At 41.1% G+C, this 576,716-nt stretch overlaps 5 protein-coding genes, 4 long non-coding RNA genes, 1 other non-coding gene and 1 pseudogene across 40 annotated transcripts in view; 8 read left to right on the top strand and 3 right to left on the bottom strand.

The window, feature by feature from the left end:
• Positions 1–13,969: 13,969 nt before the first annotated feature.
• LOC109266568 (uncharacterized) lies at positions 13,970–16,293 on the bottom strand. Of its 2 annotated transcripts, XR_008422477.1 has the most exons (3): positions 16,247–16,293; positions 14,554–14,625; positions 13,970–14,249 (listed from the first exon to the last, which is right to left on the bottom strand). It is a non-coding gene; the product is annotated as an uncharacterized LOC109266568 (long non-coding RNA). The 2 variants fall into 2 exon arrangements; XR_008422476.1 differs by lacking the exon at positions 16,247–16,293 and having other exon boundaries at positions 14,554–16,233.
• A 9,568-nt stretch (positions 16,294–25,861) lies between these two features.
• BDH1 (3-hydroxybutyrate dehydrogenase 1) lies at positions 25,862–61,679 on the top strand. Its single transcript, XM_019448771.2, has 6 exons — positions 25,862–25,989; positions 33,029–33,101; positions 33,722–33,832; positions 47,594–47,735; positions 54,514–54,666; positions 55,908–61,679. The coding sequence occupies exons 1-6, from the start codon at positions 25,907–25,909 to the stop codon at positions 56,375–56,377; spliced, it is 1,032 nt and encodes a 343-aa protein (XP_019304316.1). The 5' UTR covers positions 25,862–25,906; the 3' UTR covers positions 56,378–61,679.
• Positions 61,680–67,765: 6,086 nt separating this feature from the next.
• Positions 67,766–190,637, top strand: LOC109266565 (uncharacterized). 2 transcript variants are annotated; one of them, XR_002079766.2, is made up of 4 exons: positions 67,766–67,961; positions 98,231–98,318; positions 103,659–103,790; positions 189,506–190,637. It is a non-coding gene; the product is annotated as an uncharacterized LOC109266565 (long non-coding RNA). The 2 variants fall into 2 exon arrangements; XR_002079765.2 differs by having other exon boundaries at positions 189,503–190,637.
• On the bottom strand, positions 148,899–150,163 carry LOC128777268 (uncharacterized). The gene is made up of 3 exons (XR_008422475.1): positions 150,057–150,163; positions 149,277–149,402; positions 148,899–149,035 (listed from the first exon to the last, which is right to left on the bottom strand). It is a non-coding gene; the product is annotated as an uncharacterized LOC128777268 (long non-coding RNA).
• Positions 152,913–157,450, bottom strand: LOC109266566 (uncharacterized). The gene is made up of 3 exons (XR_002079767.2): positions 156,832–157,450; positions 153,992–154,104; positions 152,913–153,383 (listed from the first exon to the last, which is right to left on the bottom strand). It is a non-coding gene; the product is annotated as an uncharacterized LOC109266566 (long non-coding RNA).
• A 30,876-nt stretch (positions 190,638–221,513) lies between the features above and the next one.
• On the top strand, positions 221,514–495,221 carry DLG1 (discs large MAGUK scaffold protein 1). 29 transcript variants are annotated; one of them, XM_019448747.2, is made up of 27 exons: positions 221,514–221,585; positions 222,903–222,952; positions 223,653–223,784; positions 241,520–241,686; positions 337,483–337,647; positions 371,601–371,699; positions 383,900–383,953; positions 392,131–392,181; positions 395,179–395,303; positions 397,548–397,717; positions 398,680–398,816; positions 404,348–404,492; positions 407,021–407,141; positions 413,132–413,288; positions 427,103–427,205; positions 443,686–443,800; positions 448,675–448,851; positions 451,588–451,657; positions 455,858–455,957; positions 464,012–464,053; positions 464,761–464,796; positions 466,805–466,855; positions 467,998–468,099; positions 468,340–468,512; positions 480,382–480,491; positions 492,403–492,494; positions 493,379–495,221. In XM_019448747.2, exons 2-27 carry the CDS (start codon positions 222,934–222,936, stop codon positions 493,483–493,485), a joined length of 2,820 nt encoding a protein of 939 aa, XP_019304292.2. In that variant the 5' UTR covers positions 221,514–221,585; positions 222,903–222,933; the 3' UTR covers positions 493,486–495,221. The 29 variants fall into 29 exon arrangements, with proteins under 29 accessions (XP_019304292.2, XP_019304293.2, XP_019304304.2 ...); XM_019448748.2 differs by lacking the exon at positions 221,514–221,585 and adding an exon at positions 221,621–221,680; XM_019448750.2 differs by lacking the exon at positions 221,514–221,585 and adding an exon at positions 222,223–222,567 and having other exon boundaries at positions 455,861–455,957.
• On the top strand, positions 358,880–358,982 carry LOC128777462 (U6 spliceosomal RNA). The gene has a single exon (XR_008422722.1). It is a non-coding gene; the product is annotated as a U6 spliceosomal RNA (small nuclear RNA).
• LOC128777463 (U6 spliceosomal RNA) lies at positions 477,574–477,674 on the top strand (annotated as a pseudogene).
• A 15,065-nt stretch (positions 495,222–510,286) lies between the features above and the next one.
• On the top strand, positions 510,287–535,033 carry MELTF (melanotransferrin). Its single transcript, XM_053903512.1, has 16 exons — positions 510,287–510,525; positions 512,366–512,520; positions 513,864–513,963; positions 514,739–514,921; positions 517,152–517,308; positions 518,529–518,596; positions 521,235–521,422; positions 522,180–522,360; positions 523,109–523,260; positions 525,432–525,528; positions 526,703–526,897; positions 528,107–528,263; positions 528,352–528,419; positions 530,489–530,676; positions 532,296–532,494; positions 532,967–535,033. The coding sequence occupies exons 1-16, from the start codon at positions 510,477–510,479 to the stop codon at positions 533,047–533,049; spliced, it is 2,220 nt and encodes a 739-aa protein (XP_053759487.1). The 5' UTR covers positions 510,287–510,476; the 3' UTR covers positions 533,050–535,033.
• A 32,601-nt stretch (positions 535,034–567,634) lies between these two features.
• PIGZ (phosphatidylinositol glycan anchor biosynthesis class Z) overlaps positions 567,635–576,716 on the top strand; it is a 16,531-nt gene continuing 7,449 nt past the window's right edge. Inside the window, exons 1-2 of the mRNA XM_053903508.1 lie at positions 567,635–567,756; positions 570,503–570,607. The gene's annotated coding sequence lies outside the window, so the exon portion shown is untranslated. The remainder of the gene's footprint in view (positions 567,757–570,502; positions 570,608–576,716) is intronic.
• LOC109266240 (mitochondrial import receptor subunit TOM22 homolog) lies at positions 572,174–572,548 on the top strand. Its single transcript, XM_053904162.1, has one exon. The coding sequence runs from the start codon at positions 572,174–572,176 to the stop codon at positions 572,546–572,548; it is 375 nt and encodes a 124-aa protein (XP_053760137.1).

The raw sequence follows: 576,716 nt of genomic DNA, 5'->3' as shown, positions 1-576,716 counted from the left end.
CCCAATAGTTTACTTTTACTTTTATTTCCCTTGCCTCAGGAGACTCATCTAGAAAAATGTTGCTATGAAGAATGTCAGAGAGATTACTGCCTGTGCTCTTTTCTAGGATTTTTACGGTTTCAGGTCTCACATTAGGTCTTTAATCCATTTTGAGTTTATTTTTGTGTATGGTGTAAGGAAGTGGTCCAATTTCATTCCTTTGCATGTAGTTGTCCAATTTTCCCAACAGCATTTGTTGAAGAGACTGTCTCTTTCCCACTGCATCTTCTTGCCTCTTTTGTCAAAGATTAATCAACCATATAATTGTGGGTGTGTTTCTGTGCTTCCTCTCCCGTTTCATTGATCTATTTTTGTGCCAGTACCACACTGTTTTGATTATGACAGCTTTGTAATATAACTTGAAATCTGGAATTGTGATACTACCAAGTTTGTTTTTCTTTTTCAAGATTGCTTTGGCTATTTGGGGTCTTTTGTGGTCCCATACAAATCTTCGAATTATTTGATCTAGTTCTGTGAAAAATGCTGGTGGTATTTTGATAGGCATTGCATTAAATCTGTAGATTGCTTTAGATAGTATAGACATCTTAACAATATTTGTTCTTCTAATCCATGATAATGGAATGTCTTTCCACTTGTTTGTGCCATCTTTAATTTCTTTCATCAATGTTTTATAGTTTTCAGAGTTCAGCTGTTTTACCTCCTTGATTAAGTTTATTCCTAGGTATTTTATTATTTTTGGTGCAATTGTAAATGGGTTCACTCTATTATTTCTTTCTTTTGCTTCATTATTAGTATATAGAAATGCAATGGATTTCTGTACGTTGATTTTATATCCTACAATCTTACTGAATTCATTTATTAGTTTTAGTAGGCTTTTTGTTTGTGTATGTGTGGAGTCTTTAGGATTTTCTATATTTAGTACCATTTCATCTGCAAATAGTGGAAGTTTTACTTCTTTCTTACCAATTTGGATGCGTTTTATTCCTTTTTCATATTTGATTGCTGTGGCTAGGACTTCCAGGACTACATTAAATAAAAGTGGTGAGAATGGACATCCTTGTCTTGTTCCTAGGTGGGAGAGGTTTTAAGGTACATGACAAAATAGTAGAAGAAACTGGATGCTGGTTTTTTGACCATTGAGAAGTGACTTGCTGAATTGCTAATTTCTAATTAGACTGCAGAGGAAGGGTTCTTCCCAGCTTTGTCATTTTGACACAGGCTGCCTTTGAAAATCCTATCTCTAAGAGCACTTTAAAAATGGAGAAAACCAGAACAAAAGTGGGCGTCTGTTTTTCAGGGCTCTCCTTTGGCTCTCTGCTCTCAGGACAAAGGTAAAATGGCAAATAAAAGCAGAAAACCCTGCTTTTTGTTCCACCAAAACTCAGGAAGGAGAAACACTAGAGAGAACTCAGAAGATGAAGTAAATATGGACACAGATGTGAGTGGCTGTCCCCAGGGACCTCTCATATTAGCTGTCATCATAGCGTCACTTGGGTGATTCCACTTCTATCACCTCAGGAATCAGGCTGCCTGACATCTCATGGGGGAAGTTCCCTTCAGTTTACTCTCTGCCTCTGGCTAAGACTGAGCAAACATTTCAACCTGGTTTCAGAACAACTCTGCCCTCTTGGCCCCCATTGGAATTAGGGAAAAAGCCTGTGCTCATGCCCAGGTGGTAGGGTAAAGGGGAGTAGCTTTGAGGATACCCAAGAAAGGAAGCCTGGAGGCAGGAGACGGGGCTGTGAGGAGCAGCTGCCCTCCAGAATGTTGAGATTCTCCCTTCTCTGATTACCTTGGAACGTCTTATTGGAATTTTTAGTGTGGAAGCAAGTAAGGGTAAACAGGCCTACTCAATGTAGTTATTCCTTCACTCATTTATGTAACAAATTTCTATGAAGTACCTATTATGTGTCCAGAACTGCATATAATATCCCCTCCTATTCCCTCCAGTTGGCTTAGCCCTTCAACTAAACCTAGTACGTGATAGGCACCACATACTGCAGTGTGCCGCCATGTGCATTGGCCACATCTCTAGGGTTGCTCTTCTCTCTCCCTTTCCCCTACCTCCACTTATCTGCTTTTGGGACTGTGTCTTGCCCACCTCCACTTTTGGTTCCATATCTTAGTTCCTTGGATCCTGTAAGCTTTGTCTGTTTTTTAAAATATTTATTTAAGTAATCTCTACATCCAACATGTGACTCAAACTCACAACCCTGAAATCAAGAGACGCATGCTTTTCTGACTGAGCCAGTCAGGCAGCCCTCTGTTGTTTTTCAATCTACTGTACATTCATTATTAGTCTACAACGTATGTTCAATAAGAGTGAGAATTTGCTGTATCCAATGTCTGCATCAGGGGCTAGCAACCCACATAGCAGGGGCTCAATGCATATTTACACAATAAATAAGTTAATATTGGAGCAATTTAAAAAAAAATGTATAGGGCAGAACCTCTATTCTCAGAAGTCTCTTTAATTTCAAAAGTAGTACACCAGGACTAGGAGATTAATTTCCTCCCCTTGAGCATAAGCTAACATAGTGACTTGCCTGCAACGAATGAATCTGGAAAAGAAAAGGCAGAAACTTTACAGGGTAGAAGAAATCTGGCAGACATTTCCTTAACCAGGTAATCAAGGTTAATGTCATCAGTGTTAAGTTATGTTGATAATATATATCCTTGAGATGATATGATGAGGAAGGCACTTCACCTCTGGAATTCTCCCCCCAAAACCAAATCCCAGTCTAACCATGAGGAAAACATTAAACATTGAGGAGTAATCCACAGAACACCTGACTGGTACTCCTTATTTTTTTATTTTATTAAAAATATTTTTTAACATTTATGTATTTTTGAGAGAGAGAGAAAGAGAGAGAGAATGAAGAGGGAAGGGGCAGAGAGAGAGGGAGACACAGACTTCAAAGCAGGGTCCAGGCTCTGAGCTGTCAGCACAGAGCCCAACGCAAGGCTTGAAGCCATAAACCACGAGTTTACGACCTGAGCCGAAGTCAGACACTTAAGTAACAGAGCCACCCAGGCATCCCATGACTGGTACTATTTAAAATGATCAAGGTCCAGAAAGTCAAAGCAAGACTGAGAAGCTATCAAAAATTAGAGGAAGCTAGGAGACATGACATGTAAATGTGATGTGGTATTTTAGATTAGATCCTGGGACAGAAAAAGGACATTAATGAAAAAGACGGGTGAAATCCAAATAAAGAAAGCCTGGAGTTTAGTTAATTGTGATGTGCCAATGTTAGTTTCTTGGTTTTGACAAATATACTATGGTCATGTAAAATATTCAAATTAGGGGAAGTTGGGTGAAGAGTACATGGGAACTCTCTATGCTATCTTTGAAACTTTTCTGTACCTCTAAAATTATTCAAAATAAAAGCTTATTAAAACACAAAAGAAGCAATATATTCTCAGTAGAAAAAATTCAAGCAATTTGGAAGTGAAGCAAAAATAAAAGTTCTTCATCCCTCTGCCATCCTAATCCTTTAGAAATAATAACTATTGGGCGTTCGGTATCTAATATTCCACACCTTTCTCCATGCCTAAAAGTTTGTAATTTTGTATATTGCACAAAGAGTTCCCTTAAAATTAAAACAAACAAACAAACAAAACAAAAACCTATAGAGAACAAATTGATGGTTACCAGAGAGGAGGTGGGCAGAGGGGATGGGTGAGATATGTGATGGGGATTAAGGAGTGCACTTGTTGTGATGAGCACTGGGTGATGTATGGGATTGTTGAATCACTGGATTTTACGCCTGGAACTAATATAACAATATATGTTAACTAACTGGAATTTTTAAAAAAGGATATATCGTAAAAACACTTTCTATCTATCTATTTATTTTATTTTTAATTCAATTTAGTTTTTAAAATTTACATCCAAGTTAGAATATAGTGCAACAATGATTTCAGGAGTAGATTCCTTAATGCCCCTTACCCTTTAAGCCCATCCCCCATCCCACAACCCCTCCAGTAATCCTCTGTTCTCCATATTGAAGGGTCTCTTATGTTTTGTCCCCCTCCCAGTTTTTATATTATTTTTGCTTCCCTTCCCTTGTGTTCATCTGTTCTGTGTCTTAAAGTCCTCATATGAGTGAAGTCATATGATATTTGTCTTTCTCTGACTAATCTCGCTTAGCATAATACCCTCTAGTTCCATCCATGTAGTTGCAAATATAAAAACACTTTCAATGGAATCATGGTATCATGTTGTTTTGTACCTTGATTTTTTTTTCACATTATATGTCCTGGATATCTTTCCTTATCTTAACATATGTTGGACTCCAATCGTTTTATTGGCCACACAGTGTTCCGTGGTGGGAAATCACGGTAGTTAGTACTACTTTGGTTGTATGTACATATGACTGAATGCAGGTGCGAACTAGCTTCGGCGAGAAGGATGTCTCGTGGAACTCATGAGAAAGAGGGACACCAGCAGCCAGGGCAGGCCTCTCTCAGCTTATCAACGTCCAGGTCTTCTCTGCATCTCAGCTTCACTACTGTGTTCACACTCCCCATGCCCAGGCCAGCTGTATTTGTCAGGTTCGAGGTGTCAGAAATGTGGCTTGAGAAAACTCCCCAGCTACCCCCTGAAGTTAATATTTTACATCTTTAGACTGTCTCTCTTTCTTACTTTCAGTTCCAAAATTTCAGGGAATGTGTCTGATTGGCCTGTGGATCGAGTGAACGCCATAAATCAATCAGCTGTGGCCAGGAAGGTTGATTTGTTTTAAAATTTTTTTTAATGTTTATTTATTTTTGAGAGAAAGAGAGAGGAAGGCAGAGTAGGGGAGTGGCGGAGAGTTGGGGAGACCCAGAATCCGAAACAGGCTGCAGGTCACGAACTGCAGCACAGAGCCCAAAACGGGGCTTGAACCCACGGACCATGAGATCCTGACATGAGCTGAAGTGTAGGCTTAACTGACTGAGCCACCCAGGTGCCCCAAGGCTGACTTGTTCTAACAAGAATTGTGTTTCAGGGAATAGAGAGGGCAGGTCACGAGGAAGAGGGATTCAGAAAAGTAGCCAATCTGGGCAGACAATGTTTTTGGTATAGGTGGACCATGATTTATTTAAACATTCCATTATTAGATTATCTTTTATTTTTTTCTGTTACAAATAATGTCGCATCAAATATCCACATACACACATCTTTGTGAAGTGTGCAAGTATTTTTGTAGGCTGGAGTCCTAGAATGGAATTGCTGAGTCAATGGGTATCATGCATGCTGCCACATTATTTTTTAAAAGATTGCAATTTTCACTCCTGTCAGTAGTGTATGAGGGTGCTGCTTCCTCATTTCTCTCCCATATTTTAATTTTCACCAATGTGATTGACAAAAATATATTTCTGACTTGCATTTAAATGTTGATACATCATCATAATTGAGCACAACTTTTTATGTATAATGGCCATTCAGTTTTCTTTTTTGTGATTTATCTACCTTTGTCCATTTTTTCGATTAGATTGTTTATCTTTTTCTTGTTCATATGTAGGAGCTCTTTACATGCTGCAGATTTTTAGCCCTTATCTGTTATATATGTTGTAAATGTTTTCTCTCAGCCAGTCACATGAATGGTGGCTCTCCTTGTAGAAACGTTTAAGTTTTTAAGTAGTCTAAGCTTTCAGTTTTTTTTCCTTTTTGTCTCCTGGGCATTGCGATAGGGTTAGGAAATCCTTTTCCAACCTCATGATTATTGAATTGGTCTCATATTTTCTTCTAATATTTTTATAGTTTTAGTTTTCATATTTGGATCTTTAATCTACTTAGAATTTATTTTTGTGTATGGTATATACATAGGTAATTGTCCCCATGTCATTAGATAATTCATCTGTTTTGATTGGAAATGCCACTCTTATGGTATATTAAATTTTCATTAACTTGTGGTTTTGTTTCTGGACTGCCCATCTGTTCCATTGATCTGCCTTTTCTACTCATGCACCAGCATCATACTTTGTAATTAGCTTAGCTTTGTAGTATGTGTTCATCTCATGCAGCATTTTTCAAAATGATCCTGCTTAATTTTACATATTTACCCATTTAGAATCAATTTAGAATCAAGTCCCTCTCTCCCCCTAAACTGCAATGAATTCTAGATAAATGTGGGGAAACCCCATCTTTTATAATGTCACCTTCCTATCTGGAAACATGATATGGCCCCTCAATTTTCAGCTCATCTTTCATATCTTTTAATACAGACACACAGCTTTTTTCTTTTTCTTTTTAACAAAGACTTTGCAATTTCTTGTTATCTCCAGGTACTTTACTTTTTATTGCAATGTGATTATCATGAGTTTTTACCGTTACATTTTCTAAGTGGGAAAGCTTTTAATTTTCTCTATTTGTCTTATATTCAACCAATTTACTGAACTCCATTATTATTCTAATAGCTTTTATGTTAACTATCCAAAATAGTCTAGATTAATAATTATAGTGCTTGTAGTAATGGTAGCTTTGATTCCTTTTACTTATACTCCATTTCCTTTTTTTGCCTTTTGGCCTTGCCATTGGGAGTCTGGGCACGGTGTCTCTCTTTGGCACTCCTTCGGGCCATGACACTGGGACTCTGCCTTCCTACTGCAAGTCCTTCAACCATGGGTGAAACTCTATTACCATTTTGTATGTGTGTGTGGTGGGGGGGGGGCACACCCTGAACCAGCCTCTACTTATCAGAACACACCCTCCCTGCAAGCATGGCTCTCACCCTTCTCATCTGTGGCTGCTGCAGCCTCACATTGTACAAGAAAATGAGCAGCCATTTGAGGAAACACCTCTAAAGACGACCTGCTACACCCTGAATGCCAGCAAACGTCTGGGCCCCATCACAGCTCACTTCCCTTCATGCTGCCGGCTCTGCCTTTGCTTCTAGCTCGCTCAGTACTGGAAGACTGGGTTGGTCAGTCTGGTATCCTTTGTTTCCAGCTTTCCCTCTTCCCCTTTGGGCATCTCCTCATGTCTATGCTCTCTTTACTCAACTCTCATTGACCCACGAGGACACCCATTTATGTGTCCATCCTCTGCTACCGCGGACCTGAGCCGGGCATCGGACAGAGAATGCTGGCACAGATGCACTGGAGGCTGGCTGCAGAGCCTGGGCAAATGGGAGGGATGGAGAAGCAAGGAGAGGTTCCATAACTCTTGGTCTGCCTGAAGTAGTCTCCAGCTATGAGGAAACATTGTGCTAGGGTAACCAAGAGATACCCCATGTGACCATGATCCCCTAAAAAAAAGACATGTTGTCGGGGTAGTTGTATAACCTTAAAAAACACACCCATTATCAGGGGTGCTTGGGTGGCTCAGTGGGTTGAGCATCCAACCCATGATTTTGGCTCAGGTCATGTTCCCAGGGCCGTGGAACTGAGCCCCGTTGTCAGGCTCTGTGCTGAGCATGGAGCCTGCTTAAGTTTCTCTCTCCCTTTGCCCCCTCCCCTATTCATGCTCTCTCTCTCTCTCTCTCTCTCTCTCTCTCTCTCTCAAATAAAATTAAAAAATTAAAAAAGACCACACCTATCATCACCTAGTGAATCTGCCAGGAGTCGGAGGGACACTGCAAACATCAGGAAATCCAGGCTTCCTAGCTCTCCACATCACCCCATCTCTTTAGACTCTCTTCATTTCTACAAGCTCTTCCTTCCAGTTTGGCCACTGGCTTGGCCCATAGCTTCCCATTTATGGTTGGCCTCTCCCTCCTAAGTCAGGGCCTTTGGGCATAGCTCAAGGCCCTCAAGTGGAGCTGCCCTAGAGGGCAGTCCTGACAGCCAGTACCAGGTGACCTGGTCCTCACCTACCTTCCCTCATCCTCCCCTGCAGAACCAGGCACAGAGACTTGGGCCAAGCAGGCTGGAAGTGAGGGACAAGGGGAAGGCACTGGGGGAATCCCAGGTTTTCAGCTTGGGTGACTAGGAAGGAGAGAGAAGGGAAGGGAAAGGATGGGGCTGAAGGAAACATCTCTGAGGAAAATGGCATACGACAGAGCTGGGAGATAATTGTGAAAGAAAGAGGAATGACACTAAAGGTAATTATGCTCCCTTCCATTTGAGATTTGCTCTTTTTTCCAATTAATAATATGTTGTGTACTGGTGAATGGTTGGTAAGGTCCCATTATTCAAAATATCTCTTCTAGGGGCTGGGACTCCACCCTTTGAGACTCATTTCTTTGGGTCTTGAGGGCTTTTTGGTCCTTGAGGCTCTTTTATGAAAAGCTAATATGCCTCTAGAGGCTATGATTCCCCACTGCCCTCTGAACAAATGCCAGTGAACAAAGACCAAACTTCCCTGGCCATCTTTGTCTCCCATCACTTACCCTTCTCCTGTCCTCTGCCCACATGCCCCAGGCCATCCCAGTGCGACTCCTTGGGACCAAGGGTATTCCCAGACATGCTGGGCTTTCCCACACCTAAGGGACATAAGTCTTGCTTTTCCCTATGTCTGGTGTACCCCTCCCGAATGCAACTTGTCCAAATTCTACCTAAACATCACCTATTTAGTATTCCTACTGAAAGTGTTTAGCCTGGATCCAATCACGAGGAAATGATCAGACAAATTTAGATTTGGGGACATTTTACAAAACAACTAGTCTGGACTCATCAAACTGTCAATATCATGAAAGACCCTGTCCCCTCAGAAGAAAAGGCAGGGTCCTGTTCTAGATTAAGAGAAACTAAAGAGACATGATAACTAAATAGAAATCATTTTCCTCAGTTGGAATCTTAACTGAGAGAAAAAAAAAAAACAAACCTAAAACTACAGAAGGACATAATTGGGACAACTGAAATAATCTGAGTCTGGGTTAACAGGATCATACTATTATCATTCATGTTAAATTTTTTTTTTTTAAGTTTATTTATTTTGAAAGAGACAGTGTAAGCAGGGGAGGGGCAGAGAGAGAGGGAGACAGAGGATCCGAAGTGGGCTCTGTGCTGACAGCAGAGAGCCTGACGTGGGACTTGAACTCACAAACCATGAGATCACGGCCAGAGTTGAAGTCAGCCACTTAACCGACGGAGCCACCCAGGCACCCCAGACGTTAAATTTCTTGAATGTGACAATAGTGCCATGATTATGTAGAAGAATTGCCTTATTTCCTTCTTCTTTTGTAAAAGATTCTGAAATATTTGGGAGTGGTCTGTGATGATGTCTGCAACATACTCTCCAATGACTCAGCAAAATTATAAATGTAACTGCATGTGTACATAGGGAGAGCAAATGTGACCAGCTGTTACCAATTGTGACTCTAGATTATGGCCGTATGGGTGTTCGTTATACTCTTCATCTTTTCTGTAATTTTAAACTTTTTCAAGATAAAAATTTGGAGGAAAAATCTCCTGCCTTTGAATCTGCGATCCAAGGCGGTCACCTCCTTTAGGAAGCCTGCTTCTCGGCCCCGATCTTTAGGAACAGCTCTCTCTACCATGGTCCCAGAGCCCAGGGTTTTGCCTGTTATATCATGGAGCCCAAGCTGCCCTGGAATGGGTAAGCTGCAGTTATGCCTGTGTCCTTCTTGGGGTGTGAGCACCTGGAGGGCAGGGGCTGAAGGGGCCTCAGGGGATGGAGAGGGTGAAAAGCAAGGCTTGCCACGTCCCGGCTTGTCCTGCGAGCACCCCCCTAAGTAATGGCCCTTCCTGTTCCTTTGGGGTCCTGCCCTCCCAGACACAGACCAATTCCAGAGTAGAGGGATCTATTTCAATGTTGTATCAGGGTCCAATTAGGGAAGAGACCACTCTGAGTGGGTGTATTAGGGTTAAGGTTCTCCTGAGGAACAGAAGGAACAGGATGTATATGAAAGGAGGGGTGGGAAGAGCAAGGGTGGGGGGTGGGGAGAGAGAGAAGGGGAGAGAATGAGAGAGAGAGATTTTAAGGAATTGGCTCATATGTTTATAGAGGCTTGGCAAGTTCAAAATCAGCAGCATAGTCCAGCAGCATAGGCTCTTCCCAGGGAAGAGCTGCAGAGAAGGGTCCAAAGGTGGTCTACTGGCAGAATTTTCTCTCCTGAGGAGGTCAGTCTTTTTCTAGTAAGGCCTTCAGTTAGTTGGACGAGTCCCATCTGCATTATGAAGGGTAGTGTGCTTTACTCAAAGTCCACTGATTTAAATAGTAATTTCTTTTTTTTTTTTTTTTAACATTTATTTATTTTTGAGACACAGAGAGACAGAGCATGAACAGGGGAGGGTCAGAGAGAGGGAGACACAGAATCTGAAACAGGCTCCAGGCTCTGAGCTGTCAGCACAGAGCCCGACGCGGGGCTCGAACTCACAGCCCTCACGGACCGCGAGATCATGACCTGAGCTGAAGTCGGCCGCTCAACCGACTGAGCCACCCAGGCGCCCCGATTTAAATAGTAATTTCATCCAAATCACCTTCACAAAAACATTCAGAATAATGTTTGACCAAATACGTGGGCACTATGGCCTAGCCAGGTTGACATATAAAATTAAACATCAACACCCATTCCTTGTCAACTTGGCACCTGTATACATCTGCTTAAACCATACTTAATCTGCAAATAAAGACAATAATAAGGTCATAATTCTACCTAACATGATATGACTATCCTGTATACAACTGAAAATGCATGAACTTTTTCCCTGGAAGAGGATGCAAAGTCCTTGGGTGATATTTACTCTTCTCCTTGATACCCCATAACTTAAATACTATGATGTAAAGTTAACAATACTGGGGTGGCTGGGTGGCTTCAGTTGGTTAAGCGACCAACTCTTGATTCTGACTCAGGTTATGATCTCACAGTTTTGTGGGTTCGAGCCCTGCCTTGGGCTCTGCACGCTGAGCCGTGTGCAAAACCTGCTTGGGAATTCTCTGTCTCCCTTTCCCTCTGCCCCTCCCCTGCTGGCGCTCTCTTTGTCTCTCTGAAAATAAATAAAAATAAAACTTAAAAAAATAATAAACTTAATACTATGTATGATATATATGATATAAAGTCAAAGCATCTTATATTACTTAAAGGGAGTAACAGAGGAAAGAAAACAAAAATATGAAACACACACACATAACAAAATAAGGAAGAAATACTCATGACAATCACAGTCCTTGTTTTCTGAAACTGGTCACACAGTTGTAGCTGGTATTTGTAATTACCTTTTCCCACTGCCCATTCCATATTCCCTTTGTCCTTGGCTGGTTGTTCTTCTTTACCCGGTAGGGTGCCCCAAACCTTCACTCATGAAGGATCAAGGTCATTAGCAGTCCTGCCTGAATTTGATTGTTGTAATTTTCCACTGACTTTAATCACAGGGTATGGTAGTACTAAGAAACACCCTTAAGGGATCTCCTATATTGCAGACATACTCTTCCTTACCCCCATTGTGATGTTCAAGGGGTATGTTTTAGCCCCATCTTCTTGTAGCTAATCTGCCCAAAGCTACTTGTTCATCTTGAAATCTTTCTCAAGTCCTGATTTGGGGTCATGTTCAGGACATTCTCCGCATCTTTCTTTCTGTTCAAGCCAGTTCCTGTGTTCATTTACGTCCACATATACCTGGCAGCGAGAGCTCAAGATGGAGGCAGTTGGAGTTGCCCTTTTGCCTCTTTTTTTTTCTTACGTGTCCCTAAGCAATGGCATTTACTCCTGATCCTCTGCTTGTCAGAGGGCCAAACTCGCAGACATTTTAAGCCTAAAACAAACATTTACAAAGCTGAACTTTGCCTATTTAATGACAAACACACAAACATCCAGAACTCTAAATACTGTATTTTGTCATTAGCTGGCTTTATCATACGGGTGTGAGAATTTCCCTTCCCAGCTAAAGGCAGGCATTGAAATAATACACATACATTTTGGGAGACGTTTCCAGGGGTGTGTATTATACCCTATTAACTGAGCATGAAGAGGATTCCAGGTGTATCTGCCTTGTAACTTACCTGGAGAGTACCCTGCATGTGGACAGTGCTGAGGGGGCATTGTTACCCCACCACCAGCTAAGGTGAGTGAACACTGAATGTGAGAACTATCTAGGGGGGTAAAAACTTCAGGTCTTGGGAAAAGACTGGTTGAGGGGAGCGAGTTGCAGAGGAGCTGATACGCCTTGGGAAAGAGGTGCTGGCAACCCAAAACAGAGAGGCAGCAACTTGGCAATTTGATTTTCCTTTTGAAATAGTAGGCTCTGTCTTTGGTAGCAAGAAGCAGAAAATATATATATATATATATATATATATATATATATATATATATATATATATATACACACACACACACACACACACATTCATTGGAAAAAAGTTGAAAAGATATCAATAAAAAGAAGCATATGGTTTTGTATCCTGATTTTTAAGAGTTTACTGTAACAAATATTCTTTAAAAAAAAATAGAATTTGAAGGTCAGAAAATCAGATTTAAGGGTTTAGAATCTTGTCCCATACTCTTGTATTTCAAAGTTCAGTCAATTAGAACCTATAATTACTTTTCAGGGGCACCTGGGTGACTCAGTTGGTTAAGTGTCCCACTTCGGCTCTGGTCATGATCTCACAGTTGGTGAGTTTGAGCCCTGCATTGGGCTTTGTGCTGACAGCTCAGAACCTGGAGCCTGCTTCAGATTCTGTGTCTCCCTCTCTCTCTCTGCCCATCCCTGCTCACACTCTGTCTCTCTCTCAAAAATAATAAATAACCATTAAATTTTTTTTTTTTTTAAAAAGAACCTATAATAACTTTTCCTAGTTGAGGGCATCAGATCTTGGCATCTGTATTGTATTTGTTGACAGAAATTTCCATGTAATAAGGCAATTTGAGCTTCTATTAGATCACAGAAGCAATGCCCAACAGGTTACAAAAAATTCTGTACTCCACATAGCCTTATAAACTGGGATTTTCATTCTTTTTTTTTTTTTTAGTTTATTTATTTTGACAGAGAGGGAGAGAGAGAATCCAAAGCAGGCTCTGCACTATCAGCATGGAGCCTGACGAGGGTCTCGATCCCACAAACCAAGCCCGATGAGGGTCTTGATCCCACAAACTGTGAAATCATGACCTAAGTGGAAATCAAGAGTTGGACACTTAGCCGACTGAACCACCAGGGCACCCCTCATCCTTTTTTTCCTTTTTTCTCTTTCTTTCTTTCTTTCTTTCTTTCTTTCTTTCTTTCTTCTTTCTTTTATGAAGCAAGAATATTAGAACAATTGGTGGTATGCTTAAAGAAAGTCTTTGGAACAGGGCAGACTTGTGTGGGACCTGACTCTGCCTCTTGCTAGTTGTGCTGCTGGGACTAATTATTTGACCTCTCTAGGCCTCAACTTCCTTAGATGAGAAATGGGAATAATCTTAGGTCACTTTTAAGATTGTTGCAGAGATTAAGTGAAATAACACACAAAGCACTTGACATAGTATCTGGTACATAGTGATTAGCTGCTAAATTGTGTTGCTGAAGGCAGGGACCCAGCATTTGGTTATCGTTGCATTCCCAGAACAAAGCACAATGCCTGAGATATAAGGGCTAGATGTAAACTGAAAGAAGGAAGGAAGGAGTTTTATAGCGTGAGGTGAATGGGCAGAGGTAGGGACAGGGTTTTTATCTTCTCATACTTTCCCTCTTTGAAGATCCCAATTACCTGAAAGAAACTTTGCTTAAATTTCCAAACTACTGGAGAAACTGGCTGAATCAGTTGGCACAGCATGTGACTCTTGATCTCAGGGTCCTGAGTTCAGGCCCCATGTTGCGTGTGGAGCCTACATTAAAAACAACAACAACAGGGCGCCTGGGTGGCTCAGACAATTAAGCAACTGACTTCGGCTCAGGTCATGATCTCACGGTTCGTGGGTTCCAGCCCCACATCGGGCTCTGCGCTGATAGCTCAGAGCCTGGAGCCTGCTTCTGATTCTGTGTCTCCCTCTCTTTCTGCCCCTCCCCCACTTGTGTTCTGTCTCTCTCTCTCTCAAAAATAAAATAAAAAAATTTAAAAAAAAATTTAAAAACAACAACAACAACCAAACTACTCCCCACACCAAACTGTGTTTAAAAAACCAAAGATTTAATTAAATACATAGGAGTCAAGAGACAGAAAGAAGGTGCAGATATGGGTGCCTGATACCACCCTTCTTTTTCCAGAAAGGTCCAAGCTCTTGTTTTACTTGCTCATTCATGGCAGGGAAAAAGGCTGGACCTCCAGTTCTCATTCATGGGCAGAAATCAGTATTACAGTCACGTCAGGATCAAGGGTTCTTTGCAGCCCATTAGATTCTGAGCACCACAGCTTTTAGAATAACCCATTGGGCTTTTTCTTGGTTTCACTATCAATTATAGAAAAAAGCTGCTTGATACTTTTAAAATTCGGAATTAAGGGCATATCTAGCACCACCACCGCCCAGCCCCCCCCCACCCCCCCCCCGCCAATATTTTTTTTTATTTAAGAAAATTCAATTGTATCAAAATAAATAGAAGACCTTCAGGGTTTGGAATAGTAAACGATGTTATTCTTCTCTCTTCCCCAGCGGAATTCAGCATAGAGGGCTGCACATGTGGGCTTCCGGAGGAGTTCAAGGTGGCTGGCCAAGGGCAGGATTAAACCTGCACCATTTGGCATTCAACACTTACTACTGAGGGCAGAGAAGACCAAGGGCATTCAGAGATGGGACGCGGCCAGATCTACAAAGGGAGGGCTGGGGTCTAGGAAAATGAGGGAATGATTAGCATGATTCTGGAAGGGTGTGACCCAGGAGGCAATTAGGAACTGATATGGACAGGAGAAAACACTGTGGCTTTCTGGGCAGTGGGATCTCTTAGGGGACTTCGTTCCAACCCGAGAGTCTTTCAGGATGCTCTTCTACAAAGCCCACCCTGAAGCCCTACCAGTACTCCCACTATACTTCCATGTCCCTCTTTTAGAAGATCTCCAGGACTTCCAATGATTCATTTAGCTTAGGTACATGTCTCATTTCCCTCCTTGAAGGCAGAGACGAAGGGCTGTTTCCCTCCCAAGGCTAGCTTCGCAATTTGCAACAGCACCGTTGGTGTTGAAATGAGATGATATGTACTAGGTGCCAAACACCCTGGCCTGAGACCTTGTATCTGGGTAGAGGAACTGCTTTCACAAGGGAGTAAGGGGAAGAGGAGGGCAGAAAAGAGACAGAATCTCAGCACACGCTGTGTGGAGAGTGAACTGGGTCTCACATGGTCTCTGCCTCCACGTTCAACTGAGAGTTTCAACAGTTTCAAAGTCCACAGCAAGGACCTTGGAAACAGGGGAAAGGTTTAAGTGGTCTGAGAATGGCTTTGTCAGACTCTCACTTAGCCTCAGCCCTTCAACTGGCCCTACCTCTTAGGAATCCCTGATACTTGCCTGTCTCTGAGAGCTTACTAGTGATGCCTTAGAGGACAGGGCAACTGGGAAATAAAAGGAGCAAAAGCTCAGGCCGAACAAATTGATTCCTTGTTAGCAGACTTGGGAAAGGTCTGTTGAGAATGGCCGTGAAAGGTGGGCAGAGATGCCTCTTTTGGGTTCACGACTGGCTTAGTCTGGGTTCTCCTGCAAAATAGACTCTGAGCAAGAATTTTGGTACAGGTAGCTTTTTTGGGAACAAATCCCAAGGAACAGGAAAGGAGGACTGGAAAATCAGGCAATCAAGAAAGAACAGAGAAAAGCAATCCAAGAGTGCAGTACTGAACTGCAAGTTGGGCACCACCATGGGCCACCAGAGCCCTATCATTTTAGGAGTTACCAAGAATGCACCTCAGAACTGCCCACCCGGAGGACGGAAGAGTGGAGTATTTCTCTACCAGCTCATTTCTGCCTCAAAGGTTGTCCCACGAGGTGTTAGTTCTTTTGCACTTGCAGGTATACGCATATGTCAGAGTGGGCAGTGGTTTCTGCAGGGGTCCCTAGCTGCTGTGATAGAGATCTGAGGCAGGAAAACACCAGGTGCAGCTGTTTGCCATAGCAAAGCTGGATTAAAAAGACAGCCTGGGAAGATGTGAGGTCAGTCACAGGTGCAGTCCGATATAACTTCTGGTCAAATATCCTTTCCCTGTTTTCCATAAATAGAACTACATTTCCATTTAATTCTGAGTCCAAAATCAGGGCCTAGGTGGAAATATTAATTCATCCTTTAGTTAACTGCTTATCTAGCAAGGCATAACTCCCAAAGTGTAACCAGTGACCCAATATAATGATTTATGTTTTGGCTGTGGCAAGATGTACAGACTGACTATTCTGAAACACAATACTGAAGAAAGTATGCTTGCTTGAGTTTGTCTGAAAATTGGGTGCAGAGAATCAAGTGCATCCTACCTTTGTGATCCAAAGGTAGGATCTTCAAAACTCTATGTGTCAGGAGCTGGGGATAAAGAGGGAAGAAACAGCAACTCTCAAGAAGCTCATGGAACTGAGCTGACAAGTTTTTTTTTTTTTTTTTTTTTTTAAGCCCCACCAGGCCAGTACTTCCCCCAGTTTTCATCTGCCTCATCCATTTCCATCCGTGCTTCTCTGTAATTTGACCTAAACATAATTCTGCCACGGATTTGTCCTGATCGCTTCCTTCTCTCCTCAGCCGGTTTTTCATCCTGGAAACTTGGCGAGGGCATCCTGATCTGTGGCCAATTGGCCCCTCATGTTCGATTGTTGAAACTCGGGGGGCTGTGCTATTCTTAAATTACTTTTAAAGATCCGTAGGAGTAATTCTTTAAATGCATGACATCTGATCGAAAGGCAAACTGACAAATCATCCAACCAACCCGGATGAGTTCTAAAGACAGAAAACATACACAGAACCTGGAAGGAGCCTCATTCCTCACCAGAGTTCCTCAGTTCCAGGTGCGGCACCTTCTCCTCTCAGCCCAAGCCCCACCCCCCCAGCCCCCCAGCCGCTCCAGAAGGGGGCTGGCGGTGGAGATCAGCGCCCGGCAGAGGGTTAATCTCTGGCTGGGAGCTCGGTAGGGGGTACGCAACGCAGGAGGACGGCCAGGCGGGACAAGGGAAGACTAGGGAGGACGAAGGAGGACGAAGGAGGACGAAGGAGGACGAAGGAGGAAACGCAGGAGCACTCCCCGCCCCGGCTACGCCCGCCATCCGCCCCGCCCCGCGCAGCCCTAAGGCGCGCACCCAGTGTCTAGACTTGTCTGCATCCGGTAGCCCTAGTAGGAAGCCGCGGTAGCAGGAGTAGGTAGAGGGGCTTCGAGAAGGAGACGGCGACAGCGCCCCCACTCGGCGGTTCAAGCCAGGAGCGCGGGTACCGGTGAAGCGCAGGTCTCTGGGGAACGCGCCAGCTTGGCCCTTCGCAGCCAGAGCCCCTCCGCAGCCAGAGCCCCTCCGCCCATTTGGTTTCGGGTAAGAGGAGGGGTCCGCAACTCTGCAGCTCTGGCGGGATGCGCCTGCGCCCTTGCTCACTTTGGTTTGGCCTTGCGCGGCCAAGTAGCCGAGTCGCCAGGATGCGGGTGCGGAAGGCGCCACAGGTTCCTGTAGGTCTGGCCCTGCAGCTGCGGCCAGAGTCTAGGTGGGAAGGTGGACTTGCCGTGCCCAGACCCGTCTCAATGCCAGTCGCCCTACCGGGCTTTCTGTCCGCGCTCTGGGAGCCTGCCTGGCATTTATTATTTGGAATAATGTGCTCAGCAGGAAGAGGCCCGGGTTGAACATGCCACCCCGAGGCTCCCAGGGGAAACCCTTGGCGCTCATCCTTCCCCGCCGCTGAATTTTACAGAAGACCACCTTGGCTCCCAAAAGGGAAGGAAGCGGCCCAAGGTCATATAGTAGTCAGAGGTCGAGCTAGGACCAAAAGCCAGTAGTTCGGTCTTCTAGGCTCGGCCGTGTCCCCTTCTTCACCGCATCTCCCTCATCTTGCCCCGCATCGCGTCCTCCATGAGGCCCTGTTCTCAGGACTTGGGGAGTACTCCTCCCCCTCTCCCCCCGCTTCGCCCTCGGGAAGGATGGTGGACAGTGGTTAGGCTGCCGGTCCTGCTGCCTTGAGCACGAGCTGAGACTGTGGTTGCTGGAGGACCTGACAGGCAGCAGGACTGGAGGAGGAGAAGGGAGCACGGTGGAGGCGCCATGGGGGGCAGTTTGGGGATGTTGAGGTGGTGGCGGGCCCCGGAGCACGCTGAGCCGCTGGCGTGGACCTCCGGGCTCTGTCTGGGCGGTGCCGTCTTAGCCAATGGGAGCGTGGCTCGAGCCGAGCCCCCGTGGCTGCAGCCTCCGGCCGGCGGGTAAGAAGTGTGGCGCTGCCATTGGCTGCGCTGACTCCGCGGTGTGTCGAGCGAGGGGAGGCTGCGCCTGCGCGTCTCAGGCGTCCCGCGCTCTGCTTAAATGCTGGAGCGAGCGGGAGAAGGCGTGAGGCTGGCTGTTCGCCCTAGGCCGTTTCGGGGAGGGTTCGGTGCTGCCCGCGTCGTTGAGCTCCGCGCGTTTTTTTCCAGCCAGTCGGCCAAAATTGGCTTAGAGTCAGCTGATGCGGAGTCATCAGCTAACCTTGCGAGGAGTTAGTTGCAGGGGCACGTATATAATTACGGAGGGCCGCCTGCAGGCCTCCTGCTGCCGGGATCCTTTATGATGCAGCATTTGTCCTATTTTCTCCCTGAGCGTTGGGAGCCTGGCCCTGCACGGGTTTATATACACCCCCAGGCCGGCGAGGAAGCTGACCTTTGGAGTTTGTGCAACTCTCATACTCTCTCCATACACATTTGTATAGTGTCTGTTTCCTACCGGACACCAGCGTAGGTATTGTGAACGCAGAAGTGAATGATAGAACACGTGGATCCTATCTGAGGGGCGCTCACAGTCCAGGTGGGAATTAGTAGTTAAGACAGGGGCTTGAATGCTTCAATACCTCTATTCCTACTCGTTTAGGTAAGTGCTATTCTAAGTGCTATTACAGAGGCACAGAAGGAAGCGACGAAATGCGAATGTAGGCGAGAGATTGATTTTTTTAGTTAAGGCACCAGAAAGGCATCCTGGTGGAGTGTTATTTGAATCAGGACTTGGTCATATGAAGAAGGCACACGTGGTATAGGATGAGCAAGATGCAGAAATTGGAGAGTTCAGGGCTTGCCGAATGATGGTATCGCAAATGGTAATGAGTAGATGGAAAAGGATGACTAGAAACATGATTTGGAGCGGCCAGGTGAGGCCCAGATTGTATACCCTGATTTGAAATGTCTTAAGCGCTTATGAATAGAATGGCTCTTTAATCTGTCAGTTGTGGTACTATTATTTTTTTAATATCTGCACCAAAACCTTGGGAATATTTTTATTTTTCATTCTTGCACATCCTCCATTAAATTTGTCTGTTAAATCATATTGGGCTTTTCAAGATGTAGCCAGACTCTGACCACTTCTAATCACCTTCGTGGTTTCCCTTTTATGTATCTCCAGAGAATACCTTTCCACATTTCACTGGAGCTGTGCAGTGCACGACCTTTGTGGCTATAAATTGTGGCCCTTGATTACTGCCATAGCATCTACATGGTCTCCCTGCTTCTGCTTTGGTTCATCCTCAGTTTATTGTTAACCCAGTGAGACTTACTGTATTATTGTATTAAGTCTGATCAGAGTATTCCTCTGCTGAAAACCCTTTTAAGTAATTTGCATATTATGTGCCTACTGTATACAGGGCACTGTTAGGTGTTAGAGATATGACAGTGACAAAAGCAGACCAAAACTCCTGCCCTCAGAGTTTACATTCTAATGGGACTGAGAGCCAACAAGATAAATAAGTGCAATGTGTATAACGTTCTAATGTGGTAAGCCAAGGGGGGGGGGGGAATAGAAGCAGGGAAAGGGATAGAAAATGTCAGGATGGGGTGGGATTGGTGGGGTGGCCAGGGAATGTTTTACTGAGTAAACATTTGAGTAAAAGACTGAAGTGAGAGAATGAGCTTGTGGACGGTGAGGGGGAAGAATGTTCTAGGTAGAGGGAAAAGGAAGGGCAGAGTTTCCAAAGCAGGAGCTTGCTTGTCATGTTCTAAGTATAGCCAGAAAGCCACTGTGACTAAGGGCAGTGAACGAGAGGGATGAGGCCAGAGAGGTCATGAGAACCCAGATCACGGACGGTCGTGGGGGCAATTTGTAGTGATTTTGGCTTTTAGTCCGAGCAAGAGTTTGGTGCAGGAGTGACATGATCAAGTTTGTATTTCACAAGGTCATGTAGACCTGTGTTGAGCCGTGTCTGAAGAGGGGAAAGGGTGAAAGCAGGAAGCCTGGTTGGGAAGCAGTTGCAATAATCCAGGCAAAAAGTGATGAAGGCTTAGACAAAGATGTTATCCGAGGGTCCTAGATATATTGTGAAGGTGGAGTCAGGATGTGCTGACAGCTTAGCCGTGGAGTGTGCAAAAAAGAGAGGGATCAAGAATGAGGAAGATGTAGAGAGGCAGATATTCAATGCCATAGCACAAGCTCAATTTTGGACAGGCTCAAGTATAAAATATACCTATTATAATTTATAATAATAAATTAAGTTCATAATATATAATATATACTAATATAAATTAAGTTCGAGTATAGTATATGCCTATTAAAATTTATAATAATAAATTAGATACATGTTAAACATTCCAGTGGGGATGTCGGTTGGGCAGGTAGATACATAAGTCTGGAGTTTGGAGGAGAAGGCTGGGTGGAGATAAACATTTAGGAGTTGATAGCATGTATTTCTTATTTATTTATTTTAAATTAATTAAGTGAGAGAACGGGGGAGGGGCAGAGAGAGAGGGAGAGAGAGAACCCCTAGCAGGTTCTGCGCTGACAGTGCAGAGCCCGATGTGGGGCTTGATCTCCCAAATCGTGAGGTCATGACCTGAGCCGCAGTCTAGAGTTGGATGCTTAATCGACTGAGTCACCCAGGCACCCCTGTAAATCAAATTTAAAGCTACGAGAGCTCATCATGGTGGTGCAAAGAGCCCACAAATGGAGCCCTGAGCCTCCTGTCGTTTAGCGGTCTGACTTGAACTTGATAGGCAAGTCCTATTCTCCTAGGGATGGAACACCTGCTTAATCTGGCATTTGCGATTATGGCAATTTTGACAGCCCTGGTAACACTTTCTCTCAGGGAAGGACAGATGAGAACTAGAGAGGAGGAGACACGTGTTGCTGTTGTCATTGCAAGATCTACAGGGTGGCAGTCTCAGAATATGGGGCAGGCTTAAGAATTAATAATGCTCAGGGGCGTCTGGGTGGTTCAGTTGGTTGGATGTCTGACTTTGGCTCAGGTCTTGATCTCATGGTCCATGGGTTCAAGCCCCGCATCGGGCTCTGTGCTGACAGGTCAGAACCTGGAGGCTGCATCAGATTCTGTGTCACCCCTGTCTCTTTGCCCCTTCCCGGCTCATGCTCCATCTTGCTCTGTCTCTCAAAAATGAATATATGTTAAAAAAAATTTTTTTAAAGAATTAGTAATAACGCTGTACAGAAAGAACCTGCTTTCAGTGTATTTTAGCTAGTATTGTTTCGGCTCCAAGGAACAGGGACTATAACCATATTTAAATAACATGGAGAATAAGCATCTTGTATGCCTTACAGAGCTGGAGGACTGGAGGGCAAATGAGTCTCAGAAATAGGCCTGTCCTGAGGTGGTTCTGTTGTGTTTCTCTTTTTTCTCCACGTCCATTTCTCCTCCTTCCTGCATGTGGGCCTGGCTCTTCTCTCTGCAGACTGGCTTTCTCCCTGTGCCTCTCTGGCTTCAGGCCCCGTGTAGCTTGGCTGTCCCCCTCCCCACTGCTGCAGCTAGCTCACTTGTCCCTGCCCCACAGAGGCTGATTTGCATTCTTTCCCAGTGCCTGGGGACAGAAGGATGGGTTTTCTCCTGGACCCAGTCCTCTGCGGCCAGAGGTGAGGTCTCACTGTTGGGCTGCAGCTGCAGAGGCCAAATCCTGTGTGGGTCTGAGAGGACAGGGATCAGGTGAGCAGGACAGATACCCCAAAAGATGACGACTTCAGAGAGTGGTGGTGCTTTATTATCAGAGGAGAGTTGGCATCACCTCAGTTTAATCAGGTGCCTGGAATGTCTCTCAGACTAACTAAAGTGCCTGTATTAGGTTTGCCTTCGCTGTACTGGGCTATGAAGTTAAATCCTTGGCTTGTACCGAAGGGCTCTGTCACACATAGCCATATGAGTCACCCCTGCATTTATGATAAAATGGTGAGACCATTGTCTACCATATCATTTAATGTTCCATATAATGCTTTTAGACTTTGGTTCCAGAATAGTCCTATCTCTAAGGAATAACAGGCATCTTTTTCAAATTAGGGCTTTAAACCTTGTCAGGTTTCCCAATTGTATGGCCTTAAGGAAGTCCCTGTTAACTATGTAGTTAGCATGTGTAGCTGAGCTGGGCTGGAACTTTAGGCAAGGCCATATATACTAAGTAATCAGAAGGGAAATAGCCAAAGGATAATACATCTCTATCTGCATAGGGATTTCAAACTCCAACGCCCATGGAGTCCAGGAAGTTAACAAAGGTGACTGTAGGTAGGCTTAAGATAGTAAGTGTAAATTTTGTATTGAGTTCAAGCATAACTTAGCGGCCTAGTTGCATTGCCCTAGTTGCATTGCTTTTTAAAACACAAGGCTGGCCAAACAAAACAGCCAGGTAGGACACATTGGAGGCAACCTGCCAATTGTCACAACTGGAATCTCACACAGAAGCTCACTGGTCTTAAAGCTGCTCAGTGTGGGGTCCCCTCCTAGGAAGATTCCTGCCTAAACCCAGTTTGCCCTCCTCAGTAGGACAGGGCCTTCCTTTCCCACTTGGTATTGCCACGGCCCATCCAGACTTCATATCTCGAATCACATATGTTCTTTTTCCTGCCTAAGCCCTGCCTCCTGTGTTCCTGTTTCCTGCTGATTCCTCACCTTTTTCAAGGATGTCAGTATAGGGAATGTCTGTCCCTTACAAGGGAGACCTTGATCCTGACCCACAGGAATGCAACCAGCTGTGTCCTCTGCAAGATAATCCTGTCAGAATGTGACAAGGGAGCCCAGCATGGGGCAAGGATTCACACACTGTTTTTTTTTTGGAGAGGAGGTACATTCCGCGGGTTATACATTGAAAATGGAAAGGAGGTGTCCTTGAGAGTAGACTCAGGTGTTTTCAGCATGAGGAAAGATTCTCCCAGATTACAGATTGACACGTGAGCATCTTGATTTTGTGACAGTATCTTAGAAATTTGGTCACTGGCGGTCAAGCTGCCTGTGCCAAGTTGCCCTGGGGCAGCTGACTGAGCTCAAGGTTCAGGAGACTGTCCCCACCGCCACTGGTACTCTGCCTTCTTGTAGCACCCACCTGTCACAGCCACCTCTGCTTCCAAACCAAAAGACAAGTGAGGGCTCTTCAAGGTTGAGAACTCCATATTTACAGAGAGGAAAGACCAGCACAAAGCATTAAGATGGCAAACGTCCCCAAAGACTACGTGGGAATGCCACTGCCTATAGCACTGTGTTTGGGTGAAAAAAGCAACTTGTTTAAGAAACTTAAAAAAGAGGGGCACCTGGATGACTTAGTCGGTGAAGTGTCCGACTTCGGCTCAGGTTACGATCTCACAGCTCGTGAGTTCGAGCCCTGTCTTGGGCTCTGTGCTGACAGCTCGGAGCCTGGAGCCTGCTTCGGATTCTGTGTCTCCCTCTCCCTCAACCCCTCCCCCGCTCACACTTCATCTCTCTTCTTTTGAAAATAAAGATTAAAAAAAAAAAACTTAAAAAAGAAGAGATCTAAAATTCTACCATTCTGTGTGTAAGAGACTACATTGTGACTAGTGCCTTATTCAAGGGGCTGAGTTTTCACGTTCTTTAAGCTATTTTTGACTCCAATCCTTTTCCATATTGCTGACTCGAGGGAAAATAAAATTGAAAGCAGCCCTCTGTTTGGAGATAATATTGAAGTCGTCTCTACCACAGGCACTGAGCAGAAGGCATGGAAGTGTTTTAATTATAGACAACTGGATTTGGAGTCACCCAGTGGTGGTGACCTCAGACTCTAGTCCTGACGGGAGAGGTGGAGATGTGTGTGCTCAGCCAGCTCAGCCACTTGGGTGGGGGAGGGAGGCACCCAGGTAAAGAATATGAGCCACATGGGCTTGTGCCTTCTATGAAGGGCTAGTTTGGGCTCCATTTTGCTGTTGCCTGCCAAGTACTTGCCATGGAATCTGCTTTTGGGCTACAGGCTGACCTTCTACACACAGCTCATCCCCACTCAGCAGAGACTCACCGAGTGCCTCCTTTGTGCCAGGCTTCTTTGAGGCATGAGGGAGTCAGTGGTGAACAAAACGGACAAGGCCCCTCGTCCCACTGAAGAGGATAAAGTAAAGAAACAGGTGATTTTGGATTAAAGAGTGATCTTACAGAGAGCAACCTCTGTGTACTGCATAGGGGATCACAAACAGCCTCTCTGATGTCCCAAGGGTCAGAAGGACTCAGCCATCTAGAGTGAGGGAGGAGCAAAGGCCAGGGTCCTGAGGCAGGAAGGAGCTTGGCACACATGAGAAACTTTCAGAAGGCCAGTGTGGCTACAGAGCAGTGAGCAGAGGGGAGGGTGGTACCAGACAAGGTTGGGAAGGGAGGCAGAGGCCTACTCCAACAGGCATGGAGAAGCTTTTAGGCAAAGGAGTCACATAACTTGACTGTGTTACAAAGATCTTTCTGGCTGCAGTGCTGAGAATAGAGTGCAGTGAGCAGGGGCCAGAGTGAGAGCAAGAGTCTGCTGCAGTGTCCGGGAAAGATCACACAAGCCAAGGGATCCCTACGTGTTTTCTATTCTCGAGGGTTAAGCAGATTAGATACCTCTACCTGCTGTGGCAGTGAACAGCGCAGTGGCTGGCCAGGTAGTGAATTTATTACAGACCTAGTGACCCAGGTGGCTGGTACTCAGGTTTGGGTGGCAGCAAAAGGGCAGGGAGGAGCTGCCTCCTAGGCAGAACCTCATTCCTGATAAGAATGGTCTAACCCCAGGCAGGTGTGCAAAGGAGGGGCTAGAGAGGTTCACCAGGAAAAGACCCACAGCTCCTCCAGCTGTCGTTGCTTTGCTCAGCTCCCTCCTAGCCTCCCTTCCTTCCTTTGGGCCAGGAGGGCTCACTGTTAGCCAGAACGGGAGGGCAACTAATGCACACACCAGTCAACTGTTAATAATGCACAACTGGTCATGATGTGCATGACGTGCGTATGATGTTTTGTCGACGAGTAGTCTTAAGGTGACACCACGTGGTACATGGCCTTGTTGCAATAAGGTTGATTTGACTTCAGAAGAAGGTGGTGGGAGAGACTGGGTGTGCATGTGTTTTAATTTAGGTCGATGGAAGTGTGTCTCATTTTCTAGCTCCAGTCTCCATGCGCTGAGAGCTACTGACGAATTGAGGCTCAGAGCCAGACCCTGTTTTTGGTGGGGTGGGGGAGAGAGGTGGAGAGTTGAGTCCGGTGATACGTGCCATGGGCTGGAAGAGCTGCCTGTGGAAGCACGGGACCAAACAGAGTGCAGGCTGGTGTCCTGAGTCACCACAGATTGGTGATCTGCAGGTTGTGGGGAACACAGACATGAGAATGGGACTCATGGAGTTGGAATCCCCAAGGGGGTAGGTCCCCAGGTCCTTCCTACGGTTGCTACTTAGCTTGGTTTTAGGATCACTGGCCTGGTCCATCTTTCTCATGTTACAAATGGGTGATGGCTTGCCCAGGGTTGCCCAAGGAGTTGGTGGCACAGCCGGAACCAGAACCAGAACCCAGCCTCCTGACTCTTTCTATCCTATGAAGCTGCAGCTTGATGTAGGCAGTGCAGGAGGACACTGTCTAGTGCCATGAGCAGACCTGGGCCAGACAGACAGGTCCAGTTGGGACTCTCACAACCTGGAGTGAAAATGGCCCCTCCCGTCTAAGCCCCTGAAAGGTAAACGCGGGAAGGCAACAAGGCAATGCTGAGTATACATTTTGCGTTTCAGAACCCCCCCGGGAGGAGGCTGACCATTCTACCTCTTGTGGCCATAATGCTGACTGCCCGCCTCTTCAGACCCCTGTCACAGCTCCCAGGGAAAACCCTGAGTTTGTGTGATAGAGAAAAGGGAACAAGGTAAGAAACTAAAAGATGGAGGTGCCCTCGAGGGTCACACCTTCTAGGCGAAACAGAGCTCTTCACACACGGATGATGCAGGAGGTGTTAAGGCCTGACCCTCAAAGATGTCTGCCAGCCCCTGCTCTCTACCAGCAAAGGAAACCCAAAGGTGCCTGCAACAGACAAAGACTTTCACAGGGCACAGAAGAATATCTTTCAACACTGCTTTATTCTCTTCAACTTTTTATTTTGAAATAACTACCCTTATACAAAGGTTGCAAAATTAGTACAAAGGGTTCCTGTGTCTTTCACCTAACTTCCCTTGCATTGTGCAATCAGCAAAACCAGGAAATTACCACTGATGTGATATGATGGACTGATCTAGAGACCTGATTCAAATTTTACCAAATAGCCTACAAACGGACCTTTTCCTGGTTCCAGGTACAAACCAGGGTCCCACAGTGCATTTAGTTGTCATGTCTCCTCAGTCTCTTCCTACTGGGGATAGTTCCTCAGTTTTTGTTGTTCATGACCTTGACACTTTGGAAGAATGCCTGTCAGTTTGCGTTTGTGTGATGTTTTGTCATATTTACACTCAGATCTGTATGTCTGGAAGAGTCCTACCTGAGTGAGGTGATGCCCCTCTTGGAACATAGAATGTTCTATGTCTATGGAGACATAGAACGTTGATGTGTCCCAATACTTTGATCTCCTGGATAATTGCTGTTTTTAAAACTTACACATGGAACCAGTTAACTAAAATGTCCTGAGGCTTCACTGAACTGTTTGTGTGATTTAGAGAAAGCATTAAGTACAAATTAAACAAGCAGCTCTTCTTTGAGAACTTCTGGAATTGCCTTTTCCAAGGGGGTTCAGAGTGCTCTGTTACCTCATTTTTGTCTTTTGCAGCACAGAGGCAAGGAAAAAATAATACGTTCTGTTCCTTTATATTTGAAAGGAGAGAAATTAGGTGTCAGGTTAAATTCAAAGTCTCAGCAGCTAGAAAATTGATGGATATTTTCTATACTGATTAATATGTCTGTCTAGAAGAACATGCATTTAGGCTTTTAGCACCATTTTCTTAAAGGCATTTCCTTGGGCTACAGAAGCTTGGTTGGAGATGGGCTTCAACTAGCAGAAGACCTCATATAAGAAGAGTATAGGGGCATCTGGGTGGCACAGTTGGCTGAGCATCTGCCTCTTGATTTCGGCCCAGGTCATGATCCCAGGGTCGTAGGATTGAGCCCCACGTTGCACTTCATGCCGAGTCTCTCTTGCTCCCTCTGCCCCTTCCCCTGCTCATGCACACGTGCTGTCTCTGAAAGGAGGAGGAGGAGGAGGAGGAGGAGGAGGAGGAGGAGGAGGAGGAGGAGGGGGGGGGAGGAGGAGGAGGAAGAGGAAGAAGAAGGGGGGGAGGATGGGGGGGAGGAGAAGGAGGAGGAGGAGTATAAAATGGCCCTTCCCACAAAGGCAGCATCCCATTGAAGAGAGAATGGAGCCTGGCTCTTTTGAAGGACAATGACCTGATGACCTGCCCTCCCCCAGGAGAGGTGACTTACTGGTGCGTTCCCCACCTCCTGGACACCACCTCCTGGATCCTGGTTATACATACCGGTTGGCTTAACTCCAGTGCTCAGCACTGCCTGCCCGGGCATGATGTGTAATACTCCAGGATAGCCTGACCCAGGCAGAGTGGAGAAGGGCTTCTTTATCCTTTCCAGCCTTGGCTCACGTTAGATTCTTTTGGCAGTCACATCACTTGTGATTCATGGTTGAGCGGACTACTATGTTTTCACATATGCTGCTGTGTGAGGCCATATTTCTCCCAAGCTGCATTGTGTCCCTGACATTTGTCCCTCCTAGACTCCATCTTGTTATGATCAGCCTGTCAAATCACTTAGTCATGACTCCTCTCAGCAGAAAGCTGGGTTACCGGTCATTGTGGCTGATTCATGATGGAGGAACAAAAGGGATAGAGACACAGACTGGTAAGATGGAAAAGAAGCCAGGATTAATGCCCTGGCCAGCATGGGGTGGCATCTCAAATGTGGCCTGGCAAGTTCCCAGATGACAGTACTCTGGGGACCAGGGGCTTCTCCCACAGGCCCTCAGGGAAGTTCCTGCCCCATCTAATGGCGCTGGTAGGTTAGGACAGCAGCCAGCCAGCTCTTCTTCTCTGAATCTGGCTGCTACCTCTTTGGGATTCTACCCCTCAGAAAGTTTACTGACTGTCCCAAGTTGAACTAGAACCGCCTGTGAGACTGGCATAGCTGATGGAGTAAGGGGTTTGGGTGACCCTCAGTTTGCTGCCGCCCCTTCCTGCTGAATCAGAAGGTCAATGGGAGGGGCCTGGGAGTCTGCATTGTAACAAGCTCCCCAGGTGCTTGTCAACTAAAGTTAGAGAATTGAGGTGTTAAGGCCTTTCCAGGCCCAAGAACCCTCAAATTGAGCAGTAGCCCCAAGCTAGGGACCCACAGCAGCTACAGGAGCCTCCCAGTGAGAATAGGAGCAGGACGAGGCGATCCCAGCAATGGCCAAGGGGGAAAGGTGAGAAGCCACGCAGTCCCCAGGAGGGTACCCTCATGTTGCTGGAGCTTCCGCATGCTAATCTTGGCCCCACTCCCCCACCTTGTCAAGGTTGTGCCTCTTGGGAGGTGAGTGTGGAGGGATGGAGCCTTGTGCTGGGTAGAGAAGAAGAAATAACACCACTGACAGCTGGGTCTGGGCAGTACAGCCTGCTACAGTACACCCAGAGAGAGTCAAGTCTGGGTCCGAATATATTTGAGAATGGGGAAGTAGATGAGAAAAAATCTGGCGGCAAGTCCGTTTGAAATAAGTTCTTTCTCCTGCTGTGACCTTTCTGTTACTTCTCAAAGTATCAAGTAGTACAAAGGAACTTGCAGGGGGAGGAACACATATAATCTGGTCCAGACGGACACCTTGTTCTTTTTTTGCAGATTAACCTCTGGGGTCTTGGAAAAACAGCGATTCTCTTTGGATAAAATCATTTAACTACCTTTGAACATTCTAACTGTACCATTCTGCTCATGAGACCAGCATGTACTAGGATTTAAAGTCCAAAGAGACTCTTCTATGACAGTTCAAACGGACAGGAGTTTACTCTGGCAGATTTTCTACTGGACCCTCGTTTCTGGCTAGTGAACCCATTGTTCTTGAAGAATGTTGGATAACACATTTTTATGAATATCTAAAAAAACTTTGTTTTGAGTAGATAATATATTAGCAGAGTACAAAATTCAAATGGTAGAAAACAGTACAAGTCTATCTCCTACCTTCTCTCCCCTGTTACCAGCTGCTCACTTGCCTCCACCACCTCCATTTATCATTTCTGGTTTAATATTCGTTTAAAAACTAACTGCACTTCTCCTTCTGGAAAGATGGAGTAGATGTACTTTTCTCTATTGGCTTCCAAAAGGTACGACTAAACCCCCCGGGTATTATGTAAAGCAAGCATAGCAAGATTCTAGAAGATGGAGAGAAGAAGGCAGATCAGCTAGGGACCTCGGGGACTAAGAAACAACACAGTGATGAGCTCTCTAGGTTTTCTTTCCCCTTCATCTATCCCACACTTGGAGCTGAACCCAAAAATGCCAGTGAGCCTAGGCACAAAAAGCCCCAGCAAAAGCTTGCTCTCTTTAGCCAAAAGACCAGCCTAGCAAGACAGAAAACTGTGGACAATAATCACTGCGCTCTAGGCAGCCACCACAGAAAAAAGCTGTGGCCTCCCCCAGATGGTGAGGTGTTGAGCCTGCACCTCCACCTTCACCAGGCTGTAGTGAGGTACTGCACTCCCTCCATCAGGGGTAGTGTCAGAGAAAGCCAACGAGGGGCCAGGACTTTTGTTCTCACCCAGCAGTAATCAGGCACCCTGCCTGTGTGGGTGGGAGTCAGGGAGAATCAGGACTTTGCCAACCTCTCAGCAGTAGTGAGACCACACTCCCGTGCATGTGGGGAGCAGTAGTGAGACATCCCGACCCCTCCCAGGCAGGGAGTATGAGTGGAGACCTCATAGGGAGCCGGAACTCAATCCCTACCCAGGGCGAACACTTTGCACTTTATGAAGGTAGTATTACCCTGGTTCCAAACTCTACGAATACTGTACAGAAAAAGAGGGGGTGCCTGGGTAGCTCAGTTGGTTGAGCATCTGACTCTTGATTTTGGCCGAGGTCATGATCTCAGAGTGTGTGAGATCGAGCCCTGCGTCGGGCTCCACACTGACAGTGCGGAGCCTGCTTGGGATTCTCTCTCCGCTCTCTCTGCCCCTCCCCCGTCCCTGTGTCTCTCAAAATAAATAAACATTAAAAAAAAAAAAAAAAAAGAACCACAGACCAATATCCCTCATGCATACAGATGCAAAAATTCTTAAAATATTAGCAAATAGAATTCAGTAATACACAAAAATATAAACCATGAAAAAATAGGTTTCTTTCAGGAATCATGATAGCACACAAAATAAAAGAATATAAATAAAGTGTATTTTTATATCCTAGCAATGAACTGTGGATATCAAAATTTAAAACAATACCATTTAAAAAACTCAAAAAAATGAGCTACTGAAGCATAAATACAGTAACCATGTACAGGATTTTGTATGCAGGAAACTATACAGTGCTGATGAAAGAAATCAACGATCTAAATAAATCCCATACTATGTTCAGGGATCGAAGAACTCAAAAAAAGTAAAAATGTCAATTTCCCTCAAATTGATATACAAGCTTAGCACAATTTGTATAAAAATCCCAGCCAGATTTTTGTAGATAAGGATAAGATTGTTCTAGAAGTTGTACGAACAGGCAAGGAAAATAGGATAGCAAAAACAGTTTTGAAAAAGAAAAGATGGGAGCACATAGCTCAATGAAACAGAAGAGAGAATCCAGAAATAGACCCACCCAAATATGCCAAACTGATATTTGACAAAGGTGCAAAAGCAATGAAATGCAGAAAAGACAACATTTTCAAAAAATGGTTCTGGAGCAATTGGACATGCTTAGGCCATAAAAAAAAAAAAAAAAAAAAAAAAATGCACTTTGACCTAAGTCTCACATTGTATATAAAAGTTAACTCAAAATGGATCATGGACTTAAAATGTAAAACACAAAACTATCACACTCTTAGGAAAAAAACAGGAGAAAATCTTTGGGTTCTGGGGTAGACAGAGTTCCAAAACTTGACACCAAAAGCATTACCCATAAAAGGAAAAATTGATGTCAGACTTCATCAAAATGAAACACGTTCCCTCTGCGAAAGAGCCTGTGAAGAGGATGAAGAGACAACTTCCAGGATAGGAGAAAATATTTGCATACTATATATGTGACAGAGAACTAGCATCTAAAACATGTAACAAACTCTCAAAACTCAATAGTGAGGGGCAGTTGGCTGGCTGAATCAGAGGAGCGTGTGACTCTTGATCTCGGGGTTGTGAGTTCAAGCCCCATGTTGGGTGTGGAGGTAACTTAAAAATAAAATCTTGGGGTGCCTGGGTGGCTCAGTCAGTCAAGCACTGACTTCAGCTCAGGTCATGATCTCACGGTTGGTGAGTTCAAGCCCTGCATCGGGCTCTGTGCTGACAGCCCAGAGCCTGGAGCCTGCTTCAGATTCTGTGTCTCCCTCTCTCTCTCTGCTCCCCCAACCCCAGCTTGTATTCTCTCTCTGTCTCTCAAAAATAAACGTTAAAAATTTTTTAATAAAAAAATAAATAAAATAAAATCTTAAAAAAAAGAATATAGACAAAAGACATGAAGAGACATCTTACCAAAGAACATATACAGATGGCAAATAAGTACATGAAAAGATGTTCAACATCATTAGCCATTTGAGAAATGCAAATTAGAAACGGTGAGATTATCTTTTTTAGTCATCACTATGGCTAAAATAAAAGTGGTGAGACCACCAAATGCTGGCAAGGATATGGAGAAACTGGATCACTCATCCGTTGCTGCTGTAACGTAGAAGGCTTCAGCCACTTTGCAAAACAGTGTGAAGGTTTCTTAAAAACTAAACATGCAACTACCATATGACCCAGCAATTGCTCTCCTGGGCATTTACCCAAGAGAAAAATAGATTTGTACAAAAACTTGTACAGGAATGTTCATAGCAGCTTTATTTGTAATAACTCCAAACTGGAAACATTCTGGATGCCCTTTAATAGTTGAATGGTCAGGGGCACTTGGCTGGGTCAGTCAGTAGAGCATGCAACTCTTGATCTCAGGGTGGTGATTTCCAGCCCCATGTTGGAGGTGGAGCCTACTTAAAAACAAACAAAAGTAGTTGAATGGTTAAACTGTGGTATACCCATGCCATGAAATACAATGTAGCAATAAAAAAAGAATATTGATACATGCAACAATCTGGATGAATCTCCAGAGAATTATGTTCAGTGAAAAAAGCAATCCTAAAAGGTTATATATACTGTGTGACTCCATTTATATAACATTCTTGAAATGACAAAATTGTAGGGATGGAGAGCAGATTAGTGGTTAAAGAGGCTATGAGGTGGGAGAGAAGTGGGTGTGGCTATAAAAGGGTAACATGAGGGATCCTTGCGGTGATGGAAATCTTCTGTATTTTCACTGTATGTCAATATCCTGATTGTGATATTGTGCTATATAGTTTTGCAAAATGTTGCCATTGGGGGAAATTGGGTAAAGGGTTACAGGACATCTCTCTGTGTTATTTTTTAACTACATATGAATCTACGATTATTTCAAAAACAAAAGTTTAATTGAAAAATAGCTATCAGGAAGCAGCGTAAAACCTAAGGGTTAAGACATTGAATTTGCAAAAGGCTTTGTTAACAAAGCTGTATTACTGGAGGACGATTCCATTCCTTACACAGTGGCAAAAATGGCCACTGCAAACTGCTGGCTTACTTTGTCCCAGCCTAGCAACCCCAGAAGAAAAAGGTCCTCTTCCTCACTAGTACCAGCAGATTGTCCTCAGGGGCTTGGGGTGGGGAGCAGTGGGGTGCTCACTGGTACCCAGGAACAGGGCCAGGTGTGACCACAGACTTTACTCATGGTTTCCTTCTCTCTTGCAGACGCATGCAGCTGCTTTACTCCGCCTCCCCTGTCCCTGTCAGCCTGCGCACTTACTCTGATGAGGTGAACCCGGTGAGTGGCAGCCCAGCTGAAAACCAGCCAGGTGGTCAGAGCCCTTCCCTTCCGACCCCCGGCCCCGGGCCACCCTCAGAGCAGGGCCTCAGTGCTTCTGAGACATCTGGAACCACTTTCCACTCTCTTAACTGCCCCCTTTACCCCCATCAAATGAAGTTAGGGGTTGAGTTTAGACTCTGGAATCTCTCATTCCTGGTTTCAGTTCCAGCTCTACCACTAACTAACTACCTTGGGTATTTAGAAAATATCTATTTCCTCACTTGCAACGTAGTATAATAATCATACAGTATGGAGTTACTATGGGGATTAAATAAGAAAAATGCATGCACAGTGCCTTGTGTATGGTAAGAAACGATCAATATACCATAATGATGGGGATGGTGGTGTTGGGGATTATAGATTAGGGAACTGATGCCAGAAAGGTTAGAACCTGGTCTGATTCTGAGTCTAAGCATTTCCCACTATACTATGGTGCTTCTCTAGAAAGCTAGAGGCGGGTGGGCAGGGCCAGGACTGGCTCACTCAGGAAGCACTAATTGTTACTGCCCAGAGGAGGCTTGATCACTATGCTCATAGGATCTTGGGTTCCTAATGTGGGGTATGACCTTCTAAAACAGGTTGGCAGCAAAGCTGTCCTGGTCACAGGCTGTGACTCGGGATTTGGGTTCTCGTTGGCCAAACATCTGCATTCAAGAGGCTTCCTTGTGTTTGCTGGCTGCTTGATGAAGGTAAGAGATGGGTCATCTTTGTCACCATTGTCCTTTACACATACTTATTGTTTTGTAGTGTTTTTAAAATTGTAGTAAAATATGCATAAAATTTACTGTCTTAACCACTTTTAAGTGTACTCTTCTTCAGTGGTATTAAATATATTCACATTGTTGTACAGAAATTACCCCCATCCATCCCCATAACACTTTTCATCTTGTAAAACTGAAACTCTATACCCAATAACAATAACTGTCCATCCCCGTTTCCCCACTCCGCCCCCTGGCAATCATCATTACAACTTCTGTCTTTATGAATTTGGCTACTGTAAGTACCTCATATAAGTGGACTTTTACAGTATTTGTCTTTTGGCGACTGGCTTATTTCACCTGGCATAATGCCCTCAAAGTTTGTCTGTATTGTAGCATGTTACAGAATATCTTTCCTTTTTAAGGCTGAATAATATGCCATTGTATGTATGTGTCACATTTCGCTTATCCATTCGTCTGCTGTTGAACACTTACTTGTGTTGCTTCCAAGTTTTAGCTATTGTGAACATGGGTGTACACATGTCTCTTTGAGACCCTGCTTTCAATTCTTGTCCGTGTATACCAGAAGTAGAATTGCTAGACCATATGGTAGTTCTATTTATTTTTAAGTGTTTATTTACGTATGAGGGAGAGAAAAAGAGAGAGAGCAGGGGAGGGGCAGAGAGAGAGGGAGACAGAGGATCCGAACTAGGCTCTGTGCTGAAAGCAGCCTGGTGTGGGGCTCAACCTCAGGAACCGTGAGATCATGACCTGAGCCCCAGCTGGATGCTTAACTGACGGAGCTACCCGGGCGGCCCATATGGTAGTTCTATTGTTAAGTGAGGTAGTTCCATTTTAAATGAACTACTTTCCACAGTGGCTACACTATTTTATGTTCTCACCGATGGTGTACAACAGTTCCAATTTTTCCACAGCCTCACCGATATTTGTTTTCTGTTGCTGATGTTTTATAATGGCCACCTTAATGCCTGTGAGGTGATATCTCATTGTAGTTTCGATTTGCATTTCCCTGATGAGCCTCTTTTCATGTGTTTATTGGCCATTCATTATCTTCTGTGGAGAAATGTCTATTCCAGTCCTTCACCCGGTTTTAAACTGGGTCATTTATTTTTTGTTACTGTTGAATTTTAGGACTTACATATTCTAGATATTGAATCCTTATCATATAAATGATTTACAAATATTGTCTCCTATTCTGTGAGTTGTTTTTTTACTCCATGGGTAGTGTCTCTTAATATACATGATTAAAAAATTTTTATGCCAATTTTTTCTTCTGTTACCTGTGCCTTTGATGTCATATCCAAGAAATCATAGCCAAACCCAAAGTTAGGGTGGTTTTGTCTTGTTTTTCTCTAAGCCTTTTACTTTGGTGGGGGGGTGTTACATTTAGATCTTTGGTCTATTTTGAATTAATTTTTGTATATGGTATTAGATAAGGATCCAACTTATTTCTTTTGCATGTGCATTTCCAGTTTTCTAGCACCATTTGTTGAAAATACCATCTTTTTTTTCATTGATGGTCTTGGCACCCTTGCAAAAGTCATTTGACCGTACACATGAAGATTTCTTTCTGGGCTCTTTCTTCTATTCTGTTGTTTCATATGTCTGTCTTTATGCCAGTACTAGACTGTTTTGACTAATGTAGCTTTGTAGTAAGTTTTGACATCAGTAAGTCTGTATCATCCAGTTTTGTTCTTCTTTTTCAAGATTGTTTTAGCTTTTTGGGGTCCCTTGAGACTTCATGTGAATTTTAAGTTGTGTTTTTCTGCAAAAAACATCACTAAGATTTTTACAGGTATTGGATTAAATCTGGAGATTGCTTTCGGTAGTATCTACAGTTTAACAATATTAAGTCTTCTGATCCATGAATGTGGGATGTGTTTCCATTTATTTATACCTTCTTTAGTTTCTTTCAGAAATGTTTCACAGTTTTCGTTGTCCAAATCTCTCACCTCCTTGGTTAAGTTAATTCCTAAATATGTTATTCTTTTTGATGCTGTTGTAAATGGAATTGTTTTTGTGATTTCCTTTTCAGATCGTTCATTGTGTACAGAAATGCAACTGATTTTTGTGTGTTGACTTTGTATCCTGCTACTTTGCTAAATTCGTTTTTTAGGGGCGCCTGGGTGGCTCAGTCGGTTAAGCGGCCGACTTCGGCTCAGGTCACGATCTCACAGCCCGTGAGTTCGAGCCCTGCGTCGGGCTCTGGGCTGACAGCTCAGAGCCTGGAGCCTGTTTCAGATTCTGTGTCTCCCTCTCTCTGACCCTCCCCCGTTCATGCTCTATCTCTCTCTGTCTCAAAAATAAATAAACGTTAAAAAAAAAAATTCGTTTTTTAGTTCCAGTAAGTTCTTCAGAGAATCTATAGGGTTTTCTATGTATAAGACCATGTTATCTGAAAACAATTTTACTTCTTCCTTTCCAACTTGGATGCCTTTCATTTCTTTGACAGACTCCAGAGTTCCAAAATAGTTACTTCAGACAGATTCTGCCAGTACACTTGTCTGGGGCAGGGGGCGGGGAGAGATTCCTGGTGCTTCCTACTCTACCATCTTCCCAGAATCCTCCTTCAAGCTGAGTATTTCATACCAGTACTATGGGCCAAGATTTGTAGTTGTTTTTTAATTGCTTTCCTAACAACTGGTTCATCTGTTGCTTAAAACAGACCATACCTTTTCTATTCACTTCATTCTCACTTGTTCTTCATGGCTTTGTTCATTCATTCATTTATTCATTCATTTGCCAAATGCCAATGATGTGCCTGACGTCTTGATAGGTTCTCTAGAGGAATAAGACCTGGTCCCTGCATCTGAGGAGCTCACTGTCCAGTGGTAAGGGGACAGCCATGCACAGACACAGCTGGAAGAGTTAGAGCAAAGAGGGCTCTCAGGGTTGTGCAAAGAGTGTTTCATGAGATTGCATGGAAGGAAGGGATTGATTCTGGCATCACGGCAGAGGTGACATTTGTTCTGGGCTATGGAGAATGAATAATGCTGTCCCAGGTGGAGACTGGGAGTTCTGGATAGAAACTGAGGATCCTTTGAAATTCCTCAAGTGGAATTTGGGGGCGTATGAAGGGAAGCATTGGGACAGGAGGCTGCAAAAGTAATCAGGGACAGTTCTCCTGATTTGTAAAGTTGTACAACCTCATCACAATCCACTTTTAGAACATTTCCATCACTTAGACATTTCCCTCCTGTCCATTTTCACTTAATTCCCACACCTTTCTCTAGTCCTAGACAGCACTGATTTCTGTCTCTTTAGATTTGCCCTTTCTGGACTGCTCATGTATGGAATCATACAGTGCATGGGCTTTTATGCTAGGCTTCTTTCACTCAGCATAATGTTTTTGAGGTTCTCCTTGTTGTAGAATGTATCAGCAGTTTACTTCTTCTTATTGCTGGATAGTATTCTATTGTATGGATGTACCACATTAAAAAAAATTAATTCACTAGTTGATGGATATTTGGGTGGTATGTTTGGATTTTTTGGCCATTATGAATTATGCAGCTATAAACATTCATATACATCTCTCTGTGTAGAAATGTTTTTACCAGATTCCTTTTAACAGAATTTAGAAACCAACAGCTGTGCTCTTTGTCTCTCTCAGTGGACAGACCTAGAAGATGTATAAATAATCACACACACATATACATACATATGCACACACTGTATATATTTATAACTATCCCCTATCTACATTTCCTATAAATATCACACACACACACACGCACGCACACACGCACACACACACATTCATGCACGTATAATTCATGAGGTTATACTGACCTTCTATTCCAGTTCAACACTACAGCATTCTTCTTTGCTTCCCTCATTCCATATTTCTTTTTTTTTAATTTTTAAAAATGTTTATCTATTTTTGAGAGAGAGAGAGCACGAGCAGGGAAGGGGCAGAGAGAGAGGGAGACACAGAATCTGAAGCAAGCTCCAGGCTCTGGGCTGTCAGCACAGAGCCCAGCTCAGGGCTCAAACCCATGAACCGTGAGATCATGACCTGAAGCAAAGTCGGATGCTTAACTGACTGAGCCACCCAGGTGCCCCCCATATTTCTGTCTTCCTTTTCCTGCAGTTTGAACCTTGATCCCCAACTATATCAATATATTTACTCATTTGGTTAATACTATAATACACACACAATTGCTTCAGAATACTACATTCATACCATTACAAACAAAAACCTACTAAGTTGTGTCAGCTCAGTTCCTCCAAGAAGCAGATGCCACCATAGGATAAGATGTGCAAGAGATTGATTTGGGAAGTGCCTGTAATGGCTAAAGGGGAATAGGGCAGGAAAAGGCAGGAAAATCCTTTAGATTGTGGTGCCATTCTGTGAAAAACAGTGGGAAGGAAGGAGGGTTAGGTAGGCAGAATTTCTGACTGCGGTCCAGTCCGAGAGTCTCATTTGGGACGATTAGGCATCTCCAAGTAAAGTATACCAGGAATGGCCCAGTATTCCTGCCATGCTGGGCCACTGGCTGAGAGCAGCTCAGGCCAGCATGGCCGTGGCCATGGCATTCATGCTACAGTGGATCTGAAGATGAGGCAGCCAGAGACCTTCAGTCAACTGCTCCTGCAGCAGATTGTCTTGAAGGGAGGTCTACTGCAGTAGAGCTTAAGATTTCTTTGAAGTGTTTTTATGTATTAACTGTGTTTAGAAGTTAACGTGGACCAGGAAAAAAAAAAGTTACTTGGACAGCATCCAAGAAAACAGTCATAAAGAAACGATAAGAAATATAGCCAAAGATTTATCTATGAAGACCATAATCGAAGTACTATTTGTAATAATAAAAACTTGGGAATAACCTAAATGACCAACAACAGAGAAATCGGAAACTAAATGACAGTAGAGCCCTAATGGGAACTATTAGGATCTTCATTATAAATGAGTGAATGAGGGGCTCCTGGGTGGCTCAGCCGGTTAAGCATCTGACTTGGGCTCAGGTCATGATCTCGTGGTTCATGGGTTCAAGCCCCATGCCAGGCTCTGTGCTGACAGCTCAGAGCCTGGAACCTGCTTCGGATTCTGTGTCTCCCTCTCTCTGCCCCTCCCCTGGTCATTCTCTCTCTCTCTCTCTCTCTCAAAGAAGGAATAAACATTAAAAAAAAATAAATGAATGAATGTTACTTGGATTAATTTTTTATTTTCTTTGTCATTATTTTATTTTAAATGCAGTTTGATTCATTTGTTTGTATTTTGTTCCTTTCATTCTTGTTAATTTAATGTTGGAATATGTAAAACATTAAGGTTCTAACATCAAATTATATTAAAAATACATTCAAAGTAGTGTTAGTCTTCTACCTCCTATCTTTCCCACCCCATTCTTTCATTTTCCCCTTCCCACACAAATGTTTGTATCCTGCATGGACCTTTTTGAGTTTTTTTTTTAGAAAAAAAAACTTTATAATATACCAGAAATCACTCCATGTGAGTTCACAGAGATCTTCCTAACTTTTTTTTTTTTAACAACATTGTAGTACTCCATTTTGTGGTTGGACCATAGTTTACCCCACCAATCTCCTATATATGAACATTTAGAATATTTTTCAATATCTTGCAATTGTAAATAATGCCACAATGAATAACTTCGTGCATGTGTATTTTTGTATTTGTTGGGGGTTTATCTTAGGGTAAATTCTTAGGAATGAGATTACCCGTATGTCAAGAGTTAATAAAATATGTCATCATTTTTTAAAGATATCTCCACATTTGTCATCATAGGGGCCGTGTAACTTTACATTCCCACCAGTAATGTATGAGAGGGTCTGTTTCCACACAATTTCACCAACAGTGTACTTGAAGTTTCTTTTATTTATTTTGAGAGAGAGAGAGAGAGAGAGAGAGAGAGTGCAAGCAAGGGAGGGGCAGAGAGAGAGGGATCCCGAACAGGCTCCTCACTGTCGGTGCAGAGCCCGACACGGGGCTCAAATCAGATCATGACCCCAGCCGAAATCAAGAATTGGACTCTCAACCAACTGAGCCACCCAGGCACCCCATGTACTTTAAGCTGTTGACTTTTGCCAATCTGATAGGTGAGAAATATATCCCAGTACAGTTTTAATTTGCATTTCTTCTGTTGTGAGTTCTGCCCTGGTATTTAAAGGCATGAGTGACCCAGAAGTTGCCATTTAGCAACCTTCACGCTCACTGTTGACCAGAACTTAGTCACATGACCTTACCTAGCTGCTAGGGAGGCTGGGAAATGTAGTCCATATTCTGAGATAGTATGTACCCTGCTTAAAGTTAGGGGTTCTACTGCTATAGAAGAAGGGAAGAATGGGTATTTAGAATAATTTGCTGCCTCTTCTCAGTAGATGAGATATTTTTCTTTATTTTGAAGGCAGTAAGAATCCAGAGAAGGCATTTTTTTTATAGTAGGTTTAATATCTGTGAAAACAATACCTGTCCAATGTAAATGTTCAATAAGATAAACAAACACAAATGATACAGTAATTTGCATGGCCATGGTTTGAACATATTTCGAAATCAGAGAGGGTTTCCGGACTTAAAGCTGTATTACAAAGCTGTAATCGTCAAAGACAGTATGGTGTCTTGACTATGGCACAAATCAGAGAGGGTTTATTTGTCTTTTTAATTTTTCCTTCTTTTGAATTATGAAAGTAATACATATTTATAATAGATTCAAACCAGACAGAAGTGGATGATATAAAAAAGGCAAGTGTTTTTACTGCAGTCTCTTGCCCCAGAATAACTAAAACGTATGTGTGCACATTATTTGTGACTTTTGCTATTAAAATCAAAGCCACAGTGAATCGTCTTACACATATCTTTGCATGCTTTTCATTAGTCATTCTTAGGAAAAATTTCTAGATATGAAAATATTGGGTAGAAAAAGGTGTACAGATTTTAGGTTTCATTCAAATCTGCCAAACTGCTGCCTCCAAAAGCCATACCAATGCCTACTCCCTGTGATAGTGCATGCAAAAACCTGTTTCAGAATGGATTTGGGGATGATGGGTGGGGCATATTTGGAGCTGGGTTCTCTGCATAACGTGGACCTGCTTCAACAGGTCCTGGCAGGAGCTGTGATGCCACAGAATGTTTTGTGCCTTTGAAGTTCCTTCTCCATGTCTTAAACACCTGTGCCATTATGGTGGCTTACCCAGTGACCCAGGGGCTGCACCCTGACTCCACATTGCAAGACAGAAGCTGCTGAGTGCTGAAGAGGAGCTTTTGAGAGAGAGTCATGACCTTGGATTCTAGTGCCGTATCAGCCACTAGCCCGGGACTAGGCACTTCCCCTCCCCGAGCCCCTTACTTGTAATAAGGGGGTTGGACTGGGTGCTCTTATTCCGTCCACCCCCACGGCAGTGATTCTGATATAGTGACTGGTATTTTCTTCAAAATACCGGACAAGGTCATTGCCAGATTATGTCTGTTGGAGCTACTTCTTGACTATTTTGATGTCATGGTCTGTCTTTTCTGGTCAAAAGCTAGAGGAGACAGAAGTCACTAGAGGTTTGAATTAATTATGCACAGCAGAAAGCAGTCAGGGCCACCAGAGACCAGGGATGAAGTGCTATAGGAATTGAAAACAGGAGGTCGGTCTTCCAGCCTGCTTCTGCGATGTTAAGCCACATGGTGGATTCTGACTACATCTGTGCCCAAACACTCCACATGCTCTTATCTCAGTCCCTGGGCCAACTCAAGGACTTGGCTCCAGAGATGTTTCTCCTCTCCTACATCATTAACTCCTCGCTCTCTACTGAATCATTTGGTTGCATGTGCACGCACACACATACACACACACACCCACTCTCTCTCTCTGACACAACCCCATATCCTGTGTCTGCTACTACCTTATTTCTCTGCATCCCCAGAGGGTTGTTTGTAATAGATATTTTCGCCTGTTTACTTCCCATTTTATTTCCAACCCATCTAGATTAGACTTTGGGCCCCACCACTCTGTTTATTTGTTCTTTCACCCAACAAATATTTATTGAGTACCTACTATGAGCTAACAATGTTCTCCTTTTGAGATACAGCATATACCAATTCAGGGAGGGTAAGCTCCCTTGTGGAGCTTATGTGGAGGAGGGGAGATGCACAGGGAGATAGAGAAGACAAAAATGTAAATTGCTTTTCTATGGGATATTGAAGCTGTGGAGAAAAATAAAACAGGAAAGAAGATGGATGGTGAATTTGGTAGAGTGGGTGTTGAGTTTAAAGAGGGAAGAAAGTCCTTACCGAGAAAGTGACATTGGAAGGAGGTAAGGGGTAAGGGAGCAAGGCTTGCAGGTTTGAGGGGGAAGAAGGGATGGCCAAGCCAAAGCCCAAGCAGGGTGTGTGCCTGTGTGTATTAGACAACAGCAGGAGGCCTCTGTGGCTGCAGTGAGGGAAGGAGGGGGAGTGGTGTGAGGTGAAAATGGAATTGGGGGTGGATCTTGTATCAGAGAAGGGACAGATTGCCTCTCTCTGGGAGTGGGAGAAGGCTTGATAGGCCAAGGTGGCATCTCATTGCCATCTGGAAGGACAAACAGGAGTTCCTGTGATGGAGTTTGCATACTTAGACACTGTCAGTAGTTTGAGGTAGGTGAAGCCCAGAACCCTCCTGGAGGGAGAGGAGACCAGCTGGGAAAAGAAGGCAGGGAACCAGGAAGTCCCCTGGATGCCTCTGAACAGCTTTTATCGAGGATGCCGGCAGCCCTCATTTTGCTGGATCCATTGGCCACTTCTCGGATCGTATCATACTCAACCCGTCAGCAGCTTTGACCTAACAAACCACTCTTGTTTGTTACACATTGTTTCTTGCCTTTTGGACACCTGCTCTCTTGGTTTTTCTTCCATTTCCCTTGCGAGCTGCTCTTGCTACCCATCCTGTGATTATTACAATGCCCCAGGCTTGCTCCTCTTCAGTGTTTCTAATATGTGCGCTAACTGCTCCCATTTAACATGCTGAGTGTCCTCACTCCTGCCTTGAGGTGCTAGAGCACCTACCGGGACATGCTGAGAGTCTGTAAAACCTTCCTGCCACGATTAGTCCATCACCTGCCTCAAGATGGTAATAAGTGGAGGTGGAAGAGGTGGAGAGGTTGGACAGAGTTGTTAATGTGCTGTGATATTTTCCTTCTGGTCTCCAGTAAAATGAGGTGGACTTCAAGAAAAGTACTAGGAAAAACAGACTCTTAACCATGGAGAACAAACTGATGGTTACCAGGGTGGGGGGTAGGGGGTGGGGCGGGGCTGGGGGTGGGGGGACAAGTGATGGGGATTCAGGAGTGCCCTTGTGATGACCAGCAGGTGATGTATGGAAGTGTTGAATCACTGTAATATACACCTGAAACTAGTAGAACATTGTATGTTAACTAATTGGAATTAAAATTAAAAAAAACGGGGAGCCTGGGTGGCTCAGTCAGTTGAGTGTCCAACTTTGGCTCAGGTCATGATCTTATAGTTTGTGAGTTCAAGACCCACACTGGGCACAGAGCCCGCTTTGGATCCTCTGTCCCCCCTCTCTCTGCTCCTCCCCGCTCACGGTCTCTCAAAAATAAACATTAAAAAAACAAAAACAAAAACAAACTTAAAAGCTACCTGGAGAGCTTACCATTTATGCTCTGGAGTCTGAGGCCACAGAATGGTACCTTATTATTTACCAACCGAAGTCTAGAGCCCCAATAATGAGGCCAGAGTAGCTCATCTGGAGGCAGAGCAAAGAACGCTGTACCAGGAAAGGGCCGTCCTTCTGCCCAGAAGGACACGCTTGCCTGGACCTGATGTGGACAAGGGGGAGGGCTCCCCCGAGTCATCATAAGGGTGCCCATCCAGTGAGACTCCTAGGAGCACCCATGTGGCCCCAGCCAAAGGGCTGCCTCACTGAAGCCGAGGCTGAGGGAGAAGAGGCACAGGAGATGTCCAGGGGAGGGATCCCTGCAGAACCCACAAAAGCAGCCCAAGAAGGGAAGGCCAGCTCTTGTGCACCTGCTGTCCCAGGGCATGGACAGCAAGACAGCAGGAGTACCAGCCTCTGAAGACTACAGTCTTGCCCCCTAATTTGCCAGCCCCTGGATCCCACCTCAGAAAGGGTCAGAGATTAAGGCACAGGTGAGGAGGAGCTAGAAAACAGGGAGAAAGACAATCTTCACCCCTACCTGCATCCTGTGGGTTTTCTGCACTCCCTCAGGCCTGGGTCAGGGCAGGCTTTAAATTGGATACAAGTTTGAGGGTTTGGGTCTTCAAACCAGGCTGGTCACCCTAAGTCAAACAAAGAGGCTCTATTATCTGAGAGTGTGTGGAATCGCTACAAGAATTGCCTGAGATTTCATCCAGGGGTAGAAAGAGAGCTGACAGATGAAATTTAAAGGGATAGTGAAAGGGGCACCTGGGTGGTTCAGTCGGTTAAGTGTCCGACTGTGGCTCAGGTCATGATCCCACGGTTGGTGAGTTCAAGCCCTGCGTTGGGCTCTATGCTGACAGTTCAGAGCCGGGAGCCTGCTTCAGATTCTGTGTGTCTCTGTCTCTGCTCCTGCCCTGCTCGTGCTCTGTCTCTCTCCGTCTCTCAAAAATAAATACATGTTAAAAAAATAATAAAGGGATAGTGAAAGAAGTGGGTTTATTAGTAAACCAGTTACATAGGCACCAGCACAGCAGGACTGAAAGCTTGTCCCTGAGCAGCAGGATAGATGAAGACGAAGACACAAAAACCCTGGAGCCAGGGAGTGTGGCCTTGGACTAAGGACAGGTGGATCTGGAAGGGGACCAGCTGCCCTGGTCTGCAGCCCTTGGGCTGAAACAGCTCCAAACAGCTGGAGGTAAACTGACGGTCGTGGTGTCCCTGCTGACGTGGCTTTCAGGAGCAGGATATGAAGGCTGCTCAGAGTAATGAGAACTCTTGGGGACATCTGTCAGGTGAAGGTAGGAGGTGGGTTTCTCTCCTGGGGTCCTGAATGCTGAGCCCAAAGCTGTGAGCAGTGAGGTTAACCCCCAGTTTCTCTGGGGGAAGGCTCTTAGCTGCTCTGTTACCAAACTAAGTTCATGTGGGCCCCCTGACATGGATGAGGAGTCTCCCCTGGGGATTTCAGGGACATTGGCTCAATGCTGGCTAGAGGCTCAAGGAGAGGTCTGGTGTGGGGTCTGAGAGTTGCTGAAAGGTGGTAGCAGGGTTAACAAAGCCCAGGAAGAAGACAGGACCCATGGGTGCCTCTCCCGGTGGAAGTAGGCGTCAGCACCCCTTGGACACTCAGACCACTTGGGCTCTGCTCTGAGGGGCATTCGAGGAAGCATGACATGAAGACTGCATGAACACAAGATACGTGTTTTTGTGGTGCCTGCGTGCTGTCTGGGGAAGAGAGAGGTGTCTGTGGGCACCAGCCCCGCCCACCTCCAGGCCTGAAGATGGCGTCGTCCCAGGGAGTTCTTTGCTGGTGGAGCCGTCTGTGGGAACGGCAGCAGAAGCTCTACCTGTAGATGGAACACCTGTCGTGTTGTCTAGGAAGGGCTACGCATGTTGCTTCTTTCAGGGGAGGCTCCCTGTAGAGGGTGACTGTTTCGGGGTGTAGGAGATCTTAGTGGGGGGTGGGGGGGGGATCAGCCTGGCCTTCTGTCTCCTGCCTGGGTTTTCTCTGCACCACGTTCCGCCCCATGACCTCCACCCTCACTGTCTGAGCTCCTGGGCAGTCTACACCATCCGTGGACTGTGAAAGTCACTTCTTGTTTTGGGCTGAGTTTCTTCCTGGCCCTGCTTCTGTTTTGTGGGCTGCGTGGGACAAGTCTGCTCCCTCACTGTCCTGTTCTCCCCAAGTCTTTCTCCAGAGTGATTATCTCCAGCACCTTTGGCCCCATTTGACGTAGTCCCTTCGCCATTCTCTCCTTTGTCCCTCTGACATGCATGTGCAGAGTGTCCAGCCTTGGGGTTAAGATCCTCGTGGTTCAGACCACTTAATGAGGCTCAGCCTAATTTGTAGAGAAGTTTTCACCGCTGACATATGCTGACATCCTTGTGCTTCCTACTCTTGCCCTTGCTGAGGATGTTTGCTTCAGTACTGCTTGTAGCTCAGGCAAGCCCTTGGCTGGGAGTAAGGATAGCTCCCTCACGTCAGCATCTGGCAGCTATAAGATGCGTTACCGTTTCATGCACCACTAAGAAAGTCACTGTCAATCAAACTGTAATGGACAGTGTTTGACTTTCACATCCATTGTAGCTGATCCCTATGGTGGAAAAAATGTGGATTATAGAATAGATGAAATATGGTAATACAACCGGCCTCATGATGTGAGGGCTAATGAGAAATGCACGGCAAGTGCTTAGCACAGTGGGAAGCACGGTAAACACTCAGTAAATGATGCCTGCTTTTATCCACACCCTCCAGCAGCTCACCACTGCCCCCAAGAAGACCGCCGCCCACCTCCCCAGCCGCATGTGCAACCATTTCCTTATCTGCTCTGCCTGAAAAGGACTTTCCTATGCCTGAGATGTCCCATCCCCAGGGCCCCTCTGGTTCATGGCCTCAGCTGTCACTGTTCTTGAAAGGCCTTCCCTGTCTGTCCCACCTTCTGTGCAGTCTCTCACCTCTTGCAAGGTTTCAATGCAGCAAATACTGCCTGTGTTGTTTGCTGACACATCTGCTCCCTTCCTTACAAGGTGCCTCTTTGACAACAGGGGCTGAGTTATTTATTTTTGTGTCTCCAGTTCTTAGCACAGGGCTAAGAACATGATGGAGGCCCAAGAAATGTTTGCTTTCTCATGTTTAAGAATACCTGGATTTGCATAGCGCTTTATAGTTTAGCAGGCTTTAAATAAAGATGATTTCCTCATTCCGTTAACCTGAGCAAATCAGGACAGGTGGCAGTGTCCTTATTTCTAAGCTGGAAAAACTGGGCACCTGTTAAAGGATGCACCAGAGTACCTGAGCCTGAGTAGTGACTGAGCTGGAATTAGAGCCTGCTTTGGCCTCTGACCATCTTGATGGTGACAGGCCCTTGTCTTAGAACAGAGGTGACAAACTGGCAGCCCACTGGTCACATATGGCCTGTGGATGTGCTTTGGCCTATGTTGTTTTTTTTTTTTTTTTAATGTAAGTTGCCGACACTTAAAAAATTAGGAAATCCTGGGCACCTGGGTGGCTCAGTCAGTTAAGCATCTGACTCTTGGTGTCAGCTTAGGTCATGATCTCATGGTTCATGGGATCGTGGGATTGAGCCCTGTGTCAGGCTGTGCACTGACAGTGAGGAGCCTGCTTGGGATTCTCTCATCCCTCTCTCTCTGCCCCTCCCTCATGTGCACACATGCCCTCTCTTGCACACTCTCTCTCTCAAAATAAACTTTAAAAATTAGGAAATCCTAATCTGAGCATCTGGCAACTCTATGTTACATACATACCCACATGGGCAGCAGCTGGCAGGGGTTGAGAGGAAGGCACATTCTTCATTCCCAAGTCCCCACCCTCCCCATTATCTGATACCCACATGCCTGGCCGGGGCAGGTACTGAGTCTGCAACCTTTGCTTAGAGAAAGACTCCTGCCGGTGAGTCTTTCTCCTGGGGGCTTGAGCTAGGGCATTTGGTTTGGCCTGATTTGTCATCAGTACTAGGGTTGAATAGAACCGCCTGCTGGTTGAACAGCCCCAGTGGGTCCCCAGAGACCGTTTCCTGCAGTTGTTAGTAAGCCCAGGCTTTGGCAGGGCCTTGGCCCTGGTCCTCATCCTGGAGGCAGGGTAGGAAGGAAGTTGTTGAAGCAGCTCCTCTCTCCTCCTCAGGACAAAGGAAATGATGGGGTCAAGGAGCTGGACAGCTTGAAGAGCGATCGACTAAGAACTGTTCAGCTCAATGTCTGCAAAAGTGAGGAAGTAGACAAAGTGGTGGAGATTGTCCGCTCGAGCCTGGAGGACCCTGAGAAAGGTAAGGGGCACCTTGGGGCAGCAGGGGTAGTGCACTAGCCGTCCCAAGGGCACCTTTCCTAAAAACTACGCCCCATTTACTTGTGTCCTGCCAAAAGCCTACTTTCCCTGTTGTTTAAGCTCTTCCTCTTGCCCAGTGGGAGGCAGTGGGTTAAATTAAACACACACATGCAATAGGCAATGCGAAATAAAGCCAGAGGTGGTTTAAAAATCTCTAGAAATGGGGCTCCTGGGTGGCTCAGTTGGTTAAGTGTCCGACTTCGCCTCAGGTCATGATCTCGTGGTTCGTGGGTTCGAGCCCTGTGTCGGGCTCTGTGCTGGCAGCTCGGAGCCTGGAGCCTGCTTCAGATCCTATGTCTCCCTCTATCTCTGCTCCTCCCCTGCTTGCGTTCTGTCTCTCTCTCTCTCTCTCTCTTCCTCAAAGATAAATAGACGTTAAAAAAAAAATTTTTTTTTTAAATCTCTAGAAGAGATGAATGGATGAGTGCTGGTTCAGGTCCGTTCAGACAGTGCTCATTGGATGCCCACTCTGAGCCTGGTGCCAGACCAAGTGCTGGGGACACAGAGATGACCAAGGCACAGTTCCTGTCCCCAAGGACCTCACAGTTTATTGGGGGCTAGCCCAGATGATTTCCAAATCCCCTCTCAGGGAGCAACACACAACAGAAGGACACAGCCCAGTCTTCAGAGGGGTGGGGAGCTGGTTGTTGAAAGCAAATTGTGGCAGAGCGCAGGAGGGCATTCCAGGAGGAGGGGAGAGCGTGAACGATGGTGAGAAGCACACGGCATGTGCCAGGGGACGAGCCAGAGGACAAGTCTGGTGGAGGCGGGAGCAGGAAATGGGGCTGAGGAGGGAGGTCGTCCAGGGCCTGGGGTCCAGGCAAGGGAGCATGGTCACTCTCTTGAGGCCTGTGGGAGCCACTGAAGGGGATTTTCTGAGGGGAATGACCTGGTCACTCTGGGGACTGTGACGGCAGTGTGGAGGGTGGATTTAAAGGGAGTGCAGGAGAGCTGAATGAGGGCAGTGGGTGTTACGGATGAGGAGGGATCAGATTCGGGAAGGCACACCTGGCTGGACTTGGTGACGGATGCATGTGGGGATGAGGGAGAGGCATGAGTCCTCTCCTGTCACCTGGTGCCCCCCACTGGAGGAGCAGGTTGAGGGATGGGGAGTGCCCATGGGACACCCTGGGGGAATGTCCGGGTGGAGATCAGATGTCCAGGCCGGGAGGTGAGGCTGGGCTGGGGGGGGTGCGGATACAGAGGGACTCCTGGGAACATAAGCAGTCAGGGGACGAGAGGGGGAGAGGCAGCTGGCAGAGAAGGTGGGTACTGGGCACGGGAAGCTGAAGGGACAAAAAGTTTGAGGGCCAGTAGCTAATAAGGTCACATGGTACAGAAAGTTCCTGTAACATAAGGACTTAGCTGTCCTCCCAGTTCGGCTCATGGAGGACCTAAGTGGGAGGAGACACCATTCATGAAGTACACAGCCATGATGGTGCTGCATTCTGGGCTACTTGCTTCATCTAAGACATTTACCGTTTTGTTTTTTTTTTATGTTTATTTATTTTTGAGAGAGAGAGAGACAGAGCATGAGTGGGGGAGGAGCAGAGAGAGAGGGAGGCACAGAATCGGAAGCAGGCTCCAGGCTCTGAGCTGTCAACACAGAGCCTGATGCGGGGCTCGAACTCACGAACTATGAGATCATGACCTGAGCTGAAGCCGGACGCTCAGCCAACTGAGCCACCCAGGCGCCCCTAAGACATTTACCTTTGAGTTTCCTGGTAGACCATGCAGAAAGAGAACCTCATTCAGTTCTCTGCTTTTCCACAGAATGGGGTGGGGGCAGCTCTCCTGAATGGTGACTTCAAGCACTAATAGGGAGGAGGGGAGGGCACCAGGGCCTTTGCTGGGCCCTGTTGAGCATTTATCAGGCAGGCGGAGATGCTGTCACCGGCCAGCAGCTGCCTCAGAAACTCCTGTGCTGTGTGGCTGTCGGAGAAGCTGTTGCTTGGCCTGCCAGCCTGTCGCTGATGTGTCACCTTGTCAGCTCAGTGCTGCCCCCACCCCAAGGCTGACCATGGCCAGGTCTCTCTGCTTTCTGAGGAGAGGCCTGTGAGTTCCCTAACTCACTGAACATCTGTTTAATAATTAGCAGGCAAAGCCAGGGCTCCTGTCCCATTGAGAAAAGGCAGGATATGGGTCCCACTGGGATGATTATCAGCTTGAGAGGAACAGCCTGCCTCACCCCTCCCCAGTGGTAAATCCTCCTCATGCCCACCTTCCCCGACTGCCAGGATGTTGCCTTCATAAGCGATTAGGCAGGAAAACAGCTGCATTCAGCACCATAAAGCCACTTCATTGCAGCCTGAGGGTTTGTGGTGATTTAAAATGCCCACAGAAAGAAATCATCACTGTAGACCTGAGCACAGAGCGGGGCTGCACCAGAGCTGGGGGCTGCCCAGGATCCTGATCTTTGTCCCCTGCCACCAGGGCAGGACTGTTTCGGTTCCCTGTATTAGTCTGGCCGTTTAGCTTAACAGGCAAGGCAGGGTAGACCCAGAGCCACATTGAGCTCAAAGCCTAGTACCGCCTCGATGCGTAAACTTTTCCCTACTGCATTTTCCCTCATGACGCATTTCAGTGAGGGCTGATAAACCACACCATGACCTTACTTAACCAATACTGCCTTTTCTGGAAAAAGATTTGAAGATTTTTCGGTCTGAAAAAGGTAATAAATCTGTCAGACATGTGGTTGTCCAGTCTCTCACTCTCTTCCTACTTCTCCCTCCACCTCTCTTCCTTCCCTGTGGCCCCCACCCCCCACCCCAAGGGCCGTTTTTTTTCCTGGTAAAGCCGCTGCAGTTCTCCCCTTCTCGGGCAATGCTGTCCTTGAGCTCCAGGTGGCGCCCTCTGGGGCTTTCAGATCAGCCTGCGGTTCCTAAGTGGGTGGCTGCTTCCAACTCACCACCCAGACAGGATCCTAACCGGGACAAGTGGAGCGTACATTTTGATGAGGAGTTTGGTGCCCTTCACGTTGGCTCCGTGGAACAGTATCTGTCAAAGCCACGGGAGCCAGGCTCAGGGGGGTGAGATGAAGGGGATTGTGTGATCAGGGCAGGTGAGCCATCTGTGCTCACCAGCAGAACTATTGAGTGACTGGATGGACACCTGGAGCCTGTAACCAGCACTGCCCACCTGCACCCCAGGGAAAGGCTAAGTCAGTGAGCCAACCGGCAGGCCCGATCTTGCAACCATCACTTAACCTCACAGTCCATAGATACTTATTGAGTACCTGCTGTATGCTTGGTAGTGTGCTGAGCACCAGTAAGGGTTTGACCTGGCAGGAGGAGTTTGTGGTGCGACACCAGCCAAGCGTAAGTTGGTGGCTTCATGGCAGGACCTATTTGGAACAGTTACAGCACCGGGGACATTATGCCGCAGATAGGGAAGACCCTGTCCTCCATCTGGGACTCCCTCAGTTTGGGAGTGAGAAGACTGGAGTTATTGTGGGCTTCATCTCTTACTAGAAGTGTGACCTTAGACTTGTATGTTCCTCTGTGTGGGCCTCAGCTTGCCCATCTGTGAAGTGGGAGAAGTGCCTGTGAGTGATCCGGTGCTCACACCTAGATCTGACTGCCGCAGCACCATGGGCAGAAAGTCAGCAAAAGCTGCTCTCATCTCCGGCTGAGGGACGGGGCACTGAGCAGAGCCAGGGAGCAGCAGGGCGGGGTGGAGCATGAGGCAGGAGCGTAGGTGGCTCAGGCTTCCAGAGGGCAAAACAAGAAGCCTGGCAGAGGAGGCCTCACATACCCCCTGTGGAAGGGAATTATCAGAGGGGGAAGTGACTGATAGAGGACAGTCTGGCTGACCGGCCTATCAGGATGGAGGTGGAGGACAGAGGCTGTGACAAGGAGACCTGGGAGAGTCTTCTCCAATGATACTGGAGGGAGGCCACCAGGACCCAGAGTAACGCTGTGGAAAGAGGAAAGAAGACACCGATTCTGTGACAGCAGAGGAAGCCAACAGCAGCACAGAGTTGAGCATGAGGGCTGTGTTTTCTATCCTGTCCACCTGTTAGCTGGGTGACATTGAGCAGGGTGCTTAACCTCCCTGAGCCTCAGTTGCCTCATCCAGACCTGGGACAACTTAGTATCTGAATGAATGCATGCAAAGTGCTTATTCAGGGGCTGGCAGCTGTCCTTTTGATCTTGATCAATAGTATCAACTGATCAGTAATATCAACTGATACTCTTGATCAGTACTCATAGATGGGGGGAGAAGCGAGGAACCAGATGAAAGTGAGGCTGTTAGCAAAGAGGAGGTGCAGGCTGGAGCAGCTGGAGAGTGACGTGTTGCTGTGGGCCGGGGGTGCTGGGGCCCTGGGGGGCATTGAGGTGAAAGTGCCCATCAGGAGGAGGAGACCGGGGTTAGGAGAGAGCCATGAGTGCAAGGGGTACATGGGAACCCTTGACGCAGAGGCGGTGATGTGACGGGGCTGTCACAGGAAAACAGCAGGAATGTTCATTGTGAGTGGGTTTGGAATGTTGGCTGAGGACTCCAGAGAGCTCCTAGGTCCGCAAACTGTTATTGCTTATCAAGTCAGCAGAGCTGTAATCCAGGAGCAATGTGCTTCCACAGGCCAAGTTCAATTACACTTTTTTGGATATCAGTGTCAGATGTAATTAGTTTTTAGTTGGAAAAAAAAAAAAAACCTGTATGCATTTTAAGTGTGATACTGTCCTGTGTGAATCAAACACAAAGCAGCTGGAAATGTCCATGAACGTAAAGAAGACGAGGCTGCCTGAGCACCAAGTGTAATTTGAGAGAAGGTGGTGTAGGACAGGACATTGGTGGACACCTGTATTTAGGGGGCAGGTAGAAGAAGGGTGTCAGGGAGGATGGAGGAGATGCTTGGGTATCATTAATGCCAAGGGAGGAGTGAATGTCAGGCACCATGAGTCATGCTCATACTGTGGGAGGTTGAGGGGAGTGAAGATGGGAGGGAGGGATGAGGGGGGACGGTGACATCCTCAGCAGGTAGCACCGCAGACACCATGGAGCAGCAGCAGGGCTGGAGCCCAGGGGAGCAGAGAAATGGGCCGTGGAGGGAAGGAGAGCAGACAGCGGTGTGAGGAGGTAGTGTGGTTAAGAGAAGGTTCTTTAGAGTGTTGAGACATGGTATTTGTAGACATGCATTCATCTGGCAAACATTTATTGAGCATCTAATGGGTATAAGGCTGAAGGGAGGGAGTCAGGGGCAAGGGAAGGGTTGAGGTTGCATAAAAAAGGGACAAGGAGTGATGGCTTATGGTTTGGAAGGTGGAGGGTGAAGTGTCAGCCTTGTCAGGTGGCGGGAGGCCTCCTGCCCTTCCTGGGAAGAAGAGAGGGGTGAAGACTTCCCGGGGAGGTCTGCAGGGTGGGGGTTGTAGTGGCTGCGTCACTGCGAGGTCACTGGTGAGACCTGAGAGCCTGAGGCATCCGCTCAGCCGCTGTGGGGAGTGGGAGTGACAGCTTCATGAGCACTTTGTTAACCAGCAATTTCCTCTCTTAATAAATGTCCTTAATTCTCTGTAATTGAAGGAGAAGGCACCAGAGGTCAGCTGAAGCTTTAATTTGGGTAACACGGAAGAAAAGCAGCGAGAGACCAATCACTCTGTCATTTACACAAACTCATTTCCATGATTAACTTGGAAAGTGAAGCAGGGCCAGGGTTCCCACAGGCAGCAGGAGGACAGGCCCTGGAGGACAGCTCTGCCCTGAGGCTCCAGCCCATCCAGCCCTGGCCCCCCAAAAACAGAACTCAGAGGGCCCTGCAAGTCAAGGCCGCCTCCTCGGTGCCACTTTCCCCAGTTCAGCTCTGCCTCTGACTTCTGGGGCACCCTGAAGCCAGTCCCTTCTCCTCAGGGCCTCTGCTTCCCTGGCTGTAAAAGTAGTTGTCAGAGCTCCAAGTATCCTTCCAGCACCAGTGTTCACTGAGTCTACAGAAACCAGCTCTCCCCTAGCTGGTCTTGCTGGAAACAGTCAACCCAAGTATACTCAGAGTGTACGTTTGCTCCGATTCCGTACTCCACCTGGGACCACACAAGGCTGAGGGGGGTTCTCTACCTGCAAAGATCAGGTGTATGTATACACTGGGGCTTACCAGTGGTAACCAGCAAATAGTGCGTGGTTCCCAGCAGGGAGATCAGAGAATGCAGTAATGATCAGAAGGGTCTCAGGGTGGAGTAGGACTGGGGCTCGGCCTGAGGTCAAGCCTTAGCTGAGCCTCTCACTGCTATGTGACCTTGGAGGCTGGGTCCCTCCCTTGACCTCCAGAGAAGGCTTGACCTGAAGACTCCTGTGGTTCTCCTGGCTTCCGGCAGGAGGGTGAATTCAGGTGAAGTTGCAGAGGCAGGGATGAATACTCGGTGCGGGGTGCAGGGTGCGAGGACGTGACTGCATGGACCAGAGTGGAAACGAGTTAGCCGATGTAGGACTCAGGACTGAGGGCACCTGGCAGGGCTGGGTCATGGTGGGGCCCAGAGAGTCAATGCAGGTAGAAGCAAGATGATGATTGGACCTTTTAGACTTAAGGGAGCATCACAGCCAGCACTTTCGTCCTCTTGGTCTCCTGTTATTCTTGGTGAGTCTAGAAAGTGTCCCAAGAGCCTTGGATAGGAAGTGGCAAGTTTGGGGGGAAAGGGACAAGAGCAGGGAGGGGGATGGGCTGCAGGCTGATGGGTGAGGTCTGAGGCCAAGGCTAGGTGGTGACTGCAGTTCTGTCCCATCCTGTCCAGGCATGTGGGGCCTGGTCAACAACGCGGGCATCTCGACTTTCGGAGAGGTGGAGTTCACCAGCATGGAGACCTACAAGGAGGTGGCAGAAGTGAACCTCTGGGGCACGGTGCGGATGACAAAATCCTTTCTGCCCCTCATCCGAAGGGCCAAAGGTGAGTTGGAAAGGGATCTTCCTCTTGCCCCACCTTTTCTTCTTTGCTTAGTATGGAACTTGGTCTCAGCAGATCCAGCATCCGTTCCCCGGTGAGGCTGAGCACCTGACTCTCAGGGGCTGTGCAGGTCTTGTGGATGGTGGTAAGTGGAGGTGCCATGGCCAGGCAGATGGAAAGGGATGTGTGATTCTCAGGAAGAAGGGCCGCTAAGAGGTCAGCAGTCTCAAAGGCTGAAAAATTAACAGCAATAATCCCACTCTCGGGACCTAATCTAGAGAAATAACCACCCTTGTTCACAGAGCTGTGTGTGCACATCAACTATCAACAGAGGTGTGGTTAAGTAAATTTTGGTATATCCGTTCTATGAGTTACTGTGCCACAGTTAAAAAATTAAGATGATTGTGGTTGTAAGTAAAATACAGTGATAGTAACAGGATTAGAAATCTGGAACCAGACAAAACACTCAAACCGTGTCAGTTGGTTAGGAAGTGACTGATTCAGATTTTCTCCCTAGATAGCAAACAATAATGGAAAAAAGGGCACAATCCATACGGTCTATCCCAAAGTTTCGGCAGTGATAGGATGAACCCAGAGAGCAGCTGTAGGATTTTAGAAGAAAACCCCAACCCTCCAGTGACTTCCAGCTTAGAAGTTTCTGAAAGTTGCCCTCCCCACAGTGTCTAGGATGAGGCTGTGCCTTAACTTGCTGAGTGCACACCCAGGGCAAGCAGGTCCCAGGTCTGCTTGGGCTTACTTGGATCAGCTCCACCTGTATCCCACTACCCAAGGCTGGGTCTGTGGGAAAGCCTCTTGAGGTCACCACTCTCTTCCGGTGCCGGAGACCCTGTCCACATGGCCTAGCCCTGAAATCAGGTGCAGAACCCTGGCCCTGCCTGCTTGCAGCTGGAGCCCTGGCAGGTGATAGAACTTTGCCCATTCTGTGTGCCTTCCTCGTATGCAGCCTGCTCTTTGCTCTTCCCGTGTCCTGCCTGGCACAGTCAGCTGCCTGGGAAATATCAGGGAGGTTCATCCTGACATGTGGGCCTGAGCTGACTATAAATGAGAAGACCCCTTGACCCTGGGTGGTTCAGAAGTCCAGGCCCCAGCCTGACAGGCAGCAAAACAGGTGTCAGGGCCAGGAAGCCAGTTGCAGCCAGGCCTCTGGAAACATGCTGGGCCCTCGGCCCTCTGCCCCACCAGGCAGTGCCTCCTGAGCAGGTGTTTGCCGTCTCCCTCTGTAGGTCGCATTGTCAACATCAGCAGCATGCTGGGCCGCATGGCCAACCCAGCCCGCTCCCCATATTGCATCACCAAGTTCGGGGTGGAGGCTTTCTCTGACTGCCTGCGCTACGAGATGTACCCGCTGGGCGTGAAGGTCAGTGTGGTGGAGCCTGGCAACTTCATTGCTGCCACCAGCCTCTATAGCCCTGAGCGGATCCAGGCCATTGCCAATAAGATGTGGGAAGAACTGCCTGAGGTGGTGCGCAAGGACTATGGCAGGAAGTACTTTGATGAGAAGATCGCCAAGATGGAAACCTACTGTAACAGTGGCTCCACAGACACATCCCCTGTCATCAAGGCCGTCACCCATGCTCTGACCTCTGCCACGCCCTACACTCGCTACCACCCCATGGACTACTACTGGTGGCTTCGAATGCAGATCATGACCCACTTGCCCGGAGCGGTCTCCGACAGGATCTACATACACTGAAGAGTTTCCCACTGGCCTCTGTTGGGGACCCCTGGTGGGAGGGAAGGAGGGAGGCGGGGGAGGGAGGGAGGCTCTTGACTACCTACCTGTGCATTATCCACACACAGTCTCAGGAGGACCTACTACCCATTTTAGCATTAGCCAGAGGGGACAGCCCAGCCCTACTTGTGTGCACAACGAGTGGTCTGGGCCTTCGCAGTCATGGTATGGAGTGGTGTGCAGGGCCCCAAAACCTCAGGGCAAACACGGTACATCCAACTCTCTGGAGCTGATTTCATACAAAGCGTTTGGGAAGACATGTTTACATTAAAAACAGATTTATTATCAATTCTTCACATTTTAAAGCCAAAACATCAGTTCAAAAATGTATCTCATTTGATTCTTAAACCAGCCTGATGGGTAGAAAGGACAGATACTCTTTCCTTTGGTACCTGAATTTGTGGCCCAAAGAGGACACACAAGCAACCCATTTATTGCCTGTAAATGATCCGGGTTGTGTGCTCCTGCCACTGCTGTAGAATCGCCTCATGTTTTGTGTTCCAGGGCTGCTCTGAATCCAGCTACCTGAGAATCCTGTGATGAGCTCTGTATCCTCACCTGAGCACCCCTTTGCATGTCCATGGTGCCTCTGTGTGTGACCCAGAGCCAGCAATTCGAAGGGGTGGGGACATTCTGGAAATATCCATTTGTGATTTCTCCAACCTCTCTTAGGACTTGTGTAGAGGTGCTTGTTGGCTAAGAGGTTGGTTTGTTTCTGGTTTGAGTCTGCTTAGTTTTGCCTGGGGTGCGACCATGGTGACGGGGCATCCTTGGCAGGAACTGTGCGTGGTACATAAGCTTGCACCAGGGGTAGGTCCAGGCTCCCTGCCTGTCTCATGTAGTACGTGTATACACACATACACACAGAGTAGCCTTCACACACACAGACACACACAAACTCAGGGTGGCCTTTACTGATGGTTTGCTTTCCCGCTATGGCCTTATTTTTAATCAAAAGCCAGGTCACTGATAGGCAGAGTCTGTATTATCACTTCTTGGGTTTGGGTTTGCAAGTCGCTATCCCTGCAATTGTCCAGAGCCTGGATGTTTGGATCAAAACCAGGCCCCACTCTCTCCTCCAGGTGGCTGCCCGCCCCCCTCCCCCCATGGTAGAGTCCTGAGCGCCAGCCCTTCAAATCAAACCGGCACTTCCGCCTCTCCCTGGAATGGCTAGGACGGCCGCTAGAGGGCATTCTGCCTCTTCTGCAGCCCCTGTGGCCTCTTCTCTGGACTTGGGTGCTTCCACCCATGCCTGAGGTCTCAGAGGGTTCCAGATCCCCACCTCCCAGACAATCTGGGCACAAAAACGCAAGACCCTTTTAGAAACAGCACTCCTGCTCAATAGCTGTCTGGCTTAAAGGCGGAGCCTGGCACCAGGAGAAGGCAGAAGAACAGCTGTGCAGCTGGGCCTGGCCTCTGGCGGGGCTCAGGCAGTGCCAAGGAATAGGGGGTTGGACAAGGAGGAAATTCAGCCTGCCTTTTGGGCCTTGGTCCCCTCTGTCTTTAATCAGAGATGCCCTACCCAGCCACCTGTCAGCAGGGTGAGGCCTGAAAGGGCCTGTGGGGATGATGGGGTGGGCAGGCAGGGCTGAAGCCTTTTAGAGACCAGAGGTGGACTTTTGATGGCCATCGTGTTCACATAACAATCACATCCTTTTAAATCACAGAGTTTACCTTCCAGGATCGCATTTCTACATCTTGGAAGATTTTGTTTTCGTGCTCAAATTTATGAAAGAGAGATGGACACGACACTTGGAGTTACATGTGTACGTGGACACCCAGGAACCAGAGGGAAGGGGAAGCAGTCAGGATCAGCAGTCACCTGAGCACTGGACAAGCCATATCTTCATCGGCTGGGGTCTCCAGGAGTAATACAGGACTGCTAGACTGGCCTCCGGGCTTCCCGGAGTTTTTACTTTTACCCCAGTGATTGAAAAGCACAGACACCTTCTTTCCAGATAATCTCAATGGTAATGAAAACCTCACAGTTACCTTTCACCCTGGCAGCCTTAAGCCTCCTTGGGTGCACGTCTCGTCCTCATCCTTACAAGAGACAGCTGAGTGGGCAGAACAGAGGTGGTTGTTCCCATTTTACAGATGCTATAACTCAGACCCAAGAGGGAAAGTGACTCACCCAGTGTCACAGTGGATCTGAAAGTCTCCTGAGTGGTGCTGTTCACCATCACCTCGCCCCAACAGCCCTGGGAACTAAGCAGATCAGGGTCCCCTGGCACCTAGACCCTCACTGCTTGTCTGTCAGCAGAGAGGTGCCCCTTCTTGGGAGTGGTGACGGGAGGGAGGAGGCTCCAGTTCTGCTGGGTACAAATGGCATCCACTCTCTAGGGTACTCTCCTTGATGGCCGGAGACTGGGTGAGAGCTTTTTGCAAGATGCTTCTGACAAGGTGCACTTAACATTCTACTTGGGACCAAGAAGCTTATGAGCAGGTGATGGGCCAGCCTGGCCCTGCCTGCTGCCAGCTGCTGGGATGGTGTCCCTGTTGTCCTTGGTGGGGGGGGGCGGGGGGGCGTTCTGCCAGACTCCCCACCTGTGAGGCCTGTTCACTTCCTGCATTTGCCTGGCTCTGCAAAGCTATGTGAAGCCCGTCTGGTGCAGGTGCAGACATGAGCAAGCAGAGGCTCCCTTGCTTGGGTGGCACCAGGCTCAGGCTGCCAGATAACCACCGGGCAGAGCTGTGCAGTGCTGGGTGCTTTCCACAGCCAGTTCACTGCCGCTCCCCTGAGTCTCAGTGGCCCTGGGAGGTGGCAGGGTGGGGTTACTATCTCATTTTACACATAAGGAAGCAGATTACCCCAAGTCTTTTGCCAAGTGAGGGATAGAACTAGGTGGCCAAGCCAGATCTAACCTCCAGCCCAGAGCTAGTGATGCATGAAAAGCAGGGCAGATGGCACCAGGATCTAAAATAAGGAGGGGAAAAAAATACCTCAATTACGTAACAGTGAGAAAAATCTGTAAGCATATACACAGTAACAGCCACAGAGCACTGCCACATGAGCCATCCCCTCCTTCCCTTCCCCCTTTGGGCTCCGGGTGCCACTCCCTAGGACAGCATATGCCAGAGGAGCCCATTAGTGTCCCTCCAGTAGGAAATGTGCCCTGACTGGGCCAACACTGCCCCCATCAGTGGCATTTCTGAGGGCATGCTCTAGGAATGCCGAAACCCAACCTTGGGCAGAGACAGATTCTGTAGCTGCTCCCAGTGTGCTCGAGGGTTATATGAGCACAGGGCTTGAGAATCCACAGATAAGGATGTAGAACAAGGAGAGCTATGGGGCCCTGGTGCTCTGCTGGAGACCAAACAGACAAGGCCTTCCTGATGTGTGCAGGCACCACGGAAGGTGGTTTGTGAGTAGCAGCTTCAGAAGTGTAGGGTGAGACTTGCTGCCCCAGGGACCAGGGCCTTGGACTAGGGCTGGGACAGGCTGCTAGGAGCCCCCATAACCTCAGAGGGGAAAAGGGGATTCAACCACCATCATGCCTGACTCTCAGCCTCCAGAGAGCTGGCCAAGCCTTGAAGTCCTCCAGTGACAAGAGGCTCATTACTTCCTGAGACAACGTTTCCTTGGTTGGGGAGAATTTATCCAAAGGCTGAGCCAAAACCCACCACCCCTAACATAACTCCTTTGGCAAGTGGCTATGACCCAGAACTGCACAGGACACCGGGTATTTGGAAATGGCCGGGTCACGTTCAAGAGCCCAGGTCCCTCGTTTGGCAAGGTTTCCATACTCCTCACGCTGAGTGGCCACCTGCGTCTCCTCAAGCAGCTAGAACTTGGAGACAGGTTTCAGTACCTTTGGTGAGATGCTGACAACTTCTTACACTCGTGTGTCCGCTTGTGAGTCATCTTTTATCCGATCCTCACCAACCGCTTATGACTTAGGCGGGACCACTATTGCCATTTTACAGATAAGGAAACTGAGCCTCAGGGAGGTGACGTGATTTGCCCGAGATCACAGGGCCAGGAAGTGGGAGAGCCAAGACAAACCAGGCTTGGATTCCATCCTTGGGGCCCCTTCCTTTACTCCCAGGTTGCCTCAGTCTCCCCATCAGGGCCCTTGAGTTAGGCTGGACCCCACTCAGTCAGAGGCTGGCCATGTAGCCCGTGAGGGAGTGATGGGGGGAGCACTGAATTCAGCTCTCTCCTAGCCCACAGTTTTGCAGAGAGCAGTGTGGAAGGGAGGCTAAGGCTTGTGTCTCACTGTGGGTGTGGCCTGTGGGATCCGCCAGTGGCCTGGGCACAGGTGAGGGCCTGAGGGTTGGAGAGAGCAGGCCAGGGCCGTGCCTGAGGACCATTCTGGCTCAGCATCGACGGGCACATGTTAGAGGAGAGAGAGAGAGTGAATGGGGACCAACCTCAGGGGATGTTGGGGCCCAGAAACACCTTGTGCTGCTCTCAGTGAGACTTAATTACTCTGTAAAATTGGAGGCTGCTCCCACTTATCAAATTATAGATGAGTTTAATTACAGCGCATTGAGTAACCACACAGGGTTCCTTCAGAAATAGCAGTGGGGCTGGCTGTTCTCCTCAGCTTCAGCCGCAGCCACCTTGGTTTCTGGAGGAGCTGCCCGTTGTTCTCAGGGTCAGGGTCTCAGTGTTGCTAAACGCTGCTCTCCGACAATGAGAGTGGGCTTGGCAGACTGTTCTGGGCACCCTTCTCTGTGGGCCATCCAGCCACGTGTTCCATTACTGGGCTGTTTACTCGTTGGGGGCCTCTCTCTCTCCCCTACTTAACACTGTGTTCTGGCCAAAGGTTTTGATTCATCATGTCTCACCGAAGGTCTACAAAGTAGTGCAGGCCTCACTGTGAGAAGCGAAGAAAGAGCACTGCTCTGGATGAGAAAGCATGTGCTCTGTGAGACTCTGGGGGCACCTTCAAGGAAACAGGGTAAAGAGTGGCAGGCCACGGGGGGCTAGTGATGTAATGAAGGGCATCATAAACTTCCCTGCAGGCTGGCAGGATCAACAGACTGGTTCCAGTGGAAGTGTTGGGAAAATAAGTAAAGTTCTGCACCATAAGATGGCCAAAAGAACTGCAACAAACTCGAGTTTCTAGCTCAGAGACCCCTCTTCCGGGTTCTTCTTCCTGCCCTGCTTGCGGCGTGCGCCAAATTACTACTAATGCGGAATGTGGAAGTAACAGACTATAAATTGCCTCCCATGCTTGTGCTCAGGGCTCAGATCTTTGGAGAAATGGTCTCCTCTGAGCCCGCCGGTGTTAAATAAATCTCCGATCCACCAAGATCTCTGAGTGCCGCTTGGTTTTTCTGCCAGCATTCCGGCCTGGTTCTATAACAGAAGAAACTGGTGGAAGGCACGCTGTGATTTCACGGGGCTTTCGTGGGAATGGAGGAGCCATTGCAAATGCCCCTTGTGTTCCCATATTCAGAGGATCGGCCCCATGCTCAGTAGCGTCTGCTCCCTCTCCCTCTGGCTCCTGTATCATTTGAGTGTCTTCTTTGTGCCAAGCCCTGTACTAGGCACACAGTGTCCGAAGGCAGGCAGCCCATGGCCCTCCCGGAGCTCACAGGCTAGCCCAGGGAGCCAGAAACCTTAACCCAGGGTGACAGGTGCCATGATTTGGAGGAGGAAGTGAAATGCTTTATTCCACCAGAGATGAATAAAAGTATGGCCATTTTTAATCCCCACGCAACCTAATTTGGCTTCTTCCTAGCAGAGCCTCAGGGCCCCAGGCAATAGCAGATGAGGGTGGGGCATGAAGGACCAGGGGTCCTTCCCTGCTTGGGGAGTTCCTCAACTTTCTCAAAGGAAGCATAAAAGTGAATGTCCCTGAAAAAGCACTGCTGGGCCTTGTCTAGACACCAAAAACATAAGGTAGCCGAGCCAACAGTGCTGGAACCATGTGAAGAATGACCAGGCAGGGGGCTCTGACACACAGTCTGGGCACATGATCTGGAGGCTGAAGGTGGAACCAGACCAGATGCTCAGGCTGAGCACAGATACAGAAAGGTGGATACCACCTGGAGGAATGTGACAAATTGGAGTTTTCAGCATTGGGTGTTTATTTTCTGAGAGGTTTAAGTGTACAAGAGAATACGATAGAACACTAAAGAGATGCTCTTGGGGAAGCAGAGAAATAAGGAGCAAATCTGGGGGTCCCTGAGTGGCAACCCCTGGGGAAGGGAGCCTACTGGTGATGTCCTGTTGGAGATGGAAGGACCTCAGAGACCGTGCAGTTAGAGGATGGGAAAGAAAAGGCCTTTCCAGAAATTTCATTCTGGGCAAGGTTGGGTAGAAAGAACACAAGTTTTAGGACCAGCTAGACCTGACATTGAATCCTGTTCGGTCACCTTCCATTTGTATAATGCAGTCAAGTAATCTAGCCTCTCCCAGCCTCAGTCTCTTTATGTCTAAAATGGGGATAACAGTGGGTATCTTGCAGGGCTACATAGATTAGGTGACTGTGTAAGCTCCCCAGCACAGTGCCCGGCACAGGGGGAGAGACTCCAGAGGCACACCAGCCAGCATAGCCAGGGCCTAAAACACCCTCTCCCATCCCTACCCACCCCACCGTGGCCTTTCTGAGAAAGGCACACAGGCTTTAGTCCTAGGGTGTGTCAGTGCCAGAGACAGAAGTTGGGAAACACTCAAGGCTGAGCCACAGCAGCCTGAGCCCTCCTTCCTGCTCACCTGCTCCTTCTGGGGGCCTGGGGCAGAGGAGGTAATTTCCTCCTCCCAATCCCCCTCTCCTATGGCTAAACAGAATGAACTCTGCAGCCCTGCATCACCTCCTTGCCAGAAATCCCTGAAGGGGATGTTGGTGGATAAAGGAATTAGGGGCCACAGAGGCTTCAGTCTGGAAGTACAGGCCACAAGTGCATCCCCGGCAGAAAAGGAGGTGTTTTCTGAGGCACAAACCCTTGCAGCTGTCCAGGGGGTGTCACCTAAATAGTTCAGCTCAGGGGAGAACGGACCAGTTCCTCCTGCCCACAGCTGTCTGTGTTTGGGCTCTTCCTGTTGCCTCTCCATTATGTCTTAGCCAGGCCTGTCTTCCTCTCTGTCTTGTCTTTTTCGGCATTCAAGTTCTGAGGGTGAAGTGCCATCCAGAATCAGGCTGCAGGGGGTTGGTGGTAAGATTGCATTCCTAGCCTTGAGGCGCTCCAGTTTTGTGGGGCAGGTGAGCTGTGCACCAGCCTAGGGGAGCTATCATCACCCAGGACAGCCTGTGCTACACCGGAGGTACAACCACGTGTGGGAACCCAGGAAAGGGAGAGGGGGATTCTGACTGAGCCGGTTACAGATGCTTCCTAAAAGAGGTTGTGTTTCTGCAGAGCCTTGACAAGGGAAGAGGATTTTGACAGGTAACACCAGGAGGCAGGGCGCTTGGCAGAGCATTTCCACTGAAGGGAGCAACATGGGACAGGCCCACCTGCTTGCTGTGCCTCTCTGCCCCCTCAGAACCTCTGCTTTGCTCAGTGTCCTCTGTTTAGCCAGGAGGGAGCAGTCAGCTGCCTTTCCCGGAGCCTTCCTGCCTTTAGAGTTGAAGCCCGGGACGGCCTGGGAGGTGATTAAATAGAATACAACTTTCTTTGACCTCTGGCTGGAGGCATGAGTTCCGGTTCCAGTTCCAGGTTCTCAGCTGTAGATTGAGCCACTTAGAGTGGCTGAGAAAGCAGCATGCTCCCAACCCTGTGTTTTAGTGCTTAGGTACCTGGCTTCCAGCCGCCTAGCTGGCCAAGACAAACCAAGACCCTCGGAGCAGAGACTGCTAGGTCTCTGATATCCATTCTGTCCTTCTATAGGAATATATCCACCAATGTTTAGCTGGGCACATGGCTACCCATAATAAAGACCTCATTTCCCAGCTTCCCTTGCAGCCAGAGGTGGTCATATGACTATGTTCTGGCCAATGGTAGTTCAATAGCTTTCAGGAACCTTCCTTAAGAGATAGACTATAAGCATCCTTTGGCTCCTTCACCCCTTCATTCTGCTGCCTGGCTGGAACTTGGATGCTGCCATCTTGAATCATGAGGTCAAGGCCATCTATGGCATTACAAGATAGTGTGGTGATCCCAGACACTGGCAAACTACTTTCCTTCTTCAACCACCCATTTAGATTTTATGTGGGATGAAATAAACTTCTATCTTTTCTGCATTACCACTTTGCAGGCAAATCAGATCTTAACTAATGTAGGCCCTTGATGGACAGAAGATAGGGAAGGTATTGCACACACATGGGGGCAGGAAGCCACATTTGATAGTAATAGTTATGGGCATTTATTGAGCACTTCCTACTTGCCAGGCCCGGGGTTAAGCATTATTCCATTTGATCCTCCCAGTGATACTATGAGGTAAGACTTATAATCCCAATTTTATAGATGATTAAACTGAAGCTTAGGTTTAAATACCTTGCCCAGTCAGTCAGAAAGTGACAGGATTCAGAACCAGACTCTCTTTAACTGCTGGGCGCAAGCGTTGACTGTTCCTCTGGTAATAATGAGGGTCCCTGCCAAGTTGACTTTGGCCTCCCTGACCTCACCTGGGCCACTGGGGCCTGTGGCTCAACTTAGATTAAGAGGAGAGATTCATGAAGTTGTGGCTGCGCTGAAATTGACCATAAATCAGGCTGAGACCCTGGGCAGCCCAAAGCACAGTCCTTACTCTCAAACAAAATTCTTAGATTTGAAATATTTTTGAGGTCTAGTTTCTCTGCCTAATGAAGGTGTCCCCTCAAGAGCAACCCCAGTGAGATCATCTGCTATGGTCTGAATGAGTCCCCCACGCCAAATTCATATGTTGAAATCCCAACCCCCAAACATAATGGTATTGGGAGGTGGGGCCTTTGGGAGGTGCTTAAGTCATGAGGGTGGAAGCCTCAGGAATGAGATATATATCTTATAAAAGAAGCTCCAGAGAGATCCCTAACCCTCTTCCAGCATGTGAGGACATAGGGAAAAGTGCCAGGAAGAGAGCCCTCATTGGACCATGCTGGTGCCTTGATCTTGGACTTCCAGGCTCTACAACTGTGAGAAATACATTTCTGTTGTTTATCAGCCACCCAGTCTGTGGTATCTTGTTATAACAGCCTAAGATGATTAAGACACCGTTTCTTATTGAGTGACTAAGAGGGATCAAGACCTCTCTTCTTCCCCCTTTTCCTCCTCTCCTTGCCTTCCTTTCCTTCTTCCTCCTCCTCTCTTCTTCCTCCTTCTCCCCAAACTGCCCCCCTCCTCTATTTCCTGAGGTTCATGGAGTTCATGCCAGAGGCCCCTCATACAGAATGGCCTCTCCCAAATGGGCTTTTGTTTATCTGCAAAGATTTCCATGGAGTATCAACCTCAAAAACCATAAAGGACTCATCTAGACAGGGATATTACTGATACTACTCCCAACTCTAATACCAAGTTCCCTTGTCACCTGGGCAAGTCCCTTTCCTCTCTGGGCCTCACTCTCCTCATCTTAAAATATTAGTAATGATCAGAAAAACAACAATCCTTACCACTTTTTTTTTTTTTTTTTTTTTTTTTTTTTACTGTGACTCAGGCACAACATGCTCTAAGTGCATTTATATGCATTAATTCACTTACTCCTTATGACAACCCCATGAAGGAGGTCCTATTACTATTCTCATTCTACAGGTGAAGAACCTGGGAGGTTTTTAAGTTGCCCAGGGGCATACACAACAAAGTAAAAATGTGAACTACCTCTTAAAAGAGGAACTCAGGCGTGTATTTATTAACAGTCTCTTGTTTCAGTGACATCGCATGCAGTCTCAATGCAGTAAAGAAGAAAGTGGGGTCTTGGGTAGAACGGGGGCGGGGGTCTAAACCCTGAAGGCTTGGCCTCCCCTGAGCTCTAGAACAGTGTGGAAGCCACAAAACTCTAAGGGCCCTCCAGTTGGAGTATCCTGAAGAGTCTGTCATGGCCAGGGATTCTCTGGGATTTGGAAAGCCTGGAACAGAGGACGTGGTGCCCTGCCATCTGCCAGTTGAGACTGGGATTAAAGGCTTGATCAGAACTTGTCTGGGAGTCCCCTTGCTTGATGAACTCTCCAAAGTGGCCTATTTTCTAGGTGAGCAGAATATTCACATAAGGAGAGCTGGGGCCCCGGGGCTTCTTGTTCGACCTCAGTTCCTTTCAGAACGCAACTCTGCTTCAAACTACTGGCAGCACCTACTCCCTGGAGCAGCGGAACGGAGGCGGCCAAGTCTTTTGTGCAGACCCGCAGCAGCAGCAATCGCTCTCCTGGGCAGGCGCTGCTGTCCCCACCACCTCCCGGGATCACGCCCGCCCCAGAGTGCATTCCTGCCACCTGGGGCGCCGCTCCCCCCGCCACGTCCTCAGCGCCACGAGCCGAGCAGCACTTGGGACATGGCTGCGCGCCCGAGGCCAAATGGCCCGCGGGTCCCGCCGCCCCGGCCGGCTCCACGCGTCCCATTCTGACGCTTCGCAATCGCGAGCCTCCCTGCCTCAGAGCTGAGCAGCTGGGCGGCTGGGAGTCTGACAAATCACAGGCCGCCCCGGGCCCAGCTCTGTACAGAGACGGTGGGACTTGGGTCAAGGCTCACCAATCTCAGCGACAGAGCCGTGGTCTTGGCCTTCAGTCCCTGTCGGTCCTCGCCTCCCCTGTGTGGAATGTAGCTCCATCGAGTCCCTATGCCATATTCACACGGTGGGGTTGTTTGCATGTCTGACTCTGCCCACTCCCCGCCCCCAGGCTGTCAGCTCCCCTTGGCAGGAAGCCAACCCCAAAGGTCCACAAAAGTCACTCTCTGGCCCATGGCTCATGCAAATGCCCTCTGGACCATTGGTGGGAGACACCAGGGGCCCTTCTGCAGGTGGGTCTGTCTCATGCTGGCCACTGGCAAAGCCTGGCTGCCAGTGATCCAGGGAACCATGGAGAAGGCAGAGCTAAGGCAGCTGGAAGGAATTTCCATTTGTCTGTTCTTGCCAGGCCTGCTTCTGCTTTATTTCAGCAAGGGGCTCAGTGCCTCAGAAACGTCCTGCCAAACATTCTTGTTTTCAAAGGAGATGGTGAGTCCCTTACTTCCCAGCCAGATTTGTTTATTATAACTATGTCAGCACATCCCCCTCCTCCATTCACTAGTCACCCCCTTTATGAGCCTCCTTTCTTTTAGGCTGTGTAAATGGCCTAGGAATGAAGGAAAATTCGTTTCTCTCTGATGTCACACTGAGCTGGAGACATCTGTGCTGAGAGTTAGAGACCTGCACTGAAAGGTGGTTTTGAGACAGTTAGGGACCATGGGACCAAACGCCAAGTGAAAAACATTGTGCATCTAGAGCACTTTCTGTTGGCTGTTCTTATTAAACCGCGAGCCTTACAGAACAGAACCAGAGGACCCCAGCTCCAAAAAGCACCAATGAGCTGCCTGAGTTGTCTGCCAATATTGACCAATAAGGACGAGACCTTCCAACCAATCAGGATGCGGCCCTTTGAGCCAATCAGAATAAGGTTCCTCCAACCAATCAGGACGAGGCTTCCCCCCCCCCCCCTTTTCATATTGGACCTGAGTGAGAACCTGAGCGGGAACTTTCTGTATGAAGGTAGGCTTTCCCTCGGTTTCCGGAGGCTAGCCTAACTCAAGTGCTTTGGTGTTGTGCCTGCCCTTAAGTTGAGCTGTAAGCTCTACAAACCCTTGCTTGTGCCTTTGGTTTTTGGGTCCCGCCTTGTACCTGTCGTTGTGGGCTCAAGAACAGTTTTTTTATTTGGTTTCCCCACTAGTTTGTTGTGTGGCATTGGTCACATTCCTCACCCTCTTTAAGCTTCATTTTCCACATCTGCGCCATAAATCAGTGGTGCTTCGAGTTTCAGCGATTCCTCAGAATTAGCTGATAAGGGGTTTGCTTTAAGATCTTATGAAGAAAGTGTACTGCTTTAAAAAAACAGATGAACATAAGGGAAGGGAAGCAAAAATAATATGAAAACGGAGGGGGACAAAACATAGGAGACTCTTAAATACAGAGAACAAACTGAGGGTTGCTGGAGGGGTTGTGGGTGTGGGAATGGGCTAAATGGGTAAGGGGCATTGAGGAAGATACTTGTAGGGGTGAGCACTGGGTTTTATACATAGGGGATGAGTCACTGGAATCTACTTCTGAAATCATTATTGCACTATATGCTAACTAACTTGGATGTAAATTATAAATAAATAAATAAATAAATAAGAAAAAAAAGTTTGAAAACTCCCGGACTAGATGACCTTACACCTGCATCAAGCAGTTGTCTGCTTCGGTTTCTGACTAAAGGCTTTTCTTAGGCTTGATCACAGCGAGGCCCCTGAGTCTGGCATGTGCTAGTGAATGCCTTACATTTGATAGTCATGCAATAGAAATTTCTTACTGGGGAATGAGGGACAAAAAAGCCTAGTGAACTGCCGGCTGGCCAGCCGTGTGTGTGTGTGTGTGTGTGTGTGTGTGTGTGTGTGTACTAAGTTGGACTCACTTGTAAAATGGAGCTGTGCCAGTTTTCATGAGCTGGGGCTGTTGGATGGGGGCTTCTTAGGATGTAAAGTATTACCAATGTGAAAATGCACTCTGAGGGTCAAGTAATTGTGGTATTTTGGGTAAATGCACTATAAATATTGACATGAGAGAAAGGGATGGGGAGCATCTTACAGCAAAGGACTTGCTGTCCCAGGGCGGCCCCAAGTAGAGGCAAGAATTCAGTCCTTGTGTAGAGCTCACCTGCCTCCTGGATTTGCAGTTCATCTCTGTGCCTGCCTCTCCTCCTTCCCTTTCCAGGCCTCTGTCTTGTCCTACCAGGTAATGACGACAAAGCTCTCCCACACCCTGCTGTCACTTGACACAGCAAACCTGTAATGGGGGGAGGGACAGGAATTGTTTCCCCCATTTTACAGATGAGAAAATGGCCATAGAGATGAGGGGATTGAGCAAGGTGACAAAGCAAATTTTTGGCAGAATGGTGGAAGAATCCTGGCATCCTGATAACTTCAGGTAAGCCAGGACTCCTGCCAGCTGGGGAAATGGTTCTGAGAGGTGTGATGTGGCAATATGGAAAGATACCGTCTGAGCAAATCCACCCCCTTGAACCTGCTGTAACAGGCCATGGCATGGAAGGGTGGGGTGTGACTTCTCTTGGTCCCCTGGGGTTCTCTGAACACTTCCTAGGGGTCCTGAGCCAGGGCACTTTGAAAGAAGGACAGAGGTTCCCAGCAGAGCCAGACCAGAGGCAGGGAAGACCCCGAAGCAGTGATTTCACCACCCATTTGTCCCCCCCACACACATGCACCTGGCAGTGAGCGAGGTTCTCGTCCATGCAGGTTGCCTGACATGGGAGCACTGTGTGAGAGGAAGGGATCTCTTTGCCAGCCAGCCCACAGGCTCTGAGAATCTCCCTTGAGCATCGCTGGCAGGTTCTTAGCTTCCTCTGCTATTTCTAAGACGAGCCCGGCACGTCCTCAAGGGACCCTGAGTAGGAATCAGGATTCTAGTCACATCTCCAGTGTCTGTAATCCCTCCTGCTTGAGCAGCACGTGGGAGTTTACAAAGCACATTCACACCAGAGGCCAGGGAGGCAGGCAGGGTAGACAGCAGATAGCACATTTATCCCCATTTTATGAACTGGATAAAACAGAGACTCAGGGAGGGACTTGTCTAAGCTCATGCATGACATTGGAGGACCCAGAACTAGAACTTGGGCTGCTGCTGTGTCAAGCTGAGGGCCTTGTGGTGGCAATTCCTGGCTTTGCCTCCAGGGCTTCCTACTCGGTTAAGACCACAACAGCCTCTCTGGCAGAGGCTAGAACAGATCCATCTTTATTTCTGGCATTTCCCATGACACACTGCACCTTTTACAATCAGAAAAGGAGGAGCCTTGTTAGGGGACAAAAATCACATAACTGACTTTGGAAAGAAGCACTTTCCATGCCCTGTCCTAGTCCATACCAGCCCAGGGTAGTGGGAGTTAGGAGGCCTGGGCTTGGTGTCCAGTCAACAGCTGACCCTTTGGGGGAGTTTTCTTTTTCAGTCCGTTTTTTCCCCTGTAAGATGGGATGAAGGACTAGAATCACTATTCTCAAACTTATATGAGGATTACCTGGGAAAGTTTGTACAAACCCAAATCTTGGGGTTTCACCCTAGACCTAGTGTACCAGCTATGAGAATGGAGAAATCTGCGAGAACCCACACTGCTAACTAGTTCCCTGGGTAATTGTGAAGCCCACTGACGTCTGAGACCACAAGACTGGATGGTCCCAAGGGCCTTTCCTGCTCTGACATCCTATTATTTGAGGCATCAGGAAGTGTGCTAAGTGCACTCTGACTCTCCATTTATTTCCTCCCATATTTTATTCTTTATAGTGGATTCAGGATCCGAGAAGTGGAAAATATCTTGAACAGATTACCAGAGTACAAACTCTTCAGGAAAAGTACAACAAATACGAGAAGGCCCAGGAGGGCCAGGACTTTCCCACGGGGCCATGAGCCAACTGTGGGTTCTCTGGGCCTCCACCTGTCAGAGTTTCCCAGGCCGCCAGTCTGGGGTGTATTAGGTGACCAACCCCGTGGGCATATCCCAACAATAGGATGATTTCTGTGATGTGGCCTTCACCCACAGATCTGTAGGAATTCTGATTCCATCCAAAGGCCCTGCTGGCTCAAAATGGCCACCTTCCCTCCCCAATTCTGAGGAGCCCATAACTTCCAGGCTGCCAAAGCAGTCCTGTCCACTTGTCTGCGTGCTTGGCATCCACACGCGTGGTTACATGGAGAAGCCAGATGTCACTGCCCTGCTGGCCCCCGACTGTACCAGTTGTGGTTATTGGCTGAAAACAACAGAAACTAATTCCGACTGACTTAAGCTGAAAGGGAGTTTATTCAGGGATAGTGGGAAGCACGAGACTCACCAGGAAGGCTAGAGAGCCAGACTTGAAAAACAGGTAGAAACAAAGCTGGCTACCTCCCATAAAGACTTATCCCATGGGGAATTCTCCAAAACTAAAGAGGGGTTTTAGATACTGTGTACCCACAAAATGACAAATTCTCTACTCATGCGTAGATGTAGCACCCTGAAAGATTGTGCACCCAGAGAAATGTTGGTGATGTCTCCTGTGGCTGCTACCAGTAATTGCATTTCCTCTTCTTCTGGCCAAGTTTCAAATCCTATGTGCATCCCTTCTGAGAAGGGATCGTCTCCTTTGCTCTACCCTATTTATTCTTCACAGTGCTATAATCATGTTTTTTATGCTCAACCAGTGGAGCTGCTAGCTTCTGACCTCTGATTCCAGATCAACCCTTGTCTCTCGACCCAAACACTCATGCATGAACACCCTATGCCATGTCTCTTTGGTCTGCCCCACTTTCCCGGAAGAAGGGCATTAGATCTCCAAAACCATCTTCTAGGATCATACCTTTTTCTCCAATCACTTTTCTCCTTCATCCAGTCCATCATTAGTGTTGACTAGGTAACTACTATTGTCAGCAACTGTGCTGGGTGCTGAAGGATAGGATCATCTCTTTGCATGGAGCTTATAGGACAGGACACTACATATACATATATACATATATACTGTATGTATACATACATACAGTCAAAGAATCATACAATATCTTGTTACCGACTGTGGTAAATACTAGGGAGGGAAAGCTCACCAAAACCTTGAATGTGTTAGTAGGGAGAGCTGATCTGGTCTGGGATGCTTCCCTGGAAAGGTGACATTTGAGTTAAATTGTAAAGGATGAACAAGAGTTAGCCAGGGGAAGGGAAAGGAAGGAAGGGAGGAAAGGAGGAAGGAAGGGCATTCTAGGTTGAGGGAACAGTATGGGCAAGGATGCTGAGGCAGAATGAAGTGTTATCTCCTCCCAGAAGTCAAAGGAAGCAGGGTGGTTGGAGCGCCTGGTGCAAGAGGGAGAGTCATGCTGCCTGAGGCTGGGGAGGTAGGCATGGACCAGACCAACAAAACATTGGACCCATGTTATGGATTTTAGTTTTTACCAAAGGGCAACAAGGAACAGTTTTTAAAAAATGTAAGGAGGAGTTGGGGCCTACAGAGTGGAGAACAGATTGGAGACAATAAAAGTGGATGAGGGGGCCTGTGAGGATTCCGGTGGGAAATAATCGTGTCTTGGTCTACCGAGTGGTGGCTGTAGAATGGAGCAGAGAACAGATTCAGGACATACTTAGGAAGTGAATTGACAGTCCTTGGTGATAAGCAGGATATGGATTAGGGGTGTGTGTGAGAGGGAGATCATATGCCTAAGATGACTCCAAGGTTCGTGACTAATGCAACCAGGTAGATGGTGTCGGGGGAACACTTGTTCCCCACTCCTCACGTTTCCAAAAGGAGGGATGCTTATTAGAGTAACACTCCTGGGCTCTATCCCAGTCGCTGGGCTAGTATGACTCAGCACCTTCTGGGTTTTCTAGTCCCCTCTGCTTGCCACAGACAGGTATAATCCAGTTTGTTCTCCAAGCCATGCAGTGAGCTTAGTGGGGCGGGCTCTGCCCTGGTGGTAGAAGCCTGAAGGCTGGGAAGCATGTTCAGTTTAGGGTGGCATAACCAGTTCAACCAGCCCCAAACCATGGTTCTGACCGGGAAATGGAGTCACTCTACCCCAAAGCCCCAACAATTAGAGGTGTATTTACTGAGGTAGGGAATACCGCAGGAGGAGTAGGTTTTGAGGGAGAGATCATAAATTCAACTTTGAGTCCCTTTCCTAGCCATTTTGGTTTCTTAACTTTGGCTGACATGTTCCACTAAATCTGTGCGCTTACCCGTGTGCCTCTTTTATCATCATCATCATCACCATCATCATCATCTTGGGACATTAACTATATGAAAACAAGAGTTTCTAAAATTTTCCTTTGCTGTGGTAGATCAGCCCGGACTTAAAATCTGAGCTAAGTCTGCTCAGAGAGGCGGTAAGCCTTCACCCCATCCTGGAGAATGATAGTAACAACTACTATGACTGAGCATTTAACACATGTCCTATAGTGTGCTAAGAAGATCTCATTTAATCTTCACGGTACCCTCTGGGAGAAGCACTTTTTTTTTATTCCCACCCTGCAGATGGAGAAACTGAGGTCCATCAAGGTTAAATGGCCAGAGTCGAGGCCATCTGGCTAATGAGAGATGAATCTGAGATTTCAAAGCTCTTGCTCTTCAACTGCTGACTAGAGGATGTACTGGAAGACTTTTAACCACCGTGTGAAAAGCACAACTGTTGTGCTCTCAGCTGAGGGATTCCTAGGACCCATTAGCGGCTGCTTTTCTCTCCCCATCCCCGCTGCTTCTGCAAACCTTTGAACTCAGAGCTGTCTTTTCCTCTCTCCAGGCGTTTTGCAGATGTCCCTCCCCTCCTCTAACGCAGAGACAACCTGTCTGGTAAAGCCTTGCAAATCCAACCAGAATCATCTGGAAGAGTTTAACAGGCAGGCAGGAAGGCCAACCTGCAATTGAGTTAGCAGGGATTTTGCCTGAGGCCCTCACATCAACTGTGCAACATAATCACTGCCCGATGCAAAAAACAGGCAGCTCTGGAGCTGGCAATGAAATCACCTCACTGTGGATTGTCACTGGCTTGTCCTCATTTGCATCAGGATGTAAGGCTGCTGTGAAATTCAATCTCATATAGTTCTGCATCAGAAGCTGGGAGGACACATGGAGGCCCTCCCCACCCCAGCAAGCTGTCCCAAACCCCTTGTCCCGGGCCCCAGCCAGGCGCTTTGTGCTGACCAGCGCCCCTGTGGTCTGAGCACCTGGAGGCAGTCCTATACCCTGTGCCTTTTAGGGTCTCTCCCAGGCCCCTGTGTAAAACCGTGAAAACTGGGGGCACCTGAGCGGCTCAGTTGGTTAAGCGACTGACTTTGGCTCAGGTCACGATCTCATGGTTCCTCAGTTTGAGCCCCACGTCGGGTTCTCTGCTGTCAGCACAGAGCCTGCTTCAGATCCTCTGTCCCCACTCCCCCATCCCCTTTTGCGTGCACATGCGCCCATGCTCTCTCTCTCTCTCTCTCTCTCAAAATAAATAAATAAACTTAAAAAGAAAACCATAACTGCCAACCCCATGGAGCCTTCATGAGAATAAGTGACTTACTGTATCTATAGGCTTTTGGCACACAGTGAGTGTTATAAAATGGGTGGCTGTCCTTGTCACCATCATCCTCATCATCAGGGCTTGGTTTCCCACCTTCGCTTTTTAAAAAAAAAAATCAAAACCGAGTACCCTATGTAATATTATTTATTTGCTACTTCATTTAAATGAACTTTAAATAACCTCACTTTTGAAACATAGCATCCTCCTAAGCAACAGTATCCTTGAAACCAAAGGTTTGGTGGTTTCAGTTTTATTTTTAAAGGCACATTACAGCAAATGTGTGCCCTTTGAGGTAAGTATGCTCCCCCCATGGCCCTCAGTCACCTCGTGTGCGGCCAGTGGTCTTCTGGCCTTGTGTGGAGGAGCAGTGCTGTATGCAACCGCTGGCGCCTAGCTTGGTTTTCTGATACACGGAACAGGTGGGATGTGACGCTGATACTGCTTGCCAGCCTGTCGTCCTTCTGGGACATGTTGGTTGTGACCACACTTTGTAGAGTGCAATTCACTAGCTAAGTAGATGTCACCTAGAGGCCCTATCCCCGCTCCTTTTCACATTTGTAGAAGGCCTGTTGTCCTAAGCTTGCCCCACCCCCATCCCTCCTCTTGGAATTTGTTGGGCTGTCCTCCAGGGTATATGTGTCTTTTCACCTGTGTTTCCTTTTCTTAGGCTAGAACAGCTCCCCACCCCCGACCAAACCTATTTTCATCTTGTGCCTCCATTCTTATCCCTTCTTCTTATCTTGCCTCCTCTGAGGGTGGCAGGTCTGGCCCCAGGGTTCTGGAAGCAGAACTTCCAGGAATTTTCTCTTCGTTGACATGGGCCCTCCTCTTGCTTGCTTGGCCACCTAACTCATAGGTCTGGAAACACCTTTTCTTTGGACCTTTCCAGCAGAGGCAGGTGTTTGAATTCTGCCTTTTCCTTCTGCATGATGACTCATTAGGCATTCCCTCAGACCTGGGCCTCTTCCCCTCTTTCCACATGGGCCAACAGGGTAAATCTCCATGAGAGGTCTCAGGGTGCCTTTAGCTCCGTGTAGAGAAGGCTGAGTCCCATGGGTGCTGTTCTGTGGACAGAGGAGAGGGTAGGAGTAACTTCTGGGCTGATGCCTGGGATGCTTTGCATTTCTCTGACCTGCCCTGCCCGACCAATACCCAGGGCTTCATAAATGTCCATTTAGAAAGTTCCACCCTGCTTGTACGGTGAGGTCCCTGTGACTGGCTGGTCCCCTTCAGACACAGGAAAAGTAGTGGAAGTTGGGTACTAGCTTTAGAAAACTGATGACAGTATGATTCCTTTTATTTTGTGACAGTTGGGGGAAAAATGCATATAAAACAAATCCAGAGCTTTTCCCTGAAGAGTGGAAGGGAAGAGCAGTTTTCACTTTTATAGTTTTATTCTTAGGCTATCTATATCATAGAGTCCAAAGAATGTACAAAACAGCCCTTTAAGTGTGAGTTGTATATTCTAAACTAGTCAAAGACAGTGAGGTTGAGGGTCAGAAGTAGCTCTTTCATTCCGGTGGGGTAATCCGTGGGCCCCCTCAGCCCTTGGTGCTTTGAGCGAGGCTGAGGTAGGCTGGGGAGTCCCTTCTATCTGGCCCCCTCTCCTTTCAGCACCCTTCCTCAAATCCTGCTCCTTCTTTCTTACCCCACTGCTGTCCCAGGTGCTGCCTGCATCCTCAGCATCTAACACGGGGCAGGCATTCGGCCGCCTTGGGTTCTGCTCTGCTTGGGCTGGGACCAGGGCGGAGGCTGGCAGCAGAAACAGGCGATGGGTTCTGTAAGGTGAGCTAAGCTTGCTCTTGGCCAAGCTGGCCGTATTGGTGTATCCTCTGTGTAGTGATGTGCTTCTGGAATCTCTGCTCTTTCTCCCTCTGTAGTTGGCCTAGCTTTGCTTTGTCAGGCCCCAGGACAAGGCAAGAGGGCGGGTGAGGTTTTGTCATGGTCTGAATGTTTGTGTCCCCCCCACCCCAAATTCAGATGTTGAAATCCTTTAAAAAAATTTTTTTTTAATATTTATTTTTGAGAGAGAGAGTGAGAGAGAGAGAGAGAGAGAGAGAGTGGAGGAGGGGCAGAGGGAGAGGGAGACACAGAATCTGAAGCAGGTTCCAGGCTCTGAGCTGTCAGCACAGAGCCCGTTGTGGAGCTCGAACCCAGGAACCGTGAGATCATGACCTGAGCCAAAGTTGGACATTTAACTGACTGAGTCACCCAGGCACCCCTTTTTTCTTTTTCTTTTTAAATTCACATGTTGAAATCCTAACCCCCAAAGGGTATGCATTGGTAGGTGGAGCTTTGGCACCTGATTAGATCCTGAGGGTGGAGCCTTCATGAATGGGAGTAGCACTCTTATAGGAGAGATCCCTCACCCCTTCTACCATGTATGGATTACCAGACCATGCTAGCACCCTGCTCTTGGATTTTGAGCCTCTGGAATGTGAGTAATAAATTTCTACAGCTTATAAGCCGTCCGCTCTGTGGTATTTTGTTATAGCAGCTTGAATGGACTAAGGGTTAGAGGGACATAAAACCCATTCTGCCCTGCACACATATTTAATTACTTGACCAGAACACTAAATTTTATTTTCCCATGGCATCTATTTAATTGCACTGGCAATTGTTATCTCTTAATAAGTGGGTTCATAAATAGTGGATCCACCTTATGGAATTCTGGAGAAAAGAGCTTCCAGAACAGTGCTATGGCCTACTTCCCACAAAATTAAACACGTTGAAGATGTCTGTGAGCATCAACCCTCATTATGACAGCTGCATCTGGTGGGATAGTTAGTAGGTGATGCAAGGACATTCATAACAGACATGATAACCACAATAAAATAATAGCTCTTATAATCAAAGTACAGCCAAAGTGCTGGGCCCCATGTTGGATAGTGAGGACTCATCCATAAACAAGATGTGAACTCTGTCCTCAGGGGCTCCGAGCCATTTTGACTCAGAAGTTTGAAATGACCCTTCATCTCTACTCTTCTCTGTCCACCAGCCCAAACTGACAGCCGTTGACATGCCGTCAGGTAGATTCTGGTATGACTGAGGGTCGGGCAGCCTCACCTTTTATTCCTTCACGATGTTCTGTTCTCAGATCTTGTGCACATGGTGTACGTCTGCGTGTCTTTTTACATTTTCATCCACACCAGTTTTGGTGGGTTTTTTTTTTGGCTTCTTAGCTAAATTCCCAAAGATGAGAAGGAAGCGTGTTTATTCATGGAAATCACATTGTGCGAGGATTTGCTCAGCCAAACACCTGGCTCAGATTTTGACAATGATGATGTTGATGTTGACAAAAGCCTGATAATTCAATAAGTATGTAATGCATCCTATTTTTAAAAGAAAGCTTGGCTAGAGCCTCACTAAAACCGCAGACAATTCAGAAGAGGGTTCTTTAAGAAAATGGCAGAAGCAAAGAATTCGCAAGCCCACCAGGTGAGGAAACAGCACTCCTCAGGAAACTCACTCCAAAGGCAGTTTTGTCTGCCTTTGGCACTGTCCAGGTTCCCCCCCCTCCCCCCCCCCCCCCCCCCCCACAGAATGGCACAATGTCCCTGTGGACCTCAGTCCATCTGCTTCTGTCTGCCAGGGCCCAGGGCCCATCAGTCCCTAAATGCTACCCTTCCTGCCTCCTGGGCAGGCTTGGGCCTCCTCTGTGAGTCATACTCACAGCAGTGGTGACCCACGCAGCTCCTCAGTGTGTGTCAGCACAACCTTCGTTATCAGCCTCGGTGTTCATCCAGTAGTTTCAGGATGAAACTGTAAGATACGATCCTACGCCTAATCGGAAGCTGTCCTGCAAAACCATAGTGTGGTTGAGGACGAGAGTTACTTCCAAAGCTAAAAGTAAAGCCAGACAAATACAATCCTGAGATATTCTGTTGTTCAAGCTGGATGCTTTGACATCAGCCTGCCAGAGGCCATAGTGACACCCTGGAAGTGCCAGGTGGAGGCTTCCTTGACTCCTTGTGTCCAGGGCTGATATCCAGCTGGTGTGCAGGGTACACAAGTCTTTCCCACGGGCTTCCATGTGCCCTCTCATCTCTGGAGGCTCCCAGGGAAGAAGCTAGAATGGCTCCCCCTTGGACAGAACGGGCAGCAGCCACACCGCATATTTAGAGATGGAAGTCTCTAGATCCATTTTTCATCACGAGACTTTCAGTGGCTCCACAACAACCTCTTAAGTTCGCCTGGTCACATCTCTGTCTCTGGCCTGACACTCCAGTTGAACAGTGTAAGGAAAAGTGCTCTGTCAGCCCCTGTGTTTCTGTGCACCTGAAAGGTGTGCCCTCCTTGGCCGGGGAATTGGCTCATGGGAGCTGGGACTGGCTAGTGCAATATCTGGCACTTTCTCTGCAGATGTTGCAAATATAAGGCAAGGACCTTGAAACCAAAATTCTAGAAGGTATCAAGAAGAGACAAGTGTAGGAAAAAGAGAAAAGACAAGTGACCAAGACTGATGCATAAATACAGAATTGGCAAGAAGATGCTGGTTTCCCAGAGGAGATGGTTATTGCACTGATTCTTACCCCAAGCTGAAGGCCCACTACTGGATTGGGAGGACATCTGGGGTGTGTCCAATAACCTGGGTATCTTCTTTTCTCTTTGCTGGGTTTCAGCTTGAGAAACAGAGAAGAGGAAGGATGGTTGGTGCATAGGGCATGTGTGTGAGAGAGAAAGATGTGGATGTGAAAGGAAGGATCTCTCCAACTAACATCTGAGATTTGCCACCCACTGGAAAAACATTAGTGAGGCACTACCCTAGGCCACCTAATGCGGGGTCCTACACATCTGTGGGACAATTTCCATCTCACAGCTTCTCACCCACACATGTATTTTGTATTCTGAGCCAAGGAAGGGAAGGAGGTGGATGGACCTGGTGGGCCTGCAGGTGATCTGGACCAACAATCAGAAAGAGCTTGAGTTTGGTACTGTGGCTCAGACACCAGCAGTCTAGTCTGTCTTTCATCTGCTCCCTCTTGGATCCCCTGGACACGCTGGAAATAATCTCTGACAGTTTCCGGGTGGTTTTGCTGGCTGAAGTAGCTGAGAGAACAGAAGTTGGGAGAGCAAGAACCAGGCCACAGCAGACTGTCGGCCACAACGAGCCACAGTGTAGATTCTGCTCTCAGTGCAATTCAAGTTATCAGTTATCACTAACTCTTCCCTGTGGATTACCTGCTGACTGGCCTGCAACTTCACCAAACTGGTAGGAGCAGATGTTCTCATGTGATGAGAGCCTCACAGAGCAGTGTTTGAACTGAGAGGATCACTGGGTATTGGGGCCAGAACTCCTTCATTTACAGATAAGGATACTGAGCCCCCAGGAGTAAAATATTAGTTAATTGGTTTACATTTCTGTTTCCACAGATTATGAGGTTCTCTAGGGTCAAGACTATGTTTTTGAAACCTCAAAGCCTAGCAGAGGGCTTGGTCGTTAGAGAATGCTCAGTAAATGTTTGTGAAAACGAGAAAGGGAGGGAAGAAGGGAGGAAGGAAAGAGGACTTGTTCGAGGTCACACAGGTAGAAGGGGCAGAGCTCAGCCTCCCTATAGGCGTCTCCCTTGAGGCATGCTAGCCACTGGGAGAGCCGCTCATCCCCCTCTCAGCACTGCCCACTCAAATTGGTGCCCTCAGCAGGTCAGGCTGGCTCTCAATTGCCCACATAGTGTCTCTGATACCAGACCCCACGGCATCCACTCTTCCACAGCAGGGCCCAGGCAGAGTCCCCCGGTGTGTGATGTGAACAACATCAGAAGACCAAGCCTGCTTCCTGCCAACTCCCTTGCTAGGACTATGCCTGGGGCATCAACTTAGGCTAATGTCTGTGGCAGTGCAGGACTCGGGGCTGGAGCCTGAGAGCCAAGAGTGAGGTGCCCGGGGCGCCCCCAGGACACAGGCAGGATGAGCCTAGCAAGGCATCTATGCAAAGATATTCTGGAATTCCAGAATTCTGGAAAAATCTAATGAGGCAGGATCTCAGTTTCTGAGGTCCCAAGAGCAGAAGGGACCTTGCTCAAGCTCACCCACTCTCAGGGGCAGAGACAAATTAGAGGCAGGGTTGGTCTCTTCAGAGGAGGAAGAGGTAGGCTCAGAATGGAGAGGAAGAGAGGGAGCCGGAGCAACGGAGCAAGTCCCTGAGGAAATGTAGTACAGCGGCAGATTCTGTTAATAGGGCAGCAGCAGCCTCACCTAAGGCTGGGGAAGGGGAGTGGGCGTAAGGAGTGGGAAGATACCAAGGGAGGGAGCTGAGCCAGTCTGGATTGTCTGTGTGGTCTCAGTCTTGCTCCACTTTCTGCCTGCCCTGGAATCTACCTCGTCTCTGTCTTTGCACTGCCCCCACTTTGGGGGTGGAGAGGGCCCAGAGTTGGGAGTGACTCTCTTCTAAGCCACCCTCAACCTCAGGACCATGTTAGTGGTGTCACCTTCTGCACTGTCCAGTGAGCCCAAGCATTGCACGTTGGGATGGGGGTCTTGGGTAAAATCACTGAAGCCGGGAGGGCAGGTGGGCAGGAAAGTTGTTGGGCAGCTTCGAGATCACATGGAGGCCAGTGTTTTCCAAGCATTTTTTTAAGCAGTAGAATCCTTCACCAAAAGAAATGTTACCAAGAATGTACCAACCTGCTCAAAGCAGAGCTGCTGTGTCCTCTCAGCTTTCCTCTTATCCCAGGGTTAGTCCCCAGAAAATGAGTGGAGCTTCACAGCTGGACTAGTTCAACCTCCTTAACAGATGAGTAGGGAAACTGAGGCACAGAGAGCAAAAGGGACACACTCATTTGCTATGAGGAGCAGAGGCAGATAAGAATTGAGGTCTGTCTCCTCTCCCCAGCATGGGCTTCTGCTAGTAGAACTGACATCCGCCAGAATGTCCACCAGACTGGAGAGATCTTCAGCCAGGCTAAGGAATGTGGGTTCCACAAGATGGGGAGCCATCGAATGCACTTAGGCAATGGCTTTCTTTGTGGCATTCTAGTTTGACAGCCCAGCTAGGATTGTGATCTCCCGATGTCTCCATCCCTTGATCGAGAAGGCCAGCATATCTGAGAAATATCTGAGAAATAGCTCCAACAACGCAGGGTCAAAGAAACTTGGGGATGGTGGTTTTGGCTAAAGAAAGATAGATGGCATTTTGGTTAAGTTTTGGTAAATAGATGAATTGTCAATGAATAGGTTCAATGGAAGAATCAGTGCTTCCTTAAACTGCAGGAGAAATTGTGCCCATTCATTCATTGGCCTAGTAATATGGCTTTAATTAACTCAACAATAATTTTATTTTTTTTAATTTTTTAATGCTTATTTTTGAGAGAGAGCGCACGCGTGCATGAGCGGGGGAGGGGCACAGAGAGAGAAGACAGAGACAGTGACAGAATCTGAAGCAGGCTCCAGGCTCTGAGCTGTCAGCACAGAGCCCCTTGCAGGGCTCGAACTCATGAAACACAAGATCATGACCTGAGCTGAACTCGGACGCTTAACCAACTGAGCCACCCAGGTGCCCCTCAACAATAATTTTAAAAGCCCCATCTTGAGCTCACAAGTAATGCAGAGAACTAATAAGTATCTTCCGAAGCCAGAAAAGATCTTTTGCTTCTGTCTTCCCTGCGGGCTTGTCTTGGCCATGCCTCCTTGTGGTAGGCCTCCACCAGATTTTAGGACAAGTCTTAGTTTCCGTTACCTCGTGGCCAAGGGACCTGGAGTGAGGTGAAGCATCTAAACTGGGCAGCACATGCATTTCTTCTGATCCTTTTTATCTTCTTCTTCTTCTTCTTCTTCTTCTTCTTCTTCTTCTTCTTCTTCTTCTTCTTCCTCCTCCTCCTCCTCCTCCTCCTCTTCCTCTTCCTCCTCCTCTTCTTCTTCTTCTTCTTCTTCTTCTTCTTCTTCTTCTTCTTCTTCTCCTTCTTCTCCTTCTCCCCCTTCTCCTCCTCCTCCTCCTTCTCTGCCCCCTCCTCCTCCTCCTCCTTCTTCTTCTTCTTCTTTTTTATATGACCAAGCTGAGAAATGCTTGTCAGAGAAAATCACTCACTTCCTGAGGTCTTAGAGACAAACTACCCCTCCACAGTCACCCAGGAGAACTGCTCTCTCAAGTCCTGAACTCTGTCCCCACCCCATACGTTATATGCTACATGCACGGAGTACTTTACAGTTTATAAAGAGCTTTTAAGTGTGTTCTCTCATTTGAGACTCACAAAAGTGCCTGAGGCAGACCAGGCAGGTTATTATCTTGATTTTAGAGATGGTGAAAGCAAAGGTCAGAGAAGCAAGGACACTTGCTCAGGATGGTGTCACTAGTGAGCATTTATTCAACAAATATTCATTGTTTTATTTATACTTGTTTATGAATGATATTTGTTATTACAGCATGGGGCCAGATCTGCTGACTTGCTTCTCAGGACTCTTTCAGCTGCACCAGGCTCTTTCTCCTAAGGATATAAATAAAAATGGATTTTCCACTGGAAACAGGTCAAATGACTTAATACAGCCATAGACAATTCAGAGGGACCTGGTAAATCCTAAATGAGTCATGCTTCATTTGATTAACAAACAACCGAAAGAAATAGAATTCTACAGTTGGAGGGAACTGATTATTGAGACCAGTGGCTTTGAAACAGTTTTAAAGCACAAAACCCATTCTTAAAATCTTACCTTGCAGCTCAATGTGGAAGCCTATCAACACAACATCTTTATAGAGCTTGAGGCCTCACTTAATATCTTTGGAAACCCTTTTAATTTATATAGATGAGAAAGCAGGCCCAGGGAGAGGCCCCTCGGGGAATCAGTGCTGGCTAGGGCTGGAACCCCAAGCCAGTGGTATTCCCACTGAAGGTTCCCCATGAGGAATGAGCTGATCATCTCAACTCACTTTTTGATCATGTCCCCCAGTGTTCCCCATATTACTAACATATCCAGTCCTTTCTAGTCTCCTTTTCCTCCAGCTGTACCTTCTTTTCAGAATGCATTTCCACTGTTTAACTTGCATTTTTTCACCTCCAGACAAAGGTCAAAGGGACCTCCCCTCCCCTATGAAGTTTCCTCAAGGATCACAGCAAGAGAGATTCAGTCTTCCTTCTGACTCCCTCTAGAACCTTTGGTGACAATCTTAGGATGTTCTGCTTTGTCTTAGAGCCATTTGGGACTTAATCCCACTTCTGAGGTATCATCCTTCTTGAGGACGAGGGCCTCTTTCCACAACCTAACAGTGTCTTCCAGCTCTAAAATACCACGAAGCTGTGATCTCAAAAGATACTACTCCAAAATAGAAACTTTTTTTTTTTTTAATAGAATTGATGGGCAGAATCAGTCTTATTTCTGAATACCCAAGTCCTGGCTAGTTAGATTCTGTTAAAGCTAAACAAGGTTCCTCACATCTTGGCTTCTTCCTCATTCTCGAGCCCTTATCACACAGCTTCACATGAACAAACACTATCTGACCAACCTTGATCAGGGCCTGAACACACTGGCTGCCTTCAGGGAGACTGGCCAAGGAGTCTGACTGGCCGTGGCCCTGCCTTTTCCGGGCATGCCGTGTCCTCCCTCAGAGCTTCTGCCCCTTCAGCTATTACGCATGCCCCTCCTCTGTGAGGAGCTGAAGACAAGTTATATGTAGAGGCATTATAAACTGCAGGCTGCCTTGGTGGCTAGCTTGTTGAAATCAGTGAGAAAAAATTTAAACTCAGTTTCTAAGATTTTCAAAAATGGTGTAATACCAAATAACTGGTTTATGTGAACGTTTTTCTAGTGAGTCATTTGGCATTATATAGGCACAGACTCCCTCTCACTTGCAGGTGTAGGCCCCGGCTCTTGCATTTGCTGCTCTGGAAAGCATATCACTGTACTCTCCTGATTCCAGCTGAAAATATTCATTCATTTGCAAAAATGGTTTTTGAGCATCTACTGCGCCAGGCTGTTACGGGTTGAATTGTTCCCCCTGTGCTGACGTCTTAGCCCCTGTTATCTGGGAGTGTGAACTTATTTGCAAATTGAGTCTTTGCAAACATAGTCAAGTTAAGATGAGGTCATACTGGAGTCAGGCAAGCCCTACTCCAATATGACTGGTGTCCTTATAAGAAGAAAAGAAGATGGGGCGCCTGGGTGGCGCAGTCGGTTAAGCGTCCGACTTCAGCCAGGTCACGATCTCGCGGTCCGTGAGTTCGAGCCCCGCGTCAGGCTCTGGGCTGATGGCTCGGAGCCTGGAGCCTGTTTCCGATTCTGTGTCTCCCTCTCTCTCTGCCCCTCCCCCGTTCATACTCTGTCTCTCTCTGTCCCAAAAATAAAAAATAAAAAAAAAAAAAAAAAAGAAGAAAAGAAGAGATTCAGACCCAGACACAGAGAGAAGGGTACTTGCTGTGTGACAGTGGAGGTGGAACTTGGAGTGCTGGTGCCATAGCCAAGGAAGGCCCAGGGCCACTGGAAGCTGGCAGAGGCAAGGAGGGATCATCTCCTAGAGGCTTTGGATGGGCATGACCCTGTAAGACCTTGATACTGGATTTTGGATGTCCAGCCTCCAGAACTGGGAGAATACATTTCTGGGGTTTTGTTTGTTTGTTTTTTCTCCCTTCTTCTCTTCCTCCTCCTCCTCCTCCTCCTCCTTCTTCTTCTTCTTCTTCTTCTTCTTCTTCTTCTTCTTCTTCTTCTTTTGAGAGAGAAGTGGGGTGGGGAGAAGCTGACGGGGAAAGTGGGGGGGAGAGAATCTTAAGCAGGCTCCACGCCCAGCAGAGAACCTGATACAGGGCTCAATCTCACAACCCTGGGATCATGACCTGAGCTTAAATCAAGAATTGGTTGCTTAACCGATTGAGCCACCCAGGTGCCCCCAAATTTCTGTTGTTTTAAGCCACTTACTTTGTGGTACTTTGTTATGGCAGCCCTAAGAAACTGATGCATTGGCATACTGGGGATCTGGCGGAGAATAAGACAGATAGCCTGCTCTCATAGAACTTACATTCTAATGAAGGGAGGCATGACCATAAACATGGATGAATAAATATGAAAATGGCAGGTTCAGGTACTGAAGGGATTAAACAGGGTCACGAGATATTTCAGTTCTTTCTTTTTAAAAAAATTTTTTTAACGTTTATTCATTTTTGAGAGACAGAGCATGAGCAGGGAAGAGAGAGGGAGACACAGAATTTGAAGCAGGCTCCAGGCTCCGAGCCGTCAGCACAGAGCCTGACTCGGGGCTTGAACTCACGAACCGTGAGATCATGACCTGAGCCGAAGTCGGACGCTCAACCGACTGAGCCACCCAGGCACCCCATGAGATATTTCAGTTCTTTCTTGAAAGAAGGGAAGCCCATGGAGGGGGAGGTGGTTGGACCCAGATCATATAGGGACTTGGGATGGGAAAAGTGATTGACATGGAGCTGGGGTGGCTGTAGACAGACTTAACTGGGGTGTTTGAATGGATGGGTGGCTTGGAAAAGAATGGTGGTGATGGAGATAAGCAAAATGAGCAGATTCAACATATCTTGTGATGGTAGAACCAAAGGATCGTGCTGGTGGATTGGCTATGGAGTTGTGAGAGAGAGAGGAATCAAGGATGAACCTAGGTTTTTGGTTTAAGCCAAAACATTTATTTTTGGGTGGATGGTGAGGTCATTTATTGAAATGGAGAAGATTAGGGAAGGCACACGTCGGACGTGAGAGGGAGCGAATCCAGGGTTCTGTCGACTTTGAGATGCTTGTTAAACATCTTTGTGGAGATTCAGTCATGTGTGTTCAGTGGCAAAAGGACCCCCAATCTACGGTCTTTCTCCTCATCTGGTGAAAAGAGATCGTTCCAAATCCCAAGGTCTCTAGAGACACTGGAGAGGGTTTCTTCCTATTGGAAGCATTTTCTTTCTCCAGCGTTACAGCTGGGCATATGTACCCTGGAGGCTCTGAATAACCACGTCTGCTAGGAAACTTGCTAAGTAGCACAGAAGTTTTCAAACTACTTCACAAAGTATATTGTACTTCAAAAGCTTCCTGCAGCGTCTTCAGAGCTGTGTCTAGCTTCATCAGCAGAGTTAGGTCTCTTGGGACTTCTAGGATAAACTGGATGGAGGGGTGGGGAGAAGCTGCAGGTGACTCTGGACAGAATTCCCGGGACTCCAGGCTCCAAGCTGCTTGGCTAATTAAGAAAGCAGAAGAAACCCTTTTCTTTGCACAGACCCACTTCCTGCACAAAGAGCTTGTGGGGGCGGGGGGGGGGGGGTGGTTGGTGGGGAGAAAAGCCCAAAATGCCTGCACTCTGGGCAGGCCAAGCCTCACGGAAGGGTGCTGACTCAGAAATAGCAGCTGCTTGCCCTGGGAGCCGGCAGTTGTTGGCACAATCAAAGATCAATTAAAACACGCCATTCTGGTTTGCACCCCCACACCAATCCCTCCAGGGCACTTGCTCTCTCTTTCAGCTTCCTCCAAAGACTTCTCTGCTGCCTAATTAACTTGGAGCCCAGTGGCCTGAGAAGGAGGCAGGCTGCACAGGAGGGAGGAGCACTGCGCCAGGAGCCTAAGACCCAGGGCTCGTCCTGGCTCCCCCAGGATTCTTCCTGGGGCTGTCAGTGAGTCACTGAACTCCCCGGGCCTGCGGGCCCCCAACTCTGAAACAGATAACTCTGGTCCACCTTGTGTCCTGTGCATCCAGGACTCATCCTGAGAGTGAAGAGGGAAAGCACGGCCAGACTCTGTAAAACTGTAAGCTCCTTTCCAAGTTTAATGGTTTCTCGGATATAGAGCGTAAATAGTGGGACAATGCGTATATTTTTACCCCATCTTAGAAGTAATCCTAGAAGAAAATAAATCCTCCTTCTCCTGTTGCAAAGTAGTTTAGGGGGGCAGAAATTAGCAGTCCCGAAACCCCTAAGGTTTCTTGCAGCTGATATGACCTTTCCCTGGCCCCAGGGACCCACAGAGGGGGCCAGAGAATGGCTGCAAGAGAGGGTTCCTGGATCTTCTAAGGGAGGGTTGCCAGATGGAGCAAATAAAAATATGCGGCGTCCAGTTAAATTTGAATTTCAGATGAACAGCAAATAATTTCTGGTATAAGTATGTTCCAAATATTGCATGGGATATACTTAAACACTAAAATATTTTTCATTGCTTATCTGAAATTGAAATTTTACTAGGTGTTCTATCTTTTATTGGGCAAGTCTACAGGATGCCTGGGCATCAAACAGAGGATTCAGCAGGCCTAGGAAGCCACTTGGATCACGAACATGCCTCGCTCATGCCTCCAGGAGAGAGCCTGCCTTCAGGGTCAGGGCTCCTTACCCTTAAGCAATTTGGATTAAGGAAATGGTCTGTCTTTACTAACTCAATCCATCTGTTTGAGGGCTCCCTGTGTGCAAAAGGACATTGTCTAAATATGCAAGGCTTGTAGATCTAGTCACCAGGAACTCAAACCTCAGAGATGTTAAAGGGAGAATGGGAGACCAGGCTCAACAGAGAAACCAAGTAAAAGGTTAGGAGGCTGTTAGCTGGGAAGGAGGACCAAGGAGAAGGCAAGGTGGGAGCCCCTCCCCATCCCCCAGGACAGCCACTTTCCCCACTGACTGGACACTTGGGGCCCATGTTTGTCATATCCTTAGGCAACTTATCCTTGCAAGGTCCACGCACTGGAGTCGGTAATGGGCTTTGGACACAAGCTCTTCTGTGAGGTGAGGGGAAGGAGAGAGAGAGAGCATTACGTCAGGCAAATGTCTCACCTGAGAACAGCAAATTTGAGATTCTCAGCTGTGGCTTGTCATTAGCAACACTAGAAGTGCACACAAAGGAAAAAACAAAGAAAACTGGCCATTGACCTTGCCATATCCCAGATTCAGAGGACACTTGTCTGGGCCCAGAATCTCCTTCCTTCCCTTTCTTCCTGCTTTTCCTCATCATTTCTTGACCAACCACCACACGAAGGTCCCTTAGCTGACTCACAGGAGAATCAGCCAGAGTCCCACAAGTAGGATGCTTACAATCAGAGGTAAGAAACTTAAGAAGGGAAAAAAATTGAGGACTGAGAAATCATGCCCCAGTGAGGAATCCAGGAAGGCTCCCTGGAGGAACTAGCATTTTGTTCCGAGTCCTGAAGTACACATGGGATTTAGCATGTAAAAATAGGGGAGAAAAAGGGCACGCCTGGACGGAGGAAAGAGGGTGAGGCAAAGTACAGAAGGGGAGAAGCCCAGAGCACACGAAGAAAGTGATGGTCAGGATGATTTCAGACCATTCTGAGGTTGGTCTCAGGATTCAAACCAGGGACTCAAGGGAATGCGAAGTTTGCATCATCCTGGGATGCTCAGAGAAACATTCTGACCCACTTGTTTACCTGTTTCTCTTTCCCCTCTCTTGAACACATCTTTTTCTGTTGGAGGCTCATTTATAACTTCGGCAACCTCCTTCAGAGGGAGCAGGTGTTTCTCTGGGATAAAACACCTTGGGAAGCAGAATGTACAAGAGGGGAAAAAAAGCATGTCACAGCACAGCCAGGCAGAGAGAAGCCTGGGTCAAGACAAGGGCAGAGGGAGGAGGACGCCAATTGGTGTGAGGTGACAAGGCAGCAAAAGAGAGTAATTCCCTTCTCATCCCCAGCTTCTGAAAATACGGATTGACATTACCCTCCTTCAGCCCCACTATGCAAGATTCTATCATTAGAATGCCTTTCTTTGAGTCTTGACACCTCCTCCTTTGAGATGTCCCTTTTAAAATGCTCACATCCTTAGAAAGGACTATGTACCTTAGCTTCCTCAGAATGCACAGCCTGGGGTAATTGCATAAGTATATCGGCTTTGTTAGGGGGTGCATCCCAAAGAGCAAAGTAAGGAAAAGGGGTGTGAGGATGAGGGAGAGCCAATATAAAGGCATGTTCCAAGTGGCCCCAACTTGTTGCATATTACAACTGCTCATTTTGTGAGACCATCTTCTGAGAGGTCACATGACAACCACATACAACATTCCTTCTCAGTCTGGAGGAAAAACTTTCTCCTAATGGAGACATTTGGCCCACGGGGCATGTATTCCTCCACTCCTCTCCTCCCTATTGTACATGCATGAACATCAGGCATCGTATGTGTCAGGATCAACAGGGAAGCCCCGTGAGTAGTGGCAAATGGAATGGCCTTGAGCGGAGGCACTGCGGGGTCAGGCCCAGGTGAACGTTGTTGGGGCCCACACAGAACTGGTCACTGCAGTGAAGACTGGGGCTGAAACGCATGGCCTTCGGAAAGGCTGAAGCATTTCTGGGGATGCCTAAGAAGTATCTGGTTCAGGGACAGTCCTGCACCTTATTATTGAGCAGCTCCCACCTAGGTTTCCAGTTACCTTTTTAGCAGATGCCTGCTGGCTGGGGCAGACTGCTGAGAGCAGGAGCCAGACACAGACTGGACCTGGCTGCTGGGGGGAGGTGCTGGGGGCAGGATGGGCAGCAGGCAAGCTCTGACCCAGGTTGGGGTGTGGCTGGGATGCGAATTACCCTGAGAACCCAGTTTGGGCTGCTGGCCTATGACTGGGAGGCCCCCAGAGGGCCTCTGCAAACAAATACAACTTCTGAAACAAAGACGAAACATTAAAGAGACTCCTGAGGCCCAGACATTATTAATGGCCTATTCTAGGGAGGGAAATCAATAGCTGTTTAGAAAGGCTTTGGGGGAAGAAACTAGTTCTGATGAAGAAAAAGGCAAAGCGAATACCTGCTTTCCATGAGGATGACAGGGTGCGTCAGGATTTCCCCCAGATTGACAACGTTTCTATAAACTTTTGACTGACACCTGCCAGGAAGGAGGGTCTGTGTGTGTGAGTAGCAATTAATGACTAGATTGATTTCTTAATCTGATTTTCCTTTACCTATTCAGAGATTCCAATTCCAAAAGAGAAAATACATAGTTTCTAAAATACATTAGGACCTTCTTTCCCAAAGCACGCAGGAAATGAAAAAGGCTTTTAAAACTCTGGAGGACACATTTGAAATGCTGTGTGCTTTCCGTTTGGCAGTGAAAGTGAAAACAAGCCCAGATTCCATTTGAACGGTACGGTGTTTATCTAATACTTTTCCCTAGGAGCTCCAAGGGAAATAGGTGGTCAGCATTATTAGCACAGTTTGGCAGCTAGAGAAGCAAAGCATGTGATGAGGGAACGGTTTGTGCAAGAGAAAAGTGACGGCATTAGGCATGCCTGTTCTCCACTTTCTGTCTTCTCCATTAGTTGCTGTTTCAGACTAGAAGTTATGGTAAAGACCCTTGATTAAGCACCTCATAAAGTGTGGGAAAGATCACGGGGCAGGGGGTGCAATGCATTTCTTCGTGGTCTGAAACTTTGTTCGCCTCCCGTGTGCCTCTCTGCTGCTCTCTGGCAGACAGGCCGGTTCTCCACTAACCCGGTGAGGGCTCTCCTGGGCCTCCCCATGCCTTCATCCAGAATCAGGATGCTGGCATTCACCCCCGTGACCTAGTGTGGCTTGTGTCATGACCTCATGATACTTGAGTTCAATTCCCCTGGTAAGGGCCTGCAATGTGCTATCCTGAGCAGGGCACCGAGTGGCCACATGAGGGCTGCACTTGGCAGAGGCAGAAAAGAGAACCATTTGGTGCTGACTCCAGTGACCGTGGCCCCTGAGGTATGGTAGGGCTGCGAGGGAAGCAGGCATTCTCTACCAGAGGCCTGGGCACAGGGAAAGGCAGTACGGTGGACTGTTGTCCCAGCTTTGGTTCAAACCGCAGCCCTGTCGTAGTTGTTGGTCTTGGGGAGGTGAGTCATTTAACCTCGCTTGGGCTTCCTCATCTGTAAAATAAAGCTAGTGATCTCTACCTCAGAGCGAGAGGGTTACATTGTATAGTAACATTCCCACATATTCCCACCACGGGGGAGACATTCAATAATTCTGGTCATTGTTATGCCTGGTTTAGTTCTGAGCATTTCCAGGTGATCCTGTTTCATTAGACTGGAAGCTGTGCTTCCCTGGTTCCCTTTGTCACTCCTGTTTAGGCTTGTATATCTTAGGGAGGTCCGCAGGTGGAAAATTACAGGCATTCTGGAGCACGCCTCACATCACACGCACTGTTCCCACAGGAAAATCAGGAAGCTTCCAGACGGTAGGGCCCAGGCCCCCCATCTGCAGGGTGGGGTGGGGTGGTGTTTGAACACACTTGTTTTTCTCTGCAGGTTTCTTTGGAAATCTGAAAGGGCAGAGCCTGTTGCTAATGAGACAGTGTTTTCCATCTCTGTCTACTCCATCAGATGTGGTCTGTTAGGTTGGGGTGGGGGAAGGGGATCAGATCTCCAGGGACTCAGGATCTGCTCCCAGATTTACTAAGTGGCCAGGAGCAATTCCTTAAGGGCAAAAAAAAAAAAAAAAAAAAGTCAGGGGGAAAAAACCCAACATGGTTCACAGAAACCCTCCCTCCTTCTGCCATTCCTCCCCTCTGCTCCAGCAGCTGCTGTTCAGATGCCAGCACGACTGACCTTGACGCTGACAGAGAAGCCCCACCTCCTCTCCCTCAACCCCTTTCTATGGGACTGCCTTCATTACGCTATCTGTGCCCTTGCACGGGCCACACACAGCCCTGTGAGTGGGCAAAACACATATCACAGACGTGTGCAATTTGTGCAGGAGGAGGTTGTGAGTATCTTGGTCTTGCGCTGGTGTTGTGGAGGTTATCTATGGGCTTTTTAATTTTGGCAGAGGTTACATGAGGCTGAACCATGTCCTGTCCCCCCGCCCCCCCTCACATTCATATGTTGAAGTCCTAACTCCAGTACCTCAGAATGTCACTGTATTTGGAAATAAGACCTTTAAAGAGGTCATTAAGGGAAAATGAGGTCATATGAATGCGCCCTAATCCCATATGACTGGTGTCCGCATAAGAAGAGGAAATTTAGACACAACGGGTACAGAGGAAGGACACAGGGAGAAGGTGGCTTATCCACAAGCGAAGGAAATAGGACTCAGTAGTAACCAGCCGTGCCGACACCTCAATTGTAGACTTGTAGCCTCCAGGACGTGAGAAGATTAATTTCTGTTTTTTAAGCCACCCAGTCCATGGTTCTTGGTTAGGGTCGTCCTAGCAAGCTGCTACACTTGCCATTCATGCGCACAGTTATTTTTGCGGTCTGTTGTCTTCAATTTTTTTTTCAACGTTCATTTAATTTTCAGAGATAGAGAATGAGTGGGGGAGGGGCAGAGAGAGAGGGAGACACAGAATCCAAAGCAGGCTCCAGGCTCGGGGCTGTCAGCACAGAGCCAGACGCGGGGCTCGAACCCACGAACCATGAGATCGTGACCTGAGCCGAAATCAGTCGCTGAACTAACTGAGCCACCCAGGCGTCCCTGGTCCGTTGTTTTTAATAGGCAATCTCTCTTTTCCTTGAGTTTGAGGGATATGTTTAAAGGGAGCTTGTTTTATTGATGAGAAAGGTGTATTAGAAACCACCTCATGAAGCTCTTAGCAGATTCAGAGGACAGAATGCAAGCCTGTGCTTGCCAGTGTTGGTCCAGTCGTGCTGCAGACCCTAGGCTATAGAGATAATCAGAGAAGATGGATCTCTTTGTACTGGCACGAAAGGTTGTGAGTTTATGAGATTTGTCCTGCCAGGAAGAATGAACAATTATGAGAGCAAGTTCTTCATCTTAAAAATTGATTTATAAGCATCATTAGAGAACTCGATATTTGTTTCACTTAAAACGCTTTTTTTTAAAATTTATTTAACAAGAAATATGTTTCTGCCAGTTGTAATTCTAGTTAACCTAATACAGTGTGTTCTGGGATTCAGTTTTTCCTTCAATTGTTGATAATTTGATAAACCTTTATTACATCTGTAGTTTTTTCTGGGGCCAGAAGATTCCAGAATTTTTTATAATAATAACTTTCTTTTGAACAGCACTTTCAAAGAAGTCTTATAATACTGTGAGGCAGTACATGTATCATTGCTAATAACTAGGATTTGTGTAGTATTTTATCTTTTACAAAGCACATTCATATACACCGTCTTGTTTAATTGCCATGGATAAACCAAGTGCTCGGCCGACAGTGCTCATTGACTGTTCCGGGTGTGAAGCAGAAGGGAATTTACATGCCCTAAATGTCAGGTTTAGAGGCACTCCTTGGCCAAACAGGAGTCCATTGCTTCTCAGAGTGAATGGGAATGTAGACTCCTCACCCATGAGAATTGGATACATTTTTCCCAGTGGGAGGGTGCCTAATTCAAACCACCCTGCACCTAAGCCGGTTTCCTGCTACTCCCCAGCTGCAATGGTTTCTTAGTTCTGATTTTTCCTTGGGTAGGTTTCAGAGGTTCTGACCACCCATCCTGCATCCTTCAGCCTCCCTCTCCCCCAGGCCTGGTCTGCAAACCTGGAGTGGCCTTCAAAATGCCAACCCATTAACTGTCAAATTCCAACCTGGGGTCATTGAGGAGCGAGGGACAGGAAAAACTTGGCTGGGCTGGGCCTGTTAGTGAAGTTTACCATTCTGTTGATATCTCAGAAGTGGGATAAGTATCGATAATAACTATCGATAGGATGTGCTTTAGAAAATTTTCGGTCCCCAATTTTTCAGGATGGTGGAATATAACAGTTACTCATGTCAGCTCCTAAATATTCTTTATCCATGTAAATCTTTCCTGTCACTGTTTTTTCTATAGTCTCTAGGTTCTCTAAAGGTGTTAATTGGATAGTGATAATGGAACATGCTCTAAAATCCAGAAAGCTGCCACTCCCAGGACCTGGCCCCCAACCCAGGTCTGACATCCCAAGTCCCTCCCTCTCCTCATCCGCGCTCCAGACTCTCAACAGCTTCTTTTTTTGGCGGAAGGCTTTCTTAAAACTGCAGGTTGAGCTGCTAGTTCCTGACACAGACAAACAGCAGGCTGTGCACAATTCTTCCCAGGCAATTCACTCACAGTGAAGAGTGATCTTTTTTGAGGCTCGAGAATATCAATATGCGGCTGCTTTGCTAAAATGCTTTCTGTCTCTCACAGTCAGAGAAATCTGCTTGCCTTGAGCTAGCCTCCAGTTTCTTGTTAAGAGCTAATTTTAGAGCTAATTTAGGTTCCATTAGTATATGGTTCTGTTGCAAATCTGACATTAACATCGGCGGCTCGATGAGTAACAAAGGGAGGGAAAGCCTTTTACCCTAACTGCAGCAAGGCAGGCACATATGGTGCCATTTTTCAAGGAACAGATTTTTGTCTTTCATGCCATTTCAGAGCTGTTTCCCTCTGAAATTACCAGCTCTAATTTAATGCAGAACATGTCTGGATGTCACTGCGGAGATCTAGTTAAACAGAGAGGGCTGGCAGGTCCCACAAATTTGCAAAAGCGGTGTTCATTTGTGCAGTATAATGCTTCGCAAGCCCATGCTCACGGACTGGGGATTGGTCACCAGCAAGCGTGGGGCTCCGCTCATAGCAGGAGAGCCAGTTAGTGATTCTGTTTCTGAGACTGGGGCTCTGTTTTCACAGACCTTAGTGAGGGGAGGTTAGGGCATTTCCCATTTCACCCTCAGGGCCATCTGATGCTCCTCTGTGCCCACGTGCTTGGGCCCACATGGCTGTAACTTAGATCCTTGAGTCCATCTGTGGTCGTGGTGGGGGAGACATGAGACATGCTTGCTAATTTGAACTCTGCTGGTAGCCAGCTGGATGTGTTTCCTGAGCCTCACTTGTAAAAGGTGGGAATCTGAGATTCTCTGATAGCTAAGCTCAATGCCCTGTAATAGTAATTTGCATTTATCTTACTTAATACATTTTTCTGAGAACTTTCATGTTTGTTATGTCCTGTGATTATCACAACATTCTGTGAGGCAGGCATTCTTATCTTACAATTGGGGAATTCTGACTCAGAGAGGCAAGGAAACTTGCCCAAGATCACACAGCTGCTAAGAGGGAGAGTTGAAACTTGAACCCAGTTGGCTTCACTCCCAGTTCAAAGCTCTCTGAAGTCAACAGACTGAAATCAGAAAGTAAGTTTGAACACCATATCTTATCATCAGGGGCCACCTTAACAGATACCAGTGCCCAACAGACCTGCAATATTCAGACTTAAGATGACACAATGACTTGGGAAATTATAGTCTTGCGTTGGGACATGCAGACTCATGAATGAGCACCCCCGAAGGGGCTGAAGTATCAGAGGAAAAGCATTGGAGCTGGTTCTAGTCTTAGCTCTGTCTCAAGTTGCTGTGTGACCTTAAAGAAGTCACTTGGCCTCTCTGAGCCTTAGTTCCTAAATAAGACAGGTGGATAAGCTGCTTCTACTCCTTTGGATAGGTCTGCGGTTCTGTGACAACAGGTTCAATGCCAAAACCGAAGAACACAGCAGCAGGTATAAGACTTTTGGTCAGGGTACCGCCTCTGTGTCCAAGACATTCAGATTGAAAAAACTGCTCTAGGCAGTTAAGAAGTGAAGCTGATATAAAGAGTGACCAGAGCAGATTGCTTCCGTGAGTGACGAAGCAAATGCTAAAAACAGTGGTTGCACTCAAATCCTCCACGAGCCAGACAAGTTAACAGGGAGAGGCAGGCACAGTATAGGGCAATAGGGAGTGATGGGGACTATACTCAATTGGCAAGCACTGCCTGACTGTACAGGACAGTGACCACGCTGTTCCAGGCAAATATTGCCAGGCAGGAATGTAGATGTAGTGCAAACAGTATTCCAACCTTTCAAGAGAACTGGAGATCTGAATATTCATGTGAGATACCCTAATTTTTAAACATTGGAAACAAATCCAAAGACTTAAAAACCTTTTCATGCCAAACAAAATGTGTCTGCTAGCCATATGCTGCCCAAGAGCTCCAGCTTGCTAATTCTGTGCTAACATCTTCTGAGTTAGTTTGTGTCTATCTTTGCCTTAAACAATTCCAGAGGGCCTGTTTCCTGGCCTTCCTTGGGAGCATGCTGCAGAAGTGACCTGCTGGTGCCATTTCAAGTCAACAATACATTGCATCACACAGATCTCATTTTCCTGGCCACAGCCTTTGAGGCCGGACCCCTGACCGGGGCCAGCATGCACGACTGGTTCCCATTTTGCTGGCCTGAAAATCACCTTCTCCAGAGAGATAAACAACAGTGAAAAGAGGAAAAGAGTGATTTGGCCTTGCTAGTAGAATAAAACGGATGAAGTTAGTTTTTTCTTGCCATCCTTTCTCCTCTATTGGATCACATAACCACTTTTATTGTTAATTTAGGTACAAATTAATTGCTGTACAAATGAACGAAACACAGATGAATGACCTCACCATTACTTGAAGCTTAACTGGCAATTACTCGGCTTTGTAATCTAATATAGCATGTATTAGTGCGGCTGTGGGGTGTCCTGTGGCCCAATGCACTGCTAATGCGAAGAGTGGATGTCCCTGGAGATTCCCTGAGACCCTAAGCAAACCTGCCAGGAAGGTGTTGCGGACCCCAGAGCCTCCATGATTGCCTGTCTCCTCTCTCCAAGTGCAATTGAATAAAGATTAGTAGAGGATTCGACACTATTTTCATGTACTGTTTTTCCCTCCGAAGGATTTCTTATTATACTTTGTTATCTGTACTTATTTTTCCTTTTCTTAGCCGCATGTAAAATGTCAGTCGTAGAGGGTCCTTTAGAGAGGCTCTTGTCCGGGCCACACCCACAGACCCCCAGCCTGGGTGTGAGAGCCCTCCTACGTGCTTGTGCTCGCACAATCCCGATCCTGGCCCCATGAGGTTCTGATCACACTGGGCTGGAACTCTCCAGTTATTTGGCCAAGCCTCCCCTGAAAGGACAGTAAACATCTTAGAAGTAGGGACAGCATCTACCCCCTCTTAAAACCCCGGTCTCAGGGCACCTGGTACTGGTATCCCATAGTGATGTTCAGAAATGAAACAAAGTAACCACTGGGCCCCCCATTTTATCTGTCTGGGCACCTCCTCGGTGTATCCTCTTTATGGGTAAACCACACAAGTAATTTCCTCCATTGTATCAGAGGCTTTTGTGATTTCCTGCCTAATTTTGTCATCTTCCATGTAATGCTGGAAGTGAAAATATCCTTCTAGAAATACTGCCTTGGTTTCCATTTGCCAAATCAATCTCATCCCCCCCCAATAAGTAAAATGTATCTACTCTTTGATAAAATGAAAAGATATCGTGTGAATAATGGGATTGTACTGTACATATTTTTTTCAACACAGGAAGAAAGTCCCTTAGTGGACAGCAGTCAATACCAGACTCTAGATTAAATCTAATAAATATTTTTTCCTTGCCCTTGAGATTGTTGCATTGGAAGCCGTTTTCAAGTTTTTATGTTGAAGATGTTAGATTCTCATTGTAAAGAATTTAAGGTAAAGTGTTCCATTACTAGTTTTCTCTAAACACTATAGCCATTTGAGAGCTTGTTTAGAATTCAGAGAATTTCTGAGTCATTTGCAGGAAATTTTCTTAGTCTGCATACTTTACATTCCAATAAAAGAGCCCTTACTTTTAATCAAGAGTGGTTTAAAGCATCAATTGTAAGCCAATCATAATGACTTTCTTGTAGTTGTTCTTGGTTTCCTTACAGAGGTTAGCTGCATGAGTGTTCAGTGGACTTTTCTGGTTTTGAAATCTTGTACTCTACACAGAGCCTAGTGCAGTGCCTTACATTTGATCAGTGTTTGTTGAATGACTGAGTGGCTGAATAAATAGATGAATGTCTTTCATTTATTCTGGAGAGTTCTTCCTTTGATGATGCTGACAGAATTCATAGATTTAGGCTAATAGAATATCAAAGATGAAATAATGCAGAAATATATGATTTGGTTTAGCTTTATTTATTTTGTTTTTTTTAATTTTCAGATTTAGAAAGTGAGGTTCAGAGAATTCCAAGATCACCTGGAGCCTAAAGGGGGAATTTCAGAAAATTGTACCAAATATGAATCTTAAGGTAAATGTGAGTTTCCATGGCAGCTTAACATGGGCTTTTCTATTACTTTCTGTGGGTTTTGTGTGTGTGTGTGTGTGTGTGTGTGTGTGTGTGTGTGTGTTTTGTTTCTGTTTGTTTTTGTTTTTTACACTTGTGCAATTCTCATAAACTAACTGGGATCAGATGTATATGAAATGATTGGTTCATCAAAGCTCTTAAATACTTCTTGGGTGCCTGGGTGGCTCAGTAGGCTAAGTGTCTGACTTCGGCTCAGGTCATGATCTCAGAGTTTGTGGGTTCGGGCCTTGTGTCAGGCTCTGTGCTGACAGCTCAGAGCCTGGAGCCTGCTTCGGATTCTGTGTCTCCCTCTCTCTCTGCCCCTCCTCTGCTCACACTCTGTCTCTGTCTCTCTCTCAAAAATAAATAAACATTAAAAAAAATTAAAAAAAATTTTTTTTTAATGTTTATTTCTGAGACAGAGAGAGACAGAGCATGAGTAGGGGAGGGGCAGAGAGAGAGAGACAGAGACAGAGACAGAATCTGAAGCAGGCTCCAGGCTCTGAGCTGTCAGCACAGAGCCTGACACGGGGCTCGAACCCACAAGCCACGAGATCATGACCTGAGCCGAAGTTGGTCGCTCAACCAAGTGAGCCACCCAGGCGCCCCAACATAAAAAAAATGTTTTTAAATACTTCTTGTATTTCTTCGTCCACCAATTACTGTGGATCGGAGTTTTGTATTTGGTGGGTCAGATCCCTCTAGAGGTTCTATTATTAATGCAGGAGGAGTAGAGAAAGCTCTGGATCCTGAATTAGAAGATGGGGACCAGAACCCAGCTCTGCAGGCTGTATATACAAGCCCTGCCCTCATTCATAAAGTAGAAGTGATAGCCCCTGTTCTACCTTTCTCACTGGTTATTGGAAGAGCCAATAAGATAATGGATGTGAAAATGTTTTAGAAATTGCAAAGCATGCAAATGCAAGAGGTTAGGACTGATTCCCACAGTGTGTCCCTAGGAAGAGACTAAGCAGATTCCATAAGGGGTATAAGGCAACCTTGGGATGCTGTGCCTCCCTGCTCGAGAACTAAAAATTTTGGGAAATTAACTTTCTGAAAGTCAAACCAGTGGTTCACAACTTTGTCTAGTATAGGCCATCCTTTTTATCACCAGTATATTTCCCATACCCAGTCCTACACGATTATATTTTTATTATTTGTTGGTTGAAAAATACATATTGGCAAAAAGCTATTATGAATTGTGACCACGTTTTATTTGTTCAAATCATTTATATATATTTTTTTTTAATTAAAAAAAATTTTTTTAACATTTATTTATTTTTGAGACAGAGAGAGAGCATGAACAGGGGAGGGTCAGAGAAAGAGGGAGACACAGAATCCGAAACAGGTTCCAGGCTCCGAGCTGTCAGCACAGAGCCCGATGCGGGGCTCGAACCCACGGACCGCGAGATCATGACCCGAGCCGAAGACGGACGCTTAACCGACTGAGCCACCCAGGTGCCCCAAATCATTTATATTTTATTTGTTGCTACATCATAGTAATAGTTTTGCCAAATACTTGTACGAGGGTAGAGCAAACTACGTTAGTTATTGAACCTCTAGGCACTCAGGGATTAGCTGGCTCCTCAAAATAATTACCTCTGCTCTCAGATCAGGGAATTCCCACATTAAACTGCACAATGTAAACATAACGAATGGATCAGAGCCAAGTAATGCATCATCTTAAGTAGACTCTGGCCTCAGGTTGAAGTCAGACTTTACTGATGACGTTAACACATCCAGAGAAACAAGGTGTTGGTCACAAGAAGACATGGTTGCCAGTGGAAGCAGTAGCCACACCCGCTGGAAGGGTGCTACCAGAGCTCTTTAAAGCACCCTTCCAGTCCTGCCCAGGGAAAATATGTACTGACCTAGAGCCTCAGTCTCAAGTCCTGGTGGAACGACTTCTGTTTCACTCCAAGCTCAGCTGAGTATCCTTAGTGCCAGCAGAGAGCAGCCAGACATACCAGTTGTTAGATTTTATTGCAGATGAATGTCCTAGCTTTAGATCATATAACCATCTTAAGAGCTTGGGTGAGGTGAGACCAGCCCCAAGCAATGGCTGATAGCCTCTGAGCCTGGCCCGGAAGCCTGTGAGTAGTCTCGGGAAAGTTACCCTGCTGGCTCTCACATCTTTCTGCATCGTCACGAGCCATGATTCCTCAACCTCAGCACGACTGACGTTTGGGGTCCAATAATTCTTTGTTGTGGAGGGCTGTTCTGTGCATTGTAGGATGTTGACCAACATTCCTGGTAACCACCTACTAGATGCCAGTGGCATCCCACCCCCTCTCCCATCCCTCAACTGGAACAACCAAAGTTGTCTCCAGATATTGCCAAATACTCCTAGGGGGCGCTCCCCTAACCCCCAAACTGAGGACCCCTAGTGCATACCATTCAAATGAAAGGTCTACGAGATGCAACCACATGAGGTTCTTCTTCAAAGAGGAATCATTCCTGAATGTGCAATACATTCAATTTATATACAGTGTTGCCTTTATCCAAAGGATGTTAGAATTCTTGAAAAATCGATTTCAAGGAGCTTGTGGTTAATTTAGAAATATAGTCATGCTCTACTTCCCTATAATGTAAAGGAAATAGGGATTCTGGCAGTTGAGTGAACTGAAACTTTCTTTTGATGACTTGGCGATTCAAGGGTCATCCTTCTGAACATCAGTTGTTCCTACTGTAAAAGTGTAAATAGGGATTGTGCTGGCCAGGGGAGTCCCTAGAAGCTGGTCTGTTGTTTTAAAAAATAAATCCTTGGGGCGCCCGGGTGGCTCAGTTAGTTAAGCATCCAACTTCGGCTCAGGTCATGATCTCACCGTCTGTGAGTTTGGGTCCTGCGTTGGGCTCTGTGCTGACAGCTCAGAGCCTGGAGCCTGCTTCGGATTGTGTGTCTCCCCATCTCTCTCTGTTCCGCCCCCACTCATACTCTGTCTCTCTCTGTCTTTCAAAAATAAATAAACATGAAAGAAAGAAAGAAAGAAAGAAAGAAAGAAAGAAAGAAAGAAAGAAAGAAAGAAAAAGAAAGAAAGGAAGGAAGAGAGAAATCCTTGATTTATTTTCAATTCTTTATTATATACCTCTTCCTGCTAAAAATAGTCCAAAAAGTTATTCCAGTTACTGGAAAAATTCAGTTAGTTCTGTGCTGGTAAATTGAGGATTTTTGCTCAAATGGCTCCAACTTTTTCTAAACAGTTCTTCCATCAAAAATTCCTTCATTTGAGGAGAGCATTCCCACCATAGTCAAACCCCTTAGCAGTATACAGTGCATCACTGCTCCTACTTACAAATTTCCACCTGGTTCTGTTCAGGGGCAAAGTTTTCCATGTTGGCCTCCTCCCTACTGCTGGCCCCTAAGGTCACCATTTGCAGTTCCAGGCCAGCCCAGTTCCTGGCCCCTAAGGTCACCATTTGCTGTTCCAGGCCAGCCCAGTTCCTGGGCTGTTCCAACCCCAGCACTGATGGTTGGGGAGGGCGATCCATGCTGAGCCCCACATTGTGTGCCCTCCCATCTGCTCCCTTCTTCCTCCACCCTCTTCCCCACTTCAAGGACTCAGGTGTCCTCACTCCTCTTGTCTGGGCCCAGCTGTCTCTTCCTGCTTCCCCAACCCAGTTTTGTCTGGTGTTTGGGAGAGGAAAATCTGGTTCTGCAAGCACACTCTCAGCCTTTGTGTCTGAGCCCTGGCTCTGCGGTTTCTGCGAGTGTGTATTTCTGGTTCGTGTGGACTGGGGATGCCCTTGGGTACCAGTGAGAGAGAAGAGTGAAAGGGAAACACACAGGTTAACTCGGGGAGACAAGACTATGAATTAAAACCTTTTTATCTTGTCTCGTGTCTTACAAACTATGTGAGACAAAAATGAAGACAGAAAGGGGTAATGATCAAGGCAGCCCTGCACAGAAAGCCTCTTCCCTTGAGAGCTGTGTGCTGAGGCTGTGGTGTTTCAGGGTGGCTGGGGCCTTGAACTCCATCCTTTAGTCCTTTAGGACTAGGGAAAAGACGAAAAAAATCCCTGCTTGGCCCTTTAACGATACTATTAAAAAAGAGCTTCTTTCGTGGCCCTGGGATATAAAGGTAGAGTTCGAGACCCTGCAAATCACCCCAATGAGAGGCTTGGTGGGAGGAGGAGTGGTTGCCAAGGCCTAGGCGTAGGCAGGGTAGCCCACACTCCAGGAGACCCCTCTGATGAGAAAAGAGGAACATATCCAAGGGCAGCTGCTCTCTACCTTGCCAAGGCCCCCAATGACAAGCAGGAGAGGGGGAGAACCTGGCCTTGCTGGTTATTATAAATGCTTGCCTTAGAAGTGTCATTCTCTCTTTCCCCAGCAGGGTGGGCTGGGTGCTGGCACAGGCACCCAGCAGCTGTGGCTTGCCGTTATGGTGCCCTTATGGTGCCTTTTTGCAGAAGAGCTCCACCCAGGGCACCTGAACTGTGAGCGAAGCACCTCTGGTATTTCAGCCTCCACCCGGCTGAGCAGCCTTTCCTGCTGCAGCCCTGCTCTCAGGGTCACTGCTCTCCCCCAGGGAGAAGTCAGGGCACCAAATATACTAAGCCTATGGGGTGCCAGATACTTCATATATATGTAGAAATATGGATATATACGGATATAGATATATACATATATATGTAATCTCAGGTAATCACTCAACAATTATGTGAAGGAGGCATTTTTGTCCCCATTTTACAAATAAGGTAACTGAGACTTGGGGAGGTTAAGTAACTTGCCCAAAGTCATCCAGGTGGGAAGACTTTGTGAGTCTTCACGGAAAAGGACTGATCTGGAGGCTCTGGGTGGCCGAGTGGTTCACAGTGCTGAGGACATGAGAGATTTCACGTGCCTCCTGAGGCAGAAATACAGGCAAGGGCTTTGCCTGGGAAGGTTAATTACGGCAGTTCTCAAAGTGAGACAGGAGCAGTCACATAGCATCTCCTGAGAAAAATCAGCACTCTCTTCAGAAATACAAATTTTCCCGAGATTAAAGAAATCCCCAATTTGTTTCTCATCTGTAATTTTATTATGATATTCGCAGCAATAAAGTGACTTGAGGCCCAGTCAGAGGCATGAAGAGTTGGGGGCTGGAGAATTCTGGGTCTTCATCTGAATCCAGTCACCTGGGCCGCCTGAGTGACTCAGTTGGTTGGGCATCTGACTTCGACTCAGGTCATGATCTCGAAGTTCACGAGTTTGAGCCCCCACTTGAGCTCTGTGCTGACAGCTGAGAGCCTGGAGCCTGCTTCGGATTCTGTCCCCTTCTCTCTCTGCCCCTCCCCAACTCACTCTCTGTCTCTCTTTCTCAGAAATGAACATTTGAATCCAGTGTGTGGTTGAAAGGAACCCTGGAGGAGAGGTGGTGGCAGCTGGAAAGAAAAGACCATGCCCCCTGGGTCTGTAGGAAGAAAGCTGCAGGGACTCCCCAGAGAGAGCTAAAGGTAGTCCATGGTGGGGGGGAAGGGGGGGGGAAGGGAGGTGTTCTCTGCAGGAGGCCTCAGGCCTGCAGGGCTGAGTGTGAAGAGCTGTGCTGAGCCCTGCATCCGGTCGGAAGTACGAGTCTGGAGCTCCTGGCTCGGGATGCTGCAGCTGTTCTGGGGATCTGCACAATTAGAATTCTCCTAGCGCTCAGTGCCCACAGGAATCCAGTCACGTGGTAGACGTGGTGCCTGGAGCTGGGGTCAATGAGAGCTCAGTCTGAGAGAAAAAGCGTTCCTTCCCTCTGAGACATATCCTGCTTTGGTTGTGCACTGCTGGGCTTTTGCTCACATTAAACCTAACCCCTTGCAGGGAGAGGAGCTTGCACGTGACCTCTGCTGGGTGTCTGGGTCTAGCCTGGGAGCTCTCAGGGGCATGGGTGGTGAGTGTGGGACAAAGGAAATCACTTTTCCTTCTGAGCAGGATTTTGTGAGCCTATTGTTTCTAGCAGAGGCTCTGTGTCGGTACTTCCTTCTCTTTTAATTCATTTTCCTCTCTACCACAAGGCTGGCTTCTCGCTAAGCATGATGGGATCTGGTTCTTGGATAACTTTAGGGCTACAGCTTTACAGAGACCACTTCTCTCCTATCCTGCCCAACCCTCCTACACCCCCCACCCCCACCCTGCCAAGAACATGTAGCTAATTAAGAGGGCAAAAGTTTCCATTAGCATCTCCTGAATCAAAACCAAGGCTTTGTTATTTCTGGGTTTGGGGGACTGAAGGAGGACCAGATCCCCTTCTCTTCTACTTCCTCCAAGTGTCTGGGTGGGAATGCACTTCCTAGTCATTTATACTCCCTGTATGATCTGAATCTCCCAGATCATTTCCCTTCAACCCAATCTCCCTCTGTTAAATGAGATATTGAACCTAAGGTCTCGCCCACCTTGAGCCTTCCCTGACCCAGCTTGTTCTTTTTACTGCTGAAACCTCCCTCCAGACACAGGACGAACAGCTCTTTGCTGAGGGAATTCGATGCTTGCCTGTTGTTTTCCACTTTGTTCTGTGCTGCTGCTTTTTGTCCTTCCTAACTAACACCTTCATTGCTGTCAAAAACCTCCTGTCAGAAATCACTACTCTCCCATGTAATGGGCACTAAGGTTCTGTCAGAAATCATGCTCTGCTATTAGCAATCACTGTTTTTTCTGTCAGAAATGTCCACTCTCCTTTAAAAAATCACTGTCTGAAGAAAAATCACCACTCTCTTCAGAAATCCTTGTTCTCTTGTCAAAAGTCCACTAACATCCTGTCAGAAATCAACATTTTCTGCCAGAAAATCCCTGTTTTCCTGTCATAAACCATTGCTCTCCTGTCAAAAATCCCTGGTCTCCTGTCAGAAGTTTCTGCTCTCCTGATCCCTGTTTCTTGTCAGAAGTCATTACTTTCCCATAGGAAACCATTGCTCGTTGCCTGATCCTTCTCTCCACAGGATATTCAGAGTTGTTTGTCATGCTTTGACATTGGTAGCTTTCCAGTGACTTCCTTACTGCTGGCTGTTCTCACCTGTTTTGCTGTATCTCTTTAAGCTCAGTGCTGGGGCAGTGGACACAGCACTGGGGAGTCCATAGTCTCTGTGTCCCTGAGTGATTACAGACAAATCCTTTTTGCTTCCCGGACCTTTTTCTCCTCTCTTTGTTAGGGATGATAATATCACCGACTCTGCCTGCTTCACAATTTAGATCAGTGACGATTCTGACTTTCAGAAAGCTGCTACCTTGATCTCTCTTCCTATAATTTTCACTCACTGTTGTCTCACAGAGCTAGCCTTCCACCCCTACTCCTAAATCCTCGCTTACCCAGTGGAAATGCCCCAGTTCTCTAACATCCAGATTAACCTGTTCAGTTCTTTGTATGGCATGGTTTCCATACCTGTTACCAGCCTAGCCACATACAACAACCCCCCCCTTGCCACCCCCAACATGTTCTAGTTTGTCTGGATTTCCCTCAGGGTGTGATCTGAGCAGCTCAGAGGAGAACGGGATTGTCATCGTCCTCTTTCTAAAGCAGAGTATTAATGTGGCCCAAGATTGCTTGAGCTTTTGTACCATTTACCATGTAGAATCTTCCCAGCCAAAAGCTCCATTTATTTAAATACCTTTTTTTTTTTTTTGCTGGTACAGACTTGTAATTTTCTTTGAATAGATTTTGCATGTCCTCTTAGGTTAATTTCAAAATACTTAATGTTTTGGATTCTTTAGGGAATGAGATGACTTTTTTTTTATTGTATTTTCTTTTCCAGTCTTCATTACTGGAATCTAGAAATGATATTGATTGAATTTTAATCTTATAATATGCAATGTTGCTGAGCAGATTTGTCATTTCTATTAATGTTCCTAGAATGCTCTGTATCTTTCTTAGAGTCCTACTCATTCTGTCTTACAATGGGGAAAGCTTTGTTTATGGCAAGCTGTAGCAGTGCTCCAAGCTGTGGCATTTTTCTCCTAGGAAACACTCAACATGAGTGACAACACTCTCTTAAGCAGGAGTTTTGCTGACTACATCTGAAAGAGTATATCAAGAAAAGAAAATGAGGATGACGTTATTAGAGGGATAGTCTTTCTTTTTTTTAAGCTCTATGCCCAATGTGGGGCTTGAACTCACCAATCCAAGATCAGGAGTCACATGCTCTATCGAATGAGCCAGCCAGGCACCCCTAGAGGGATAATCTTTAATTAATTCCGATTTCTATTTTTAAAAGTAAATCATTCGATACCTCTGGTAACTCAACCATTAATAGCAACAAATTGCTTACCACATACTTCACAACTGAGCACTGATCACACCAAAGTGGAGAACACCTGGCCTGACAATTAAAGCAGGATTTTTACTAAATTGTACACTTCTAAAATGGTGAATTCTGAGGTATGTGAATTATACCCTCCCCCCGCCTCCAAAAAAGCCCCACAAAACCTCAGGAGAAATAAAAAAAACATAGGTTTTGGAGGCAATATATTGAGTTTGTAACCAGTTCTGCCTCTAACAGGCTCTGTGGCCCTGGACAATTACTTGATTTCTCTGAGTCTCAGTTTCATCCTATGTAGAATGGGATTATGAATTGCCTCTCCTTCATTCCACTGATAAAAGAAACTCTCCTCCCGCACCGTATGGAGATGTGGGGTGGCCAATCAAAATATCTCTTTTTCCTAGACGTAATGATTGGTGCAGATGTGCTCATGTGATTAAAAGAGGATTAGTCAAGGTCTTGCAGATGGCTGATGTGGAAGTTGACTCAGGGGGCTCTCTCTGAAATTATAAACTGTAAGGCTCATGGGAGCCAGGGCTAGTGGGGGGTCATCTTTTTCATCACAAAAGAAGAACATGCTAGAAAGTAAAGCTAACACAGAGAAGATGGAAGGAGGGAGAGATCCTGGTAACATTGTTTGAGCTACAGTCTAACCAGAGCTAGACAACTCCTGGTATTTTCATTTTGGTGTGCAAATAATTTCCTTTTTTTCTTAAGCTTGTTTGAGTTGGGTTTCTGTCATAAGCTGCCCAAAGAGGCCTGACATAGAAATCTGTTCTATAAAGCTGTTGTGAGAATTATTTGTGGCAATACACGTAAAGCAGCCAATGCTTGTATGTAACACGTATTTAAAAATCAAAACTTACTGTTGTCATCATCAACACCATGCAATAGATAGGGACAATTCTGTGTTTGCTTTATACCCTACAGTAGTTAAGACAGTGCTGAGTGTAAAGTTAAATCTCAGTAAACATCCTTATAGACAAGTTGATACCTCTCTCTTAATACAGAATTTAAACATGAATTAAACAGCATTTTTCTCTCCTTTCTACTTTCAAGAGATAGAGACAAAGCTACAAAATGGAAAGAATGTTGAACTCGGGTCAAAGGAACAAGGTTCTATTTCTGACAATGCTCTTTGCATGCTGTGTGCCCTCAGGGAGCCAGTTCCCTTCTCTGGGCCTTCGTTTCTCCATTGGCGCTAGATGATCTTAGCCCCTTGTAAGCTCTAACCCAGAGATTCAGGGGAAAAGATAGCAGGGAATTCTTTCAATGCCCCATGGTTTTTGGGGGTTAAAAAATTCAATCTCATGCCCCTTTTGCATCCCTCCCCACAGTTTCCCACAAGGACACATGGTCAAGGATAGTCAGGGTACTTGGGGATGACTACTTGTAAGATTCTGTATCCTCACAGGAAGATGCAAGAAAGTTCAGTACTCCACTTGCTAATGTGGAAGTGTTGCTGAATACATGTCAGAATGATTTTCAGCCACTAGGCCTGAAATACAATGTAATGTCCAGAAACATCAATGGAAAGAATATTTTTCAGTCATCAAGCATTCATTGAGGGCCTTTTAGACACACACTGTGCCAAGTACTAGGGAAACAAAGGGACTGAGTCCCTGTTCTTGAGTCTTACAAGGACTGTTCCTTGAATGTCTTGTTCATCAAGATTTCTCTGGAGTTCAGATGCAAATAGAGATTTTGCTAACCTTTTTGGGTGCCCACTGTGTGCCAGGCACTGGACAGAGTTAGTGTATTTTGTCTTCTCACTCGGTTATAATTTCCTGTACTTGTACCTCTCAGAACCACTAATCTGGCTGAGTCATGGAGACATAATAAGTCTTTGTAAACAATTTCTCCCTTCACATCGACGGCCTGACCCTCACAGCCTCATCCTCTCTCATCCTTGCTGTCTGATCATATATGAAGCTTCCCTCTGTGGTGGAACCTAGAGCCACAGCACATACAGGCATCTGAAGCCTCCGCTTTGTAGAAGACATAAGGCACTGATTTTTACTCAAGTATTTGAGTAATCATTTTTATATTAAAAATAAATATCGTGGGGCACCTGGGTGGCTCAGTTGGTTAAGCATCTGACTCTTGATTTCTACTCAGGTCAGATCTCAGTTTGTGAGATCGAGCGCCACATTGGGCTCTGTGCTGACAGGGTGGAGTCTACTTGGGATTCTCTCTCTCCTTCTTTCTCTACCTCTCTCCCGCTCATGTGCATGCACTCTCTTTTTCTCTCTCTCTGTATCTCAAAATTTAAAAAAAACACTTAAAAAATAAATAATGATAGATCACAGAATACACTTTAAGATTTGAACAATATTTTATTTTATTTATTTATTTATTTTAGAGAGAGAGAGCATGAGCAGGGAAGAGGGACAGAGGGAGAGAAGGAGAGAATCCTAAGTAGGCTCCACACTCAGCCCAGAGCCCAAGATGGGGCTTGATCCCACGATCCCGGGATCATGACCTGAGCTGAAATAAAGAGTCAGATGCCTAGCCAGGCATCTGAACCACCCAGGCATCCCTGAGATTTGAACAAATCTAAGATTCATTCATTTTTTTCCGACAAGTATTTTTTTAATGTTTATTATTTATTATTGAGAGAGAGAGAGAGAGAGAGAGAGAGAGAGAGAGAGAGAGATGGAGCACAAGCAGGGGAGGGTTAGAGAGAGAAAGAGACACAGAATATGAAGCAGGCTTCAGGCTCCGAGCTGTCAGCACAGAGCCTGATGCGTGGCTGGAACCCACAGACTGTGAGATCATGACCTGAGCCGAAGTGGGATGCTTAACTGAGCCACCCAGCTGCCCCTTTTCCAACAAATATTTATTGAATGATGACTGTGTGCCAGGCATTGTCCTAGGCCCTAGGGATTGAGCAGTAAATAATTCAGTAAAAAAAAAAAAAAATTTTTTTTTGGTCATGGGGCTCTCATTTTAGTGAAGTAAACAGACAAAAAACATAGTATTTCAGATGCTGACATGTGCTATAGAGAAAAATAGGGCAAAGAAGGGGACTTCATACACATGTCCAGCTTGCAAAGGATTGCTTTGGACTTCTCCATCTGGTTCCTTGGGGATCCTTCTCCTTGCTTCTGCCACAAGGGTCGCTAGGGTGGGGAGTGGGGTTGAGGGTGGGAGTTGGGGATGGGGTGGGAGGTGACCAAGAGACCAGCTAGCCTTAGAGATGCAGCTTGAGCATATTGACCCAAAGAGAGGAGATGCTGAAGGAAGGGAGAAGGTAGCTTGCCAACCCAGAGGTGCTTCATGGCCCAGAACCCACACACTCTGGGGCCACATTCTGGGCTTGAGCCCTCTTTAGCAGGTTTCTGACCATATTTCTACCTCCTCACTCAACGCAGTCCCTGCTTGTGTTTCTTGGATGCCCAGACGGCTGCCTTGGGGAACCTCCTTCAGCTGATGACCCACCTTCACCCAGGTCTACCCAAGCTCTTTGTCCTTCTAGCCGAAGGCAGCCCTGCTGTCTGTCACCATCCCACCTCCTATGGCTACCAAGCTTTACAGTGTGCTGGGTATTCTCCTAGTCACACACAGTGGTGGTTCCTCATGGCCCACTGCAGGGCAGAGGAGATGGCAAACCAGAGAAGGGAGCCCGACAAGCAGCGGGATACAGGGCAGTCTTGCCACATAGGACAGACATGCAAGCCAGTGGTTCTCAAACTTGATGAGAGTCACCTGTGTGCTTGTTAAAATAGAGACTCTGGGCCCCACCGCCAGAGTTTCTGATGCATACGTCTGGGACGGGGGCCCCCGGACATGTAGAATCGACACATCTAACAGGATCCAAGTGCCCCCTGGGCTGCTGGTGCTGGGCCCACACTGAGATTCTTTGCTCTGTGCCACCTGGTGAGGCAGGCTGTCTGCCTTCTGTGCCCCAGGCTCCTGCTGGGCCCTTCCCTTCCCTCTAATTTGTGAACCCTTCTCTACCTTCATTGTCTTCCCTTCCTAGGCCATCTGGTTTTCTCTCTCACTCTAAAAAATGCTTTTGGAATGTGATCTGAAAAAGATTATACTAAGTGCAAATAGCTGATCATAGCTATTGTCCGCCTTCCAGGAATATTTGAATTTTGACTGATAAACCCAAAGCTAAAGAAATAAAACTCTGATGGTGGACTTCAGAGGTCAGCTAGTGAATGGTGTTGTGTTTGGGGGACCCAGAGCCTGGGGACACTGTGTAGGTGGCCACTTACCATACTTCCCGCTGTGTGCCTATGGGGGAATGTCCCCACCCAGCCTGGATAAGAATTGAAATTCTGTGTCCCTCTTCTCCAGAAGCAGTGAGGCAAATATGCCGCTACTGAAGAGAAAAGCAACTAATGGCAATAATTAAATCCCCCAAGGAGACAGGATCCTCAGTGTCCTTTGTGTTCTGGGAGTGTCTTTTGCTTTGGTGGAAAGAAAGAAAATCTGTTGTGACAGGCTCTGATTCCCCCGCTGAGGGAGGCCCTGCTGTGGTTGCATCAGGGCCTGGGTCTGACTCTGAAAAATAAACAGAACAGGATTTGAAGAATTAAGGTCATGCTCCCCTACCCCAGGTTTTATAAAGAAAGAGTGGATAGGCTCCGGGGGAGTGGGGAGGGCCGCATAAAGAAGAGGCTGGAAAAGAAGGTGCATGGAGGCAAGTCAGCCTGGCCAAACAGCTCATCTGTCCAGAATTTCACCCCTGAGCTCTTGCCCTCCAATCCCGAGAGGCGTGTCTTGGCCTTACAGCCTCTTAGTCATCTCCTGAGAAGCAGTTGTCTCCCGGAAAGAAGGAAAATGCTGGCAGGAGAAGTCGCAGAGAGAAAGGAGCAGGGTCTATGGGTGGGCCAGAGGGAGGTGTCCTTCCAAGCTGACTTGAGGCCAGTGATGCGGCACAGGTGGCAAGCACTGGCCTGGAGTCAGAGGCCTGGGTTCTTGTTCTGGTGTGGCCTGGGTCAAGTCACTGTCCTCTCCACCACCCACCAAGGAGTTAGCTGAGATGACTTCTCAATATCCCTTCAAGGATGCCCGGGTGGCTCAGTGGGTTGACTTCGGCTCAGGTCATGATCTTACAGTTCATGAGTTGGGCTCTGTGCTGACAGCTCGGAGCCTGGAGCCTGCTTCCGATTCTGTGTCTCCCTCTCTCTCTGCCCCTCTCCCGCTCACACTCTGTCTCTCTGTCTCTCAAAAATAAACTTAAAAATGTTAAAAATAAATAAACAAATATCCCTTCAGACCCTGAAGTTCTCCAACTTATTCTGCCATGAGAGGTGCTTCAGTTAAGAGTTCATGCAGGAGGACTACTTGGATGACATTGTGTGTGTGTGTGGGGGGGGGGGGGGGCCGGACATGTAGATTTTGTTCTGTTTTGTTTTGTTTTTTGTTTTAATCTCTTCTCTTGGCCTCAGATGGAATTTCACACAAGGACATGTCTTGTGCAAAGCATTTCCCTAATCTGTCTTCACTGGTTACTTCTGAAGCCATGTTACACACTGGGAAACCCTCCTGATTTTCTCCCCTCTGCTGCACCTCCCACCCCTGTCTACTACTTGCCATTCTTGTTGGTTTTGCCGAAGGAACTCTGTGATCATCCCATCTGCCCTTGTCTGCCCCTGAGAAATACCTTTCTCCGGTGCCCTTGACAACCCAGGTTAGAAGCAACCAGAGTATGAATTTGTTTCACATGTAACTTTGGTAACATGCCTATTTGTGTGTGTGTGTGTGTGTTGCACAAAGACTTACACTGAAGGCACTGTAACATGGAGGTTAAGATCTCAGGTTTTGGCATCACGCACACCTAGATTCAAATCCTGCCTCTGCTACTTATTAGCTGTGTGATCTTGGGCAAACTGCCTAACCTTTCTTAGGCTCAGATTACTCTTCTGCAAATTGACAATTATATTTACCCTAAGAATTTGCTGGGGACGACTTCCTTCTCAGAGCACAACACTTGTTTCAGAGATAATCAGAACATTCCATCAGTGTCTTGGGCATGTCTCCTTTCTTGTGGATAGTAGTACTTCTTTCTACTGCTGCTCTCTCATTGTGGGTCACCCTCCTGTACACCCAGACTCCCGGAATTCTTAGCCAAAGTTCCCTAGGTAGGACATGGAAACCAAGTAGAAGAGACCCCTCTTCCTGACCCATTGGCCCATCAGCCTTCGTAAGACCACATGCCAGGCACATGCAGCTTTCTTTCCTGAAGGTTTAGGGTGATTTCAGAGAGTTGGAACAGAACCTAGAGCACTAGTGTTTTTGAACTTTTTCTTGAATCCACAAGGGAAGACTTGGATCTTCCTATGGAGGGCCCACTTGGATGCCATCCCACTCCTATGACTTTATAGTTGTGTTTGTTTAAGTTTATTTATTTATTTCGAAAGAGAGAGAGAGAAAGAACACAAGCGGTGGAGGGGCAGAGAGAGAGGGAGAGAGAGAATCCCAAACAGGCTCCATGCAGTTAGTGTAGAGCCCAATGAGGGGCTCGAACCCATGAACCGTGAAATCATGACCTGAGCTTAAGCCGAGAGTCGGGCATTTAACCAACTGAGCCACCCAGGTGCCCCACCCATTCCTATGACTTTGGACCTCATGTGCAGAAGCACACTGTCCTCTTTGGTCTGTGCAAGGCCCTGCTCTTGTGTTAGCTATTCATTCCCTTGCCCACTCCCCCCAGCCCCCTGCCATTCTCCTTTCCCTGTAGGCAATCATGGATTTACGCTGCATCTTTTATGTTAATTTCCTGTGATGTGTGTTGATGTAAATGGTTTTATGTCATATAGTGCATTCTTTTTCTCCCTTCTTCCCCTTGGCCCTAAGCCTGTAAGGTCCATCTGTGTTGCTATGCACGCTTCTAGCTGGGTTTCTTCCTCTGCTTTCCCCACAGTGGTCTTTGGGTGACCTTCAACTTCCCTACCACAGATAGCAATGCCACAATGAGCCTCCTCTGTCTCCTAACCTGACTCACCTGCTTTCAGACTGGTCAGCACAATCTCTAATCTTAGAGTCCAACAACTCACAGAGAGTGCTGTCTCCCCGCATCCTTCTTGAATCGTGAAGACTCTGGGCAGAGAATTGAGCACTGATGTTTGTGCACCTTGTCTCATAAGGGAGGGTGGGGGCTCTAGACCTGTGGTCCTTGACAACAGAAGCTCTTCTGTAGGTTCATAGCAGACCTTGTGCTTCCTTCTGTTGGTTGACCATTTCAAGGAAGCCCATCTCCCAAAGGTAACCAGTTTTTCCCACTCAGAAACGTAATAGATGTATCCTTTACTAGCAACACATTTACTGTGCCTTTGGGGTCATCTTGAGGAGATTTTGGTTTCTTCTGGGGGGAGGGGAGGTTTGAGTAAGCACAGGTAGTGTTGCTGGCATTGCAGAAGAGCTATATTTGGTTTTCATGGCTGCTCTGGGCTCTTATGGGGAAGGGCATTGGCCTCAATTAAATTCTTCATCAGTAATTCCCTTCTAATAAGAAGGGCTCAGTGGTATGCCAGTTCCTCCCAAAGCTTTATCAGGATTAAATACTGTTCACTGAATTGTATCTATTCTTATTCAGCAAATTTTCATGGATTTCCTGACTTTTTTTTATCCTTCTTGTCCTTCTTTACTCTGGCTACTTCCTCCCTCAAACTGTCTCTTCTCAGGGGTCCAGAGGTGCTGCCTAGGACTCAAGAAGTGCCACACAGGAAACCTTGACCCAGGCCATGCCTCTATATCCCTGGGTTATTGGCTTGTGTGGCCCTGATCCACTGGCTTGACCTTTCAAGGGCTTAGTTTTCTTGTTAAAATAAAGGGGAGTGTTGGAGAGTTGAGGCCTTCTGGCTCTTGATGTCTAGGATTTTGCAAAGTTCAATATTCCTTGGCTTTCCAAAATGTAGCACTTTTTCTTTCCTTACATCAGCTGTAATTCCCAGCCTAAAATGACTATGACCATAACCCTGTGATCCCAACTGTCCATCATGTCCTCCTGCCTCTCTAGCCCCCAGCCCTTTCTGAGGGCTTTCCATTTCTCACCTCTTTCTCCTCATTTTCACATACCTTTCCTCAAGGAATTTCCATCCCTTTCTAGTCTCCCTCATTGAAATGACTGTCCAGGCATGTGGGGTCTGTCCCTCCTTTCTCAACCCTCCCTGAAGCCCCACATTCCCCCCAGAGGTTCTTGTCAGGTAAGTGGAAGCTGAGTGTGTTTGAAGGCACTTACCTTGCCCTAGAATTACCCCAGATTCTTTTTTTTTTTTTAATGTTTATTTTTGAGACACACACACACACACACACACACACACACACACAGAGTGAGCAGGGAAGGGGCAGAGAGAGAGGGAGACACAGAATCCGAAGCAGACTCCAGGCTCTGAGCTGTCAGTACAGAACCTGATGCAGGGCTCGAACCCATGAACCGTGAGAGCATGACCTGAGCCAAAGCCAGATGCTCAACTGACTGAGCCACCCAGGTGCCCCTAGAACTACTCCAGATTCATGATGCTCCTCTTCATCAGGAGTAATCTGGGCTATGCAGGAGCCCTCACTGACATGCCAGAGTCTCAGGCTACCCCCAGATCCTCTATAGCTTCCCCAAATCTGTTTCTCAGGCCAACAAATCTCCTCTATGGCAGACTGACAGGCCTCTTGACATTTCCTCAGTCAAAGCAAGCCCACAAGGATTCCCACCCTCCTGGATTTCAAACTTGGGTGTGAGATCAACTCTAAACTTCCAACCTGATTCTTTCCTTCCTCAACTTTAATCTCTTTTTCTTCTCCCAGTGCCCACTGGAGTGGGAAGGAAAGGATCTCCACCCCTTTTTCTTGTATTATAGCCTCCATCTTCTACAGGGCGGTGGCCCTCACAGCCAGACCGGCATGCACAAAATTGGGCTGTGCTCTACGTTATGGAAGGAATCATGAGCTAAGGCCCCCAGGCTTGACTTTTGTTGTGGGAGCTGCCAGACAACCAGGAACTAAAGACAAAAACGCAGTGCTTTACCATCCCCAAAATATTTCTGTTCCATTTTGTGTATATGTGTGATCTCTGGTCCTTCTCTAGATTAGCATTATTGCTTAGGCAGATAATATATATATGTTTAATTTCTACTGCATGAAAGTCACTGTGCTGAGGGAGGAGGAGACAAATAACCAGACATGGTCTCTGGCCACGTGGAACTCATGTTCTGTGAATGGTGATTAAGGTAAATAAGCAACTAACCTGCAACAGGAAGTTCTAAGTGCATGAGAGACACGGTGCAATGGCTAAAGCAAGGGGGTTTTGCAGAGGACTTGGTGTGTTTTAAAGTTTTTTTTTAATGTTTATTTATTTTTGAGAGTGAGAGAGAGAGAGACAGAGTGTGAGCGGGGAAAGGGCAGCGAGAGAGGGAGACACAGAATGTGAAGCAGGCTCCAGGCTCTGAGCTGTTCAGCACAGAGCCCGACGCGGGGCTCGAACTCATGAACTGTGAGATCATGACCTGAGCTGAAGTCTGACGCTCAAGTGACTGACCCACCCAGGCGCCCCTGACTCGGTGTGTTTTAGATGAGATGTTGGTGGAAAGAGTGTTGAAACCACACGTGACTAGGATTTCAAGACTGGCTTCAGGAAATACAGAGGTTTTTGAGGAGGATCTGGTTCCCTCCGGTACCCTCTGCCGCTGGAATTGCTGTTCTGATTGCTCACCACACACTGGGCCTGGTTCCAGGTAGTTCGTGGACTTCGGCACACCTCACGGGAGCTGCGCGGATTCACACCGTATGTGCCTGACTGGTTCCTAATGAGCTAAGGAAAGTCCAGAGCAAAATTCGACTCTTTCAGAGTTCCCCCAGAAGGGAAAAAATGGCTTTTAAAGGTGGAGGTAGCCTATGGAATCACTCCTTGCCCCCAGCAAACCTATCACCTGGCCACCCTCATCTCTGCGAGCAGCAGCAAGAGCTACCTCTACAAGCACAGCTATAGCACCCAAGGCGTGGATGATGAAGAGCCAGCAGGGTTCCCCGCCAAAGAGGATCTAGGGAGGTGGCTGCAACACTCTTTGGGTGCCGGTGGTGAGGCTGGGAGGCCCCCGCAGGTGGGGGTGCATTAATCCAACAGATACTTGCTGATAATATCAGAGAGTGGTAAGTGCTACACAAAAAAATAGAGTGATGGGCTAAAGCTGGTCAGGGAAGTTTAGCAAAAAATACAATACTTCTCGTGGACTTCTGAATTGGGCATAAATGACCCTATAATTATTATTGGAGTAAATTATGTTATTCGTCTCCACATGCCCCAGAGCAGTTATATGTATTATTCTTGACATCTACAGTTTATTAACTATTTAGCACTAATTTAATAACAGGCCAAACTTACCTTGTTTTCTTCTGAGCTTCTGTTAGATTGAATTAAGATAGTTCTGTCTACTTGTTGAAGCACATGGAGTTAAAGAGGTTGCTTCTTTGGCTCAAACTGCAATTAAGTCTGATAACCTCGCACAGAGAGCAGCTGCCATGAAGAAAAAAAAATGGGGGAAGCAATCAATTCATTGAAGAATGATCAGAGGAGAGGAAATGGAGGTGTTGGATATAGGGAATATGGACCATAAGTTGTGAGCAATCTTCTCATTTATAGTTGATGGGAACATTACACCTCCTTTCAAAGTGGTCATTTAACGGAGCTAATAATCAGCCATGGGTCATTTCCACCTAAAATCACCTCTTGTTTTCTCTGAAAGGATCCTCTTAAGAAAGCACAAAGCTCAGACACCAAGAAAGTCTAACGGTAACACCCCCGAAAACAACATCAGCTGTTGCAACCTAAGGTTTCTAAGATTTACAGAAAGAGAACAAGCGAGTGCAGGGAAAAGGTCAGCTCGTGTCAGTTTGGAGTCTGGCCTGGCACTGGTTGGGTAGACTCGGCCATCTCCTCTCCCAGGGAGGGCGGCTAATTCGCTTTGCTCCATGATTTAAAGTGCTATCGATTTGTCTGTGACATTCAAGTATTTTTGAAGATTGGGCTTTCAAATATTCAGAGCATTTTACCCCAAATGACCAAATCTAATGGAGATTAGAATGATATATAGAAATGAGAAGAGACTTGAGCAGTATTCCTTAAATCTCATTATCCTTTTGATAAACCACTTAGCTTTCTGTTCAACATTCTGTTTAATTTTCTTTTCCTCTATAGTGAGATCGATAATTTTAAGTATTATTTCTCAAAGTTTCCATTACCAGTGGGAGCCTCAATAAGCAAATAGCCACCACATGCTTAATAGCTTAAACTCACAATACCAGATGGAAGGGATCTGACTCTTCCTTTTTGTTCTGTGAGAAGGAAAATTTGCTATGATTTCAGAGTGGGAAATCTAGGTCAGGATTTATAAAATCCATCTTCCAGTATGAAGAGACATTCGTATTTTGGTTTCTCAGAGGACTGGAGCCCTCAATGCCAAGCAGAAGGAGGAGAGCTAGTTATGGGGGAAAGAGAGGAGTGCCATGTTGGATGAAGGAAGCTACCTTCTTCATGCCATTCGGGTCAGTCACTAATAGAAACCACCCCTGCTGAGCAGGGAGCTAGAGCTGAGGCTCAAAGTGCCGGAGCTGACATATTGGAAATGGTGGGTTACACACAGGCATACCTTGGAGATATGGCAGGTTCCATTCCAGACCACAGCAATGAAGCAAATATCACAATAAAGCGAGTCAAATGGATTTTTTTGGTTTCCCAGTGCGTGTAAAAGTTATGTCTATTAAGTGTGCAATAACATTATGTCTAAAAAGCCAAAGTAAGTACCTTAATTAAAAATACTTTATTGCTACAAATAAAGAAACTGATCCCATTCACAATTGCACCAAGAAGCATAAAATACCTAGGGATAAATCTAACCAAAGATGTAAAAGATCTGTATGCTGAAAACTATAGAAAGCTTATGAAGGAAATTGAAGAAGATATAAAGAAATGGAAAAACATTCCATGCTCATGGATTGGAAGAATAAATATTGTCAAAATGTCAATACTACCCAAAGCTATCTACACATTCAATTCAATCCCAATCAAAATTGCACCAGCATTCTTCTCAAAACTAGAACAAGCAATCCTAAAATTCATATGGAACCACAAAAGGCCCCGAATAGCCAAAGTAATTTTGAAGAAGACCAAAGCAGGAGGCATCACAATCCCAGACTTTAGCCTCTACTACAAAGCTGTAATCAGCAAGACAGCATGGTATTGGCACAAAAACAGACACAGAGACCAATGGAATAGAATAGAAACCCCAGAACTAGACCCACAAATGTATGGCCAACTAATCTTTGACAAAGCAGGAAAGAACATCCAATGGATAAAAGACAGTCTCTTTAACAAATGGTGCTGGGAGAACTGGACAGCAACATGCAGAAGGTTGAAACTAGACCACTTTCTCACACCATTCACAAAAACAAACTCAAAAGGATAAAGGACCTGAATGTGAGACAGGAGACCATCAAAACCCTAGAGGAGAAAGCAGGAAAAGACCTCTCTGACCTCAGCTGTAGCAGTTTCTTACTTGACACATCCCCAAAGGCAAGGGAATTAAAAGCAAAAATGAACTACTGGGACCTTATGAAGATAAAAAGCTTCTGCACAGCAAAGGAAACAACCAACAAAACTAAAAGGCAACCAACGGAATGGGAAAAGATATTTGCAAATGACATATCGGACAAAGGGCTAATATCCAAAATCTATAAAGAGCTCACCAAACTCCACACCCGAAAAACAAATAACCCAGTGAAGAAATGGGCAGAAAACATGAATAGACATTTCTCTAAAGAAGACATCCGGATGGCCAACAGGCACATGAAAAGATGCTCAACGTCACTCCTCATTAGGGAAATACAAATCAAAACCACTCTCAGATATCACCTCGCGCCAGTCAGAGTGGCCAAAATGAACAAATCAGGAGACTATAGATGCTGGAGAGGATGTGGAGAAATGGGAACCTTCTTGCACTGTTGGTGGGAATGCAAATTGGTGTAGCCACTCTGGAAAACAGTGTGGAGGTTCCTCAAAAAATTAAAAATAGACCTACCCTATGACCCAGCAATAGCACTGCTAGGAATTTACCCAAGGGATACAGGAGTACTGATGCATAGGGGCACTTGTACCCCAATGTTTATAGCAGCACTCTCAACAATAGCCAAATTATGGAAAGAGCCTAAATGTCCATCAACTGATGCATGGATAAAGAAATTGTGGTTTATATACACAATGGAGTACTACGTGGCAATGAGAAAGAATGAAATATGGCCCTTTGTAGCAACCTAGATGGAACTAGAGAGTGTGATGCTAAGTGAAATAAGCCATACAGAGAAAGACAGATACCATATGTTTTCACTCTTATGTGGATCCTGAGAAACTTAACAGAAACCCATGGTGAAGGGGAAGGAAAAAAAAAAGAGAGAGAGGTTAGAGTGGGAGAGAGCCAAAGCATAAGAGACTCTTAAAAACTGAGAACAAACTGAGGGTTGATGGGGGGTGGGAGGGAGGGGAGAGTGGGTGATGGGTATTGAGGAGGGCACCTTTTGGGATGAGCACTGGGTGTTGTATGGAAACCAATTTGACAATAAATTTCATATATTGAAAAAAATACTTTATTGCTAAAAAATGCTAGCCGTCATCTGAGCTTTTAGCGAGTCACAGTCACTGATCACAGATCACCATAATAAAAATAATAATAATGAAAAAGTTTGAAATACTGCAAGAATTACCAAAATGTGACGTAGAGACACAAAGTGGGCAAATGCTGCTGGAAAAATGGTGCCAACAGGTTTGTCCCATGCAAGGTTGTCACAAACCTCCAATTTGTAAAAAAACAAAAAACAAATAAACAAAAATCCCCGCAGTAGCTGTGAAGTGCAGTAAAGCTAAGTGCAATAAAACAAGGTATGCCTGTATATGGGGGTACTGGCATGCCAGCCCTCTCCTGAGAACCAACCCATATCCGCTTCTCGGAGACTCTACTCCCTGCTAAGACTTCTCATCACCCACTCCCGTACCTTCTGCCACAGCTAATTTGACCATGAATGGGTATGTGACTCCAGCAGGACCAATCAGATGCTCTCTCCTGGGAATGTGGAAATGGGGCTCAGGAACTTTGTAGGCTTTTTTTCTGCCTGGCACTTGAACTGCCTAGGATATGAAGCTGGGATTAGGGCACCCATGTTTGGATGTGGTTCAGTGAGCAGAGAAAGATAATTACAAAAGCAAACACTTGCAAAGTGCCAGACACTGTTCAAAGAACTTTACATTCATTCATTTAATCTCACCACAGTCCTATGAGGTAAGTGCTGTAATTACCTTCAACCACACTTTATAAGTGAGGAAACTGAAGAAGCTTAAGGAACTTGCCCAAGGTTATGAGCAACTAAATGGTGGAGTTAATTTTCATAATCTAGGCATTTTGATTCCAGAGATTGTCCTTAACCATATGCTGAAATGCTGTCTGGAGGAATGGAGGGAATAGGAGAGAAGGAGAGAGAGAGGAATGAGTCAGATATAAGAGACAATATAGCTCTAGAGAGAGAGATTTGGAGAGACAAGCCAGCCTAACTCTCATCAGTTTGGCAGTTTCTGTCATCAGTCCTTATGAGGCCTGGCCACACTTCCTGTCTCTGGTTCCACCAGATCCCTCTATTTCTAGTCAATTTTCTTTTTTGCTTAAACCAGCTTGAATGGGTTCTGTTCATTGCAAACAAATGATCTCTGACTCAATAAAATGGAATAGGAGGGAACATTTTCCAGCAGGGGGTCTGAGATTAGATAAAACTGTGTTATGTTAATCAGCTAGACAAGCACGTGAGAGATGTTTTAATTTTGCTCTTTCTTAAATTCACGCAGTATACTAAGCATGGATGATATAATTGCTTTAATATCCAAGATTAAATATCATACAAAGGTGTAGTTTAGAAAAAGGAATGTAATCTCTGCCCAATGACTAGGGCTTAATACAATCATAACCTCACTTCCACCTGATGGAATTGGATGTAAATTATAGGGGTAGCTTTTTAGAATGACAATAAACCAAGGACTGATAAGTATAGGGTGTAAATGAAGGGTATAGATAATGCATTCTTAATTAGTCTTAATTTTTGTCTCTTAGTTAATATGTTTTTAATTATTGCATGAGTTCTCCATTGCTGCATTACAGATCATCCCCCAAGACTCAGTGGCTTAAAAAAAACATCATTTTATTCTCTTTCATGGTTTCTGTGGGTCAGGAATTCAGACAGGACAAAGCAGAGATGGCTTATCTTGGCTCTGCAAGTCTAGGACATTAGTTGGGAAGACATGAAATTTGGGTGTGACTGAGGGCTCTAATCATCTGATTTGTGAGGCGTGTCTGCTTTTGTTGCTGGTTATTGGCTGAGACCTCACCCAGGCTGTCATCCAAAGCACCTGCATGTGACTTTTCCAAGTGATTTTTCCATATGACCTAGTTGGTTTTCTCACAGTGCAGCTGCTGGGTACCAAGAATGAACATCCTCAGAGAGAACCAGGTAGAAGCTGTATCACATCTTATGATCTGTTCTTAGGAGTCATACAGCATCCTTGCTTTTATAGAACAAGTCTGCCCGGTTCAAGAGGTGGGAACACAGGTCCCACTCTTGAGGGGAGAAATGTCAAAAGTCACACAATAAGAATAAATTTGGGTGGGAGATATTGTTGCAGACATTTTTGGAAAGCTAGCACAGAAACAAAATACAATGACAAATGTTGATTTTTAAAAAAGAAAATCTGTGGAAGCCTGTAAGTCTCATACTTTTTCTTTTTTTTTTTTTTTAAAGCAGAGCATTGGGACATCTGGTTGGCTCAGTTGGTTAAGTGTCCAACTCTTGGTTTTGGCTCAGGTCATGATCTCACAGTTCATGAGTTTGAGCCCTGAATCGGGCTCCACACTGACAGTGCAGAGCCTGCTTAGGATTCTCTCTCTCTCTCTCTCTCTCTCTCTCTCTCTCCTGCTTGTGCTCTCTCTTTCAAAATAAATAAACTTTAAAAATAAATAAATAAATAAATAAGCAGAGCATTTAGTAAATTCTTCTGTGGCCTGATTGAAACTGTCATCAATTGAATGGAACAGTTTACAGCAAGGAGAACTGATACTCCAGACTTGATTCTGCCAGCACAGGACTACTATTGATGAGACACTCATGAGAGTTTGGGAGACAGTGTCCATTCCACTAAAGCACGACAAGTCCAATGTGTATCTTCAGACTTTCAACAGAGATGATCTCATGGTGAGAACCTTGGAAAGGGAGTAAAGCTAAAAAAGGATGGCTCTAAAAATAAAATTCAGAACCCAAAATTGTGAATGATCCTAATGAGGAAGAAAAAGAAAAGATATGTAAAGAAAACAGCGTTTCTACTGATGAGCTCCTATTTGAAGAGGACACACAGAGAGAGGGGAAGGAGGGGCAGAAAATTAAGGATGTGTATTGAAGAATGTCACAAATTTTTCGGATTGTCAGAGGAAAGCAAAAACACAGGGGAGGTCGAGGTTTTGAGGATTGGGAGAAACTAAAGATCAACAGCCAGGGAGATTCTTCTGACCATGTGCGGGAGAGAACAACCTGTTTCCAAACTCATCAGGTAGTCTGTTAAACAACTAGAGTTAAGAAGGAAAACCTTCACAAAACAATTTCTTACAATTGACAGAAAGGAAACACAATGTCTTCACTTATTTTTTCTTCTTGACTACCAGGGACTTGCAAATTTAGGAAGACTGTATGTCTAGGCTGCTTAGGTTAAACCCAATTTATACCTGTGGCCCAGGTGTAATTGTTAATAGGGTTCCATGTCATTCTCAGGAGTCCCATTAAGAACTCTGGACAAGATAGGATAGAGACAGCTACATAATTTGCTGGACCCAGTGAAAAGTTAAAATGCGGAGACCTTTGTTCAAAAAGTAGGGGGAAAAATGCTGTCAAAGGTACTAGAACATAAAGCTTTTTCCTTTCTTCTGCAGTCTTTCTTGACTTGTCATGGTGTTTTTTATTTTATGTTCTTTTTTGTAGAGAGAGAGAAAGAGTGCAAGCAAGGGAGAGGGGTAGAAGGAGAAAGAGAGAGAGAGACTCTTAAGCAGGCTCCACACCCATTGTGGGGAGAGAGAGAGAGAGAGAGAGAGAGAGAGGGAGAGGGAGAGAGAGAGAGAGAAAGAGAGAGAGCCTGCCTCTTAAGCAGGCTCCACACCCATTGTGGAGCCCAAAATAGGGATCCCATGACCCTAGGCTCATGACCTGAGCTGAAATCAGAGTCAGGTGCTCAACTGACTGAGCCACCCAGGTGCTCCTTATTTTATGTTGTTCTAAGTAGAGAAGAAATAAAATTTTAACTGAACTATTTTTATTTAACCTTTTGACATGTGCTTTTGATACTCTACCTTTGGCTTATTGAGGAGAAAGAAAGGACCACAAAGAAAAGGATTTATGAGCCGGCCTGTTTTTCCCTTTCCTTCTGTGTCATAATTTGCAGTGTAATTGGCTAATATGGAGACGTAACATGTGTAAGAAAGGATACGATAGAGTTCCTTGGTCATTTGTGTTTTTCAAAATACCATTGCCTTCTTCTGTGCCTAGAGTAAGTCTGGTTCAAAGATCAGAATGTAGCTTCTTAGATCTGTCATCACCCCCACACTCAGTCTTGGGTGTAACCCACCTTGTACTCACTTAAGGCTGGCTGAACTCCATGCTGCTGTACTCCATGATGGTGATGCTTCGAGGCCCGGGACCATACTTTGAGCACCACGAGTGAAGAGCAGTGTGACTCACACTTGCTTGTACATACACGTCACCAGGGTATTTGTTAAAATGGAGACTCCGATGAAGCAGCTCTGGGGTGGGGCTGGCATTGCTGTCTGCCACCACACTTTGAGTAGCAAGGGTCTAGAGTAGATAATGAGCACCATAGGAGGAAGAGAGAGTGGGACTTGAAATGGGCTTTAAATCAGGGGTAGGAATGACTAAAAGGACAGAATGCATCCCAGGCTGGGCAAAGGGGGAATGTGTAAAGACAAGAAGCAGCAGAACAGGGGGTAGATGGATTTGGCTGATGCCAAGGCTCTTACTGGGGGGTAGGAAACAGAGTGGAGAGACTGGCAGGGCCAGAATGCAGAGGGTCCTCAGGCAGGTGCAAGGTCTCCCTAGAAGTGGCAATTTTGGGGAATATGCCTGGGACACAGATCTCCTAAAACAATTCTCCATACCTATTGTCATTAAATCCTGATCTGATAAGGAGTAAAACTAGCAGTCCCTGAGGGACCAAATGCTCCAGGAGTTTAATTTCGTCTGCTGGACATGCCATGTTGAGCTCTAAGGCAGCATGGCGGGGTAGCAGAGGCCTGAGTCAGGAGACATGGCTTCAGGATCTGGCTTGGGTAAGTGACTCTAGGTGTGGCCTGCTTCTCTGTGGATTTCTCTATACCGCTGGGGGTCTTAGATGACCTTTCAAGTGTCTTTCAACAATCCATGACATTGCGAGCCTGTTTGATCCACCCCTGTCAATACCCTTGTCACGGAGGGTCTCCCTCCCCAACCCTGGTGTGCCGGGTCAGGGCTGAATAGGAGTGTGGGAAGTGGGTTCAGTAGTTCCCAGAACAAGAGGAGCTTCATGGTGCTCCTGCTCCCCACTCCTTGGTGTCTCTACAGGATTAGATGTTGAGTCCCCAGGGACTGAGGCTGGTCCAGCTCTCAAAGCAACATTCCCAGGAAATTTACCTTGACCGCTAAGACCTAAAGCAGATCCAGGTGTGCCCAGGAAAGGGTAGAGGGTGGCATTGAGAACACATTACCAAATGGATGAGGCAGTGGCCTAAACTGGTGGAACACATCCTCCAGTGTCTCCCCAAAACCCTCTCTGCTCCCTGATGTCCCAGACTCAGAGGTGAGGGGGAGCTTCCAGTGCCCTTGGTGGGGACTGTTGCTTGGGTTTATCATGGGTGGGAGTGAAGTGAAGGTCATTGACCAATAAATAAACATGACTCCAGCAACTTGTAGCTATTAACTTAAACGGCACAAAAGATCAGAAAATTTCTCTTTGAAGGCTGGAAGGCAGAGAAAGTTTATCTCCTCTGCTGCAAGAACAGAGAGAGAGCACCTTAAATTATCCTGGCTCCTGTTTGGCTCTGCTCTTGTCATCCAGAAAAGGCTCCAAGCCTCGCCCTCACCCCCCAGGGGGGTGGGTAAACCCACTTCACTGAGGTTTTTAATTCCTGGGGTAATCCCTTCCTTCCGAGCCAGGTGGGGGGTAGGGAGACCCCTTGCATCCAAATCTTTGATCTGGGTGGAAGCAAAAGAGAAAGACTTCTATAAAACTGTCAGGGAGATGGGAAGGGACCTTGAAAAAGGGCTTGTAAATGGGCAGTTCACCTTTGATCAGTCGCCTTAGACCCTTTTTACAGCCTAGGATTATGGCTTTAAGTGCCCTTCCCGTGTCCCCACGGGAATCATGTGACTTAAGAACAATTAGATTATTCTAAAAGTTCAGAGAGATTGTTCACAAAGGACTTTCATTTTCATTAGAGGAGAAAGAAAAAAAATAAAAGGAAAAGAAAACATCAATCCAAACCATGAAGTTGATTCCTGAGTTAGTAATAAACTGGAAACCCAGTCTGTTACTTTCCATGTAACAGGATACTCTCTGGCCTGGCAATTCCACTAAAATCTATTAATGACAGGGATATGAGATATAATTTTATTCCCCACTCCCTCCACCCCCCCAGACAAAAGAAACAAAGCAGTTGCTATCTCTCATTGTTGGAGTTTTACTTCATGTTATTAAAAATGTCAGGAAAACAGAAACTTAACAGTCTGACTTTCTCCACTTGGATATAAACAGATAATAGGGCTGACTGCTGACTTCCAGTTAATGTAATGTGTGTGGTCAAATACCTCATAAAAGACTAATTCATCATGGCTGCATCTGTCTGTGTATGTTTCTATGAATTGCCTCCCACCCCAATACCACATGAAGAGGAAGAAGGTTTATAATCTGATGTTCATCTCGAAATCTGGCCAGCAAAAGATGAGATATAAACAGCTTCTTGTCAGTGTTTAGGGAAAGTCTGTGATTTGGAAGAAGGAAGAGACTTTTCTTTTCTTTTTTAATATGAAATTTATTGTCAAATTGGTTTCCATACAACACCCGGTGCTCATCCCAACAGGTTCCTCCTCAATACCCATCACCCACCCACCCTTCCCTCCCACCCCCCATAAACCCTCAATTTATTCTCAGTTTTTAAGAGTCTCTTATGGTTTGGCTCCCTCCCTCTCTAACTTTTTTTTTTTTTTCTCCTTCCCCTCCCCCATGGTCTTCTGTTAAGTTTCTCAGGATCCACATGAGAGTGAAAACATATGGTAGCCAAACTATGGAAAGAGCCTAAATGTCCATCAACTGACGAATGGATAAAGAAATTGTGGTTTATACACACAATGGAATACTATGTGGCAATGAGAAAGAATGAAATATGGCCTTTTGTAGCAACGTGGGTGGAACTGGAGACTGTTTGCTAAGTGAAATAAGTCATACAGAGGAAGAGACTTTTCAAATGTGGCTGGTTCTAAGCCCATCAGTCACGGCCTTCCGGCTTGCTCACTGAGCCCTCCTGTCACAGGCTGCATGACTACCAGCCCCTCACCCCCACCAGCCATACCGGTAGCTGCAATCCCAATGGGACTGGAAAGTCCCATTTTCTTGTGGCAGCCCTGGCTTCCTCTGCCTGGGCATCAGCTGGGAGGCAAAAGTCCCATCTCTGTGAAGCTGGCAGATTTGCCTGGCATCCACCCCACCTAAGTTGCTATGCAGGCCCATTTGGAGCCCACCAGAGTCACATGGAACAGTCTCTCCCCCTTCTAAATAGACACCTTTGTTATTTGGCTCTGGTGCCTACCTCCTTCACCAGCACTACTCCATTGGCCAATGCTGAGCCATGGGGCTCGGATGGGGGTTCCACCTTTTCTGCAGTGGGTATAGCCCTCATTACAGAATTACCTGACATGTCATCATCCCTGAAATGGGACAGCAAGCTTCTGGGGGACAGTTAGGACACTCTTGTGGTGTGAGAGCCAGGGAATTAAGCACTCTCATCATTCCTGCACAAGGCCCTGACATCTGTATGGGAGGGCCAGAGCTGGGCAAGTAGACACCAACCTCTCGAGAACAGGTGTATCCCTGCAAACTCAGAGCAGACCCTAAAGATGATTGATGGGTGATGTGAACCACAAGGGAAGGGATGGGGTTCCCTTTAAGGGACCCAATTAGGGGAGTCCTCATAAAGAAGAAAAATTAAAACTTGAGATTTTCCATTTTTAAAATAGTTTTGTTTTCGGGGCGCCTGGGTGGCTCAGTCGGTTAGGTGGCCGACTTTGGCTCAGGTCATGATCTCGCGGTCCGTGAGTTTGAGCCCCGCGTCGGGCTCTGTGCTGACAGCTCAGAGCCTGGAGCCTGTTTCGGATTCTGTGTCTCCCTCTCTCTGACCCTCCCCCGTTCATGCTCTGTCTCTCTCTCTCTCTCTCAAAAATGAATAAACGTTAAAAAAAAAAATTTAAAAAAAATTTTGTTTTCTTCCCTGTCTTTAGCTATACACCTCCCTTCCCCACATATTCACTTTATGATTATCAGCAAGCACCAGAGACGTTTTTCTTGCCTCTGACCAGTAGAGCATAGTTTCCTATAGGGAAAGTGACAAGGAAATTTGTGATTGCTAGATACTTACATACGTATTTATATATTCAATGCCTGGGTCTTTATGATCTCAAAATATCTAGTCAAGTAGTCAAAAACCTCAGGCAGTTGGAGACCAATGAGTCTAAGTATTCACATATTTACATGTTCATCCAGCAAATAAATGCTGAGGTCTTACACGTGCCAAGGGGATCCCATCCTTATTCATGGAGAATCAACCATGCCAATCCCACCTTTCTAGGTAAATGCAAAAGTAAAACTCAATCTGTGACAGGATTCACAACACAGATTAGTACATCTTTATGATTTATGCCTTCCATTTTGGTTGCAATAGGGTAAAAAATAAAATGTTGAGCACCTGCCTAATAAACTCTTCCTCATTCTCCCCCTCCTTCTCCCAGTCCCTGATCCTTGTCCTGAGCCATCCGCTTCCAAGTGAAGACTTCCTCAACTCCCCTCACATCCTTATACCATCAGAACTTGCTCTTTCCTCTCATGGTCCCCTGTGGCACCAGGGGACTTGGAAATGTGCTCATTGGCTTGTCCTCCATCACGTTTTTTGGTCCCCGGTGGTGAATACCCTGACTTGTTTCTCTTTCATCTCTCTCAGTACCTAGCACTACACGCAGCACAGAGCGAGGGGCTCCGTTAAGCATTTGCTGGACGAGTGAATGATGTGTTGCTCTGGATGTCACGTGACCGTGGCAGACACCAACAGCCAGTTTGGCATAAGTGGGCCCAGTGCCCACTTCCTGCCAGGCACGGTGCTAAAAGGACATTGCTGCAGCTCGATCACCTTGCTCCCAGCCAGAAAAGCTTCCTTGCCTCTGGGGCTTGCCCCTGCTGGGGTACGGGTCCCCCTGCATCCCCAGGGCCTTGATGAACATGGAATGAATGCTCCTTCAGATGGCATACTCATCAGTTTCCATTCAAATTGTCCTCTCCTGCAAATTAAATTGTCTTTTCCTCCCCTGGGGGTATAATAATCCCTGCAACAGATTGTTTCCTGTTCTAAAAAACGACTCGCTTCTGCTTGCCACCTCCCTGCCGTGGTATTACCTTCTCGCAGTGTCTTTTGCAGTCCTTTCTTGGGCTCCTCCTTCCTCCTCAAATAAGCCTCCTTGTCCCTGAGCCTGAGCACAGCTCCCCCAGCTGACCCTGGAACTCCTTGCCAGGCTCAGGTCAGCCCCCTTCTCTGTTTACAGATGATAAAAGAGGATGGTCGCCTCTGTCTCCTTGCATGCAGTCCTCTCCCTGCCACATTCCCAAGCCCTCAGCTCCAGGATCCTTTAGCCTGGGCAGTTTCTTCACCTAATGTCCAGCAAACTTAGACTAGACAATTGAAGATTGGATCAAAGAGTGGGGAGCTCCACATGCTGTACCAGGGGGAGTCACTTAGGTCTGAACATCTCAGCCTAGGAAGAGCCCCCTGCCCTGCCAAGAACCTCCTCTCAGTATTCTGCTGGTAGCTAAAAGGGCACCAGGCACTAGAAGTTGGCCAGCAAAGAAACAGTACTGGAGTGGGGTGGGGTGGGCAGGAGGTATGGAACGAGGTAAAGAAAGAAGAGGCTAGGGCAGGTGGGAACCAGGACAGGATTCAAAGGAACCAGGCCACCAGCTGCACCGTGGGTCACCTCTGCAAGGCTAGAGGCATGAGGTGCAGGGAGCTCCTATTCAGGGCTAATACTGAAGGAAGTGTGTTCTGGGAGGGACTGAGAGTGTAACACATGCACGTTTGTGCACACGCACTCGTACAAACACATAGCAACAAACCCTCTGAATTTACCCCAGGCTAGAAACCCAAATGGGATTGAGGTATTGGTGTTGGGTGCCCTGTAATTATTGTACCCCACTCAGTCACTGTAGGGGGCAATTACTGGACACTAGTTACATTAGGAATAAGGTTACCAGGCTGACTTAGGATGAAGTTACGTGAGAAAAGTACCCGATAGCTATTTGCCGCTCTGGATTCACTCTCCCCCTTCACTCTACTATCTGCACTGAGAGAGACTCAGTCAGAGGGGTCTGCCCTCCTCTGGCTTCCAATCGGTTTCAGCCAATGAGAAGCCTCAGCCTTTGGAGGGAGGGAGGAGGGAGATGTCGGGTATTTTTTCTCTCGGCTTCATCCCTGTGACATGGCCTCTGTCTGTCTGTTCCCTTCATTTCCATGCATCCCAGCTCTGCACGCTGTCTTTCCTGGTTCTGGGAACCTATCCCTCCCCTGTTCCCAGGGACAGTAATGGCCTGCTGCTGCTACCCCTGGGTTTGTGAATTTCCTTTGTCGTTCTCCCACACTCCAACCTTTCATTTGCTATTAGTTAGCCCCTTTATAAATAAAACCTCCTTGATTTTTCCTAAGTTGACAGTGCTGTTTGTCTCCTGTTGGGACCCCGACTGATACAGCTAGAAATTGTAAGATCCCGATTTTGTTTTCAAAAATACTGTCAGGAGCTCAGCTGAGCTGAGAGAGAGAGGTGAGCTGTCAGGTGTGGGCATAGCTGGTTAAAGCAACAATGAGCCAAAATGAAAGTAACAGTGAAGTCTTTAGTCACTGTGATAGTAGAAGCAAGAGGCAAAAACCAGAGAAGACGCTGGCTCCCTCGTGTTCCCTTCTCCCTGTGGAGGAGCACACAGGTGGAGGGTTCAGGTGGATCAGCGCAGATGGGTGTCCTCTCATGGCTGAGGGAGCCCCAAATAAAAGGCTCAGTCAGTTTTATGGACCCTGGAGTGAAAGGAGGGCTAGGAGTGGAAAAGTGCTGAGTACTAAGTCACAGTGGGGGAAGTGTCCTCAAGGCTCTCCCTCCTCCCTCTGTAAGGAAGTCCCTGCAGAGGTCCATGAAAAAGTTCTTTGCTCAAGGCCTCAGACAAAGAGACCTAGGAATATAAATATGGGAAGGCCATGACTGGCCAGGGGGCCGGAGCCCTAGACCACACCTCCCTCCAGAGACAGTGGTGCATGGGCAGCATGCCAAGGCTGGTGTGGGCAGGGCTGCCTTCCTGGTGAGGCCTGGGTGAGGCCTGCCTGCCGGGGAAAGCCTTCCTAACTGCCTAGGGTCAGGCTGTAAAAATCACACAGAGGTTTTTAACCAGGAGCCGGGCTCCTCAAAGACAGGAGCACACAAAATGGAAGAAATACAGCAAAATATTGAGAAACTGGTTTCTCTCTATCAGGGCTATCCAACAGAAACATAATGAGTCACATGTATGTTTTTAAGGTTTTTAGTAGCTATATGAACAGAGAAACAGGTGAAATTCATTTTAATAATAAATTTTATTTCATCCAAATAGATCCCAAATATAATTTCAGGCATATGAGTATTTTTAAAGTTATTAACGATCTGTTTTATATTGGTCCGCTTGGACCAGGCTTGGAACCTCATGGAGAGGAGGCATGGCTGCAGCAGACAGGCCTATGCTGGGGCAGACACCCGAGCTGGCTGATAGCCTTTTCTCTGCTTGACCATGGGCTGAGCACCACCCAGACCGAAGCCCCCCTGCCCCAAACTGTGATCTGACCCACTCGAAAACGGGCAACTCTAACTCTAGATGCTTTTCAAGGAGTAAGTGGAGCACTAAGTTTCAGTTCCAGAGATAGATGGAAAACTCAAAAGATGCAGGCGAACTCTGCTCTGTGCCAAAAAGGTGTTTGCTGTTGTATGGGACGGTAAAAAACATAATAATTATTGTTTGCAGCAGAGTGCATTGTCCTAAGTTCATGGAAAGCACTTGCAGGTGGGTTAGCTGGTTGGAAGTCTGACTGGTTTGGAAACACGTGCCATGAGAAGGTAGCAGAGAATTGGCCCTGGGGCTAGAGGCACTGCAGAAATAGAACCCTAAAGTGGGCATCAGGACCCCTTTCCCCTGAACTCCCCATGTGACCTTCAGCAAGGCCTTTCTTCCTGGGGCATGTCTGTTTCTCCACAGATGGGGGATTCAGTTAGGATCACAAGATGATTTCTAAGACCCATTCTAATGAAAGCATTTTGTGATTTTGCCTCTGGAGGAAGCATTTAGACCTCAGACAGCCCAAAGATGAATTTGAAAATGACTTCCAAGTGTGAATCCTGGGGCCAGAAGAGGAGAGAGCCTGCAGTTGTCATTAGGACCAGCATCGGGTGGAAAAGCACTGCCCCAGAGCCGAGGACTTGAGTAGGCAGGGTTCAGTGAGAAGTGCCTGGGCAGACAGCCTTAGCAGACACAATACTCATGATTTTTTCTTTCCACTGGAAAAGTCCTTTCTGTCTGAGGCAATGTTTTCCACAGCTCCAGGGGGCTGTGGTCATTTCCTAACAAGATTTTTCCTATTTTGTGCAGCTGTGGTCTGGCATTTGCAACACTGTTTTTAAGCTGAATCTCGCTTGGGTCCTCCAGGGCCGAGGGCTGGTGGGTAAATGCAGGCCTGGTGCATTCTGGGCCCTCCAGCTGCAGGTGGTTCCCTTTCTCCAGTACCTTGGTATTGTGGCAATAGATGTATAAAATTACAAGGTGACAGGGATATAAGGACCTTGAAAGGTCATTTAGTGTAATCTTCTTCTTTCATGGGAAGGGGAAACTGAGGCCCGGAAGAGGAGAGGGACTTGCCCCAGGCCACATGGTTGGTTAGACAGAAGACAGCTCTTGTGATTCTTGATCTCAGCCCCGTGGGCTCAGCCAAGGCTGCACTTCCTCCTTTGCGGATGTGGGGAGTGAGAGAATTTAACTTGCTGTGAATAGTTTAATACGTTTCAAGACTATGCTTTTACCCCACTTATCACCTAATACCTCTTTCTCTGTCTCTCGATTGCTCCATTCCTATCCTTTGGCTTTCAGTGTTTACTAGAGATGATAGATGGAATACACGGACACACAGGTTCATTTAATAGTTTGCCAAGAGCCTCGCGCTGCTGAGGATGAAGGGGAAGGGAGACACTGGTCTATTGTAGCCTGGGACGTTTGCTTTTCCTGCCAACCACAGTCCAAGGCAGCAAGCTCACTGACATCCCGGGAAGGCCCTGCTTAGGGAGCACAGGGAAGAGGTGGTTTGCACTGTCTGGAGCAGGTCAGAGATTGCAGAAGGAGATCGACCTCAGATTGGCAGATAGGGATCTACTTGTATATAATAGCAACTGACATCTTGCTTCTTCGGTAAAGGAGTTGAGTTCAGCCTCCAGTGTGGGTAGGGGTTTGTGTTTAATCCACGGCCGTCAGGCAAAGGCCATGTGAAACAGGACCTCCCCGGGCTTCAGTCTCATAAAGTTCTGCCTCAGTCTGCAATTACTCAGCCCCTTTCTCACCTTATCTTTTTGGTATTCAGTTTACACTGCTGATTAGATCCTCTTGGCTTATTCACAGTCTAAAAGCCTCAGCCAAAGCCTTTCTGAGAATCCCACCAAAGACACAGACCTTGGGGAGGAAGACCAGGCTAAGCCAAGGCCATGACTAAATATCATTCAGGAACCACAGTGGGTCTAGGGGATTCCCTTTCTACTGAGGCTGGGTCAGAGCTTGATGGGAGTGAAAGTTAATCTTCTGGATCTCTTTGAATAGAGTCAGTTTGAAAATGTCAGGCACCCAGCATAGTTAGTCCTTTCTCCAGGTTGTCATTTACTTGTAAAAGGAGCACTATTCAAGCCCTAAATGTCAGCTTCTAGCCTCTGCACAAGTGGAATCAGGTAGCCCCTGAGTACTTCAGCCTGTACTCTTAACACCTAGGCCCGGGCCCTGTGGGGGGCTGTCCTGGAATCAGCCCCAGAGAAATGACCCTAGGTACTGAAGGTTTCTGGATTTTGGTCCTCTGTGACTTGAATGCTTCTACTTCCTGAGAGCAGTTCCTAACACTTTATTTACCCTTATACATGCAAAAGATGACAACTCTTTAAACACACAATTAGACTGGGGCTTTGATTCCCAAGCTTGGGTCTCTACCTGGCAGCTGTTCCAGTATCTGGCTCACTGCTCTCAACTGCCTTTTATTCTATGAGCTAATCTCTCTCTTGGCTCTTTGTTAATGGCCTTCCCCATCCCCCCGCGAGGCACCATATGCTTAATGACATCCTATAAAGAGGACCGATCTCCCTTAGCTGTCCTCTATCTTTTGGAATGCACCGTCCCCTCCCTTGTGTTAGAAAAAACAAATTAAGCACCAAGAGGCAGCCAGAGAGCTAATGGACCTGACTCTGCCGGGGAAGGGAAAACAAAGTCTCCAACCCTTTGCAGCTCTCAAAGATCCTACGGAGAGGTGATCTGTCTCAGGTCCCTAACGAGCTTAAATCTGCCTACTCAGTCATTGTCCTTTGTTCACTTCTCCTCTGCTACCTGAATTGCCTTCCCCACTCCACCTCCAGACACACGGAACCAGAAGTTTATCTCAGGGGCAAGACCTGATGATTTGAGTCTCGAGTCATTGTAAATCACTGGAGTAATGTCTTGAAATTCAAGGCATAAATATAAATATAAATATAAATATAAATATAAATATAATATATAATAAATATAATATAATATAATATAATATAATATAATATAATATATACATATATAATCTAAATCTGTGCCTTTCAGCTTATTATGAGGGGTATTACCAGAAACATTTCCAGTGCAGATTGTTTTAAATGTGAGAATTCTTTTTTGTGTGTGTCCCATCCACTTAGATCATAGATGGATTATTATTGACTATTAATGGATGCTAACTATATTCACAAAACATGAGGTTCCCACTCGAATATTTCCAAACTACTGCTTTAGGTGAAATATACATACAGTAATGAGTCAGTTTTGGGAGAAATGGCTAACCCTCCAAACCTTACGTAACTGCACTATAATCTTGGCTTTGTTCCTATCCAGATACTGGGCTGAACACAGATAAAACAAGCCAGCCAAATTCAAACTAAGATCTCATTTGACTGTCTCCCCCCCACCCCCCACCCTCCCCCCCCCCCCCCCCCCCCACACACACTAAATTAGCACATTTCTCAGGCATCATTCAGAACAATGGTTCCGAATCCTGGCTGCAATTAGAATCATCTGGGGAGCTTTAAAAAAAAAATCAATGCCCAGGCCCCACTCCAAATCAATTAAAATAGATTTTCTGGGGGTGGGCCTAAGGCATGGGAATTTTTATAAAGCTTCCCTGGTTATACCAACGTTGAGCCATGGATGTGAATCATTGGTTTAAACATGACCAAAATTAATGATTATAGGTTTTGTTTGCATAACAAACTGTTAGCTTAATATTTGTAATAAACCTAACATAGTTATGTTTTAAGTCAAATAAAGCCAACAGGAAGGCATATCCATGTAGTGAAAGGTCGAGCTGCTTTGTTCCAGTGCTACCTGGATTAGCCAGATCTTTGGAGGTCATAACACAATAACACAAACAAGTTTGGCCAAATAAGTTTTAGCAACCAGTTTCCTATTTGGCATGTTTCTAGTACAGCCAGGGCTGTATGAATGTGGGAGGTAGTCATGATTCACTCTTTATTCTCTCCATTGATGGAGACTGGACAAACGCCAGTGGTCTGTCTGCAGTACCGGGGGCTGAGGACTACTGAGATTAGGCTCAGGACACAACTTCCTCACGCTGATGCTGGGACCACAAGATGGCCATGGCGTCTTCTTGAGAATTGGATAACAATCTAAAGCACCCCTCTCAAGGACGTTTTCCTAACCACCGCATCTTCCCACCAAACACACGTCCTGGGCCAATCCTGAAGGCGACTGTTTACCGGGCACCACCACGCTTCCAGAAGAGACATCCTGGCTGCTGCAGGTCTGCCGCTTCCCTGCCGAGGCAGAGCCTGCCTTCCTGAGTTTCTTTGCCAAATCCACGTGTCCCCAAATGGTCCTTCTCACAGAGAAGTCCGATCGGCAAGCCTTACAACATCTTCATTGCTTTAAAAGAATGGAAGAAACGTGTGCTTCTAATTACCACATTTACAGCTCCTTTCTCTCTCTCTCTCTCTCTCTCTCAATCCTATAGAAAACAGACCCAGCTCCTTTTGAAAACTTGCAAATATTTCACATTTGTTTGGAGAGCAGATTTTTTTTTCCAGGTTTTTGGAAAGCTGAAGTCACCGACACATGGCTGCTGGGTGATATTGTTGCTGAGTGCAAACATCACTTGTTCCTAGCACAGCCAAACCTGCCTTTTCAGCCATGCCAGTGCCTGGGAGGTGTAAGCCTAATGTGGAACAGTCCCAGGGCCTGTGGGAGTGGTATTCTTCTGTCTGCAGTGACCTCAAAGAGAACTGAGCAAGGTATATAGTGCTTTGTCTTGAGTCTTGCCCCCACCCCAGTTTTGTCTCAGGCATCAGTTGATTCTAGTTCAGAGCTCTATGTAGCATGGGACTAAAAAAACACCTGTGACCCTTTGGGAATAAAAGTGGAATGGCATAGATCCTGGGATATTAGGCCTCTGGTCTGATTCTGTGTCCATTCTGAGTCTGGTCCCAATTGCCATTTGGCTCCCATTCATTAGATTCTTTTCTATGGAGAGCACAGACAGAGCAAGATCTAGTCTGGGGTAACTGGCTACTGAGGACAGGTGCTTTGGTACCCTGTTCATTATTGTGATCACCTTGGTCTCCAGGTCCAGTCTTCATCTGTGCATGTTCATGATGATCAAGTGTCATGGGGATTGCATGACTAGTTAATGTGGACACTAGAATGTTAGCACTAGAAGGAACCTCTTACATCACAGAGGGGAGTGTAAGGCTCAGCCAAGAGAAGTGACTTTCTCAAGGTCACACACTAGTTAGTGCCAAGAGATAGGATGAGAATCCAGAAATCCTAACTCCCAAATCAGTGTTCTTTCTATCACCTTTTGCTGTCAAAACTCATCACGTATGAGTTGATCAGCATATTTATTTCCCAGAAGAGAAGGCTACTTGGGGACCTAACATTATTAATAGAGTGTTATTTGGTATATACAGAAGACTAGTCCAGGGTTCGTGCTGGAAATAAATGGATGAAGCCAGGAGTCAGGGATACAAAAAGCCATGCTGAGAAAGCCACCCACGGAGATGCTTGTTCCCTATGTTGGGCCCAGGGAAGACCGAGGCAGCCAGGAAACTTTTTGGAACTGTAATGGATAGTCAAGGAAGAGGCAGGGCCCTGAGATGAACCTAAGTCCCTGAGTTAGAAGTGGAATTATTCTGAGAAAGAAGAGAGAAACCAACAGAGGGAAAAGTTAATCCCTTCTTAACTGCTCTTTGTTCCTGTACACACGCTGAAGCAAGTAGGAGGAATTTCCAGCCCAGCACCCCCAGTGAGAAAAGTCTGATCACTTGATTCATTTAACCTACAGCTAGTCCAAGAGGGGAGAGCTGCAGGGACTTAAAGGGACACAGCCATTTTATGGGGAGAAACCTGCTGTGGAATGAAGTTTCAGTCGTGTTTGTTCCCAGGTCAGTCTGGTGGCCACAGCTGGGAGGGAAAAGATTTCCTTGATACCAGGCTCGGCGGGAGGGGGGCAGGGGCGGTTGGGGGGGGAGCAGCGTTTGCAGGGGCTGCTGGCAGGATACGGCTGCTCCCTCCCCGACTCTCTGGAAAAATACAAGCAGGCAAATTTGAACTTGGCTCTTGAATAGGCTCATTTTGTAGATCCATGTAATTTGAGCACCCAGCAACCCCTGGGGCCTGGTCTCAGGTGACTTGCCCCTTCAGCAGCTCTGGAGACTGCCAGAAAGGACTGGCCTCTCAGAGCCCAAGCTTAGTGTCTTCTAGCTCCAATCCAAGGAAACTGTGGAGGGTGACTAGAATGTGTCTGATGGCCTGGTGGTCAATCCTAGGGCACAGCCCTCCACTCCACACAGGAACCAGAGTCATATTTGATGGGATTCCCTCAAAGGCACCCTCGTGACAAAGAAGATGAGCTCGGTGGAAAATTTCTGAGAAAATGGTGAGGTGTGTGACAAAACCAGGGTGAGCTGGAGGTAACTAAAGTGGAGCCCCAAGCAGCTCCACAGGGACCAGACAGTGTGTTCATACAGGCCCACACTCACGGCAGACATTTGTCCCCACAGCAGATGCAGGCCAACTGCCCAGGGACCCCCTCCACGGCAGTTCCTTCCCTCTTGCCCGAAGGCAGGATCAGGCTTGGCAGTTGCATTCCAGAGGCTGAGAGTAGAAAACCCAGTCTCTCCTTGTGTCATCAGTTCTGGCCACAGTGCTGTGGAGAGCTCTTTTCCCAACCTTCTCTGTTCATTCCCAGATCCTGAGTAACAGCACTGCAGAGCAAGGGTTTATTAGGAAAGGTACAGTTGCTTGCTCAGGGACTCTGATGGAATACAAACACAAAGAGAAGACTAAGGGGTAAAATGAAGTTCCCATGTGATGTCCTCTCAGTGGGCAGCCACCCCCCATTGCCTGGGAAGTAGCAGGAGGTATCCGTTCTTTCCCAAGCAAATCCTGGGTTGGAGACCACTGGTTGGTGGCCTCAGAGCTATGGAGTTCCACCCTGAGGAACTCTCAGGCCCTCAGGGGAGAGCACCAAGTTAGTTGGTCAGCATGGACATATGGCCCATCCACTCTGTGTCTAACTCTGGGTTGGTAATAGGGAGGCTGCAGACGGGAAGCCAGACATAGCCCCACACTTGTGGAATTTACATTCTAGTCAGGACAACAGCAAACCAAAACCACAGGTGCAACAAGTATCATGGAGGAGACGGGAGAAAACGAAGGGGCCTGGAGGGCCCGGGAAGGCCTCCCGAGGAAGTGACCTAAATCTCAGATCTGGGTATTAAAAACTCATTAGATGAACAAAGGAGGGTTGGCAGGGACTGTATAATTATAGCCTTCCCCTCTTATTGCATAATCACAGAATTTTCAGTTGAGTATGTGGCTTCTCAGAAAGTGACTACATTTCCCAGCCTGTTCTACGGCTGGATGTGACTGTGTGACCGCATTCTGGCCAATGGGAGACGAGAGGAAGTAGGGTATCAAATTCTGAATCACGGGGAAGGGGCTTACCCTCCCATTGCCCCTTTGTCCCTTCTACTGGCTGCAATGTGGCAGTGGTGGGGAGCCTTCTTAGAACATGCGAAGGAGGGTAGGGCCTCTGGCGACCTCTCAGACCAGAGCTGCCATGCCAGCTTGGGGTTTTATATGAGACAGAAATAAACCTCTATGTTGTTTAAGCCATTGTCACTTGGGTCTCTGCTATAGTAACCAAATATCCTAACCTACCCATGGTTTGAGGGAATAGCGAAGGGCTTTTTTATATCTTAATTTCGTCCGATCTTCCCAAGAACCCCAGAAGTTGGAGATTATGATCAGCACTTTAGTGTTACAGAAACTGAAGCTGAGAAAATAATTGTCTTCTCCAAGGTCACACAGTGGTGGAGCCAAGGACCCCCAACTCAGTTTTTCACCCAAGTTCCAGGAATACGCACTGTGCCAGGCTGCCTCCCTCTCTCTAGAACGGATTTTAGTGCATCCTCCGTTCATGAGATGAGTTCCCACCAAACCATCCACACTTCACCTTCACCTTCTCCCCTGTGCCAGTCTAGTCATTGGCTCATGGTCTTGATAGCACACGCCCTGACCAGCCCCATCAGCAGGTTTAAGAACCTACATGATGTGGTGTTTTCGGGTCAGGGATGTCAGACTACTGTCACTTTTCTCAGGGAAGCTCTTACATTTTACTCTAAAAGGGAATGCTTGGAATAATCCCCCCTCCCCAGCTTAACCTGCCCTCCCTTGTGCAAAGGACCCACGAATTCTCGACACCAGCACTTAGCCCAGGGAACCCTCTGCTCCCTCATTAGGGCAAGTTGCTTCTTATTATGACAGTCTAGACTTCTCCTCCGGACTCTCCTCAGGACAACGTGTAGGAACAATTCTGTTATCTTTTGTTGGCCCTTGACTGATTGCAGGAGGAATTGTAGGCTAAGCCATGTTCACACAAATCCTCAGTTGCTGTTCTCCAACTGAGGCGCTCCTCGGGTTATGAATCACCTCTGGGGATACAGCATCTGAATAATTCAGATTTTAAAATATTGATTTTTATTCCTCACAGCCAGGAGACAGCTTTACACGTGCATTTGGCTTGATCAGGCCTTGGTGCGCCTCATGCCTGTAACTCGCAAAGATTTAATGGGGCCTCCAGTGTGCAGAAGACTGGAGCAGCCAGGGAGGAAGGGTTGTGGCAGGCTCAAGTGGACACCCCCGGGAAGCCTGTGGCTTCACGTGGGACCCAAGGGCGGGGTCAGGGTACAGGCCGTGTCCTGAGAGCTGTCTCAAAGAAACAAAAAGCTATGTCAAGCAGACCTCCTCTGGAAGCCTTCCTCTTTTCTTTCATGGGGTGCCCTTCAGACTCCTTTGATGTCACTGCCCACAAAGGGACACCTAAAAATCCGGGTCCTCTCTCTGCACTGCTTTTTTTCTCTAATTGCTCTTCTCTTGACTTGTCATATTGCTTTGGGACAAGAGGACAGAGTCTGCATCATGGCCAGTTCCCTTCCTTGAACTCCTGACCCACATATTCATCTTCCTTGAAGATCAGCCTGGATAGTCACCCTCCCCGTGCCCCAGATGGAACTCATTGTCTTCACCCCCAATCCCGCTCCTTATCCTGTTCTCTCTTTCGGATGAGGATGCCCCACCCACCCAGTCACCCAAGTCTCAGTGTAGCCATCTGGTCACTGAGTTCTGGCAGCTCCTTTTTAATGTCTTTTATGGCTAGTCTTCTCTATATTTGCTTTTCAAGTATGTTCCAAATAGTCTCCTAGCTGATCTGTCTTACAGCATTCTTATTCCTCCAAGCCACTTTCTGCACCACTGTAAGAATAATTGTCTACAAGGCAAATCTAATCAGCGTGGGATTTTAGAATTCTTTCAATGGCTCCCTCATGCCCTCAAAGTAAAATCTAAATACCTCAACAGGGCCATTTGAGGCCTTTCCTGTTCTGGCCCTGCCTACATCTCTCTCTCCCTCCCACTTGCAGACACTGATCTCCCAAACTGCTGTGTTCTCACACCTCTGCGCTTCCGCCCATGTTGTTGCTCTGCCTTGAGTGGCGCTCCTCCATCTCAGTTTCACCCAGAGCTCAGTTCAGGCATCTCCTCTTTCAGGAAGCCTTCCTGACCCTCCAGCCCCTCATAGCACACCGTCAGACACACACATCACCAGCTAGCCGGGGAGTTCGTTGAGGTCAGGAACTGTGTCTCGTTTGTCTTGTCCTAGAGTCTGGCAGATGCATTGCATGGGAGCCGGTTTGCAAAAAATAGAATTTTCTGCTAGTAAAAGCTGTTTTTGGTATGGTATGGTGATAGTAAATAAGTGATAATACAGAAGCTTGTAGAAGAGATTCCTGCAGTGGGTTCGAGGAAGTTAAGCCAAAGGACCTTCGGTCCTTTCCAAATCTGAAATTTCATCATTTGAAAACACTGACATTTGTCCAAAATGTTCAGGGGCGCCTGGGTGGCTCAGTCGTTTAAGTGTCTGACTTCGGCTCAGGTTATGATCTCGCGGTCCGTGAGTTCGAGCCCCACGTCGGGCTCTGTGCTGATAGCTCAGAGCCTGGAGCCTGTTTCAGATTCTGTGTCTCCCTCTCTCTCTGGCCCTCCCCTGTTCATGCTCTGTCTCTCTCTGTCTCAAAAATAAAATAAACGTTAAAAAAATCAAAATGTTCAGCCATCAACATATGTGGCAAATTGGCCATTTTCTCCAGAAGGGGAAGCAAACGCTGTCACTCATGGCAGTTTCACAGCACCTTTGCCCTAAACATTTGGGTGTGTGGGGACTTCTCCATCTCCTTTGGACCCTGAATCTCAGCTCCTGACCTACTCTGACTCTTGGGAGGAAATCAAAGGGCAAGAGGAGGAACCGGTGTTCTCAGAAGAAGAGAAATTCACGATCCCCCTGGAATGAATTAGGAGTCCATTTGGTAAAATATTATTGAGCTGTTATAAAGAATAAAGTAGGTTTGTATATACATGAAAGATATAGGTTGAAAAAGAGCAAATTAGGGAATACCATAGATAGTTTGATCACTTCCACATATTTAAAAAAAAGAGGGGTGCCTGGGTGACTCAGTCAGTTGGACGTCTGACTGCGGCCTGGAGCCTGCTTCCGATTCTGTCTCTGTCTCTGTCCGTCCCTTGCTCATGCTCTGTCTCTATCTCTCAAATATAAGTAAACATTTAAAAATTATCAATCAATCAATAAAAGAATATATGTAAGTATTATGCATAATTTTTCTGGATGAAATTACTTTGGGAAAGTAGTTATCTGCTGTGGACAGTGGGAATGGGAGAAAGTGACTTTCAGTTGTCACTTTGTATGTTTTTATGTCGCTTCTGTTTTCTAACATCTTATCTTTTTAACACCAACAGATTTGACCTAGAATGTAGGATTAGGCTAACCTTATACTTCTTTACAGTTTTCTGTTAAAAAAATTAAAATCTAATATTTTGATTCTCTCGAGGCTGGAGAAAAGGGGATGGGGACTAACCTGGCCGCAACCAAGATAGATTTTACTAGCTCCAATTCTAAACATGAAAAGCCAGAGTCAGGAAAGCAGAAGGCTAAGGGAAGGGAGAGCTTCTTGCCTGAGATCATTCTGTGAAAAGATGTCAGAGCCAAGAACAACGACCAGATCTTCTGGGTTCCAGTGTGACTCCTCAACTATACCTACAAGGAAGAAGGAAAACGGTGGTGGGGAAGGGCGATAACATTTGCAGAAGGCCTACTGTGAAGGCATTTTATACATTTGCCAGCCAACTTCTGTCCTTAGAAAGACTTTAAAACAGCAAGATCCAGCATTACCATGAGATTTCCAGAGTTAAAAGTCTTAAAGCAGGCACAGAAGTTTACTTTCTAGACCCAGAAGGAAACACAATAAAAATGGTAGCCATGCAAACTCCTTTACCGTGTATCGTGGGCATCTTATTTTCCTGGGGATCCTATTTGCTGCAGACACTTGTTTGTGGAACATATGCTGGTGCCTCAAAGAGACCTTTCATGTAGTGATAACTGAAGAAGGTGTAGTCTGGGCAATTAAGGGTTAACCTTAAAGTCAGGGCCTCCTGCCAATCAGAAGATTGAGAGCAGTATTTTTGGCCATCTTGAGATTCTGGTTCCGCCTTACAACGCAGTTCTCTCAGCCTGCCCAGATCAGCTCTTCTCTGCATCCCTGGATCTTAATCTCTGTGTTCCTCACTTTGGATGGGTAACCTGACCTTGGTCCTCAGTTGCTTATGGGATAGAGTTGGGGACTTCAGGGACAGCAGTCAAGGTTTGGAATAGCCACCATGGGGAATGGAACTCAAGACTGACTGATAAGCCTCATTATTCTTCTCAGGATCTCCAGTTTTTTAGGGACGGATGGGTCATGCAGGATAGATTTCATACTTTCCCCATTCCCCATTAGCAGAGAGGACTTGCCAGACCAGTGGATCAAAGTGAGCCCATTTCCCAGTGGGATGAATGTCACCTCCCCATTCTGGGCACTCTCCCAAGTGGGTGAGATCTAAGACATCGCTCTGACTTAGCTGTGTTTCCTCTGTCTTTCATACCAGTTCTGATCAAAGAGGGGCATCGGCAGTTATGTCTGTGGCATCTCAGTTAAGGTGATGACTTTGATTGCAATCAGAGGTGGGAGAGTTCATGGGATGGAAAATGAAAAGGCATCCTGTGAACAAATCCGTTCTGCCTGAGAGAGGCATAAACCTTGATCCAGGTGCCAGCCTTTTCATCCCACGGAAGATTGGAGGTGGATGTCATTTCATTCACAGGTAAAAGCAGGGAGTTGTGTGTGGTAGGGCCCTGCAATTTTCCACTGACTCAGCCTGTGACCTTTCGGGAGAGATCTCAGAGAAAGAGAGGGTGAAGAATACAGGTTTGCCTTCCCAAGGCTCAAGTGGGGTTTGTCACTGGGGCTTGTTTTAGGAGGCGGGTGTCGGGAGTTGAGTTAATCTGACTACTTGGGTCCCGGATATTTGCATCACTGATCCTTGTGAGACCCCTCTCTTGGATTTATTTACTTCCTTATTCCTTTTACTCCTCATCTTGAAATTCCACCCCCCTCTCTCACACATAATGATTTTTGTGTTTGTCTCTTCATCCTTCTGCTTGCATGCTTTTATACAAATACTATTTGTTTGCAGTATTTTTAATTTATGTAAATATTCTATCTCATTGTTTCTTATCTTTTTTCACTGTTTTTCCCCCTGTTCTTTTTTTTTTTTTTTAGTTTATTTATTTATTTTTGGTGGGGGGGAGAGGTACAGAGAGAGAGGGAGATAGATGATCCCAAGCAGGTTCCATGCTGTCAGCACAGAGCCCGATGCAGGGCTCAATCCCAAGAACCGTGAGATCATGACCTGAGCAGAAGTCAAGAGCCAGACAAACACTTAACAGGCTAAGCCACCCAGGCACGCATCCCCCTGTTCATTTCACTGCCTTAAGCATCCACGTTGCTATGTGTACAACTGATCATTTGCTTCAGTCCTGCGGCATAGTACTCCATGGTGTGTGTTCATTACATTTTATTTCTCGATCTCAGCGCCAGAAACTCAGGTAGCCCCCAACTTCCACTACAAGTGAGTGTACACGAAGGATTTGCACGTCTCCTAACACAGAGCTGTATGAGGATTTCTTGGGATATATACCTAGCAGAGGAATTGCTAGTATGCTACACTGAAAATAGTGTAAAATTTTCAGTGAAAAAATACACTGACTCATAACACCAGATCGTTCCCCTAGAATGTTCACCAGTGCCCCTTTTTGCTGTCTTCCCATGGGCGGTGTGCAAGCACCGTCATGTCCCACGTCTCTGCCACCACTGGGTGTGACCCTTCTTTCTATATGTTGCTAATATAAAAGGCAAACAGTGATATCTCTTTGTCGTTTTAATTTGCATTTTTCAAATGTAATGCAGTAAGCCTGGTGTTCATAGCTCTTCATCTCAGGATCTGTTTCCCAGGAAAATTGACTTGTTTGTGGAGTTCTGTGTTCTGTATGATGCGTGTTTATATCCTTCCTCTGCTTTTTTAAAAAAAATTTTTAATGCTTATTTATTTTTGAGAGAGACAGACAGACAGAGTGTGAGCGGGGGAGGGGCAGAGAGAGAGGGAGACACAGAATCCAAAGCAGGCTCCAGTCTCTGAGCCGTCAGCACAGAGCCTGACACAGGGCTCAAACCCACAAACCGCGAGATCATGACCTGAGCTAAAGTTGGACGCTTAACCAACTGAGCCACCCAGGCACCCCCCTTCCCCTGCTTTTCTATTGCTGTCATAAATGTTTAAGATCCTTGCATATTCTTCCTATCAGCCTCTATTCCTATTTTGTCATCAGTCTGTTAATGTTATCTTTTGTTGATTAGAGCTCTTTTGTTGATTAGAAATCCTTAATTTCGATGTGATCAAGTTAATAAAATTTTGTGTTATGGTTTATGTTTTTGAAATTTGGTTGTAAAAGAGCTTTCCCAGATTACAAAGATATTTCCCTTCACTTAATTCTACGAACTTTATTTCTACTATTTTTCTTTAACCTTTTATACTGCGGTCTTTAAACTGCCCAGAACCCTCTCTGTGTGTGGCATTAAGGAGGGATCCAATTTTCTTTTTCTCCATGTAGCGAGCCCATTTCCCAAATGCCATTTACTAAATGCTCTTCCCTTCCCCCACCATTTGTGGTACCACCTTCATTCGATATTAATTCCTGACATACACATGAGTGTATCTGAGCTCTCTCTTCTGTTGGCCTATTTGTATGTTTTTTCAACTACTGTTTTTTTTTATCATGTTGGCTTCATAATATGTCTGATTATCAGAAAGGGTAAGACCTCCTCTTCTCTCCTTTTTAGAAGTTGACTTAGCTGTGCTCCCATGTCTTTCTCTGTCCTGTGCCACCATAGTTTGGGTATAAGTTGAGTTCAAGTGTTTTGGTTGAGCTGGGAGCAGTGGGCCTGCCAGGCAGCATGCTGGAACGTAACCTGCATCATCAGACAAGAGGCACAGGGGAGAAACTTCAGGAAGAAGTCAAGCCAAGAGATGATATCTGGCCAACACTGGACACCAGAAAGTCCTGACAATTCTCTGCAAAGTGGAATCCAATCTGATCCAAGAGAAACAGTCAAAGGCACACAGGTCTTAATGAGCCTGGGAACCTAATCAGAGGCATTAGTAATGCACGATATTAACAGTGCAGTCCTGCCAAGGAGAAAACCCTATCTGTGTCCTTGCTTGCTTGGCCTGTGCCTCCGAGGATTGCAAGGGTCTGTCAAAAGGTTAGCTCATTGCCACCTTGTCTCTCTGCTGCTTCTGCAGCTCTTCAAATGCGCTGTTCTCAAAACCTCAGCTTTCAGGCATGTAGCATTTTTGTTTTGTGATAATTAGGAGGCTGTGAGCAGGCCATGGTTAGTCATCCGTGGTGTGAAGATGACGGCTGCTCCAGCTCTGGAGGTGCTTTCGGGTTCAGACACGTCAGGCTATAGTTAAAGACAGAAGCTGATGCGGGAGAATGAGGTGACTCATCGTCACAACCTTGAAAACCAAGTTCAAGGAGAGGGCCAAGGCTTTCCAAATGTAGAATCTGCTCGTTGGTGGTGCTGAAGCTTCACCTGGGCATAGGTTATGCTGTTAACTTCCATTTCCTCCTCACCAAGGACTGGAAGGCCAGGAGAATCAGCTCTGTTTGGTTCAGTCTGAACAGCTGACTTAGCATTGACCCAATTCTGCAAAACCTGTTCTGGGTGTTTGTGTCTCCCTTTGGCCTCGTGATGTGTTTTTCACCCTTCATCCTCCACTGCTGTATGATGCTCGTGTCCCTTCCCTTGTGGGAAGGGGAGGCCTACATCATCTCTTCCCTCTGGAGAAGGGTCACATCCTGACTGGGGATTGACCTGGGCAGGGCTCTCATTTGACCCGTGGAGTTCTGCTGAACCCCAGAAGGTCAGAATTCAGTGGCCTTATTGCTTTGCCTCTCTGTATCTGGAGAAAAGGGGGGGAAGGCCTTAATCTCTCCTCTTCATTTACCCCTATTTCTTTTGCTCTGAGTACATGTTGAAAGCTCAAGAGAGTCCATTAACTATCCTTCTCTTTCCTTTGAGTCTTCTTTCAATGCAATGGTCAGTGTTCAGAACCTCTTCAGCCTGTGTCAGAGACTAGCACAGTGTCTTAAACAAATTCAGACTCAGCTGAAGGACTTTCAGAGGACTTTTGGGGTCCTTACTCTGAGGGCTATAGGAGGGCTTTATCTGATGTTGGCCTGCCTGGAGTCATAGAGGGTAGGAAAGGGATTGGGTATGGCTTCGTTTCTCAGAATCGGTGAGTGAAGGAAGCAGGCTAGGCTGTGTTTTAAGACACTTAGTGGGATTGTCTAGGAAGAATCCACTCAAAAGCCCTGGGACCTAACACATAGATGAGCAAAATATTCACAAAAAGAGGTATCTCGATGGTGGGGATCAAGATGTTGACTAACTCTGTGGAAAATTAGATCACCATTCTCCTTCTGCACTCTCTATCCCAGCCTTTCAGGAGGAAAGGACGGCTGTAGTCCAGCCCTCGGTCAGGCCACTGGACAGGATGCTGGGCGGAATGAGACTTGTTCACACAGTCTGCTCTGGTGCCAGTCAGAGGCTGATCAGATGTGGCAGTAGGACAATGACCTTGTTTAGGGCTTTGAGGATCCTGAAGTGTTCCTCTACCTCTAAAGCCTCTGCTTGTCCACATATCTAATTAAAGCCAGAGAATCTGCAGCCCAACTCTAGAGGGCTATGAGTTCATCAAACACTTAGGCAGAGATGCTTCTTACAAAAAGAGCAATTGCATCCCACAAATCGGCTTTCCCATATTTGGTCTTCTCCCAGGGATATTAAATATAACTTTTCATATGTTGCAGGCTTCACGTAGCCAACCATGTGGCTAACAGACTTCTTGGTACGGGCTCTAAATTTGGCCTAGCAGTCCCTGAGGGGATCTCTGAAAGTTAGGCTGTACTAAACCACTCTGAAAAAAGTTGCATGTGGGTGAGAACAGGTGGGCAAAGGCAGAGGTGGGTCCAAGTAAGTGTGTATCAGGGCTCTCCCTCCGGCCCACTGTTTCTGCTCCTTGGGCCACCACTCTCTCCCTGCAGCTTCTGAGAAGCTCAGTTCATTTCTTGTCAACTTGGCCAGACCAGATGCAACCAGGAAGAGCTGTTTTTCCAGGAATGGCAGTTGGAAGCCACTCTGCTATGCTTTCCTGTGGGCTATGGGTGCTGTAGGTGAAGAGAAGCTGGGGAAGAAAGCTCCTTTATGATCCAGGGGCTTTGATTTTTGCTTGAGAAAGCAGGGGGAAGAGACCTCAGGACAAGGAATCAAAGATAGTGCACAGAAGGATTGCAGATAGTAAACTATCCACAGAAAGATGCATAGGCTTGCTAAAAAGGAGAAGAAATACGAAGACAGAAACAAGCCTCAGGCTCCACCACACAATTTGCCAAAGCGGGACCCACCCTGACTCTAAAGTTTCAACTCAGGTCAGTCCATCACATACCCCCAGGACAAGTGGCCACAAAAAATGAATGTCATTCACTTTCTCTCATGGGGAGCATTTGTCTTAGCTTCTGCGCAATTCTGCTTCTTGGTTTTATCTTGCAAATCCTCTCCCTTGACTCCTATCGTATATTCCTAACTGTTTTGGCTTCCCCAATTTGACATGGCAACAGTGACTACAAATGACAAAACTCAGTGATAGCACAGTTCTGTGCTGGGGAAAATGGCATATTTAATGGCGTTGGAGACCCTATAAATCAGTTGCGTCTTTCTGGAGAGTCATCTGGCAATAGCGAGAGCTGAGTCCTAGCCATGGCCCGTTCATTCCATGTAAGGAAGCACATCTGGAACAAATAAACACGAAAGGATGAAAGAACTATTGGTATGAAAATAACCATGTTGATGTTATTAATACTAATGAACTAGAAATGATACAAACGTTCACCCTGAGGCAAATTACGATGTGCCTGCATAATGGACACAGTATTACAATTAAAAGTGACAAACACGAGGACCTTTGACACAAAAAAAATCTGAATATGAAATAATATTAGAGAAAAAACACACCGAGAAGTGTATACTCACTTTTATTGTACAACGTGAAAACTTGACAAGCATCAGAAGGGAATGAACAGAAACAGAAGCCCTCAATAACATGTGATGGGTGTTTTCCTCCAGAAAAGTTGTGTAAGTTCATAAGAAAAGGATCGCCTAAATAAAATGGAAAGGACAAGACCACTTTCTGGTAGGTGTTCCCATGCTGGCTTGGGTGAGGGGCTTGACTCCTTTTAAAGTTTTGTTTCTTCCTGGATGTGCTCAGCTCAAGGAGAGGACAGGAGCCTTTCTAAGATCTCTCACCTCAGTAGCTCAAGGAGAGGACAGGAGCCTAAGATCTCTCACCTCAGTAGCTCAAGGAGAGGACAGGAGCCTTTCTAAGATCTCTCACCTCAGTACTCAAGGAGAGGACAGGAGCCTAAGATCTCTCACCTCAGTAGCTCAAGGAGAGGACAGGAGCCTTTCTAAGATCTCTTACCTCAGTAGCTCAAGGAGAGGACAGGAGCCTTTCTAAGATCTCTCACCTCAGTGGCACTGCACTCCACACTCTGCTCCTGCCACCCAACAGTCTGGTCTGCAGAAACTCCTCGGCTTCCTTTTCCCTCTCCTAACTCATTTTTTAAAAGTTAACCTGAGCCAAGAGCCTACTGGAAAACACCTGGAGAATGTTTGCAGCAGTGGGTAATTGAGATGGCACCAGACTGGGGGGCCCGAGGGCCATGGTTCTAGTTCCAGCTTTGCCACCACCTTGCTGGGTAGTCATGGGCAAGTCATTCTAGACTTGCGCAAGTCAGGGTCATGGTTTCTCACCTGTGAAATGGAAATGTTGGATCAGGTTTTTTCTTTGTTTGTTTCTTTCTTTCCTTCCTTCCTTCCTTCCTTCCATCCATACTTCCTCCCTCCTTTCCTCCTTCCTTCTTCTTTCTTTCTTTCTTTCTTTCTGCAGGGGAGAGGGGCAGAGGGAGAGAGAGAAATAATCTTAAACAGGTTGCACTCCATGAAGAGCTCAAAGTCCGACGATGGCTCGATCTCACAACTGTGAGATCATGACCTGAGTCGAAATCAAGAGTCGAATGCTTAACCAACTGAGCTGTCCAGGTGCCCCATGGACCAGGTAATTCCTAAAGTCCTTGAATTTCTTTTTTTTTTAAATTTTTTGTTTAACGTTTATTTATTATTGAGAGACAGAGAGACACGGAGCGTGAGCAGGGGAGGGGCAGTGAGAGGGGGAGACAGAATCTGAAGTAGGCTCCAGGCTCTGAGCTGTCTGCACAGAGCCTGACACAGGGCCCGAACTCACAAAGTGCGAGATCATGACCTGAGCAGAAGTCGGTCGCTCAACCAACTGAGCCACCCAGGTGCCCCAAGTCCTTGAATTTCTGACATGTCTATGGTTCTATCTTTATTGACTCAGAACTAGGAAGAGTCCTGAAATGGGATTCACGTCACTCTGAGGCAGGGAATCAATTCTGCCATCCAAGGCCACTGCCTAGAAACCCTGGAGGCCAGGGTACCTCTCTCTGTAGGCGCAAAGGCTCATCAAGGAGATTAAAAGAAAAAAAAAGTGCATGTTTTGGGCCTTTGTCAATTAATAACAATGAATAACAGTTCAATGTTTCTTAAAAGGGTTAAGGGCCTGAAGTTTCCAGAAAGAAGTAGGTCTCCTGTAAAAGAAGACCAGAAGAGTCCCTTTGACCTCGAGTTCCCAGATCGAGACACTCTGACCAGCTCTGAAACAGCTCATTGGGATGGCAATGATCAGAGTTTGGTATCAAACTATTCCTCTCATTGTGCCTGTCCAGAGAACCAAGCAAGCTAAACAGGAGTGGAGTCACAGAAGCTTCAGCCAACTGGAGAAAGGGCATTTGAAACAAGTCAGAACTCTTCTAGGTACACTGTGATCAAGAAGAAAAAGATTGGTGAGAGAAAGGTAGAAACTAAGAAAATGTGGCTGGCTGTGGTGTGCAGGGAAGGCCCATATGTCCACTTCGTATAAATCTAATGAGCATATCTGTCCTTTTGCAATGAAAAGTGGATGATGAGGGGTGGACAAAGGGATGGAAAAAGGGAAAGCTTTTGTCTGCACTTGACAGAGAGGATGAATGGCCTCTTGGCTACTTTGGAGGCTGGGCTGCAATAAAAGAGTAGGTAAAGCTCTTCTCACTGAGAAGAGGGGCACTTGAGCCCAGGAATGTCCTGCCGGCAGCAAAGATCTTATGGGAACAATGAACAGAGCATATTTTACGACATGGAGCTGTATGAATTAGTTTTCACAAAGTAACAAATCATCTCCAAAAGTAGCTTAAAACAACGATCAACAAAGTAACAAATCATCTCCAAAAGTGGCTTAAAACAACGACCATTTATTTAGGTCATAGTTCTGAGGGCTGGCTGGGCAGTTCTGGGCCGGGCCAGCTTGGCTGAGCTCTGCTAGGCTCTTGTGCATCTGTGGTCAGCTGGTGAGTCGGCTGGCAGTTGAATGATTCAGGATGGCTTCACTCACATGTCTGGAGGCTAACAGGCTGTTAGTAAGAATTATGGAGTAACTGGGCCACATGCCTCTCATCAGCCAGCAGACTAACATGGGTTTGTTTATGTGGCAGCAGATTTCCAAGAGCAGCAAGAGAAGAAGCTGCAATGCCCCTTGAGGCCTAGGCTTGAAACCTGTACATTGTCATTTCTAAAGCATTCTATTGATCAAAGCAAGACACAAGGCCGGCTAGAGTGACTGCCTGTCCCAGTAAGCCTGGGACTGAGGGATTTCCCAGGACACGGGACTTTCAGTACAACAACTTGGAAAGTTCTGGATAAACTGGGACAGACAGTCGCCCTAATGGTCAGCCCAGATTCAAAGAATGGGGAACTTGACTAGACATTTCTCCAAAGGAGATATACAAATGGCTGGTGAACACACAAAAAGATTTGCAACCTCACTAATCATTAGAGAAATGTAAATCAAGCCACAACAAGATACCACTTCATACTCATTAGGATAGCTATTATCCCAAAACCAGAGAATCAGAAGTGTTGCAGAAGATGTGGGAAAAATGCAACTCTGGTGCATTGCTGCTGGGAATGTCAAATGGGGTAGCCCATAAAATTACGCTATGGATCCAGCAATTCCAGTTCTGGGTATATGCCCCCAAGAATTGAAAGCAGGGGTTCAAACAGATATTTGTACACCTATGTATGTTCACAGCAGCATTATTCACCATAGCCAACAGGTCAAAGTAACCCAAGAGTCTAATGGAGAACCCAGGTATGAATGAATAAACAAAATGTGGTCTGTGCATACACTTGAATATTATTCAGCCTTAAAAAGGAATTTTTTTTTAATTTTTAATGTTTATTTTTGAGAGAGAAAGAGACAGAGTGTGAGCGGAGGAGGGGCAGAGAGAGAGAGGGAGACACAGAATCTGAAGCAAGCCCCAGGCTCTGAGCTGTCAGCACAGAGCCCGACGCGGGGCTCGAACCCATGAGCCGTGAGATCATGACCTGAGCCGAAGTCAGACCCTCAACCAACTGAGCCACCCAGGTGCCCCACAAAGAAAGGGAATTCTGATACATGCTACAACTTGGTTGAACCTTGAAGATGCTACACTGAGCGAAATAAGCCAGGCACAGCATGAAAATACTGTATGATTCCACTTACGTGTGGTACCTAGAGGAGTCAAATGCAGGGCGATAGAAAGAAGAATGGTGGTTGTCAGGGGCGAAGGGAGGAGAGAAGGAGTCAGTGTTTCATGAGTCTAGTATTTCAGCTGGGGAAGATGAAGAGTTCTGGAGATGGATGGTGGTGATGGCTATCTAACAATGTGAAGGTGCTTAATGCCACAGTGCTGTGCATTTAAAAATAGTTAAAATAGAAAATTTTATGTTATGTATATGTTACCACAATAAAAAAAGGGAACAAGGAAATGAGCTATCCTAGAAATGAGAGGAGCTACAAACTCTTGTGGCCATTTTTGTCCTCTGCCACAGGGGTGAGCAGGAATATAATTCAATAAGGCTGAGCTTTTGCAGGAGATCATAGTTTTTGAGGAAGTGTTCTGGGAGACAGCAACCAACATCCAAATATCGGCTATTTTGATACTTACTCTTTCCTTTGGGAGCCAGTTGTGACTTGTGGTTTTTCATCTGGGTAGGAAAACAAGAGGGAATGAGAGAAGATACATGCTCATGAGTGAATGGGATGGGGAGGACATGTGGTAAGACTTTGGAACTGACCAGAAAAGTAAGATAAAATCAAAATAAGTCAGAGCCCTAAAGAAATCACTCACCTATTTAGAGGGGTCCCAGTTGCCCTGTCCGGCTTCCTGGATGCCGCTGGTAAATTGCAGCAGACAGAGCAGGCGGTCAATAAGGACACACCTGAGGCACCCGAGGAGCTGAGCCCACGGCAGCCTGGCTCGTGTGCTGCCTCCCCTCCTAGTCTCTCTCTGTTTGGTGTTCATAAGAGTCTGTGTTTATGGGAAACTCTGAGTATGCCTGTTCCTCTAGTCCAGTGGTGAGAGAAGCAGACGACGGGGAGGAGTGAGGAAAGGCATCAGTGCATGTGGGTGGCCAGACGGGGTAGAGGCAGAGGAGGCAAAGGAAGCCGTGAAGCAGATGACCATGAGAAAAAACCAATCTCCCAAGAATGCCGTGGCTGGAAGGGACTTGGAGAGCATCTTGTCTACTCTACCCATCAGAGGATAAGAAAAATGAGTCCAGAAAGCTTCACAGACTTGTCTAAGGCTACCCACCCAGGTGAGCAGGAAGTGTCACAGCTGGTAGTTGGGACCCATTTCTAAGCTGGAGCTCCATCTCTGCCTTCAGTGGCTTCCAATGTCTCACTGAATCTTCTCCACACTAGTCACTGGAAGAGAGAGTGGCAAAACCTGACCATGATGTGCCTTTACTGCCCCAGATTTGATCTACTGCAGGGGAACCATGCCCTCAGGTACACACACACACACACACACACACACACACACACACACACAAGTCTTCTAGTTCCCTCGGCCCTGCAAAGTCTGGTACAGCAGTGTACCTGTCCTCTTATCAGCTTTTTAATTAAAGTCTTCTATATTTCCCAATTTCCCCACTCAAGTCCATGGGGAGAAGTTATTTTTAGGTGTTACAGAAAGTACAGTGCAGACCAAATCTTTCTTCTGAGCTCTGTGACTAAGATTTAGCTTGCTCTGGGTTTGTTGCTTAACACTTAAAGGTCATCAGTGGGTGGGCATAACTTGTCTCAGGAGGCTGAAGTGCTAGGGGATTAAGTAGCACTGAATGCCATAACCTCCTCCCCTTTTTTTGTCCAGGGAGGAAAACTTCTTGGACAAACCCCAATGAAGAATCATCTGGTGAATTAATTTACTGATCCAGTTGCCTTTTCCAGCTGGGAAGATTTCAACATTGGTAAAAGGTAGTAACAGGCCCCCCGAACTCTGCAATGTCCAGGGCTCATTGTGGTGCCCTGGGAATCCCAAGATGTGAATCTACACACATTCATTAGGAACCTACTATGGACAAGTGACTGTAGGCTTTTCAAGAGGGGACAGATACAGTGACTGCCCTTGGGGAGCTTACAGTCTGGTTGCAAGGAAATAAGGCAAGGACCCAACTCAAGATAAATGGACAAGATGAGGGTTCAGAAGGCACCAAGCACTTGTATCTGAAACACAAGTGGTATAGGCTGGAACCAGAGAGCAAACGATCTGGAAATGCCAGCTTGGCCACCACCACCGTCCTTTCCCTAATGCTTGCCTGTCAGGGCAGTGCCAGAGAAAGGATCCAAGGCTACCTTGAGAGATCAGGTCAGGCCAAGTGGGGAGGGACATGCCAAGAAGCTTGAAAATGAAGCTGTGGGCTAAAAGGAAGGCAGGGAAAGGGCAGAAGCAGAACAGGAAGCCAAGAATTAAGTGGGGTGGAACACTATATTAGTTAGGGTGCAGATTTAGCTACATGGGACAGAGACCCAGAGTAACTGTGGTCTGTTTTAATAAAATAGAAGTGTATTTATCAAGTAAACTCTGAGCTGATAAAATGGTTCTGCTCGGTGAATCATCAGAGGCACAGGCTTCTTTTCTGCTCCATCATCTCTGGGTTGTTGTCCTAATTTGCATGGTTCGATATGGCTCACCACCACCACACATGGTTCAATATGGCTCACCATCCACACTTCAACCAATAGATAGGGGGAAAGGAACCATGGCCAGGCAGCCCCCTTCCCTATAAAGGCAAAGAAATTGCTCTTGCCATTTCCACTCACATCCCAATAGCCAGAATCTGGTCACATGGCAATGCCTAGTTACAAAGGAAGAATGGGGATTGTCACCTTTATTGTGCATGAGAAAGTGCTCTGCTAAATTTTTTTTTAATTTTTAATGTTTATTCATCTTTTTGAGAGAGATAGAGACAGAGCATGAGCTGAGGAGGAGCAGAGAGAGAGGGAGACACAGAATCTGAAGCAGGCTCCAGGCTCTGAGCTGTCAGCAAAGAGCCCTACATGGGGCTCAAACTCAGGAACCGTGAGATCATGACCTGAGCCGAAGTTGGACGCTTAGCCGACTGAACTACCCAGGCATCCCTCTGCTAAAATTTCTAAGAAGGGAAGAATAGGTATTGGAGGACACCAAGCACTCTCTGCTACAGAGACTTGGGCTCGAGACTGAATTTAACCCTCCCCAAGAAGAGCTGGACCTCACTGATTTTACATAAGCAGATACTCTGTCCCACTCTACTCTAAAGAACCTGAAAGGCTTGCCTTCTCATCTAGTAGGCGAGACGGCTCTGCCCTCTAATGTCCCATGGAGGCATCCTCCCTGTCTCCCTGAGTCCTGGGTACAGAGGCTTGACACTGAGCCTTAACCTGATGCGTCTCTATGGGGATAGGGAATGAGAACAGGAGCCAGGCTGGCATCATTCTGCGTACGTAATAGAGCCGGAAGAGTTGTGAAACCCAGGAGGTTCTGCAAGGCTGTTCTGCAGTAAATACTTGTTATAAAAATAAACCTATCTTGCTATTCAACAACAATGAGCAATACCCTAGGGTTGCCAGCGCTAGAAGTACTCGTACGTCTCTGGGCACAGTGCTACAGGATGCGGGCCAACCACGGCAGCACGCACAAGCACACACCCTCTCCCTCAGTCTTCTGCACCTCACTACAGACTCAGCCCTCCTTCAGGGTTTCAACCGGCCAGAGGTTAGGACCACAGCAGGTAGAGAGAAATGTAAAGTCCCACCTTCGAGTGAAAATCAAAACAAAACAAAATAATTGGCAAGGCAGGGGATGGGGAGCTTGGCTGCAGCTGGTGTACCAAAAAGATCCAAGGGTTTTCATGGATTCTGCCATTAATATGAGCCAATGGTTGGGAGTTAGCATAAAAATGCTAATGTGGTCTTTAACTGCGTTGGAAACAGTGGAGTGTCCAGGACAAAGGGGGTTGTTAATCCTGTTTCAGATCAGAGTAACACACGAGGTACATTCAGAAAAAAAGGCTCTAGAATGGCAGGAGAATTCAACACTATGGAAGTGAGAGAACTGGACCCCTGCAGCCTGGTGAAGGCCCAGATGGACACATGACCATCTTCACTTACCTGAAAGGTTGTGGGATAAGGGAGCAACTTGTTCTGTGTGGACTCCAAGGGGAAAGTTACAGCCCGGCCAGTTTTGTTTCAGAATAGAATTAGAATTGTCTAGAAATGGAATGCTCTTTCTGATGAGAGAATGAGTTCTCCATTGCTGGGGTTTGAAAAAAGCTAGGTAAATCTCCATGTGGGATGCTTGGCAGAAATTCACACATTGGGTAAAGACAGCACTAGCTGATCTCTTGAGTTTTTTCCACCTCTGAGGCCTTATGGTTCCGTGCGTTTTGCTTTTTAATTAAGCTTTTTTTATTTGGAGGTAATTATAGGTGTATATGCAGTTATAAGATATAATACAGGGAGATCCTATGTACCCTTTACCCAGTTTCCCTCAAAGACTGGCAAGACTGTAATATAATCTCACAACCAGATTATTGGCCATTCCGATAAAGTCTGTCCTACGTACCTGCCCTTAAGGAGGTACCAGTCTAAAGGAGAATAAGACATATACATAATCAAAAATAGTTCAAGTTTGGGTATAAGATACCCAACTGAGCAGAGCCAACCAAATGCCATGGATGACCAGAAGACAAAAAAGATCCCATCTGCCAAGGGATGTCCGGGATGGGGGGTGGGGATGGGATGGAATTGAGGAGCCTTGAAGGAAGAATAGGAACCTGACAGAGGTGGGCATCCTTAGTTAAGGACCTCTGGGCACCAGGCTCATTAAAAGCTAGAAGATAAGCCGACTTGTGAATGACTTCCTCTTGTTACAGATCTACTACAGAACCCAAAAGTGCCAAAGAAGTGAACATAGAAGCCTGAGGAGTCTTTGGCAGACTCCGGGCTGTGCTTCATCCTGTTCCTACTTCCTCCCTAGGGCCCACGCGTTTTGGGTGTTAGCGTCTGCTGAATGAATGCTGGGTGAAGAAATGAATGAATAGATGTCTGGCCCTGTTGCCCCAATTGTGCTCTCCTTCCTGCTCTTCCTTGCTTTTGTTCTCCCACAAAGCGTGCAAGAGCATGAAATCAATGGCATTGGTTTAATCTGGGTGATTGCCTAAAACCCATGTGGTTTTCTGGTGTTCTAGGAGAGCATGTGATGCTGATTAAGTCTGAGGTCACAGGTGCCCCACAAAACCCCCAGAGGCCAGTTAATTTTTTTCTCCTCTGTGGCTACAGGTTCTACACTGCTTTCAAGGCATACCCCTGTTCAAAGGAACCTCATATTCCACAATAATCATCTTTTCCTTAAACATTTTAACAATCAAGCCTGCAGAGCAAGTCTCTGTACTTGGTTACCTTTGCCCCTGCCTAATCTGCCTCACCTCTGGGTTTGTGGTGTGAGAAAGGAATGTGTTTCCTAGAATGGCAGAGCTTGGGGTGTTGAGGAGGAAGTCTTTGAAATTTAGAAATCATCTGGCCCTACCCCCTTATTTTAAGACTGGAAAATGGAGGTCAGGCGGGGGCATGTCCTGCCCAGTGTCGTCTTGTGAGCCACTGTGCAGTGGGGAGCAGAGTGCCAGCCTCTTCCAACGTTCAGTCCAAGGCATCCAGCTGTCTCCTCCTCCGACAAAGCCAGCCCCTCTCAAGCCTCCTACCCATGGCCATGTGCCAAGAGTTTCTAATGCTTATGACAACACGGCATAGGAATTAGGTGTACTTGGTTTTCCTTATGTACAGAAGCATAAAAAAGATCAAAGCATTTACAGTTTGATGACGTTCCCAAATGCAAGTTCAAATTGCTGAGTTAAACAGCCAGCAATTTTTTTTAGAGGGCTTTCCGGAGTAATTACTCAAGATGGAATTAAACCATATTTGCATTTGGCTCCTTCCCATTCCCTCCCACTGCCTGGAAAGGGGAGGAGGGGCGAACCAACAAAGAAAATCTTGAGAGGCTATTGCTAATTACAGATTTTTACCTGCCTGATGTTCTTTTGCTTTGCACATTAATTAAATCAAGACCAGGTGTCTTGCAGATGGGTTAGCTGCTGGCTATCGGAAGAGATTAATAGATCCCTGCAAATGGGTAGGGGAAAAAACTCTCGAGTTTTATGGGTCATTGAGGCTGCTTCTCTCAGCAGAAATCAAGAGTGAGAGAGACAGAACTTGAGCTGAAGTGGCCTAGTTCATTAGAGACGTCAGTAGCTGCTCACGTGTTCACCATCTCTAGAGCCCCTGACAGCAGGCAGAGCCCCTCTGCCCCCAGATCTGGCCAAACCATCAGATTGGAAGGAAGTCAGACCTCAGATTCTTATTCTGAAGGAAATTGGTTCAGGACAATTGGAGGTTTGTGTCTGGGATCAGAGGCTGCAACAGGGCCCTGAGCGGGTCAGTGATGTGATCAGGAGCCAAGTCTCCTGCCTCCCTACTTTCACTACTGACTCTGACAAGGTTCCCCACTGCGGTCAAAGCTGAGAAGGAAGAGGGGTGCTTGGGTGGCTCAACTGGTTAAGTGTCTGACTTCAGCTCAGGTCATGATTTTGCAGTTTGTGAGTTCGAGCCCTGTGTCGGGCTCTGTGCTGACATCTTAGATCCTGGAGCCTGCTTCGGATTCTGTGTCTCCCTCTCTCTCTCTGCCCCTCCTCCACTCGCTCAAAAATAAATAAACATTAAAAACAAAAAAAGCTGAGAAGGAAGAGATGCCGGAAACAGACTAGACTTTAAAAGGTCCTCCAACATGGTTGAGAACACAGCTGTACTCCTAAAGGCCAGGGCCCTTGTCCCTACCCCTGTAAAAAGGACTTTGGGTTAAAACACAGAATGACACCCGGTCCCAGTTGTGTCGTGGCTCAGAGTTCTTGATTCCATTGGTTGAGGCCAGGTCAGGTTTCCTTCTGGAGGACCCCGGATCCGTGCTGAGGCCAAGATGAAGCAGGGTGGGGGAGGAGGCCGGGCAGAGGGAAACAAAGGTCACTTATTATTTACAAAGAACGCATTTGTCCTAGCGTGTGAAGCCCTGAGTTTTTGCACAGTACTGGGCCATTCACTGGAGCCCTGAGCTCACACTAACAAACTAATTGGTTCCAAATGCTCCTAAAAATCTGCCTTCCGTGGTGCCGATCTCTGATTCACTGCCACTGAGACTGATTTCTGGGTGAGGCAAAGGATGAGCAACCAAGGGCTGTGCAGGGGCCCCCTGAGTTTCGCCCACACACTATTTGGAGGCAGGCATACACTCTGTCTTTGTGACTGTAACAGAACATGAACACACATTGGGTTTTGTGTAACTTGAATCCCTCTCTGAAGAACTCTGGATCCAGTCCACCCTCCCCCACAGTGAGTTAACCACACTGTCCTGGCTTCAGGGGGGCTGGCAGAAATGACTAAGCTGTATTTTGCAGCCAAAAGTCATGTCATGTCATTCTTGTCCCGGAAACCAACAAAGCACTTAAGGTAATGTTTTGGTCTGTTCATTCTTTGGTTTTTTGCCCACTCTGTTCTCAAGCCCATTCCCCAACAGGTCCCTCGGCCCCAGGACACTTGTATCTGCAACCTTCTGGTACCTTCCAGAAGAAAGGGGCTCATGGCCTGAGATGCCTCTTCAAATCAGACCAGGGAAAGAACCTACCTGGGAAGGAGGTGGAGCAGAGCTAGGGTGAGGCATGAGTATTCAGCACCTGGGGCCACATGGAAGAAGGGGCACGCCACCCCACCCTGCACTTGCATGACCTTGACAGTAAGCACCTGCCTAGGTTTTGCATCCTGTGGGGCTCACTTGCCTCACCTTCATCCGGCATTGGTGTGAAGGATATTACTAACCCTGAAGGAAGGTGTTCACTTCCCTGGTTCCCAAGTCCAGAATCCTTTTTTTAAAGATACCAGTGCCACAGTTTCACCCAGTCCAATGAAATTAGAACCTTTGGGTGTAGAGCCTGAGTTCACACATCCCAGGTGACTCTCTTATGCAAGCATGGTTGAGAGTTGCTAGTCTGAGGGCTCACCTTAGGCCACAGGTACTGGATGCGTGCTCTGCCGATGTCTGCTGCAATTTGGCCAGGGCTCAGTTACCTCTGTGCTGACTTGGCCCCTCCAGGATTTTCTCTGGGCCCACAAGACCTGAGGTCTGGCTGGACTTCCAGGCAGACTTACCCAGGCAGTCCGATCTTGGCTACAGTACCAAGCACCCCCACTCCCAACTCCCCAGCCAGACTTTTGGCCAAGTTCCTCACCAGCCTCTGGAAACCACAGAGATTCCCATGCTACGCCACACTTCCTATGATGTGGCCAACCCCGTGGTGGCTCAGGGAATGTGTGAGGTGATCCTTGCAGATCCCAGAAAGAGGACTTTAACAAAGTGTTTTCCTCAACTTTCCAAACACGTATCCCCCAGACTGAAAGCTAGGGTGGGGAGACGGAGACCCATGCCTGTCTGACTGCCTGATCGCCTTCTCTGTCTCCCCTTTTCTCATGATCTGTCAGAAATAAAGGGATGGGCTTCTCCTCCTCCTTTTCCTGCCTTGTGAGGACCGTTCATTGATAAAGTTCCATAATTGGATCATCCAGGCCTTGAAAAATCTGAAAAAAAGTCTTCTCTACTTAGCATCTGACTCTCAAGCCTACTGTCATTTTGGGGACTCACAAATATCTGACGTGACAAGTGAAACCTGAGAAATGGCAGAGATGTGTGCTGCCCCACCCTCTGAAGCATTGACATTCCCTGCTATAACCAGCAGGAAGCCCAGAGCAACAAGATTTATAGGGTATAGAAACACTTCGGAAAATATTTCAGACAACATTATCACTACTTTATACGTTTTGTGCCAAGATTCAACACTTTATACAGAGCCTTGGAAAGCCTCTTCCCAGGTCTTGGCTCCTTCTCCCAGCATTGGAGAGGCAGGTAGAAGGGGCACATTTTTATTCCCACTTCCTATTTGTACAAAGAGACAGAGGAGAGAATCACATGAATACTGGGGCCCCGAGGGCAGGGGGTAGAGTTGTCAGGCCAAAAGGACACAAACAGGAGCTCTAAAGTGGGTCTTGAGTTTCTGTTAATGTACTTATTAGCCTCCTTAAGCCTCTGAGCAGATGTGGTATATTTTAAGAAAGTTGAAGTCTTTGTCTCAGCTATGAAAACTGACAAATGCATAAGCCATCTCTTCCTAAACCTGGGTGAGCCGTCTCGACTGACTTCATGGGTGTAGGCTTGCGTGACTCTTCCCCCACCCCCACCCCCACCCCCACACTCTGTCTCTCTGTCAGGCCCTTCTGCAAACCCTCCTGTCACAGGCTGGTCTAGGCTCACCCCTTTCTCTCTAAAAGGGCTCATCCTGCCTCTCACTGTTCTCTCCCACTCTGCCTGGCTCTCCCGCCTTCCCGTTCATGGCCAGGCAGGGTTTCCTGCCAGCCCACAGGCCCTGTGTCTATAGCTGCACAAACACCACTAAGCCCTCTAGGCTTCTAGGAGCTGGGCCTGCACTCCACGGGAGATTAAGGGTCCACCGTGAGTCAGCAGCTCAGCTGGGCTCAAAGCCCAAGACTCTTGGCTGGGCCTCTATCAGCCGAGACATTCCGCGTCCCCCACTCCTACCCTCTCTCCCGTGGACCCCTTCTCCTCATTCCCCCAGACTTTAGGTGGGCATCTGCCCCCACATGGGGCTGTCAGAGTCCCAGTGTGCCCCCTTCCCACCCCATCCCAGCTCTGGAGCTATCCTGCCCAAAGCCCTTGGCCTCGATGGTTGGCCACGTCTATAAGGCAGAGAAGCCTGAGTTTGGTGGCAAGAGTGGCCTTCCGGAAGAGTGGGCTGTACGTACCTCCTCTCCTTGGCTGTGACTCTCTGGGTTCTAGGAGGGCGAGCAGAGCAGCTGCCAAGACTCACCCACGGGCCTTTGGCGCCCACACTGTGAATCACAGCTACTGTACGGTGCGCTGAGTCACCACCAGGAATCTGGGGAGGCAACTTGGGCCTATTTTTAAAAGATTTGCTTGTGTACCCAGGCTCTTACAAGATGCTTGATAATTAGCGCCAAAAATAGGTATTGGCCCGGGGTCTCCAGTGCTGTAGCAGGCAGGTCCTCTGATGAGGGGCCTGGATACCACGTGTGCAGCCCAGCCCTTGCCACGGGGGCGGGGGGGGGGTGCCCTGGGTTTCAGGGAGTAGGGTGCCCCTGGCCTTCAGCGGGAGTATCGTCGACCTGGCCTTTGCTTCTTGAGGGGAGGTAGGCGAACTGCAGGGGAAGCCCTTAGCACCACCTTCGAAGAACAGAGATAGCATCTCTATGCCAACTGTTCTCTGAGTCACCTGTTGCCATTCCCATTCATGGGAAGGCAGAGATCTGATGTGTGAGAGTAACCGGTTCACATTTCCAATTTCTTGGCAATCGGAGAATGTTTAGGTTTTGATAAACAAGAAGTCCCCAAAGCACTCTCTCTTCTGGTGGGGGAATGACCTCTTCCTGATCTTCTAGCCAGTCAGTGAGCCTTTAGCAGGCTATAGACCGTGGTCCTCAGAGCCGCCGTGCTCCCAAACATCACCTCGTCCAACCCCTCACATAGTGATGAGCAAAACTGAGCCTCAGAGCGGGGATGGGACTTGTCCACGTTGCAGAGTGAAATCCCAGGTGCTCAGCCCTGGAATGAACACTGTGGAGAGGAACTTGGACAAGACACAGCCTCTGCCCTCAAGGAGTCCCAGATTAGCAGGGGAAGTAGTCATTTGCTAATACAGTAATGATATAGTTAGAATGTAATCAGATGCATAAAAAATTGAGATGAATTTGCATGGGCAAGCAAAGATCATTCCTGCTCAAGGAATCAGAACAGGTATCATGGGGAAGAGTATTAGAGTTGAAGTTCCAGAGATGGGTTAGATCTGGATACTCAGGGACAGGAGGAGGAGAGGGTATGCAGATGAAAGAAACAGCTTTAGATCAGGTGCCCAAGGAACGTAGGCCGTCTTGGCTCTTGCACAGAATGCTGAAGCTGAATAATGGCAGGTGGGGAGGGGAGGAGGTTGGGGAGGTCAGAAGATGGAAGATCTGGAAAGCCCGGGGCGAGGAATTCAAACTTCATCATCGTTATTATTGTCTAAAAGCACCAGGTGGCAATGTGCCAGGCATTTTACTGAGCAATATTAATCCTGTAATGCAGAGTCTGCATTTTCTAGGACCTTAGAATTTAAGACAAAGAATGAAACTATAGACAGATATTAAAGGCACATATTAAATATATGCATAAATCAAAAACTACTTAACACATAAGTATTTAAGTGCAAGTAAAGGAGTAAGTGCATTTAATGGGCGAGTGAGGGAAGAAGCCATCTGGGGATTTGTTCCTGGAAGGTCTCTCACTGTCCTCAGACTTCCCTGTGCTCTGTGGCTCTGAGAGAGTCCCAGAGGGGCCAAGCCATCAGTCTTAGTATGAGACCCTGGCTTAGTGTGGCTTTGTCTTCCAGATGGCTGACTTCTGATACAGAACTATCTCTGGAGCCTCCCACTCATTCTCATTAATTGATCCAGTTTTCTTCTATGTCCTGTCCTGAGCTCATAGCACACAGGAGACACAGCTTGGAGGGGGCAGGCAATAAACACCATGTACAGTGGTGCATATTATCCACTGCACAAGAGGAAGAAAGTGGGAGCTAAAATCCAGACCTCCTCCTTGCTTCAAATCAAAAGACTGTGGGCACCGTGTCCACCTGAGCAGGGGGCGCCTGTTTCTAATCCACACAAATGTGCTACATGGGCTTGTGGCTCTGATGGGTATGTGGCCAAATAGCTTCTCTAGATAATGCTTTTCTGCCTTACCCTCCCCTCCATCTCCCACCGTGGAACATGGGAAATATTTCCAGCCTGATGCTCTGGGCCGGGTGCCAGCATGGAGATGACTCTCAGCCACCCAGCTCTCCACACTGGACCCCGAGCTCATTGTATGCTTCCTTAGGCTGGAGATCGGAGAAAAGGCAGAAGAAAATCTTTACTCAAATAGATCAAAGAACAAGAAGAATGCACACGCATGCTCCAAGCACCTATTGGGTCAGGCCCTGTCCTTGAGCTGTTAAACAGACCTCTGACCGTCCTGGTGCACTGTGGCAAACACAGTGCTCAACAGTTCAATACACTTACGAGTGGGAAGCGCCTCAGAGCCCCCAGTCAACAGAAGTCACCCTCATCACTGCCTCCCCCCAACACCATCCCTGACTGGAGCCACTCAGCCTCTCTCTGGGTATTTTAGATGACTTTGAGCTCCCCTGAGCCCAGACAGCCCCTTTTATTACAAGTGAGCCCTGGCAGTGTTGTGTTAGCATCTCCGCCTTTTGTTTAGCTGCAGTTTGACCCCGGTAACTTCCAGTGTTAGCTCTGGCTCTCACCCCTGTGGCTATACAGATTTCTGGGTAAGAGGAAAAGAAAAAGGAAGACACTGTCCCCCAAACAATTTCCTTTTACTTCTCATGCATCTGTCCCTGTACCAGGAAGTCAAACCTGATAAGAAGAAGCCCTCAATCCTCCCAGCCAAACCTTTGCCCATTGCCCATGTAACGTGCCATTCTTTGCCCTGTTCCTATTCTCAGCTCCTGACTCTTGGGCTGGTTTCTTGATTATAGGCTGGCAAGACTCATTTGGACCTCACCTCCTTTTTTTTTTTTTCTGGACGTGACCTCCTTAAACATTGGTCCCTGACTTACTTCCTCAAAGCCTCCCACCCCCCTGTTTCTGCTCCTCCAAGCAGCTCATGATAAATACCTTGCTTGGATCAGCACCAGGGTTCTCGTGAACAGTTGCACAGGTTGTGCATTGCTCTGCTGCGCATCAGCCTCTAGACCCTATTTTTATTCCCTGAAGTTCCTGCTGTGGCATTCAGCGTCCCTGCTGAGTTCACTGGATCCCTTTTGAGGGGTCAAGACACAGACCTCAAAATGAGGTCTCCTTTTCTGGGGCCTCTTGGTCCTCCAACTACACACCTACTTTTGTCAAATGGACTGTGAAGTCTCAGAGGGCAGAGTACGCCTCTTACCTATCTCTGGGTCATGAATAGTAAATTCCAACACGAGGCCCTAGCTTCAACATTCAAGAAGTGTTACTTGAATGGATGGATAAATGAATAAATGAATAAGTGAGTAAGATTTGACTGGTAGGGTGACCGAGGAGCTATGGAACAGCAAGAAGAGAGGAACATGTGCGTTGCCTAACCTCTCTATGCTTTAGAGACTCTAAAGGGCCAATGCGCTTTCTGTATCAGTATTAATCAGATATCGACAAAGGGCTAGACCTAAGACACATACCTCAAAGAAGTAGCTTTCTTGTAGGTCAGCAATAACCAGTTACAAAACCCAACAAGTTCTCCTTGTCCCCCAGGTGCGTCCTTGTGCCACCCTGGAGCCCAGCATTTGTGCCTTTTTCTGGCCCAGGTGCAGGGCTGGGTGGCCTGTGTGTACCAGGGGGAAAGACTGGGAGGTCTTGCAAAGGAAACCAGCCCCCAGGCTGGAAGTTTTCTTTGGGATTCTAGGACCGTCTAATGCCCTGAGGAATAACAGGCAAGACCTCCTCTGCCAGTTTGGCTTTTCTTTTTCAGGAGGAAATAAAAGACAGAAGAATAGGATGCTGGCAGGGGCTGGACAGTGTCTTACCATAAAAGCAGCCAAACAGAGTGGAAATGCCCTGTGAAATTTGAACCCCGAAGATCTAAGGCGGGCTAAGGCTCTGGCACTATTCACTTGAGGAAATTATACACCTTTCCAGTCTCCACTTTCTATACCAAAGAGGAAGACTCCCTTCCTTGTAAGGATTGTGGGGAGAACGCAATATGATAATGAGCAGGAAAGTGCTTTGGAAACTAAAGAACAATGGAAATAGAAAGTAAGACCGCTGGTATTGATGAGGGCTCACAGCCAGCCTACTGACAAAGTCACATGCTGTGCCAGCTCCCTGACTGTCCCCAGGGTGCATTTGACCCTGTGTAACACTATACCGAGGCCCCACACAGGCCTCAGGCTTTGGTGAACTGACCATACTGAGCTGCTTCAAATCCCTGTTGAGTCATGTGGTTTGTGAGGGCAGGCACAGGAACGCAATGATCTTGCAGGTTTACCGAGCTCAGTTTTCTAATCCATAGGTGGGCTTTGATGTCTCTGATGGGTTTGTTTAAATTCCATCTTCGGCTTTGAGTTCCTAGGGACCTAGGGGCAGCATGTTTTTTAGGTATCACCTTCCTTTCCAACAGAGAGATGGTCGCACATCCCCCGGAACCTTGAGGCAATCCCTGATGCCCTTGTCGGGTATGGGTCTGCCCAGCATCAGAGCTGGCCACCTGCAATAGGGTCCCAGGGACGAAGACGGGCCCCTGAAGTCTGAGGTGGTAGCGGTGGGCAAACACTGGGAGGGAAGGAGAGCAAGCGTGGAGGAAGAGAAGCGAAGCCTCGGTAGTCCTCGGGAGCATGAAGGGGAGTAGGAGAGAGGGGAACACAGGACAGGTCAGGGAGTGAGGATGAGGCAGAAGAGAGCCAGAGGCTCTGGGAACGGGGCCTCCCAATAATCTCTTAGTATCTCAGGTGCTTGGGGGTGATTCCCCCGCCCAGAGTCCCTATCTCTGGGGGCCTCTGGGAGGTTCCATGCTGAAACCAACCAGATTTCCTAGGTGAAGCATTTTCCCTGACTTTGCCCCACTATGCAATGGCTGACTTGAATTATTAAATCCTCTCTGTGTAACAGGAGCCATTCCCCCAGCAGACTGGAAAGAGTATGCTTATGTGGACCTGTTCTTGCCTGGCGGGAAGGAGTTTGCATAGGAAATGGGCTGGCGGCTCCCTGCATTCCCGAAATGACAACGAGGGCCTGCACCCACAGCCAGGGCCAGCCCAGAAGCTGCGGGTGCAGGCCACACGTCTCTTGCAGGCTCCTGGCTAGCAGATGCATGCAGACACGCTCCTGTCTGTCAGCCGCACCATCCCTGGCACGCGGGGCCCAGGGTCCTGGTCGAGGTCCCATGGGGAGCTGTGGGGAGAGCACACTGAGCTCCCAGGCCTCGCCCGCAGCCTCAGCCCATCGGCTGAAGTGTTGGCCGCTGCAAACCACAGCCGAAGCCCAGCTGTCCCCGCTGGTCGGCCCAGCCTGCCGTCTGAAGCATGTCATCTGCACATGACTCTCAGCGGGCTGCTCAGAGCTGAGAAACCACTTCGGTGTGAAGGCTGCTGGGTGCCAGCCGCTCACATTTCCAGCAAAGCAGCTGCTCGTCCTGTCCTGCCTTCCTGCCTCCCTGGCTCCCCTGAGTCTGGCTTCTTTCTCTAGCCTCATTTCCCTCTACGCTGTTTTCTCTCCCTCTCCTGTCTGTCTATAGCTCTTTCTTCTTGCTACAGTTCTGTCTTTCCATCTCCCGGTGACCTCTCTGTGGCTTCCCCCACATTTCTGTCATTCCCTCTCCCTCTGTCTCTGTATCTCTGTCTCACTGTGTGCCTCTCTGTCTCTGTGTCTCTCTCTACCTCTCATTGTCTGTCTGAGTGTCTCAGTCTCTGCTTGCTCGCTCTCTCTCCCTGCCTCTCATACCTCTTTGTCCCTCTGTCTCTCTGTGTGTCTGTTTTAGACTGTGTCTCCTCGACTCTCCGTCTCTGTCTCTGTCTCTCTCTCAGCCTCCCTCCAACCAGCCTTCACCGTTTCTGTCTCTCATTCTGGAGTTAAGGTGTTCCGACAAAATGGCCAACAGGAAGGACCGAAGCCCTCGCAGGGGCCCCCCGGGACAGGGCAAGTGGGGGGTACTGGGCTAGGTCCATGTCACACCGGTGCAACAGTGTTGCTAAAATGTGCCGCTGGCCACATGAAGCCAGCATCAGGGCGAGAAGGCCGTGTGGCGCGGCGTGGGGCAGTGGGCGTGGGGCCTGCAGAGCGGCAGCACACGTGCTGTCCCCGCAGGCAGGAGCAAGGAGGCCTGCTGCTGTGTCCGCTCAGCCCGTGAAGCCCCATGTCTCCCTCCAAGGACTCCTCGTGCTCCTTCCTTGTGTTCTTTGGTCCTTCCAAGTGGCAGGAAAGACCTAGGGACCAGTGTCCGAACAAAACGCCAGCGGGAAAACCACAGGGTTCTGCTTCCTCTGAGTGAGAGGGAGCAAAGCTGGGGCTGAAAAATGGAGAAAGAATTAATGAGACCTTAAAGAGGTAAAACAATGCAGGGCCCCATAACCTGAAAGCTTTTGAAAAGACAGCTGGCAGGGCGCCCGGGGTGGCTCAGTCGGTTAAGCGTCCAACTTCGGATCAGGTCATGATCTTGTGGTTTGTGGGTTTGAGCCCCACGTCGGGCTCTGTGTTGACAGCTGGGAGCCTGGAGCCTGGTTCGGAGTCTGTGTCTCACTCTCTCTCTGCCCCTCCCCTGCTCACGCTCTGTCTCTCAAAGATAAATATTAAAAAAAAATTTTTTTTAAAAAAAGAAAAGATAGCTGGAGCCAGGGCTTCTAACTATGCACACCTGTGGCTAAGTTACACACACACACACACACACACACACACACACGTCAAATAGTCACCCAGCAACCAGTATATAAATCATAGTCGTAATAATGCCCATTTGCCTTGGATTAGGGGTACTATCAGGCACTCTTCATACAATATCTTAGTCAATCCTACCAAAGATTCTAGGTAAGTAATCATCTCTCCACTTTATAGAAGAAACTGAGGCTCAGAGAGATTAAGAAACTTGCCCAAAGTTATAACAAGTGGGTAGAACCATTAAGATTAGAACTGTCAGACTCCAAAGAAAATTTTTAGTCAAGCGGAGATGTTTTTTTTCATATCTGAGTGTCCTTTCTGTGGGTGGATCAGAACAGAGAAACATTTGGACACAATTAAGCATCAGGTCAAGCTGACCTCCCTTCCCTTCCTTCCAGGCAGCAGGTGGCTTCTGAGCATGTCCAGGAGCAATGCTGTTTCCAATTAGTCCAGGTAGCAAAGGCCCACAGCGATGTCTGTGGAGCTCTGAAAAATATTCCCACTTGCTGTGCCTTCATCTTACCAGTGGTAGAAAACAAAAACTAAAAACCAGACACTAAAAGCTTAAGAAAAAGTGCATGGAAGAAAAATTCCAATCGATAAAATTCTATTATTTTTTCTTTCCTTTGAATCGGGATAAAACTGATATTATTCTCATTATTGTGGCAGAACAATTTTTCTACTAGACTTGACCTCGGAGTCTAAGAGAAGGTAGAAGGTAGAAGCCTGGAGACTTCCTCCCAAATGTAGCTCCTCCTCGTCAGCAGCGATTCAGTGGCCTGTGTGCGCCTTAGAGTTCTCTGGTCAGAGAGAACTTCAGACACAGAAGGTTAAAAAAAAAACCACATTTGATCCATCTATCTGTAGACTCCCCATTACTTCTTCCGGTGGGGAGGCAACCTCCATTCACTGTGATTGCCTCTGCAAACGAGAAGGCCGAGTGGGCAGCTTGAGAGGAAGCCAGCTGGCATAAGATGCCATACACCCTCAGGGATATTTAAGCCCCCCCAGGCCCTTGGAGTTAATCTCTCCCCTCAGTGACCTCATGGGGACAAAAGTGTACCAGGATGAGGCTGTGGCTTCACACAAAAAAAGTTTATGGGCTTTGAAAGAACTTATGTCTCTAATCAGACAGCAGTGACCCCGAGAGTATTATACCCAACGTGGATCCGGGTCCAGTTACCAATGTGGCAGTCTTTATCGATGGCATAAAGTTGATTCCGTTCCATTCCGCAAATGTCTCCTGACATCCTACTGTGTGCCAGTGCAGCCCTAGACACTGAGGATGCAGATAGAAGCCAGCCAAGCCCTCTGACCCAAAGGAGCTTAATAATAACTCTGGGAAAAGAGGGCAGATAGGTGCTCGAAGAGGGAGTGCCACTGGACAGTCAACAAGCGTTTTTTGAGGGCCCACTAGGTGCTGAGTATTCAGAACTAAGGGTTCCTAAAAGGGATTCTGGGAGGAAGTCTGATGGTAAGTTGACTCACTTTTTTGATCGTATAAACCATATTTGGTTCAATTTTAGGGACAAGTTCTTATTCAGGGTCTTTAAAACATGATTTTAATGCCTTTTAATTTCGATTTTTAATGTCTTTCTTGCTAGACTGTAAGCTGTATGGGGGCTGGGCTACAAATATGCCTTGTGCACAGTATTTCTCCAATGCGGAGACAGTGTCTGGTCTAGCGACCAGTCTAGAAAATCATGAACCTGGGGAAGCTCCTAGGCTGTGAGGGTGGACATGAGATGGAGAAGAGGTGAGGAGCAAAAGTCCTGCTCACCAATTATCCTATGAAACAAGAATGAGATAATAGCTAAGTCCCCTCCCCTTGTCTCTCTCTCTCTCCGTCTCTCTCCCAATCTCACACACACGCACACACGCACACACACACACACGCACACACACACACCAGTCAATTAAGGGCATGTAGGATGAATTGTGGGCTTCAAACTCCCATGGCTCACTGAACGTGCCATTCTTTTCAAGCTTTTAATCATCAAATGGCAGCTACCTTGGTTGGATGCCTCAACTTCTTTTTCTTTTGTTTCTTAAATTTTGTTTAATGTTTACTTTTGAGAAAGAGGAACAGAGCACGAGCAGGGGAGGGGCAGAAAGAGACAGAGACAGAATCCAAATCAGGCTCCAGGCTTTGAGCTATCAGCACAGAGCCTGACGCAGGGCTGGAACCCATGAACCGCAAGATTATGACCTGAGCCAGTCGGTTGCCCAACGGACTGAGCCACCAGGTGCCCCAACCTCCTTTTTCTCGCCATCTGCAGAATAGAGTCTAGAAATCTAAAATTTTGCCTAACCTCCCAGCCTTTGTGGCAGCTAGGGATGGTCACGTGAGATGGCACGAAGACTGGAGGTACAGCAGGCGTCCTGTAACCAGGAGGACAAAGCCACATCCCCCAGGCAAGTCAGGCACCCAGGGAGTAGAAACCCTGGGTCCCAAGAGGCCCTGGACTAGTCAGCTCTGGGCTTCTTGTTACAGTAGGGAAAAGATCCCTCCATTGCTCAAACCACTCTAGTTGGTTTCTCTTACTTGTATCTGAGCATAAGCTCCCTACACATAAACTAGCACTGTGGAGCACGTTTCATGTGCCAAGAGGCTTTACACTCATCAGCAATCACACTGAGAGGCACAAACAGCTAACATTTATGGAGTGTTTACTTTGTGCCAGAAACTATGCCACGTGATTTGCATGGATCAACCCTTTCCTCCTCATGTATCATCAGTCCCATTTTACAGACGAAGAAACAGGCTTGGACAGGCAATGTGGCTTGCACACATCTGGTAAAGGACAGAACTGCTAGCTGAGCTCTTCACCATCCCCAGCTCCCCATGACATCTCCTCCCAATCTCTTCACTGAAGTCATTCTCAAAGGGTGCCCCCTAGACCCGCAGCATCAGCACCCTGGAAAATTGTTAGAAGTGCAAATTATCAATCCCCACCCAGGACCAACTGAATCACAAACTCTAGCGGGATGACCGGCACTCTTGAGTTTGGACAAGCCCTAAAGGAATTCCTGCTATGTGTTAAAGCTTGAGGAACCACTGCTTTAGAATATGTGGAGAGCCTTCATTGTTTGCTTCTGGACATTCCTTCTTGCAGCTGCTGTCAGGCTCTTCCTCGGGTTCTGAATCCTGCAGTCCTCTCTTGACCCTGGGTGCTCGTTGACATCCGCACCTGTCTTTTTGCGCGACGTAAAAGGATACTTTGCTGTTATGGCCCAAGTCCACCTCGGGCCTCGAGTCTGCAGCCACCTAAACTTGGTGATGTCCTGACTCCATCAATGCAATGTCAGGGACAAATCTGTCTGACCGAGGTAGCCCAGCCCAGCACCACCCCGGGCTGGATCAGCTCATTTGCTATTCCAGGCATTCCAGTCTCCTGTTCATACGTGTCCAAACACCTTCCAGAGTGGTGGCATCTTAGGAAGTCCCGCCAGGAGCTTCCACTTCCCTCTCAGCTCTATCTTTAGCCCTGGTGGTCTTTAAGAGTCTCCGAGTTAGGGCCTGGAGCCACATGGGTGCTTCTCATTCCCAGGTTTTGTGACTTTTTTCACAGACTTGGAGCCAGAAGGGGCCTTTGTTACCATCCAGTTCAGTCCCCTGATTTTACTGGAAAACTGAGGTCAAAGGAGGAGAAGCAATAGGACCACATTTATCAGAAAGTTGGTGGAAGAATGAGACAGAACCCAAGTCTATAGGGCAGGATGCTGTGACGCTGACACCCAAGAGCAACTTCATGTCACCAGCTCAAGACACATACTTGCTAATCGTTTGGGGGGCAAATAGGCTTTGGCTTCTGTTAGGCAATGTTCAAGATCAAACCCTGGACTAACCCTCACTTACTGATGCTCCACACGAGGGCAGAGAGAAATCTCAGTCCAGTGGAGTGGGAAAGAAGTCAGGGCAACTGGCCTGGCTGGGAAGAGACCCAATGATTTTCTGTAGCAACAATTATTTCCTTTGGATGTAAACTAGCCCAAGTTTGAACTGTCCATGGGAGAATAAAGGGATATTTATGATGTTGATGGGGTTTAGAAGAGAAAACTTATGATTCCTCGTAAGTAAAGGGCCTTTAAGGGACGGCAAGAATTATTGTGTTTGTTTTCTCCAAGGCTATTGGGAAGATAAACGCAAGCCCTTATTGAATGGTTACTGCCATGTTCCCTTAGCACAAGGTCCCACTTCTGAAGGTAACAAGGACAAAGGGATACCACACCCCTAAGGTAAGTCCCAGCAGAGAGGGTCTGCCCTGGAGGAAGACTCAACAGAGTCCAAGTCTAGTTTACTTAAATTGCCATACCCCAGCATTCAGTACAATTTTAAAGTGATATGACCATCAGAACCCTTCTTTCTGGGTAGGTTATCTAGTTGTGACGCCTCCTGGCATTCACAGGCAGCCAATTTCTTCCTGAGGAATTTCTACTAATCTCTTCTCCAGGAATAGACCTTGGCTCCCAAGGCAGTTTCAGAGAGTTCAAGGCATAGCTTGACTGCAGCCCTAGCACTGCCAAAGCAAAACACCCCGGCCATAGGCAAGTGGATGGAGATTTGCAGAGCCTTCTCTGAGGCCCCCCAAACCAGGAAGGTTGCAGTGGTCTGTGAGCTCTGGAATCCTCCCTGCTTCAGGGGCCTGGGGACTTGAAGGTTTAAAGAAGAGGGTAAGGAAGAGCAGCAGTTTGTGTCCATGTGATAAGCCTTAGCCACTCTGACCTACTTCTTCCTCATCCACCCTTTCTGTGGCAGCTTTCCCACATCGTCTATACTTCATCTTTATGCCAAACAGATTTAAGCTATTTGGGGTGAAATAGTACCAGTTTCCAGGCTCTGATTTTCCCTGGGAAGAATCTTCAACCAAATCGAAAATATAGTTTGTAAAATACTCCATTCAGATTTGCTTCAAAATAATACAGAAGGAGAACGTGGTGGGATTATAGATGAAACAGGACTGTCTCTGAGTGGATAATTGTTTTTTTTAAATTTTTTTTTTCAACGTTTTTTATTTATTTTTGGGACAGAGAGAGACAGAGCATGAACGGGGGGGGGGGGGGGGCAGAGAGAGAGGGAGACACAGAATCGGAAACAGGCTCCAGGCTCCGAGCCATCAGCCCAGAGCCTGACGCGGGGCTCGAACTCACGGACCGCGAGATCGTGACCTGGCTGAAGTCGGACGCCCAACCGACTGCGCCACCCAGGCGCCCCCTGAGTGGATAATTGTTAACGCTGGTTGAAAACATCATTCCCAAAAGTCAAAAGGAGGAAGCAACCCACGTGTCTACTGACAAGTGAATGGAATAATGAAATGTGGGATATTCACAATGGAATCATATCCGTCCTTGGAAGAGAAGGAGATCCTGGCACATGCTACAGCGTGGATGAAGTTTGAGGACATTACGCTAAGTGAAATAAGCCAGACACGAAAAGACAAATACCACCTGATTTTACTTACAAGAGGCACCTATAGTAGTCACATTCACAGAGACAGAAGGTAGGGTGGTGGCTCCCAGGAGCTGGGGGGAAAGGGAGATGGGGAGTTGTCTCGTGGGTCAAGAGTTTCACTTTTGCAAGATTGAAAGAGCTCTTGAGATTGGCTGTAGAACACTGTGAATGTACAACTGAACTGTGCACTTAAAATTGTTAAGAGGGTGGGGACACCTGGGTGGCTCAGTCAGTTAAGCTGCTAACTTTGACTCGGGTCATGACCTTGCAGTTTGTGGGTTCGAGCCCCGCGTCAGGCTCTGGGATGACCGCTCAGAGCTTGGAGTCTGCTTCAGGTTCCGTGTCTCCCTCTCTCTCTGCCCTTCCCCTATTCTCTCTCTCTCTCTCAAAAATAAATAAACATTAAAAAAAATTGTTAAGAGGATAAACTTTATGTTGTACATTTTACCACAATTAAAAATTGTCAAGTTATATAGTTACAGAAAATTCCAAGCACAGGGCTGCCTCGGTGGCTCAATCAGTTAAGCATCTGACTTTGGCTCAGGTCATGATCTCACCTTTCATGGGTTCCAGCCCCATGTCAGGCTCTGCAACCCTAGCAAACTGCTACACTTCCCATTCATATGTACTGTCATTTTTGTGGTCTGTTGCTTTTTTTTTTCAATGTTTATTTATTTTTGAGACACAGAGTGAAAGTGGGGGAGGGGCAGAGAGAGAGGGAGACACAGAATCCGAAGCAGGCTCCAGGCTCTGAGCTGTCAGCACAGAGCCCAACGTGGGGCTCGAACCCACAAAAGGTGAGATCATGAGCTGAGCCAAAGTCAGATGCTTAACTGACTGAGCCACCCAAGCGCCCCCGTGCTTGGAATTTTCTATAACAAAAGGCTAAACATGTTTCATATTCAATAGCAACAGAGAACTTATTTTAAAATCTAGTAATAAACTTAAGAAATGTGCAAAGTCTACATTAAAAATATGATAAAGCTTTACTAAAGGATATAAAAGAGGTCTTTAAGTAATGGTTGCCTTGTTCCTGGATGGGAAGATGTAATCTTGGAGTCGTGTCCATCTTTTCTTTATTTAGTTCCATCTTTCCAAAAAGCCAAAAAGGAGCTTTTCTGAGGAACAACAGGCTGATTCTAATATTCATCAGGAAGAGGATATGCAAAGGAAGAGCCCTGGTAAATGTGACAAAGAGAAGCAGCAGGACATGGGAAAGATGGCCTTGCCAGGGAACAGATTGGAATATGATGCTAGTGAAGAAATGGATTCTGGGAGCAGCTGAATGTGTCTCCTTTCCCTCCATACAACTCCTGAGAGAGTGAGAGAGTAAGCAGGGAAGGGGCCGAGAGAAAGAGAGAGAGAATCCCAAGCAGGCTCTGCACTGTCAGCCTAGAGCCCAATGTGGGGCCCAAACTCATGAAGTGCACAATCACGACCTGAGCCAAAAGCAGGATTCGGACACTCAACCGACTGAGCCACACAGGGACCCCAATAGATTCTGTTTTTTTAAACACAGAATTCAGTTCACTTGCACTTAGCCTAACAACTATTGTACCTGATTTGATTCCTTATGCTTGTGATAGTTCCTTTTCTTTTTCTTTTCCTTTAATTTTGCTAGTTTGCTCAAATTGCTATTACATTCCACCCTTGCTAATGTGGGAGTTCTCTGTACTCTTTCCATCTCATTAATGGTTATATCCCCCTTCCCTTTCCGGTGCTCTTCTGCCTTACTAGTATAGAAATACTATTATTGGAAAATGAGGTATTTTTTCTCCCACTTAGATACTCTATTCCCTTATTATCTCTCCCACTTAGATGCTTCTTTCCGCCACCAATGAGATATTTAGAATACTCTTCCTTTCCCAGTTTTCTTCTCCTTACCCCAAGAGACTTTAGGACGCTATTACTCTGCATGCCCTGCCCCAACTCCTAGGTTTTGCTGAGATTGCACAGTACTTTTCTTTCTAGATCTTATTAGCATTTCCTTTGCACCTCTATTTTAAGAATCCTTATTCAGCATTCACATTTTCAGACAGTCTATTATTGTCTATTTATATTTGAGATATGTATATATCAGATATATATATATGTATATATATATCTGTATGTATCTATGCACACATATACATATATATGGGTATATACATAGGTAAGCATGTATATACATGTGTGTATTTGTATATATAAACATGGTTTACTGATCATCCTGTTTCCTTTATTCTCTATTATAATTCATTTGATTTTGATTGGAGTACTTTAAAAATGATTTTCTTGGGGCGCCTGGGTGGCGCAGTCGGTTAAGCGTCCGACTTCACCCAGGTCACGATCTCGCGGTCCGTGAGTTCGAGCCCCGCGTCAGGCTCTGGGCAGATGGCTCGGAGCCTGGAGCCTGTTTCCGATTCTGTGTCTCCCTCTCTCTCTGCCCCTCCCCCGTTCATGCTCTGTCTCTCTCTGTCCCAAAAATAAATAAAAAACGTTGAAAAAAAAATTTTTTTTAATAAAAAAAAAATTATTTTCTTCAGAGAGTCTTATAATTTTTTAATCGCTGCATATTTGTAAATATGTATGTATGTATATTTCAATATACATACATACATACTGCCTTGTTTCTAGAAGACTAAGTAAGTAGAAAATTCTCTATAAGATTTACTTTATGGAAACCGCCAATTGCTAAAATGTAGTCTATATGACTTCTGTCTATGTTGTTCTCTCTTTATCTTGGCAACCAGCCATATGTATATATGTAAATATGTATTGAAATATATATACATATCCATTGAAAAATATATACATATATTCTGCTCTTGTGGGTGAATGACAACTTGGCTAGGTATAGGGCTGTTGGGCTGCTGTTCTTGACCCCAAGAATCTGTAGATGTCATTCCACCTTCTTCTCTTGTTCTGCAGGACTCAGTCCCGTGATACGTCTCCTAGATCTGCCCTTAAAATCTCATACTTTCCATCGTGATTCCAATTTCTTTGTATTTTTCTCTGAGATCAGTGATATTTCTCCCTCTTTATCTTCTAGGCCATTAATTCAATCTCATCTCTACCTTTTTTTTCCCCTTAAGTTATTCATCTCTTTTTTTTTTCTTTTTTGGCCTAGAAAAAAGCATGCTTTTCAGTTTCAGGATGTCTTCGTTGGGCTTTTTATGTTATTTTTGTTGTGAAAGTTATCATCTGTCTCCTCTGGTGGTTTTTTAGAAAGCTGTCCTGGATATTTGGTATGTTCCTCTCCTTGTGGCTATAGGTCGCTTGGGTATGTTGTTTCCTTTCTTTGCCTGATCCCGTGGCTCAGTGGCTGGAAAGCCGGTGGTTGTGGAGGAGGCTCCTGTAAAAGCAGACAGACAGGTGGAAAGTCCCCTGTTGAGGCAACAGAAGGAACTCTCTGCTCCTGGGTCTCAAGGTACCAAAGATGTCACATCCTCAGCTCACCGGTTGGGTTCCTCCTTTGCTTCTTGGGGGCAGGGGGAGGCTAGAGGGTGTGTGGACTTGACTGAGTACATGTGGCCAGAGTCAGGCTTCCTTCAGAATCTCCTCCCAGGCTCTCTTAGGGAGAGAACAACCCTGCTTCAACGACCCATCTTGTTTCCTCCAGCTGCTTGGCCCAGAAAAGGTGATGGGTGGGAGCAGGAGTTGTATGGAGGGAAAGGAGACACATTCAGCTGCTCCCAGAATCCATTTCTTCACCCTCAAAATAAATAAACTTAACAAAATTAAATCTTAAAAAATAAATAACTAAAAATAAAAAACAGAATCTATAGGGGAGCCTGGGTGGCTCAGATGGTTGAGCATCCGACTTCGGTTCAGGTCATGATCTCACGGTTCGTGGATTCGAGCCCCGCATCGGGCTCTGTGCTGACAGCTCGGAGCTTGCAGCCTGTTTCATTTTCTGTGTATCCCTCTCTCTCTCTGCCCCTCCCCCACTCGTGCTCTGTCTCCCTCTGTCTCAAAAATAAATAAACATTAAAAAAAATTTTTTTAAAAACCCAGAATCTGTAGATTGTGCTAGAAAAAAAAAACAACCCTCAAATCTATCTTAATGTCATTTAGAAAAAATATACCTTAAAGTGACAAAGAAAAATTTTAAGTCTAGGCACAGATCCATACAGATAGGAAAATTTACTATCTGGTAGAAGAGGTACTTCACATCATTAGAGAATGGATAAATATTTCATAGTGTTGGAGCTCATATGTATTCAGAAAAAATCAAAGTTGGATAAAGAAATATCTGTAGCAAATGAGGTGCCCTCAAGAAAATTAAAAGGCAAACAACAGATCCAGAGAAAACATTTACAACATGTTTTTTTCATAATAAACAAAGAACTAATATCCAGAATTTGTAAAGGTATCCTATAAAACAGCAAGAAAAAGAAAGCTGCCCAGTGCAACAATGGGCAAAAGATATGTACATTTCACAGAAGGGGAAAGCCAAATGGTCAATACACCCATAAAATGATGCTACCACTTAGAGTAAATGGGGGCAAAATACCTTATTATAACACAATGCATTTTTCTCTCACCAGATTGGCCAAAGAGGAGAGGGAGAGAGGTTTGGGGGAGTATAAATTAGAAGTCAAATTGACAATATCTAATACAGTATTTTTGGCTTGAATCTAATACAATTGTAAAAGTGCATTTCTTTTGACTCAGACATTCTTTTCTTCATCCTTATTCTAGAAGAAAGCGCATGTGTGCAAGGAGGCATGCCCACAGAAAACATTGGCAATAATGTAAATACCCATTAATAGGGGAATGGTTGAATAAGCTGTCACACACCCAAACTATGGCATCTTGCAGCCATTAAAAAGAATGAGTTACCATATACCTAATGTAAAGAGAGATGAAAAGATATTTTTGACATATTGTAGAGTGAGAGAAGCAAGCTGCAGAATCATTTATATAGTATGTCACTGTTGCAGAAAAATCCTACAAAACTGTATTTTACCTTTATTGTGTAAGTATGTAAATGGGAAGGGGATTGGGGTTAGAGACAAGCAAAGGGAATTTTAGTTTCATCTGTATTGTTTGAGTTTTTACAATAAAAGAGTACTCGTGAATTGTATATGTGCAATTAAAAAATAAGTTTACTCATAACACGAAGAAGTACCTTCATGGTTTGAAGGGCAGATGTGTCCCTTAATCCGTTCATAAATGCCTACTGTAGGCCAGTTGCTGTTGGGGAGAAAAAAATGAATCATATACAGCTAAGTCCCACAGGCATTTTCTGTCTGGTAGAGGCGATAAGGCTTATAAACCAGTATGTGAAATATGTCAGCAAAATATGATCCAAGCCATAGGAGGCATTCAAACCAGTGCTGAAGGAGTTCTGAGAGGAGATTAGTTCCTGGGGAGGGAAGAGGGGAGGAGAAAGAAGGTCTCATGGTGAAAGCAGTGTGTGTGTGTGTGTGTGTGTGTGTGTGGGCGTGCACACACACATACACAAGAGCCCAAATACACTTGACAGAGGCTGGGAAGGAGTAGCCACTGGGCTAGAAAAGACCCCTAATGGGGGACCTATATGTACAAGTACAGGTGAGGTCATACTTGGTCAGGAGAGGCAGGAGAACAGCGAGCACTTGAGTTGAGTAGCCTAAGGGTAGTGGGGGAGTAGGGGCAAGTAGTGGGTGATAAAGTGAGAAAGGGAAACCTTAGCAAGTTTAGCTAGGTTTAGCTAGCGCTTTCTGAATGCCGATGAATTTCACTGTCTAATTGGGGGAGGGAAAGAGGTTGTCTGGAGCAAGAAATACAGACATAATTATGTATTTAAATTTTTTTTAATGTTTATTTCTGAGACAGAGAGGGGGACAGAGTGTGAGCAGGGGAGGGGCAGCGAGAGAGGGAGACACAGAATCTAAAGCAGGCTCCAGTCTCTGAGCTGTCAGCACAGAGCCCAACGCGGGGCTCGAACTCCCAAACTGCGAGATCATGACCTGAGCCGAAGTCGGATGCTCAACCAACTGAGCCACCCAGGCACCCCTACATGATTATTTAAAAATAACTGTAATGTCACATACATGCTCGATTATAAAATAAAGATAACCAGGCCAAGAGATTTGGGTTCAATTTACGAAGGGTGGGGAGCCACAGAAGATTTTTGAGGACAGGAGTGACGTGATCAGTTATAGGGATCTCACTATGGCCCTGTGTGCGGGTGGATTACAACAGGTGGTTACAATGGTCTGGACCAGAGGCGATCAGAGCCTACTAAGGGAGTGACAGGGAGAAAGAAGAGGAAAGAACAGACCTGAGCAATAGTATGAAGGAAGAATTGCCAGGATTTAATGCTTTTAAATGCATTGCCTGGGAAGTATTTGGGGATATTCAAGCAGAAGTGTGTCGGATAAAAGAGTAAGTTGGACAAGAAGATCTCAGGAAGGCCAGCTGGCTGGGGATAGCAGATTTTGGAGTCCTCATTTCTGGCTGGAGGACAAAATGTTGGAGAGATTGGTACAGGAGAGCACTTGGAATGAGACAAGAAAAGGGAGAGTCATTCTGGAATCTCTTGGGATCTCAGCAGAGCAGAAAAGATCCAGGAAATGATGCCAAGATTTCAATTACCCAGGAAGGTCACGGAGGAGCTAACAGAGGAATTTGGTTCTGACATCTCCACCTCAAACTCGGGCTCATACTCTCCGAGGCGAGACACCCAGCTGATTATGTGTGTGGGGCTGACTGGATGAGGCAGATACCAGAAGGCCTCAGCCACATTGCAGAGGAAGGGTGGGCATAAACAGGACAGGACTCAGGATGGAAGGGCTGCTGAAAGAAGGAAAGGCGTAACCGCAGCCTCTGGTTAAGGATCACGTCCCTGGTGGTGGCGCTCTGCCCCTGGCCTTCCTACTGCTCTTCACTGGCCTCCCCTATGGCTTGCTTGGGGGCACAGACCATCCCAGGACCCAGAAGAGAAGAAAAGGTGCAGACAGCTCTTCCTGGCTGTACGTGGGTGCAGGACCTTGCCTCTGGTGGGCTGCTGGTAAGTGGTGAATGACAGATGCATTTTACAACCCCAGCTTAAAGGTTCCTTCAATATATACTTTTGTCTTTATGTCATTCACATTTTATTTCTCTATGTATAAAATGCAAGCTGAGTTTGGCATTCAAGGCTTCCATAATTTGGTTCCATACTACTTAGCTGTGGCTGCTGTCTTCAGTTTGGGCCACCCTCCTCCATCCCACTCCCTGCTGCAGAGGCTGTCCTACAGAGGCCTCAGTATTCTGCTGGGTTCAGCTATTAGGAAGCTCCCGAAGGGTACCTAAAGGAGGGAAGAGTGTGAAGTCAGGGTACTATTCCCTTTGGGTCTCAGTGTGATTCTGGCTTTATGAGACTAAAGCTTGCAATTGTATTGGTCCAAAATAATGAATAAAATGTTAGCTACAAAAGTGAATATCTATTGAGAATGAGAAAAGAATTCACAACAAATTCTAAACAGCTAAAAAATACCAAAGATATCACTAAATGCAGAAAAATGGCAATATTTTTCTTTTTTTAAATTTCTTTTAAGTTTATTCTTTTTGAGAGACAGAGAGAGACAGAGTGCAAGCAGGAGATGGGGCAGAGAGAGAGGGAGACACAGAATCCGAAGCAGGCTCCAGGCTCTGAGCTGTCAGCACAGAACCTGATGCGGGACTCGAACCCACGAACCACGAGATCATGACCTGAGCCAAAGTTGGACGCTTAACCGACTGAGCCACCCAGGTGCCCTGACAATATTTTTCTTAATTAATTGCTTGGAAAGTCTCTATAATATTTTTCCCTATATTTTTTGGCCATACCCTTTGCCTCTTCGTATGACAATTTTGTAACGTAATTTTCTAGACACAGTATAGAAATATAATCCACTCTTCCCTCTAGTAGGTTTGATTGGAATTTTGTTTTTTTTAAATCATTGGTAATGTAGATTTATTTCAGTTTCACCACTTGTTGTTTGCAATATCATGTAAAATTTGAGATTGCTGCCCAATTTGGGAAGGCCTCTATCATTTTCTTCCATATATAACTAAGGTTTAGGGCATTTCAAATTTTCTTGTGCAGGAACTAATCTTAAATACTCTGAATTGCTAACACTTATAAACCAGCTTGTCTTGGATGTCCCCATGATCATGGCATTTTATGAGTTTTATGTGATTTTCTATCGAGAATGCTGTGGGGCTTTGCCCAGACCCCCTCTTGGGGCCAACACAGCCAACCCTCAGCTGTTGGGAATATCAAATCCACTGAGACCATATGCTGGTTGGCTTCTCCCAATACTGCCATCTTCATTTCTTCATGATTGTTATCTCCTGAGAGTTTTCTGCAGTAAAGCCTTCTACATGCAACTTTCCATTTCGTAGGCAGTTTCCAGGGAACCCAATCTAAGACGTCTTCATAGATGTCGGGATTTGTATCAGAGCAGCAAGAAATAGAAATCTTTTCCCAATGAGTTCGTATGCTTTACTCCTCTTCATCATAATCATAAGATTATCAGAGGGGCACCTGGCTAGATCAGTCATAAGAACATGCGACTCTTGATCTTGGGATGGTCAGCTCGAGCCCCATGTTGGTTGTAGAGATTACTTAAAAAATAATAAGAGAAGATTATCAAATAATCCAAGGTCTTTTACTTCTTTTTGCATTTCTTTCTTCCTTTTAATAAATGGCTAATTTTGGTATGATCTGAATTTTTTTTATGCTTATAAGCTACAAATACAGGAATCTAAAAACTATTGTGTAAAATTCCATTCAAAAAGAGAATAGTAGCGGGTACCTGAGTGGCTTAGTCCGTTACACTTCTGACTCTTGATTTCAGCTCAGGTCGTGGTCTCATGGTCCTGAGATTGAGCCCCCAGTCAGGCTTTGTGCTGAGCATGGAGCCTGCTTGGGATTCTCTCTCTCTCTCTCTCTCTCTCTCTCTCTCTCTCTCTCTCTCTCTCCCCCTCTGCCTCCCCCTCAAAATAAAAAAATAAACATTAAAAGAAAAGAGAATAGTAAGGTGTGTTTATAGTTGCATGTGCCTCATTATATTTCTGACAATGAGAAGTGAATTCTTCAGTTAAAATTTTATAAGGCTAATGATGGGCCGCAGATCAGCATCTGGTTCCTCACATTACAAACCACCGTTCTCTTTGCTACCCATATTAGGCACCAAAGACACACATTCAGATTACAGTGTGACATCTTACTGTCTTCACATCCTGACCTCAGATGAGTTGGAGGTAAGAGAATTCCTGGAAGCCATTCCTACATGAAGATAGCTAGCAATGCATTAAATATCTACAGAAGTGACTGTGAGCGACCACGATATATTCCACCAAGCCCAAACTCATCTCCCCCCAACCAGATCCTAAAAATTCCCATGACAACTCCAAAGCCACCCAACATACCAAGTGTGTGGTGGAGGGAAACTGGGATAGAAAATATCCTGCTTTTTGAAAAATTTAACGCCCCCTCCCCCGCCAATTTACAAAAGCATGTGACATATGAATATATTGCTAGGGCTCTTCCTCAGGCCCGAGAAGGGGCCTGTGCAAATGTGGGGTTCCTGTAGCTGAAATGTCACCTGCTTCAGTGTAAATCTGCCTCTGGATCTTCCCTTCAAGGCTGCCTCAAGCTGGATGTGTCCTTGACTGAAGACCTTGGTTCCTTCTAAGACAGTTGCTCTGCATGACTCTCTGTTCTGGTCACTGTCTCTGCGCCCAGAGGTTATAAAACCTTGGCTCCTTACTACACTGTTCTTTGAGGTTCCCCTGTCCCCTTTCCTTTGCAAATAAACCCTCCTCAAATTACCCCATTCTGGGTGTGCCCTCTGTTTTCTGTGGGGACCCTGACTAGTCATCACTCCCTCCTCCCCAGCAAGCGCCTCTGTTCCTGCCAGCTGCCCCTGACTCTCCCTTCCTTACCCCACCCACAGATCACTCATTCACTCGGGCTTTGACGTATGTCACCTCCCAGCCTGAACGTCCTGAGCAAATCCTACCCATTTCCCCAGACTCAACTCCATGCCAGCGGTCTCCCCAAGCAGAGGAAGCACGGTGGGTGAATGGATACTTGAATATTGTCTGAACAGAGTCTGCTTTGCAGACAGTCCAGGGAAGGGGGAGGGGCTCCAGGAGATATTGATTTCATAATTAACCCCCGGAAAAGGAGGCTCTTTGCAACATCTTTCCTGGAGACTAGAATCCCTATTTATGCCACCACTTAGTGAGACCCTGTCAAAGCGAGGGAGGTCCCTTCCATTCCCCAAGTGAGCAGGGCGGGACTCCCTTTGTCTGTGAGTGAGTGATTAAAAGTGAGGCTGGCCAAATGCCCTATACAAATCATTTCCAGCCACAGTGCTCAAGGGACTCTGCTGGAATGCAGGGCAGGAACACAAATGGATTCTTGCTGTGCCGGTATGAGGAAGAAAGTCATGTCAGACCTAGGAAAAGGGGATTCTTTGAGAACAGAAGGGAGAACAGCACTAATCTGAGGGGGAACAGAGTCCAGATTTCTTTCTCTCGGGCTCCATGAAATCCCTCATTGCAGGAAGTGAGGGGAAACAGTCTCAGCCTGGGTTAATGGGAGCACATCATGGCCTCCTCCTAGAAAAAGGAGGCTGAGAGAAAGGTGGGCTCCAGGCCTTTTGTTCCAGAGAGTGAAACAGTCTGGGTGGCTTGTTGGCTATTCAGGCAGGAGATGACTGCGGGGCCATCCATGCATATTGCCCTGGGTGGGAAAATTGGGGCAGGATTTTGGCCAGAGAGGAGATTCTCATCACTGAGGGTGCAGGAAATCTGCTTAGCATTTGGGAAGCTTCATGAAAAACAAGATGGAGTTTGGAAGCCAACTGTCTGCTTTGACTTTCCGAGACTTGTGCAGAAAATGTAGGGACTCTTAAACCAGCAAAGTGCCAGATGTCTGAGGAATTGCTCTCACTGGTTGATTTGAAAGTAGGACATATTTTCATCTCCTTCATAAAATTGGAAAGGTATGCCTGTCTAAATGTAAGGAAGTAACTGGGGCGCCTGGGTGGCTCAGTTAAGCTCCTGACTCTTGATTTCTGCTCAGGTCATGATCTCATGGTTCGTGAAATCAAGCCCGTTGTAGGGTTCTGCGTTGACAGTGTGGAACCTGCTTGGGATTCTTTCTCTCTCCTTCTCTCTGCCCCCCTCTCAAAATAAATTAATAAACTTAAAAAAAATAAATGTAAGCAAGTAACTGATTAGCTCTTGACTCTCTACATGTGGTATGTGGGGTGGGGTGGTGGGGGGGTGGGGGTACTGGAGTGGGAGGAGTGATAATCAGTGAAACATAGTATTAAATATTCGTGGAAAGAGTACTAACCACAGGCAGTGAATGTGTGACTTAGACCAGGTTCCACTGCCAAAATTGTTGTGACTTTAGGTAAGCCAATTTCCTATTCTGAGTTTCAGCATTGTCATTTGTAAAATAAGTTAATTGGACTAGATGATATTTACCATCTCTTCTAGTTGAAAAACTTCTATGATTCGTGTAAACCCAATCACAGAGTGTAAACTATTTTTAGTCCTCCGGTTAAGTGAGTTTATTCTTCTTTGAGCAGCATGATAACAAAGCCTGGGCTCTTATCTTGACTCTGCCTCTGTATGACCATGAGTAAGTCAAAATGCCTCTCTGAGCTTCACTCACTTCCAAGGCTCACAAGGTTGGATGTGGTTTACTCATTCTCCAGTTTTGTGGTACAAAACAAAAAATGTCTTGGGTCTCACTGTGTTGTTTCCAGCTAAAAAGATAGGCTTTTCTGAGTCTTCTCTCCTGGACATTCTATCACAAATAAAGTGGGTCTATCATATATCTTGACTTAAGATCAACCTCAAAATGTAATCCCCTAGGACTTAAATGGTACATAAATGTACAGAAGATGGAAGTATCTTGGGTTTTCCTACATTTAGGCTCCTATTAGCTTCTTAAGATGAATCTCAATCCCTGACATTATTCTCCTTGGGGGACTCAGGATTTCTAGAACATCCATGGGGCCTTTTGAAGGAGGAGAAGGTACATCTTCTTCTGGTGCTTTTCCAAGACCCTGAATCCTGGAACCAAAACATGTCCCCATTGGGTCTCAATTTCCAGACTGCTTCCAGCCTACCCTTCCTGCTAATTTATTGTTAACAGAACCACCTTCAACACAGGAGCTAGAAAGAAGTTGTGCTTTCACAAGGAAATGAGTAGAACAGTTAAGGCCTAAAGGTCTTGTCTTATCACACTAGTTTTGGATCAGGCCAACCCAAATTTGACTCTCAGTGGATTACTTTCTAGCTGTGTGGCCTCGTGTAAGTTACTTTACTTCTCTGAATTTCAGTTTCCTCCTCTGTTTGTATCTACCTTCCAGCATGGCTGTGAGGTTTAGAAATACTATTCATCAAATAATGGTCTCTATGCAGTAGCTCAAATCTATCTGGAGCTCAGTACATTTTAGTTCCTTCTTCTCCTTCCTTTCACAAAATATTATGAGAAAGCGAAGAGGTGATGATTATTAGCTAGGTAGCATAATGGGTCATATCAAGCCTATATCCAGCTTTCCATCCTATTGTTAGCCTCTGACTCTCTGGTCACACAGAACCACCTCTCTATCCTCAAGACACATCCTACGTTATATTGTACGCTTGTTTTCATAATTCTCTGTCCAGACCACCCTCCCCAGTCTCCGCATGCCTAAATATTTCTCACTCTTCAAGGTCTGGTTCAAATGCCATGTTACACAGGAAGCATTGCCTGACTTCTAACTGCATATCAACATTGCCTCTTATGAGTTAACACAGTGCTTGTTGTGTCTCACTCCTCATTTTTCCCTTCTACTAGATAGAAGTAAGAATATTGTCCTCTCCCTCACCACCAGCAGACTGTGGAGATATACACTGTACACGTATCATCTTGGGAACCCTCAGGAGATTGACCTACACAGAACAAAAACTCAAGAAAACGTTTTCAATTAACTGAATGAATAAAGATGTGTTTATTTGAGGTAGAAGACAAGATAAACTATAGGTCTTCAGAAAAGGGAACAGGGGCATGTGGATGGCTCAGTTGGTTAAGCGTTGACTCTTGATTTTGGCTCAGGTCATGATCCCAGGGTCATGGGATCAAGCCCCGAGTCGGGCTCCACTCTCAGCATGGAGCCTGCTTGAGATCCTCTCTCTCCCTCTGCCCCTCTTGCCTACTTGCTCATGCTTGCTCTCTTTCTCTCTCTCTCTCTCTCTCAAAATAAATAAATAAACATTTTTAAGAAGGGAACAGAGGGGAAACAAAAATTAACACTATTTGTATACCTATGCTGTCGGGTGGATATTGCGATCCCCAGTTTACAGAGGTAGAAAATGAAGCTTATGGAAGCTAAGTAATAATATTATGTGGCCATTAATGGGCACAACTATGTGTTGTGTTCTTTCCCCAGTGCTTTTGCACACATCATTTCATTTAATACACACAACATGGATGTTATGAAGTAGTGTTATCCCCATTTTGCAGATGAGGAAATTGAGGCTGAAAGAAGTTAAGTAGACAACCCAAGATTACAAAGTTCATCTAGCAGGTGGTTGTAAACGTATACACTGTACCTCAAATAGGTGAAATTGGTGCGATCCTTTTTTTCCCCCATAACTGATAATTTTGTCCCCTACAGACCCGTATCCCACTGAGGATTGGGGGAAAACACACACACACACACACACACACACACACACACACACACACAATAACTAGTTAAGTCACAGCTGTCAGACATTTTTGGTTTTTTGTTTTTGAGGGAGGATGGGAATAAGAGAACTGGTGGGTTTTTTTGTTTTGTTTTGTTTTGTTTTGTTTTCAGTTTTCTCAGTTTCTTTTGAATAAACATTCAAGTAATTCCAGGTTCAAAGTTTTCCTACCAGGCTATTTCTCCCTCTCTAAGTTCTGCCCCTCTCCTCTGCCTCCCAGGAAGGCAGATATCTGCTCTCTTCTCTAGGTTCTCACTGCCCTAAGTGGAAAAGTCCCTACTGTGTTCACGTGTGCAGCTAAAGTCCATGTTGCAGAAGGCTGTGGTCTGTTCTCCTGGCCTGGTTGGGTGTGATGTGATGTTCCCTTCCCCTCTCCTTCTGGCTGCTGGCTCAGCAGGTCTCAGCCTGTCCCCTGTGTCATGGGCAGTCCTCCTCATCCTGCTTTGGGTCACTTCCCCCTTGCCACAGAGGCCCTTGGCAAGTCTGCTGGCCTCAGCTCTCAGTGACCTTCTACATTCCCCATTGGGGGCCCTCAGGAGCTTTGAGTCAGGCTGGGGAGCAACAAGCTGAGGGGGTAGGCCCCACCTCAGGCCCTCTCTCTGTCCCATGAGCCTCTCAAGGTCAGTGCAGGGTCCTCTAAGGGCAGTTTCCTCCCAGAGTCTCTTCAGCAGGAAGGGGGTACAGACTACTGCTCTGGAATCTCCCCTGCTTCTGATCCTCCCCTCTAACCACTTGCCCCTCTCCTTCCCATCACTCCTCACTTCTCACTCCTCCTCCCCGTGGTGAAAGGATTTCTTGTCCCTCCCACTGTTTGACTGCGACCATCCCTGTGTGTTCTCCTTCCTGTGGCGTCATACATCTTTTTTTTTTTTCTTTCTTAGAGCCATAATGGCAGAATGGCTGCAAAGAGAATATATAAGGAAGGCATTTTAAAGAATATTATCTGTATTCCACTCATAGCTCTAGGAATTAAATCCAAATGTGTCCAGTCCTAAAGCTCCATACTATGGAGCCCAACGCTACAAAACTTGAGTAGGGTAGATCTGGGATTTGAGCCCAGGTCTAATCCAACCTCAAAATCCAAGCTTTCTCATGAAACCATTTTTCCCTCTCTTTTTTCACCAGCAGAAAGCATCCTCAAGGCCCTGTCCCCTCCAGGTGTATCCTGGGGCCTCCAGTCCGTGTCATAGCAGGTGCAGGAGCTACCAGCGTCCCTCCTCCTTCCTGGCTGTGCAGAGTCCACGGTATCTCCAGCTCGCAGAAGACCTGTCTTTGAAAGCACCTGTGCATTTGCTTGCCTGCTTTGGATCACTTAAGGCAGGCTTGAGTGGCCTTTCAATCGGTTAGTTTTGTGGCTGGTTTATTCCTCTGGCAGGGTAAGAGGATTTCACTTAGCTGTGTAAAGGAAGAAAGGCATTTCGGGGGCCAAGTGCTTGGAGCAGCAAACGTCAGGGCAGGCTGAAGGACGCTGAAGTTTCCCACCGACCTCAGAAGCCCTCTTGAGCAACTTACTCTGCAGGTTTGGTGCAAACATTGTTTTATTTTGTTTTCCACTCAGCCAGATATTCACAATCTGTTTCCCCCACCTGGAAAGTTGCATAGTCTGACAGGCACAAGGGATTTAAGAGATTCCTAGCTGGTGCTGCTACTGTGGATTAGCAGCTGGGCAGAAAGGACAGTTGGCCTCTTTGATGTGCCTTTACGAGTACATAGAAATGCAGAACTGAGACAATTTCCTGGATCATTCTAATAAATATGAACTATACTTGCCCAAAGTATTTTGGGTCATAATTTTCAGACAGAGACCAAAGTGATGCATGTCTTGATTATCTCAGTTCTTTATGACAGGCCCGGAGAAACCTAGTCTAAGGATTTAACTTAGCAGCCATTTATTGATTTTCTGATGCACAAGAGAAAGGGTCTGGGCAGGTCAGCACTTCTATTACAAAGACAAGTAAGACCTGGTCTTGAATCTCACGTGGTTTCTGGTTTTAGTGGAGGTGGGTGGAGTGAGACGTATACAGCCTGCTCACTTTAAGAAAATCCTGTCTTGGGGCCCTGGGGTGGCTCAGTCGGTTAAGCTTCCTACTCCTTGTTTCAGCTCAGGTCATGATCTCACCGTTTGTGAGTTCAAGCCCCGTGTTGAGCTCTGTGCTGCCAGCGCAGAGCCTGCCTGGGATTCTCTCTCTCCTTCTCTCTCTGCTCCTCCCCACCTTGTGCTGTCTCTGTCTCTCTCAAAATAAATAAAAATAAACTTAAAAAAAAAAAAAAAAAGAAAATCCTGTCTTAACTCTGCCCCCTACTCCGTTGCTTCACAGACTGATTTCTAGAAAGATTGGTTCATATGTATTGTCTCTCAGTCCCCTCCCACTTCTGCTCCCTGCTTTAACTACCACATTCACATGCACTTTTAGTCTTTATCTTGCTAGGGTTGCCATATTTAGCAAATAAAAATAGGGGACATACTTAGACTAAAAAAAATTCACTTCTATCTGAAATTCAAATTTAACTGGGCACTCTGTATTGTATCTGGCAACACCGTGTCTTACATGACTTGTCTGCCTGCTCTTACCCAGCAGCTGTTCCTTCCTGAAATGATCTCCTCCTTTAGCAGATGCAATGTGGACTGACATCACTCTCTCCTGGTCTTCCTCCTTCCCCCTGGACCACCCCTCAGTCTCCCTCAGAGCACCAGCTTCTGTTCTCTATCCCTCCCTCTTCCCAGCACACCTTCAATACGGCGGTGGCCTCAGGTGTGGTGGTGTTACACTGACGAGTCTGCTTCCAGCCTGGAGAGCACATTTGCTGCTCCAAATCTCCATGCCTCATGGTCTCTCGCGCGACTCTAAGATGTATCATAGGTTTCCCAAAATCAACATGTTGCAAATTTTACTCACCTCTTCTTCTCTACTCCTGCTCCTACTATCCCAGTGAACTGATACCGCCATCCAACCCACTGCCAAGTCAGAAACCTAGCAGTCACTCTCGAGTTTGCCCTCTCCCTCCCTCCACATCCAATTTGTCTCCATGGATGATAGATTCTATCTTCTGAAGATTCCCCACTGGGCCCTACTCCCTCTTTGCCATTGCCCTACTATAAGCCATCATAATCGCTCGCCTAGATCACTGCAGTAGCCTCCTAATTGATCTCTCTGCCTCCCTTTCTCCTCCCACTTGTCTATCTTCCATACCATCCCCCGAAGGACATTGCCAACACCAAAGCTGCATTATGCCCTTTGTTGCTTTACTGGTTCCACGTCAACCATTGGGTAGCTTGTCATATTTATTGGATTCTTCACCACCTGGTAAATTCCCACTTCTCCAAGCTCATCTGCTGACACAGAACAACAACCCCAGCCATACTGAGGGCACACCCTTTTCCCCAAACATGCACATGGTCTCAGAGTCTGGCTTCACAGAGGCCATAGCTTTTTCTGAAATGCACTCTTACTTACACTTGAAACTACAGAAAACTACTCATCCTCCCAGACTCAAGTCAATCTTTGCCTCTTTGCAGGAGCCTTCCTACATTCTCTAGGAAGACATGGCTAAGGGAGGGGAGTGTTGAGCCCCCCTCTGTGTTCCGCTAGCTGCTGGAGTCTAGCACTTGTACCAACCTTTGTTAGAAAGCTCTCTAGGCAGCACTCTGTTTGCAAGTCTCGAATGTCCTGTGACAGTTTGCACATTGCCACAGATCCTGAGTTCCTTGAACACAAGGACCATGTCTTTTTTGTTGTTTAGTTTTGTTAATATTTAAAACTTTGAAAATATCTGTAAGGCTACAAAAAACAATACAACCGACACCTGTGTCCCAGTTGCCCTGAGTTGACCACCATTAATATTGTGTTGCATTTACTTCCAATCTTCTCCCGTTCATCCCACTCTCACCCATCAGAGGCAAAATTGGAAGCAAAATAACCAGATGAAGGGATCCCAGAGTAGGTGTTTAAGAAGTGCCCGAGTGGGGTGGAAGGAGGAGGAGGAGCAGGAAATGGGTGAGATGTAATCAGTTAAGGCATTCTTGTAATGAGATACGGAACAGCAGAAATCCACGTTTTTCTTTAAAAATGCCCATTTTCAGGGCACCTGGGTGGCTCAGGCGGCTGAGCATCCGACTTCGGCTCAGGTCATGACCTCACTGTGTGTGAGTTCGAGCCCCGCGTCGGGCTCTGTGCTGACAGCTCAGAGCCTGGAGCCTGTTTCGGATTCTGTGTTTCCCTCTCTCTCTGACCCTCCCCCATTCATGCTCTGTCTCTCTCTGTCTCAAAAATGATAAAACATTTCTAAAAAATTTAAAAATGCCCATTTTCCCAGAGACTGATGGCCCACTTGAGCTATAGTACTAATGGCAAACTGAAAACATTAAATGAAAGAAAATCATCCTTTATGTGGTTTTATTTTGTCTTTAAAAAAAAAAAGAGAGAGATTTTGAAGAACATGGTGACACACAAAGCCTTAGTGAAGCTCACTTTGAGTTCGTTTCACTGGTTGTTCAAAAAATCTTTTCAACCAGCCAAGAAGACCATGCACCAAAATATTAGCTGTGATTATCTTTGGACTGGAGCATTGGAGGTGATTTTTTTTCCTGTTTGCCAATCTGCATTTTTTTAAAGCAATGAAGAAGGAAGGTGTTTTAAAAACTATATTCAAGGATAATTAAAGAATTTGAGAAATTTTTTTGGGAGAGGCATAGAGGATTTGAAGAGAGGGAGGTTATATATTGATAGCCTAGAATTTGAAGCTTGAACTTTAATGAGATTTCTCCTTGTCAGCATCATGGATTGACTGTACCATCCAGGGAACAAACAGCTGACCTCAAATCACATGCCAATATACTCACAATTAAACAATCACTCAAGAAGCTATAAAGCACACAAAATGCATAGTGACTAAAAATAATAAACAAATGAAGCTTCTGTGTTTTCTTGCCTGAGAACAAGGGGCCTGTTCTTTTAGTATTTATAGTGAAATAGTGAGACTCTGTGGAAAAAAATACAGTAGTGGGTAAACGGTCTAAGTGAAGCATTGCCAATGTGTCGGAGAGTCTGGGTGCTTCTGACTTCACCTGTGATGAGCTAAGAATGAAGGATTGGCTGTGAAGAGGTGACCAGTGGACCTCTGTACTATTAATTCAATACAGAAAATGACCATTTTGAAATCTCATTGTTTTTCCTTCTTAATTTTTTCCTTTCTGAATTTTTAAAACAGGAGAACTATGTCATAAAGAGAAAGTGATTTATTTAGAGTTTTTCCACATATGCTGCTAAAACACATTGTGCTTTTCCCCCTAAAGGTAACACCTCTGTTCTGGGACAGATTACAAATGATAAAACAGTTCAGAAAGCCTTGCAAAATTTTGAAGCATTTTGAAAGCAGGACACTTTCTCTATGTATTTAGTCCTGTGCGTTTGGCATAGAGAGAGCAACAAAGCAAAATGCCCAGTTTGGTTTCTTTTAATTAGATGCTCACTTGGGTTCAGTTGTTTTTAGTTCCCTTTGCTTCCTGGGGGAGGAGGAGAGTTGTGTTAATGCTTGCTATTTGCACATCCAAATGGTGGGGATAGTTTTTGGCAACCTCTGTACTCACCAGTCCTGAAATGCCTTTTGAGCATGGGGTCAGACATCCGCATTTCCCTAAGGATACTTTCCTGGTTGGCTTGCCAGGACGCCACGGGGTGCAACCAAATCCTATAGTGTGAAATGGAAGAATCGGTGGCGGCACTGATGTTTGATGGGCAGTGAACCGAAGATGGCAGGTCAGCCTGCCAGGCTTCATTCCAACTCTTGCCCTTTAGAGAGCTGACCTTTTGTTTGCTGGGCCTCTCTCTACTAGATACCACATGGAATTCTGGTAATAAGAGGAAATAATGTAAGGTGTTCATTTATGCTGTCAGTCAACAGATCTTTTACGGGGCACCTACAATGTGTAAGGCACTAATAGATGCAAATAATTTTACAAGAATAGAAACTTAGGCCCGCGAGGGCATTTTATAACTCACACTGGGCTTTCACATGCGTTATATCAAAGATGATAAAACAGACATGGCCCTCGCACTCAAAAAGTTTACAATCTAGTGGGGCAGAGGAAGTCTATAGATAAATTTCTGCATTACAGAATTGAACGTGGCACATGTCATAAGGAGAAGAGCCAGTCCCTAACCGGGGAATGAACCGCTCTCCTGGAGTCACGTGCCGGCACTTCCACGGCTCTGAGAGTTTGAAAGTGGAAGAGGCCACGTCCAGCTTTGGGTCACGGCTGCATCTGGGTAGGGGTACATGGTGGGAGTTAGACATGTGACTGTACACACAGGACTGAGTGGCTGTAGTTTTGTCACCTTCAAGATATTCAAAGGCGTGCTCTCTTGGTGTTGAGGCTCAACATCTTTTTCAAGAGGATGTCCATGCCAACTCTTTGGTTGCCTTTGCAGCACCTGAACTTTGAAATTTAGGAACGTTTTTGGAGCCTAGGAGATAATCAAATTGTGGCCAATAATTCATGTAGAATTAAACCTACTGATAACAGGTCTGAGTCTCCCACTTGGGCATTTCTAAAGCCACACAATTTAGGGGCTAACGTTTTTTTCAGATTGTGGGGGAATGATTTGCATATCTCCATGGCTTAAATCATTAACTTGGCCCTAAAATTTACAACACTTTAATACAATCTCACAAAGATTTGTCACACTGCCAAACGTCCAGTCAGACGTTTCCTGAGAGATGGTTATCCTGTAAACACTTTTGGTTTTAATGTTTTATTCTGATATTTGTTCTAATACGGTGTGGAAAGATTTCTTGCTTTGACAATAAGTATATTATTTTTTTCTTTGGTGATTCAATATCTTGTGGTGTCTCACATTTCTCATTCTGATGTCAATTGCCATTGAACAAGACTGTAAATAAGGAAGATGTAGGCATTTTAGATAAATGTGTACTGAAACCAGATGATTCCTTTGAGAAAAGCTATTCACTAAGTCCCACCTGATGTAAGAGAGAAAGAGACAGAGAGAGAGAGAGAGAGAGAGAGAGAGAGTGTGTGTGTGTGTGTAATGTTCTTCTTTCTTCTAAAAAGATAATAAGAATGAGACTTTTAAAAATAATAGCTTATTAGGGATTCTGATTAGTCTGGTATTTTGCATTTCTGACTTTACATATACTAAACAGCATTCATCTGTTTTTCACGACTCCAAAGTCCTGATTGCCTTAGAAAGTCTCCCATACTCTTTCACCAAGAAAAAATAGGTGATTTGCCAAGTTCTGAGTTTGACACAGCCTTGTTTCCCCAACTGATTGAAACAAACAAAGGTATGCTTAAGAATGCACAGAGTAATCTGAAGACTTAGTTTGATTGAATAAAAAGTATAAATTATTAGTCCTGTCCATTTCCAGATAAGTTTCTTAAGCTTAAATGCCAAAATCAACTATTACCACCTGAAGTCAAAAGCCATGTAGAATGATTTTGTTCCAATGGGTCAAAACATTTCTGTTTATGTCTAATACTCATGATGAGGCAGCAATGAAGATGAGAAGCAAACTTAAGTCTACTGACAAATATAGAAAATGTTTCGCGTACCGAATGAGTGTGTCCATGTTTTTCTGTTTCCATCTGGATCCTTTTCAGTGTGATTACTTATTTTTAGGTTGGCATTTTAGAAGGAAGATGAAATGGCTTTAGGAAATGATGTGAAAGGTTAAGAAGATGGATGAGAAATGTAAGTCAAGGGCTTTTATGAAGGAAAATGTAGCCTCATAGTTTTATGTTCAATGTATTTCTTACAAAAACCAGATATCCATATTTCTGCTAAATCTAAATTCTTGAACCCTGTAAACTTGAGTAGCTGTGCCAAGGTGTAAAGGATTTTTTTTAAAAATGTGGAACTTTAAGTCACCCAAGCATAGGGGAAGGTCATGTCATTAAATAATGAAGTGGAAACAGGCCCCAAACAGGCTGACACTGTTTAAAATACAAAGCCTTAGAATCCTAGGGAAGAAGGAGGTATGAACTAGAACAAGATCGCAATTTAATTATGTTACTCACGTTAAACCCCGTCAACCTACCAAAGCTGAATTACATAATCTTCAAAATAGTGGTGAGGAAAGAAGCCCTAAGAATCTGAATAAATATTAACTATTTTACTAACATTTTGAGAAGTCTTAGATAGTGTAGAAAGTTTCATATTCTTGTAACTCTTATGAAATAGAAAGTAGCTCTGGCTGTGTCTGTAAGTCAGACATCAGGTAGGTGGGCACATGGACAGACGAGGACAAGGAGTGCCTCTCCAACTATTTAAATGTTCCATGTTTGTCTTTTATCATGCCAGTCCTTGTCCCCTTCTGACTTCTGATTCTAGGTTCCCCTTGGGTTCCACACTGGACTTCTGAACCGGATTTGGAATCTCTTCATCTCTGGCCGAATCTGGGTTCTTTGTCAAGACCTCACAGTCTTCCCCCACAGATGGCTTCAGTGACTCTCTCAGGCCTTCCCATTTCCAGTCTGACTGTCATCTGTATAGATGCAGCCTCAGCTGGGCATGGGCAGCAAGAGGGGAATCTAGCAGGAGTTGGAATTCTCATTTTCTAATGAGAATTTTCTAATTCACACAGTGGACCTTCTCCTTCCTTGCCCTCACTCCATCCATTACATGGAATTGGTCCTGTACCCTGATCTGCCATTAACTAAACCTGACCTTTCTACACGGACACAAAAGAGAAGACAGGTTCGAAGTCAATCAGAGGTTTCTTCCCTTGCTTTACCCTTCTGTTTCCCTGCCTCCCCATCTGCTTTCCTTCCTAAGGGCTCTAATAGACTCCTCCTATGAACCAGGCTTTGTGCTAGGTGCTAGAATTGTAAAGACCGTGTCCCTGACCTCTGTAAACTCACATTCTGGTGTCTTCTGCCTTGAAGAAATAAGACCAATTGAGACTACATGTTTATAGACTTGTTCGGCATTTGTGGGGTTTTGCCTTTGTTTAATATGGGTGGGAATATGAGTTTGTTTGTTCTTTGTCTCATGCTGGCTAATAAAGGTGTTCAGGAAGAACTTTGGGGGGACATGTGTCTTAGGAAGCTTTAACTTTACCAGCCCAATCTGAAGTCTCCAGAAGAGTTTAAAAAAAAAAAACTCCATTATGTATATTTGTAAGCTTTTTGTTTTGAAATCATTATAGATCACAGAAAATTACAAAAATAGCTCTTAGGGTCCCTGGAACCCAGCTTCTCCCAGTAATGACATCCTATAGGACTCCAGTACAATATCAAACCCAGGAAATTGAGGTGGGTACAATACTGTTAAGTAGACAACAGATCTCATGCACTCATCCATGTATGTGTATGTATGTGGAGTTCTATGCAGTTTGACCCCACATGCAGATCGTGTAACCACCGCAACAGTCAGGGTACAAAACCGTGCCATCACCACCAAGGAACTCCCAAGTGTGACCAAGGGTCACACTTCCCAAACCCCCTCCTGGCCCCCGGCAACCACTAACCTGCTCTCCATCTTTGTAGTTTTGTCATTTGAGGATGATTATTAATGCACTCATACAGTACCTAACCTTTTCGGATTGCCTTTTGTCATGAAACATAACACCCTTAAGATCCTTCCAAGCTGTTGTGTATATCAGTAATTCATTCTTGTTTATTGCCGAGTAGTTTGCCATAGTATGAATGTGCCAGAGTTTGTTTACCTACTCACCCTTTCAAGACGTTCGTGTTGTTTGCAGTTTTTTGCCAGTACGAATAAAGCTGCTGTGAAGGCTCATGTAGAGGTTTTTGTATAAACATCAGTTTTTACTTTTCTGGGATAAATGCCCACGAGTGCAATTTCTGGGTATGGTAAGTGCATGCTTAGTTTTAAAAGACACTGTTTGTTAGCTTTTTAAAAACAGCATTATCAAGGTATCACTGACATATAATAAACTGCAAGATTGAAAGGGTACAATTTTGTTTTGACCAAAGTATATACCCAAAGTCATCACCACAATAAAGATGATAAAGAGAATAGACTTTACCCCCGTCCCAAAATCTCCCTCATGGCTCTTCACAATCCTGTCCTCCTGTCCCTACTTGCCTCCTTTCCCTGCCAACCCATCCCAAGGCAACCACTGATCTGCTTTCTGTCATCATTAGTTTGCATTTTTTAGAATTTTCTATAAAAGAGATCGTGTTCTTTGAGGGGATGGGGGTGGTCTGGCTTCTTTCATTTACCATAAATGATTTCGATATCCATCCATGTTGTGGCCTGTCGCAATAATCAATTCCTTCTTGTTGCCAAGTAGTAATCCACCCTATGGATATACTTCAATTTATTTATCCATTCTTCTGCTGATGACCATCTGGGTGGTTTGTAGTTTTGGGCTATTACAAGCAAGGCTGTTATGAGCACTTATGTGCAAAGTCTGTGTGTGGACACTCTTTCATTTCTTTAGGGTAAATGCCTAAAGATCTAATGGGTGGGCTATGTGGCAGACCCGTATTTAATTTTGTAAGAAACTGCCAAACCATTTCCCACAATCGTTGTATCATTTCTACTTTCCCCTAGAAGTGTATGAGAGTTCTGCTTATTCTACATCTTTACCAGCACTTGATTTAGTCAGTCTTTTTAACTGTAAACATCCTAGTAGGTGTGGTATTTCACTGAGGTTTTAATTTACAGTTTCCTAATGCTTGTTGGTGTTGAGCATCTCTTCATGTGCTTATTTGCCATCTACACAGCTTCTTTAGTGAAATGTCTAATCAAATATTTGCCCTTTTTATTTTTAAAAAATTTTTTAATTTTTTTTTTTTTAACGTTTATTCACCCTTGAGAGACAGAGAGAGACAGAGCACAAGCAGGGGAGAGGTAGAGAGAGAGGGAGACACAGAATCCGAAGCAGGCTCCAGGCTCTGAGCTGTCAGCACAGAGCCCGACGCAGGGCTTGAACTCACAGACCGTGAGATCGTGATCTGAACCGAAGTTGGACGCTTAACTGACTGAGCCACCCAGGCACCCCAATATTTGCCCTTTATAAATTGGGGTGTTTGTTTTCTTATTATTAAGTTTTAAGAATTTCCCAAGTATCCCTCCAATAAAATTTCTCCCCACAGTGTTTATTTTATATTTTTATTGGCAGCTTAAGCTTCTGTTACTTTGAAGCAAAATAACCCTAACTAATTCTGACCCCACTTTTGAGGTAAAGAGAAGTAGCATTGTGGAAACCCAAAGAACGAGGTGGCAGCAGATCTTGGCCCCAGGTGAGCTCAACAAGACTTCTTTCTTGAAGAGGAGATACCTGAGCAAGGGTTTTGTCCTGCCTCCCCCACCTGCTTTCTTGATCCCCCTTTTTGTTTTAGTCTCAGAATTCTTCTTCTTATATTCAGCCTCAGCTCCTCAGGCTTTTTTCTCCTCATTTTCTACAATATTTATCAAGCACCTACCAGGTGCCAGAAGCTCTGCTGAAGAATATGGGGAAAGTGATGAAAAGGGCAGCATCCATGCCTTCAGAGAGTTCTTAGATCAATACTAGCAACAGGGATGTCCACAAACATATTGCAAAGCAGACTGTGAGAAATTCAGCAACAGAGAAATAAACGACACCCATGACAATAGGGGAGACAGCATCAGTCTACTGGGTTGAAAGGGAAGGTCATAAGCGGTACAGAGATATTGCAGGTTTCCCAGAGGAGACGGCAGGTAAGCTGGACTTGGAAAAGTGGATAAGATTTTAACAAGTGGAGAGAAGGGAAGGGGCGGTCCGGCAGAGGGAACAATGAATGAAGGTGTGGAATGAGAACGTACAGAGACTGTTCAGGGAACATCGGCCTGTGTGCCTGGAGTGTCGAGTTTACAGGAGGAACCAGGGGTGGGGGGCAATGGAGTGGGGGGTGTTACTGTGGCTGGGAAGTCAAGTGACAGCTGATGCTGGAGATGGAGTTCCACTTTAGTCACTTTTCCTGCCTGCTAGTCCTTTCAAGCTTACCCAAACTGAAAGAGTATATGGAAAGTTTAAAATAGCAATTCACTTGCTATTTTTCCTTAACATTCAAAATAACATCATTTAAAAAAAAGATAAATCATGTCATTCAATTTGTAATGATGGTCTTTTATTTTTCTTCAGGTTTTCTCTGAATGCTAAAGTAATACATGTATAGAAAGTTGAAAAGTATTTTTTTTAATTTTTTTTAACGTTGATTTATTTTTGAGACAGAGAGAGACAGAGCATGAATGGGGGAGGGTCAGAGAGAGAGGGAGACACAGAATCGGAAGCAGGCTCCAGACTCTGAGCCATCAGCCCAGAGCCTGACGCGGGGCTCGATCTCACGGACCATGGGATCGTGACCTGAACTGAAGTCGGACGCTTAACCGACTGAGCCACCCAGGCGCCCCGAAAAGTATTTTTTAAAAAGCATGATGTACAATAGAAACTGGCCATGATATTTCCTCTCAGAGATAACTACCATGCACTGAAATTTTTCTTGTATGTTTCACCAGGACCAAGACCCCATTGGCCTTATTGTCGTGTTCTATGAAGTGTACCTAGTGCCCTCAAATCAGGAAAAGGCTTCCAAGGCCCTTGATCTGAAACTGTGTTGTGGCATTTAGCCTTTCTACCCTGTTCTATAGTCCTTTGTGGATGTGTTCCTCCTAAATTGTGAACTATTTGAAGTGTGTCCCATCTTTGTATTCCCCCCACCATCCCTTACCCCCGCCCGCCCCAAGATCTAGCACAGTATCTCACACAGAGTGGGGACTCAGTAAATATTGTTTGGATAAAAGGAAGGATAAATGGATGTTTTAATTTTATTATAGAGGCTAGTGTTTACCCCAGTTCTCTGGAGTTCTGGGGTTCAACAGAGGGGCCTCAGGTTTACCATGTGAGAGCTAAGGGGCTTGCCAGGCAGGTGGGACCCCAGCAGCTCTACCTCTCCCATCCCCACCCTGTTCAAGCAGAGCTCCACTTTTATCTTAATAAAATAAGATTTTATTATTTTTTTAAAAGTTTATTCATTTATTTTGAAAGAGAGAGAGCATGCACGCATGGGCATGCACATGAGTAGGGGAGGGGCAGAGAGAGAGAGGGAGAGAGAGAATCCCAAGCAGGCTCTGTGCTGTCAGCATGGAGCCCGACATGGGGCTCAGACTCAGAACCGTGAGATCATGACCTAAGCCACAACTGAGACTTGGATGTTTAACTGACCGAGTCACCCAGGCACCCCATGATTTTATTTTTTAAAAAGGTATTCTTCTGCTAAAAATAAAACGTTTTCAAACTACTGACCTAGATATTGTAATATATAGCAATAAATGGTATAATTCCTTGGAAAGAGAGAGTAAAGGAATGAATCCTAGTGGAATCTATACTATACTGGGTATAAATCACTCAGGCATTTTTAGACAAGATTCTCCAAAGTTGAAAATAAGGGCTGCAATGTAGTAGTGATTCAAGGCTAACGAATGACTGAAGGTGAGGTAGATGTCCCAGCATCCTCGTAAGACATCAGTGGACTCCCTGCTCATAAATGCCAACATGTTTATGAGAAAAAGCATTAGACTTCTCCTAATCTACTACACAATGTTTTTCATGCTCTGAGAGAAGCAAAGATATCGGTAGTGGTAACAAATGTCCTTAATCTCCCATAAATAATTTAACAAAGGAATGGAGGCAGGTTCAAGAACTCTGATCTGTCAAGTTTGTGCGTGCATCAGAATCTCCTGAGGCAAAGATTCTAAGCTTTTTTTCTAAATACCTGAATGGAGGAGGCCATAGGTCAATGAGAATGTTAACAATGGCTCTTAGGCTTGTGAGCGTGTGAGAGTCTGGCCAAGTCACTTAAACACATCTGAGCTCAGTTTTCTCCTTTGTAACCTGGTGATAATAGTATCCGTTCCAATTACCAGGAAAGGATTGTCATGTAAGTTACAGAGGTTAATGAAGGCGAAAGTGCTTTGTGAACCTCGAAGTGCCATACCAATGAAAGATGCTATTGCGGTTGCTTCTGCTCTGGCAGAATCTTTTTGTTCTCCACCTTTCTCAGACAGAAGCCTGTGTTGCCCCTCCTCACTTGTCCTCCTCCTTCTTTCTCTCTTTGCGTCAGATCCCAGGGGCGCCCCCCCACCTTGCTGAGCAGGCATCCACCTGACACACAACCTCCGCCAGAGGATACACCCTGTAACAAGGAGAAAAACCAGTGAATAGAGACAGGTCCGAAAATGGCAGAGGACAGAATTAGCAGATAAGGAGCTTAAAATAGCTAATATACACAGGCCCAAAGATCTGATAGAAAATTAATGTCATGAGGAGAGAAATGGAAGATATAATAAAGAATCAAATGGTACTTTGTGGAGTTGAATAATACAGAATCTGAAATGAAATGGTTATAATTCCATGTGATTGATAGCAGATTTGACATGGCAAAATAAAAGGTCAGTGAACTTAAAAACAGCAATACAAACTTTCCAAACTGAAGCACGTAGAGGATAAAAGACATAGAGAGAAAATCATACCAAGTCTTAGTGATCTGTCAGACGAGATCAAGCTGTTTAACATATTTGCAATTAGAGTCCTGAAAGGGAAGACAGAAAATCACGGAAGAAGAACGGCCTAGCGTATTTCAAATTTGATGAAAACTATAAACCCACAGATACAAGAAGCCCAACAAACCACAAGATAGAATAAACGCAACGTAAACTATACTAGGCCATTTCGTAATCAAATTTCTGAAAACCAGTGATAGTCTACTAGAGAAGACTTTTAATTATCTTTTTTTAATCAGCTGGCAGCAGAGAAGGCTATTTTCCCTCTTAACTTGTTCTGCACCAGCCCCTTCCATGATACGACAGAGGAACATACTATCTAGGTCCTCAACACCAATAGTAAGAGTCATTATGTAGCAGCAGGGAGTTAGCATGTGCTAGGCACTCACATTATCTCATCTAATCTTCCCAATAATCCAGGGAGCTGTTATTGCTCATTGTATAGGTAAAGAAACGGAAGAACAGAGAGGTTCACTTGTTCAGATCACATAACTTGTACTGTAAAGCCAAGGTTCAAATCTAAGCAGGCTAACCACAGAGCCCATCATGCTTGACACCACACTATGCCAGCCCAGCAAAGGGCATCATACAATTCAAGGGGGAAAGGGAAATTGTTTGTATTTCTGTACTATGTATCGGTCACAAAATGGCTTCCTATTAAATCACAGCTTTCAGTCACTGTCTCTAAACCATTACCGCCTCTTTCCAGCTTGAAAAAAAAGTCTTAGAAAAAATCTATACTATCCTTACTCATTATGATTAGATCTCAAGGGCTGGTAAATGAATCATCTGTAATTTGAAAAGCAATGAACTTGGAACCAGAAGATACTGGTTATCAGCTTTGTGACCTCAGGCAAGTCACTTCTCTGGGCCTTACTTTCTTCATGTGTTAACCAGGGAAAAACAATAACTAATTGTAACTAACCATAAGGAAACATTAGTGGATGTGGCTTGTAAGTGAAAAGTAATATACACACTTGAGGGGACTTTTCATGTTTACTTAAAAAGGACCATTTAAAAATGGAATTGATATCACTTAATTGAAAATGTAAGCAGCCAGATCTGGTCATTCATTTTTTTAATGTTTATTTTTGAGAGAGAGAGAAAGCGGGGAAGGAGCAGAGAGAGAGGAAGACAGAGGATCCCAAGCAGGCTCTGCATTGTCAGCATAGAGCCTGACACGGGGCTCAAACTCATGAATGGCAAGATCATGACCTGAACAGAAGTCTGATGCTCAACTGACTAAGCCACCCAGATGCCCCCATTCATTTTGTTTATGACAAAGATGCCCCCATTCATTATGTTTATTCATTTTGTCTTATGACTGATGACTTATATAACACCTTTCACTTCTGAAAAGAATTTTGATATAATAATATTTTCTTTTTTTTTTAAATTGTTTTAAGTTTATGTATTTGAGAGAGAGAGAGGGAAGGGACAGAAAGAGAGAGAGAGAGAGAGAGAGAATCCCAAGCAGTCTCACTATGCACAGAGTCAGACAGGGTGCTGGAACTCAAGAACCATGAGATCATGACCTGAGCCCAAACCAAGAGTCAGAGGATTAACTGACTGAGCTGCCCAGGCGCCCCCTAGCATTGTTTTTAATAATGGAAAATTGGAAGCAACCATTTAAGTATAGTTATTTCATAAAATATGAATAATAAAAGTCATTCTGTGAAAGAGTGGTTTATTATGAATCTGGGAAATTATTAATCTAGGGGAAAGAAATATAAGAAAACAAAGTATTAAAAGGAGGCTACAGGGGCACCTGGGTGGCTCAGTCGGTTAAGCGTCAGACTTTGGCTCAGGTCATGATCTTGTGGCTCGTGAGTTTGAGCTCCACGTTGGGCTCTGTGAGGACAGCTCAGAGCCTGGAGCCTGCTTCAGATTCTGTGTCTCCTTCTCTCTCTGCCCCTCCCCTGCTCATGCTCTGTCTCGCTCTTTCCAAAATAAACATTACATTTTTTTAAATAAAAATAAAAAAAATAAAAGGAGGCTACAAAACTAGAATTATCATATAATCCAACACTTCTACATCTGGTTGTATACCCTCCCAAAATGAAAACATGGTATTCAAGAGATATTTTTTTTTTTAATATATGAAATTTATTGTCAAATTGGTTTCCATACAACACCCAGTGCTCATCCCAAAAGGTGCCCTCCTCAATACCCATCACCCACCCTCCCCTCCCTCCCACCCCCCATCAACCCTCAGTTTGTTCTCAGTTTTTAACAGTCTCTTATGCTTTGGTTCTCTCCCACTCTAACCTCTTTTTTTTTTTTTTTCTTCCCCTCCCCCATGGGTTTCTGTTAAGTTTCTCAGGATCCACATAAGAGTGAAAACATATGGTATCTGTCTTTCTCTGTATGGCTTATTTCACTTAGCATAATACTCTCCAGTTCCATCCACGTTGCTACAAAAGGCCATATTTCATTCTTTCTCATTGCCACGTAGTATTCCATTGTGTATATAAACCACAATTTCTTTATCCATTCATCAGTTGATGGACATTTAGGCTCTTTCCATATCTTGGCTATTGCTGAGAGTGCTGCTATAAACATTGGGGTACAAGTGCCCCTATGCATCAGTACTCCTGTATCCCTTGGGTAAATTCCTAGCAGTGCTATTGCTGGGTCATAGGGTATGTCTATTTTTAATTTTCTGAGGAACCTCCACACTGCTTTCCAGAGCGGCTGCACCAATTTGCATTCCCACCAACAGTGCAAGAGGGTTCCCATTTCTCCACATCCTTCAAGAGATATTTTTATACCCATGTTGACAGCAGCAGCATTCACAATAGCCCAAAGGTGGAACCATCCCAAGTGTTCATCAGCAGATGAATAAATAAATAAAATGTGGTATATACATATGATGGAATATTGTTTGGCCTTCAAGAGGAAAGAAATCCCGACACATGCTACAATATGAATGACTCTCAGCAACATTATATTAACTGAAAAAAGCCAGTCACAAAAGGCAAATGCTGTATGATTCAACTTAAAAGAGGCATCCAGAGGAGTGAAATTCATAGAGACAGGAAGTAGAATGGTGGTTGCCAGGGGCTGGGGGGAAAAGGGAATGGAGTGTTGTTCGATGGGTAAAGAGTTGCAGTTCTGCAAGATGAAAAGGATTCTTGAGACTGGTTGTGCAACAATGTGAATGTACTTAACACTAATTAACCATATACTTAAAAATGGTGAAGATGGTACATTTTGTGTTGTATGTATTTGACTACAATGAAAAAACTTTTAAGGCAAAGAGGAGTTAATAAGGCATTTGGGAAGGAGTGTTTCAGGGGGAAAAATCATGTTTAAATAGCATGCAAGCACAGGAGACCATGGTAATCCTGGGAACTGCATGGGATTTTTAATATGGCTGGTTAGACCAGACAATTTAAGACCTCATACACCATTTTTAAGAGTTTGGACTTGGGGCACCTGGGTAGCTCAGTCGGTTAAGCGTCCGACTTCAGCTCAGGTCACGATCCCACGGTCCGTGAGTTCGAGCCCCGCGTTGGGCTCTGGGCTGATGGCTCAGAGCCTGGAACCTGCTTCCGATTCTGTGTCTCCCTCTATCTCTGACCCTCCCCCGTTCATGCTCTGTCTCTCTCTGTCTCAAAAATAAATTAAAAAAAAAAAAGAATTTGGACTTCATCTAGAAAAGCAATATTGAATTGATTTGCTGAAGGTTGCTTTTAGAGTCAAGGGCAAGATATTGACAGGATCATTCAGATCTCCCGATTCCCAGGTTACCAGGGTGTGTATTTGTGTAGATATATGATTTATGTTCAATAATCATCTTAAATGGGTAAACATCTATATGAAACACCAATACTGCAATGTTTAATGTTTAACCAATTAATTAAATTTTAGTGCCCATTTCCCAAGGAATAAATGTCATTCATACAGATCCTTAATTTCCTGTTATGGTCACTCATTAACCCCTTTGAGCCTGAAAAAACTGTAAGTTCAATTTTTTAAGAAAAAGGAGGCTACAAAATAATATGTATGATACAAATATATGTGCATGACAAATACTAGAAATATCTACTGTAAATGTTGGTAGTTATCTTTGGGTTGTGTGATTTTGTTTGATTTTTGTCTTTTTCCCAGTGCTTTTTTTTCTGTTTCTTCACGGAGAATGTAAACTATAAGAAGTGTTAGTAAAGAAAAAGTAGTGCTAGGATTCATTCTATCAGATGTCAAATTTTTCAAGAATACTTTGGCAACTGTGTCAATCTATTCTTTGGAGTCTAAAAACTAATCCCCCAGCAGGTCAGCTTGGATCTGTAGAAGTTGGAGTGTCAGGGAGCAGCTACTAATCCAGAAAGATCCCAGCCCTCAGTGCCCCCATCTTCTCTCTCTCCCCCTCTCCCTCCCTGTGCCTTCCGTCCTTTTCAGGCTCCTGTTCAATTAGGTGGTCTTTCTAGAACTAACACCTTGCCTAATGGGGTCACTCCTCAGGTAGCCTGATATCAAGGGACTTAAGTACCCCGGAAGCAAAGTATGCTGGGAACTCCAAGGTCTCTTACAAATGAGGCCATGTTAGAGACTAAATTCAGCTCAGACTTCCTTGCCTTAAAAAATGAAGTCATTTTGGGGGCGCCTGGGTGGCTCAGTCGGTTAAGCATCCGACTTCGGCTCAGGTCACGATCTCACGGTCCGTGAATTTGAGCCCCGCATCGGGCTCTGGGCTGATGGCTCAGAGCCTGGAGCCTACTTCCCATTCTGTGTCTCCCTCTCTCTCTGCCCCTCCCCCGTTCATGCTCTGTCTCTCTCTGTCTCAAAAATAAATAAACGTTAAAAAAAAAAAATGAGGTCATTTTGGAGAAGCTCAAAGAGGAAGCAAAGGAAAGGGAGGGAAATATGATTGATAGAGAAATGTCAAAAGACATGCAAAGGTTATGGGGAAGGGGGGAAGGAAGGAAGGAAGGAGGGAAGGGTGAAATCTAAATAAATCCCAGTTCTCTGCACATGAGGACATGGTACACACTTCAATGGGGACTTTAGTGAGAGGCCGAACACAGCTTCTGATTGTGAAGGTCATCATGCTATCATATGTTACTGGAGAGACTCAGATAGGTCTTTCCAGAAAACAGAGAAGTATAGAACGCTAGATCTGTAACAATAGGAAGGACCCTCACTGTGCCTAGCTTGCCTCTGATTTCCCAAGGCCTCATTGCTGCCTTTCTTCCTCCTCTTCCCAGACTGGAAACTTGTTCCACCTTGCTTCCTTTGGCTAAGTTATCCTTCAAGGCTCAGCCCAGGATTTGCTTTCTTATCCTATATCACATTATACTCAAGTTATCTGTATTGACTTTCTCCACTTAACCATAAGCTCCTTGAGGGCAAGAACTGGGTTATATTCACCTCTGTGGTCACATTGCTCAAAATACAGTAGGTGGTATTAAATATTGCCTGAACCGAATTGACCTGATTAAAGAATTACAGCTTTCTTGTTCCTATTGCTTTCACATTTTCTACTTGAAGGTGAGTGACATTTTCACTGACAACTGAGCTTGATACATTAACCAACTTCCAGAGCCTCCAGAGGCCCAGCCTCCTTCTAGAGCCACCAAGGGCACTATTCATTGACACCATCCCAAGAGCATCATGTACTGAGCCCTTTGGACAGAAGGGTTTCCTTGGAGCAGAAGGCCTCTGGCAATTATCCTGTTGCTAGTAGTAGGTCTAGACTGTCTAAAGTCTGTTATCCTTTAGTATAAATCCTTGGCCTAACCATTTCTCTGGAAAGCAATATTTTACCTTTAAGAAGACCAGAGTTAAGACCTTTTTTTTTTTTCAACGTTTTTTATTTATTTTTGGGACAGAGAGGGACAGAGCATGAACGGGGGAGGGGCAGAGAGAGAGGGAGACACAGAATCGGAAACAGGCTCCAGGCTCTGAGCCATCAGCCCAGAGCCTGACGCGGGGCTCGAACTCACGGACCGCGAGATCGTGACCTGGCTGAAGTCGGATGCTTAACCGACTGCGCCACCCAGGCGCCCCTAGAGTTAAGACTTTTAAGGCAATTTCCTCCTGGAGTATGGAGGATTCTGGGGTAAGACCTCTCTCTGAGTAGGAGTCTCCCTTGCTCACTTCTGCACAGACTTTTCACCATAACTGAATTTATAAGACACTCAGTGAGATTCTGTGCTTAGAGCCCAAATCCAACATACAGTATAATTTTGCTGACCAGCCAACTGATGAGGCTTTGGAGAACAGCTCTACTGATCCCCAGTAACCTGTGTTCCTCAAGTGATCCCAGCCTGAAAAAGGACATGTGAATAGGCTAACCTGAGTCAACCTAGCCTGAACTTGACCTCAACCCCATCTGAACTTCCTGGCACTTTTGGACCAGAACAGCACCAGTCACACCCAAGTTTCCAGTATAATGTCACAATGTGAAAAAGGGAATCCAAAGAACTGGTCTAAGGAGATCTTCCTAAATGCTATGCTATGCTTGAGTTTTTATTCTCTCTTGGTTTGTTCACACTTAACTTGCAAAGTTAACTTAACTTGCAAAGTTAAGTGTGAACAGACAACTTGAACAGAGATAATGAAGCCTAGAGACCAATTATAAGAATTGTGTACTCTTGCAGCATTTCCTTGGAAGATCCTTCAGATTAAGCCACAAGTTGCTTTTCTTTCTGACTCAATGTAGTCACTAAACTGTAGAACAAGAATGATTCACCAAACAAACTTTTGCCTTTCTTTTCCTGGTGCCTCATTTAACTTGGCTTATGCCTCAGAGTAAAGCTATTACGATGACATTATCTTTCTAATGAGCAATGGTGCAATGCTTTCCTGATGGCAGTACCCAGAATGATGCTGTGTTTAAAAGCTATGACGACTTTAGGGAATAGTCACTAATTTTTCTATTGCAAATACTGTAGGCATATTCAAAATGAATGAGTGGAATTCTTTTGGCGTTTTTTCAAACTTCTAATTCTTTTAATAAATCACAGCTCTCAAAAGGATTAAGCATAGTTCATTAGCAGCACTAATGAAAATGTCATCTTCTGTAAAACTTACTATAATATCATTCCCTGGTTGTTTTCAGATGCTTTTGTTTGCCAACTTTATTAATGAAAAACTTTGTGGTCTGCGTTAGTAAACTGAACATAATTCTTCAGTAGGGCGGGGGGGAACAATCATCCTTAGACAAGTAATTATTTATATAATTAAAAAAGCAACTCTAACAATAGTGTTACAAGCCTTCAGGAGTACTAAGAGATTTTTTAAAAATAATACTAGCCTGAAAAACATTATTGTTAGTAATTCGTTTTCCCCCATTATATTAATTGCTGAGGGCTTCTCTTCATTCATGTTTAATGAAGGCACTTTGGGAAGTTTGAAGTAAAAAGTTTGCCTGCTTCAGACCATAAACAATGACTCAAGATTTGAATTTCCAACTCTCAAGGCTTCAGCTATGTAAGGTCCTTTTCAAACAAATCTGTTCCAGTGAACTACAATTCACTTTAGTGCCTTGTTCATACTAGCATAATACATATTAGTTGAACCTGATGAATGAAGCTTCTATTCTGAGATCTATATTCTGATGTCATTTTTCCTCCTTTGGGAACTTTTTCATGTCACTGCAGAAACAAATGATGACCACCTAAATGAGAACAGTGGCTATTTATTCAGAGCTTGCTGTATAGCTTGGGAGTCAGCTACCATCACCTGTGTTTGGTAAGGACTCAAAGGTAGGCAGAGGAGTGGAAAAACTTCCTAGCAAATAAAAGGAAATCTTCAGCTATACTTTAATTGGAGGCTGTGGACAAGAGAAAACTGAAAACAGGATACCCCAAAGTAGGACATTTTATACTGACTTAGGGATCATATTTGGTTGTCTTTGAGTTAGAAGCAAGGGCAAAAAGAGGAAAGCAGGCAGTCATTGACCAAGTCCTGATCATTCTAGACCAATTGCTGCAGAGACTGTCATTTGGCTTCCCAGACTGGTTGCTGCAGAGGTTGTGGGTCAGAGATGTATGGTCATAATATATAGTCTAGCCAGTATCTGTGTGTATATTCACTTTCATCATATATAGCACTCAATTTCTTTCTTTTTTAAAAAATTTTTTTCAATGTTTATTTTCGAGAGAGAGAAAGACAGATAGAGCTTGAGTGGGGGAGGAGCAGAGAGAGAGACACACACACACACAGAATCCGAAGCAGGCTCCAGGCTCTGAGCTGTCAGCACAGAGCTGGATGTGGGGCTCAAACTCACAATGAGATCATGACCTGAGCTGAAGTCAGACGCCTAACCGACTGAGCTACCCAGGTGCCCCTATAGCACTCAATTTCTTGAACTGCTTTCTCATCTCCGTTCTTCTTGAAATCTCAAAATGCAGTGGCATGCAAAGTGATTACTCAAGCTATTGAAATCCATTCCTAGAGAGCTGAAGTTAGAGAGGCGGGACAAAAATAGGAATGAAGGACAAATTTTACATCAAGTATACATGCTTCTCAACTGAAATAAAACTGATGTTTTATTTTTTAGCCATAAACAGATATTAGTTACATAATACAAAAATTGTATATTTATTTAAAATATATAATCTTAAAGAAAGCATCAGAATATGAACTAAGGCATACTAATGTTTTAATACTGGATGCTAATAAGTGATTTTACTTGGAGCTTTTTATAATTTAGGCGGGAAGAAATGACATCTTCACTCTCTAAGGATCTTCTGTTTGTTTCTAGGAAATTTAGAGATTTACACACATATGAAGTTGGAAACGTTGTAAGAAGTGATTTTACAATTGTCAATAAGCAAAGCCATGTTTAAACCCTCCTAGAGAGAACATTAGCCCTAGAAAGGGAGATTCTGCGCTCTTGTCATTCAGGCCCTGTGATGGCCACTTCCTCTAGCAGTCTCATTCTTCAGGAAGGATGGCTGCCACAGCAGTGACAACAGCAGATGGCAGCTGCAATTGGAGTTTCTAGATTCTTCACGTTTACATTTAGCAACGGAATTCTGCTTAAGAAGTCAATGTGGCGCAGAAGTCCAATGTGCATCATTTGACTTCTCTTTATATACAGTTTAAATAATCTTGATCATTAATCCCATTACTGCATGCAAATAGTTTTTTAAAGGTCAAAGAGTGCTAAAGCCTTACAGTAATAATACAAAAATAGCTCCTTGCCTTCTCCTCCCCTCCCCACTGCTCCCATCTCACTCTGGAGAAAAACCTTTAGCTCTTTTAGCTGTTTCTTCCAGAATTTACTTCTATATTACTAAATCATATAGGAGACTGAAACTTCTGTTCATCAATTGAAATGTTCTATTATCTATGTGAAACTATCACTTTACTGATTCTCAGCCTATCACAATTTTCATTTTGTTGTTGTCGAATCATTTTACTATATTGTTTTCATTAGTAGAGCTATAAAAATAGTGCACTTTTGAGCCAAACAGTGTGTGGTGATTATATTTTCTCTCTTATACAATTATTTTCCGGAGTGAAAAGATGTTTCCATTTGTTTAATTTTCTTTCAATATCTCAACTTTTCCCACACCCTCCAACACCTCTGAAAAACTCTTCTTGATACATTTTCCATATGATCAAAACTATCACCTAGTTTACCAATTCAATTTCTATCTTGAATGCGTTGATCCTAAGGTCCTCCAACCTTCCAACCTGTACACTTCCTCAAAGTTCCGTGAAGAAACTATAGTCCTGAAATTGCCTTAAACCAACATCCTGGGTATTCCCCTTCACCTATTCCATGTTGGATTCTGTTTCTTGGATCCCATGTCTTCTTCTTTTTTGCTTTATGCCTTCGTTTTACTAAAGTACATTCATCTAGAAGCCTCCTAAAACAGCATGTATGATGCATGGAAGGTCATTTTTTTGAGACATTGAAGAAACATTTTTTTTCAAATTTTACTCAGATTGGTAATCTGGTTAGACATACTATCCTCAGGAAAAGTAATTTTTCGTTAGAATTTTAAATTCATTGTTTTACTGTCGTCTAACTTCCGACGTTTTTGAGAATTCTGATGCCATTCTTATTTCAGATTCTTTGTACATGGACTGTTTTCTCTCTCTCTGGAAGCATTTAGGATCTACATTGCATTCTGAGTGTTCCAAAATATCACAATGATGCGTTTTGGTGTGGGTATCTTTATGTTCATTATTGCTGGTGTTCAGGAGACCTTTTTTGATTTGTAGACACTTGTCTTTCAGTTCTGATAAATTTTTTTTTGTATGATTTGCTTAACTTCCTCCCCTCATTTTGTTAACTTCTTGTATTATTTACTTAATTTCCTCCCCTGCTCTCTCTTCTGGAATACCTATTATTTGATGTCCCTTGTTTATCAAACCTCTCATTTTCCTGTATTCTCTTTCTTTCTGGAAATGTCTGTTACTTTGTCCTCTAACCTTTTATTGAATTTTTGTTTTGTTTTCAAAATTTAATTTCAAAGAATTCTTTTCTTTCTTTTTATAATCTTTACTTCATGCATTTAAGGTCTTTTCTGAAGATATTAATTATAATTTCTTGTTTTTTTTCTCTCTTCCTTGCATTGACTCTGAATTCTTGTTTCCTTTAGTTTTTTTCCCTCCTGGTTTGTTTATTCTTTGGTCTCCATCTCTGATGATGGAGGCATTCCCCAACTGTTGACTCCTGCAGTTGAAAGCTGAGATGATGGAAGTTCTGTGTACATGGAAGGGTTTTGTTGACTGGTCAGCATTCTTGAAGGCAATAAGGTAGCCAACCGGACTATTTGGAAAACAGCTTTACTGAAATATAATTCGCATACCATACAATTCACCCATATACAGTATACAATTCAGTGGCTTTTTGGTATATTGACAGAGTTGTGCATCCATCACCACAATCAATTTTAAGACATTTCCATTAACCTCAAAAAATAAAAAATAAAAAAAATTAAACACTTCTCATGCCTTAGCCTTCCACTACCAACCACTCCCCTCTTATTGTCCCTCAACCCTAGACAACCACTAATCTATAGATTTGCCTATTCTGGACATTTCATATAAATAGAAACATATAACATGTGGTCCTTGTTTTAACTGGCTTCTTTCACTCAACATAATATTTTCAAATATTATTCATTTTGTAGCATATATCAATACATCATTTCTTTTTATTGCTGAATAATAATTCATTGTATGGATATATCACATTTCATTAATCCATTCAGCAGTTTGTGGGCTTTTAGGTTGTTTTCACTTTTTGGCTTTTCTGGATACTGCTGCTATGAACATTTGTATACAAGTCTTGTGTGGACATATGTTTTTAATTTTCTTTGATACATACCTAGGAGTGGAATTGTTATGTCATATGGTAACTATGTTTAACCATTTGAGAAACTGCCAGACTTTTCCAAAATGGCTACACCATTTTACATTCCCACCAGCAATGTATGAGAGTTCTAATTACTCCACATCCTTGTTATAACAATAGGTATGTGTTAACAGATATGTCTTTTTGATTATAGCTATCCTAGTGAGTGTGAAGTTAGGGCTCATTGTGTGTGTGTGTGTGTGTGTGTGTATGTGCACGCTTTTGATTTGCATTTTCCTGATGGCTCACCCTAACTTTTGTTGTGACCCTTCCAACTATAAGCATGTATTATCTTCTTTATGTTGGCAATTCAGTTTTTCTGTCTGGAGGATATCTGCCCAGCTATAGCTCCTGGGAATGGGGCTTATGAGGAAAACTGTGTTCAATATGCAGATTTCCCTTAGTCTTTTGTTTTAGTGCTATAACCACCATCTTTCTCTATGTCTGGTGTCCCCAGACCTAAAGCCTCTCATTTTCTCCAGTAAATAAAGCTCTTGTCTTTTGAAAAAGAAGAGAAAGGTGGTTGCCTACCTGAATGTGTGGGAACCTAGCATCTAACTTCTCTTTATATGGGTATTTAACTATTCTCTTGTTTTCAGCTCCTGCCCTGCCATTTCTAGAGGTACCTCATCATCAGTGGCATCTGGAGCTTATATTTCTTTAACTCCCTTGGGGTTCACCAACACAAATGTACATGATTTTTTTATTTTTTAGATTTAAATTTTTAATTAAGAAATATTTCAAATATTCATGAAGTACAGAGGATAAATAGAAGAGACAATCTTATATTCATCATGAACATGTTAACATTATACACACACACATACACACACACACACACCACATTTTTTTCTCCCTACTTGGCTGTTATGGGTTTTTTTTTTTTTTTTTGTACCTTTTGTGTGTGTGTGTGGGGGGGGTTATTTAAACTCCCAACTCAGGCACTTGAATTTGACCAATTATCCAACTACTTTCAGTCTTGTTGGGGTTACTAAGCACTCTTATTTTCATTGAAGATGGAGGAACAAGTTTCTTATTCTAATATTTTGGGAGTGATTTCCTGAGGGGAAGAAAGAAGGGAGACATAGCTTTATTCTGCTCCTTTGCATCAAAGCTTCTCTAAATTATTATGGCACAATTTCTTATTAAATATTTGTTCCTCCCTTATTCTTTAAAAAAATTTTTTTTCAACGTTTTTTATTTATTTTTGGGACAGAGAGAGACAGAGCATGAACTGGGGAGGGGCAGAGAGAGAGGGAGACACAGAATTGGAAGCAGGCTCCAGGCTATCAGCCCAGAGCCTGACGCAGGGCTCGAACTCACGGACCGTGAGATCGTGACCTGGCTGAAGTCGGATGCTTAACCGACTGCGCCACCCAGGCGCCCCTGTTCCTCCCTTATTCTTAAATTACTTTATTCATCTTCATTAGCAATTGGTAGTGCCTCCCCTTTTTATTTTTGTTCTAGTAGTTATTATTTTGTTGTCTCCCCCCGGTCTTGGGTTTTACTTTATTTATTCATATGGTAATTTATAATTTGAAATGATATCCAACTGGGGGGATTTTTGCAGGATTTTTAAAAAATGTTTATCTATTTTTGAAGGAGAGAGAGAGAGAGAGAGAGTGAGTGGGGAAGGGGCAGAGAGAGAGACACACACAGAATCTGAAGCAGGCTCCAGGCTCTGAGCTGTCAGCACAGAGCCCGACGCAGGGCTCGAACCCACAAACTGCGAGATCATGACCTGAGCCGAAATCGGACACTTAGCTGACTGAGCCAGGTGCCCCATTGCAGGATTTTTTAAATAATTTTTTAAAATTTTACAGAGAGGAGAGTTGGGGGGAAAGGGGCAGAGGAAGAGAGAGAGAATCTTAAGCAGGTTTCATGCTCAGTGCAGAGCACAACACGGGCTCGATCCCATGACCTGGGATCATGATGTGAGCTGAAATAAAGAGTAGGACACTCAACCTACTGAGCCACCCTGGCGCCACTTTGCAGGACCTTTAAAAAGCATATTTGGAAGTTTCCTCAACTGTAGCCCAATTTATCTGTAAAAGGTAGAGAATAATTTGATTACAAATAATTAGTCTCAGTTGATAAAAGTATCTTTTGGAATTTAAAGAAAATTTAAATAGAAAGTAAGATTTAAATGATTCTTTGTCTTTACTCTTCTGGTGAGCTTAAAATAAGGGAATAATAAAGAATTCAGGGTTACACAACATGAGGAACAGGAAAATTACAGCTCTAGCGAGTGTCATTTCCCAAAAATGAAAAACTGGCACAGAAAACTTTTGGAAAACTGTGGGAGTTTTCTGTGCTACAGGAGATTGGTCACTGGACTTAATTCATGTCCAAATATAAAGAATCTTTTGGCTTCTTTTGTTTATCAGAATTCTATTAGCCAAGCCACATCTCAAAAATGGAATAAAAATGACTTCCTAAAATTCTAATAGTGTTTCTTCAAATTCCAATTAAGTTTCCAAATTTGTGTTCTCTGCCTATGAAAGGATAATCTGGCCAAGGGGCCCTACCCAGAGCCTTCCTTGAATAGACACTGGTAATCCTCTTGGCAGGGAGTGGGGTGAGGTGGCTGTCTCATGTAAGGAGATTTGGGTATTAATCCTAAGGATTTCAATATGGGACCCCACTGTTCTGTCAATACCCCAAGTTCTTCAAAAGCATAGTGGCAAATTTGGTTAAACTTAGAAATGTATCTTGAGAAAAGATTACTAATTCCCATTCCCTCTCCCTGCCAAGAGGAAGACTGATTATTCCTGAAACACTGGTAGTGTGCTGCTGTCACTAAAAAGTCCTCTGATAATTGTGTGTTGATACTGTCTGGGAGCTCTTCTGGAGCTTACTTCGCACGTCTGTCAAATGAGGGGACGGCACTAGATAGTGTCTGAGGGCCCTTCCAGGTTGGATGTCCCCTGCAGTTGCAAAACCTCTCATTCATACTCAAGGGTACTTGTCAGGGTAAAGGAAGGAGAGGAGGAAGTTAAAGTGGTTTAAATAAATACCTTTGCATGTAAAAAGAGAAAAACAACCAACTCATTTAGTCATAACATATAACTAGGGTGTGGATATTTATTTCCTTGTGGTCAGAGGCAACATTCCTATTTCCATCAAAATTGTCTCGGCTGTTAAAGGCATTCAAATATATGATAAATAGATAAAAGACTAGCCTATTATGTGTGCTTTATTTTACCAGAAATTTTCTCACTGTCTCTCTTCTTTCTCTTACTGTCTTTCTGCCTTTCTGTCTCTCTCTCTCTCTCTCTCTCTCTCTCTCTCTCTCTCACACACACACACACACACACACACACACACACACACACAGTGTGTGGGGGGGTAGTTTGTTTGTTTTTTTAAGAAAGGAGTCAAGTAGAGAAAAGGAAACATAGTCTAATGAGAAAAACAATGAGCTAATGTTCAGTCCCAGCTCCATTACCAGCTAGCTGTAGTGGTCTAAACTGGATTCTTTCTTTCTTCTTGAGTGTCTTCCTCTGCAAATTGGGAAATCATAGCCATTAAGTTTATCTCATAGGTTGCTGTGAGACTGCAATGTGTTAAATCTGTCTTTGAACCTGATACAAAGGGTTACACCAGTATAAAAGTATACCAGTTTTAAATGGGAGGCAGTTATTTGTCCTACACCCACTTAGGAACCCATTACACTGTAACATAGTAATTTGAGGTGGATTATACATTTAGAAGCATGAGTTCAGTGACTGTCATGGAGATGGGTGACTGTCCACATTTTAAAGGAATTGGTTTCAACCTGTACCTTTTATTCCGATAAGAATTATCTATGCAAAAGGAGATCAGTCTCTGTGCCACTTAAACTGGATAGAATCAATTCTTGATATAGATAAAATGGCAGTAATACCACAGCAGAGACTAAAGCTTCAAATGCTTAGAATTGTGATCTCAGAGGTCCCTTAGCCCAACTTTCTGTGTTGGGTATCTACATCTCTCTGACAAGGAAGCCTTGCTGCTTTCATCAGCCTGTGATTAATGGATAACTCTCACCACCTTGGGCAGCTCTTTGGAATTTTGGACAATTCTGACAAATCATGGTTAAAAAAAAAAAAAAAAGAACTTCCTGTGTCCCTGTAACTTCACTTCTGTCCCCCAGATACCCAGAATAAGCCTGTTTGAAGATTGAAGTCAAGCTCCCCAGATATCTCTTTTCTTGAAGAAATGACCCTAGATTCTACAATTGTTCCCCCGGGGTTAAGGCTTCATATCCCTGATTATTCTGGTTACTCTCTTCTTTCCAGATGCTAGTTTAAGTAGACCCTTCCTAAAGTTGGCTGCCAGGAAATGCCCCCTGAGCAATTTGTGGAGATCTGGCTAGCATGGTTACTCTCATCATTCTTGGCACTATTCTTTTTGCAGCCTAAGCTGGCATAAGCATTTTTGACAGCATCAAATTCTTTCCTTTTAGTGATTGCCTTGGCACAGACAGTATACTGCCACTCTGCCAGAGTGGAGAAAATGATGCAGTAGGGTCTGGCAGGACCTGAGCACCTTCACAGAGATTAGGCTTCAGACCTAAACAGGGGAAAGAACAAAGACCGAGATGTGAAGCTATAAGGGTGGCTTGGGTAGAAGGATAGTAGGGGAGGGAAAGTTTAGAACTGAGAGACAATGTTCTTTGAGATCAACTCTCTGAAAACTCAATAGAAGAATTCAAGCTTTGAGCTTTTCCCTGCGATCCTTTGACTCTTAGGTCTTTTAAGTTATTTGAAAGGAAAGTTAACATGGAGCTGGAAAGTTTATATATTAAAAAAATTTTTTTTAATGAGGAAGTTGGAAAGCAATCAGATGCGATATTGAATCCTATTCAATGGTGGCTGCTACCTGCATAAAGGAAGACTTCAAGGAAATAAAAGTTGTTTGCAGAAATCCAGATGTTATTGTTTTGTATGTTGTGATGATGTGGTAGCCAGATTCCAAGATGGTGCCTACTGATTCTTAGATCCTGGTATTCATACTCTTGAGGCTGACCTAAGTAAACAATAGGATACTGTTGAAATGATGGAGTGTTACTTCTGAAATTAGGTCATGAAAGATGTTGTGGCTGATGCCTTGCCCTCTTGGATCACCTGCTCTGGAGGAAGTCTGCCACCATGTCACAAAGACACTCAAGCAGCCCTACAGAAAGATCTTCATGGTGAAAAAGGGAGGCCTTCTACCAATAGTCAGCATTGACTCATCTGAATGAGCCATGTTGGAAGAGCCTCCCTTACTCCCAGCTAAACCTTTAGATGACTGGCTCTGGTAGACATCCTGACTGTGATCTCTTGAGACCCTAAGCCAGAACCATCCTGAATTCCTTACCTGCGGAAACTGTGAGATAATGTTTATTGCTGTTTAAGTTACTAAACTACTATGTTTTAAGCTACTAACCTACTAAGCTTTGAGGGATTTGTTATGCAGCTATAGATAACCAATACAGATGAATAGAAAGGAGGAATGAGGAAGAAAGAATAAAAGCCTCTCATTCTAGGCGTGGACTTGTCTATCTAAGGATGGAATAGATGCTAGCTTCATTTCTGCTTTTAGACACTGCTGACAACCAACAGAGCTAGAGGATGATAAGAAGGAAAGCTTCATGCCCTCTTGTCACCTGCTTCTTCCTCCCCCTCCTCTTTCTTTTTAGCAGAAGTCTAGGATGACATTGAAAACTTACCCAAATTTTGCTTTTGGTTTTACAGTGGCCCTTGGGAAAAGCTTCACTGGCCTTCATCCATTTGTTATTAGGCTGTGGTTCCTTGAGAGCAGGGCTTGGATCTTAACTATTTCTATCCTCATTGCCTAGCAAGTGAACATATATGAATAATGAATGATATTAAGGGTGAGGGTGAAATCCCTCCTTCCTCCTGAATTCTGAAGAGATTCCATTCTTTGAATGCTTCCTTAAGTGGAATGATTCCATTCACAGTTGATCAAAGAAGTCTTAATAATAGCATGCATGCCATCAGCCATTTTCACTATTAAAAACCTTCCCATTTCACTATTTTAAAAATCTCTCTAAGCTCTTGCTTTTAGGAGCTTCTTTTCACTTTCTCATCCTATTTCTTCTATGAAATGTTGCTCTAAACTGTTGCTCAAGTTCCCAAGATGCTTGATCCAGGAGAGCGTAGAGGTCTGCAGCCAATATACCAACATACCACTGTCAAGTTGTCCAAAATCACAGTGGAAAGAGCCCTGTACAGGAGCTAGGAGAACTAATTCCAGGGCTGTTGTCACCGATAAGCCTATACGTCCTTAGGCAAGTTGCTTCCCTTCTCTGAACCTCAGTTTCTTAATCCTAAACTGAGAGAGTGGGTCAAGATGAGCTCTAAAGTCGTTGGGTTTTCTGAAGTTAGAATTCCAAGGTGCAATCCCAAAGTGAAACCCAGTGGTTAGCATACCTCTGAGTAACTTTTATGGTTACAGTACAAAGTTTCCAGGACTTCCCTTTTATTAATTAGCCCAAGGATTTGGTGTCCGTGAAAGTCTGTCAGGTTTGCTGGGAAGAGCAATCTTCCCTGAAAGACGATCTTCGATCTTCGTGTTTCCCGTTTTGTTACTAACTCTGGGTGACTTTGGGCAAATTCTCTCTGGACCTCGGAGGAGGGAGCTCCCCGTTATCTAGAAGAGGCTCAAAGACCCGGACGGTGACATTTCGCAGTTCTCCTTCTACAACCTGGGTAGCTCAGACCCAGAGCCGGGTCCTGGCCGGCCCGAGGTCTCGCTCAGAGTTGCAGTCAAAACTTAACCCAGCTTTGCGCGCTAAGGGCGCTAAGGGCGCTGAGGGCGGCTCGGTTTCGGAGGAGGTAGCTACAGGTGAGTTCTTAAAGGGGCCTCCAGAGCTGGAGTAATAACCTGAGACTGATGACTGGGCTGGGGAGCACAGGCAAGGAGGAGTGAATGAATGAGCAAGTGAAAGACGGAACAAATGTTTTCTTTCCACTCTTAAATACATTCACGCTTAGAATTAATCACTTAGACTTAAAAACCCTCTAGTAAAATCATCAAACTCTTAATCTATCTCCCTGTTTTATGTGCCCTTCTTTAATTCAACCCCTCACTCCCCAAAAAACTTTTACTTAAGGGCAAATAATAAAAAAGCCCCAGTACAAAGTGGAAGACAGTGCAGAGATCGCACCCCCAACCCCACACAAACCCCTCCCCTTCCCCCTTCCAGGCTCCGCCCGCCCCCGCCCCTAATGTGGGTGGTGCAGTGGACTCCTCCCCGAGACCGCTTTTCCCCTGTTGGGGATCCACCCCCGGGGGCGCCAGGCACTCTCTCCTGCCTTGGAGTTGAAACCGGCACGTGTTTAGTGAGGTTAAAGGGTGTCTCGGAATGTGTCTCTTGGATCTGGTGTAGGTGAGGTCACGTCTCTCTTCTGACACCCCCGACCCTTCCGGGCCTGGCGCGCTCCTCGCTCTGAACCGCGGGACACACCGGTGGGCTAGGGCGAGGTAAAGGCGGGCTCCCTCCAGGGCCACCAAGGACCACCTGTAGAATCTGTGTGTCAACTCCTTTGTCTTCAGAGCCACTTCAGTGGCCGCTCCTTTAAGCGAGGAGGTTCACTTGCGATGTTTCCCGGGTCCCCTTTCCCGTTCCCCAGCCCCCTCCTGGCCCTCCTCCCCCTACCAACCCAAAGGTAGCAGCGCTGAGAGCCCGGGGCTCGGCGCCAGCCGCCTCCTCACTTCCCATTGGCTGAGAGCGCCGGGAAAGCGGTCACGTGGGGGCGCGGCAGTCCAGCTCCGGGGCCGCCATCTTGGCGGAAAGTTTGGGGGGAGAGCGGTTGGGGGCGCGGAAGGAGGCGAGGTTCCGGGGGTGGGGCGGCTAGGAAGGGAGAGGGCGAGCGGGCGAGCGGGCCGCGGCGACCGAGGCGGCCGCGGCGGCGGCGGAGGAAGAGGAAGAAGGGGCGGTGGGGGTGCGGCCGCCGAGGGGAGCTCCTCCCCCGTTCCCTCACCCCCCCTCAGCTCAGCTCCTCGAGCCCCGGGCGGGGCGGGGGGGACGTGGAGCGGGGAAGGGCGGGGGAGCCGCCCCGACTCAGGCCGGAGCGCACCCCAGCTCCCAGCGCTCGCGGCTTGCAGGAACTTTGTGGTGGCGCCGCAGGTGTGGGGGCCCGCCGAGGTGTGCATGTGGGGCGTGAGGGCGTCGCGGAGAGCGGCCGCAGCCCTGTCCGGCCCCCGCTGGAGTAGCCCGGAGGAAGCGAGCCAGGAGAAAGGCAAGCGAGAGGAGGGGGCCAGAGCAGAGTGGGGTGATCAGCCCAGCTGGTCCCGTGTCGGAGCGCTCTTACTGTCGCTGCAGGCTTAGGGGCCAAGGGTCGGAGCGCCTCTGCACCCTCCAGGAGCAGGTGGGGAATATGCATACTTAAGCCGGGGGAGGGGTGGCCTCACGTTTAGGCGTTTAGTACCCTTTGGAGAGGGAGCAGCTTTCGAGGAGAATTTGGAAGCAGGCTTCTCTGTCTGCTCTTAATTTGCCGGGGTACCCACCCTTAGGTAAAAGCTTTCTAGATTCACTGACACTGCTGGGTTTTGAGGCTTTTTCTTTCACTTGGGAAAACTTCGCCAGGTGGCCTTTTCATACAGGGCTGGGAGTTTTTCGACTTGAGATTCGGGGGAAATGCTAGTTTAACTACGACTCTGTTCTTTGCTTTAGTTGTCTCCGTTCTGTTTTATGTTTTCAAAGGTGTGTGCCCTCTTCCTGATACTGGAGAAAAATGCCGGTCCGGAAGCAAGGTGAGAATTTATTTCAGAACTCTCCTGCGAGTGTCACTTGCTTTTCTGTGTGTATGTTTTGTGATTGCTGTGCTTTAAAAATGTTCAGCTCCGGTGAGACAGCATCGTCCTAGCCTCAGTTCTTAGGGAATCTAAGCCTCATATCCTTAGAAGGGAGAACCACCTAAATATTTTTCAAACTTTCTTTTTTGACATCTCTTTAGTGACTAGAGAGGCAGTTAATTTTGTTTTCTCTGAAATGTCTTTCCAAAAACTCTGCATTGGTGTTTTAGTATTTTACTTTATCATTCTTACTAAACACTGATTTGTGAATAAACGTGGGATCCTGGTTAAGAACTAGTGTTTTGAAACATTTAAGATTTGGATTATCATGACAAATTATAGATCGATAATTGCTTTTGCATATCAGATCACTTGAAGCCATGTTAACTAATATTTGATCAGTCTTTTATTGTGGTAGATTATTGTGGTAGACTGCTAGCCCACATTTATTACAAACTGCTCACCTTCCTCCTTTCTCTGTGACATATGTTTAAAATGTTTTGATTATTTCAGGGAATGTATGTGTGTGTGAACATAGTAGCATTGATTGACCTAGAGGATTTGGGGAAGTGTTTAGATGTCTCACAGATTATTTGCATAAATAGTGTGTAATGCTTGTATATGTGTAATTTTAATCAGACTCTGCTTTTCTTCTCAGACACCCAGAGAGCATTGCACCTTTTGGAAGAATATCGTTCAAAACTAAGCCAAACTGAAGACCGACAGCTCAGAAGTTCCATAGAACGGGTTATTAACATATTTCAGAGCAACCTCTTTCAGGCTTTAATAGGTGGGAATTAAAACTTTATTTGTGACCATTATGTGTCAACTAGACTTAATGCTCCTCTGAATTCATTTATTTTAAACTTAACAGAGTGATTTACTCGGTTCTCTGTAAGGAATTCAGTAACTTGAACATCCAGTGAGTTGTATGTCTGATAGGCCAATATCCTTTCAAAAAATACCTGATAACTGAAAAAACTTTCATTATGATTATTTCAGTGATCTTTGGCGACAGTGTGTAATATCCTAGCATTAACTAATAAAAGATGGAGAAGTTGCAAGAATGTTTCAGGACCCAAAAAGACAAGAGTGAATAACTTAATTGTTAGCTTGTTTCTATATTTGACTTCTGTTTCTCTGGAGTCCCTCAAAATGTTTGAGGACATCTCCTTAATATGGACCTCTGTTAAAACTTGGCATTCATGGAGTCAGAATTTTAGATCTGGAAAATTATCTTAGAGGTGATTTTGCTATTTTGTCTAATATTTTACCGACAAGAACATTAAAACAATATTATTCATAACTAACTTAAATTTAAGGTTGTGCATTGGTCTAATAAAGAACTGGACAAATAGTCAAGAGTCCTAAATTCTCTTCTTTACACTGCCATTAATTGAATGGTGTTATACAAGTTATTTAACCTTTTCTAGGTCGCTATATTAGCTGTAGAATGTGAGTTCATTAGAACAGTGGTTTTTAGCCCTCCCTCCCTCCTGATTTTTAAAGTAGCTAGATTCTTTTTTAAAACAAAGTCTTATATTTTGTACACAATTCCCAATTTATGAAACAAGATGATTTGTCTATGGCCTCGAGGTACCTGGAAAGTGTTAACCACTGAACTAGAAAATTTGTTCCTTCCAATTCTAAGAATGAAATGTTTTTAAATTAATCATTGACTATATAAATTAGATATGTACTTCATTGCATTACATTTGTTTCCTTAGTAACTTCCAAGTTGGTATGACCTAACATCTATTGATAGAGTAACTTTTGATGTGTTTGTGGATTACCTTTAAGTTAGTGTACCCTGTCAAAAAACCTTACTGCTAAATTGATACTCTGTATTAAGTTTGTTGTAAAATTAAAGATTTTCAGGAAGACCACTCAGTACACCTGAATAGTTTTAAAATATCTAACGTTATCATAGTATCTATTTATTTAAATTTTTTAATGTTTATTTTTGAGAGAGTGAGACAGAGTGTGGGAGGGGGGGAGCAGAGAGAGACACAGAGACACAGAATCCCAAGCAGGCTCCAGGTTCTGAGCTGTCAGCACAGAGCCCTACGTGGGGCTCGAATCCACCAGCTGTGAGATCATGACCTGAATTGAAGTCGGACACTTAACCGACCAAGCCACCGAGGCGCGCCATTATCATAGACTTTAAAAACCATACACAAGAATAGAACAGTATAATTAACTATTACATAATTAACAATATAATGAACCTATTTTCAAAAATTACCAACATTCTGTCTTTTTTGTTTAAACTCCTCGACATTTTTACATTTCAGTTTCTAAGCTCTGACATTTAAGGTCCAAATGGATGATCAAATTAGATTCCTCTGAAAAAACAACAAAAAAGGAAGGGAAACATTTTCAGTCATTTGGTTTTCTAAATCAACCTTAAACTTAGGAATGTTTTATTTAGTAGAGTCAATGTTTAGAAAAAAAATAGTATGACTTCTATGTCCTCATTTACCTATAGACAGATAGGTGTAGTCCCTCTCTTTGTGGAGTCTGCAACTTTAAGAAAATTAAATGGTCAGTGAAGTAAATAGAATCTATGCTTCTTAGATTTCTCTGTAGATTGGAGGTAGATTTGCTGTGTTTGGAGGGATTTTTAAAATGTATTCTGCCTTGCCTGTTTTGAGTGTTTATCTGTTCTTACACGTGATTGAATTCTAATAGAATTAGCTTTCGGACGAGTTTGTATTTGGTGATCTTCTTTGTTCTGTATAATTTCATTGGTTGTGAATTTACCTTATATTTAGATTTGCTTGTATTTTAATGTTTAATAGGATATGATACCGAATTTTGGTGTAAGAAAAGTAATCGATTTTAGGAATTTTGAAACGAGTGAATTTAGTAGAGATCTTTATGTGTTTGCATACTGTAATTGAATTAATTGTTGACACTGCCTAAATAAATGTATTCTTTTGTGTTTGCTGAAATTGGGTTAATTTATTAACCTTTGTTACTTTTTTCAGTCTGAAAATGTTTAGGTTAGTAAGACTTTCCTTTTGCTTTGCACCGGTACCATTGTTCTTGAAACAGTACATTAGCGTACTTTAAACCTGTAAGTCGCCCTGAGCTACACTAGAGTATTGTGTTCATAGTAGGTGCTGAAAAATATTGGATCAACTTTTTTCCTTTAGTAGGCAGCGCTCTTTTTTCTGAGGTAGTATCTGTGGACCGTTGGATTAAAGGAGACATGGGTCTTGACAATCTGAGTTGTTTCAAAGGTTCTTGACTGCCTGAGTTTGGAAATCATCTCCTTAGGTCATAGTGAATTATGTAGTTACTTCTTTGTACTTGTTGTCTGCATAATTATTTATTTATTGATTCTTTGAACTGGTAGTTTGCATTGACTGTTCTCATGCATTTTAAAGAAGGTTGTGTGGGGTGCTGAGGTTTTGATGCTATAGAAATGTTGATTTATTTTCTTCTTCCTTCTGTAGTTGATACCTTATATAGATTAGGTTTCTGGTACCCTGAGGTTATTCAGAGGAATAAGTATGTGTATATTGCATTACATCTGTTCTGAGATAACAATTTTTAAATATTTTAATATCTTTGAATTTGGGATACATTTTATGACTGATGTATGTTGGAAATGATTTTACATTCTTAGTGGCACATGATAGAATGGTACATCTTAGAACTGATGTCCTCATTTCAATGAAATATGGCAATCACTGTCCTAGCTCTGATGTTTGCTAGTATCTTTGAAGGTTTAAAAACTACTGAACACAGCAAAGTTTTTATTAACTTTTGAGTTTCAGGTGATAAGTTGCTTCTTTAAAGCTGAATATTTAAAGTTATATCTAAAAAAAAAAAGTTTATGAACTATACATTTCTTTAAAATTTATTCTCCAAATACCTGGTGATTATCTTTGTGTAAATGGGAGACAAAGTCTGCCTAATTTTAATCCTTAATTTAGGTGAGTACAATTTGAAAACGTAATATATTTGATTTTGTATTCTCATTTTCTGCACTTACATTTGAAAAATTTATAAATAAGTAGACTGGGTGTTGTTTGATTCCAGGTCAGAGCCCAGGTGTTCAGATCCAGCATGATATGAGGTTATTTATGATTCTTAGGTTTATCTAGGGTCTGAGATGATCTTTGTAATCCTCAAAGATTTCATATTAGTCTAGCCCCCCCCCCCCCCCCCCCCCCCCCCCGCCGGGCGTTACTTATGGGATCAAAGAATTCTGCTTTTCTTGAGCACAGGAAGAGAACCTGAGCTCAAGATCAGGCTGACTTTAGAGACTTGAGTAAGTTGAGTCATGGGATTTGTATAGTTTGTCTGCAATAAATAGCAAGCTTATTTTAATGCAGTGTTTTATTTTAGTTATGAGATTTGTCAAAATGAAGATGGATCATGTAATAAATAATATTGTCCATTTCTGAGATTTTTTGACTTCTACTTTATTTGTTGCTGTTCTTTTAACTGAGTTTCAGTAGGCCTTGTAAACATGGTAAAGAACATTTGAATTTGTAGGTACTGGCTTTCAAAAAGTATGACTCCTTTTTTTTAAATAAAAAAAAAGTGCATCATCTTAACCACTTTTTTTTTTTAAACAATTTTTTTAGTGTATATTTATTTTTGAGACAGAGACAGCATGAGCAGGGGAGGGGCAGAGAGGGAGACACAGAATCCGAAGCAGGCTCCAGGACTGAGGTGTCAGCACAGAGCCTGATGCAGGGCTCGAACCCATGAACCGTGAGATCATGACCTGAGCCAAAGTCAGATGCTTAACTGACTAAGCCACCCAGGCACCTCTTAAACACTTTTAAATGTATAGTTCAGTATTATTAAGTACATTGGTGCAAAAACAGTTCAGAACTTATTCCTCTTTCAAAACCAGAACTCTACAACACTCTCCTTTTCCTTCTGCCCTCAGTCTCTGGTAACTACCATTGGAGTTTCTGTCTCTGATTTTGACTACTGTAAATAACTTATATATATAGTACTTGTCTTTTTGTGTCTAACTTATTTCGCTTAATGTTCTCAGAGTTCCTCCATGTTATAGCATGTGACAGAATATCCTTTCTACCTAAGGCTGAATTTTTTTACTGTATGTATATACCATATTTTGTTTATCCATTGATGGGCATTTAGGGTGTTTTCATCTCTTGGCTATTGTGAATAGTGCTGCTTTGAACATGGGTGTGCAAATATCTCTTTGAAAAACTGCTTTCAATTTTTGGGATATCCAGAAGTTGGATTATAGGATCATATGGCATTTATATTTTTAATTTTTTGAGGATATCATACTGCCTTCCATAGCAGTTGCATTATTTTGCAGTCCCACTGACAGTGCACAAGGGTCCCGGTTTCTCCATATTCTTGCCAACACTTGTTATTTTCAGTTTTTTTGATAGTAGCCATCCTAATGGGTATGAGATTATGACTCTTTTTTAAGTATATGTAAAAAGTAACAATAGCTGACATTTCATCGAGTACTTTCTGTGTGTGATGCAAGTGTCTCATTTGTTATAATCCTATGAAGCGTATATTCATCTATGAGGTGATTGTGTCATTTTATATCATTTTATAGATTAGAAAAGTAGGCACTGAGAGATTACAGATCTTGTTCAAGGACCTTCAGATACTAAATTGTGGAGCCAGAATCTGAACTCCATCTGAATCCAGAGCTGCTCCTCACTTTCAGTTATTAGGATGTTATCTTGAGTTGAATATTTTAATGTGAGAAAGAACACTAACAACAAGCGTGGTAAACATAGATGATGGTCTGTAGGTTCAGTGGTTTTATTTTTAAGTTTTTTACTTTGAAGGAGAATATGATGGAATGATGTTTATAATTATGGAGTTTACACATTTTGGAAAGTGTATTTAGTAATCAAGGTTTGTGAACTTCTAGCTATGATGGTAAAATGTCAAAATTTCTTAGATTTTTTGTTTCTTACTGGTCCCAGGGATACTGTATTTTAGTTTGTTACTAACTTCATTTGTGTGACTTTGCAAGCTAGGTTTGAGAAAGGAAAACATTTATTACAGGCTGTGGATCATTTTATTGGCTAAAACTTTATAGAATTGGAGGAAATTTTTATTAATTTTTCAGTTGATGGTTTTGATTGAATTGGATTATTATTTATATGCTAATAGTTTTGCCTACTACTGCTCTGAAGCAGTGCTTTGATTATGTTGAATCTGGTTGAATTCTCTTCAGAACCTTGTAATCACAGGGCTGTAAAAGCATCTGTAAATATTTCTTCTGGTCTAAGCAGTTTCATCTATGTAGGATCAAGTTTTTCCCACGAAATTTTTTCTTTTCTAAATTATTTTTCCAGTATACTATCAAGTCTAGGACCAGGTATTTCATTTGTCATATCTCTTTGGTCTGGGCACATTTCCATAGCTTGGTCTTTTATGACATTGGCATTTTTGAAGGATACAGTTCCCCGTTTCTTTTATTTTTTTATATAAGTTTTCTAATTTTGGGTTTCTCTGGTGTTTGCTTGTGATTAGATTCAGGTTATGTATTCCCTAGGGTTCTGTACATTCAGAGGTACAAGATATCTTTCCTTCATCGGTGTTGTTAATTTTGATTACCCAATTAAGGTGTTTGATTACTCCATAGTTAACGTTTTTTCCTTGTTTATAAGCAGTATGTGGGGGTGACACTTCAACACCATGTGTATGTCTTGTTTTTTAGCAAAATTTCCACCTAGACTTAGTATCCATTGATGATGCTTGCCTGAACCTTTTACTATGTTGAAAATGACAGTTGAGAAATGGAAGTTTTATAACAGTGGCACTCTTCTACGTTTTCCAATTAACGCTTGGCATTTTACTGTAAGAACCCTCCTCTCCCATTTATCTATCTATATATCATTTAAAAAAATTTTTTTAGTGTTTATTTATTTTTGAGAGACAGTGTGAGTGGGGGAGGGGCAGAGAGAGAGGGAGACACAGAATCCAAAGCAGGCTCCAGGTTCTGGGCTTGTCAGCACAGAGCCCAATGTGGGGCTCGAACTGAACCGTGAGATCATGACCTGAGCCAAAGTCGGATGCTTAACTGACTGAGCCATCCAGGTGCCCCTGTATCATTTTTCTTTTAATCGTTGATATTTATTATCATCCTTAATGATTTTGGTGTTCAGATTGTTTCTGATTCATTTGGTGAGAACTCTCTCAAGCTTGCTTTTATGTCCTTATCACATGCCCCTATTATTTTGAGTACTTTCTCATTTTTTTTGGCCTAACAAGGTATTCCAGATTCATCTTGTAGGTATCTTGCCCAGCCTTGGAATCAGCCATTTCTCTGAGAAGTTCTGGTTCCTTTTGATACTTACCTCATTTTAAGGAATATGTGTGTGAAAATACCCTATGACTGTTAGTCAAATGGTACTTAAAATATTGAAATAACTTATTTTTGGACATTGGCTTGATATTTTCCTGTTTCTAATGTGCAAAACACAAATTGTAATACATAGTTTAAAGTTTTATAAGATAATCTTTTTGGGGATCAAAATGGTTTTAATGTACATAGGTTTAGAAGAAGCAGAGTATTCTCGAGTAGACTTGACTATTGCATATTTTAGTTTGTGAAAACGTTGTACTTGCTTTTAGTCAATTAACTGATAGAATTTTTTCCCTCTGAAATGGCTGGGTTATATTGCAATGTTTTCAGCTTTCTAGTTGCCTAACTCTCCAAAATGGAATTTATTGTAAAAAATAATGCATATTCCATGTAAAGCATTTAAGATCACCTAATTGTACTTTATATAAAATGTTGTCAAGAAAAATCTCACACCAAAGGTAACCTCTTTCCATAGGGTGAATATCCTTCTAGAATGTTATTCTTTATGTATTTATACATAATTTGATTTTGCAAAACAAACTCTCTACACAACTAAAACAGTTGTTTCCTATGATGCGAATGGAGATTTATAATCTCTGTGTAAAGTGAAAAATTGCATCAGATTAAAATACCCGTGAAAATCCTTCCGGAATTTAACACTGTCTCTCATTAACTGCAATATAGTTGTTTTTTTCTCTAGTGGAAAGAAATCATTGTTTCTTCAGTCAGGCAACAGGCATAGTAGTTGGCTTGTGTTTGAGTGATCTCTTGTACAAAAGCACATAATTCTAGAATCAGACTGAGTGCAGTGAGATATAGAGATGTTTACATTATTAGAGGCATATGAAAACGGAGACTACCTGAGGGAACAGTCTTCTCCCTTCTCACTTTTTATGTGCAACGACTTATTGGGTGGACTAATAGGTAGAATTGTCCTTTTTGGTGAAGGGAGGTGCTGAAGTTAGATTTGCTTAAGTGTATGTAGTGTGTATATACATATTAACTGTTTTCATCTCAAAATTTCTCATTGGATATCTTTCCATATCAGTAGGTTTGTATTGTCTTTAATTACTTTGTTTACATTGTATAGATTTACTATAGTTTTATTAATGATTTCCTAGAAGCACTTAAGTATATAACTTTTCTGTATTATAAACAACATTGTATTTGTATATGTCTCTTTGTTCTACATCATTTATTATATACTTTGGGTAAATTCCTAGAAATGAATTGCTTGGTAAAAGGGATTTGCATTTTGGGGCACCTGGGTGGCTCAGTCGGTTAAGCGTCCGACTTTGGTTCAGGTCATGATCTCGCGGTCCGTGAGTTCGAGCCCCGCGTCGGGCTCTATGCTGACAGCTCAGAGCCTGGAGCCTGTTTCAGATTCTGTGTCTCCCTCTCTCTCTGCCCCTCCCCTGTTCGTGCTCTCTCTCTGTCTCACAAATAAATAAACGTTAAAAAAAAAAAAAGGGATTTGCATTTTAAAAAGGCTTTTGATGTTTTAAAACGGTTATATTCAATTTAATTTTTTAGGTAGTATGTGGAATAACAACTAATTCACTATATCTTAAACAATACAGGTGTTATCCATCTTTTTAATATTTTCTACTCTGATAGGTGGAATATACTTTTAGTCATTTTGATATTTTATTATAGATTTGTTTGGTTAAAGAAATAACCAACGATATAAGAATTTTCAGTGATGTATGAATTTTTTTTAATGTCTATTTTTGAGAGAGAGCATGCGAGACCAAGCAGGGGAGGGGTAGAGAGAGGGGGACAGAGGATCTGAAGCAGGCTCTGCACTGACAGCAGGAGCCTGACGTGGGGCTAGAATTCATGAACCGTGAGATCATGGCGTGAGCTGAAGTTGAATGCTCAAACGACTGAGCCACCAGGTACCCCCAATGTAAGAATTTTCTTACATCATTCATTTTAATCTCTTTGGTGAATTATTTGTTCATGTCATCTGCCTCTCCTACCACCTTTCCCCCCCCTTTTCTCTTAGAAGTATAAAATTGTTAGGTGTAACATCCACATTAGGAGTATCAACTTTGTCTGCCATGTAAGTTTCAAATAGCTTTCCTTGTTTGTCATTTGTTTTTAAACTTTGATTTTTAAGAAAACCTGTATTTAGATTTATCAATATTCTTTGTGCTTTCTGCCCTTGGTATCATGCTTAGAAAAGCTTCCCTATTCCCAAGATTATAAAAATGTTTCCTGTATTCAGAATCTTTAATACCATCTCTATTTTTTAAACAGAATTAGTTTGGGGCACCTGGGTGGCTCAGTCAGTTAAGCGTCTGACTTCGGCTTAGGTAATGATCTCATGGCTCATAAGTTAGAGCCCCACATCAGGCTCTGTGCTGACAGCTCAGAGCCTGGAGCCTGCTTTGGATTCTGTGTCTCCCTGTCTCTCTGCCCCTCCCCCACTCATGGTCTGTATTTCTCTCCTTCAAAAATAAATAAACATTAAAAAAATTGTAAACAAATTTTTTTAAATAACTTTTTAAAGTTTATTTATTATTGAGAGAGAGAACACAGCTGGGGAGGGGCAGAAAGAGAGAGGGAGACACAGAATCCTAAGCACGCTCCAGGCTCTGAGCTGTCAGCACACAGCCTGATGTGGGGCTCAAGCTTACCAACTGTGAGGTAATGACCTGAGCTGAAGTCACATGCTTAACTGACTGAACCACCCACACGTTCCCGTAGCATCACATTTAAATCTTTAATACATTTGGAAATTATTTTGAAATAAAGTGAGATTGTTTTTTAAAATATAAATGTTATTTTTATACTCCTTTGTACATTTTTAAAAATTATTAGACTTTTTTTTTTTTTTAGCAGTTTTAGGTTTTACAGGAAAATTGAGTGAAAAGTACAGTTCCTATATCCTCATTACCACTCTTCCTTCCATTTCCTTTCATTAACACCTTGCATTAGTGTTATAGTTGGTAAGCCAGTGTTACTATAGTCCATAGTTTACATTGGGGTTCACTCTTTGTGTTATACGTTGGTAAAGTTGACATACATATTTGTTGTTCTGACACATGCATCCACTATTACAGTATCATACAGAATAGTTTCACTACCCTGAAAATCTCTTGTGCTATACATGTTCATCCCTTCTTCCTCCCTTTAAGTCCCTGGCAACTGCTGCTCTTTTTACTATCTCCATAGTTTTTTGCCTTTTCCAGAATGTCATATAGGTGGAATCATAAGTATGTAGCCTTTTCAGTTTGGCTTCTTTCCCTTAGCAATATGCATTTAAGTTTTCTCAATGTCTTTTCATGGCATGGTAGCTCATATTTTCTTTTATTTTTTAAAGACTGTTTTTTAGACCAGTTTTATTAGAGTTCACAGCAAAATTGAGAGGAACGTACAGAGATTACTTGTATACCTTCTGCGTCCACAGATATATAGCTTTCCTCATTATCAACATACCCTACCAGAATGGCACATTTATTACAATTAACAGACTTAACATGGGCACATCATTATCCCCCAATGTCCATAGTTTACCTTAGTGTTCATTCTTGGTATTGTACATTCTGTAGTTGGGACAAATGTATGAGATGTATTCACCATTATAATATCGAACAGTATAGTTTACTGCCCTAACAATTCTGTGTACTCTGCTTATTCATCTCTTTCCCACTTGCAACCCTGGCAATCACTGATCTTTTTACTGTCTCCATTAGTTCTGCCTTTTCAAGAATGTTGTATGGTTGGAATCACACAGCATATATTTAAGGTCTTCTACATCTTTTTATGGGTTGATAACTTTTTTTTTTTAAGTGCTGAATAATATTCCATTGGATGCATTCAGTTTATGTTTTCACCTATTGAATGATATCTTGGTTGCTTCTAAGTTTTGGCAATTGTGAATAAAGCTGTTATAAACATCTGTGTGCAGGTTTTTGTATGGACATAAATTTTCAGCTCATTTGGGTAAATACCAAGGACCATGATTGCTGGATTTTATAGTAGGATTATGTTTAGTTTTGTAGGAAACCACCAAACTGTTTTCCAAAGTGGCTGTATCATTTTGCATTCCCACCAGCAATGACTGAGAGTTCTTATTGTCCCATATCCTTGTTAGCATTTGGTATTGTCAGTGTTCTCTATTTTGGCCATTCTAATGGGCGTATGGTGGTATCTCATTGGTATTTTAATGTTCATTTCCCTGATGACATATGTGGACCATCTTTTCATATGCTTATTTGCCATCTGTATATTTGCTTTGCAGAGGTATCTGTTAAGGTCTTTTTAAAAATATTTTTTTCCATGAAATAAGGTATTTTCATAGATTAGAGATGTTGCCAATGCTATGTTAAATTATTACAGGTTCTTGACTACTTAGACTTCCTACTCTGATCTTTGTTTCTTTAGTTTGAGAGTTTGTAAGTATTTCTGTTTGGGATGATAAAAGTGGTAACTAAAAGCTAGAGAACATTTTCCTCACACTCCTTTGTGGGTGTTTCTGGAATTTTGTACTTTTCCTTATTCCTGTTTTGCAAACTTTGAATTCTGCAAGAAAGTAACAAAGACAAATGAAAATGTTTTACTTAAATTTAGAGAGTTCTGAAATATGTGATCTTAGAGACTTCCTGAAAATATATATTTTTTGGTGATAGAAATGATTCTTCTCTGTTCTGTTGGACTAGTTGTATGTGCCCAAGTTTAATTTAGAATTTTTAATTCTCTTGAAATTTTCGATTGTTCAGTTGTTTCTATATTTCTAATTTATATATGGTAAGTTTTTAGCTTTGTTACCTTGTAATTTAGATCTTTGTTCAGGAACTGCACTTGTGGGGACCCAGTTTAGTTCAAAACAGAAGGCACTTGATAGACTATAAATGGCAAATAGAAATAGACTGTGTTATGACTGATCCCGTAGGCTCAACAAAATTAATGTTTCTAATTGTGAAATGACTCAAGGGTAGTTTTCTCTAATGTATGTTTTAGTATTCCTGCATTTTTTTTGTGTGTTCTTGCTTGCTTTAGTGCATCATTATTTTTAAAAGGAAATAAGTTTTTTCAGGGTAGTAAATAAAAATGTAATTAGTCATTTTAATTATGTGTCTGGTGTACATCTGGGTGAGCTATATGGATTTTCAGATGAGTATGGAATTACTCTTATTTGTTAAATGACAATCATTTTGACTACTATATTCTCCCATTTTCTATATACTTTCATACGAAAGATTGAAGATTAGAGTTGACTCAAGTGAATTGTTTGCATAGGTTTATTGAAGGACTCTGTCATTTTACATGTGATAGTAAATTTGGCAATTTCTCATTAAATAGTATTGAGATGGGACTACTGAAGCATTATTTTGCTGTGATTACATGTTTTCATAGTCTGTATATTTTGATATAATTATGCATAGCCCTGATTATTGGCAGTGAATATTATTGGCATGGGAACATATAAATGATTTATACGAACCAGAATTGAAAACGAATTTTTCATTGTCAAAAAGCTGGTTAATTTAATTTTCAAAAATGTTAATACATGGGTAGTAATAGAAATTTAAAATAAATGTGTGTGTAAGATTTTGTAGCGCCTTAAAATGTAGCCATCACATTTTTATAGAAATCTACCTATTTAAAAAAATTTTTAATGTTTATTCATTTCTTTTGAGAGACAGAGAACAAGTGGGGGAGGGGCAGAGAGAGACACACACACACAGAATCGGAAGCAGGCTCCAGGCTCTGAGCTCCCAGCACGGAGCCTGATGTGGGGCTCAAACTCACGATCCGTGAGATCATGACCTGAGCCAAAGTCGGCTGCTTAACCAACTGAGCCATCCAGGCGCCCGTAGAGATTTACTTTCTTAAATCTACCTGTTTTAAGGTGGTGTTATATGATTTTTAAGTGTTACATATTTTTCCTCAGTTTTCTCCATCTCTCAAAGACATTATTATTATACCTCATCTTTCAATTCTTTTCTCTCCTAAAACATATTCACTCCATTAGTATTCATTGATTGAATGCCTTTATTTATTTTCATGAAGTTGGTTTTTTGAGAATAACTTGGAATGTCAGATTTTAGCATGTTAAACATTTTCAAGAAGTGGGAAAGATTGGGATTATACTAGAATTAGTTTTTGTTATATTTGACTTCTACTTATAGTAGTAACTTCTGCTTTACTTTAGTCTAGATATCTTGTGGAACTCAGTGTTATACTCCCCAGGTTAGAAACATCTAAAGAAAAAGTAGAAAGTAATGTTTTGAGTCTTAGAATGTTATTGTAAAAATATTTTTCTTGTCACAGTCATAATCTTTTTCTTTGCTAAATCTTTATAGTTATGATAAGTGTTATAATTATTTTCTGACATAAAATGTAGCTTATAAAGAACAGGGACTGCTGATAGCATGGGAAATAATAAGTACTTTGGACTTAATAAGAAAAGCTCAGCCTGTGTCCAGTTTTTCCAGAGTGCCCTTTTTGATCAGGCATACCTTTGAGAAATCTTTATTGATACAACTGAACAAATTGTAATAGATAAACATTTTCTGAAGAAGTGTTACTTTGTTGCTGATCTTTATAGTCTTGAGATACCTTCAAGATGAGGAAGTGTGTGGTGGACAAATGAAATAAAATGTGTGGAATGTTAGTCAAGATGGGATATGGGTCAAAATTAAAGATGTGTGTGTATATATATTTATATATTTTAAAGGAAAGTGATAATAACTGACAAACTGTCATACCAAAAATGTCACCACACTATACATGTGTTAACAGAAATATTTCAGTACTTTTGCATATGGTTTTGGTTTGCCAAGTGTGGTAACGAATCTCTTTTTAAGCTGGGGATAGATAATAATCTGGTAACAGTCTGGCAGTATCAGTTTCCCTGACCTCAGTATGAAACAAAGATATTTAAATAGTGTAAAACTTACATATGAAATTCCATGCACTTGACTCATTTAAGCTCTCCTAGAATCTCTCTCAGCTTAATTTTTTGTGATAAAATATAAAATATACAAAACAAAATTTACCATTTTTTAAGTGTACAATTGAAGGCATTAAGTACATTCACATTGTTTTGTGACCATCACCCCTCTATCTCCTGAACCTTTTCATCATCCCAAACTGAAACTCTGTACCCATTAAAACAATAACTCCCCATTCCTTCCTTACCCCAGTCCCTAGTAACAACTGTTGTTTCTGTCTCTATGAATTTGACTGTTCTAGCTACCTCATATAAGTGGAGTCATACAATATTTGTCTTCTTGTGTCTGGCTTATTTCACTTAACATAATGTCTTCAAAATCCATCCATTCATGTTGTAGGATGTATCAGAATTGTATTCCTTTTAAAAATTGAATAATATTACATTGTTTGTATATACCACGTTCTGTTTTGTAATCATTTATCTCTTGATGAACATATGGATTGTTTTCACCTTTTGGATGCTATGAATAATGCTGCTGTCATCACTGATGACGAATCAGTGATGTACGAATACCTGTTTCAATTGTTTTGCATGTGTGCCCAAGATCTAATGCTGGATCAAATGGTGATTCTATGTTTGAATATTTTGAGATACCACTGTATGGTTTTCCACAATGGCTACATCATTTTATATTTCTACCAATAATGGACAAGGGTTTAATTTCTCTACATCTTCATCAATACTTGCTATTTTCTGTTTTATTGATAATAGCCATTCTAATGGGTGTTTACTCAGCTTATTTTGTCTTAAGCCTGATGTAGTTAAAATAATATGAATATTTGATTTCCAGTCCGTAAGAGCTCAGATACAGCAAATTAGAAAGGACTTTTTAATAGATGAGGCATTTTAATTGACAGGATGTGAGTGAACTTTTGGAAAATCCACATAGGGAACATTTTATTCTATGATCTTTCTAGATAGTAAAATGCTACTCAAAGTTATAGTAGTCTAGATCTCTTTTGTCCTGTATGATAATCACTAGCTGCATGTAGTTATTTAATTAAACATAAATGAAATTATAAATTCAGTCCCTCATTTACACAAGTCACATTTTAAGTGCTCAATAGTCATATGTAGCTAGTGGCTACCATATAGTGGCAGCTGTAGAATGTTTTGAAAGTTCTTTTGGACAGCACTGATCTAGATATTTGTTAGAGATATTATTGAAGGGTAACACAACAGTATTTCTGTTAAGTGTAGAATAAAAGGTCACAGAAAGTTAAGATTTCAAACTTGACTTACAATAATGGAAAATATAATAATTTTACATAGTGATAATGGGCTACTTTTCTTTTTTTTGGGGGGGGGGCTACTTTTCTTGAGATTGGTAATCATCCAGTTACTCAACACTCATTTAGTGCTGTTGGGCATAATTGTATTAGGAGCTCTGGCATATTTTTTTTTAATAGGAGATACCTCTCCCTCTCTCCTTATAGATCTGTAGATATATATCTCCTACTTATAAAATATGTATTTCTTACATATATAGAAATATATACATAAATGTATAATACTCATATATATGTCTTCTACAAAATAAAATCTGTAATATTTTCTGAAAAATAGTCCTATTTAAATTTCCCTAATTGTCACAATGTCTTTTATACCCTCCTCCCTCCTCCCCCCCCCCCCCCAGTCAAGCCTCAGACATTGCAGTTGATAGCTGTGTCTTTTTTGTTTCCTTTCTACCAAAAAAAAAAAAAAAAAAAAAAAAAAATTCTCGCTTTCAAACAGTTTCCTTTTCATGACATTGACTTCCTAAAGAAACTGCCAGTTGTCTTATGGAATGTCCCCTTCTGGATCTGTTTTTTTCCCGTTGCTTTTCTGGTATCATTTAACTTGTTTCACCAGCCACTGTATGTCCTGTGAACTCAAGTTGGTTCTGAAGGCTTGATTTAGGTTCAGGTTAAACAATTTTTGGTAAGAACACTTTGTAGCTGATGTTCTGAATTTGAGTTCATTTTTTCATGATGGCTATATGAGCAATTTTATATAGTAACTCGTTTGTAAAATGCTTTTACATAGAATTTTCTCTAGTAATATTCTTAACACCCTGTGAAGTAGGTTGATACTACCTCACTGTGCTGAGCTTAGTTTTTATTAGCTCTTTACTTAGAAAGTTCTACAGTGCTACTCCTTATTAAAAGGGAATTACTTTGTCTCTACTGTCTTCAGAAATTGTTTTTTTTTTTTTTAATTTTTTTTTTTAACATTTATTTATTTTTGAGACAGAGAGAGACAGAGCATGAACAGGGGAGGGGCAGAGAGAGAGGGAGACACAGAATCTGAAACAGGCTCCAGGCTCTGAGCTGTCAGCACAGAGCCCAACGCGGGGCTCGAACTCACGGACCGTGAGATCATGACCTGAGCCGAAGTTGGACGCTTAACCAACCAAGCCACCCAGGCGCCCCCAGAAATTGGTTTTTAAAAAGAGATACTAATCTTTTCATCATAGAAATAAGTAAAAGTTATTCTGTTTAAATGTTATTTATAGTAATTGTACATGATTCTGTACAGGATAATGCCCCACCTTTGCTGTTAAATGATACTTTCTCCCCATTAAGAAATCAACTCAGGGCTGCCTGAGTAGCTCAGTTGGTTAAGTATCTGACTTCGGCTCAGGTCATGATCTCACTGTTTGTGAGTTCAAGCCCCACATAGGGCTCTGTGCTGATGTCTCAGAGCCTGGAGCCTGCTTCGGTTTCTATGTCTCCCTTTCTCTCTGCCCCTCCCGTGCTCGCTCTCTCTCTCTCTCTCTCTCAAAAATAAACATTTAAAAAAAGAATCAACTCAAAGTATGCCATTAGGTGAATAAAGAATATAATAGTGGTGAACTTAAACATATGACTAACACTCAGAGCTTCTGAATGGCATGAATAATCAATCACTGTTAATATACTAAGTTTATAGTAATTCCAGCTGATAGCAAAGTAGCTTGATCTTTTAAATTATCCTGTGCTACTTTAAGTAAATGTATGGGTTTTTTAAAGAGTTTTGTCATATGTCTGGGGCACCTGGGTGGCTCAGTTGGTTGGGTGTCCAACTTCATTCAGCTCAGGTCATGATCTTGCAGTTCCTGAGTTAAAGCCCCATGTTGGGCTCTGTGCTGACATTTCAGAGACTGGAGCCTGCTTCAGATTCTGTGTCTCTTTCTCTCTGCTCCTCCCCTACTCACACCCTGTCTCTCAAAAATAAATAAACATTAAAAGAAATTAAAGAGTTTGTCATATGTCTGATTGATTCGAAAATGTACAGTATTTAATTTACTATTTACTTTTTTTTGTTTACTTTGGTGTGAAAAACCATGTGAGGGGTTTATATTGAGGAGATATTGATGGTACAAAGATAAAATATGAGTAATGACTCATGTCTTCCAAAATTTACCGTAACAGGGGAACCTGAATGGCTCAGTTGGTTAAGCATCCAACTCTTGATTTCGGCTCAGGTTGTGAGCTCACAGTTGTGAGATTGAGCCCCACATCGAGCTCAGGTTGGAGTGTGGAGCCTGCTTAGTATTTTTTCTGTCCCTTCCCTACTCGTGTGCACACGCTCGTGTGCATGGACTCTTTCTTCCTCTCAAATAAACTTTTAAGAAAAAAAAGACAAAATTCACAGTAATGATATTAGCTACTGTTGGTTAGGAGCCTATTATGTGCCATTGTGCACTATATATGACACTCAGTCCTTATAACAATTCATAATTAAGTTATCAGAGGTTAAGTAACTTGCCTAAACAGGTAGCTGATTTGTGGTGGAATAGAGATTTGAACTCAGCATTGACTTTGAATTGTAAAGAGCCTGCAACTTTTACACTATGTCCTGCAAGTTCTGATGTGACCGTGACATAATAAAATGAGAAAATATGCACTTTTTTTGTTGTAAGTTTATCTATTTTGAGAGAGACAGTGCAAGCAGAGAAGGGCAGAGAGAGAGGGGGGGACAGAGGATCCAAAGTAGGCTCTGTGCCGACAGAAGAGAGCCTGATGCAGGGCTTGGTCTCAAAAGCCAAGAGATAATGATGTGAGCTGAAGTCAGATGCTTAACTGCTTAACTGACTGAGCCATCCAGGCGCTGCTCCCTGTTTAAGTGCATTGGAAGATTGGACTTATTTTACTTATCTGGAGTAAAAGTTTTGGTTTTGAGTTATATTGTTTTAGCAATGCATAGTTTAATTAGACAATCAAAATACTTCTGAATTTTTTTTTCCTTTCTTTACCCCTAGATATTCAAGAATTTTATGAAGTGACCTTACTGGATAATCCAAAATGTATAGATCGTTCAAAGCAGTCTGAACCAATACAGCCTGTGAATACTTGGGAAATTTCCAGCCTTCCAAGCACTACTGTGACTTCAGAAACACTGCCAAGCAGCCTTAGCCCTAGTGTAGAGGTAAGATAAAGAAAAATTTCTTGAAGCTGTTTTTCAGTAATCAATTTATTGGGGCTGCTAAGTTTTTCACTTTATTTATTTTGTTTTTTCATTTAATTAAAATGGATATTATGTGGAAGTATCATAGGATTACAAATATTTTTGAAGAGAAAAGCTCAGAATCTCTGGTGCCTTTTCTTAAAATGCTGTGAATGGTTTGAGGTCTGAAATACTTGCTTTAGACTATTAAAAGAATACTTTGTATGAGAGACCTCAGTAAAATCATACTTTGGAAAGATGGTTTTGCTCTGATATTTTTTTTTTTTTTTCTTTTTGAGACATAGAATATAGTTTTGTAGTCCTGGGGAGTTTAGTTGCTACATTTACTCCAAATATTCTGTTTTATTTGGCTTAAAGATTATTAAAACTTACTAAAGACTAAGTAAAGATTAAAGACTAATCAGTAGGGACACCTGGGTGGCTCAGTCAGTTGAGCAGCCAACTCTTGATTTTGGCTCAGGTCACGATCTTATAGTTCATGAGTTCAAGCCACTGTCAGGCTCTGTGTTAACTGAGTGGGAACCTGCTTCAGATCTGTCTCCCTCTTTCTAGCCCTGTCCTGCTTGTGTGTGCTCTCTCCTCTCTCTCAAAAATAAATGTTAAAAAAAAAAAAAAAGACTAATCAGTAAATCTTAAGGTCAGCATTGGTTTCTGCATTTTTCTGTAGTTAAAACTGTCTATTAAAGTTTTAAAAACTAGTTTAGTAATATTCTTTTTTTTTGTTATGATACACTATTGCTGGTGGAGTTAGAACAGAGATATGAAGCATTTTGTAATGAGCCTTCTATCTGAGAAACGGTCATTTGAAAGTGGTTGTCTGACTGAATTTGATTCTAGTCCCTTCTAGTTTGTATTAGAGAAGTATCTGGAAAATTGAATCAGCCTCTCTTTGGTTAGTAATATATCAGGGAAAAGTAGTGGTGGGCAGCAACAAGACAGCCCTTTGGTAATGAAGTAGACAGTTTCCAAGTTTTCCTTTTTATATTAAGTCACATAGAATTGTAAAATTTTAGAAGAGGGAGCACATCTGATCCCTCTTTTTTATTTTAAAGATTAGGAAACTGAGATCCAGAAGAAAATGAATGACTTGACCCAGCCTATTCAGCTAGTTTGGGCAAGTCTACCCTTGGATTTCAGACCTCTTAACATCCAATTCAGAGTTCTTTTTACTAATCCTGGCCTGAACTTAATGTGTTTCTCTCTGATTAGGGAGAGATTCTAGTGTTATCTGTGCATACTTTTTTTTTTTTTTTTTGGTCACTTTCTCTCAGATCATTTCAGTTTCCATTCCTTTTTGTTGATGTGTCATTTGTACTTATGATCCATCCCAAATAGATTTTTTGAATTTTTTTTAAGGTTCGTTTATTTTTTGAGAGAGAGACAGAGACAGAGAGAGAAACCAAGCACGAGAGGGGGAGGGGCAGATAGAGAGGGAGACAGAGAATCTGAAGGAGGCTCCAGGCTCTGAGCTGTCAGCACAGAGCCAGACTCTGGGGTTGATCTCAAGAGCTATGAGATCATGACTTGAGCCGAAGTCAGACACTTAACCGACTGAGCCATCCAGGCGCCCCGAGATTACTTAAAAATCTTAAAAAAAAAAAAAAAATAGTACTGGAAAATTTCAACTTTTATGAAATGAGGCACTGCTACCTAGAAATGCTGTGTGCGGTGCTGGTGTTTCTGCATCTCTTGACAAGTATATTATGGACATGTTAACAGGAGAATAGAAGAGAAGAATAAGAACTTTCTGACTATATATGACAGATCTTATTGATTAGGAAGATGGATGAGAAGTGAATATGATTAAAAATGTTGCTTAGGGCTTGGCACATGGAAAATGCTCTACTGTGCTTGAAATTTATATCCATTCATGAATAGACTTAGTAACGGGAATATGGAGGTGTGTTCATCACTCCTAGATTGTTTTAAAAAGGGGAAAATCTGTGTCAAATTTGAGTGAGCTAAGTTTGGTTAAAGGGAAGTACTCTTTTTGCAGAAGACAGAATACCCTGATGGATGTTAGTCTGAAAATGTAAATAGTTTTGAAACACACTGATGGATGGCAGTCATAAGGATTTTTTTTTTTAAATGCCTGGGATATTTACAAATTTAATTTCTACTTTTTTTGAGAGTGCTATAAGAGAAGGAAAGTATATTCCCCTGTTCCGCATCTATTTATGCTTAATTTGGGCAGAAAACTTGGCTAAGTGACCTTTGACGTGATCTCTTGAGACTTTTTGAGGCATGTTTAGGACTGAAAAGAGACTTAGATCATTTAATTCACCTTACTTGTTTTGTAGTTGAAGAGAATCCACTGATCCAAATTAAAACAAATGTAGAGAAAGTTTTTGACTATAACTTGAAACATAATATGAAAATTATGAAAATACTTTGTCTTGTACAAAATTTTGGTTATTATTGCACTTGTTCACTAATTCTTGGATTAAAAAGTAAGATTGTGCTTTTGTGACAAAATTGCATGCAACACAATCTTGTCTCTTTTACTTTATGTTCGCTTTTGTAGGATTATCATAAAGAGGGTTTGTTTGTTTTTTGCTTTTTTGCAAAAAGTATTTGAGATTGAGCAGTTTCCAGGGCATGCTTCTCTTACTCTCTTAAGGTGAAAATCTTTGTCTTGTAAAGACATTTTCTTTCATTTTTCTTTCTTGTCCTTTTTGTTGTTGTTACAGTTGGTAACTGCTCTAACTTGACAAATCCTCATTTGTCAGTTAATTTGTGCCCTTGTAACTTTGTTTCTTCTGATGTAGTAAAATGATAATACTGTTTATTTTTAAAGTGACATGATAGTATCCTATTGTCTTAGAACTTTTTTCTATTTGGTATGTATGTCCCCTACTTTGAACGTATACCTAGTGAGTTGTTTGGAATAATGTTTGCTTAATATTAATGATAGTTTCTGGGTGATGGGGATTTTTTTATTTTTAGTACTTTTCTCCATTACTTTTTAAAAATAGTGAGCATCATTTTTATGAAAACAAATCTGTTTTAAAATAAGAGTGAATTTTAGAGATGGTAAGGAAGAATATTTGAAAGGAAGCAGGATGCAAGAGTAGGAGCAATTGCCTGATTTAATGAGAAGTTCCAACAGAAAAGGATGCAGTATCCTGTTTTAGTCCTTTTGAGTTGCTGTAACAGAATACCACAGATTGGGTGGCTTATAAACAACACAAATTTATTTCTCACAGTTATGGAAGCTGGGAAGTTCAAGATCAAGTCACCAGTAGATTCAGTGTCTAGTGAAAGCTTACTTCCTGGTTCATAGTTTACCATCTTCTCACTGTGTCCTCACATTGAGGAAGGGGTGAGGGAGCTCACTGGAATCTCTTTTATAAGGACACTAATTCCATTCATAAAGGTTCCTTGCTCATGGCCTAATCACATCCCAAAGGCTCCACCTCCTAATACCGTCACATTGGAGTTGAGGATTTCAGTGTATGAATTTTGTGTGTGTGGGCGTGGGGGTGGTTGGGACACAAACATTCAGTCTATGGCAGTTCTGTTTTTGACAATACATTGCAAGCAGATCAAAGATTCAAAGGTTTAAAAAAAGAATGAAACCATAACATTTTAATGATTTTTGGTTATGAAGAACTTTCCTAAGCATGGCAACAAACAAAATCCAGAAAAAAGAAAAAGTTAAGAATACTGACTTTGTAGAATTTCTTTGTGGACCTCACAAAGTTTGATTGTTTGAACTTTGGTTATAGAACTTCTATATCTTGAAAGATGCATTAAACAATTGAGATGCTGAAAGGATATGCTGGGGGAAAACTTGCCACACTTATGAAAAAGGACTAATTTCCAACCTTCTCAACTGAAAAAACCTCTTAAAGATCAGTAAGAAAAACGTCAACATTCAATAGAAAAGTGACCAAAGGATGTGAATGGATTGTTTAGATAGAGAAAAAGAAATACAAGTGCCCCAATAAGCCTATAAAGAGATGCTCAACCTCACTTTGAAAACATGCATATCAAATTAATAAAGTGTTTTTTAACTAGTTTGATTGTCAAAGATTAATTAAATGTGAGGAAACAGAAACTCTTATACTGTGGGTAGGAGGTACAGTTGTGCAACCTTTCTGAAAGACAACAGTATTCATATTCTTTGGTTTAGCATATGTTATAGATGTACTCACACAAATTATTAATATATATTAATATATATTCATTAATATATATAATAAATTATTAATATATATATAATAACAATATATAATATATATGTTCATTGCAGTACTATTTGTAATATTAATAAAAATCAACAGGGAAACAATCTAAATGATTATCAGTAAGAAACTGGATAGGGGTGCCTGGCTGGCTCAGTCAGTAGAGCATCCAACTCTTAATCTCAGGGTCGTGATTTGAGCCCCACATTGGGTGTAGAGATTACTTTAAAAAGTAATTTAAAAAAAGAAAATTGAATAAACATGTAATGTTACAGCCACTTACTGCAATATAAAATAGCAGGCATGAAAATATAGCTTATATATCTATATGTTATTAAATGATTGCATATCAGGCATATAGTATGCATATCAGGAGGTATAGTATGACTGTAAAAAGAAAAAACGTAGAAGTTAGGTATATCTGGAAGAATACACACTTAGTCTGTTTTCAGTAATGTATTTGTTTTCAGTTATCCCTGCTATCTCCAAGCCCTGTTTCAGCCCTTCTGAGTTCATTTCAGAAAGAAATTAACTGAGTGGAGTAGGGAAGATAACTTTTTTTTACCTTCTCTTTGATCTTTTGATTTAATGCTTTAAAATAATCCATCTGCTTTAAGTAGAGTTTTAGGAGATTGTAGAGTTATAAAATCAGTCTGCTAGGTTTAATCTGAAGTCCTCTAAGCATTGACTTAAATTACTGAAGTAGTGGGTAGTATTTGTACATAAAAGTGCACAAATCACAAATGTGTAGCTTGATGAATTACTGCATTGTCAGTACACTAGGTCAAGAAAAAGAAAATGGAATGACTGCTAATGGGGTTCCAGAATTACATAGCGATGATGGTTGTACAACTCTGAAAATACTAAAAACCAGTAAATTGTACATTTTAAAATTTGGTGAATTTTCTGGTATGTACATTACATCTCTTGTTAAAAATATACCTGTACCCCAGAAATCTCCCTTGTACCTTTCCTAGTCCCTACCTATATCCTCTTCTTCAAAGGACCATCCTGATTTCTATCACCATAGATGAGTTTTGCATTTCTAAAACTATTTATTAACAGATTGTGTATGGTATATATTTTCTTGTGTCTAGCTTCTTTTTTCTTATATTTGATAATTTCATCCATAATTGGAAGTTTTTTCATTCTCTGTGCTGTGTAATATTCCATTGTATGATACACTACAGTATATTTATCCATTCTATTGATGGGTATTTGTATTGTTTCCAGTTTTGGGTCAGTGCTGCTTTGAACATTCTTTTACAGTCAGTTCTGTTATAGCACAACATATACATTCTTAACAATCACTACACTGTGCAAAGTTGTGCAATAAAAACCACAAGGCTTATGTAGAAAATGGAGTTGGGGACTCCAAGCTTAAAACTTGGTGGGTGACATATATAAAAAAAAAAAAGACAAGATCCTAATAAAAATGGTAGCACAGTTTCACACATGGTTAAGGAGTACATAAGTACTATAATAAAGATGGCCTTTTATCTTGAAAATAAATCTTATTTGCTGTGGGAGTGTGTGTCAGGGTTGCAACCTGTGAGTTATTGTGCAGTGCTGACCCAGGGATTTACCTGAAATTGGATGAACAGTTGTTAACACAACAGGTGTGGATGGGTATGAATCATAACATTTAGGAAAAGCTGAAGGCTGAAATGTGTGTATTTTGTGTATTTCTGTGTGGTTCATTTGATCTGGGTGCAATTTTCTGTTCTCACCTAGTGTTTCTCATGGACAAGATTGAGCACAAACAAACATGAAATTTGTGTTATGCTAATATTGTTCCCTAACACATCATTGCATTGGAACAAATTTGCATTTTCAAAATGTTATAGCAGAACTGTGTGTATATTTTTTGGTGTACCTGTGTATGCATTTCTGTTGTTTATAAACCCAGTCGTGAAAATGATGCGCATATGTTTAGTTTTGGACATGATGACAACACTTTTGCAAAGTGATTATGCCTGTGTTTTGTAATTACCGCCAGTATGTGCAAGTTTCAGTCGCTTCACATTATTTGCCAACACTTGTTATTGTCAGTCTTTTTATTAATAATTTTAACCATTTTGGTAGGTGTGTAGTCATACTTCATATGGGTATTTGCATTTTCCCTATCATTAACAAGATTAACAAACACCTTTTCATATGTTTATTGTTCATTTTGCTATCTTTTGTGAATGGTCTACTTAAGTTTCTTGTCCTTTTTTTTTTTTTTTTTGGATTGTCTTTCATCTTACTGATTTTAGGAGGTCTCTCTATCTAGATATGGTTCCTTTGTTGGATATATGAATAACATACATTTTTTCCCCACTCTGGGGCATGCTTTTCCAAATGATATCTTTTCAGTATATCTTATGGTTAATGCTCTTTGTGCCTATTAAAATGGTTTTCAGCTCCAAAGTCATAAAGTCGTCCTACTTTATTATTTGTTAAAAACTTTTAATTTTGCTTTTCACATTTACATGTGTAATCCATACTGCAGTTTGCAAAATTTCACATGAATCAGCATTTTACTGTGTCTCCATGCTTGGCACTCCAGTCTAAACCACCCTCATTTTTTGCCTAGATTATTCTAATGGTCCCCTTAATCAACCTATCTGCATTCAAACTTGTCCCTTTTGAAGATTATTTTTATAAAATGCATATCATGTCATTATCCTTCATTGGCTTTTCATTTCTTTCATAATAAAGTGGGAGATCCCTAATGAGACTCAGAAGTTGTAAATTACTTGACCACTGCCTGTTTTCCACTCATTTTTTAGAAGTCTTTCATTCTTTGGCTACTGGTTCCTTGTAGCTCAGGGCCCCCATATAATAATTCCTCTGCGTAGGAAGTTGTCTCTTGCCATCTCCAGCTCACTTTTAGCCTTTTATCTTAAATGTCAGTTTTTTAGCAAATATTGATCACCTATTATATATCATGCCTTGAACAAGGAGCTTGAATAGAAGCAAAGTTCCCTGTCCTCATGGAGCTTACTTACATTCTAGTGGCAATGCAGGTAATAAGCAATAAATTAATCAATTATCTAGTATGTTAGAAGGTGATAAGTGATATGAGAAGAAAAAAAGAGAATAGAGTGAGGGTATCAGGAATGTCCGATTCCTTTGCAGTTTCACAAAGTACATTGCAGGGTACTTTGCACTTTTTAGTAGGGTATTTTATTGAAAATGTGATATTTGTACAAGTTGGAAGTTGATGCAGCTATTTAGAGGAACAACCAGTTCCTCTAAGTAGAGTGCAAAGACTCCAAGGCATAAGGCTGGAATTTACGAGAAATAACAAGAGGACCAGTATGGCTGGAGCAGAGTGAGTACAGGAAAGAGTGGTGAGAGATGAGGTCAAAGATAAGGCAAAGGCAGATCATGTAAAGCTTTTGCTGGGTCTGGAGCGAAGGAGTGATGTTATTTAACGTAACCTTTAAAAGTATCACTTCTGCTGTTTTGTTGAAAATAGTCTTTGGTAAGAGTAGAAGCAGGAGACCTGTTAAGAGTCTGTTTTGGTGATCCAGTTAAGGATGCATGTAGGCGTTAACCAAAGTGGTGATAATGGAGGTGCTAAGTGGATGAATTACGGATATTTTAAAATGTAGAGCACAGGGATTTGGGACAGATTGGAAATGGGTTGGGAGAGTAAGATGGAGATCACAATAAAAGAATTAAGGATGACTAAGAGGTCACTTCCTGAATAGAAGGCTTTCTTTACCTCTCAATTTATCAAGCCTCTATTATAACACTTTCTGCCTCTGCTTGATTATACTCATCACTGTTATAATTAAATGCTGAAATATATATTATTTTGTGTTATTTGGAATCCTTGAGGTTAGGTACTGTCTTATTTACTAAATGTAGTACTTGCATGTGGTAGCTGTTCAGTAAATATTTTTCAAATGAAGTGAGAATTGTGGTTCTTTCCATATTGTAATTAAGTAGTAGGCTAAAGGTGATTATATATTTTTCTGACTGTTTATCATAGAAATCTTCCATGTCTAGTAAAATCAAGGGAATAGTACAACACCCATTATAATACAGCAAATATCCAAATATTCATAGGGTCAACAATTACTAACATTTTGTCATATTTGCTTTTTCTATGTATGTATATTGGGAAATTATCTGAAAATCAGTTGCAGACATCCAGCTCTTAAACTATGAAAACTTTGGCACACATCTCCTATGACCAAGAATAGCCAAACATCCTCCTGTGTAAACAACCCTAGTACTGTTATCACACCTAACAAAATTAATAATAATTATTTTATTTTCTCTCGAATTCACTTTTACAGCCGTCTCCAAATATATTAGCTCTGCCCTGCCTTTGTAAGAGGAACAAAGTTTCATTTCTAGTTGAAAGGGAAAAGTATCTTTTACAGAAGAATACCAGCTAATAAATACAAATGGAATGATAAAATGGGGGTGTGGTGAATCAATATTTTGAAACCTCTGATGAAATGAGTGATTCAGGGAAGGATCATTAATGGGTCAGTCAGGTAAAAATTCACTCAAGTTGCTGAAGTACCCACCTACAGATACTTAAGATCTGGAGGTTGATCTGGAAGATCTGGAGGTTGCCACCTTTAAGTTATCATCACAAGTGCAACAACCTGATATGATACTATGTGCTTCCTGGTGCGATGCAGTATGAAATTCAATATATCATTATGAAGTCTGTTTATCAAAAATGAGTATAATCAATGTTTACATCTAACTTCCTGTTACAGAAATACAGGACTTCGTGGGAGGACTTAAGCAACATCAGGAAACAAATTAAACAAGTATAGAATATGTGGTATTCTGTAAGGCAACTGGCATGATCGCTTCAAAAAGTTAATGTCATTTAAAGAGGAAAGAAAAAGATGGGCAGGGTAAAGCTTGTATTTTGTTTTAATGCCAGTAGTTAAAGTTTGTGCAGTATTTCCTTTCAAAATTGGGTAGTAAGTTTTTCCCTTTTTTGTTACTCTATTTTTTTAAAAAAATTATCACTAATTTAGTGACTGAGAGTTTACTTATGCAGTGTTTACAGGCCATTTCAGTTATTCTTTGGATACTCACATTGTGCCAGGGATTGGGATGATGATCCCTTGAAGAGATCTGGATCCCTCTGTGTCCTTTTGACATGCTGCATTGGTTTTTGAGCACGTCCTTGTTCTCTAGCACAGTTTTTCCAAGTTCATTTTGAACTTTCACTGCCTTAGAACTAGAATCAGCCAGCAATAATGGCTTCTCTTTCTCTGTTCCATGTGGTTGCCTTTTCTTTGAGGCATTAGCTTTGAGAGGTAAGAGAATATAGAGGCAGGTGACAGTCTACCAACTTTAGCCTTTTGTCCCAGAACTGGTAAAATAAAATTTGAGAAACATCACTGGTTTAACGACACATTATGGTATTAATATTTTAAAACTATATGATGTATTCTTTCTTCCTGTCTTAAAAAACTCACACATACTCCATAAGAATGGATAATACTTACAACATTATTTTCAAACTGCACAGTTTTAAAGGACACACTCACATACATGATAGATAATGTTTTGAGATGCCATAAGAGCATGGATTCTTGTTATAGTCTCCTGATGTATATGAGATAAGCTAGGGTTTGGTCTTTTGTATTTGGAGCTAATACTCACTTGAGAATTCAGCAAACTGTATATAGTTCAGGGATGTTTTGACTGCCCAAACTTACATTATTACCAAGTAGAAAAACCAGATTAGAACTCAGTAGTTCAGCTTCAAGGCACATGTTTCTGTATTTAATAACTTTCTTGGTACTTGGACTTGTTGCCTAGATAAGTGAAAGTATCACAGTGAAGGAAATAAAATAAGGAAAGAAGGAACTAATTAGAGATAGAAACATAACAAGGAAGTTTGTTACAAAAAATTTGCAGAACTATTTGACATAAGAAAATGAAATCCCTCCCTGCACAGGAGCTTCTGAAAATGGTTTGGTATAATCTACCATGTTTTTCTTTGCATATTTCTGGTACTGATTTGTAAAATAGTCATATTATACTAATATACTGTTTTTAGCTTGTGTTTTTACAGCTTTGTGTTTCAGCATGTCTTAATGTTTTAGCTATCTTTCCGTATTAGCCATATTTGCCGCGGTCTTATTGATTGCTGCCTGGTATTCCTGTATAGATATGTCTTTTTTGATAGGGACAGTAGATCTAAAGCAGGCCCTGCGCTGAACACAAACCCTGAGGTCATGACCTGAGCCGAAGTCAGCCGGATTAACCGACTGAGCCACCCAGGCACCCCCAAACTCAGTACATTTTTGATCTTTGGTGCCACCTAGCCTATAATTCTGTATCCCTGAAGCAGACCTCTGCTTCAATTCATACTATGGACTTTGGAAGACAGCTGACAAAATTTTATAACTTTATGAACTATTAAAATTTTGAATGCCTGCCTGTGAAGTAATAATCAGATGTATTGATGGTCAGTGTCTTTTCCTGTTTCCTTTATCATTGAACTCAAGGTTCTTATCCTTCTTGATGCTCTATTTTTCTAGCAGACAGCTCTATCTCAGAGACAATACATCACAGAGTTGCTACTCTGAACTCTAATTCACTCTTCCCATCACCAAATTTACAGTGTTGTCTCATTCCAATTTTTAAGGGGTATGTTATAAAAATAACAAATATACAACTTTTGAAATAATGCACAACCCCTATGCAAAACTCCTGTAATTAAAAAATGTCATCAAGTCCAAAATTCATAGGTATACTGAGTGAATTATACATGAGATGTCTGCAGGTGATTTTGATGACCGCTCTGCTGTTATTTTACATTCACTATTACATAATCTTTTATATTTTTATGTTTATAGCTTAGGGCAGTTCTATTCCAGCATTTAAACGATAGTTGTTAGTACTAAAACTGAAGGACGTACTCCCAAATCAGTAACTTTGTAATGGAAGTGAAATGTAAAGAAACCATGTAAGAAGTGAAACAGCTGTCATATTATGCCAAGATGTTAATCTAGAAGAAAACTTGTTAAAGCTTAGGTATGCCACAGTGGTTATAGATTTATATGCTGCAGGAAGGCCTCCCAGTATGTCTTAGATTTACGAGTTTTGATTATATAATGTTTTCAGTAGCTAATTTAGGTAATTTTGATTGTTCTGTATCTGTGTTGGCATCCATTACTATCTTCAGTATTAGAACAATGATATCCCTTCATGTGCTCTTAGCCCCCCCACGCCCTTTGGATTGTCAGAGTGATACATGCTTGTAAAAATTCCTAACTTTATAAAAGTATGTTTTCAATTATGTGAAAGTCACCTCAGAGAATTAATACTAACAGTTTCTATTATGCCCTTGATCCTTTAATGACTGCTTCTGTTGTGCTCTTGATCTTTTTTCTTTGGAATCTCATTCTCTTTCTCCTCATTTGATATCTATAACCTCTTTCTCTTCCTTGAACCTTGGTACCTTTCTTTATCCTATAAATATATTCAAAGATTCCACTAAAAGAAAAGCAGAAAAAAGTGATTCTTCGTAGGATCTGATAGTATACCTTCTCTTCATAGCTAAGCTTCTTGAAAAAGTAGTTTACCTTTTTTCTTTCTTCACTTCTCATTCTTTTTTAAAAATGTTTATTTGTGTGTGTGTGTGTGTGTGTGTGTGTGTGTGTGTGAGAGAGAGAGAGAGAGAGAGAGGGAGAGACAGGGAGAGAAAGTGGGGGAGGGGCAGAGAGAGGGAGACACAGAATCCGATGTAGGCTTCAGGCTCTGAGCTGTCATCACAGAGCTTGACACGGGCTAAGTTAGACGCTTAACTGACTGAGCCACCCAGGTGCCCCCTTCACTTCTCATTCTTAATCCACTGTAACCTGACTTCTGACACTCCTTTTTCCACAGTAACTGCTCTCTTTCATTTTCAGTTATTTACCTTAAAGAAAAATCTCTGATTACCAAAATAATTCAGGCATATCTTAAAACATACATATACAGAAAAATGCACGTTATTTAAATTCAGTCTTTTTTTTTTTTAACATTCTTTCTCTGAGATAATCTCTTTTAACCATTTGATATATATTTGTTCAGCTAATCCTATATGTTAATCTATTACTTAGCTCATACATATATATTGAAAATGAGAAATATATATATATATATTCTGTAATTTCACTTTCTGATTCTGTATGTTGAGATCTGTTACACTGCATTGTATAATGGAGAGCAAATTACTTAACCTCATATGGTACTTGTAAGTATGAAATGGGATAATGTACATAAAACTTAGATCAGAGTCTGATACACATGTTAAGTGTTTAGTAAATGGTAGGTTTTAAAAATAAAGAATTTTTATATTAAAATGTTACATGCTCATTAGTAATTTATCAATGTAGCAAAGGATAAAGAACCTTTTTTTTTTTTTTTTTTCAAGTCCTATCTGTGTGTGTTACATTTTGGACCGCAACTTTTCATCCATTAAAATTTTGTCATGAATTTTGTTACTGAATTGTAACAATTCAGTCCTATCTTCAGGCTTCAGTTGTAATTCTAGTTCTCTTGCTGTTTCCATTGCATTACTTTCTCTATTGAAGTCTTGAACCCTCAAAATCATCCATGAAGGTTGGAATAAACTTCCTCTAAACTCCTCTTAATGTTCATATTTTGAACTCTTCCCATGAAGAATGTTTTTCTTGTGCCACAGATGTTCTTAATGGCATCTAAAATGGTGAATCCTTTCCAGAAAGTTTTCAGTTTACTTTGCTCAGATCCATCAGAGGAACACTATCAATGGCAGCCATAGCCTTACAAAATACATTTCTTAATAAGACATGAAAACCGAAATTACTATTTGATTCATAGACTACAGAATGGATGTTGTGTTAGCAGGTGTGAAAACACCATTAGTATCATTGTGCATTTCCATCAGAGAGAGCTGTTGGGTGACCAGGTGCTTTGTCAGTGAGCAGTAAGGAGTCTTTTTTTCTGAGCAGTAGGTCTCAACAGTGGTCTTAAAATATGCAGTAAACCATGATGTTAAAAGATATGCTGTCATCCAGGTTTTATTATTTCACTTACAGAGCACAGAGTAGATTTAGCATAATTCTGAAAGGTCCTAGATTTTCAGGGCCTTTCAGAATTATGGCAAATAAACATTAGCTTCAACTTCAAGTTATCAGATGCGTTAGCCCTGAACAAGAGAATCACCCTGTCCTTTGAAGCTTTGAATCCACGCATTGACTTCTCCTCTCTAGCTATGAAAAGTCTTAGATGGCATCTTCTTGCACTAGAAGGCTGTGTCATTTACATTGAACATCTGTTGTTTTGTATAGCCACCTTCATGAATTATGTTACCTAGATCTGGATAACTTGCTGCAGCTTCTGCAGCATACTTGCTGCATATCCATACTTGCTGCTTCACCTTGCACTTATATTATGCAGACAGTTTTTTTCCTTAAACCTCATGAACCAACCTCTGCTAGCTTTAAACTTCTCTTCTGCAGCTTACTCACCTCTCTCAGCCTTCACAGAATTGAAGAGAGTTAGGGCTTTAATCTGGATTAGGTTTTGGATTAAGGGAATGTTGTATCTAATTTGCTTTTCTGTCCAGACCACTAAAACTTTCTCCATATCAGCAATAAGGCTGTTTTGCTCTCTTCTCATTCATGCATTCATTAGAGTAGCACTTTTCATTTCCTTCAAGAACTTTTCCTTTGCATTCACAACTTGGCTGTTTGGCACAGGAGGTCTAGCTTTCAGCCTGTCTTGCTTTCAATATGCCTTCCTCACTAAGCTTAGTCATTTCTAGCTTTGATTTAAAGGAGAGATGTATGATTCTTCCTTTCACTTGAACACTTAGAGGTCATTATTGGGTTATCAATGAGCTTAATTTCAGTATTGTTGTGTCTCAGGGAATAGGGAGGCCCAAGAGGAGGGAGAAAGGTGGAGGAGGGGAACAGCTGGTCAGTGGAACAGTCAGAACACACACAACATTGATTCACTTTGCTGTCTTATATGGGTACAGTTTGTGGTGCCCCTAAACAATTACAGTAGTACCAAAGTAGCACCAAAGATCACTGATCACAGTTCACCGTAACAAATATAATAATAAAGTTTAAAATATTGCTAGAATTACCAAAATGTGACACAGAGATATGAAGTGAGCAAATGCTAGTGGGAAAATGGCACCAATAGACTTACTTGATGCAGAGTTGCTACAAACCTTCAGTTTGGAAAAACAAAACACACACACAGTCTCTGTGGAGCACAATAAAACAAAGTGCAATAAAATGAGGTGTGCCAATACTTTTCTGACTACTTGACCCAGCCCTATATATTAGGAGTTTTTCCATTGTTCTTGGCCCTGTGAGAGTTCTGGGAATTGTTCTACTTGCTTCTTTCCAGGGTTCTTTCCCCACGTTTCCTTGTATGTATGACTGATCAGAAATAATCTGAAGAGGAGGATTATCCAGATCTGTGAAGCTCTCTCTATGGAGCTCTCTTCTCCCTGGTACTCTTACCTGTGAATTTTGGACACCCTGGATTTCCTGAGTTCTCATCTTTCTCCTTACCTTAGATTGTTGGGCTTTCTTTATTTATCCAACTCCCTCTGCTGCAGCCTGGAAACCTTTTCCAGGCAGTAGCTGGGTCATTTATGGGACTCACTTCATTTGTTTTTCTTCTCACAAGGATCACTGTTTTTGCTCAGTCTTTGTTCAATATCTAAAAATCATTTTTTTCTTGTTTGTCTAGTTCTCTAGTTTTAAGGCAGGAGAGTTCTGTCCTGGTTGGAAACCATTGCATATATATAGAAAGCTGTTGGTATTCTAAAATATTATTAATTATCTTGTGTGCCTGAATATTGAGGTGTGTCCATCCCAAAAGGCTCATATTTGAGACCTTCTAAAGTTACTCCTATTACAGGGTAATTTCTAAATTATTTTTCACACAAATGACTGTTTAAGAACACATTGGCTTGAAATGCCTTTAGTGCAAGTTTGGGTGTTTATAGAAGATGCAGCGAGTGTAGAATTAAACACAGATTAAATAATCATGGTTGAATATGACCTTAAAAATTGTCAAGTGTTGGATATTATATACAAGTTCTTTTTGAAAGATTAAAAAGTATACTTGGGACACCTGGGTGGCTCAGTTGGTTAGGCATCCAACTCTTGATTTCGGCTCAGGTCATGACCCCAGGATCGTGGGATCAAGCCCCACATCAGATTTCATGCTGAGTGTGGAGACTGCTTGAGATTCATTCTCTCCCTCTCCCTCTCCCTCTCCCTCTCCCTCTCCCTCTCCCTCTCCCTCTCCCTCTCCCTCTCCCTCTCCCTCTCCCTCTCCCTCTCCCTCTCCCTCTCCCTCTCCCTCTCCCTCTCCCTCTCCCTCTCCCTCTCCCTCTCCCTCTCCCTCTCCCTCTCCCTCTCCCTCTCCCTCTCCCTCTCCCTCTCCCTCTCCCTCTCCCTCTCCCTCTCCCTCTCCCTCTCCCTCTCCGTCTCCCTCTTTTTCTCTCTCCCTGTGCCTCTCCCCTGCTCATGCTCTCTTTCTAAAGAATGACATGAAAAAATAAAAGGTACACTGATGAGTATTAGTAAGTGGTTATATAATAAAGATTATAATGGGTACTTACAGAACAAATGGAAGAAATTGTCTATTATGTGAATTAGTACTAATAGTGATTTGAGATAAAATATCAGGTGACATTTAATACACGAACTGAAAAAATGCAGCATCTAGGGGCACCTGGGTAGCTCAGTCAATTGAGCATCTGACTCTTTTTTTTTTTTAAGTTTGTTTATTTATTTATTTTGAGAGCGAGAGAGCACGCAGAGGGGCAGAGAGAAGGAGAGAGAGAGAGAGAGAGAGAGAGAGAGAGAGAGAGAAAATCCCAAGCAGGCTCCACACCGTCAGCACAGAAACCAGTGTGGGGCTTGAACTCACTAACTGTGAGATCATGACCTGAGCCAAAACCGGGTAGGCTTAACCTGCTGAGCCACCCAGGCACCCCAAGAGTCTGAGTCTTGATTTCAGCTCTGGTCAGGGGATTCCAGGGTCAGGGGATTCAGCCCTGCATTGGGCTCCACAGTGGAGCCTGCTTAAGACTCTCTCTCTCCCTCTGCCCCTCTCCCCTCTTCTCTCTCTCTCTCTCTCTAAAATAAAACAACCAACCAAAAAAGTGCAGCATCTAAACAACTTAGAAGTGAAATTGATATTTGAGGTCAGAATAATTAGGTGATTCAACAAATATTATAATGATGACCCTAACATTTAAGGTGAATATGAAGACTTTGACTGTAATTGTTTTCTTAGTGTGTGAGTGGAATAAAATATTTTCAACATATTATTTTAATAATATGTGTTGTTAAATGTATGTATTAATTGAGTCAATTTAAAATGGGTATTTGGTTATTTATATTCTTATAAGCTTAGGGGCACCTGGGTGGCTTAGTCAGTTAAGTGCCCAACTTTGGCTTAGGTCATGATCTCACGGTTCGTGAGTTTAAGCCCCATATTAGGTTCTGTGCTCATAGCTCAGAGTGTGGAGCCTGCTTCAGATTCTGTGTCTCCCTCCCTCTCTCTCTCTGCTCCTCCCCTGCTCGTGCTCTGTCTCTCTCTGTCTCTTAATAATAAATAAAATGTTAAAAAAATTTATATTCTTGGGGCGCCCGGGTGGCTCAGTCAGTTAAGTGTCTGACTTCGGCTCAGGTCATGATAATTATGGTCTGTGAGTTCGAGCCCTGTGTTGGGCTCTGTGCTGACAGCTCAGAGCCTGAAGCCTGCTTCGGATTCTGTGTCTCCCTCTCTCTCTGGCCCTCCCCATTCATGCTCTGTCTCTCTCTGTATCAAAAATAAATAAACATTAAAAAAAATTTATATTCTTATAAGCTTATATTCGATCTGGCAAAACTGTTTTAAATAGTTTTTACTGGGAAAATGGGGTATTTTCAGGGTCATTTCAGAACTCTTTAATTTTGTAATCTATAATTTAGATATCAGAAAGGCTGTTCATTAATTCAGCAAATATGTATTGAGCCCCTTTTACATTCTGGTCACCAGGTGCTAGGGATAAAGTGGTAAATACATGAGAAATTCTTGAGTCGTGCCTCAGTGGAGCTTAGAATCCAATGAATTCAGAAATTGAAGCATAGGAATTTTATAAGTAGAAGGATTTAGAAACCACTGAAATTTTTTGTTTTATAAAAGGGGAAATTGAGACCCCCCCCCCCCACTCCCTTCAAAAAGAAAATGACTATTTAAACGTACATATCCTGTTTATGACTCTTAGTATAGTGATTTCAACGTCCACGGTTATGAATGACGTCTGCCAAACTTAGGAGTGTGTTCTCTCTGGGCTATTAGATATAATAAAAATTTCAAATAAATTTCAGAACACAGAGAGAAACCAGCTCAAGAGTTTTATACACCTCTTTATTTTCTTTCATAGAATGCAGTTCCTAGTCAGTACTTAGATATTATCTACATTGTTTGCAGTATTTTTCCTAAAAATGATAAACTTTATTTGAGGAGTCGTTAGCCTTGAGTGGGTTTTACTCTTTCATATTGAGAGCAAAGATTGTTGGGGTAGTAGGATTGGAAGAAGGGACTACTCTCAGTTTCCAACCAAACATGTAATTTCTAGACTATTTATTCTGCACAGGGGAGAGGATATGGTGGCCCATAATGAAATTTACTTCTACCCACCCCAGGCCTTACAGCTACATGTATATATGCATATAGATTTATAGCTATAAGTGACATTTATTGAGCACTTAACAAAGTTGGCAGTATTTTTTAGTGCTGTGCACGTATTATTTAATTTAATCCTTGCAATAGTCCTGTTCGACTGCTTAAGGTCAACTTTCACTAGATCTGTCTCAGGTATATCCTGTTAGACTCGAAACAAAAGGCTATCACCTGATAGCCAATCAGTAATAATAATGATGCTTATTAGGTGATAGATGTAAGTGATATACATGTATTAACTCTTTCTCATAACCCTCATAGTGAAAGCTGCTTGATGCAGCCCACAATACTTGAAACATTAGGAATAGGAGTTGGGGTATAAGAGGCAAATGGGAACAGTTTAGTAATTTGAATTTGAGGTTACTTATAATACCTGTAGACCATGAGGAAACCTTGTGGACAGAAATTACAGGTAGTTCTCTTCTTTGCTGTACATTTTTATTTTATTTTATTTATTTATTTATTTTAAAAATTTTAATTTTTTTTTTTTAAATTTATTTTTGAGACAGAGAGACAGAGCATGAACAGGGAAGGGGCAGAGAGAGAGAGAGGGAGACACAGAATCTGAAACAGGCTCCAGGCTCTGAGCTGTCAGCACAGAGTCTGACACGGGGCTCGAACTCACGGACCGTGAGATCATGACCTGAGCTGAAGTCGGACGCTCAACCAACTGAGCCACCCAGGCGCCCCTTTACTGTACATTTTTAAAGGGAGGCAGCAAGCTTATGAGACTGAAAGCAGGTTGCATCCCTCTGTCTTGTCCCCTGTCAGCCTGTCAAGCTCTGTTTTCAGTGATCTTGAGGACAAGACATGAATTCACAAAGTTAGGCTACTTCTAAATTTAAAACTAAGTCTTCTTGAGGAGTTTGAAATGCTACATAGTTATAATTATCTTTTTGTGGTGGTAATTTTTTAATTTTTATTTTTGTAAGGGATTAGTGAAGTGAATTTATTAGTAGGGCACTAAAGTTAAAATCTGGCTTCATTGGTAATTTTTTTTTTTTTTTTTAGTAAAGCGCGAAGAGGTAAGTTTTAGAAATAATATTTTAGATAGACCATTTTGTTCTTCCTTCTCCCCTTCTCAAATAAACCACATGGAATATTCCATTCATTACTGCCTGAGAAAGTCATTACTTTGCAAGCTGCAGTTGCTGAAATGGTTTAGTGGAAGAAATGTTTGCTTGCATTTTTTTTTAGTGATTTTTTTTTTTTTTTGGTAGTTGTTTTTTTGAATATCCAAACTGTATAGCAAGCAAGAAGCAGATTTAAATTTATATCAGGGAAACCTCTTTGTGGAACATTTCATCAGATGACTCCTTGTCAACCTCATATCTTGGAAAGAGGGATTAATGAAATAGCATCTGAAGCAGCAGTGAACTCTTGTGGAATAAACTCTGACATCTTCCACGGTGTTTTGTGGGATAATTTCAAGTTCTTCAGATTCAGATTACATAAAGAAGATTGTAGGACACGTGACACATTCTGGTTTCTTGTATTTCAGATATAGAAAAATTGATACCTCTAAGAATGGATCCTGGAGAGATCTTGTTACAGTTATAACTTTTTATCTATGGTTTTATCTCACAACTTTATTTTTAATTTTATTTTTATTTTTTTTATTCATAGAGGAATTTAAAATAGTTTGCAATAAACTGCTTTATGTATAAAATATTGTAATGGTAAAGTAATGGATTGCCTGTGCATTGTAACCACAAAGGTAAGATATAGTATGCTTTCTCCATTTCGTTGTTAGTGACAGAATGTGAGAGACCTTTTTGTTCATAATGTATTTTGAAAACAAAGTGTAACATTGTTCTATACTTGAAAATAGATATTTGAAACCATGTGATGCTTAAGTTATATCCTTTTAGAAAGGTAATATTCTGAAATGTGTTTTAGGTACCTAAAAATAGTATATTGAATGGATATTTTTTTTCTCTGAGATCTCTAGGAAGCTTTTTTCCCTAGCAGCACAGATTTAAAAGGCCTTGATTATATTTAAATCTTGTAAATATATTCTGAAAGTTCTCCCCCTCTACTTTATTTTCTGCCCTAACATGTCATACTGGTTTAAAGTATAACTCATTTTGAGAACATTTTCTGGACTCTTCCATCAATTGCAAATATTTTTTCCAAGAATTAGAAAATAGTCCAGTTTTAATTGTGTTGCCTTTGGAAAGATGTTGATTTGGATTTAAAGTGATTAAACTTGTACAAGTCCTCCTTAAGGAAGTATGTGTTTTAAAGTCTGTTTTGCTCATTGTCCTCAAAGTACAGCATACTCTATTTAATCTCTAAGTTTGGTTTATTTCTGAGCACCAATTTGTGGACATTGTGTGATTGTGTAAGATTCAGGATGCTTACATTTTCAATTTATACATTGGTTTTTATGGAATAATTTACTTTGTTATTTCTGTGCACTTGACAGTGATTGTTAGACAAAATTATTCAATTTTAAAATTATGTTCAGTAATAAGAGTAAGTGAATTTGTAGATTCTTAAAGTATGCTATTCCTGTATAGTGAACTATTTCTCACAAAAGGATAAGTGAGAAATTTATGAAAATTAGTTTTGTTTGCTTGTTGCTCACAGAGTTAAAGTTTGAACAGTAGGAGCTTTAATCAGATACAAACATGTCCATTATCTGGTCCTGTCCTCTTCATAAGGGGATGTCTTCTGTGTACCCCTAAGTAAAATGTCTTATTAAATATTCTTGAAGAATATGTAGAGAGCAGTAAGCCTGAAAAACAGGCTTTGGGTTTTTTTCCCTCCATGAGTTCTTTTCATGGTTGTCTGTGGTTCGTTCTCCTTGTGATTTACCTTTATCACCTCATTCATTTGGTTTTTATTTCTGTTATTTTAGCCAGGTTATTTGAAATGATCTCTCTCTTCTTTCAGTCCTATCCTTCTTAATAAAAAGTTTTTGCATTTGACCCTCTTTAAGCAAAAGAGAGCTGCTATTGTCAAAAAAAAGTTGTGTAGAATTAATATCATAAAGTTTTTATAATTTTTCATTATGTAACTGTTAAAGTAAAAATAGAAAAAGATGTAGGTTGGAAATTAGGAAGCCTAAAATATTATTTGTAGTTACTTTTGAAAGAGCTAAATTAAAATAATTTCTTCTGTTATTAGAAATAAAACCCTTTGAACTAGTGACTATAGCAGGAAGAGGAAAATTCTTAATTTTCTTTTCAACTAAATTGCTACAGTGTTTTCTCTCTTGGATCTTTTTTCTGATCTTTATACGGTTTTATATGTGGTTATAAAGTCTGACATATCGTTGATGTAATTCTATCATGTTAATACTAAAACACCTTTCCAAGTGAGATTTTTTTTCATCATCCGCCTCTCCTCTCTCCCACTTGTGTAGGCACGGTGAGCTAGGTAGGCTTGTTGCATCATTGCTACCATGGATACCCTTAAGAGCAGGCATGTGGGTTGTGCTAAAGCAATGATGATTAGCTTTCTGGGTTTTTTCCCCCCCGTAACTATATGTTCTTCACAATGAAAACTCTTATTTTAAAACGTTTGCAAATGACTAGGTTGTGAGATGTGATGACTAAATCATCACTGCTACTGAACTGCCAAATCTTGGCCTCTGTATACAGTAGTATTAATGTCGTTTACTAATTTAAGATGATCATAAATAGCTCTACATTCTTTTTCTGATTAATACATTTTAAACACAAATGTTTGTTTTGCCTCTAAGTGAAAAAAATGTACTTCGTCTTTGAATTTTTAAAAATATTGTTCTGAATTTAGATATTTTGCAGGAGACAAGATTCTAGTGAGCATTTCCATCATAGCAGTATTTATGATTATTGTTACATGTGAAAAGCACAAAATATTATATCCAAGCTGACTAAATTACATAAAAATCTATGTATGTAATGTCTTTGTAAGAGATACTATTTTTGTGTTTGTAAATTGTTGTGTTCTAGCTTTGTAAATCTATGTCATTTGGGGTGGAGTTAATATTGTCAGGGAGCCAACAGACTAGTGTGGTTTTATCAGACTTCTTATCACCTAAAGGAAAATTAATTTGGAACATACAAGGTCCAACAAAGTGATTTGTTAGTATTGTTATATATGGTATGTTTTCTTTTGTTAGCAGTAAAGCACTATGTATAAACTACAGCTAAAGGCATTCATATTCTTTAGTTTAGAGGTTTCCCAGCTGTCTATTCACTTTGGAGAGAAGGGAGTTGCATAACTTTAGTACCAGAATTTCTTGCAGTGGAGTCATGTCTTTTCCATCTTTTGTTATACTGCTTCTTTATGAAATATAAAGGGATTTTCTCTATCTCTATTCCTTTAGGACCATTTAGCAGAAGTTTAGGTGGCAGGAGAAAGGCCTGAAAAGAAAAAAAAAAATATCCTGTATGTTCTTGATTAGCCTTAGAAAGGAGACAAGGAACTTTCATATTTCATAAAATATGCTGCTATTGTCAAAAAAATTAGGAAGCCTAATTTTACTGAGTACCAGTTGTTATTTTATTATTATACTCAGTACCAGTTGTTATTTTATTATTTCACTTATGCAAAACTTGATGTCCATATTAATTGCTATTAAGGCGATATTTGAATCAATTTATGCAGTTTTAGAGATTTCTTCAATTAAGGATTGCCAATACATATGTTTTAGGAACTGCAAATCACGTTTTCATTATTTTTGTTAACAGATTTTTTTTTCAATTCTTTTGAGGCATTTCCTCCTTCTTTGAGATCTTAATGCATAATAATGTCCTCTGTTTGCAAGTTCTTACCACCAAATCTTACCGTCCCTTCAGATTCCACCTTAACACACGACTTCCTCAAGAAAGCCTTCCTTAATGCCCAAGATTAAATAAGTTTCCTCTACTTCTGTAAGTCTTTGTAACACATGCAGTATCATATATTTGTGTGATTATTAATGTATGTTTCTCTCACTGGATGATAATCTTTACAAGTTAAGATTTTTTTCCTGCAGGGTATCTTGGATGCCCAACCAATTGTCTGAATATCTGCTGACAGTGGATACTCAGTAAATAATTGTTGAATGAATGAAGCTTTGGCACAGATGTTCCAAACTTGTGGATTTAAAAAGTACATATATATTTTTTTACTTTATAATAGATTTTAAGTTCTATTTTGAATATGGTTATATGTTGACAACCTGGAAAATTGTTACTAAAATTTATCTTTCTATATTTATAATGGATTCAAAAGCATCTAGAAAGTGGCCTATCTTCCCAGTGTTTTCCACCTTCTTTTTCTTAGTTTATCATGGGGATATAATGTATCATTATGTCTTGATACTTACTTGACTACTAGTCACTTATAAATATTTGACTGATTTTATATGTAAAGTGCATTTTCTTTGTGCTTTATACCTAATTTGGGAGAGACAGATCCTTTTCCATTTTATAGGACTTAACTTCTGTCTTTAGGCTGAAAATGTTAACTAACAACTTTAGCACTGTCCAATAGAACTTTATGCAATGATAGAAATGTTGTATATTGTCCAATCCACTAGCACATGAAATGTGGCCAATTTGACAGAGGAACTTAATTTTAATTTTAAATGATTTAAACAGACTTAGATTATTGATCTGTAACAACTTTTCTCATATAATGGCCAACCCTTCACTTATTTACTCCCCCTGAATTTTTTAAACAATTTTATTGAGTGGGTAATAAACTCACATATTACTCAAAATAAACTCAGGAATCAAAACTATCACTAAAGAGTTTATTTAGCTATGTCTCACTTCTGTCCTTTCTCCCCTAGTCCCCATAAGAAACTTTTTATTTGTTTCTATTTATCTTGAATGTTTTTATTTCTCCCTTATGCAACAGGTTGTATGATTTTCATGTTTTTACAATCTTATACCCCTTGCTGGTTTTACTTATAATACCCTGAAGTTCTCCATTTTAGTACACAAAACTTATCCTCATTCATTTTTACAGAACTACGTTATTTTATTGTGCGGATATATCATGGTTTCTTTAACTGAATGTGAACTTTTAATTAAATGTCATATAACAACTGGTTCTGATTGGAGAAAGATAAAAGATGGATCCACACCTAATACTGTATATCATGAGAGATTCCAAATATTCACAAGATATAAATGTATTTTTGCTGGGCACCGAAGTTCTTTATTTTACTGTTATAAACTGTGCTTCAGTAAACACCTTTGTATGTATGTCATGTTTGTGCAGGTGCATCTGTATGACACAGGATTGCTGCTTTAGAGAGTAAATGCATTTGTAATTTTAGTAACTATTGCCAGACGTTGCTCCATTGAAATTGTGCCATTTTGCATTCCCACCAGCAATGAATCAGAGTGATTGTATCCTTGCAACTTTGTTGATGGAATGTATTTTCAAATTTTTGCATTTTTGCCCATTTGTTGGGTGAGAGATGGTATATAAGTGTGGTTTTAATTTGCATTTCTCATATATTCAAGCAAGATTTATTATATTTTATAGTTTTTCTGTTGGGCTGTTGGTCTTTCTCTTAATTTTTAGGAGCTCTTTACATAATAAGGAGATTAGTCTTAATCTGTGGGCGGTCTGTGATATGAGTTGCAGGGTTGTCTCCCCTTTCTTTCCTTTCCCTCCCTCCTCCTTACCCCCCCCCCCCGCCTTCTGTAGAATTTCACTTAAAAAGTTTTGCACCATTTGAAGATTATCCTGATGTACCATTTTTCCATTGGTTACCCATTTGTTCCAGTGTTGCTTATTAAAAAAAATCCATATTTACCCCCACTGAATTGAGATGCCATTTTTTGGCAAATAAATTTGTCTATTTGTGGGACAGTTCTGTTTCATTGGTCTGTCCATTCATGAACCAACTTGACAATGTTTTACTTATTGAAGCTTTTTAGTTTACCTTAACATCTAATATATTCCTCTCATTGATCTCTGTTTTTGTAGCTTATCTTAAAAAGGAGGTAAGGAGGATTCTTTCCTGTTTGTTTTTCTGCATAAATCTTAGAATCAACTTACCTTGCTAAGAAAAGGTGTTTACCCTCTAAATAAGTATTGCACCTTAAGAAATGTTTCCAGACCAGAAGAGGGAGGCAGGAAAGCTGGTCAAGTTTATCTCTGACATACCTTCCCAACTATTTATAAATTCCTAGTAAGAGACTAGGCAGTAGTCTTGATTACTGAGCCTGGGGAGTAGAATTTCAAATTCATCTCTTAGAATTCTAATTTTGTTTAATCAAATGCACATTTTACTTGTTTCATAAATTTTCTTAGCCCTTTGCTCCATGACTTTACCAGTTGACTAAAGTTACCTGCCTTCTGACTGAATGAAATAGATTTATTTCTAGTGCCAACTCTGGCTGGTGTTGGATGCCCAGAAATCTGTCTGTATTGAGAATTCTAACAGGCTAAAGGAAAGAGTGCTGTCTTTTCTATGGCTGAGGAATTGGAGAAGTGTGAGGCACGTGGCAGAATAAGAGTATCATTTGTATTTAAAATATTTTGAAAATCCTTACACATTATTGAATGATCACCTGATAGCATTTAAAAAACTCCATTATTTGGATGTTTTATAAGTTATTTAATCAGTAAACATTTGAATTATTTCTATTTTTTTCCGCTTAAAATGGTGTACTTGATGCTTAATCTCTGAGCATAACCATGATTCTTATGTGAGGAATTTCTAGTTTAAAAGGTGGGCATTTTCAGTGTTTTCATAAATATTGCCACAATTTCTACTTTATTACCTTCATACTTTTCCCAGTTAAAATGCCCTATTTTACATTAAATGTATTTTCACTAATTGTTTCCCCATTTAACATCTAGAAAGCCTCATTACAGCTCCCAATCTTATGATTGATCATATTCATATTCATATTGATCATATTGATTAAATTCAATCAAATTATTGAATTTCTTTGAACTATTTCACCTTTTCTTTAATTTTTAGTATCCAGTCAGTGTTCACCTGGGATTCACCTTATTTGAGACCTTCTGAATTGGAATAATAGAAATTGCTTTCAAGTAGTACCCTTTTACAATTGGACTTTCAAATGAATGAGGATAACTAAGACTTATGTTTTTCTTATTTTGTCACTCAGAATTTCTTGGAGTCTGCATTCTGTACCAGTCACTCAACTGAAATTGTGTCACTTACTCTCTGAGCAGAGAGTAAAGGATGATATTTAAGAGCTAAGGCTCTGGAGACCTTTGAGGTTCTAGGCCTAACACTTGTTTCCTGGACAAGTTACTTAATCCTTCTGTGTTTCAATATCCTCATCTCTAAAATGGGGAAAATGATGGTACCTACTTTATAGGACTGTTAAAGATTAGTTGAGCTAATACTTGTCAAATGTGTGAAATGACGACTACCACATAGTAAGACTTTACTAGTTGTTAGACCTTTTTTATTTATTTATTTATTTATTTATTTATTTATTTATTTTTTGTTAGACCTTTTTAATAAGTTTTATTAAATAGTAATAAAATATATAACCTGGTTGGACAGAATGGTCTTTTCTGAATCATTCTCTTTGTCTTTGATACTGTTGGTTTTCCCTCTTTTATAATTTCTGTTCCTTGCCTTTTTATGGGTAGTGTTCTGGTTCTTCTTATTACGTAGTAGATGGTTAGATACAGCTCTATCATTACAGCATTCTGGAAATAGGAGTAAAAGGAAAATGAAAAAGGGTGAGATTTGAAGACATTTCTACTCATGCGTGTTTCTCCTTTATCTCCCTCTTCTTTTGCTGCTTGAATATTAGAGTTATGTTAATGCTTGGTCTTTGGAGACAGCTTGCTAAATTTTGGGGTTGCCAAAAGTTCATGATTGTAATAACTGGTACTTCTTTTGGTGATTAGTGTGTAGCCAGCCATCTTATATATGGATAGAGGAAAAGGAATTGTTCATATGTGGAAATAGATACTTATTTGTGATTCCAATGTCTATTCAGCAACTATTTGTTTTAACTAGATAACTGATAGAGTGGTAGGAGATAAATCACCAGAGAAATGTTGAATTGTTGGCTTATCTTTGTTTAGGAATTACGAATAGAAAATTTAGCTTCTTTGGGTGAAACAACAGTCTTTTATTTAAATGCTCATATTTCTATGTCAGGGCACTTTTAGTTGTGCTAGGTTGTATTAAAATTGTATGTTAGCCAGCAGCTTTGAAAGGGGTGTTGTGAGACCTTTTAAAAGAAAGTCCTCGTACATAATTTCAGATTTTTTAGATTTTTAAAGCTAAATTTTAATAGTGAATAGAAATACTGCCCTCTGCTGTTTGCTAATTGTTTTACTGCCAGGTAAAAATGTTCAGTAACATTAAATATGTTCGTTGTCATTTGGCCTTTAGAAAAACTTGGATCCTGGAACAAAGTTTAGCTTAGTCTTAGCTTCTCACTTTTTGTGGTGAGCTTTAAGAAGTTGCTAGATTGATTCTTTATGGTTGTGTGATTCAAAGTTTGTGTTGATAGCTTATAAGCAAACTAAAAATAAATTCTGTAGGTAAAGGGGTGCCTGGATGGCTCAGTCGGTTGAGCGTCCGACTTTGGCTCAGGTGTTGATCTCACATTTCATAGGCTCTGTGCTGACAACTTGGAGCCTGGAACCTGCTTCAGATTCTTTGTCTTCCCCCCCTCTCTCTTTCCCTCCCTCCCTCCCTCTCCCCCCCCCCCCCCCCCCCGCCCCTTGCCCACTTGTGTGTGTGTGCACTCTCCCTCCCTCAAAAATAAATAAACATAAAAAAATTCTATAGGTAAAGATAATTTTTCTAAAATAATCATTGTTTTAATTTATCTTATGTTATTTAACGTGCTTGAAATTTTGTTTTTTTAAAGAGTTTTTTTTTTAATGTTTTATTTATTTTTGAGAGCACAAGCAGGGAAGGGGTAGATAGAGGGGGACAGAGGATCCAAAGCAGACTCTGTGCTGACAGCAGCAAATCCAATGTGGGGTTTGAACTTAAGAACTACAAGATCATGACCTGAGCCGAAGTTTGGATGCTCAACCAACTGAGCCACCCAGGTGCCCCGTATTTGAAATTTTAATCAGTATTGAATAGGGATGTAAGATCTGTGTGTGTTTACTAAAAGGCACTGCTTAAACAATGGTGATACAAATTTTAACTTGGATTTCATGGGTTTGGTTTTTTTTTTACTATAAAATTGAAGGGATTAGAAGAGATGGTTTTTTTAACTTGTTTTATTTTTTATTTTTTTAAATTTACATCCAAATTAGTTAGCACATAGTGCAACAATGATTTCAGGAGTAGATTCCTTAATGCCCCTTACCCATTTAGCCCATCCCCCCCCCAATCCCTAGTAACCCTCAGTTCTCCATATTTATGAGTCTCTTCTGTTTTGTCCCCCTCCCTGTTTTTGTATTATTTTTGTTTCCCTTCCCTCATGTTCATCTGTTTTGTCTCTTAAAGTCGTCATATGAGTGAAGTCATATGATTTGTGTCTTTCTCTGACTAATTTCACTTAGCATAATACCCTCCAGTTCCATCCGCATAGTTGCAAATGGCAAGATTTCATTCTTTTGGATTGCCGAGTATATATATATATATATATATATATATATATATATATATATATATATATATATATATATACCTCCATTGTGTATATATAGCACATCTTCTTTATCCATTCATCCATTGATGGACATTTGGGTTCTTTCCATACTTTGGCTATTGTTGATAGTGCTGCTATAAACATGGGGGTGCATGTGTCCCTTCGAAACAGCACACCTGTATCCCGTGGGTAAATGCCTAGTAGTGCAATTGCTGGGTCGTAGGGTAGTTCTATTTTTAGTTTTTGGAGGAACCTCCATACTGTTTTCCAGAGTGGCTGCACCAGCTTGCATTCCCACCAACAGTGCAAAAGAGATCCTCTTTCTCTGCATCCTCGCCAATATCTGTTGTTGCCTGAGTTGTTAATGTTAGCCATTCTGACAGGTGTGAGGTGGTATCTCACTGTGGTTTTGATTTGTATTTCCCTGATGATGAGTGAGAAGAGATGATCTTTAAGGTTCCATTTAGCTTTGTTTTGCTGAATAGTTACTATATATGTAGTACTGTACTATATATAAAATAGACATGGACATGGAAAAACAAAGATGATTAGTATTGCTCTTGCTTTAGGTCGAGGGCCAGCCAGTGGGCCAAATCATGCACATTTATTTAATTATTGTCACGGTTGCTTTTGTGCTATAGCAGCAGAGTTGAGCAGTTGCAACTGAGACCATATGACTTGCAAAGCTGAAAATATTTACTGTCTGGCCCTTTACAGAAAATATTTGCTGACTCCTGCCCCAGAGGAGCTTCTGTTCTAATGGGGAAGATAAATATCTAAAAAGATGATTTTGAGTTGGTGTTTATAAAGGACACGTAGAAAAAGTGTCAGGAGTAGTTTAAATAAAGTTAGCATGCAATAAAAAATAAATGCTTTCATCATTAGCACCATTCCCCCAGTTCAGTAGTGTATTAATACCTTCTAGTAATTCCTAGAGATTCTCGTTTATCAGCCATTATTAGGTATCCTGTTTCATAGCCTTGTTATCATCATCGCCATCACTATCACCATCATCATTATGACTTTTTTTGTAAAATACACAAATCTAAGTATGCATCTCCATGCCCTTTTAGAACTGTGATTACTTCCCACATAAAGATATAAGACATTTCCAGTATCCCAGAAGACTCCCTTTTGCTCTCTACAAAACAGTACACCCTCCCTGGAGGTAATCCTTTTTCTGGCCTGTATCACTGTAGATTAGTTTTGCACATATTATAAATGTAATCATGCATTGTATATTGTTGTTTATGGCTTATTTTCCTTAGCATCTATGTCACTGTGCTTGTCAGTAATTTGTTCCTTTTTATTGCTGTATAGTATTCCGTTGTGTGAATATACTACAATTTGTGTATCTTTTATTATGAGAATTTGGGTTGTTTCCATTTAGGAGCTGCTATGAATAAAACTGCTTTGAACACTTTTGTACAAGTCTTTTTGTGGATATATGCACTTAATTCTTTTGGGTGTGTATATATATACCTAGGAGGTAGAGGGGGAGGAATCAAAGACATTTACACCTGCATTATAAGTTTGACTAGTCCTGTGCTCCATTACAAAGTGGTAACATGACATTTCTTCATAAACCCTGTGACTAAGATAACATATCTTTTGTCTAAATCAAACAGGATTTATTTATGATGTCGACTTTGGTTGATGCTGGGTGTTTAAAGGTCTTTGCTGAGAATTCTGATAACAGGTTGAAGGAAAGAGTACTGACATCAATTTAGTAGTCTTTGTCATGGATGAGGGATTGGAGAAGGGTGGAGGATTTGATAGAACAATGAAATCATTTGTATTTAATATATTTTGAAAATTCTTTTATGTCATTGAATACAGTTCTACAGGATTTAAAATTACTTTTTGTTTAAAAAAAATTACTTCGTTGTTTTGATTATGTCATGACTTCCTTAATTTCATTTAATATACTTTTCACTTTTAGAATGTCTGTTTGCTTTTTTGGAGATTTCATTTTTCTTTTTAAATTCATTATTGCTCCCCTTTGTATATCCTTTCCTCTGTGTTGTTATTTTATATATTTAAAATTGCCGTTTTTGTCCTCTTATGCTAGTTTAATGTCTGTCTTATCTTTGGCTCTACTGTGGGTCTGCTTTTCATTGTTCTTTTCTTTATGAACAATAAAAATTTTCTGATTCTTCTCATATCTTGAAGTTTTCATTGTGTGCTTTACATAGTGTGTAAAAAAAAAGCATTAAGATTAAGACTAAACCCTTGTTCTTTACCTTTCAAGAAGCTAGAATGAAACTAATCAATTAGGAGTTGAGTTTATTTAGGGCTAGGTTGCTACATTAGTTACTTTTAGCTCACTTCTGTAAGAGTGAGAACAGTTCTGTGTCTTTAATAGGTCCTTGCCACCAGCAGGACTTTAGGATATAAAACCTTTGAGACTATAGAGATATTTCACTGCTTTTCTAGCGAGACTCCCCATTATTATTTCCATTTTTTCTTAAACTTTTTATTTTGTGATGATTATTGATTCATGTGGTTGTAAGAAATGTCCCCTTTATCCAATTTCCTACAATGGTAACCATAGTATAGTATCACTAACCAGGGTATTACATATTAATACAGTCAAAATACAGAACATTTCCATCACCACAGTGATCCCTCAATTGCTTTTTTTTCTAGCTGTACCCACTACCCTCCTGCCCGCATCCCCTTCTTAATTCACAGCAACTACTTATCTGTACTCCATTTAAAAATTTTGTCATTGCAAGAATTTTATGTAAGTGGAATTATAGGTATAGAACCTTTTGGAATTGGCTTTTTTAAGACTCAGCATAATTTTTTGGAGATTCATCCAGAAAATGGTTGTTGCATATATCAATAGTTTGTTCCTTTTTGTTGCTGAGTGCTACTCCATGATAGGGATGAAGCACTGTTTAACCATTCACCTGTTGAAGGATATTCAAGTTTTTCCAGTTTTTGGCTATTACATATAAACCTTCTGTTAAACATTCATGCATAGGTTTTTGTGTGAACATAAGTATGCATTTCTCTGGGATAGATACCCAGGAGTGCAAATTGCTTAGTCATTTTGCAGTTTGTATATTTATTTTTTTTAATAAACTACTAAACTGTTCTCCAGGGTAGCTGTACCATTTTACATTCCCATCAACAATGTGTGAATGATCCAGTTTCTCTGCATCCTTGTCAGCATTTTGTGTTGTCACTATTTTTTTATTTTAGCCATTTTCATAGGTGTGAAAATGCCTAAAATAGCATGATGAAAATAGCCATTTTCATAGTGATATGTCATTGCATTTTTGATTTACATTTTCCTAATGGCTAATGATATTGAACATTTTTTCATGTGCTTATTTGCTTCGTATATTTTTCTTGGTGAAAACTCTTTTCATGTCTTTTGCCCATATTCTAATTGGATTTTTTTTTCTCTTGCATTTGAGAGTTCTTTACATATCTAGTATGCTAGACATTTGTCAGTATGTCTTTTGCAAACATTTTCTCCCAGTCTTTGCTTGTCTTTTTCCACTTTTCGTCTTCTAATCAGGGTCTAATCAGGGTTTTTTATGGAGCAAAAGTCTTTAATTTTGATGAAGTCCAGTTTGTTAACTGATGCTTTTTTCTTCATGGGTCATACTTTTGGTAGCAAATCTAAGAAATCTTTGCCTGGCCCCAGGTTCTGAAGATTTTCTTTTTTCTTTTTTTTCTTTTTAATTTTTTTTTAACATTTATTTATTTTTGAGACAGAGAGAGACAGAGCATGAATGGGGGAGGGGCAGAGAGAGAGGGAGACACAGAATCGGAAGCAGGCTCCAGGCTCTGAGCCATCAGCCCAGAGCCTGATGCGGGGCTCGAACTCACGGACCGCGAGATCGTGACCTGAGCCGAAGTCGGACGCTCAACCGACTGAGCCACCCAGGCGCCCCTGAAGATTTTCTTTTTTAAAATAAGTCCATGATTTATTTTGAGTTAGTTTTTGTATAAGATGTGGAACGTAGGTTGAGGTTCTTTCTTTTCCTTTTTCTTTTTTCTTTTCTTTTCTTTTCTTTTCTTTTCTTTTCTTTTCTTTTCTTTTCTTTTCTTTCTTTCTTTCTTTTTCTTCTTTTTTCCCTATATATGCACACTTGTTCCACCGCTGTTTATTGGGAAGGCACTCTTTCCTGCATTGAGTTGTTTTCACAGATTTGTCATAAATTGGTTGGGCATATGTATATAGATCTGTTCAGTTCCATTGATTTATGTGTTTATCTCACCACAAATACCACACACTCTTGATTATCGTAGCTACATATACGTTTCAAAACACTCATTTTATTTTTTCCAAAATTGTTTTGGCTGTTCTAGTTTCTTTGCCTTCCAAATAAGCTTTATAATAGTTTACAAAATATCTTGAGATTTTGATAGGATTTTAATAGTGTTAAATCTGTATATCAATTTGGTGAATATTGACATCTTCACTATGTTGATGGAGTCTTCCAATCTGTGGACATGATATGGCTATTTAACTTATTGTTGATTTCTTTCATCAGTGTTTTGTAGCTTTCAGTGTACAAGTCTGGTACACTTTTATTAGATTTGCAAAGTAGTGTGTTATTTTTGTTTTGATGATTGTAAATTATACTGTATTTTTAATTTCAATATTCACATATTCATTGCTAGTATATAAAATTGCAGTTGACTGTTGTATTTTTTATCTTGTATCCTGTGATCTCACTGAACTCACTAGTTCTGAGAGTTTCTTTGTAGATGATTTGAGACAACACTGAAAATTGGGAAAATTTTATTTCTTTCTATTGTCTATGCCTTTATTTCCTTTTATTGCCTTACTGCACTGGCTAGAACTTCTAGCACTATGTTAAGTATGAGTAGTAAAAGCAGACCTCCTTCCCTTGTTCCCAATGTTAGGAGAAAACATTCAATCTTTAATAATTAAGTGTAATACTTACTGTAGGGTTTTTTTTGTAGGTGCTCTTTTTCAAGTTGAGCACGTTTGCCTCTATTCCCTTTTTTCTGAATTTTTATCATGAATGGGTTTTGGCTTTGTCAGATGTTTTTTCTGCATTGATTGGTATGATCATGTTTTTCTCCTTCAACCCATTAATATGGAGAATTACTCTAATTGATTTTTAATTTTTTTTTTTAACATTTATTTATTTTTGAGACAGAGAAAGAGCATGAACAGGGGAGGGTCAGAGAAAGAAGGAGACACAGAATCTGAAACAGGCTCCAGGCTCGGAGCTGTCAGCACAGAGCCCGATGCTGGGCTCAAACCCACGGACCGCGAGATCATGACCTGAGCCAAAGTCGGCCGCCCAACCGACTGAGCCACCCAGGCGCCCCTAATTGATTTTTAAATGTTGAATCAGGCTTGAATTCCTGAAATATTGTCACTTAGTCATGGTGCATAATACTTGTATGTTGCTGAATTTTGTTTGCTAATATTTTCTTAAAGATCTCTGCATCTGTATTCATGAGGGTTATTGGTCTGTAGGGGATTTTTGGTACTGTCTTGTTTTTATTATCCGTATAAACTGGTTTTGTTATGAGAGTAACACTAGCTTCCAATTATAAAATTCCAATAATAAAATTAATTGGAAGTTCTCTTTTTTTGTTAGTGTTACTAGATGTTTGTCAGTTTTACTGAGTTTTTCACAGAACTAGCTCTTTGTTTCATTGATTTTTTTTTTCTGTTTTTCTGGTTTCAGTGTCATTGCTTTCTGCTTTTATCTTTATGTTTTCTTTCCTTCTGCTTGGTTTGTCTTATTTTGTTCTTTTTTCCCCTGTATTCTTGAGGTAGGAGCTTAGATTATTAATTTGAGATTTTTTTCCCCTCTTCTTAGATATGCATTAGTGCTATAAATTTCCCTGTCAGCATTATTTTAACTGTTTCTAATATATTTTGATAGGTTGTATTTTTATTTTCATTAATTAGGGTGGATTTTTTCACAATTGCTGCTTTCACTCTTGGATTATTTAGAATTGTGTTGTTTAGTTTCCAGGTGTTCGGAGATTTTTCCTGTTATCTTATTATTAATTTCTAGTTTAATTCCATTGTGGTCAGAGAACACACTATATATGATTACATTTCTTTTAAATTTGTTGAGATTTGTCTTATGACCAAGATATAGTCTATCTTTGTATATGTTCTGTGGGTCCTTGAAAGGATGTGTATTCTGCTGGAGTTCTGTAAATGTCTATTAGATCCTGATTGCTGATGGTGTTGTTGAGGCTTTATCTTTCCTGATTTTCTTTGTAGTTTTTATCATTTATAGAAAGAGGTTTGTTGAAGTCTCCAAGTATAGTTTGGATTTGTCAGCATCTCCCTACATTTGTCAGTTTTTGTTTCACACACATTGCATCTTTGTTGTTGGGTACACACACATTTAGATTTAGGATTGCTATGTTGTCTTGGTGTAATGACCTTTTTATCATTCATGTAATGTTCATCTCTGATCTTTGTGTCTGTTTTTATGCCAATACTGTATTGTTATGATGGCTATAGTTTTGTAATAGAGTTTGAAATCAAGGTGCATGATCCCTCCAGCCTTGTTCTTTCTCAAGATTGCTTTGGCTATTCAGGATCTTTTGTGGTTCCGTACAAATTGTAGGATTGCTTGTTCTGTTTCTGTGAGAATGCCTTTGGAATTTTGATGGAGATTTTACTGTATTTGTAGATTGCTTTGGGTAATATGGACATTTTGACAGTATTAATTCTTCTAATCCATGAGCACTGAATATTTTCCCATTTATCTGTGTCTTCTTCAGTTTCTTTCATCAATGTCGTATAGTTTTAGTGTACAGGTCTTTCACCTGGGTTAAATTTACTCTTAGGTATTCATTTTGATGCAATTGTAGATGTGTTTTTTCTTTCTTTTTAATTTTTATTTTTAAGAGAAAGTACGGGGGAGGGGCAGACGACGAGGGAGACAGAGAATTGCATGTGGGGCTCGAACTCACGAACTGTGAGATCATGACCTGAGCTGAAACCAAGAGTTGGGATGCTTAACTGACTGAACCACTCAGGCACCCCTAAATGTGTTTGTTTTCTTAAATTCTCTTTCTGATAGTTCATTGTAAGTGTACAGAAATAAAACATATACACTGCAACTTTATGGAATTTGTCTATTCTAAGTTTTTTTGGTGGCGTGTTTAAGATTTTCTATTTATTAAAGCATGTTATCTGCAAATAGAGTTTTACTTCCTTTCCAGTTTAGATGCCTTTTATTTATTTATTTTTTTCCTTCTTAATTTTCCTGGCAAGGATTTTATTATTGTTTTTTTAATGTTTGTTTATTTTGAGAGCAAGAGAGACAGAGTGAGAGTGGAGGAGGGCAGAGAGAGAGGGAGACACAGAATCTGAAGCAGGCTCCAGGCTCCGAGCTGTCAGCACAGAGCCTGACACAGGGCTCAAACTCACAGACTGTGAGAGCATGAGCTGAAATCAGAAGCTTAACAACTGGGCCACCCAGGAACCCCTGGCAAGGATTTTCATTACTATGTTGAATAACAGTGGTGAGGGTGGTCTTATTACCGATCTTAGGGGAAAAGCATTCAGATTTTCACCACCAAGTATGTTATCTGTGGGCTTGTCGTATATGGTCTTTATTATGTTGAAGTACATTCCCTTTGTACCTACTTTATTGAAAGTTTTTATAAATGGATGTTGAATTTTGTGAAATGATTTTTCTGCATCTATTGAGATGATCATTGGAATTTTAGACTTCTTTTTGTTAATGTGGTGTATCATGTTGATTTGTGGATACTGAACCATCCTTGCATTCCTGAATAAATTACTCTTGATTATGGTGTATGGTTCTTTTAATGTATTCTTTTTTTTATTCTTTTAATGTATTCTTAAATTCTGTTTGCTAATATTTTGCTGGATATCTTTGCATCTGTGTTCACCTCAGATATTTGCCTTTAATTCCCTTCCTTCCTTCCTTCCTTCCTTCCTTCCTTGTGTGATTTAGGTATTAGGGTAATACTGCCTTCATAAAATGAATTTGGAAGCAGTCATTCCTATTCAGATTTTTGGAAGAGTGGAAGAGGTTAAGAAGGGTAGTATTAAATCTTCTTTGAATGTTTGGTGGAATTTACCACTTAAACCATCAGGTCTTGGACTTTTGTTTGTTGGGAGGTTTTTGATTACTGATTTAATACCGTTAATAGTAATTGGTCTATTCACATTTTCTATTTCTTCCTAATTCAGTCTTGGAAGATTGTATGTTTCTAGCAACTTACCCATTTCTTCTAGGTTGTCCAGTTTGTTGGTGTATAATTGTTCATAGTAGCCTTTTAAGGTCCTTTGCATTTATTTGGTGTCATTTGTAATGTCTCTTTCATTTCTGATTTTATTCATTTGTGCCCTCTCTTTTTTTCTTAGTCTAGCTAAAAGGTTTGTCGATTCTGTTAATCTTTTCCAAGAATCAGCTCTCAGTTTTATTACTCTTTTTTTTTTTTATTGCCTTTTTAGTCTCCTTCATTTATTTCAAATCTTTATTTCCTTTCTTCTACTAGTTTGGGCTTTGTTCCTCTTTTTCTAGTTCCTTTAGGTGTAAAGTTAGATTAGTTATTTGAATTTTTTTGTTTCTTAAGTTAGGCCTGTATTGCTATAAACTTCCCTCTTAGAACTGCTTTTGCTGAATCTATTATGTTAAACTTAAAAATAAAATTGCCAATTATTTTAGCAAGAAATGGGTTTATTCAGGAATAGTGAGAATTGCGATTCAGGACAGGCAAGCTATCGCAAAAACCACGGACAAATCTGCAGAACAAGGGAGAGGGATGCTCTTTTATAAACGAAGGGGGAAAGTTGGGAAGGCTCTTGTGAACAAAAAATTCATTAGAGTAAATTGGGGGTGTAAAATGTAGTGGCTTTTCATTGGCTGAGTTGTGACAGCCTCTCATTGGCTGGGCTGTGTTGCTGAGGAAGGTGGAAAAACTTTATTCCTTATGCTGGAATAGTAAAATAATACTCATACAATGTCTGTCTCTTCCTTATGGGTCTGCAGTTGACATTGAGTGATTGGACATGAGAGCTCCTTGCCTTCCATTCTAAGCAAGGTGGATTATTTTTTTCCACATAGATTTTGATATGTTGTATTTTCATTTTTATCTGTTTTCAAGGTATTTTTTTTAAATTTCTCCTTTGAATTCTTTGTTGATCTATTGGTTATTCAGTAGTATGTTGTTTAATCTCCACATATTTGTAATTCTCCCAGTTTTCTTCTTGTAATTGATTTCTGGTTTCATTCCATTTATGGTCAGAAAAGATACTTGATATGATTTCATTCTTTTAAATTTATTGAGACTTGTTTTGTGGCCTAACATGATTTATCCTAGAGAATGTTCCATGTGCACTTGAGAAGAATGTGTATTCTGCTGCTTTGGGATGGAATGTCTATATATCTAGTAAGCCCATCTGGTTTAATATTTCATTTAAGGGCAATGTTTCCATATTGATTTTCTTTCTGGTCTAGCCATCAGTGTAAGTATAGTATTAAATTCCCCTACTGTTATTGTATTGCTTTCAAATTCTCCCATTATGTCTGTCAATATTTGCCTTATATATGTAGGTGTTCCTATATTATGTGCATAAATATTTACAAATCTTATGTTTTCTTGTTGGATTGACCCCATTATTCTGTAATGCCTGTCTTTGTTTGTTGTTGTTGTTGTTGTTGTTGTTGTTGTTGTTGTTACAGTGTTTGTTTTAAAGTATATTTGTCTGATGTAAGTATAGCTACCCCAGCTTTCTGTTGGTTTCCATTTGCCTGAAGCATCTTTTTACTTTGTCTCTGTGTGAACTTAAATCTGAAGTCTCTTGTAGGCTACATAGAGATGGGTTTTGTATTTTTATCCATTCAGCCACTGAATGTCTTTTGATTTAAGAATTTCATTCATTTACATTTAAGGTAATTATCAATAGGTATGTACTTAGTACCATTTTGTTCATTGTTTTCTGACTATTTTGTACTTCCTCTCTGTTCCTTTCTTCTGCTTTCTTCCCTTGTGATTTGATGACTTTCTTTAGTGTTATGCTTAGATTCTTTCTCATTATCTTTTGTGTATCTACTATAGGTTTTTTGCTTTCTGGTTACCATGAAGCTCACATTTAACGGTCTATGTATATAACAATCTATTTTAAGTTGATAGCAAGTTAAGTTTGAATGCATTCTATCTCTGCTTTTACTCAACTCCATTTATGATTTTGTTACATCTCTTCATTTTGTGTTCTCCTTAACTATTGTAGTTATTTTTACTAGTTTTGTCTTTTAACCTTCAGTTTAGCTTTATAAGTGATTAATCCACTGTCTTTACTATATATTTATCTTTACCAGTGAGATTTTTACTTTTATATGTTTTCTTGTTGCTAATTAGTGCCCTTTCTTTTCAGTTTAAAGAAGGCCTTGTAAAGCTGGATTAGTGGTGAATTCCTTTAGCTTTTGCTTGTCTGGAAAACTCTCTTCATCCATCCTTCAGTTCTGAATGATAATCTTGCCAGGTGGAGTATTCTTGGTTAGAAGTTTTATCCTTTTAACACTTTGAATATATCATGGTACTCCCTTCTGGCCTGCAAAGTGCCCGCCAAAGAATGTACTAATAATCTTCTGGGGATTCTCTTGTATGTAACAAGTTGTTTTTCTCTTGCTGCTCTTAAGATTCTTGTTTTATCTTTTACTTTTCACACTTTAATTATAATGTACCTTGTTGTGGATCTTTTTGGGTTCTTCTGTTTCAGAACTCTCTGGACTTCCTGGATCTCCATGTCTGTTTCCTTCCTCAAGTTAGAGAAGTTTTTGGCCATTATTTCTCCAAATAAATTTCTGCCCCTTTCTTCTTCTGGGACTCTTGCAATGTGAATGTTATTCTGCTTGATGTTGTTCCATGGGTCCTTTAGCTGTCGTCTTTACTTTTTCATTCTTTTTTCTTTTAGCTCCTCTGAGTGAGTTCTACTCTGTCTTCTAGATCATTGATCCTTTCTTCTGCTTCATCTCTAGTCTGCTGTGGAGCCCCTCTAGTATATTTTTCAGTTTTTTTACTATATTCTTCAGCTCTGTGACTTCTGTTTGCTACTTTTTTATATTTTCTATCACTGTTGAAGTTCTCACTGTGTTCCTACATTCTTCTAAGTTCAGTGAGCACTTTTATAACTATTATTTTGAACTCTTTATCAGGTAAATTATCTTCATTTCACTCAGTTTTTTCCTCAGATTTTAGCTTCTTTTTTATCTTGAACACATTTCTCAGTTTCTTCCTTTTGCTTGACTCTCTGTGTCTATGTAATAGGCCAAACAGCTGTCTCTCCTAGTCTTGAAGGAATGGCCTCATATAGGAGATGAACCTTATCACTGAATCTTAGCATTTAATTTTGCCCTAGCTCTTGGTTCTCTCGAATATTTATGATTGTCTGATCATCCTGATTTATTCTTGTTAGGTCCAGATGTTGAGAGTATGCCAATACCTATCAGTGTTCCAGAGGGAGGCATCTCAGTCAGCAGCTAGTTTCAGGTTGATTGGAAGCCAGACCCTCAGTCAGCAGCTTTTAAAGTATGCAAGTATATACATTTGGTGGCACAACAATAGTAAACCCTACTGGCTTCCAGACCAGGTAACCTAGAGGTGTCCCCTTACAGCTGGAAAAAAATTAGGGCTCCAGAAAAGTTATGAGCACCTTTCCAAGAGGTACTGGTGAGCTTAGAGCAAGGCCAAAGGAGAGTGCAAGGATGGTGTCTCTAACCCACATTGCCTGAGAGCATTTCAGTAGCTTCTGGATGTGTGATACACTTGATGACTGCCTCTCAGGCTGAAGCTGTAGGACAAGTAAATAGGCCTTTTTCATAGGAAGACTGGTGGGATGTTTCATTCTGCTGCCTGTGTAGAGCTTTGTTCTTGGGTGTGATAGCCTCCCAAGAACTGTTTTCAGTTGTTTCAGACCCATGGGGTCCAGAAACACAAGCACCCGCAGCCACCAGAGCCATGTGCTCATGCGGTATCCCCTCTGTGGACTCCCTGTGCCTGCTGACTTTAGCAGGGCTGAGGGTGAACTTGGGGATGAGGTGCACCTACTGCTTTTGGGGGCCACTGGTGAGTGTGGGGCAAGGCACGCCCACTGGTGCTAGCAAGGTATAGTAGTCCTTCCTCATCCATGGTTGCTTTTCATGGTTTCAGTACACATGGTCAGCTGTGGTTGAAAGCAGATGTTCCTTCTGATGTGTTGTCAGAATGTCAGTAGTCTGACACTGCATCACAAATGCCTATGTATTCATCTCACTTCAGCTCATAGGCATTTTGTCATTTCACACCATCATAAGAGGAAGGATGAGACAGTAGAAGATATTTTGAGAGAGACCACATTCACATACATACCTTTATTACAACATATTGCTGTAATTGTTCTGCTTTATTATTAGCAATTGTTAGTCACTAACTATGCCTAGTTTATAAAATTAACCTTTATCAATGGTATGTATTACAGGGAAAAACATAGTGTGTGTGTGTGTGTGTGTGTGTGTGTGTGTGTGTGTGTGTGTGTGTGTATAGTGTTTGCTGTCTGCAGTTTTTTTTTTTTTTTTAATGTTTATTATTGAGAGACAGAGAGACACAGAGCGTGAGCAGGGGAGGGGTAGAGAGAGGGGGAGACATAGAATCTGAAGTAGGCTCCAGGCTCTGAGCTGTCAGCACAGAGCCCAACACAGGGCTTGAACTCACAAACTGTGAGATCATGACCTGAGCCAAAGTAGGTCGCTTAACCAACTGAGCCACCCAGGTGCCCCATTGCTGTCTGCAGTTTTGCACATCTACTGGGAGTTTTGGAACGTATCCCCTGTGGATAAGGGGTAACTACCATAGAGGGATATTGTGAAAATGCACCCAGCAGTACCTTTTTACCTGGAGAGCTTCAACAAGCTTCTTGCCCCTCTGGCAGACATTTTAAGATTAGCAAATGAGTCTCCTTCATATATATGATCTAGGTGCTTTTCAAACTTCTGCTTTTGCATCGGGTCCTGAGGTGAATGAGTCTGTGTGTGGGCCCTTTAAGAGTGGAATCTCTATTTCTTTCAGCCCTGTGCGTTTTTTTTTCTTTATTTTTTTATTTTTATTTTTTAATTATTTTTTAATTTTTTTTTTTAACGTTTATTTATTTTTGAGACAGAGAGAGACAGAGCATGAACGGGGGAGGGGCAGAGAGAGGGAGACACAGAATTGGAAGCAGGCTCCAGGCTCTGAGCCATCAGCCCAGAGCCCGACGCGGAGCTTGAACCCACAGACCGTGAGATCATGACCTGAGCCGAAGTTGGATGCTCAACCGACTGAGCCACCCAGGCGCCCCAGCCCTGTGCGTTTTCAAAGCGCAATGTTTTGGGGGCTCATCATTTCTATGCAGGTACAAGGGTTGTAGTGTTTGATGTGGATCATGAACTCATTGCTCGAAGAGACACTGTATTTGTGAGATCCCTCCCAGTTGTTAGTCACTGCACCAGGGGTGGGGTTTGGGGCAAGTTTGCATCTCTGCCTCTCCTACCCATCTCGATGTGGCCTTTTTATCCTTTTTTTGTGGAGGAACTGTTTAGCTAGTTTTAGGTCTTTTTCAGAAGGAATTGTTCCATATGTAGTTGTATATTAGGTTTGTCCATCGGAGGAGTTAAGGATCTCCCTACACAGCTGTCTTGAACCGTCTCTCTCTCTAGTGGTGTTGAGTGTATCTCATTGTATAGCTTATTTAATAGTTACTGTAGGTATGATAATACTGTAGGTATGTCCGTGTGTGTGTGTGTGTGTGTGTGTGTGTGTGTGTGTGTGTGTGTGTCTACCTGTATAGACACATAGACATATATATTATCATGCTACTGGGTTACCATTTTACCAGTTCAGGTGAAATATTGAAACCTAACTCTCTTTACATCCCTTTATCCTACCCCACATGTAATATAATTGTTTTAAGCATTTCTTTCTACACGCCTGCCAAACCACATCAGACAGTGTTAAAATTTTTTATTGAGCTGCCAAACATGATTCAGAAAGCTCAACAGAAGGTTGATTGTATTTACCCATGTATTTGTGTAACTTGCTGTTTATTTCTAATATTCCAAGATTCCCTCTTTTCGTGTTTGCTTTCTATTTAGAGAACTTTTGTTAGCCTGTTTAGCCTGTAGATCTGTTGGCAAATTCTCTAGCTTTTTTGTTTGTTTGTTTTGTTTTTCATCTGAGAATGTTTAGGTTTTCCTGTCATTCCTGAAGGATTTTTGCTAGATATAAGATTCTGGGTTGACAGTTCTTTTATTTCAGCAGTTGGATAGTATTGTACCAATTTTAGTTCTAATAAAATCCAGTTAGAATATAATTATTCTGGAACACTATATCCTACATGAGCTAGACCCTGGCCACTTTTCTTTTTAAATTTTTTTTTTTATTTGTTTTTGAGAGAGAGAGAGAGAGAGAGTGTGAGTGGGAGTGAGGCAGAGACAGACAGACACAGAATCCAAAGCAGGCTCCAGGCTCTGAGCTGCCAACACAGAGCCTGACGCAGGGCTCAAAATCACAAACCATGAGATCAGAACCCTAGCCGAAGTCCACCACTTAACCAACTGAGCCACCCAGGCATCCCCTGGCCACCTTTCTTAAGCTTCTCTGCTCCTGATTAATATTGTTCTAGTTACACTAGCCTTCTTTTAGATCCTGAAATTCTAGTACTTTTGGATCAGATACACTTAACTGCCTGAAAGCTCCTCTTCTTGAGTTTTACATATCAACCTTCTAATCCTGTAGGTTTCAGCCTAAGGGAGACCTTTTTGAAAGAAGACTTCTCCAAGTAAAACCACTGTTCTTTTTGACCACACACTGTTTCCTTTTTAAAAAGTGCTTATTATCACACTGTAATTGTTTGCTGTCTTTAGTTTACAAATCCATGTGGAAAATGAAATTATTTACTAAATTAGAAATTTTGTAATGTGTAAATAAAAACCTAATAATTATAATTTTTGGCAGTCTGATATTTTAAAAATATAGTTGGGATCAGACATGGTTTGAATGTCCCATTTGATGGGCACATTTAGACAACTTTTATTTAATATAGTTATCAATATTGTTGGTTTAAATCTAACATCTTGCTATTTAACATTTGCCCCACCTGTTTGTTCTTTTTGCTTTTACTGACTTCTTTTGCAGTAACTGAGTATTTTTTGTGATTCCATTTTATCTCCAACTATTGGCTTATTAGCTGTACTTTTTTGCTTTATTGTTTTAGTTGTTACAGGCCCTAGAGTCTAAGATTCACAAAATTCATCTTTAAGTTATCACAGTTTACTTTCAAATATTATACCACTTGTTAAGATCTTACAACAGTACACTTCCAGTTCCCTCTCCCTTCCTTTGTGCTATTATACATTTTACTTCTGCATACATTATAAGCCCTGTAAACCATTGTTTATTATTTTTTTCTTTAAGCATAACATTATCTTTTTCTTTTTAAATTAATAGACACAATATTATAGAGTAGTTTTGGCTTTACAGAAAAATTGAGAAGTTAAGAGAGTTATAGTTAATGAGCCAGTATTGAGTATTAAAGCCCATGGTTTATATTGGGGTTCACTCTTTATGCTGTGTATTCTGTGGGTTTTGAAAATGTATAATGACATGTGTCTACCGTTATATTACCACACAGAATAGTTTTGTTACCCAAAAAATCACCAGTGCTCTGCCTATTGATCTCTCCCTGTCCCCTGCACGTCTGGCAACTATTGATCTTTTTTTCTGCCTTCATAGTTTTTTCTTTTCCAAATATCTTACAGTTGGAATTATACAAAATACAGCATTTTCAATTTGTTTTCTTTCACTTAGTAATATGGATTTAAGCTTTCTCTATGTCTTTTCATGTCTCGATGATGGCACATTTCTTTTTATTGGTGAATAAGATTCCATTGTATGGATGTATCATAGTTTATTTATCAATTCATCCCTGCAAAGACATCTTGGTTGCTTCTAAGTTTTTACAGTAAAGAATAAAGCTGCTACATCCATATGTAGCTTTTGTGTGTATATAAGTTTTTAAATTGTTTGGGTACATACTAAGGTGTGTGATTGCTGGATTGTATGCTGAGTATGTTTAACTTTGTAAGAAACTGCCAAACTGTCTTTGAAACTGGTTGTACCATTTTTCCATTCCCACCAGCAATGAATGAGAGTTCCTGTTACTCCACATTCCTCGTCAGCATTTGATGTTCTGGTTTTTAGTTCATTTAGTGTGCTGTAGTTATCTTGTATTTTACAATTCCCTAATGATGTATGTTGTTGAGAATCTTTTCATATGCCATTTTGCCATCTGTATGTATTCTTTGGTAAGTGTTTATTCAGATCTTTTGCCTATTTTTCATTGTTTTTGTTTTCATTCTATTGAATTTTAAGAATTTGTGTATTTTGGTTTTTAGTCCTTTATCAGTAAGTGTTTTGCACATATTTTCTCCCAGTCTGTGTCTTGTCTTTTCATTATATGAACAGTGTCTTTTGCAAGAGCAGAAGTTTTTAATATTACTGAAGTCCAACTTAGCAATTTTTTCTTTCATAAATCATGCTTTTGGTATATCTGAAGAGTCATTGTAGAGGCAAGGACACATAGATTTTCTCTTATGTTTTTTCTAGAAGTTGAGTTTTACAATATTACCTTCTAAAGAAATTTAAAAATGAAGAATAAAGTGTTTAATATTCACTCATATATTTACCATTTTTTATGATCTTTATTGTATTCTGTAGATCATCTGGTTCTTTTTCATCATGAAGAACTTTAACGTTTCTTGCAATGCACTTCTTTATTGATGAATTCTCTTAGCTTTTGTTTACCTGGAAAAGTACTTTGTGTTTATTTTTGTATGATATTTTTGGGGTGCCTGGGTGGCTCAGTCAGTTAAGTGCTGACTTCGGCTCAGGTTATGATCTCATGGTCCATGAGTTCGAGCCCCACATTGGGCTCTGTGCTGACAGCTCAGAGCCTGCTTCAGATCCTCTGTCTCCCTCTCTCTCTGCCCCTCCCCCACTCCTGCTCGCTCACGCTCTCTCTCTCTCTCTCTCAAAAATAAAATAAACATTTTAAAAAATTGATATTTTTGATGAATATAAAATTCTAGGTTGACAATTTTTTCCCCCCAAATACCTTAAAGACTTTACTTGTAGTGTTTCTGATAAGAATTCTGCTGTGGTTCTGATCTGGTTGCTTTAACTCTTTTTGACAGGTTTTTAGTAATTTGATTATCATGTGTCTTGGTATGGGTATGTAGGGTTTTGTTTGTGCGTGTGCTCTCTATTTGGGATTTGCTAAACCCTTTGGAGCAGTGCGTTTTATAGTTTTATAAAATTTGGAAAATTTTTGCCTATTTTAAAAAACAACTTTTTTCCCCCTGCTTTCATCTCCTTTCTCTCCTGGGATTTCAATTACATGTTTGTTAAATTTCTTGATATGTTTTACAGTTCACTGTGGCCATATTTATTTTTATTTGTTTTAATTTTTCTCTCTGTCCTCCAGCATAGGTCATTTCTATTGTTGTGACTTCACGTTCACTCATTCTTGGCATTTGTTGTTAATCTCATCTGATGGATTTTTTTTTGTTGTTTATTTATTTTTGAGAGAGAAAGAGAGACAGAGTGTGAGTGGAGGAGGGGCAGAGAGAGACAGAGACACAGAATCCAAAGCAGGCTCCAGGCTCTGAGTTGTCAGCACAACACAGGGCTCAAGCCCACAGACCATGAGATCATGACCTGAGCTGAAGTCAAACACTTAACCGACTGAGCCACTCAGGCACCCGTTGGCCAATGCTTTTAAAGACTGTCAAAGTCATAGAAGACTAGGAAAGACAGAAAATTTCACAAATTAAAGGAGACTGGGGTGATCATGACCTGAGCTGAAGTCCGATGCTGAACTGATTGAGCTTCCCAGACGCCCCTGGATTTTTCATTTCTTACATTGTGTTTTTCATCACTAGAATTTCCATTTGCTACATTTTTTTATTGCTTGTGTTTGTGTCATGTTGATTTTTTTTTTTTTTTTTTTTAATTTGGGAGATAGAGCTGAGAGAGAGAGAGCGTGAGCATAAGCCAGGGAGAGGAGCAGAGGGAGGGAGAGAGAGAATTCCAAGCAGGCTCCATGCTTGATTTCATGACCCCAGGATCATTACCTGAGCCAGCTGAAATCAAGAGTCAGACTCTCAACCAATTGAGCCACCCCAGGCGCCCCCATTGTGTTGATTTTTTTAAAAATCCTTTAACATGTATATAATTTTATAAAAGTGTTTCAAGTTTTTGTCTGCTAATTCCATCATTTGGCATTTCTAGATATGTTCCTATGGACTGATTTTCTTCCTGTGATGGGTCACAGTTTTATGTTGCTTTGCATGTGTAGAGTCTTTTTATCTTTCATTGGGTGCCAGACATTGTGAATGTTGTTGACTGTTGCTGAATGTTGTTTTCTGTAAAGTACCAGGTTTTTTTTGTCAGGCAGTTAAATCTCTTGCAGATAAGGTTGATTTTTTTTAATAGTTCTTTTTAGGCTTTTTTTTTTTTTTTTTTTTTTTTTTTTTTTAATAGAGTGTGTTGGGGGAGGGGCAGAGAGAGAGGGAGACAGAGGATCTGAATCTGGCTTCATGCTGTCAGCGCAGGGCCTGATGCAGGAGTCAAATCCTCAAACCATGAAATTATGACCTGAGCTGAAGGCAGACACTTAACCAACTGAGCTACCCAGGAGACCCATTTTTTTTTAAGGCTTTTTAAAGTTGGGTCTCCAGTAGCCTTTTTTTAATATTCTGTCTTGAAAGTTCCAACTGCTTCACAATACCTGAAAACCAGTCTTAATCTCTTTTATTCAGTGAGATGGCTGTGTTTGTTTGGGTTTCCTCATTGTGTGCCAGTTTCCCAGATTTGCCTCCTGGCGGAAAGCCAGAAAGAAAATAGAGCTCAACCTCATTTTTTTTTTTTTTTCCTCTCAGATATCACAATCCTGCACTCTGCTTGTCCCAATGTCTAGAAACTGTCATTGCACGTATTTTTTTTCTTCCTAGTTTTATAGTTGTTTAAGGCAGGAGGGCAAGTTCTTTCTGTACCAGTTACTCCTTTGTGGCCTGACACATCTTTTCTTTTTCAGGAGCTATTTCTTGTCACAATAGATTTAAGATGGATTGCTCTGGAATATGAACTACTATTTTTATAGTTTCCTTTAAGAAAAAATAATATTCTGTATCTTACCACTTTTAATATTTTGGTATATTCTAGTCTTTTTTTATGTGCATATTTAACCTCTTATACACATAATCCAGGGCTGGGCACATGCAAACATATGATCCTCTTTGTTCCTCCAATTTGTAATTATTTTTCCTTTTAGAAAGTTAAGGTTAGAAGTGCTTTCCATTTTTTACATTTTTAAAAAAAGTATATTTGTCTCTTGTGTCTGTTTGTGTGTATTATAATGGCAATTAAGGATTTCATCACAGGAATGTGCATTTATTCAGGTAGTGTGGGACTGATTTGATTAAACATCTATTGTTTCTAAAAGTAAGAACTTTAGTCACTAAAGACTGTACTCCTAAATTTCATCTTATACTAAAGTCATCTTGTCTTCATCTGTTACTTGTGATATTTTGTCCTTGTTTCATCTATTCCCTCCTTCCTGAGAAAAGTATTCTGTGTAGACATTTTGGACTCATTTTGGTTTGAGAAGTGTGCATTTCTTTTCTTAGTTGGATAATCTAGGTTTGTAAGCCTATCGAATCACATAGGGAGCTTGTTAAAAGTAAAGATTGTTGGCTTTGAATTAGACTGAATACCTGGAAATTTTATTCAAATAGCTCATCATTTGGGAATCACTGTTCAAAACCTGATCTCTGGCATTCTAGGATTCTTAAAGACCTGTGTTGATTGGTTCAGGAGCACATACAGAGGACATATGCTGGGACTCATCGGCCCTGAGCCAGAGTCTCACTGCTTTTATCTGTTTTGTTTTTTTGGGACATCCACCTAAGCTACAGTTTCAAAGAAGTTTTATGCTAAAAAGCAAATATGCTTGCCGCAGATATAGCTTATCAGAGTGGTGTTTCTGATATGTGATAGACTTATCTCTTTAAATACAGAGAAGCCTCTGCACTGCTTAAGATAGGAGTTATGGATTGTTAAAGCTTATATAAAACTTTTAAAATGGTTTATGTGAATTTGATGTTTCTCAAATGATATACTCTAAGGTATAGTTTTTGTTTTATGAGTATACTCAACAAATTTTTAATAAGTTTTTAAATCTGATTTTTAAAAATCTTTGAATAGAAGAAATTGAAGAATGATAGTTGCTACCTTTACATAGTAGTTCTTTCAATCCATGGACATAGAGTGTATTTATTTAAATTTTTAGTTTACATTAATGTTTTATAATTTTCAGTGTATGAGTCTTGCAGTTTTACTATGTTTTTTCCTAAGTATTTTATGCTTTTTGATGGTAATATGAATGAAATTACTATTCTTAATTTCAAATTGTTCATTGTTTGTACATAGAGTTACAATTTATTTTTGTAGGTTGCTCTTGAATCCTATATCCTTACTAAACTTGTTTATGAGTTCTAAGAGGTTTTTGCTGTTTGTGGATGCCTTAGAATTTTCTACATGTAGGATCATACCATTTGCAAATAAAGGCAGTTTTATTTCTTCCTTTCAAATATGGATGCCTTTAATTTTTCTTGTCTGATTGCACTGGCTGGAACTACAGTACAGTTTTGAACACGAGTGCCTAAATTGTATGTTCTTTCCTTGTTTTTGATCTTAAGGAGAAAGCACTCAATCTTTCACCATGGAGTCTGGTGACCTATATTATAGGTCTTTTGTAAGTGCCTTTTGTCAGTTGAGGAATTTTCTTTATTTTCCAAGTTTTTTGAGAATTTTTATCATGAATGGATGTTGGATTTTGTCACCTGCTTTTTTTTTTATGTCTGTTGGCATACCTGGAAGTTTTTAAGTAGATATTTCATTTGGCACAAAGAATGTTTTCGTGTTTTGTTTTTTAACATAGGGGTAGTGATTTTTAGGATTAACTGAGCATTGTAAATTCTGTAGCCTTAAATGAGAACCAGAGAAGTTGATTTGCTGTCGTTCATTCAGCAGATATTTATGAAGTACCTGCAATATGTTTCTAATAAGTGCACTAAGATTCTGTGAACAGTAAAGATTTAGATTTACCAGGTTCGTTTCAGGCTCATGAAAATGAAGTTTTGTTCTTTCCATGATTGTAATTTTTTTAAGTTTATTTATATTAGAGAGAGAGCAGGATTGGGGCAGAGAGATAGAATCCCAAGCAGGCTCTGCACCAGCACGCTGAGGTTGACACAGGGCTGGAACCTGCAAACCATAAGATCATGACTTGAGCTGACACCAAGAGTCAGATGCTTAACCGAGCCACCCAGGTGCCCCTCCATGATTCTAATTTTTTTTTTTTTTTAATTTAAGTATATAGCTATAAAGCTAACTAAGAAAGAGCCCAGTTCAACTTTTTCTAAAATAATAGCTGGGTTTTTTTTGTTGTTGTTGCCTTGAGCAGTATCCTTAGCAGAGCTCCTACACATACTCTTCTTGAGGGGTATTTGAGATGGTGCTAGGTTTCCTTTTAGAACTCCATTATAAGTAATAGCCATATGCACAAAGCAAATTGTTTGCACTAGTTTGGAGGTGCTCCTACAATTCCACTATGTTAGTCTCTGTTTTGGCCATGGACACTGAGGTTTCATGGTACAATTTGCAGCGTACAGATTTGCCCCATTACTTGAAGTTGTATGTAGTCACAGTTTAATTTGTTCATTTCTGCTAATTGGCTGTCTTCCACTGTGAAAGCAGTTGAAATTCTATGGTTAGTTGAAATCAGAGTAGTACAATTTGCTCAAGAGCAAATACAGTATTTGATTTGACATTAGTTTTTTCATTATTCAACATTTTGACAGAGTTGCGTTTTAGTATCCTTAATAACAGCAAAATGTATTTAGTCAGGTTTATAGTACTTTTGCTAAGTTAACTTAGAAATGTCCGCATTATCTTGGGCTACTGTTTGCCAGAAAAAATTGATGGCAAATTCATAGGTTATGATGTTCTTGCTTTCCTACTATTTAAAAAAGAAAGCAGGAAACCAATTTGACAATAAATTTCATATATTAAAAATAAATAAATAAATAAATAAATAAATAAATAAATAAATAAATAAGAAAGTAAATAAGCAAAACCCCAGCATTAATTCTTTATGTGATTTAAGAAAAATAATGTTTCTCTGACTCCAGTAACCATTTGAATCCCATATAACCCACTTATAGCATTGTGATCTAACTGCATTTTCTTTAATGTACAAAATAGGAGCTTCTCTTTAATGTACAAAATAGGAGTTTCTAATGTTGAAATTATCAGTGAATGTTCAGTGATTCTTCACGTATGAGTCATTACCATGGAAACTCAGATGTTACATCAACTAGTTATAATCTGTATTTACATAGGATTAAGATGATGCAACAAATTAATACATGTAAAGCAGTTGAAAGAGTCCTGGCAAATAGTGCCATATCTTAGCAGATATTGCTGTTGTTTTATTGTCGTTTTTTGGCAAGCATGAAAATTAAACTCAAGTACTCTTTAAGATTTAAAGTGTTTTTTTTTTAATTTTTTTTAACATTTATTTATTTTTGAGACAGAGAGAGACAGAGCATGAACGGAGGAGGGGCAGAGAGAGAGGGAGACACAGAATCTGAAGCAGGCTCCAGGCTCTGAGCCGTCAGCCCAGAGCCCGATGCGGGGCTCGAACTCACGGACCGCGAAATCGTGACCTGAGTTGAAGTCGGACGCTTAACCGACTGAGCCACCCAGGCGCCCTAAGATTTAAAGTTTTAGATTTCAGATGTAGCATCTCTTTGTAGGAATTATAATTGTTCATTAACAACAACAACAAAAAAGAGGCTAGTACTGTCCTTAGCGGTAGATTGATCTGTCTTAATGCTTTCAAAGTAAGAGGAATGGGGGACTGTGACATGTCAAAACCATCTGGGGGTCTGAAAAAAATGCACATCTCTGATCATTTAAGGATTGCTGGTCTACAAATTTAGCTTTTTTATGGACTTAATAAGAAAAAATATTTAGCCCAACCCAACTGTATGATATTAACTTAATAACTCAACATTTTTTAATAACTGGAGTTTATATATAATTGGAGATTTTGGTGACTAAATAAATAATCTCATTTTTCACAATACTGAACTCTGATATTTTGTTAATATGCTAGGTAAAAGAGTTTGTTTGGGGGTGCCTGGCTGGCTCAGTCAGAAGAGCATGCAACTCTTCAACGTAAGTTGAAGCCCCACGTTGGGTATAGAGATTACTTAAAAAGAAAAAAAATACTAAAAATATTCTTGAGTTTTTTAACCCCTCACCCCCCCCTTTTTTTTTAATCTTTATTTACCTTTGAGAGAGAGAGAAAGCGAGCGAGCACAAGCAGGGGAGGGAGAGAGAGAGAGAGGGAGACACAGAATCCATAGCAGGCTCCAGGATCTGAGCTGTCAGCACAGAGCCTGATGCGGGGCTTCGAACCTATGAACCATGAAATCATGACCTGAGCCGAAGTCGGACGCTTAACCAACTGAGCCACCCAGGAGCCACCCCCCCCCACCCCCCGCCACACCCCTTTTTATAAGATTTTAAATGAAAATGAAATCTTAAGCATGGAACCGTAATATGTTTAAGTAGCATTTTATTACCATGTAAGTTCAGATTTATAGCATTTATTATTAAATGTAAACAGCATGGCAGTTCTGAATAATGCATACATTTCAGTATTATTAGACTCAGCATCTATTGTTTTTCTAATTTTGTTACACAGTATTGAGAAAACCCCGTCTTATTTATTTATTTATTTATTTATTTATTTATTTATTTATTTATTTATTTTTGAGAAAACCCCATCTTAAACTGATAAGTAATTGATAGCTGTTTTAGAACTTGCCTTATAGACTTACATTGTCATGTTAGCAGCTAGAAAGAGTAGTAAGGATTTTGACTTTTAAAGTTGACTTACTAAATAACCATTACTTTCATGTAGTAATTGTTGAAAATGGGGTTTGGAGTCAGACATGATTTTCTTTTCTGCTAGCTCTGATACCTTGGCTAAATTATTTAACCTCTTTAAGCTTTGGACTCCTTATTTTCCTAATGCACATTATGATAGTTTTTACTTCATAAGGTATTTGGAGTAAATAAGTTAAATGCATGTGTTAAAAGTCTCATTTTCAAAAACAAAGTCATTGCTCTTAGGCAAATATAAAATAAACATGTCACAAATTATATTTCACTCATTTATTAATGAGGAAACCAGTAAGATGTTAAACCAGCCCTGAGTGCATTTGTGAATCTAGGTATTTATAGACAATGTTGACATAAAATTGCTAAGTTAGATTAAGTCACTGGTTAAAGTCCAATAAGACCATGGACTTCAATCTTCGTGGTTACCTTTTACTGGGCAAAAATTATTTACTTCTCTACTGGATAAAAATCTACAAGTAAACATATAACTTCACTAAATCTTAGATTTTTAATCAATAGCAAATAGTGAATTGAAGTACATTCCCCTAAGTCAGGATTTGTTAACTTCAGCACCATTGAAACTTTGAGCTATGTAATTCTTTGCTGTGGGGTGCTATCCTATGCATTGTAGAACTTTCAGTAACCTGGCTTCTACCCACTAGATACCAGTAGATCCACCTTCCTTCAGTTGTGGCAACAAAATATGTCTCCAGAATTGTCAGATGCCCGTGGGCCGCAAAACTGTCTCGGATTGAGAATCATTGTCCTGGATAATTTTAAGTGGCCTTTGCTCCCATGTAACACTGAAAGAATATACACATATCTTTTCCCTCTTTTACATGTTTTTGATAAATTTTCTTACACATGTAAAGCACTTTACACAATTTTTGACAAGTAGTAGTTAATTATTAAGTGATAACTGCTATTAATAACAAGGATGACACTATTTATTATTACTAATAATAGCAATTTCCTTGGACCGTTATCTGTCAGGTTTACACAGTGTTTCAAAATGGTCAAAATCATATTTTGCATGTTGAGACCCAAATTCACATCTCACGTTCTCTTTGCAGTTTTAAGTATGGTAAAATTTGACCTAGAATATATAAATTGAACTCATTCATTTTATTTGAAAATCAAGTAAGAACCACTCATAAATTCTTAGTAATTATTGAAACAGTTATAACATTATTATGGCTAAGTATATTACATGTTCACATTTATGTGCAGCCAACTCTTTAAGCCAAACCATATTAAGAGCATAGATGGGGGTGCCTGGGTGGCTCAGTCGGTTAAGCGTTGGACTTGGGCTCAGGTCATGATCTCACAGTTCGTGGGTTCAAGCCCCGTGTCAGGCTCTGTGCTGACAGCTCAGAGCCTGGAGCCTGTTTCAGATTCTGTGTCTCCCTCTCTCTCTGCCCCTCCCCTGTTCACGCTCTGTCTCTGTCTCAAGAATAAATAAACGTTTAAAAAAAAAAAAAAAGAGCATAGATAGATAGATGTGTTTAAACTTAGCCAGGCATTTTATGTAATGAGACATGCTAAAACAATGTACTGCTTATATAATTTTAGGTGACCAAATGTGCACAGGACTGAATTTTTATGGAGGCCCAGTGCAGAACTATAAATACATGATCCAATGAGCCAATTCTCACATGTGCACAAAATTAAAGAAGTTGTATTTTGACATCTACCAAGTTTAGGTTGGTAGTATAAGGAAAAAATTGTTACGGATAAATACCAATACTAAAACTTGTACATTTGTGCTTGTAGGTTTTTTTTTTTTAAACAGAATGAAAATTATAAAATGAAAGAATATCAGTGAGGGGCCCCTGAAACACTGTAGTAAAATATCCTGAGAATTACAACTTGACAATTATAGTTCTGGTTAATAAATGTGTCTTTAAATATTGACAGTTGACTCTTGAACATTGTGGGGTTTAGGAGGGGTTGTAGGCACTGCCACGTAGTCAAAAGTCTGCATATAACTTTTTTTTTAATGTTTATTTATTTTTGAAAGAGAAAGAGAGAGAAAGAGAGACCAAGTGTGAGCAGGGGAGGGCCAGAGAGAGGGAGACACAGAATCCAAAGCAGGCTTCAGGCTCTGAGCTGTCAGCACAGTGCCTGACATGGGTATCAAACTCACGAACCATGAGATCATGATCTGAGCCGAAGTCGGACACTTAACTGATTGAGCCACCCAGTGCCCCAAAAATCTGCATATAATTTTTGATTTCCCAAAGACTTAATAGCTACTTTGACTGGAAGCCTTATCGATTGTGTGAGCAATCAGTTAACACATATTTTGTATGCTATATGAAATATATACTGTATTATTTCAATAAAGTAAGCTAGAGAAAAAAATGTTCTTGAGGAAATATGTTTACAGTAGCATACTGTAAAGAAAACCCTTGTGTAAGTAGACTTGGACAGTTCAAACCTGTGTTGTTCAGGAGTCAACTGTAGTCTTCTAAAGAGCACAGTTTACTTTTTCTTGCCCTAGTTATATTTGAAGCTTGACATTTCATTTAAATTTCACAAAATTCATGTAATTTGCAACTGTTTACCTATTGGGGTCCTTAGAAAGGAGAACTATCCATTTTCTATATTGTTTTAGAAATTTAACCTAGTTTAATCTCCCTCTTTTTCATGTCCTTATAAAATGGTTTAAGTAGGAATGGGACAGAATAGGGACTTCTTTACAAAGTTAGAATTAAAAATATCTTTGCTAGGTTATCAGTGATAAGGGAGTTTGTCTTGTATTTGGCCTACTATCTCTGGGACATAGCAAAATTTACCTTTCCACAAAAAGCATATTTTATTAACTTAGAGAAGTAAGGTCTTTGAGGTCAAATATATGAATTGATAAATTTAGTTTTATAAAATTCAACAGTCTTCATTAGCAGTTACCCTGGTCACTTCCTAACTGCAGTATACATATAGTGCTTAGAAAGCCCTAAATATAATGGAAAAAAATAATTATAACATAGATGAAGCAGTAGTATTCCCTTCACTGTTAATCCAGCTTTTTGCTGTCATTCATTAATACAACTTCTACATTTAAATACAAATTGCCCGTTATAATTTTAATAAAGCTCTGGCATAAAATGTAACACTTGTAAGAGTTTATTTTATTTTTATTATTATTATTTTTTAAATGTTTATTCATTTTTGAGAGGCAGAGAGAGACATGGCATGAGCAGGGGAGGGGCAGAGAGAGAGGGAGACACAATCCGAAGCAAGCTCCAGGCTCTGAGCTGTCAGCACAGAGCCCGACATGGGGCTGGAACCCACGAACCATGAGATCATGACCTGAGCTGAAGTCGGACGCTCAACTGACTGAGCCACCCTGGGGCCCCTCCGTGTAAGGTTTTAAATATGAAATACTGTAAGAATGACATTTTCACAGTGTTTTATTTGTTGCTTTGGGTGTAAATTGGTAATTATTCTTTTCTGCTAATGGGTTGATTAAAAAGCCAAAATAAGAAAATAGTCTTTGGAAGACCAAATAAATCCATGATGTATAAGTGAATTAAATTTCGTGATCTTTTGCCTTTAACCTTTCTTTTTTGTTTTAATTTTTTTTTAACATTTATTTATTTTTGAGACAGAGAGAGACAGAGTATAAACAGGGGAGAGGCTGAGAGAGAGGGAGACACAGAATTTGAAGCAGGCTGCAGGCTCCGAGCTGTCAGCACAGAGCCCGATGCGGGTCCTGAACTCACAAACTGCAAGATCATGACCTGATCCAAAGTTGGATGCTTAATTGACTGAACTGCCCAGGCACCCCATTGCCCTTAACCTTTCTACATGTTGTGACTGTACATCAAATTGGTTCAGTCACATTTCCCCAAATATTGTTATTTTGATATGTTAAACAATATTTTTATCTCACTAAACATTCTTACGCTGTGAGTTGAATTCTGTTTAATTTTGCCAGGTAATTGATTTTTTTGGTTGTTGCTGGAATGGTTTAGAGAGAGGAATCAAACTACAAAATACAAGTGGTCAGATGCTCTTTTTACCATTAAATTATATTTTAAATTAGCCTACAGTGTTTAGTGTTTAAGTAAGAAAGGATCATGTACAATAAGCTCTGGGCTCCTCCCTTACGGAACTATGTAGTAGTGAGTCCCTTGCTGCAACATCTTGCCCCTCCTCCAAAGCAGCTAGCATGTATTTGAGCATAGTGGTTCTGCTCATGTTGTGTCTTATTCGCATGGAGGAGATGGCAATGCTTACACTGTAGCAGGTGGAGCTCCCATGCCGAATCCAATCCTGGATTAAATTTTAAGGATATTAGCGAGGCTTTAGGCCCTTACAAAGTGGTGCTGAATGAGTACTTTCATTTTGGGAATTTGATTATAATTTTATTGAAAGAGCATAATTATATAAGAAAAAGAAACAGCATCTTAATTCCATTCATAATATGCCGACTGGATCTCTGCTGTGGGGGTGGAAACAGCTAAAGAATGCAACATTTATTTATTTATTTATTTATTTATTTATTTATGTTTTTAAATTTTTTTTAACATTTATTTATTTTTGAGACAGAGAGAGAACATGAACAGGGGAGGGTCAGAGAAAGAGGGAGACACAGAATCCAAAACAGGCTCCAGGCTCTGAGCTGTCAGCACAGAGCCCGACGCGGGGCTCGAACCCACAGACCGCGAGATCATGACCTGAGCCAAAGTCGGATGCTTAACCGACTGAGCCAACCTGGCGCCCCAAGAATGCAACATTTAATATAAATCCCTTTAAAAGAGTGCTTTGGATCTAGATTAAACATTCAAGACAGTCAGCAAGCAACACTTACCAAGGCATATTTTCTGAAATTTCTATCTTGGATTGATTGAAGTGTTCATGGTCTGAAGAAAATGTCTCCAGCATCAAAAACTTGGCTTGTTTTTCTCTGACGTCATGCCACCGTAAAGTAGCATGTGCCAACAGCACAATATCCTTAATGTTTGGATGTAAGGTGGGTTTAAATAATACTTCTAAAAAGGCTTAGTTTTAAAATCCAGTAGTATTTCAGCAGAGAAATAATTATGATTCAAATTAGGTGGCTTGATTGACTTTCTTTCATGGCATATAATTCCCTGTCATTTGTGTGTCTGACACAAGTAAAGAATTGGTTTTTGTACAGTGAAAGTAATGGAAAAAGGCCTGGTTTTTATGAAGTCTGCATGTAAAATGTCATCATTCTCCATTAATGAAGATTAATTACTGACTTGGTTTTTGTTTGCTACTGTGGAGATTAAATATACAGGAAACAACATTGATAGGCAGGACTGGAAATGCCTTCAAATACCACTTTGATGGAAAAAAATGTTGGTGGCAGGTTTTATGTTTATAAACTAGGCCATTGGCTTTGTGAATTGGTACTAACTCAAGAGTTGATGTTTGGAAACTAGAGGGAAAAAAAGCGCGCGCGTGTGTGTGTGTATGTATGTGTGTAAGTTTATTTATTTAAATAGAGAGAGAGCAGGAGGGATAGAGAGTCCCAAGCAGGCTCCGCACTTCTCACCATCAGTACAGAGCCCGATGTGGGGCTCGAACTCATGGATTGTGGGATCATGACCTGAGCTGAAACCAAGAGTCGGATGCTTAACCACCTGACTCACCCGGGAGCCCTGCGGGGGGGAAAAAGCTTTTAAACAAAACAAACAAAATAAGAGAAATATGACCTACCCATCCTCTATAAGTGAAACAGTGGTTGTTAATTAGTGATGTGACCTAAGTGAAGGAAATAAATGTAAAGTTTGCCTTACAGATAAATGGTTTCTTTAAATTATTAATGTCATAAAGAAGTGATGTATTTTTTTTACCTGATTTCTGCAAAAAAACAAAAACAAAAACCATATGATTTAAAACCAAGTTCTAAGCAGGAAGAACTTTCTAATGAGTTTAGTATTTGGAGAATAATTACTTATCCTAAAGTGTTGTTTTCTTAATTTTTGTAGGACTGAAACTTTGCAATTGGTAATATATATATGAAGAGGTCTCCAAATTGCTAGTTAATTAAATAAATTATACTGAAACAATGTTTTACTCCTTTATTAAAGAATATCTTCCTTTTCCGGGGTTCCTGGTTGGCTCAGTTGGTTAAGCATCCAGCTCTTGATTTTGGCTCAGGTCATGTATTATGGTTCATGAGTTCAAGCCCCAAGTCGGGTTCTGTGCTGACAGTGAGGAGCCTGCTTGGGATTCTCTCTCACCTTTTCTCTTTCTCCTCCCCTGCTTGTGCTTCTCTCTCTCTCTTACAATAAATAAACATTAAAAAAAGGAATATATTTCTTTCTGGTAACCTAAGTTCCCTCCCCTCCTACCCCGCTATGAACTCTTTGCAGTGTCAGCAAATTCTTATTTTCCTAGTGGTATTTCAGAAAATTTCTGTACCTGGAAATGGTTGCACAAGAAAAATATGCTGCTTATAGAAGTAGATTTTTACTAATTTGTTTCAACATTTGTATTGGTCATTTAACTGTCAGATGGTATAAAATTCTCATGTACAATTGAAATTAACTCAAGCTACATTTTTGCTTCCCCCTGAACATTAAGCTTATTTTTCATGTGATACGTACAACAGGATGTTTTTGGAAAAGGGTGTAAATTTTTTTAAATAATATTTTTAAAAAGTTAACCACACTAAAATTTTCCCTCTTTTCGTATTTAGGAACATTAAACACCTTGCGAAGTATTATAAGATGTTAAGAATGCTGTCTTTATCATAAAATCAGTTTTAAGAAAATACATTACCATTGCATGTAATTAATGTAATAAGTTCTATGAACTTAGAATCTTTTCCACCCCCACCCCTTAAACCACTTTAGAGTTTGTATTCATCACAAAGTACTGTTTAAGGTTCTTGGTTGCCCCCTGGTGGGAAAATTGAGAAAATATTTTATTGAAAGCTGTGGCCCTCCCTGGCAAGCAATCAAAGGTATTTAAAAGGTCATCTACTTATCTCCTTAGGAATTCATTAGATAATTTGGGTAGTAAAAAGAATGTTTTTTCTTTGCTTCAGCTTTTGTGGATAGAATTTTTAAAGACTTTTTCCAGAATGTTTAAATTTTACAGGAAGTAGCATTGACAAAAGACTATTTGCAGAATAGGACTACAGGTGTCCTAGTTATAGTTTTCATTAATGTATTTTTGTATAATCAGAATTCATCATTAAAACTTTGTATTTAAATTAAACCAAATTTAAGTTAAAAATGTTAATATGCAGGGGCACCTGGGTGGCTCAGTTGGTTAAGCATCTGACTCTTGGTTTCAGTTCAGGTCATGATCTCATGGTTTGTGGGATTGGTTCGTGGGATCAAATCCCACATCAGGCTTCAACACTGAGAGCATGGAGCCTGCTTGTGATTCTCTCTTTCTTCTCTGTCTGCTTTCCCCTGCTCGTGCACATGCTCTCTCTCAAAATAAATAAACTTAAAAAATATTAATATGCAGTCAAAGCAGGACATTTTGGGGGGGCAAGGGCAGTTATTAACAAAAAGGGGAAATTGCAACTTTTGGTTGATACCATTTTAGAAATAGCTTGAAATATTAAAGGTAAACAAATGTTTTTTTCCTAGTGCATAAACATAATACCAGTACTGTATATATGCCGGAGGTTTTTTTTTTTTTTTATGTTTGTTTATTTTGAGAGAGAGTAAGCTTGTGTGTGTGTGTGTGTGTGTGTGCGCGCGGGAGAGGGGCAGAGACTCCCAAATGGGAGAGGGGCAGAGACTCCCAAACAGGCTCCAAGCTGTCAGCACAGAGGCTGACACAGGGCTCGACCTCACAAACTGTGAGATCATGACCTGAGCTGAAATCAAGAGTTGGACCCTTAACGAACTGAGCCACCCAGGTGCCCTGCAAGAGATTTATTTTCTAATACCACTGGTACTTTTGGTACCAATTACGGATTGTTTGTTTCCTTAATTTATAGGTAAACTGCAAGTAATCTACCTATGTAAAGTCCAAATCATATTTTAAAATAAATTTAGTGTTTTCATATATGTCTGTGAACTTTTGAGAAGTAATAAAAGCACCACCTTTTTTTTGTTGTACATGAAGTATCTTTTTGAAAACTCAGATTTCTCTGTGAGTGGAGCTTACCTTTAACTGTACTATTGCTTACTAGACATTCATCCAAGACAGTTACATTAATAGGATGTCATGAGGAAGCAATCATCTGTTTATACAGTCAACCTTTGAATAGCATGGGACTTAGGGGCACCAACCCCTCTCCCCACACAGATGAAAATCCACATAATAACTTTTGACTCCTCCAGAACCTAACTACTTATAACCTCCGGTTGACCAGTAACTTTACAGATAACATAAACGGTCAGTAAACACATATTTGTACACTACATGTGTTATATACTATATTCTTAGAATAAAGTAAGCTAGAGAAAAGAAAATGTTAAGGAAATTGTGAGGAAAACATACTTAGAATACTGTCTTGTATTTAATGAAGAAAACTCGTAAGTGGCTCACGTAGCTTAAATTTGTGCTGTTCAAGGGCCAACTGTAATCTTAAAGCCTCTGCGTGCGTGCGTGCGTGCGTGTGTGTGTAGAGGTAGATAGGTAGGTAGAGCAGTATCACTAAAGAATGAATGAGGGGCACCTGGGTGGCTTGGTCGGTTAAGCGTCCGACTTCGGCTCAGGTCATGATCTCACAGTTTGTGAGTTCGAGCCCCACGTCGGGCTCTGGGCTGACTGCTCAGAGCCTGGAGCCTGTTTCAGGTTCTGTGTCTGCCTCTCTCTCTGCCCCTCCCCTGTTCATGCTCTGTCTCTCTCTGTCTCAAAAATAAATAAACGTTTAAAAAAAAAAAAAAATAATGAATGAATTTCTAGGGTCAGTCTTAAGAAAGAGGCTTATCTCTCAGCTGTACTATTAGAACTGAGAGAAAAGACCCTTGGAAATGTAGGAAGAATGCCGAGGGTACTCACATTCCTAATCTAGCAATTACAAAGCTGTCTAGGATGCAGTTCTTTGAGGGGTAGGTATTAACAGAAATGAGCAAATTTGAAGTGCTTCTACGGTATGCCAACTCTTTAGGTTAGAATTAATGATTTCAAAATAGTAGGTGCAATGAGACCATAGCCTGAGATTCTTTGGGAGGAAATTAGCGGTGTTAGGATCAGAAACCTGTATTTTATAAAAGAAGTTATGTTTATTTTGTTCTTCTGTAATATACTTTTAAGAGTATAAGCTCTTACTTTAACTGTCCCTGAGGGAAGCCATCATAAAGCTCTTTGTAATAGAGCATTAAAATGTATTTGGTGGCAGCAATTATGAAAGTGAGAGAATCCCAAAGAGAAGGCAACACACCTAGTAAAAAGTCAGGGATATTTTTGTGTCTTCTCCTCACAGGGTGACAATGTAAGGTGCTATAAACCTTGGTGATTGTATTTTGTTAGAAGAGGTACAATTCCCATACAGCCCCAATTCTTAGCCTGGGATACAACTAGGTTTTAGGTACAAATATGGCATATCAGTGGATACCAAAAAGTTATCCTATAACAGATTTTTCTTGAATGTATTTTTAAATAAAAAGAATCTTTAAAATCTTATTTTCCTGTGAAACTTGTGGTATATCATTTGAATAGGGTAATATGTGATTTGTATGGACAATTTATATAAGTGTAATTATATATGTGGGATTCATAGAAAAGCTTCTGTTATCAAGAAATATTGTGCATGTAGCTATGTCTCCTTGCTGTCTCCTCATATCATTAAAGTAATGATTTGTTTTTTTGCTGTCAGAAGACATTTGGTGGAAAAGTTTGAGAAGCACTGTTTTATAGTTATATAATTGCTCTCCCCTTCTCACTCCTCCCTTGGGGCAAAAAGTCTTACAGCATAGATTTGAACAGTATGGCCCATTTACTTCAGTTAGTTCACTCGTCCTTGCTTCGGCAGTGCATATACTTAGTTCACTCATGCTTAAGATTGTATTTGCAAATAATTAAATACTAAATTAACAATGGCTTTGAACAAGTGGGCCTTTATTTTTTCCTAATTATAATCAGCTTGGAAGTATGCAGCTGCTACAGCTGCTGACATCTCTGCCTTTCTCTTGGCTTTTGCCTCATTGGAGCTCTAGCCCTAAAAGAGGAGGAGGTGGTGAAGGGGAGAGGGGTGTGGCTTATAAAACTAGAAGGCATCTGCTTTGGTTTCACTGATTAGAACTGTGTCACATGGACTCCCACGATAGTACGAGAGAGTAGGAAACCTAGTATTTAGCTTTTTTAGCTTCTTTAATAGAGAAAAACAAGGAAAACAGATTGTAGTGTTAGGTTTAGTGTCAGGTGAAGCAACCTACAGTAGTGCATAAGTGCAGTATTTTTTTACTGAAATCTGATTAATTTCAGCGATGCAAATTGATAGTGCTGATCAAGTGGTATATCTGTTTAGCTGAAGTAAAGCAGTAAAGTTGAATTGAGGCTCTCTTTCCAATTTCACTTTGCTCCAACCTTCAGAAGCAAAACTAAACACTGCAAAAAGCTACCATTGGATTAGTTCCACACACACTGAAGTGTGAGGAGCATGTCCCATTAGCCTTAGGTTATGGTATGTAGTATCTTTAAGGCTTCCTTCAAACCAGTTTTACTAAGCATTAATGGGTGACTTAACTATATGCTTAAACAAGAATGTTTTTCAAAATAGTTTTCAAATTATTCTATAATGAATAATGACTGGTAGCACGCTGCTCATTCTAATTGGATTAGAATAATTTTAACAGTAATTAAAGTTAAATGTCTTCTTATGCTAAAGCACATGTTTCCTTTAATATCTTCCTCCTTGTTCTAAGATGAAATGTACTTTCTCTTGGCTGTGTTGCCAAACTTTGACATCAAACTGATATCTTTAGTGTACTGTTCTATTTTGGAAAACTTTTTCATTGATTCCACGGTTTCTTCAAAGGAGAAAAATTACTCTTCAGTGACTCTGGGGCTCCAACTAACTCCTCAGTCTTTTGGGATGCTGTGTTAAGCTTCTTCCTTAAAGTGAATGGATCAAATCATTCTTCCATGTATTGGTAAATAGTTTCTAGTAGTACTTTGCTGGTAGTAATGGGCCCATAATGTCTGCAACCAGAAATAGTTACTTGTTTGTTGCTCTCTGGTATCCATTTAGGACTATATACTGTGAGATATTAATGATTAATTTTTTAGTTTCTTTATTTAAAAATCTGTTGCTTTGGAATGTAGTTTTTCTCATGTTCCTTTAAGAATGTGTTTATGAAATTTTGTTTTTCACAACTGAGTTACAAATGGAAAACTTGACAATAAGTTTTGAAAAGAATATTTCACTTTCAAACAAATACCACTCATTTGAATATATAACATTGAAACAGGAAATCATTTCAGGAAATTAAAACAAGGTATACGTATTCCTTATTGTTACAAAGAAAATCATAGTCATTAATTGATTAACTCATTCAGGCAGTCTCTCATCACACATTCAGTAATTATTGAGCATCTGTGTGCTGGGGATTTACCAGTGAACAAAAGAAATCCTCGTGGAGTTTATATACTAACCATATTTCCTGTCATAACTTTTCTTCTTTCTAACTCGTAATTTAGAGATTCTGTCAGTGAGAATGTTGGAATAAAAACTCGGGAAAAACTTGGGGCACCTGGGTGGCTTGGTTGGTTAAGCATCGACTTTTGATTTCCAATCAGGTCATGATCTCACAGCTCCTGAGATCGGAACCTGCTTGGGATTCTCTCTTTCCCTCTCTTTCTGCCCCTCCCCTGCTCTTTCTCTCTTACACAGTCACATAAATAAATTTTTTAAAGCTCAGGAAAAACTCTACCATGTGCATAACTAGTGATTGCTTTTTAAAAAATTTTTTTAATGTTTGCTTTTGAGCGAGAGAGAGCACAAGCCAGGGAGGGGCAGAGAGAGGGAGACAGGGAATCTGAAGCAGACTCCATCCACCCTGTTAGGGCAGAGCCCCCGTGGTGCCCAAACCCACGAACTGTGAGATCATGACCTGAGCCAAAGTCAGACAGTCAACCAACTGAGTCACCCAGGTGTATCCTACGGATTGCTTTTTAAGCTCTGTATTAGTTTGCTAGGCCTGCCATAACAAAATGCCACAGACTTGAGTGGTTTAAACAACAAAAATTTATTTTTCTCTTTATTCTGAGAGGCTGGAAGTCCATAATCAAGGAGCTGGCAGAGTTGATTTCTCCCCAGTCTCTCTTAGCTTGCAGATGGCATCCTCTTGCCACTTTTTCTGCTGCTTTCTCTGTGAACAGGTGCTCCCTCTATCTCTCAGTCATATTTCCTCTTATAAGGACACCAGTCAAATTGGATTATCATACCCTTAATGGACTCATTTTAACTTAATCACATCTCTAAAGGCCCTGTTTCCTAATGCAGTCACATTCTGACGTACTGAGACTTAGGGCTTCCACATACAAATTTGGGGAGACAGTTCCGCCAAAAACAATGTTTTTATTAAGGAAGAATTTAGGACTTCAAAGTTCCACAAGTATGTGAGGGAAGTTTAGAATGTAAAATTTTTATGACATACCACATTCTTAGGAAACATTTTATTATAAAGTTTACTGAGCAATCATAAACTTGATTTGAACATATTCTATCAGTGGGAATTGACAAATGAATAAATAAGGTTGTTCTGATTTAAGAATATACGATTTACAAATTACTTGAATTTTCAGATTAAGAAAGTCAGTGTAGCCTCTGCTGCTTAATTTGGCCACCCTGTGCTTATTTGCTGCTACCAAAGAAGAACAAATATCTTGAGCATGTATTTGAGGATAGAAGGTAGGGAAGAAGACAGAATATTTTGGTTATTTGAATCTTACTTTCAAAACTGTATTATCTGAACATGTATATGTATGTGTATGTATGTGTTTGGTGGTCACCTATGTTTGAATTAATATATGCCTCTGGTACATTGTGTTAAGTGAACTTTTTATGGCTTGGCTTTGGGAATCTAATCATAATTTATTTTGTTATTTCAAGTTGTTTCAAACAATCAAAAAGTACTGATCTGGGGCGCCTGGGTGGCTCAGTCGGTTAAGCGTCTGACTTCGGCTCAGGTCATGATCTCGCAGTTCGTGAGTTCCAAGCCCCGCGTCGGGCTCTGTGCTGACAGCTCAGAGCCTGGAGCCTGTTTCCGATTCTGTGTCTCCCTCTCTCTCTCTGACCCTCCCCCGTTCATGCTCTGTCTCTGTCTCAAAAATAAATAAACGTTTAAAAAAAAAAAAAAAAGTACTGATCTGGGGAATACAACCTATTCATCAATTGGGAACTCACTCTATAAAAAATATTAGGCTGCAACAGAAGTTGTAGTTCGTGATTACTTATTAATCTTGCAGAAGTAGAAAATATCAAACTTTTGTTTCATAGTATGTCTTGAGGAGCGAAGCAAACTGGCTGTGTTTTTCTGGACTTTAGGTCCAGGAGCTGGTTTGTTTGACAGTACAGCTGTGTATTTTGTATGTTTTTAAGATCTATTTTAAACTATCCTTGGCATTTGCTGGAGTAAAATAAATCTTCCTTTGTATTTCATAACCATTAAGAGGTACAATACACAGACCACTAGGAGCTCCTAGCAGAATTTTTAAAGGGGATGCTTGGTTGGTTTTAGAAAAAAATAGTAATGCAAGTTTGACAGATTTTACAAATTTGAAATGTTAAATTATGATGGTCATAAATTCCGTTATATTTTTTTCATCAAAGTCATTTTTATAAATAATTTGCAGAGTAATAAAGGAATAATGAAAAAACCTTCATTAGAAATTTTAATTAGATTTTAAGCATAGTAAACTCAAGTTTTAAAATCAGCTTTATGGAGATAAAATTGTCGTATAATAAACTATACATATTAAGAGGGTACAGTTTTACAAGTTTTGATGTATGTATACATTTGTGAAACCATCACTGCAATCAAGATAGTGAATATAATCATCATTCCCATATGTTTCTTCAAACTTCTTTTTAATGCTTCCTTCTCGTTGTCCTCCACCTGCTCTTCTCCCAGGCAACTAGTGGTTTGATTTCTCATATTATACAGTAGATTAGTTGGGATTTTCTTGAGTTTTATATAACTAAAATTAAAAGTGCGTTCTATTTTATAGATTTATTTTTTGGATTCTTTCAAATTAATTATTTTGAGATTCATCTGAAATATTATAGCCTGTGTCAGTAGCTCATTGATTGTAGTTGCTGAGTAGTATTCCATTATGTGTATATAAAACATTTGGTTTTGAACATACTTCTATTCAAAATGTTTACTATAACTAACCACTTATCAACTAACATACATGAACATGTAATATATATCCATTTGGTGCATATGGATTCCAGATATCAAATAGGTCTGGTTTTTCACCTGATATTAAAACAGCATACTTTTGTAGACTTTGATGGCTCATAATTTTGTAATAAAGAGGACATTCATGTGTCTTTGGTCCATAATTGCAAAGCATTTCATTTTTAGAATTATAAGTACCAATTAGAATGATCAGTCTAGAATGAATTATTTTATTTTTGCAGCATCTGTTTCCTTCTATTCCCCTTTGTGTGTGTGTATGTATGTATATATATATATATATATATATATATATATATATATATATAGCTACTTTCAACGGTTGTCTTCTTACAAACTGCATGAAGCAAATCATAGTATATAAATCTAAAAAATGTGAGAGTACTATCACTTCCTTTTAGACTGTTGGGATGGTCCAAGTTCTTGTCACAAAATGTTGCATGTTAAAGTCCTTGACTAAGTGGATGAAAATGCCATATTTTCTTATCATCCTCAGGTTTTCCCTCATCTCTTCTTGAATTTGAGAAAATACATTTAGAATATTGTTTTCTGAAGACATACAGTCTCAGGTTTCATTTATACAACCAAATTCACTATGATGATTAATCTACTGTGTTACATTCATCTTCTGATCGGCTAGGAATTGTAAAATGTATCTGTCAGTTTTCTTTTAAGTATTCATGGTGTGCAGAAAAGAGTTAACATAACCTAAATTGCTCTTCGTGAAAAGGTCTCCTTGCAAAGTTGGCCCTTGGCTGATATCTAGGAACTTCCATTTCTTTTTTTTTTTTTTTTCCTTTGAACTTAGATTTCAAGAGATGCTGACCCCTAACCAATAAGAGTGGTTCACTGTGCCTACTGTTTGTGCAAACAAAATGGTTTATGCTGAACGCTTCCTTCTGGGAGTCTGGAATTTGGGCTCACACTAGACAGAGGCCTTACCCATGTGGCCAGCCCTCGATGAATACCCTGGGCTCCGAGTCTCTCACAGTTTTTCCTGGTTGGCAGCATGTGTTATCACAGCATATAGCTAGGAAAATTAAGGGCATCCTGTGTTATTCCACTGGGACAGGATTCTAGAAGTTTCCTCCTGGTTTCCCTCAACTTTGCCTCATGGGCAGTTTCCCCTTACTGATTTTTACCTTGTATCATTTCCCTGTAATCATAGCTGTGCATATAATGTATAATCGATATCATGAATCCTCCTTAAAAATCATTCATTGGACCTGGGGGGTGATTTTGGATCTCTTTCAACATATACAGGCAGAAAGTTAAAAATTATGAATTCCCAACTATATTATAAACAATGATACCTTAGAAAAGATGATATCTGAAGGATGATGCAATCCATCATAGTGACTTATTTCAAGATAGAATGAATTTTATTCTATATATAAAAAAGTAAATTTCTTCTTTGTTATATGGAAGATCTTAAAAACAAAAATTATAAAAAGCCAATCCTTACCAATAGAATTGCTTAATCCACACACACACAAACCTAGACTGTGTTGTCATTGAACTCTGATTGTCTACCAATGGTTTAGTAAAGTGTATTTTCTTAGCCATTTGTGTGCTATATAAAATTTGCATTTATTAAATATTGAGTAAATACAAAATAATATGTAAGAAGCATATTTTAGATGTAAAGAATCTCTACATAACATTAAAAATAACCAAAGGATATTGCAGGCATCCTTTGTTTTATTGTGCTTTGCTTTGTTGCATTTTTTCTTTTTTAAACAAATTGAAGCTTTGTGGCAACCCTGCATCTAGCAAGTCTTGGCACCATTTTTTCCAACAACATTTGCTCACTTTGTGTCACTGCATCACATTTTGGTAATTCTCACAATACTTCAAACTTTTTTCTTACATTTGTTACAATGATCTGTGATCAGTGATTATGACTCTGAAAGCTCAGATCATGGTTAGCATTTTTTAGCAATAAAGTATTTTTAAATTAAGGTATGTACATTGTTTTTAAGACATAATGTTGCACACTTAATAGACTACAATATGGTATAAACATAACTTTTATATGCACTGAGAAACCAAAAAATTCATTTGACTCGCTTTATTGAGATACTTAATTGTGGTGGTCTGGAACTGAACCCACAGTGTGTATATATGTGTGTGTGTGTGTGTGTGTGTGTGTGTGTGTATGTGTGTGTGTGTGTGTGTATATATATATAGATAGATAGATATATCTATCTATATATATATAGATAGATAGATATATGTATATGTGTGTATATCTATCTATCTCCAAGGTATACTTGTATCTTGTCCTTCAGAAGTCCCCTATTTACTCCCCTCAGATTCCATCTTTTCTTTTTCTATTCAGTAATTATAATTTTGAATTCTATATTAGTAAGTCTTTTCTTTATAATTTCTAAATGATAAATTGTATGGTTTTGTACACTTTTGAACCAGTGGGTGATGATATGCCTGTTAATTTCTTTTTCTTGCCTTTCTGTTTTTTCATTTCTCTTTTTCTGTTTTTTGGAGGTTCTTAAAATATATTCTTGGTATAAATATTTTGTTGGTTACAAGGGTTAGAAATACCTTCTCCCATTCAATGTTCAGCTGTTTTTGATATCTTTTGATGATTAGAAACACATAATTTTAATGTCAGACTACCAGTCGTTTTTGTTAAGGCTTATGCATTTTGTGTATTGTTTTGAATATTCTTTCAGAGCCAGAAGTCATAAAGGGATTTCCTATATAGTGTTCTTCAAGTTTTATAGTTTGAATTTTCACAACTGCTAGAACTTAATTTTTGTTTTTGTATGTAGGAGTCCTGTTTCATTTTTTTCTCATGGTTACCCAATTGTCCCAGTGCCATTTATTGACGAATCCTTTCCATTTACCCCGTGATCTGTACTGTGTCGTAAATTCTCATACATGAGTCTGTTTTTAGATTCTTTCTTTTGTTCCACACATCAGTTTGCTTAACCCTATGCCGATACACATTTTAGCCACCACAGCTTTAAAGTAATACCAGTTGTAACTGTTGATTTATATCATTTTAGATCTTCTATACAAACAGTAATATCCTTTGTGAATGATGACGGTTTTGCTGCTATCATAAGAAAAGAAATGGGTTATGTGTGTTTTACATTTTGATGAAAGTAGTGTTAAATTGCTGACAAGAAAAAGCTATTCTCATTTACATTCCCACTTGGATGTTAGAGTTTCTTTTTTTCCATACCCTCATCAACATTAGATATTGGCCCTTTTATAATATAATAATGTTCTCACCCCTTCCACCAACTGGCTAGAGTTTTCAAGTTGGTGAGTAGAAGTTTTAAGTTTTATTCAAATTTATTAGTCCCTTTTATTTTGTAGATATTCTTTCTTTCTTAGATTTCACCATTCCAAGAATATGAATAAAGTGACCCATGTTTTGTAAGTGTTTGGCTCAATTCTTCATATTTAGATCTGTGATCTTTTTTTTTTTTTTTTAGTTTAAATTATGCTCTAGGACTCATGAATTGTTTTTCCAGATGTCTGTTACCAAACACTATTGATTCAGTAATCCATCATTGTCCCACTAATTTAAAATACTATTTTATATTATTAAATTCCCATATGTATTTGGTTCTGTTGTTGGATTCTGTCCTGTTCAATAGATTTATTTATGTTTGTGCTGCTATCAAGCTTTTAAACACTCTTTATACTTGATAGAATCAGTTGTTCTCATGAGTTTTAATTCAGAATTTTCTTGGCCTTTTACATGCTGGGTGTTTTTTTAAATTATTTTTATGGCTATTTATTTATTTATTTTTTAAGAGAGAGAGAACAAGCCAGGGAGGGGGAGAGAGAGAGAGCTAGAGAGAAATCCCAAGCAGGCCCTGTGCTGTCAGCACACAGCCTGATGTGGGGCTTAAACCCAAGAACTGGGAGATCATGAGCCGAAAGCAAGAGTCAGAAGCTCAACTGGCTGAGCCACCCAGGTGCCCCTACATGCTGCTTTTTTAAATGATGATTACTAGTATCCTGTCAAGCCCTCTGGCCCACCCAGTTAAAACTATATTAATATTTTATCTGCAAACACATTGAGTTTATAGATTACTTTCTTAGAAAATTCAAGCTATTAAAATATTGGATGCTTATCCAAGAACAACTGTGTTCTTCATTTATTCAGTATTCCTTTATCGCCTTCAGAAAATTGTGAAGTTTTCTTCATTAGAGATTGAGTCCTTTAACTCAAGTTTTCTGTTCATTGTTGCTACTGGGAATATGGTCTTTTCCGACAGACACACAGAAATTTACTACTTTTATTCATTTTCACTGAGGTATAATTTTTGTTCAATAAACTGCATCCATGTAAAATGTGCAATTTAATTAGTTTTGACAGCTCTAAACCCTTGTGAAACCACTGCTACAATCAAGTTACATAATATTTGCCTCCCTCAAAAGGGTTCTTTGTGCTCCTTTGAGTTCCAGTCAACCTTTCACTCCCTACCAGATACCTACCACTAATCGGTTTTTGTCATTATAAATTGTTTTTACATTTTCAGAAATTTTATATAAATGGATTAATACAGTAAATACTCTTTTGTGTGTGTCTTCTTTAACTCAGCATAATGCTTTTGAAAGTCACTGAAGTTGTTGTTTATGTCAGCAGTTTGCTTTTTTTTTTAAACTGCAGAGTTATATTCCACTATATGGGTATATTACCTTTTGTTTATTCATACATGTTGATAGACATTTGGATTGTTGACAGTTTTTGGCTGTTGTGACTAAAGATGCTATGAATTTAAATGTACACATTTGTGTGTGGATGTATGTTTTAATTTCTTTTAGATAAGTATCCAGTGGTTTTCATACCATAGATGTAAGAATGGTTGTTTTAATATCCCAGCAGTGTGTGAGTCCCAGTCCCAGCTCCACATTGTCACCAAAACTTATCTTAAAAACAAAAACAGTTATCTTAGTAGGCATGCAGTAGTATTTTATTGTGGGTTATTTTTTTTAATGTTTATTTATTTTTGAGAGAGAGAGAGAGAGACAGAGCTCGAGAGGGAAAGGGCCAGAGAGAGAGGGAGACACTCTGTGTCTCTGTGTCCAAAGCAGGCTCCAGGCTCTAGGCTCTGAGCTGTCAGCACAGAGCCCGATGGGGGTCTCGAACTCACAAACTGTGAGATCATGACCTAAGCTGAAGTTGGATGTGGATGCTTAACCGACTGAGCCACCCAGGTGCCCCCTTTTATTGTGGTTTTTATTTTGCATTTCCTTGATGGCTTGTGATATTGATTATCTTTACATGTTTAACATTAGTATCTCTTCCTTTGAGAAGTATTATGGGTTTACCTGTGTTCCCCCCCCCCACCCCTTCCCCCAAATAAAAATATGTTGGAGTCCTAACCCCTAGTACTTTAGACTGTGACCTTATTTAGAGATAGGGTCTCTGCAAAGGTAATCAAGCTGAAATGAAGTCATTAGGGTGGGTGCTAATCCACATGACTGATGTGCTTATAATAAGGGAAATTTGGACAAAGAGCACACACACACCGCACAGCAAGAACACCGTGTGAAGATGAAGGCAGAGACATAAAGATGAAGGCAGAGACCAGCCAAGGAATGCCAAGAGAGTGCCAACAAGCCACCAGAAGCAGGACAAAGACATGGGATAGATTCTTCCTCACAGCCCTCAGAAGGATTCTACTCTGCTGATAATCTTGATCTCAGACTTCTAGCCTCCATAACTGTGAGATATTAAATTTATGTTGTTTAAGCCACCCAATTTGTTGTACTTAGTTACAATAGCTTTAGCAAATTGATACGTGAAATATAAATTTATTCCCAATTTTTTAAAAAAGTGGATTGTTTGTCTTCCTGTTACTAAGTTAAAAAAAGATCTTTATAGGGGCACCTGGGTGGCTCAGTCCCTTAAGCATCCGACTTCAGCTCAGGTCACAATCTCCTGCATTTGTGAGTTCCAGCACTGCATGGGGCTTTGTGCTGACAGCTCAGAGCCTAGAGCCTGGAGCCTGCTCCAGATTCCTTGTCTCCCTCTCTTTCTGCCCCTCCCCCACTCCCAGTCTGTGTTTCTCTCTCTCAAGAAAAAAAAATTAAAAAAAAAATGATCTTTATATATTCAGATATGAGTTCTTTGTCAGATTTACTTATTGCAAATATTTTCTCTCATTTTGTACTTTGCCTTTTACTTTCCTTAGTGGTAATTTTAAAGAGCAGAAGTTTTAACAAAGCCTACTTTGGCAAAATTTTTCATCATTATGCTTTTTGCGTTCTATATCATCTTTTCCTACCACAATCTTTTTTTCTTAGATTTTCTTCTAGAAGCTTATAGCTTTGGATGTTAAACTTAGGTCTGTAGTCTGTTTCAGATTAATTCTGTATATGTGAGGTAAGGGTCAACATTAATGTTTTTCCTTATGAATGTTCAGTGGTTCCAGCACCATTGGTTGAAAAGTCTTTTCCTTGGACATCATTGAATTACTATTGCACTTCATCAAAAATCATTTGGCAGTATGTGTGTGAATTTTTTTCTGAATGCTTTATTCTTTCCCATTGATGTAGTCCATCTTTTGGGCCAGTATCACACTGTCTTGACATCAGGTAATATAAGTCTTCCAACTTTGTTCTTTTTAATATTTGGTTTGGCTGTTCTAGGTCAATTATTGTTAGGATTGCATCAAATTTATAAACCACTTGAAGAAAATGGACATCTTAAGAATATTGAGTCTTCCAGTCCACAATCACATTATGTCTTTCTTTAGATCTTATTTCTTTTAGTAGTATTCTGTAATTTTCAGTGAAAACATCATGAACATCTTTCATAAAAATTTATCCCTAAAGTTTTTATGTTTTGGAATTTGTGTAAATGGAATTTTTGGAAAGTTTTTGTTTTTAGTTATTTGCTATTGGTATTAGAAAATATAATTTGACTAACCTTGTGTCCTGTCACCTTACTGAAGTCAAGTTACTTATTATTAGTTTGGGTAGTTGTATAAATTCCTTGGAACTTTCAGTGTAAACAATTGTGTCATTTGTTAGTAGAGATAATTTTACTTTTTTACTGATTTTTATGCTTTTTATTTCTTTTACTTACCTTGTAGTCATGGAGGGAAATGAGAAGGATGAGGGACACCTGGGTTGCTCAGTCAGTTGAGTGTTTGACTCTTGATTTTGGCTTAGATCATGATCTCATGTTTTGTGAGATCAAGCCCCACATTGGCCTCTGTGCTGACAGAGTAGAGCCTGCTTGGAATTCTCTTTCTCCCTCTCTCTCTCTCTCTGCCCCTCGCCTGTTCACGTGTGCACTCTCTCTCAAAATAAACATTTTTTAAAAAGAAAGAAATGAGAAGAATAAGCATCTTTGCTTTATTCCCGTATCTTAATGGGGAGAATGTTCAACATTTCACCATTTGGTGTGTTATCTGTAGGGTTTTGTGGATGCCCTTTATCAGATTGAGATTGTTCTGGATTTTTAGTTTGCTGAGAATTTTATCATGAATCCGTGTTAAACAGGATCACATGTTTTATATATGCCTCTCAAACGGATCATATGGTTATTTTTCTGTATTCTTTTAATATGGAGAATTGTGCTGATTTTCACCCAGATGTTAACTAACCCTGCCTTTCTACAGTAAACCTTACTTAGTCATGATGTGTCGTTCTGTTCACATTCAATTTGTTAATTTTTAAATTTTTTTTAATGTTTATTTATGAGAGAAAGAGAGAGAGAGAGAGACATGAGTAGGGGAGGGTCAGAGAGAGGGGAAGACACAGAATCCAAAGCAGGCTCCAGGCTCTGAGCTGGCAGCACAGAGACTGACATAAGGCCGGAACGCACGAACCTCAAGATCATGACCTGAGCCGAAGTCAGATGCTTAACCAACTGAGCCTCCCAGGTGCCCCTCAATTTGCTAATTTTTAAAAAGCATTCTTGCATGTGTTCATGAATAATATTGGTTTATGATTTTCTTACTTTTGTAATGTCTTAGGGTTTAATACTAAAGTTATGCTGGTCTCATAGCTGGGAAAGGTCCTTTATTTTCTGAAAGAATTTGTGAAAAAATACTGCCCTTTTTTAAAGTTTATTTATTTATTTATTTATTTTGAGAGAGAGAGAGAGAGAGAGAGAGAGAGAGAGAGAGAGAGAATACACCGTATGATTTCAGTCCCTTTAAATTTGTGACTTGCTTTATGGCCTAGCATATGGTTTATCTTGGCAAATGTATAATGTGCACCAAACAATGTATTTTCATTTGTTGAGTGCAGTGTACAATGTCAGTTAAGATACAGTGGTTGACAGTTTGGCAAGATTGTCTGTTTTTACTGATAGTTGTACAGTTCTCTCAACCAAGGAGTTTAAATCTCTTTCTAAGATTATGGAATTGTATATTTCTCCATTTAATTATTTGTACTTTTGTGTATTTTAAGGCTCTGTCACTTAGGTGTACACATTTGTGGTTATATCTTCGTGGTGAATTAGATTTTTATTATTTTGAAATTTTTTTTTCTTTAGGTAATACTCTTTGATGTCTGTTTTGTTAGATATTAATATAGCCACTCCAGCTTTCTTGCACTTACAAGCTACAGGATATATCTTTTTTTTTTCATTATATACTTGATCTCTTTTGTACAACTTTAGTTCATCTCTTGCTTTTTAATTCATTTCTGAAAATCTCTACCTTTTAATTATAGTGTCTCTTTTTTTAAAAGGAATTTATTTGGTTTTTCTTTGTTCCCTCTTGAGTTCCTTTCTTGTCCCTTCCTTGCCTTCTTTTGGATTATTTGAATATTTTTAAATATTTCCTTTTAACTATTGGCTTCTTAGCTATATGCCTCTTTGCATTTTTTTATTAGTTACTGTAAAGATTATAATATATATCCTTAACCTTACAGCTATTTAATATTTTTATTTATTTATTTATTTATGTGATATATGAAATTTATTGTCAAATTGGTTTCCATACAACACCCAGTGCTCATCCCAAAAGATGCCCTCTTCAATACCCATTACCTACCCTCCCCTACCTCCCACCCCCCATCAACCCTCAGTTTGTTCTCAGTTTTTAAGAGTCTCCTTATGCTTTGGCTCTCTCCCAGTCTAACCTCTTTTTTTTTTTTTTTCCCTTCCCCTCCCCCATGGGTTTCTGTTAAGTTTCTCAGGATCCACATAAGAGTGAAAACATATGGTATCTGTCTTTCTCTGAATGGCTTATTTCACTTAGCATCACACTCTCCAGTTCCATCCATGTTGCTACAAAGGGCCATATTTCATTCTCTCTCATTGCCACATAGTACTCCATTGTGTATATAAACCACAATTTCTTTATCCATTCGTCAGTTGATGGACATTTAGGCTCTTTCCACAATTTGGCTATTGTTGAGAGTGCTGCTATAAACATTGGGGTACAAGTGCCCCTATGCATCAGTAATCCTGTATCCCTTGCTAAATTCCTAGCAGTGCTACTGCTGGGTCATAGGGTAGGTCTATTTTTAATTTTTTGAGGAACCTCCACACTGTTTTCCAGAGTGGCTACACCAATTTGCATTCCCACCAACAGTGCAAGAGGGTTCCCGTTTCTCCACATCCTCTCCAGCATCTATAGTCTCCTGATTTGTTCATTTTGGCCACTCTGACTGGCGTGAGGTGATATCTGAGTGTGGTTTTGATTTGTATTTCCCTGATGAGGAGTGATGTTGAGCATCTTTTCATGTGCCTGTTGGCCATCCGGATGTCTTCTTTAGAAAAGTGTCTATTCATGTTCTCTGCCCATTTCTTCACTGGGTTATTTGTTTTTCAGGTGTGGAGTTTGGTGAGCTCTTTATAGATTTTGGATACTAGCCCTTTGTCTGATATGTCATTTGCAAATATCTTTTCCCGTTCCGTTGGTTGCCTTTTAGTTTTGTTGGTTGTTTCCTTTGCTGTGCAGAAGCTTTTTATCTTCATAAGGTCCCAGTAGTTCATTTTTGCTTTTAATTCCCTTGCCTTTGGGGATGTGTCAAGTAAGAAATTGTTGCAGCTGAGGTCAGAGAGGTTTTCTCCTGCTTTCTCCTCTAGGGTTTTGATGGTTTCCTGTCTCACATTCAGGTCCTTTATCCATTTTGAGTTTGTTTTTGTGAATGGTGTGAGAAAGTGGTCTAGTTTCAATCTTCTGCATGTTGCTGTCCAGTTCTCCCAGCACCATTTGTTAAAGAGACTGTCTCTTTTCCATTGGATGTTCTTTCCTGCTTTGTCAAAGATTAGTTGGCCATACGTTTGTGGGTCTAGTTCTGGGGTTTCTATTCTATTCCGTTGGTCTATGTGTCTGTTTTTGTGCTAGTACCATGCTGTCTTGATGATTACAGCTTTGTAGTAGAGGCTAAAGTCTGGGATTGTGATGCCTCCTGCTTTGGTCTTCTTCTTCAAAATTACTTTGGCTATTCGGGGCCTTTTGTGGTTCCATATGAATTTTAGGATTGCTTGTTCTAGTTTCGAGAAGAATGCTGGTGCAATTTGATTGGGATTGCATTGAATGTGTAGATAGCTTTGGGCAGTATTGACATTTTGACAATATTTATTCTTCCAATCCATGAGCACAGAATGTATTTCCATTTCTTTATATCTTCTTCAATTTCCTTCATAAACTTTCTATAGTTTTCAGCATACAGATCTTTTACATCTTTGGTTAGATTTATTCCTAGGTATTTTATGCTTCTTCATGCAATTGTGAATGGGATCAGTTTCTTTGTCTTTCTCTTGCTTCATTATTAGTGTATAAGAATGCAACTGATTTCTGTACATTGATTTTTGTATCCTGTGACTTTGCTGAATTCATGTATCAGTTCTAGCAGACTTTTGGTGGAGTCTATCAGATTTTCCATGTATAATATCATGTCATCTGCAAAAAGTGAAAACTTGACTTCATCTTTGCCAATTTTGATGCCTTTGATTTCCTTTTGTTGTCTGATTGCTGATGCTAGCACTTCCAACACTATGTTAAACAACAGCCATGAGAGTGGACATCCCTGTCCTGTTCCTGATCTCAGGGGGAAAGTTCTGTTTTTCCCCATTGAGGATGATATTAGCTGTGGGCTTTTCATAAATGGCTTTTATGATGTTTAAGTATGTTCCTTCTATCCCGACTTTCTCCAGGGTTTTTACTAAGAAAGGATGCTGAATTTTGTCAAATGCTTTTTCTGCATCGATTGACAGGATCATATGGTTCTTATATTTTCTTTTATTAATATGATGTATCATGTTGATTGATTTGAGAATGTTGAACCAGCCCTGCATCCCAGGAATGAATCCCACTTGATCATGGTGAATAATTCTTTTTATAAGCTGTTGAATTTGATTTGTTAGTATCTTATTGAGAATTTTTGTATCCATATTCATCAGGGATATTGGCCTGTAGTTCTCTTTTTTTACTGGGTCTCTGGTTTAGGAATCAAAGTAATGCTGGCTTCATAGAATGAGTCTGGAAGTTTTCATTCCCTTTCTATTTTTTGGAATAGCTTGAGAAGGATACGTATTATCTCTGCTTTAAATGTCTGGTAGAATTCCCCAGGGAAGCCATCTGGTCCTGGACTCTTATTTGTTGGGAGATTTTTGATAACTGATTCAATTTCTTTGCTGGTTATGGGTCTTTTCAAGCTTTCTATTTCCTCCTGTTTGAGTTTTGGAAGTGTGTGGGTGTTTAGGAATTTATCCATTTCTTCCAGGTTGTCCAGTTTGTTGGCATATAATTTTTTATAGTATTCCCTGATAATTGCTTGTATTTCTGAGGGATTGGTTGTAATAATTCCATTTTCATTCATGATTTTATCTATTTGGGTTATCTCCCTTTTCTTTTTGAGAAGCCTGGCTAGAGGTTTATCAGTTTCGTTTATTTTTTCAAAAAACCAACTCTTGGTTTCATTGATCTGCTCTACAGTTTTTTTAGATTCTATATTGTTTATTTCTGCTCTGATCTTTATTATTTCTCTTCTGCTGGGTTTGGGGTATCTTTGCTGCTCTGCTTCTATTTCCTTTAGATTTTGTATTTGGGATTTTTCTTGTTTCTTGAGATAGGCCTGGATTGCAATGTATTTTCCTCTCAGGACTGCCTTTGCTGCATCCCAAAGCGTTTGGATTGTTGTATTTTCATTTTCGTTTGTCTCCATATATTTTTTAATTTCTTCTCTAATTGCCTGGTTGACTCATTCATTCTTTAGTAGGGTGTTCTTTAACCTCCATGCTTTTGGAGGTTTTCCAGACTTTTTCCTGTGGTTGATTTCAAGCTTCATAGCATTGTGGCCCAAAAGTATGCATGGTATGATCTCAATTCTTGTATACTTATGAAGGGCTGTTTTGTGACCCAGTATGTGATCTATCTTGGAGAATGTTCCATGTGCACTCGAGAAGAAAGTATATTCTGTTGCTTTGGGATGCAGAGTTCTAAATATACCTGTCAAGTCCATCTGATCCAATGTATTGTTCAGGGCCCTTGTTTCTTTATTGACCATGTGTCTAGATGATCTGTCCATTGTTGTAAGTGGGGTGTTAAAGTCCCCTGCAATTACTACATTCTTGTCAATAAGGTTGCTTATGTTTGTGAGTAATTATTTTACATATTTGGAGGCTCCTGTATTCAGCGCATAGACATTTATAATTGCTAGTTCTTCTTGATGGGTAGACCCTGTAATTATTATATAATGCCCTTCTTCATCTCTTATTACAGCCTTTAATTTAAAGTCTAGTTTGTCTGATATAAGTATGGCTACTCCAGCTTTCTTTTGACTTCCAGTAGCATGATAGATAGTTCTCCATCCCCTCACTTTCAATCTGAAGGTGCCTCAGGTCTAAAATGAGTCTCTTGCAGACAGCAAGTAGATGGGTCTTGTTTTTTTATCCATTCTGATACCCTATGTCTTTTGGTTGGCACATTTAGTCCATTTACATTCAGCGTTATTATAGAAAGATATGGGTTTAGAGTCATTGTGATGTCTGTAGGTTTCATGCTTGTAGAAATATCTCTGGTACTTTGTCTCACAGGATCCCCCTTAGGATCTCTTGTAGGGCTGGTTTAGTGGTGATGAATTCCTTCAGTTTTTGTTTGTTTGGGAAGACCTTTATCTCTTCTTCTATTCTAAATGACAGATTTGCTGGATAGAGGATTCTCGGCTGCATATTTTTTTTTTCTGTTCATCACATTGAAGATTTCCTGCCATTCCTTTCTGGCCTGCCAAGTTTCAGTAGAGAGATCCATCACTAGTCTTATCGGTCTCCCTTTATATGTTAGAGCACGTTTATCCCTAGCTGCTTTCAGAATTTTCTCTTTATCCTTGTATTTTGCCAGTTTCACTATGATATGTCGTGCAGAAGATCGATTCAAGTTACGTCTGAAGGGAGTTCTTTGTGCCTCTTGGATTTCAGTGCCTTTTTCCTTCCCCAGATCAGGGAAGTTCTCAGCTATTATTTCTTCAAGTACACCTTCAGCACCTTTCCCTCTCTCTTCCTCCTCTGGAATACCAATTATGCGTAGATTATTTCTCTTTAGTGCATCACTTCGTTCTCTAATTTTCCCCTCATACTCCTGGATTTTTTTATCATTTTCTCAGCTTCTTCTTTTTCCATAATTTTATCTTCTAGTTCATCTGTTCTCTCCTCTGCTTCTTCAGTCCGAGCTGTGGTCATCTCCATTTTATTTTGCAGCTCATTAATAGCACTTTTAGCTCCTCCTGGCTGTTCCTGAGTCCCTTGATCTCTGTAGCAATAGATTCTCTGCTGTCCTTTATACTGTTTTCAAGCCCAGCGATTAATTTTATGACTATTATTCTAAATTCACTTTCTGTTATATTGTTTAAATCGTTTTTGATCCGTTCGTTAGCTGTTGTTATTTCCTGGACATTTTTTTTGAGGGGAATTCTTCCATTTTGTCATTTTGGGTAGTCCCTGGAGTGGTGCGGAACTGCCGGGCACTTCCCCTATGCTGTCTTGAATAACGTGTGTTGGTGGGTGGGGCCACAGTCAGACCTGATGTCTGCCCCCGGCCTACTGCTGGGGCCACAGTCAGACTGGTGTGTACCTTCTCTTCCCCTCTCCTAGGGGTGGGATTCACTGTGGAGTGGCGTGGCCCATCTGGGCTACTTGCACACTGCCAGGCTTGTGGTGCTGGGGATCTGGCGTATTAGCTGGAGTGGATCGGCAAGGTGTACAGGGGCGGGAGGGGCAGGTTTAGCTCGCTAAACCGAAGCTCTGCTTCGGGAGGGGCTGCAGCACTGGGAGGGAGTCAGACCCGCCGGAGGGATGGATCCGCAGAAGCAGTGTTGGGTGTTTGTGCGGTGCAAGCAACTTCCCTGACAGGAACTGGTTCCCTTTGGGATTTTGGCTAGGGGATGGGTGAGGGAGATGGCACTGGCGAGCGCCTTTGTTCCCCGCCAAGCTGTGCTCTGTTGTCCAGGGCTCAACAACTCTCCCTCCCGTTGTCCTGCAGCCTTCCCGCTCTCCGAGCATTCCCACTAGTAGTGCAAGAGGGTTCCCCTTTCTCCTTATCCTCGCCAACACCTGTTGTTCCTTGTGTTGTTAATTTTAGCCATTCTGACAAGTGTAAGGTGGTATCTCATTGAGATTTGACTTGTATTTCCCTGATGAGCGGTGTTGAGCATCTTTTCATGTGTCTGTTAGCCATCTGGCTATCTTCTTTGGAAAAGTGTCTGTTCTTGTCTTCAGCCCATTTCTTAACTAGGTTATTTGTTTTTGGGTTTAGAGTCACAGATTTTTGGATACTAACCCTTTATCAGATATGTCTCTTGCAAATATCTTCTCCCATTTTGTTGGCTGCCTTTTAGTTTTGTTGATTGTTTCCTTTGCTGTGCAGAAGCTTTTTATCTTGATGAATTCCCAGTAGTTCATGTTTGTTTGCTTTTGTTTCCATTGCCTTTGATGATGTGTCTAAAGGAAGTGGCTTGGGCTGAGGTCGGAGAGTTTGCTGCCTGTGTTCTTCTCTAGGATTTTGATGGTTTCCTGTCTCACATTTAAGTCTTTCATCCATTTTGAGTTTATTTTTGGTGTGGTGTAAGAAAGTGTTCCAGTTTCATTCTTCTGCATGTCGCTGTCCAATTTTCCCAACAGCATGGATACTCTTTTTTGCTTTATCGAAGATTAGTTGACCATACATTGTAGGTCCATTTCTGGGTTCTCTGTTCTCTTCCATTGATCTGTGTGTCTGTTTTTGTTCCAGTGCCATACTGTCTTGATGATTTTAGCTTTGTAATGTAGCTTGAAATCCAGAATTGTGATGCCTCTAGTTTTGTTTTTCTTTTTCGGGATGACTTTGGCTATTTGGAGTCTTTTGTGGTTTCTTACAAATCTTAGGGTTGTTTATTCTAGCGGTGTGAAAAATGCTGGTGGTATTTTGATAGGGATTGCATTAAATGTGTAGATTGCTTGGGTAGTATAGACATTTTAATGTTTGTCCTTCCAATTCATGAGCATTGAATGCTTTTCCATTTTTTGATCTCCTCTTCAGTTTCTTTCATAAGTGTGGCATAGTTTTCAGAGTACAGATCTTTGACCTCTTTGTTAGGTTTATTCCTAGGTATCTTGTTGTTTTTGGTGCACTTGCAAATGGGATCGATTCCTTGATTTCTTTTTCTGCTCCTTTGTTTTTGGTATATAGAAATGCAACAGATTTCTGCACATTTATTTTATATCCTACAACTTTGCTGAATTAATGTATTAGTTCTAGGAGTTTTTTGGTGGAATCTTTTGGGTTTTCTACATAGGGTGTCATGTTGTCTGCAAATAGTGAAAGTTTGACTTCTTCCTTGCTGATGTGGATGCCTTTTATTTCTTTTTGTTGTCTGCTGAGGCTAAGACTTCCGGTACTATGTTAAATAGTAATGGTGAGAGTGGACATCTTTGCCTTATTCCTTACTGTAGGGGAAAGGCTTGCACTTTTTCCCCATTGAGGATGATATTAGCTGTGGGTCTTTCATATATGGGTCTTCATGATGTTGAGGTATGTTCCTTCTATGCCTGCTTTGTTAAGTGTTTTTATAAAAAATGGATGAGTGTGGGAAAATCTTTTATCTTGGCTTGTCACAATTCTTTTCTTAAAATGCTTTGAGTTAGTAATTCTATTCTTGGGCCTTAGCCTTTCAGCAGTTGCTGTCAGTGGTTTCAGGGATTTTATTTATTTATTTTATTTATTTTTATTTTATTTATTTATTTTTTTACATTTATTTATTCTTGAGACAGAGAGAGACAGAGCATGAACGGGGGAGGGGCAGAGAGAGAGGGAGACACAGAATCAGAAGCAGGCTCCAGGCTCTGGGCCCAGAGCCTGACGCGGGGCTCGAACCCACGGACTGCAAGATCGTGACCTGAGCCGAAGTCGGACGCTCAACCGACTGAGCCACCCAAGCGCCCCGGGGGATTTTAAATTTATTTGTTTTAACTAGGTGAATAGTTGGAAGAATTGTTTACTTAGAGATATTTATCAATTCTGCTACAAGTAATCAATTTTTGGCTAAATTGTTTCCCTTGGTTATATAGATTGGTTTCTATTCATATGGGTTGAAAGCTAAGAATTGTTTAACGATAGGCAATAGTTTAATTGTATCTAACTTTTTCATCCCAGTTCTCAGTTAATGCATGTAATAGTTAATTTTATTAATGAACCGATGAAATAGGAAAAACCATATTGTAGATGCTATCCCAAACCAGCAGTTTTTTTACTAACAACATAGCCCCACTTTAAAACAGTTTGTCTGGAGCTGGCAGTAAGATGGTCTCAAAACAGCTTTTGTCATGGGCAAGAAAAATAAGCTCTAAGCCAGTCTAATATGTTTATATTTAGATGATTCTTCTGTTTCTATTTCTGCAGTTTCATATTAAACCATTGTTAAGAAAAAAACCAGTAAGTGTTTTGGATGCAGTTTTGTATTGCTTTTATCTCATTGAAGATTGATAAATAGGAGAATGATGTTAATGTAATCTGGAAATCACTTTGGTCCATACTTAATTTTTCCTAAACTAGGAAATCCTGTGCCATAGGTATTGGATTATAATTTTATCTGGAGAGTAGAAAAGAAAGCCCTTGGCTCTTTTGCTACCCTGAAAATTAAAGACAAATAACCTGCAGCTGGGCCTTTTACCTAGCGATTTACTCCCAACCCAGCATGATTATTTACAGGTGATACATTCCATTGCCTTTTATGCCCATCTTAAAAGTAGCCCAGCTGTATTTGGGGCTTTGACCTATACTGGTCTGACACCCACTGACCCTATTTTAATTGCAGTTGACCCTTGAACAACTTGGGGGTGGTTAGAAGTGCTATTACTCTGCACAGTTGAAAATTGTGTAACTTTTGACCCCCCCCCCATACTTAACTACTAATAGCTTACTTTTGACCTTAATGATAACATAAACAGTTTATTAACACGTTTTGTATATGTATTATATGTTGTATTCTTATAATCAAGTAAGCTAGAGAAAACTGTTAAAGAAATCTTAAGAGAAAATACAGTATTGTCCTGTATTTGTAAAAACAGAACAAAACAAAACTGTATATAAGTGGACCCATGCAGTTCAAACCTGTGTTGTTCAAGGGTCAACTGTATAATGTTGCCAGTATTTTCAGTCCTTTGTGCTGTGGTTGTAGGCTGAGTGACAAAATTAAATGCCTATTTCTTTGTCTCTGAGGCCATTTATTTTGACCTTGAAACTTAAAAGTTTCTTTTAACTCTTGAAAATAATTATTTTTAGCTGTTAAAGATCCAAAAAGTGAAAATAATTCTTTTTGAGAAGAAGTATAAAACATTTCTGCAGTTTTAAATTAATGTATTTTATTGATTATAAGATACACTTTTTTCTAATTTTAACCTTTTTGAATTTCGGAGCATTTGTAGTTGATGCACTTCACAATTTTGTTGGGTTTTTTCTTTTAAAGGGGTACAAATAAGTGGGGTGCCTTATGATTGATGATGCATTGGATTGGATAAAATATGGTATTAGCTTGTAGATCAGTTTTAGAAGTTAAAATATCCTGGTTTTGATTTTCTGGAAACCCTGTTTTTGAAAGGTCATACTATCATCTCTATGGAGTTTAGAACTGTGGTTTCCAAAAGTTCATAATACAGATTTTGGCAAAGTCTTCTAAATATTTTTTGAAATGGAGGTTTAGATCTTGTTATGAATAATAAGCTGTGAAACTACAAAATAGTTTCCTTTAAAACAAAAAATTTTAGGAGCATCTGGGTGGCTCAGTCAGTTGAGCATCTGACTTCAGGTCAGGTCATGATCTCATGATTCATGAGTTCAAGCCCTGTGTCAGGCTCTGTACTGACAGCTCAGAGCCTGGAGCCTGTTTCAGATTCTGTGTCTTCCTCTCTCTCTGCCCCACCTCTGTTTCACACTCTGTCTCTTTCTCTCTCTTAAAAATAAGTAAACATCAAAATATTTTAAACAAAAAATTTAAATAAGAAAAATATGCCTTTTTTCTATTATTTTGTTATAGAACCAATCATTTAAAAATTCAGGTTTCTGTTCTTTATAGTCCTAATTTAACAGAGCAAAGTGGAAGTTAGGACTAGAACTATGACTATTGGATTTTACCTTTTTGCCATTTGTAATACCTTGTATCATTACATAAGAATTACTGAATTTCTTATACACAGTATTACATACACATACTTTCTCTATCCCACCTTAAAGTCTTCTGTCATTTCTATAACATATCTAAAAGTGATTATTCTAGGTCATTTTGAAACCAGTACAGCAGTTCTTGGCCCTTACTCCCCTGCCCCTCCCAAACTTACTTAAACTAATTATCCCAAATTCTTTGAGAAACTAATTAAAACTCTGAACATCTCCTCTGAAAAAAATGCTCACACTCCTTTGAAATTGTTTTTACAATTTTAAGGGGTGGTTTTAGGCAGTTTATATCTGTTTTTTGTTTTTTTTTTTTGTTTTTTGCTTTTAGCTTATTATTTAGAAATGCTAGGAAGAAAAATGTGAAGAAATGATACTGCCTTGATTTTCACTTTATAGAAATGCTTTTAATGTTGCATCACTAAATATGATGATTGCTGGGCACCTGGGTGGCTCAGTTGGCTAGGCATCTGACTCTTGATTTTTTTATGTCTATATTAATAAGAGCTATCGCCCCCACTCTATTAGGAATGAGTTTAACTTTGTGGCAGATACTTAGATGTTCTTTAAGCATCCACTGAGATGATCTCATGAACTTGGTTTTTCTTTGATCTGTTCATATGGTTAAAAAAGCCATGAATACATGAACCATGTTTTTCCTTCCAGAACATTTTTGTCTTCATATTTGAAGTAAGATTAGTTTCTTGTTTTTTAAGGTTCTATAATCTGATTGTCTAATGAATTTGGAAGCTTTTCATCGTCCTCAGGAATGCAAGAATGAGCTATTTTCTTGATAGAATTTCAATGTACTTATAATATGTTTACATTTATTGTGATCATTCATTTTTAATTTCTTTCATCTTATTTTGTATTTATCATAGTTTTCCTGCATGTATTTTAACTCTTTCCTGCCATTTCCTAATTTCTATTAGTTAAAAAACTTTTTCTTTCTTTTTTAAATTTCTTCTCTTTCCTAATGGTTTTTTGAGTTCTCTTTCTATACAAGTCTTTACCATTGAATTTTAAGAAACATTTAAAATATATATATCAACGTCTAAGTTTTATTTATCCCCATATTTATAGACACCCACAGTACCATACCCAGCACCTCTGTTTTTATTGAAATTTGGAAATTAGGTTCCAAACTGTCGGTGATTCTGTCTGTGCATTCCTCAACATACAATATTCACCTGTTTTAGAAATTCACATTAAACTGTACCACTGCTCTTAAGTTGATGTTTTATTTATTGCTTTCTTACAACAAGTATGTTGGGAGTACGTGGAACAATGCTAGTAAAATGTATGTGGTGTAAAATATTTCTTTTTAGTTTATTACTGGAAGACCAAGTATTTATAGGTTGAGAGGTAGGTAAGGAGATATTTACAAACTGACAATTATGTTTAATTCTGGTCAACATTAATTTAAGAACTTTATACTAGTAAAATAGTGTTTTACTTCACTATTCACTATTTACTTCATTTCTTCATTTCAACGATTGTCAATTTTCTAATAGATTTGAATATCTGCACGGTTTCCATTATCAGAAAACTTTATTAAGAAACAGTTCTGGAAAATACATAACTGCAGTGAAGTAGTAACATAGTTACATTGCAAATTAAAATAGCTTTTAAGTGACAGTTGTCAGTAATTAAAATAATGTTGCCAGTATTGTTAATCAAGATTAAGAGCAATGGAAGGTTTGATACTAAAGATACCAGCTTTAAAAACATAAAAACAAATGAGGAAATTTCTAAATGGGTACTTAGAAATGTTCTTACTACAGTCATTTTTAAATCTTCTTCCTCCTTTATGCTCTTCTCATCCCCATTTTGTAATTCTTTTCTAGTACAAGTGTTAAGTAAGTTAGACTTGGACCATTTGGCTCAGTTTTATGCATTCTTCTGTATTAGCAAACTGGTTTTATATGAAATTTTAATGTTAAACATTTTTCGGTAATTGGTTGAGATCAATCTTTAGATAATAAGAAATACAGACGAATATTACACAATGTAATGGTGGGCTGGAAAGCTACTTGGAAATACTTTCTCAAGTAATAATTGTAACTCTAGGGTCTCTGTTTTCAATCATTAGTAAAAAATAGAATTCTCCTTTTGGTAGCTATATTTTGTTGTATTAAGCTTCTTTAAAAGGCAACTCTGAGATGAAGAAGAGATTTTTACTGGCTAGAGATAAGAAAAGATATTTGCAGTGGATTAAAGCCAGTCAAGTAGGTGTAATCCATCCATTTATAATAACATTTTATTTTAAAGTTTATATATTTTGAGAGACAGAGAGCAAGTGATAGAGGGGTGGAGAGAGAAGGAGAAAGAATTCCAAGCAGGCTCCGCACTGTCAGCGTGGAGCCTGATTGTGGGGCTCAAAATCACAAACCACAAGATCCTGACCAGAGCCGACGTCAGATGCTTAAATGACTGAGCCACCCAGGTGCTCCTGATGACATTTTAATAATAGTTTTAAAATTAATCTATTCACATACCATAACATTCACCCCTTTAAAGTGTATAGTTTTGTGCACAAGGTTGTATAGCCATCATTACTAACTTCAGAACATTTTCATCACCGAAAAAAAAACTCTGTACCTACCAGCAGTTTGTTCCTATTTCATCCTCTCCCAGTCTTTGAAAATCACTTATCAAGTTCTATGAACTTGCCTATTCTGAACGTCTCATATAAACGGAGTTATACAGCCTATGGTTTTTGTTTCCAGCTTTTTTCACTTAGTGTACTTTCAAAGTTTCATGTTGTAGGATATGTAAATATGAATAATATTCCATTGTATGAATATACCACATTTTGTTTATCCATTTATAAATTGATAGACATTTGGGTTGTTTCCACTTTGGGGCTGTTATGAATAATAATACTATGAATATTGGTGTACAAGTTTTTGTGTGGGTGCACCTTTGCAGTTCTCTTGGATAGTATAGTAAGAGTGAAATTACTCAGTCACATGGTAACTCTTTTTACCTTTTGAGGAACTGCCAAACTGTTTTCTGGAATGGCTATACTATTTTATTCCTCCTCCCTCTCCCTGCCCAGCACTGAGGATTCTCATTTCTCCATATCCTCACCAAAATGTATTATATTTTCAGTCTTTTTTATTATGACCATCCTAGTAGATATGAAGTGATAACTCATTGTGGTTTTGGTTTGCATTTTTGTAATAACAAATGATGGTTGAGCTTTTTTTGTGTGTACTTACTGGCTATTTATATATCTTTGGAGAAGTGTCTGTTTAAATCCTTTGCCCATTTTAAAATTGAGTTGTCTTTTTATTGTTGAGCTGTAAGGATTCATTATGTATTCAGGAGACTTATCAGATACACTATGTATTCTAGATAGTGTTACCAAAAAATGATGTGCAAATATTTTCACCCATACTGTGGGTTTTCACTTTTTTGATAGTGCTCTTTGGTGAACAAAAGTTTTTCATTTATATTGAATCAAATTTACCTGTTTTTTTTCCTTTGGTTTCTTGTGATTTAGATATTGTAAGTAGGAAACATTGCCGAATCCAAGGTTATAAAGATGTATACTTATGTTTTCTTCTAGGAGTTTTATGTTTTAGCTCTTATATTTAGGTCTTGATCCATTTTGAATTAGTTTTTGTACATAGTGTTAGAGGTCTTATTTAATTACTTTCCTTCCAGTTGTTTCAGCATCATTTGTTGAAACGACTGTTCTTTCCCCCATTAAATTCTCTTGGCACCCATGTTGACTATAAACATAGTGGTATGTTTCTCCACTTTTAATTCTGCTCCCTTGATACATGTCTATCCTTACACCAGTATCACCATCTTGACTAATATAGCTTTGTAGATTGTCTTGAAATGGGGATGCGTGGGTCCTCTACTTTGCTTTTCTGTGTAAAGATTGTTTTAACTATTCTGGGTCTTATGCAACCCCATCTGAATATTAGGATCAGCCTGTCATTTGCTGAAAAAAAGCCAAATGCGATTTTGACCAGTAGTGCATTCAATAATATCTAAAAACCTCTTCATTGCTTTAAGAGGGTGATAGGGAACCAGTTTTATTTTTTTTTAATCTGTCTTTAAAACTGGTAAGTTCATGTGTGAACCATACCAATAGGTAACTAAGTAGTAGGTGAAGGGAAATATTTTTTATATATGTATACCATTTAATACATGAAAATGAAATAGTAGAATTAGATTGTTACCATTTTTCAGCCCCCAGTGAATGAATTGATTTAGGCATTGAATATCAAGGCCTGCTAACATCACAAAAAGACATAACCAGACATTATGTGCTTCTTAATAAGAGGACACAGTACCAACTGTAGTCTTGCCAAAAGGATTAAACATGAGACTGATCAGGTTATTGCATTTAGCTGCCACTTTGCAGGAAATACAGAAGCCAGAGGACCACATTGAATGGTTCCATGAGTATAGAGTGATTTTTACTGGGAAACCCCAGTTTATTATTTTTTAATGTATTTTTTATTTTTAATATAATTTGTCAAATTGGCTAACATACAGTGTGTAAAGTGTGCTCTTGCTTTTGCGGGTAGATTCTTGTGGTTCATCGCTTATATACAACACCTAGTGCTCATCCCAACAAGTGCCCTCCTCAATGCCCATTACCTGTTTTCCTCTCTCCCCCACCTCCCCATCCACCCTCAGTTTGTTCTCTGTATTTAAGAGTCTCCTATGGTTTGCCTCCCTCCTTCTCTGTTTGTAACTGTGTTTTTTTCAAACCCTTCCCTTCCCCCATGGTCTTCTGTTAAGTTTCTCAAGATCACATATGAGTGAAAACATATGATACCTGTCTTTCTCTGACTGACTTATTTTACTTAGCATAATACCTTCCAGTTCTATACACATTGCTGCAAATGACATGATGTCATTCTTTCTCATTGCCAAGTAGTATTCCATTGTATATATCAACCACATCTTCTTTATCCGTTCGTCAGTTGATGGACATTTAGACTCTTTCCATAATTTGGCTATTATTGAAAGCGCTGCTATAAACATTGGTGTACATATGCCCTATGAATCAGCACTCCTGTATGCTTGGATAAATTCCTAGTAGTGCTGTTGCTGGGTCATAGGGTAGTTCTATTTTTAATTTTTTGAGGAACCTCCACAATGTTTTCCAGAGCAGCTGTAACCAGCTTGCATTCCCACCAACAGTGCAAGAGGGTTCCTGTTTCTCCACATCCTCGCCAGCATCTGTTGTTCCCTAAGTTGTTAACTTTAGCCACTCTGACTGGTGTGAGGTGGTATCTCAGTGTGGTTTTGGTTTGTACTTCCCTGATAGTGAGTGATGTTGAGCATCTTTTCACATGTCTGTTGGCCATCTGGATGTCTTCTTTGGAAAAGTGTCTATTCATGTCTCTGCCCATTTCTTCACTGGATTATTTATTTTTTGGGTGTTGAGTTTGGTAAGTTCTTTATAGATTTTTGGATACTAACCCTTTATCCAATATGTCATTTGCAAATATCTCCCATTCTGTCGGTTGCCTTTTAGTTTTGTTGATTGTTTCCTTTGCAGTGCAGAAGCTTTTTATTTGGATGAGGTCCCAGTAGTTCATTTTTGCTTTTAATTCCCTTGCCTTTGGAGATGTGTCGAGCAAGAAATTGCTGTGGCTGGGGTCAAAGAGGTTGTTGCCTGATTTCTCCTCTAGGGTTTTGATGGTTTCCTGTCTCATGTTTAGGTCTTTCATCCATTTTATTTTTGTGTGTGATATAAGAAAGTGGTCTAGTTTCATTCTTCTGCATGTTGCTGTCCAGTTCTCCCAGCATCATTTGCTAAAGAGATGGTCTTTTTTCCATTGGATACTCTTTCCTGCTTTGTCAGAGATTAGTTGGCCATACATTTGTGGGTCCAATTCTGAGTTCTCTATTCCATTGGTCTATGTGTCTGTGTTTGTGCCAATACCATGCTTTCTTGATTATTACAGCTTTGTAGTAGAAGCTAAAGTCTAGGATTGTGATGCCTCCCGCTGTGGTTTTCTTTTTCAATATTACTTTGGCTATTTGGGGTCTTTTGTGGTTCCATACAAATTTTAGGATTGTTTGTTCTAGCTTGGAGAAGAATGCAATTTTGATTGGGATTGCATTGAATGTGTAGATTGCTTTGGGTAGTATTGACATTTTAACAATATTTATTCTTCCAATCCGTGAGCATGGAATGTTTTTCTGTTTCTTTGTGTCTTCTTCAATTTCCTTCATAAGTTTTCTATAGTTTTCAGCATACAGATCTTTTATATCTTTGGTTAGGCTTATTCCTAGGTATTTTATGGTTCTTGGTGCAATTATAAATGGGATCAATTTCTTGATTTCTCTTTCTTTTGCTTCATTATTGATGTATAGAAATGCAACCGATTTCTGTACCTTGATTTTGTACTCTGCGACTTTGCTGAATTCTTGTATCAGTTCTAGCAGACTTTTGGTGGAATCTTTCGGGTTTTCTGTGTAGAGTATCACGTCTTCTGCAAAAAGTGAAAGTTTAACTTCTTCTTGGCCAATTTTGATGCCTTTATTTCATTTTGTTGTCTGATTGCTGATGCTAGGACTTCCAACATTATGTTAAACAACAGCGGTGAGAGTGGAAATCCCTGTTGTGTTCCTGATCTCAGGGGGAAACTTCTCAGTTTTTCCCCATTGAGGATGATATTAGCTATGGGCTCTTCATATATGACTTTTATGATGTTTAGGTATGCTCCTTCTATCCCAACTTTCTTGAGGGTTTTTATTAAGAAGGGATGCTGTATTTTGTCAAATGCTTTTTCTACATCTATTGATGGGATCATATGATCACGTCATATGATCTTTTGATCATATGATCCCGTCATATGATCTTTTGATCATATGATCATATGATCTTTTAACTTTGTTAAAAGTATATTTATACTTTTAACTTTGTTAAAGTATATTTATAACTTCAGCCTCACATTGATGTATCACATTGATTGGTTTGCAAATATCGACCCAGCCCTACGGCCCAGGAATGAATCCCACTTGATCATGGTGAATAATTATTTTAATATGTTGTTGAATTCAATTTGCTAGTATCTTGTTGAGAATTTTTGCATCCATGTTCATCAGGGATATTGACCTGTAATTCTCCTTTTTTTGTGGGGTCTCTGTGTGGTTTGGGAATCAAGGTAATGCTGGCTTCATAGAATAAGTCAGGAAGTTTTCCTTCCGTTTCTATTTTTTGGAACAGCTTGAGAAGGGTAGGTATTAACTCTGCTTTAAATGTCTGGTAGAATTCCCCTGGGAAGCCATCCAGTCCAGGACTCTTGTTTGTTGGGAGATTTTTGGTAACTGATTCAATTTCTTCACTAGTGATAGGTCTGTTAAATTTTCTGTTTCTTCCCTTTTGAGTTTTGATAGTGTGTACGTGTCTAGGAAAGTGTCCATTTCTTCCAGGTTGTCCGGTTTGTTGGCATGTAATTTTTCATAGTATTCTCTGATAATTGCTTGTATTTCTGAGGGACTGGTTGTAATAATTCCATTTTCATTCATGATTTTATCTATTTGGGTCCTCTCTCTTTTCTTTTTGAGAAGTCTGGCTAGGGGGTTATCAATTTTGTTTATTTTTTTTTGAAAAACCAGCTCTTTGTTTCATTGATCTGTATGGGGTTTTTTGGTGTTTTTTTTTTTTTTATTATTTTTATTCAATTTCTTCTTTATATGCCTGTTGACTCATTCATTCTTTAGTAAGATGTTCTTTAACCTCCATGTATTTGGAGGTCTCCCAAACTTTTTCCTGTGGTTGATTTCAAGTTTCATAGCATTGTGATCTGAAAATGTGCATGGTATCATCTCAATATATACACACATTCACAGACATACACACAGAGACATATACACATGAAGATATATATATATGTATATATATATATACACACACATATACACATTGCATATGCATATACATATGATTATACATACATACACATACATAAGTGTAGAATTGCTTTGCTTTAAAATGTTCAAACTGTGTTTGTTAGCTTCAAAACATGCTTTTCTCATTCATTAATCCATGTCTTCAGCTTTTCCTATTAAAATAAGTAGATTTTTACCCATTTTAATATCTACATAATTTTTGTAGAATGACTGTACCAATATTTATTTACCTTTTGTTGTTTTATTGATAAGAAGCTTGTTTCCAATTTTTCTTCATTCCAAACTATACTGTAGTGAACATCTTTCTGCATGTACTCTCTCCCAAGTACATATTAAGTTTTGGAGTACCCGTTAAGTATGAAAAGATGATTATGAGGGAGAGCCTGGGGAGAAGGAAAAAAAAGAGAAGATGATAATCAAGTTTCCTTCCGTATAATTGTATCTCCTATTAAGATATAGAAGTACTTAGATTTTGTTTCTGCCCAATTGACCATTTAAACTGTGTTGGGGTGCCTGGGTGGCTCAGTCAGTTAAGCGTCTGACTTTGGCTCAGGTCATGATCTTGCAGGCTGTGAGTTCGAGCCCTGCATTGGGCTCTGTGCTGACTGACAGCTGAGAGCCTGGACCTGCTTCAGATTCTATGTCTCATTTTCTCCCTGCCCTACCCGCCCCCCCCCCATTCTCTCTCTGTCTGTCATAAATAAATAAATGTTAAAAAAATTTAAACACTGTTAAAATATGTTAAACTTTGTTAAAGTATATTTATAACTTCAGCCTTACTCAGGATAAAGTTAGAGAGTTCTTTTCACTGGTTTTGAAAATAATTTGAGGTTTACATGTAAAAACATTTCTTCTATCATGCTAAATGAACTGGCAAATATTGATGTGAATCTGATTGTTTTCCATGTAATTACCATTTCATAGAAGGATGTTATTTAAAGTGGTGATGTTGGAGGTTGTGCAATAACTTTCAGCAGTCAAATTCATAGTTAAAGGGATTTTTTATATATTTTACAATGCACATGTTTGTGATTCACTGATGTTATATCTAAGATTAGTTTCTAGAAGTGGAATTACCGCTTGTACCGCTTGTTGAAAAGATGATCTTTTCCCTATTGAATAGTCTTGGCACCCTTGTTGAAAATAATTTGATCATTTATGTGAAGGTTTACTTCTGGACTTTTATTCTGTTCCATTGGTCTGTACATTTGTATTTATGCCAGTACCAAACTGTTTTGAATACTGTAGCTTCATAGTAAGTTTTGAAATGAGGAAGTGTGAGTCCTCCAGCTTTATTCTTTTTCATGATTATTTTGGCAGTTCAGGTTCCTTGAGATTCCACATGAATTTTAGAATGGGTTTTTCTCTTTCTGCAAAAAAATGTCATTGGGATTTTGACAGAGATTGTAAATTGCTTTGGGTAATATTGACATCTTAATAATACTAAGTCTTCTAATCTATAAACACAGGATGTGTTTCCATTTTTTTTCTGTCATCTTTAATTTCTTTCAGCAGTATTTTATAGTTTTCATTGTACAAGTAAAGTTTATTCCCAAGTATTTTATTCTTTTTGATGCTATTGTAAATGGAACTGTTTTTGTAATTTTCTTTTTAGATTATATATAGAAACGCAACTGAATTTTGTGTTGACTTTGTATCCAGCTACTTTGCTGAATTCCTTAGCTCTAACAGCTTTTTTGCTGAGTCTTTAGGGTTTTCTACATATAACATTTTACTTCTTCTTTCCAATTTGGGTGCCTTTTATTTTTTTTTCTTGCCTAATTGCTCTGGGTGCAGCTTCCAGTACTGTGATGAATTGAGGTGGTAAATTTAACCTAAATTAATCACAGTTTACCATCCCATGTTTTCCCCTGGTAGTTGCAAGACTTCAACAGATTCCAGAGTTCCAGAATAGTTACATCAGACAGTTTCTGCATGTGTAATTGTTGTCTAAGTGGAAAGACAAATTCTTTGTGCTTCCTATTCACCCATCTTCCCAGAATCTGAATTTTTTTTTTTTTTTTTTTTTTTTTTTTTACGTTTATTTTTGAGACAGAGAGAGAGAGACAGAGCATGAACGGGGGAGGGGCAGACAGAGAGGGAGACACAGAACTGGAAGCAGGCTCCAGACTCTGAGCCATCAGCCCAGAGCCCGACGCGGGGCTCGAACTCACGGTCTGTGAGATTGTGACCTGAGCTGAAGTCGGACACTTAACCAACTGAGCCACCCAGGCGCCCCAGAATCTGAATTATTTTTAATCAAATAATTTTATTAAAATTTGGAATGACTTTAAAATGGAGGCCTATTTCTCTCAGACTTTCTGCATTAAACCATACAGTACACTTTTCATACAGTTAAATATTATTGAGTATTTGGTTAGTTATGAAACCATGATTCAAATTGAACTCACTTTGCCTTTCAGGGCTTTTTCATATTTAATAATTTTTTTTACAGAAATACCGGTATCAGGATGAAGATACACCTCCTCAAGAGCACATATCCCCACAAATCACTAATGAGGTGATAGGTCCGGAATTAGTTCATGTCTCAGAGAAGAACCTGTCAGAAATTGAGAATGTCCATGGATTTGTTTCCCATTCTCATATTTCACCAATAAAGGTAAGATGATGACTTTATTTTGTTGCTATGAATTATATATTACTTTTGTTACTTGTATAGCTAATGCTCAGAAAGAACTATTCTTTTATGTAGAATTTTTACCTCTTATTTCTGGTTTCTTAGTTATAAGAATTTTATAATATTTATTAGCATTCTAAAAACACTTTTAAAGATATATTTTATTAAAAGAATTTATTCAGTGATTCTAAGCCTAAAAATTCCCACAAAGGAAATAACTTATGTTTCAAATATTACTCATTGGAATATTTTAAAAATTTGTTTTAAATGTTAGTATATATTTTAAATGTTATAGACAAAGAGCATTAATACTGGCATTAACTCCCCTCAGAAATAACCACAATCCTAGTTTCTTATAAAGCTCTACCACATATTTAGATTTCTAATCAATATATTGTTTATTTTGCCAATCTTAAATTTTATATAAGTAGCGTATACTGTATATAATCTCAACTTGACTTCTTTTGCTCAATATTATATTCCTAAGATTATTTTTACTGCTCTAGAGTTTTCTTTTATTAACATGCTATAAAAAACATAGGTTATGTATAAATATCTTCGTGGGTAACACCAGATTATTTTCCAAGTGGTTGTATATTTTACCTTTTCAGCAGCAATATTTGAGTTTTAAATGATCCATATTCTCATCAATGCGTGGTGTTATTATTTTTGCCATATTTTGGGCTTGGAATAGTATCTCATTGTGACTTTAATGTTCATTTCTCTGTTTGATAATAAGGTTGAAAATATCGGTCATTTAGGTTTTCTCTTCTGTGATACATAAACTCTCAAGATTTTTGCTTATTTATATGGTCTTGGGTTGTCCTTTCTACTGATTTGTATAAGTTCTTTATATATTCTGGATACTAATCATTTGTTGATTTTATGTATTGTGAATAAGGATAATTTTTTTCCTAGTAAAAATCTTCTGTTTTATAATTTTCTTTGAGGGATGATTTTGTATTACTGGTTAAAAATTTTAATCGTTGTAGTATCATTTAGATTTTCTATTGATAGTTTTGCTAGGTTATTTTTTTTCTAGGAATTTGTCCATTTCATATTTATTTCAAAATATTATTAATATCCTGTGAGGTTTTTTTTTTTTTTTTTGTCTATAGCATATTTAAGTGTGGCTCCTTTTTCATTCCTAGTAGTTACTTGTGCCTTGTTTTGTTTTTTTCCCCCTTGATCATTCTTGCCAAAAGATGGTCTTGTCAAAGATTCATCTCTTTTTAAAAACTCTTGTGTTCTTGGGGCACCTGGGTGGCTCAGTCGGTTAAGCCTCTGACTTCAGCTCAGGTCATGGTCTCACAGTTTGTGCATTCTAGCCCCACATTGGGCTCCTGGGCTGAGAGCTGCTTCAGATTCTGTGTCTCCTTCTCTCTCTCTCTCTGCCCCTCCCCCACCTCTTAAAAATAAAAATAAACATTAAAAAAATCTTTTTAAATCTTGTATTCTTCCCCCATGTGCTGCTATCCCCACCCTCCTTGTTTTCATACACACATATACCTACATAATACACACGTTCATGTACATCTATAAATATAAATGTGTGGATAGCCTGCATATAAATTACAGATTTTGTTTGGTAAGGAGCAGTCTGATCTTCCCTTGGGAGACTAAATGAGAGATACAAAGAAGAAAAAATCGGTTGGCTATTAGTGACATAGACAATTCTCCTTTTATCTTTTCCCCTTTCTCCTCTTACCATGATTATTTTTTTCTCTTCTACTTTCTTTGGGTTTATTTTTTTCTCCCTAGTTTCTTAAGTTGGTTGCTTATTGTTAATAGTATCAGTATTTGAGTTTGTAAAATTTCCTTTAAATATCACTTTAGCTGTATCCCACAAGTTTTAACATGTAAATTTTTTTATTATTCTAACATTTCCTTTATTTATTTATTTATTTACTTACTTATTTTTGCCCCATGAATTATTTAGAGGTATGTTGCTTAATTTTTAAACATACTGATACAGTCAGGGTGGTCCAAAAATCCAGAAGGGGGTTCCTGCAGGACCAGCCAAAAGGGTACTTGGCTTTGTGCAGGATAAAAATCAAACAGGAGCTGGAGAAAGTGAAAGCAGAGTTTACTGAGTAGCATAAGTGACAGGTAAAGAATAGTAGATGGAATGTCTGTGAGACTCTGAAAGGAAAGGAGAATGAGTGTCTTTGTTGCTTGGGGCCTGGGGTTTATATTGTAAAGGGGTCCAGGATATGTGTTCCTTCAGGAATCCAGCGGAGGGTCTAATCAGAGGCAAATGTCAGGTGAGTAATAGGTTTTGTTTTATAAATCATGAAAGGTAGAGGGTATTGATGCTAGCTAGTGTCAGCCAAGGCTTTTTAAAAGCTAACATCCCGGAACGTGTTTGGGATCTGACTCTTCTTAGGTGTTATCAGGTGTTTGGGGGGCCTAGGACAAAACCCAGAGAATGGTGAACTTTCTTGTTTCCTCCTTGGAGTGGGAACTTAGTGTCTCTGGTTTTTACTCAGGTGCAAAATATCGAACACGAGTAAATGGGGGCTCCAGTAGAAAAACAGCAGAAATGGAACCTTTCTAAAATGTAGTTCCTTCAGCTTCTCTATCTCAATAGGAGACATTTATTCCTTTCATATCTTACATTAGGTTATATTTTCTCATGTCCAATTTCCATCTGTTTCTCTTCCTTTAATGGTTATCCTAGAAATTTTAATACACATTTTTTTTTAAATTTTTTTTTTTAACGTTTATTTATTTTTGAGACAGAGAGAGACAGAGCATGAATGGGGGAGGGTCAGAGAGAGAGAGAGACACAGAATCTGAAACAGGCTCCAGGCTCTGAGCAGTCAGCACGGAGCCGGACGCGGGGCTCGAACTCACATACCGCGAGATCGTGACCTGAGCCAAAGTCGGACGCCCAACCGACTGAGCCACCCAGGCGCCCCTTAATACACATTTTTAACTTACAAAAATCTCAAGTCAAGAAATCTCTTCTATCCTCATTCTGAATAACATAACTTTAGAACACTTGAATTGGAAGCACTGTGTCCTGCTTTATATGCTGTTCTTGTCAGTCTATGCCTAGTTTCTGTTGCCTGAATTAATATAACCTATTACTTTAGTCAAAAAATTCTCCCAGGTAGGTATAATTCTTTGTTTCTGATATTTTGAATATCTGGTCATTCTGATTGTTATAAACTATGCAAAGCCAGTTTGCACACACTCAACTCCTCAGTCTTGGTAAGTGTTTTGGTAGTTACTTCTGTATATATGCAGATTCTGATAGAGGCATGGGCAGTGAGCGTCCCACCCCCTTTTTAAAAGTTAAATATAAACAAACTGATGAACATTAAAGAATACGTGGAAAGCCTTCACAGTTGACCCTGGGCATTGCTAAACTAAATGTAAGATTGAGTGCACCTATAGCTAGTAGAGGACTAGCAGAAGTGAACTTTCTCATTGACTGTTGTGTAAATTTTTGAAAACTTTTAAATAAAGTTGATTATATGATTTTGGAAAAATATCACCTGCTAGAATATTAGTTTTGATTATTAAATAATACACATTTAACATTTATTAAACATCTATGTTAGTAACTGTTAGATTTCAGTGATTAGTATTTTTTATGGAGAGATATAACAATATATAACATGAGAAAATAAAGAGAAAAATTAAATGTTTGGAGGTGTCTGAAAAAAGAAAATTGACTTTGGATAAAGTGTTGAAGGGTGTGCACAAGATGCCAATTCAGAGGAGAAGGCAGTTACTGGGGAAAATAAGTACAGTAGCAGGGTGATAATCAGGGTAAAAATACAGGAAGGTTCATGATACTGTAGCTTAGGGAACTTATTCGGAAATGAATGTAAGGTGTGAAGGGCCTCAATCCAGAGCTGATGAGTGGCCTTATGAGGGGTTTGCCACCATAACATGTGCTATGAAATAATCTATTAGGTTCTTGCAGTGCTGGTGCTGATTCTTATTACTGAAATAATGAATGAAATAAGATAGTGATTGAAAGTTACTTTATTCAGGCCTTATTTAACCTGAAGGTAATTATGATTTAAGACTCTGAAAGGGAAACTTTCTTGCCAGTCCTGGGCAGTTTGAAGGAAGAAATTGTCAGTATAATGGTGAAAATGGAAGAAAAAGACATAGTGGATAAATTTTTGTGGTGTATAAGAATCTTTTTAAAAAGCTTACATTTTAAACAGTTATAAATATAATAGTATATCATAATAAGAACAGTGTCAAGATTCCTAAAACAGAAAATGAGCTGAGAATTAGGAAAAATGGTAAACAGTAAATTGAATAAATAAAAGTCCAGCCTGTTTCAAAATATATTTAAGTCAGGATGAAGTGACAAGGAGGGCAGTAGGTACATGGAGGCAGCTTGGTATGGGATGTTGCACTGATCACTGAGGGAATTATATTTGGCTTTGTTGTCAATGACGAGGAAACTTATGTTCAAATCAATATGTGCAAAAGTAAACATAGTTAAGCAGGACTTGAAATTGAAGATAGAACAGTGTGTTAGCAGGTAATTATTTTAAATAAGTATATCTCCTAGCCTGGATACATTTCATCCAGTAGTACTGAGAACAGTATCAAATGAAATCACTAGCAGTAGTTGGTAGTTTTTCCAATGTGAGAAGTGAGGGTAACAGAAAAGATAGTCATAAGCAAATATATGCCTATTAAACTAGTACAGGAATAGAATCTTTCCCATTTTGAGTATATTATGCATACCTTTTGAAATGAGTTTTGTTTTCACATCTCTGGAATATATTAAAATGTTGTTGAATTTTATCTTCTCTTTTTTGGATGGCCCTGATGTATTAAGGTAAGCTTATGGTTTGCATACAGTTTGACCACAAGATGGTGCTCAGACAGAAGGTATTGGTATATGATCAGAGTTTTTCTAAGCAAATAATTCATCTGTGTCATCAGTCTTCTCAGCTTAGTCTTGTCCTAGAAGAAAACATAGGCAGTAATCTCCTTGACATAGGTCTCAGTGATGATTTTTTGAAAATGACACCATAAGCAAAAGAAACAAAAGCAAAAATAAACTAAATGGGATTATATCAAGCTAAAAAGCTTTCTGCTCAGCAAAGGAAGCCATGCCACCAAGATGAAAAGGCATACTACTGAATGGGAGAAAATAATGGCAAATCATGGATAATTAATGGATAAGGAGCCATATCCAAAATATGTAAGGAACTCCTACAACTCAATAGCAAAAAAAAAAAAAAAAAAAACTGATTAAAAAATGCCAGAAGATCTGAATATTCATTTTTTCCGAAGAAGACCTTGGATAGCCAACAGGTACATGAAAACATAGATACCCAACATCATTAATCATCAGGGAAATGCAAGTCAAAACCACAGTGAGATATTACCTCACACCTTTTAGAATGACTGTTAACAAAAGGACAAGAAATAATAAGTGTTGGCAAGAAACCCTCATGTACTGTTGGTGGGAATGCAAATTGGTAAAACCATTATAGAAAATAGTATGGAAGTTCATCAGAAAATTAAAAATAAAACTACCATATGATTCAGCAGATCTGCTTCTGTGTATTTATTTGAAGAAAATGAAAACACTAATTCAAAAAGATACATGCACCCCCATGTTCATTGCAGCATTATTTATAGTAGCCAAGATATGGAAACAACCTAAGTATCCATCAGTGGAAGAGTGGTTGAAGAAAACATGGTACATGTGGTCAAAGAGAATGAAATTTTGCCTTTTGTGACAACATGGTTTGACTTTGAGGGCACTATGCTAATAAGTCAGAGAAAGACAAAAACCAGTGATCTCTGTTATAATATGGACAAAAGATTGGTGGTTATAAGACACAGGGAAATGGGAGAAGTAGGTGAACTGTGTGTTTTTTGTTCTGTTTAAAAAATTATTTAAAGTCTTCTCTTAGTACAGTTGTACATTTTGAAATTTAATAGGCCAGATCATAAAGATAAAAGTGTAAGGAAAATACCTATTATGTAGCATTTACAGTATATTAGCTTTGCAGTTACTTAGTAATTTATTTATTTATTTAGTATTTTAGAGTTTTAATATTGTTTTTCCTCTCAACCTCTTACATTTTTTACTGAGATTATTTAATCCTTGCTTTTGTTACTATACCTGAAGACTTGTGAGTTTATTTTTTGAACTTGGAATGGTGAGCAAATTGAGGGCCTACTTATTCTGTATATATTTCTGAATGGTCCTTACTTTCATTTCATGTTATGAAATAAATTTCTCACAGTCATAAGTTTTTCAAAATCATATTTTAGGTTATGTAATAATCCGCTAAGTGGATATATTCAGTTTACTTAAGCTTTATTGTTTAGAGTTCTATTATAGTTAATATTATCATCATTTTTTGACTAAAAGTAAACTACAGAAAAAAGAATGTTAAAATCATATTTAAATGTTAATAGTTATTCAGTGATTTTGACATTGTGTATTTTTTTAATTCATTATTTTAAATAGACTTTCCAGGTTCCCTAATGATTGCTTAAATTTTGCTTTAATGGAATAGAGTTTATTTTCAACTCTGCTATATGAGTAGGGCTATTCTAAAGCAGAAATCAGTGAGGAATTGGTCACCTTTGATCTCCCAATCAAATCCTATGAAATCAGTTGTGATTTAGGTACACATAGGTTTTGTATGCATGTATTGACTACTGGGCAATGGATGAGATGATCCTAGATTTTTGTAGCTTAGATAACAGGTCAGTTTCATAAAGAAGCCCTTCCAAATCTCATAGTTGCTTTGTTAATATCAATGGATTTGAAAATCCATGCATTGAAAAGTACTTTTCCCAGTACTTAAAGGATATATGAGATGGAATGTGTGACCTATCACCTTTAGATTATTTTTGAGCTGTTTGGCTCCCTAGGATAGGAATTCTATGTACACAAATGGCTTACTGTTCATTGTTTGTATTATAATTGTTTGCACTGTAAGTAGGAAATTTGCATTAAGCATTTGTGTACAAAATCCTATCCAGCGGCGCCTGGGTGGCTCAGTCAGTTAAGCGTCCAACTCTTCATTTCGCCTCAGGTCATGATTTCATGTTTCATGAGTTCAAGCCACTCATCGGGCTTTGTGCTGACAGTGCAGAGCCTGCTTGGGATTCTCTCTCTCTCTCTCTCTCTCTCTCTCTCTCTCTCTCTCTCTCACCACCTCTCCCCTGTTCTTGCGTGAGTGCACGTGTTTTCTCTCTCTCTCAAAATAAATAAATAAACTTAAAATCCTTATCCATGCCAATCCAGAATAACAGAATCTACATCAATTCTAGTGCTTCCCTCCCCATCTCAGGTTTTTATCAGACCTGGATCATCATGGCACATAATTTAGGGCCAAACCAATTACTGGAGCATTCGTTGAAATCATACTAACTAGTTGTTTATTAAGTACCTGGTCAATATTACTACTATTTTTTTGTTATTTTTCTGGTTTTTTTCTTAAGGAAGTTTTACTTTTTTCCTACACTTAGTTCTCTGTTTACTCTTAGTGTTTTCCTCTCTTCCCCTACCCCCAAATGGTTAGAACCATTCTGTCTAGGGCCACAAAATTGCCAGCTACTATCTGCAGAGTCCTTGGGAAGAAGACCAAACTTTGTGCTATAATCGCTATCACAAAGCATCTTAAGTCTCAAAAGTCCCACATGACTCTCAACCCTTATTGGGCATGTATCTGTATTTTTGGAGATGGAATTGTAGAGTATTAGTATCTTTGCTTGCTGAATTAGGGTTTGCAATGGATCTGGAGGTTATAGTTTGCCAATACTACTTTCCATTAGGCTGCATTTAGTTGGTGCTGGTAAGCACACAGTAAGCAAGATTTTGTCAGTCCACGTCTGAAAAAGTGTATGGCTGAGGTTAGGACTTGTGATGAGTTTATAGCAACCTAAAAATTAAATTACTCTATCATTAGTATATTATCAAGCAGTACTTTTATTCATCTATTGTTTTTAAATGACCACATATTACATACTAATATAGCAGTGTTAGAAGGACAGACTTAGGAACCTGTGGTTCTCAAACTTCAGGTTGCTTAAAAGTCACTTGGGGGGGGGGGGGCGCCTGGGTGGCGCAGTCGGTTAAGCGTCCGACTTCAGCCAGGTCACGATCTCGCGGTCCGTGAGTTCGAGCCCCGTGTCAGGCTCTGGGCTGATGGCTCGGAGCCTGGAGCCTGTTTCCGATTCTGTATCTCCCTCTCTCTCTGCCCCTCCCCCGTTCATGCTCTGTCTCTCTCTGTCCCAAAAAAAATAAATAAAAAACGTTGAAAAAAAAAATTAAAAAAAAAAAAAAGAAAAGTCACTTAGGGGGCTTTTGGAGCCTCGGTCTCTTGCCTCATATTTACTGGTTGTAAGAATGGGTGTTGTGTCAGTGACACAGGCCGGGAAGCTGAGGTTCACAGAAGTACAGCGGCTGGCCCAGGATTGGTCAAATGAATTAGGGCAAAATTAGAACTAGACATGAGGAAACTGAAGCTCAGAGAGGTTAAGTCACTTGGCCGAGGTCAAACAGCTAGCAAGTGGTGGAGCCAGGATTCAAACCCAGGTCTGTCTGATTCCCACAAGGAAGAGCTATTTCCCTGCTACCTTCTACTCCATCCCATCACCTAATCAAACTAACCGAATAACTAAAACCAAATACATCTGAAAGCTGGATTCACCTGGCCCTTTACCTCAGTCTAGGAGCTGTATCCACCTTGTTTTCCTCACTCCCTCACTCTTCCCCTGTGTGACTGAGACCCTGTGGTTTAATCTGGGTTGACCCTGCCTGGAGGAGACAGAGCTGCAGCAGCAAGAACAACAGCATCAGGCCTGGCTCCAGAGCATTGCAGAGAAAGACAATCTGGTACCTATCAGCAAGCCGGCCTCAGAGCACTATGACGACGAGGAAGAGGAGGATGAAGATGAGGAGGGTAGTGAAGAGGACTCAGAGGTTGATGAGGACATGCAGGACATGGATGAGATGAATAACTACAATGAGTCACCTGATGATGGAGAGGTCAGTGAGGTGGACATAGAAGGCAATGAACAGGATCAGGACCAGTGGATGATATAGGTAGACCAGGCAGGGTGGCCTCAGGGAAATTCCAGGCCATGCCAATTTACCCTGCACCCCCTGCAGAACCAGCTGATTGCCCCAGTGCCTGAAAGCTCACCCTTGGGTATCTCTTCAGCTGCTGCCAAGAACTGGTTGGTCTCCTTGGCCCCTCCTAGGCCATCACTTTGCCCTTGAATCTCCAGAGCCTGAGCCCACCCCACCTTTCTGCCCATTACTTCACCCCTTGGTTGCCGAGTATAGTCTCTTTCTAACTCCCATTAATAAAGACACAGGGGGGCGCCTGGGTGGCTAGGTCGGTTAAGCATCCGACTTCGGCTCAGGTCATGATCTCACGGTCTGTGAGTTTGAGCCCCGCGTCGGGCTCTGTGCTGACCGCTCAGAGCCTGGAGCCTGTTTCAGATTCTGTGTCTCCCTCTCTCTCTGCCCCTCCCCTGTTCATGCTCTGTCTCTCTCTGTCTCAAAAATAAATAAACGTTTAAAAAAAAAAAAAAAGACACAGGATTGATTTAAAAAAAAAAAGTCACTTAGGGGGCTTTTTTAAAATGAAAATTTCCATATCCCTCTTACCCCAAAAAATTCTGGTGAGGAGGGGATACCAGTCGGCATTTTTAACCAGCATCCTAGTTGATTCTGAGGTGGACTACTCTGTTGAGAAAGAGACCTGGTGGGGCGGCGCCTGGGTGGCTCAGTCTGTTGAGTGTCCGACTTTGGCTCAGGTCATGATCTCACTGTGTGTGAGTTCAAGCCCCGCGTCGGGCTCCGTGCTCACAGCTCAGAGCCTGCTTCAGATTCTGTGTCTCCCTCTCTCTCTGCCCCTCCCCTGCTCATGCTCTGTCTGTCTCTGTCAAAGATAAATAAGCATTAAAAGAAATTAAAAAAAGAAAGAAAGAGACCTAGTATTAGATGTTAGAAAATGACTATTTAGGGGCACCTGGGTAGCTCAGTCAGTTAAGCCACTCTTGATTTTCAGTTCAGGCTGTGATCCCAGGCTCGTGGGATCTAACCTTAGCGTTAGTCTCCATGCTTAGCATGGAGCCTGCTTAAGATATTCTCCCTTCCTCCCTCCCTGTCTGTCTGTCTGTCTGTCTCTTCCCCCACCCCCCCATTCCACCCTAAAAATTTTTTAGAAAAAAGGAAAATGACTACTTAGGAATCAGACAATGTTATTTAGTGAACCAGAGTATTATTTATGTAGTGTTGGATAAAACATGCTTCACTGGTTATAAAACAAAAAATTTACTTTTAGTTTTTTTGCATTTTTAAAAATTCATAACTTTTTAATCAGTGTTTATGACACATAAGCGAGGTTAGGCTAATCATTTAACAGTTTATTTTTTAACACAAAAATTCCAGAAGCCACATATTTATTTTGCTAATTAATTTGGTTCTATCTCCAGACTCAATTATCAAAGCATTAAGAGCCAATACATTACATAAAATAATCATGCCACATTACAAATGGAGTTTTCTCTATCATTATTAGATGCTTAGAGTTGAATGTAGACAGTACCTTTAAAAAACTTAGAATCTAATTAAAGTGAGCTCCTTCCTGATGTGGAAATTTATGTGAATGACAGAGTCTCCTTTAGTAAAATTATTTAAACAATCAGAACTGTTGGCAAGAGAATCCTTTTGTATTTTAAATTCAGTTCATACTTACAATTTGAGCAGTGAAGATGCCATTGGATTTTACTACAGACTGAGATTGAAACTTGCTAATCCAGGGTTTCTCCACCCTGTGCATTAAATCAGGCAGCCCCAAAGGGTCTTGGTAGTCCAGTGTTTATAACATCCTTCTTTACCTGCTAATCGACCTCACTTCCTGGATTTCATTCCGTCTAGTTATCAGCTAACAAAAGAACAGCTTTTGGTTCCTGCAGACGCTGGTGAAAAAATAATCATGAGAAAGACATCAACCTTATGCCGTCTTTTTTGTCTGCAAATATAAACTCAGCCATCATACAACTAACAGGTACAGAGGAAAGATACAAGCTCTTTCATGGGAAGAAATTACAGAGAAAATGAGCATCATTTCTCAAGGTTTTTATTTTCCCTGATCTCCAAGTGATGCTGCTGTAATTCTAGCTGCAGTTTTTACCGATCATTCACCACTCAGCAGCTGGTAGAGAAGTAAGACTGCTTGGCAACCACCTGCAGGGCTGCAGAGATGAATTACATTTTCGGGAACAACACACTTCTATACTCTCGCGCCAGTCGAGGAGGCAATACTAGCTCTAGCCATGGCTCAGTAGGCCCAAAGCAGAAACACTGGGCAAAAAAGGGTTCATCAGATGAACTGCAAGCAGAGCCAGAACCTTCACGCTGGCAGCAGATAGTTGCATTTTTCACTCGAAGACACAGCTTTATTGACTGCATCTCGGTAGCCACCAGCTCCACCCAGGTAACATACCACTTGTTGAAATTATTTTCAGTATATTTCGGTTTACGTTTACTTTGCAAATGTGTTAGTATAAATTTCTTGTTATTAAAAATATAGTCTTCTGCACTGAAACCTTGGATACGCAGAAATGTATGTTTTCAGTCCATCTATGTAGGTCTTTAGCATGAAAGAGGAAACAAAAAATATGTTCTCTTTTACTCTTATGTAATACCAAACAAAACAGTCTCTGATTCTGTTGAGGGACTTCTCTAAAAATACAAACCATTGATACATAAATTAAAATGTAAATTAATAATGCTTGTCTCCTTATTTTTAGACTTAAATCCTGTAAACTATGATGTCTAACCAAAGAAAATACCCGTTTGTTTAGCTTTTGTATGTCATAAGATAAGCTGGGGAGATTGTTATGGTACAGAAACAGAAGATAATTTGAAATATTTTTATTTTCTAGTGTTTTGAGAATAAATGGAGTAGTTGGCTATTGCTATATATACTTATATCTTAAAAAGTTATATTAAATTATGGTTTATTCAAATAACTTAATGAATTAAATATATATTTGTATAAATATACATTCTATAATATACATTAAATAAATATACATTATCTAGGGTTAATTTAAAAGCATTAAACTTGTGAAATTACACAATTGTAGGAATATTTTTTCAAATAGTCAGTTGACAATTTTTAAAGAGATGACCAAGCACTAAAAATCTTCCAAATTAAAAAAAAAAAAAAAACCACACACATAAAACCAAATCTTTTTGAGGAAATGAGTTTTGAAAATAGTGGGAAAATAGAAAATTAATAATAATTTAGGTGAAATATTTATTTGGCATTAAAGGAGGTTGAGAGCTATTCATATTTTAAAATATTTTAATAGATACTCATTCAACTTTAGTAAAAATGAAAAGATAAGAAATAGTCATATAAAAATAAGGAGAATGCTTTTGTCATTTGACATCAGTAATACTTAATAAAATTCATACACATATCCCAGTGCTTTTTTAAAATACATTTCTTTAAAGCCATCTCTTTTTTTATTAGAAGCAGCACAATAAATATAAACTGTCAACAGCTTCTTTGTTGCTTTTGATTACTTGAATTGTCTTTCAGTAGTTTTAATTTTAAAATAATTTCATATTCTTACATGATAAATTGTACTTATTTTGCTTACATGTGTGAAAGAAATGGAATTACTGGATTAGGGAGTCATAATTGTTTTTATGTAGGTACTGATATTAGTTATAATCAAAACTTCTTCAGAGGCAACAATATGATTTAACTCTTAGGTTGACTACTGCCCAAAGAATTTAACTAACTTGATTTTTACTACAGTTGCACATACCAAAAAGAGATGCAAAGACTAAGGCTTGGTGTTGTTATTCATTATAGATTAATCTTAAATGAATATTTTTTCCATTGTCAGTAAAAAAAGATAGACTTAAAACTTACATGTAGTTTATATAAGTAAACAGTACTGTATATGTATACATACACATACATGCTACTACGGATACATAATTCATCTTATTAGGGGCATACAAATGAAAAGACAAGCAAAATAGTTCACATATAAAACTATTAAAACCACAGAATTATATTACAGTTACTTAGGAGTTGGAGAAAAAGTTGCTATTGCACTAAAATAGAAATAAATACAATAGTTTTCAATAAAAACACTATTTGCAATTAATCCTACAAAGCCATTTAAAATTTTATTTTTCTCCCATTTGTTTCAGGTCATTTGTGTATACTGATACATGACTTAGTTTTTATGTCTTTCACATCTCTTTTTGTTACTTTTTCGTTATCTTTGTATTTCATCTCTAGAAATGTAGACATGAGGTCAGAGGTTTTAGCTTTTATTTCTCCTGCTCTAGCATGCCATCATATCATTTTTCATTCTATGGGTTTTTCTAACTGATGAGTTAGGTGTTTTGTGTATCCAAGTCTTTTCTTATAACTCACTGGAATTCATTTTACTGGATAAAATACAATAGGACTGAGATAGAACGTTAGACATATTTTGGTCTTGGTTGATGCTAGAATACATTTTTCTGTTTCATCTACTGACCCGTGGCTTGCAGTTTTATTTTGTAGCACCAGAAGGATTTACATATTGTTATAAGCAAAGTAGATTAATGAAATTTCATAATATATTGAGCATATGCTACATATCTTTGAAGATAGTACATGATAGTGTTTTGTTCTGCAACTGATAAATAATAGCACTGATTACCAGGTCTCCTGTTTCACTGTTGTTAGAAATATTTTTTCTAAGATTTGATAGCAAGATTAACTTTGAATCTAATTCCTTATAACTATGCAGCATGATACTTTTAGCAGTTTGGAGAGTTGCTATTAAATGAAGTTTTATTAATTTGAAAGTCATTACTCTGATTTAATATCCCCCCAAATATCCTCTATAAATAAAAAGAAAATTTATTTACTTTAAAAATTCATTTAAATTGCTTGTGTGATGGAAATACTCACGTTAATAACTCAGATTATATGCCAGGTTCTACTGTAATATCTGGAACTTAGTATGAAGTCATTAATGTCTTTTTAAATGATAAGGAAGCTAAGTGGTTATAAACTTTGGCAAGACCCCCAGCTTCTAGGATAGGGCATGGCATATATTTGGTGCTCCATGAATGTTTATGGAATTATTTTCCATTTCAGTTACCGAGAACCTTTTTAGTTTGTGGCCTTCCAGAATACAGCACCTAATCCAAAACCTCCTGGGTACCTATTTTTATTTTCCTTCCCTCACAAGTGCCTTTAGTTCTTCACAGTAGCCTATTTCTTTCTGTACTTCCCTTTTCTTCCCTTCCATTCTTAGTATTTCCTTGAAGCCACACAAATCCCCCATGTGCCTGATTTCCTCACCCCTTTGAATCTCTACCCAATGATGATAACTATACAGCTTACAAACTATTTCTCATTTTTGTCATTTGATTATATCCCGGAAGTTTACATTGGATTTGTTTTGTTTTAATGTTAAATTAAGATGAGTTTCTAATTATTTTACTCTGGTTTAAGTTTTTTCTATTTTGTGCTTCATTCTACTTAAGTTCTTAATTTTGAATAATACAGAAAAACAGTGCTTCGAGCGCTCATTTCCTTACCTCAGAATTCCCTCTATTCTTCCTGTTAGGATCACTTAATGCCAACCTTCCCCGACTTATATAGTGCACTCAGCTCACTTCCAGTCTAGGACCAATTTATATATTTATGAGGGTTTTAAAGAACTCCAGTACAGTATTTCTAGTCTTTGCTATACTTGATTAGCTCCTAGGTAAAAAGTTTTGCCTACTGGGTGATACTAGTGCTTATTAATGAGTATAATAGTTATATAAACTTTGAACAGCTGTGAAGTCGTAGGTCACTTTGAATGTGTGTTTAGCAACTGTTCCTATATTTTGGACTACTTGAAAATCCCTAACATGGATCAGTGTAAATAATCAAACAGGATTCCACCCTCCCCCAGACAAATGACATGCCTAATAAAGCAGAAAACAACACAGTTCTTTTCTTGGGAGTGAATGGAACAGACATGATGACTTGTCATAACTGAAGAAGAACAATAAAATTTTAATAAGAGTTGAATAGTCTACTTTTTAAGAGGAAAAATCCTGTCCTACATTAACATACAGGAAAACACTTTTCAGATACCCATGTGGGAAAATATATAGACTAATTTGTATTAAAAGAGTATTATTTTTCCTAAGCAGATGCATTCTAGATTATAAAAGGCTTAATTTGTAGAGTTGTGCATTGGATATATTGTCCAAAAAATGAAGATAATATTATCAGCCTCATTAAGTTAATTGTTATTAAGTGATTTAATATATGTATCATACTTAGTGCCTAGTAGCTATTATTTTATTATATTATTATATTGCTTAACTTTGATAATCCATGGACAAATTCACATGTAGGTAATTAGGAGTTACAGCACCTAGAGTAGTGCATTTTTTATTCATTCAGTAAATAGTGTTGATGGAATAAGTTAGCTGTAAGTACAAGCCATGCACTTTTTTAAGAACCCCAGACCTCAACATCTTTAACTGTAGGATGTAAGGAAGGGGCCCCAAAGAGCACCTCAGCTCTTGGGTGAGACCACCAACTCCTTTACTTTGCCTTTCCCAGCATTCCCTTAGATTGCCAAACCAGTCACAAATAAACAACTAAATTTAATTGATTATTCATTCACCTTTCCCAAGCTTTCCTAAGCATACCTTCAGAACTAATTTTCTACCCTATATCCCTTTTGAACTTACTCACCACAAAAAGTACAAATATTCCTGATCATTCTCATTCATTTTCTTATCTCTGAGTGATTCAGGTATATCTCTAATCTGTTTTAAACTCCCCATTTCTCTCTACCCTCCCAAGCCCTTTTAGTCTGCCCTTTAGAACTCCCAATTTGTCATCAGCAAAATTTCCTTTACCCTACAGCTCTTCTCTGTTGGTTCATCTCACCCTTTTTTCACTCATAGACGCCTGGCATTCCTCTGAGGATACTGGGTTGTTTTTTTTTCTATAGTCCTCTGGAAAAGTGGAGCTTTTATCTGTCACATCTCATGCACCATGGGACCAGCAAGTGGAGTTGATGTCTTCCTTGCTTCCATTGTGCTTCCAATGTGCTTCCATTGATATTTATGGATGGTTGTACCTCCTCTCTCTTTGAAAAAAAAATGTAGGTGCCATCAGACAGTATTTTCTGCTTCCCCTCCTTTTCTAGTCATCTACATTTCTCTCAGTCACTCCCACTCATTAATGATTTGAACAACTGGTTTACTGTCTTTTCTTGCCCACTAATCCTGTAATTTTTCTAAGTGAGTTTCAGTATCCTTGTGTAATTTATCCAAAATCTTGACTTCTCAATTCTTTGATCTCCTTACCTCTAAGAATCTTGTTTTTTCTTTCACTTGAGTGACACACTTAAATAGTTATATTTAGGACCTCAGTACCATCGACTGTAGCACTTACAAAATCTCAGTTGCAAGCATTTCAGACTATCTGACTAGCACTTTCTTTTTAGCTCACTTCCCCTACTACAATGATTTTCTTTTTTTATCTTCTGAAGAACTTCAGCTCAACTTTTTATTATCTATCACTCCTTTCATGCTCTAACTTCTCTCCTTGCCTTGTTCATTTTCCTTGGTCCATGACTATAAATACTGCCTTTCATTATCTCAACTTTCTTGCCCCTCTGTCACTTCATTGATAAGATTCAACCTTTGTTCATTGCAACTCTGCCTCCTTCACACTGGCTCCAAAGCTGCACATTAAATTTCCAATACCCATTTCCTGGCCCTCATTTTTAGGTGATGGTCTTACTCTGTATGCTGGGCCTGTTAAAATAAATGATCTATCTGTGTTCTTAAAGCTCATCCTTTACTTCTGCTCTGTATCTTAGTCCCTTTAACTATTATTTAGGGACTTCTGAAATTCTCTGTTCTTCACTACATTATCTGTCTTTCCCCCTATACTGAATTTTCTCATCAGCATATGTGCCTCTTATAATACTTCTCATTAAAACAACCAACCAGGGGCGCCCAGGTGGCTCAGTTGGGTATGCATCCGACTTCGGCTCAGGTCACGATCTCATGGTTTGTGGGTTTGAGCCCCGCGTCAGGCTCTGTGCTGACAGCTTGGAGCCTGGAGCTTGCTTCAGATTCTGTGTCTCCCTCTGTCTCTGCCCCTCCCCTGCTCGTGCTCTCTCTCTGCTTCTCAAAAATAAACAAACGTTAAAAAAAATTTTTTTTTTTGAAAACAACCAACCAGAAACTCTCTTTTGGAGAAGGTTTTCAAATCCAGTGATCAGTTCACAGTTTTTGTTTTACTTGAAACCATAACAGCTTTTACACAATTGACTATTCCCTCCTTTAAATTCTTTTCTCATTTGACTTTTGAACACCACCCTTCTGATACTCTCCCAACCTCATTTTCTTTGGCAGTATCTTCCTCCTCTTCCTACTGCTAACCAAGTGCCTGGGGACTCAGTCCTTGAACTTCTCTCTTTTTATATTCACATTTCAGGTGATCTCATCCAGTCTTGTGCCTTTAAATAACATCAGTATTTGTTTTAGCCCACAGCGAATCCTTGTACATTAGACTTGTACATCTTCTTACTCAGTATCTCTACTTGAATTAAGTTTCTGAAGGCTAACAAGTCAAAAACAATCTCTAGTTTTATTGTTCTCCCCATCTTCTTTCATCATCACCCACTGAGATGCTGGAGACAAAAACTCTAATCATTTTCTATTATTTTTTCCTTTGGTCCACGTTCGGTCTAACAACAAATCCTATTGGCTCTATGTCCAGGTTATATTTATGATCTGACCCCTTTTTGCCATTTCTAAAACTACTAAATTCAAATTATTTTTTTCCTGAACTACAGCAGTAGCCCTCTAACTGGTTCCCCATCTTCATTCTTTGGAGAATAAACTGTTAAGAGCAACAGTCTGTTCACTCATCAACCAGCATCCTCGTTTCAGAGTGTCAATACCTTGTTTTTAACCCTTCCATGGCTTTCAATCCAATTTATAATAAAAGCCTAAATCCTTATTTACCATGGACCAAAAGTCCATGACAGTACCTCCAATCCTACTTCATACTGCTCCCTCACTTATTCTACTGGGTATACTGGCCTTGTTCCTGTTCCTCAAATATATCAAATGAGGCCATCTCAGAGCCTTTATCTTGATGTTCTCTTCTCTCTGCCTGTAACGTTCTTTCTCCTAGATATTCTCATGGTTTATTCCCTCACGACCTTCAGATATCTGCTTATCTATTGCCTTCTCACAGGGCCTTCCAAGATTCTTATCCAAGGTTGCAGGTACTCATTCACTCCAGACATTATTCTCTCTTCTTACCTTTAAAAATTTTTTTTCTTTGTAGCATTTAATACTACCTGTTTCTTTTTTACTGTAAATTTTTCATTTGTCTGAATTCTCCCTTAGACCTTCTAGGAAACATATTACACTTTATCTAGTGTTATCCTGATCCTCTAGCTGATGATTCTCTTCTTAGTTACCCGTTTGGGAAGAAATACACAAGAGGAGGTGAGGCAGGGAGAGAAGAGGGAAACCATTCAATTTCCTTATAATTAGGAAGACTGTGTAACTCATCGATCAAACGGGAGTACTTTTGATGGAAAGAAAGAACTATTAATAATTAAAGTGGGACAACAGGCATAAAAACAGACTTACCAGGCAAACAGAGGCATATGGTACATCATTTATAGCCATTTATCTGCTGGTTTTTCGCACCAGGCAGCAAGTTTAAATAGTCACACCAAGACATCTCCACCTTGGACCATTCTGGATTGGCCTAATCTTTCGAAATACATGTTTCACACATTTAGACTCGTGCCTAATGATAGTTGTATTTTGAGGTGATCAAATTTATATATTTTTCTTCATCTCTAAGGAATAAACTTGGTTACATTCAGTAATATACTGCCTTTATATTAAACTAGAACATGTAGAGAGTAGACAGTCCTCTTAAAATACTTTGGAAATGCGAACTCTGATAGGATAGTTTCTAGGAGAATAGTTAAGAATGGGTTAGGATAGGGGTACCTGGATGGCTCAGTCTGTTAAGCGTTGGACTTCAGCTCAGGTCATGATCTCACAGTTCATGGGTTTGAGCTCCGTGTTAGGCCCTGTGCTGACAGCTCAGAGCCTGGAGTCTGCTTCAGATTCTGTGTCTCCCTCTCTCTCTGCCCCTCCCCTGCCCACACTCTGTCTCTTTCTCAAAAATAATAAACATTAAGAAAAAAATTTTAATAGGTTAAAATAAAAACTATTATACTGGTTGTGAGATGCTGCCTCTTGGCAAAGTTTAATTGCCCATTCAAAAGGTCATTAAGGAAAAAAAAAAACAAAACAAAAGGTCATTAAGTCCAAATGGTAAGATTGATACCATGACTCAGATTTAGAAGTTAATTGTTCCCCTTTTCAACTGAAGAACGTTACGGAATTTCTTACAGGGAACCTATATGTACCCACTAAAAATTTGTTCAAGTGATGTTTAATACCCAGTCATTTGTACAATAGAAAACTTGAGAAAAGTATAGAGATGAAGATTAAACAAAAAATAGTTTACAAGGGCTATAGAAGCCTTTAAAAGATACCAAATTTGACTAAACAGTCCAGCATTTGCACTCCTTGGTATTTATCTAAATGAGTTGAAGACTTATGTCCACGTGAAAACCTGCATACACATGTTTATAGCACCTTTATTTATAATTGCTAGAATTTGGAAGAAACCAAAATGTCCTTCAGTGGGTGAATGGATAAATAAACTGTGGTACATCCAGATAGAGGAATTTATTTAGCACTAAAAAGAAATGAAAAGACATGGAGGGACCTTAAATGCATTTTACCAAGTGAATGAAGCCAATCTGAAAAGGCTATATACCCTGTCCTTCAACTATTTGACTTTCTGGAAAAGGCAAAACTATGGAGACAGTACAAAGATTGGTGGTTGCCTAGGGTTAGGGAAGAGGTAAGGATGAAAAGGTAGAACAAAGAGAATTTTTGGAACAGTGATACTGTTCTGTATATTGGTAGATAGATGTCATGAATTTGCTAAAACCCATAGAATGTCCACTAAGAAGTGTCCACTAAGAGTGAACTGTGAGGGGCGCCTGGGTGGCGCAGTCGGTTGAGCGTCCGACTTCAGCCAGGTCACGATCTCGCGGTCCGTGAGTTCGAGCCCCGCGTCAGGCTCTGGGCTGATGGCTCGGAGCCTGGAGCCTGTTTCCGATTCTGTGTCTCCCTCTCTCTCTGCCCCTCCCCCATTCATGCTCTGTCTCTCTCTGTCCCAAGAATAAATAAAAAAAAAAAAAAAAAAAAAAAAAAAAAAAAAAAAAAAAAACGTTGAGAAAGAGTGAACTGTGAACTTAGGGTAATTGTGATGTATCAATGTAGGTTCATCATTTGTACAAATGTACCACTCTGGTGGAAAATGTTGATAATGGGGAATTATGCATGTGTGTGGGCATAGGTTATATGGGAATTCTGTACTTTATGCTCGATTTTACTTTGAACCTAGAAACTGCTTTAAAAATTAAAGCCTGTTGGGGCTCCTGGGTGGCTCAATTGGTTAAGCGTCTGACTTCGGCTCAGGTCAGGATCTTGTTCAAGCCCGGCTGAACTCTGAGCCTGGAGCCTGCTGCAGAGTCTGTGTCTACCCCCCTCTCTCTGCCTTTCCCCTGCTCACACTCTGTCTTTGTCTCTCTCAAAACTAAGCATAAAAAAAAAAAAAAAAACCCTTAATAAAAAATAAAGCCTATTAAAAATTAATATCTTAATGAATATTAGATTGGCTATAGCTTAAAGAACTAAATAAATGAAATTTGTTTATATAAGCTTTTTATAAATAGGTGTGTTGCATTCATCTTTGTAGCTTCTGTATAGTGTCATGATTGATTATTAGATAGCCCTTTTGTCAAGGACAAATAGGTAGAGAAATTTCACAGGCTGCAACTTACATGTTTTTAATATATTCAGACAATTTTTAAAGTTAACCTTTAAAATTATGTTTTACTAACAGTGCTAAAAAATTACGCACATGCTCAGGATAAGAGAGTCAGCCTTTCTAACATTTTTGCCCTATTTTCAAGCAGTGTTTGTTTTCATGAGATTTGTACTTCATACCTCTTATCACAACTTATCACAACTGTTTATTTCAGTAATCAGTTGGGTAATGATTCATTTAATATTAGCTGCTGAGTGCTTGCTTTTGGCAGCACACATACTAAAATTGGAACGATGCAGAGTACCACGGCCCCTGTACAAGGATGACACGCAAGTTCGTGAAGCTTCCATATTTTTAAAAAATAGTTTCAAACAGAGAGGAAGGCAAACCATAAGAAACTCTTAAATACAGAAAACAAACTGAGGTTTTGGTGGGGGGGTGAGAGGGGGGAAAATGGGTGATGAGGATTGAAGAGGGCATTTGTTGGGATGAGCACTGGGTGTTGTCTGTAAGTGATGAATCATGGGAATCTACTCCTGAAGCCAAGAGCACACTGTATACACTACGTTAGCTAATTTGACAGTAAATTATTTTTTTAAAAAAAAGAATATTTTGAAACAAAAGATAGAATCATAGGAGAGAGAGAGGAAAAAGAATTGGTTAATGGGCTGCAGGTACAAATAGATATAGGGATTGGGATATTTATTTTAATGCGAAGTTAAAGGGTGTAGAAAGAGGCTGCTTCATTTGATGTTTTATTTTGTTTTTTGGCCTTAGATTAGGAGATATTTCTGCCATCTTCACACTGTTTCTTTTCACCAGTGAGGCCTTTTCTCCTCCTTTCTATACTTTTAAGATAAAGCATCTCTATAAATGTTTCTTGATTCCATAATTAAAATTATTCTCTCCTTACATTGTAAACTTTTTTCCTTTCTTATAGTACGGTAGAATCTTGTGTTTATCTGATTTTTGTGCCCTAAAATATCTGACTCATCTAGGGGCGCCTGGGTAGCTCGATCAGTTGTGCCCGACTCTTGATTTTAGCTCAGGTCATGATCTCATGGTTGTAAGATCGAGCCCCACACAATGACCATGGAGCATGCTTAAGATTCTCTCCCTCTCTCTCTCCTTCTGCCCCTCCTCTCCTTGTGCTCTCTCTCTCTCTCTCAAAAAATAAAATTAAATTAAATATTAGCTGCTGAACCAGAAGCTTCACAAGAGCTGGTAATACAAGATGTATGTTTTCTTGTATCCCCAAAGTTAGCACAATGAATGCACTTGATAAATGTTTGTTGAATGAATAAACAAATGTTATATACTTGTTTATTTTCACTTAATCTGATGCTGGCTACAAGGAAATTTGGACCTTCTAAATATGGTTTGACCACTGTAAATTTCTCAAGCCATTTTTATGTAGAACTATGACTTAAATTTTTTTCAATTTTTTTTTATTTAAAAAAGTCTACAAGATTTTGTAAACATCATGTGTATTTCAAAAGTAATTCAAAGCTGTCTGTAAAAAATTTGAGACATATATATTCTTATACATATGAAGAATTTAAATTCTTACTGTTAAAATTTGACTTAGATTCATTTTCTTTAAAGATTTTTTTCCATGTTATTCTTTGTACTTCCTGGCCCTATTATTTAGATAACATTTCAGTCCTCCATTTTATATCAAAATTTAGAATTTTTATAAAGGTAAAAATAGTTGTTCAGACCATGTGGGAACAGTAGCCTACAATTATCACCTTATTTAACAAACTTTAAATAAGCCAACTGATGTAATAATTTTACAGGCATATGCAAGTCAATCAAAAAAGACTGGACCTTTTTTGTGCAAGTATAAACCAACTGGCAACGACATCTGGAAGCAGTGGAATTTTAGGAAAGCCTAAACACAATTTCTTCTTCCTCTAGATATATGTATTTAGAAGATTTTTTTCCCTTATGTCTTAAAAGGAGCCCTGTCTATTAGTTCTTTATCCTTCAGTAAACCCCAACTTAGTCCCATTTCTGAACAATATTTTTAGTATTTGTGAAATCTAAACAGTGGCTATTGACTGAGCCAGCTCTGGAATGGGAAGCAGTTATTGTTACGACAGAATGAGACAAATTGGTTGTCTTACAGATTTTTTATTGGTCCTGAAGGAATATTAAGAGATACTCTCTGAGATTTGGATCAAAACAGATCCCAGCCTGGTTTTTCTTTATTTAACTCTGACTAATCTTGGTGGAACCATCTAATGCCTCAAAGCATTATAAATTTGAATAAGAAATCCATTTGAAAGTATTTGGAAAGCGAGAAGGAAAAAAATCCAAAATGCATACCAATCTTAGGAGTTAATTGCTTCAGCTATACTAAATACCATAGCAAGATTTTGGAGGAGTGTGGGAGTGGGAAGCAGACCAAAAATGTCATTTTAATCACTCTTCCTAAACTGAAAGGCTGCATACAGTACAGATTCTTTTTTGATAATTCTTTCAATGCTAAGAACACTGCTTTATTATATAGGCCTTTTAAAAAAGTATATTTTAAAGAACTATAGATGAAATTTGAAATTTCCATATGTATTATTTTTTTTAATTTTCTACTTCCATATTTTTAGGGGAGGAGTTGCTTATTTATCATAGAGTAAACATTGCAGCAGAATTAAAACAACTGTAGTTAGTAAAAACTAGCCTAGGTATCTTGAAGTCTTTTTCTGTTTTTTTTCCATCAATCTAATCAGCCTTTTTTTCTGTTTTTAAATCACGAAAATGGGAGTCAGCACAAATCCCGCCTGCCACCTGTTATTGTAAATAAAGTTTCATTGGAACACTGCTGTGCCTATTTGTGTATTGCCAATGGCTACTTTCAAGCTACTACAGCACAGTTGAGTAGTTGTAACAGAAATTGCATGGTCCATAAGGTCTAAAATATGTATTACCTGGCCCTTTTTAGAAAATGTTTGCCAGTCCTTGAGCTAAGGATTGATGAAGTATTTTGTTTCTTTTCTATGATATTATATATTGTCTTTGCAGTAAAATATGATAGTAACATAACTCCTTCTGAAGTATTTTAAAGACACAGTGTAGTATACTGGTTGAGCAAACTGTCTCTAGAAGATGGTAGCCTGAGTTTTAAATCTCTGTTCTGCCATTTACTACCCATGGCACCTTGAACAAATACACCTGAATTCTCAGAGTCTGTTTCCTCCACCTGTAGAAAATAGGGATGAAAATGTTTCCTGCATCAAGATTTAGTGAGAATTAAATGAGACAGTATAAGCAAAACCCTTATAATACCTGATCTCATCATCATTACCATCTTTATCACCACCATTATCATTAGTTCCACAAAATATTCTGGTTTTTTAAGTGAGGAATCTAGAGATAGGAGAAACAACCTAATATAGAGTGATAAAGAATTATGTATGTTTTAGCCAGAGTATTAGTAACCTTGACAAGGGTCCAGCCAGGAAAACAGGAACTATAGCAAGTATTTTTTTTTTTTAATTTATTTTTGGGACAGGGAGAGACAGAGCGTGAACGGGGGAGGGGCAGAGAGAGAGGGAGACACAGAATCGGAAACAGGCTCCAGGCTCCGAGCCATCAGCCCAGAGCCTGACGCGGGGCTCGAACTCACAGACCGCGAGATCGTGACCTGGCTGAAGTCGGACGCTTAACCGACTGCGCCACCCAGGCGCCCCTATAGCAAGTATTTTAACAGAATGTAATATAGGGGGGTAGTTAAAAAAGAATTGGAGAACTGAAAAGGAAAAATGAAAACACCAAAGTAAAACAGAGATAGTAACCACAGGAAGCAACTACCACATGTGGTAGGGGCCTAGGGGCAAGTTGATATTAGTAGAACCTAGAAGTTTGGAAGATGAGCACCACAGGTTTTAAATGTGAGCTGTCAATGAGAAATACTTCCTAATACAGTTTTAAAAAGAAAAAAAGAGATGAAGGACTCCTGGCTGGCTCAGTCAGAAGAGCATGTAACTCTTGATGTTATAGTTGTGAGTTCCAACCCTACATTGGGTGTAGAGATTACTTAAAAATAAAATATTAGAAAAAGAGAGAGAGAGATGCAAATCTACTGAACAAATGTACTTGAGCAAGACATGTTTATTTTCAAATAGGACATTATTAGGCAATTAGCTATTGCTAGATAAAGGACAACATTAAATTGGCAATATTTTGACTTTTTTATATCTTGAAACTTCTAAGTTCATCAATGATAGAACATCTTGTTGAACACCTTCTGATTGTAGTGGCTACCCAAGCACACAAAAGTCTTTTAGCAGTAACTGCTATATATATTTGATATTTGAATTAAGTCATGAAAGAAGTAATAGAATTGAGCCATGTGAATATCTGGGGCAAGAGCATTGTAGGCAGTGGAATAGTAAATGAAAGTCTTGAGACCAGAACATGTTTAGGATATTTGGGGAACAGGAGGGAGGTCAGTATGGCTGAAACACTAAGTGGTAGGAGAATGGAAGAAAGGCAGCAGGGGCTGGAATCGTTAGGGACTTATAGAAGAATGAATAGAATAGGGTAAATGCATGATTATTATTAAGGATTGAGAGCCCATTTTTTGTTTCAATCATGAAAGTCCATGGTTGTGCGGGTTTCTCTAACCATATTCTGATAAAAAATCGGGTTAAAAAAAGTATATTGCAGTTGGTAGTTTCATACCTACGTATTAAATTAAGTAATCATATCTTTAAATCCAACTTTAAAGTCTCTGTTTACTTTAAATTTTTAGTGGTTGTTAACTCATCCTTCTACCAGTACAGAGTGACCAGCTGAATGCTGATAGAATGCCATTTTCTCATAATAAAAGGATGATAAACTTTAACTCAGTATCCTGAATCTTGTAAGCAGAAATAGATTCATGAATCAGGTGATCTGTCTGTGTAAAGTAACAGATTTTTACCCATGTTTCTGTAATAGGATTATTAATCATTAGGTCTATTTTCCTATCTCCCCTTTGCTATTTTAAAATCAAAACTTTGTAATTTAACACCTTAGTGATTTGTTTTAAAATGTATCTAGTTTATTGACATTTGCTTCTGAGATAATTATGACATGGATGTCCCATACAGCTTGTTCAAATAACATTTTTTTTTCCACTGCACCAATTTATATTGAAGGTATCCACAGTAACTGTGGCAAAAAAGTCATTTGAATCAAAAAATCAGATTTAAATAATGAAAAACACCTTTATTCTGAAGATACTGGACTCCTGTTGAGTACAGTGATTCCCAAGCAGAGTTTTGATAAATATACTGTACTGTATTTTATCTTTACATTAACATGCAAAAAAAACTTGCCAGGTTTTTTGTGTTTTGTTTTGTTTTCTGCCCCCCCTTCTAAGATAGCTTCTTTGACATTACATCAGAGAAACATATCTCATTGTGGCATAGTGGATCTCTAAACAAAGGAATTTGGATTAAGAATATTATCTATGCCATATAAAAACAAAATGTAAGGTACTTACTAACACAACTGGCACAAGAGTAATTACTTTTCCTTGTTGTGTAAGATATCGATAACAAAAGATTTGCTAATTCATGTATTTCATTTTCCCTAAGTGTGGTGTAAATCTTAGTATTCTAAGCTCAGTTTACCTCATTCATGTAACATGTTAGTGTAAGATATAAACAATTGTAAATTATCCTGTAGTGGGGCTTCAGTTAACTTTCTTCAGAGTTTCATCTTATGCTATGAAAGTCATTTTAATAAATAATCTAGTGAGAAAACATTTGAAAATGTATTCAGAGAGCCTTGCAAGTCTTTTACACTTGGGTCTAACTATAATGGAAAAGATCATTTTTAGTGGCCATTGTGGGTGTTGTTATTAATAGTCCTTCCTCACCCCTTACTTCCCATTAGTTACCAGATAATACCAGTTGTACATTCAAAATCTATCTTGATTTGACTACTCATCCCCATTTTCACTATCACTACCATTTGGTTTAAGCCACTGATGACCTCTCAGGTGGATTATCACAGCAGCCTCCTAATTATCCTTTCTGTCTCTTCTTGTATCAGTCAGGATTCATATGCACATATAAGAACTGTTTTAACTATTTTAAGCATAATGCAATTTAGTAAAGGTAGGCTCACTCATTCATTCCTGAATTGATTCCTGAATGTATACTGAATTGGTTATTACAACTCTATTGGTTATCAGCTGTGGCTAGGAAATTGTGTATTGATATGTCATTTGTTTTTGAAGACTTTCTCAGCAAGATTTACCTTAAAGAAGAGGCAGGGACATTTGTTAATGAATGGCAGTGAAAGAGGGCAGTGCATGGTCATAACTGTTGATGTGCAGTATACTTTATGCACGTGGCTATACCTAAATTAGGCTTCAGACTACTTTTATGAAAATCAGTTACATTTCAAAAGCTGTTTTCATCATTTTAAGATCTTACATTAAAATGTAAAACTATGAAGAAATTTCTCTAAAAATGATTGTGAAACACTTTTCCATAAGCTGTCAGTTTGATACTGGCATAGAAAAAGCACTTTTAAAATATGTGCAATCCAATTATTTTACAGGAATTTATAATTTTCTGCAGTGTTCTTTGAGATACTGTTAATATTATAGCCTCTGTTGTCATGGAAACAAGTCTGTGAAGGCAGCCTCAGAGACTAATGATTCTATGGTGTTGCTATGGATAGAAACAACTGAGACTGTTGTTAGTCACATGGTCATTAAAAAAAACAAACAAAACAAAACTCTTTGGAGCTGATCTTATTGAGTGATACAAATGGAGCAGGAAAAGGATGATAGTATATAATAGTCACCATTGTCTAATGAAACATGTATATAAGAGCTTTCAAGTTTAAAATGCTTATGTTGAATTCCTCCTTTTCTCTAATAACCCAAATATAATGGTTAGTGTATTTTGCTGTCTCATTATTTATATGAGAATCTTAAGCATGACATTTCCAATTTAGAATCTTCTACAACTCCCCAGAATTCTACCCTGTTCTCATTTGTGCCCTTAAAATATCCTCTTACCTCTTCATTTCACAGTGTTACTGGATATAACATCTATGCTCTTCCTCATTACTCAACCTTCATTTGATTATCTATTATTTGTTTAGGGCTGTATTTTTGTTTCAGATGAACTAAATGAATTATTTTGTTGTTCTGTAATTCTTTGTTACCTGAAGTTGTTATGAGCTAAGGCTAGGAAATTTTATATATTGATATGTCATTTGTTTTTGAAGGCTTTTCTCAGAAGGGTTTGCTTCTCTTAAGAAACTGGCAGAGGCATATGTTCTTTTCAAAGTACTTGCCCTATACAGAAAGGGGGGGGGGGGGGGAGGGTGGATTCAGATAGTATAAGTTGTCTTAAGATTTTTTAAAAAATGGTATTTAGATCCTTATTTAAAGGAGATAGATTTTTTAAAGACACTTAGAGCCAGTTTGAATGTAATATTAAAGGATTTATAGTTTATCATAAAGGGTTTTAGAGGTCTACTGCCCAGTGGAGGAAATTTTCATGCTTGACCTTGAAAGTTGACATAAGCATTTAGCTTTGCCTTATTTTAATATTAAAATAGATCATTAATCAGCTAATATCTGACCCTATTAAAGAGGCATAAGGAAACTTTGAGAGGTGATAGATATGTCTGCTACCTTAATTGTGGTGATGGTTTCACAGATAATGCATATGTTCACACTCTACAAGTTGTATACATTAAATATGTGCAGTTTTTTGTATATCAATTATACCTCAACAAAGCTGTTAAAAAAAATAAAACTGAAATTACAAAAAAATAATGATAAACTTTAGACTTTTTTTCTTTGATACTTTGGATGACTAAAGCCAGTTATTTTGTAATGTATCAGATGTTCAGTGATTAGATTCAGGTTATGCATCTTCGATTGGAATTTCTCAGAAGTGATATGCTCTTATTATAGCCTATCAGCATGATTTTGATTTGTGCCATCCCTGGTAATGTTAACTCTGATTAAGATAGTATCTGTTAGAGAAGCACCTGGGTGGCTCAGTCGGTTAAGGGTCCAACTCTTGGTTTCGGCTCAGGTCATGATTTCAAGGCTTCGTGGATTCAAGCCCCGCATCGGGATTGCTTGGAATTCTCTGTCTCTGCCTCTCGCCCACTTGTGCTGTGTCTGCCTCTCTCAAAATAAAGAAATAAACTTAAAAAAAAAAAAGGTAGTACCTACTAGATTTCTTTACTGTAATTAATAAAAGCTTTTAAGAGAGATAACTTGTGTGCATCCATGTGTCCTTTTTAAATTTTCATCTGCTGGAATGAAATAGAAGGTTCCTTCAGCAGCAGTGGAATTTTTGCATCTATTGATGTATGTATTATTACTGTGTAATACATAGTAATATATTATTACTGTGATGGTTGCCAAATGATTTTGTAATTCCATAATTCCTTATACATTTTTTAGTTGGCATTCTACTCTAAGGAAATGCTCTCTCTTCTGTTCATGTGTTCTTGTAATTATTAAATCAGTATGGACTCTTGGAATCCTGTTTTATATAGTGGATTGTATGCTATTGTTATCTTTATTTTGATTCTCAAATTGTTCCTGGTCTGACTGATGAAAACCCTTCAAGCTAACTTCTGTGTCTTTTGTCATGCCTTCATTATTCCTTGAGCAGTTCTATATTTTCTGGCACAACAGGATGTTTTAGATTCATATTATACTTGGCTAAGTTTTAGCACTGGACTCAGCCATTTCTCCAAAGACTCCTATATTGTTTTGTTTTTTTTTTATTTCAGAATATATATTTAGAAACCATAATCTGAGTGATAGGTGTGTTCAGGCTATTGGAATATTACTGCCCCTAGATATTCTCTGTGGACAGAACAAGGGAATATAGGTACATATAAACACACACATTTATGTCTGTATTCCTGTGTTCGTCTATATATATTGAAAACCATGCATTCATGCTAACCTCCAGTTCTATTCTAACTTCCAATTCTATTCTAAAACCATAGGTATCATGCTAATTTTTTCCCTTTCCATATTTTAACTCCCTTCTCTGACATGAGGAATCTTGCTCCCATTATCTTATTTATTGGATCAAAATCTCCTGTATGTAAGCAATCTCCCATTGACAACCTCCTTACTCTGCTCAAGCTCCAACAAACCCCCTTTTTACTCCATTGAGGCTCCTACACTTCATACCAGACTACTGCCTCTGCCACATAGATAATGTCTTTGTCACATTTGGTTTCCAGAAAAACATCAGGCTCCTGGCACCACTCTGCCCATATCCTGCTCAAGCTCCAAGCACCCTGTGCTAGACTGCTGCCACCCCTCTACTCCCTGCATTCAGATGCTGTCTTCACCTGCTTGGTTTCAACAATCTGTACCTTCCTGTTAAAGAAGTCTTTGCCTACACCAACACTTTGGTTGGCTTTGCATGATGATATTCTATCATTATTATGTTCTAGAAATCTAATTTTCATACTTCCCAATTATGTCAGCAAACAATCTGCAATTAATTCTAAGTATTGTTTAAGTAGAGATGGGATTCATTTCATTTTCTGTGTTTATACCTAGGTGATCAAGTGGCAGCTCTTTTAAAAGTATCTTTTTCTTATACTTCGTTATAAATTTGGAGTCAGAACCTCTGGATTTTCAAACATTTTTAAAAAGTCATATAAGTATTTCACTGAAAATTGATTAGCATTTAACTTATTCATTTTAAACTTATAATATGGAATTTGAAGATTTTTTTTGTATGGAAACCATATATAATTGGTGACTGGAGTCCCAAGCCAGACCTACAGGGGCTTTATTGACATACAGACTGTTCTTACAGATGATTTTTAATTGTTGTATAATATTTAATCTTACATAATTATCATTATTTGTAAATGTAACCATTCCATTCCAGCACCTTTGGATATTTAGGGTATTCCATATTTCCCCAAGTATAAACAATGGTCAGTAGAATGTAATAAGACTATTAGAACATTTGTTTTTTAAATTATTCATTTAGGATAGATTGCCAGAATTAAGTCTAAGAGTTTAGATGTTTTTTTTTTTGTTTGTTTTTTTCAACGTTTTTTATTTATTTTTGGGACAGAGAGAGAGCATGAACGGGGGAGGGGCAGAGAGAGAGGGAGACACAGAATCGGAAACAGGCTCCAGGCTCCGAGCCATCAGCCCAGAGCCTGATGCGGGGCTCGAACTCACAGACCGCGAGATCGTGACCTGGCTGAAGTCGGACGCTTAACCGACTGCGCCACCCAGGTGCCCCAAGAGTTTAGATGTTTTTAAGGCTATAGATAATTGCTGCTAAATTGCTTTCCTTAAAGTTTGTATGAATTTATATTTCCAACAGCAGTGAGAAGGGACCTGTTTCCATGCATTAAAAATTTTATTTCGAGGGGTGCCTGGGTCGCTCAGTCGGTTAAGCATCTGACTTCCGCTCAGGTCATGATCTCATGGTTCATGGATTCGAGCCCATGTCAGGCTCTATATGGATGGCTCAGAGCCTGGAGCCTACTTCGGATTCTGTGTCTCCCTCTCTCTCTGTCCTTCCCCACTCGCACTCTTTCTCTCTCTCTCTCAAAAATAAATAAACATTAAAAAATTATTAATTTTGAGGTTTTTTTATTGTGGTAAAAGATATATAACAAAATTTTTCATTTTAACCTTTTTAACTGTATAATTCTTTGGCATTAATTGCATTCACGTTGTTGCATCCATCACCATTATCTATCTCCAAAACCTTTTTATCACCTCTCACAGACTCTGTACCATTTAAGCAATAACTTCCATGCTTCTCTCTCCTAACCTCTGGTAACTTCTTTCTATCTCTATGAATATACCTACTCTAAACATTTCATGTAAGTGGAATCCTACAATATTGTCTTTTGTGTCTGGTTAATTTCACCTGAAAACACAATGTTTTCAAAATACATCCATATTGTAGCATGGGTCAGAATTTCATTCCTCTTTATGACTGAATAATATTCATTATATGTATATACCACATTTTGTTTATCCATTCATCTGTTGATGGATACTTGGGTTATTTCTACCGTGAACAATGATGTAAAGTATCCAAGGGGCGCCTAGTTGGCTCAGTCAGTTGAGCGTCCAACTCTGTTTCGGCTCAGGTCATGATCTCACGGTCATATCATCAGGCTCCACTCTGGGCATGGAGCCTGCTTGGTATTCTTTCCCTCTCTCAATAAATAAATAAACTTCAAAAAAAAAAAAAAGTATCCAAGTCCCTGTTTTTAGTTCTTTTGAGTATATACACCTAGGAGTAGAATTGCTGGGTCATGTGGTAATACTATGTATGGTTAGCTTTTTTTGAGGAACCACCAAACTGTTTTCCACAGCAGCTTATACCATTTTGCATTCCTACCAGCAGTTTTTGAGGATTTCATTTTCGGCACATCCTCACCAACACTTGTTTCTTTCTATTTTTGTTTTCCTTTTTTTATTACAGCCTCCTAGTAAGTGTGAAGTGATATATTCTAATTTTGATGTGCATTTCTCTAATTAATAATTTGTTGAGTATCTTTTCATGTGCTTATTGGCCAATTGTTTATCTCCTTTGGAGAAATGTCTGTTCAAGTCCTTGCCCATTTTTTAATTGTGTTTTTATCTTTTTGTTGTTGGATTTTTATAACCCGCATCAAATGTATGACTTAGAAACATTTTCTCCTATTTTGTAAGTTGTCTTTTCACTTTCTTGATAATGTCCTTTAATGCACAAAAGGTTATAATTCTGATGAAGTCTAATTCATTTATTCTTGTCACTTACGCTTTTGATATGATACTTAAGAATCCACTGTGAAATCCGAGGTCATGAAGATTTTACCCCTATGTTTTCTGATTTTATGAGTATGGTTTTAGTGTTTCTATTTTGGTCATTGATTAATTTCTCATTAGTTTTTGTATATGATGCAAGAGTGCTTTGATTTCAATTTTTTTGCATGTGGATATCCAGTTGTCCCAGCACTAATGTTGGAGAATTCATACATTTTTGATAAATTTTAACTGATTGATTTGAGAAACGAGAAAGTCAGCATTGTAATTTTATTTTGTATTTCTTTGTTAGAAGAAGCATAGTTCTTCAGCAAATTTGTTCTTCTTGTTTTAAGTTTCTTTTAATGCACAGTGTCCTGTTATCAATTTGGTTTTAATGTTTTTCTTATATATGTAAGAAAATAACATATCTGTATATGTTATTGGTATAGCAAATGTTTATGAATTCAGTTTATAGGGATTAGGACTTGATACAAAACACCTATTCTGTGTTCCATTTACATCTTTGTAAAATTAATTGAATCAATCCAAATAAAGTAATTGAGTGTAAAGAAAAATTCCGTTTAAATTATGTCACTAAAGTTCTTACTTTTTAAATTTTTTCCAGAAAATGTCTGGCATATAATAGTTACTCAGTGAATGGTAGTTGAATTAATGACTTTAAAGGCAATTTTAAGGCAGGTTATTACAGTTCTCTTGTAGAGGTCAATAGCATAGATATAAAAAAATGATACAGATTCAGTTTTTAAGTCCTTTGACTGTTTTGTGAATTTCTAAGCCCCAACTGCCTGCCTGTCTGATGGGCTAATAAAATTACATTTCACACCTTGAATACAAGGAGGAAAGCAGTCAGATAGCTTCTGAATGCTGGAAAATGTTTTGTAGTCTATAAAGTGAGTGTTTTGTCTCCTAGAAGAGGAATATAGTCTAGGTCACTATCTTTTATTATTTTCATTTAAACATCTAGAAAGTAGTCACCCATTTTAATTATAGTTACTAAAATTTTTAGTAGTCATATAATGATTTCTAAAGTAATTTCTGGAGAGCATTTTCTCAATTAAAGTTACATATTAATATTTTACTTATTTCTCAGTTATTTCTGAAAACTATACTTTATGACAAACTTTGTTATGTGTTTTTCTTTTATTTTGGTATTTTCCTGATTTTTTGTCGTTGATGATTTTTAGCCAACAGAAGCTGTACCTCCCTCTTCTCCCACTGTCCCTGTGATCCCTGTCCTGCCAGTCCCTGCTGAGAATACTGTCATCCTACCCACCATACCACAGGTTTTTATTAGTTTCTTTTTTCTTTATAAAAATTTCATTTGCTTTTAATGTTTCATTTATATTCTTTTCAAATTGTTTTAACTGTTTCTTTGTTAGACTTAGTAATTCACTTTGGGGTTCAGTTGGTGTTTTTAGAGAATTAAATATTTGGGATTTAATATAAAATGGGTTCAATACTTGCCATATTTTTAGGTTAACTATGAAATAGGACACATTCTGAACTTCATAATATTAAACTTCCTTAGATTCGTTATCATGCCTTTTGTACTTGTAAATTGTTTAAACCGGTTTTTATTTGCTTTAGGAATTTTAGTTTCTAAAGATAATAAAAGTCGTCATCCTCATATTATAGTGGATGTGTCATTTTATATAGCTTTTTTTTCCCGATATATATTTATCTTCTTTGGAAATATTTTTCTATCATTTGGTTAGGTAACATTCACATTTATTAGTTAAAAATAAGAACTCATATATGTAAAGTATGTGGGAACTCTTCTATCTTTGCAACTTTTCTGTGAATTTAAAATTATTCTAAAATAAAATTTTCTTTTTAAAAAGGTAACATATGACAGTCAAAAAATAAAATGAAATAATAGCCAAATGTCAGAGAATCTGAACTTTTTTAGCTTGGGAGCTTTAGTAGTTTTAAAACATTAACAACATCATTCAAAGTCAAAATAATGATAGTATTATTCTGTTGTGACCAATCTCAATCTCATACAAAGTACAAATAAATGCATCTTTAGCTATTTTTACTATTACTGATCTGTAGCATAAAATCGAGATAAAAATAGTATGTTTATTGTGTAAACACCATTTTTTAGGATTTTGGAGGGGGGGAGTGCAGGTGGGGGAAGGGCAGAGAGAGGGGGACACAGGACCTGAAGCAGTCTGCGCTGACAGGCTGACAGCTGTGAGCCCAATTTGGGGCTCGAACTCAGGAACCACGAGATCATGACCTGAGCCGAAGTCAGACGGCTGAGGTTCCCCTATTGTGTAAACAGTTTTGAAGTAAATTCCCCGTTGGGAGTAAAAATGGGATCTCAATTGTGATTACTTATTTCAGTGCCCTTCCCCTCCTAAAAAATGAAAAAGGAACAAAATGGGATTCTAGGGGAAATTACAGATACTACACTAAGACTGTAGTCTTTGTATTATGTCTGTATTATGTTACTTCTTCTACCTAATCTTTCAGCCTTTATGAAAATCATTAAAAATTAAATCATTGTAAATCCACCAAGAATTTAACAGATAAGTCCAAATGGATTTTTTCCTCTCTGTTGAAGAGAGGAATTGAATTTATAAGTAAAATACAATTCTAAGTAAGCAGCCTATGTGTTATTGTAATAGTGTAACATCTCTTCAAGCATCTAAGATTTAGTAGTATAATATATTTTTTTAAGTAGGGGATTTGAAAGTTTATTTTACTCTTGTCACTTCATCTTTTGATGTTGAGTTTCCTAGAATCCTTTGAAATTTTATAGTAGTTTTTGTTCTTACATTCCATGAGGAACTTGTCCTTTCCTGCTCAGAGACCTCTGATTTATTTACTCCAAGTGTCCCTGACAGCATCACACTACATTTGGAAATTGTGGAGATGTTGCATAGCCTTGTGGTTATAAATGAGAGGTCTTACAGTCAGATTGATCTAGTTTGGAATTCCAGTCCTACCACTTTACCAGCTGTATAACTCTGAGCAGTTTGCTTAACCACACTGTTTACTCATCTGTAACACTGAAGATGATTGTAATACTAACTTGAGATGTTTTACAGTGATTGGAAGAATAGTAATGTATGTGCAACTAGCACATGATCTTGGCTATTCATATTATTAGTGTTATTTCATATTTCTTTGAGACAGTAAACCAGGGAACAAGTTAGAAAAACAAATGAGGGTATGTGCACAAGAGAAAGGCTTATTTGTTCTCCTTAGCCTCATTTTAGGTTTTAAATACACTACGAAAGTGCATGTGGGGTAGATTAATAATTTATGTTGTATAATGTGAGAAGCCTATAGGGTGTGCCTCACTTTCCACAATCAGTAAGCCTTTTCCTGATTAATCAAGTATAACATGTACATTTTAAAATTAGTATAACTGGTTAAAATGTCCTCAAATAAATTTGAAAGCCTTACTTAATAGATAACCTAATTTTAACATTTTTTAATGTTTATTTATTTTTGAGAGAAAGTGAGCAGAGGAGGGACAGAGAGAGGGGCTATCAGAGGATCCAAAGCAGGCTCTGTGCCAACAGCAGAGAGCTCAACGCAGAAGCTCAAATTCACAAACTGAAGAACCATGAGATCATGACCTGAGCTGAAGTCAGATGCTTATTAACTGGTTGACCCACCCAGGCACCCCCCCTTATTTTACCATTTTAAATGGAAATAGTTTTTCTTCTAAAGATCTACTGCTTTACATTTTAGATGCATCAGGATGTCATAGAAATAGAAGAAGACGCAAGATTTGGAGTCTAGTCCTACCTGTGCAATTCAAACAAGTTACTTAACCTCTACATTTTATACTCCCTTCATCTGTTAAAATGGGGAATAATGCCTCCCTGAGTAATTTAAAATGAGTTTGAGGAGGGGTGCCTGGGTGGCTCAGTTGGTTAATAAGCATCTGACTCTTGATTTCAGCTCAGGTCATGATCTCATGGTTCATGAGTTCAAGCCCCGCATTGGTCTCAAGGCTGACAGTGTGGAGCCTGCTTGGGATTCTCTTTCCCTCTCCCTCTCTCTCTACCCCTCCCCTGCTCACTCTCTCTGTCTCTCAAAAAAAATTTTTTTAAAAATTTTTTTAATGAATTTGAGGATTAAGCAAATTAGATAGCTATATATAGATATATATATAGATAGCCTTATTATAGACTCTGTATCTATCGGTAGATAGATAGATAGATAGATAGATAGATATAGTCTAATCATTTGTAGAATTTTTATACTTTTCAGATTATCTTTATATTGATCACGTCATTTACATTTTATGAAAGCCCTCCACATAGTGGTATGGAGAAAGGCATAATGAATTGCTGCTGAAGATGCATGAAGAGCATGGACTTCATAGTGAGACTTGACTACCACTTCCTGGCGTCACCCCTTTCTGGCTGTGTGATAGTGGGGAAACTACTCAGTTTCTTGTAGCTCCAGTACTCCACATAGATACTGACCTATTAAATGTCTTTTTCTACCCCAGAGGAAATACTCTGATTTAAAACCAGATGCTTTATGGGGCGCCTGGGTGGTTCAGTCGGTTAAGCATCCAACTTTGGCTCAGGTCATGATCTCACGGTCCGTGAGTTCGAGCCCTGCGTCGGGCTCTGTGCTGACAGCTCAGAGCCTGGAGCCCGTTTCAGATTCTGTGTCTCCCTCTCTCTCTCTGCCCCTCCCCTGTTCATGCTCTGTCTCTCTATGTCTCAAAAGTAAATAAACGTTAAAAAAAATAAATAAAATAAAACCAGATGCTTTAGACCTTTATTTGAACCTGTTGTGGGGATCTGTCATGTAACTGAGGTATAGTTGAAAATGCTTTATGGCTAATTTGTGTGTGTAAAATTTTTTGTACACACTCAAATATGTGTTTTGGAGGGATTGATGTTCATTCAATTTTTTTGTTTATTGTTCCAGTCCTGTAGCTACTAAGATATAAATATAACATTGGCCTTGTTCTCTAGGAGCCTACTGTCTGTGCAAGGGACAAGTTTACAACTCTAACATGACATGAGAGTAGTTACATTACAGATATATCCAGTGCAGACCATTTTTTATCACTTTTGGACCATACAGCTTTCACAAGACATTTGAGTATTGAGTCGTAGCTAATTTGATCTTTAGTATAATCTAAAGTATGACCTAATACATTTTCATTTTATTGGTAATCCTAAATAGGAAAGCATGCTTCAAGTTACCTTGATGAGCCTTTTTAACTACACACTAATAACTGACTGCAGTGCCCTTATTCTGCTTATATTTTGGGTTTTTTATTAAATTTGTTTTATATTATTTTCATATCACTTCAGACTTAAGAAAATTGCATTCATAGTGCAATGAGGGGCACCTAGGTGGCTCAGTTAGTTAAGTCAGTAAAGTTTGGCTGAGGTCATCATCTGTCTCATGGTTTGTGAGTTCATCCTCACGTCAGGCTCTGTGCTGACAGATCAGAGCCTGGAGCCTGCTTCAGATTCTGTGTCTCCCTCTCTCTGCCCTCCCCTGCTCACACTCTGTTCCTCTCTGTCAGAAATAAACATTAAAAAACATTTTTTTTTCCAGGGCACCTGGTTGGCTCAGTCCGTTGAGCATCCGACTTTGGCTCAGGTCATGATCTCGCAGTTTGTGAGTTCAAGCCCCGTGTCGGGTTCTGTGCTGACAGCTCAGAGCCTGGAGCCTGCTTCAGATTCTGTCTCCCTCTCTCTGCCCCTTCCCTGCTCATGCTCTGTCTCTGTCTCTCTCTCAAAAATGAATAAATGTTAAAAAAAAATTTTTTTTTAAATAGTGCAGTGAAATCCCACATACCTTTACCTAGCTCCCCTAATTCTTAATATTTTTACCTACCATATTTGCTTTATCATTTCTCTTCCTATATAATTAAAATATTTTTTATGAATCATTTCAAAGGAAGTTTCTCTCATGCCCCTTTTGCCTCTAAATACAAATATTTTATAACACTAAATATTTTTTCATAAGAACAAAAGTATTACCATAGTACAGTGAGCTATATTAGAAAATGAACATTAACATAAAACTAGTATCAGATTAATCTGTAGACCTTAATTATATTTTGCCAGTTGCCCCAATAATATTCTTTATAGGAGAAACAAAAATAGATCTTTGGCCAGTCTAAGATTACACATTGCCTTCATGACACTGTAGTCTCCTTTAACCTGGAGTAGCCCCCACTGTATGTCTTCCATGAATGTGGCATTTTAGAAGAAAACTAGCTAGTTATTTTGTAGAATATATTTCAATTTGTGTTTGATACATTTTCATAATTAGTTTGAGGTCATATATTTTTCCAAATTTTTAGTTGTGGTAAAATACACATAATGTAAAAATTTACCATCTTAAAACCATTTTTAAGTTTATATATCATTGGTAGTAAGTACATTCATTTTTGTGCAACCATCACTGTCATTCATCTACAGAACTCTTTTCATCTTTCCCTTGTGAAAAACCCACTGCAGACATTGTACTCAGTGGTAAAAGACTGAAAGTATTTCCTCTAAGAATATGTAGAAAATAAAAAGCACTGTGACAATAATATTTGCTTTTATAGTTGCCCTTATAGTTATCTTTACTGAGATCTTTATTGCTTCAAACACCTTGAGTTACACTCTGGTGTCCTATCATTTCCACCTGCAAGACTCTCATTAGCATTTGTTTTTGGTTTTCTATTTTTTTCAGGACAGCTCTACTGGTAATGATCTCCTTCAGCTTTTGTTTATCTGGGAATATTTTAATTCCTCCCTCACATTTGAAGGACAGTTTTACCAGAGATAGGGTTCTTGGTTGACAAGGGGTTTCTTTTAGTACTTTAAATATATATATCAGCTCACTGCCTTCTCACCTCGAGTTTCTGATGAGAAATTTGTTGATAATCTTATTGAAGATCCCTTGTATATAATAAGTCACTTTTTTCTTGCTGCTCTCAAAATTCTTTTTGTCTTTCAACAATTTTTTTTTAAAGTTTATTTTGAGAGAGACAGAGATGGCACAAGTTGGGGGAAGGGCAGAGAGAGAGGAAGAGAGAGAATCCCAAGCAGGTTCTACCATGCCAGCACAGAGCCCAACGCAGGGCTCAAATCCACAAAGCTGAGAGATCATGAGCTGAAACCAAGAGTTGGATGCTTAACCAAATGAACCACCCAGGCACCCCCGTCTTTCAACAATTTGATTATAATATGTCTCGATGTGAATCATCCTACCATGAGTTTGTGGAGCTTCTTGGATGTTTGTACTCATGTGGTGATAGTGTTGTTTTTATCATATTTGCGAATGTTTTGGCCATTATTTCTTCAGATATTTTTTCTGTTCCTTGATCTCTCCTCTTCTGAGACAGACGTCCATGAGGTGTGTGTTGGTCCTCTTCATGGTGGCCCTAGGTCCCTTAGAATCTGGTCATTTTTCTTTAGTTTTGTTTTCGTTTTTTTTTTTTTTTTTTTCTGTTCTCAGACTTAATTTCCACTGTCCTATCTTCAAGTTTGTTAATTCTTCTGCCTGCTTGCATCTGCCTTTGAATTACTCTATTGAATTTTTCATTTCTATTATTGAACTTTTCAACCCCAGAATTTCCTTTTAACTTTTTTATTTTTTATAGATTTTTCCATTTTACCTATTATAAATTTCCCCATATTTCATTTTGTCTACTTTCCCTTTTAGTTCCTTAAACATATTTAATATGGTTGTTTCAAAGTCTTTGTCTAGTAGGTCTGCCACCAGGTTTTTTTAAAGGCAGTTTATCTTTTCTTTCTTTCGTTCTTTCTTTTTCTCCTTTGAATGGGCCACTCTTTACTGTTTCTTGGCATGCCTTTCGTTTCTTTGCTGAAAACTGGACATTTGACTCCTATGATGCTTTAACTCTGGAAATCAAGTTCTCCTGTTTCCTAAGGTTTGCTGTTTTTTGTTTTTATTTTTGTTATTGTTGTTACTGTTTTAATTGTTGTAGGCTAGCTCTGTGCCAAGAAATCAGTCTGCAGTACAAACTTAAGGTCTTCCTTAGGTCTTTTCTTTGCCTAAACCTTCCCTGGACAGGTACAGTGGCTTTCTAATTTCCCTTATATATGTGACTACTTTTGAATATCCTAGGTGTCTGTGTCTGACTCTCAAAAGGGGAAAAATAGAAAAATGAAATGGTGGGAGGAGATGTTTGCCCTTTAAATCCTCTGGATGTCACTTGAACCAGAGGGGGAGGGACTTGTATCAATGGGAAGACGACAGTAATGGCCACTGCTTCTTTGTCTGCACCTCTGTGATCAGAAGCAGCAGTTAGCAATCAGAGCACAGATCCCCTATATTTGGAGAGTAGGTTTTTTGTCCCTCCTAGTTTGTGCAAGTTTTGTGCCAGCAACTCCAAGAACACTTGCACAGCTAACTGTTACAGGGCAGAGGGGTGGGAGTTGGACAGCTGCTACTGTGCTAAGAGCTGAGATGATTGAATTAACTACAATTTACCATCCAGTACTTCCCTGAAGTTGCAAGCCTCCTATAGCCTATTCTGGGATTCAGTAGAATTTCAAAATAGATATATCAGATAGATTCTGCCAGTGCAGTTGTTGTCTAGATGACAAATTTGTGTTGCTTCCTATTTTGCCATCTTCTCAGAATCCATCCTATTTATTTTTACATTCACTCTAACTTAAATTGATCACCTAAGTGATAGCATTTAACTTTTTTAATGCAATGTCTCAAATTAGAATCCAAGATGTGTTCTGGGATTTGTAAGTTCTTCATATGAAAAAACACTTTTTTTATAATTTAGTAGGAGAGAAGGAGACTGTCATTAAGCAAATAACATAATGAAACTTTGATAAATAGTAAGAAGGAGAAATACAATGCACAGCATAAACACATTTTCTAAACTCCTAATTTTGGCCTGTTTTAAATAACGAGATTTTAGAATTATTTTAACAGTTTGTTTTTTTTAATGTAATGCTGCTTTCTGAAATTGTGTAAGAATGCTGCATTGTGTTACAGCAGCAATCCCTATGAGGCCCGTTATTAATGAGATGGAATAGTAAAAATTTGGATGAGCAAAATTATGTTTGAGTCTTGTTATTGATACTTGGGTCAAATTCTCAGGGGTTTGTTAGTTCCTCTTTTTGGAATATCCCTTCTCCCTTTAGTAAATCTCTAAGTGAATTGTAGGACTTTATTATTGTCCTAGTTGAAACATACACAATGGTATATGTTGTTATATATACTATATACAACGGTATATGTTGGTTTCTATGGTTGACAACAAATTTTCCTTTACTATTTGCTGAATCCTCACACAGTCCTCTTGGGTAAAGGCATGTGTTGCTGTCCCTTTATAGAGGGAGAAAATGAGTTTCAAGAACACTTATGACTTACCTATACAGTCAGAGTTACTGAATAGTAGAGTGAGATAGAAACATCATTAGAACCAAGTCTTTTGATGTCATTTGAAGTGAGGTGCAGGGAAGAGTTTTTCTTCATTTGAAATAATTTTCAAATAGATTCTTCTTAAGTTTTTTTGTTTGACTCCTAAGCAGAGCTGATAATTTCATGTCACCTGTTCTGCTACCCACTATCCCATTTACAGATCCCAAGGTCTTAAGCTAACCAGATTTGCTACCATTTCTGATTTTAGTGTTCTTCCTACCTCAGCTGTTTGAAAGTATGTACTTTCTGTGGCCAAGTTTTTCTGCATCTCTCCCTTCAGAAGTAACCTGTTCTTTAGCTTTTTGTTGCTAGGGTATTGTGTCTTTCTGCATTGTTTATCATACCCTTCAAACACATTAAGATTGTGCTACCCGTTTAATTTTCATTCCTACCTCCTTGAGAGCTTTGGAGGATTACTTTGTCAGATACTATTTCTGTATTTTGTGATACAAGAATTTAGAAAATCTCAAGTGATTAAGTAAGAGTATAGTGTATTCCAAATTAAATGTTTTAATTCTCTACCTTCTAACACAGTCTTAAATATTTTTTCTTTATTTTAGGCAGTTAAACTTGAGGCAGTCAGATCATGCCTCTTGTGCTTCATTTATTATAGGCTCTATTTGAGACCATCTTTTATGATCTTTTTAAATGGCTAGGTTTTCTTATCCTGATAGTACTTTGGGTTGAAATTCTTGCCTAATCCTCAATGTGAACATTCCTGGTTTTTGTCCAATTTCATGTTATTAGCATCATTTCCCTTCAAATATGATCATTCCCACGTTAATTATAAGATACATATAAACATAACTTTATTATATATTACTGTGTTCTTTAAGTCAAAATTACAGATTATTCCACTCATCTATATTTTTTATTTTGAACTGAACTTTAAAGTTGAAATCAGCTTTATGATGTGAATGCTAATATCTTAATAGCAACTCTAACCTATAGTATTTCACAACTGTCTTAGTTATTCACATCCCACAAACTGAATAGTTGTCTCAATATAATTTTTTTGCTTTACTTTTTACTATGAAAAATTTCAGCATGTAGAAAATGTAAATGAAATGTAAAGAAATGTAATGAAATGTAAAGAAATTTCAAAAGTCCTTACATGTAGAGGCAGTAGTAATAAGGTGAATTCCCATGTATACTCATCACTAAACTCCAGCAATCATCAACTCATGTGCACTCATATGATCCATAATCCCTCTCATTCCTGACCTCTCATTGTCATTATTTTATTTGAAGTATATTTAACGCATTGTATCATTCAATATCAGATAGACTTTTTATATGACTAGAATCAAAAGATAACTTCTGTGCAATGATGATGATAACAGACTTTTTTCATTGTATGTTTGTTAATAAATGGGCAGAGGGAACCAAAAGGCTTTGTTGCCTTAATTTTTGAAGAATGTAACTTCTTTTGTGACTTTTTTTTGTGTACCCTTTTCTTTCTTGCTATCCTCTGTAATTGCTTGAGCAAAATAAGGTAAAGTTGTGCCCTTAATTTTTTTAATGAAGTGAAATATTATGAATTTGAGGAATCTCAATGGGTCACTGGGAGATGAATAATTTCAGATACTCATAAAATCTCAAATGTCTGTAAGTTGACTAGTTTTACCTAATAATCTTATATAACTAGTATTTGTACTTCATAGATTTGGTTTTCACTAAATCATCTGAAAATAGATTATTACATTCAAAGGTAGAACTGCATGGAAAGTATATTTAATTTTTATATATAATATTTTTATAATATATAATTTTATATATAATAAAATATTCTCATTTTTAATCTGCTTCATGTAGCCCAGTTGCATATTATATGGTTGTTTAACCATGCAACTATGTTGTCTTTAAGCATTTTGTCGCATTATCATCCAGATGTAGTACTTTGCTGAAAATGGCCTAAAACATTTGAACTCTGAACACTTACCTCTTAGAAATGCCCGTATACTTGGAAGAAGATGGTTATTTTGTGTATAATGTTTCTTTCATGTAGGTTTTATGTATAATTCTTTAGTTAATTGGGATAGCAGAACTATTAATGTTTATAAACATATCCTAAAATTTGTTTAAAGGATAGTTGTCTTTTTGAATGTATGTAAATGTCATTTGATATGGTACATTTATACTCATATAGAAGAAAGATAATTTTGAGGGGGGATCACATACGTTTCTGGTATGTATGTCTGGATATGTTTTTCATTTGGTGTTTATTGCGTTTTATTCTTTAAATTTTATTTCATCTACATAATAATTACTTTCCAGCTTACCCAGAAAACCATGCCTTTTTCAATCCATACATAATTAGAGATATGTTATTCTACTTGTTTTTTTGTTTGTTTTGCTCTTGAATTTTTGACCATTGTTATTCGGTGAGTTGTCTAGAATAACGGGTGGAAAGCGATAATTACAACTGAAAATAGAGATTTTTTTTTTCTGGGTGATAAAAGATTGGAATCTTCGTGTTAATAGAAAAACTTCTTCTTGGGAATAGAAAAACTAATGATTTCTGACAACTCAGGAAGAGTTCTTTTTTTTTTTTCTCTTTCTATGGCAATAAATAACTTTATTAAAATAATTTTATTAGAAAGTTTATTAGAAAGTTTCAATAGGAAGGGACAAACTGGCAGCATTTTTGAGAAATAAAGAGAGGGTGTACACTTTTCAAATGACAGAGAAGATTGTTTCAAATAGCAAAGTTTTAGGCCTAAGAAATTATTAACTTCATTAAAGCAGCAATGTTATATGTCATATTTTCTGGGAACTGTGATATAATAGTAGAACCCTTAAATTTAAGTGTAAAGAACAAGTAAAATGTAACTAAATGCTTATTACATTTTTTAAATATTTTTTTAATTAAAAAAATTTTTAATTTATATCCAAGTTAGCATATGGTGGATATTTTATTTTTAAATTTTATTTAATTAATTAATTTATTTATTTATTTTTAAATTTACATCCAAATTAGCCTATAGTGCAACAGTGATTTCAGTAGATTCCTTAGTGCCCCTTACCCATTTAGCCCATCCCCCCCTCCCACATCTCCTCCTGTATCCCTCTGTTTGTTCTCCGTATTTATGAGTCTCTTCTGTTTTATCCCCCTTCCTGTTTTTATATTATTTTTGTTTCCCTTCTCTTATGTTCATCTGTTTTGTCTCTTAAGGTCCTCATATGAGTGAAGTCATAAGATTTTTGTCTCTCTCTGACTTATTTCACTTAGCATAATACCCTCCAGTTCCATCCACGTAGTTGCAAATGGCAAGATTTCATTCTTTTTGATTGCCAAGTAATACTCCAGTGTGTGTGTGTGTGTGTGTGTGTGTGTGTGTGTGTGTGTGTGTATTAGGTATAAGATTATTATATATATATCATATATATATATCATATATATATGTGTGTGTGTGTATATATATATATGTATGTATATATATATATGTATGTATATATATATATATATACATACATATATATATATACATACATATATATATATATATATATATATATACATACCACATCTTCTTTATCCATTCATCCATCAGTAGACATTTGGGCTCTTTCCATACTTTGGCTATTGTTGATAGTGCTGCTATAAACATGGGGGTGCATGTGTCCCTTCGAAACAGCACACCTGTATCCCATGGATAAATGCCTAGTAGTGCAATTGCTGGGTCGTAGGGTAGTTCTATTTTTAGTTTTTTGAGGAACCTCCATACTGTTTTCCAGAGTGGCTACACCAGCTTGCATTACCAAGGAAGAGTTCTTATACAAAGAATATTTGTGAATTTTTTTAGAAGGCTGGTTAACTTTCTCACAGATCTTAAGAAAATTATGTCTGTTTTAGCAGAAATAGTTTATTTCTCAAAAGCAAATCAAATTTAACTGTTTATACTTAATTCTTTTCATCTTCTGGTGCTGGAAACTGGCTCATTGATTAACATATGAAAAGCTCATATAAAATTAAAATTTAAGAAATAGCAAATCTTTCATATGCTTCTAACATTTATGGACATTAATAATTAATGTGTCAATTTTCCTGTTAAGCTAACACGTTTACAATTCTTTCTTTAAGGCAAACCCTCCTCCAGTACTGGTCAACACAGATAGCTTGGAAACATCGAGTTATGTAAGTTCAATTTCCTCCACACATTTAAATAATTCTGCTTTACCTGTTCAGTTTTTGATACATATACAAAGGTAACATCTTCATTTTCTTTAATACATTGGACTTGTGATGTTCTGTCACTAAGCTGTAGTTGTTAAAGTCAGTGAAGCAATACTGTCCTTCTTTGGTTTTTTTCCCCATACTTATGCAAAGCAGAAATGTTGAAATAGAAATTTAGGGTTTATTTTTTTAATGATTAATTTTCACTAGAGGCTATCTCTGACTAGTAGTCACTTAAACAGTGCCATATATTCAGAGTCATTTTAGAAATCTATTTGAGTGACTTGATTTTTAGTACCCAGGCATATATGTATATGTTCACATGTTAAAATAGTTATCTTTGTATTAAATTGATTAGTGCTTCTCTGTAAACTTACTTTGTTAAAAAGCCCTTAAAGATAAATAACCAGAACAGCAGAATCTAATCTAACATTTTTTTACTCCAAAGGAAAATGTCTTCAGAGATGTTTAAGTAGAAGTAGTTCCTGTGCTTTTTTTTTTTTTAATCAAATGGTACATAATTTTATAGACTGTAAGTCCTTTTTTCCCTGTTTTTGGACTATAGTTGATTGCAGTCTGTATTTTAAAACACTGCCTAATCCAAAATCATGAGGACACTTAGGTTTTCCTCTAAGAGTTTCATAGTTTTAGCTCTTGCATCTAGATCTTTGATCCATTTTGAATTACTTTTATATATTGTGGAGGTAAGAGTACAGCCTCATTCTTTTACATGTGGGTGTCCAATTGTACCATCACCATTTGTTGAAAAGCCTATTCTTTCTACATTGAATGGTCTTGGCACCCTTGTAGGAAATCAGTTATTAATATATGGGTTTATTCTGGATTCTTAATTCTCTACTATTGATCTTTATGTGTATCCTTATGTCAATACCACATAGTCCTGATTACTGTAGCTTTGTAATAAGATTGGAAATCAGAAGGTATAAGTCCTTCAACTTTTTAAGCTTGTTTTGGCTACTCTTGGTTCTTTCCATTTCTGTATAAATTTTAGGACCAGCTTGTCAATTTCTGCACGCAACAAAAGGACAACTAGGATTTTGGTAGGGATTGATTTGACTGTAGGTAAATGGGGGCAGTATTGCCATCTTATCAATATTATATCTTCTAATCTGTGAACACAGAATGGCTTTCCATTTGTTTACAACTTTAATTGTTCTCGAAATGTTTTAATTTTCACTGTACGATTCCTACACTTCTTTTGTTTAATATTTATTCCTGAGTATTTTTCTCTTTTAATGCTATTATAAATGGAATTGTTTTTCTTAATTTCATTTATGGATTTCTCATTGCTAGTGTATTAGACTATAATGGAATTTTAGGAATTCATTTAGAAACATAATAGATTTTGATCTTATATCCTGCAACCTTATTGAACTCATTCATTAGTTTTTTAGTGTGTAGATTCATTTGGATTTTTCATATAAGATCATGTCATCTGCAAATTGAGATAGTTTTACTTCATCCTTTACAATCAGAATGTATGTATGTATTTATTTATTTATTTAGCCTAATTGCCCTGGCTAGAACCTCCATTATTTCAGTGTTTAATAGAAGTGGCAAGAGCAAATATCCTTGTCTTATTCCTGATCCTTGGGAGAAAGCTTTCAGTCTTTTACCATTAAGTATGCTGTATTATACTCGATTTTCAGTATTAATTGATATAATTTTATTGGCATTGGGGTTGATTCTGTCTCTGTGCATTCCTATTCTTTTTTAAATAGTAAAAAAATGTTAGGGGAAGGCAAAGTTAAGGACAAAAATTCTCAGTTCTTACTGATTTCAGTAATAAGATGGAAATGAAGTAATTTGTTGAAATAATTTCATCTGTTTGTCTTTTTTTTCCTTAAGACATACCACAAATAGTGAAGGTTACAAAAATTCATTTGATTGGACTTTGGTAGTTTTCTTACATACTAAAAGCTTCACTTTTTCGATCTATATCGTGTAATTGATAACTGTAATATTTTTAAATTAGCCTAAATGCTGCTCTTCATTATTCAGTAAAATCTTAATGTAAATTCTTTTGGGGTTAATACTTTGTATTTAGTTATGTTAATTCTTCATTAGGAAGAACATTTTCTTCTTCCCAATACATTCTTATTTTTAGATTCTTACCTTGTAATAGTTTAGACTTTGAAGTTTTTAATTGAAATTACATATTAATAGGAACTATGAGTCACATGAATACTGATAGATAAAATCTTGACTTTCAGTATCTTATAGTTAGAAAGGAATTACTGAGTTGAACCTACACAACAAGGAATTAGTAAATTAAGCCTCCTTTTAAATCTTCCTTTGGAGAACTCTTATACTGACTATGTAACAGGATTTGTCTGTCCTGTTTGGATATATCGGTGTAGGCTGATGAGAAAATTAAAATCTTTGGGTCTGTAAGGGACTGAGGATATCTATGTTACAATTTTTCCTCTGCCTCTTTATGGCATATATGTACCCATAATTAAAGCAAATTATATTAAAAAGAAAAAAAGTTTACAACTTAATAATTAATAAGTGCTATTCCAATATACTAGCAGTAACTAGTTGGAAATGAGTCCATTAACTCTGTCAATAAAATATGAAATACCTAACAATCAGCTTAACAGGAAATTATAGAGCTTGTAGTAAGAAAACTATAAAACTTTGCGGATGGCATAAAAGAATACCTAGGTAAACAGAGAATAGCTCTTATTGCTGAGCAGGAAGATAACACAGAGATCCTCATTTTCCCCAGATGAATCTGTAAATTTGATACAATACCAGTAATAGTTCCCAAAATGAGAGTGTGTTCAGGTGCAGGGAAGGAGGTGGGAAAGGAAGGGAGAAGGGGTGAGAGAAAAAGAAAGGAAGAACTTTAAAATTTAGTTTCTCTGTTGCACTAACCACATTTTAAGTTCTTAGTAACTATATGTGGGTAGTAACTACTGTATTGGACAAGGCAGATTATAAAATATTTTGTCACAGAAACTGGACAGTGCTGATGTATAGAAAAGTAAAAACTCAAAAATAGCCAAGTAAAATTTAAAATAAAAGTAACTGAGAGATTTCCTTACCAAATAATAAAACATATTATAAGACACCATTAATTAAAGCAGCGTTGTTCTGGTCCAAAACCAGATAGATCAATGGAATACAATTTGCCTTTGATATATGTTGTATAATCTCATTTTTCTTTTGTGGCCAGGTTTTTTTTAGATTAGTTGCTCTTGATTACAGCTCTGTAGGGTTGTTTTTTTTTTCCGTATATGTTAGAATTTTTTTTTTTTTAATATTTAGGAATTTACCAGCTGTTCTTAAATGTCTTTGCTATTTGTGCCTTCCAACCAGACTGCTGCCATAATTTGTTCACCAGTTTACTTTTCTCCATTTGCTCTCCATTTTTATTTTATACTACCATATTTCCTTTTCTGGAAAATCTGTTAAACCTACTTGATGCTCAGAAACTTGAAAGAATATTTCTCATTGCTTAGTACAGCATTCAAGACCTTTCACAGTCAGACCCCGGTCGACTTCTAGTTTCTGCTCCAGCTTTGACCACCTACAGAAGCCCATTTTGTTGATAAGAATAAATTCAAAACCTAGAAAATATTAGCAATGACAGTTCTCAGGAACTATTCTAAGTCTACTCTTATATTTTTAAAGAAGAAAAAAAACTATTTTGTTAATAATATATTTACTTTGCCTGAAGATTGATCTCTCTCATTTTGTTCCCATATTACCTCTCACCCTATCCTGTTAATTGAGAGTAATAAACCTTATATAATAATATAAATATTAGGCAAGCATTTCTTTCCTATTGGAAAAGAGGAAATTTTACCTTTTATAAAATTACAAACAAGAAGGCTAAGCAAACCATTTTGTAGTTTTGCTGGAAAACATATTGCTGTTGAAAATATTAGACCACCATTGCTTTTTTTACTTTTATTGTCAGTGAGGTGATACTTACAAAGTAATTTTTGGCTTTGGTAATGTACTCGGCATTTTGAAGCCCAGTTTGGGTATGTGTAATGTTGTATCGAATTGTCTCTATATATGAAATAGCAGTTTTAAGTTATTGAGGCTTTAGAAATAAAGTCATTTGGGGTCCATATTGTCTAATCACTTTTCACCTTTTTATGATCACTCTTATCTAGCTAGAATCCTCACTAGATATCAATGACTTAGCATTAAATTAAGCACGAAGTACATTTACCATATGTTTACCTTTTGAGAAGGCTTAATGGTAAAAATATCAAATTTCTTAAAGCAGAAATCATAAGGTCACAATATAGGAATTTTACTTACTGACATCAAAAGGGCCATATAAACACACTTATGTTGAAATGTTTTCCAGAATAAAATTTCAGAGTATTTAGAAATAAATGAACAAAAATAGAGCTCAGTGTAGCAGTGCTGGGATTTGGCCAAAGCCATATGCTGAGGAAAATGTATTACCTTTAATGGATGAGTTGGGGCACCTGGATGGCTCAGTCAGTTGAGCAGCTGACTTCGGCTCAGGTCATGATCTCATGGTTGGTGGTTTTGAGCCCCGTGTCGGGCTCTGTGCTGACAGCTCAGAGCCTGGTGCCTGCTTTGGATTCTGTGTCTCCCTCTCTCTGTTCCTCCCCTGCTTGCACTCTCTCTCTCTCTAAAATAAATATTAAAAATAGAAGAGTAATCAGCATAAATGAAATAGGCGTTCAGCTCAAGAAGCTTTAAAGAAAGAATAAAGAATTGATAAAAAAAAAAAAGTAATAGCATAGAATGTGATAGATTAATCAGTAATATTAAAGCCTCTTTGATAAAGACTGAGACTTTTAGCAAGAAAATAAAGACTATACAGATAACCTTTAGAGTAAGAAAAATGGTGTAGCTGCAAATACGAGTTTTGTTTGTTTGTTTGTTTTTTACTCATAAAAAAGGACTTCCGGAGCACCTGGGTGGCTCTGTTGGTTGAGCGTTAGGCTGCACACTGAGCATGGTGCCTGCTTAAGATTTTCTGTCTCCCTCTCTCTCTGCCCCCTCCCTCATGCTTTCTCTCTCTCTAAGATAGATAGATAGAATGAACTTCTAGTCAAGTTGGTAGGATATGTATATGTATATGTATATGTATATGTATATGTATATGTATATGTATATGTATATGTATAAACCTCTTGCATTCTAGATGCCTAGAAATCTGTTAGGAGGTGGGGGTGGGAGGCCAGTAAACTATCCCCTAAACTGAAAAGGCACCTTGAGACCAAAAAATGAAGCAGACCACTCCTTAGACTTGACACAGTTTTTTATTTGCATGGCTGTCGGGTGGTCAACAGTCTATGGCAGCTGCATGGCTATTCTCTGCAACGTCTGGACCTTAGTTCACAGATTTTATAGAGCAATGGGACTTGCAGAAGGGCATTGTAGTGGGGCACCTGGCTGGCTCAGTTGGAAGAGGATACAACTCTTGATCTCGAGGTTGTGAGTTCAAGCCTCACATTGGGTGTAGAGATTATTTAAATCAATAAACTTTTCAAAAAATGGCTTAAAGAAAGAAGGGCATTGTAATGAGATCAGAGGAGGGTTCACATGCACTTAATTGACTACGAACTTTAATTAGATTTTGTGGTGCCACCTGTGCATCAGGGAGGGGAAAGACTATATTATCTCAATAGATTTGTGGGAGGCCAAAGCAAGCCTCATCCTGGCCTTGGCAGGCATTCCTGAGGTATGTATCTTAATTTCCAAAGGGTCCAGAACTCATGACACTGAGAGGTCATCAAGTGAACATGAACAAGATGGTGGGCCAAAGGTGGAGGCAGTATTGTCAGCACTCCGACAAAATCTGAGATTAAAAAAAAAATTATATGTGTAACATATAACATAATCTCATAAACATAATCTCAAAAACAAGAAGAAAAACTCTTTAGGTGAGAAAAAGAGGAAACAGTAGCAATTGGGCTTGAATCCATTATAGCCATGAGAACCCAAAAATGTAGAAGAGATGAGTTTTTGTTTTTTTTTTTCTTTTTTTTTTGTTTTTTTTTTTTTTTAATTTTTTTTCAACGTTTTTTATTTATTTTTGGGACAGAGAGAGACAGAGCATGAACGGGGGAGGGGCAGAGAGAGAGGGAGACACAGAATCGGAAACAGGCTCCAGGCTCCGAGCCATCAGCCCAGAGCCTGACGCGGGGCTCGAACTCATGGACCGCGAGATCGTGACCTGGCTGAAGTCGGACGCTTAACCGACTGCGCCACCCAGGCGCCCCGAAGAGATGAGTTTTAAAAGCCCTCAAGAAAAAAACTCCTAGGACCTAAACTGGACCTGAATTAAGTGTTACTTTCTTACAGTATGGTGAAGAAAACAAAGTAGTTTACAAAAGACTTCATTATTCTGTTGTTTCATTATTCTATTGCTGTTTAACAAACCACCCTGAAACTTAGTGGCTAAAAAATAATTCATTATTTCTTATGAATTTCTGGGTTAACTGGAAGGTTCTTCCACTTTATATTCGTTGGGGTACTGGAAAAGGCTGGAAGATCCAAAATAGTCTCATTCACATGACTGGCAGTTGATGCTTGTTACTAGTTAGGAGTGCAGCTGGGGCTTTTGGCCAAGGGCCTCAATTCTCCTTCATTTGAATCTTTTCATATGCTATTTGAGCTTCCTCACATAATAGCTCCTGAGTTCTAAGCAAGTGCATTCTAAGACAAAGGTAAATATTACACAGCATCATTTGTGCCATAGTCTTTATAACAAAGCTCATCTAGGAACTGCCTAGGTTGAATGGAAGGAGAACTAGATGACATCTCTTGATGGTAGGATGGTTTAGTCATGTTGCAAAAGAGCATGGAGGATGGAGGATGGGAGGCATCTAGAGAAATGCAGTTTATCACAATCCCTATTTGACTCGCTCGGGTATTTTGCGCAGCCTCATCCCATCAGAAATGTTAGAGCAAGACTTGAACCAAAATTAATCTGATTATAAGGACCATTCACCCTTCACCAGTGACCCTCTCTCTGTGGAAATTCTTCCTGGAGGGAGTAGGGAATAAATTGGAAGGAATAAGATAGTGCTTGGTCTATAAGATGTAAACAAGAATGCTTGGGTGGCTCAGTCAGTTGAGCATCCAACTTCGGCTCAGGTCATGATCTCACATTTCATGGGTTCGAGCCCTGTGTCAGGCTCTGTGCTGACGGCTCAGAGCCTGGAGCGTGCTTCAGATTCTGTGTCTACCTCTGTCTCTCTCTGCCCCTCCCATGCTTGTTTGTTCTTTCTTCTCCTTCTCCTCCTCCTCCTCCTCCTCCTCCTCCTCCTTCTCCTTCTCCTTCTCCTTCTCCTCTCTCCCCCTCTCTCTCTCTCTCAAAAATAATAATAATAATAATATTTAAAAAAGATATAAACAAGGACTTGAATGGGACATCAAATTTAGACATGAAATACATAAGTGAAATTTGTGACAACACTAAAGTAACAGATGCAGAGGTGGGAACTTGCAAGATATATAAAGGAAAGAGTAATAAGTTTTTCAAATTTGATGGTATGTAATGCTCATGAAGAGGTGAGTTATGTATATTAGGAATGAAGTTAAATGATAGATTGGGGTCACTTCATACAGAGCCTTATATTTGAGTTTCTGAAAGTTTTAGAGGGAGTATGTTAGTAGACGTGGGCTCCGAAAAGATCCATCTGTGTAAAACACATTAGAATGATTTGGGGAGTGGAGAATACTAATCCAAGAGATTGGGTAGATTACACTGGCAGTAATCCAGAAGAAATTAACAAAGGCTTGTACCAAGGTAGTAGAGATGACAATGAAGAGGTGATAGTTTTCAGAAAAATTAAAGTGAATGAGTAAGAATTAGTAGCTGATTAGATGTGTGGATCAAGGCAGTGAAAAGAGTTGGAGTTCCATAATACTAAAAGCTGTATATACCCTTTCAGTATTTGAAGTTATAATATCATAAATGTCAACTCATTAATCACATTTGTACTCTTCCAGTCTTTGAAATTTTTACCTAAAATCATTACAGTAAAGCCAAATTATTTGATTACTATCATACTTAACAGGTTTGCATTAATAAATCATGCAAAAATTATGTCTCGACATTTCCAATTTTATACTCTAAATTTCTATGCTACTTCTTTTTTCCTCATTAGGTTAATGGCACTGATGCAGATTATGAATATGAAGAAATCACACTTGAAAGGGTAAAAACTTAATTATCTTAAGTTTCTTATGCATAAATCTGTTGCTTTAAGGAATTCTTTAAATATACTGCTCTTTCATATAGAATTAAAAGGAAAAGATCTTTTAAAAACAGAACTGTGTAATATTAGTTTCTTTTATAAATTCACATATTATTAAATTAGCCATGGTGTTTTTAGAACATGTTGCCTTTTTTTAATAACCTTTTTTTAAAAAAATAAGCTTTTTATTTAAAATAGTTTTAGATTTACAGAAAAGTTATACCAAGAGTTTCCATTTATCCAGGCCTCAGTTTTGCCTATTGTTAATGTCTTACATTACTAAAATACATTTGCTTCAAGTAATGAGTCATATTGATACATTATTATTAACTAAAGTCTATATTTGGATTTCCTTAGTTTTTATGTTTTTCTCATTCAGCATCCCTTCCAGAATACCACATTACATTTAGTTATCATGTCTCCTTTAGGCTCGTCTAGTCTAACAGTTTCTCAGATGTTTCTGTTTCTAAATTTTACATTTATTTATTTTTCATATAAAACATTGTTGATTCTAAGTATTTAGCATCCTAGTAATGTGGTTATTGTTATCAGTTTTCTTTTTTAGCAAAAAGAAAAAATAGCCATAGTTCTAATGGACAAGATCCTATCGAAAGTTTATGAACTGTCCCAGTCATATAACTTAAGGTTATGAGTTAGATGTGTAAATTTTCTTGAAACATTTACTCCTTAACAGTATCTGCAGTCAAGGGGTGCCTGGGTGGCTCAGTCGGTTAAGCGTCCAACTTAGTGGATGCGAGGTGATCTTGCAGTTTGTAAGTTTGAGCCTTGCATCGGGTTCTGTGCTGACAGCTCAGATCCTGGAACCTGCTTCGGATTCTGTGTCTCTCTCTCTCTCTCTCTCTCTCTCTCTCTCTCTCTCTCTCTCTCTCTCACACAAAGATAAACATTAAAAAAAAGAAGATCTTCAGTCAGTTGATGGCTATATTTTAGTAATACCACCTTGTCTGACCAGCATTTTGGGGAAATTGTTTTACAAAAGTAAATTTCCTAAGTAGCTGAGTGTCTGTATATTTCAAACTAAAATCCTAGATAATTAGATTTGCTTATTTCAAGCCAGAGTGAAAACACTCTAAGTGCAAATAGACCTAAAAGGGTCTTTTTACATGTGTACTAGATTACAGGTACCACTACCTGAATTTGGATTACCTGTTCAAGTAAGATGGATGAGTAACTCTCAAGTAAGCATAGTATTAATGTATTATACATATTTTAATATGGTATTTATTTGGTGTTTTTCCACCTTACTTGAGATATAATTGACATATAATTCTAACTTTTTTATCTCACTCATTTTCCATCCTTTCCTGTGCCTTTTAAATTTAGTTAGGACTGTACTTTGTTTTTTCACTCACTAAAACACTTGAGTACCAGGAATTGGAGAGGTGTTATTAAAAGATACAAACTTGCAACTAGAAGATGAATTAAGTTCTGGAGATCTCATGCACAGCATAGTGATTATAGTCAATAAGACTGTATTGCATACTTAAAAATTGCTAAGAGACTAGACCGTAAATGTTCTTATTACAGAAAGAAATGACCGTTAAGTGGCATGACAGAGATGTTAGTTAAAGCAATGGTTATAATCATATTGCGGTATATAAATATGTCAGATCAACACATTTTACACCTTAAATTTACACAATGTTATGTGTAAATTATACCTGTTTTTGAAAAAGCAAATTAAAAAAAAGAACTTGATTACCTTGGTGACTTGGTAACCTCATACAACCTATTGATACTATTATTGATATTCTAGCAACTCTTAAAGAGTTTACACTGAAAAAAATATTAAAACAGAATTGTAGGGCACATAATAGAAGGTATGTTTAAGCTGTTCAATATTAACGGTTAAGTAATCAGTTCAGATATATCTGCGTGTTTGAGTTGCCTGAAAGCCAGAGTTAGAACATTAAAAAGCAAAAACAAAAAAACATTTTTTAAATACCACTGCTTAGAACAATTGTCCTTTAAGACTTTTTGGTAGCAGTAGAAACTTTTCTTCAAAGAAATTATTCAGAAATATAGTATGTAAAACAAGTAAAAAGCCCTGCTTTGGCAAAATTGACTTTGTTGTCAGGAAAGCTCACCATTTGATTTCTCATGTTGGGCTTTCAGTATTAAAAAATATCTTTTGCTATTTGTGTGTCTTGGCTAAACATGTCAGGGATGGGGGAGTGGGACATGTCAAGGATGATGACTTAGCAGATGCAGTTTGGTCATTTTAAAATAAGCTGATGACAAGGTTAGCAGAAGAAAAACACCATTCCCTGCCCCATTTTTTTAAAGCTGAAATAATGTTAGTTTTACCTATCCAGAAATAATTGCAGCAGCAAGATCACATCAGTTTTTTACTCTTAGAGAAATTTGCCTTACCAAGCATGAGTGGATACATTCTAAAAGAAAGAGGCCTAATAGCAATACCTCTGCAGAAGGGTGACTTGTCCTAGTACAAATTGCCTGCACTTTTAAAGAAAGAACCATACACTAGACTCCAAAAGTACTCAGTACCTACTTAGAAGTAATACCTTTGAATTCTTTTTTTTTTTTTAATGTTTATTTTTTGAGAGACAGAAACAGAGCATGAGCAGGGGAGGGGCAGAGAGAGGGAGAGACAGAATCCAAAGCAGGCTCCAGGCTCTGAGCTGTCAGCACAGAGCCCGACACGGGGCTCAAACCCACGAACCGTGAGATCATGACCTGAGCTGAAGTTGGATGTTTAACCGACTGAGCCACGTAGGTGCCCCTACCTTTGAATTCTTCGTAGAGACAAAGGAGTTTTACTTATATTTCTTAATTTAGAATCTTCATATTCCCTGCCTATATACTTTTATGTGTGTTCCTTGTGTCGGTACAGTTTCTAGGTCCTATAATGACAGGAACCTACCAATAAAGGTAATTCTTATTCAGGCTCAAATTTTTTTTTTCCTTTATCCCCAGGGAAATTCAGGGCTTGGTTTCAGCATTGCAGGAGGTACAGACAACCCACACATTGGAGATGACTCAAGTATTTTCATTACCAAAATTATTGCAGGGGGAGCAGCTGCCCAAGATGGAAGATTACGGTATGTTTTGCATTTTATGTTGTGATGCTGAACATACTTTGTATATTTTTCTTAAGGCAAATTGAACAAGGCATCAATACAAATAAACACTATCATAATAACCAATATAAGGTAGATGCTCAAATTACAAATGAATGAGATAATTGTGCTCTAACCATTGTTTCCCTCTTTTCATTCAGGAATTTAGTTTCTCTGATATTATAACACTTTGAATAATAAATTTGATGGTTTTAAATGTGAACAAATTCATAGAAATCGTATTTTTATTTTTTATTACTTTTTTAATGTTTGTTTATTTTTGAGAGGGAGGGAGACAGAGTGTAAGTGGGGGAGGGCAGAGAAAGAGGGAGACAGAATCTGAAGCAGGCTCCAGCCTCCGAGCTGTCAGCACATTGCCCAACGCAGGGCTCGAACCCACACACTGTGAGATCATGACCTCAGCTGAAGTTAGACACTTAACCAACTGAGCCATCGAGGCACCCCATTCCCTTCGTATTTTTAAATACATTCACAAACTGTTTTCCATTATTTTCTGGTGGGAAATATGTATATAAACTTAGTTAGGATACAAGTGATGATATATACCTGAGTTTGTATCCCATACCACAAAAAGTAAAAATTATGCAAGTTTTAAGTATCTTAATATGTTTTCTTAATTGAATGAATGAAAGTAATATTGGGTAATATAGGGTGCTTGTTTGAATTTGTTTAAATTTAGTGTTCCATTGTAGAAGATATCTTTAGCATATTTTGTTATTTCCTTAGGCCATAGATTATGGCACTTTTCGTATTCCCTTGTTTGTTGGTTTTTATTTATATGGTGACAGTCTGAAGTTTTAGGACTAAGGATTTTATATGATCTGTTAAAAACATCTGTTTTTGGGGGTGCTTTGGTGACTCAGTTGAGTGTGTGACTTTTGATTTAGGCTCAAGTCATAATCCCAGGGTTGTGAGATGGAGCCCCAGGCTCGATACATGGAGCTTGCTTAAAATTCGTTCCTGTGTGTGTATGTGCACATACGCACTCTCTTTCTGTCTCTTTCTTTCTCTCAAGAAAAAAAACAAAAAACAAACAAAAAAATTCATTTAAGGCTGTTGGCACCTTATGCACCTCTTGTTTCTTAACTTCTCACTGGATACAACAGGTGATGTATTAATGAAATTAGTTAGATATAAAATTAATAATTTGACCATTCATGTAAACATAAACATTTATTTCCCAATTCTGTTATTGGCCTTTTGTTTGTGTTTTTATGAAAGTTACTATGTCCCATTTGTTTCACTAAAGAACATCCCTTTAATACTAACTCTAACCTGTCGCTGTCTTTGCATACAAAATTTCTTTACTCTGAAGAAAGCTAATTACATAGAAGATTATCAGGATCAATTTTAGTATTTCAGTTGTATTTTGTTCTCCTTCTCTGCCCAATTTCAGATGGTTCTTTTCCCCTAATGGAATGCTATACAATTTAAACTGAGACCAGAGCTGGGGGGAAAAGTTAGAATTAGGAACAAATCAAACTTTAAAGAAATATATTACTGTGTCAAATTAAAATAAATTATTTATATGAGAAGCCTTTTAATTAAATGGTATAGTCTTTAGCTTCACAATAAATTTCAAGAAATAACTTTTTTTTAAATGCAGTGTCTAGGTTGACAAAGCAATCAAAAATTATTTTTTGATAAATCAGTGAATAGGTCTCAGTTTTGCCACCACTGTCTTTTTGATCTTAAAGTATTCAGTCTGAACCTCAGTTTTCTTTTGAGTCACAGCTGTCTCAGTCATTTTCTAGGTGACCTTGGAAAAATTATTTAAACTCTTTGTGCCTCAGTTTCTCCGTCTGTGAAGTGGAGATACAAATATGTATCTACCTTACAGGTTGTAGTAAGGGTTAAAACACTACAAGTACCTGGCACCGGCTTAGTTCTAAATAAATATTTGCTGTTTTTCTAAAGTATCTTAATTTTTACACTTAATAAGCATACAAGAACCACACAGATTGCAGCTGTCATTATAATATTTTTGTGTGATAATCTCTTATTTGCACTGTTTCTTTTGTTGGCCCTTGGAAAGTATTTATGTGAGTGTTTGATACAGTGGAATCTAACATGCAGTTTATTCGTATATTTTTTTCTCTAGTAAATAATTCTCTTTACCTTAAAAATTAAAATAACAAAAATTATTGAAGTTAAAATTTGATATTTTAATATTATTTATCTTTAATATTTTGGGTTTCTTCTCAGGGTCAATGACTGTATATTGCGAGTGAATGAAGTAGATGTTCGTGACGTGACACATAGCAAAGCAGTTGAAGCATTGAAAGAAGCAGGGTCTATTGTACGCTTGTACGTGAAACGACGGAAACCAGTATCAGAAAAAATAATGGAAATAAAGCTCATTAAAGGTCCTAAAGGTATGAAATAACCAAACGTAGATTATTAAGAAATCTCTGAGATAAATGTAACTAAGAAGTTATTTGTGACACCCATTCTAAGATTAACAGAACTGGCAATCTACAGAATGTGTGTGAATTTGTAGAATTTCTGTATTATTTCTGCTGATTTTTGTCTTAAGTAGAATTCTACTTAAACACTTGGAAGTCCTGTATAGTGTTGGTATTAACTTGTAATCTTCAATCTACAAAGTATATTAAATGCAGATACACAGGCTAAATTAAAAGAAGAAACTATATATCATTAGCAGTTTTATCTGCAATGAGGACGGTTATATGTGATTTCTGAGTTTTGAAAACATTGATGGGATTGAGGAAAAATGAAATAGATTCTAATTTGTAGCTTTGTGGGAGAAGTGGTATTCCAAAAAATGAAAAAAGGAATAGAAAGCTACAAATTTGTCTGGTATTAAAGCTATGGATGGGATTTATGAATTACAGAAATCCTTTATCTAAAATTAATTCATAGAATATTGGAAAAAGAACAAAATTATCCACATTTCTGAAGCTTATTCGTTCTGCCCACCACAATTTTATTATTTTTCTCAATTGTTTTAATCTCGTGAAGGTATTAAAAATGTTAGAAGCACAATCATCATGGGAACAAAAGGAAATAATTTTGTAGTGCCTTTTTGAACTAACAAACAAATGCATTTACAAAAAGATTTTAAGAAGTAACAGGAGTGGGTGGACTAAAAAACTTATTTATAACTATAGGAACACCTATATATATAATTGTCCCCTGACTACAAAGCAAATACGTAGGATTTTAAAAGTACACAAATAGATTCTTTTGTGTTTAAAAAAAAAAAAAGAAAAATTAGTGTGATGAGATTATCCTCATCTAGTTTTCAGCCATTTCTTTCTGGACTTAAATTCACATTAAATGATGAAATTTCAAAACTAGTATTTTTTTCAAACAGGTCTTGGGTTCAGCATTGCTGGAGGTGTCGGAAATCAACATATTCCTGGGGATAATAGCATCTATGTAACCAAAATCATTGAAGGAGGTGCAGCACATAAAGATGGTAAACTTCAGATTGGAGATAAACTTTTAGCAGTGAGTATAAGAAATCTGTTATTTTAAAAATAATTTTGATGTCAATAAGATAAAAACAGAGGGAGATGCCCCATAAGAGACTCTTAAATACAGAGAACAAACTGAGGGTTGCTTGTGGGGTATTGGGTGGGAGGGATGGGCTAAATGTGTGATGGGCATTAATTAAGGAGGACACTTGCTGGGATGAGCACTGGGTATCATATGTTAAGTGATGAATCACTAAACTCTGTGTCTGAAATCATTATTACATTATATGTTAACTAGCTTGGATTTAAATTTTTAAAAATAATAATCATTTTGATGTCTTTTTTTGGGAGGGGGTGGGGGAAGATCAGAATTTCTACTTGCCAAAATGTTTAAACAAATTTTTGCTCTCATTTTTTCACTCATATTTAAATGAGTGAATACTGATCTTGCTTTAATCAAAACCTGAAAAATGATTCTTGGTATTATCCTTATTTACCATTTCATTTTTCTCTACCAGCTTCCTTCTCTTTTTCTTTTATTATTTTTTTTTCTCATTTCCTTCTCTTTTTTTTTGTTAAAGGGTTAGGGACTTGAATGCACAGAATTTCTTAAACACAGTGTCATCCCTCATGTGTGACTTTCCTTTTTCCCTTTTATTTTAACTTATTTTATTTATAGTATAATGAGAACTGCTAAAGTCATTACCCAGCCCAAAACTATAATACCAACAATTTGTGTGTCTCATTCCTTTGCTTTTTAAAAATTGTTTAATCATATACATATGCCTAAATATTTTAATACTAATTTGTTCTGAAAAAAAATTTTAAGGCTATTGTGCTGTATGTAGTCTTTTAATACTTTTTTTACTCACTATTGGTTTACTGAGACTTATCCATATTATTGCCTGGAGATAAAATTTGTTAATTTCACCTCTATATAATACTCTTTTCTGGGACTATGCTACAGTTTATTTCTCTGATCTTCTTCAATAAATGTCCCATGTTCCCTAGAAAAACAAAACCTGAAGAAAAGCTGCGTGCTTAGGTTTTTGGGAGAGGCGTAATCAAAGCTAGAGTGAATCAAAATGAAAGGTGAGGCAGGGAATGAGGGAAAGTCAATACAAGACACTATGTTTCTGAGCTGTCCATAAATTCATAAGAAAATGTAGCTAATTGCTTATCATGCAGGACAGTCTTTCAGGCAGGTGTTGTGGGACTATTAAACCTTAGATCCAGCCATCCAGGGAAAAGAAAGGATTTATCTCCTGTCTCTTGTTAGGTACAGTCTACCCCATGGGTGGTAACTATCCCAAATTTCTGGACTGTTACTCACCTCCTGTGGGCAAGTGCTTGGGAAGCCAGCTCCCATACTCTCCATAGCGTAGTACTTCCTCGGAACCCAGAAGGGGTGGAAAAAACCAGAGCCTCAGTGATCTAGACAGATCACACACAGGCTTTTGACATGTTACAGCTCTCTATGAACACATCAGCCATGCCCATACCCAAGTCCAAGTGCAGCCCTTACTCTAAAAGAGATTGAAAGAGCTGGTAATGGCAGGAGATGAGGTGAGAATAGCAGTAACCAAGACTCTCCAGTAAGCACATGGCCAAGGCCTAGTGGGCAGGTAGGCTCAGGCGAATCTGAAAAAGACACATAAACTAGGTCGGGTATAGTGGTGAGTTAGGTTATTTCCTTTTTTTTTTTTTTTTTTTTTTTTTTTTTTGTATTATGGATAATTCTCCTAGGGAAAGCTGCTGTGTGTTCTGGTGAACATGTACATATAAGAGTTTTCACTTAACTGTTTACCTAAGCATGGAATTTAATGGTCATGGGATATCATCTTAGTAACACTATAGCAAAAACATATTGTCTTCCAAAGTGGGTATACACTTCTGGGACACCTAGCTGGCTCAGTTGGTAGAGTATGCACCTCTTGATCGTGGGGTTGTGAGTTCAAGCCCCATGTTGGGTATAGAGATTACTTAAATAAATGAATCTTTTTGAAAAAATTTAACATTCCTAAGCAATATATAAATGATTCTTTTGCTGTATATGCTGTTCTGTACTGCTTATTGCTGCAGCAAAGAGATAGACTGATTGTTTTCAAGTTTATTTTTTGTTGTTTTTTTTTGTTGTTGTTTTTTTTGTTGTTGTTTTTGAAGTTTATAATGGGGAAGAGGAAAGAGCTCACTTTGAACTACTCTTCTGCACACACACACACCAGTTCAAAACAGCCTGCTTTCTCCACTGAGTTTCTCATTTATGCTTTTTAATTTCTTAAGTATTGTGTTTTTCCTTTATGGTTTTTCCAGAATCAGTTTTGGTGATTGAGAAGGCAGCAATTTATGTGGACTTAGCATTTAGTCAGGTTTTGGTTGTCATAATTCCACTAAATTATCAAATTCTTAGTTCTCATTTTAATTGACATTAGACACACCTTCCTCCTTCTTCAGACACTTTTTCCATTGTGCTTAACAGTTACCCTCTTTCATAGTATTCCTCTTATCTCACTGGTCACTCCTTCTCATTCTCCCTTTTGGTGCATCTTCTCCCTAAACATCGAAGTGTCCTTGTACATTTTTTCTTCCTATTGATAGGTGGTCAAATAACTTACTGAGTCTCATTGCACATGGTAGGGATAAGTATTGTTTTCTGAGCTTCAGTTTTCTTTTTACACACATGCACTTAAATTTTGTGCTTGGCTGAAATAAAAAAAATTTTTTTAACAGTGGTTCTTGGCTAAACAGTTCAAAAGCTCTAAGAGATGTCATCTAGTCTCTTTGTATGTCTCAAGAGTCATCTCAAATTTAATGTATCTAAGAATGAACTTCTGAGTTTCATCCTATACACCACCCTCCACCCCTAAATCCTGTTCTTGCACATTCTTCACATCTCTTGAAATAGGAACTTTATCCTTCTATTTGCCCAGGTCTAAAACTTCAGGATCATTCTCCTTTCATACTCCATCTTGAATCCCTTAGCAAATCTTGTCAGCTCTTTTATCAGTTATCTAATGTTGCTTAGGAAACACAAAAATTAGTGGTTAAAATAACAACAATAATTATTTATTTGCCTACACTTCTATAATTTGAGAAGGGTTTAGCCAGGACAGTCTGTCTCTGTTCCACATAATGTCTCCTGTCAACTAGGGCCAGGAATGCACTTCCAAGTTCACTCACATATGGCAGACAAGTTGGTGTTGGCTGTCATCTGGGAGCTCATCTGGGACTATTAGCCAGTGGCCTCTCCACATGGCTAAATTGGGCTTCTCACAGGATAGGGATCAGGTTCCAAGACGGATGTACCAAAAAGACAAACTCCGTTCTATGGCATTCATCAATCCTCTCTTGGCATCTCAACTATTAATGTCTCATTGACTAAAGCTAGTTACATGGCCAAGCAAGGTTCACTGTAGGAAGGGATTTTACAAGGCTGTGAATACCAAGATATGTGGCTCATTGCAGGCCACCAAAAGAACAGTATACCATAGCTGTATATTTCAAAATGCAGGCAATCTTTCTTCACTGTATGTGGTAGTGTGGGACTATAAAAATGACCATGTGGCTGAAACCCTGCAAAGCCATATTAATAACCTGTGGCAAAAGTTAATGATATGTGATCTTTAAAAATTTTTCTTAAAACATTAAGAACTGTCCTATCAATTATATAGGTACAAATTAGGGAAATGAAAAATATATGAAAATGAGTGTTTAGTACATTATAATTTTAAAACATTGGAAACAGTGTTTTTCTTTGCAAAAAAACAAAAACAAAAACAAAAAAAACACAAAATTACCAAAAAGAAGAGCAGTCTAAACCTAAAGCTAGCAGAAGGAAGGAAAAAACAAAGATCAGAGCCGGAGTTAATGAAATAGGGAATAGGAAAACCAGAGAGAAGATAAACAAAACCAAAACTCAGTTGTTTGGAAAGGTGAACAAAATTGACAAACCTTAGACTGATCAAGAAAAAAAAGAAGACTCAAATTTCCAAGAGTAGGAATAAAAGAGGGACTTGAGGAAATACTTTTATTTATAAACATTTGTATGCCAACATATTAAATACCTTAGATGAAATGGACAAATGTATAGAAAGACACAATTACCACTTTTAGTCAGACTGTACTGAAGAGTCTAACTAGGGAAATAAAAAGACATTCATATTGGGAAGGAGAAAGTAAAACTATATTTGTAGATTACCTATGTAGAAAATCCTGGGGCACCTGCATGGCTCAGTTGGTTAAGGGTCCAACTTAGGCTCGGGTCATGATCTCACGATTTGTGAGTTTGAGCGCCACATGGGCTCTCTGCCCCTCCACCACTCATGCGTACTCTGTGTCTCTCAAAAATAAATAAACATTAAAAAAAATTGTAAGGAACCTACTGATAGAACTAATAAGTTTAGCAAGGTTGCAGGATATACCTCACTACTTAAAAATCAATTCTGTTTCCTAAAAATCAGTTGTTTTGGAATGCCTGGGTGGCTCAGTTCGTTAAGCGTCTGACTTTGGCTCAAGTCATGATCTCTCAGTTTATGGGTTCAAGCCCCCTGTTGGGCTCTGTGCTGACAGCTCAGAGCCTGGACCCAGCTTCAGATTCTGTCTGTCTGTCTGTCTGTCTCTGCCCTTCCTCCAGTTGCACGCTGTCTCTCTCTCAAAAGTAAACAAACATTAAAAAAAATTAAATCAGTTCTGTTTCTATAACAGAAGATAGATGAATGCTTAATAAATAAAAAAATCAACTTGACTATTAAACAGTGGAAGTGAAAATTTAAATAATGATGTAAAAATTGATGTTTTTATTTAGTTTTGAGAGAGAGAGAGAGAGAGAGACAGAATCCAAAGCAGGCTCCAGGCTCCGAGCTGTCAGTACAGAGCCCGACATGGGACTCAAACGCACGAACCGTGAGATCATGACCCGGGCTGAAGTTGGACACTCAACCAGCTGAGCCACCCAGGCACGCCAAAACATGCTTTTTTATGAATTGATACTGTTTAATGTTGGCAAAGGCCTGAGTAGATGGGCATGACATTTTCATATTCTGTGGTAGTGGTATAAATTTACTAAATCCATTTATTTAGAACAGTTTAAAATATCTGTTAATACTGGGATGGCTTAATAAATTATGATACAACCAACCATGGTATAATGTGCAGCATTTTTTTTAAATGAGGCAATTCTGTGTGTCCTAACATGGAAAGATCTCTAAGATACCTTATATTAAAAATCCAGTTGCAGAATAAAAACTTTAATATAGTCTCATTTTCTTTAAAAAAAAAAAAAAATCTAAAATGTACCCCCATATGTTCACAAATACCTAACAGTAAAAAGTAGATTAGGTTCGGGGATTGGGAAGAATAGGGGCTGGAATTAAGATCGGCTATTCCATTAACATACATAAACAATTTCCTGATATGATAGACAAAAATATATAGGTTTTCTTTTCACAGACCTTTATGTTCCTTAAATCACTCTTGCTTTGTATTTTGGTATAATTGTTTATAACCAAAATGCAGAAAGCAAGTGAAAATGTCCTAAAACAAATATCTTTTGGGATTTTCTTTTAGGTGAATAGTGTGTGTTTAGAAGAAGTTACTCATGAAGAAGCAGTAACTGCCTTAAAGAACACATCTGATTTTGTCTATTTGAAAGTGGCAAAACCCACAAGTATGTATATGAATGATGGCTATGCACCACCTGATATCACCAACTGTAAGTCTGCTTAAATCTATCTTATTTCCCTATGTTTAAATATTTTAAAGGAACTATATTAAGCATTTAACCTAACAGTCTGTAAAAAATCAATTTTAGGGGTGCCTGGGTGGCTCAGTTGCTTAAGCATCTGACGCTTGATTTCCACTCAGGTCGTGATCTGACAGTTCATGAGATTAAGCCTAGTGTTGGGCTCTGCACTCTGAGCATAGAGCCCACTTGAGATTCTCTCTCTCCCTCCCTCTCTCTCTCTCTCTCTCTCTGCCCTTCCCTTGCTTATGGATGCATTCTCTCTCAAAATAAAAATAAACATTTTAAAAAATCATTTTTAAATCAGAATCTTGATAGTAAGAAGGGAGGCAGCCTTTTTCAAAGTTATATGTAAATAATAGTCAACAAAGGTATTGCACATTCTTTTTTTTTCTAATAGTTGTGGGATATAGCAGAGAAACATACTTTAACAAGCAGTTCTTTTAACAACCAGGGTAATTCTGATGCTTCTGGTGGACTAACTCATGGACTACACTTTGAGAAATACTAATTTTAAATATTTCTAAACTTGGGCTATTCAGGGCACCTGGGTCGCTCAGTCAGTTAAGTGTCTGACTCTTGATTTTGGCTCAGGTCGTGAGCTCATGGTTTATGAGATCAAGCCCTGTGACAGGCTGTGCATTGACATCGAGGAGATTGCTTAGGATTCTCTCTCTCCCTCTCTCTTTGCCCCTCCCTGCTTGTACTGTCTCTCTCTCTTTATCTCTCAAAATAAATAAATTTTAAAACTTGGGCTTTTCTATATTCTCAATTATATGAGCACAGATACTCTTTTTGTACAAGTTCCTCATATATTACCTAACTGTATTTGTATATAGTACAGTTATGTTGCCTAGAAATGAATTGTTATGATAGTACTAATAAAATTTTAAGTTTCCTGTTTGATTTTCAGTTTTTTTAATGTAAAAGCTAAGGTAAGACTTAAATAATGTGTTTGTGTTTCTTGAAAAATGACAGTTTTATTTCTTTGGTGCATTAGTTGATATCCAAAGCACTCATGTAGTAAAGATCTTAAATGTACTCTCTGCAGTCTGCTTTTCCAAATTTTCCTCATTTAAATTGTAGAATTTTAGAGATATTTGTGGTTTTATAAGTGGCAATGTCTTCAGTTTTAGAACTCTCAAAGGCCATTACTGTCACTAATCATTATAAATTTAATGTAAATTATACTTTGAAATGAATGTACTGTCTTCCAATGATACATCTTCATTATCTGCCCATTGATTTATTAATTACTCAGGTATAACTGAATTTCTTGAAAAAATTTTTTTCAATGTTTATTTTTGAGAGACAGAGGCAGAGGGCAAGTAGGGGAGGGGTAGAGAGAAAGGAAGACACAGAATCCGAAGCAGGCTCCAGGCTCTGAGCTGTCAGCACAGAGCCCAAAATGGGGCTAGAACTCACGAACCGTGAGATCATGACCTGAGCCAAAGTCAGACGCTTAACCAACTGAGCCATCCAGGATCCCCAAATATAACTGAACTTTTAAAAATAGTATTCAGTCTCTTTCATGGACAGGAATGATGTCTGTTGTTGTTGTTTTTTTCAATACTTCATTTGTGTCAGAACAGAACTTTGTTACTTATTAAAAATTCTTACAGTTCCTATCACACACAAACTTTATATAAAGGCTTTATGTATTTTTATTTGTAATTAGAGATGCAAATTCACTAATAAGGTATTTTATGCACCAATGTAAGTATCAGTCTTAATTTATTTATTATGCTGCCTTATCTGTTCAAGATAGCAATGCACATTTGTAACAGTTGCTCTACAAACTGAGAATTGGTGTTCTGATTACAGCCAAATATATGAATAGTCAGGCTGCTTCTTACAAATACATTACACGGGAAAAAAAAAATGTTACTTTAAACTGAATTATCCCTTTTTATGTATGCTAATGTGACCAAAAACTGGGAGACCTAGTCCTAAAGAGTAATAACTAAATAATGATTGCTTGATTTTCCTGTAGATAGAGGTAGAATCTATTTTTTACATCTATTGAACTAATAGAACATTGTGAAAAAGCTGAAGTTTGCTCTTGCTAGTTCAGCTCTTTGCTAAGACTCTATTTCCATTCCCCTCATTCAGTAGGTGATTGCAATTATGAATTTTATTATATACTTCCAGTCCATGTTCATACTATATATGCTGTTCATAAATGATAGTCTTTTGAATGACCTTTCCTGGATTTCACTGTGCAAATCCGTTAATGTAAAACTCCTTTTTAGTTCTATTTTCTCAAGAGAAAACCAGATGGAATAAGTTTGCTTACTGATCTGAATATCTAAACTAGTTTTTATCTGGAAACTTGAGCTTGTCTAATTTTTTTACCTGATAAATAAGTCTTTTCTACCAACTTACATAAATAAGTGGATATGAATTACATATTAACTAAGCTTGAAATTGGTAATTCACAAATAAGTGCTGAATGGTTTGTTTCACTTGAAGTGTTTTTTACTGTCTTCATTTTTAAGCTTCTTCTCAACCTGTTGATAACCATGTTAGCCCATCTTCCTACTTGGGCCACACACCAGCATCACCAGCCAGATACTCACCTGTTTCAAAAGCAGTGCTTGGAGATGATGAAATTACAAGGTAAGGAAGTGAACATTCATCTTTCTTAAATAAAGTTGACTGTTAGATGGAATTACAATCAACCAAATAAGACAGCCACAATTTTCAGGACTAAAAAATTTTGTCAATAGATAATGAACTTAAACCTTAATTTTTGTCATTGGAGGGCTCATGAAGAGGCTGAAATATAAAAATATTTTATATTCCAAATAAGTTACTGCCCTTTTAAAATAAATACTTTTTTTTAGGAATGGTAAGTTGTGCTTAGAAATTAGCATAGGTAAAACTAAGTTAGGAATATATTTATATTTAAAACTAACTTTTCACATATTCCTATCTAGTGTACATCATAAAATTTCATTATGGCAGTTATGTGAATCATGTTTAGAATTCAAGTGATATTTTCTTTGCTTGGTATATATCCTTGATATCCTTACTCTTAAAATTTACTTTGATCTAATTTTAACTGCTTTTTATTCCCAAAGAACTCTTAACTAGGTGAGAAATAATAAGCAAAAAGTATTTTAGATCTTTTTCATATTGTGCAATATAGTATTAAGACATCATGTCAGACATATTGCTTTATAATTTGCACAAGTATTTCACTTAAGATTAAATATCTGTAAATTAATGTCTTTTTATGTTTTTATTAATTGCATTGTTGTTGGCATTAGTATTTTTGAGCTTTCATACTTGTAATTATTCCTGTCAGACTCCTGGCTCTAGGCAATGATCTCTTTAGGGTCCCATAGGAAGGAATTTTCATCTGTGTCCTCTTTTTCAATAGTTAGCAGTACTGAAAAGTTAATTAATAATAAGTACACAGTAATTGTGTTTGGAGTGAAAATTAGCAAAAAGAACAGTGTTTGTGGTTATTTCTTTGTTTTTTGTTTTTTTAATTTTTTTTAAATTATTTTTTGAATGTTTATTTTTGAGAGAGAGAGCGTGAGATGGGAGGGGCAGAGAGAGAAGGAGACACAGAATACAAAGCAGGCTCCACGATGGGGCTTGAACTAAGAATCGCAAGACCATGACCTGAGTTGAAGTCCAAAGGTTAACTGACTGAGTCACCCAGGCACCCCTGTGGTTATTTCTTTGTGATAAGAATTTTCAAGGCTGTAAGTCTTTAGGCTGTGCTCCTATATTGATCTGTCGTGGCTTTGTAGTTGTTTTCTAATAGTGCCTTTTTATAGAAGTAAAGAGGAAAGGGTTAGTATCCAAAATCTATAAAGAACTTATCAAACACAACACCCAAAAAACAAATAATCCAGTGAAGAAATGGGCAAAAGACATGAATAGACACTTCTCCAAAGAAGACATCCAGATGGCCAACCGACACATGAAAAAATGCTCAGCATCACTCATCATCAGGGAAATACAAATCAAAACCACGATGAGATACCACCTTACACCTGTCAGAATGGCTAACATTAACAACTCAGGCAACAACAGATGTTGGTAAGGATGCAGAGAAAGAGGATCTCTTTTGCATTGTTGGAGGGAATGCAAGCTGGTGCAGCCATTCTGGAAAACAGTATGGAGGTTCCTCAAAAAACTAAAAATAGAACAACTCTATGAGCCAGCAATTGCACTACTAGGCATTTATCCACGGGATACAGGTGTGCTGTTTCGAAGGGACACATGCACCTCCATGTTTACAGCAGCACTATCAACGATAGCCAAAGTGTGGAAAGAGCCCAAATGTCCATTGATGGATGAATGGATAAAGAAGATGTGGTGTGTGTGTGTGTGTGTGTATATGTATATATACACACACACATACATACACATACATACATACAATGGAGTATTACTCAGCAATCAAAAAGAATGAAATCTGGCCATTTACAACCAATGTGGATGGAACTGGAGGGTATTATGCTAAGTGAAATTAGAGAAAGACAAAAATCATATGACTTCACTCATTTAAGGACCTTAAGAGACAAAACAGATGAACATAAGGGAAGGCAAACAAAATAATATAAACACAGGGAAGGGAACAAAACAGAAGAGACTCATAAATATGGAGAACAAACTGAGGGTTACTGGAGGGGTTGTGGGAGGGGTGATGGGCTAAATGGGCAAGGGGCACTAAGGAATCTACTCCTGAAATCATTGTGGCACTATATGCTAACTAATTTGGATGAAATTTAAAAAAAAAAAAAATTCCAAACCACAAAATCAGAACTGAATTCATGAGGGTTAGGTATGGAGGTTAAAAGACTCTTCCTATGCATACTTGCATTTACATTATCTATAACAAAGCAACAGACTCTCGAGAATCTTAATATTGAGGAGGATAAGTATCTTGAAAGATTATAAATGAAAATTAATTGGATTTGTTTTATTTTAATAAACAAAATATATAGGGTTTAATAAAAAGTAAAGAGGAAAATAGTTAATGGCTTGTCTAATCTTTAATCTCTGCATATTTGTCTTTTTTTCTGCATATTTTTCAAACTAAAAAATATATTAGCATCTTGATTGCTGTTCCCCATCGTTTTTCATTATATATCTTTTGTCTAGAATATTGTATTGGACTTTGTAGTATTACACAACAGGTCTACCTGTTTTCTTTACTTTTCTTTGAAAATCTGGTGGTTGATGACTTCAATAACTAAAATGTGTGTTTTATCACTCTTGATAATTACACTATTTTGTCCAGATAATGAGGTACAACAATCTTTGCACTCACATTAGAAGTTCTCCCCAGTTTGACCCTAAGTAATCTTTCAGAGGTTATCTCACATTACCAATTTAAAAAAGGAAAAGAAAAATCCCAACATACAGAAAATTGATGATTCTAAAGTTCCTTTTTTAACAGGTTCATTGAGATATGATCCACATATCATACATGTCACCCATTTAAAATGTACAACTCAGGGGCGCCTGGGTGGCGTAGTCGGTTAAGCGTCCGACTTCAGCCAGGTCACGATCTCGCGGTCAGTGAGTTCGAGCCCCGCGTCGGGCTCTGGGCTGATGGCTTGGAGCCTGGAGCCTGTTTCCGATTCTGTGTCTCCCTCTCTCTCTGCCCCTCCCCCGTTCATGCTCTGTCTCTCTCTGTCCCAAAAATAAATAAAAAACGTTGAAAAAAAAAATTTTTTTAAAAAAATGTACAACTCAGCAATGTTTAGTATATTACATTATTAATTTTTTTATGTGTGATTCAGTAGCATTAATTGCATTCACAGAGTTATGCAGTCATTGTCACTATTTCCAGAACCTTTTTATCACCTCAGATAAACTCTAACCATTAAGCAGTAATTCCATTTCCTTGTCCTCTCAGTCCATGGTAACCTATTGTCTAGTCTCCTTTCTGTGTGCCATGAAATTTGCTTATTCTAGATTGTTTGTATAAGTGTAATCTTACAATTCTTTTGTGTCTGACTTCTTTCATTTAGCTAATGTTTTTAAGATTCATCCATGTTGTAGCATATATCAGAACTTAATTCCTTATGGCCGAATAATATCCCATTATTTGTATATACCACATTTATTTATCCATTCATCTCTTGATGGACACTTGGGTGGTTCCCACCTTTTGGGTATTAAGAATAATGCTGTGACAAACATTGGCATGCAAGTATCTGCTCGCATCCTTACTTTCACTTCCTTTAGATATATACTGAGGAGTGGAATTGCTAAGTAATATGGTAAATGTATGTTTGTTTCTGTTTATGAGGAACCATTTGTTTTCTGTAGCAGCCACACCATTTTACATTCCCACCATCAATTTATGAGGGTTCCAGTTTCTCTACATCCTCACCAATACTTGTTTTTTCTGTTCTATTTCATAGCCATTGTAGTAAGTGGGACATATCTCGTGATTTTTATGCATTTCTCTAATAACTAATGATGCTGAACATCTTACAATATTTGAAAAATCTGAATTTATTTTCCTCAAATACTGTTGGATTTTAGCAGGGTATTTTTAATGTATTGTTTGCTAATGTAAAACTATAATTCATATATGGTTTGTTATTTTTTGCTTCATATATATATATATATATATATATATATATATATATATATATTCAAGTTTTAATTTAAATTCCAGTTAACACACAGTGTAATATTAGTTTCAGGTGTAGAATTTAGTGATTCATCACTTACATACAACACCCAGTGCTCATCACAAGTGCCCTCTTTAATACCCATCAGTCATTTAACCCATCCCTCCACCCCCCACCCCATATATATGATTTAAAGCATAGCAGAAACCTTAAACTATGAGTCTGTCACCTAACAACGAAATAAAACATCACCAATATAGTGAAACCTATTTTGTGCCCTAATTCTCCCTTGCTTCTCCTACACTGCCTTACCAACTTAAATTCTTTTCCTGGATTTGGTTTTATTATTCCATTTTTTCTTTCACATATGTATATATTTGTTTAATATTTCCTAAACAATATATTGTTTGGTTTTACAATAATAATTTTGTTAAGTGAACTGGCAGAGCTGATTAATGATGAAATGAATGACTAGAAAATGCCTGTTTCAAGTTTTTAATGAATACTTAAGATTAATTCCACATTATATGGAAGGATCCCTAAGATTCATTCTTAAAGAGTACTTACTTCTGTTAAGCCTTTTGTTACCAGTAGCTTTTTTGCAATGTTCTAGAAAAATCTGCTTACATTTTTAAAATACTTACCAAATGATACATTCTAATTCCAAATGATATTCTGCATTTCATCATGTCTAAAATAATCTCCTAGAATTTTCATGGTCTTACCAGAAGGTATAAATGGTATTCACACAACTATGTATATAACTGGCAGCAAATGTGAAACATTAGTAGTGGTAAGATGTATTCTGATTTCAAAGATTTTAAATGAAGGTGGAGGAAAAGGCTCATCTTAGAATGAATGAATAGCAGAGAAAGGTAGAGGGATATGACTTAAGAAGTAAAGGTATTTAATTATTTTATATAAAAAGTTTGGAGATGGACAGTTCTAGCATTTGTGTAGCAATCCTTAGGTGCATAGTATCTCTAGGGTTCTTCTGGTCTTACCTTCATGACTATAATATATCCAAACCAGTAATGTGATTTTATTGTTCATTTTTTGTATGGGTGTTATTTTGGTAGGGAAGGAAACAAATGTGCTTTCTAAGGGGACAAAATGTGCTTTGTTTTTGTTAGGGTCTGTCTTTCTTTGGGAAATGTCAATAAAATTTAGCTTTATTTATTTCTCAGAGGCCAGAATAGGGTCATAGCCTCAACTTAACAAAGAGGAATGGGATTGCTATGACTGGCTTAAGTTAGTCAGGATTCATTCTTTTAAGACTGTGAAAAGGGCCTGCCTTTTCTAAGACGAAGGCTTATCTGCCTTTTATAACATCTAGGAAGTAGGGGCAGTGACTGGTTCATAGGCAATAAAATGTGTGCAACGTCAACTTTTCTAAAGTGTATATTTCTTGAGTATATTTCTAAAGTGTTTATTTCTTGAGTAGGGCTCTTTAAGTCATTTATATTACCACATTGTTTTCTCTTTTTGTTTTAGTTTCATGTTTGTTTTTTAACAAAAATTATGGGTTTTTAACATGGGTTTTCAGCTTTTATATACAACTTGGATTTTTCCGGGGCACCTGGGTGGCTCAGTGGTTAAGCGTCTGACTTTGGCTCAGGTCATGATCTCGCAGCTTGTGGGTTTGAGCCCTATGTCGGGCTCTGTGCTGACAGCTCAGAGCCTGGAGCCTGCTTCAGATTCTGTGTCTCCCTCTCTCTCTGCCCCTCCCCTGTTCATACTCTGTCTCTGTCTCTCAAAAATAAATAAATGTAAAAAAAAAATTAAAAAAAAAAAACAATTTGGATTTTTCCTTTCACTTTCTAACCTTAATTTCTAGTCTTAGAATCTCTACCCCATTGTTTTGAAAACACTTTTAACTTTCATCTAGCTTTCTTTATAGTTTGATAATATAAGATTTATCAATAGGGAAATCTCACTGATAGAATGTCAAGTTCTATATAAAATTTCTAAGGTGTTCAATATTTTTCTAATTTTTAGGGAACCTAGAAAAGTTGTTCTTCATCGTGGCTCAACAGGCCTTGGTTTCAACATTGTAGGAGGTGAAGATGGAGAAGGCATATTTATTTCCTTTATCTTGGCTGGAGGACCTGCTGATCTTAGTGGAGAGCTCAGAAAAGGAGATCGTATTATATCGGTAGGAGATGTTAATCAAAATAATATTTTTATTATTTTAACTATGACCTATTAATTATTAAAAGTTTTGTTTTTCATATCCTAAAGTTGTGGGAGATATTTCAGTTATTTTCTTACATTTTACAACTTAATTGTAAGATTGCAGGGATGTCAGAGAACATGTTGTGTACAATAGATTTTCTTTCATTATTTGACTTACCTATAAGGGATCAGTCTGTATAAATATGCTTGAAGAAAGTATGTATTCTCTATTTATTGACTGCAATGTTATCTGTATGTTTATTAACTTTGTTGCTTATGTTGTGCAGATCTTTATACTTTAATCTGTTGTCTACTTGATCTATTATTAAAAGAAATGTTTTAAGCTGTCTGAATGCGATGGTGGGTTCAGCAATTAAGTTAGTTTGTCCTTGCAGTGATTTTTATTTTTATATCTCCGAAACCATGTTATTAGATGCATCTAAATTTAGAACCATTATTCCTTCCTGGTGGTTATTATTCAATTCATAATAATTTTTTTGTTATTATGTAATAATCCTCTTTATTTATAATAATAGTTTTTACCTGGGGTGCCTGGGTGGCTCAGTCAAACATTCATTCAACTTCGCTCAGGTCACGATCTCACAGTTCATGAGTTCAAGCCCCACATCAAGCTCTGTGCTGATAGCTCAGAGCCTGTAGCCTGCTTCAGATTCTGTGTCTCTCTCTGCCTCTCTGCAACTAGCGTGTGTGTGCATGCTCTCTCTCTCCAAAATAAACATTAAAAGATTTGGGACGCCTGGGTGGCTCAATCGATTAAGCCTCTGACTTCAGCTCAGGTCATGATCTCGCGGTTCGTGGGTTCAAGCCCTGTATTGGGCTCTGTGCTGACAGCTCAGAGCCTGGAGCCTGCTTCGGATTCTGTGCCTTCCTCTTTCTGCCCCTCCCCTGTGCGCGCGTGCTCGCTTGCTCTCTCTCTCTCTCTCAAAAATAGAGACTAAAAATTTTTTTTTTTAAAAAGATAATAGTGTTTAACCTAGAAGCTACATTGTCTGATATTAATGTGGCTCTTTTTTGCTTGATATTTGCCTCCTCTTTTCTCCACTTTTTACTTTCAGTTTTTGTGTGTATGTGGTTATTACCTATAGAATTTTAGGCTAAAACTGATCAAATTCAACTCTTCTCCCTAATGACACATTGACTTCGGGAACCTTAAACCTTTGTGCTGTTTCTAGTATTTGACTTCTGTTTTATTTATTTATTTATTTATTTATTTATTTAATATTTATTTTTGAGAGAGAGAGACAGAACATGAGCGGGGGAAGAGCAGGATCCAGGCTCTGAGCTGTCAACACAGAGCCCAACGCATGGCTCAAACTCACGAACCGTGAGATTATGACCTGAGCTGAAATCAGATGCTTAGCCAACTAAGCCACCCAGGTGCCTCTGTTTTATTTTTATATACCCCAAACTTAGTCATTTTGATTTTTGTGTTTTAACAATCCATATGTTCTATAATTTTTGTTGTTGTTGTTCATCATCTCTTGTGTTTATCTTGCTTCTTCTGTATTTTTCAGTGGACCTCTAACAGCATTGGGATTGAATTTGTTGTGTAGGACTGTTTGGTTCATTGCAGAAAATTTAGCTTTTCTAGCCCCCATCCTTTACATGCTAATAAAATTTCCTGGTCATTTAAAAAAAATTTTTTTTAATGTTTTTATTTATTTTTGAGACAGAGAGAGACAGAGCATGAGCAGTGGAGAGGCAGAGAGAGAGGGAGACACAGAATCTGAAGCAGGCTCCAGGCTCTGAGCTGTCAGCACAGAGTCTGACACGGGGCTCAAACTCACGGACTATGAGATCATGACCTGAGCTGAAGTCAGACGCTTAACTGACTGAGCCACCCAGGCGCTCTCCTGGTCATTTTTAAAAGCTAAAATATTTTTCAAATACCCAAATGTACCTTATTGGGAGTCTTTAGATTGTTCATTCAGCAATAATTTCTTAATGATAAATAATCATAGAGTTTGTCTGAAAATATCTTTACTTCATCCTCACTTGTGTATATAATTCAGTCTAATGTACTAGAGTGACAGCTGTTGTCTCTCAATACTTTGAAGATACTGTTGTATGCTATCAAGCTTCTTTTTTTGTATTTAACAAAAAAGATCTGCACTATGTCTTATTTATTTGTAAGTGATTTGGTTTTTCTTTTTTCACTTATTTAAAAAAAATTTTTTTTTAACATGTATTTATTATTGAGAGACAGAGAGAGAGCATGAGCATGAGAGGGGCAGAGAAAGGAGGAAACACAGAATCTGAAGCAGGCTCCAGGCTCTGAGCTGTCAGCACAGAGCCCGATGCAGGGCTCAAACCCACAAGCCATGAAATCATGACCTAAGCCAAAGTCGGACACTTAACCGACTGAGCCGCCCAGGCGCCCCTCACTTATTGTTTTTTTTTAAAGTCTCTTACTTTTTGGTGTACTACAGTTTAATTAAAATATGATTATGTCTAGCTTATTATTTTTTCTGTTTAAGATTTGTTGAGCTTCCTGGATCAGAGAAGTTCCGTCTTTAATCAATTCTGGAATCTTAGCCAGTATTTTTTCAAATTTTGCCTTTCCTACATCATATAGATTCTCTCCTTCTTCAGTTCCTGTAAGAGGAGGATATCATCCTGTCCTGCATGTCTTTTAATCCCAGTGTCATATTTATTAACTCTGTCTTCTTGTACTTAATTTCAGTCAGATCTGTTTTCTAGTTCATAAATTTTCTTCATCTATGTCTAATCTGCTCTTTAAGCCAAAACTAATTTTTTAATGTTTATTTATTTTTGAGAGAGAGTGAGATACAAAGAGAGAGACAGAGCGTGAGTGGAGGAGAGGCAGAGAGATGGAGACACACAATCTGAAGTAGGCTCCAGGCTTTGAGCTGTCAGCACAGAGCCCAACGCGGGGCTCAAACCCACAAGCCATGAGATCATGACCTGAGCTGAAGTTGGACACTTAACCAACTAAGCCACCCAGGCGCCCCAGCCAAAACAACAGGGAACCCAACATGGGGCTCGATCTTATGGCTGTGGGATCTTGACCTGAGCCAGAATCAAGAGTTGAACACTTAACCAACTGAGCCCTCCAGGTGCCCTAAAAATTAATTCTACATGGATTATAAATCTAAATGTACAGCCCAAACCATAATCCTCCTAGAGAAAACTTATAGGAGGATATCTTTGCAACGGTACATAAAATACTAACCATAAAAAATGTGCATTAAGAGCCAAATTGGCAAGCCACAGAGAAGGAAAAACCATTCTTAGTACATATATCTGATAAAGGACTTGTATCCAGAATACATAAACATCTCTCACAAATTAACAATAGAAAGATGAGTAACCCAGTTTTAAAAATGAGCAAAAGAGTTAAACATATATTTCACAAGATATGTGAATGGCCTATAAACACATGAAAAGGTACTTAACGTTAGTCATCAGGCCAGTGCAACAACAAAAAAAAAACCCAAAACCCACAATGAATAAAGGCATTTGGAAGAATCTGGGTGGGAGTGATGTCAATTTTCTGTATCTGATTGTGACAGTATCTACTCAACATAGGCAGTTGTCAAAACTCTTTTAACTGTAAACTAAAAAGATTATTGAATATAAATTATGCCTAACTAAAATGAGATAGGGGTTATCCTTGAACAACACGGGGGTTAAACTGCACATGTCCACTTATATATAGATTTTTTTGATAAATACAGTATAGTATGGTAAATGTATTTTCCTTGTGATTTTCTTAATAACATTTTCTATAGTTTATTATAAAAATACAGTATATAATACGTATAGCATACAAATGGTAAGGCTTCTAGTCAACAATAGGCTATTAAGATTTTGGAGAGTCAAGAGTTATGTGTGGATTTTTAACTTTAGGAGTGGGAGTTGTAACATATCCCATATCCCACCCAGTTGAATGGCTAAAGATGAAAAAAAAAAAAAAAAGGACAAACATTGGTGAGGATATGGAGGACCGATAGCTCTCATTACTGGTGGGCATATTATACAACCACTACAAGATCACCCAGATTTTACCCAAGAAATCATGTCTACAGAAACACTTAAACAGAAATGTTCATAACGGCCTTATTGATAATCATTCAGATCTGGAAATGACTCAAGTGTCCATCAATAGCAAAATAGCTAAATAAATTGGAGTGCATTTAAACAAAGTAACAAACTGACACCCACAACAACATACATAACACTAAAAAACATCACATTGAGTAAAATAAAACATACCACAAAAACACAGACAGTATGAATCCAGTTAAATGATAATCATGAGCAAACAATAATTTCTACTGATAGAAGTCAGAAAGTAGTTGTGATTGTACTGATTTTAAAGTGGCACAATGGAAATTTCTGAGTTGAATGATGGAAAGGGAGGGTATATATCTTGTTTGGAATTGTTTCATGGGTGTATACAGTTGTTGAACATTCTTCCAACTGAAGTGTTCTAATTTGTATATTTTATTGCTTTTACTTTTTTTTTTTTAATTTTTTTTTTTTAACGTTTACTTATTTTTGGGACAGAGAGAGACCGAGCATGAACGGGGGAGGGGCAGAGAGAGAGGGAGACACAGAATTGGAAGCAGGCTCCAGGCTCTGAGCCATCAGCCTAGAGCCTGACGCGGGGCTCGAACTCACAGACCGTGAGATCGTGACCTGAGCCGAAGTCGGATGCTTAACCAACTGAGCCACCCAGGCGCCCCAATTGCTTTTACTTTTATACTGGAACTTAAATTTTTTAAAATAAGTTATAGTATGATAAGGACAAATTGGTGGTAAAGAATGAATTTGTTAAAAATAAATATTGGACAAATTAGCTAGTTGTTTAGGGGAGTAAAATTAGCTTAGAGCCTCACTTCACACCTTGTGTCAAAATAAATTTTCAGTTGGCTTAGAGTTAGGTGTAAAAAATTCAAAGCAAAAATAGATGTTTTTGAATTGTCCATATGGAACAACTTTATATGGGTCACTGACACACTGCTAGAGTATGTTAGACTAGACTATGTTGGAGTATGTTAGACTGACCAACATAACCTGGTTGACCCAGAACTTTTCCAGTTCTAGCACTTAAAGCCCCATGTCTGGAAATCCCTTTAGTCTCAATTTTAAAACTGAAAATCCCAGACAGTCTAGGCAGGCCACTTGGTTACCCTAATGTGAGTGTAAGTTACATACAGCCTTTTGAGGCTGTATGCATCAGTAGCCTTAAAATTTTAATGCTTACTAAGCTTCTCTAGGCAAATACCCTGAGAGCAATAAGAAAAACCTCAGGAGCAAGAGAAAAAAACTAAAAACCCTGTTAGGAACAAACTAAATACCTCATTAGACAAAGTTTAGCTGTTTTCAATTTTCACCTTGAATCACAATCACCTTAAAGCCTTGTTAAAAAACATTTTTAGGGGCATGTGCTCTCTCTCACTCTGTCTCTCAAAAATAGACATTTAAAAAAACATATTAAAAAACAAAAACAAAACACTCTTAGACCCCATCCCCAAAGCTTCCAACTCAGTATGACTTGGGTAGCTTCTTTTTTTTTTTTTAACAGACTTTTAAAATCTTTTTTATCTTTTTTTTTTTTAATGTTTATTATTTATTTATTTTTGAGAGAGTGAGAGCTGGAGAGAGTTAGAGAGAGAGGGAAACACAGAATCTGAAACAGGTTCCAGGCTCTGAGCTATCAGCACAGAGCCCGATACAGGCTTCAAACTCACAAACTGTGAGATCATGACTTGAGCCGAAGTCAGATGCCCAACCGACTGAGCCACCCAGGTGCCCCTGACTTGGGTAGATTGTAAAATTTTGTATTCCTAACAAGTTTCCATGAGATACTGATGTTGCTGCTCCTGGGACCAAACTTTGTGAATTACTGTTCTAAAGACCATCCCTCTTACTGATGTTGTTTTGTTTTTTTGTTTTTTATTTTATATTTCAAAGAGAGAAAGAGAGACAGAGCATGAGCAGGGGAGGGGCAGAGAGACAAAGGCAGAATTCTGAAGCTGGCTCCAGGCTCCGAGCTGTCAGTACAGAGCCTAACGCGGGGCTCAAACCCACAAGTAGTGTGAGATCATGACCTGTGCTGAAGTCAGATGCTCAACCTACTGAGCCACCCAGGCATCTCTTGATGTTCCTTTTCTTTTTTTTTTTTTTTTGTTTTTTTTGTTTTGCTTAATTTATTTTCTAGAGAGACAGACAGTGCAAGCATGGGTGGGGAAGAGAGAGGGAGAGACAGAATCTGAAGCAGACTCCAGGCTCTGAACTATCAGCACAGATCCCAACGCAGGGCTCAAACTCACAAACCATGAGATCATGGCCTGAGCTAAAGTTGGATACTTAACCAACTGAGCCACCCAGGCACCCCTTGATGTTCTTAATGATAACCCACATCATTGAGAAAAATATAAATAAATTAGTTGGGAAGGCATGGAAATAAATCATAGGTTTTATAAAATATTCTTTTTGATATATTTAATTTTGTTGAAGAAAGAAGCTTTGAAATCAAGATTCATTACATATAGGAACACCTGGGTGGCTCAATCGGTTAAGCACCAACTTCGACTCAAGTTATGATCTCATGGTTCGTGGGTTCAAGCCCCGTGTCAAAGCTCTGTGCTGACAGCTGGAGCCTGGAGCCTGGAGCCTGCTTCAGATTCTGTGTCTCCGTCTCTGCCCTCCCTTGCTCATGCTCCGTCTCTCTCTCTCTGTCTCTCTCTCTCTCTCAAAAATAAATAAACATTAAAAAATATTTTAAAAATTCATTACATATATAGAAGTGTGAGTTTTTACCATTTTTCAATATGGTATAAATGAGGTATTACTGTTATTTCCAATGATGACAAGTATGGTGAAGAATATAATTTATATTTGCTGAAAATCTAGACTCCTAGAATCTTAGAATCACAAGTGACCCAAAAGACTCCAACAAAAATTCCCTCTTCTATAAAGGCAGTGAGAAAAGTGGACACAATTGTCAGAATAAAGTTGTTCAGAACTCTGGAAATTAACCAAAGGCTTGCAGCAATTCAGGAAGTGTTTATTCAAAATAAAAGAAGCAGAGGACTGAACCTTCATAAGAGTGAGCTTAGGGGGTTTTAACTTACCTAAGTCCCATCCCCTGTTCTCCAGCATCACAGTAACCTTGAAAAATAGTCCACATTTACAGTGAAAACCAGTGCGTCACAGCCACTAGAGAGCAGAATGGAGGTAGAACTTTCAGAGCCTCTTTCCCAGAGAATTGTCATAATTTGACCTGTTTGGTGGTTCTTTAAAACCCCATTTGCAAGGCTCTCTGTATTAACCTGATTCAAAAGCCTTTTTCTCTGGGCTAATTGTCAAAACAATTATAGGCACATTATGGCTGCCTGAGACATTGGATAATAGTTGAGGCAATCAGTAAGTTAATCAAAAGTTTAAAAGGAAAAAGTGGGGAATGAGCTCTCCATTAGGGCCTTTGAAAAACTATGACATATTCCTTGGAACCTAGGAAGACACATGTAGGTCCTGGACTGTGTACATACTCAGGAAAGGTCTAAACTCACACCTCTGGCCGACTGTGATGCTCTAGGCAGACAGGAAGTGATAGTTAAGTCAGAGTTATCAGTTGCCTAGCTGCGTGTTGAAAACACCACACAGCATACACACAGAGCCCTTCAGCAAAGAGGCCAGGCATTTAACGAAATCTCTTTCCAGTCATTAACTGACCACTAAGCTAACAAGGCAGAGACTTCATTGGCACACACATCACAAAATACAAACTTCATAGAATTCAGAAGTCACCAAAAATGACTATAATCAGCAACAATAACAAGCCCTGGGCAGAAAGACATATCTGATTTCCACAGTTGCACATTGTATTATTTTAAATGTCTAGTTTTCCACAAAAAACCATGAGACATGCAGAAAAACAAGAAAATAAGGCCTGTACACAGGAAAAAAGCAGTCAATAGAAACTGCCCCTAAGGGAGCCCAACATTGGACTTACTAAACCAAGACTTCAAATCAGATATTTTAAATATGTTCAAAGAACTAAAGAATGAAAGGGAAAAATAAACGAACAATATCTCAACAAGAAGAGAATTCAATAAAGAGATTTCTATTAGAAAAAAGAACCGAGTCGCCTGGGTGGCTCAACTGGTTAAGCCTCCGACTTTGGCTCAAGTCATGATCTCACAGTTGCGTGAGTTGGAGCACCACATCAGGCTCTATGCTGACAAACTCAAAGCCTGGAGTCTGCTTTGGATTCTGTGTCTCTGTCTCTCTGCCCCTCCCCCACTCATGCTCTGTCTCTCTCAAAAATAAACATCAAAAAAACTTTAATAAATAGATAAAAGAAAAAAGAACCAAATAGAAATTCTGCAGGTAAAAAATACAGTAACTAAAATTCAAAAATACTCTAGACAAACTCAACAGATATGAGCTAGCAGAAGAAAAAAATAGCAAACTTGAAGATATGTCTAGTGATATTATCCACACTGAAGAACAGAAAGAAAAAAGAATGAAGAAAAATTAACAGAGCCTCTGTGGAATATCATCAAATGTACAACATATACATAATGTATATTTATATGTAGTCACAGAATGACAAGAAAGATAGGAAGGGGCAGAAAGAATATTGAGTAAATAATGACTGAAAACCTTAAAATGTGGTGAGAAACATTGTACACATCTGAGAAGCTTAATGAACTACAAGTAGAATAAACTTGAAGAGATCCAAACCATGCACGTATCATAAACTATCAAAAGACAAAGATTAAACCTTGAAATTAGAGAAAAATGATTCATTACATACAGGAGATCTTCAATAAGATTAGCATCTAATATGTTATCAAACACAGTGTAAGCCAGAAAGCAATAGGATGACCTATTCAAAGTTCTGAAAGGAAAATGGTATTAACCAAGGATTCTATATCCAGGAGCAAAATTGTCCTTCAGAAGCAAAGAACAAATCAAGACATTTCCAAGTAAGCAAAAGCTGAGGAAGTTCATCTCTAGTAGATCTGTTCTATAAGAAATACTAAAGGGAATCCTTCAGACTAAAATGAAAGGACACTGGAGAGTAACCTAAATCCATATGAAGAAATAAAGAGTGTTATTAAACGGAACTACATAGGTAAATACAAAACAGAAACATGTAAGTGTATTTTTTTATTTGTAACTCTCTTTTTTTTACTATCTGATTTAAAAGACAGCTGAATAAAGCAATAACTTTAATCTGTGTTGATGGGTGCACACTTTATAAAGATGTAATTTATCACAAGGCAGGTAGAGACCACAGAGCTGTATAGGAGCAGAGCTTTTATATGCCATTGAAATTAAGTTGGTATTTAATCTAAAGTAGATCATTAGGTTAATTATAATCCAGAGAAACCACTAGGCTAATAACTGAAAATATATATAATAAACAAGGGAATTAAAATGGTACAATAGAAAGTATCTGTTTAACAAAAGAAGGTGGAAATGGAGGAATAGAGGAACAAAAAATATATCAGGCATGAAGAATACAGCAAAATAGACGACAAATCTTTTTCAACTACATTAAATGTAAATGAATTAAACACTCCAGTTAAAAGATATTGACAGGGTAGATTAAACAACGGGATCCAACTATATGCTGTCTGTAACAGACACACTTTAGATTCAAAGACAGTGGTTTATTTTTAACAAACATTAAAACTAAAAAGTTGGAAAAGATACACTATGCAAGCAGTAACCAAGAAACACTGAAGAGTGGCTATACTAATATCAGACAAAGAAAAGATAAAAATTGTTAGTGAAGACAAAGTATATTTTATAATGTATGTAAGTGTTGATAAATTTCTAGAAAGACATAAACTATTGAAACTGACTCAAAAAGAAATAGAAAATCTGTATAGACCTGTAACAATTAAGAAGACTGAATTGATAATCAAAATGTTTCACAAAGGTAAAAGCCCAGGACCAGATGGTTTTCACTGGTATGGTCTACCAAACATTTAAAGAAGAATTAACACCAGTCATTCACAAACTTCCCAAAAAAGGAATAGGCATGAAGAGCACTTCCCAACTCATTCTATGAAGCCATGGATTGTTCTTTTATCAAACCAACAAAGACATCATAGGAAGAAAAAACAAGAAACCAATATTCCTTATGTATATAGATGAAAAAATCCTTAACAGAATTGCAAACTGGATCCAGCAGGATAAAACAAGATTATACACCAGCATAAAAAGGGAACTTTACACCATAATCAAGTGTAATTTATGGGATTAAGGAATGAATAGTTGGTTCAACATAAGAAAACCAATCAAACTAAGACACTATATTAATAAAGCACATAAATGATACAGTCATCTCAATAGTCACAGAAAACACTTTTCAAAAACCAACACCTTTACATCATAAAAACACTAAACAAATTAGGAATAGAACTTTCTCAACCTGCTAAAGGGTCTCTATGAAGAACCAATAGCTTACATCATACTAAATGCTAAAAAATGAAAGCTTTCCCTCTAAGATCACAAGACAAGTGTGTCCGCTTCTGCTCATTTTCAGTGCTGTACTGGAGTTTCTAGACAGGGCAGTTACAAGGAAAAAAAAAAAAAAGAGGCATCCAGATTTAAAGGAAAACTATCTCTATTTGCAGATGCCATGATCTCTTATATATAGACAGTCTTAGAAAATCCAGCCACAACAAAAAAGCTACTAGAACTAATAAACAAGTTCAGCAGTTTTGCAGGAGAGCAAATCACCGTACAAGAGACAGCAATGTTTCTGTATACCAGCATTAAACAACCTGAAAGTGGAACTAAGAAAACAATTTCACACATGACAATATTTAAAAGAGTAAAATACTGAGGAATAAAATTAACAATGTAGATAAAATGTAGAATGTAGAATAATACAATAGAGTATTGTTCAGCCATAATAAGTAATGGAGCACTGATACATGCTACAAGGATGAACCATGAAAACATGCTAAGTGAAAGAAGCTGACACAATGGCTACATATCATAGTATCAGTATCCCATTTATTTAAAATGTAGAAAACAGACATATCCATGGAGTCAGAAAGTAGGTTAGTAGTTGCCAGGAGCTGAGGGAAGAGGAGAATGGCTTATAATGGGTAGTGGGTTTCTTTTTGAGGTAATGAAAATGTGTGGAATTAGATCATGGTGATAATTGCACATCCTTTTGAATGTTCTGAGAACCACTCAATTGTACATGTTGAAAGTGAATTTTATGTAAATTATATGTATAAAAAAGTGACTTAAGGCTATTTACATAAATATGTCTCTCAGTGCAAGGATTTCTTTTAAAATATCCTTGATACTGTATTTTCTGTTAAAATGTTCAGTAGATTTTGGAAAGTTTTTAATTTGTAGTCTTGTTAACAAATTATTCTCTTTTGAATCTGTATAAGTTGTCTTCAGATCTCTTCTGTAACAGAAAGATTTGCTGCTCAGGAATAATTCATTAAGAATTACCTTTTCTACAACTATCTATGAAAATTTCTCTTCCTTTAAATTTCTTCCCTAGTTTATTTTTTAGGGAATTAGGAGTTAGTTATACTTTATGCTCAGACTAGGTCTATTTAGGGGTGCCTGATTGGCTCAGTTTATTTAGTGCCAGACTCTTGATTTCGGCTCATGTCGTGATCTCACTGTTCATGAGATCAAGCCCCACATCAGGCTCTGGGCTGACAGTGTGGAGACTGCTTGGTCCCTCTCTCTCTGCCACTCCCCTGTTCGTGCTCTCTCTCTCTCAAAAAAACATTTTTTTAAAAAAAAGCAGAACTACTTATATATTGTAGACTTTTTAATAGTCTTTAGCTAGAGATAATCTCTAATAAAACCACATTATGTTACATTTTTTTAGATTCAGATTTTTTTGGATCTTCATTTTCATTCAAGAACTACTAGGTATTTTCCCAAAGAATACAAAAATACTAATTCAAAGGAATATATGCATCCCAGTGTTTATAGCAGCATTATCTACAGTAGCCAAATATGGAAACAGTCCAAATGTCCATCAACTGATGAATGGATAAAGAAGATGTAGTGTGTGTATACACACACACACACACACACACACACACACACACACACGAGAATATTACTCAGCCATAAAAAAAGAATGAAATCTTGCCATTGCAACAACATAGCTCTATATGGAGCTGGAGAGTATTATGCTAAATGAAATAAGTCTGAGAAAGAAAAATATCATTTGTCTCATTTGTGGAAGTTAAGAAACAAAACAAATGAGCTAAGGGAAAGAGAGAGGCAAACCATGAAACAGTAACTATGGAGAACTCTCTGGTTACCAAGAGGGGAGGTGGCTGGGGGAATGGGTTAAATAGGTGATGGGGATTAAGGAGTGCCCTTGTAATGAGCACCAGGTGTTGTATGTAAGTGTTGAATCACTAAATTGTACAACTAAAACTAATATTACACTGTATGCTAAGTGGAATTTAAATTACAACTTAAAAAAAAAAGTGGGTAGCTCAGTTGGTTGTCTGTCCAACTCTTGATTTCAGCTTGGGTCATGATCCCTGGGTCGTGGGATCGAACCCTGTGTCAGGCTCTGCACTGAGCAGGGAACCTGATTAAAATTCTCCCTCTGCCCCTCTCCCCCACTCAAATGCTCACTCACTCCCTCTCTCTCTCTCAAAATAAAAAATAAAAATATATGTGTTTGTTTTAACTTAGCTGCATAATGACATCCTTTATACATAATATCAAATATCAGGTCTTTACATGGTTAAAATGTTTTTTTATATAAATTTTATAATCCTAAGAATTTCTGGGCTTATAGTCATTTTTTCCAAAATTGGTATGTGAGCTTTAACAGGTTTGAGATTTGATGTCAACAAAACAGGCTTTCATATAAAAATTGCATGACAGTTCTTCTTCCTTTCCAGAAATATTTGATCAAGGTTTCAAGCATTACTATAGTCTATTTATTGCTGGTTCTTGGTGGGGTGGGGAGACAACTTAAGTATTTAAAGCTATTGTCATTTAAATATAATGCTTCCCTGAATGTCCATTTAATTTTTGCTTATAGTGGGAAAGGTATAGGCTCTTAAGATAGTGTGCTTGCAGCATATACTAGGTATCAGCAGCCTTTCAGAAATAAGAATTAAGTTGCTTATTCTGGAGTGGAATTGATCACCTCAGTAATTATTTTGGCCAGGGAAGGGCCCTGCGTACAAAACATTGTTCAAACAAATGCCTTGTTCATTTGATAACTTTTTCTCTCTTTAAATGTCAGCCCTTGAAATCTGAGCAATTTTAACACTTTTAAACAATTGCCTTTCTGTTACTCCAAAAGAACAGAGGCTTAGTTTGGGGAAGGAGGGAAGAAAATTGAAACTGAAATGAGTAATAGGAGTAAAAATATGGCAGGAGTTGAAATGAACGTCCCTCTCATCGCTTGAGTTACTAGTGAAATGAACTATACAAAATAATGACACTTGTTGATATTTCAGGTTATCAAATTAAGGTATGTTTCCCAAAGGATTGGTGAACAACTTCCCAGAAAACTTGGGGAAAATTTTGGTTTTGCTCACTTGACGTTAAGCAGAGTATTTTTAGTGAGTAAAATTGTTTTCATTGATAGTAACATTCTGTTGAAATATATGATGTATTTTAGTAACTCGGAACAAGAAAATACTTTAATGATAAAGTAATTGCAAATTATTTTTTTTAACTGTGCCTACTCAAAGAACAGGCTATTGTGGTTTCTAATCAGTATGCATAATTTCCTTCAAATTTAAAATTCAATTTGATTTACAGGTAAACAGTGTTGACCTCAGAACTGCCAGCCATGAGCAGGCAGCAGCCGCTTTGAAAAATGCTGGCCAAGCTGTCACGATTGTTGCACAATATCGGCCTGAAGGTAGTAAAATTCTTGCTGTGTTTATTGTTTATTTCAGTTTTTAGAATTCTTCCTCTTACTGTTTAACTTTCCAAGCTTAACTTTTTTATGTTTTGGTCTCTTTTATTAATCTAGTGTTTGTTTAGTCTGAACCAAATTTACTATCCAGGTCAAAGTGTTTTCAATAGGATATAGTAGTTTTATCTTCCAATTCCTTTGAGTATTTCATCATTATTTGGATTAATTGCCATGTGTTTATTATTTTTTTTAATCTGTCCTCAAACCAAATACATACCTTTACTAACTCAGGGATCCCAAAGGATCGTAAAAACTATATGCAATGATAGTAGCATTGCCAAAAAAAATTGGTCATCCCAATTTTTTCTGACTTTTGAAATTATATTTGTTAATATCAAGATTTAAGATACATTTTTAATAGTCTTTATTGGTGTTTAAAATAAATGGAAAAAATACAAGTTTGAAATGTAATGTGTTTCTAGATAGTGAAGTATCATGGACGTGACCTGACTGAGTTCCTAGGGGAAGAAGGTGGTAATGGAAAATTTGAGGTCATGCCATATTTAAACATGTAAGACTCTAGTGTACATCAGCATAACCACTTCTCCAGTAAAACCTCAGTGGAATTTAAAAAGCTTAAATACCCTGAAGGATATATAGCATGCTGGTTAATGTTCATAAACAACAAGGTAAAGAAGGAAACAATGATGGAATTTATTTTTGTAACAAAACCTAATTTATTTATTTTATTTTATTTTTTTACTTGGTCAAAGTAGCATGTAGAGCTTTCCTTGCTGTTTCATAGTACGTCCAGTTGTAAATCTTGGCATTTTAGGTCCAGTAAATGAACAGAGGTAAATTCATTTACATAAGGGATAAACTCCAAATAAATTCACATTAACCAAACAGACTAATATATGAAGTCAGAATGCCAGTGTTTTAATGTTTATTTATTTATTGAGAGAGAGAGAATGCTTGCAAACGGGGGAAGGATCACAAGAGAAGGAGAGAGGGAATCCTAAGCAGCCTCCACACTGTCAGTGCAGAGCCCAATTCAGGGCCTGATTTCACAAACTGTGAGATCATGACCTGAGCTGATATCAACAGTCTGATGCTCAACTAACTTAGCCACTCAGGTGCCCCGAATGCCAATTTATTAATTCAGTGAGAAACAAAACCACCAGTGGGATTATGCATGCTTTTATCTTCTGACCAGCACATTCTTGCCCTGTAGGTATACTATATATACCTATGTAGGCCAAGTTATCAGTATTTACTAAGATACTGGTTTTTTAGTATTATAGAAAGTCTCTCACTTATATGTTCCTAAGGAATATAAACTATTTAGGTATGATTAAAGATAAGTCAATATCTGACCTCCCAAGAAAACGCACAAAAGCCAACAAGGAAAATAAAACATACACACACTTACACCCACACAACTCCACCTCACATTAAGCAAAACTAAGATGACTGATACAAGACCTAGACAACATAACATAGTCAAAGCCTTGCTTACTCAGCTTCAGATCTGCACAGAAGAGGAGAAGAGTAAAAACATGGAATGTTGAGAATTCTCAGTGGTGGCAGAACTTAGAATATGACCGAAAGTTGGTGAGGGCTTCTTTTTGTGGTATAAAAACATCATCTTTTATTTTTGACAAGCCTCATGGGAATTCAGGGAACATGCTAAAAAATAGAAGTCATCCTTGATGTGGTTTAGTTTAGGGAATTAGTATTTGGATAAAGGAATCTGTCTTGATAGCCTCAGATAATGTGACAGTCTTTTGGTTTTAAAGGCCATGAAGATAACCTGTGCTTCCATCCCCCCTGCACTCCCAAGCTTTCTGGTTCAGCCAAATAGCTTGTCCAGCAAATTCCAATTCATTCTGTAATAAGTAGGAAAAAAGTATGGCCTGGCATTCATACAAAGATATTGATAAGAAGAGATGGAAACAAACAGCAAACTTAGCAACAGATAAAAGTTACTCTCTCTCTCTCTCTCTCTCACACACACACACACACAATATTGGCATAAATCAGCTGAAAACTTGATATTAATGTTTTTAACAATCCATGCATCCATTTCTTTGAAAGACCACTAAATACAGGTGTAAGAACTGTAAGGGAAAATGGCTTCACAACCCAAAGAGATTGATTTTGAGATAGCAGAACCCAGGAAAGAAGAAGAAAGCAAACAGTTTTTAAATTGAACCCAAAGACACAGACAGTGCAGAAAATTCAATAGAAGACATAGAAAATATAATAGGAAAAATAAAATGAAACAGAATTTTAAGAGATTAGAGAGAAAATATTAGCAATGGAAGACAGGCAAGTATATATACCTAACATATACAAATTAGACTTTCTTTAAAAAATTTTTTAGGGGCACCTGGGTGGCTCAGTCGGTTGGGTGTCCGACTTCAGCTCAGGTCATGATCTCGCAGCTTGTGAGTTCGGGCCCCGTGTCAGGGTCTGTGCTGACAGCTCAGAGCCTGGGAGCTGCTTTGGATTCTGTGTCTCCCTCTCTCTTTGCCCCTACCCTGCTCACACTCTGTCTTTCTCTCTTTCTCAAAAACAAATAATAAAACATTAAAAAATTTTTTTAATTTAAAAAAAAGTTTTTTAAAGAAGAGAATAAATGTTTGAAATTATACATTCAAAAAAACTTTACTGAATTAAAAAGAAGTGAATATTTCTATTAAAAGGATACAACAAGATAGAAAATTGAATGCTTAAAAATTCAGACATATTCTAGTTAATGTTTATCAAGAAAGAATCTTCTGAGACCCAGGTAAAAAATATTGAGTTATATTTAATGGGGAGTTAAAAATTGATAGAAGGAAGAACTGCTGTAATACTTGGTAAGCATAGACCAGAACAAGGATAGTTAACTCTACCATTTTTGTATTTAGCTGCTTTTAACAAGTGTAATGTACATCTCTGTGTAATGTACATCTCTGTGCACTAGATACACTTGCCACTGATGGCAAGGTGGGAAAGGTGGGCTGCCATTTTCCTAGAACAGTTATTGAATGGGTCTCAAATTGCCCTTTGAGATTATCTTTTCTGGGCTTATACTGTGTTTCTCTTCTTTCTTGTTCTTTTTTGTGATTTCTGTACTTCTATATGAACCTTTCTGATTAATACTTTTTCTTTAGTTGTATTCAAATTTTAAACTGTTCTCTTGATGGAACCATTTTTTTTATCAAGGAGAATTTGCATTCTACTTTGATTGTTCAAATAGCTATTATTTAGTAGCTATCTTCTCTGTTTCCAGATTACTCTTATATATGTATTTTTTTTCCAAATGTTCCTGAGCACCAAACATATTATAGATCCTATTTGATATCACAAGCTGTATTTCTCCATAGTGTTTGCATCTGAGCATGTCTGAAACAATTATTTTACTGTTGAAGTAAATGACACCTCCATTGATTCTTAAGCCAGAAGCCTGAGTCATTCTTGACCACCCTCCCCTTTCTCAATCTCTGTATCACAGTCACTTCCCTAACCAAAGCCACCATCATCTCTTACCTAAACTATTCTAATAGCCTCTAACAAGAATACTTCTTGCTTGATTTTCTCCAATCTGTTCTCTGTTCATCAAGCAAAATTATCTTTTTAAATACAAAGATTGCATTGTGTCCTTTCCCATTTAAAACATTTTTCATTAAACTCTGAATAAAATCTAAACCCTTTGATAGGACCTGTAAGGAAGGCCCTGTGTGATTGAGCACAGCACAAAATATGTGATCACCGTATGCCCTCTACTCCTTCCTTTGCTCCTTAGACTCTAACCATACCAGCCTTCTTTCAGACCCTTTGTTGCATCATATACTATCCTAATTCTCTGCTCATTCTGTTCTTGCTTATTCTTTTTCTTTACTCTTTGTGTGGCTAGCTCTTTCTCATGATTGCATATCTCCTAGCACTGTGATAGTTTTTTTTCTTTATAACACTGAACACAGTTTATATGTTTATTTAGGTGCCTGTGTGTTTATTATTTATTTAAACCTTCCTCTAGAGCCTTATGAAATATGTAGCTATATTCCTACATACAGATGATGAAATAGGCTCAGATAACAAAGCTACTAAGAGCTAGAATTCAGTCCCAGATCCTATTACCTTCAAAATCTAGATACTTTTCACTGGGAATATTTTAATGAGTGCCCAGTCTGGCAATGTTGATGTCTTTTACCATGGCTATGTTACCGTTGCCTAATAAAAACAAGGTAAGTACCAAAAAACACAGAAGACAGACTTTGCCTCAGGAATTCAAAAGGAAGTACGTTGCCTGGCATGAGAAAAGATACCATTGAGTAGGATTGGGGCTTAACTGGCAACCGAAAGAATGGATAGGATGTAGATGGGCAGAGAGAAGAAATGACTTGGTAGGTTAAAAAAAAGAAGGAAAGAAAGAAAGAAGAGGGCAAAAAAAAAAACCCAAAAAACCAGAAGACCAAAAATAGGAGAGTTAAAATTTAAAATCATGTTTTGGGTATTTTGAAAACACCTGACCTCCTTGTTGTATTGCTACTTACCTTGTTTATAAGGCAATATGTTTTGCTTTAATTATTTTTTTAACAAATGTATTTTTGTTATACAGCACTTTAAAAAAAAAAAAAACATATTCCACATCATCAGTGTGTAACTGCTTTGAGGGCCAAGGACATAAGTTGAAAGCTCAGATTTTGTTTCTCAATGAACTGGCCATTTTAAGAAGTATAGAAGGAATCACCTGACACTGATAATCAGTCATCTTTCTGCAGTTAGTATCTTCCTTTATTAATGATGAATCTTATGGGGTTCTCTGCTTCATTGATAATCTGACGTACATATATACATACAAACAGACAAAGAGCAAAGAGGTAAGCTTTTGGTAGGAGTAAGTTTTTATCTTTCAGGATCTATAGCTCTAATCAAACTTGGGCACTGGATGCTAGTTTTTGACTTTGTATTCAGAAATTACAAAATTTTAATAGTTCCTCATCCATATAGTTCAAGAACTTCCTATAGGTTGGGTAATAGAATATAATAGAAAAAATTGTGTGCTGGTTATGGTACTAACCATGTTACATTAACTTCTTTTATTCCCATAAAACCCTATAAAGTAGGCACTGTTATCTCCATTTGACATTACAGGTGAGTAAAGAAAGGCACAAAAAATTTCAGTAATTTGCCAATTATACAGCTATTAAGTGGTTAAGATTTCTTCTAGCTCTCTTTTTAGAAGAGGAAAAACTTGCTAACCTTTCAGTGGCTGGGGCCTGTAACTTAAACTAGTAAAAGATAGACTCACAAGAGAAAAGGGTTTATATTATATGCATATGAGGAGCCAACAAAAGAAGTAGGACTCATTAATAACTTATATACCTAACTTCCTATGGGAAAAAGGGTGGAGAGAAAAACTTTCTATGGAAAAAATAAATAGGGTTCTTCAGGAAAGGCCAATGGGCTTTTAGGAAAAAGTTTGTGATCATGTTTGCTATATACATATGAATAGTCTTTCCATCTCAAAGCCATAATACTCCCCAGGAGAGGGGATTTATGAAAGCCTTATTTCCTGAAAGTTGCTGCTTTTGGTCAGATAAGGGAAGCTCTGAGAAGGTTCCCACCCCCCCCCCCCCGCCCCCCCGCATTTGTTGAATGTTGAATCTGCAGTGTCTTCAGTTTAAAATAATCTGAGGTTCCAAGTGGGTCTCCACATCCTGAAAAGCCCTGATCTCAATAATTTTATCTCATTGTTCCTCAAGCACACTTTATCAACTTTCAGACCTTAAATTTATATTTTTGGTTCAAAAAATATTGATTATATTGCAAACTGCTGTACTATAAAGGAATGGAGATAAAAGAAAAAGAATTAAACGTAGATTAAACTTACTTTCTCTTTCCCATTGTTTGTCTTAAATTTGTGATTTTTTTCTTTACACAAGAAAAAAAATTCCTTGAAGTTTGTATTCTTATTCCGAAGTTTGTTTTTTTTTTTAATGTTTATTACTTATTTTTGAGAGAGGGAGAGACAGAGTGCGAGCTAGGGAGGAGCAGAGAGAGAGAGGGAGACACAGAATCCAAAGCAGGCTCCAGGCTCTGAGCTGTCAGCACAGAGCCCGATGTGAGGCTCGAACTCACAGACCAGGAGATCACAACCTGAGCCGAAGCCGGACGCTCAACCGACTGAGCCACCCAGGCACCCTTCTTATTCCTAAGTTTTAAGTGACTGAACTGAAATCTAGAAAAGTTGAAACATTTGGTCAGAGCCACCGAACTTGTCTGAGTTCCAGAGCTTTAATTTAAATCCCAGTTGCAGAGGTGGAGTTTAACCCCAGTCTCCTCATTTTATTTCTTTTATTTCTTGTAACAACCAAGGAGAAGAGAGGTAGAGACTAAATGGAGAGATTGTATTGGACTAGTGGCATTTCTTTGCAGACAAGCATTTGTCATCTCTCATAGTGACTTTCTGTAGTAGGTTACTAATTAAGATTTGTTTTAGTCTCTTTCCTTCCTACATCTTTCTCCCCTTTCTTACTACTTAACCAACCTGCCTTCTTACTCAGAACATTTTCCTTTTTCTTCTCTAAACCAGTCATATCTGTTCTCTAAGATTTATTGCTCTCAGATGTTAAGTTCTACATTTAATTAACATATTTCATTAGAGTATAAATGAATTTTATTCTTTATAGTTAGGATTGTAGGTTTCAGAGAGATTGGGGGAGGTACAGTTTATCCCCAGTCTCTTCCCCTCCCTCCTTCCATCTTTTCAATTCTAGTGAGGCCAAAACAAGGATTAGAAGTTGAAAAAGGGAATAAAATGCAGAAAATCAGCTATTAAACATGTTCTCTCCTCTTACAAGAACACACATATTATTTAACTTATGACCAGCAGTTCAGAGACTCCCTAAATATATTTCATGACAAGTTTGGAATTTCTGAAATGCTGAATGGAGAAAACTTTCTGTATAACATTTCAGCTCTCTCCCAGTGGTACCTTTCCTGGAATGAGTTGTGATGTGATTTCTAGGAGAGGGATGTAAATGACTTAACTGAAAAAGAAATTAAACTCTCCCCTCAAAATAAAGTCTAAGAAAATATATATAGGATGGGTATATAGTGAAAATTGATAGATCTAAAAATATGAGTTGATTGGAACAGACAGGAAAAAGAGGAATCTTAGCTAGGTAAAGAAATGGGAGGTTTAAAGGAAAAGTAAACAAAGTATTGAAGTATGTTCTGAACTGACAGATGATTAGGAGGAATTGTTTGTTAATAGTAAGTAAAGACCATAAATATGAAAATCTGAATAGAGTAAACATAGTAAATGAGGCACAAATTTAAGAAACTAACAATAATTGACTTAGTTCTCCAGTATCTTAAATGTTGACTATCTGAGACTTTAACTGCTTTATAGTAACTTAGTTACCTCTTGGGAAAGAGTATTCTTCTTTACTATAAAAAATAATGTGTTCTTTTTACCGAATTTTTTTAAATTTCTAAATGTATAACGTTTTAAATCACTAGGACTTCCATTGATTTGGCTGGCAAAATCACTGAAGACAACTAATAATGCTACATGAAATATAATGAATATTTTATTAGAGACATCATAGAGCTGTTAAGGCAGTAAAGAATTATCAAAAAGTGAATGAAAACTAGGAACTCAGCTGAAGAAGCACAGACATTACTTTTGTATAAGAGCTGTGATGTAATGACCTACAAGAGCCAATTGTTGAATTTTCAGGAATTTTGCAAAGTAGTTGTTAAGCACAGCCATTATTAAACATAAAATTATGGGACTCCTGGCTGGCTCAGTCAGTGGAGCATGGGACTCTTGATCTCAGGACTATAAGTTTGAGCCCCATGTTAGGTGTAGAGATTTTAAAAAATAAAATGTTTAAAATAAGTAAATGAATAAATGTACAGATAAGATATATTTAAAAGATTAAAATATTAAAAACAAGAGTAATAAATATCAAAAACTCAAAACTTCCTAATAATTTTCTAGGACAACCGCTAAAATAATATATTGATAGAGTAGTGGGACAAATAGAAAATTAAAAATAAGATAGCAGATTTAAAGTGAAATTGCCCAGAACAATCCCCCCTTACCAGAAAAAAAAATTATGATAGCAAAACCAAAATTTAACAAAACTAGACCTTTAACAAAACTAGATGAAAAGGTATCCCATGAACCCCAAAATACAAGCAAGTATAAACAACTTCTCAAGAACTATGAGACCCTGTAATACCAACATCTGTACAAGGGGAAGCCGCACAAGAAGCCCAAGAGCTAATGAATACTAACTAGAAAATGCAGTGGCCAATATAAGAACAGCACCTGCAACTGTAAGGGGTTTTTGCACAATCTGCATGTTAAGCGCAGGGGATCTGCAGTAAGGTATGAAGGAGATGGAACAGTCTGTGCCCTCTGACACAACTAACCAGTGTTACCTCCATTTCAGTTCAAAGCCACAGAGCAAAGGAAAACTACTGAGAATAAAATCCAAATTGAGTAGGATAGGATAATAGGGCCAAAGGAAATAGAAGGTCCAGACAAGTAGGGGGAAAGTAAACCACCAGGAGATCTCACAGTGTAGGAGATCATGTCTTTGAACACTTGACAGAAACAACAAAAGAGGGAGCTCCAGAGCTGTGAAGATAGAAAAGCTATCCTGACCCAATAGTCTTATCTGAAGTTCAGGGAAACTAATTTCACATAAAAGTGAACAGGGGCACCTGGGTGGCTCAGTCAGTTAAGCATCCATCTTTGGTTCAGGTCATGATCTCACAGTCTGTGAATTCAAGCCCTGTGTCAGGCTCTGTGCTGACAGCTTGGAGCCTGGAGCCTGCTTCAGATTCTTTGTCTCCCTCTCTGTCTGCCCCTCTCCCGCTCATTTTCTCTCTCTATCTCTCTCAAAAAATAAGCATTAAAAAATTTTTTAATGAACAACAGAAAAGGATCACTGTGGAATCCAATAGAAATCTATTTGGAAAATGAAAATAAGGATAAGAATAACATCTCCACAATGAAAGTATGCCAGAAAAACATGCCTATGAAATAAATGAAAAGTGTACCTTCATATTTCAAAACAAGTTAAAGAAAAAATATGGAATATAAGAAATAACATAAATGAATTGATAGAACTTAGAAAATTATTATAAATAAAGAAAAAAATTTTTTCAAAAGTTAAGTTTAACAAAGGAGCACGGTATTTCCTTAAAGCAAGTATGTAAAAAAGAGGACTTTTTCAAAAACCAAAAATAAGAGCTCTTTACCTTCCATATCCTGATCAACTTAGTTCTAAGGTGGTTATCTGTATTGCAGGGCTAGGGAGGTTGGAGACAGTTATGGTGACCCATTAGGACTTAATTATGAAGAGGGGGCTTCCACATAAGGGAGTGTCCTGGTGTGAGGAATCAGAGTCTGAGCAGATTAAGGAGGGTAACACACGGTACTGGTGAGTCAAGGAAGTAGGTGGTAGTAGAGACAGAGGACTCCTTACATACAGAGAGATTGACCAAATGGATACATACATGCTAAGGTTAATGTTACCTATAATTTTCATTTTTAGAGTAGAATGTAATAAATATGGAAAGGGAGAAAACTAAAATGTAAACCCTATAAGATTAGGTTAGAATTGGAGAAATTGGTCTAAACATAAGGTTTTTAATTTATATAAACATAGTTATAAATATGTATCTGTTTTACATATGGATATTAAATTTATATACAATTCTCTAGCTGTATCCACTGAGAGAGCCTGGGCCCAATAGCAGTGAGCACACCTAACACTTAGATCTTGGCCTCTAAATACTCTTCCCCACCAAAATTACCAAGGCTGTTTGGATTAATGGCTGTTTCCAGGTGTGGGGAAGGGAAAGTACTAGATTTTTCTGTAATATTCTGTGCTAGATGAAGGAAACGTGTCAAAAGGACAGAAAATCCAGTTTGAAAGGGTTCCCGCTGGCTAAATTGAGAACAATTTGAGCATCAAATTGATGATGATAATACCAGCTTATACTGCACTGAATAAATTAGGAAATCACGAGTCAGGCTCTGCACTGAAAGCATGAAAAACCTACTTGGGAATCTCTGCCCCTCCCCCCACCGGGCACTCTGTCATGCACGCTCTTTCTCTCACAATAAATATTAAAAAAAAAAAAAAAAAAAAAAAAAGAACATAACATCTTTCCCGTGATATTCCTGCCAGATTTACATAACTGGAACCTAATCATGTGGAAACATCAGACAAACCTAAATTGAGAGACGTTCTATAAAATAATTGACCTGTAATGTTCAATAGTATCAAGACTACAAAGTCGAGGGAAGAAAACTGAGAGACTGTTGTGACTGAAGGATACTAAAAAGATATGACAACTCATGATTTCAGTCTAGATCTTTGATCCCTTTGCTATAAAGGGCATTACTGGGGAAACTCAAGTAGGGTGTGAGCATTCGATGGTAGTAATGTATTAATTTTACTTTGATTTTGATGGTTTTGTTGTTGTATAGGAAAATATATTTAGGGGTACCTGGTGGCTCAGTCAGTTAAGACTCTTGATTTCAACTCAGGTCATGATCCCAGGGTCATGGGATTGAGCCCCACATAGGACACACAATGCCCCACGTTGAGCATGGAGCCTGCTTAAGATTCTGCTCTCTCTCTGCCCCTCTCCTCCCTCACACTTTCTCTAGAATAAATATATATATGTGTGTGTGTGTATATGTGTATTTATATATTTGTAGTTTATTTACTTACTATTTATTTATAGGAAATATTCAACGGTGGTGCGACATCAAGGTAGCAAGTTACTCTCAAATGGTTCAGGAAAAACAGTTGGGGATTGCTTCAATCTTTGGAAAATATGTTAATAAAAAAAGAAACAAAGAATAAAAAAGGATTTGAGAATGACAGATAAAGTAGACAAAGAATATTCAGCATACATGTGGGAGTCTCATAGGAAAAAAACAAAACAATGCGTATAGAACATATTAAAAATACATAAACAAAACTTTTCTAAAATTAAAAAACTCAAAATATGTATCAAAAAGACATTCTGTTTACCTAAGATTATAACTAGCACTGAGAAATATTCTCACAAAATTACTGGACTTAAAATTATTAAGATCAAAAGAAAAATACACACAGACACACCCTCCCCACCCCCAGCAAGCCCCTCAGCCTCTCTGCTCTCCCTTGCCTGGCTCCGTTCCCCTGTGACCCCTCCCACCCCCCACTCCCAGGACTGGTCTGACCTGTTCCATCTATTCAGAAAGACATTGAAACTGAAAACAAATTGAGAACAAACCAAAAAGTTGTATGGCAGTTTTAACTATCACTCATTTTTTTTTAATGTTTGTTTATTTTTGAGAGAGCATGACAGGGGGACAGAGGATCCAAAGCCACCTCTGCACTGATAAAAGTAAGCCCGTTATGGGGATTGAGTGAGTTTGTGAGTGAGTTATTGAGTGAGTTGTGAGATCATGACCTGAGCTGAAGTTGGATGCTTAACCAACTGAGCCACCCAGGTGCCCCTCTATCACTCATTTTTAACTTCATAAATAAATGATAACAAAAACCTCAAAAAATAAAAGAAAAAGGGGCACCTGGGTGGCTCAGTCAGTTAAATGCCTGACTCTTGATTTTGGCTCAGGTCATGATCCCATGGTTTGTGGATTTGAACCCTGCTTTGGACTCCCTGCTTTGGACTCCCTGCTGACAGAGAAACCTGCATGGGATTCTCTCCCTCTCTGCCCCTTCCCTGCTCCTGCACACACACTCCCTCTTTCTCTCTCAAAATAAATTAACTTAGGGGTGCCTGGGTGGCTCAGTCAGTTAAACATCCGACTTCGGCTCAGGTCATGATTTCAAGGTTCATGAATTCAAGCCCCGCATCGGGCTCTGTGCTGACAGCTCAGAGCCTGGAGCCTGCTTTGGATTCTGTGTCTCCTTCTGTCTGTGTTCCTCCCCTACTTGTACTCTTTTCCTCTCTCTCTCAAAAATAAATAAAGATGAAAAAAACTTTTTTTGATTAAAAAAAATTAGAAAAGAAAAAGAAAAATTCACTTGAATTCCAGGCCAAAGGAAAAACATTGCTCTTTAAATGAAAGAAAATGAGGTAGTCATTAGAACTTCATTAGCAATGGTTTAAAGGAGACAGTGGAGTCAACATTTTCAAAGAATCAAGGAAAGAAACTGAATCAAATAGACTTTCACATATAAAGGCTGCAGTCAAATGTATCAACAACAGATTGGTATTCTGATGATACTGTTCATATAAACACTCTGAGAAGAGAGAACAAAGTTCAGACACCCAAAATGATGGGAGAGATACTGACATAAAGACTGATGGTAGCAATTAATTGCAATTAGTTAAAATAGTTGTAAGGGGAGAGTGTATAATATGAAAAGACTGTATGCTCTGACAATTTGGATAAAGTATAATTATTAGAAAATGGGGAGTTTGAAGATGCTATGAAAATAGAATAAGCTTTGTGATCACTTTAAAGTTTTTAACTGGACATAAAAGGATAATATTTCACTTTGGCTCTGAAGTGATTGCTCATGGTGGAGGGGGCAAAAGCCAAACAAAAGGTTATCATTAGAACAAAAGAATAAACCGTACTAATTTTATATTTATATATTTATTTTTGAAAGTATATAAAACTTATTCTTTGTTTTAGGAATTTCATATGTATTTTTAAATTTAGGAAGGCTTGTCCTTGGTGTGTGGGTGTGTATGACCAAATAAAATAGACTGCACAGAGGAAGTGTGTTCCTGTTACTGTTGCTTCATAACTACTCCAAAGCTTAGTGGATTGAAACAATAACCATTTTATGGATTCTGTAGATTAGGAATTCAGGCAGGATTTTGTCTGGATGGTCTTTGTAGCATAGCCTAAGGTCACTTAATGGGATTCAGCTGGTCGGTGAAGGTCCACAATAGCTTTACTCCCCTTGTCTTGTGCCTTGGTGATAGTGGCTGGAAGTTACGGCTCAGAACACCATCACGTGACCTCTGCAACATGGTTCTTTGAGGGTTGTCAGACTTCTTACATGGTATCTGACTTCCCCCAGACAAGCATCCCTAAAGAAACAGGGAAAAGTTTTGTGGCCTCTTCTAATTTAACTTTGAAAGTCACATAGAATCATTTCTACCATATTTGCTTGCTTGTGAGTAATAAGACCAGCCCAAATTCAAGGAGAGAGTGATTAGAGTCTGCCCACTTAATGGGGGAATGGCAAGGTCACAGTACAAGAACATGTGGGATACAGGCATGTATCTTTGGAAAATATACCCTGACACAACTATTCGCACAGAAGGCTTGCCTACATATAAATAAGGTATAGTATGAATAGAACGGAGATCAAACAAATTCAGTCATATCAAACATTACCTTAGTTCAAAGAAAACAATTTTCAGATTTGCTGATAAGGCAGAATGTAACTCTTTCCAGTATTTTGTTGTAACAAAGAGATGAAGGTTAAAAGCAAAAGAACTATATAGCTATTAAAAAAGAATGAGGGACATCTGTCCATGCTACTACACAGTGTTGTTGCTGTATCTTTTTAAAAGATAAATAAAATAAATTGGGCGCCTGGGTGATCAGTCATTAAGTGTCTGACTTCAGCTCAGGTGAGCTCGAGCCCTGCTTTTCTCTCTCTCTCTCTCAAAAATAAATAAATAAAATTAATTTATAAAAGTGGGCAATACATATATGTGTGTGAATATATATACATAATGTGTACATAATTATGTATTATATATATTAAAATACTCTAGAATAAGTATATGTAAATGTATTTACATATATATGTGTATCTGCTTCTATTTATTAAAAATGGAGGAATAAGCCTTTCTGTAAATGTTTATATATAATGTTTATATATAAATGTTTATTATATTTATATCAGTCATTTATATATAATGACCATATATATAAATGTTTAATATAATTTAGGGTAGGAGAGAGGACAACCTAGACTTCTTTTTTAATATCCTTGTCTTACAAATATGACCTTGAAACTATTTTACCTACCTATTTAAAAAAATGAAACTCTTAAAAGCCACCCCTAAATGTCAAAATTGACAATAAAAAAGAACAAATGAACTTAAGTGTATAAGAAATGAGCCAACTGGATAGTTGGCAACATTAACACCTAAGGAGGAACTACTCCAAGTAATTTTAAAACAGCAATTAAACTATATATATATATATATATACATATATATATATATATATATTCATCCCTACTAGACCATGCTTTAAGGTTAAAAGGAAGTAGGGAAAGTAGTTAACTGGTCTCAAAAACGATGCCGTGGTCTTAGTTGTTGGTGTCATTATTTCAAGGCTGTTGTAAATGTAATACTGGAAAAAATTAAAAAGTCCCCGTGTAATACTCTAATTCTGTTATTCGCAGTGTCGCGAGAACTAGGATTCGTCTTATGCAAGAAAGCACATACAGATAGAAGATAGAAGGCATTAATTACAAACTTAATGGTTTTAATTTTTAATTAGAAGAACCAGTATAGGGCTGCCTGATGGGCTCAAAGGAGCATGTGATTCTTGATCTTGGCATCATGAGTTTGAGCCTCACATTGAATGTATAAATTACTTAAATAAATAAAACTTTTAACAATAAGAGGAACCAGTATTTGTACCTCCATCCATCAGTCTATCTCTGTTTTCACTGTGCCTTTGCAAATAAAAGTTTGCCATGAGTTGTTTTTGTTTTTGTTTTTCTTTTCTTTAGAGTGAGAAAGGGAGAGGGACAGGGAGAGAGAGAGAGAATCTTAAGCAGGCTCCATGCCCAGCATGGATCCCACACAGGACTCAGTCCCACAGGGCTCTGGGGTCATGACCTGAGCCAAAATTAAGAGTTGGACACTTAACCAACTGAGTCACCCAGGCACCTCAATGCCATGAACTGTTAATTGTTGAATTGTACTGGACACATTATTACTGTCTACTAACATTTGTATTTTAAATTTTCTGTTATATTTTTATTTTTTTTTTTAATTTTTTTTTAACGTTTATTTATTTTTGAGACCGAGAGAGACAGAGCATGAACGGGGGAGGGTCAGAGAGAGAGAGACACAGAATCTGAAACAGGCTCCAAGCTCTGAGCTGTCAGCACAGAGCCCGACGTGGGGCTCGAACCCACGGACTGGGAGATCATGACCTGAGCCGAAGCCGGCTGCTTAACCGACTGAGCCACCCAGGCGCCCCTCTGTTATATTTTTAAAGGATAGTGAAAGGGGCGCCTGGGTGGCTCAGTCGGTTGAGCATCCGACCTCGGCTCAGGTCATGGTCTCACGGTTCGTGAGTTCAAGCCCCACATTGGGCTCTGTGCTGTCAGTGTGGAGCCCACTTCATATCCTCTGTCCTCCTAGCTCTCTGCCCCTCCCCCACTTGTGCTCTCTCTTTCTCTCTCTCTCAAAAATAAATACTTAAAAAAAGAACACTTTATTACTAGTTTGAACTATTAAATGTTTTTGAGTTTTTTGATGAACCGTTGCTTCAATTAATCTTAGTATCCATAAAACAAACATGGTGTCTATGGTAAAAAGAAGAATAACTCCACAATAATCATGTTTGCTCTTCCTCTGTCTTCTTAAACTATACAAACTCCCAAGCAAGATATTTGCTCTTGCTTTAAGACCGTTTGTATTTGTTAGAAAATCTGAGGAGATCTACCCTAATTTCTATAAAATAGTTTGTTATAGAGAAAAAGGTATAAAGGTGTGTAAATGTGTAATGCAGTATATTTGAAAAAGTGCTTATGGTTTTATTAATAGATTTAGTAGTTTTTACTATATGATATAGTTTAAAATAATTCATCGTCAAAATCACACTTGCTTTATATAAAAATGATCTTAAAATGTTTATTCAAATTGTTTTGTATCTTATTTTGGTATTTTGAGAATTTACAAATCATAAAATGAGTTGAAGTAAATTTAATGTACAGTTGTTAAGGCATATTTTTCCTGTATTATTGACTTTTGCCATATTATTGACTGTACACAAGTTCTGTGTTTCAGCACATAAAAGTAACTGATTTCCTCAAGGGGAAAAATCAGTAAACAAAGTGTCTAGTATAAATCATTATAGGATTCTTTTTTTAAGTACAAAAATCAGAATAAATTCTGAATTTTAATCTTTAAAATTTACAGTTAGACAGTAATGTGAGGTTGATACCACTATTTGATGCATGAAAGTTGTCTTTTAATTGATTAAATGTAATATGAACTTTAAAATAGCATATGAGAAAATTCTAATTCAGCCAGTTCTAATTTATGGTACATTTGGAAAATTGTTGGTTTTTTGAAATTTGCATTTTGTCCAAAAATCTTACACAGATTACTCTTTCAAGGTTCTAACCTCATATAATTATTATAAGCCAGCTAATGTATTTAATACTTTATATTCAAGTAACTTATTTTTTTAGAGTGTAAAGTATAAATTTATTTTTTTCCCCATCAGAATACAGTCGTTTTGAAGCCAAAATACATGACTTACGGGAGCAGATGATGAATAGTAGCATTAGTTCAGGATCAGGTTCTCTTCGAACTAGCCAGAAGCGATCCCTCTATGTCAGGTAAATTTTTTTACTTCTAATTATGGCAGTCCTTATTTATGCATGCATGCAGAGTCCTTCACATTTTTTACTATGACTTAGTTTTACTGTAGAAGAATATATTGCAAAGAATATATTGCCATCTGTCTGGCTCAGTTGGTGGAGCATATGACTCCTGATCTCAAGATTGTGAGTTCAATCCCCATGTTGGGTATAGAAATTACTTAAAAATAAAATATAAAAAAAAAAGAAAAAAGAAAAAATCTATTGTAAACCAAAGAAATGTTATTTTAGGATTGATTTCTTGACAGTCTGTCTTTCAAGAATTGGAATGTTACTATAATTGTATTAAAGTTGTACAACCCCTTGAATAATAATGGCATGATAAAGACAAAATAAATGTGGGAGAAAAAAATTTTTAAGTTATTTTCCTGAGTGACTGTATTGTAGCTTGGTATGTCATATCATCCAACACTTACTTATATTCTTTATAATAAACTGTTCTCTAACATTTAATTACTACAGTAATGTCCATAATAGCAAAGGGAGCATATGTAAATAATAGCTTAAAATGTGAGTAGCCTCAGTAGAGAACACAGATTCAGGAAATTTCTACATGTATTTTTTGAATTTAAACTGTTCTTTTTTATTTCATTGGCTAATAAGACTTACACAGATGACCTATTTGTATTCTGTATACTCTTTTTAGCAGAGCCTTTACTCAGCATTTTATTGAACTATTAGTTTAACTTTAGTTGATGACTACGGGTAATCTGTACCATTCTTCATTAATTTTGTTCATTTCTTCTGATCTTACTGAGGAACATTTCCTAGTATGTTTTATTTATTCTTCTGATGAGAGATGATGTATTTTACATAAAATAGACATGTATCCCATATGTGTTTGTGCATATGTATAAAAAAATCTATGCAAACAAGCATGTATTCCATACTTGTTTACATATGATATGACTTACTGTCTCAAATGTTATTCTGTGATACGTAAGAAAAGGAAACTGTTCTCACTTTCTTCACTTGTTCTTTTCCTACCCCTTTCATTCCTCCTGCCCTACCAGTGATCTGGGAATCCTTAGTCTATCAGATTTTTCTCTTCTTCCACTAATTATTGTAATATTTATTAAATTTTATTTAGATTTATTATTTAATTTATTATTTCTATACATTATTTATTAAATTTTATTTATTAAATTATTCTGTCCCAAAGTGTTTTATGTGATACTGATATCTACAGAAAAAGGAAAAACAGATTTGTTTATACTCTCCTTTTTTCATTTTCTTCTTCTTGCCCATATTTTCTAATTTTAATATAATTAGGTGTTGCCTTTAATAGTGATTTATTAAAAACTTACAAAGGCATAAAAATCAAGACATTACATTTGTTTCAGGCACCTTTAATGAGTCATCTTTACTTTTTGTTATTTTTTAAAGAAGTACCTTATTTTTGCAAGTTATATACTATCAAAAGATGTAATGGGGGCTTCCAGGTGGCTCCATCAGTTAAATGTCCACCTTTGGCTCAGGTCATGATCTCGTAGCTCACACGTTTGAGCCCCAGGTTGGGCTCTGTACTGACAGCTCAGAGCCTGGAGCCTGGTTCAGATTCTGTGTCTTGCGTTCTCTCTCTGCCCCTACCCGACTCGTGCTCTGTCTCTCTCCTGTGAAAAATAAATAAACGTTGTAAAAAATAATAATAAAAAATATCTGTCACCTCCGAAAAATCCCTAATTTCATTCTCTGAAAACAGTCATCCTCCGTTTTCTTAGCAAAGTCCCTTGTCTTTACCCCCAAATTTCTAAATAATGTGCATATACTGCTGTTTTCCAGTTTACCATTGTAGATAACTTTCTCTTTCATACCAAACTATTCTTCATCCTTTATCACTCAAACATAGTGTCATCACCGTTAATAAAATTAATAGCATTTAATCATGTGACTATTACAGTATCTGTCATTACTCAAGTAGTATATTATAACACCATCCTTCCTTTCTTCTGCAGCCCTTCATTTTTCCTAGGCATAATAATCATCTCATTTTTATTTGCTTAATTGTTCATGTACTTATTACTAAGTATCTTTCTTTATCTTACAATAGACTCTAGAGTTTTTCACTTAAGAAACGTGGTTGTACATATGATCTTACACTTCAGATTTTTTCTATCTTTCTGTTCCAGTCTGGACTAGTTACTTTATAGACTTGCTGTGTAGATCTCATATGAGACTTGCCTTTGCCACTGTCCTATTCCTTTTATTTTTTTAAGTTTATTTATTTATTTTGAAAGAGAGAAAGCATGAGTGGAGGAGGGAGGGAGGAAGGGGCGGGGAGGGGGGGAGAGAGAGAGAGAATATGAATATGAATCTCAAGTAGGCTCTCTGCTGACAGCATAGAGCCCAGTACAGGGCTTGATCTCAGGAAACCATGAGATCATGGCCTGAGCCAGATCAGGAGTCAGATGCTTAACCAGCTGAGCCACCAGGTGCCCCTGTCCTATGCCTTTTAGCACTCTGCTATGTCAGAGTCTGTTTTTTTCAGTGCCACATTTTCTTTCTCAATTTACTTTCCTTTAATAAAGCACATTCTCCAATAAATTCTTGAAAAAAGAGTATATGGGGGACATTTTTTGAGTATTAGCATGTCTGAAAATGACTTTACTTTGCCTTCTCCTTCATAGAGTATTTGAGGTATGGAGGAAGGTATGATATCCTATTTTATTTTCTAAAAGCCTCTTCTTATTTGATCCTTTTTTTGTCGTCTTTTTATTTCATGGACCTAATATCTTCTCATTTTCTCTAATGTTCTGCTTCTTGAATTCTGTGCATTCTCTGTATTTCTTTTTTTCTAGTTTGCCTCTTTTCTTGCTTTTCATATGTGAGATGATCTTTAAATATTTAGTGATCCTTATTTTCTATTCTTATGAATGGAGAATGAAGCTAGCTGGATTTAACTATAAAATACTTGGCTTTGTTCATTGCCCTTTCCCACCCGAGGTCATTGTTGGGGTCATTAAATATCTCTAGAAAAGAATCCTTAATCTCTTGCCTGCAGTATAAACAAGGCTGCTAGAATTTCCATTTTCAGTGTGCAGATTACTTTTTATCTGTCTTTAGCCCAGCACCACGTTCCCCATCAAGTGCCAGAGTACAGAACTTACCAAATTCAATTTCTTTAGAAACTAAACCTCTTGTCTTCTGGGTCTGGGAACAAGAGAAGGGATCTAGAGGTTCTAAGTGCTATATGAAGTGTTTTCACCAGTTCTTTTGTTTTCACTGCTGTAACTTACCTCTGCCTACCTGAATTCTGTACACTTCTACTTCCTGAGCATTTCTAGGATCTGGTGGAGTAAACCTTATTTCAGTAGCCCTCTGTTCAGACACCCCATTTAAGCTTCCTCCAATCTGCAATAATGAATAGGTCTACCTAAGATCCAGCAGTAGCACTACTAGGTATTTGCCTCAAGAATACAAAAATATTAATTCAGAGGGATAAATGTCCCCCCACCCATCTTTATAGCAGCCTTATCTGCAATAGCCAAATTAGGGAAACAGCCCAAGTGTCCATTGACTGAAGAATAGATAATGAAGTTGTGGTGTACACACACACACACACACACTCACAATGGACTATTACTCAGCCATAAAAAATGAATGAAATCTTGCCTTTTGCAACAGCATGGATGGAGCTAGAAAGTATTATTCTAAGTGAAATAAATCAGAAAAAGACAAATGCCATATGATTTCACTCATATGTGGAATTCACAAAATAAAACAAATGAACATAGTGGGGAGAAAAGAGGGAGAGAGACAAACCAAGAAACAAACTCTTAACTATATAGAACAAACTAATGGTTACCAGAAGGGAAGGGTGTGAGAAGATGGGTTAAATAGGTGATGTGGATTAAAGAGTGCACTTGTGATGAGCACCAGGTGATGTGTGGAAGTATTGAATGAGTATATTATACACCCAAAATTAATATTACATTGTTTATTAACTAACTGGAATTTAAATAAAATTTTTTTTAAAAAAGAGAGATAGGTTTAAAAAATTGGGTAACACAGAAAGGAATATGATTTGTATCCTAATTTCCAGTTGCCAAATTAGAACTAAAGAATAAATAAATTGTATTATAAATGTAATTGCTGGGATTCTTTCCTTTACTTTTGAGAGAACTACTTTGGATGAGAATTTAAGTATTGTATATTAATTAATAGAACACAGTATTTTTATCAAATTTTAAAAGATTCTTAACATTTTGCAATTACTATATTAATACAGTATTTTTTCCAAAATATTTAGCAGCTGTTAAAGTCCTGTATAGTTAGTTTTCATCATTGTTATTGACTCAGAAAATTCTGTTACTCTAGTTCTGTGAACAAATAGAAGGAATAATTAACTGACACAATAGTCACTCTGTTAATCTAGTCTTACACTCTGCAACTAATGAATCAAATCTTTCAGGGAGTTTGTTTTCCCAAGTATGTGTAGCCAAAATAAAGAGAAGAGTTATCTCTTAATATTTACTTTTTGCTTATTAATTTAGAGCAACTCTCTAGGTTTGTCTTCATTTTAGAATTCAATATGGGTTGCCAGTGGATTACACTAAAAGCATTTTTTTTTTTTAATTTCTCATCCAATATTGAAAGAAATAAGGTGGTGCCTAATTTTAGAAAACTGTTAGCATAAGTCACTTTTACTGTTTCTTTTTTTGTCTGTCCTTCCGTATGTAGTGCAAATTTGAACTTGGCATTATTTTGCCCACCATGGTATCTTGTTTAATTATTTACCTGGATTATATACACTTTCAGAATCCTGTGTTCATTTAATATTGGAATGAGCATCATGACAAATAATCATAGACTTTTTTTTCTTCTTAATCTAGAGCGCTTTTTGATTATGACAAGACTAAAGACAGTGGCCTTCCCAGTCAGGGCTTGAACTTCAAATTTGGAGATATCCTCCATGTTATTAATGCTTCTGATGATGAGTGGTGGCAAGCCAGGCAGGTTACACCAGATGGAGAGAGTGATGAAGTTGGAGTAATTCCCAGTAAACGCAGGTAAATATAAGTCTGGTACAGTCTTACCACTTGAAAGTAGGGCAACATAAATAATTGTTGATTTTTAAAATCCTTTTACCAAGATGGTGATGCTTGGTTTTCCATATTGTGTTTCACAATCATTTGATTTTGTTCACCTTATGTTGTAACCAGTGACGTAAAGAATATGATGCCCCCAAAGGTTTTTAAATAACTTTGCCATGTATCTATACCATTGGAGGGAGAGAGATTTAAAAGCCTTTGTAGTTTTCTCATGTAGGTGGTGATGGAATCTTAAACTTTACATTTTTGATTATATGAATTGCCTCCTTTAGACTTAAAAAATGGAAGTGTAAATAAATGTGAAATGTTTAGAACTATCTTGTTACTTGCTTCACATCTTTTTTCTTGATTAATTTAGAAGTATTGGTACATTCACTGGTCTTTCCTCTTTGCTTTTAACCACTTATTATCGTGATTGATACTTACTGTCTACTGGAAAAGTAGTCAAGTATAGACATAGATAGGATGATCCCAGTATAGAGAATCCTCTCTAAGGTCTACGAAATGCTGCTGAATGCCCCTACTTTTGTGAGAAATGGTATTAAAATGTCAGTTCGTAATTCCCCCGAAATAGCTTTTTTGTGAGATCTGATTTGTACAAATCATTGCCTAAAAGCCTCTTTAAGTTTTAAGATAGCCAGCCAAAATTGGTAAAGAGACATTAGTGTTTAGTGTAGCTAGTTAATTCACTTCAGGTCAGGCTTATGATGGAATACACTTGTTCTGTTCTAATGAGTTGGATTTATAACTTATTTTGTTAAGAGCCTCTGTAATTGATAAGTATGCCAAATCATGTACCTATTTATAAACCTCTACCTGTATATATTTGTATAACTGCTTGTAGAAGTTGAAGAGTAGGAATATTAAAATATTACCTAGATTTGTATTTGTGGTTTGGGGATTTATGACTGTTCTATGCTAGATCCATATATTTAGCAAGCTCCAGCTATTTGGCTAGATCTTATAAAGAGGCAACTCCTCTTTTAGCAATACAGCCCTAAGCATAACTTTTCTCCTAGAATAGAACAGTCTGCTTTAAATTCAGAAATGCTTCCTCTGTGCCTTGTTGAGTCAGTAAAAATCTCACATCTTAAATATCAAAGTCAGAGTTCCTAAAAATTGTCTTATCCTTTGGTACCTCATATCTCTCATAGGCTTTATGTGTGCCTGCAACTAATAAGAAAACACTGGCTTTGATGGAAAGAGATTCTTTTTATTTTGTACAAAAATTCTATGAAGTTGAATTTTGTGGGATTTTTTTGTTTTTTTATGTTTATTCATTTATTTATATAATTTTTCTTCCATAAGCTATAGTATGAAACCACAACTAATTATGCCGTTTTGTTCTTGAATGTATTCAAAACTTCTGTTTTCTTAAAACAGAAGTATCCCTTTCTTAGACCTCTACTTCTAATAATAGCACAAGGAATTGTAGTTACTACAGTTCTTAGTTTTCTTTCAGGAATAGTATTTACAGTTAAGTACAATTTAAATCAATCAACTATTTAGTGAACAAGATAATGATGCGAAAACAAAGCCATTTTGAGTTGTAAACGTTTACTCACCAAATGTTAGTTTTGCAGTGCCCTCAGTAAGTACCTAGGCAGAATTATAAATTAGTTAATCATCTCATGGACTCTCTAATCATGTCACGGACTGTTCTAGCACAATAAAAACAAGTTTCAAATCCTTGACTACTAAGGTTCTTCTGTATCCACGATAAAACTATATAGCTAGATAATGAAGGAAATACAGTTATTCTCAACCTGTTGTGGTAAGTTTTTCTGCTATATACTAACGTAATATCTATGTTGAAATTGAGGATTTATAAAAGCTTAATTTACAGGAAATTTTGCGAGGTTCATATTGGTATTACAATCTACATGAAACATTTGTTTTGATGTAGTTTTGTTGGCTTGCTTATTTTGAATACTTGGCACTTTAACAAGTTTCAAAATTCATAAGATCGAAAAGCTGTACAGGCTTCCTTATCTTAAGCTTGTTCCCTTGGCACCGATTTCACCTGTAGAGGGATAACTAAGGATAACTAAGATTACCAAGTCTTTGTATCTCCTTCCAAAGATACTTTAAAGTTTTTGTATACTGTAATTGGTTTCTTTCTGTATTTACACAAGTATATCACTGGAGCTAAATTTAATTTTTGTATTTCCCATTTTTTTATAAAAATGTCAGAGCTACAGAAAAGTAAGTAACAAGAGGAAGAATAGTACAAGAAACAATAGTACAAGAAATCCACATATCCTTCACCTACTTTTACCAGTTGTTAACATTTTGCCTTATTTGTTCACTCTCTTATGCTTAATTTTTGGCATATGTGTATGCCCCATGCTAAGCTAATATTTAAACAATAACAAAAAAAACCCAAAATCTGGCAAATTGCTTAATTCAGAAGTGGTTCCTCATAATAATTTTAATATAATTATGGAATTGAGTACATTTATAAGTACACATGTACTGTATTTTGATACTTCACAAGTGGTTTTGTTTCATAATAAAATGAGCCCTATATTTCATTTTAGAAATTATAATTAATTTTGGGATGCAAACCTAGATGACTTCTGAAGACTTTAGAATATAAAAGTGCCCTATATTAAAGTATCAGTTTTAATGATTTCTAGTTAGGCCCTTAGATATTTCAGTATACTTTAAAAATAGCATTCTATACTTTGACAGAGTTGAGAAGAAAGAACGAGCCCGGTTAAAAACAGTGAAATTTAATTCTAAAACAAGAGGAGATAAAGGGGTGAGTATATGAAATTTCATATTTCTAGATATTAGTAATTGAGGATAGTAGGTTTTTTCTTAATTCTTGCTGGAAATACATGATTAAAATTAGAAGGATTTTGCTGTAAGAGTTAACCATCAACAGGTGTTGTTATGGTGCTTTCGCATAGTAGATACTGAAGTAATTTAAGTATTACTAAAGTAATTTAATTTATTAAATTAAAGCAGTCATTTTACAGACGTTTTTCAATTAAGTTATTTATTTTGAGAGAGAGAGAGCACGCGTGAGAAGGGGGAGGGGCAGAGAGGGACAGAGAGAGAGAAAGAATCCCAGGCAGGCTCTGCACCATCAGCACAGAGGCCAGTGCGGGCCTCAAACTCACGAACTGTGAGATCATCACCTGAGCCAAAATTAAGAGTGGGACTAAGTCATCCAGGGACCCCTCATTTCATATATTCTTAATATACTTTGGTGAGGTTATTTATACAAGTGAAATAAATTCAGCCTTCATTCAGATGTCCAGTTAGAAACTTGTATCATCAGTATTAATCATGCAGCTAATTTAATAATACATGTTCTGAGATAATATGCCCCAAAATATTAACTAGGTCATAATGTAAGTTTACAGGTTTTTGTAAGTTAATTTGTGGAAATTTTTTATTGCCCTTCTTTGTGCCTAATATAATTTATTAAGGAAAACCCATGCTTTAAATATTTGAATCAATATGAATTTTTATTTTGAGGAAATAAAGAGACAGTCAAGAGGGGGAATTATAGATGGTCAAGAAATACTTGTAAACTCTTTCATATATAATTTTAAATGTGTTTTTGTTTTCATTGTTAAATTCTGCTTAAATATAATGGATGCCCATAGATGAAGGAGCTATTATAGGCTTTGTCCTGTACTATGTATGTAATTACTACAACAGAATATTGTAGCAATAAGCCTAAAGAAATAAGCTGAACATATATGTTGTCTTGAAATACTATTCATAGGAATGTTTTATGTTTGGGTTTTTTTCTTTTTTGATCTAACACAAGTTTTATCATCTTTTGATCATATCTCAAATGAATGTGGGAAGTTAACTCAACAAATTTTAATTAACCCTGTCATTTGTGCTTCTCTGATAAAACTAAGCACATAAACTTAAAGCCTTTAAGATAAATATCCTTGATCAAAGAAGTTAAATCTAAGTAAATTATATAATTTATTCAGTTATTTTAGAAATGATAAATTAGTTTAAAATTGTAGCTTTCAGAAAATAAAAAATTACATAGTGTGATCTGAAGCAATATGTAAAATAGAAATTTGGGAGAAGAAAAAAATCCCAAGTAAATGCTCAGGATTTGCTTTTTGTGCTTATTTTATATATGTCTTTAAAAATAACTTAGTAAAATACACTGTCAATGTATTGAAAAAGAGGTTGCATGTTGTAACTTTTCTTTCATACTGTAAGAAGTTAACTGAATTAACGACATATTTAAATCTTAGTCTTGTTTGTTGACTGTAACCAACTTTATACACAGTCACTGTGTTCTAACACAGCACCAAAAGTATGCATGATACTGAGTGGGGTAAAAATACGCTTGCCATTGATACAGAACTGCATTCCTTTCCGTAATACCATTTCCCATTCTAAGTTCTTTTCCTTTCCTTAAATGGTGGTTTATGGACTTATTTCCACTACAGACTTATAACATTTCAGTTTCTCATTAACATTTTTAACATTCATTTAGCTATTTTGGCAATACCACATATAGAAATTATGTATTTAATATATATATCATGAATTTGTGATATTTTATCAGTTCTTATATTTATCACACTCTGTCTTTCCTGCAGTGTAGCATAAATAACAATAAGTAATTAAACAGTATTTTGTATTGAAAATGTAGACAAACTGGAGGTAGTATGTTTCTTCAGTTTTATGTTTTCCCTACACATATTTGTCTTCTTTGCTTTGTGCTATTTTCACTTTTAATAAATTCTTCACCTGGAGGATGTTAAGTGTAATACAATTAATTCTTTTCTTAACTAACAGCATTTCTTTCTGTTCTCTATTATGATATCTTTATGATATCTCATTTTGGCTAACTGCAAAGATACCAAAAATCAAAACATTTTAAACTTCATGTTTCTTTTGGTTGTTTGCTGTGAAACTGACTCTGACCACTATATATGCAGTAAGAGGGACAAATGAATACCTTTTATTAAAAACATATCAGTTTTATGAGATACCATAAAAATTATTACTAGATTCAATGGTTGTCATGAACAAAAAGATTTAGTCCTTCCCTAAATTAAATTACCATGAATTTTTCTCTATTGAAACATAACTTTTCTTCTATTTTTCTTTTCTTAAAATTTGGATTCAAGAAAATATTTTTATTTAAATAATGCTACTTGACAGTTTATAAAATAAAAGTCCTTATTTCTTGACAGAATTGCTCTCATCAACTTAATTTTTAAATTCTGCTTAGAGTTATCAGAGCCTTCGATTTTTAGGATTGAAATTAAGACAGTCTGTTGAACTAATGAACTATGAGTTTATTAATCTTGAATTATTGATATGAAAAGGTAAAAATGAAAGTTTAATATTTCCATTAAGATTTCTAACAAATTCTTTCAAGCAACAGAATTTGCGCAATAATTACTTTAATCTACCTCAACATCTTAATCACCTAGCATCACATGCTTAAAAAATACAGGCATGCTAAAACATACTGCCTGGTGTGGATATACTTCAAAATAATGATAGCATTTTTAAGACATGGATTGAATCAAGAAAAGTCAGAACAAGATTTCCATCCTTTATATCATTCCTGCTTCAAAAAAGTAGCAATGGTTCCTAGTGTCATTGGTAGGTGAGGCCATGTCCTTCAAGACGTGGATGTCTGTGACAGAAATTACAAAAGAAATTATTCCTCTTTAATAGCATCATCTTTATGCTACATGGCTTTAAATCTGAAGGCACAAATGGGGACATTGAAGAAGGGAAAAAAACCTATTTCCAACATCTGTGCAATAAGGGACATCAAATCAACTGTGCAGCTCTTCCATTGTAGTTCTGTATAAACTATTAGAATCTTTTTTTTTTAACTATTAGAATCTTCTTTTTTTAATGTTTATTTTTGAAAGAAAGAGGGAGCATGAGTTGGGGAGGGACAGACAGACGGTTGGTGGGGGGGCGGCGGCACAGAGGATCTAAAGCAGGCTCTGCACTGAAAGCAGAGAACCTGATGCGGGGCTCTAACTGTGAGATCATGACCTGAGCCAAAATTGGATGCTTAATGAATTGAGCCACCCAGGTTCCCCAAAACTATTAGAATCTTAATTGCCTTTTTGGCTTTTATATAGGCACCAAGCTTTTTATCCTCTATTCAGGATATGGTGCCAATTAATTAAATATGGTTCTAGTTTATTTATATATACTTTTAAAAATAGATAAATATAGTAGAGCTTAAAGACAAATAAATCAGTTATGATGGCATTCAAGTTGACCAGGAGAGTTCTGACTCTTCTTTTTTGGTTAGATAGCATCAGTAAATCTTTTGCTGCATTCTGTGTGGTTGACGGACCCCTCTTAGTTTTCTTCTCATTTCTGAATCATACCATAAACACTCAGTTATCTCCTTTTCTCTTCCAAAAAAAAAGATTGTTTTTAAGTATTCAGCACTAGCAACCTTATCACTAGTTTTGGTTCTTTTTTTAATAGTGACTTTTTGTTAGTTCATTGGAGCCACAAAAAGGGGGAGGGGGAAAATATGCTCAAACCAAAGGGAAAGGAAGATTACTACTGCATAAAAAATATTTGAATAGCTAGAGTAACAATCTAAAATTACTTTTGCTATAGAGCACCTCATGCCTGGAAATCTAGAAAAATATGGATTGATAAGAACATATGTTAATTTGGGTCATACTGTAGTAGTAACTAATCTGAATTACTCTTCCTTTTTTTATCAAGTAGCACTTATTCAGTATTTTTAGGTATTATTGAATTACACTGTAAATTTTTCAGTATTTTCAGTTGTGAAACATTAGAATTAGAGGAGTTAATACAAAATTAAAAATTCACTTTATTTGTGATTAAAGTAAAATTCATATACAAACTGCACACTGTGGTCACAAGAGTCAGCTTCCACAGAGCTGCTAGGCTGGGCCTTTGTACACACAGATAGTAGACATCCCTTTGTTTTGCCCCTCCTTCTCTTCTTCAGCAGTCATTCAATGACAAGCGTAAAAAGAACCTCTTTTCCCGAAAATTCCCCTTCTACAAGAACAAGGACCAGAGTGAGCAGGAAACAAGTGATGCTGACCGTAAGTATGTGGATCCAGTGGTCAACTGAAAATAAATGTAGAGGGACCTACTGCCCTGCAGTTGGTTGTTACCATGGAGACAGTTTCAAGAGCTGCAACAGGTTACTAATTGTCTTAACCAGGGGCAATCTTAACAGACATAAATTAACTTCTATACCAATCTTAACTTTTTCTGGTACCTTAGGAATTCATAATTTAAAGTAAATATTTTTTTTAAGTTACGTGTTTACAATAGAATCATTTGATGTAAGGGTTCTTGGAAGAAACAGTATACTTTAAAGAATATTTTAGAGAAAAACTATGGATACCCGAGAATCTACTTACTGATTTCTAGGTATAACATTGACAGTCTTTGGTAATAGATCTTCTGGAATCGTTCCATTTTATCCTACATCTTCATTATATGTAGACAATCTGAATTTTACTTTTAAAATATCAAGAAATGATTTCAAATTTTGCTTCTCTACCCTAATCAGCCTCTAAGCTAGAACTTCCATTCCTTTAGTAGGTTACATTCAGCTGCTAGCTTATTTCAGACTTTCAGAAATCTACAAAAATGCTCTAAAATATGTGCACCTGTAATGGTCTTGGAACTGTCTCTTATTGTAGCACCAATTTTATGTATTACTGACAACTATTTTCTTTGATTATCTTTTTATTGCTTGCTCTCTGGGAACTACTCTCTACAGGAGATCCCTGACGACATGGGATCAAAAGGCCTGAGTAAGTGATCAAAATACTCCCAAGTTAATTTTTAACCTCCATCTACAGATCTACCTTTTTCAGATACATTTTGAGATTCATGGTAGTGCCTTTCTGGCATGAGGAGGTATATGATTTAGATTGCTTTTAGACTTTTCATGTTAATGTGCTTGGGATTTTTACTTCTATAATACATACTTTTTGTTTTTCTAATGCTCCATTTTTCATATGTCATTTGAAAAACTGCTCATAACTACATTTTCCTTTTGTAATTTTCACAGTGATTACTTCTGCTAGGTTCTTTTTTTTTAATAAAAGACTTTTAAGCTTTTGAAAAGAATACTACCTGCCCTCATTAGAATGTAGAAAATAATCTTCCTTGCAGTTTTATATCCGCCTGGTTTTTCTGTTAAAACAAGTTAAAATCACTTTGTTTCTGTGTTAGAAGAGCATTGCTATAATGTGAGACTATAAAATACAATGGATCTTTATAGAGAAGAATGTGGACCTCAAGTTGAAGTAGCAGTCTATGGGGGGGGGGGGGGGGGGCAGGAGCTTACAACTGTGTTTTTGGTGTTTTTTTTTTAATGTTTATTTACTTTTGAGAGAGAGAGAGAGATAGAGCATGAGCAGGGGAGGAGCAGAGGGAGAGAGGGAGACACAGAATCTGAAGCAGGCTCCAGGCTCTGAGCTGTCAGCACAGAGCCTGATGTGGGGCTCAAACTCACGAACCGTGAGATCATGACCCAAGCTGAAGTCAGATGCTTAACTGACTGAGCCACCCAGGTGCCCCACATCTGTTTTTAAAGGAGATTGTAAATTATGAAAAGAATTACAAGAAATATTATCCTTTATTTTTCCTTTAACCAAGACGTCGGTGTTTTTGGTTTTTGTTGTGTTGTTCTTATTTAATTTTCTAACTAGTATTTAATTTTCATATAAAACTTAGTAGAGAGTCTGATATATAGGAGTCATTCAGTAAATATCGGAGCCAATGGATGAAACAAGGCATTTTTTAGCAAACAAAATTTTAAATTTAGGTGTTCTCAAATTGATTAAATATGAACGTTTACCAAATATTACTAAGTTATTTTCGGTGACAGTGACTCATAGAGGTAATATTTTGAGCTAAAGTTTCCTAGATAGTTCTTTCAATTTGGATTATTAAGCATTTTGAAGACTTATTTCTTTGTAACTCATTGTTCATTAAGGATATAACCAACATCTTTTAACTTTCTAAGATCTACATTAATAAACATTATATTTCGTAGAAGGTTTTTTCCCTGATTTATGCTAACTTTATACTGCAATCTTAATCTGAAGTGAAAGTACTCAACTTTTATTTCAACCTTAACGATTAAAGGTTTGTATTAGATTGAAGGCAGTATGCTTTATGTGTAATTATTTCTATACAGACACAGTATGTTATTTTTGCATGTGCCTTTGTAGGATTTGTCAAGAGCCACAAATTTACTATCGCTAGTTGGCACCCTTTTTAAATCTTTTACCTTTGGAGAATATAATCAGTAAAAATCTTTAAAACTGGAAAGTATTTCCATAGATTGTTAATGCTATAGGATTTGAGAATGATATATTTTAGAGATGGTATGAATCAGCATAAGGATCCACAGATTTTTTAATATCTGTTGAATCATCAGAGACCTGTGGAAAACTCCTTGAAAAGGAACTAAATGAAGAATTTGTTTCCCATATTGAAACTGTTATGATGGATGATAATTACACCTTCACCACATCTTATTTCCATCTCTCATTTTGATGTTTGGGACTTGAGAAGAGAAATAAATGAAAAACAGTAACTGATTATGAGACAATGTCATTTCAAAAAGGGTTTAATTTTCCGGATGGCAACTTACGATTCCCTTGAATAATAGGTTTTGTGCTTCATTTCACAGAAACTAAAATAATTTATTCATCTGGTAACTTGATGAGCAAATCTAGAAGATTTTATTTGGAAAAAACTGAGGGAGACAGGAAAATACGAGTAAAATTCTAAACCTCAATATGATGGCAGTTACCACATGAAATAGATGACTAGCAGTTAACAAGGTCCCCATTATTACACAACAGAAAATTCTGGGAAAAGCGTGGTTAGGGACGTTATTTGTAGCCTCAGTAATCTGTATTCTAAAGTTCCGAATACAGGAAATAAACTTAAGCAAAATCCTGTGAGGTTTTAGTATGAAGAAATAAATGTGACCTCTATAGGTATTCAGGACTTGTTGGAATAGGACTCATGAAGGGACTGAGAACAAAAAGCATAAATTATTTCAGAGAAACAAACCCATTGAAGAAATGTGGAATAACACTGAATATCAAGAAAGATGTACATCTACATGTAATTTTACATAACCTGTGAAAAATAATGTATTTAATTGAAGAAGAAAAAGAAAAAAGTGATAACCTAGAATACTTTTCATAGACATGAACTTCAAATGATTTTACAAAGAAGACAATCAAATTATTGATTTGCCCTGTTGAGAGTACAGGAAACAATGAGAGAATTTACCTTTCTAATCCTAATTTTGACTAACAGAACTAAGTAGAATATGATGGAAGTCTGAGAGAATGCAAGTAAATCATCATAGCTTGTGAAAAGCTAGAAATAGAAATGTGTGCAGCTTGTATGCTTTAAGAAGGCAACTTTGGAAAAGGTCAGAAAGAAAAAAGTAAGATTCCTTTAACAGATACTAAAAGGAAATAAGTTCAGGAGGGGCTGTATAAGGTGCTCAGAAGTGAAATCATGATGCAGTTTCAGACAAGGTTTGTACCTTTTAAATGAAGGTCAATTTTTATAGCTTTCCATTTTGTAGAACGCCTCAAAAACTCAGGCACATAGGAAAGAGATACGTAATGGGAAGCCTTTCTTCTCATCTCAAAGACTCATTTCAGCAAAGTTGTGCAGAGCTCTTAGATGCCAAAACCAGAATTACTTTTATTTGTGTAAAGAATAAGTGTAAGAATGGGAGTATTGCTTGAGATGGATGATGTGTAGTAGTTAGAGCAAAGAGAAAAGACATATATGATACATTCTCGGGAAGAGATGTCTGATTAGAAAGGTGAGACTGGATTTAGAGAGATTTGAAATGGCTGTGGTCATCAAACATCAAAATCAAAATTAAAACTTGAAGAAGAATATATTTATACCATGTATGGCAAAGGGATATCTTTGCACTACACATTTCTGACAGATCACTAAGAAATAGATTCTCTCTTCATTAGGTAACTGAACAAGGGATGTGAGAAGAATGCTAAAACAATAACAAGTGAAATAAGCATCCAAAATGACAGTTTTTACCCATCTTCTTGACAGACATTTCTTTTAAAGAAAAACCCAGTGGTAGAGTTCCGGGGAATGAGTACATTCAATATGTTATAATTATGTGTATTTGAAAAAGCATATCTTTTGACCTACTAATTCCTCTTCAAGGAATTTATCCTAAAGATGTAATCAGAGATGGTAATAAAGGTTTATACATCAGGATCTTTATTTTAATTTTATTCAGAAACTACAGTCAAAAAATTTTTGAAACCATCCTAAAATGTCTTACATTTGGGAAGTGGTTAATGAAGTATGATTGTCTATACTTTGTAATATTGTATAGCCATTGAAAATCATATTAAAACATATGACATGGGGAAATGTTCATAATGTGAATGAAAAAAGTAAAATGTGAAGCTACATACATCATCTCAGGTTTTTTTTAATGTTTATGTATTTTTGAGAGAAAGAGATCGCAAGCAAGGAAGGGATGGGGGGGCGGGGCGGACAGAGGATCCAAAGTAAGCTTCGTGCTGACAGCAGATATCCCAATGCAGGGCTCAGACTCACTAACCATGAGATCATAACCTGAACTGAAGTCATACACTTAACGAACTGAGCCACTGGGGCACCCCTATTGTCTCAAATTTGTAAATAAACATATATTTAGGGCTATTTGGAATAGTGTTGCTTTGAACAATATTGTAGATGTCTGTTGGTCAACACATATATATCTTTCTGATGGGGAAATACCTGGGAAAGGAATTGGTAGGTCATAGATACATACATCTGTTCAGCTTTGGTAGGTACTGCAAGTAGTTTTCCATAGTGGCTGTACCAATTTTGCCACCCCCAGTAGTGTATGAGTTCTAGTTGCTACATATCTTCTGTGTGTTTGGCATATCTTTTTTTTTCATTTTAGCCATTCTGATGTATGGTAGGGATATCCATTGTGGCTTATTTTGCATTTCCTTGATAAGTAATAAACTTGGACACCTTTTCATATGTTTATTGGATATTTGAGTACCTTTTTGTGATGAAGTTCCTTTAAAAATACAATTTTTAGGGGCACCTGGGTGGCTCAGTCAGTTAAGCATCTGATTCAGCTCAGGTCATAAACTTGCGGCTTGTGCGTCGGGCTCTGTGCTGACAACTCAGAGCCCAGAGCCTGCTTCAGATTCTTTGTCTACCTCTCTTTCTGTTCCTCCCCTACTTGCACTCTGTCTCTCTCTGTCTCTCTGTCTCTCTGTCTCTCTCTCTCTCTCAAAAATAAAGACTAAAATATATATATATATATATATATATATATATATATATATATATATATATATATGCTAGTTTTAGTTATCAGGAAGAAAGCATTTTACCTTTCTAATAAATTCTCAAGCAGTGATGATGGTGCTATTCCACGAGCCATGCTTTGAACAGCAAGATTTTATTGTAGAGTTACATAAAAGGATACTTGAAAGAACTTGAAGAATTTCATTGCCTAACGACTATTGGTAATCTTAGAGAATTTGAGATGAGTAGGAGAATTCCCCAGAAAAGACAGAAAATAGATACGTAGTAACTTTAACTTTTTGCTATATAACATGTCAAATATATTCAATAATAGAAGAATAGTAAAATTAACCCTGTAAGTATTCATTTACCCAACTTCTATAATTGTCAGACTCATGTTTAATTTTGTTTCTTCTTTACTCCTACTTACTATCTTTCACTCACTCCATTGCAGTAACTAATGTTTCTTTCTTTTACGTATTAGAGATTGTAGAGTGTAATACCAATTCTAATATAAATTTAAGATTTTTTTAATGTGTCATTCCTACTCTGGGAATGAATTTAAGGAAATAGGACAAGAGGTAAAAATAATTATTGATGTTGATGGAAAACAGCTTAAAGCAAACTAAAATGTCTAAGTAATAAGTAGTAAGGTAAATTAGGATTTATCAGTTCAATAGAATGTTATACAATTTAAAATGATTGTTTTGAAGTACATGTGGTAACAAGAAAAAATTTTTTTAATATAATTTATTGTCAAATTGGCTAACATACAGCGTGTAAAGTGTGCTCTTGGTTTTGGGGGTAGATTCCCATGGTTCATCGCTTACATACGACACCCAATGCTCATTCCAACAAGTGCCCTACTCAGTGCCCATCACCCATTTTCCCCTCTCCCCTCCCCCCACTCTCTGGTCAACCCTCAGTTTGTTCTCTGTATTTAAGAGTCTCTTACAGTTTGCCTCCCTCCCTCACTGTTTGTAACTATTTTTTCCCCTTCCTTTCTTCCATGGTCTTCTGTTAAGTTTCTCAAGATACACATATGAGTGAAAACATATGATATCTCTTTCTCTGGCTGACTCATTTCACTCAGCATAACACCTTCCAGTTTGATCCACTTTGCTGCAGATGGCATGATTTCATTCTTTCTCATTGCCAAGTAGTAGTCCACTGTATATATAAACCACATCATCTTTATCCATTCATCAGTTGATGGTCATTTAGGGTCTTTCCATAATTTGGTTATTGTTGAAAGCGCTGCTGTAGACATTGGGGTACATGTGCCCCTGTGAATCAGCAGTCCTGTATCCTTTGAATAAATTTCTAGTAGTGCTCTTGCTGGGTCATAGGGTAGTTCTATGTTTAATTTTTTGAGGAACCTCCACACTGCTTTCCAGAGCAGCTGCACCAGTTTGCATTCCCACCAACAGTGCAAGAGGGTTCCCATTTCTCCACATACTTGCCAGCATCTATCGTTTCCTGAGTTGTTAATTTTAGCCACTCTGACTGGTGTGAGGTGGTATCTCAGTGTGGTTTTGACTTGTATTACAAGAGAAGGAATTTTTAAATATAAACTTTTAAAAAACATTTTACATATGCTTGTCATATATTATTTGATTTTACTTATAATTTTTAATGTCCTGCTGTATTTAAAATATATATAATAAGAAGGAAGTTATGTCCTTGTACCTGAAACTAACACAACATTGTATGTCAACTGTACTGCAATTATAAAAGGAAGAAGGAAAATTATACCTTGTCTTTGCAGGTTAGAATAACAGACGTAATTTTCAATGTGACAGTAGTTCAAGAACTGTTATCTTATTTTAAGTCTTAAATTCTACCATTCTCTGAACTTTTCAGTAGTGCCTCTTGATTTTACGTGGTATGATACAGCAGATATTTCTCTTCCAGCTCTTTTCTTATCCTTTAAAAATGTTTTCCCGTGCTTCACATAAGAAATTTAGATTTCCCTCTCTCCTGTGGAAAATTTTGTTTTTTAATTTTATAAATAAAATTACTTTTTTTTAATTCATGGGAGATACTTACTGAGAGAACATTCAAAATTACATTTGCATGGGAAGAGTGCCTGGTGTTTACTGAACAATCAAGTTATGAAATGAGGTCACTCTCAAGGAGAGGCCAGGCAATTTGCGAGTAGGTGTATTTGCTTTATCTTTTGATTGCAAAGCAGCCATTGTCAGTTTTATCAAAACCGCATTTCTCAGAAACACTAGTCTATTTTAAAATACAAGCCTACTTTCTAGAATTCCCTTCCATTTGACTTTTTTTTGAGGCATCTGAATCTATGACATCTAAAATGCTTTATATGATCTCAAAAACATGGATTTTCATTTCTCTACAGGAACAAGAAAGAAGCTGAACTAAAAGCAAGATCATTTCTTTTTTAAGACATTCCTTCATTAAAATGGCCATCTGTTTGGTCAAATACAACTTTTCTCTTTTTGGGTTCTGTGTCTACATTTGGACTAGGATCACTTTGCCCTCTTTGTCATATTCTACTTGATATTTGTCATAGATTTTGTTTGTAATCTGTGTTGTACAAAAATGGAGCATTTTCCTTAATTACAGGTTTTTTTTTTCCTTCCTAATTCATACTTATTTGAAAAAAAACAAAATTTTCAAGGAAAATCAAAAATGACTTTTAAAAATGGAGTATGTGATTTATATCGCAATATTTTGTAATGTCATCTTGTGTTTATCTTGATAATTTGCTTTTTTTAAACTCATGACACTTTTCTTTATTTTTTCCATTGCCCTGCAATTTCAGAGCATATAACTTCTAATGCCAGCGATAGTGAAAGTAGTTACCGTAAGTGTTTTAAGTTACTTGTTCTTTTGTAATCACAAGTAATACATACCCTTTGGGAGTTTTTGCCTTAGTGATGTGTTCTAAAAACAAAATCAGATGCGTAATATTTTAAAATCAGGGAGAGCCAAGTAAAAGTCTGTACTTCAGAAATAAAGTCCTATATGTACAACAGATAATTTCCAAAAATTTATAAAATTCTAAAATCCTTTTTACAAACAGTACTATTTGTATGCACAGTACACTTATATGTATGTATCTTTTACAAGAAAAAAATCTGGTTAAATGAGGGATAAACTTGTATTTTGCCATTTTCTTTAGTAATTTTGTTTTTAATATGAGCATTAAAATGTTTTTAAGTAATGCTAAATTTTTGTTAGCTTTATGTCCTTTTTTATTCTTTGTCACCAGTTCTGGGTTAACTGTTCTGGGTTAAGTTATTATTTATTACCAGCATCTGGTGAACATACACGATGAAGGAAAATTTTTCAACAGTTGCTCAAACAATAATACTGATTTCTTTCTGGTGTACTGTGTTACATTCTTGGTATCATATTGCTAAGTGAACTATGCAAGCATGTGAAGTTTTTTTTAACAGATTTGGGCATGGGAGTAACAGGGGGAGTGCATGAATTTATCAGTTGTGGTACCGTAAAAATTAAAATTGCTTTTCTAACTTTTTTTTTTTTTACTGCTGTCTAATGTGAAAGTAATCTTGATTACAGATGAGTATGGCTGCTCAAAAGGTCCATCCTGTTAATATCAGTCTCTGATATTTTTTCATGTTGACAATATATACTTTTAACCCTCATTCATTTCATTGGTTGTTATTTTTTGCATAATAGTTACATAACAATTTTCTTTTTTTTGGTATGGGAATGTGATTTCTTATTAGTGTTTTATTAATGTGTAATCAGAACTCACCATAGAGCAGTTGAGTAGCTTTCTAGTCTAAAAAGAGGTAATGAAAGTATATACTGTCTGTCTCACCATTTGCATGAATTGTTAGGTGTGGAATATTCAAATTGCATGTTTTTGCTAATATATAAACCATGTTTTACAGTACTTTAAAAAGCAGCTTGTAAGTATGTATTTTATACATTATGATAATAAATAAAACAGTGAAATACACTTTTAAAGCAGTGAAATATACTTTTAAAGCCAGTATATGAATTTAAAAGCTCTACAGCTGCATACATGTAATATAAACCAGTGACAAATTTAATGAAAAGGTTGCTATAGAATCTTGATAATCAAGGGGAATATCCTCAAATATATTATACAACATTGATTGTTTTTATTGAACTGCTTGAAGTAACAGTCCTTCCTAGTTTGTTTTCTATACGTGTGTGTGTGTGTGTGTGTATGTGTGTTAAGAATCCCAGGAATTTTTAACTCTCTCTTTAGTTCATTTTGCTGAGTGAAGATATAATTTGTAGACTTTTTTTTATTGAGGATATTCTTAAGCTCTAAGCCTTTAATCTTAAAGGATTTAACTTCTGAATTCAAATCAAAGCAAAATATATTTTCTGTCTATGTGATTCATAGTTAGAAGGGAAGGATTTAGTTTTAGTTAAAGCTTTTTTTTTAATTGGCTTTATTAAGCAATTCATGAATTGAGCAGCATCCCATCTAGTAGTAGAAGGGAGTACCCTTATCTAAAGCTTTTTTAAACTCATTTTTTTGTTTTAATATTGTTTTTCCTTTTTTTTTTTTTTTTTTTAATTATAGCATGGGAGAGGGGCAGGGAGACAAAGGGAGGGCATCTTAAGCATCTCCACACAGAGCGTGGAGCCAGACATGGAGCTTGATCCCACAACCCCAGGATTATGACCTGATCCAAAATCAAGAGTTGGGACACTCAACCAGCTGAGCCACACAGGCACCGCTCAACTCACTTTAAATGTTATATATATATTATTTTTTCACTTTTTTAATGTTTATTTCTGAGAGAGAGAGAGAGAGAGAGAGAGAGAGAGAGAGACACAAGCATGAGTGGGGGAGGGGCAGAAAGAAGGAGGCACAGAATCAGAAGCAGGCTCCAGGCTTCGAGCTTTCAGCACAGAGCCTGACGCAGGGCTCGAACCCAAAAACCGCAAGATTATGACCTGAGCCAAAGTCAGATGCTTAACTGACTGAGCCACCCAGGTGCCCCATAAATGTTATATTTTTAATTGAATAAATGAATTATTAGAACAATTAGTGAATTTTTTTTACCAGTAAAATACTGACTATAGTTTTACCTTTATATTAAATTTTTTATTATAATCATAATTATAAAAAAATAAATATATCCTGTTAAATATTGTATCTGGTGGGACCAAAAGAACAACATATTCTTAATAGCAGTAAATTGCATAAATATGCATATATGTAGAACTGTTCTTTAAAAAGTTAATCTTTAAGAGACTTAATAGTTCTCAGCTTCTGAATAAAAATTAATATCACATGCTTGACATCACAAATAAGATTTTAAATAGATCTAATGATAGTTTAAAACACAGAATAACAGAAAAGTAGTTGTTAAATAGCACATTTATATTTTGTTTTTACATTTATCAAACTTATGACTTTATAATTTGCCACTTTTTTTTTTTTTTTTTTTTTACTAAATCTTGCCGGAAATAATTCACAAAGTACATCTTTGCTGTTTTCTCAGGAAAGTGCCAGTAATTTATATGTTATGTATGACGAATTAAATTAGCATTAGTTATCTTAATAGATTTTCTCATCTGTGTTTCAACTTTCTAATAGGTGGTCAAGAAGAATATGTCTTATCTTATGAGCCAGTGAATCAACAAGAAGGTTTGTGAAGTCTGTTGATTTATAATCTAATAGAAAAATATACTTCTTACTTTGGAAAATAGGCTAACTTACACCTCAAAATAATGTTTATTAGAATTTTGCTATATTTTTTCTATAAATATAGAAATTTGCTATATGTATCTTGTGAAGTGTGGTTTAGTTTACAGTGTTAGAATTTAGTCATTTTGTATTAGCTGTTTTATATTGCTATTTTATTTTCTTTTTATTTATTTATTTATTCTTTTTTTTAATTTTTTTTTTAACGTTTATTTGTTTTTGAGACAGAGAGAGACAGAGCATGAACGGGGGAGGAGCAGAGAGAGAGGGAGACACAGAATCGGAAGCAGGCTCCAGGCTCTGGGCCATCAGCCCAGAGCCCGATGTGGGGCTCGAACTCACGGACCGTGAGATCGTGACCTAAGTTGAAGTCGGATGCTTAACCGACTGAGCCACCCAGGCGCCCCGCTATTTTATTTTCTAAGCAGCTTCTTTCCAGTGTTTATGATAGGGTCACTGTCCTTCAGTGACCCTTGTTCAAAATTTTGTAAACATCTTTGATCTTTCTCTGTTTTCATCTCCCTTGTCCAGTCAGTTTCTAGGTCCTATTTATCCTTCTCTCATTATCTTCCTTATTTATAACCTTCTTTTCATCCCTCCTACCATAATTCTGATCCTATCAATCTCCCTGCTTTTAGCATAATCCTTTACAATCCAGTGTAAGGTATAATCCACTTCTATTAAATCATCTTTCTAGATCACTCCTGTAATTATATCACTTCTTACACCCAGTTTCTTTTTTGCCCTTCTTTGATCTGCTTCCTAACAATTCCTACTTCAGAAAGGATCAGTAAACACTAAACTGGTGTTTTCTCATTTGTAATGAGATGATACTAGCAGTGTAGAGAAACACTATCTGCTAAATTCTGAATTTAACTTGGTTGAATTGCCAAGTTTATGACTTCTAATGGGAGATTAACTTAAGTTTAAGATCTGAAAAGTGTATAAACTAGCAAGTTAAGCATCATTGATGGAGAAAGAAAAAAATATTCTTTATAACATTTAAAGATATTTTTATTCTCTGGTGAAATACATTGATGTTTGTTGAGTGTTTATTCCTTTTAACATGCAGTTTATCTTCACAGTTAATTATACTCGACCAGTGATCATATTGGGACCTATGAAAGACAGGGTAAATGATGACTTGATCTCTGAATTTCCTGACAAATTTGGATCATGTGTTCCTCGTAAGTAAGCCACATAAATATTCTTAATTATTGTTCTTAACATTTTGTCACCATGTGTCGTAAAAGCAAACATTACCGTTTTTAATGGTTTATACTAAGTTATCAGTTATTCCTCCATATTGTCCCTTTTTAAGTTTCAATTAATCGCTGTTGTGTTAAACTTAACAAAACATTATTTAAGAGAAAATGGATTTGTTATGTTTGTTAATACTAAACACTTCAAGTTATTTTCTTTTAAAGATACAACTAGACCAAAACGAGACTATGAGGTAGATGGAAGAGATTATCATTTTGTGACTTCAAGAGAGCAGATGGAAAAAGATATCCAGGAGCATAAATTTATTGAAGCTGGCCAGTATAATAACCATCTGTATGGAACAAGTGTCCAGTCTGTGCGGGAAGTAGCAGAAAAGGTAAGCACCATGGGCACCTGGCTGGCTCAGTCGGTAAAGCAGGTGACTCTTGATCTCAGGGTTATAAGTTCAAGCCCTATGTTAGATGTAGAGATTACTTAAAAATAAAAACTTAAAAAAAAAACGTACCAGAGCAATTCGAGAATATAGTTTCTAATCAGATGTGCCTTTGACAGTATAAAAGAATGATGGGATAGAAACTTCTAATTCATATTTTTGAAAAAGTATAGGCTAAATATTGTAGCATTGATCATTTTAATATTATGAATTCAACTAAATACTTAATTTTAGATGACTTAGAAAAATACATAAAGTAGGTAAGGAAGATCAACAAAGAAAATGAGGACAGAAATGGTAACATGAATCTAAGAAGGGAGGTTGTTCTTATAAGGTCCTATACATTTGCTATACATAGACCTTGTATTTGGCAATAGCTTTCCAAATGTCTAGCATAATTAAAGAACTAAGACTAGCAATGTTCATTAATAACAATGAACCAGATGTTTAAGTATAGTTGTTCTTGTACTAAGACTTAGAAAAATACATAAAGTAGGTAAGGAAGATCAACAAAGAAAATGAGGACAGAAATGGTAACATGAATCTAAGAAGGGAGGTTGTTCTTATAAGGTCCTATACATTTGCTATACATAGACCTTGTATTTGGCAATAGCTTTCCAAATGTCTAGCATAATTAAAGAACTAAGACTAGCAATGTTCATTAATAACAATGAACCAGATGTTTAAGTATAGTTGTTCTTGTACTAAGTTGTTCTTGTACTATTTCTCCCGAATAGTCATATTTAATTAACAACAGTGTAAAAAATGCTCAGCAGCTCTGTAACAGCAACAGATTTTCTGAAAGCATCCTTCAGATGATGATGTAGTCTGATGATATATTAACATTGAGTTAAAGCAGTTTTATGGTAAAGCCAAAACAGTGTATTCCAGACAAACTGCTATGCTCAAATTACTATTTGGACCTAGAAAGTAAACATCAATAAATTATTTTATACCTTTAAAATTAGTGGTTTAAGACTCGGTAATGGAATACCTGTAAAACATAAAGCAGTAATTCAGCATCTCAGTTTTCCATCTGTAAATACTACTCTTTTTTATAAGAGGCTTGGTTAACTCTGATTAGTTTTTAAAATTTTTTAAATGGAAATGTCCAGTGATGCCAAGAATTTGGGAAAATAGAAATCTTAGATATTTTTAGTGGGTTATAAATTAATAGAACTTCTTTTGAGAAGAGTTTGGCAATACCTAAATAAATGCTTGTACCCTGTGACTCAAAAATATACTTCTTGGTATCTAAGTAGAAATTTACTTATGATGATTATGTATAAGAATGTTCATAGCTCTTTATAATAGTGAAAAATTGGAATCAACAAAGGGAAATGGTGAGGTGCCTGGGTGGCTCACTAGGTTAAGCGTCTGACTTTGACTCAGGTCATGATCTCACAGTCTGTGAGTTTAAGCTCCGTGTTGGGCTTTGTGCTGACAGCTCAGAGCCTGAAGCCTACTTCAGATTCTGTGTCTCCCCCTCTCTCTGCCCCTCCCTGCTTGCTCTCGCTCTCTCTCTCAAAAATAAATAAGCATAAAAAAATTTTTTAATAATTAAAAAAAAGGAAAATTGATAGTTAACTTATTTATGCAGTGGGATACAACAGCTAGAGTGAATAAACTAGAATATTCACTAGTGAGGTGTAACTACATTAATAAATCTCAAAATATAATGATGACTGTGAAGTTGCAAAGAAGACATACAGTATGATACTATCTACATAAATTTTAAAATAACATGAAACAGCCTGTATGGTTTTTGGATACATACTTAGTAAACATAAAAACATGGATGGGAATCATACACACGTATTTCAGGAATATACATAAGCCACTATTCACTGGTTTTCCTTTGGGAGGAAAGGGAAGAAAATTATAGCTTTAGCTTTATTCATGATGTTATATTTCTTCTAAATTCTTTAAAAATGTAAAAAACCACATCCTCACCCTAACTGAAAGATAATGTCCAAACTTCAAATTACTGACAAATGGAAAAGTAAGCACCAAGTCACAGCAAGCTATTTCTTGTGCAAGCCATGTAGAGAAGAAAATATTAGAAAGTTCCGTAAAGTAAGAATATTACAAGTTATGCTCTGATCACAATGCAGTAAAGCTATAAATGATGAGAAAATCAAAAACAGTAAGGCCCACCCAACTAGAAATTTTAAAACTACCTGTTAACTATTACATGAAAGAGAAAATACAAAATGAAATTATAAGTTTTCTTAATAACGAAAACAGTACATATCAGAATCCATGGGATACATTTAAAAGTGATCACAAGAAAATTCACAGCCTTAAAAACTTTTCCAAACAAAAATAAATAAGAATAAGTAAATAAATAAGAATAAGTAAAAGACTAGAAAGAGAGAAAGGGAGGGCATAGTAAAAATAAAAACAAAAATTATATGATAGGCAGAAGGAAGGAAATAATAAAAATCATAGAGGAAAACAGAAAAAGAAAACAAAAAGCAATAATAGATGAAACCCAATCGATGAAACCCAAAATTGGTTCTTTGAGAAGATCAGAGTCATTAATAAATGTTTAATCTGATCAGAAAAAGAGAAAAGACAAATTATCAATATCAGAAATGGGAGGGATCAAGGGATACAGGAGTACTGATGCATAGGGGCACTTGTACCCCAATGTTTATAGCAGCACTCTCAGCAATAGCCAAGATATGGAAAGAGCCTAAATGTCCATCAACTGATGAATGGACAAAGAAATTGTGGTTTATACACACAATGGAGTACTACATGGCAATGAGAAAGAATGAAATATGGCCCTTTGTAGCAACGTGGATGGAACCGGAGAGCGTGATGCTAAGTGAAATAAGCCATACAGAGAAAGACAGATACCATATGGTTTCACTCTTATGTGGATCCTGAGAAACTTAACAGAAACCCATGGGGGAGGGGAAGGAAACAAAAAAAGAGAGAGGTTAAAGTGAGAGAGAGCCAAAGCATAAGAGACTCTTAAAGACTGAGAATAAACTGAGGGTTGATGCGGCGTGGGAGGGAGGGGAGGGTAGGTGATGGGTATTGAAGAGGGCATCTTTTGGGATGAGCACTGGGTGTTGTATGGAAACCAGTTTGACAATAAATTTCATATATTAAAAAAATTTTAAAAATAAAACCATCTCACAAAATTAAAACTAAACTAAAAACACTATATTATACTATCTTGCTTAAAGAATAATAATAATAAACACTGGTGTATAAAAGAAAAAAACAGAAATGGGAGAGATGACAATTTATAAATATTAAAAGGAAAATCAAAGAATATTAGGAACAACTTTATACCACTCAGTTCAACAATTTAGTTGAAATGGATAAATTCAGGGATGCCTGGGTGGCTCAGTCGGTTGAGCGACGAACTTCAGCTCAGGTCATGATCTCACAGTTTGTGAGTTGGAGCCCCGTATCAGGCTGTGTGCTGACAACTCAGAGCCTGGAGGCTGCTTCTGATTCTGTGTCTCCCTCTCTCTCTGCCCCTCCCCCACTGATGCTGTGTCTCTCTCTGTCTCAGAAATAAATAAACATTAAAAAATTAAAAAAAAAAAAAAGAAATGGATAAATTCCTTGAAAGAAATAAACTACTTAAGCTTACTTAAGAAATATATCATTTGAATAGTCATATATGCTCTAAAGAGATTGATTTACATTTGAAAGTCACACACACAAAAATCTCCAGTTCCATGTGGCTTCACTAATAAATTCTACCAAATATTTAAGGAAGAATTCATACCCATTTTTACCATAAAATTTAAAAAGAGGGAGTACTGTCCAATTCGTTCTGTGAGTCCAACATTACCTAAATTTCTAAATCTGAAAACACATTACAAAAAAACTACAGACCAATATTTCTTAGGAACATATCTACAGAAATGCTAAGCAAAATTTTAGCAAGTTGAATCTTAATATATAAAAAGGATAATATGCCACTGCCAAGTAGGATTTATGCAGTGAATAGAAGGTAAATACTAGAAAATCAGTTAGTGTAACTCACCATATTAAAAAGGAACTTATGGTTCCTTTTTTTCCTAAAAAAGGAAAATCATAAAATTATCTCCAGAGTTAAAGAAAAGCATTTGACAAAATCCAACACCCATCAGAAACATGTCAAGGATATCTATTTTTACCACTTGTTTTCAGCATTATGCTAGAAGTCCTAGCCTGTGCAATAAGTCAAAAGAAGAAATAAAAGTTGTTCAGTTTGGAGAGGAAGAAGTAAAATTGTGTTCATTTGCAGATGACATGATTGTCTATGTAAAAAGTCTGATAGAATTTACCCCCAAAAAACTACTAGAATTAGTAAATTTAGCAACAGGGATGCCTGGGTGGCTCAGTCAGTTAAGTATGCAACCCTTGATTTAAGCTCAGGTCATGATCTCACAGTTCGTGGGTTCAAGCCCCATGTCATGCGCTGCCCTGACTGCTAGGAGCCTGCTTAAGATTCTCTCTCTCTCTCTCTCTCTCTCTCTCTCTCTCTCTCTCTCTCTCTCTCTCTGTCTCTCTCTGCCCCTCCCCTGCTCACACATGCATGCACACTCTCTCTCTCAAAAATAAACATTTTTAAAAAATAAGTTGAGTAAGAATGAAGGGTACAGTATCATTCATTATACAAATCCTATGTACTTAAACCACACGTAAGTTGAAATTGTGAAAAACATTACTTATAGTAGTCTCGAAAAATATTAAATACTTAGAAATAAATCTGACACAAGATTTATAGATCAGTACACTAAGAACCACAAAGCATTGCTGAGAGAATTAAAGACCTAAATAAGTGGAGAAATACACTATGTTCATGGTTTCTAAGACTTCATATTATGTAGATGTCAGTTACCTCTAAATTGAGCTTGTAGACTCAGTACAACTCCAATCAAAATCTGAGTAGGGGCATCTGGATGGCTCAGTTGGTTAAGCCTCCGACTTCAGCTCCGATCATGATTTGTGGGTGGTTGGTTCAAGGCCCCACATCAGGCTCTGTGCTGACAGCTAAGAGCCTGGAGCCTGCTTCAGATTCATATTCATATTCATATTCTCTCTCTCTCTCTCTCTCTCTCTCTGTCAAAAATAAATAAACATTAAAAACATTTTAATAAAAAAATTCTAAGCAGACCTTTTTGTAGAAAATAACATGCTAATTGTAAAGCTTATAGGAAATGCAAAAATCTAGAATAGCCAAAACAACTTCGAAAAAAATCCGAGATGAAGGACTCACACTGCGTGTTTTGAGACTTATAAAAATACAGTAATCAAGATTCTGTGGTAGTGGCATGAAGACATACAAGTAGATCAGGACATAGTAGAGAATTCTTAAATGGACCCATATATATATGGGCAACTGTGGACAAAAGTACAACAGCAGATCAGTGGAGAAAGGGATTGTCTTTTCAACAAATGGTGCTGGAGCAATTGACTAGCCATGCCTCATATCATATACAAAAATTAACTAAAAATAGATTATAAATGTAAACCCTAAAAATATAAACCTTGTTGAAGAAAACATTGGAGAAGAATCTTAATGACTGGTTTTGGCAAAGGTTTCTAAGATAGTATAGCAAAAACACAATCCATAAAAGAAAATAATGACAAATTGGATTTCATCGAAATTAAAACTTCTGCTCCTAAAAAACACTGTTAAAGGAATAAAAAGACAAGTCATATAGTAGGAGAAAATACTTTCAAATCATACATATATTTTCATCTCATGAAAGACTTTTATCCAGAACATGTAAAGAACTCTTACAATAATAAAGACAACCCAATTTAAAAATGGGCAAACTATTGGGGCACCTTGGTGGCTCAGTCAGTTGAGAATCAGATTCTCAGTTTCAGCTCAGGTCATGATCTCACAGTTGGTAGGGTCAAGCTTCATGTCAGGCTCTGTGCTGATAAGGCCCGAGCCTCCTTGGGATTCTGTCTCTTCTTCTCCCTGCCCCTTCACTGTTGTCTGTCTGTCTCTCTCTCTCTCTCTCTCTCTCTCTCTCTCTCTCTCTCTCTCTCCCCCCTTTCTGTCTCCCCACCCTCTCCCTCTCCCCCCCTCTCCCCCTTTCCCCTGTTCCCTCTTTCCCCTCCCCCCCCTCGAATTTTAAAAAAGTTTTCTTTTTTTTATGTTATTTATTTATTTTTATTAAGTTTTTTATTTTAATTCCAGTGTTGATAACATACAGTGTTATATTAGCTTCAGGGGTACAATATGGTAATTCAACAATTCCATACATTACTCCATGCTCATCGTGGTAAGTGTGCTCTTTAATCCCCTCACCTATTTCACCCACCCACATACCCACCTCCCCTCTGGTAACCATTGATACAAAGGTAGAGTTTTGAGTTGGTTTTACTCTTGTGCACATTTTGACCCCACCACACCCCACACACCCCACCACAGGCTGTTACCATCACCTTGTACACCAATTCTAAAGCCCACCTGAGTTCCCCAGAGTGAGACCGAGGGTAACACAGGGCTTAGAGTGGGCTCAGAATATTCCACCCCAAAATACGCCAGTTTGATATATTGACTATTTTGAGCTAAAGGCACTTGAAAAACAACAGGTGTAAGAAAGGCACAATGATTTCCCCTTTTCCTCCTGAAAACAGGAGATAAAACTCCCATATGTAACAGACCCTCCCCTGCATCTGGAGGAAAAGAACATTCTCATCACCACAGACAGGGAGTCAAGGCCAAGTTGAATTTTTACAAACAAATTTAACCAAAGTAACCCCTATCTTCCTTTAGTCTCCTCATACATTTTAGTTACTTTTTCATAATTACTACTCTTTGTTCAATCTAGTATATAAAAAAATTTTCTAATGGGCAAAGTATTTAAAAAGACATTTCTCTAAAGAAGATATACAAATGGCCAATAAAAACATGAAAAGACATCCATCATAATCAGTCATTAGGGAAATGCAAATTGAAACCATAATTAGGTGCCACTACACACCCATCAGAATTACCAAGCTTTGACAGAGCTATAGAGCAATTGGAACTCTCATAGACTTTGCTGGGTGAGAAAATAAAATGATACAACCACTTTGAAAAAGAGTTTAAACATACACCTACCGTATGATCCACTTCTGGAGAAAAGAGAACATACGTCCATACAACGATAATCTCTAATAACAGCAGACCAGTGGTTCTCACGAATTGAGATCATGACCTGAGCTGAGATCAAGAATGGGACACTTAACTGACTGAGCCCATGCTCACCCATGCACCCCTACTATATCCTTTCTGAATTGTCAACTCACATATATTCTTTTTTACAATAAAAGTAATTAATAAAAAATTTTTTTAAGAATTTAAGGTAGAAAATAGAAAAGTAGAAAATCTAGAAAAAGTTAACACAATAGACAAACCATGAGTTGACCTGAATTTTTTAAGAAAAATAACAAGTAATAGAAACAGGAAATGACAAGGGAATATACCATTGAAATAAGAGGAAATCACAAGACTACTTTCTATATCTGTATATAAATAATATTTTTTGTTTATTTTGAGAGACAGAGAAAGCACAAGTGGTGGAGGGGCAGAGACAGAGAGGGAGAGAGAGAAAATCCCAAGTAGGTTCTGCACTGCCAGCACAGAGCCTGATGTGGGGATCAAACTCATGAAACCATGAGATAATGACCTGAGCCAAAACCAAGAGTTGGACCAACTGAGCCATGCAGGTGTCTGTATATAAATAAATTTCAAACTTGGTTGCAGGGCGCCTCGGTGGCTCAGTTGGTTAAGCGTCCGACTCTTGATTTCAGCTCAGGTAATGATCTCACAGTTCGTGAGTTCAAGCCCCGCATCAGGCTCTGTGCTGACAGTGAAGAACCTGCTTGAGATTCTGTCTCCCTCTTTCTCTGCCCCTCCCCTGATCAGTCTCTATTTCTCTCTCTGTCAAAATAAAGAAACATGAGGGGGAAAAAACTTGGTTGCAATGGAAATTTTTTTAGAAAACTATGGTATACCAAAATTGACCTGTCAGAAATGGAAAGCTTTCTTTAGAAGAAATAGAGCACGTTATCAAGGAACTACCCCACCCACAAAGAGCACCAGGCACAGATGGCTTCACAGGAGAATTCTATCTAATCCCAAAGGTTAGACTGTTCTAGAGCTCTACAAACTGTTCAAGAGCATTCTTTTTATGAAGCAAGTATATTGATATCTAAGCCAGCTAGAGACAGAAAAAAATCATAGACCAATATCACAAATACTAATGCAAAAACATTAAATATTTTAGGAAACAGAATCCCATAGCACGTTGCAAAACTAATACACCATAACCAAATGGGATTAAAGAAATTTAAGGTCAGCTCAAAGTTAGGAAATTCATCAATATAATCTACCACAGATCTAAAGAGAAAAATCAAAAATTTCCAGATGCCTAAAAATCTTTTGGTAGAATTCAGTACCTTACCAGGGGGAAGAAAAACTTAAAAATACAGAGATTGGTGTTACTTTTAAAAAGGAAAAGGAGATGGGGCACTTGGCTGACTCAGTCAAAAGAGCATGTGACTCTTGATTTCCAGGTCATGAGTTCAACTTCCACGTGGGGTGTAGAGATAAATAAATTTTTAAAAGCTGTAAAAAAAGAGAGATTTAGATGGATGAATGGATGGATACATATTCTTACTTTTAAATATTTAATGGGAAAAATACAAGGCAAAATACGAGGAAATTCCATTATGTTGAAGAACAAAGCAAGGATGTCTATTATCTCCACTACTATTCAACGTTGTACCCAAGGTATTCATTGTACTTGAGGCATTAGTCAATGCTGTTAGACCAGAGAAATCAATTAGAGGCATAGAACTGGGGGGAAAGTAAAACTAGCTAGATTTTCAGATAGTAGTATACCTGGGAAACCATACAAAATCTATCATAAAATTTATTTTGTAAAATAAATTATAAAGTATTATAAAATTAAAGACAATTATAAAATGAAAGTCACTTAAAAAAAACTAGAGTAAGGTTATCCGTATATAAAATTAAGATGTGGTGCTCACTTCGGCTGCACATATACTAAAATTAGAAGTATACAGAGAAGATTAGCATGGCTCCTGCTCAAGGATATCACACAAAGAATAATATGGATATGTCAAAAAGACACAGAAGCCAGCCTGTGGAGCCCCCAAGTGGCCAAAATGTTTAAATGGTTATAACTAATTATAACATAAAGAATAAAATAAGTGGGAATCCAAGCTGGTGCAGCCACTCTGGAAAACAGTATGGAGGTTCCTCAAAAAACTAAAAAGAGAGCTACCCTGCGACCCAGCAATTGCACTACTAGGCATTTATCCAAGAGATACAGATATGCTGTTTCGAAGGGACACATGCACCCCCATGTTTATAGCAGTACTATCAACAATAGCCAAAGTATGGAAAGAGCCCAAATGTCCATCAATGAATGAATGGATAAAGAAGATGTACTATATATATGTGTGTGTGTGTGTGTGTGTGTGTGCGCGCGCGCGCGCGCGTGCAATGGAGTATTACTTGGCAATCAAAAAGAATGAAATCTTGCCATTTGCAACTATGTGGATGGAACTGGAGGGTATTATGCTAAGTCAAATTAGTCAGTCAGAGACAAAAATCATATGACTTCACTCATATGAGGACTTTAAGAGACAAAACAGATGAACATAAGGGAAGGGAAACAAAAATAATATAAAAACAGGGAGGGGGACAAGACGGAGGAGACTAATAAATATGGAGAACAAACTGAGGGTTATGGGAGGGGTTGTGGGGGGGCGTGGGCTAAATGGGTAACGGGCACTAAGGAATCTACTCCTGAAATCATTGTTGCACTGTATGCTAATTTGGATGTAAATTTAAAAAAATAAAAAATAAAGTTAAAATAAAAAAGAATAAGGATCCAAGAATCCATAATGGTACCAATAAGTACATGAATAAATAAATAAACTGATAGAAGGGAAAGCTTTGCCTTAACATTAGAATATCTAATTAAGATAGGAAGAATGATGATATTGGGAGATCTCCCTGGACAACCACCATGGTAATAATTGTTCATAATAATAGTTCAAACAAGAACTATCAGTGTTTGCTAAAATTAGTGAGTGAATTAATATCTTATGAGAAACAGGGTATTTACATCTCAACAAATCCTCCCCCAAAATACTTACCAGTTACAAAGGAAAAAAATTGTAATTTTATAATGAACGTGGCAGATAAAACCTTAAACAAGTGATCAAAATTAACATCACTAGCATAGTAATGGGACAAATAGATATTATATGCATCTTGATATGATGAATTGAGAAGGATACAGCATCACTTCTGTGGTATTCCTGCCAAAATGTGTAGCATGGGAAATATCAGGTATACCAGGGTTGAGGCATATTCTTTGAAAAAAGAAAATAATCTGTACTCTTCAAAAATATCAAGATCGTGGAAGACAAAGACTGAAGAACTATGCCAGATTGACAGACTAAAGAGACATTACAACCAAATGCAATGTATGATCTTGGGTTGGATCCTGAACCAGGAACTTTTTTTTCTTTTGTACTAAAGGACATTAGATGGCCAACTGAAATTGTACTGTGATTATATAAGAGATGTCATTGTTTTTAGGAAATAGGGGGTGAAGTATTATGTCTGCAATTTACTCTCAAATTGTTTTGTATGTATATAGAGAGGAATAAAATAAAGCAAACATGATAGAATGTTAATGTTTCAGCATAGCATTTTTTTAATTCCTGAGCAATCACATAAAATATTAATGTCTAATAAAAATAGATAGTGGGTACATATGTGTGTATTATTTTCTTTTTTTTTTAATTTTTTTTTTTTTTTGAGTATTTTTTAAGAGAGAGCACGCATGCAGGCAGTAGAGGGGCAGAGAGAAGGGGAGAGAGACAGAATCCCAAGCAGGCTCCACACTATCAGCACAGTCCAACGTGCGGCTCAAACTCACAAACTGTGAAATCATAACTTGAGCTGAAGTCAAAAGTCAGACGCTTAATCAACTAAGCCACCCAGGTTCCCTGTGTCTATTATTTTCTATATGTTTGAAGTCTTATACAGTATTAAATTTTTTATTTTAAATATTCCTACTAAATTGAAATTGTTTATTGAAGTACACTTAAGCCCTTAGATTATAAAATGCATGATAAGGCAGTATGTAATTTAAAATACAATAAAATCTATTTGATAAGTTATGATTACTACCCTATTTAACATGAACACACTCATCTTTATTAAAAATCCAAATGGCCTTTGTAAGTGAATTTATGCATTTTCAGAAAAGTGTCTTAAATCCAGAAGTGGGGTCCCCAATTGCCAGTTTGTGTTAAAGTCCCCAATAAAATGAGAAATAAATTAGTGGTATATAAGGTTTTATAAATTTCAATTTATTCAGTTTTAAAGATTCTTCTTCATTTTAGGTATTTTCCCTCTTGTTGATTATGTATTGTTTTATGAAATGGTGGTTGTAGTAAGGTGGTTTATTAGGTGTTTAGGGTGTTTTATTTTTCTTGGTAAAATAAGTTAGGAACCCCATATTGGTTGCCATTTGGAGACCAATCTATGAAAGCTAGGAGTAAGGGAACTGTATTTTCATTCCTTTTTAAATGTAATATTTGAAAATGGAAAATTAATTATTCATAGTCATCATTCATTGTCTTCATTTCCCCTCTGAAATTTGCTAACAGAAATGACAAGTTTGCTTAAAGTGAACAGGATCCAAACATACCATAATCCATATTTTGTACCTGTAGGAAATGTACCTTTGAAATGATTGAAAATACTTAGTTCACTTGTTTTTCTTCTTTATTTCCTCTATTTTAGGGCAAACATTGTATCCTCGATGTCTCTGGAAATGCCATAAAGAGATTACAGATTGCACAACTTTACCCAATCTCCATTTTTATTAAACCCAAATCCATGGAAAATATCATGTAAGTGTAAATGCCTCAGGCACGAGTCTCTAAGTACAAATCCAGTCTGTTACTTATTATATTGGGTAATTTACTTATCTTCCCTGTGTCTCCGTTCCCTTATCTGTAAGATGGAAATAGTAGTATATACCCTCCTCATATGGTTATTGTGAGGATTAAATAAGCGTTCTGTAACATACCTATCATCATCATCAACATTAATATACTAAAGTATAAGGTAATATGTATTAGAATTTTAAGTCTGAATGGTCACATGTGGCTAATAAGTACTGAATGGGGCAGTGTAGTTCTGGGTAACCACTAAAAAGATAAAATAATGTATACCTATTTATAATACAGGGCAGAAATCGAATGTAAATAAAACTAAAAGAAGATAGGAAAGAGCAAATAGAAACAGAACAGATGGGACAAGGATACAGACACTGAGATGCCTTTTTATTTTTTTAATGTTTGTTTATTTTTGAGATAGAGAGAGCGAGCGGGGGAGGGGCAGAGAGAGAGGGAGACACAGAATCCAAAGCAGGCTCCAGACTCCAAGCGGTCAGCCCAGAGCCCAATGCAGGGCTTGAACTCACGAACCAGGAGATCATGACCTGAGCCAAAGTCGGACGCTTAACCAACTGAGCCACCCAGGCACCACCTTTATTTTTTTTTTTAAGTTTATTTATTTATTTTGAGAGAGAAAGTGAGCAAGCACAAGCAGGGGGAGGGGCAGAGAGAGAGGGAGAGAGAGAGAATTCCCAAGCAGGCTCCATGCTCAGTGCAGAGCCCAATGCAGGGCTCAGTCCCACAACCTCAAGATTATGACCTGAGCCGGGGCGCCTGGATGGCGCAGTCGGTTAAGCGTCCGACTTCAGCCAGGTCACGATCTCGCGGTCCGTGAGTTCGAGCCCCGCGTCAGGCTCTGGGCTGATGGCTCGGAGCCTGGAGCCTGTTTCCGATTCTGTGTCTCCCTCTCTCTCTGCCCCTCCCCCGTTCATGCTCTGTCTCTCTCTGTCCCAAAAATAAATAAAAAAATGTTGAAAAAAAAATTAAAAAAAAAAAAGATTATGACCTGAGCCAAAATCAAGAGTCAGACACTTAACCAACTGAACTGCCCACGCACCCCAGACAGTAAGATGCTTTAAATGAACCCAAGTACATTTTTCATTAACTTAATGCTAGACTAAGTGGTCTGATTAAAATACAAAGATTGTGGGGCACCTGGGTGGCTCAGTCGGTTAAGCTTCTTACTTCAGCTTAGGTCATGATCTCACAGCTTGTGAGTTCAAACCCTGTATCCGGTTCCATGCTGACAGCTCAGAGCCTGGATCCTGCTTCAGATTCTGTGTCTCCCTCTCTTCTGCCCTTACCCCTCTCACACTCTGTCTCTCTCCCCATCAAAAATAAATAAACATTTTTTTTTAATTGTTTAAATACAAAGATTGTCAGAATGGTGGAAGTAAAAATAAATAACTATATGCTGATTTGTAGGAGAGGAAAAAATTTCTTTTCCCTCTACTAGGTTTTCACTTGGACCTCTGTAACGAAAGAGTAACATACAAAATTTATTAAATTCAACTTTTATGTGACATGGGAGCATTCATAAGTAAAGGAAGACCCAAAGAAACAGTTAAACCTGAGCATTTTTATACTAGGTTTGATGACAAATGGACAGTCATGGGAAAATGTCACAGTACCAAAGAATATGAGCTAAGAATAGCAAACTAGGGAAATTTATCAAGGCCTTTTTGTTCAAATTCCTCTCAGTATCCCTCCATCTTTGGAGATAAGGGTGCCTATTTCCTCCAAGTGTAAGAATACCACCTCTCACATGAGGATTTTGACCCGCCTTGGGGAAGATCAGAGTCCTTCATATACCTGCCATCTTTCAAATTCCTTTAAGCTTAAAATATTCAGCAGGCCAAGGTGCCATATTTTAAAATCGTGTGTTATGATACCCATCAACTACATGTTGCTTTCATAAGACACACCTTAGATATTAGGCTATGGAAAAGCTGAAAGTGAGAGACTAGAAAAAAGATATACCATGCAAACATTAACCAAAAGTAAGCTGGTTTATATTGCTATCAGCATATACCTAAAGGCAAGAAATCATTACTAGAGATAAAGATGGACATTTTGTAAAAATGAAAGGTTGACCCAATCGGGAAGGTATATTCATACATACATTTGTACTTAATAATATAGTCTCAAAATATGTAAAGCATAAATTGATAACTATAAAAGAAAAAAATACAGAATCATAGTGGGAGAACTTAACATGTCAGTCAGGAAGTAATAGAATAATAAAACAAAAAATCAGTATGGATATAGAACAGCACAAAGTAAAAACCTTACCTAACTGACATATGTAAAAAACATTGCATTCAGTATCTGAAGAATTTACACATTAATTTCCAGTACACATAGAACAGTTACCAAGCCTAATCATATGCTAAGCCACAAATTTCAGTGATTGGAAATAAACATTGTCTGACCATGGTGAAATTAAAATAGAAATCAATAATTAAAATATCACTAGAAAATTCCCATGTATTTGGAAATTAAGCATTGTACTTCTGGATGGGCCAAAGAAGAAATCACAGCATAAGTTAATAAATATTTTGAACTAAATGGTAATGAAATTGTCAAGTGAATGAACTTGGAAAATGCAATAGCCTTAATAACGGAAAATCCACAGCCTTAAATATTAGGAAAGAATATAGGAAATCAAATAGATATTAAAAATCTAAAGTTTTGAGAAATTAGAAAAAAAAAGTGAAACCCAAACAAGGTAGAAATGTAATGAAATAGAAAACAAACATGGTAAACAGGGTCACCAAAATGAAAAATGTTTTCTTTAAAAATATTATAAGCCATTAATAACAGAGGTTAAAAAAAGAAAATAAAGAAGGCATAAATAATACCAGGAATGAAAATGGAAATATTACTACGCATCAAATAAAATGATCAAAGAACTTGGACACTTCACAAAAGGGTATATCCAAATAATAAATAAACATAAGAAATGGTGCTCAATTAAACATGGAAATGCAAATTAAAACCATAATGTTGTGGGGTGCCTGGGCAGCACAGTTGATTAAGTGTCCAACTTGACCTTGGCTCAGGAATCATGATTTCATGGTTCCTGAGTTTGAGCCCCACATCAGGCTCTGCTCTGATGGTGCAGAGCCTGCTTGGGTTGGGATCCTGTCTCTCCTCTTTGCAACCCCCTCTGGTTTATGCACGCACACATGCACTCTGTTTTCTCTTGCTCTCTCTCAAAATAAATAAATAGAACTTAATAAATAAATAAATAAATAAATAAATAAATAACCTTGGGGTACCTGGCTGGCTCCATTGGTAGAGCATGCGGTCTTGTTCTCAGGGTCCTGAGTTCAAGCCCCACATTGGGCATGGAACCTACTTAAAAAAAAAAAACCATAATGTCATATACTAGCCCCCACACCAAAATAGCTTAAAAAAAAAAAAAAGAAAACATCAATCATTAGCAAGGATATGGAACAAATGAAACTCATTGCACTGATAAGGAGTTATCAATTGGCATATCCACATTGGTAAACTGTTTACAGTATCTCCTAAAACTGTATATACTCAACAGAAATGTTTACATGTGTTCACCAAAGACATGTACTATATTGCTGACAGAAGAACTGTTGAAAATAACCAAAAACATTATCCAAATGTCTCAGTGAATACATAAATTCACACAATGAAATATTCTACAGTAATGAGAATGAGCAATCTCCCAACTGCACACAAAAGTATAGAAGAATCTCATAAACATATTTTGAGTAAAAAAATCCAGACATACACACACACACACACACACACACATATATATACATATGTGTGTGTATATATATATATGTATGTATGTGTGTGTATACATATGTGTGTATGTGTGTGTGTGTGTGTATACACATATATGTGTGTATTTATACATATTCTGTGATTCCAAACTTAATCATTGCTTTATAAGTCAAATGGAGGTTACTCTGAGGGTAGGTAGGTGACTGGAAAGAGCACATCCAAATTTTGGATTGCTGGTATAATATTCTGTATCTTGATCTAGGTACTAGATGATACACAGGTAAGTGTAAGTTGGTAAAAATTCATCAAGCTATATATTTACGATTGTCTTCTATGTTTGAAGGTTATACTTTTAAAAAACTTCAAAAAAGTCTTAAGAAATAGAAAAGGAAAAAAAAAAAATAGAAAAGCTAGTCCTAAACTTACTAAAGAACTTAACTTTGTTATGAAAAACCTTCCCAGAAATAAAACACTAGGCCAACAGGACTTACTAAATTCTGCCAAAAGCTTAGTAATACAGATCTTACCCAGATTCTTCAATTAATTTTATGTAAAATAAATGAATATGATAAGGAAATGAATTCTGATAAGCCAATCTTAACATGAATATAGATGGAAAAATCCTTACCAAAATATAAACAAATTGAGTTCAACAGTTAATTTTTTTTAATAAGATAAAATATAACCACCAAGTTGGATTTATTCAAGAATGCAAGGTTAGGTAAACATTTAAAAATTAACCAGTGGTGGAGCTAGAGAGAAGGTGGAGTAGGAACCACCAGGAATACACTTCCCCACCTAGAGAGCAGTTGGACTTAACAGAATCTGTCAGAAGTAACTACTCTGAAATGCAGCAGTCTTGAAGGCTTGCAGCTTCTAAGGGAAGTTTTGAATGGTTCATTTTCGTTAATCTCAGCTTTTAACCTGGTAGCAGCTACCCATATCCCCACCTTCACCCCATAGCAGGGCCACACATGCCTTCCTTGAGCAGTTTGTGGGGGCCAAGGTGGTGGGCAATAAGGATTCGGTTCTCCCAATTTTAGAGAATTGTGCTCAAATAGCTGATTGCTTCTTCTGGTTGTGGAAGTGCAGACATGGAGGCAGATAGCCATTGTTGCAAGCCCCTACCCCTAGAAAAAGAACAATCTATACTCAAAACTAACAAAAGGAAGGAAATAATAAAGATTAGAGCAGAGATTAACAAAAGAATAAAAAACAGTAGCGAAAATCAGTGAAACCAAAAGTTGATTATTAGAACAAAAGGACAACCTGTTAGCTAGGTGGACTAAAGGGAGAAAAAAATATTTAAATTCCTAAAATCTAAAAAGACAGTGATTCTACAGAAATAAAAAGGATTATAAGAGTACTATAAACAATTGTACACCAAAAAATTATATAAATTAGATGAACAAATTCCTAGAAACACAAACCTGCCAAGACTAAATCAAAAAGAAATACAAAATGTGAATAGACCTATAACTGCTAAAGAGATTGAATCAGTGATCAAACCTCCCAACAAAGAAAAGCCCCCTGGAGCTAGTGGTTTCCCTGGTAAATTTTACAAACGTTTAGAGAACTAATGCCAATAATCCTCCTCAAACGTTTCAAAAAAATGAAGAGAAAGAGATACATAATACAAGAGAAGGAAACATAGTACAAGAAAACTACAGACCAGTATCTCTTATGAACACTGATGCAAAAATCTTCACCAAAATACTAGCAAATAGAACTCACCAAAATATTAAGAAGATTATACACCATTTCCAAGTGGTTTTATTCCTGGAATACAAGGGTGGTTTGACATGAAAATTAATCAACATAATATAACAACACAATGAAGGAAACAAAAATGAAGGAAAAAACACATGATCATTTCAGTTGGTGCAGAAAAGGCATCTGACAGGGACATCTGGCTGGCTTATTTGGTACAGCATGTGACTCTTGATCTCAGGGTCGTGAGTTCAAGCCCCACCTTGGGTGTAGAGATTACCTTAAAAAAGGGAAAAAAGACATTTGGCAGCATTTAATACCCTTTCATGATTAAGAACACTTAACAAAATAATAGAAGGAAACTACCTCTACATAATAAAAGCCATGTGTGAAAAACCCACAGCAAACATCATACTGAACAGTGAAAGACTGGAAGCTGTTTCTCTAAGAGCAGGAACAAAGCAAGGATGCCTACTTTTACCACTTCTGTTCAACATAGGTACTGGAAATACTAGCCAGAGGAATTAAGCAAGAAAAATAAAAGGCATCCAAATTGAAAGGGAAGAAATAAAATTATTATCCGTTTGCAGATGATATGATCTTATCTGTAGAAAACCCTAAGGACTGCACATAAAAACTATTAGAACTAATAAATAAATTCAGCAAAGTAGCAGCATACAGAATCAACACAAAAACCAGTTACATTTCTATATGTGGACAATGAACAATCTGAAAAGGAAATTACAAAAACAATTCCATTTACAATAACATCAAAAAGAACAAAATACTTAAGAATTAACCAAGGAAATGAAAGAAAAACACATACAGTGAAAACTACAAAACATAGCTGAAAGAAAATAAAGAAGATATAAATAAATGGAGACACTTCTCATGTTCATGGATTAGAAGATTTAATGTCGTTAAAATGTCAGTGCTACCCAAAGTGATCTACAGATTCAGTGCAATGTCTGTCAAAATCTTAATGACATTTTTGGCAGAAATAGAAAAACCCAGGGTGCCTGGGTGGCTCAGTCAGTTAAGTGTCCCACTTTAGCTCAGGTCACAATCTCATAGTTCGTGGGTTCAAGCCCCGCGTCGGGCTCTGTGCTGACAGCTCAGAGCCTGGAACCCGCTTTAGATTCTGTGTCTCCCTCTGTCTCTGTCCCTCCCCTACTTGTGCTGTCTCTCTCAATCTCAAAAATAAATAAACATTAAAAATTTTTTAAAAATAGAAATTGAAAAACCCATACTAAAATACATATGAAATCTCAAGAGACCCTCCCCCCCCCCACCCCAGATAGCCAAAACAGTCTTAAAAGAACAACAACAAACTTGAAGATTCAGACTTCCTGATTTCACAATTCTCTGCAAAGCTACAGTAACCAAAACTTGTGCTGTTGGTATAAACACATATGTAAGACCAATGGAATACAAAACTACAGTGAGATATCATCTCACACCTGTCAGAATGGCTAAAATCAAAAACAAGAAACAAGTGTTGATAATCATGTGCAGGAAAAAGGAACCCTCATGCCCTGTTGGTGGGAATGCAAATTGGTACAACCATTGTGGGAAACAGTATGGAGGTTTCTCAAAACATTAAAAACAGAACTGCCCTATTATCCAAGAATCACACTACTGGGTATTTATCCAAAATATACGAAAACACTAATTCAAAGGGATATGTGCACCAGTGCACCCCTATGTTTATTGCAGCATTATTTACAGTAGCCAAACTATAAGCAGCCCTAGTGTCCATCAATAGATGAATGGATTAAAAAAAGGTGGTATGTATATAAAGTGGAATGTTATTCAACCATAAAAAAAAGAAAATCTTGTCATTTGCAACAACATGAATAGAGCTGGAAAGTATAATGTCAGAGAAAGTAAGTAAGTCAGAGAAAGAGAAATACCATATGATCTCACTCATATGTGGAATTTAAGAAACAAAACAAATGAGTAAAGGAAAAAAGAGACAAGAAACAAACTGTCCTATAGAGGACAAACTAATGGTTACCAGAGGGAAGGTGAGTAGAGGGATGGAGAAAATAGGGGATGGGGATTAAAGAGTATGCTTATCATGATGGGAAAAAAATGAAATTAGAAAGACCAATGGAGTAGAATAAAGAGGTCAGAAGTAAACTGCCCTATATATGACTTTTGACAAGGATGCAAAACCACTGAGTGGGGGAAAGGGCAGTCTTTGCAACAAATGGTGCTGGGAAAACTGGATATCTATATGTAAAAGAATGAAGTTGGACCCTTACCTAACGCCATATACAAAAACTAACTCAGAATGGATCAATGACCAATGTAACAAAAGTAAAATGTAACAATGTAACAGAGTAAAACTCTTAGAAGAAAACAACATTGGATTTGGCATTGATTTATTGGATCTGATACCAAAGGCACAGGTAACAACAAAAGCAGATTCGATTCCATGAATATTTTAAAGTTTTGTATATCGGGGCACCTGGCTGGCTCAGTCTATGGAACATGTGACTCAGGGTTGTGAGTTTGAACCCCATGTTTGGTGTAGAGATTACTTAAAAATAAAATATTTTTTGTCTAAGCTTATTTATTTTGAGAGAGAGAAAACAAGAAAGGGAGGGGCAGAGAGAGGGAGAGGCAGAATCTGAGGCAGCCTCCGTGTTGCCAGCACAGAGCCTGACACCTGGCTCAAACTCACGAACTGTGAGATCATGACCTGAGCCAAGATCAAGAGTCAGACGCTCAACTGACTGAGCCACCCAGGCGCCTCTTACTATTTTTAAAAGATTTTATTTTGGGGGCGTCTGGGTGGCTCAGTCAGTTGAGCATCTGACTCTTGATTTTGGCTCAGGTTGTGATCCCAGGGTTGTGGGATAGAGCCCCATCCCATGTCAGGCTCCACGCTAGGCATGAGTCCTTAAGATCTCTCTCCCTCTGCTCTCCCCCAACTCACAGACTCATGCTCTCTCTAAAATAATAATAAGGGGTGCCTGGGTGGCTCAGTCAGTTAAGCATCCGACTTCAGCTCAGGTCGTGGTCTCCTAGTTTGTGGGCTCGAGCTCCGTGTTAGGCTCTTGGCTGGCAGCTCGGAGCCTGGAGCTTGCTTCAGATTCTGTGTCTCCCTCTCTCTCTGCCCTCCCCTGCTTGCACTCTGTCTCTCTCTCTCAAAAATAAACATTAAAAAATATAATAATACAGTTTTGTATATCAAAAGACACTATCTACAGAGTACAAAGGCAATTCACAGAATGGGAGAAAGTATTTGCAAATCATATTATCTAATAAAGGATTAATATCCATTATATAGAGAGAACTAAAACAACAAAGAAGACAACTCAATTCAAAAATGAGCAAAGGACTTGAATAGACATTTCTCCAAATAAGATACAGCTGATAAGCACATGAAAAGATGCTACCATCACTAATCATTAAGGAAATGCAGATGAAAACTACAATGAGGTCCTATCTCACATGCATTAGGATGGCTATTGTCAAAAAAACAAGTTGCTGACATGGACATGGAAAAATTGGAACTCTCAAACTGTTGGTGGGAATTAATGTAAAAGGGCACAGCTGCTGTGGAAAATAGTATGGTGATTTCTCCAACATTAAAAATAGAGTTACCGTATGATCCAGCAATTTCACTTTTGGGTATATACCGCTTCCTTGATGAAGTACTTGTACACTCATGTTTATAGTAGCACTATTCACAATAACTAAAATGTGGAAGAAACCTAAGCACCCATCAGTGGATGAATGGATAAGCAAAATATGGTCTATAAATATAAAGGAGGGGCAACTGGGTGGCCCAGTTGGCTAAGCGTCCAACTTCAACTCAGGTTACCATCTCACGGTTCGTGAGTTTGAGCCCCCACATCGGGCTCTGTGCTGACTGCTCAGAGCCTGGAGCTGCTTTGGATTCTGTGTCTTCCTCTCTCTCTGCCTGCCTGCCTGCCTCTCTCTCTCTCTCTCTCTCTCTCTCTCTCAAAAAAAATAATAAACACAAAATAAATTTAATATAAAGGAAGGAAATTCTCCAGTATATTACAACATGGATGATCCTTGCAGGCATTATACTAAGTGAAATAAACCAGTCACAAAAAGACAAATTCTGTATGATTCCATTTACATGAGGTACTCAGAGTGGTCAAAATTACAGAGACAGAAAGTATAATAGTGGTTGCCAGTGGCTGAGGAGATGAGAATGGGTAGTTATTTTTAATATAGTTTTGATTTCACAAGATGAAAACAATTGCAGGAGTAGATGGTGGTAATGGTTGCACAACAATGTGAAGATACAAATGCCAGTGAACTGTATGTTTAAAAATGTTTAAAATAATAACTTCTATGTTATGTATATTTTTTTCACAATTTTAATTAATTTTCTAAAATCCATGTAAATGTGCCACATTAACAGATTTTAGGATCCAAAACATATGAGCATTTTAACAAATGCGGAAAAAGCATTTAATAAAATTAACATCCATTCATGACAAACATTCTGCAAACTGTGAACAGAAGGTAATTTCCTTAATCTGACGAAGGTCATTTACAAAATATCAAAGCAAGCATTGGTGCACCTGGGTGGTTCAGTCACTTGGGCATCCAACTCTTGATTTCGGCTCAGGTCATGACCCCAGGGTTGTTGGATCGAGCCCCACATTGGGCTCCACACATAACTTGAAAAAGCTAAAAAATTGCTTTAAAAATTCTCTCTAGGGGCATGTAGGTGGCTCAATCAGTCAAGTGTCCAACTTTGGCTCAGGTCATGATCTCATAGTTCGTGAGTTCGAGCCCCACATCAGGCTGTCTGCTGTCAACACAACACCCACTTTGGATCCTCTGTCTCCGCCCCCCCTCCCCTGCTCATTTTCTTTCTCTCTCTCTCTCTCAAAAATAAACATTAAAAAAAGTCTCTCTCTCCCTTTGCCATTCTTCCCTGCTCACACTGTTTCTAATATACATACATATACATATACATATATGCAAACATCATATTTAATGATGAAATATTGAATGCTTTCCCTTTAAGTTGGGAACAAATTCTCATATACCCATCATCCAGCTGCAGCAATAATTACCATCTATGACCAATCTTGTTTCATCTATCCCACCACCTCCCTACCCCTCCGCACCAGATTATTTTGAAACAAATCCCAGACATTATATGGTTTTATCTATATATTTCTTTATATGTTTGAAAGATAAGAATTCTGTTATTGGAAAACCTCTCTATGGTGATGGTTCAGCTTCTGACTCTTGATTTCAGTTCAGGTCATGATCTCCAAGCCCTGTGTTGGACTTGGGATTGTCTCTGTCCCTCGTTCTCTGCCCTTCCCCCGGCCTGTGCTTTCTCTCTCTCTCTCCCAAAATAAATAAATATTTAAAAAATAAAAATAGGGGCACCTGGGTGGCTCAGTCGGTTAGGCATCCAACTTCAGCTCAGGTCAGGATCTCATGGTTTGTGAGTTCAAACCCCACGTCGGGCTGTGTGCTGACAGCTGGGAGCCTGGATCCTGCTTCATTTTGTGTCTCCTTATCTCTCTACCCCTCCCCCTTTCTCTGTCCCTCTCTCTCAAAAATAAACATTAAAAAAAATTAAAAGCTTAAAAAGAAAACATCTCTATGATGTCACACCTAAAACAACTTTTTATATCATCAGATAGTTCAAATTTTCCTGATTGTTTCATAAGTTTTGCTTATGTTTTTTCAATTGGTTTGAATCAAGTTCCAGGTGAGATCTACTTGTGACAGTTGGTTGTTAAGTATTTTAATCTATAGACTCTCCCTCCATCTCTCTTTTTTTTTTCAATTTATTCGTTAAATCATTTCTTCTGCAAAGTTCTCCCTAGACTATATTTTGCTGATTGCCTTCTCATGGTGTTCTTCGATATGTTCATGTGTCTCCTTTGTTACCTGTAAATTGGTAGGTAGATCTTAATATGAAATTTTGATCAGAGTGAAAACTATGACATTAAGGCTTAGTTTTTTTGGCTGCCTTGAGCCAATGCAAAAGTGTGTTGAAACCCTGTGTCATTCCAAGCATAAAGCTATATACTTAGTGACTGAATCCAATTTTTTTTTTTTAGAGAGAGAGTGGGGTAGGGGCAGAGGGAGAGAGTATCCTAAGCAGGCTCCACGCTCAGCACAAAGTCTGATGCAGGCCTCGATTCTGTGACCCTGAGATAATGACCTGAGCTGAAATCTAGAATTGGACACTCAACTGACTGAGCCACCCAGGCGCCCCTAAATCTAATTTTAATGACATATATATATTCTCAACAAACCTCAACTTTTCATGATTTTATGTTTTATGTGTCTCTTCTAATTCGTCATCTTTTTTCAAAAAGTATTATAATGTATTAATTAGCAATTCCTAAATTTATTTGCATAGGGAAATGAATAAGCGTCTAACAGAAGAACAAGCCAGAAAGACATTTGAGAGAGCCATGAAACTGGAACAAGAATTTACTGAACATTTCACAGGTTGGCATCATGTGTGTCAGTGCCCTAATAGAATTTTGATTTGGAGCCATATGAACTGACCTATTGAAACGGATTTTGAACTATGCCCACATCTATCAGTAATTATTTACTGTGGCTAATACTAGGTGTTAATACTATGTAATTAATACTGTGGTTTTCAGAATAATTCATCTAACTTAGGCAGTGCTGATGAGGAATCTTGAAATTTAGTGTTTCTTAAGTTGCTGATTAGGACATACTAGACTGGAGAAAAATAGATTCAGACTTGATTTCTTCTGTGAAACTGACTTTTCCCTTACACTTCATAAATTTTGATCCATTTTAAGATACTATTAAAAAGAAATGAGTGGGTAGCAATTCCCAAATCTCCCATTCATTTTGTCCTTTAAAGTATTCCTCAGGTGTTCATAAGTACATCACATGCCTTGGTGTTGTAACTCAAGTGCTTTTTTCCTTCTTTTTTTAAAATAATTTCAGACTTCTAGAACAATCACAAGAATAGTATCAGCAATTCTCATACACTTCTCACCTATATTTTCTAAATGTTAACATTTTACCACATTTAATTTTTTTCTGAAACATTTAAGAGTAACTTGCAAGCAGATGCCCCTTTGCCTCTAGATACTTCAGTGTGTATTTTCCAAATACACAAAACTAAGTAAAAATTGCCAAGTCTCATTTTCAATCAGCATTTAAAATAAAAATTCTTACATTTTTCAAATATGAAAATTAATGAAATGAGCACTTACTACTAAGCAAACAATACATAAATGGTCTCTTGCTGGATGAATAACTAGTTCTAAGACCTAGCTTCTATTTCACCAATGATTGTGATGGTAAAGATAGACAGTTAATGGAGGTTTCTGATTTTGTTTCTGTTACAGCTATTGTACAGGGAGATACGCTGGAAGACATTTACAACCAAGTGAAGCAGATCATAGAAGAACAGTCTGGTCCTTACATATGGGTTCCAGCAAAAGAAAAGTTATGAAGACTGATGTTTCTCGGTTTCTCTTTTCCACGATTTCATTTTCTTTGACATTTCTTTGCCCTTTCCTTTTGGAGTCTGTCTGCAATACTCCTTCCATGTTGAATCATATCCCACTCATCATGGTCTATGGTTGTGCTTAGTTTTGACATCTGGTGTCTCCTTCAAGTTGTAGCATCTGTATTACTTTATGTCGCTATTGGTTTGTGGCCATTTTTCAGAACTAAAGGTGGAATGGCCTGACCAGCTATTAAGGATTTGGGGAGACTGGGAAATTGTGGTAAAATTCCTTAATGTTTAAGGGAAAGTAACTTTAAGAGATTTTCAGAAAAGCTTTATATACATTCTTTTCAAATTTCAGTATAAATGAAAGAAAAGTGGTGTTAAACAGTGATTTAGTAAACTTTGAGCAACAGTGCACGCTTAACTTTAATAGCATGGTTTGGCCAATATATTAACTCTCAAGTCCTTTTCTCAGTTGACTTGTGTTATCAAAGCCAATATTTCATTATAGACAAATAAGGAAAATATATGGTTTTTAATTTCAAAATTAATGTCTACGTTAACTTGCATTATTTCACAAGGGATATTCATTTTTCATAAGAGTTCTTCAAGTCTTTTATTGTTTGAGGGTTCTTAGTACATTTGCTAGGAATAGCAGTGTTTAAATGTTTTTAATCTACTTGTGCAACACTATTTATAGTGTCTTACAAAAGTTGTTCAAACATAATGATCATCACAGTTTCTGAATTGAGGCCGTGTTTAGGTGCTAGGGGAGCTCACCTTTTACACAGAAGGTTGAGAAAATTTCATAGACGTAAATACAGGCAGAACAGACATTCTAGTGATGATGTAGTACCCATGGCAATGGAAAAGGAGTCCAATTCCTAGTCTAAAACTTTAAATGTATTCTTAGGGATCAGATTTTAATGAATATTTTACCCACAGTAACTGCCTATTTTGTTATAATAAAATATATATATATATATATATAAATATATATAAAACTTTCTTTAACTAAACTCTGTAACTATGGGAATTATTTTCTTTACATAGTTGCACACACACACACACAAACATATATATATTTAAAATATATTTTTTCTTTTGCCACCTACTCTTAACTTTTTGTTTGGTTTTTAAATTAAATATTAATTGATTAGACTTTATCTTCCTTAATCACGTGAACTGAAAACAGGGATATGGTGGTTGTGGAAAGAACCTTTAGGGAAATTAGATTACATACAAAAGTATAGGCATGTTCTCCTCTTTTCTACAGAAGTTTTCAGATGGTTCCTGGTTTTGTTTTGGGTTTCTTTGTTACTGTTGTTCTTGTCATTGGGTTTGGATTTGGCCCTCTGCCTCTCCTTCCACTTCTCCTTTCACTGGTAGACAAAGAAGGAAAAGCCTTGTGTGTGTGTTTTCCCTTCAGACTGCACACCTTTCACCTCTTGTAGCTGCTCTGCATTAGAGTTGCACAGATCTTCATGGTGGGCAATTTTAAGAAATTTTAGTGAAAGGTAGATAGGATTTCAGAAATCAACTTCTCTGGTCTTTTATATTAATAATATTGTTTGCCTTCCTTTTGCTTTTTGGAGTTTATTAAATATGTGTTTTTGACAACCTCCTCATTACAGTTTCTTAAACAAATGAGTACTGGTTTGTAAAGGATTATCAACATTATCCATTCCATTTATGAGAAAGAGGAGAACAGCTAATAAACTTTATTGTAAAATCCATATGTTAAATGTGTCTTGAATTCTGAAAGAAAATAATATTTTACAAGCTGACATTTTCTTCGAACTTGGAGCATCATGTAATTTACAAACAGACTTCATGGGCCATTAGGAAACCTAATCAAATTTCTTCTATAGGTTTTGGAATTGAGTATGTTAACACATTGAAATATATACTATGGCTATAATGCTAATTATAGTAAGTTGTTACCAAACATAAAACTAGAAGAAAATTATTGTAAAATGAGCCCAAGAGCCCCAGAATCACTCTGCAGCAAGACCCCAGCCAGCATAAGCCATTTTGAAGTATTTATTGGTTACATGTTATAAAATACCAAGAGATTATGAAAACAGTGCCATTTAACTCTTAAAATGTGTATTACATTGCTTTCGGATGTCCTTGTTAAGTGATGTTTTTGTAAGAAAATACTAACTTTTGTGCAACTTTCTAGATTGTATAGAATTATTAATAAAAGTACTAATTGCTTAGTACTACTGTGTAATAGCCACTTTAGTATATTATCATTTAATTTTAAAAGATAAGAATTTAAGAGTTACTAGCCCCTCTGTGAAATCACTTGCCCAAGTGACAAGCTAGTAAGCAGCAGTGCTTGGTGGTTGTATCCAAGTCTTTCTGCCCCAAGTTCTTTCTAATCTACCTTGTTTTCAGCCCCTACTGTGTAAGGCACTGTGACTCAAATTGTGTTATTTTAGTGCCCCTTTACAGAGACAGACTTAGATGAAGGCCCTTGCCCAGAGTCACACAATAAGTAAGGACAGACCCATGGAACAAGTCATTCCTATCACAGCTGAAATGACTGTTTCTGGGAAAGAAGTCAGCCTAGCACTGTCACAGTGACCTACAAAAAACTTCTTTAGAACCAAAAATGGAACGGTATTCATTAGAAGAAAAAAAAAAGTCCACAATACACAGGGAATAATAGTATTTCAAATGTTTTATGAGATATTCATATTTTTTAATATGCTTAATATTTTTAAGTTGGCAAAAATAAAAGTGCCTCTTAAATGTGACTACACATTTCTGTTGCTTTTTTGTTCCACATCTTCCCAAGGGTCTTCAAAAAATGATGGAAGCAAGCTTGCAGAACAGATTCTTACAAATACCTGATAACCCACTATTTACTATTTAAATTCCAAAGATGGCAATTTGGGGACTTTACTCATAAGAAAAATTTGTTTTCTAAAGTATCAGAGTCAACAACTTACCTTCCAAAATTCTATCTTGAATACTCTTAATTTACATATGGTAAAACAAGCCCAGAGATCCTCATGTTTTAACCAAAGTTACACTACAGTTCAGGAACATTAGAACGTTTGATTCCTGGTTCCTTGAACAGTTGGTTTTTCTACCATCCAGTTCCTTGTCTTCTGTGCTCTAAGCTGAATTCAGTTGGTTATTCAGTCCCTCAAGGTTTGAATTACTGATTAAAAGAAAGTAAATATCAATAAACTTAAGAGATTTTATTGAGAGGTTTGAATTTGAAAGCCATCAGGGAAAAACACGAATGTCACTTTTCTGACCTCAGTTTAGATTATCTGGTGTTTTAGTCCAATGTTAAAGACTCCGTTTATCTGCCTCCAGAATTGCACAGTACAGCTCTCGTTGGCTTTGGGTGTGGAATACTACAATGTGAAGAATGTAGGCTGTGGAATCAGAGCTTGATTTGAATACCAGCTTGGCCACTCACTGGTTATGTAACTAACCATGGGCAAATCATGCCATCCCTCTTTCTGTTTACTTCTCTGTAAAGTGGAAACATTTTGAGAATAAGATTATAAATAAGGGAGGCTAGCACATAGTACATTCTAAAAGTTAATTCCCTTTTCCTCTAGAATCAGAAGCCTGGAATTGTTGCAACTCACCTTGTACAGATCACCTTGAGCCTTCATTTTGCCGTATTTTAAATGGGATTTGAATGACTACCTTGCAGGATTGTTATAAAGGTTAAGTAAAGCAGTATGTACAAAAACTGATCACAACATCTGATGCTTGACTCTCACTACCTATTCTTCCCTTGCTCTGGAGTGTGTTTATGATTGGTAGCAGAAAACTGAGAGAATAACATGGTCCACCATTCCTCATCAACTATAGAGAAATTTTCTTCGATGGACTTTCAGTTAGGAGATTATTTACTTTTCAGTACCCTATGATCCTGCTTACTCATCTCTTCTAAGCGTCCCTACTCCAGAGAGGTCAGAGATTGGCCTGCCCTACCTCAACCTTAAACATGGAAGGCATCAAGATCTTCTAAGCCATTCTCACACCTGCATGGTACTAGACACAACAGTCCCTAGCAGTTTTACAGAACATTCATTATTGAGAGTCTAGAAACAGGCCTGAAAAACGATTATTTAAATCACATGGGTAAGATACATTTTTCTCTTATTTAATTTGACTTAGAATAGTCACTGCTTACTCAGTGATTACTTTCTCAGTGACTTTCCACTACCAGCTCTTTCTTCATTCTCCTCCAAATATGATTACCTGAGAGATGGCAAAAAAAAAAAAAAAAAAAGAAAGAAAGAAAGAAAAAGAAAAAGAAAGTTCTAGTCTGCCAAACAGCGTTGTGAACAGAATTGGTGGTCAGGTAAACCGAAGTTTGAAACTTTTAGGAATAGGTAGCACACCTGACCAGGGAGAGTTTAACACTACAATTTTTCTAGCAGTTTCTATCAACATACAAGAGTAGTACACTGGTGGGGGAAGATGAGGGGAAGGAGACTAGAAGGCAGTGAAGGCTGGAATTCTCTCCCAGTGTCTTTTTTTGTTTACTTGTTATTGAAGTATACATATGTAGAATGTATGAATATCATAAGCACATAACCTCACTGAATGTTTACAAACCAACATTACCCACATAACAATCTGCATGAAGCTCAAAAAACAGAACGTGACCACTCCAGGTACCCCCCTCAATCTCCCAGTCACTGCTCCTACTCCAAAGGAAGCCACTACCCTAACAAATATTTTTTTTTTCATTTATGTACAGTAAAATTCTCTATGGTGTTCAATTCTGTGAGTTTTGACCCATGCATACCATGTGACCACCCCATTACCCCCAAAACTTCTACCCCCAACTTGCAACCACTGGGATTTCTCAGTGCCTATTGTTTTGCCTTTCCCAGAATGTCATATAAATGGGACTATATCCCATGTAGCATTTTGGGTGTGGCTTCTTTGACTTCGCAAAATGCATCAGGTTTATCCGTGTTGCTGTAGGAATCAATAGTTTGTTATTGCTAAGTAGTAGTTCATTTTACAGAGGTATAATTCGTGTATCCCTTCACTGGAGGACTTTTGGATTGTTTTCAGTTTTTGCCACTGTATTTTTGTGCTTCTTTGCAACTTCAGGTCTGCAGGATCAAGAAGCAAACCAGGAATGGGTTTCTTATCTGACAGCCATGACAGGCCCTCGCCCACCCACCTCCCTATCTCCTGTGAGCATCTACACATTTTGCCCGTTGCACAGGAGCTTATCATAAAACAAACTTTAAATGCAGAATGATATGTCCCAAGAGTCTGTTTACAGAATAAAATGATACCTAGAGTAGGAGACTACAAGTAGAAGCAATTTTGAATTTTTAGAATTTCAAACTCCCAAGAATAACACTCAGATGGTCCAAACACGGGATGTGCCAATGACCAGTGCCAGATTCTCATTGCTGGTGTCCTAAGGGAGATAAGTGTAGTCTGTTTAGGACAGTAGTAAATGAAAGAAAATAGTCTGAGAAGAAAATAGAGCAACAAATGAAAATAGCCATGTGTTAAACATGAGACTAATAGCCTTACAATTTAGAAAACAGCCCATGGAGACAGTCCTCCTCTTTCAAGAAAATCTAGTTTGTTGAACACCAAAGGATTGTAGTTTGTTTTTTTAAATTAATAACTACCAATTTCCTTTAGGTGGTAACTTCTCTGTATCTTAAAAATTACTAATATTGTGTGATTAACAGAAATTGTTCATTACTAGGTAGGGCAATTCTAGTGCAGCATACCTCAGGAATCCTTGACCCTGAGCTGCCTTCCCCTCCATTGATTGCATGCAGATAGTATGAATGGCCTTGTCAGTCTTTTCCATTCATATCTGATACGACTTGATTTCTCTTGTGTGTTTTCGAACAACAACAACAACAACAGTAGGTCCTTCTTCTAAATTGGCACTAAACTAAACCTTAGGAACCATCTGGTGTTACCCAAAATAGGAAGAAACTATTCAAATTGAGTATATATTCATCCCTATTCCTGCTAATCAACTGTTAATGACCAATGTCATTTGGACCGTTTTTAACCACTGAATGATTTTAACTACTGAATAAATAGTAGAATGATTTTTTTTTCAGAGAGAGAGAGAAAATCTTTTTTTTTCATGTTTATTTATTTTTGAGAAAGAGGACAAGTGGGGGAGGGGCAGAGAGAGCCAGAGACACAGAATCCGAAGCAATCTCCAGGCTCTGAGCTGTCAGCATAGAGTCCGATGTGGGGCTTGAACTCACAAACTGTGAGATCATGACCTGAGCTGAAGCCGGACGCTCAACCAACTGAGCCACCCAGGCAACCTGAGAGAGAGAAAGAATCTTAAGCAGGCTCCATGCTCCATGCGGAGCCCAACGCAGGGCTCAATGCAATGACCCTGGGATCATGACCTGAGCCGAAATCAAGAGTCAGATGCTCAACAGATTGAACCACCCAGATGCCCCTAGAATGATTTTTTTTTTTTAACCAAATAGAAGCCAGTGCTCAAAACAATTAGCATGTAAAATAAGATATAGCAAATTTTCTGATGGAAGAAAAGATTAGAACAAGTGATGTAATCTTTCTTTAGGATGTCTAAAATTAGGTTCATTCACCTCACAGATGGGAGGGCTAAAGACAAGACGAAAGTCCCATATGTTTCACACTATGAATCTCTACAAAAAGGTTTTCTAAATCTTGTGACAGTCATTTGATCAAAAATATCCACTTCCCTAGTGGTATTTAAGATGAGAAAAACTATGTCTTGATAATAGATCCCTTTCTCTATGAAAGTTCAGTGTTCGGTCTGGATCTAGTTTATCTGACATTCCTCACTCTTACTAGGAAAAAGCTCTACGAACCTTTTAACAACTTTTCTCCTGATGGCTAGTAATGTACTTAATGGAATATTCTCTACATCACCCACGTTTTAACCTTAATGCTCCTTGACATTTCTCTTCCCCCAAATATTTGGTCACCACCTACTACTGATTCTTCCTTAATGTCATATTTTTCTTGCTATTACTTCTACTGTCATCACTCTAATCCTTAACCCACCCTCATCCCCAGGCCTGGGTTACTTCAGTGGCCTCTTAATTCATCTTCTAGCCTCCTCTAATTTCTCCCCTTGCTGATCCAGCCATCACCCGATGACTTTTCCTAAAATGCAGCTTGGATTGTGTTTCTCCCCTCCTCAGTGACCTTCATGGGTCCTAAATCCAAACTAACTTTCCCGTATAGTACGGTTCTGGAATATAGTATGTGGTCGATCAGTCATCTACTGCCCCCTACCTCCCAAGCCATACCTGGGCAGGTCTTGTCCTGCCACTGTTGGTCATGCAAATTGCTGCCTTGCTAACTGTTGTGCCCTCCCCACCCAAGTGCCCTTATCAAAGCCCTACCTTTCTTCAAGGCCCACCCTAAATCCCTCCTCCTGCAGAAGACTCCCCAGTTGTTCTAGCCCATGAAGCCTGAATTCCTACAGTATATATTTTGAGTCCACCTAACAGCATGTTAAACCTGTGCTGTTTTCACCTCTTTAGGTACATGGTTTGTCTCAGATTAGGAGGGCCTTCTCCTTGTGTACCTCTGTCCCAGTAAAATACCCATGGCAGCTGATCAGAGGGCACAGCTCTGCCACCTCTCCGGAGCCTGCAAGCCTCATACAGCATGACTGCCTTCAATGGCTTGACTTTTCATGATCATGACCTGAAAAGAGCACTGTGTAAGTGTTAGCAGCCGCTTCATCTGCACAGTGGTTGAGTTGGGATGGAGGAGTGGACAGGAGTGGATAAAACAGTCTGACTACAAGTCTCTAAATCAGCCAAAATTTTCATTTAATTATAGTCCTTTCCTTTCTGGCCCGTGGTATAATCATCTTCCTTCCTGAACATGCTTTGTGATTTTTCTCTTTGTATCAATTTTATTTTCCTTGCGCATATGTTTTCATTATAAGTCATGTCACAGGTGGGTGGGAGAGACGTTGGTCCTTGTCTCACAGAGTCAGAGAATGAATCTCACAGGCAGCAGAGAGTGAGCAAAGCGATAGAGTTTATTGAGCAAGAAAGTACAAAGCTCTCAAGAGTGAGAGGGGTCCCTTTTCATGCGTCTGTCAGCCACGTGGATGTCTTCTTTGGAAAACACTCAACATCAGAGAAATACAAATCAAAACCACAATGAGATACCACCTGTCAGAATGGCTAACGTTAACAACTCAGGCAACAACAGATGTTGGCGAGGTTGTGGAGAAAGGCGAACTCTTTTGCACTGCTGGTGGGAATGCAAATGGGCACAGCCACTCTGGAAAACATATGGAGGTTCCTCAAAAAGTTGAAACCAGAGCTACCCTATGACCCAGCAATTACACTACTAGGTATTTATTCAAAGGATACAAAAATGCTGATTCGAAGGGGCACATGCACCCCAATGTTTATAGCAATACTATCGGCAATAGCCAAACTATGGAAAGAGCCCAAATGCCCATCGACTGGTGAATGGATAAAGAAGATGTGGTTTATATATATACAATGGAGTACTACTCAGCAATGAAAGAGAATGAAATCTTGCCATTTGCAACAACAACATGGATGGAACTAGAGTGTATTAGGCTAAGCAAAATAAGTCAGTCAGAGAAAGACAGATATCAATGTGGAATTTGAGAAACACAACAGATAACATAGGGGAAGGGAAGGGAAAATAAGATAAAAACAGAGAGGGAGGCAAACTGTAAAAGACTCTTAAATACAGAGAACAAACTGAGGGCTGCTGGATGGGAGATGGGTGGGGAGATGGGGTAAATGGGTGACGGACATTAAGGAGGGCACTTGGAATGAGCACTGGGTATCATATGTAAGAGATGAATCACTGGGTTCTACTCCTAAGGCCAAGACTACACTCTATGTTAACTAACTTGAATTTAAAAAGAGAGAGAGGGGGGCGCCTGGGTGGCTCAGTCGGTTAAGTGGCCGACTTCAGCTCAGGTCACGATCTCAGGTCCGTGAGTTCGAGCCCCGCGTCAGGCTCTGGGCTAATGGCTCAGAGCCTGGAGCCTGCTTCCGATTCTGTGTCTCCCTCTCTCTCTGCCCCTCCCCCGTTCATGCTCTGTCTCTCTCTGTCTCAAAAATAAAAATTAAAACTAAAAAAAAAAAAAATAATTAAAAAAAAATAAAGAGAGAGTGAGAGGGGTCCTGACTGGGTTGCCACCAAGAATTTTTATCTCTGACTTTTTATTGGGACCTAATCAGGAACTGGATAACTCTATTCGTGGCATGTAGCATGCACAGGTCTGGGATGCATTTATCCTTTTTTTTTGTTTGTTTTTTCCAAAACCTGTCCCGCAGCTATAGCCTCCCACCCACATATGCAGCTGGGGCTAGGGGCACGGTGGACACCTCAAGGATTAGGAGGGCCAGGAGGGTCTGAGAGCCACTTTGGTGAGCCTTGAAGCCAAGGCAGAGGCTGGCCCAGGGGGAGCCATCATGGCTGTAACCAGCCTCCGCAGGGTCCCTTATCTACCCCTGCCTATTGCTAACCCCTTCCCTACTCATCATCTGAAACCCTGCTTGGAAGTAGCTGAGGTAGGAATACTTTCTCTGAAAGTCTTAGTGACAGAGCCAAATATAGTACTCTTGATTTTGCTTCTTTTTTAAAAAAATTTTTTAATGTTTATTTTTTGAAAGAGTGAACAGGGGAGGGGCAGAGAGAGAGGGAGACACAGAAACTGAAGCAGGCTCCAGGTTCTGAGCTGTCAGTGGAGCTTCAACTCACAAACCGCGAGATCATGACCTTAGCCAAAGTCAGATGTTTGATCAACTGAGCCACCCAGGCAGCCTTGATTTTACTTCTTTACTCTTTACCTCCTTTTATACTGGTTTCCATTCATTAAATCTTTTTTTTAATGTTTATTTATTTTTGAGAGAGAGAGAGAGAGAGAGAGCAGGGGAAGGGCAGAGAAGGGTGGGGGGATCCCAAGCAGGCTCCATGCTGACAACAGAGAGCCTGATGCAGGGCTCGAACTCAGGAACTGTGAGATCATGACCTGAGCCCAAGTTGGACGCTTAAGTGACTAAGCCACCCAGGCATACCTCCACTCATTAAATCTTATATTAAATGAAATAGATGGAGATTTATTTTTTAAAATTTATTTTTAATTTTTCACCCAAGTTAGTTAGCATATAGTGCAATAATGATTTCAGGAGTAGATTCCAGTGATTCATTGCCTATGTATAACACCCGGTGCTCATCCCAACAAGTGTCTTCCTCAATGCCCCTTACCCATTTAGCCCACTCCCACACCCACAACCCCTCCAGCAACCCTCAGTTTGTTCTCTGTATTTAAGAGTCTCTTATGTTTTGTCCCCCTCCTTGTTTTTATATTATTTTTACTTCCCTTCCCTTATGTTCATCTGTTTTGTATCTTAAATTCCACATATGAGTGAAGTCATATGATATTTGTCTTTCTGTGACTGACTAATTTCGCTTAGCATAAATACCCTCCAGTTCCATCCGCGTTGTTGCAAATGGCAAGATTTCATTCTTTTTGATTGCCAAGTAATATTCCATGGTGTGTGTGTGTGTGTGTGTGTGTGTGTGTGTGTGTGCACCACATCTTCTTTATCCATTTACCTGTAGATGGACATTTGGGCTCTTTCTATAATTTGGCTATTGTTGATAGCGCTGCTATAAACATGGGGGTGCATGTGCCCCTTCAAAACAGCACATCTGTATCCCTTGGATAGATACCTAGTAGTACAATTGCTAGGTCATAGGGTAGTTCTATTTTTACCTTTTTGAGGAACCTCCATACTGTTTTCCAGAGTGGCTGCACTGGTTTGCATTCCCACCAGCAGCACAAAAGAGATCCTCTTTCTCTGCATCCTCGCCAACATCTGTTGTTGCCTGAGTTGTTAATGTTAGTCATTCTGACTGGTGTGAGGTGATATCTCACTGTGGTTTTGATTTGTATTTCCCTGATGATGAGTGATGTTGAGCATCTTTTCATGTGTTGGTTGGCCATCTGGATGTTTTCTTTGGAGAAGTGTCTATTCATGTCTTTTGCCCATTTATTCACTGGAGTTTTTGTGTTTTGGGTGTTGAGTCTAAGTTCTTTATAGATTTTGGATACTAACCCTTTATCTGATATGTCACTTGCAAATATCTTCTCCAATTCTGTTGGTTGCCTTTTAGTTTACTGACTGCTTCCTTCAATGCGCAGAAGTTTTTATCTTGAGGTACCAATAGTTCATTTTTGCTTTTGTTTCCCTTGCCTCCAGAGACATGTCGAGTAAGAAGTTTCTGTGGCCACAAAGAGGTTTTTGCCTGCTTTATCCTCTAAGATTTTGATGGCTTCCTGTCATATGTTTTAGTCTTTCATCCATTTTGAGTTTGTTTTTGTGTATGGTGTAAGAAAGCGGTCCAGGTTTATTGTTTAGCATGTCGCTGTCCAGTTTTCCCAGCACCACTTGCTGAAGAGACTGTTTTTATTCCATTGGACATTCTTTCCTGCTTTGTCAAAGATTAGTTGGCCATATGTTTGTGGGTCGATTTCTGGGTTCTGTATTCTGTTCCATTGATCTAAGTGTCTGTTTTTGTTCCAGAACCATACTGTCTTGATGATTACAGCTTTGTAATGCATCTTGAAGTCCGGATTGTGATGCCTCCAGCTTTGTTTTTTTCAGGATTGCTTTAGCTATTTGGAGTCTTTTCTGGTTCCACACAAATTTTAGGATAGTTTGTTCTAGCTCTGTGAAGAATACTGGTGTTATTTTGATAGGGATTGCATTGATTATGTAGATTGCTTTGGGTAGTATCAACATTTTAACATTTATTCTTCCAATCCAGGACCATGGAATATTTTTTCCATTTTTTTGTGTCTTCTTCAATTTCTTTCATAAGCTTTCTATAGTTTTTAGTGTATAGATTTTTCACCTCTTTAGTTAGGTGTATTCCTAGGTATTTTATGGGTTTTGGTGTAGATGGAGATTTATTAATAGCTTTAAAACTCTATCTGCACAGTTAATCTCAGAGCTTTATTTTTTTTTTAAGTTTATTTATTTGTCTGAGAGAGGAAGATACGGTGTGAGTGGGGGAGGGGCAGAGAGAGAGAGAGAATCCCAAGCGGGCTCTGCACTGCCACCACAGAGCCTGATGCAGGGCTTGAACTCATGAACTGTGAGATCATGACCTGAGCTGAAACCAAGAGTCAGACGCTTAATTGGTTGAGCCAGCCAAGTGCCCCAATCTCAGTCTTTTAATCCTCTTCTACAATTTTATTTTCTATCTATCTATCTATCTATCTATCTATCTATCATCTATCTATCTATTTAATTTTTAGTTGGCTCCACTCCCAGGGAAGAGCCCAACACAGGGCTTGAACTCACAACCCTAAGATCAAGCCCTAAGCTGAGATCAAGAGTGATGCTTAACTGACTGAGCCATCCAGGCACCCCCCTCTCTACATTTTAAATTCTGGGTTGCAAAGAAAGTTTTCAGGGGAAAAAACATTTCGTGGCTTGATAACTAAAATAATAAACCAAGCTCGGGGATGCTGGGCTTACATTTGAATGGAGGTTTGATGCAGAGTTTTTCCCACCCCTCTTCTTTCCCATCTCCAAGGAAGAAACACTGTCCCTTTCCCTCTCTGTTTGTCCTCCTGTTCTTATTCCTTACGTCTTCTTCAATTAGCCCTCTTTTCCTGTGTGTTTAGTCTCCTTCCTGCATGGGCTACTTGTGTTCTGACTATATAATCAAATCTCTCCTAACCTATAAAAACTTTCCGTGGACTCCTAATCCCCTTGAAACAACCTCACTCCTCTTCCTTTCTTAGCCAAATATCTTGAAAAGGACACTGTCCATTTTTCTGTCCATTTATAATAAATACTAATGATTTGTTGAATGCCTACAGTATTTTAGACAGGATGTTGGCCATTGGGAATGACAGTAGACAGGACACCCTGCCCTCATGCTGCTCAGCCTCCTGGCCAAACTTTGGCCCTTGCCCTGCCACTGAAACTGCTCGGACAAAGCTGTCTGTGGACCTCCTACTCCCCAAATTCCGTGGCTCTTCTCAGTCCTTCCCCCTCAGCAGCACAAGATACTTGAACAGCAATGAATAATATCCTAACACAATAGAAATCATTCCCCATGCTCAAGGCCCTGTGATGAACACAAAGAAGAACAAGCACAGAATCTGCCTTTGAAAAGCTTACACGCAGAAAATATTGTGTAGCCCAAGTGAACGGGGCTCTCCCTAAGGGAAGCTTCATAGGGAAAATATGTTTAGAGACAAAAGCTTGTATTCACAAAACGTGTTCAATATATCTATCATTGATCTCAATATACAAATTCAGATGTATTAACGAGTCAGCAAGTACATGGTGACTGATGTTGTTGCAGGATCTTTTACCTCAATACCCGGGATTTGTTGTCCCGCTGCTTTGAAGAATGAAGAGGTGGACACAAAATGAGCAGCGGGCTAAAGTTTATCAGAGTATAAGATCAGAAAGGAAGAATCGTATAAAAGCTCTCTTTACAGAGAGGGGACGTTCGAAAGTGAATGCCCACAACTATAGGCAAAGGGTTTTGTTCTATAGGGTTCCGGTCAGCCTCCCTCTTCCCTTCTCACTTGTTCCTTCTCAGGTTCTACCCTGACTGGCTGGATAACTCTAGGTTGTCCATTTCTGACTGGCTAGACTCTCTTGTGTGAGGTGTGAGACTATGGTCACACTGCCCCTCGTGTAACGTAAGTTTTATGGTTTACTTATTTTAGTTAGGTACTTCGATTGTCAAATTCCTGAGGGGCACCCAAGGGGGAGTAGGTGGTGTCCATCACATTCTTAAGAGGAACCTTGCGCCAGAGGGAGTTTGCTGTGATCACACATTCCCATCAATGCTCCAAAATATGTGTTTGTCTCCAACCAGGGACCTCAGGCCCTAACCTTTCCCTCTCAGCCTGTTTTATCTTTTCTTTTCCTTATCACAATGTCAAGAGTAATACCCTTTGATAACACATTTACTGCTCCAAATGTTCACAATTGCTCATATTTTCTGTGCATACCAGCCCTTCCAAGTGTCCCCTAAATAAGCATTGTTGGGGCTTGTTCTTAGTCAAAGACGTTACAGCTCATAGGAACAGAAAAATACAAATCATGGCTTGTTGAGATTTAAAAAAAATATTTTCCCCAAGATTCTGGGTAAAAGAATTGTTCATCCATGTTTGGCTGGCTCATTAGCCCACAGCTGCCCACACAGATTCTCTACCCCCTGTTAAAGGCCTCGCCTTCTTTCTGAATCCCCAGAGACTGTCTTCGACGTGTTCCATCCCATTGCCTACTGTGCCTCAGTACCCTGGCGAGCAAGCTCCATGTTTGGGGGGCACCCTGCATCCTTGGAGAGCTGGAGCTGTGTCATTGGCAGAGTGGAGAGGAGCTCTTTGTATTTTATATGATGGATTAGAGTCGGGCGGTGGGGGGACATCCGAAAACAGTGTTGTCTAGATCCCAACCTCTCAAAGAAGTCTTAGTGAAGCCAGTTCTTATTTCCAGAAGGAAGCTCAAAGACCCTCTTCCTCTCCTCAGTATGTGTCCAGAATAGGGACCAAACTGTCCTCAGCACTTCTGCTACTCTACACAGCTGTTTCCAGGTTAAATTACTGGTTCATTATTCTCTCATGGCATCCCACCCATTCCTCTGCTACACCCAGGGATGTCTGTACCCCAGCAATGGCAGGACCCAGGCTCAAGCCAACTCAGAGTTCCCCATTACATATAGGTATCTACGTGTGTAATGTCCGTGGCCAAAGCTATGTCCATGCTAAGGCCAAGCAAATGGGCCCGACATAGAAGCCTCTAGAGCCCAGAGACAGCAAGTTCACTGATAAGTCACAGTTGGGGAATGACTCCCCAGAGATAGGGGAAAGGACCCCATCATGAAATTGCCTCCCCAGGTTCTCAGGTTGTAGCTGACACCTCATCAGTGTCACCTGTAGTTTTGCTAGAGGAATAACTTATCCTGGCACAAATCCTGCCAGTACCTTCTGGTGGCGCTTGGAGTATGACAAAATGAGCCTTTTCATCCTCATGGTCAGAGAATGAGACTTGCTAAGGACCCTTCTATTTATTTTATTCTCTTAGGATAGGCATAGTCCCACTGCCAGGGCCACCTCCTAGGCCGTTTGTGTGAATTAGAAAGAGGTTCCTTCTCCTGATGAAACCAGCTGGGAATGGAAAAACAGCCTCCACCACACATGTCCCCCTCCGATTCTCCAGAGCAGACATCTTTTGGGGGAAGAAGAATGGCACATCAGAGCCCCCATGACCTACGTGTTATATATGGAGAAACTAAAACCCAGAGAGAGGAGAACAAACTTGCCCAGGGTCACCCAGTGAGTCAGTGATAACGAAGGAGTAGCACTCAGGTCTCCCGAAGTGCAGCCTGTGTGATTGCCACAGATCATCTCAGGGTGTGATAAACAGCTTTGGAGCCCATTCTTTCCCCCGCAGAGCATAGCAGGCTCAAGGACTGTCAAACTCAGACCCAGGGATCCCTTGTCTCTCACTCAGTGTTCTTATTACATGTGTCCTCTACCCGAGACAGGGAGGCTCTCATTCCTGGGTACTCATGAAAGGGCGATGACAAAAATGAGGACAGAAATGGAGGCAGATAACTGAGTAACAATCTCTGCAGTCCATTCCCCACATCCGCAACACACGCAGGGAACTGCAATTCCGGTCCACCTAGATCAGGGCTTCTCAGACTCAGCTGTGCACCAGAATCAAAAACATAGACTGTTGGGACACCTGGGTGGCTCAGTTGGTTAAGTGCCTCACTGTTGTACTCAGGTCATGTCTTGATCTCAGGATTGTGAGTTCAAGCCCTGCATTGGGCTCCACGCTAGGTATGAAGCCTACTTAAAAATAAATAAATAAATAAATAAATAAATAAATAAATAAATAAATAAATAAGAGACTGTTGGCCCTTCCCCCAGAGTTTTTGATTTAGTGGGTCAGAGGTAGGCCTGTGAATTTGTATATCTAACAACTTCCCAGATGGTGTTGATTCTGCTGGTCTGGGGACACACTTTGAGACCCAGTGGCCTAGAAAAATAGACAACCCAGCTTTTCCTCCCTCACCTTCTTCTCTCTCTCTCTCCTTTCATGTCCCCCTCTGTAATTTTCTGCTTCGTCCTCCTCCCCATTTTTAGTCTTCTTCCCATGTTTCAAACCATGATGGAAGGAGCCAAGCTCTGCCAGGGACCTGGGTTCTAGTTCTAGCTCCATCACTGACTAAATGTGTGAACACAGGGCAAAGTCACTTCCCCAGTCTAGGCCCAAGGACAGACAATCCCCCACCCTCACAGCCCCTTCCCCAGGCAGGACCACATCTACCTGGGTTCATCTCTGTATCCCCAGATCCTTTGTGCAATATGTACTTGAAGAGAGGCTGGTGAATGAATTCAATGGCCTTTCAGCTTCCTTGCAGCTCAGACTCCAGGTTTCTGACTTCTTCCTTCCAAATCTGAGCTTTTTCCTCTTCAGTTGAACATGATATTTAGGGTGTTTCTAGACCAAGGGAGGGGTGAATGCTCTGGAATGTGGGGCAGAGAGTTGAGTGGACACAACTCTAGAACAGCGTGTTAGCTGGGAGAATCAGGTCCCAGACAACAGAAACATGACTCTCAGGGACAAGTAAGCGTGTGTGCTCAGAAGCTAGGAGCACCTAGGAGTCGGCCGGTTAGACTGGGTCCCCCACGCCCCCTGAGGTTCCGGCAGGGGGCGCCAGAGAGAGGGCCAAGGCCAGCCCGGTTAGCCCAGGTGTCCAGTCTGGGGCGGGAGGGTGCGCCCTAGGGGCGTGGACACCGCGGAGAAACACCCTGGCCGCATTTAAGTAGCTGCAGGCCAGTGCCAGGGAGGAAGGAGGCGAAAAGTTCCAGCAACTGCTGACCTACTCGGACCCAGAGTTAGACGCACCGACACCCAGCCCGGCCCCAGCTAGCTCTAGACCGCGCCATGCGGGGCCCGAGCGTCTCTCTGTGGATCCTCCTCGCTCTGCGCACAGGTGAGGCCCGACGGCCCGGTCTCGGGAGCAGGAGCAGGAGCGGAAGTAGGAGCTGGGGCGGGGGTCCTGCAGTTCTCCAGCCCCGGACCAGGGTCCCACGCAGCTAGGCAGTGTGCTCTGAGTCCTTATCTCCCGGGAAAGAGGGGAGGCGTAGAAAGGCGCCAAGTGCAGCTGAAGACGCCGGGGGTTGGGGGGTGGGTACTAACACTGACCCCGGCCGACTGGGACGTCCGGAGGGCTTCTTGGGGGAAACGGCATTGAGCTGGGCCTTGGAAAAGCGGGCCTGCTGAACTTCCCAGGAGAGGGGCGGCCAGAGGCGTGGAGGGGAGCGTCTTGGAGGGTCGGGGGGACAGCTGGGAGGGTGAACGCTCTTGGTAGGCGTGGAAGCCCGAAGAGGGTTTGGGGGCCGGAGCGACTCTGCCTCTCCCGAGCCCGGGAGGGAAGCGGGAGGAGATTCTAAGGGACCGGTGGTGACACGTGAGATACGACCCGAGCTGGGAGCATGTGTGCCCAGAAGCTACGAGCACCCTAGGGCGCCCTGCGAGGTGCAGCGAGGAGGAGGGGGCGCTGCCGGGTCTCCTCGCGTCTGCACCGCCCTCTCCCAAGGAAGTCAGGGCCCAGGGCAGTGAGGCGTGAGTCTGGGCATCGGGGAGCTGCTGGCAGGGACGGGCGGACACAGGATGGGTTCACCCTGTGACCTCACCAATACAAAATCTGGACCCGCTACCAGGGTCCCAACTCTACGGTTGTCGGGACTACCAAGGTGCAGCCCTGGGGCTCTGGAGAGGGGGGACGCAGTTTCACATTCCAGGATGCCGCCAGGAGCTGGGTTGCAAAAGGAAGGCTGTGGAGGACCCTGCAGTCTTGACCCTTGGAGTGGGGATGGGAAGGACAGGCTGCCAGGAGAGAATGACCTGGTTCCTGGGGGTGGGGAACTGGATCCAAAGCTGGACAGGGTGAGTGGTGGAGGAACTCAGGTCTTCCAAGGCATCGACTGCAAGGACATCTGGCCCCACTTCTGCTGGGGCCCCCAGGCTGGATGCTTTCTGGGACCCTGACCCAGTCAGACCTCGGGACCCAGGAGGCTCCCCACCAGGAGGAGGGGTCTAAGCAAAAGTCCACGGAAGAGCTATGTGTCCTGGCTCTCTACATAGGTTTACTTACAGCGTAGAAGGTGGCTTTTCTCATCTGCACTCTCCAATGACAGAGCAAGCTCAGAGAGGGGAAAACAAGTTGCCTGAAGTCACTAGCTCCTTCTCCAGGAGCGGAAATGTGAACTCCACCTGCTGGTTCCTCAGCTTCCCCTTGGCAGAGGCCTGGCACTGTGACCCTGAGGGTGGGTTTGCAATGGATGTAATCACAGATGCTCCGAGAGGATGCAAGTCTCCTCAGGGGCAGCCGTAACCACTTCCCAGTCTCAATTCCCGGCTCCTGAGGAGGGCGCAGGGATCCTGAGTGAGAGAACCTGGTCCATCACCCTCTTGTTGGAGGACACAGAGGCCCCAAGACTAAGCAGGAACTTGCCCAGTCACGGAGCCAGCCGCGACTCCCCAGCCAGTGCTCTTTCCAGCCACCAGGCTAAGCAGGTTCGGGGGTAGCCCAGCACTACCCCCGGAGACATTCCCTGGCCTCTGTAAAGTGCCAGGCTCTCAGCTGCCCCAAGTGCAGGAATATGCGTGCAGTCTGTGACACTTTTTGCCTCGGTCCCTCCCCGGGGGAGGGCAGGGCCGCAGTAGAGCACGGGCTACACAGGCTCGTGGGGTTACACACAGCTGCTGGAGCCAGCCTGCTTGGGCTCGGGATGCCAGGGGAGCTGGACCTCACTGTCCCCTGCCCCCAGCGCTCGGCGGCATGGAGGTGCGGTGGTGCACCACCTCAGACCCAGAGCAACAGAAATGCAGCGACATGAGCAAAGCCTTCCAGGAAGCCGGTATCCGGCCATCCCTCCTGTGTGTCCAGGGCACCTCAGCCGACCACTGCATCCAGCTCATCACGGTGAGTCCTGCCCCCTCACTCCACTACCACACCCTGCCAGACGGGAGGGCTCTGACTCACGAGGGAGTACACAACAGCGTCATTCACAGAGAAAGGTGCCGATTTCCTCCCTGCCAGCGGGCATTAGGATCTCCTGAGTTTCCCAGGCAACAAGCGCCGGCTTGTTTCCTGCCAGGGCCCAGGCCAGCCACTGGGAGGCCACAGAGAGGGCCCCTGCTCGGTGGGCGCCAGTAGGGAAAGATATCTAAGAGGCAGAGTTTTCCTTCCACAAGGCCCCTGCTAGAGTAGGGACACTACCCACCCCCACCAAGGCGCGCCCAGACAGCAGCCCCCTCGGTGGCCCATGGTAGTTAGGCCGTCATGAAGCTTTCCCGAATGGGGCTTGTGCACTTTCTCAGGAAGGAGGAATGAAGGCCAGCAGTCCTAGGTGGGTGAATGGGGGTGGGAAAGAAGTGCTGAGGGGCGGATCTGCTCAGCTGGCACTGACACTCAGAGGCAGGACTTCAGTGGAAGGACAGTGCCTGGAGGGAAGCTTTCTGGACAGGCACAAGGGAACCTGGGATTTCATTTCAGCTCAGCCCTTGATTTCTCCCCAAAGCTAATCCAATCATATAGTACCACATGGGCCGGGGGCTTCGGTCAGGCTCCACTGGGAGGAAAGCGATTATACTGAACTACAGTTTTATCATGGACCCCATGACACTGATAGGTATACTGCCATTTGTGTTTTGAAATAAAAAAGGGAAAAAATGAAGCGGGAATTTGTGGGATTCAGTCTGCATCTTAGAAAATCTGAGGTTAACAGTGGAGGCGGAGGTCTGAGAGGCAGGAAAATGAGGGAGGCTCACTTTCCACTACATACCATTTTGTACTATCTGATTTTTTTAAGTTCATCTATTTATTTTGACAGAGGGAGAGAGAAAGAGAGTGAGAGCACACAAGCAGGGGAGGGGCAGAGAGAAGGAGAGACAGAATCCCAAGAAGGCTCCGCACCATCAGCGCAGAGCCCAGTGCGGGGCTTAAACACGCAAACCATGAGATTATGACCCGAGCAGAGATCAAGAGTCAGACGCTTAACCCACTGAGCCACCCAGGCGCCCTGAAAATTAATATTTTTTAAATACATAATTAGAAAAGGCAAACCCTTGGCCTAGGAGAGCTGTCACCTAGGACCTGGTAAAGCGTGAGCCCGCTATACCCTGGTGGCTGCAAGGCTGAGCCAGGACAGGGTTCCTGGGCCAGACAAAGAGGACGAGTGTAGACCTCCATGGCTTTTCAAGGGGCCCTAGGCAGTCGAATGGGCCAGGGTGCCTGGGCTGGGCTGACCCACATGTTCCCAGCAGGCCCAGAAGGCTGATGCCATCACCCTGGATGGAGGAGCCATTTATGAAGCCGGGAAGGAGCATGGCCTGAAGCCCGTGGTGGGCGAAGTATATGATCAAGGTCAGAGGGCTGAGTGGGAAGAGGGGCGGGCCAAAGGACAGAGGATGTCACTCTGCAGTGGGTTTGGCCCTCGAGCTGGTCAGTAGCCCTGTCCCCAGAACAGTCCTGGTGTCCAGGCCAGACCAACCCACAGAGACTCCCCTAAGTCTCTCTTGCCACCCCCCTTAGAGCGGGGGCACCACAGACATAGAGGGCCAGTTTAAGTCTGTTCTTCCCTGTGGGGAGCCCAGCCTGCCTGGAACTTGCACCCACAAGCCCTTACCGAGGGGCTGCCCCATGTCTGCTATAGTGTTAGGCACAACTGACTGGGTGAAGGAGTCTTCATAATGCCCAGCGCCCGAGCACTTCAGTGACCCTGTGTCAGAAACAGCACGAAGTGGGGATAGGGGCTGGCCAGAGGTATTGCCTAGGACCTGCAGAGCTCAGCCGGCCAAGATCAAATCCCAGTCCCGCCCCTTCCTATGGTCCTCTGTGGCCTTGAACAACCTTCCTTCCTTGACTGCAAAATGGGGAGAGTAACCCCTGTCCTGTCACACAAATGAAACGAGTCAGCCTTGACTCATGGTGTGCACTTGACACATGGTAAGGGCTTGGAGATGTGAAAGCCTCTGCCCCAGTCCCTGCACCTTGCATCAGATCTGTGTCTAACTCAGGATACGTGGTGCGCGCACACACACACACACACCCATCTCCCACAGCCTTCCCAGGCAGGGTTCCAGCCTCTCTGGTGGCTTCTTCCCTGCCACCCTCGCTCCTCTCCTGTCTCTCCTTCTAGAGGTTGGTACCTCCTATTACGCCGTAGCTGTGGTCAAGAGGAGCTCCAATGTGACCATCAACACCCTGAAAGGCATGAAGTCCTGTCACACGGGCATCAACAGGACGGTGGGCTGGAACGTGCCTGTGGGCTACCTGGTGGAAAGCGGCCGCCTCTCCGTGATGGGCTGCGACCTGCTCAAAGGTAAGGGCTTTGGGCCAGGCAGGCTTCTCCTGCAGGAGCGCTGCGTCTCCCCACTGGCTGCTGCGCTGCCTTCCCCTCACAGGTGACCGCCCTCAGGCTCACCTTCGTCCGCAGCTTCCTTTAACTAAGGAGCAGCCCCATCGCACCTCCTCCAGGGCCTTCCGGACACCTACTTGGTGCTGGCCCTCTCTTTAGTGCTGGCCAGCCTGCTGTTGCTACCGTTTAAGTTCTGGTTGATCGGCCCTCCAGGGCACTTGACTCTGGCTCACTCATCACGGTACCCTAGGACACCCCTGAGCACAAGGTCCCACCCGTGTTTGGGAGGCAGTGATGCTCAGGGAGCAGCTCTCACCTGGTAGACCTGTGTAGGTTCCTACTTCCAGAGACGTGTCCTCGGCATTACACACGAGGAACTACTTTTTCGGGGCCCAGACAAGCTGCTGGCTTATACCCAGAAAGTTCACAAGTGGGTGAGCGCAGTCGATTCATTTCTAGTAAGAATAGGGCTGTCCTGCAAACAGAATGTCTCCCATGGAAGGGAGGTGAGAGTGATCTGAGAGGGGTTGTTGAGAATAAAACATGCCAAGGGAGTGAGCTGAAGCGCTGAGTGCCTGACTGAGAGCACTCAGGTAGAAGTTGTGCTTCTCCTGCTTGGGGTTTCTTTTCCTGGCCACCAGTCTCTCCACGGCAGGCATAGTACAGTGAAGTGGCCCCTGACACATGACAACCACATTCTTAAACTGCCCTCCTGGGATCACAGCACCCCCAGTAGAGTTTATCCATGAGTGTGCTACCTCCTGGTTTGTTCCACGGGTGACCAGTCCCTGTCAGTGGGGGCAGGTGGGAGAGCATAATCGTCTTTTTTTTTTTTTTAATGTTTATTTCTGAGAGAGAGAGAGAGAGAGAGAGAGAGAGAGAGCATGATCAGGGGAGGGGCAGAGAGAGAGAGAGAGGAAGACACAGAATCCGAAGCAGGCTCCAGGCTCTGAGCTGTCAGCACAGAGCCCGACGCGGAGCTCGAACTCTCATGAACCGCGAGATCATGACTTGAGCCGAAGTCAGACACTCAACCAGTGGTTGAGCATAATGGTCTTTTAAAGCCCAGACTTTGCTGTCAGATAGATGTACATTTAAACCCTGGCTCAGCATAGTCTCCCTCATTGAACATCAGTTTCCTCATCTGTAACACAGGAAAATTAGCACTACAAGCCTGTGATGTTGGAAGAGCTGAGATAATTCACACAACGACTTTGCACAGGACGCAGCACAGGGTATATCCTCACTGCACAGAGCTGTTGCTACATGAGCTCAACTCCTATACCTCTCGGGGGCACCTTGCTATCGTATACGCATACACATGCACACACAGACACGCACACGTGCACACGCGCATGGGCTACACCCACATATGCACAAACCCGTACACACACATGCACGCATACACATGCATTCACTGCCCCCGTACAACCCAACCACTGTGTAAACCAGCACAACCTGCAAGAGCTTGGAAGCCCTGTCCCCTCGGATGGTGGCCAGATATGGGTGGCCTGTCTTTCAGTTGGCACATTTATTAAATTTCTGTTCCTCTGGGAGGAGGCAAAAAGCAGACCAGGAAAGGGAGCCCACCCTGGAAGAGTGTGGTCTAGCTGGGTGATGAGCCAGCCTCCTGCTCACCCTATGTGGCACTAAGGTGACCTTAGCACAGGATAAATATTTGCCGAAAGGGTGGACACTGGGCCTCAGTGCTGGCGGCGGCCCCAAAACCATGCCAATCCTGACCACTTCACCGTTTCCCTGCCCCTTCCTGTGTTTTCGAAAGCGTTGTCTATGAAATTAATTGTAGTCATTACGTAATAACTTCTTTCTTTCCCCACTTTCATTGATGACACGTAACTGATTTGAAGTGAAACCCACAGTGAGGACAGTAGTTATTTGACAGTTGTCCTTTGCGGGCAAGTGGAGATAAATGTTTTATCCCCCAGAACTGTTTTTAAAATAGCGAAATTCACTCCCAACACTCCTTGCTGCTTTTGTGGCCCCAGTTTGGGAGTCACTGACCCAGTCCAGCTCCCCAGTTTTGCTCGGACAGAAGCTTGGAGGGTCCAGCGAGTCCCTGAGGAGCCCAGCCCACCCTAACTGCAGCCTGAGGAGAGTGAGCCCTCCCTGGGGCACTGGCCCAGGGGTGTGACCCCGTGTGGCTGACTGACCTCCCTCTGCCTCCTTCCCACAGCTGTCAGCGACTATTTTGGGGGCAGCTGCGTCCCCGGGGCGGGAGAGACCAGCTACTCGGAGTCCCTCTGTCGCCTGTGCAGGGGCAACACTGCTGGGGAGGGGGTGTGTGACAAGAGCTCCCTGGAGAGATACTACGACTACAGCGGAGCCTTCAGGTGAGAGGAGAGGACAAGGGTGGGGGGCGCTGAGTCAGGGATGAGGCCTTGAGGCCACAGAGCGGGTGGTAAATAGCTGCACTGAGAGGTCCCAAGGGTGGGGCAGTGTTGGCTGCATCTCTTCAAAGCACCCTTTATATAGTTCATGTGCCTGGTTAGTTTAAAAACATCAACCTGGAATATGCCGGACTGGATTTGCTCACAAAATCAACATGTTTGGTGTATTTAGAGAGATGAGGGCTTAGAGAGTAGAAAACGACAAAAACAGCCTTTTGCCACTTTTGTGTCGCCATTCTGGTGTCTCAGACTCACAGGGAGGGTGATAGGAGTGGGCAAGTGTGGCGGGAACCCTGGAAGTCCTGACAGTCGGAACTGGCCTCAGCTCCGCACCCGATTAGGGCTGGTACTTTGGATGCGCTCTCCTTGGAGCCCAAAGAGAGTCTCCAACAGCATGTGGCATAGCTGCGTCTGTCCACAGCTGAGGAAACATGCTCAGCAGGGCCGGCAGTGGAAGCCTCCTGAACCCCTCTAACTGCCTCGGCCTCAGTGTTTCCACCAGGAAGCAGGGAGCCTGCTGGTGCCCCACGCCCCAGGGTGGGATCTGGGGAAATGCAATTTGGGGCACAGAGAGAAAAACAGTCCTCAGTCCTCCAAGCCAGAGCTTTTGGCCCGCCCCGCTCTCCTGGTATTCCCCCAGCCCGGACCCTGCTTCTCTGCTGGCTGTGGGGACCCAGGCAGCCCTTTGCCCAGTAGGGCCTGGCCTGCCTCCCTCACTGGGCAGTGACGTATAAAGGATACATAAAAGTCCTGGTCCCTTCCACTCAGGGGTTTTTGGTGTGGCATGAGAAGGTCTTACCTAATCCCCTGCCTCAGGGCAGAGTCATCTTCAAAACACCCTGAGCATTGAAGCTGTTGATAACAGCAGCTGCCCTATGAGTACCTGCTCCACTCAGGCTCCGAGCTGGGCTGTACAGTGTCTATGCTGATTGTAAAGGATCTCTCCCTATGGAGAGCTACTTTCTTATCCCCACTTTAGAGGTGATAGAGGCTAGGAGGGCTCCACAACTTGGCAAAGCCACACAGGAAACAAACCAGGGAGCTAGATCCTGGGACTTCCTGACCGTGAAACCTGTGCCCACCATCACCAACCCCTACGGTCCAGAACAGACCTCCAGAAGGCAGATGAGCTCCACCCAGGCTCACTGGTTTCTCCTCTGCAGGTGCCTGGTGGACGGGGCAGGGGATGTGGCCTTTGTGAAGCACAGCACAGTGCTGGCGAACACTGATGGTGAGTAGGGAGGGCCGGCGTCCAGGAGCAGGGTCTCAGGCCCTGTAACTCTCCCTAAAAGGAAGAGATGAGTCTCATGAGTATAGTTCAAACTGCTCTGTGGGGCAAGGGGCTGCCCTGCTCTGATTTGTGTCTGGCATTGGCTCCCACTTTCAGACTGGATTCTGACTGCAGAACATTTGCAAATCTCTGCATTAGCCCTCATCTACCATTCCTTCTCCCATTATCTGAAGAAGCCATCCCTTATCCCTGAACAAGGTCATATTAAGTTGGGTTAGTGTTATGTGTTGATCCATTATATCATTGTCATTTAAAAAAATTTTTTTTTGCAATCGTTGAGCTATAGAAAATTTCTAAGAGTCAGTCATAGAACTTCCATTTATTTTTACCCAGATTCCAGCTTTTACCATTTGCCACATTGGATTCATCATTCTTTCTATACTTGTGTATGTTCTTTCTGAATCATTTGAGAGTATGTTTGCCTGCCTCAGGCCCTTTAATACTTCAGTGTGTATCCCTAAAAACAAGGAGATGTGGACCTAGCCACAGTAACAGTCATCAAATTCGGGAAACATAACATTGACACAATACTATTATCTAATCTACAGCCCATATCCCAGATTCACTAGTTTTCCCAATTCTGTTCTTTGTAGCCATTTTTTTCAGGCCGCAGACCTAATGTGTGATCACATGTGGTATTTGGTTGTCAGATCTCTTTCGTTTCCTTTAACTTCAAGGAATTTCTCAATCTTTGTTTTTGTGGCAGTGACATGTTTGAAGAGTCAGGCCAGTTATTTTCTAGAATGTCCTCTAATTTAGATTTCTGTTGGTATTTTTATTTCTTTAATTTGAGGTGTAATTTACATGCAGCAAACACTCTCTTTTTGAAGTATGGTTTGGCAAACTTTGCCAAAAACACAGTTGTATAACCACCAATACAATCAAGAGAGTGATTGTGACAGACCTCTCACCCCAAAAGTTTCTTGATGCCCCCTTCTGGCATCCACCAATCATTTCTGTCTCTATAGTTTTACCTACTCAACAATGTCTGATCACTGTCTTTTTTTTATCACAATCTTTTTTTTAATCATAACCTTTGCCTTTAAAAGCAGAAGGTCCATCATGTGGTCTGACATTCAAGAAGGCAAACAATAAGAACCAGATTTTAGAAAGGGGAAAAAAATGATTTGAAAAAGGAGGAAGCACATAGGATTATCTCCAGAGCAAGATGATCCTATGAAAATGGACAGCTGGGACTTGGGCCTTAAGATCAAGCAAAAAAAAAAAAAAAAAAAAAAAAAAATTGGAAGGTGGAGAAAGAATAGGGCTGTATTGGGTTAAAATTGGCACTTTTAGTATTGTGGTGGTAATCTAAGGAAGTCTAAGTAATTTTTTAAAGACTATCTTCATGCAAAAGATTGGTAAGAACAAAAAAGGAAATTGACATAAATGTCTGAAGCAACGGTGGCTCTAATGGTCCCTAGCCAATGAAAAACAGTGGCAGATCGAAATACCAAAGTGGTACGTTTGTCTCACCGGAAGGCCAGATATGCCCCCAGAGCTCTATACAAAGGCTTTGCAGCAGATTAAAAATAGAGAAGAGCTGGGGAGGGAGGCGAGAATGGCACAGAGTAATTGTTGAGAGTGCTATAAATGATCATGCAGTCATTAAAAATGACCTTTATGGAGTTTTCCAAACTATTGCTCTTGGTTTTGGGGTTTGGTTTTGAAATAGCTTTGGAGGGAACAGAGTTTTCCTGATCCCACAAATGATTTTTCCCCCTCCTATTTCCTAGCAGAGGCTTATCCTCCTCATTTTAAAATTGAAAAGTCATAAACATATTGTTATGTAATGCCATCTGTTGAGTTACAATCTTAAAATTATTCTTCTTAATATTCTTAATCTGGTGTCAATATTCACTCTTTCAAATAAATCTGGTTTTCTATCATAAATGAGTTTTACGGAAATTTTCCAATAGTGTGGGAAAATGCTTTAAAATGACAAATGGAAAAAAGAAAAGTAGGGTGCAAAATTGCCTATCAAGTATGTCCTTAGCCATGTTAGAAATGGTTAGAAAATAGAACAAAGGACTTGGAGGAAACATCCTTAGACATTAATGGATGAATATTGGATGAATATATGGGCAAAGCTTTGGAGAGTTACCCTTTTCTCTCTGGGCCACGGTTCTGGGTAGATTCTGTCTGGCTGTGTTCCCACCATGGTCCTCTCCCCTGCTCTCTGCTCAGAGCCAAGTTTAGAGCCAAGCAGTGAACTCCTGCTTCATTTCTCTCTCCCCTTCTGAGCTCCCCTTTTTCTCTTATTCTTTTTATCATTAATGAATCATCCTGTTTGTATGTGCTGCATTACTGTCAGAGACCTCAAATCCGTGTTTTTAATAGAAACTGGGGAAAGTCTATAGAAAATGTAATACACCTGGTCTTGTGGAGTGTGGCCGCCAAGCTCCTCTTCATTCTGAGTTCTGGGTCCCACCTCCCAGAAGAGTTTCTGTTCACCATGAGTCTGCGGCTCTTTACACCCTAGCCTCTCCTCAGCTCCCTCTCCTGAGCCTTCCTGAGGCCTTTCCCAAACCCCTCCCAGGACAGAAGTTGCCTCACCACAGGCTTCCTATCTTCCCAGGGAAAACTCTTCCGTCCTGGGGCCAGGCACTGCTGTCGCAAGACTTCCAGCTGCTATGTCTGGATGGCAGCCGTGCTGATGTCACAGAGTGGAGGCGATGCCACCTGGCTCGGGTGCCTGCTCACGCGGTGATGGTCCGGCCTGACACAGACGGGGGCCTCGTGTTCCAGCTGCTCAATGAAGGCCAGGTGAGTTCAGGGCACCCCCCCTACCCTGCTTCGACACAGCTTCCCAGATGGTACTGAACCTTCTGGTCTCTCGCCAGGGTAGGAGCTCACTCCAGTGAGAGCCATCATGGGGCTGGGCCAGCCAGACCAAGAGGGGCAAGCCTCAGGGACCCCCACCCCTGCCTGGGGCGAGACCACAGCCGAGGAGGTCTCTGTAGTGTCCAACCTTGGTGTGAAGGAGGGACCGACTATGTGAGCTGGCAGCCAGAAGGGCAGACCAGAGAGGGGAGACCCAGGACTCAGGAAGCGAGGAGGCCTGGGCTCAGGCACCCCTCAGAGAAAGCTGCTCACATTTGTGGCTCTTAAGACCAAAACCAGAATATATGAGCAAATAAAATGGCAAAGCCAATGAAGGTCGAAGTACCCCATTAATTAAATGTGCTGAATAATGTTTTGCTGAGACCACTGTTTACAAGAACAGCACATTTCTGACTGTGGGGCACCCCAGCTTTAGCTAGTTTTGTCCCATCACTTGTCCTTAGTCCCATCCACACCTGGGCCATAAGTCCTGTGTTCAGTCAGCTGAGTGTGACAAGGCAGAGTGCACTGGGGGAGCACAGAGGAAGGAAGGAGGCAGTGCCTCACCTGGTCCCCAGAGTGGGCACCTGGCCAGAGGGCGTGGGAATAAGGAGCTGGTGGCATATCTGGGAGGGATGTGCCCCCCCCCTTCCTGCTGGCATCACCTCACCAACCCCCACTCTCATCCCTTGACACACAGCGTCTATTCAGCCATGAGGGCAGCAGATTCCAGATGTTCAGCTCTGAGGCCTATGGCCAGAAGGACCTGCTCTTCAAAGATGCCACCTCTGAGCTGGTGCCCATCGCCACACAGAGCTATGAGGCCTGGCTGGGCCGCGAGTACTTGCAAGCCATGAAGGGTCTCCTCTGTGACCCCAACCGTAAGTCCACCGGTCTCTTGCCCCACTGGCTCTAGCCCAGCCGGACCACAGGCATGGCAATGCTTTCTGGAGAGGCAGCTGGGAGAGGACACTCACCCCAGGAGCTGTGCCCCTTGGCCTCCATGAGAACCATTTGCTTCCACCTCCCTGCCTCTGGAGGTTTGGGGAGGAAGCTTCTCCAGAGTTGCATGGCCTGCTATACCCTGGATGCCCCATCCACTCCAAGGGGTGAGATCCAGGCCATCAGGGTCTGTCTTGGGAAGGGTCTCCTTGCCCCTCCCCACAGAAGTCATCAAGTCCCATCATTCTCTCTCCACAATGCCTCTCTCTTCCTCCTCCCCACCCCATAGCCAAGGCCCTGGTTCAGCCATTGTCTGTTGGCTGGACTATTGCAGTAGTCTACAAATGGGCTTCCTGCTTCCTGCCCCCTACAGCCAGGGAAATGGTATGCCACTCACTTAGACACATGGCAGCCATGATCTGCCTCAAGCCTCCTCACAGTCCCATGAAAGAGGCACACAGTTACCCCCTTTCTGTAAGAGGAAACAGGATCAGATGTTTAAATAACTTACTTCTTACAGCTAATGAGGGAGAGGATCAGACTCTCCCTTGGGTCTGGCTCCAAGCTCTTCGTACTGAGGTACTGGCCCCCATGGCCCCTGCCCCACAGGCCATCATGCTCAGGGCCAGCCCCTGAAGCAGGTGTGTGCGGTGGTGACCACAAGCTCACACACACTCACACACACAGGGCTGCCCCGCTACCTACGCTGGTGTGTGCTGTCCGCTCCAGAGATCCAAAAGTGTGGAGACATGGCTGTGGCCTTCAGCCGGCAGAAGCTCAAGCCGGAGATCCAGTGTGTGTCGGCCGATTCTCCCCAGCACTGCATGGAATGGATCCAGGTAGGGGCCGCGCCCAGAGGGGCAGGCAGTGGCGGTGCCTGGGATGGTCCTTACCAGTCCTCCCCCAGTGCCCTGGTCTGAAGGAAACAGGGTAGGCTGGGGAGGAGAACACCTCCTGTGACAGAGGAAAGGTAGGAGGAAGGCCTGGCAGGGACCAGCCATCCCACCCCAGGGGACAGGTTGGGGGGAGGGTGGTATTTCCTTTCAGGGAACCCAGGAATCCCTCCTCACTGAGTGGGTGGTCTGGGAGCAGAAGGAGCCCGAGACTGGCCCAGCCAGGCACTGGTTGACCTGTGGCCTTCTATAGAGAGAGATGAAACAAATGGTACTGACCCTTACTAAGTACAGTGAAGTACTGATGTCTTCTGTGATGGTCTATCCCAGCCTTTTTTTCTAAGCTTGTCATGGTTCATTGCACTGATTTGGCATCTGCTGATATGCTGCAGCCAAAAGCACTGGCCCTGTGGAGGCCCACGCAGCTCTGTCCTGCTTTGCTTCTCTGCCTGGAGATGGAGGCCAGGACCAGGAGGTAGCCCTAGGGCCCTGCAACCAAGGATGCTACTGTGGCCACAGGTGGCCCACCAGCCCTTGGAGTCCTGGGCTCCTCCCTCCTCTTTTTTAAGAGCAAGTAGGTAGAGCCTATGGTCAGGAGCCCTTATCAGGGCAGTCCCCAAATGCAGGCCGGACCACAGCGCCTCCGGAGTGTCCACACTGCCCCAGCCAGGCAACCACATTGACTTAAAGGCCAAGAAGAGAAGCATGGACAGGAATAACAGGAGGTCAGGATCGTGATAGATAGCAGTCACACGAGCATGCGAGTCCCGGGTGCCGCACGCTGTGCTGAGATTTCACACGGGCTGCTTCACTTAATCCTCACAGCACCGCTATGGGGTGGGTATGATCACTGTCAAGTGCGGGAACTGGGGCCGGGAGAGGCTGAGGAAGCAACTTGCCCAAAGTCACCCAGCTCATGGTGGGGGAGCCCCTCTCCCCAGGGGCCCACAGGAGGCCGGCCCCAGCATGACCGCAGGTAACGCCGAGGAAGGGTGGGCCTCAGTGGAATGGAGGAAGGGGAGACTGGAGGTAGAGGGCTGTCCATTTCCTAAGGCTGGGCAGGCTGTCCTGTGGGGGGCGGCTGGGGCCACGGGCTGCAGAGCAGGGACAGATGTAGGAGAGAGGTTTCAGCTCCCTATAGGCAGGAGCCTTCTCTCTGTCTGAACTCAGACAGGGCCCAGGGGCTGCCCAGTGCCCTACAGGGAGAGTAGCAGACTTGGAGTTTCCTCAGAACCCCAGCAAAAGGCTCAGAGATACTTGGTTCTGAGGCTCTCAGGGATGGTGTCCAGTGTAGCTCTGATACCCATCTGCTTCCAGGCCACGGTGCCTCTGGGAAGGGGTGGCAGCTGGAACGGACCCTGGGCTGTAGGTAGGAGGTCTGGAGAGGGCCCCCAGAGACACACCCTCCAGGCCCAAATACCAGTGCCACTGCCTGTTATTCCGCCATCATGCCTCTGGGCCTGAACAATGCAAGGTACCTTCCTGGGGTGCAGATGTCCCCTCTCTCCCCTGGCCCCATTCCCTCCCTTTGGGGTTCGTCACACTACTATGCCTTGATTATTGGCTAATCCCTTTTCAGTGTCCGAGGGGTCACCTGCGCAGAGGCTTCAGAATTCACAAGATTGGGTGGAGAGTGGGAGACCTGGAGCGCGTCAGGAGGGTCGAGAAAAGAGGGCCCTGGGCTCCTCCTGCTGCCTCCTGAGGCTGAGCTTTTTAGCCATGAGACTGCTGTCTTTGAGCCTGGCTCTTTCATACATTCGCATACACATTCGACAGATACACATTGCATTTGTGCTGGATGCTAGCCCTGGGCCTGGCAGTCCCTGGGGAGACCCCACCCCAAGCACAAGGGCAGTGATAGTCAAAGTTCTGCTCAAAACAGGGCCTGGCAACAGATGTGTCAGTAAACATTTATTCAAAGAACAAAGCAGACGCCCATGGATGGGAGTGCTGGTTTCATGCCTCTGGTCCTCCAAGCACCCCTTTTGCCCACACATCTCACTAGGGTGGGGTAGGATAGGGTTCCTCAGGGAAGAGAGCGAGAGGCCAAAGTCCCCAGCACCTCTGTCAAATCCCGACACCTTCTCTGCCCGGTCACCCGTTCTGTCCCATTTCAGGCTGGGAAAATTGATGCTGTGACCCTGAAAGGCGAGGACATCTACATGGCGGGAAAGGAATATGGCCTGATTCCAGCAGTTGGGGAGCGCTATGCCCGTGAGTGTGGTTGCTGGGTCCCCTGGCCTCTGCTAAAAGCAGCTGATATTTTCATATATATATAACCCACCTCAGCCCTTTTCAAAAGCTCCCCCTCAGTGTCCCTTTCCCAGGGCTGGTTGCTGTCAGTCACAGGCAAACCCCAGATCTCGGGTTTCCCATCTAGTCATTAAAAGCCTGGCAGGTGCGGGCAGACCTTCTATAAAAGGTCAGAAACCCTTTAGGCTTTACAGGCCATATACAGACTCTGCATATTCCTTTTTTTTTTTTTTTTTTTACAACCTTTTAAAAATATTAAAACCGTTTTTTAAAACATTTTTTAATGTCTATTCATATTAGAGAGAGAGAGAGAGACAAAAAGAGCATGAGCAGGGGAGGGGCAGAGAGAGAGGGAGACACAGAATCTGAAGCAGACTCCAGGCTCTGAGCTGTCAGCACAGAGCCCGACACAGGGTCCAAACTCATGAACTGTGAGATCATGACCTGAGCAGAAATCAGAAGCTCAACCGACTGAGCCACCCAGGCACCCCTAAAAACTGTTTTTATGCTTGTAAGCCAGGCCATACAAAAGCAGGCTGAGTATTTGCTGACTCCTCGATGAGAGAGCCTCCTCTGCCCTTCCAGCCTGACCATGTGGCTCATAGAAGGTGGCCCTGGGGACTGTCCTTCCTGTCAGCTCATGCACACCTTCCCAGTGGCCCAGGCTGGGGCCTTGGTGCTCTGTCCCCTTAAGTGGTGACCTCAGGTCATTTCACTTGGACATGAAAAATCTTTGGGCCTAGGAAAAACGTTTCTGCAGTCCTCAGCTGTGCCTCCACCTTTCTCCCAAGAGGTGAGAAAAATACCACCTGAGTGTAAGGGAAGGAAAATCTCTTTGGGTAAGGAATGTTGGGGAATGGGTTGAGGGACACAGAACTCTGAAAAGTGGAGCCAAGGGCTGCTTCCCAGCCTTGGAGGGGGACAAGCAGGGGTCCCACTGCTGGATGTGCACTCCTGAACCCATGCAGACAGGGCCTGGACCATGCAGAGAGAGGCACTTGGGGCAGGACCATGGCTCTGGGGCAGGAGCCGCCTAAGGGAACGGGTTGAGGGCAGGAGGGGATTTGCGTTGGCTCATGGCTGGCTGAGGCCGGAAAGCACCAATGGGGTCCTCACTGGTGTCCCCTCCCCACAGCGGAGGACAGCAGCAACTCCTACTTCGTGGTGGCTGTGGTGAGGCGGAACAGCTCCTATGCCTTCACCCTGGATGAGCTCCGGGGCAAGCGCTCCTGCCACTCAGGGTTCCACAGCCCCGCGGGCTGGGACATCCCCGTGGGCGTCCTGGTGCAGAGGGGCTTCATCCGGCCCAAGGACTGCGATGTCCTCACAGGTACCACCTTCTGCAGGGACGTAGACATGCAAACTCTGTTTTGGGGTCTACTGGGTTGGTTGCCGGGTCTGAAGGTCAGGGAGCCCACCCCCCGCAGGATCCCACAGAGCAGCCCAGAGAGATTTCCTCTTCCTCCTTGATGTGCCCCTTTCTCTTGGGAAGGTTGGGATTATCCTTTTGTTTTCTTTTTTCTTTTTAGTTTTTTTACATTTATTTATTTTTGAGAGACAGAGAGAGACAGCATGAGCAGGGGAGGGGCAGACAGAGAGGGAGACGCAGAATCAGAAGCAGGCTCCAGGCTCTGAGCCGTCAGCACAGAGCCCGATGCGGGGCTCGAACCCACGAACTGTGAGATCATGACCTGAGCCGAAGTCGGACGCTTAACCGACTGAGCCACCCAGGCGCCCCAAGGTTGGGAATATTCTTGCCTACGCTTGGAGCCGTTGTTGGGTGGAGGGTACCACACTGCCCCGTCCCGCTTACCCAGAGTGGAACTAGCTCCAGTGGGCATGAGGAGCAGGGGGTATGCATGAGCTCTGAGCCTGGCGGTATCACCATCCAGTCATGGGTCTGTCCCCATATCCCAGCAGCGAGGCATCTGGGGGACCTCACTGGAAAGTGGCCAGGCTTCTGTACAAGTGCTGAAGAAGTCACATTTACCAAGCAGCCACCTTATGCCATACACAGGGCCCTCCCCACCTGTTAAATCACATACATCCATGGTGAAAGGAAGGCAGTAGGAAGCTGGCAAGATCCTGGGCTGACTGCACCTCTGTCCCGTCTGGCACCTCAGAAAAAAACCACATTTTTTTTTCTAACCATCTCCACAAGCACACAGAGAGTGTTAGGGTTGGCTGCTCCCACTCCCACACAGCTGGGCACTTGCCCTGACTGGAAGAGAATAGCTTATGAGGTAGTGAGTTCACCATCCCTGAGGGAGTCCAAGAGAAGACTGGGTGACTACCAACCAGAGGCTGTCCATGGGATTCCTGTATCTGGACAACTTCTGTACTCCCCTCATCCCTGTGATTCTCACAGGAGACATGCTCATCTGACCCAGGTGGGCAGTGCAGCAGACGGGTGGCCTTGAGCTGTTGGGCCAAGCAGAGTGGGCAGACTTGTAGGGGAGTGGCCCTCTCATCTGCCCCTGAGCCCCCACTGCCCTTTCCCCTGCTGGCCCCTTGACACAGCCCTCCCCCTCTGCTCCAGCCGTGAGCGAGTTCTTCGGTGCCAGCTGCGTGCCCGTGAACAACCCCAAGAACTACCCATCCTCGCTATGTGCGCTCTGTGTGGGGGACGAGCAGGGCCGAAACAAGTGTGTGGGCAACAGCCAGGAGAGGTACTATGGCTATAGCGGCGCCTTCAGGTAAGCAGTGGCCTGGTGGGCGGGCCAAGGGCCAGCACAGATGCTGGGTCCCTCCTGCCAACACCTGCCTTGGCCTCTTGTGTGGCAGGTGCTTGGCTGAGAACGCGGGGGATGTCGCCTTCGTCAAGCACACGACTGTCTTTGACAACACAAATGGTACGTGAGGGGGGCTGGGGCCAGAGCGGGACCAGATTCTTGGGGGGTTGTTCCCCATCTCCAACATGATGCAGGCACTGGGTATTGCCAGGATTGGGGTAGAGCAGCAGCTGGGAAAGACTGAGTCTAGAAGGCTCTGCCCCTTGGGGATCCCAGGGGCTCCAAGGGCCTCTCAGGAAGAATAGACCTCAGGGCACATGTCCAGGTGGGCAGGACACATGACAGTTTTTACCGGTCTAGAATCCAAGTCTCCATTCCACCAAAATGGTAGAAACTCAACCTCAGTCCATTTGGAGAGACCCCTTCTTGGGCATTTATATTGTGTCTAGGTATGGTGGGGGGCGGGAGTGGGCAGGTGCAGGGGGACAGGGGCCTCTCTCCACAGGGTCGTCAGTTCACATCAGCATCTGGTCTTTGGTCCGGAGAAGGTCAGTGTCCCGTGCAGGGAAATCACCTCGCATCTCCTAAGCCATACAAGGCAATGCACAAACCCATTCACATCACATGGGTGGCTTTTTCTCTGGAGTCACCTTCCTGGGCTCTGACTGGGAAAAAGGGCCCAGAAACTCTATGCCCCCAAACCCATGCCTGGGTCCTATTGAGGGGCAGGGGACTTTGGCGTGCCTCTCTTCCCTCCCTGCTCCTGTTCCATTTTGAAGGCTGGAGGCTGTTTCCCCCCCAACACCTACTGTTTGTTCTTTCTCTATACCCTGCCTGCACCCAGGCTTTGAAACCCCAAGTGCTGGGGGCTCAGTCTTCTCTCAGAAACTCGTCCCCAAAACTCAGTGCAGAAAGGTGCAATGTGGCCCGAAGGGGAGGAGGAGATTGGTGAAGAAGAAGCAAGACCTGCAAGAGAAGAACATCAGTTAGGATTTCAAAAATCAGATGCCACCCTGCCTAAGAAGTATTACCAAAGCTGGGAGGGCTTCAGGCCCCATTGCCACAACCCCTCGCCCCTGCAAAGCTCCTACCCTGAAGAACACTTGGGATCATCCCCCCAGGAGGAGGGAGATTTGTGCTCCTGCAGGAGCCAGTGAGCCTGGCCTGGCCCCAGCCCCAGGCCCTCTGTGGTCTCAGGATAGGGGGAGGGGAGGGGCCGGTCCTGGGGGGACCCTTTCAAGAGTCACCTGCATCGAGGCACCCACCTCCCAGGGGCACTCATTCTCCTTTATTTTTATCTCTACTTGTGGGCCCACCTGGAGTTTCTTCTGGAAGAGGGTGGATACTAAGTGAATAATACATGAAGACACAAAAATAGTATGATTCCCGAGGGCAGCGTTTCTCAGGAAGCCCTTGGGCCAACAACCCCCTGCTTCAGAAACACTGGGTTGCTGGTTTAAAATACTGATCCCTGGGCCCCACCCTAGACCTAACTTTGAAACTGCCTCTTCCAGATCAACACATGATGTTATACCTTTTCTGGTTTGAGAACTTCAGCCATTAGGGCAAGAGGTCCACCACCACCTTCAGGAGCCCACCCCACCTCAGGCCCAAGACCTGTAACACACAGGTGGGGCTCTTGGCCTGGGAGTGATTAAGAGTCTCCATTTTGTCATTTCATATGCAATAGGAGTGGTCATACTCACTTTGTGTTACTGCCATGAGGAGAGAGCAGTGCTTGTGAAATACCTGTCACATTATAGGTTCTCCCTATTCTCTACCAGTGGTAGCTCCTACCAATGTTATTTTTTTTAATGTTTTTATTTATGTTTGGAAAGAGAGAGAGAGCACAAGTGGGGCAGAGGCAGAGAGAGGGGGACAGAGGATCTAAAGTGGGCTCTGTGCCGATAACAGCAAGCCCGATATGGAGCTCGCACATGCAAACTGCGAGATCATGACCTGAGCCGAAGTTGGACGCTCAACCGACTGAGCCACCCAGGCACCCCGGCTCCTACCAATGTTATTAGCTCAACCAGGTTCTCCGGTCCTGGTAGGAGAGGAGATAAGTTGGAGAATGGAGAGGGTTGAGAAGCTGGCTACATATGGCCACCTCTCCCCAGTCAAGGATTTGTGAATCCAGAAGGAAAGCAGCCTCTCTCTTCCTCTCTCCCAATGCTCCATCCTCTCAGGCCACAATTCTGAGCCCTGGGCTGCTGAGCTAAGGTCAGAGGACTATGAGCTGCTGTGTCCCAATGGGGCCCGGGCCGAGGTGTCCCAGTTCGCGGCCTGCAATCTGGCACAGATACCATCCCATGCTGTCATGGTCCGGCGGGACACCAACATCTTCACCGTGTATGGACTGCTGGACAAGGCCCAGGTGAGCCAGGGCAGGGGCTACATCACTGGGGGGTGGGCAACCAAGTGAGCCAGGGCCCCGGGTGCTTCAGTCTACCTGGAGCAGACCTCAGGAGGAACTGAGGAAGCCTGGAGAAAGTTCTGACATGCTCACTTAGTCAAACCATTCCTCCAACTATCCTTTCTGTGTCTTGCATTATTAATGTTTCCTTCTCAGCCAGATCGTTCTCACCCACATATAAACCTGCTGCTGTTTCTACCATCTTGAAAAAACAAATAAGCCCCCTCTTGGTTTCACAGCCATTGTAGCCATAATCCCACCCTCCTAGAGCAAAACTCCTTCAAAGAGTCATCTCTACTCAAGTCACCAGTTCCTCTCTGGTCTCTCTCTCTTTTTTTTTTTCCCAGTGTTTATTTATTTTTGACAGAGAGAGACAGAGTGTGAGTAGGGAAGGGGCAGAGAGAGAGGGGGACACAGAATCCGAAGCAGACTCCAGGCTCTGAGCTGTCAGCACAGAGCCTGACATGGGACTCAAACGCACGAACCGTGAGATCATGACCTGGGCTGAAGTTGGACACTCAACCGACTGAGCCACCCAGGCGCCCCCTCTCTGGTCTCTCTTAAGAATGGAGACCATTCTAGACAGGCCCCCACAGGGCCGTGAACCTGCCCTGAGCTAGATCAAAGTGAGCCATGGTGCTGAGTCCAGTGGCTGTTTCTCAGCCCACATCTCCCTGACCCTTTAGCCACATTGGCCACAGCTCCCACCTGCTGGAAGTGCTTTGCCCCTTGGCTTCCAGGTGCACACCTGCCTGGCTCTCCTCCCAGGCTCTATAGCAGTTCCTCCTCATTTCCCTGGCTTGTAATGACTGGACTGCCCCAGGGCTCTATCCTAAGCCCTCTTCTCCACCTCCACCCCTGTTGACATCGCCTCATCCCACGTCAGCAGCCATCTGTGTACTGACAGCTCCCAAATTTATGTCTTCAGCCCTGCTTTCATCCCACCCTTCCATCTTTAACAGCTGCCTACCTGACATTTCGACTAGCATTTCTAACAAGCTTCTCAGCCTGAACAAGCCAGCAGCTGGACTGCCTGCTTCCCTCAGGCTTCCCCCCTGCTGCGAATGGCCACTCCAGACCTCACATTTCCTCAGGAGTCTTCTTCAACTCCTGTCTTTCTCTCATGGTCTACATCCAGTCCATCTGCAAATCCCATTGGCTCAACTTTCAATATACATCTGGAATGAACACAGACTGACAACAGGGCCTTTGGTTCCCACCCACTCCACCCCCTCCCCCACCTCCCCATCTCCCCCCTTCTCTCCTGTGTCCCCTTCTCCCCGCGGAAGCGATGTGGGGAAGAACCCTGTGTCAGTGCACATTTTCCCGGGGAGAAGGCTGGCCTTTCCTCAGATCCTCCATTATCCGTGAGTCCCCCGAAAGATTGATGGCCACTTTGACCCTGCTTACTGTGGAAGCTATCATCATATCAGTACTCCAGCTTGCTAGGTTGGCAGGCCTGTGATTTCACATCAGTCTTGGTGCCCTGAAATCCCTTGCTCTTTGGGTCACCATATGTAAAGCCTGCGTGACCACTGGGGAGGCCAGATGAAAAGCACATCTACCTGTGGTGCTTCCAGGACCTGTTTGGAGATGACCACAATAAGAATGGGTTCAAAATGTTCGACTCCTCCAACTATCATGGCCAAGACCTGCTTTTCAAGGATGCCACGATCCGGGCGGTGCCTGTGGGGGAGAAAACCACGTACCGAGACTGGCTGGGCCCTGACTACGTGGCGGCTCTAGAAGGGATGCTGTCTCAGCGGTGCTCGGGCGCAGGTAGGTTCACACCTCACGGGAAGAGCAGGTGTCCCGCCACATTCCCCGTCATCCCTCCCAGCCTTTCACCCCATATCCTGAGTGAACTGAGGGCCTTTCCGGGTGGTTACAGACGATCAAGGTGGGGTGTGGGGGCAGCGGGGAGTGTGGTCTGAACAGGAAGACTGCAGACAGAGCAGAGACACTGGCTGTGTAACCCAGACAGACCTAGATAAAGAATATAAATGCTGCCAGTAATGGTCCAGAGAGGATTGAAGCAACCACATAAATATACATGAAGTATAATTTTGGAAGGAATGAATATGTAAAGAAACCGGGGGAAAGAAGAACTGTACCAGGGCAGAAAGAGGGAGCCTGGCCGAGTCGAGTGCACACAAGTGCGCTCGGTCAAGTCCTGTGCTGGTGTGCCCACTGCCCGATAATGCGGCTCTAGGTGTTCTGAGGCCTTAACTGCCTGTGTTCGATCCCTCAGCGGCCCTGGTCCCCAGCCTGTCCCAGTTGCTGCTGCTGCTCCTGCCACTCCTCACAGCTGGCCTTCTCCATACCGCCCTCTGAAGCAGCTCCAGGCAAGCCTAGCCCTCCCTCGGAATGGAAACCTACTCAGAAATCTCCATAAATAGGCTGTTCTCTATGGTGAAGCGGGTTAGCACTGCTCAGAGAGACAGGAAGTGTGAGAAACCACGGAGCTCCTCAGAGCTGCGATTCTGACACCAAAGAGGAGGTTCTGTGATTGCTGCAAACCGGAATAAAGATGAATGTTAAAGGAAACCCCCCCCCCCCCACCTCGAGTTGAGTTGGATGCGAGCAGTGCTCCTGCGTGAACCCAGCCTCTGCCTCCCAGGCACCACCTGTCCCTCTGCCACCTGAGGCGGGCGAGCTGGCCGGCCTCCCAGTCACGCCCCACCCACGGCTGGCAGGCCGCCTCCCTGCAGATCTGTAGGCTCCCACCACCGGAGGAGCCTCACCAGGCTCAGGATTGGAAAAGGCCAGTTACCAAGGAAACAGGCTGAGCCCCCGGCCTCCCACACGGCCCTCTCCGGCCCTCTCCGCTGGAGCCTGCCCTGCTGAGCTGCCCAGGGGACCCGTCCTCTGCCGGTTCCCTCTTCCCCTCTGAGGAATGGATGCACACTTGGCACCTCCTGTTAGCCCCTCTCCATCTGGGCTCTAGACTCCCTCTTCCGGCCTCCCTCCTTAGGACACCGTGTCTGTCTAGGGAGGCATCCACCAGATGAGGCTACAGTCGGGCCTGCCAGGGAGGTGAAGCTGCTGGACACAAACAGCCCTTTGTCCTTGTCTTCTGTGGCTTGGTGTGGCCCAGACCACCCGACATACCTGATTGTGCTGGGCCAGAACAGACCACAGGGGTGAACCCTCAAGGGGGTCCTCAGACAAAGGAAATGCTCCTCAGTAAGCATCCCCCCAACTGAGTTTCCATCTCAGATTATCCTCTTGTCCCACCCCCGTGCGACGCCCTCCCCTCCTCAGATGCCCCTGCACATCTAGCAGTGGCAGTTGCCTCCCGATGGAAGGACTCAGTCTCAAGGACCTGCCCAGAGAGCTCCAGGCCTGGAGCAGGAGGTAACCTGGGCCTCCGAGGCAGCACAAGCTGTCTGAAGAGGCAGGAATGGGGAGATGCCCTTCTCTTTGTCACAGGAGCCGTGGGCCAGGTTAGGCACCAGTGGGGAGCTCCAGCTCCTCTGTGTCAGCAGGAGGTCTCCTCACCCAGGCCTGTACCAGCTGGACGAGGCCACTCAATCCAGAGGAAGGGTCCCACCTTCCCCTCCCCTGTGAGTCAGAGGAAAGTGCCTGGAGAGGGTCTTCTCTACTCCATTTTTGCCACAGTTGTTTGAGGAGCCAGAAAAGTTTCCAGAACTGCCAGCTCTTCCTCTGAATTTTCTTCCCTGAGAAAAGGAAAAAAAAAAAAAAGAAGAAGAAGAAGAAGAAACAGGAGCAAGCCACCCTCTCAGCAGACTGGGAGCCGCGTGGGTCTTGAGCTATTTGCGTCTCGATCTGCGGGGGCCTCGGGGACGCCGATGACAGGCTGGTTCCTGGTGCTTCGCCCCCATCAGGGGGCGTTGGGATGGATACCTTCCATCTCTCAGCAATGAAGGAGGCCCCTGGCAGCATCCTGGCCACAGTCGCGCCGTCCCGAGGAGTCCTAGTCACCATGCTGGGGAAACTCTACCCCACTGCGAAGGGCCAGAAGGAGCAGCCTCCGCTACCAAGCTTTGTACCCTCTTCACCGCGAGGAGTGAATGATTCTCTGACCTGACGATTGTTTGATTTTTTTTTTTTTTTTTAAGGGAGATTCGTCCAGTGAGAGTGTATTTGTGTTTGGCTACCCTGGGCTAGTGTGCTGCCCAGGGTGTGACACCAGTAACCATGAGCCACTGAGTATGACATGTGTGAGTGCTGTGTGAGGTTGGATTTTCAGGTGACAGCAGGGGGCTACCACTGTGTTAGTGCTAATAAAAGATGTTGGTTTTTTTAAAATAAAGCCGAACAGCCCTGCACCTGCTGAGGCTTGGAATCTGATAGAAACTTTCTGCCGCTGATTGATTTGACTTCTTAGCTGGTCAGAGGCCTACCTGCCCCAGACCACTCCCCAGCCTGCCCAGAATGGCAGTTTCCACTCAGAACCCTGTTCCCCGAGCCAGAGTTAGGGCCTCTTCAGCCGGTGAGGCACCCAACTCCCTTCTCCACTCTGAAAGGGCCCCCAGCACATCTCAGCTGCCTCCACCCCCTCAGCCTCTTGGGTACCCACTCTTCTGGGGACCAGATAAAGAGGAGGATGCCAACTTCTACACCCACCCCTGCCCTGTGTCTGCAAAATAAGCTGCCCACACCTTTGCTTTGGCAAGTTGGCCACTAATTCACTGGAGGAGGGAAGGGGAGGTTAGTCAGATCTCCCACAGTCCTCACCAGCAGCACTGTCTGGCCTGAAGTGAAGTGAGCCAGTGGGGCCGGCCTTGGCCAGTGCCCTGCTGGGGCTGAGGATGTGGAGGTTCTCTGCCCTTCCCCCTTCCCACGGCTCCTCCGCTGCCCCAGGCCAACCCTCCCTCCATCGCTGCGGCCATCTTACAGAGCTGCGTCTCACTCCCACAGTGCTCGTGCTGTAACTGGGTGGTCTGCCTGACCTCAGAAGCTGGGCAGGGACCTGGGCCTCAGAGAGCATCCACACGGTCTCTGCACCATGTGAGTCTCCTGGTGCTGCCACTCACCCCTTGAAGCTTCGGGAGAGTTACTTAGCATCCGAGCCCCATCTCCACTTCTGAAACATGAGCTCGATAGTACGCACCTGGTGCAGTCCTTGTCAAGTCTGGATTATCCTACATGTAAAACACTCCACACCCTGCTTGGCACATCCCAGGTGCAGGACAGACACTATTACCATTGCCATTACGATTACTCCTAGAGCTTGTTTTGTGGGCCTAAGTTTCAAATTCCCAGGAGAATCATCTGATTGGCCCAATGTGGGTCAGGTTTCTCCCACTGGACCAATCAGCTCAGGCGAGCATTGGGCATACAGCGAAAACCTGGCCACTGAGACCCCCCCAGAAAGAGGAAGTGAAATCATAGCGAGCAAAGCAACATCCCCAAGTGTTGGCTACTGGGTCTGCTTTAGGTAGTATTTGGCATTTGTCAAGCACTTATTAATATCTACCGGGGCAACAGGGACCTCGGCCATGGGTTTTGTGCTTTAGAACAGTGCTTTTTAAACCTGGATGTGCACGCGAATCTCCCAGGGATCTTGTTAGAGTCAGAATGTGATTCGGCAGGTCTGGAGTGAGGCTGCAGTTCTAACCAGCCCTCAGGTGGTGCCCACACTGCTGGTCTGGGGATCACATTTAGAGAAGCAAGCCTTCAGAGACCTCTGCTGAACCCCCTCTGACCACACCCACCCACGGTGGGAAGAGTCACAGGGAAAGTGCTGTTTGCCCAGGGTGCATAAACCATCTTTTAGACCATGCTTTTGGAATTCTTATCGAAGAGTCCTGAGCCAGTTACCAGGGTTTGCACAGGACTCTTCTTCAGGTCCTGCCTCCAAAGGGTGGTCAGAAGGCTGCTGTCTGCAGGAGGTGTAGAATGAGCTTGATGAACAGGCTGCAGTGTTCACTTACATGTGCACAAGGCCCTGAAAACATGGGATGGAGCCCGGATGGGAAGAAAATCAGGTAAGCTGGGGGATGGGAGCTCGTTCGCTCTGCACCTCATGTTCCAGTCTGCCAACTCTTTATAAAGGGTTCTTTGTCAAAGTAGGACAGGACACATTTTATTTAAGTTTGTTAGCTTGAGTTGTAACTTTGTAGCCACATGGGAGGTGAGCCTCCATTGGTACTCTTGTCCTGGGCCCAGGAAGTGTTTGGGGTGGGCGGGCCTGCTGTGCACGCAGCTGTCCAGCTGACAGCTGTACTCTCCGGGCTCTGGAAGACACAAAGAAGTCAGGCTAAGAGCCATTGCCCCTGCCTTTGGTCTCATTTGAAGAGACCACTGGGTGGGTGTGGTAGAAACAGGGACGGTGAGAAGGTGACTAACTAACCCTCCCCCCCCCCCCCCCCCCCCCCCCCCCCCCGCCAAGGACAGGCAGATCCTCCTGGACCACACAGCACATTGCAGATGAGATATCACCTCCACTTTCAGACTCCTCCCTGGGGTTTTCTTTACATGTTTATAATGAGGATGGACTCCTTAGGGTGATGTTCTTGTGGAAGGTGCACACATTAAGTATAAATGCTACAACTTTTTAAAAAGATACTTCAGTTTGGAAAAAAAGAATAGATCACTTAACCTTGCATTCTAGTCCTTTTAATACTTTTGCTATTCATGTTGGGCAAGTACGTTCTCCTGTCTCAATCTCCGTTCCCAAATCTATATATAACCTGGGAAGTTTGGAATGGTCCCTCAGTGACTTCCGGGTCTCTCAGTTCTCACAGTCTTCACAGGGTTATTGCCTGTGCTGTGCCAAAGTGCAGAGGGGCCAGGTGGCCCAGGCGGTTTTGCTTCTGCCTTTCCCAGGTGTCTTTGGGTTGGCACTGACAGCCCAGAAGCGGTTTCACAGCCTGAGAGTCAGTATGTGTCTGTGGTTCTCAAACTTGCGCGCGCATCAGAATCACCTGGAGGGTTTGTTAAAACACAGAGTGCTGCAGGGCACCCGGGTGGCTCAGTTGGTTGGGTGTCCGACTTCAGCTCAGGCCATGATCTCGAGGTTTGTGGGTTCAACCCCTGCGTTGGGCTCTGTGCTGACAGCTCAGAGCCTGGAGTCCGCTTTGGATTCTGTGTCTCCCTCTCTCTCAGCCCTTCCCCTGCTTGCACTCTCTCTCTCTTTTAAAAACGAACAGGGGCACCTGGGTGGCTCAGTCGGTTAAGCGGCCGACTTCGGCTCAGGTCATGATCTCGTGGTCCTTGAGTTCGAGCCCCGCGTCAGGCTCTGTGCTGACAGCTCAGAGCCTGGAGCCTGTTTCAGATTCTGTGTCTCCCTCTCTCTCTGCCCCTCCCCTGTTCATGCTCTGTCTCTCTCTGTCTCAAAAATAAATAAACGTTAAAAAAAATTAAAAAATAAAAATAAACATTAAAAAATTTTTTTAAAAAACACAGAGTGCCTGGGTGGCTCAGTCGGTTGAGCGTCTGACTTCGGCTCAGGTCATGATCTCGTGGTCCGTGAGTTCGAGCCCCGCATCGGGCTCTGTGCTGACAGCTCGGAGCCTGGAGCCTGTTTCAGATTCTGTGTCTCCCTCTCTCTGACCCTCCCCCATTCATGCTCTGTCTCTCTCTGTCTCAAAAATAAATAAAGGTTAAAAACACAGAGTGCTGCCATCCCTATCAAAATGACACCAGCATTCTTCACAGAGATAGAACAAACAATTCTAAAATTTGTTTGGATCTAGAAAAGACCCCAAATAGCCAACGTAATGTTGAAAAATAAAACTAAAGTTGGAAGCATCACAAGTCCATACTTCAAGCTGTATTACAAAGCTGTAATCATCAAGACAGTATGGTATTGGCACAAGAACAGACATAGCGTACCCAGAAATGGACCCACAAACATATGGCCAACTAATCTTTGGCAAAGCAGGAAAGAATATCCAATGGAAAAAGTCTCTTCAGCAAATGGGGCTGGGAAAACTGGACAGCGACATGCAGAAGAAAGAAACTGGACCACTTTCTTATACCATACACAAAAATAAACTCAAAATGGATGAAACACCTAAAGGTGAGACAGGAAACCATCAAATCCTAGAGGAAAAAATAAGCAGCAACCTCTTTGACCTTGGTCACAGCGATTTCTTACTACGTATGTCTCCAGAAGCAAGGGAAACAAAAGCAAAAATGAACTATTTATTGGGACCTCATCAAGAGAAAAGGCTTCTGCACAGCGAAGGAAACAATTAAAACTAAAAGGCAACCAATGGAATGGGAGGAGATATTTGCAAATGACATATCAGATAAAGGGTTTGTATCCAAAATTTATAAAGAACTTACCAAATATAACACCCAGGAAAACAAATAATACATGAAGAAGACACTTCTAATACATGAACAGTATTTTACTAATACGTGAACACTTTTCTAAAGAAGACATCTATTATAAATGTCTGCATAGATGAGTGTATTATGCTAAATAAAATAAGAAAGATAAATTTCATATGATTTCACTCATATGTGGAATTTAAGAAACAAAACAGAAGAACATAGGAGAAGGGAAGGAAAAATAAGATAAAAACAGAGCGGGAGGCAAACCATAAGAGACTCTTAAACTAAGGGTTGTCGGAGGGAGCTGGGTGGGAGCATGAGCTAAATAGACATTAAGGAGGGCACTTGTGATGAGCACTGGGTGTTGTATGTAAGTGATGAATCACTAAATTCCACTCCTGAAACCAATACTACACTCTGTTAACTAACTTGAATTTAAAACAAACAAACAAACAAAAAAGCACAGAGTGCTATCTCCCACCCTGAGTCTCTGATTCCAAGGGCTGGGAATGTGCATTTCTGGCAAATTCCCAGGTGATGTTGATGCGGCTGATCAGGCCACCTCACTTTGAAGACCACTGTTAAGGACAGCGTGAGCTCACACCCATGAGAACATAAGTGCCTGCCCAGTGGAGTTGAGGATCTGGGTAGGAAGGGTGAGTGGTGAGGAGGCCCTGATGGAGGAAGCAGGGCCCAGCCTGGAAGAAAGGGCAGGCCTGTCTGACCACGGCCTCCGTGCTGTCCCTGGGGAGAGGTGGGATGTGCAGGACGATGCCAAAACACTTAGCCCGGGTGTCCCTGCTCGGTAGCCAAGGGTCTGGGGCAGCATTCTGACTTCACTCTCCTGCCTAGCACGTGGCTCCCTCCTCCCACTGGTCCTGCACCCCACACCAGGCATCTCTGAAAAGGGCTCTCAGGAAGAGAAGACAGCAAGATTGGCATTAGGAGGCCGTGTGGTCAGAATACCCTTCTTGCTTCTTCCCAGCCTCTCATCTCCCCACAAACCTCCAACTCAGGGGAAAACCTACTTTGTGTTCTCTACTGTAGCCGACCTTTGGGACACTAGGGGGACAAAGAAAAGGGCCTGGTGACTTACTGAGCAAGGCATTCTTAGTCAAAATCCCAATCCAGCCAGCTTCATGGGAGACTCTGCCTGTGGTCACCAACATCCTCCCCGCTTCCTTCCTGATGGTTTGGTTCGGGATGGCAACGTGCCAGCTACAAAGATTCACTGTCCCAGTTCTGGCTGATGAAACCTAAGTGGAAGTTACAGGGTGTGGATTTCTGAAGGTGGTTTTTTTTTTTTTTTTTAATGTTTTTGTAAACTTATTTTTGAGACAGAGAGAGAGAGAGAGAGAGAGACAGAGTCCTAGCAGGGTAGCAGGGGAGGGGCAGAGAGAGAGGGAGACACAGAATCCAAAGCAGGCTCCAGGCCCTGAGCATAGACCAATGTGGGACTCAAACTCGTGAACCACAAGATCATGACCTGAGCCAAAGTCAGACGCATAACCAACTAAGCCACCCAGGTGCCCCCTGAAGGTGTTTTTAAAGGAACTGGGCTAGCACAGGCTTTCCCCTCCCCTGCCCAGGAAGCAGACATGAAAGCTGGAAAATGGAGCGACCACCTTGCTATGTGAGTCTGCAAGCAAACAGAGAAAGGCATGGTGAGCAGAGCAAAGGAAAAAGCAGCACTGGGTTCAAGCAGCAGTACCCAGGCCTGGACTGGTCTAATCTGATTCTCTGACGGCTAATCCAGCGTTCTGTTGTTTCAGCTGAATGTATCCCTAGCTGATAGAAGTGATCACAGTGGAAAGACCATGAGATGGGCCCCTGGGACTTGGCCTGGCTTCGTAACAGGCTGTGTGACTCAGGGAAAGTCATGGCCCCTCTCGGCCCATTTCTTCATCTGTGGGGATGAGTGTGACCCTTCTGAATCAAGAACCAGGGCCTATCCTAGGTGAAAGGTCTGGCCATAAGGGAGCTGGGGGGTGGGTTTCAGTGATGGGGCAGGAAACCACCTGGGGAATGGTGACATCCTGGGGTCTTATCAGTGATCAGCCAAAGGGAGATTCTAAAGCACAGAATAAGAGGTGTCAGCAATAACTCAGTCCAGCTGTCACAAGTCTTTGAGCATCCCCTTTGTGATCCCCAGGGTCACCTTTGTCCCTGGAAGAAGCCCCGGGTAGCTTTATAGACCTGTGCCCCTCCCACAGCCCTCACAGTCAATTGGGTGGCCATTTGGAACTATCACTGCTCCCAGGAAGCACAGAGCTGGTGCTACTGCTGGAGAGAAGCCTGGGACCCTTCTGATTTGCGTCAGCCAGGTCACCGGTCAACCTCTGTGCTGTGTGGATTGTCTTGGGCCAGAGTCACATGACCCTGGGAGCCCCTGGGGGCAGAGCCATCACCCACAGAAGTACAAAATGTGAGATCGGAGAAGGGAAGAAAAAATCAGGGTACTATGATTAAAGATGGAGGGGGGCCTGGGTGGCTCAGTCAGTTAAGCGTCCGACTCTTGATTTCAGCTCGGGTCACGATCTCATGGTTTGTGGATCGAGCCCTGTGTTGGGCTCTGTGCTGGCAGTGCTGAGCCTGCTTAGGATTCTCTCTCTTTGTCTCTCTCTCTGCCCCTCTCCTGCTCACGTGTGCATTCCCTCTCTCTCTCTCTCTCTCTCTCTCTCTCTCAAAATAAATAAATAAATAAATAAACTTAAAAAAAAAACAAAAAAGAAGAAGAATGGGACATGGATCCAGGTTGTCCTAAACCACAGCATCCTTCACTCCAGCCCCGCCACAGCCTTGTCCTGGGATGGATTCCTTAAGGCACCTGTTGATTCTATGAGCTCTGTGAGGAGCCACAAAGGTTGGGCCCAACTACCCCAGCAAGAAAAAGAATGCACCCAAAGCACTTTTTGAAGGCCATCTGCTGGGCAGAGGCGCTAACTGGTGACCATGACAGCTGAGCTCATCATCAGGCTGGCGGGAGTCAGCTCACCTCCAGGGAGACAAACTGGGAGCCTCAGGAAATAGGACTGACACCACCCACCATGACTCTGGGACTCTCCTATCCTCTCCCTCCCTCCTCACCCCCTTTGGAAGTCCTCCTCTGCACCCCAATTCCATCAAGAGGTGGAATCATTGTCCCCCCAGGAAACTGACCTGTGATTTCAGGACACACCGCAGGAGCAGAGAAGAAATCCTGTCTCTGAAAACAGTAAAAAGCTAGGTTCACCTTGGTCTCTTCCCTTGGCAAAAAGCAATGTGTGTGTTGGGGGAGGAGAGGTAGTCATAATCACAATGATGAAAGTTACCCTCACTTTGTTTTTAAAAAACAAGACTTGCCTGGCTAAGATATAGACCAAAGTCTGATAATGGAGTGACTACCCCCAACAAGTCCTCCAGTCCTCCTCCTCCCTCCTGCCAAGCACATGAGAATTGTCTGTTGCCCTTTTGAACCCCTTCTCTACCAACTGTGAACCTCGTCTTCTTCGATTCCATGTACCAGCCCCTACCATAGACCTGGCTTGCTAAATACAAAAATGAATAAAAGCATGAATCCATGGAGTACCCAGCCCAGACCTCCATCCTGGCAGGGACTCCCTCTGGCCCACTGGCATCCTTTGGCCCAAGTTTCTTCCACCCTTGCCTGGCCCATTTGTCTCCTCGAGGGCAAAACTGAGCCCCTCAGAATTGCCAGCCATCAGACTCTGGCAGGATTTGGTGGACTGGTCATGTCTTTGGGTTTGGACTTGGGAATTTCACAGTTGGGAGGCAAGGGCTCATCCCTCTCTTCACCCAGAACTGCCTGAGAACAAAGCTGTATCCCTACTGACCTGCGTAAGAGCACCTGGGAGGAGGGCCACTGGGGCTGCAGGGGGAAGCCCTGGAAAACAAGGATCTGCTACTGGAATGAGGCAGCAGAGGAACGACCATGGCTGTGGGGATTTTTCATTTTTTAAAAAAATTTTTAATGTTTATTTATTTTTGAGAGAGAGACAGAGAGAGAGTGGGGGAAGGGACACAGAGAGAGGTAAACAGAGGATCCAAAGCAGACTCCTCGCTGAGAGTAGAGAGCCAGATGTGGGGCTCGAACCCATGAACCGCAAGATCATGACCAGAGCCTGTCTGATGCTTAACCACCTGAACCACCCAGGCACCCCAGGAATTTTTCTTTAAGATCAGCCTGCTAGAATGTGCCTGAAGATGGTAGGTGGACAGATGGTCAAGAGAAACATGTAATAGTGTTCAACCTAAGGTTTTTGTGACAGCAGAATACTGGAAATGATCTAAATGCCCAGCAGTATTGGGCTGGATCAATAAAAGATGGTACAAACTTTTATTTGTAATGAAATACAATGGATAGTCTACAGCCATTACATGAAGGATAGAGCTATAAATAGCTCTATCTCTACTGATGTGGAAAGAGTCCCATGACATATTGTTGAGTAAAAAGAGCAGGTTATGAAACAGTATATGATCCCATTATAAGATCACACACACGCGCGCACACACAGAGCCGTCTGGAAATCTGTTCACCAAACTGTTAACAGTATCTACAGTTGGTGGAGTTTAGGGTAATTTTTACTTTGTTCTTTAAACTCTGTATTTCAAGTTTTAAAGCATTCAAGATAACTAATCCTTTTCACCCGGGAATGAATAAGTAACAAGTGAACAAAAACCAAAATAAAACCTTCCACTGTCCGGATCACTGGCCTAACGTTTCCTGTCTCCTCATCCCGTGCCATGACATTATGAATCGGCCTCACCAAGGAGGCAGCACAGGGTTGCAGAGGGAGCCAGGCTTGGAACCAGTCAGTCCTGGATGTGGATGTGGCTCTACCACAAGCTGTGAGATCTTTGGGAAGTCACTTAACTATTCAGAGTCTCCACTTCCTCCATGAGTGTCTGCTTCATGGGCTGGTTGGGAGCCATGACTAAGAGGAAAGTCAAGGGCCTACATGGTCTTCTGGAGGGTATGGAGTGAGGCCCCTGCCTGCCCTGGCCACCCTAGGAACTCGAACTCAAGGTCTGACAGACCAGAAATAGAAGTCTTAAGCATAGATATTTGGGGCCACCTAGGTGACTCAGTCAGTTAAGCATCTGACTCTTGATTTCAGCTCAGGTCATGATCTCACGGTTCATAGGTTCGAGCCCTGCATCGGGCTCTGCACTGGTAGTGTGGAGCCTGCTTGGGATTCTCTCTCTCTCTCTCTCTCTCTCTCTCTCTCTCTCTCTCCCTTTTTGTCTGCCCCTCCTCTGTCTGTGCACTCTCTCTCTCTCTCAAAATAAACATTTTTTAAAATTTTCAAAAAAAACCCAATAGACATTTGTATGATTGTTGGAATTCAAATGTGGGCTGTAGTTTTGACCTTTCCAATTTCTTCAACTGCCTGTGATCCTGAGCCCACAACTTCCTGCCAGGCTGTGGATAAGCATGGGGGGGAGGGGGACGGGGGAGGAAAGTCTATGAAGCCAAGGTCATCCTGAAGGAAGTAGATGAAAATCCAAGCTCAGTGGGGCCACCTGCAGGGACCCTAGTATCAGAACCCACTGGCCTGGGGAAGGGGGTAAGGGCTGAGCCAGGGGTCCTGAGCCCAGGATCAAACAGGCTGCTTCAGGCAAGGTGGGACACAGAAAACCTCCTCAAGCCCCTCCACACACTACTTTCAATTATTCACACTCTTGACTCCAGGGTACTCCCATCCCACCCAAATTCATCACAAGGGCAGGCTGGTGGAGAATGTTGGAACTGGAAGGACCCCAGTGAGTCCTCTTGTCCCATCCCCTCATGTTTCAGAACCAAGGCCTGCAGGAGACGGGGCTTCCCGCTGACATGGGCCTGGCTCCAGGCTGCAACTCAGAGCTGGTTCCCAGCTCTGGGGTAACAGGACACAGTGTACAGAGACCTGCGTGCACCAGTGCATTCCCTTCCACAAGTATCCCAACCCAGTTCACCACACGGGAGTGTTAACAATTGCACCACACTGTGTACCCGAGGTCCTCCTTGCCGGCGGGCCCCCGGAGATTGGCACCAAGATCCCATTGTAGAAGCTGTTCTGGGATCTTCCCTGGCACCACTGTCATAGGCTGAGCTCCCCAGAAAACACTCCAAGACAGAGTGCAGGCTTATTGGAGAGTGCTTTCAGCAACAACACCTGCCAGGGGATAGGGAGTCTGGAATGCGCAGAGAGGAGGGGAAGTGCAGTGCAGTAACAAGCGAGACCCCAGCTGATCCTGCAGGGAACTCTGACAGCCCTTCAGGGACATCCTGCCCTGAGGCAGGAAGACCTGGCATTTGTACCCTTACTGTGACCATCCAGCAGAAGCAGGTTTGGGGGGGGCGGGGTATGGGGGGGCATGAGTGACCTCGAACAACACAGCTCTCTTCCACTGAGGGCAAGTCCCAGAGAGAAACACAGCTGGGACCCATCAACCACCCGCACCCCCAGCAGCGGGGAAATGAGACCCTCAGTCCTGGCGGGGGCTCTGGGCAGCAGATCACAGTGGCCACTGCACAGAAGGGAGGCAATGTGCCCGACATCACACAGAGTAAATGATGGAGCTGAATTCAAATCCAGATAGCCAAAGCCCACAGTTAATCCCAATAATCATATGAATGTCTAACGCCTAAAGGGTGTACTTACTGTACTGGGCATTGTACTAGATTGATTCTATCTGTAAATTATGTCATCTACCTCTCAAAACAACCCTCAGAAGTAGGTATTCATATTATAGCCACATTTTATAGATAAAGAGACTGCATTTTACAGACGAAGAGACTGAGGCTCAGAAATGATAAGTAACTTGCCCAAAGTCATTCGGCTAATACGCCAGGATTTGAGCCCAGGCAGTTTGATCCCAGAGCCACTACACAAAAAGGCCATAGTGACAAACTGGATCCTTGTCCAGTAGCTTGTGGATAGCATGCATTTCTTAAGTGTTTTTTTAGAGAGGTGTTTTAAGTGTTTTTTTGGAGGCCATGGTGAACCTTGGCCTCTGCAAGCTGTCTACTGGCCTGCAGACTGACAGCCCACGGGATGCTGAGCCTGCCTGGGGTCTGTGCTGCCCCACAGACTCCCTGTCTAGCCCTCAGAGTCACCCCATGCTCGGGGAGCACAGCCCAGCTGGAGGAGTCCGACGCCTCACCCCTGTTCACAGCCCAGGTCTGCACAGAGCGGCTGCTGCCGGCACCACCCCGGAGGCTTGGGGTTCGGCCCCACCATCTCCCAGAGCCCCGCTTACGACTCTAGGAATCTTGGTTTATAGAGCTGTAACCAGTGATCCCTGCCATCATCACTGTATTGCCCCATCGGGTCTCTTTGAGACGGCTGCTGATGAAAAATGCTTAGGAAACACATCACAAAACACCGGTGCCAGTTGTGATCTGCAGCATCTCCAGCCCCAGCAGAAGTTAACCTTTGACAGCCAGCTAGCCCACATTCCTCAGAAGTAGTATGTTTCCTCCCTGAGCGTGGGCGGGGCCCTCTCCACCAGTGAGAGGCTGTTCTGGGAACCCAGCTCCTCGTGTCCCAGAGCCCGGCAGCTGCCCAGGAAAGGCTGACCCGAAGGAGCAAACCAGAGGTCCCTGTGCCACACTCTAGCCTGGCTCTTCTCTGTCCCGCTCAATTAAGTGTCTCTATCTGGGAAAGGTGTGCCTCCCCACAAGGCTCTTTAAGGCAGAGACAGAGCCTGCCCTCTGCCCACTGTCTCCCAGCGCCAAGCTTCACCTAGACTGTAGCCAGGATTCAATAAGGTATTTACTGGGCGAAAGAATGGATAATATGTTAATTACTGGTTGGTATCAGGGCCAGCCGGTGTCTACCCCCCATCCTGACTATCGGTAACCAACATTTGTTGTTACCTCATCTTTTCCCTCCTGAGGCCCCCTCCCCAGAGAAGCTATTAGTATTACCCCCATTCTATGGGACAGGCAGGTGAGGCTATGAGAATCAAGGAGCTCGATGGGATGTGACCACGGGCAGAGCCGGCCCCTGAACATGGTGGAGGCAAGTCTGCAAGTGTCAGGCCACACTCAGAAGTGAATCTGCCCCGGTGCCACCTGGACTGCCTGCCTGCAGCCTGCGGGACGCCCCAGCCAAAGTCCAGGTGCAATAGCCTTTATCTCCCGCGCTCCGGATCTCCATAACCATCTCAGGGCCCCGGGCAGGAGGGTCAGTGGTTGTGGGAGCCCGCACATGCCACTGATAACAGAAGTGCTGGCCCAGCTGATGTTAGAGATGGGTTGAAGACGGAGTTTCCCTTGGAGAGGTCGGAATTAGGCAGCAAAGCTTTCCAGCCTGCTGGCCGCTCAGCTGAGCTTCATTCAGGGCATGAGGTCCCTTCCTCCTCTTGCAGGGGGTACCAAGAGCCAAGAGCAATTTCTGCCTGCAGATCCGCTCTGCCATCAGCCCTCCCGGCTGAAGAGTCTCTGGCCCCACAGAAGAGGGTGGGTAGCTCTAGGGAGGAGGAACATTCAGGCTCACAAGGAACGTTCAGGATGACACCTGCCCCAGCTGCTAAGGCCGAGAGGGCAGTTTGATTAACTTCTTTCTTTTAGTAAGACACCAGCTCTGTATGACTGCCTGTGCAAGTCCCCACGCATACATTATGGATGTGTGTACACAAATGTAAGCATGTACACCTGTTTCCAGACCCTCCTCCTGCAAGAGGACAGAGGAGCTGGGTCCTGTCAGCAGAGGATGACAAGAAATGTCCTCCACCAGGACCACAAGAAACCCTTGCTCTTTTCTTCCTGTTTCCATCAGAGGCTAAGCAACCTTTTATTTTTTTAATGTTTTATTTATTTTTGAGGGGGTGGGAGGAGGGGCAGAGAGAAAGGGAGAGATGGAAAGGGGCTCTGCACTGACAGCAGTGAGCCCATGTGGGGCTGGAACTCACAAACCACAAGATCATGACCTGAGACAAAGTGGGGTACTCATTCACCCACTGAGCCACCCAGGCACCCGGCTAAGCAGCCTTTTAAAAGCCAGGCTTCCTCTCTTCCCACGCCAACCTCAGATGGCTTCTGAGAATGAGAGGAACTCCCCAAGGGGTGGGGTGGAGGTTGCACTTGTTGAAACGCATGGGCTTTGCAGAATCCCCTCTTAAGTCACCTTTGTATTTTTCTATTGCAGTAAAATATACATAACATAAAAATTTGCCATTTTAACCACGTATAAGTATACAGTTCTTTTCTCTTTTCATTTTTTAAAATGTTTATTTATTTTTGAGAGAGACAAACAGCGAGAGGGAAGGGGCAGAGAGAAAGGGAGACACAGAATCCGACACAGGCTCCAGGCTCTGAGCTGTCAGAGCCCAATGTGGGGCTCAAACCCGCAAACCGCAAGATCATGACCTGAACTGAAGTCAGAAGCTTAACTGACTGAGCCACCCAGGCATCGCTATAAACGTGCACTTCTGTGACAGTAATCACATTCACATTGTTCCGTAACCATCACCACCATCCCTGTCTAGAAGTTTTTCATCTTCTCCAGCTGAGACTCTGAACACATTCAACAGTTTCCCTCTCCCCCCAGCTCCTAGTAACCACCATTCCACTTCCTGTCTCTATGAATTTGAGTATTCTAATTACCCTATGTAAGTGGAATCATACAGTATTTGGCCTCTTGTGACCAGCTTAATTTCCCTTAGCATACAATGTTTGAGGTTCATTCATGCTGTAGCATATTGCAGAATTTCCTTCTAGTTTAAGGCTAAATAATATTCCATTCCATTTTGCCTATCCATTCAGCTGCCCATGGGCCCTTGGGTCGTTTCCTCGTTTTAGCTGTTGTGGGTAATGCTGCTGTGAACATGAGTGTACAAATATCTCTTTGAGACCCTGCTTCCAGTTCTTTTGAGTATAGTACCCAAAAGTGGAATCGCCAGGTCCATATGGTATTTCTACGTTTCATTTTTCGAGAAACCCCCATACCGTTTTCCACAGTGGCTACACCATTTTACATTCCCACCAGCAGTGTGCAACGGTTCGAATTTCTCCACATCTTTTCCAACACTCGTTCTTTTCTTTTTCTTGTTTTGTAATAGCCGTCCTAATGGGTGTGAAGGGCTGTCTCATTGTGGTTTGGATTTTCATCTCCTTGATAATTTGTGATGTTGAACATCTTTTCACGTGCTTACTGGCCACTTGTATATTTTCTTTGGGAAAAGTGTCTGTTCGAGTCCTTGGGCAACTTTACATTTTTTAAAAGACTCCTTTTTTTGATGCTCTGCAACTTGCCGTGTGAGACCATTTCTCTCTGAGATTTCTTGCTGGACCTGCTCGCTACCCAGTCATTCCTGTGGGAATAGGAGGTGAGGGAGAGAGGGAGCCACAGTGAGAAACCTCACCTACCTTGGAAGCTGGCCTGGAGGACTTTGCTTTCAGGATTTCACACTTACTGCTTAAGAAATCCAGAAGCTCAAGTTGAGCTGGACCCAGTTTCTGGGTGGCTCCAGCTCAGCATGTGTGGCTCCCGAGAGATGCAGTTTGAGGGGGCTTTGACTGGCTGGGAGGGCAGCTGACCTGGTGCCTGGTGCCAGGAATGGGCAGTGCCCACCTCCAGAGTTGCCTATGGGGCCCCAGGCCCTTGTGACTTTCCGGGGAGAATTTGCTGTCTGAAGGCCACATGACCACTAGAGTAATTTCTGCTTTGTACAAACCTTTCTGCTGATGGGCAAGATTTGCAATTAGGAATGTGTCCTGAAGGGATGGGCTGAGCTTATCATTGGCCTCAGCTCAGAGTTTATCACCATCAGCCCACAAGGCTTGTCTCCTGTTTTACTTATTTATCATCTCCTCTATCTCTCGGCCCAATTCCTGACGGACCCCTCCGCAGCTCCACCATAGGCATCTGCTCTGGCATGTTCGATGGGTATCCTTCCATCTCTGTAAAGCAGGCGTGTTTTCTTTTTTTTCTTTTTTAATTTTTTTTAATGTTTATTTATTTTTGAGACAGAGACAGAGCATGAACGGGGGAGGGTCAGAGAGAGGGAGACACAGAATCTGAAACAGGCTCCAGGCTCTGAGCCATCAGCACAGAGCCCGACGCGGGGCTCGAACTCACGGACCGTGAGATCATGACCTGAGCCGAAGTCGGACGCTTAACCGACTGAGCCACCCAGGCGCCCCTTGCAGGCGTGTTTTCATGTGCATGTGTCTTTAACTGACATACCTTGTCCTGTGCTAATAAATCTCATTCTCCTTCTCACTTTATCTTTCATTTCACACTATGTTTTAAAAACCAATCCAAATCCATCGTGTGTTTCTAATTGAGAGAATTCTGTCCTGTCTTTCACCTCTGGGAGATGGACACTGGTGCCTCTGTCTCTTGATATATCTTCACTCTTAAGATTATTGACTGAGTCAATCAAATCATCTATATCTTTGCTTTGATATATCTCTTCCTGAGGAGGTGGCTTCATTAAAATCCAACTACAATTCCTGTAGTTCTGCCGGTTGCTGCTTTATATATTTTAAGGCTATTGTTAGATGCATATGTTTGTGGCCATTTCAGGGCATGTTGTATCGCTCTTTGACAATATGAATTGTCAAATTCATATTTACCTTGAATTATATCTTGAATTATTTATAATATAATATAATATAATATAATATAATATAATATAATATAATACATTTATTATATCTTGAATAATTTACCTTGAATTATATCTTGTTAGATATTAGTATTGCTACTCCAACTTTCTTTGGTTTATATTTACCTAATACATCCTTTTTTTCTGTCTCTTTTCAATTTTTCTCTATCTTTTTGTTTCAAGTGTGTCCCTTACAGCCAAGGTATCAGTGCTAAGAGTTTCTGTCGAGATATCTACGGCCTTTATGTATATTATAATTAGTGACATTTAGTTGTAAATTATTAATACTGTTATATTAGGTCTTATTTTTATCTTATTTTGTATATTCTATTTAGCATACATTTTATTTATTTTTATTCTTTTATTTAAAAAAATTTTTAATGTTTTTATTTATTTTTGAAGGAGAGAGAGACAGAGCATGAGTGGGAGAAGAGCAGAGAGAGAGGGAGACACAGAACTTGAAGCAGGCTCCAGGCTCTAAGCTGTCAGCAAAGAGCCTGATGCGGGGCTTGAACTCACAAACTGTGAGATCATGACCTGAGCTGAAGTCGGACGCTTAACTGACTGAGCCACCCAGGCGCCCCTTAGCATACATTTTATTGTTGTTTTTTCCTTTCCTGTCTTCAATTAATAGTCCATTTTTCTTCTGATTTTAAAGTCTTTTTTTATATATATAACCATGTAAAATACACGTCTGTGAATGACTGAATAAATAAATAGGAGGAAAGGGACAAATTCTTCCTTACAGAAGAATTTCAAGTAATAGATGTAGAAGGAATGACTGAAATAGAACATCACCATTAATATACTACAGTAATAATTCCTGCAGGTAAGATCCACAAGTAAATGCTAACATTAGTGAGACAAACTCTAAAGAAGCAGGATATTTGCATAGACTCAAAGTACTTCCTCCAAAATATTGTTAGTTACCGCATCGGTTTTAACATACATCCACAAATTCTTTGATACTCTTCCTTCTGGGGTAAGGAGTTTAACTCCTCTCCCCTTGAGATTGGACTGGACTCTCTGACTGACTTCTCACGAAGAGCATACGGAGAGGGAAAAATAATAATGTTACAGTGGAAAAGTCAGGCAGATACCACCCTAACCAAAAGAACAAGATGAATGTTACCAGTAGTAAATCATGCCGGTATCAGTGATATTGTAACTAGCTGATACTTATATGATGTGATGAGCAGGGCACTTCACCTCTGCGATATTCTCCACTCAAATCCAGAACTGCAGTCTAATCAGAGAAGATACCAGACAAACCCCAATTGAGAGTCTGTGAAATACCCGACCAGTATTCTTCAAAAGCCAAGGCCATGAAAAACAAGGAAAAACTGTGATGTAATCACAGGCTGTAGGAATCCAAAGAGTCATGGTGACTCAGTACATCACAGTATCCTGATGGGATCCTGGAACAGAAAGTGGATGAAATCTGAACGAAGTCTGCAGTTTAGTTAATAGCGTTACACCAATGTTAATTTCTCAGTCTTGGTAAATAATGCCATGGTGCCAGAAGATGTTAGCGTGAAGGGACACTGTGCTGTCTTTACAATTCTTTTGCCAATGCGAAGTTATTTCTAAAAAAAAGTTTAAAAATACAGCTATATGTGAAAAGTTTAAAGCAATCACAGAGATGAATGAAATAACAAAGCAATAAGAGATTATCTGACATGAACAGATTTAAAAAAATGTTTTGAAATGAAAATATAATTCTTGTAATAAAATATCAATTAGGCACAAAGAAAGAATGGCAGAACTGGGAGTAAATAAACTAGCAAAGAGCAACGGAGACAAATAGAGGGGAAACATAAAGGAAGCACTGTGTAAGAGAGACAGGAAGTGAGAGTACAAAGCTCTAATCAATTCTATGTACAGAATCAGAAACTCAAAAATGGAGGATAACAAGAATGAAGGGGAAAAAAGTATCTAAAAAGATAATGGGCATGAAACATGTAGAACTAGTGGAAAAGATTCTATCAGAAGTCTAGGAAGGAAAACAGGGTATATGTAGCAGGATAAATAAAAATAAGTCCATACCTACACACAGCTCAGTAAAACTGAAAACAAAGCCAAGGATAAAATAGTAAAGACAGCCAGAGAGAAAGAACAGGTCATTTGCAAAAAACAACTTCCCAACAGCAACCAGTCAGAAGACATTGAATACAATCTTTCAAATACGGATAGAAAATAGCTGCCAACCTAGAATTGCAAACTGCGAAACTATCTTCCAAGTTTTAGGGCAGTAAAAATTGAGAATTTACCATCAAGAAACCTGCACTATAAGGGGGAAAAATGATCTCAGAAGAGCAGTCTAAGATCTAAAGGGGGAAATGCTGAGTAAATGCATGGAAATAAGGTATATAACCCAAAACTTGTCTTTAAAAATAATAATAGTAATTTTTATGGATATTGCAGAATTGTGTGCCTCAGAGATTGTCCTGGTTCACAAAGCCACCAGCAACATATGAAAGTTCTCATGTCCTCCTCGACAACCTCTTATCAGACTTTATAATTTTTATTAACCAAATAGGTAAAAATGGTACCCCAGTGAGTTTTTCATTTTAGGTTTATTTATTTATTTTGAGAGGGAGAGAGATCGAGATCGTGAGCAGGAGAGGGGCAGAGAGAGAGGGAGAGAGAGAGAATTCTAAGGAGCCCAACTCAGGGTTTGAACTCAGAAACCATGAGATCATGACCTGAGCCAAAGCCAAGAATCAGACACTTAATGGACCAGGCCACCCGGCCACCTCACCTCAGTGAGTTTTAATTTATGTTTCTCTTAGTATGACTCTATTGATATGTTCATTATTCCTAGATTTGGGTTTTGTTTTGTTTTACGATTTTTTTTTTAATGGGGGGGGGGTGGGGCGCAGAAGGAAAGAATCTTAAGCAGGCTCCATGCTCAGCACGAAGCCCCACGGAGGCTTACAATGGTGAGATCATGACCTGAGCCAAAATCAAGAGTTGGATATTCAACCGGCTGAGCCACCCAGCCCCTGAATATTAATTTTAAATCAGACATCTTACTGAATCATTTTGCTGTTTGTAATAGTTCCTTTTTAATTAATAGATTTTTTTCAGAGCAGTTTTAGGTTCACAGCAAAATTGGATGCAAAGTATAAAGTTCCAAGATAACCCCTGCTCTGCCCCTCCCTCACCATCAATTTCCTACATCAGAATGGTACATGTATTATCATTGATGAACCAACATTGGTATATTATCAACCAAGGTGCATAGTTTGCATTAGGGTTCATCTGTGTGTTGTATATTCTATGGGTTTCGACAGATGTGTAATGACATATATCTATCTTATAATATCATACAGAACATTTCCCTGTACTACAACTATTCATCCCTCCCTTCCCGTGAACCCCTGAGAACCACTGATCTTTTTTCCCTCAACAGATCCAATTTTATGATAGAGAAAGATAGGATTCAGTAAGCAGAAAGGGAGAGGCTAAGGCTTGAAGGCTCCTGGGTGGGGAAATATACATATTTTAAAACATTTCTTCCGGGAACGTCTGGGCTTGAGCAAACTCCCTCAGGCATAAAATTCCTCTTAAGAATGTAGCAGACACCGCCTACTCCCCTACGGGTTTCCCTCAGGAATTGGACAAACAAAAGACCTGACTAAAAATAAGTCGACCATAAAACATATGACCCACAAGGAACAGTATGGCCATAGACCACCCCTCATACAATAGAAACAAGCCAATCAAGAAGGAATGACTAGGCATTTAGAGTTACCTAGCCAATTAAGGGTGGAACCTGAGAAGAAACAAGGGAGAACAGAAGGGAGGAGGGGGTGCCGACCAGAACCCTATAGAACAAAGTCCCTTGCCTGTAGTTGCGGCCATTCACTTTCGAAGGTCCCTTCTCTCTAAAGAGAGTTTTCATACTATTCTTCCTTTCTGATCTTATACTCTAATAAACCGTTGCCTGCTGCTCATTTTATTTTGTGTCTATCTCTTCATTCTTCCGAGCAATGAGACAATGAATCCTGGGTATTGAGGTAAAAAAAATCCTGCAACAATTTCATCTATAGATGAAAAACCTGGGGTCCCTTTGGCTGGAGAGCCACAGACAGATGGCCCAAAGGAACCCTCCCACCTCCAGCGCCCGCCCCCCCCCCCCCCATGAATATGGAGGCTTGTTTAGCTTTAGGTCAGACCAGACGGGCTCTTTGCCTGAGAACTTGCTCCTTACCCAGGTGTATGGGGCCTGGAGCCCCGCCCAGCCTTCTGGTGAGCCACTCCAACCTCGTAGGGTCACCAGTCAATTCTGTTAATGATCTGAGATCTTTGTTTCTCAACTTCTTTTACAATGCTGGGGATTCAAGGCCAGCATCCCTCATGAGAGAGAGAGGGAACAAGAAGCAAGAAACAGAGGTCAGGGTCACCTGGGCATATGGTGCATCCTTTGAATGTCTTGGGGAATAGCTTCCTAGGCCCAGCAAGGAAACGTGTGCTCATGGAGAATGGGGGACTTCTGACTCTGGAGATCAAATCCTGAGATCATCAGTCTGCCGTTTCTCTGGGCTCTGTTCTTAACCCTGACGCTGTCTTTCTGGCTCTCTCTTCCCAGCTTGGATGGGTCCTTGGCCCTGAGTCTCTAGGGGCAAGTCCTGGCTTCCTAGTGGGGGTATTGCATAGGCTCAAACCACCGGTGACAAGGACACAGCCCAGGCTTCCTAAAAGCTTCAGTGGGAGACTCCCTGGAATGGGTCAGGGTTTAGCTGAGATAAAGCCAAAATGAAACAGCCCAGGGCAGGGCGCACTGCAAACTTCAGGTAGAACTATATGTAACTGCTGAATATGGGTTGGTTGTGACCTACAAAAAAAAAAACCTGCTGTGGTTCAAACACAAAAGCTGCCTTGAGAACAAAATAGTCATAGAATCGAATCTGTGGTGCCACCCAGTGGTAAGAGCAAGTAAACAGAACTTGTTTCCTTAATGATGGTTAACAACAGAAAAACATTCCGGGAGCTCTCGCTACACGCTGGGATTAGGAGCTTTACACAAGTGATTATTTAATGCTATTACGGTTTGTGGTAATAATTACTTATTCTGATGTGTCCCAAACAGCTCTTCTGAGGTAGGTGATAGGTATTATTCCCATTTTAGAGATGAGAAAAATGAGGCCCAGGGGGTTTAATGCAAGATCACATAGCTGAGGGAGGCCAGCCCCGGTTTGAGCTGAGTCTTGACTCAGAGTGGCACTCTGTGTTCAGTGGTTTCCCTTCCCATTTTAGAGAGAAGATTAGGCTCCCAAACTGGAGATCCCAATCCTCAGAGATCCCAGCCAAGCCTGTTCCAGGTACACACTGCAGAATGTCTGAGCACTTTGTGTCATACAGGAACAGAAGATGTTAGTGGAACCAAGACAGGCCATTCATTAATAGTTTTTTTTAACTGTATTAAAAGTAGTTCATTCAAAAAGAAAACTGGATGCAAAAAAGAACATCAAGTAATTAATTGTCAGCTTAGCAAAGTTTACTCTGGAAAATTCTCTGTCCAAACATTAATCAATATTTACGTAATTTGGATTAAATGTGTTGATTCAAATTTTCCTTGAGGTAAAAACGTCCTCTGCATCAAGTGGTATATCCAAATGGCAAAGTCCAACATTCCCTATCCTAAGATGCCATGGCTGCTTCCTCCCATCCTGTGAGACACGGGGACCAAGAGAATAAGCTGCTTTGTTGGGCGGCTGAGGACATGGCAGAGCAGGCAGGATACTCCCCATCACTGAAGGCCTCCAGGCTGGGTGCAAGAGTCAGGAGGGCACTGCGATGGCCAGAGAAGGAATTGGCCTGCTCAAGGTCACACCTGGCTGGTGGCAAAGCCAGCTCATTCCTGAGCACCGACCCCCCATCCCAGCTCTTCCGGCCTCTTGACAACATAGGAAACACTGTTGCACAGCTAACCTGTCACTTGTGAGTTAGGGAAACCACAGGAGGACCTGAGCCATACCTCGGCTCTTCCTGAGGCTGCACAACCTGAGAACTTGGTCCCCACCCCCTGTGGGCTAAGAACAGAAGAAATGAAGAGGGTTTCAGCACAGGCTCTGCACCTGTCTTCTGGTTTCCCACAGGATCTAGTACTGATTCCAAGTGGTGATATAGTGGAGGAGGAAGATGAAAGAGAGGTTGGGACAAAGGAAAAGGCAGGGGCCTGGAGGACTGGAAGATGTGAGGCTGAGCCCCGACCCAGAGATGAGAAGGCCTCAGGGTTACTCGATTGTATCATCAGACTCTCATACCAGACTGCCCTTCTCATGTAAGCTTTGGGTTTCTATCTGAACTTTTTAAACTGTACATGTATATTACTTCAATTAAAAAATGTAAATTAAAGCAGGAAAAACTTCAATCAGACACAAAGAAACTGAAGGACGATGAAGTGTTATCTTGGCAAGTAGAGAGGCAAAGATCCCAGGGGCAGGGTGCCTGAAGGCCATGTAGACAGAACCTTCCAGCTGGGCCACAGTGGGGGAAATGAGCCTTTGTCTCTTCTTGCCCTGGCAGTGTTCCCATGGACTCACCACTGTTTTACACTGGTTCTTAGCCTTTGTAGGGTCATGGGCCCTTTTGAAATTAGAAACCTTTCTGCACCCCAGGAAAAATAATATACATATATGCCTACACACAAAACTATCCATATAATTAACTGGGTCTACAGACCCCAGGTTAAGAACCACTGTTCCACATGCTGATGGCCAACCAGACTGTTTTTCCAATCTAGAACTTTTTTTTCTGAGCTTCAAAAATACACATTGGACCTTCTGGAAATCTCCCTATTACCAGCTAACCAAAACCAAGCTTAAAATCTTCCCCCTCAGGGTACCTGAGTGGCTCAATTGGTTGAGCATCTGATTTTGGCTCAGGTCATGAACTCACAGTTCTGGAGTTCGAGACCCACATCAGCTCACTACTGTTATCCCAGAGCCTGCTTCGGATCCTCTGTCCCCCCTCTCTCTGCCCCTCCCCTGCTCTTGTGCACACATTCTCTCTCTCTCTCTCAAAATATAAATAAACATTAAAAAAACACTTCCCCCTAGGGGCACCTGGGTGGCTCAGTAGGTTAAGCATCCGACTTCGGCTCAGGTCATGATCTCACGGTTCGTGGGTTCAAGCCCTGCATTGGGCTCTGTGCTGACAGCTCAGAGCCTGCAGCCTGTTTCAGATTCTGTGTCTCCCTCTCTCTCTGCCCCTCCCCCACTCGCGCTCTGTCTCCGTCTCAAAAATAAATAAACATTAAAAAATGTTTTTAAAAAAAAAACACTTCCCCCTAAATCTTCTCCATCTCCACCTATTTATTCCCTATCTAGGGACTGGAACTCTCATTTACCAGTAGCCTAAGTCTCCAAGACTTGCCATCATCCTGGACAGTGGTCCTCAATGTTGGCTGGAAAACTGGATATCCATATGGGGGGCGGGGGGGCGGGGAATGAAACCTGATCCCTACTTCCCATCATATGTAAAAATTAATTTGAATGTATCATAGACCTAAGCAAAAAGCTAAAATTATTCAGTTCTAGGAGAAAATCTTTGTGACCTCACATTAAGGTAGGCAAAGATTTCTTAGAGTAAAAAGAGTGAACCACCAAGGAAAATTTTTGATAAATTGGACACAGTCATAATTAGAAACTCTGCTTTTTACCTTTAAGAAAATGCAGAGATAACTGTAATGGACTTTCACGCATTGCTGGTGGGAATGTTAAAATAGTATAACCATTCTGAAAAACAGTTTGACAGCACGGAGAGCAAGATGGAGTTACTCATGTCAAGCAGGAGTCTGTGTCAAGCAATGACATAAGCAGTTAAGGGTAGTGTAGCTATGAGAGATCACGGAGACCAGCATCAGCTGACACCCCAGGACTGATAAACAGCAGAAGCACAGGAGGTCTGCAGGGGCCCAACACTGATTAAATCCCTTTTAAAAGGGGAGGATTTTGCAGCAAACTGTCAGACTCTTCAGACAAGACCCTTCTATGTCTGACCACTTCAAAACGGCAGCTGCTCCCGAAGCCGAAGCCCAATTGATCTCCAAACAGGACTGAGATCCTTCACTGATCGAATATAATAGGCAGTAAATGCCAAGGGCTGACTCAGACCAGACTGATATCTTATCTCAACTGTGGGCCCACAGACTTTGAGTTTAGTTCATTAACTTCCTACATCCTTCTGTTATCTTGTTTGTTGTGTGGCTTATGTTCTGGTCTGTGTGTTATATAGGAAGCCAAGTTAACCACATGGTGAAATGTCCTTGAGTTTGGAATTCTGAACCCGCTTTATAATTACGTTAACCTTGTTTAGGATTGAATCAAGCTGTTAGATATAACTTGTATGTGTACCTTCATAGTGTGCTCATGACAGCTTCCTCGAAAGTTAAAAATGTCTACAACCAAGCCATCCCATTCACTTCTAGGTATTTCGTTCAAGAGAAATGGAAACATAGGTCCACCAAAAGACTTTTACAGGAATATTCAAGGCACTTTTATTCACTGTATCTCAAAACCAGATGTCCAGATGTAGCCCACGTGTCCAACAACAACTCAAAAGTCCTTTGGGATCCTGAGAGGATACCTCCCCACCAGCCCAGCTGGGCCTCCCCCACCCACCCACCAATGTCCAAATGGATAAACAGCTTACAGTACATGCATAGTCTTCTACTACTCACCAACAAAAGGAAGGAACTACTGTTAACACAGCCACGTGGATGGCTCTCAAAAGCATTGTGCTAGGTGAAAAAAGCCAGGCACAAAAGGCCACATCCTGTATGGGTCTATTTATATGAAATTCCAGGGAGGACAAAGTATAGTGACAGAAATCAGATGAGTGGTTGTCTCAGGCCAGGGAAGAGAAGGTAAAGGATTGACTGCAAAGGGGCAGAAGGGAACTTTCTGCTTGGAATTCTCTCTCTCCCTTTCTCTGGCCCCTCCCCCTGCTCCTGCGGGGCGTTGGCTCTCTTTCTCAAAATAAATAAACTTAAAAAATTACAGAAGTATATACAGTATGTAAAATTTCTCGTATTTACTGTATGTAAAACATATCCCAATAGAGTTTTTGTTTTGTTTTGTTTTGTTTTGTTTTTTTAATGCGAGGGCTGCTGTGAAGGCTGCTAATGAAGGAGAACACAAGTGAAGGGATTCTGCTAAGGACCTTCCCTAAAGCATTTGATTTAGAAAGGAAGGAGGGAGGCTCCCTTCTCCGCTCGGGCAGCCTCAAGCGGGAGATTTAGTGAAACATTCTCCCCGCTAGGGAGCAGTGTCGTCGTCAGCCGGCCACCAAGGCCCGTTCAAAGCCCCCAGGCGCATGCCGGGGCCGAGGCGACAAGAAACCCCCCCTCCCCGGGGCACGCCGAGGTCGCACGCCCCCCGGAGCGTGTGGGGTGGGGGCGCTCTCCCCCGCAGAGGCCAGGAGAGGTGGTGCCCGCCCCACGCAGTCCGCCCAGCCCCTCTGCGGATGAGCGGCCGGCTTGCCCTCGCTCACCCACACCCGCACGCGCTGCTCGGCCGCCTCCGAGGGCCTGGCGCCGGAGAAAGGAGCCCGGGCTCCCGGGCACACGATGACCACCCCCCCACCCCCCCCCCCACCCCCGCCTCCAGCCCTGGCCGTGGGGCAGCGTGGGGGCAGCTCTCTGGCCCCGACTTGCGGAATGCAGAAGCGGGAAGCGACGGCCGCCGCGGGAATGCTTCTGAGTGGAACGCGCCCCCGCTGGCGGCTGCCGGGACCCAGCAGCGTCCCGGGTGAAACCGACCCGGCCTCTCTGGCGCCGCTTCTGCGGCAAGGCCTGCAGAAAGACGCCGCGGCGCCTCTTTCCTCCCGGACCTTCTTCCCCTGCAAGCAGGTCATCTTAGCCTTAGCAGATCTCCACCCACATAGAACTCAGAAATTGTCATTTTGAAGGACAAAAGAAGTCTGTCCTAGAGATGTTTTGTTTAAACTGTCCCTCGTGTGCTGAAAAAGCGGCTCACCAGGCGTGGCGGGCCAAGTAAGGGGCTGCTAGGGGAATGAGCTGGAATGCGGGGAGGGTTGAGCTCCATCATTGACCGGTGTGCCAAGGCCCAAGGGACACCGGACTCTCCGTAATCACCCTCCCCCCGCCCCCTTGGCCACAGCTCACCACGGGACCTCAAGGGACGCACTTGGGCAGCCCCGCCTGCCGGCGCCCTAGTCTCCAACCCTCTCCGCCCCGCCTGGCGCACTGCGTGGTTTGCTTAGTTTCCCGGACCTGGCAGAGCGGTGGCTGCGTTGAGGACGCACGGCACCCGTCCCGCGCCCTGTGGTCGGGGAGGCTCCAGGCCCACCCCCAGTGCAGGCCTCCGGGTGGGCGGACGCCGCCAGCGCCGCAGGTGCAGCCCAGACACAGCGCGCCGGTGAGTCGGCCGAGCAGCTCCAGAAGTGTTAATGGGGGTCAGGGAGGGAGGAAGGCAAGGCAGGGAGGAAGGACAGTTGCTTCCATTCTTACTTTTGCTAGCTGCCGAGAGACTAGCAGATGCTAGAGACTGGTGAGTCAGGCAGGGATTCCCACCTTATCGCGGGCGGTTTTCCCCAAACCCGGGTCTGCCGGCTCTGAGCACTGACGTGCCCCAACCTAGGGGAGACAGGAGGCTTTCAGTGACGCCTTCTCGGGAAGGGGAGGGGAGGAGAGACTGTGAGGATACTTTAGAGCACTAGCTTTGGACCTAGACAGAGGCGTAGGCTTGAATCCTTTCCTGGAACCGGCTGATGTTCCTGGGTGGTTCTGAAACTTTACTGAGCCTCACTTTCCTCATCTATAAAATGGGACTGTAATGCTACCTCCCAGGGTCCCTGGGAAGACGACGCTGAGTGCTGAGCACTAACTCTGTGAAGCACAGATAGATGTGTGTTAATTCAGTGGAGAAGAATCTCCACAAGGTCGGGTCATGCCTGCCCTTTCACAGAGTGAGAGGATGGGCTCCTTGCCCAAGTGTCTCACAAGGGAGCACGGACAAGGGCAATAGCCTGTCGTCCACGATGCTACAGGCAAGGCTGTGGGCAAGGGCGAGCACCTGCTGCTCTGGTTGGTGGCTGTCTGGACCTTTGGGGTGTAAGGGGTAAACATACAATATGGCAAAGACACTTGCCCCTTTCCTTGAGGACATCCCTCACTGTTACTTCTAAATGTCATTCTTCACCTCAGGCTCTTTTGCCTCATAAAATTGGGAACCACTGTCAGAATTATTAACACCTAGAAAGTCCCCACTACAGAGGAGAGTTCCCATTTTGCAGATGGGAAGCATGAGGTCATGGATGGTTGATGACATATGCCAGTTAGTGGACATACCTTACTCTCTTCTACTCACCCTTATGTGTGTTCAATGCTGTGTGTTGCATTCTCTGTTGTTGTTGTTGTTACTGTTTATTTATTTTTGAGAGGCAGAGACAGAGCACCAGCAGGGGAGGGGCAGAGAGAGGGAGACACAGGATCTGAAACAGGCTCCAGGCTCTGAGCTGTCAGCACAGAGCCCGACGCGGGGCTCGGACTCACAAACCGCGAGATCATGACCTGAGCCGAAGTCAGACGCTTAACTGACTGAGCCACCCAGGTGCCCCGTCATTCTCTGTTAATCAAAGGATAAACACAGGCACATGTGGCCAACCAAGGGAAGGAAGAAGCCAGAGTCAGACTTTCCAATGCTTCCAGGGTGGGGTGCCCTGAAGGACTTACTGTGACCATCAGTGTTGATATGAGGATGAAATAAACACCTCACAGGCAAATGGATTCAGGAGAGCCACTGTCACCCTCTGCCCCTGGATGGACCTCAGAGTTTGGAACAAGATCTTGGCCTTAAGGGACATGGTCTTTGTGCATCATATTTGAAGATGCCTTTGGCTGTTGCCCAGGTGGCTCCTTCTCGAACACTCCTGGCCCTGTAGTCTTTAAAACCTCTTCCAAATGCCAGGTCTCCAGAAAGGGCCAAACCTTGGGATCACCCCCCTCTCCCTTAAAGCTGCGATCCAGGAGCTTTATCAGGAAGAAGTTTAAGTTTGAAGGTAGGGACGTCCCTTGCAACAAGCCACCACACAGTGGCTGTTCTTCTGAACCATGCTTGTTCACATCGGTGCCCCCAGAGCCGACACTGTGCTGTGCACACAGTGTACACGGTGTGGTGCCTGAGAGAGGTGGGGCACCAAGCGCCAGCCTGCCCTCTGACTCAGCGAGAAAGACGAGACAGGCTAGTGTCTCCACACCCCCTCCGCTGGCTGTCTGGCTGGCAGAGCGGGAGCCGGCTCCCTTTCGCCCCATTGCTGTGATCTCTTCCCTGGCTTCCCCCGCGCCCAGCGCAGTGGTTTCTGCTTCCCTGCACCCCTGCCACTGAGATGGTCTCTCCCTGCTGCCTGCCTTCACACATCCCCCGCACACACAGACAGGATGCCCCTGTCTGTGGTTATTAGTGGCCACTCCCCCACCCCACAGTCAAAACTCCGTGGCCCCAGGCACTGTCCCTTTATTCTAGAACCTGCCTCTCCACTGCCCTTCTGGAGACAGTCACCCACCCACACCCACCCACACCCCTCTCCCCACCCAGCAAGACAGGTAGGATTTGAACCTCCACAGGGACAGCCCAGTGTGCACATGTGCACACACGAGCCGCCTCCTATCCTGATTGTGTTCAGGTGACTAGTGGCCACACCTGTGGTGTTGGCTCTGTCCCTAGAACACCTGGCCACAGGGACCAGTCTTCCAGCCTAGCCTCTGCCTGGGGAGTGGCACTTGGATCTTTCTTGACAACTTCCCGCACTTGTTAAGTTCAATGCCCTGTTATGTTGTCACCTCCTCTAGGGATCTCCAACTCTGTCCTTGACCCTGTCACCACAGTAGGCCCATCAGGTGGATTCGAGGGGCTGAGATGGAAAGAATGGATCCCAGACCTGGGGGATCTCAGCCAGGCAAGGCAGAGAAGCAATCAGACAGTGCCAGGGGTCAGTGCTATGAAGCACAGGGTTCTGGGGAAATAAGATTGGGGAGGGCTTCCCGGCACTTGAAGCAAAATGAAAAATGAAAGAAACCGCTGCCATGTTTGTTTATTCATGTTGTCTTCCCAACAGCTCTGAAGGAAGTACTATTGTTAACTTCATTTTACAGATTGATTGCTCTTTTGCCGTGAGCAAGTGACAGCAAGGATTTGAAACTGACCAAAGAGGGTCTTAACCTTCATATTATAAGCCAAGACGCTGGAGTGAGAAACAATGCAGGACAAAAGAGAGGACTACAGAAAAACGTAATGTTTCTGGAGTACCGAGTTCTGTGCAGAGGTGAGAGTGGGGACAGTGGGGACTGGAGAGCCTTGTAAGCTATAGTCAGGAATGTGGACTTGGTCCTGAGGGAGGTGAGGGGCTGACCCACCCAGAGAGTCATTACCCAGGAGATAAATGCATGTAGCTCACTGGCTGCACTTAGGAGGGAGGGTGCAGTTAGAGGAGGGAAAGCAGAGAGGTGGGTGCAGTCTACTCTAGATCTTGCTTCTTGATATTTTCCTTGTTATACATGCACAGAAAATGATTCCTTTTGTATGACACACCACGGTAAAATGGGAAGGGGCTGTTTACAGCTAGAGGCAACCAACACAGGGGTTCCAGCCACCGGAAGTTCCTGTTCAGCCACCCCGGGGGGCTGAGGAGTCTCAGGCAGTATGTACCCCAGTCACAGCAGACCAGACCTGGGGAGAGGATGAGGAAATGATTAGGGGGCACCTGGCTGGCTCGGTTGGTAGAGCATGACACTTCTGATTGTGGGTTGTGAGTTCAGTGAGTTTGAGCCCCATGTTGGGTATAAAGGTGACTTAGAAAATAAAATCTTTGAAGAAAGAAAAAAATTCTTAGAAAGCAAAGTTAGTATCGCTTAGTGAAGGGGTGAAGAAGGAAGATGACCCCTGGATTTCTGGACTGAATAGTTGGACAAATGGTCATTCCCTCACTGCTGCAGGGGATATGGGGGCAGGACTGGTTAATGGGAAAGCGATGAGACGTTTGGCTGCCCTGGGTTTGAGGTGGATGCAGAATGTCAACAGGCAGTGACTCAGGGCTCTGGAGTCTAACAGGCTGGGTCCAACTCCTACCTTCATCAACCTACTAGTGGTGTTACCTTGGGCAAAAAACCGGATCTCTTTAAACCTGTTAATTCATCTATAAGATAGGTATAATAATAGGGTTTTAGAGTTGTTATTAAATGAGAATAAAATGAGATAATGTACAGTGCCTGGAACATAATAAGTATCTAAAAATGACAACACTATTTTTTTTATTTAAGTTTATTTATTTTGAGAGAGAGAGAGAGAGAGAGAGAGACACGGAGCACATAGTGAGGGAGGGGCAGAGAGGGAGGGAGACAGGGAGAATCCCAAGTAGGCTCCACACTGCCAGCCCAGAGTCTGATGCAGGGCTCGAACCCATGAACCACAGGATCATGACCTGAGCCGAAGTCGAGAGCTGAACACTTAATGGACTGAGCCACCCAGACATCCTGGCAACACTATTACTGTTGTTATTATTATCAATAAATCTGAAGTTCAGAGAAGAAGCAATTTCAGAAGTCATCAAATGGGAATTGAAACCATGAGGATAAATGAGATAACCCAGAAAGAGTGTAGATGCTGAGAACAGTGAAGTTGAAGACCAGGAGCACTGACATTTCAGTGGTGGACAGAGGAAGAGGAGACTAAAAACAAATGGTCCAGAAGACAGAAGAAAGCCACCAGAGCCTGGTGCCTTGGAATCCACACGTAGCAGCCACATACAGTTGATCCTCTGTCTTACTTACTGTTTGCCAACAGAACCTGATGTTGTTGGGGGTAAGCACCATCTGGATTCTGTGTGCCTTGCAGGAGGCAGCCCAGAGCCCCAGCTCCAAACCAGGAAGTCAGTCCTCACTCGTAATCCCACTGTGCTTGCCAGTGATTGGTTTATGAAGGTGTATTTGATCCCTTTCTGGCCAATGAGACTTGGTGGAAAGTCTGTTGAGGGACTTCTGGAAAATATTTCTTTGATTTAAAAAGAAAAGATGCCCACAAAGACCAAAACCACGATGAGATACCACTTCATACTCACCAGGGCAACTAGAATCAAAAAGCCAGATAACACCAAGTGTTGGTCAGGATGTGGAGAATTCAGAACCCTAGTGGGAATTCAGAACGCTGGTGGGAATTCAGAACGCTGGTGGGAATTCAGAACCCTGGCGGGAACGTAAAAAGGAATAGCCACTTGTAAAATAATCTTGCAGCTCCCCAATTAAACATAGAGTTCCCATATTACCCAGCCGTTCTACTCCTGGGTATATACCCAGGAAAATGAAAAAAAAATGATGTCCCACTGAAATTCATACACTAATATTTATAGCAGTGTTATTCATAATAGCCAAAATGTAGACACAACACAAATGTTCATCAATAGTGGAATGGATACCCAAAATGTGATACATCCATAAAATGGAATAATATTTGGCTATAATAAAGAATAAGTACTGATCCAGGCTTTAACATGAATGAACTTTGAAAACATTATTTTAAGTGAGAGAAGGCAGCCACAAAAGGCCACATACTGTATGCTTCTATTCATAATGGAAGTCCAGAATAGGGAAATCTATAGAGAAAAGGTGGTTTAGTTGCTTAGGGCTGAGGAGGTGGCAGGGAGATGGGAGATGACGAGTAAAGTGTATGCGCTTTCTTCTTGAGGTGACCAAATGTTCTAAAATTGACAGGGGCACCTGTGTGGCTCAGTCAGTTGAGTGCCTGACTCTTGATCTCCTCTCAGGTCATGATCTCGCAGTTTGTGGGATCGAGCCCCATGTCAGGCTCTGTGCTGATAGCGAGGAGCCTACTTGGGATTCATATTCTCTCTCTCTTTCTCTCTCTCTCTCTCTCTTCCCCCCTCCCCCTCCTGCTCACACACACACACACACTCTCTCTCAAAATAAATAAATAAACATTTAGAAAAAAATAAATAAAATCGATAAGGGTGATGGTCACACATATGTGTGAATATACTAAAAGCTATTGAATTGAACATTTTGAATGAGTTGTATGTTAATTATAACTCAAATTGTTGAAAAAGAAGCAACAAAAACAGTGGTACACAAAGAATACAGAATCTTCTCAATGTTGTCATGTCTGCATGGAATGGCTTGCTCTAACCATCTGTCTAACAGCATGAGGATGATGTGCACAGGAAGAAAGAGACAGAAATCATGAGAATCCCTGGAAAGTGGCAAGAGAGCCCAGCGGCACCATGCTCTGGGGGTCTTGAGACCCACAGAGAGGGAGTGGGACCACTGGAACTATTGAATTCAAGAACACGGTGTTGTGTTTGTGATGCCAGTGTTTGGCCATAGCCTGCCAGCACCCACGAAGCTGGCAAATTAACATGGAACACTACCTCAGAGAACTTAGCCATTGCCTTGACATTACTTGCCAGAGGACGGCCTTACTTACGGCAGGAGGATGGCCTTCGCTTGGCGTCCACTTCCCAGATACCTCCCATCTAATGACTTCTTTGCTCCTTATTCCTACTTGCATCTTGGATCTTCTTTTTTTTTTTTTAAGTTTATTTATTTTATTTTGAAAGAAAGAGCAAGCACGAGTGAGGGAGGAACAGAGAGAGAGAGAGAGAGGAAGAGAGAGAGAGAGAGAGAGAGAGAGAATCCCAAGCAGGCTCTGCGCAGCGTCGATCCCGACACGGGGCTCGAACACATGAACTGACAGATCATGACCTGAGCTAACGTCAGACGCTAACCAAGCAAGCCACCCAGGTGCCCCGCCCACCCATCTCGGATATTCTATCTAGAATCATTTTTCCTTCTGCCTGGTATATATATGTAAACTTTGGAATTTCCTGAGGGTCTGCTTGTAAAGATCTTTCAGTTTTGATCTGCCAGAAAATATCTTTGTTTTGCCCATGTTCTTGAAAAAAAATTTTGGACATAGAAGATAGACTGGTAGTTATTTTCTTCTGTTTCCATTTATGTATGTATGCATGCTCTTGTGGGAGGGACGGTGGCGTGTGTCTGGGCCCTTTGACTGTTCCCTTTTCCTGCAGGGTGGACCTGATTGTGGTCTGGGGCCTAGGGACCAGAACGTCCAGAAGAAGGGTGACAAGGGGCCCTTCGACATGGAGGCAGTGGATGAAAGCAGAATGAGCTGTGTGGTCAAGATGGAAAAGCTGGTGAGCGTGGGAGGGTTTTGCTGGTGTGGCGGAGCTGGTGGACTGAGAGGCTCTGGAAGGCTGTGGGGACATGCATAAGGGGAGGGTGCACTTCTCTGAGCCATGGGCCAGAACACCTGCTGCCAAGGAGGCCTAAGCGGGGCCCAGGCTTCCCCCGCTGTTGGTGCACAGTTATTTTCTTTCAGCATATGAATATTCCCATCCTTGCCTAGAGCCACCTCTGATACCAAACGACCAGCATTCAGTATGGGAAATAGAAGCCAGCAGAAAAGGAATTTATACAGGTACTATAAGTCATTAGGTGCCCTGGAAGAATGGGCTATAGTTTGGGCCTCCAGGAAAGACTCTGTAAACACCCAGAAGTAACTCACTAGAGGTGCTGCCATTTGTGTGACAGTCCAGCAAGTGTTAAGGCTACCTTGGGACTCAGTCAAATTTAGTAACACAGCACTGTTGCTGAAAGTCAGGATGCCACCATAACTGCAGCTGTGTCTCCGTACCCACGAAGCTGGGGCTGGACACTGGGAAGCTGCTGCAGGAAAACTCCACGTCTCCATAATCTTGTTTGCCCAGAGAAGACAATGAAAATTGCAGATATATGGTCTGTCTCACATCTGCTCTCTGAATTCTTTTTTTTTTTTTTTTTAACTTTTCATTGCTTATTTATTCTTGAGAGAGAAAGAGAGAGTGAGCCAGGGAGGGGCAGAGAGAGGGAGACACAGAATCTGAAGCAGGCTTCAGGCTCTGAGCTGTCAGCACAGAGCCCGACATGGGGCTTGTCGTGGGGCTCGAACTCACAAGCTGTGGGATCATGACTTGAGGCAAAGTCAGATGCTTAACTGACTGAGCCACCCAGGTGCCCCTGCTCTCTAAATTCTTAAAACCTCATTCGCATAACCCAACTTGAAGGGAATCTACAAAATGAAGCCTTTTGCTTCCCAGCCTTTTATGGTGTAGGAAGGCACTCTAGAAGGAGATGGGAATTGTGAGGGATCCCTGTTGTCACATGACATGCAAGGTAGGGACCTGAAGTGACCATTGGGTTTGACAATTAGAAAAGCAATGAGGCCCAGGAGAGGGCTGTGTCAGCACCGTGGTGGTGGGCAAAGCTAGACCATCCAGGGTACAGCGGCCAACAAGACGTGAGAAGCACGTTCAGTGAATGTGGATGGTTTAGGGAGTCCCGTACAGGGACATGGAGAGAGAGATGGTGGATGGAGGGCACATCAGCTCAGGGAAAGTTTTGGGAGGTTGTTTTTCTAGGAATGGCAGATAATCAGACACGCTTATGAGGAAGAGAAGGTGCCAGCTGAAGGGAACAGAGGGAGCAAGTAGATACAGAACGGATGGAGAGCTTGTGGCTGGTGGGTGAGGATGCTTATAACGTACAGCAAGACGCTCATGATATTTTGCTAAGTGACAAAAGCATATCCTCAAACAAACATTGTGTGATTCCTTTCCTGTTCCAAAGCATATTAGATACACCAAAATCCTCACTGAATTGTCAGACAGCCCTCATAGAGATAAACGCAATTAATTCCACTGTTCCAAGCCGCACCCCTGAGATGGAGCAGCCCAGCCAATGTCATAGGCTTGGGCAGAGCGTGTAGTAACTAGAGGGGCAGGATAAGAGAGGGATCAGGTGGGATGGTTAAAGCACATTTATACTCTTCAGGGCCACAGGCTGGCTTGTTCCATAGGCCTCATAGTCAAGTCATTATCCCAATGGTCCCACGATCGCCCTCCCTCCTGAACACGGTGGAACAGCCTGCCAGCAGTTCTAGAACCAGCTTCAGAGGCCTGGGCATAGCGTCAGCCCATCCCGTCCACCCGCAACAATTGTGGAGACACCCGGATTCCCCTTAGTAGTTTTGGGCCATATCCTAAAAGAGCCCGGATATGTTTGCAACACAGTCCTGTCACACTTCCTGTTTCCTCTCAGATAATGACCACAAGATCCACTGACCAAGGCTGACCCCTAAGTACATGACTTCCTTGGAAATATCTTGACACAGCTTAAGCTAACTTAGCTTTTCACAACCCTCATCTTACCTCTCAACATGGTTATTTCTTGTGCTCACCTCTCTGTCTATACATAAATATAAAATAATAATTTATATGTAATCTATCTTGTATTATTATTGTATGTGCATTACAATCTGAAATTGTACATTTTTAATCATCATTGGCCCCAGGTTTGGTTTTTTTTTTCTTTTGGGGGAGGTGGTGCTGAATCATGAGAATTCAGGCTGACAACCTATATGAGGATAGGCTTGTGGTTACACATTCTCGGAGGAGATCCCGTACCTGAATTCAATTGGGATTAGACTCCAAGAAAGGCAGTTTTTCTTGCAGTCCTCTGTATTATCTACACAAAATCGATTTTTTTTCTCAAATTTTAGAGACAGAGCATGAGCGGGGGAGAGGGGCAAAGGGAGTGAGAGAGAGAATTTTAAGCACGTTCCATGCTTAGTGCAGAGCCCAATGTGGGGCTTGATCTCAAGACCCTGGGATCATGACCTGAACCAAAATCAAGAGTTGGTCACTTAACCTACTGAACCACCCAGGTGCCCCTACAAATTCAATTATAATAAATGTAACGATACATGAGCTGAACAAAAGGTAAGGAATACTAAGGCACAAGAGCAGGGGCCTAGAGAGGTATTCAGGGCCTTGAAGCCAGATATGGACTAAGGACATATACAAAACTGAGTGCTTATGAACATGGGTTTTTGTGCTCTCTCAGGACTGGCAGGACAGAAGATAAAACCTGATGCCCACTCAAGAGAGAAGCTTAACAGGAGACTCGCTCAAAGCTGGGACTCTGGAGGATTACATTCTCCATGTAAAGGTGACCCAGAAATAAACTATTCCTTCTGCAGAGGACTGGGATCCTGATGCTAATTGAATTGGAGTGTGGGTGGGCAAATCTCCCCTGAGAATATGTAACCACAAGCCTGCTTTCATATAGATTTTCAGCCTGGATTCACATGATTAGGTACCACCTCCCCTAAAAGGGAAACAAAACAAAACAAAACAAAACAAAACACCCTAGAGTCAATAATATGATCAGAATTGGTCCCAGACTTTTGATGCCCCCAGGTACCTGACAGAAGCAAGTGTAAATCCTTTTCAGTGGAATTCAGAAATTTGCCTTCATCCCTGGCCTCAAATAATTCCCACAGGTTATGTCCAAGGAAAATAAGCAGCCCCAAATAAAATAATTTGCCAAATATAGAGGTAAACAAGGCACTATGAGTAAGAACCAGCGGAAATGAGACAGCAGATTCAGACCCAAAAAAACTTTATATATTTTTTAAATGTTGATTTATTTTTGACAGAGAGAGAGAGAGAGAGCATGCAAGCAGGGGAGGGATGGAGAAAAAGGGATACAGAGGATCTGAAGCAGGGTCCACGCTGCTTCAGAGCCTGACACAGGCTGGAACTCAGGAACCCTGAGATCACAACTTGAGCTGAAGTCAGTAACTTAACTGACTGAGCCACCCAGGCGTGCCCTCCTCCCACCAAAAAAACAAACAAACAAACAAACAAACAAAAAAAAAACCTTTAGATGCTGGAATTGTCAGATCTAGCATACTCAAATAAGCATGTTTAATGTAATAGAATAAATAAGAGAGGCTTGAAAATATGACAAAAGAGCAAGCAAATGTGGAAAAAAAAACTCAGAGGAAAGAAAAATAAAAAATTGAAATGTAAAACTCAGTAGATAAGTTTAAAGCTGGTTAAATATAGCTGAAAGGATGATTAGGGATGTGGAGGATAGAACAGAAGAAATTATTTGAAATATAGCCCAGAGAGACAAAGATAGGGAAAATATAAAATAGAAGTTAAAATGACATAGAAGATAGACCAACAAGGTCTATCATACATTTAATCATAATTCCAGAGGGAGAATAAATAAAAAAGAGAGAAGAGGAAATGTTTGAAAAAAAAAATAATGGAAGAGTATTTTTCCCCCAAGTTTGTTTGTATGTATGTATCTATGTATTTTTGAGAGAGAGAGAGGGCATGAGGGAGTGAGAGGCAGAGAGAGAGAGGGAGAGAGAGAATCCTACACAGGCTCTCACTGTCAGCACAGAGACTGAAGCGGGGCTCGAGGTCACTTGATGCGGGGCTCGAACTCACAAACCGTGAGATTATGACCTTAGCCGAAGTCGGACGCTTAACCAACTGAGCCACCCAAGCGCCCCAGGGAAGATTACTTTCTATAGATGGGAAAGGACCCAATCCATACAGTCAGGAAGCCAATGAAGTTTCCAAATATGCTAAAGAGAAATGTACACCCAGAATCATCGCAGTGAAACCACAGAACATAGCATGTTAAATATTATAATTTTGGCCACCACTGGCAGTCCTGGGGTGCCCCTGTCCCTGGATGAACTGCTTCTGAAAGGCAATGCCGAGAAGACACGAGGAGCTGGAGGAGGAAGGCAAAGAGGAGCTGGATGAGACCCTGTCAGAGAGACTGTGGGGTCTGACAGAGATGGTCCCAGAGAGGGTCCGGTCCATGGCTGGCGCCCCTTTTCATCACTCCCTCTTTGGGGCTCAAAAAATGTGCAGGTTTTCCAGGCCAGCCTTCATGATCCTGGTGCTTCCTGTTGTCTTCGAGATTGAGAAGTTGCGAATGGAGCAGCAGCAACACCCACAGCGACGGCAGATACTTGTAGGGCCTAACGCAGGTTCTCAGGGGGCTTGCCAGGGCTCTACCTTCATTTCCTGGAAAGCTCTATATTGTTCCTGCTATGTGGCTTCTCTTGCTGGACAAGTTTGAAAATTCAGTAGTGTTTGAACTGCTGATTATTTGGATTATTAGTTAAAAAAAAATTTTAATGTTTATTTTTGAGAGAGAGACAGAGTGTGAGCAGGGGAGGGGCAGAGAGAGAGGGAGACACAGAATCCGAAGCAGGCTCCAAGCTCTGAGCTGTCAGCACAGAGCCCAACATAGGACTCGAACTTACAAACCATGAGATCATGACCTGAGCCAAAGTCAGACGCTTAACCGACTGAGCCACCCAGGCACCCCAGGATTATTATTATTTTTTTACTTTGGCACATTGGTCCATCTAAACCTGGTGGGGAGAATTCTCCCGAGTGTCTCACCTAGACTCCTCCTAACTTGCAACCGTGCCCTCCCTGCTGCACCATTTCTGCTGTCCTCACTCTGGCCATCCCACCCCTTTCACTAAATAACTTGTGACCTGAAGATCTCCTTACTATCCCATTGTGGCATAGGAACTGAGGCCACTGGGAAGGATGTACCCCTGACCATTTTTTGGTTTTAAGCATGGAGATGTTGGGAAGGGACACATACACAGTATGAAATACATAAGGCATCACAGCTGGGGTGTATTGTGAATTTCCATGCCCAAAGGGAGGGAGGGCCAGCAGCAGCTTTAACCACAGGATGGGGACTGTGGAGGACAGTACAGGAGCTCATTTCCTCTGCCCCTTTTGGCTGTTAGAGACCTATGTGTGTGTGTCTAAAAAACAAAAAAAGTAGGTGCTCACCTTTTGTATTTAATACTGAAAGTGATTCAAACAGAAAAAAATAAAAATAAGAAATAAATATTAAAATGATATACAGTACTAGGAATACTAAATAAAAGAAAGCTCATATAGCTATATTAACTATATTAATATCAAAATATTTTAGGAAAAAAACACTAGAGATAAAAAAAGATAACTGTATAATGGCAAAATGTTCACTGTTCTAACAATTCTAAACTTTTTTTTAAAGATTTTATTTTTGAGGTGCCTGGTGACTCAGTGGGTTAAGTGTCCGCCTCTTGATTTTGGCTTAGGTCATGATCTCGCAGTCATGAGATTGAGCCCTGCATCGGGCTCTGCACTGTGCCACAGAACCTGCTTGGGATTCTCTCTCCCTCTCTCTCTGCCCCTCCCCGATCATGTCCGAATGCTTTCTTTCTCTCTCAAAATACATAAATAAACATTTAATTAAAAAAAAAAGATTTGGGGTTGCCTGGGTGGCTCAGTCGATTAAACATTCAACTCTTGATATCGGCTCAGGTCACGATCTCATGGTTCGTGGGTTCTGCACTGATAGTGTGGAACATGTTTGGCACTCTCTTTCTCTCTCTTTCTCTCTGCTTGGGATTCTCTTTCTCCTCTCTGCTCCTCCCCTGCTCGCTCATTTGCATGCTCTCTGTTTATTATTTTATTTTTAAAATTTTTTGTTATTTTATTTTATTTATTATTTTTAAAAATAAACGTTTTAAAAAATATTTATTTTTAAGTAATCTTTATACCCAATGTGGGGCTTGAACTTATAGCCCCAAGATCAAGAATTGCATGCTTTACCAACTGAGCCAGCCAGGCACCCCAACAATTCTAAACTTATAATTTATAAAAACAATGACACAGCTTCAAAACTGAGCTAAAATGACAAAATTACAAGGAAGACTAGACAAGTTCACTCCTCATGAGCTATTTTTTGACACACGTTTCTGTGATTTGTAGAATAAGTAATGGAAAATCATTAAAGATATAAAAGGTTTGAGGAACACAGTTAACAAACTTGATCTAATGAACATGTGTAGAACTATGTATCCAATAACTGTAGGATATATGGTGCTCTCAAGCATCCACGGAATGTCTACCAAAATGGACCATTAAAAAGTAAATGTTGGAGGGGCACCTGAGTGGCTCAGTGGGTTAAGCATCCGACTTCAGCTCAGGTCATGGTCCTGCGGTTTGTGAGTTTGAGCCCCATGTCTGGATCTCTGCTGTCAGCACGGAGCCTGCTTCAGATCTCTGTCTCCCTCTCTCTGTGCCTCTCCCCTGCTGTCTCTCCCTGTCTCTAAAAATAAATCAACATAAAAAAAGGATAAAAAAATATTAAAAAAAAAAAAAAAGAATGGGGCGCCTGGGTGGCTTGGTCGGTTAGGTGTCCGACTTCGGCTCAGGTCATGATCTTACGGTCCGTGATTTCAAGCCCCGCGTCGGGCTCTGTGCTGACAGCTCAGAGCCTGGAGCCTGTTTCGGATTCTGTGTCTCCCTCTCTCTCTGCCCCTCCCCTGTTCATGCTCTGTCTCTCTCTGTCTCAAAAATAAATAAACATTAAAAAAAATTAAAAAAAAAAAAAAAAGAATTCCTACACATACTAAGAAAAAATGGTCAGAAGGATTTCCACAGAAGAACAAAAATGTTCCACAAACATTTGAAAGGTGTTCGACCGCACTGGTATTCAGGGAAATGCATGTAAATACCCAAAAGATTCACAAAATCAAAATGTTAGAGAATCCCAAGCGTAAAGGAGCATGTGAAGCAGTGGGCACTATAATATTTGCTGGCTGGCAGGACCTTTGGAAAAAGAGTTGGGCATTCTTTAATGAAGTTGAAAGCCTGCACACCCAAGACTCAGGGGTTCCATTTCTATATATGTACGTCAGAGAACTCCTGTATAAGAATGTTTGTAGCAGCAGCATTCGTAGGAATAGAAAAATGTGTCAACACTCAGAGATGCTCTAGCAGATAAACAACAGTAAGAAGAATAAGTAAATTTTAGTCTATATCTCTATATCTCCAGTGGAATACCACAGGGGAACTACAGCTACAGGGAACACCATTAACAGAATGTTGAGTACAGGAAGTGAGTCACTGTTAAGTTGCATAAAGAATTCTCCCATTGGTCTAAAATGCAAACACAGTTATAAACACTGAATTATTTAGCGTGTGATAGTCCGTTTTTGTGCGTGTCATCTTGACTAAGCGATAGCCCCCAGTTAGTCAAACATGAATCTAAATGTTGTCGTGAAGGTATTTTGTAGATGCAATAAAAGTCCACAAACATTTGACTTTAAATAAGGGACGTTATTCTAGATAATCTGTCTAGACCTGAGAGAATCAGTTGAAAGGCCTTTGGAACGAACCAAGGTGTTCCTGAACAAGAAGCTTCCCTCCTCTACGAACTACAGCTTTATCTCCTCCCTAGAGTTTCCTGGTCTTCCTAACAGTCTACCCTATCGACTTCAGATTTGCCTAGCCAGCCCCCCCAAGTGCATAAACCAATTCCTTGCAGTAAATCTTAATGTATATCTCCTACCAGTTCTCTTTCTCTGGCTGAACCCTAAGATTTTGTTACTGTAAGGGTTCTAGAGGAACAGAATCTTAAAGATGAATTTTTTGAATAGAGGTTCTGGGTTTTCTAGAATTGGTTCTCTAGCCTGATTGTATTTGATTTTTTTAAATGTTTATTTATCTTTGAGAGAGAGAGAGAGAGAGAGAGAGCAGGGGAGGGGCAGAGAGAGAGGGAGACACAGAATCTGAAGCAGGTTCCAGGCTCTGGGCTGTCAGCACAGAGCCCGACACGGGGCTCAAATGCACGAACTGTGAGATCGTGACCTGAGCTGAAGTTGGACGCTTAACCAACTGAGCCACCCAGGTGCCCCTAGCCTGATTAGATTTAAATGACTCTATTTCAAGTGGTAAGGAGGGCACTGGTAGTCCATGGAGTGATGTGGCATTAGAGATACCCCAGGGAAGGTTTTGGGTGACGTGTATATGATGCCTTTGCTGGGCTTCAAATTCCCAGCTCAAGGTCCTCATAAAATGACTTTTGCATGCCCTGAAAGAGACCCTTCTCCCCTATTACCTGCAGGGCTGAAACTGCTGAAAACCAAACCCACAACATCATCCTGTGAGCTGTTAAATTACAGTGCACTTTGAATTCCAGCCTGGAAAGAAAGTTAAAGTGAAGGCTTGTAACCAGGGCACAGAGGTGCAAGAGCTCCTAGCTCCGAGGATCCGAAACAGACCAGATTCAGTCACTCACCACTGACAAAATACAAAGGCAGAGAGACAAGTGTGGTTGAAACAGAAAAGGAACTTATTTCAGGGAGGCCAGCACTGGGGAGACAGTGGACTAACATTGTGGGTACATGCGGGTGGGCAGTAAAGGTCAGGTAGATCATTGTCTTGGG

Source organism: Panthera pardus, unplaced genomic scaffold (assembly GCF_024362965.1).
Source record: "Panthera pardus isolate Hobbes unplaced genomic scaffold, ASM2436296v1 HiC_scaffold_16, whole genome shotgun sequence".
Classification (NCBI taxonomy): Eukaryota; Metazoa; Chordata; class Mammalia; order Carnivora; family Felidae; genus Panthera; species Panthera pardus.
Note: the sequence above shows the minus strand (reverse complement) of the source record. Positions and strands in the feature narration are given on the sequence as shown.

What these genes read in the sequence shown, in the direction of transcription:
- LOC109266240 (XM_053904162.1), top strand. Translation starts at nt 572,174, where the DNA reads ATGCCGAGAAGACACGAGGAGCTGGAGGAGGAAGGCAAAGAGGAGCTG.
- BDH1 (XM_019448771.2), top strand. Translation starts at nt 25,907, where the DNA reads ATGCTGACTGCCCGCCTCTTCAGACCCCTGTCACAGCTCCCAGGGAAA. An exon ending in GATAGAGAAAAGGGAACAAG is followed by an intron (nt 25,990 to 33,028) that starts GTAAGAAACTAA and finishes TCTCTCTTGCAG; the next exon opens with ACGCATGCAGCTGCTTTACT. An exon ending in ACTCTGATGAGGTGAACCCG is followed by an intron (nt 33,102 to 33,721) that starts GTGAGTGGCAGC and finishes CTTCTAAAACAG; the next exon opens with GTTGGCAGCAAAGCTGTCCT.
- MELTF (XM_053903512.1), top strand. Translation starts at nt 510,477, where the DNA reads ATGCGGGGCCCGAGCGTCTCTCTGTGGATCCTCCTCGCTCTGCGCACA. An exon ending in GACTACAGCGGAGCCTTCAG is followed by an intron (nt 517,309 to 518,528) that starts GTGAGAGGAGAG and finishes TCTCCTCTGCAG; the next exon opens with GTGCCTGGTGGACGGGGCAG. An exon ending in TCAGCGGTGCTCGGGCGCAG is followed by an intron (nt 532,495 to 532,966) that starts GTAGGTTCACAC and finishes TCGATCCCTCAG; the next exon opens with CGGCCCTGGTCCCCAGCCTG.
- DLG1 (XM_019448747.2), top strand. An exon ending in TCCTACCCACCATACCACAG is followed by an intron (nt 371,700 to 383,899) that starts GTTTTTATTAGT and finishes TCTTTCTTTAAG; the next exon opens with GCAAACCCTCCTCCAGTACT. An exon ending in GCTCATTAAAGGTCCTAAAG is followed by an intron (nt 397,718 to 398,679) that starts GTATGAAATAAC and finishes TTTTTCAAACAG; the next exon opens with GTCTTGGGTTCAGCATTGCT.